Genomic DNA, 563,372 nt, shown 5'->3' on the forward strand with positions numbered 1-563,372 from the left:
ACCTGTCGCCTGACCAATGTATTGAGGTCTGCACTAGGAAAAGGGAGAGAGGGTTGAAGTCTCCTCAGAGTTGGGAGGTTTATACCTAAACAATTCTCTACACGTAAAGAGCATTTTGCGAAACGCAGCCTTGTCTTACGTTTGTGTGCGGAGTAGGGGCTGAGCGCTTACAGGACAGAAGCTGTGGCTATAGCAATGGTTTGACATAATGTCCCCTGAGGTGAGGTTATTGGAAATGCGAGCCCAGGCTGTGCCACTCGCTTTAAAGGCTGAGTTCGTTAGCATTGGCTTGAGCTTTGGAACAGGACGCCAGACGCATTTCTGAGCCTGCATTGTGTGCTGGGTTAGGCTTCCATCCCCTCTCTTTGCCCATTTTCTGGTGGCGATGGGAGTTGGGGACTAAGCAGCTTCGTATCCTCTGGTGTTTTTTGTGCGGCGTGTGGGCTGTGTGAGCTCCACGCCGGGGTGGTTCCCTCCGTGGAGATCGGAGCGGCTGCACCCTGAAGAGCAAACGTAAACATGTCCCCCCTTTCATCACAGCGAGAACGAGCATCTTTGTAGCCCAGGGACGGTGCCGAAAAGCTTTTCCTGCTTGCTCCAGGTAGCTGCATCTCATTGCTCAGTGATGCTGGTGTGCAAAACCAATGCACGTCGGATGAAAAGGTGCTTTCTTTAGCCACCTTTATAAGCGCCACGTCTCTGTCCCAGTGGCTTAAATGTTGTGGGAGGGTGAAAATAAAAGTTTGAGGAAATGCAGAGAGAAATCGAAAATAATATATAGAGACCCAGACACAGCATCACCCGGAGGCTGTTGACTGTACCACTAGTCACCACTAGGCGGCTCTGTGCTGAGCCTTATTTTGTCTACCACAAATGACAGTATTTTTTCCTGTTTTTATATTAAGAAAAAGGGACTTTAAACAACACTAATGGTTCCAAATGGCAGGTTATTGTACCCCTGGCGTGTACTCTGGGCTCCAAACGCCATCTCTCGGTGAGCTCCCTGTGTACTGCATGGGGTTCTCGGTGTCATAAACTCCAGCTGCAGACCGGTGCCAGTCGGAGGCAGCTGTCCGACTGCACAGAAACACGACCTGGTTGCCACACAACTTCTTGGGGATGGCTGTCCATGCACGGGGTCTGCTGGCCTCTCTGGTCAGTGGCAGCGGGGAACGAGCCCCGAGTACAGCGGTCACTGCCCGGAGGAGATAAAACGTGCACGGCAGAGTCCGACCCCAGGGCCAGGTGCTGCTTGTTAGACTCCAGGCGTGTCTTGGAAGCCCTGCGGAGGGGCGGTGTTAGCAGGGACCGTTCCACGAGGGAGGTCGCTTTCTCTGCCGCACGGACCGAGTCAGCGCGAGGGAACTGCGCGCCCATTTGCCTCTAGTCAGCCAGCGGACTTCCACCGCCCTTCCCGAGGAAGGTTTTCAAAAGCTGCGGGTCAGACGTGTGGCGCCGCATGGCCAATGAGCGTGGAAGCGCGGGAGGGCTGGAGAGGGGTAGGCAGCGGCTGCGTATCTACACGTCCCAGCCCCGCTGCACCGGGGAGGCAATCTAGGCAACGTGAGTAGAGCAGGTAGAAAAACTTGGACTTCAATTACTGCCAGCAAAGGGCTCTCAATTCTCAAGGTCAACCGGCTCTGATGTGTGGTTTTAATGGGACCTCCTTTTCCTAGCGCGGGTGGTGTAGCTGGGAAGAGAATAGAAGCAGGAAACTGGGATGACTCGCGCTCCTGGCTGGCTTTTGCTGTTGAAGTGTTGCCATCCCACAGACAGACCTGAGGCAACGGAGTGGTTTAATTTCTTTTAATCTCTCACTGACTTTGGCTGTGAGGTGAATGTTCAGGCATGCATTAGTTCCCTATACCCCGTTTTCAGTCTCCACTTGACTATCCAGTCCAGCGGCTCCGCTAACTGAAACCTGAAATCCAGCCATTGATCTTCACGTGGGAAGAGTTCAGAGTCTGGAGAGTTTTATAAAAAGCAGATCTATTAAAGCCAGAGCTGGGGGAGAACAGCCTATGCTTTTCTAAAGATTAACCCAGCCTCTTGGATTCAAGGCAAGTGCGGCACAAACTTGTGAGAAGCAGAATTGTAACCCAGTGGCTGAACTCTAGCATAGGTGTTCAATAGGATTGTTTTGATAGATTCTGCCTTAAACCTCCAATCTCAGCCTTATTTCAAAGCGTGAGGATGCGTTTAAAATTTTTTTTAAAAATTGTGCCTAAAAGCAGCAATCTGGAGAACTTTCCGGAGGAGCAGACAGCCCATACACAAGTCCCCCACCCGACCCCAAGGCGCTCTCCCTCTAATGCTAAATGCCGAGGGGCACGAGTCTCCCCCGTGCCGTCTGCGTCCGAACGGGCAGGGTTGCTAAAGCAGGTGCACGCAGCCGGGCATGCTTGGAAGCGCCTGATTCGCGTGCACACACGTTTGCTCACGAAATCAGGTGTTTCTTATGCTCGTCGTCAGCAGGGTGCCTACCGGGGCACTTGCATGCACTAATGCCAGATTTCCGGTCATGACCCAGACCTTCCTTTGAAAATCTGCCCAGAATTTACAATGGGGTAACCACCAAAACATTTCGCAAGAATGCGGTCTTTGCCCCGCCTCACCCCAAGTGACTATGTTACTATAGGGAATGGTGGCATTTCATGTCCTCCCCTCTCCCTCCCCCCCACGTACAGACACAGCAACAACATATTTTTAACGGTACTGTCGGAAATAATTCCAGGTATTGCCCATCAGCCAAACCAGTTATTACATTTGGTTAATTTTTCACGTAATTGTCCCACTGCCGCACTAAACAAAAACGAATTAAAAACATAACCGGATTTTATTACGCAATCAGAATGTTGAAGTTCACACTCGGAGGTAAAACCCCTGATCTCCTTTTTGCTTAACCAGAAATATAAAATGGATCTTCTGTCTAAAAAAATATAGACAGTAATTTTGTACACAGCACCAGCTCGCTTCTCGGAATGATTTGAGGGACATTAACATGTTCGGATTATCTAGTGGGTTACTGAGTAAGTGAATAACGTCTGGGGATTGATCTACATCTTGGATTAGAGAGTTTGCATAAACAGGCTTTACTGTACATAACTGGTTAATATTGTAATTCCACAATTATTTCTACAGGAGACTTGAGATCAAAAGGTCCACTGAAGTAGAAAAGGCTTACTACGTTCCCTAGGTAGGTAAAACAATATTTTAAGTAATATTATAGATGTGTGTGTGTATAATATATATAATCAAGCATAGGCTAACTGACATTAAATATTTGTATTCACCTTGAAATATCAAGTATACAGTTTTTGACCTAGTGTATGTAGATGATGTACTTGCTGTGTTTTTCGGTTTATCTGAAACAAAACCCCTTGCTTGAATTTATTAGACCAGCAACTAATTGCACGAATTTTACATGAAGTTTGATTTGTGTTAATATTCCAGGCATGGCAAGAGGGGTTTTATTTTAATTCTCCTGTATAATAATAATAATAATAAATGAAGTTGCTCTCCTTTCGCTTTATCAAAATGACGGACCAAAACTTCATGAGAAATAGATAATACAGAAGAAGTAGAATGAAATATAGAAGACTATGTAAAATTCTTTTACTGGTAATATTTCCTGTATTCTCTAATATTTCATGTTAATACCGCATCAAATACAAGACAATGATTTACACTGTAGCAGATTCTGCAAAATTATGCTATGCATATTTGATGACATATTGCATATTTTAAACAGGGCTTTTAATTACTGGTTGAAATGTTTGCTTAAGTTATTTTTGAATGCTAGAGGAGAGAGGCTTGTGGATAATGTGAGTAACAGAATAGTGATATGGATGGTAGGACTTTGACTTATGGTATGAGGAAACAGATGGATGACGAGGTTGGTCAGAGGTAAAAGATGTCTTTGGCAACTTTTTAAGTTTCTCTGGCCATTTCAGTCTAGTGAATCATGCAAGGGTATGTTCATAACCAAATTCATGCCTCTTCGTTGTTTGCTGAAGTTGTCCTGATCCTTGTCATAAATCCATTGTTACCTTCTTTAGTCACCACTTGATCGTAGACTGAAAGGTCCTTAGAAGATACAAATCTTGCATTACCGGTCCCAAAAGAACAGTGTAAACTCATGGAGCTAGAAGAACAGCAGATTGGGATAATAGGTGTAACGTGGAACTTGTTCCTCTTAATTTTCTCTGACTGGACTTCATTCCCTCCAAGGGGACCCCGGGGACCAATGATTCCCATCCCCCAAATTGGCAACCTGAGCTTGAATAAGTCTGAGGATGACACCTCACTGGGATAACCTTCATTATAGCGTCGCGCAATAGGGAGGCTAAAATTATGGTTAAGAAAAGCCTTTCATTCTCCCTTCGAACTGTCAGATGCTTTTACATTCCCCCCGCCCCCAAATTACAAGCTGGAATTTCTTTTGTTTGTTATTGGCCCAAAAGTGGTTATTTTGGGCAAGTTTTCTCAAATTATGTTTGACTTTTTGAATGATCAGGGTATGGGGAAAAATCAGAGAATGTATGGAGAAAAGGAGAAGAGATTTTGCATGAAGATTTTTGTGTGTGCTCTGTTGACACAAACTTTCATTTTAAAAGATGAAACTCGTTATAAAGGTGGTCTCCAAAGTGGAATGTGTGACTTTCCAAGGGTATAAAAAAATGGTTAAGGAATAAAGCTGCTGTAAACAGATGGAAAATAGGAGACTGCATGTATTCAGTACCCCATTCTGTTAAGCTATCTAAATATATACATATATCTAGACAGCCACACATTAAACTAAATGTACTTGCATTTATTTCAATGATCACAATGTGTATTTATTTGAATGTATGATGACATATGATAATACATTAACAAAATTCACTGGTTATATCAGTGTACAATCAGCTGAAATAGCTTGTCTAGAGCTTTATTTTGTATAGGTAATATTTCCCATTGCACACAGTTAAAACATCCACATATATAATAAAGCAATGTACTATCATTGGAATAGCAGTCTGATTTTTTTTCACCTCCATGTAAAATCTTAACTATAATATCACATTAACATGCAATTATTTCTTAATATTGAAATAAGAAATAATCAGTGGTTATTTTTAAGCATAATGACAATCTCAGTGGCAGAGCTAATACAGTGGTGGCCTTTGGGTGTACATGTGGACGCTTTTCAACATATTTCACTGACAAAAGGAGGTTTATGATACATATTTTCACCCAGGGCTGGAAAGTGAGCCTGACCTACACGCACCTGGCAGCAGTGGTTCCTGATCCGCAGGACTCGGTACATGAGATTGCATAGTGCTGTGACCCTGTGTGCTATGTCACATGCCATTCATTCAAATTTGGCCTGGTCAACTCTCCATATGACAGAGGGGGTGGCAGGGTCAAACCTGAATGGTCCTGCAACCCTGGGCACCACGTCACAACACTCAGAGAGGGGAGCCAGGTCCAGCCCTAGGGCACATGAGTGCTGGGTGGACTTGCTCTGAAAGCCGTATCCAATGATCTATTTCCCCCCGGTTGCAAAACTTGGCTCCATCACTGGGCAGTCACATGCCTAAGTGTTATCAGGATCAGGGCCTCTTTAAATAATACTAAGATTCACGTATATTTAACTAACTGACCAATTAGGAATGCATTTTTATTGGCTTTTATTGTTTTGGTTTAGTGGAAACACAGCATTGTTGAGCTACTGCAGTGTCATATGAGCTCCCATTGTATAATAAATAATATTGGAATACTTGGGATTTTTTTCTGTAATTACATATCAAAACATGACATGATGTTACAGCCCTCATATAAATAGTCATAATTTAATTTTTATGGGCCATGCTACGGCATTCATTGTTAAGCAGGATTCTCCACTGAAATAAATTTACTCCCAGGTCACTGCTCTGCCTTTTGGCTATCCATGTTTCAGAGTAACAGCCGTGTTAGTCTGTATTGGCAAAAAGAAAAGGAGTACTTGTGGCACCTTAGAGACTAACCAATTTATTTGAGCATAAGCTTTCGTGAGCTCCAGCTCACTTCCTCGGATGCATACTGTGGAAAGTGTAGAAGATCTTTTTATATACACACAAAGCATGAAAAAATACCTCCTCTCACCCCACTCTCCTGCTGGTAATAGCTTATCTAAAGTGATCACCCTCCTTACAATGTGTATGATAATCAAGCTGGGCCATTTCCAGCACAAATCCAGGTTTTCTCACCAAAAAACCTGGATTTGTGCTGGAAATGGCCCAGCTTGATTATCATACACATTGTAAGGAGGGTGATCACTTTAGATAAGCTATTACCAGCAGGAGAGTGGGGTGGGAGGAGGTATTTTTTCATGCTTTGTGTGTATATAAAAAGATCTTCTACACTTTCCACAGTATGCATCCGAGGAAGTGAGCTACAGCTCACGAAAGCTTATGCTCAAATAAATTGGTTAGTCTCTAAGGTGCCACAAGTACTCCTTTTCTTTTTGGCTATCCATGGAACAGGAGAACCAGCCATGGGACTGGAAGGATAGCAGAGCAATACAATATTAAAAGTCACCCCCACCAATGTGCCTCAACTATGTTTTGAGATGAAAGGGTACTTTGGCTTCATGGCTCAGCTCTTCAGAAGTATTTAGGTACCTAATTCCCATTGAGATGAGGATCTGAGCCCATGTCTGTTCAATACAAGGCTGCCAGTATGTATCCCTGTTTGGGTGGTGACATCTGCCTACTTGGAACTGAACTGAACCCATCAACTTATTATAAGGGCTGCTGTCAGGTTGTAAGCACTTTAAAACAAAACATTTCTTTCTGTGGAAATGTCTGCTGAAGGGGAAAAGTTACTTGGTGGAGAATGGGTAAAATATAGGACTTTTCAGGGCCCCATCTTCTATGTACCCCCTTCTGGAATGCTGGGGAAAGGAATTTTGTTATGTGAACTGCGGATCAGTGAGAAATTCAGGTCTAGTCTCTGCATACTGCTTACGGACTTTCCATCGGGCTACCAAAGCTCCCCTCCCTACTGGCATTGGTTTCCCCAGTGCAGCTGCAGACTACAACCTCCCACCACATTGGGTTTGATCTGTGATGGTGAAGACTCACCGTCAGTAATTCAAATGACAATTTGCCTTATAGGCGCAGTTCCTCTTCCAGCAGGGAATAAAGTGGCTGTCTCCCATTTCCATGCCCTGACCATTGTAACAAAATAATTAAAGCATGTAGTTTCGCACATAGGCATTGCCTTCACCTTTGCAGGACCTCCCTTCTAGTACTGTGGCTCACTTTCTAACACATTTGCTTTCTTCTCTGTTTCATATGGGCAGGAGAGCATTTGATCCACTGTCACTACCAATTTGGAGCACTTTCACACCACTGACCTGGAGGTATATGGATCTGTTTCCTATTATCAATCCCCTGAACTCTCCAGCTGTCGAAAGCCTTTATGCATTAGTCATGAGGTTAAAATTTTAAAAGTGCTGAAGTAATTAAGGGACCTATTTTCCATTTTCAAAAGTGACTTAGGCACTTAGACACCTAAATCTCATTGAAAGTCAATGGGACTTATGCTCCAAAATCACTTCAGTGCTTTTGAAAATTTTTCCCATGAACTTGTTACTGAACACCGATTTTAGATAATAAAAAATCAGTATTTGTTCCAGAGTTTTGAAAATACTAGGGCCAAATCTTTAGATGGTGTAAATTGCTGTCATTCCACTGACTTCAATGGAGCAGCATCGATTTATATCAGCTGAGGATCCTGCCTTTTGCTTTGGACACTGTCTGCAGTAGGTATAGTTGGTTTGAAGGGACAAACTCAACTTAAAAAAAATCCTATGGTGTAAACTATTAGTTTTATTATGTTTACTAATAACATCTTAGTCAATGTATTTCTTACTTTTTACTTTTGCATTTATCTAATTTTAAGACAATCAAATTAATGTAGTTTTAATTTTGTTTATGGTCAGTTTTACTTTCTGGTTCTCATGGTTGCAATGTTTGGCTTACAAACACTAAAGGACTTTTAAAAAAGTTTTAATTCTTTTTTTAAACATTTAAACAAAGAGGCTGTTGGTATTAGGTTTTCCAAGAGCTTGCATTTACAAAGTCGAATTTTTAGGCCAAATTTACTTAGACATCACAGAAATATAGGGCAGGAAAGGACCTCCCTAGGTCATCTAGTCCAGTCCCTTGCACTGAGGTAGGACTAAGTATTATCAGACCATCCCTGACAGGTTTTTGTCGAACCTGTTCTTAAAAACCTCCAGTAACAGAGATTCCACAACTTCCCTAGGTCATTTTGTTCACCACTCACATCCTCACTGGGGCCGGAAGGCTCACTGTGAACAGTTGTGTCTGTGTATCTCCGAAGAGCTCCTTCCTGCTTAGATTAAAAAAGCTTCCTTTGCTTTCTTTCTTTTTCTGAATGCTACCCCAGAGGGGTGCTTTCTTTCACTCATGACTGCTGTTCTGTACCAGCTATCGTTGCTTTCAACACTCAGTTGAAGGAGACAAATAAGCAGGCTGGTAGCAGGTCCTGAGTGAGGGAAGATATCAGCATCTTAAGGTCCTAACTGGCTCCTACTACTTCAGTTGACTGCCTGTTCTCCTCAAGTGGGTTCAGGGAAGCAGCAGGAAATAGAAGCTCCCTGAGAAGCTGGTGTTAATCAGTCCAGGCTCCTGGGGGCGTGAGAGAGGTACATAAGAGGCTCCTCCTCCTCTCTGTCCCTGCAGCTCCTGCTGCTTTCTGTTATTCTCTCTCACCTTTTCTCCTGCCTGCCTGTTATGTGTCTTGTGCCCTCCTTCCTCCAGCATAGCACTCCACCATATCTGTGCATCTAGAGCAGAGAGAATACATATGCACCAGCAGCAGACACAATTTTCTACACTCTGGGTCCAAGTGGCACAGCCCCTCCCCCCCACAGTCTGGCACCTGAGGCGGCTGCCTCAGTTTGCCTCATGGTAAGGCCAGCCCTGATCGGCATAGACGGGTTACAGGAGAGACTTTACAGCAGTGCAGCGGTATAGCTGTGCCGCTGTAAAATCTGTAGTGTACACATAGTCTTAGACTTGCTTCCCATGGGATTTTACCTACCAATACTTTGAGTTTGTTAAAGTCTGCCTTCTGGAAATCCATTGTCTTTATTCTGCTGTTTTCCCTCCTACTATTCCTTAGAATCATGAACTTTCACCCAAGCTGCCTTCTACCTTGAAATTCTCAACTAGTTCCTCCCTATTTTTCAAAATCAAAACTAGAACAGCGCCTCTCCCCTAGTCACTTTCTCCACCTTCTATAGTAAAAAGTTGTCTCCAAAGCTTTCCAAGAATTTATTGGATGATCCATGCCCTGTTGTATTATTTTCCCAACAGATGTCTGGGTAGTTGAAGTCCCCCATCACCACCAAGTCCTGTGGTTTGAGTTTGGATGATTTTGTTAGTTGTTTAAAAAAAGGTCTCATCTCCTTCCTGGTTAGATGGTCTATAGTAGAACCCGACCATGACATCACCCTTGGTTTTTGCCCCTTTTATCCTCACACAGAGATTTTCAACAGGTCTGCCTCCCACTTCTATCTCAACGTTCCTTTTAATATTTCTAAAACTTACAAAGGCAGAATGTAAAGAAATTTTGCATAATCTTATGACCTATTTTTTGCTTCTGTAAATCTTTTATTCACTTTTCTGATTAAAATAATTTTCAGTGTTTCATATGACATAAACATACAGTATACAATCCTACAACTGAGACATACAATATTTGCACTTAAATTTAGATGTATTCCTAATTTTTAAGTCTTCAATTATCATACTTAATAGTGGAGTTTTATAGATAGTCTTTCTATTTTTGGACTTTGTGTTACATAGGCTCAGAAGGTTAATTTTGAAGAGCGAAAGCTGTAATGTTAGCTTTTTTACCTTTACATGTCTCATATAAGTTTAATTCAATTTACTTCCATACAATTCCCTTTTAAAATTTTAATTTTAGCTCAATCACTCTGTTCAATGAATAGGATTCTCATTTGATATTTTTCTTTTAATTACAAATCAATTACATTTTGTATGTAGAGGTAAATCTGAACAAGAAGTGTGTGAAGCATAGAAAGGACCAAAGAGTGAGAAATTAAATAACTTACAGTAGATTGTTCATATTAATGTTTATCACCAAACAAAAGAAATCCTGTTTATAAGTTTTTTCCATGAAGCTGTGTGAATTTTCACTTGTTTTGTAAGACATAAACAATTATTTACAGTCTAAATATAATTGATCAATGCCAGGTGGTCCAATGTAGACTTCCATTAGCAACAAATATGCACTGATTTTACACTTAGGCTGTTTAAAAATAATTGTCCTACTAGGTTTTATTCTGACCATTTAAACAGATCTTTGGAGTGTAATGCTCCAATCCTGCAAAGATTTCCACACACATGCTTAACTTTACGCATTGTGAATAGTTCCAGTAGGAATGTATACAACACATAAAGTTATGCATGTGGATATGTGATTTGCTCAGTAACCTGTCCTCTGCTATAATTAAAATGTAGTCTACATTAAGGATCACATTCCCCCTTCACAGAGGGCCAGCAGAATGTTTAAACTCTATGACTAAGTCTTACGTGAGATACAATTAGTGCTTATTTTGATACCAAGGCCGCAAAATAAATATTAAGCGGGACTGAAGTGGTGCATATGTTCTGCTGTGCCCTGCAGTGGTCATCGGCAGTGCGGATTAAATAGGGGACCTCTAAATTAGAGCTGGCAGTTTTGAAAAACTGAAAGGAAAAAATCAGTTCAGGTTAACCTGAAACTGAAATTTTCAGTGAATTGAAAAGTCAGAAAAAACTCATTTTGGATTGAACAAAATGATTCATTTAGTTTCCAGGCATTTTTAACCATTTTTAAAAGGAAATTTGGAAATGAAGGGCTACATTGACAAGGGGCCCTCCTCCATGGTTTTGTGAAACTAGCCTGAAACATTGTAATGTTTCATTTTGACTATATTGAGATGAACTGTTTCAACATTTCAGAATTTTTTTTTGATGATGAAACAATTTTCTGAAATCGACACAAATTTGCAAAATGTTTTGATTGTCCCAAATCTGCATTTTTTTGGCTAAAAAAGTTTGCTCAGATCTACTCTGGTTCTTAAACCATGAGCCCTTACTACCTGAGGTAAAAGACCTAGGCTCTGGTAGCCAAAGCTGTAGCAAGCTCATTAACCCCACCTACCACTAGAGAGGATCAGAGTACCACAATGAGTGGGTTATATGCTGGCCTTTGTGCTAGCTCTCTGCACAGGGGGAATTTTGCCCAAAGTCTTTAAGATGAGTTTAGGTTAGGAACGCTTTGGGTCAAATTCTGCTTGAGTATACAAATTTTATTGACTTCACTGGGTACCACACCTCAACATTTGATGGCAAAATCTTGTCTCATGGCTACTGCTTTTGAAATAGCTGTGGCATAAAAAGGTAACCAAATATCTAAGCATCTATTTGTCTTCTATTTTTGTTATTGGCTGATGTCATTGGTGTGCTAGCTTTACCTCTACAACCTCCTCCATTTTTTTGAACCATTCATCTACAGTTGGCCTATTTTTTCCCCCAGTGATCAGTAGCCAAGCAGTTACTAACGGATGAGAGATTAATTCTTCTTTTCCTTTTGTGTGGCTATATCCACCAGGAAGCCCCAGGAGGATTACCAAAGGATCATTTGGTAATAAATATCTGACAGTTTGTGAGATTTGGTTATGGATTGCATCCCAATACTGTCTATTGATGGCACATGCCCACCCTATATGCGTAAAATTTCCTCTTTCACCATAATTTCTCCAACATTTATCCCCATTCAATCTTTCTCTATTTTGTAACTTCACCGGTGTAAGGAACCATTGAAACAGTATTTTAAAGTAATTTTATTTTATTGTGCTGCAGAATGAGATTGCTGGTACTGTTTTCCAGATCAAACCCCATTCCTCTTGGGTAATTTTTCTATCCAGGTCCTTTTCCTAGCATATCACATATGGACATTTTTTTGTTAGGAAAGTTGCCTGCAAAGATTGATATACATTAGTTATATGTATTTTTTTTTTGTTTCCTAATTTGACCAGATGCCATTACTTCTATTAAAATTAACTTTCTGTATAAAACAGTCTTTCTAGAAAGTTGAGAAACATAATGCCTAACTTGAAAGTACTGGTATCATGGGAAAATGGGCCAGGTAAAGCTATTTGAGTTAGAAAAGTTTCTTTACTGAATACCTGGCCAACCATATGTATTCCATGGCTCTCCCAACCTTTAAACCTGTTTGGTGCATTAAGAGGTTAAGATGTGGATTATTTGCAATAGGTGTAATTGCAAGGGAAAATAATTTCTTGTCTTTAGTTCTATCCCAAACCAAAGCATAGCCTTTGCTAAAGGAAGTGTTTACCTTTCTGGAGGGTGTGATTTTTTTGTTTTAATTAATGCATGGCTGCCTAGTGATGATTACATTCCCGTAGTTTTCTTGTTCAGTAGAGACCCAGTGTTTGGTTAGAGCTAGAGTGCCTCCAGTCCACTACTGCTTTAAGCTGGCTTGCTTGATAGTACCATAGAATATTTATACTAGCTAGTCCACCCTGTTTAATGGGTCTGTACAAAGTATCTGCACTCACTCTTGGTCTTTTCTTATTCCATGTAAATTTAATAACATTCTCTATATTCTTGTTAGGGTTTTATCTGTGATGACCACAGAAAGATTTTGAAACAAGTAAGATATCCTTAGCAAAATGTTATAATCGCGCTGGAACTATGAGTGCGGGGGGTGCTGCTGTACTCCCTGGCTTGAAATGGTTTTTATCATATACAGGGTTTACAGTTTGGTTCAATGGCTCTCAGCCCCCCCCACTATACAAATTGTTCCTGTACCCACTGAACGATTATACTAAAATAACAGCAGCATGTTGGATAAACTGGAGAGGTGAGAAGCAGGAGAGATCTGAAAGGAGATATGCAACAGAGTAGCTTGCTCCATGGGCTGCTGCACCTGGGCCTAAACCAACCCTGATAACAGGATTATCTCCCCCTGAGATTAATTTGGTGATTCCAGAACAAAGGGAGAAGAAAATTGCAGTGAAGGGGGGGGGGAGTACAGAAAACGGAAGTTATGGTTGTAGACACTGTAGGGAGCTAGAATGTTCTTGTAGTTCCTTAAATCAGCAGGAGAAAAGCTCAAGATTCAGGAGAGAGTGAGGAAAGCTCTCCAGGCAGGGAGAGCCTACAAAGGGCGCCCCCTCCCAGTGCCCTGGAAAGGTCTGAAGAAAAGGACAAATTCCGGGAAGGAGGTGCTTGGAAGCAGAAAGCTAGTCCCTTAGGGAGATCAGCCCGTGCTAAACTGACACGGGAACAAGGACTGCGTGAGTTGTATTTTATTTTTGAAAGACTTAATGTTATTTTAGATTATCAGGAGAGAGACACTGAACTGGGGCTGGAGTCTAGAGTGCCAATATGCACCTGAGGACTCAATAAATTGGACTGCAGGAGGGGATTATTTGAGCTACCTTTGACCTGAGTGCCTTCTTAAAGGGCCCTGAAGAAGGGGGTGGGGGGAGAACAGAGGCAGGGTGCTGTAGAGTGACCTCTGGCCATGAGGGGGGTGCTTGAGAGGTGGTTGCTTGTGTTACCAGATGGTTACAGTAATCAAAGCGAGAGAGAGCTGTGATAAGCCCAAAGCTTTTAGCATTGGGGACAGAAGAGATAAAATGTAATAGTGAAGTGGAACTCACATGTGGGTTGGTGCTCACAACAATTGTCTGGGCATGGCCTGTTGGAAAGGCTGAGCATTTAATAGGCAAGATGCTGAAAAGGTAAAAGTAGTTAACAGACACTATACATACACCTTTTATTCAGTCTCTTCAATCAGGATTACTAGCAATTGAATGTATGTCAGAACCACTAGTTTGAATGAAGGGCGATGATCACTATGTGATTTATAAGCTTTTTTTCACTCTCCTTGTGTTGCTAATCCTTTGTGGATTAGGCCCCACTCTCAATGCAAAATTATGTTAACATGTGCCTTCACTTTGGTCATATCTAAAGTATTAATTTACACTTGTTTTTGACTGTGAGTGGTGGCTGTAGAGTGAGAATTCCAACAGCACTGTGGCTTGTTACTCCTTAGGCCGGTCTATATAAAAAGTTGCCCTGGTTTAATTAAAAGTGAAATTTTTAAAAAAAAATTGCAATAATTGTAATTTACAGGTGCAATTGAAACTGATAGCTAGTTTAAACCAATGAGCGTTCACACAGATTTGTACTAGTTTAACTAAATCTCTTTTAAAAATCAATTTAAGTTAAGGTACTGCAACTTGGGTGTAGAGAAACCCTTAGAAACCAAGTTCTTGTTACTCTAGTTACATTTTTGATAAGGTCAAGTATAAGCAGATCTACAAAGTGTGTGTTTAAAAAAAATGCTGCAGTCTATTGATTTTTTTTAAAAGCAAACCCATTCTCCAAATTTATTTTTTGAAAAGCTAACAAACTATTAAATGAGCAAGTAACACAATATGTAATGATTTTTACACCATTTCTACAGTGCGTAAAATTGTAGTATAAAGTTGGTGTATATTCTAACAATTTACATGTTTATTTTACCATCTGGTAAATGTGTAAATGATATTTTGAGAAGCACATTTCAAATTCACTTTAACAACTTATCCCTGACAATATGTATCCTATCTTATGTACTGACTGAAAGGTTTTTGAAAACCTCTAAAAGAGATGAATCCAGCAATAAAACACACAAGTGTTGTAGGGATTTTTTTGTTAAATGTTGTTAGTATTTAATACCAAGTTTAGCATGAAATGAAGGGATTTTGCTATTGTTGTATTTTGCTAATTAGTGAAGTTATAGAAGCATTTCAGATTATTCTGTGCATTAGAATATAGAGGATCATCAGGTTTCCTACAGAAACCATAGGGTGCTTAGGTAGCAATAAAGAAAGAAATACATTTTTTGTAAGTTGTTGTATAACTGTATCACCACCTTTCCAGGAGGTTTGAATTTGCTATCTCTTGTGTCTAAATATGGGAAGCTCATTATTAAATGTGTTACAATGAACCCCAAGCAGATTGCTTTTTTCATGTACTTTAACAGCACTTTGACACTTTGGCCTTCTGCCTTTTTATTTTAGTCTTCTGCTTACTGGTCTCACTGGAATGAATAAATAATAGGCACTTTCTTAAGCATCATAAACTTGAGAATAACCTTTTTTTAAAGATTAACTCTTATTCATTCTTTCCTAACCAGTAAAAATCCCCCTCCCCACTCCAAACAGCAACAAAAAACCTGTATGGAGTACACCTCCACACTAATTGCCACCTGACCAATCTGCAAGTGAGGCTTGAGAGCAGATTTCAAATGTAGGTTTAAGCTAAATTTTGCCTTGTATTAGTCCTTTACTATTTACTAAGGGCAAGACTTTGAAATGCATTTAGGCAACTAAAGAAGCAGATAAGCACCTAAATAATCTGAATATCTGCACCTAATGTCCAGACTTTAAAATTCATATTCAGTCAAAACTCCTATTGGAGTCAATGGGAGACAACAAGAGTTTTGCCTGAATAAGCCTTGGAAGAAAAACTTCATGATTTGTTCCTAAAGGAAAAAAATTAAAACTCCTTAATAGATTCAGCAATTTTTAACAAGTGTGATATTTTAGAATGTTAAATCACATATTAAAATGGATTTTCTCAGTGGTAACCTAAATATTACATTTGTATAGGTTTCTCAGTAAGAAATTTTTAATTCTTGCATCTATTTTATTAGCTACAGAATTAATTTTAGTACTGTACTATATTTGCATATTGAAGAAGACTGAATACCACAGATCAAATTCTACTCTCTGAGATACCAATATGAATTTTGAGTAGCTATATAAAACTGCTGACGTGCTCTTGATTTATACATGTGCATCCGAGGGAAGAATTTGGCCCCATAATTATAATAATACTTCATCCTTGCATAGCACCATCTTTAAATATTTTAAAGTGCTTTACAAATGTTCATTGATCATCGCTAAGCTTGGGAATTTTGTTTTATTGTCTTCTTTTTAGAAGATTGAAATTATTTTTCGAATCAATTTGTTCTTTTTCCATTGGATAGCCAGCTATTTTTCTTCCTCCTTCTCGTTGGAGCACAGACCATCATGAGACTTCCTATCTGTGTATCAGTATAATCAAAAATGACATCGTTAAAAATTGTAGGTTTTGTTTGTTCACCTGTATTCCCTTTGCTGATTGGCTTACTCTGCAGCAGCTCATTGCAAAAATGCTGTCAACCTTATGTAAACAATAATATACTGCTTTAAAAAACAAAAAGCCCTCTCAGCCACAGAATAATAGAAGTTCATTTCTGCTACAAGAGAGCTTCATATATGTATTTATTACTGATACAAGAGAGCTTCATATATGTAATAACAAGGAATCCGATGGCACCTTACTAACAGATTTATTTGGGCATAGGCTTTCGTGGGTAAAAAACGACTTCTTCCAGATGCATGGAGTGAAAATTACAGATGCAGGCATTATTATACTGACACATGAAGAGAAGGGAGTTACCTCACAGTGCTGACAGGGCCAATTCGATCAGGGTGGATGTAGTCCACTCCCAATAATAGATGAGATGTCGTCAATTCCAGGAGAGGCAAAGCTGCTTTTGTAATGAGCTAACCACTCCCAGTCCCTATTCAGGCCCAAATTAATGGTATTAAATTTGCAAATGAATTTTAGTTCTGCTGTTTCTCTTTGAAGTCTGTTTCTGAAGTTTTTTGTTCAAGTATGGCTACTTTTAAATCTGATCAGCATCCTGTACAGCAGACAGGAGAAGATCAAGAATGACCTCTCAAAACTGTAGACTCTCACACAAAACCAAACTTCCACACAAACTTCCACGTGGCTGGACTTCACAAAAACAAGACAAGCCATTTACAAAGCACACTTCACTTCTCTACAGAGGAAAAAGGACAGTAAACTATCTAAACTCCTACATGCCACAGGGGGCTACAACAGTGGTACCCTCAACTCACCTAACAATATTGTTAATCTATCCAGCCACACACTTAGCCTGGTGGAAGAGTCTGTCCTACCTTGGGGACTCTGCCTCACGAACATGATACAGTTCTGCAGTGATCTGGAAGCCTATTTTTGTTGTCTCCGACTCAAGGAATATTTTCAACACACCACTGAACAGTGCACTGACCCACAGGAACCCTCCTACCAACACTACAAGAAGAAGAATTCTGCATGGATGCCTCCTGATGGTCGACATGGCAGACAGGACTTCTACATAGAGTGCTTCCGCAGACGTGCACAGGCTGAAATTGTGAACAAACAGCAGCACTTGCCCCATAACCTCAGCCGTACAGAACGCAACGCCATCCACAGCCTCAGAAACAACTCTGACATTGTATTCAAAGGGGCTGACAAAGGAGGTGCTGTAGTCATAATGAACAGGAGGCTGCCAGGCAACTCTCGAACACCACATTCTATAGGCCACTATCCTCTGATCCCACTGAGGAGTACCAAAAGAAACAACACCAGCTGCTCAAGAAACTCCCTCCTAAAGCATGGGAACAAATCTACCAGGACACACCCCCAGAGCCCCGACCAGGGGTATTCTATCTGCTACCCAAGATCCATAAACCTGGAAACCCTGGACGCCCCATCATTTTAGGCATCGGCACTCCTACAGCAGGATTATCTGGCTTTTTGGATTCTCTCCTCAGACCCTACACTACCAGCACTCCTAGCTATCTTTGAGACACCACTGATTTCCTGAGGTAACTACAATGCATCGGTGATCTTTCTGAAAACATCATCCCGGCCACCATGGATGTAGAAGCTCTTTATACCAATATTCCACATGAGGTTGGACTACAAGCTGTCAGGAACAGTATCCCTGATGAGCCCATGGCACACCTGATGGCTGAGCATTGTGACTTTGTCCTCACCCACAACCATTTCATATTTGGGGACGACTTATACCTTCAAGTCAGTGGCACTGCTATGGGTACCTACATAGCCCCACAGTATGCCAACATTTTTATGGCTGACTTAGAACAACGCTTTCTCAGCTCTCGTCCCCTAGTGCCCCTCCTCTATTTGGGCTACATTGTTGACATCTTCATCATATGGACCCACGGGAAGGAGGCCCTTGAAGAATTTCACCTGGATTTCAACAACTTCCACCCCACCATCAACCTCAGCCTGGACCAGTCCACATAAGAGATCCACTTCCTGGACACTACAGTGCAAATAAGTGATGGTCATATAAACACCACCCTATATCGGAAACCTACTGACTGCTATACTTACCTACATGCCTCCAGCTTACATCCAGGACACATCACATGATCCATTGTCTACAGCTAAACCCTAGGATACAACCGCATTTGCTTCAATCCCTCAGACAGAGACAAACACCTACAAGATCTTTAACAAGCATTCTTAAAACTACAATACCCACCTTGGGAAGTGAGGAAACAGATTGACAGAGTGAGATGGGTACCCAGAAATCACCTGCTACAGGACAGGCCCAACAAGGAAAATAACAGAACACCACTGGCCATCACATACAGCCCCTAGCTAAAACCTCTCCAGCACATTATCAACTATGTACAACCTATCCTGGAAAATGATCCCTCACTCTTACAGACCTTGGGAAGCAGGCCATTCCTCACTTACAGACAGCCCCCCAACATGAAGCAAATACTCACCAGCAACTACACACCACACCACAGAAACACTAACCCAGGAACCAATCCCTGTAGCAAACCTTGTTTCCTAGTCTGTCTCCATATCTACTCTAGTGACACCATCAGAGGACCCAACCACATCAGCCACACCATCAGAGGCTCATTCACCTGCACGTCTACTAATGTTATATATGCCATCATGTGCTAGCAATGCCCCATTTACGTGTATATTGGCCAAACTGGACAGTCCCTAAGTAAAAGAATAAATGGACACAAATTGGACATCAGAAATGGTAACATACAAAAGCCGGTAGGAGAACACTTCAATCTTCCTGGACATTCTCTAACAGATTTAAAAGTAGCCATACTTGGAAAAAAAAAAAAAAACTTCAGAAACAGACTTCAAAGAGAAACAGCAGAACTAAAATTCATTTGCAAATTTAACACCATTAATATGGGCCTGAATAGGGACTGGGAGTGGCTGGCTCATTACAAAAGCAGCTTTGCTTCTCCTGGAATTGACGACACCTCGTCTATTATTGGGAGTGGACTAAATCCACCCTGATTGAATTGGCTCTGTCAGCACTGGTTCTCCACTTTTGAGGTAACTCCCTTCTCTTCATGTGTCAGTATAATAATGCCTACATCTGTAATTTTCACTCCATGCACCTGAAGAAGTGGTTTTTTACCCACAAAAGCTTATGCCCAAATAAATCTGTTAGTCTGTTAGGTGCCCCCGGGCTCCTTGTTGTTTTTGTGGATACAGACTAACACGGCTAGCCCCTGATACTTGACACCATATATGTAAATAGCTAGTTAATAGATAAGGTACTAGCAGAGGGAACTCAAGAACATGTAGCACAGTACCCTACATTTTGTAGGACAACGAAAGTCCTTGCTGTGCACTGCAAATAGCGTTCTCTGTGCAGCTGTTTGTCAGCTGCTAATATCTACATGTTCAAAGAGTTACTTAGACTTGTAACTGGCTTTAACTGGGATCAGATGGCAAATCCTACAAAGCACTTGGAAAAGCTGGTTGTCAGAGTCCAGAGGATGCTCCTTCCCAAATACAAACCTTTGAAGGTAGGCCTAGCTTACTTAGTTAAAGTTTCAGCCTTTGACTCTGAGCTGCTTAGCTTCTGTTCATTCATATTACAATCACAACATGACAGTTTATTTTTTACGTGAATCTTAGGTCTTGATCCTGAAAATACTGGTCAGTAAGCATAGCACTTACTGGCACAAGTGCTCCCATTGACTTCAAGGTCCAGTTCTGTGAAGGGGTCCACCCATGGCCACATGGAGTCACTGTTATTTTAGTAGAATTCCATGCAGACTGATCCCTTTACAGGATTAGAGCCATAGTCTATAAATTGTGCCCTCATTGTTTGAAGACACATGACCCAGGCCATTCCAAGACTGTTTTCTGAAAATGCTTAAAAAAAAAAAGTTAAAACAACAAACCCTCAGCATTTTGATGTGAGTCCAAGACAGAACACCAATTCAGTGGTAAGTGTCTTGTGTGTTGTTCTTTTGCCTTCATTTTTTTCCTCTTGTTTTTTTTTTTTGGGGGGGGTGAGGGAATTTAAATCTTTATTTTAAACTCTGAAGTGAGTCTTCTGTTCAACTTTTCAGTGTGACTTCTATTTTTAAAAAATAAATCTATAAGATGAGAATGCTATAAAAAAGAATAAATGTATATACTGTCCATTGATAAATTCATCTAGGACTGCCATATGGAGAGGCTCATTATGAGGTCAGGTGGAGCACAAAGAAAATTATAGTTATCACTTCTAAAGGGGGACCACTGCCCTCCTCTCTCTAGCCCCCAGAAGGCTAAACCAATGAGATTGCTAAAAAATTTGAGCTGAGACTATAGCCATACACAAGTCTTTCCCAATGTAGTCTTGCTCCCTATTGACAGTCAGTTTTGCATTGAGGAACACAACACCAGTAACCTCCTGGTAGCTAAAATAATAGGGCGGGAGGGAGAAGAAGTGGTTATTCATAGAGAAACAGGAGTTGGCTCATAACAGCCAATCACCTGAATAGCAAATGGTATGACTGCCAATAGATGGAGAAAAGGCAAGTCTACTGGAAAATAGGGCCAAGAAAAGACATATGGCCTGTCTTTGCTTGCATTATAAGACTAGATACTATAAATTAAGTTACAGTATAGCCCAGCATTTTAACCTGAAAAATCTAGCACATGGCTGTAACTTCTGGTTTTTCATTCTTCCAAATTCTTCAGCTAACTTCTGAGCAATTTGTCAGATTTTGTTAATAATGCTGACTTTGATTTTTGTTTGTTTCAATGTTCAGCTGTTGAATTGCTTGCTGGTTAATGTTTGTCCTTTTTGTAGTCCTAAAGAAATCTTACTTTTGGAGTAGTCTCTCTTTCAAAGCACTTGCAAAGGTGCATCTATACCTTCCTTTAAAGCACCTTATCTTGTGAAAGGCTAAACAAGATCTAAATACAATTAATTAACTTAAAACCAAGTGACCTCTAGCACCTCCTTGTGAATTTCTTTTCTAAGTGGTTATGTGACAATACTTGGTGCTGTACATCTTCAAAACACAAGTACAAATTTCAGTGCATGATCCACTAACTGTTTGTTACTAGTTGTGCTCACAATTTATTTATGTGGGGGTATTTATTCCCATCTTACAGTGTACATATTTTGAGTGCTTTTAATTTTATGAAATATATTTCAGAGGTTTAGATGAAATGTGATCTTTGCCTCACAAATGTAACTGGATTTGGTGGTTTCATACTGTTGGCCATTTGCAGCTACATCCAAAAATCACCACATAATTTGGAATTAAATCTTTACTAGAAAGACCAGTTTAGACATTCAGATCTATTTTCACATCACTACACATTTGAATCACAATTTACTGTCACTCCAGTTAATGCGAATAGAAGTTACACTTGCAAATCCCCCATACATTAATGGAAGAACAGATCCCCCTCAGTTTAGTTAACCATCTTCCAGTTGCCTGGCACTTTCCCCATCCCTTGTGAGCTCTCAGATATTTTAATTAAAGCCTTCCCTCTCTTTCCCCCCATTCTCCTTCATTCAGTTCATTGGGTTGTAATTTTTTGGCATGATGCCTTGGCAACATTTGACAATTCTAATTGCCTACCTATACTGGTCTAATCAAGAAGCCCTTTAACTTTTGATTCAGGCTCCCAGAAATATTAGTCTTATTACTGATCCACTTCCCACTCAGGTCCCTTCATAGCCCTTTAATGGATTATTTGTTATGTATTGATAGAGCTCCATACTGTTTGTTTTTTGTTTCCTTTTTGATGTAATCTTTCCTTTTTTTTTTTAAATAGTACTTTAATTTTAAACTTGTAGGGCTGTCTTCAGGTCAAATTAAGACCCTGCCTGAGCCAGAATTTGGCAATTCTATGATTATGACAGTAATAAGAGGAACACTTTTGCCCTTCTATAGCACCTACTATTTGAGGATCTCAAAGCACCTTATAAATGACACCTCTCTCTGATGGGTAAGCATTTTATTTTACAGATTGGAAAATGTAGTCAAAGACATTCAAATTGTTTGTCAAACATAACACAGACTGGTAGAACCAGGAATAGAAATCAGGGGCCGGAAACTCATTTCATTGACACAGATTTTACATTGGCGTAATAGTTTCATTGAAACACATGCATTAGTAGGTCAAAAATATATTAAAATATTTAGAATAAATGGGTTTTTACTTTTTGTAGAAGAGATTCCACGACTGTTTTTACCCTCAGAATCTTACTTTCAGTAATGACAGTAGCTCACCCCCCAAACTTCCTAAAAATGTCATTATTCTACAGGTGCATTGTGCTGGAGATTGCACCACTAAAACAATGATTGAAAAGGAGAGCCAAGAAAGTAATTAGATTGCTTAACTATACATAACACGGAGACTCAATGGAACTTTCCCATAATGAGTGGCAGGTGACCTAAACTTTGAGAATCACTTATTTAGATGAACCAGTGATGAGTATATGCCCTGAATGTACAGTACTAGCCAAATGATGTCAGGAGTCTATTAAGGCTATTAACTGCTTACCAGAAACATTACTTGCATTTCATTTTAACTACAAATAGATGATCTTGGTATGTTGCTAGATTATTTAATGTTATGACCAAATCTGAAACCTTCCCAGTCTCCTAGGTCACACTGTAGCAGTGGAGGATAGCAATAGCTCCTCAGTCTCTCTACAGAAGATGGCATGCTAATATGACTCATGCTAATATGTGGTTCTGTCCCCCTGTAGTGGCTAGACCACATACAGAGGTTTATAAGTCTATTACAGTTTTTGAGCAAATGAGCCTGGTTCTTTAACTAAGGCAGTAGAGGCTCTCAGATCCAGAGGTTCTGGGTTCAATCTTTGCAGATGATGACCCATCCATATTGTGTTACATTACATTGGGTTATCACTCTGCAGCGGCGACTATCTGGTGGATATGTGCAGTCAGAAGGCCACTTGCACTAGTGCAATGTGTGTATAAAGAGTCTCTCTAGCAGGCCAGGGTAGCGAACACTTATGGTCCTGAAATCCATCCTCCTCACTTCCTACAGTAGAACCTTAATTGTTCTTCTGGGGGAGAGTTGCCTGTGCTCAGGAAGGCTGGATCTGGTCTTTGGAGGATACTAGATAGTGCCTGTTAATTTCCACCCATGTCTGATATGAGGTTAGAAAATACCAAAGAAGGTGGGGCAGGTGGAAAAGTCATAATGTGCATATAAGGAAGGAAAGAACACTGACATAGTAATAGGCTTGAGGTTGTTACATGTGTTTACTTCTTTGTTCTATCCATATTGTGATTTATAATAATACTTGACACAACAGTCTTCATAGGGGCTTTGCACTAGCATTAACTAATACAACATCTCTGGGGATTATTATTTTGCAAGTAAAATTTCCAATCTACTGAGGAACTGAAGCAAAGAGGCAGAAGTCTAAATTTTCTGTAGGAGATGCAGGCACAAAGCACTTCTGGAGGTCAGTCCTTGGGTATCTCAGTCTGGGCTCCCAAAAGCTGAAGCACTCAAAAGCTGTCAACATTTTGAAAATGTAGGTCTATGTGACTTGTTTAAGGTCACAGTGGAAACTATTCTCAGAACTTGGGTTGGATCTCAAGAGTTACTGGCTCCCAGTAATATACTCAGACCTTTAGATCTGTCTTTCACAGGACAGCTATATATTGTATTAATTAATATAATGTAATCAAAGTATTGTATGATTTTTCTTTCTTGTTTCCAAGGCCAGACAGTTTGTTACAGGATATGGAGAAAGTCTGTGTCATCCCACCAGCACAATATCTGAGTGGTCCCAACAGTCAGTTGAATAAAGAAAGGGAGATCAACAATGATGGAAAGTGCAGTGAAACTCACTTCACAGTTTTCAGTAATGGCATTAGGCTAGTTTTGTAGGAGGTATAAGAAGACAAGGTGGAGTGGGAGGCTTGCATTTAGGGCAGATGGTAATGCAAAGTAATATGACTTTCTGGAAATAATCTTAAAATAAGATTAATCTAGTTATTTCCTGAGGAAAAAAGGGCTGAATATTTAACTGTGCAATTTTTCTAACAGTAATAGGGTTTTATTTGAAAAAAAGAAAATAACCATCACAAACCCTAGGTTTTTTAATAGTCCCATGTTTGCCTAGCGAGTATTTCTGGGCTGAGAGTATTGTGTGACTATGTGTCTGTACATGAGTTTGCGTCCTCATGATGGCTAGTGTAATTTTTTTTGGTTCAGTGCTACATTGAGTGACTTCTAATGCAATCAGAATACCATAGACAACACACTAGAGAGACAAGGTGGGTGAGGTAATATCTTTTATTGGAACAATTTCTGTGGTGAAAGATAGACGCTTTCAAGCTACACCAAGCTCTTGTTCAGATCTGGGAAAGTATTCTGAGTGTCATAGCTAAATACAAGATGGAACACATAGTTTAGCATAAGTAGTTAGCACGTATTCTAAGGGACCGTTCCAGGTGAAGTGGCCCATTAACACCCCTGTAGTCATAGGACAAAAATGGGGGTTAGTGGGTTAGAGTATTGTAATAAGTCATAAATCCAGTGTCTTAAGACCACTATTTTTAGTGTCTAGCAAAGTTATGAATTTAAGTTCATGGGCTTCCTTTTAGGATGAGGACTGATAGGTTAGATATAGAGTGATCGCTTTGTGAAAAGTGTTCACCCACAGGTGATGTGGTGGCTTTTGTCTTTTATCACTTTCCTGTGAGAGATCATTCAAGTGTGAAGTGATTGTCTGATTTCACCCACACAGTTGTTGTTGGGGCATTTAGTGTACCGGATGAGGTACACCACATGCTGTGATATGCAGGTGTAAGATTTATGGGGGCTGTTGAAATACGTTCTGCAGGTTTTGCATCTGTTGTATTGTCAGCATCTGTGCTGCTTTGAGTTGGTGTGTCCTGATAGTAGACAACAAATGTCTTGTATGCTTTGGCAGGTACTAGTTTATGTAGTTTTTTGTTGACAATTTTATGGGATTTGTAGCACTTCCATATAAATGCTGAATATAGCAGATTAAGTGAAAACTGCTTTGTCTTAAGCAGCCACTGACCTATTTCTATGCCAGTTTGGCTACTGTTATAGAAGACCTTGCTTTTTCTTTTAGAAATATATCTTTTACTTGTACCCTGGCATCAGAGCTACTCCAAAGTCAGACAGCAGTCTAATGTCAGTGGCATTTCATAATTACTTTAATCAGTTTTCCTATTTTGTTTATTAACAAACTTCCACTTTAACAGATTGACATCATTAAGGGCTTGTTCCTTCACTGTAATACGCAGATGCATAATTGATTCTTGTAAAATTAGTCACCATGCTTCAGCATGCACGTAGAGTTGATCATTTTACAATACAAGTGGTATATATGCCAGATGACTCCAAGGATATGTCTACACTGGCAGAGTTACAGCGCTGGCAGTTACAGCACCGCTCAGAGAGTGCTGAAGGGAAACCGCTGTTGTGTGTTCACACTGTCAGCTGCCTGCGCAATAGCATGTTCAAACTTGCGGCACTTGCTGCAGTATTCGGAGCACTGCACTCTGGGGCAGCTATCCCACAGAGCACCTCTTTCTCTTCTGCTGCTAAAAGTTGTGGGAAGGCGGAGGGGGTCGCAAGGCATCCTGGGTCCTGTCCCAATGCCCTGTGATGCATTGCTTCGCATCCCAGCAATCCCTGTGCTTCCATCCACATTTGGTGCCATCTTTCAGTGATTTGTGTACTGCATTCTCTGCCTCTTTGGTCTGCAGGAATGGATCCCGAACTGTTGACCAGTGTGCTGCTCGCTCTGACTAACATGTTGTGAGTGGCAGTGGAGTTATTCCTTAAACTACAAAGGCAAGAGGAGTGCGATATTGATCTCACCACATGTATTAGCTACAACACGAGATTGCCTGTGGCATTCATGGAGATGCTGACCACTGTGGAACGCCGCTTTTGGGCTCGGGAAACAAGCACTGAGTGGTGGGATCACATCGTCATGCACATCTGGGATGACGAGCAGTGGCTGCAGAACTTTCGGACGAGGAAAGCCACATTCATGGGACTGTGTGATGAGCTCGCCCCAGTATAGGCACCAACTCCGGGGCTGCAGCACCCACAAGGGAATAATTAGTGGATGCTCTGCACCCACCGGCAGCCAAGCTCCCCCCACCCACATCTCCTCCTTACCTCCTCCTCCCCCTCCCAGCACTTCCCAGCTGCCACATAACAGGTGTTTGGAAGCACTAGGACTTTCTGGGAGGGAGGGGCAAGAGTGGGGATGCAGTGCACTCTGGAGAGGAGGCGGTGAAGAGGCGGGGCAGGGCGGGGACTTGGAGGAAGGGGGTGGAATTGGGGCGGGGTAAGGGTGGTGCAGGAGTGGGGCCAGGGGTGGGGGCGGGTCAAGCACCCACGGGCAGAGGGGAAGTTGGCGCCTATGCACCCAAGCCCTCCGGTGCAAGGACACGACACTGAGAGCAGCCCTGGTGTTGGAAAAGCACATGGCGATTGCACTGTGGAAGCTGGCTACTCCAGACTGCTACTGATCGGTCGCTAACCAATTTGGAGTGGGAGAGTTGACTGTTTGGACTCGTGTTGACGAAAGTGTGTAGGGCCATTAATTGCATCCTGCTTCTAAAGACCATGACTCTGGGTAATGTGCATGACATTGTGGATGACTTTGCACAAATGGGCTTCCCTAACTGCGGAGGGGCGATAGATGGCACGCATATTCCAATTCTGGCACCAGACCACCTAGCCACCGAGTACATTAATTGGAAGGGGTATTTCTCTATGGTTCTCCAGGTGTTTGTGGATCACTGGGGGCATTTCACAGACATTAACGCAGGCTGGCCCCGAGAGGTGCATGATGCACATATCTTTCGGAACATTGGTCTTTCAGGAAGCTGCAAGCAAGGACTTTCTTCCTGGACCAGAAGATCACTGTAGGGGAAGTTGAAATGCCCATTGTGATTCTGGGAGACACCGCCTATCCCTTAATGCCATGGTTTATGAAGCCATACACAGGGCAACTTGACAGCAGCCAGGAGCGGTTCAACAACAGGCTGAGCAAGTGCAGAATGACTGTTGAGTGTGCTTTTGGTCATGTAAAGGTCCGCTGGTGCTGCCTATATGGGAAGCTGGACATGGCTGATGACAATATTCCTATACTTATAGCTGCATGCTGTATGCTTCATAATATTTGTGAAGAGAAGGGTGAAAGCTTCACTGAGAGCTGGACCACTAAGGTTCAGTGCCTGGAGGCTGAATTTGAACAGCCAGAGACCAGGGTTATTAGAGGGGCGCAGCGTTGGGCCATAAGGATCAGGGATGTCTTGAGGCAGAAATTTGAAGCTGAAAGCCACAAATATTTGTTGCTATGCTCGGGAGTGCAGTGCTTGTGATGCTAGGAGGTGATTGTGATTGGTTCAGATGATGCAATATGAAGGTTTAAGATAATTGTCTGTTGCTTTTCAGGGCTCTGTTTGCTTTCAATTAATAGAATAAAGATTGCTTTCAAACCAACACAGTTCTTTTATTAAACAGCAACCAGAGGAGAAAGTCAAACAAAAAGACACCTCAGCACTGAGGGAGATGGGGGAAGGGAAGGTCCCAGGAGGAGGTGGGGTCCTGGGATGGCTAAAGATTTGTGTATGTTCATGTATCATATCCAACCTTCTCCTCTGGAGTACAGTGCAGTGGGTACTGTACTTCAGAAGGGCCAAACTGAAGAGGGATGGGTGTTGAGTGCAGTCGGTATTGGAAGTCCACAGTGCTGGACTGTGAGGGGGGAGGAGTGGAATGCCGCAGGTACAGACTGGAGCCAGGAGGTTGATAAGAGTGTGTTGGCGGTGTCTGGGGGGGCACATGGGAAAGAGTTTTGCGACAGCAGCTGCAGGGGAGGGCGGGCGCAGATCTGCTCAGTTTGCAGTACTAGTATCTCCTGGAGTGTGTCTGCTTGGTACTCCATAATGTTTAAGATCTGCTCCGTGGCTTAATTCTGCGTGCCGCATTCTCCTTTCGGTCCCTCTTCTTGCTGTCCCACCACTCCTTTAATTCCTGTTTTTTCAGATCATAACATCACACAGAAAGTCCTCCTTAGTTCTTCATGGCTGCTTTCTAATGCTGCGCAGCTGTTCTGCCGCTGATAACAAAGAGGAAGGCTGGGCTCCCAAGGTCATATCTGTAAAGCCAAAATGCAACATTTTACAGAAGCAGTATTGTTTGCAACACTGATTCAGTGATTGAAAACAGAGCCAGTATTCACATACCTGTCACTAACTGGCTGACCCCAGGCAAACACACATGAGCCACAAGACCCCCAAAATGGTGAGCAGCCACAGGGGCAGGGTAAATCAGTGTTTTCGGACCCTACTGTACACTGGGCACATGGCTCTTGGGGAAAGCCAGCACTGTAGGGAGGGCCTGATAATCCTTCCTGTCCCCATATTTTCCACAGGATACGATCATTATGGAAGACATCTTGCTGCTAAGGGTGAGCGGGGAATCAAGGGAGGGTCTTCTCCAAGACTGCAGCTTCCACCCTGGCCCCATTGTGGCTCACCTGTGTGCAGCAATGGTCCTCCCCTTTCCCCCCTGTGATGGCATAGTGGCATGGGAAAGTTACCATTAATGGGGTAAGAAATACAGCAGCTCAGCCGAAGAACCTGCGGCAGCGGATTGCCCAGTGTCTCCACGAGAGTTTCCTGGAGATCTCTTAGGCAGATTCCTGTGAAGTGATGTAGTCAATCAACAGCCCGTTCCGCCGCTCAGAATAGGCATGTGGTGATGTGAATCATAGACACAAACTTGCTTTCTGCAACCCTCCTGCCCCCAACAACTTGCTTCAGTGATTCCCAAAATCAGATCCACTTACCAGGGGCCTCCTCTCCTGTTTGCACTTTGCCAAGATCCGACAGTTGTGACTGGCTAGCCTCTTCCGAGGTAGAAAAGAGCTCCTGGCTGCATGCATCTCTGACCTCCAAGTCATCCTCTGTCTACTCCACCTCCACATCCTCGTCCAAGATTTCCCCTTCCTGGCTTGGTCCACTCTTGACTGGCATGCGAGCCACTGAAGTATCCACAGTGGCCTTTGCAGTGGAGGTGGGGTTGCCATCAAGTATTGCATCCAGCTCTTTGTTGAACCAGCAGCTCATGGGCGCAGCACTGGAGCAGCAGTTTGCCTCCCGCACCTTGTGGTAGGTGTTCTGCGGCTCCTTCACTTTGACCCTGCACTGCAATGTGTCCTGGTCATGGCCCCTTTCTGTCATGCATTGTGAAATCTGTCCGTAGGTATCATAATTCCTATGGCTGGAGCGCAGCTGGGACTGGACAGCCTCCTTTCCCCAAATGCTGATGAGGTCCAACAGCTTGGCATTGCTCCAAGTGGGGAATCACCTGGTGCATGGAGCAGGCATGGCCACCTGGAAAGATGCACTGAGACCACTGCACACATCACTGAGCAAACAGGAAGGGGACTTTCAAAATTCCAAATGAATTTATGGGGTGGGGATGACGGTTGGTCACCTGAGGGCAGGGCAGTAGAGTTCAAACCTATGCCAAGAGAGGCAAGAACAGGCATCGTGGGACACCGCCTGGAGGCCAATCACAGTGCTGTAATAGACTAGGGTGTCTACGCTGGAACCGCGGCATTGTACCCCGGGCACAGAAAGCTGTACGCCTCTCATCAGGGTGTGGGTATTTTTTACAGCACTGCAACTGAGCAGTTTCTGAGCTCTAAGTGCCTTGGCAGTGTGTACATCTCGGAAGTTACACCGGAGAAAGCTGCTTTGCTGCACAGAAACTTGCCAGTGTAGACAGGGCCTGAGAGTAAGATTTTGAAGTCCTAAAGATCTAACTTGGAAAGTCAGTGTGAAAGATGCCACTCTATCCTTTATTCATCCCATTGTTTAGAAATAGCAGCATAAACTGAATAGGGTATAGCACAAAAAATTCAGAGGCTCCTATAAATACGTAGAGTAGGGAGAAAGTTCATTAACAATGAACTAACAGCCTTAAATAACCTGCTTATGTCAGTTTTCTAGAATATTAATAGTATTTTAATATAGATTTCTTTTTAGTTTTTAATTATAGTAAATTAATTGGAAGAATTATACTGGGAGGAAAACTGTTACTGTTGTTTTTTCCAACTTTAACTACAATTTCCCTCATTTTACTACTGTAGTAGAGCAGTCTGCCCTCTGGTGGACTGAGACTACCTGTAATATTGTCTCTTGACCAAAAGGCTTTCTGACAAAATAACGGCATGTGTTGCTATGTAATTTTTCAAGGATACTTTGGTGTTTGTGAAAGTCAGAGGAGCAGGCTACAATGATGACCAATAGGTCTGAGAATCATATCAATATTTAAAAGAACTATCTGTGGTTTTATTCTTTAATAGATGAAAACATATAAGAACAAGGAGCTGCAGTCAGGAGACTTGTAGCCATATAGGACCTGTCAGTAGTTCCACTGTAAATATCAAGCTTCTTTGAAATAATTTGCTAAATCTAGAGATGCTATTTTTTCAGCTAACTTCACATTTCATTTAATATTTTTGTTTTAGAAATTTTAAGTTCCTAGTGGTCTAGACTTGGTTTTCCTTTTTGATATTAACTAAATTAAAAACAGTTTGTACTTGTATTTATTGCTTTCATTACAGAAATTAATATTGTGTAACTTAGTTTGGTATTTTAGATATGATCCTCGGCTGAGACCATAACTTCTTAAACATCAAATGCAGAGCAATCAAGTGTTAGGGAATAAGGTTCGTGTATTTCAGGAACATAGACTTTTGAGATCTCTCATCTGAATAGCGCTTGAGTCACACAGGAAAAAAGTGATGGCAGCCATATACTTAGGGGTCTACCAAATTCACAGTCCATTTTGATCAATTTCACAGTCATAGGATTTTAAAAATTGTAAATTTCATGATTTCAGCTATTTAAACCTGAAATGTCATGGTGTTGTAATTGTAGGAGGCCTGACCCAAAAAGAAGTGTTTGTGTGTGGGGTGGGGTTGCAAGGATATTGTAGGGGGAGTTGTGGTAATGCTACCCTTACTTTTGCACTGCTACCTGCAAAGCTAGGCCCTCAGTCAGCAGCTGACACTCTCTGGCTACCCAGCTCTGAAGGCAGCAGTGGAGAAGTAAGGGTGGCATGGTATGGTATCGTCACTCTTACTTCTGCACTGCTGCTGGCGGGGCACTGCCTTCAGAGCTGGGTGCCCAGCCAACAGCCGCCGCTCTCTGGCCACCCAGCTCTGAAGGCAGCACAGAAATAAGGGTGGCAATATCACAACCCCCCTAAAATAAATTTGTGACCCCCTACAACTCCCTTTTGGGTCAGGACCCCCAATTTGAGAAATGCTCGTCTCCCCTATGAAATATGTACAGTATAGGGTAAAAGCACGCTAACAACCAGATTTCATGGCGGGAGACCAGATTTCACTGCCCATGAGGTGTTTTTCATGGCCATAAATTTGGTAGGGCCCTACTCATAGTATCCCATGGAAGCTGATTCACTTTCTGAGGAGATCGTTATATGCATTTTTCCTGATAAGATCAATATCAGAGGTCATTATTCCCTTCCCAACCAGATGAGTGAAAGAGCAAGAGTGGGACAGGACCTTGGTTTTATGTCTCATCTGAAAGATGGCCTCCCCAGCAACACAGTGCTTCCCATTCACGTGCTGGGGTATTGGTTCAGTACAAACTCAGAGGTCTGAGGGCTATGTACGTATCTTACATAGGGTATTGTCTTCATTGCACAATTATCCTGGGTGATCAGAACATAGGCTTGAGCACCCAAACGTGAGCAGCCGCACTGCAAAGCTATACCTGACTTTCTGGGTCCTCATTGTTGCTGTATTCCCCTGTTTGTGTTACTGAGATTTTTGGGGGAAAATCCCTTTGTGATGCAGCAGGTTGAGCTGAGCTGATTCTTTTCCAGTAAACTGTAGGCGTATTTGTCTATTTTTTCTGGGCACACGTGAGGGAAAGGGAGATTGTGGGAAGTAGAGCTGGTCATAAATTCTCCAGTGGAATGTTTTTCCATCGGAGAATGCTGATTCATCAAAATTGAAACATTTCATGGAGACTGTTCTATTTTGATGACATTGCAATGGAATCCAGACAGATTTCCTGCCAGTTAGCCCACCTGATGGGGAGCTGAAAGCCTGGGAGGCCTTATCCCTGCTAACGCTTTCTACAAATCAGATAGCAATAGAGAAGTTTTAAAATAAAAATCTCTCTAAAGGCCATTCTCGTTCTATGACAATATGCTGGATTACACATTATTATTAATGTGTATCCTACTCTAGGATTGTAATGTTATGTTCCAAATATTAAGGCTCTCCTGGCTGTTTCCAATCTTGTTTGTAAGCTAGTAAGTCATTTAAAGTCCAGGATGGGCCCAATGCTCTCCAGCGCCCACAAAAGCAAAGCTCCTAATCACAAATTCAAAAGTGAAAAGAAAAGAATCCCCCCCCCCACCAGCCCCATACCAGAAATCCATTGTGTTTTTTAGAAAGTTATAAAATAGGCCTGTAAAAGGGCCCTCACATCCTGTGAGGGAGTTGAACTCCTTCCCTTTTCCTTCTACCTCCCCACACCCATTGTGACTAATTAGCTTTCTCCCAGGCAGGGTCACACAAACTTTTGGGGGTCTGGGGAAAAATCTGTAACTGAGGCCCTCAACCCTTCAAAAACAAACAAACAAACAATCCAAGGGTGCTAAAACAATGAGGGGAGGCCTGGGGCTGGGCTTGGAGAGTGAGCCTGTCCTGCACTCACCCCTGTAGTGTCAGCTCCTTTTCCATGGGCTTCCTGTTGTGACTTGGCACAAGGGGTCACAGTACCAAATTAATCTCACCGCTCTGCCACCATGTCAAGGTTCCTTCCCCATTCTGAACTCTAGGGTACAGATGTGGGGACCTGCATGAAAGACCCCCTAAGCTTATTCTTACCTGCTTAGGTTAAACACTGCCGCCACCAAAGTGTTACACAAAAACCAGGGGAAGTGTCCACTTGGAAACGTCCCCCCCACAAAATATCCCCCTAAGCACTAAACCCCCTTTCCTGGGGAAGGCTTGATAAAAATCCTCATCAATTTGCATAGGTGAACACAGAGCCAACCCCTTGGATCTTAAGAACAATGAAAAAGCAATCAGGTTCTTAAGAGAATTTTAATTGAAGAAAAAGTAAAAGAATCACCTCTGTAAAATCAGGATGGTAAATACCGTATAGGGTAATCAGATTCAAAACATAGAGAATCCCTCTAGGCTAAACCTTAAGTTACAAAAAGACACACAAACAGGAATATACATTCCATTCAGCACAACTTATTTTATCAGCAATTTAAACAAAACATAATCTAACGCATATCTAACTAGATTGCTTATGAACTCTTTACAAGAGTTCTGACCTACATTCCTGCTCTGGTCCCGGCAAAAGCATCACACACACACAGAGAACCCTTTGTTTTTTTTCCCCCCTCGAGCGTTGAAAGTATCTTAGAATCATAGAATATCGGGGTTGGAAGGGACCTCAGGAGGTCATCTAGTCCAACCCCCTGCTCAAAGCAGGACCAATCCCCAATTTTTGCCCCAGATCCCTAAATGGCCCCCTCAAGGATTGAACTCACAACCCTGGGTTTAGCAGGCCAATGCTCAAACCACTGAGCTATCCCTCTCCCCCATCTTGTCTCCTCATTGGTCATTTTGGTCAGGTGCCAGCGAGGTTATCTTAGCTTCTTAACCCTTTACAGGTGAAAGGGTTTTCTCCTCTGGCCAGGAGCGATTTAAAGGTGTTTACCCTTCCCTTTATATTTATGACACTTATGTTGTACTATTTTGATTTGGAGAAATAAAACTCAAACCTGAAGAGCTGGGACTTAAATCATGCGCTGCGGGGAGGGTTTTTTTTCATGCACTTGCTGGTGAGTTTGCCTTGCAGGGCATTCCAGTTATGACCAAATAATCAAATGCCAAATAGGATCTTCAGCTTTCAAGAGGGGCTGCACAGGTCTTGATTTGGTGCTATGTGAAAACTACTGAACAGACAAAAAAAAAAATGTGCTTAGTTAGGTTGATATTTTGCTGAATCAGTTGTGTGGAGCCAGTTCATTGCTTTCATCCTTGGGAGGAGAGAAAGCATTAGTTTTTATGAATCAGGCTCTACTTGTTAGTAAATGACTTAGCAAACAGGCCGTCTGGGGAAATTCACCAAAAAGTCAAACCTATTTTCCCGCAGAGTAGCTACTTACTGTAATTCCCTCCTCCTCACTGAATATCAGTGTTACATTGAACCATTATAACTGACATATTTACCATAACTAATTCTGTGAATGTGATTGGAATTTTACCACATCACAAAACCAATACACGCTTTAGCAATATGGTATTCAGCAATTTGTCTAGTCTCTGGCTACGGAATGAGGCTAAGGTGGATGCTAGTGTTTCATGATAAAGCTTAGCTAGTACAAGCCTGGATCTAGGATGTGTTATTGAGCCTCAAGGTTGTGAGCATTACCCGACAGAAGAAAATTTCATTTAAATTTTAAATGGATTGATCCAAACTAAATCCTGTTACACAGTGTCAACTTCAGGTAATATTTTGAAAAGCCCCAAATGGATATTATGTCTGAAAAAGTTCAGTTGGACTTGACAATACCAGAAAAATATAATGATGACAATTACCATGGACTAAGTCAAATATATTTGTTTTGGGTTTCAGACCTTGTATGTGATAAAGGCAATTTGTGATCCGTGTTGATAATGATATCACTGTGTGACTCTTCAAATCCCCCCCCCCCCCACAAAGCCACTCCCTCCTGCTGAAGTTATGGGACTGAATCAGAGCCACATATGTAGCATGCTTCCTTCAGACAGCTTTAGACAGCCCTGATACAATGAAACTGTGAAAACCTTGCAGTTGATTATCAGACTTGTTTATTGATGGCACTACCAAGGGAAAACAGCAGACTGATATACAATAAAAAAAACTTGGCAGACTGGATAGTGGCAATCTAGTTTTGGCATTTATATTGGCAAAAATAGACTACCGGGCCTACCACAACTCAGACATTACTAATATTATAGTATTGTTGGGTATTGCAGAATTGTAAGGCACCCACTGATAGACCCTCTTACTTTAGCTGAGAATCTGGCCCTTACTTTTTTGTAAAACGCATAAAATAGATTTTCCTGAGGAGAGAGCTAAGCCAGCATGTTCCTGTCGGAGCTCTTCCCAGCCCTGACTCCAGATGCAAAACAAGGACAAGTCTTAGGTGCAACTTTTACAGTTCCTAGGCATCGCTCGTCAATAAGAACTCAGCAACTCTTACAGACTCCAGGCTACTCCATGGGCTTACGTAGTAAGTTAAGGGGTTCTTTAGTTTCTGACACATTTAACATGTTGTGCAGCAGATATCTAACAAGGACCTCAGTGAGTATTTTAACTCTAGCAACACAATGGGTCAGTGCTGACACATCTTCATTGTCTTCTAGCTGCCCTTTCCACTGCACACAAATTGTTCTTTCTTTGAATTAATAGCGATCCTTATAGCCCAGGATGATTCATTACGATTGCCAATGCATATTAATAGCAGCAAATTTCATTCAGTGCTAGTAAAGGAAATCATGTGTGAATTTAAGTCCAGTTGGCAAGGTAATAAAGGATCTGAAATGTTGTTGGCTGTGCAGCAGCTGTCATTCCATGCCAATCTAAGCCATCATACAGTAAGCAGGTGGCTCTCACACATTGTTTTTACTACATATTTTAATTTTGCAAAGCCTCACTGAAATAAATAGGAAATGTGTTTTATTGATTTCAGTAGGGCTTTTTTGTAAGCAAGAAGAGCATGTATGTGTTAATACCATGCAGCAATCTACTACATAGTAGGAAGACTATAGCAGCTTGTTATTCCCTTTGGCTGCAATGGTATACCAGCCTTAAATATAACTCCCTTATGTTCATTAGGGATTTTACATAAATCCAGGAAGGAAAGGAAAGAAAAGCCCAAGACAGCAGGCATTCCTTAAGAACTCTCTTGTGATTAAGTATTGCAGCATCCTATTTCTTATGTCGGACCATCACTGCTACAAGGGCCACCGACGGAGGGCTTTCTGCTTTTCTCAGGTTAGTATTATTTGAGGGTTTGTCTGAGACAAACTTTTGAATCACCATGTTCTGTGCTTTGCTACATTATTATGCTACAAACAAGTGGTATATTGATATACTATATCATACCAGTGCTGTGAGACTGTAACATTTTGTAGGGCCCCTTCCCCAAGTTATTTTGGGATTCTTTAATGTCCTGTGGAATAGGTCTGCAGGATAGAGAATACCCTTGTCAAGCTATGGTCATTCTTAGTACCTGTATATACACCATGTGGGGCTCCAATTCTGAATTTCCATGGTTATGTTGGTTTGCTTGATCTTCATTGTAATTCCTTGTGTTTAGTTTTATCCTGGGTGGGTGGCATGACCCTCTCTTTTGGAATAAGCATGATCTCCTGCTAGGGGTCTCCCTATCCCACCTACCCATTAAGTTTCTCCCTTCGTGAATTATTAATTGGCCTGGCAGAATGTCTTGTTTTGACTGATTCTATCCCTGGTTTCCTATACCCTATTGAGACATAACTGTGGTTGTGGAAGTTATTGGTCATAGAACTGGGAATGCATGAAGTGTATTATGGACGTTTCCATGTGAATTCTTTGCCTTTCATTTACAAAGAGCATTGGGAACAGAACATCATTCCAAGGGGGGCATTTAGATTTAAAAAACCAAACTATTAGATTGGGGGAGTAATTGGCATTTCCTCCTTTCATTTAGGCTGAAATTGAATCAAGATCTCTCAGTCTAGGCTCTTGCCTCTTAATGCAAGACACATTCTTCATAGTGGACCAAAAACTAGTGATCTCAGTAGTACAGTTACTGTCCTGTCTGGCCTTTCCTGGTTGCCTGTCCTCTTTCTTCCCCCTTTCTCTCCTTTTCTGAGTCCATTTCTCCTCCTACCTGCCCCCTCTTCTACTCACTCTTCCCACCTTCTCATTCGTCTTGTTCTTTCATATCCTGTCTTTCTCCATGCTGTATCCTTCCCCAGTCTTCTCTCATTATTCTTTTAATGCTCCTTCCTCTTCTGCATATCATTTCCTTTTTCCATCCTCTTCTGTAATTCTTTTTCCTTGGGCCTTTTAAAATTCCAGCAGCCTTTATCCTGCATATCATTTTGTGTGTCAACTGATGCTGTCCCTCAGTTTCTTCCAACACCACAAGTGTGACTGCTACTCATGCAGCTTTTGTGTAAATGCAGCTTGAAAACGGAGAGATCAAGCCAACGGGTTAAAATCTTATGTCTTGGTCTAAAATTCAGTCAGCCCCTATAAAATAAAGAGATTAGTGGTGACAATTACACTAAATAGTACAATATATAATGGATCCTAACAGGATGTGATTAACTGCAATTATATTTTGTGAACACTGAGTGGCACTAAAGCCCAGATCACTGACAACATGGAGAGTATTCAAAATTCAGGCTGCTCACTCAGAAGGCTGCATGTTGTTAGATGGAGTGATAAGTGGAGGTGGAAATAACTGATCAGACAGGTTTTATGTAGGAAAACCTGCACTAGGCAACATTATACATGTGACTCATTTCTCTTCTCCAGTTTAAGTTGTTTGGGGAATTCAAAACTTCTTCTGCTGGTAGCTGAGGTACTAGGGTGGCACATGTGGTGTAAATACCTAGCTTGATAGATATGCAGGAGTTCTTAAATTGTTCAGTCTACCTACAAGGATAAAATAAGAACTGTTCTGGCACTCAGCTCAATCTGAGGCATTTCTCTCTCTTTTTTTTAATTAAAAATGATTTATTCATATTTTTGTTAATATTTGCATGTCTCTCCACTTCCTCATTCTAACCTGAAAAGGAAGTACCAGAATGTCAAAGAAATAGTTGTTTTTGTGGTAGTCCTTGGGGTTGCCAACTTCCTAATCATACAAAACTTCCCTGCTCTCTTCCCCGCTCTTTCTCTGAGGCCCCGCCCTCACTCCTTCCCTTCTCTCCGTCCTGCTCCATCGCTTGCTCTCCCCCACCCTCACTTACTTTCACTGGGCTGAGCCAGAAGGTTTGGGTATGGGAGGGAGTGTGGGCTCCAGTTGGGGGTGTGGGTTCCGGGGTGGGACCGGGGATGAGTGGTTTGTGGTGCAGGAGGGTGCTCGGGATGGGGGAGGCAGTTGAAGTACGGGAGGGGGTGCGGGCTCCAGGAAGGAGTTTTGGTGCAGGAGGGGGTTCTGAGCTGGGGTAGGGGGTGGGAGGGGGTTTGGGGTGTGAGCTCCATCAGGACGGCGCTTACCTCAGGCGGCTCCCAGTCGTGGTGCATCGGGGCTAAGGCAGGCTCCCTGTGGCTCTTGGAAGTGACTGGCTCCTGGAAGTGACCAGCTCCTAGGTGCAGGCACAGCCAGGTGGCTCCGCATAGTGTGCACTGCTTGTGCCTGCAGGTGCTGACCACACAGCTCCCATTGGCTATGGTTTCTCGCCAAGGGAAGCTGCGGAGCTGGCACTTGCGGAAGGGGCAGCGTGCGGAGCTTCCCTGATCGCCCCTGTGCCTGGGGACTGCAAGCTCATGCCAGCTGCTTCTAGGAGCTGTGCTGAGCCAGGGCAGGCAGGGAGCCTGCCTTAGCCCTGCTGCACCACTGATCAGACTTTTAATGGCCCAGTCAGCAGTGCTGACTGGAGCATCCAGGCTCCCTTTTCAACTGGGCATTCCGGTCCAACATCAGATGCCTGGCAACCCTAGTAGTCTAGATTAGTCTGAAACTTTGAGGATGAGCTTGTTTCTCAAAGTTTGGCTGCTCAAGAGAAGGTTTGAAGAAGCGTTCAAACCTTTGGGTGCTTATTTGAACCAGGCTAATCTTCTGAGTCACTTTCAGTTTGCTCCTTTCTGCAAGTGATATGTGCCAACTTACTTAAAGTGATGGACATGGTTTGGATTTTGCAAGTCCTCATTCATTATTCAGGTTTATTTTATACAACCAAAACCAGAGGTAGTTTTGGATTCAGGTTGTGATGGTGCATTCAGACCCCACTTTGGCTGAGAAGGGGTTATTGAGAGCCTGTGGGCTTAATCTGCATAGCACCGTTACCCTTGTTAAAGGTCAAGCCTGGAGGGAGGAGTTAAGAGGAAAAGCCCAGCTCAGCTGTGGCTGACTGAGGGAACAAGTGGACAACCTCTTGTGCTAGCTTTGGGAAGGAAGACCTGGTTGGGGCCAGGAACTATCCAGAGATTGGTTGAGCCTCTCTGGGGTAGGTAGCCTGTTGCAGGACACTTATACTTGCTCTGTTACCAGTACCTAATCTCTTCTCCTTTTGGGATCTGCAAAAGAAATGACCCCAGGAAGGGGCTGTAAGAAAGAGCTAGAGAAAGACCAAGGGAGAAAGCAGCAGGTCTGAATTGATAGACCTTAGCTGCTCACTACAGTGCCCCTTGCCTGTTCCCCTATCAGCCCACAGAGGTCAGTGGCACAAAGACTGCATCCCCATCCAGGAGACAAGAGCTGGAAAGCTAATAAAGCCTGAAGTAGGGCTGAAGAGTGAGTGTGAAGCCACTGGGCTATTGCTGTGCTGGGATTGGTTTATCCTGGAAGGGGTGGAACTATATGTAACCCATCTGGAGGGCCAAGTCATGAGAAGTAGACTTCCAAAGACACTGCAATGCCACATCAAGCCATGGGGGGCGGGCACCAGCAGTGAATTACCCTTGTACAAAATCCCACGTATCCAAAACACACAAGTTTGGGGCTAGGTTTTCCCCCCCTGAATAGTCTATTTTGGCTTATCTCTACTGTAAGCACAGAGTTACTGTGACTTGTTCATGGGATTTATGGGAATATATTTCCTACGGTATTCTAAGAGTTAAAGGCTTTGCCAGCATTGAATATCGAAACTGAACCCTAAAGTTTTTACTCATTCCCAACTGAGGCAAAACTCCCCAGATACGGCGAAAATTGCACTTAATATGTCTTAAAACCTCTGTAGGGTTCAAGTCAAGGCATAATTTGGGCAATGTAGTCAGGGTTAAAATGGTACTGCTGGAACATGCTTGCAATATTATGTGAAATATAGCTGGAATGTGGGCTAAAAAGTGTGCAATTCTAGGGACAAACTGCCAACCTCATATGCATAAAGTTATGGCCTTATTAATCATATAACAGTAGTAATACACTCTTGCATAAGTATCCATAATACTGTTTTTTCACAACCTATTGGAGAAGGACTGTGGTTTGGCAAATGAGGATATTTACCAGAATCACACCCACCCCTCTCTTTACTCACTCCCTAGCCGTTTATCTCCCTATGTGGCCACTCATTTCCCACTCCTCCTCAATATACACCAAATTTATTTCACTTTGAAGCACTTTAACCCAACTCCTTAATGCCTTTTGAGGCCTGCCTTGGGCTTTTGTCCTTCCTGGGGAGAGGTGGAATTGGAAAGCAGACCTCTTTCTGTGAATGTATATTCTTTATCACTTTTGCACTTGAACACTTAAATATGGCATGTCACAACTATATAAAATTCTTCTAGGTTTCATGCACTAATCAGAGTGTGCATTATTAATCAGAGCAATACTTTGCTATCCTGCTATTTTATTTCTCTTCACAGCTGGCAGATGGTGTAGAGCAGATGATTCTATTAGGTGCAGAAGGCTTTTAAGGAGGGGGAGTATAATGGTACTCATTGCTTTTTGCCACCTTGCATTGCAGCTTTAGCCCACTTGTTCACACCATTTGGTGAGTCAGATAAGAACAACTTCCAGCTAAGAGAAACTGAGCCAGCTGGAAGGTTCCCTGCAACACCTGGAAGAGCCTCTCTTTACGGAAGTTAAAGCCAGGCCTACACTGTGTAAAAAATTTCCCTGTCCTAACAATGCTTCAACTGAACCAGTGCTAAAATTAGAGAGGGAATTGTTGACCAAATGTTTCTTTATCAGAAAATGCCAAATAGTCAAAACTGAAACTTTAATGGAAATATATTGGTGTGGACAAAAAAATTCACTGGACAGTGTCTCAGGATGGAATTTTTAGTCAGAATGTGAGAAAGCAGTCTATCCCTAAAGAGTTGTTAGCCTGGTGATTAAGGCACGTGCCTGGGATGGGGGAGATCTAGGTTCAAGTCTTTGCTCAGAATCACGGATTTGAAGTTGGGTTTCCCAAATACCAAGCGAGTGCTCTCACCCCTAGGCTATTGGCTATTTTGGGTAGGGTGTCTTTCATGAAATATTCTGAAAGGTCTCATTTTTGTTCTGCATCAGAGTGAAAACCTCAATGCTTTTTTGGAAACCGAATTTGTTTTCTGGCTAGCCTTAGTTTAAAGCCAGTGGGAATCATAGCTGAGACATGGCCATAGGCACCAACTTTCCCAGGTGCTGGTGGGTGCTCATGCCCTTCCTGCCCCGCCCCATTCCAACCCCTTCCCCAAAGTCCCCGCCGCAACTCTGCCCTTCCCTGCCCCTATTGTACCCCCTCCCCAAATCCCTGCCCCGGCTCCGCCTCTTCCCCGAGCGTGCTGCGTTCCCCCTCCTCCGTCCCAGCGCTTGCCGCATGAAACAGCTGTTTTGCAGCACAAGCGCTGGGAGTGAGGGGGAAAAAGTGGGCACATGGCGCACTCAGGGGAGGAGGGGGAAGCAGAGCGGAGGCGGAGGTGAGCTGGGGTGGGGAAGCGGGGCGGGGAGCTGCTGGTGGGTGCAGAGCACCCACCAATTTTTCCCCATGGGTGCTCCAGCCCCGGAGCACCGACGAAGTCAGTGCCTATGGACATGGCTATGGTGTCCTGAATATATGGGATATATGCCATCATGTACCAGCAATGCTCCTCTGCCATGTACATTGGCCAAACCGGACAGTCTCTATGCAAAAGAATAAATGGACACAAATCTCCCATCTTTTCATGTACTATATATATATACACACACCTGCTACTGTATTTTCCACTCCATGCATCTGATGAAGTGGGTTCTATCTCATGAAAGCTTATGCCCAAATACATTTGTTAGTTTCTAAGGTGCCACAAGGACTCCTCCTTGTTTTTGCTGATACAGACTAACATGGCTACCACTCTGAAACCTGAATAGATTTTAAAAGCCTTGACAATGGTTCTGGCTGAAGGAGTCCTGTCAACTCTAGGGTTACCATTGACTAACATTAGCTCAGTATTTTGGGGTAAAGTTCCTTTGTGTAGACAAGGCCTAAGACTCTGATATGAGTCTTTGTCTCTAGTTAGGTCCCTACCAAATACATGGTTCATTTTGGTCTATTTCACAGTCATAGGATTTTAAAAAGTCATAAATGTCATGATTTCAGCTATTTAAAGCTGACATTTTCACAGTGTTGCAATTGTAGGGCATCCTGACCCAAAAAAGGGGTGTGTGTGGGGTGTGTGGGTGTGGGTGTGTGTGTGTGTGTGTGGGGGGGTTGCATTACTGCTACTCTTACTTCTGCAGTGCTGGCGGTGGCTCTGCCTTCAGAGCTGGGCAGCTAGAGAGCGACAGTTGCAGACCAGGAGTTCAGCTCTGAAGGCAGAGCCACCACCATCAGCAGCAAGAATGGCATGGCATAATATTGCCACCCTTACTTTTGTGCTACTGCCCACAGAGCTGGGCCCTCAGTCAGCAGCCACCACTGTCTGGCCACCCAGCTCTGAAGAAAGCAATGCAGAAGTAAGGGTGGCAATACCATACAACGGCTGGCAGCGGCTCTGCATTCAGAGCTGGGCTTCCGGCCTGCAGCTGCCGCTCTCTGGCCACCCAGCTTTGAAGGCAGCACAGAAATAAGAGTGGCAATACTGCAACACCCCTAAAATAACCTTGTGACCTTCCCCTCCCTCCACCCTCCCAGCAACTCCCTTTTGGGTCAAGACCCCCAATTTGAGAAATGTTAGTCTCCCCCATGAAATCTGTATCGCATGGGGTAAAAACACACAAGAGACCAGATTTCACAGTGAGAGACCAGATTTCATGGTCCGTGACAGTTTTTCATGCCAGTGAATTTGGTAGGGCCCTAGCTATAGTGTTGCTCAGCTCCCACACGCTTGCAGCCTTTTGAAATGAAGTTGCCACTATCTGTCTACATTTTCTAAGACTGTCTGAGTGCTAGTGTACAGACTCGGCAAACACAGCTGATGACCACTTTAATATTTTCATGCAGCATGTGTATGTTCTGTGAAATACAAGGCTTCGTAATATGTGTGATTTAAAAAAGGAAAGATGGGAGGTGAAGGCCTATGGAGGGGACATGTGAACAGTGAATGGAGGAAGGATGATTAATAAGCTGTGGTCTTGGATTTAGACTCTGCAGAAATTGGACATATTTTTTTATTGTCATACTATCTCCACAATGTATGGGGATGAAAGAATAAACTTCATATCTCAGGTACTGAACAAGAGTTTAGGCTCCTGTTCTGGTACTACTTTCTGGATAAAAATCCGGGGTCAGATATGCCAGGGGGAGGATCATTTACACGTACATATTGCTGCCGCAAGTTAGTTGACTGCAGTGTCATCTTTGTCACAATTCCTAATGCAGAGTGTTGCATATTGTCTGATGTTGGTTGTTCTGCAGCTGGGACAGGTTAGAGTCATGAGACAGGAGCACTGCATCAGGTGGTCTGACAGTTCTAGTCACTTTCTGACTACCAGCCTGTATGTCTAAGATACCTATCCCTTTCCTGTCGTTGCATGTTATGCATCAGATATTTATCATTCAGCATAGGGCTTCAAAAAGCTATGGAGCTGATGTTTCAGAAAGAGTGCAAGAAGGATTTTGCAAATTTTGGTAGGCTGAACTGATGTGATTTAATCACAATTGCTGTAAACTACAACAAATGGCAACAGTATTTAATATCCTCCTCTTCCATATCTTGACTGAATTCTTGTTCATTTCTTTTGTGATAGTGAAGTCTGCAAGTTCATTAGTAGTTGTTACATCTACCACAGACCCACTTCTAGAATATTAAGTGGTAGATGAGAGAGGTAAATAGAGAACTGGTACTTGATGTTGTTTAACAGCATGAATGGCTTTGTTAGCGTTGTGGTCAGAGCTGATACTGTGCTTTTATTTGAAGTAGATCTCTCTGGAAAATGGTAGGCATTTTCTTTTAAAGATTTTGGCAGAAATTAAAAAACAATATTTTACTGAAAATGTATCTTGTGCCAAAAACTGAAATTTTACTGAAAACTGATTTTTCCCCCCCAATTTTAAAAAAAACCCCTCGTTTTGGTTTTTCAGTTTTCTTTTAAAAAACAAAAACAAAAATGAAATGTGAGACTTTCTTTTTGGGTGGAAAATTTTCAACTAGCTCTTTATTCAGGAGGTTTTTTTCTTTATCTATGATATCTTAATGACTGGACAAAGTAATCAGCAACCATGGTAATAACATGCTCCTCTCACCTCAGGGTTGGCTAACGAACTAGAAGAAAGCACAGCACCTGTGAGAGTAGTACCCATAGTGGTTGCTTTTGTCGGCTTTCTTAAAGGGAAACCAATTCCCCCTTTTTTTCTTATGCTGAAATTTTGATTGAACTTTGTTACCAGAAGGGCAGGGCAAATGGTGATAACTTTGCCAGTTACTGTGTCCAGATACATCCAAACTTCATGATTGACTTGATTTCAATCACTCTGGATTAAGGCATGGGTGTATTATAGTGATGAGCTTTAGTCTTAAAAATTGACAGAGGTTTTATTAACTAGTCTACAGAATCCTGTGGAAGCAGATGCATTGAATTCAATCAAAGCAATTTATATCACCAATTGTAATCCTGATTTAAATCAGCAAGCAGGAAAACTTGACTTAAATCATTGATTTTAATTGTTTTGCTTTTGTACTTTTTAGTTCTTTTCCTAAAGGTAGGTTGACTGTCATTGGTAACAATTAAAACATTTGATTTGCATCTAAGTAGTATTCACACTAAATTTGTTGCTTCTTTTTGCTAACTAGGAGGTTACACCCTTATTTGAGCAATTATATAACAATGTTTTTTTTACTGGAATAATTTTTTTTGCTTACAATTTGTGTCAAGCTCTGTTTGGATAGACATTCAAATTAAATGCATGAAATAGAATTTTTAACTAAATAAAACTACCTTAAATATGCTAGCTACAATACACTTGCATTTAGACAACTTATTAAGCTAAAAGCGTTTCTCTATAGTTATTAGTGAATTAAACGGATTGTTTCCAGTTTACATAGCCTTCAAGATTTTAGAACTGAGCATCTCTATTTTATTAATAGATTAGAAGAGGAAAACAAGCTTTCCTGCTTTTTCAAGTCCCAATTGACTTCTTAATTTTAAATGAAATAGTCATTGAGACAATCTAGTTGAATACACTGAAATGAAGAAAATATTCTTTGTGCACCTGCAGACCAGGCTACTACTGTCAGAAGTTGGCCCAAAAGAAGATATTACCTCATCCAGCGTGTCTGTCTAATATATCCTGGGACTGACATGGCTACAACACTGCATAAAAGCTGGCTCAGCAATTCAACAAACTCCAGTCCAGATGCTTAGGTAGTGACTTCAACCACTTCAGTGTTTGGAATTTCTTTAATTGGCAGCAAACATGTGCTACTTAATATTTTTTTTTGTATTTAGTTTAAATAATTTTAATTATGAGTTTAGGCCTTGACCTAGATTGTCAATTTCATTTAATTTTGAATAGGATTTTAAAAAATAATTAAGTCCAATTTAAATTAAAAAAAAATTTCCTTTTTAAAATCATCGAGGAGAGTGGGTTTAATTCCCTCTGTGTGGAAGCATATCTCCTGGACCTTCACTGGGTTTGTGGTGTTCCTTTCTAAGGGACCTCAAAGGACATGGAGACATTTTTCTCTCTAAGTCCTACCATGTAGGTCTCCATCCTGCCACCGCACTTGTTCAATGCGTCTCTAGAATGTGGCTTCTAGAAGATATAGTGAGAAGATACAGTGCCACTGTTATGTAGATAGGACTCAGATCAGCCACCCCTGTGTCATCACATGTAAATACAGCAGTCTCCTTTCCCAGTGTCCGCTAGAAGCAGGGCCATGGATGATGACAAACTGACTCAGTCTGGATGTGATGTAAATGATGCCAACGGACAGATTAGGTAGAGATAGTAACTGTTTCTCTTATTAGAAATTTATGTCTGACTTGCATCTATACAATCTACAGCCTCAAGTCTGTATTGTATTCATTGCTGCTCCTGGATTAACAGGTGCTGCATTTTTTGCGTGTGTGTTTGTAGCTGACCCGGAATTCCTCTGAATCTGGCCTCAGTAATCCATGCCTTTGTAACCTCAAGGATAATTAACACAATACACATAACTTGGAGGTACTCTGGAAAAATACCTCCGAGCAGCATTTTGCAGTAATTTAGGCTTGTTACCTCTAGATGTTATGAGCATATAGCATAGTACTCCATGCGCTGGACTGGCTACTTACCACCTCGAGTGCAATTCAAGGTGCTAATTGAGCTGTAAAGCCCTGGATATGCAGGGATCAGTGGTCTGAAACTTAACTGGGGTTCTGATCTGCTGTCAGTTCCTGCTGTAGATGCACCAAGCTGTCAGCAGAAGGCCCGTGTTAATGGATCTTACACCTGCTAGCTTCTACTCACTGGTCCCTTAGCAGTCCAGAGCCTGAGTTCTGTGAGCTTTCAGAGCACAGTGTATGACATCTGTTAGGTCAAGATTTTAACTGATCCATAGACACTGTATTCAAGATCCCATGTCATATGTGGTGCATCATGTCCAAATTATGTGGCAGAGAAAGTTAGCTTTTTCTCCCACAAACCTTCTATCCCTCCTGGGTTGTCTCCTCCTCCCCTTCTGCTCCAGTACAATTCAATCAGCACAGTATATCTTCTTTATCAATTTATTGTGTTACCCTCACATTTTCACTTTTTAAAATGTACTGCAAGTTTTTGTGTTTTGAAAATGCATAGAAGATATCTGAGGAACGCTGGAGGTTTTGACAGCTTGGCAGGAGGCAATAGGTCACCTGTGAATGCAATTGGTCATTCCGGTGTTTTAGCAGCAGAGGGCAGAACAGGTTTATTGAGCTTAGAATATGTATTGCAGAGAATAATGCACCAGGAGGGCAATGGATCTGTTGGTCCAGTCTCTCCCCTCTCTAACTCCTGTGATTCTGCCAACAACATGGCACTTGTAAAAATTGTAGATATTAGATTATATGTAGATATTGGATTATGTGTCTGCATTTTTCCTTTGTCCTACTCTGGACTTGCAATACTGCAAGCATATATTAGAAAAGTTGTGTTTTACTTATCTATGTGGTTAAAAGTAGGCCTTTAATATTGCTGAATTAGTATTTCTGTGGGTTTCTGTTTGTAGTTGGGAACACTCTTCCATTATGCATTTTTCTATTTGATTCAGATGAGCGATAGTATTTATTTTAGATTTCTCGCAGTCACTGGAGGGTGTGGAATTCAAACTTTATATTCATATTCAGTTTTTGTTCTAGATCAAATGTGAACATTATGTTCCCTCTTAATGGCTTGGTGGTAAAGACGCCCTGACTGATAACTCTTTTTAGTCCTTTTGTAAATGTAGTTTTGTTGTAGGAGGTGGTTGAATTGATGGGAAAGGTATGAGTGTCCTCCATAAATGTCTTGCATTGTCATGGGATGAACCTTTACTTATTGAATATACTGGTTATTTATTTCCATGAGAACCCCACATGCTTTTTATTCATCACAGCTCCCTCAGTCTTTTCACAGTAGATAGACCTCTAGGTAAAATGCGTTAGTCATATACTGAGTAATTGCTAGTTTTCTTCTATAAATAACTTATCAGGATCTCTTTATTTTACACTCTTCTTTTGTCACTCTATCAGGGAGTTACTAATGATATAGCTGTGAATAGAAATTCGCATTGAAAGGTATCATACTATGATTCTATCTTCCTGGAGATTTATATTTTGAATATATAAAGAATGGCTTTATCATATGATGTAAATCAGTCCACTAAGTACACTTATGATGTGTTGTGACAAAACATTAGCTAACCTAATTTTAACAAGGGTGAATTATGTCTGGTTCTTTTTTTAAGACATAGAATTTCACCCTGTTACCTCTGTTTTGAGCCCAGTAATACCGATGTCATGAGAAGACTAAAGATACACAGATAATCCAACCCACCTCCCATCAGTTTGCTGCATAATTGGCGTCTGTGGCACAAATACTTGTTTATTTTCCTACATACCTAGCTATTCCCTATTTGAGTATAGGTGGTGCGGTGGTTGTTGTCATTGTTGTTTTTTGAATGCTGAAGAGATGTTTTCAACTGTTTTAGCTTCTATTTTAAAAGAAGCTCTGAAACGCCGAGTATGATTAGACTTTATGTTATAAGATTGGCAATCAGAAGCAAGGACCTCTGATACATTGAATTCTTTTTGTATTTCAGCTAGATTACGTAGGTTATTTGGTTTCCTCTTACTACAATCACACTGATTGGCACAAAGCTACAGAGATTATACTGGGAATGGACACTTGGACAGATTGCTTCACTTTACTGGAGCAAAAGTGCTGCAGACAACAATCTTGCAGATATCCAGTACTGTATGTATTTGTCCAATGCAAGCATCATAAAATGTATCCCAACCATCTGACATATAATGTGAGGTCACATGGACACTGATCCACAGTAGTGATACCCTAAAATAAAGTCTAAAGCAAATGTAGAAAATAACAAGAGATATAAATGTTAATTTCCACAGCTTTTGCTCCTCTGGGATGTACTCTTCCTCTGTGGTCTCCATAAATTAACAGAACCAATCCTGGTGTTAATACCTACACTACTGTTGTTGCTGCTCCCTTTTAAAAAATATGCCTCATTAACACAAACAGCCACAAACAAGATCCTGATCTAGATTCAAAGTATTTGTGTTTTTTTCAGCCTTGTTGAACAGGAAGGTTCTTATGGAAACTCTTTCTTACAGCATACACACTGATTTGGCAAAATGTGTTCAAGAAGACTTAGATTCAGGTCCTTTGAATGGCACAGAAGACATGCTAAACAACTTTCCCTCCCCTTTAAATGGCTGGTCAAAAGAATTTAGATGGACTGCCTGCTATATTGCAGAGGAAGAACAATATGCCAGAGTGACAAGAAAACAATTGGAGGAATATAACACTGTGGAAGCTACAAGACAGTTTAGAAACTAGCTATTATACAACAGAGTGAAGTAGATTTATAGTGACTGCAGTGGGATGCGAGGAAAGTTTAATTTAAACGGCCCCACCTGGTGGAGAAAACAGAGTAATAGTGTTTAAGGCCAGAAGGGACTATGAGATCATCTAGTCTGACCTCCTGCATACAATAGGCCACCAATGCCACACAGCACCTGTACACTAAACCCAACAACCAAAATTAGACTAAAGTATTACAGCCCACAGGAGATTAGACTATATGTACCACAGAAAGAGGAGACTAGGAGGTAGGCCCTCCAATAAAAACAATTTCTGTCAGAAGAAAGTGGCCTCTACCTCCCATTCTGAAGGGCATAATGCCCTATTGTGTAGCAAGGAGTCAAGAGTTTAACTCCTAGACTATCACAATTGTCTTATAATGAGAGAGATTTTTGTAGAGCAGTCTAAAGCTATAGATCAACTTTTGAAGATCTCACAGGTTGGATGCAAATGTTCCTCTCATTCCCCAGTGTGAAAAAGGTTTGGACATAGCAACAATATAACCATCTAAAGTTGCAGAATTATGTAGTATTTTAGAAATGACCGTGCGTGAAATCCACAAGAAAATAAATGCACACCATCATTGAGTGACAATGGCTTCTCTGAGAACATGATGGGAGACAAAATGTATTATGATTTGCTCTTTGCTTAACTCTTTGCTAGACTTTCAAGCAAATTCATATCTGCATTACTGTGTTTCTTGTAAGAAATTCTTCTGGAAAAGATTATTGCATAGCTTTATCATGCTCTGCAAAAGTTATGGAAGATCATGAGAAGACTGAGAATGGGTGTCATGCTCTCATCACTACTGATCTGTACGCTAAAGGTCAAATGGATAATTTCATATTTGTAACTGCATATTGTTCAGTCTTCTAGACTATGTGCCAACCATTTCCCACAAATTACCTTCAGGAAACATTAGTGCTGTATGTTTTAGGATTTCAGGCCTGGGTTACATAGGCTGTCAATGGATGACTACATAGGAACTGCAGTATCAACTCCCAAAGTTTGCTGAAAGATGAAAAAGTAAACTCTGCCAGAATCTCCTGATTAGCCACCCTGACAGGATTGGGGAAAGTCTTCTTCCTATCCATAGCAGCTGTGAATCCTAGAACCTACCATAGAATTAAAGGACAATCTTGCTCCTAGGATTGAATCACTTGACAGAATTAAATGATCATCCTTTCTCATAAGGAACTGTATTTCTAGCAAAGAATTACATTCACAAATGATAACTCTCATTGTATAGTTATCTTGCATCCGTAAACTTTTAAGGCCTATTTTGGTTCACTATGTCGTAGACAGGTATTTTAAAGGGCTAGTGCAGTGACAGTATACAGAACAGCGAGCCTTAGTAGTCATGTGTGAATCTTCAGCTTATTTATTGTTATAAAAATAATTCTGGGCTCCACAATGTGCTTTCTGATCTGCCTAGACTTTTATAATGCATTCATCATGTGGATGAAGTCCTGGCCCCATTGAAATCAAATCGAAGTTTTACCACTGATTTCCAGGGGGCTAGGACTTCAGCCTTGGTCTTCTGAGTGCCTTTGTACATAATACAGGTTTCAGAGTGGTAGCCATGTTAGTCTGTATCAGCAAAAAAAAAAAAAAGAGGAAAAAAAATAAATTTGTTAGTCTCTAAGGTGCCACAAGTACTCCTCATTTTTTTAATTTTTGTACATAATACTTATCTGTGTGGTTGCTAGCCTTGTAGAAAATGCAGGTGAATTTGGTCACTGGTGTAGACTTTTAAAGCCAGACAGATATTTCTCATACAAGTTATAAAATGTTTTGCACTTGTAGATAATGTTGCATGCTGTGGAAAGTTCTCTCAAACCCTGCTGCTATCTACCAGAGTTGGCCACTTTTCAGGATGAATACACTCCATTTGTATTTCAGTTCTGCTAGTGTTGCTATTACTGACAGAAGGCCCTGTTTCATGCAGCCTCATGTTCTGAAAAGAGAACTGGAAAAATCTTTGCCTTTTAACGTGGAATTCATATGATAAGGTCAAATGGGAAGGAATTGTCAGATTGTTCTTGTGCTTTTATAGAAGATAAACGTGGTAAGGGGCAGTTATGAAGGTGAGAACAAGAAGGTTGAACTTGATGTGGAGCAGGGACTCTAGTAGGGTGTGATTTGGTTAGAATGATGGGCAAAGGATCTTAGTGGCTGCATTTTATGAGGGGAGCAGAGAGGAGGCCAGAGAACAGGAGGCTATGTCAGGCATGTCACTATGAGGAGGTGCTTGGTGGGGATCCCCTCCCAACTCCAGTTGGTTCGCTGATCTTTCTCATCCAGAACTCCTGATTTAAAGCTCTCATCATCTTTAGGAAAACTCCTCCTCCATCTCTGTATAGCAGAAGTATGATTTAGAACAGTTGTTCTCAAACTAGGGCCGCTGCTTGTTCAGGGAAAGCCCTCGGCGGGCCGGGCCGGTTTGTTTACCTGCCGCATCCGCAGGTTCGGCCAATCGTGGCTCCCACTGGCCACGGTTCACTTCTCCGGGCCAATGGGGGCTGCAGGAAGGGTGGCCAGCACATCCCTTGGCACGCGCCGCTTCCCGCAGCCCCCATTGGCCTGGAGTGGTGAACCGTGGCTAGTGGGAGCCGCGATTGGCTGAACCTGCGGTCACGGCAGGTAAACAAATCGGCCCGGCCTGCCAGGGGCTTTCACTGAACAAGTGGTGGCCCTAGTTTGAGAACCACTGTACTCGGCCACAAAGTCTGTTTTCTAGTATATAATCAAATCTACAGGCATCTACAATTTTATGTAAATCACACCTAAATTAACTGTTCTGCTTCATCTTTGTTAGAAAACAAAGAAGAATTTTCTTTATTTTCAGCTAGCTTTTCTCCATAAATAAAGTGCCTATTAAAATGATTTTTGGACAAGACAGAAAACATGTAGGTCTGTGCAAACCCCCAAGAAGAATAAAGATTTAGGCAAAACTTCCACTGACTCCATGGGGCCAGGGCTTCACTCCTAGTACTTGATGATATTGTCAGGGCTAAACATAAGATTCCTAATCCAAGTTCCAATCTTGTTACCATTGGAATCCATGGAAAAACTTTAATTGATGCTAATGGCAGCAAGATTAGTCAACAAGTTTGGTCTTTTACCAAGATAGTAATGGTTGTGCTCACTTTCTAAGTTGAATCCAGTCACTACCATGATTCTCAGTTTATAGAGATTTTATTTTCTCTTAAGCAGTCATGAAGCATATATGATTGGTTTCCATACTGGGTATATTTTACAGAAATGTATTACTGAATTATGTCTCCTGGATTAATCTTGAGGGATTCACTTATGGTTTTTATTTGGAGTACAAAAACCGTATAAGGCTGCAAATTAAACTATCTTTTGAGAAGCTCCATTTAAAAAAAAACAACAACTTTTTGATTCCTATGCAGAACTTGAACGCTCAAAACTGACGATATTTTTATTTACTGTTGCTTATGCTTGAGAGTGTGTCTCAGGCATGTATAGGATGAGCAGACCAAGCTAAATGTATAGTGCTTTCACTGTCCCATTTCAAGTACTGGACAAATCATTGTTTGGTCATTTTGCTATTAAATCTGGAAACCTTGTGTGATCTGACAGGGCCCAAGTTGTCTCAATTTTTCTGAAAAAGATCAGCCTAACAGATATGCATAGACCCCAGTCATTGAATATAGTTTCAAGACTTCTAAATGTGAGAGACTTAAGCACTGTAGAGCTTATCTTTCTTTCTTGGCAAATTTTTCCATGGACCTCATCACACTAATGCACTCAATCCCATTTCTTATGTTTTTGTCCTTCCTGGTTGTTCCTCCATCTTCTTCAGTGTTCACCAGTATTTTGTCCTGCTTCAAAGGCTTCTATAAGGCTTCCCTGTGCTTCTCCTTGCTGCCTTACTGAGCTGCTCTCCTTTACTTCCCACTCCTTGGTGGCTGAAGTTTATCTTACAGGCTCTCCTGCTTTGTGTGAGACCAGAGAGTTTTGATCCTGCAACAAAGCTAATGCATCACATTGGCTTTTGTGCACTCTCTTGCAGAATGTAAATTTGGCATCTGACCACATAACTGCTATCGCTAACAAAAGATCTGATTTAAATCTTCGACTTTACAGAATCCTGATGGCAAAACACATAGGTGAATACTATACTGGATATGCTTAAAAAGCTCACTAAATTTACAAGACAAATTAATGTCCAAATCAAACTACATCTTCAGGGTGTAACAGAAGCAATTAAAAGACAGTAGTAAGAAAAAAATGGTTTTTCTCTCTCTCTCTGTTGTGTAATGGGAGTTCTCTGTAATAGAACCAGAGCTACAGCTGACTGGAAAACAAATAGAACTTTTGAAAATTTCCCCCCAAAATAAGTGACCTGAACCTTTTTAGAAAAACCAAAAGCCCAGTGATCAGGGAACTCGCCTGGAATCGGGGAGATCTGGAGTCAAGTTCCTGCTCTGATTCAGGCAGAGCATTGAGCTATTGGCTATTATGGGGTGGGTCTCCCCTTAAAACTCCATCCTGGACCTGAGGAAAGCTTCACCAAACACTACGTTTCCACACAAAGTTTGGTTTTGATGAATAAGCATTTTCCAATTGAAAAACGTTTAACTGAAAAATTCCCAGCTAGCTCTGGCCATCACCCTTCATTAAAATCACCTGCATAGATTCATGGACTAGGAGTGCTGGGTAGCACTGGTTTTGGCCATCTTGTGCTAGGGGCTTTATATCCATTGGTAATGTGGAGCTCCCCTACTTTGATAGTTGTGGTAAATGTAGTCTCCCCTTCGGTTGATGGAATAACATTAAAATCTGTGATGGTGTCCTTTATGTATATTGCCAAGCCATTATTTAGGATGATAATGGCTAGCTGTTAGGTTGTATCCATAGAGACAGTAGCGCCTAGCCTGTTGGCCGTTGCCAATATGGGTCTCTTGCAACATGAGGATATCGATGTTGTAAGTCTTCAGCAAGTTTACCAAATACTTGCATTTTGCCAATGAGAGTCCTTCAACATTAAGTTGTAGGATTCTTATTCCACGGCCTATTTGGCATGTTGTAGGGCCCTGAGTAGGACCTTTAGGATTTGTTGAGTTGTTGAGAAGGACCTATGCACCAAGACCTTGACAATTCCCCCCCTTCCTCCTGCAACATCTTATGTTCCCAGAAAGGCTTGTGGGACTTTTGTGTAGCCTCATGCAATCAGGCTATGATCAGGAGGAGGCTTGGAAAGCAGATTGGGCTAAACAAGACTTAAAAAATAAGCACCTTTTGCCAGATCCCACGCAGAAGGCTCCTGAGTTTGACCTTCTATGGTCATCTTGGTCAACTCTGAAGTGAATTTGAACCAACCATGGTAGATGTGGATATCTAATGCACAAATGGAAAATCAAGGACTCCCCAATCTGTGAGTGTGGGTCCCCATGACAGACCAACATATCACTACCTACTGCCCAATTTATAAATATGAAGGAGGCATTACTGCAATAAATTCTGCTACTCTTATGTAGCCATTTGGCTCAATCAACTTCAGGTGATATTGTAGTTGCTGCTCTACATCAGCCATATGAAAGAAGAAGCAGCTGGACATTTGTATGGCATTTAAAATTAGATGACTCTTAAACCAATATTCCTGGACTGTTCCTGAACAATAGAATTTTACCATCATTTAAAGCTGCCTGGCAGCAATGATGAGGAAAGAATGAATGCCACTGAACCTGAAGGGCTAACAGGACTGTACGAGCTTGTCAATAACTGTGAGACTTGCTGCTTAGATGTGTGCCCAGGAGGAGAGGGATGGAAACCAAAGGAGCCTGGCCAACTGTCAAAGCCAGAGCTCAGCTAGAACCAGAGTTTACAAACCCTTACTCACATGAATAGTTCTTACTCATGCACGCTGTCCCATTCAAGTGCCATGTGAGCAAAGGTTTGCATGATCTGACGCATACCTGTTTCTTCTTGCTTTCTTTGTTTTTGTTCTTTCCTCTTATGTTTGCCTGGAATTAAGGAGGGCCTGCACTAATTAAATTGTGAAAGGATAGCACACTTGGGTTTTTCAATCTTCCTTAGTGAGTAAAAAAATTGAGGGCTTAACATCCAATAAATGTTCAGAGTAAATGAAAAATCATTGTGAGAGCCAACTTTCTATTTAGTTAAAATACGGCTTAATGTCATGACAAGTTCTCCTTAATATCATAAACTTTCTACATTACCAGTCTGCAAGGTGAGCCCCAGATCCTGAACTGCTGTTGAGGAGCATTCGGCATCCCCCATCCTGAGGCATGCTAAGGTGGCTTTAAGCCACCTTCATACTTCCCCATGATGGGTCTGCTTGGAGACTGGGTCAGTGCCTGAAGTTAAATTAGAGCAGCCCAAGGATTGCCTCTAACTTTCACCAGCTGCCAGGGACTCTTCTGGCAACTGCAGTATAAAGGATTTCTGGTCACATCCCTTTTTCCCCACCTACACCTCTTGTGCCAGAAAGAGGGTGGTATAGAAATGCAGAGTGCCCAGGGAACTGCTTAGGCAGACTTAGGGCAGCTTGAACTACCTGAGCAGTGCAAAGCTGTATTATAATGGGACTAGAACTGGGCCTGAGTCTTTAACTTTGTGATTAAAAGCTACAGTACATATTGTTACTGTTTATAATCTTTGGGAGCACTCCCCCTATGGTGATGTAGGCCATATAGGTTCTGAGGTCTATTAATGAGGAAATATAACAATACAGTACGATAAAATCTATGAATAAAACAATTTATAGAATATACATATTTCAGCTCTTTTTGATTGACAGTAAAGGAGAACTGTGTGAGGAATGTAATTAATTTCATTATTGTAGCTTCTAGAAGCTTGATCAGGACTTCTTTGTGCTTAGCACTATATGAACACACATGTCAACATACTAACTGGGTGAAATTCTATGGAAATTCTATGGTGTTCTACAGTAGGCAGACTTGATCATAATGATCCCTTCTGGCATGAAAATCTGCGAATCTATGATAGTCCTTGCCCTAAGGAGCTTTCAGTGTAAGACAAGTGACATGAAAGATGGGAAGAAGGGAATACCATCAAAATACAATTTTATAAGCACATGTATATGTGTAACTTTAAAAATTTACAAATAGATAAAGGCACAGCCAACCTTATCTGCCTTTCAATCCTGCCATCATAAATGTAACTGAAAGCTCCGATCTTGCAACCTTCACTGCTGCAAACTCAGAGTGGTGCAGTGGCTAAGAGAGCTAAAATCATCCTTGGATGAAGCAGCAGGGGACGACTCAGTTTAAGAGGGGTTTTGGTATTATGTCTGTACATGCTACAGTAGTGGTGAGCCCATTACTAGAATGCTGCCTTCAATTCTGGTGTCCACACTCTCTTAAATGAATGTTGACAAACTGGAAAGTGTTCAGAAAAGAGTGCCAAGAATGATGAAAAGTCTGAAAAACCTGCCTTGCAGTGAGGAACTAAAGAGGCTCAATCTAGTTTATCCAAGAGAAGGGTGTCATAAATATAAAGGGAAGGGTAACCACCTTTCTGTATACAGTGCTATAAAATCCCTCCTGGCCAGAGGCAAAGTCCTTTTACCTGTAAAGGGTTAAGAAGCTCAGGTAACCTGGCTGGCACATGACCCAAAATGACCAATGAAGGGACAAGATACTTTCATATCTGGAGGCGGGGGCGGAAGGCTTTTGTCTGTCTGTGTGATACCCTTGCTGGGAACAGATCAAGGATGCAAGCCCTCCAGCTCCTGTAAAGTTAGTAAGTAATCTAGCTAGAAAATGTGTTAAGTTTTCTTTGTTTTGGCTTGTGAAATTCGCTGTGCTGGAGGAAATGTGTATTCCTGTTTTTGTGTCTTTTTGTAACTTAAGGTTTTGCCTAGAGGGATTCTCTATGTTTTGAATCTGACTGCCTATAAGATTATCTTCCATTCTGATCTTACAGAGTTGTTCTCTTATCTTTTTTTGTTCTCCTAATAAAGTTCTGTTTTTTAAGAATCTGACAGGGTTTTTTAGATCTTAAAAATCCAAGGCTGGCTTGTGCTCATCTTGTTTATTCTCAAGCCTCCCCAGGAAAGGGGGTGTATGGGCTTGTGGGTATATTTTGGGGGAAGACGTCTCCAAGTGGTCTCTTCCCTGATTCTTTGTTAAATCGCTTGGTGGTGGCAGCGTACCAGGTTTTAACCTAAGCTGGTAGAAATAAGCTTAGGGGGCTTTCATGCGGGTCCCAACATCTGTACCCTAGAGTTCAAAGTGGGGAACGAACCCTGACAAAGGGTAAGAGGTGATTTGATCGCAGTCTGTAAGTACCTCCATGGAGACAAATTTCTGATGGCAGAGGGCTCTTGAATCTAGCAGATAAAGGGATAACAATGACTGAATGGAAGCTGAAACTAGACAAATTCAGACTAGAAATAAGATGCAAATTTGTAACAATGAGGGTAATTAACCACTGGTGTAATTTAACTCGGGATATGGTAGAGTTTCACTTTTAAAATAAAAATTGGATCTCTTTCTGAAAGATATGCTCTAGTTTAACCAGAAGTTATGGGCCTGATTCAGGAATTACGCAGTGAAATTCTATGGCCTCTGTTTAGGTCAGTTTAGATAATCACAGTGGCCTTTTCTGGCTTTAGAATCAGTATGTCTTTGAGAAATCCCATTGACTACAATGAGACTACGCAGGTGAGGAAAGATGACTGCTTAGTGACCTAAATTAGTGACATCTTGCATGTGCAGTATCTGACTTTCTTTTAGCCGCACAATTGGATAATTTTTGTGAACATTTTTTAATAAGGTGAATTTTCAATTTGTAAATATTTTTAAATCGTTTCTTACAGTAGCACATTAACTTGACATAGGGCCCAGTTGAGTGAACAGCTAAAATCTGGCACAAAGTCTAAAACCAGAATACAGACATTGTTTTCCAAATTCTTGATTGATTGAACCTTCCTTGGGAAAATAAAACTGACCACACCACATTTAACCCCTGCCTTGTAGCGTTAAAGTGCTACATATTGTCATTTATACACTTTCCACACTCTTCCCCCATCCATGTTCAGCGACTTCTGTGCAGAGGGATGCCCCATCTTTTGGGAAATGCTGCTCTCATGAAGATCGCCGTCGACAACAATGGGATGACTTGTGTGAGTAGACATTGGAGGAAAGGGTCCCTGTGATTCCCCATTGCTAAGATTTTAGTCAGGTGCAAATCGTAATATGTTTCTCGAAATTACGTAACATGGCTAAAGAATGTTGTGACCCGGAGTCTCAGGGGTCACTCAATTAGGATGAACTGCAAAGAATGGGGCAGGCAATCCCCCAAACTGTTGGATTTTCCAATAGTTATGTTTTTACCAAGATTTACCAAGCTAGCACAAAACAGCTTCTATAATACCTCACTGGTTACTCAGAAACCAACAACACAGTTCTTTTTAAGCAACCCAGCCTTAGGCCTCTACCCAGAAACCCAAGTCATTTATGATGAGGATTACTGAAAATCTTATTCATCATATAAAAAAGTTCTACCAATCCCAAAGAATCAGACCCATTACCTCCCAGGTTAATGAATGTTCCAGATTTTACCAGATTCATGCTTACAGTCAATTCTCATTAACTAAAGTAAAAATTATTAAAAAAGAGCGAATTGGTTAAAAGATCAATATACATACAGACCTCAATAAAATTCTTGAGATTCAAATTCATAGCAGAGATGGTGAGTTTTGTAGTTGTAATGAGTTTTCAGAAATAATCCATAGGTTATAGTTCAATGTTTCTGTTCAGGGCGGGCCAGTTAGAAATGGGATCTCAGTCCTTGTCGCTTAAGCTTCCCCTGCATGAGGCCTCAAGCAGATCTGAGATAACAGGATCAGGACCCAAGCCATTTTTTATACAGGTTTCAGGCCTTCAACAGCTCAGAGTCCCTTGGCGAACAATAGACACTCATTTCCTAAGCTGGTAATTATTCGCACAGATTAACATAAGGCAGTTTTTTCCTGTTTTTGCCTGTTTTTTCACCATTTGCAGAAGATTTGCTATACATATCAAAGAGAGATGAATACAGCAATATCCTATGTTTACAGTTCATCTAAATGTTAAGATGTCCTTTTGATCTCTGAATTAATAGAATACAGCATAGACAGGGACTGTTTGATTACATTGTTGACCTCTACCAATATATATGTAAATACACAAAAACGCAAATATTATCTACCCATATGTTTTTAAGGGTTGAATTTGAGTAATTTATCCTGCAGGATGCTTAACCCTTTCTGGTCATGTGTCACAAATGTAAATAGGATTTCACACACAGGGCAAATTATATTAGTGCACAGAAAAAGGGGCATAAATCACCATCGAACAGTACACAAAGCTGGACCAATACTGGACCTTCTTGCCGCCTTTGTTTCAGCTGAAACAGAGCAGAGTCAAATTACCTCAGCCATAGTGGCAATGGACTTTAGCAACAGAGCAAACTCCTCTGCTTTCCAATAACATGGGAAACACCACTCGACACTACCTGTCACAAAGGCAGCACAATGGATCACATTGTTATTTATTTGCAGATCGGGAGGCAGAAAATGATGCCAGAATGTGCATTTTTCTCTGTCCGCATCCTATCATGGAGTTGGTGTCTGAGTTTGAAAAAACAAAAACAAAACAAGTTCCTAGTACTAAAGTATATAGATGGGATATTCTACTGGATGCCTCAAACTAATTTACTTTAGCATGAATTACAATATGAATTGAGAACGCTACATGAGTGCTCTTTTCATAGTTGTATGATGTACCATTGTAGCAAGAAATGGGCTGAAAAAAATTTTGGCTACTAGATAGCAATTTTTTCCCAGTTTAGCAATAATGTATATTGCTCTAATGGATGGATAAGAACTGATAATCTCAGGGCCTCTCACTAGAGCTAGAATTATAACTGGGGAAGTAGCATTCTCCTTCTCTACTGAGGATGGGACAAGAAGTAATGGGCTTAAACTGCAGCAAGGGCAGTTTAGGTTAGCTTAGGGTAGTTAAGCAGTGGAACAAATTACCTAGGCCGGTTGTAGAGGTTTTAAAGAACAGGTTAGAAAAACACCTGTCAGGATGGTCTAGTTCAGTGGTCTCCAACGTTTTTATGCACAAGATCGCTTTTTGAATTTAAGTATAACCCATGATCTACCCCGCCCCTTCCATGAGGCCCCACCCTGCTGACTCCATCCGTCCTCCCTTGCTCTCCCCTGTCCTCACTCACTTTCACCGGGCTGGGGCAGGGGGTTGGGATGTGGGCTCTGGGCTGGGACTGGGGGGTTCAGAGGTGGGAGGGGGCTCCTGGCTGAGCCTGGGGTAGGGGGTTGGGTGCAGATGGGGTATCCAAGCTGGGGCAGATTGTTGGGGTGCAGGAGGGGGTGCAGGCTCTGGGAGGGGGGTTGGGGTGCAGGCTCCTGCTGGGTGGCACTTACCTTCGGCAGCTCCTGGTTGGCAGTGCAGTGAGGTTAAGGCAAGCTCCTTGCCTGCCTTGGCCCCACACCACTCATGGAAGAGGCCAGTACACCCCGTGGCCCCTGGGCGGAGAGGATGTGGCTTTGCGCACTGCCTTTCCCTGCAAGCACCGCCTCCGCAGCTCCCATTGACCAGAGTTCTCCATTACCGGCCAATGGGAGCTGCAGGGGTGGTGCTTGCAGGCAGGAGCAGTGCATGGAGATCCCTGCTCCTCCCGTCCCCGTCCCCCCCCCAGCCCCCCGGGGCTGGCTGGCTGCTTCCAGGTGTGGCGCAGGGCCAGAGCAAGCAGGGAGCCTGCCTTAGACCTGCTGCGCCACTGGACTTTTAGCGGCCAGAGATCGCGATCAGCTGTCAGAGGCTCCAGGATCGACCAGTCGATCGCAATCTACTGGTTGCTGACCACTGGTCTAGATAATACTTAGTCCTGTCTCCATGCAGAGGATTGGACTAGATGATCTGTTGAGCTCCCCTCTGGTCCTACATTTCTAGGATTCTAAAACATTTTTATAAGAAATAAAAATAAACAATAATACATAAAGTAAATCTGTACTGAAGCATGACTTGATATATTCATAAAATGAAAACTAAGACAAACATACAATGACAATACAAATCACAGTAAAGGATATAAGGCCTGATATTGCAAGTCTCATGGAAGTCCTCTTTAATTGCATGAGTAGCACCATTTACTTACATATTATCTCTTGCTTGAGTTCTAGTTGGAGGATATCACCTTCAATATCTAAGCACTTCACCTTCACCTTCAGTATCTAAGCACTAAGGGATACAATAAGATATCATGAATAGGGTGAAAATTTTTTATTAAAAAGACATATTATAGTAGTAGTGAGTTATCTAACCATTTTGTGTCCAAACATCAGGTAGGTAGATAGTTCAATGCTAGCATTTATGCTTGCAATTAACTGTGCCCCAAATGGGAGAATGGGCTGAACCCTTTAAAAATGTGTCCCTTTTAAGGAGTAAAAATGGTTTTCAGCTGGTCTTAAAAACTTCAGCTTGATCCAGGGCTGTGTCGGAATTGTGCTCAGTACAGATGGAGGAGGGAAAAGGGTTAAGTTTGGGGGAGAACAAAAGTGGACTTGCACCACTTTTTAAATTTCACCAAGATTGAGGCTAGCTGGGGACTGGGTTAGTTACTGGTGTAAACAAACACACAACATCTCTTTTTTCAGCTGTTTAATTTGGAGTTTTATCAACATAAATCTAAAAGTGGAAACCCTCATTATCATGTTTATGTAACACCATCATAAATATGTATAAGGACTATGTTAAAGTCTGGCATAAATATGAAATAAAAGTATTTTAATTATCCTTGGCACTATTGAAATGTTAGAACTCTAAAAGATGGATGTAGTGCTCAGTGTTGCTCAGTGTCTGGGTTTCATTGCATATGTCACACTATATAGTGTGTTCTTGCTTGAAGTCCCAGATCATGGAGTTAAATGATTACCATAGAACCCCTATTTTATGAACTTTGGGGGCTGAGAAATTTGTAAAATTGAACACTTCAAAATTACAGTAGGTGCAGTGAGTAAGTTGCAATATGGTGCACTACATTGCTTTCTTCTTGCTTTCTTCAGTCCACTGCAAAGCAATTTCCAGTGCACTAAAGGCATTGAATGTGAGGGGATGTTGATTTGTTCTTCAACATCAGTTTCATTATGTGATTTCTCCCCCTCCTGCAAAAATCTCAGCTCTCATTTAAAAAAAAATAAATTCTAGTCCTTGTAGAGCTAAGCCTGGATTCAATTATATGCTACAGGCTCAAAAACTAGAAGGTAAAGAATAAGAACTCCAAATTTATTATTTTTTAAAATGTCATGATTTTTAACTCATGATGTTTAGGGGCCTCACTCATGATTTTTCAATGTTTGGGGCTGGCTAAAACAGCATTTCTGGTCCATGTCACCCTAATAATAGACAGGTTTCAGAGTAACAGCCGTGTTAGTCTGTATTCGCAAAAAGAAAAGGAGGACTTGTGGCACCTTAGAGACTAACCAATTTATTAGAGCATAAGCTTTCGTGAGCTACAGCTCACTTCCTCAGATGCATATCGTGGAAACTGCAGCAGGCTTTATATATACACAGAGAATATGAAACAATACCTATTCCCACCCCACTGTCCTGCTGGTAATAGCTTATCTAAAGTGATTTCCAGCACAAATCCAGGTTTTCTCACCCTCCACCCCCCCACACAAATTCACTCTCCTGCTGGTGATAGCCCATCCAAAGTGACAACTCTTTACACAATGTGCATGACAATCAAGCTGGGCTATTTCCTGCATAAATCCAGGTTCTCACATCCCCCCACCCCCATACACACACAAACTCACTCTCCTGCTGGTAATAGCTCATCCAAACTGACCACTCTTCAAGTTAAAATCCAAGTTAAACCAGAACATCTGGGGGGGGGGGGGTAGGAAAAAACAAGAGGAAACAGGCTACCTTGCATAATGACTTAGCCACTCCAAGTCTCTATTTAAGCCTAAATTAATAGTATCCAATTTGCAAATGAATTCCAATTCAGCAGTTTCTCGCTGGAGTCTGGATTTGAAGTTTTTTTGTTTTAAGATAGCGACCTTCATGTCTGTGATCGCGTGACCAGAGAGATTGAAGTGTTCTCCGACTGGTTTATGAATGTTATAATTCTTGACATCTGATTTGTGTCCATTTATTCTTTTACGTAGAGACTGTCCAGTTTGACCAATGTACATGGCAGAGGGGCATTGCTGGCACATGATGGCATATATCACATTGGTGGATGTGCAGGTGAACGAGCCTCTGATAGTGTGGCTGATGTTATTAGGCCCTGTGATGGTGTCCCCTGAATAGATATGTGGGCACAGTTGGCAACGGGCTTTGTTGCAAGGATAAGTTCCTGGGTTAGTGGTTCTGTTGTGTGGTATGTGGTTGTTGGTGAGTATTTGCTTCAGGTTGCGGGGCTGTCTGTAGGCAAGGACTGGCCTGTCTCCCAAGATTTGTGAGAGTGTTGGGTCATCCTTTAGGATAGGTTGTAGATCCTTAATAATGCGTTGGAGGGGTTTTAGTTGGGGGCTGAAGGTGACGGCTAGTGGCGTTCTGTTATTTTCTTTGTTAGGCCTGTCCTGTAGTAGGTAACTTCTGGGAACTCTTCTGGCTCTATCAATCTGTTTCTTTACTTCTGCAGGTGGGTATTGTAGTTGTAAGAAAGCTTGACAGAGATCTTGTAGGTGTTTGTCTCTGTCTGAGGGGTTGGAGCAAATGCGGTTGTATCGCAGAGCTTGGCTGTAGACGATGGATCGTGTGGTGTGGTCAGGGTGAAAGCTGGAGGCATGCAGGTAGGAATAGCGGTCAGTAGGTTTCCGGTATAGGGTGCTTATGCTCTAATAAATTGGTTAGTCTCTAAGGTGCCACAAGTCCTCCTTTTCTTTTTCCTAATAATAGAGCAAGCCTCTGCAGGGGCAACAGAGAACTCAGACCTTTCAGTTGGAAAGGAAATAGTGGTGGGGGAAGCTGTCAATTATTTCCAAATAAATAACAAACGTATTCCTGACATATAGCTTGGTATTTATTTCTGTGTTACTATGTTTGTACAGTGTCATCCTTAATTTAGTTTAATTTAGATGTGAAACAAACAGGAAACATTCTGCATATGAATATTTTTGTAATAGTTACAATGGTTTTAAAATATTATGGAATGTTAGGCTGATCTCTCTGCCATGTACATGATTTTAAATATTCAATATCTTACCTATTTCTAATTAAGTACAAAAGTGTGGGCCCAGTCCGTTAAGGCCTTATAGTGTGATTCTCCCCTCGTCCCCACACTGGCTTTAACAGGCATTCCATGCATGGAGATGCTATAGCATTGGGCTTTTTATAATGATGTGTTTCTTACAATGTAGTTTTAAGAGTACTATGTTATAGGCATCTTTACACATTTGAAAGAAATAAGGTTCTAGGACAATATTTTGGCCTTGGATACTAGTTTGCAGGTCCACTGTGAGTCCTGAGGTGATATGTGAATCCAAAACATGTAACTTAATTTTTATAGCTGTTCTTATCATTCAAAAAATCCAAACAGATTTTCACAAAACTAGGTCCATCTTTAAAGTTGGGATGAGGTTGATAGTGGGATGCAGCGCTTTTTCAGTATTTCACATATGTTCTCCGTCAGTAATGACTAAAACTTGATCCTGCAAGCTGCCCTATGCCAACAGACCCTGCACATGCACAGAGGAACTTCTTGGATCAGGGCCTGGATGCCATTTGATAGCTATTAGGTGGCCTTTGAAACGATTTGGTTGTGTCAGTCTACTTTCTAGTGGTCAAGTGTTTGCATCATCAAAGCAGCACCACAAATGGCTGTAAGTTGTACCTTATCTGGCAGTTGCAGCAAGAAGACAGTGACTGAATAGGCACCTAACTACCCTCTTATTCCTGGAAGACATGTAGGCAGAGAAGAGCAGGGACACTTGCAGTAATGCTGCTCGTTGACATACCTGCTCTGTAGACGGGGGGCTGTCAATCCAGTACCTTTTGCAAACGATAAACTCATTTATGAATCTTCTTATTTAAAGAAGGAAAATCATTTTTAGACTGCAACATTCCTTCTCAAGCTTCACTACAGAGTGACGTTTTACAGCTTAATTATAAGCTCCTGCTAATAGGGTTTTACAGTGTAAATGCTGACACAGCCTTAACTTTAGTGACATGAATGGTTCTGCTATGTTAATGATTGAAGACCAGAACCATGTAATAAAATATGCTTTTACCCTCTGTTTCTTTTCTCAGGCCAGGAGCACAGGTTTATATTTATCTGTGAAGTGCCATAGTACACATGATGCTGCACAAATAATAAATATCAGTTGACAACTTCAAAAATGGCTCCCTTATAAGAAGCTGTTTTGAATCCTTCTTCCCCCCAGAATTACCTCTCTAGTTGTATCTGTGTTGGTTGGTGTATTCCTTCACAGAGGTTCCTTCATGCAGAATTTCGAGATGGAATGAGATGAGGCTTAACAAACTATTTGCTGTTCTACTTTTAGACTGTTAATGACATATAAAATACAGGATATGGCGAAATCACTGCCTTTTTTGGGGCAGGAGGATAGAGTGGCAACAGGAGATGAAGGATTGGTTGAGATTGTTATTGCTGTTGCAGTCTTCCTTAGTCTGAGCATGCATGCTTAATCCACATATATGTATGTGAATGTGCATGTTCTTTTGGGAGTCTGCTTGGGCAATGAAGGATCTGATAACTTTCCAGGCTCAACTGTTTACAGTACATGTAGCTTGCTAGGCAGTGCTGCAGTTGCATAGTTAGAAGTCCGAGTGAGGTGACTGAATGTCTTGTGGACGCTTTCAATGTTGGATGCTGTCCTTGGCTTGAGTAGCGAGATGTTGGCATTGATAACTAATGGGGCCATCTCACTGTTGGCTCAGGAACTTGGAGCAATCAGCATGGGGTTTGAGGGCTTGGTAAAGACTGGATTGTGATATGGCTCTGAATCTCCACTGAGATCTGGATTATTCTGGTGGACTAGGGGAAGCTGTATAAGTACTAAATTTAGATGGTAAAACTGGGAATTAAACCTGCAAAAATTAGTTGGGTCCAGCAAGATACAGGTGCCCATTTAGAGTTTTTGCAGTTTTCTGGCACCAGGATGTGTTGGGGTCCAGATTATTTTGATGTACTAGCAGAAGGTAGTTCTCTTTTGATGGCCCAATTTCTGGGTTTATGGCCAAAGTTTGGTGGGATCGAGGTGCTAGATCTGGGTTTTTGCAGTGTTGTTATAGTGGAGCTCATCAGGGTCTAGATATTTTTTGAGATAATAGTAATGGCTACAGATGTTCTCTTTAAAACAGTAGAATTTAGAGGATTGCAGCCAAAATCTGGCAGGATCCTCTTGTGAATCATGAGTGGTGTTTTTTTGCAGTGCTGTTGTACAAGGATGCTTTAGGTTCTGTTTTTTTTTCTTTTTCTTGGAGTAGGAACAACTGTACTGGTTCTTTACTTAAGTAGTGGAATTTGTGGGCCGGGGGCCAAAAATTGTGTGGATGAAGCAGGATCCAGATGCCAGATCCAAGTATTTGAACCACTGTTGTGCCAGGATGCACTGATGTCCACTGTCTGCACCTGCTGCCCAATTATGCCTCAGAATTAGGAGATTGGGGCCAAAATTTGGCTGGATCCAGCAGGATTGCGGTGCCAGATGCGGGTTTTTGTGTTGCTGTTGCACCGTGGTGTGGGTTTCTTGGTGCAGTAGCAGCAGGTAAACTTGTTCTGTCTTGTGAAGTACCAATTTGGGGGACTGGGTACAAAAACCGGCAGGATCTGGCAGGATCCTGCAGGTAGATCCAGCTTTTACCTTTTTCCTGCAATCTGGCCAACAGCCTCATGAGTGAGCAGGAGCCATGTGACTGTGGCGAGCTGGGGTGTGTAGTTGCCTCCTGCTTCAGAGCTACCTGATCCGAATACTAAGCAGAGCTGCCGCCGGAGCTGTGCATGTAACACGCTGAGGAGACTGCAAAGGAAAGTGTCCGTTCCAGAGGCAGCTCGCAACATGGAGATTAAAGACCAAGGAGCGCAAATGGAGCCGCTGCTACCCACGGTAAGATGCTGCTTGCTGCAGTCTGCCGCAAACCCCGCCAAGCAAGCGGAGCCGCTGCTGGGGAGGCGAGCGCATCGCGAGGCGCAGCGAGAGATGCTGCCCTGCCTGCTTCTGTCCGTGCCGAGGTCTCTTCTTCCTTCCCCGGGGCCGGGGAACCGAGGGGGCTGCAAAGCCCGCAGGCAGAAGGGGCTTTTCAAGGCATTTCCCCCCAATATGGATGTGGTTTGGGTCACAATGCGTGTGGTTTTCACTGAGTGAAAAAACGCGATGGTTTGCTCCGGGGCTGGGAGCAGCAGCCGGGCTTGCTGTGTGCGTCTCTCGGCTCCAGTACGTGCGGAGGCGCCTGCCTGCATTTCTGTAACGAGGGAAGGGGGTCCCCACTAGACCTTCTCGCCATACTCCCGGGTGCTGGGGGTGGGCACAAGTTGGTTCTGCTGTGGAAAGGGGTCACCTGAGTGTGAGGATCCCCGTCATTCAAATACCGAAGGGTTCTCTTTGGAAGAGTCCCTGCCTCTCTCACAGAGGGTCTGTCTGGGTCCCTCTGTCACATTCACACTCCCCCCTCTGTTCCCTGGAGGTCCCTAGCCCCCCAACTTGTACAGAGGGACACTGTTTATCTGTGGGGCCCCTGTCACTTGTGCTCCTGTACAGGAGTGGTCAGTTGGTCTGTGGGGGGGTCCCTGTCCCCCATGTATGTGTATATATGCACATACATGTATGTGGTATATGGTCAGTTTGTCTGTTTGAGGGAGGGTCTCTGTCACATTCCACAATACACATTCCATCCCTCTGTCTATGGAGCAGGCTTTCACACCCAGAGGGTCTGTCTGTTTGTGGTGGCTGTGGTACAGGCAAGCACACAGAGGTTGTCTGGGTGTCTCTGTCCCATGCACGGAGGGTCAGTCTGTGAGACTGTATGTCACACACTGAGGGTCAGTCTGCAGGGGTCCCTCTCATGCTCACTCACAGGGTCTGTTTCTAGGCGCGCGTGCACTCTCTCTCTCTCTCTCTCCATGCACAATTAATATCAGTCCAGTGAGACTTTTTTAGCATGACAAGTTGTACAAATTTTGCCAAAGTGTAAAAGGGAGCTGGACCCTTCAGCTCTCTGTCAGAGGTGGATAACATCCACCCATCATAGTGTTTAACATTCAATCACCTGTGGCCAGTTGTTGCCAGTACCTATTCCTGATCATTTGGTGGGTTGCTACACAGGACAATGGCATCTCTGGCATCTCTCTCCTTTCTCCTAGGATCAGGCACAGGGTTTCCACACTGATGTTTGGATGAGAAGGCTCTTGCGATTCATGATAATTTTGAGGAAATACCTCTTGTTGCAGTTCCTTCTGTTTTAGACCTTGGCACAGAGACATTGGAGACATGATCTGTAAGTCTCTTCTCTGCCACATTGGTTGCTTTGGGCTATACTTTGTGTCCCCCAATTTTCACCTCGTTTGTGGTCACTGATTCAGTATTTGGTGAGAGACTGCCATAGTTTTGTACATGTCACAAGAGTGAGATGGTTTGATGGTTCTATGCAAGGGTCTGTAGCAGTCTAACTTGTTTATGTTTTTGATTTCTTCTTGCTAGTTGCTCTTATACTGGTTTAGGTGCTGATCTAGCATCTTGAATATATTTTGGGCTTGAGGTGGGGGTTGTTGGTTCCACTGATCAGAATTGCTGTCTCTGGGGAGTGACAGTGCATAGGGATGGATTGTGTTGCATTCAGGTTTAATTTTTGATCCTCAAGTAATTTTCAGTGGATGAAACTGCTGTGTTGGCTGAGAAGCTGAATATTCTTTCCTGTATGTTGATTAGCAGGGGGAATTGGCCCAGTTCTGTTCTGCAGCCCTAGTTACTGGAGTTTCTGTGCACACGGAGTACTTATTCACAGTTGTACAAACATAGGGTTTCTTTTATGGTTTTATCCCGATTAGATATTAAAGATGGGCCCTGGCTTTTCCTTCCACGTAGAAGAATGAGTTGGATTATGCTATCAAATAGTTCTAGCAGCAGTTTTATTAGGTGGAGTCTCTGTGTGTGTCTGGAAGGTTGATTGTGTACTCTGCAAGGCTCTATCTGTATGATGGATGGACTCACACACGCTCTATTTCTGGGAGGTAAGAGAGGTAGCATTGTTTTCCTGCTGTAGCAGTGATGCGAAGGCACAGCTTCCCCAGTCTTGAAGCTAGTTGCCCTGCAATGCTCCTCTGCACAGGGCAACATGAACCATGGCAGTTCTTCTGCAGTACTCATCCCAGCTGGTGACTGGCCTCAGTGCCCGCCTGGCCCTAAAAGTCCTTTATGTGCTCTCGGCTCTGAGTGTGTGGGGTCCTTGTAGCAGAGGACTCTGGCAGGGCTTAGGTATCTGGAGTCAGTGTTACCTAGACTATAGTGTGAAGTAGGTGGTGGTATTTTTAAGAATGAATCTCCCCTGTTTTTTTTTTCTTTCCTGGGCTAATCCCCACCTCACACAGCTGTAAATAAATTCAGCTCCAGTTTAAACTGTGCAAGGACCCCAGTCCTGGAGCAAATACATTTTTATTTCAAAATATAATTTAAATTTGGTTTGGATTCAATTGGGTGTGAAGAAAAAGCTCCCAGCCCCCAAAGTTTGCTGGCTTCAAGTTACCATCAATACAGAACAAGAGCCAAAGTTCACCAGCATCTGAGGTGGCATCTCTCAGTGAAACTTCAGCTCAGTATCTCATGCTGGGAAAAAAGTTGTTAGTCATGGTGAGAAGATGGCAAATGACAGTCCTATTTAATTTATATGTTCTAGTGCATTTAGCTATTGCAAAGGTCATAACCTAATTTGCTACAGAAATTCCACATTCAGCTTAACTATCAAAAGCGAATCTGTTTTCCTTGTTACCCTGAGACCTATCCGGTTATTATTTTAGGATGTGAGTTGATGTTTAAACAAGATCTCTTGCAGTTTGTAGAAGGTGATGAAATGTTTTGCTACCTGCTCTTCTGAGGAATTATATGGAAGTAGACTTCCTCTTCACCTTTTCCTTATTAGAGTCTCTTTTTTACTAACTCCTTTTGGAAAAGTTCCTCACCAGTAACAGCACTTCTCCCTGCACCAGGGGAGCCACTTTTCAGTGTGTTTTGCAAAATGAGGTGGTTGTGTGTACATTTCTTCATGGATTCCTAAGATATTTTAGTCTTTAAAAGCTGTTCTGGGAGAAGTAGAATTAAATTAAAAATGGAAAATCCGAACTAGAAACAATCTTTTCAAATTGCTGTTTTAGAAAGTGCAGATATGGCATTGCCACATTTTAGTATTCAACAGAGACTAATGGAATGGAATGTAAAATTAAAAAGGTCATAGAGGAGTTTTTAAACCAAGGGCTGGGGGAAAGCTGACAGGTTCGGAGGATCACGTGTTTGAGACAGAGGCATCTCTTAGGGGAGGATCTGTTAACAGGGATTCTCTATATTCTAGTAAAGAGAAAAGGATAGACATTGATAAAGTACGGGTAAGAACTCAAGAGAAACTGTCAAATGAAAAAGAGTCCCTATTCAATTACATCACATAAAGGCAGACAACTAAATATTGACAAATTTTACAAGTGCTTGTATACAAATACTTGAAGTTTAAATACTAAGATGGGTAAACTAAGGTCCCAGGTATTAAATGAGGATATTGATACAATAGACATCACAGAAACTTGGAGGAATGACAATAATCAGTGGGACATGGTAAAACCAGGGTACAAAATTTATAGGAATGACAGAGTAGGTCAAGCTGGTGGGGGAGTGGCACTATATGTGAAAGAAAGCATAGGGTCAAATACATTTAAAAATTTGAAATGAATCAAAATGTATCATGAAATCTCTATTGATAGAAATTCCACACTTGAATAATAAGAATATAGCAGTAGGAATATATTACTGACCACCTGACCGGATGATGATGGTGATTGTGAAAAGCTCAGGGAGATTTGAGAGAATGTAAAAATAGAAAACTCCATAATAATGGGGGATTTCAACTATTCCCATATTGACTGGATACATGTTACCTTAGGATGGGATACAGAGATAAATTTAATTATATTATGGTCACTATTACCAAGTGGTTCAGCTATACTCACCTCTTGGACCAGATCATGCGCCACTTAGGACTAAATTAAGAATTGCCTCTCCCCTTGTGGGTTCCATGACTAGAAGCAGTCATTAATGGTGTCTAGAAATTTTAATATTGTTCTGGGAGGGAAAATACCAAAGAAACCTACCACAGTAGTATTATAAGTGATCTCTCTCCTGCCATCCATCTCCACCCTCTGACAAACAGAGGCTAGGGACACCATTCCTTACCCATTCTGGCTAATAGCCATTAATGGGCTTAACCTCCATGAATTTCTCCAGTTCTCTTTTAAACCCTATTATATTCCTAGCCTTCACAACCTCCTCAGGCAAGGTGTTCCACAGGTTGACTGTGCGCTGAATGAAGAAGAACTTCTTTTTATTTGTTTTAAACCTGCTACCCATTAATTTCATTTGGTGGCCCCTAGTTCTTATATTATGGAAACAAGTAGACAGGCCAAAAAAGAATTTGAAGAACTACTAGCAAAAGACACAAAAACTAAAAACAAAAAAAATTAATTACTCAGAAGCGGGAAGATGCCAAACAAATAGTGGGGCCACTGGATGACTGAGGTGCTAAAGGAGTATTTAAGGAAGACAAGGCCATTGTGGAGAAACTAAATGAATTCTGTGCATCTGTCTTCACTGCAGAGGATGTGAGAGAGATTCCCACATTTCAGCCATTTTGTTTAGGTGACAAATCTGAGGAACTGTTCCTGATTGATGTGTCAAATTTATAAATTAAACAGTAATAAGTGACAAGGACCAAATGGTATTCACCCAAGAGTTCTGAAGGAACTCAAATATGAAATTGAAAACAAGTGGGGGGGTCAGTGCTAACCAGCCAATTCAATTAAGGTGGAAGTGGGCTATTCTCAACATGTGCCAGCAATGCCCCTCTACTGTGTACATTGGCCAAACCAGACAGTCTCTATGGAAAAGAATAAATGGACACAAATCTGACATCAAGAATTATAACATCCAAAAACGAGTAGGAGAACACTTCAATCTGCCTGGACACTCAATAACAGACTTAAAAGTGGCAATTCTTCAACAAAAAAACTTCAAAAACAGACTCTAGTGAGAAACTGCAGAACTGGAATTAATTTGCAAACTGGACACCATCAAATTAGGCCTGAATAAAGACTGGGAGTAGATGGGTCACTGCAAAAACTAATTTTCCTCCTGCTGATACTCACACCTTCTTGTCAACTGTTTGAAATGTGCCACCTTGATTACATTGAACTCATTAGCACTACAAAGGTGATTTTTTCCCCTCCCTTCTTGTCAACTGTTGAGAATAGCCCACTTCCACCTTAATTGAATTGGCTTGTTAGCACTGACCCACAACTTGGTAAGGCAACTCCCATCCTTTCCTATGCTGTGTATTTATACCTCTCTACTGTATTTTCCACTCCATGCATCTGATTAAGTGAGTTTTAGCCCATGAAAGCTTATGCCCAAATAAATTTGTTCGTCTCTGAGGTGCCACAAGGACTCCTCGTTGTTTGTGCAATGTAACTTATCGCTTATATCAGCCTCTACACCAGATGACTGGAGAACTTAAGAACAGCCATACTGGGTCAGCCCAAAGTATCCTGTCTTCTGACAGTGGCCAATGCCAGGTGTCCCAGAGAGAATGAACAGAACAGGTAATTATCAAGTGATCCAGCCCCTGTCGCCCATTCCCAGCTTCTGGCAAACAGAGGCTAGGGACACCATCCGTGCCCATCCTGGCTAATAGCCACTGATGGACCTATCCTCCATGAATTTATCTAGTTCTTTTTTGAGGATAGCTAATGTAATGTCTATTTTTTAAAAAGGCTCCAGAGGTGATCCTGTCAGTTATAGGCCACTAAGCCTTACTTCAGTGCCCAGAAAATTGGTTAAAACTAGAGTAAATAACAGAATTAACAGACACGTAGATGAACACAGTATGTTGGGGACGAGTCAACCTGGCTTTTGTGAAAGTAAATAATGCCTCACCATGAATTCCCATTAGAATTCTTTGAGGGTGCCCACAAACATGTGGACAAGGTTGATCCAGTGGATATAGGGTAATTGGACTATCCAACAAGGTCCCTCACCAAGGATCTTAAGTAAAGTAAGTAGTCATGGGAAAGAGGAAAGGTCCTCTTCTGGATCAGTAACTGGTTAAAGGACAGGAAACAAAGGATAGAAATAAATGGTCAGTTTTCAGAATGGAGAGAGGTAAATAATAGGGTCCCCAAGGCATCTGAACTGGGACCAGTGCTATTCAACATATTAATAAATGATATGGAAAAAGGGGTAAACCATGAGGTGGCAAAGTTTGCAAATGATACAAAATTACTCAAGACAATTAAGTCCAAAGCAGACTGCAAAGAATTACAAAATGATCTCACAAAACTGCGTGACTGGGCAACAAAATGGCAGATGAAATTAAATGCACGTTGGGAAAATATAATCCCAATTATACATACAAAATGATGGGTCTAAATTAGCTGTTACCACTCAAGAAAGAGATCTTGGAGTCATTGTGAAGAGTTCTCTGAAAACATCTACTCAATGTGCAGCAGCAGTCAAAAAAGCTAACAACGTTAGGAATCATTAGGAAAGGGATAGATAATAAGACCATAAATATCCTAATGCCATTATATAAATCCATGGTTCTCCCACACCTTGAATATTGTATGCAGTTCTAGTCATCCCATCTGAAAAAAGATATATTAGAAATGGAAAGGGTACAAAGAAGGGCAACACAAATGACTGAGGGTCTGGAACAGTTTCCATATGGGGTGAGAGTAAGAAGACTGGGACTTTTCAGCTTGGAAAAGAGAGAACTAAGGGATGATATGATAGAGGTCTATAAAATCATGAATGGTGTGGAGACAGTGAATAAGGAAGTGTTATCTACCCTTCACATAACACAAGAACCAGCGGTCACTCAATGAAATTAAGAGGCAGCAGGTTTAAAACAAACAAAAGGAAGTACTTTTTCACACAATATGCAGTCCATCTGAGGAACTATGGAACTCCTTGCCAGTGGATGTTGCAAAGACCAAAAGTGTAACTGGGTTCAAAAAAGAATTAGATAAGTTCTTGGAGGATAGGTACATCAATTAGCCAAGATTGTCTGGGATGTAACCACTTGTTTTTGGGTGTCCCTAAGCCTCCAACTGCCAGATGTTGGGACTGGATGACAGGGGATTGGTCACTTGATAATTGCCCTGATCTGTTCATTCTCACTGAAGGGTCTGGCATTTGCCACTGTCGGAAGGCAGGATACTGGGCTAGATGGACCTTTTGGTCTGACCCAGTGTGGCTATTCTTATATTGTTAGGTTGATATTCTTACCATATTACATATTGATTTCTGTATGTTAACCTCTTTTACTTACCAATCATCAATATTTTAAAAATCCTTTTTTAGTATGAATGTTTTAAAATTATAAGAAACAATTGTGGTTAATAAAAGATTGCTGTGAAGTCTGTGTGTGTGTGTGTGTGTGTGTGTGTGTGTGTGTGTGTGTAAAAAATTGTGAAAGAGAGTTTGCAGATTCTGTCTGTGAATGTCTTGGGCATAGGGTGACCAGACAGCAAGTGTGAAAAATCAGGATGGGGTGGAGGGTAATAGGAGCCCATATAAGAAAAAGACCCAAAAATTGGGACTGTCCCTATAAAATTGGGACATCTGGTCACCTTTCTTGGGCAGGTTCTCAATTAGAGTCAAACGCAGTTACTTTGCCTGTCTCAGTGGGATCCTTGCATATCCATGATGTTGCAAATGGCTCCCAAAAACACTTTGTTTATATAAAGACTTGTTTTAAGATTATTTAGGAATACATGTCTATTTCAGTTGTGTTTTAAGACTGTCATTGTTATGTTTTAAAATCAATATTAGTGACTAACTGATGTAAGCAGAATGTCTGTATATAGCAGGAACTTCATCCTCTCTTCGTATCTACGAGCGAATTTGTACATACTTACTGATAGATTTTTTTTTTTTTTCATGAATGATTGCACGGCATGTTGTTTTTCTTATGTTCTCTAATGACAGTGGTGGCAGTAATGCCACTATAGTTAATGATGAATTGGCTTTTCCGTTCTAAGATCAGACTTTTATCATCTTGCCTCTTTGGGTTGATGCTTTGGCAAGGAAGGTTTCAGTTTATACTCCCCTCTTCCCCTGGGATGAGTGGGGCAAAAATTTTCCCCCTTTGACCAAAATGGGCAAATCAAGGAAGAATTTTCCCATAGTTTTAAAGGTTATGCTATTTTATTTTATTTAGATTTACTGTATATCAGAGTACGCTTAGCTTTGCTTTTAGAAGTGTTTTTTCACAGGTTCTGGAAAAAAAGGTCTAGTATATGTACATAGACAAAATTGCAGGAAGTTAGTCCATAACAGAACCTAGCAATGGATATTCACACAATTATGCTTTTGGTTATGATTTTATAAGGTTGAAAACTGGTTATTGTGAAATCAAGAAAGGTCAATGGCTCCAGTCCTGGAAGTAGATCAGCACAGTGGGGCTCGACACTGGGGAGTTGGGGACTGCCTGCATGGATGCTCTTTTAGGATCAGGAATTCATGCAGGTGGATATCAAACAATTGAAAAATAACTAAAACAATACATAATCTTACAGCACTGGTATTTCATTTGTATGTATGCTTGTGTGTGCATTCAAAACTCTTGCTAGTGCTATACAAACAGTAGGGAATTCTAGGAAGCTTTTACAAAATCACATTACTTTGTTGTCCTAGGGGAAGAGAAAAGAGAGAGAACTCAAGTTGTGACTGTTTTTGAAAAATAGTGTAGCTAGTGAGCGGGAAACTACTGTTCATAACAGGCCAAATTCTGTCACTCTTACTCATGATGAGTAGGACTTCCAGTGGGACCAGGGCCGGTTCGAGGTTTTTTGCCACCCCAAGTAAAAAATTTGCCACCCAAAGCTCCGGGAGTGCAACTGTCCAAGCCAAAAAAAAGGGTGGCCGGAATGCCGCCCCTGGAATTGTGACGCTTTGTTGGTGCCTAGAGCCGGTCCTGAGTGGGACAGCATGCAGAGTTAAATGTATTACTTAACAGGAGCATAAGCGGCAGAATGTGGCTCAATGTGTTTTATAACAATACTAAATCCCTGTTCACTTGACCAGGATTTAGGATTATCGCAACAGTTTTACAACAGTCAGGGCAAATTTATGGAGACAAATGTTAATGGAAAACTATAGAGACAATGTTACATTTTTCTGTCATGGCACAGAGAAAAGGTTACAAGGTTAAAAAATGCAATCATAAGGATAACGTTAGAATTTTATTACCGCTTCATCTGTTTTCTCTTGTTGCCACATGGCTATAAAGTCTGAGTGAAAAGACAAGTAGTTTTTTCCAGAAAGTACTGGATCTCAGTGCATCTCTTTATACAATAAAATAAGTAAAGTCGCACAGACAGTACTTTATAAACACACACCTGCCAATGTCATGATTAAGAAGAGAGGTAATTAAAACCCTAAGACATAGTTAACTTGTGGCATACCAAACTTATACCTGTAAACAATAACTTGCGGCACAGCATCTGCTCATACACAAACTTTAGAAATTATATGAATGAGATACATTCACATTATGGAAAACATTAAAACAGATTATTTTTTAAAATGTGTCTGATTTGAGTACATCCTACACCTTCTACTGATCAGACACATTTGTGTTTTAATTTCCTCTTACAATAACTCCATCTTTTCTTCCTACTTCTCCCTTGGGAAAATTATGGAACCGTATGTATGATAAATCACTTCCATAGAACCACTCTGTAATATCATAAAGGATTGTTATGACTTCAGTGTAGTATCAAACAGAAGATTTAAGCTGGTGGAGGAAAAACTTATTTAAACATCTTCAATGATTAGCAGTATAATGGGTATGAGAGAATGAAACAAAAGCTATGTACTGTGCTTGCAGTTTTCAGTACATTGCTTTTGTTTCAATGTTCTCTATTTTCAGTCTTGCCCATTGTAGAACTCCCTCTTTATAAATATGGCATGATTGTTGTAATGTCAAATACAAGTTAACAGAAACTCATATGTTCCAAAAGGTTTGTCACTCCCTAAGGTGTATACAGTGTAATACAGTTGAAAACAAAGTGGTCATGAGTACAAAGAGCAGGTAGGTGCTTAAAACCACCCTTTCTTCTGGGAAGCTATTCCCAGGATAAGATGGGGTTTGAAGCAAGGTGAAAGTGGGAGGAGGAGAGAAGGCACTTGAGGTGTGTGAGGAAGAAGTGGGGGGATGCAGGAGGAAATGGGGACAGAATTTAAGTGTGGAAAGAGCTATGCACATCTGGAATTTCAGGACATTGCATTTGAGTGATGCAGAACGAAAGAAGGGGCCATTGAAGCTATTTGAGGAGGAAGTGTTGGGGTTAGACCAGAGGGGCAGGGAGATAATGAGTACTTGCATCATGAAGAAAGTTTAAAGTCTACGTGGACAAGCTGAGAAACTACATCTTCTAGTTAGCTCATAATATTCCCAAGGCAAATAGGGAGTGCTGCTGTATTTTAGTTGAGGGACAGCAGCAAAATTACTACACCCTCACTTAATTCCATCCAGTATTTTTGTATTTGAATTAAGTTATTTCTAATTTAAATAGATATTTTGATTTACTTGTTGATAGCTGTTTACTTTCTTTCCATTTATATAGTCTTAATTTGCTAAAATGTTTTGTACCTGTTTCTTTAGTACCTAATTGTTAGTAGAATTTCAGCTTTTATAGTCTTTTTTTCTCAGAAGCCCACTTAAAATGTTCATATACACCAAATAAGACAAGTCCCGGGGTCTTATTAACATACTGTGTTTTGATAACAGTACAAACTTACACACAGAACTGATAAGCAAGAAACCCACATGCTGTATTTGTGACCCACACCACCTTCTTGATATATCGAACATCCACAAGTTGAAGACTGTCACAATGGTTTGACTAGATTACATCTCAGTTAGGGCTTTCAGTGGCTCAGTTTTCAGAAACTATGTATCGGGATATACATGGGTAGTGTATTGTGTACAGTGAATGTGTGTGCTACAGGAACTGCTGAAGGAGGAGCTGTTTGCTTTTGTGGTGAGCACTGGTGCCTTCAGTCATTTATATTCATCTGAATATTTAACTGCATTTACCTAATGCTACAATCAAAAGGCGTGAAAGACCTAAGAGCCAAGTGACAAGTTTTGTGATGAAAGCCATTATTAATAATATGCTGGAAGGAAAGAATATACAATCCTATTACTTATGGAGCCAGTCCTGCAATGTGCTACACAGATGCAGATCCCTGCACCTTCATGGAGCCCCACTGACTCGGGGTCCATCTGCCAGTATGGCTGCAATTGCAGTATTGGGGACTCTGTATCTGACAGCTGCAAAGTGGTGATTATTTGGAAAAACAAACAGGAATGTGGCGGTGCATTTGTCACGCCTCAGGAAGTAGGGTGTAATACTGTTGCAGATTGCTTGGAAGTTTCTTTTGGAGTGGCCTAAATTAGTGAATCTCTGTGAAGAGTACAGACAGGAAGCTGACTGTTTGTCAGAGGGTAACAAATATTAATCTTAAGAGGTTTGCTGAAGAATTGCTCCAAATCATAGAATCATAGAATTGTAGGACTGGAAGGGACCTCGAGAGGTCATCTAGTCCTGTCCCCTGCACTCAGGGCAGGACTAAGTATTATCTAGACATATTATCAAGCTATCTGATGTGGGGGACCAGCAATTTTTTTTTCCAATGTACGCACAGACTGGCAGCCGATGGCTCACGGACCGGCACTGGTCCACGAACCACCACTTCGAGTAGCACTGATCTAGACCATTCTTGACAGGTAGGATGTCTTAAACATCTTCAATGATGGAGATTTCACAACTTTTCTGGGCAATTTATTCCAGTGCTTAACCACCCAGACAAGAAGTTTTTCCTCATGTCCAACCTAAACCTCCCTTGCTGCAATTTAAGGCCATTGCTTCTTGTCCTTTCCTCAGAGGTTAAGGAGAACAACACTGAAACCAGTTACAGTGGTACTGGATCCTCTACACAGGAAGTCATGTTCAATGGCTCAAGCTGTTGAAGTGTGGAAGAAGATTGAAAAAATCGTTACTAAATTGCAATTAGAATCTGGCAAAATGTGTATCATTATGATCAGACTTAATACCATGTCATTTGTTTGGATGTAAGATCAATCCTTCACAGATGCCAGGTTCCACTCACAACAGAGGAATCACCACTCAAGGTATGTCTATGCTGCAAACAAAATGTGTGTTCTTAGCTCAAGTTAGCTAATCTGGGGTTATAATAGCAGTGAAGACATATCAACGCTGCTTTTAACTCAGATTAGTTGCTCAAGCCTCAAACTAAAGTTTATAGGGTGAGCCAAGGGTTGAACTTGCTCTGCTAACCTTAGTTAAATGCTAAATTACTGTGTCTTCCCTGATATTTTAACCAAGAGGTTAAGAACACACCTTTTTTTTTTTTTCAGTATAGATGTAACCTTCCTTTTTAATATTTAGAAGAAGGTTGGAAGTGGTCTTCTGTCAATAGTAAATAATTTCATGCCAAGTTTCCCTCTTTTCAGAAAACTATCTCTCAGATGAAGCTATAATAGCTCCTCAGTGGTGGTAACATCAGGTAAACATTTTTTGAGAAAATAAAGATATGATCACAAGAGTGGTGTCTCAACTGCTATGGATTCTTCTGCTGGTGTTCAGTGGAATCCAAGAATAGAATCTGCATGGGAACAAAGCTTCAAAGTTGTTTTTCCTTCTTGAGCATTTTAATTTTGAGGGGCAGGAAAATGCCTTTGAGTTTGAGTAATGGGACTCATAGGTTATTAACTTACGATTTTTTTGATCACTGATTATAACTGTGTAAAGTGTTGCATTATGGTATTAATGCTGATATGTTAATAAGTGAGACCATAGAGAAAGTTTTTATAATTTTAAACTGTTTAAATACTGAAACTTTAAACAACTTAATGTTAACATTGAAGTTACTTTTGCAGTGTTAAATTTTATTCTGCTTTGGATTTATAAAAGTTTTGAATAAAAATAAACGGTAACCTCTCATCTTGCAAACACATACGCATGTGCATAACTTTAAGCACAATTAAAGCCAATGACATAGCTAATGTGGCTAAAGCTGGCAAGTGTTTGCAGGACAGAGGCCTTAAATTTTCAATATTTTGTTCTGTTTACAACAGTTTCTTCATATTTAAATAAGTACTCAGCTTGTAGTGACATTACAATAGGAGTGTTTTTTTAATGAATTTTAATCTAAAATGGCAATAGCAAATTTTTTTCTAATTAAATTAAATCTCCATAAAAGTGATTTAAATCAATTATTTAAAAAAACCAGGGTATTTAAATCCAGATGTTTTTTAAATAATCATTGACTTAAGTCACTTCACAATGCAACATTCTAACTTGAAAATTTATAATATAAATGCTTTTCATCTGGATTTAAATCACATCATGCTGTTTGAAATGTACTGGTGGAAACTCCCACAAATTCTTCTGTGGTAAAAGTTGAAAAAGGTATAACTGCAGTACTATAGAAATGTGCACCTCTTTTCAAGAGAGAACTGGAGAATTGAAGACAAGTAAAGCTTACTTGTAGACCAGTCAGTCAGCCTGTGTGTTGCAAGACAAGGGTACTGCTGTATGCCATGAGACCAGTAGGCCTGGGTATCTGGAACTCAATGGAGAAATTATACTCTCTGTCCACACAGAAAATGGGTATATCCCATTGAACCAGCATTAAAGAATTTGTGGAGATCTCAAAACTACTATGCAACTAGTGTACTGAAGAGTTCCTTTCTGTAGCCCGGAGTTCAAAGTTTTACAAAACGGATCTATGTTAAACTTACAAATGCAAGTGGAGGAAAATTCCCATGAGTTGGTAACATAGTGGTACATAAAGGTCATACCAATACCAGTATTCACTTTTTGCGATAACATTGACACCAGCCTTGTTCAAGTGGAGGTATGGATCAGATTTTGAGAGAGCTCCCAGGAGTACAGTACTGACTAGATGGCATTCCATTGGCTGGCAAGAATGATAGTGAGCATCTCAAGAAACTAGATGCAAACCTGCAAAGATTGGAGGTTTATGGCTGGAGAGTTTATAAGGAGAAATGCATATTTTCCCAACATAACTTTATGGTACAGGCCTGGTGGCAAATGCCAATAGTCTTCACAAAGCATTTACAAAAGAGGGCCATGGTGGATACCCCACTTCCTGCAAATGTAGGTGAGTTACATTCTTCTGCAGAATAATCCACAGGTTTGAGAGAATTTTAGTTAATCTCTCCATGTGTCCTACTTAATAGCCATGTTAGTAGAACCTTCCTATTGTGGGGGAAGGAGAATGTTATATTAGTACTTTAAATGAGTTTATGTAATATGAACAGTGCATGTTAAAAATAACAGTTATAGGATAGTGGCAGTCATCTTCAGCCTGTGTTGCTTGTAAATAAACATCAATTTACAATTGTTGCTGATCTATAACTGGTGTTTTATACTTACTCTCAAATAAGTTCCAAAGTACCAGCAGTGTCAGCACAAGTGATTATGTATTCATTGTAGGTTACCTGTGTTGTCAAACTGATTTATCATATTCCTAAAGTATTCCACATCCTCACAGTCTGCCTAACAGATTTCGTGATAACACAGAATACAACCCATTATTACTACTGCTGTAGGCACTTTTTGAAACACTAGCATCCAGTAAAAATAGTGCACAATTTTTTTTAAAGTATCTTTTTTTAAAGTATCTTTTCTACTTTAAGTATCTTTTCTGCTTTTCTGCTTTAAGTATCTTAAAAGTATCTTTAAGTATTTTAAAGTATTTTAGAGTATCTTTTCTGCTTTAAGCAGAAAACTTGACTAACTATATAATTAGGGTACTTCCTCTTATTTTAAACATCTTTTCTCCTAGTGTTCACCATTATAACAAAAGACTTGACTGTGTCCATTTGTTTTACTGCACCATTACCACACTTCTAGAATTAGATGTGAAAAGGCGCCATAAAAGGACTTGTAAACCTATGAGTCATTTATATTTGTCTAAAAATACATTCACGACATCATTAACAGTAGCTATATTCCATACAATTGAACGCTATTTAAACTTTTCAGAGAAAAAATATCTGGATAAATCCAGCATGGATTAATTTACACTCTAGATGTATTAGAAAGTGGCAAGGCCTTCTCACAGACCCTTGCCAATACTACACAAAGGAGGTTTTCTGTAAGCATGTGGCCATCGCTTCCCCCTGTAGATTAAGTGTGTTCATGGTCTTGGAATATCTGACCCCTCCCCCCCGCACCACAGGGAGACTTGAATTCGTTCTTTAATGGCCAAAGCAGCTGACTACCATGTGTACAAGTGTGCTTGAAACCACAGAAAATGCTGGTACATTGGTCTAGTACACACAAATTATGTTAAGAAATTATTAACGTTGCAGAGTCAAGCATCAAAAGTTAGGAAATGCCAGCACTAAGGGTGCCTGTCTAACCTTAATTCATCCCCACCTTGTGCATGAGCCTGAGGAGCCAATCTTTAATTACAGAATCACATCTATTTTTTTTTCTCACCAGACCCCCTAACTCATTCCATGTACAGGATGGTCAATGCTCATTTAATGAGCAGCCATTCAGTGTTTTGTTTTCTCCTCCATCGTTCAATGTGTGGCCACAGGCGTTATTTAATATACACTATTCAAATCCTGCTCTGACGACAGAATTATTAATTTCCTTATGGGCTTTTCTGTGGTGCTCATCACTATGCCATCTAAGTGCTTCACAAATATTAATTTGTTTTCACAATACACCTCTGATGGGGAACTGAGGCACAGAGATTAAGGTAAAAGAAATTCACTAATTTTGGGTGCCCTGTGTGAGACACCAAGGACCTGACTCTTTCAGAGCATGTAGCATTATATGGCAATTAATATGATCAAAGCACAGCTCCCCTTGACTTCAGTTGTAGTTGTGGGTGCTCAGCACTTCTGCAAATCAGACCCTAGGGCAGGGGCAGGCAAACTTTTCGGCCCGAGGGCCACATCGGGGTTGCAAAACTGTATGGAGGGCTGAGCATTTGTGAACTGTGATTTTTATTTCAAAGGCTTATAACTTGTCAAATTTGGGTGGATTTTGACAGGGGCAGCAAAAGACACCTCCCCTGTCACAAAGGCCACCTCTTGCTAAATCTCAGGTTCTTTCTCAAGAAGTGTGGAGGCATTAGAACTTCTCAAATAAAAGGTCACAATTTTTTTTTTAAATTGGGTAAAACAATAGATTTTTTTCCCCAGTCTTGTTCTCGGAAATGGCTGGACTGTTCTGGCTGAAATTTTCAAAAAATAAAATAAAATTCAGTCTGAGGCAGGTACCCAGCATGGAAAATTTCAGTCCATATTGCTAAAACTTACAACAGGAAGTGTCAGGCAACCTTAATAATAGGCAGTTCTAAATACACCTTCCTCTGTTTTGCAAACAAGTCTGGCAGCAGCTGAGCAGTGTTGACCTAAAAAGTGTCTTTGTAAACAAGCGGAGGGCTGTAAAACTAAGCTCTGACAAGAAAGATTTTCAAATATTTTTTTTCTGGCGATATAACACAATCACAATACAGTATGTGCTCCTGATTCCTATTGTGCCAAAGCATTTGGCAAATAAGCGAGGCTAAACATGTTTGCTTTTCATCACAAACAATCAAAGCCAAAATATAACTTAAAAAAATAGTCACAAATACACTATATGGGCTTGAAGGAGAGATCGCCCGGTAGAGATACTGCTTTTGTCAGCTTCAATTCAGAGGAGGGACCAAGAAAACAGATCTCTGACTAGTAACTAGGATTACTTGATTATATAGTTACCTAGAGAGCTTGTTAGGAGATCAAGATGAAAATGAAACAAAAGCCTATAGAAGACTGAAGAGATGGTACTATGACTAGAAGCCAGGTGTCTTCCCAAACCCTCATTTAGAGTAATAGCGAATAAGATAATGTAATCACTTGTTCTCAGTCGTTCTCTTGTTTTAGTGAAGATGGTTCTTTACCAAGAGGGGGAGACACTGGTAATACTTCCTTGCTGAGCAGAATTTGCTTCACGTGCCTCTGTACTGTGATTCCTGAAAGCTTCTTAGTTGTGTAACCTTCCTTGGCTTAGCTGCCCACTCACAAGTTGGTGATATATACTAAGACAAAGCTTCTATATTTTATTTTGCATCTTCAGTGAGAATAAGATCCTCACAGAACAGGTATGTAATCTTTTAGGATCAGAGTAACCCATGCTGCATCTTTTCAGGCGGAGGGAGAGGAGGATGGTAGGCCATCCCCATCCTATATTTTTAACCAAAAAATAAAAACAATCACACGTGCTTGCCATGGGGAGAAAGGGCTGCAGAAGTGTAACAGGGGACTCATATTATTATTATTATTGCATGTGGCAGCTCTCCTATGGTAGATGGGAGGATTTCCCTTTCCGACCTCCAGAACCTGGGTTTGGGATGGGAAGAAAAATTTTCAGCCTGATAGGCCACATAAGGAGAAAGGCAGTTGCCTCCATCAGCACAAAGGACAACCTCCCTATCTGCAAAGCCCAAGAAGATCCAAAAAGCTTTTGCATGTTGGGCTGCTGCAGGGGCAAAGCTGGTACGGATGGGTCCTGTCCCTGCATCTAGATCTGCTGAGGCTGAGCCCTTCACCTCTGCAGAGTCCTTCTGGCTTTCGTGGGACTGCCCTGGTGCCCACTAGTTCCTGATGCAGGAGCAGGATTTCAGTAGAGGGAATTTTTCTATATATATTTTTTTATCTATAGGTTTCTTCATAAATAGAGAGCCTATTAATATCATTTTCTGTATGCAATGCTAGAGTCATTAGATCTGTGCAAAAACATAGACTAAATAGAGCTGGTTGGAATTTGTGAATGAATTTTTAAATAAAAAAAGGATTTTCAGAATCAGAAAACTAGTGAAAACGTGATATTTCTTTTTAAATAAAAATCAGTTTGTTTTCAATTAAACTGAAAAGTAAAAAAGTTTTTTGTTATCATTTTTCATTATGCTCTTTTTTTTTTTTTAATTTCCCTTGCTCCCTTCCCTTTCCAGTGGAAAATAGAAGGAGAGGTGGGAGAAAAAAGGAAAACCAAACAATTTCAAAACAAAAATTAGTTAAACCAAAAATTGTCCTGGAAATTATTTTGTTCAAAATTTTCAGCTTTTTTTAAAACTTGTAGACTGAAAATGACACAAACTTGGTGAATATTTTGTCACTTTTTTCTGTTTGAAGAACAGTTCTATGACTAAAGTCCAGTTATTGTCAGAGCAATAACCCCAATTCCCAAGTGATGCCAATCCTGTAAAGACTTTGCCTTATGCCTGTAGTTCCACTGCAGTCTATGGGACCACTTGCTGTGCATAAAGTTAAGCATGCATGCAAGTCTTTGCAGGATCAAAGCCCAAACGTGATCCTCCAGAGACTGAATAACCATAATAATCTTTTTATGTTTCATTTTTCAAGCTTGGCCTGTGAAACTGTTGTTCAGAGCTAGTTCTTGGGAGTGGGGCAGACAGACACAATCAATAGTACTAGTCTGAGAGCCCTTGCCTGAGTGCCCATGTCATGAATGGTCCTGTGACAATAGTTTGAGTACTAGCATCATGGGGAGCATAGTGAGTAACCTGTAAGTTTTTTGGCTAATGTCATTTTAAAGCGTCGGTTTTGGTATTCTGATTTGTGTCACTGCTGATGAACCAGACACAGGTGAGTTAACAAACTTTCTCCTTTATTAGCCTGCTCAGCCCTCAGAATTGCCAGCTCATGATTTTACTGTGAATTTTATGATATTCAGTGTTTGTAAATCGTAAGTTCCTGGAGTCAAGTGATTACATGGAAATCTCAGCTTTCATTTTAAAAAGTTGCTAGCCCTTGTGATTATGTAGGAAAACGTGACCAGAGCACACCCTAAGGGCTCAAAAATCAAAAGACCAGTTAAAAGAAGCCCATTATTATTTTTTACAATCATCTGATTTTGGGGGGCCTGACTCATGAGTTTTGAAAGCTTAGGGTTGTCAATATTATTATATGAGCCATTTTAGTGACGCAAGTGCTGTACAGGGTATATGATCTGACAGTTTAGGAGCAAGCAAGAGATTATTGCAACACTCTGAAACGTGTTCTGAGGTGAAAGGTGCAAGGCAAGTACAAAGCAGGCAGCAGTATAATCATGTAACAAGGTGTTACCTGGAGGTTGCCCCAAACTATTTCTGGTTTGGCTTCTGTTCATTCTCAGCACGAAGATCAGAGTGCACCCTCATGATTGCAGTGGTCTCCTGTGTCTCTTTTGCAGTGCTGCATAAAAAGTAATGCATCTCTTGATGAAGTATGACAAGTTCCTTCGTAAATGGGCTCCCCTCTTTTCTATCTCCCCTTCCCTCCCCAAAAAGAAGGTAAAAGAAAAAATTCATAGGCCATTGGTGTTTCAGTTCTAGGATTCAAATTTAGAGGGTTGGCTTCAAGAAATTGATGTCAATCTACAAATGTTCCCTTAATTTGGTTTCCCTTGTTTAACAGGCCACGTTTCATCACTTGGTACAATTTTAAGTAACATTTGGGTACAGTTGTTGTAGGAATCTCCTTTTGTTGTGGGTTTGTATGTGGAGCAATTTTGTTTGTGAACAAGATGATCTTTTTCTTTCCTGTATTGGTGGAATATGTCCAGGTGCTTATGCTCATTCTCCCCAGCCTGTTTTTTCACTGATTGGTCATGGAAGTTGCTGTGCTATCTCCTAGAACCCCGGTGACCGTAATGATACAATGTGCTCACCAGTAAAAGGAAAAAAATTGTAAAAGTAATAAATTAAAAATACCTCTTGTGAGGCAAAACATATAAGCTGTTTCTTGAGTGGGAAAAAGAGTGATATGTGCTATAAAGAGATGTTTTGTTTTGATTTCTAAATTCTTGCTTTTAATACAGTAAAAAGTATAATTTATTGGCATAGCAAATAGCAAGTTGATGATTCACTAGTAGTTCTGTTTTATGTGTATGCAATTAAAAACATTTCTAATCTAAAGAGAGGATTATGATTGATCTAGTTTAAATACTGTAATCCACAGACTGTTATGCTGTAATCCAGGGGAAGCTGTATTGGAATCAGTAGGCCTCAAATTTGCCCTTTTGTGATTACAGCCGAAATTGTGCATGTAGAAATTTTATCATTTAATATCCATTTTAAAAAAGTAAAAAACAAATCTTTTTAGTCTGGCATCAGTGGCTCAAAAACAGGCTTCAAACAACAACAGGAGAGTTGGTAAGTGTTTTGTACAAACCAATTATAACTCAGGGCTTTGATAAGAAGCCTTGTATCTTGCTAACAGTAAAGTGGTGAAATCATGATTTTTGCTACAAACAAGTTTTTTGGTAGACTAAAATACCGCTGATTTATAATTGATTAGTAATTTAGAGCCATTTTGTTACTTCAGTTTGCTTGGTTTCTCACTCCTGCTGCTGCTGTTTAGTCTTTTATTAATCTACTATCTCATAATGTAAGTTAGAAAACAAAACATGAAAGTATATTTGGTACTAATGAAATACAGATATTTTTATTTTGTCAATATCCAAGAAAGATTGGGTTAAATAATTTTTTTAAATGTTTTTTTGCTATCACAGACTCTTTCTAACATTGAGTGCATATGCAAATAGGAGCCTATATCGTAAGGGCCTGAGTCTCAGGGAACTTCCTTCAAGCCTGAATCCAATTTTTATGTATAATATCTCTTTGGGGATATATTGGTCAATATAGCTATAAATAGGTACTATGTAATAAGTGTTGCGGCCAGGATTTTCCCAAGTGTCTGGATTTGGGGTTCTTCAGTTTTGGGGTACCCAACTTGAGAGATCTAACTGGACCTTACTTTTTCAAAGGGTGGGTGCTCAGCACTTTCTGCAGAACAGGTGCCTTACAACTCCAGTTGAGCACCCAAAATCACTAGCCACTCTGTGTGCAGCCAAGTTCTGTGCTCTCACTCACTCAACCCCAGTGACTTAATGGGCTTGTACTTGTGTAATTGAGGGCATAACTGTGTGTGCTTTGTATGCGTATATATATTGCGTATGTATGTACATGCTGTATACCTATATTCTTTTGATAAATTGTACTATCATGCAATCATGTAGATAACAATGAGTAATAAATAAATACATCACCCCTCGTCTGCCCACTCTTAAAATGTATTCTAATCCCCTGATCAGCTTCAAATAGCTTCCTTTAAAACAATTACCATACCAGCAAAATGTTTCCTCCTCCTTCCCCTAGTTGCGGAATTTTCTCCCAAATTACTTGAGCCAAAGGACCAGGATGAGGAAGATTGAGTACTGGGTCAGTGGCAGGATTTCTGTATGTGAAATCTCACAATTTTAAAGTCACATATGTTATGGCTGTGCAGGGATAGAAGTGGGAGCGGATACCATTTGGAGGTGCCAGTTTTGCTACTATATTACAAAGTTATGAGATATCCAGTACCTACAAAAATCACGAGATCAGCTGGAAAATCAAACGGTTAGGGGAAAAATCTTGTGTTTTAGAAAGAAAGAGCCCCCGATCCTCCCATAGATGTTTGTGTTTCAGCAGCGTTGCCACCTCTTGTGATTTTTATCACAAATCTGTGCAATATTTGGGGTTTTTCTTAAAGCCACAGCTCATAGAGTCAGGTGATGACATGAAAATCTTAGCTTTTATTTACAAAATAAGTAAGCTTTAGCCCTCATGGAGGTAGGGAAAACACGAGCTCTAAAAAGCTCAAAAAACAGAAGGCAAATCAAGAGATCCCAACATGTAGTTGGCTTAAAAATGAGATTTTAAAAAATAATCTCATGATTTAGGAGTCCCGATTCATGATTTTTGAGCACTCAGGATTGGCGGTACTGGGAAATGAGCTCGCACAAAAATGAGGGCATCTTCCTCCTGACCATAGGATGCTTACTCTGCATGGAGGTCATTTCACTGTGACAGTTTGCACCCCTGATTATCCTTAGTGTGTTCCACCTCTCCTTATTGTCCTAGCTTCTGCATGCCAGATTCCACCTCTCTAGTCGTGCTACCTCTTTTGGCTGACACACTCCTCTGGCTCCCTCATCCTGTTCTTTACATCTCCCACTTCAAAGGGAATGTGGGGGGCTGCTGCAGTGCTTAATTTGTAATGAAAGAGGTGCTGGGGCTCAAGCAACTAGGGGCCAGAGCTCAAGCAATGTTTTTACTTTTATAACTGATGCGGGAAGCCCAGGGGCAATGGGGCGATGAACTGCCAAGCCTAGAGGTTCTGGGGCTCAGCCCTGGTAAGCCCTGGCACAAATTAAGCACAGGGCTGCTGGCAGGCTCTGTGGTCTGGCTTCAGGTGCACACAGGATCTGCAGGCAGCAGCAACTTCTAACGCTTGCTGACTTAACAAGCTAATTGGTGGCCTCTGGTGGCTACTATTCAGAACTGTAGGCAGTTCATCTGAAATTCCTGAGCTTGCCTGCATTTTTCCTGTGGCTATGACAAAGTGTTCCCGGACCACTACATTTTTAATACCATGATCGCTGGCAACTTTCATAGCTTCCCATGGAGCCCAGCACTCGCTTCTAGCTCTGTAAGATCTGGAGATAAACTTCAAAGTCATATAATTCAGAATTTCTTGGCCAGATGGATCACATTCTTCTTGCCCTTCATCAGGTCCATAAGATCTGTCACTAGCAACATTGCAGCTGGAGCTGTGGTATTAGGCATGGACCAAGTGAGGCCTGGGCCTGTGGGAAGGAAGCTCATTCTCACTGACCTCAACAACAGCGGTTTTCAAGTTCCCCGGTGAGCTAGACTTTCTTAAACTCGTAGTGTGACCAGAAGGTGTGTTGGGAGTTGCCAGTGCACTAATTTTACTTTCATGTGCCACAAGGTTCATTCTCTTTGATACTTCCATGTCTCTGAAATTTGCTGTTGAATCAGATGTTGAAGCATAACCATAATCTTCAGCAAGCTGCTTTTGTTGAATGTGGTGGCAGAAGGAGTGGAATATCATTCTCAGCTCTATAGGGCCTCTCCCATTGCTTTCAATAGGTACAGGAATCTTTTGCTAAACCTGGGTGACTTCAAGGGCTTGGTGACCTCCCTAACCACAACTCCTCCCTGAGTCTAGGTGGTCCCTGTGCTTAGTCTTCAGGAAGTTTGTGAATTTTGTTGCTGTGCCCATGTTTACAGATCATCTGAACCTTGAACTCAAGTTATGTTCAAGTAGGTTCAAGAGTCACATTTGAAGAGTTGTTTGGGTCAGCTGCTAATAGGATTCAACTTTGCAAAAGCTGCGAAGTGCCAGTTCAACAACTCTTGTCTGCCATCCTGGATTCACTCCTTGTGGTGAGAATATGCCCACACCCTCTTTTGAAGCTTTATTAGGAGCTTCAAAGGGGGGACAGTGTTACCAGTCAGCCGGAGATACTCACTGAAGAAACTGACAAAGGCTGGTCAGTGTTTTAATTGTTGTTTTATTAATTATAAAACATTCTATTAGGCTATGCTTCGTTACTTCCTTAGGCCAGCAGCGGTTAATGCATACTTGCTGAAACTACTGCCAAGGAGCATAGAAAGGAGTTCCTGAGGCTTTGGCTGAGTGTTGAGTACAAATGAGAGCAGATGCCATGTTCTGTGGAAGCTGCCAGGGTGGGCTTGAAGAACAGTTTTGCTTGGCTCAGTTTTTGAACTGCCACAGAGGACTGAAATCAATCTGGACCCAATGTCAGTGATGAAGCAAGGACAGGTACCACAGGAGCAAACATCTTGGTATTCAAACCACATCCTGGCATTTCAGCAATAAGATAGAAAATTATTTTACTCCTTGTTTTGCTGCAGTGACATACAAATCTTTCATGTTTGATAAAACAACCAGTCCTTTGCAAAGTTAGAATATGGATTACCAAAGGAGTGCTTGTTGTATTTTTCCATCTACTTCTACTGTAGTACTGCATATGTAAGACCAGTAGTAAAAGTTGAGCAATAATTTTGACAACAGTCTTTATATACTGACAATTGGCTCATGGGTCCCTTTCCATCAATCTCAGACTCTACAGTCTCACTGTTTTCCCAATATGTGACTGAGAGAAAGATCTGGATGAAAGTGAACTGGCTGCAAAGACAAATGCTCATTGGTTGGCAGGCAGAAGCAGTTAGAGGAAAAGACAGATGCAGTATCTCCACTGTCTACTGAGCGTGTGCGCTCCCCTTTCACCAAAATAGCTTGAATTCCCAGGTTTCCATTCGATTCATCATGGTTCCTGGATTTCCAGGGAGGAGCTATAGCCCGTAGTCCATTTTCTCTAGTACATTTGACCATTCCTGGCACTGGGGATCAATGCCGCCTTCACCTCCAAACTTGACTGCTGTGCTGCATTTTATTTAAGACTACTCTTGAAGACAATTTGAAGTCTTCAGCTAGTGCAGAATGCAGCTGGGCTGCAGTGAACACATACTAGTAACTCCTGTACTCAAAGCTCTGCGCTGGCTCCTCTCTTTTCTTTGAGTTGCAAATCAAGACATTATGGAAAATCTTTAAATCTTAGAATAATTTGGGACTTGCCTACCAGAGAGAACAGCTCTCATCTGGTATCAATAGCAACTTAGATCAACACGGATGTTTCTTTTGTCAGTCCCTGGAGTTAAACTCCCTAGAACTCACCGCAGAAATAAGGCATTATCTTTGGGCTTTGTTCTCTTTGGCAGCCCACCACAGCCCAGCCTTGGGGCACCTTCAAGGCCTGATGTATGGTGTTTACTTTTGAGTTAGAATTTGCTGCTTGTTTTGGTTTTGCTTTATGTTTAGGCTGGCAGCAGTGCTTATGCTACCTCTTATGGTAGATCGTGGGCTCAGTTGTTCCCATCTGTTGCATGATATGGAGTGGAGCAAAAATGAATTTACATGTTACACCCTCTTTTTAGCAGTGAAAGTGACCTAAAGCAAGGTCAGCCTGTGGCAGCAATGCCTCACTGTTTTGCCCTGTGCACAGATAGTGTGTTTTTGAGAGTGGCCCCAGAGAAAGGGGGTGTGGGTACAACATCCAGCTGAGCACAGAATGAACCCCTGAGTGTCATGACCACTGGGTCTCAAACCTGGGTCTGCAGGGTTCATGGTAGTGGATGCATTGCAACCCTCTACCTGGCAGCTTACTGACAATTATCTGGGACCAATGAAGACCAGCACCAGTGTGAGGCTTTGCCTCTGTGGTCTGATTGGCAGAATCTCAGACCAGTGATAGGAACAGAAAGCTGTCTGAACAACTGGGCTCCACCCTGCTCTGGATGCTGAGCCTCAGGCTTCCTGCCCCTGCCTCCTGGTTTGATTTCCTGGCATCCTTTCCTGGCTTGACTCCTGACATCTGACTCATGGTTCCTGATCTCCAGTTTGGCTCCTGCCTCTCGCCTCCTGGTATCCAGACACAGCTGAGACTTGGTTCCTATCTTGTGACTGATTCAGTGTTGATAAATGCAAAGTAATGCACATTGGAAAGCACAATCCCAACTATACATATATAATGATGGGGTCTAAATTAGCTGTTACCACCCAAGAAAGAGATGTTGGAGTCATTGTGGATTGTTCTCTGAAAACATCCAATTCATGTGCAACAGCAGTCAAAAAAGCAAACAATGTTGGGAATCATTAGGAAAAGGGATAGATAAGAAGACAGAAAATATCATATTGCCTCTATATAAATCTATGGTATGTCCACATCTTGAATACTGCTTGCAGAAGTGGTCGCCCCATCTCAAAAAAGATATATTGGAATTGGAAAAGTTCAAAAAAGGGCAACAAAAATGATTAGGGACATGGAGCGTCTGCCATATGAGGAGAGATTAATAAGACTGGGAATTTTCAGCTCGGAAAAAAGACGACTAAGGGGGATATGCTAGAGGTCTATAAAATCATGACGGGTGTGGAGAAAGTAAATAAGGAAGTGTTATTTACTCCTTCTTTTAACATAATAACTAGGGGTCACCAAATGAAATTAATAGGCAGCAGGTTTAAAACAAACAAAAGGAAGTATTTATTCACACAACGCACAGTCAACCTGTGGATCTCCTTGCCAGAGGATGTTGTGAAGGCCAAGACTATAACAGGGTTCAATAAAAAACTAGATAAATTCACTTAGGATAGGTCCATTAATGGCTATGAGCCAGGATGGGCAGGGATTGTGGCCCTAGCCTCTGTTTGCCAGAAGCTGGGAATGGGTGACAGGGGATGATCACTTGATGATTACCTGTTCTGTTCATTCCCTCTGGGACACCTGGCATTGGCCACTGCTGGAAGACAGGATACTGGCTAGATGGACCTTTGGTCTGACCCAGTATGGCCGTTCTTATGAATGGGGACTTTGGCTCTGACTATTAGGTCTGGCTGCCCATGACCCAGCCATGGCACTGATCAACATGAGTGTCACAGTGCCAACATGGAGCATAAAATAAAGCTACCCAGGCAGCTTTGAAGGAGTGCAGCACAGTTCCAGGAATGAAGGGAGCATGTGGAGTCACAGTAAGGAGTAGGTATGTTGCATTAGGAGAGTAACCTGCTGCAGCCATAGTATGCAATACTTTAGGGAGCCACTTGACTGGTCAAATACCATTGGATGGCCACTGTGCTGTACTGACTTGCAATTTTCTAGTTCCCCATCAGCAATTCAAACATGACTGTGGGCCTGCCATGGCCAGGTGTGGGGGTAGGTCTGAATATAGCCTGTGGAGAACTGCTTTCCTTGCAGGGCCAGGGGAAGGGATGACTCCATTTTTTTTTTTTGATCTTTCCAGGGACTTTCTCTGTTGCACTCTTTGGTGGTTACACACAATATCTATTGTGACCGGACTGTGCCTTAACGCTGCTCTTGCTGCTTAGCCAGTCTCAGAATAATATGTCTCAGTACTTGTTTTCTCATTTCTTATTGGCCACTCTGTGATGCTTTTGTGTTTGCCATAGCTGCCTGAAAACTGTGTTGTTGTATTTTACCATTTAGCCACTGGCAAATGTGACCGAGTTGGTAGCTTCTCAATCCTCAGATGGAGCACATCTCTGAGACACAGGCCCTGTTTAAGAGCCAGAGTTCTGTGCTGGGGGCCAACGATCACCACATGTAAAGAGGATGAGCAGGACAGATTCTGCCCAGCCTGAAACTCTGATGAATCACGGACTCTCAGCAGGAGTGAGCTCTGACTAGGGTAGGGTATGTCTCAAGACTTTTTTTGCTGTCTTCAGAGATCTGTAGCTCTTTATTCCTAAAGCACTGAAGTCACTGTGAATGAGAAATTCCTTTCTTAGACTGGTGTTCCTTGCTTTCTAGCCACATTGCCCCTCAATGTGTTAAACTGGAAGTCCAGAGTGCCCGCAGCCTAGGTGGGACTCTGAGGGAGTGTGTATATGTGAGTAGGAGGCTTGAAGCCTGAAGCACTGCTTTCAGGGATTAAGGGGGATGATCGGACACCCCACATCCCAAGGAAGGGAGTTAAATAAGAAGTCTAAGCCTAGGAGTACAGTCTCAGAACTCAAAACAGCATCTAGACTCAGTTGGCTTGGAAGCATGTGGGACTCAGCAATTGGATTCACTCACAACAGTCTGGTGACCATAAGCAAGGTACTGGGCCAGTTGTAATGGTGGTTACCCTTAAATGTTGGCTTTTATGACTCTCAAAGAAGTCGTTCTTTTCTTCACAGTAACATATCCATACAATGGAAAGGGACCTCCTTCAGGGGTGTCCTCTTCCTCTTATCCGTTTTTGTAGAACTGGAGTAAAATATCTCCCCAATTTCCCCTATTATTTAAATTACAAAAGGAAATCTGCATGGAGCAAATAATGCTGCTGAAATATAATTCTTCCTGCAGTTTTTGCTGTGCATGTCTTTCTGATGTTCTCCATATACTTGAGATCGGTACTGGATTCTCAGATTGAAAATTCATCAAAGTAGCTGCAAAAGACAAGATAAGGTGCTGAAATGTTCACAAAAAGTGATAGCTGAGGGTATATTGACAACATAATCTTCTAATCGAACTGTAAATTTAGATTGAGGAGGCAGTGTTTAGCTCCAGATTGCCTGGGAAACCAGGCATAGTTTGAAGGTTCCGCTTCAGATTTGGATTTGCGGGCAGCAAAATAGACTGAACTGTTCTAGAAAGATTTCAGTTCCAAATGGTAGAAATCTTGATCTGCTGCTCTCACTACATTTCTGCTGTCTTGAGTCAAAATCTTATGAGAAGCTGCCTGTGAACTAGGATCTGACCAAACATGGCTCTACAATTTTCATTATAGGATATGGGGATGTGACTCCATAAATCTCAAAATCCAAAGGGCCTGGATTCAAGATTCCAGTTTTGGCTGTTTTTTTCTAATTATATATGGCCAAATTCTACTCTGATTTATACTGGCATAAATCCAGAGTAACTTGACTGCAGTCAGTAGAGTTGCTCAAAATGTATAGCAGTACCACTGAAATGGAATTATACTTGTGTGTGACAATTTATACATACATGTATGTGTGTGTCTACATTAGTTCTACCCACACCCACGCCATGCGGCCTCTCTCCTTGTTTCCATATGTTTCTCTTTCCCTTCCCCTTTTTTTCCCTTTCCTGTTTTCTGTTTTTGGGCTCTCTCTCTCTCTCTCTCTCTCTTTCTGCGCAGTGCTCCCAGCAGCAGAAGAGGATTACCACTCAGCATGATCATGCCTATGCTTCTGTACAATATTGCTTTTCTAATCCTGACAGCCCCAGCAACAGCAATTTAAAATCGACTAGAATCCTACTCAGCCAGCTTTGTGCTACTTCTACCAGCTACACTAAGAAAGTGCTATTGCACAGGTACCTGGGTGTGACAGAGCAGAATGATTGTTCTGAGGGAGTATTTCTCATGTGGAAATAAGAAAATACTGAAGAATGTAAAGGAACACATCATATTGCCTTGATACCACGCTTGACACAGAGCAATACATAATTATGAATTTTGTACATACCTCCAAGTTAATCACTGGACTATATTTTGTGTTCTGCTTCAAAATGTGTAAGAGGACCACATACTTGAAACTTGTTGTCCAATTTGGGGAATGTCATTTCTGATGCAACAATATTGTCTTTTGCTCAGGCCCAGTGGCTATGTAGACAAGTCAGGAGGTGGAGCTGGGCTGGGCCGCATAGGCTGGAGACCTTTGCGAAATCTTGACCCACATTTCTTTAATCATATGATAAGAGGGACTTGTCCTTCCATGTGTCTCTTAGCCTGCTGCCCATCCCCCCCCCCCCCGCAATGCTAGCGCTGCTCCCAGACTATGGCTGTACTTTGTGACCCCTCTGATATATTTTCTGCATTGTTTCTAAAGGTGGTGGGGAGCTGTAGTTTATAATTTGTTTCTGGACTATATGTGAGGGGTGTATTAGGACTGAAAGAGCAGTGAAAATTACATGCAAAGACTAAGAAGGGAATACACATTTAATTATCCATTTTCATCACTTGAGAACATCTGCTGAATAGCTTTACCCTGCACAGACTTGCAGGTCTGATAAGATGAACTGTCTTTAGTCTGGACATTTAGCATTTGTTGTTTATAATTTCTTTTCTTTGTCATTCCACTTAGGCTGGGATTTTCAAAGAGGCCTAAAGGAATTAGATGCCCACATTCCACTGAATTTCAATGGAAGTTGGGTGCCCAAATCCCTTAACAGTAGTTATTTTGTTGTGTTGCTAATCCAGATGCAAATGCATGGATTACACCTGGAGCATATAGCAGTAGTTATAGTTAAGACCGTGTAAGCATTTAAAAGTCTTTATAACTTTCTCAAAGTTTCATGAAGATAAAATTTCCAAGTGTGATCTTAACTCCTGTGAATTTTTTGAAAAGTTTGAACAAAACCCATTCACCATTTTGGGGTACAGACAAAGTAAATCAAATAAATGTATGCTATTATAAACAAATATTGGCCACCTTTTTATGAAAAGCCCTGGTGCATCAGTGGTTTGGAACAGACATTTGAAATCTGGCAAGTTTTGCAGATGTGATCTTTGAAATCCATTTTCATTTAGCTAAGTTATATGGGTAAAAATGTACTTTATGCCTGTCTGCTGATTTATACTGGGATTTTCCTGGTTTTTACTACATCTCTCTATTACTAATAGTTTTATTGCTCTGTGTTTGTGTATTTGTGAAAGTTAAATGGAATGTGGACTTTAATGTGCAGGTGCATGTGGAATATTAATTGGCAGGCTGTGTGTGGAAGAAGGCAAGGTATTGAGAAGGAATGTGTGTACGCACCTGAGGCATGTTTTCATAGGGCCTTGTCTCAGTTAGGTGCTGAAAATTGCTCATTGGGGTTGATGTAGTGTCCACTGAAATCAATGGAAAGACTTCTGTTGACTTTCAGTGAGCTTTAGATCGAGCCCTTAGTGAGGCAGAGTTCCACAGGATTGTGCTGCAAGTCAGGATCACAGATTTTAAACAAACTCCTCTATACAACTACTTTAAGAATGCGGAGGTTGAAAATGAAGCACTGAAAAGCAAGAAAGCACTAAAAATTACTTGTATACTGTAACTCTGCACTCTGTGCACCAGAATTAGGACATACTTTTTAATTATATGATAATTATGTACCTTTCCCCGCCTCGCAGGACCCCTGCCACATGTAGAGCAAAGATTAGATAACTAATGAAGCAGATGTTAATGAGGAGAAAAAATAAATTATTAATGCTTGCTTCCCTGCCTTATTTGCTGTACTTCAAACATCTCCTGTGCTAAATGAGGGAGTGGTCTTTTATTTATTTGTCTGTCTGTTGATCTTAGGGTCTTATACTGCTACACTTTACTATCGTATCACCTTCCAAATAAAATCAATGGCAATAGTAAAGTCCATATTGGATTTTTTGAAGTCTCTGGTGTTTCTCCTTTTTTACGGAGTACAAATTCTGCTGGGCAGTAGGGTTTTTGTGGATGGTTGATAGGGGTTATTGGATCAAGGGAGTTATCAGTCTTATGATGGAAAGGCTTTTATAAAGAGTAAGATTTTGCAGGTATTTCCTACAGACAGTTGGACTCTGGATTTGCCTGATCTCCTCTGGAAGATTTTTCCATAGCTGGATTCCCTCCACCAACAATGCTTTATCCCTCATTCTCACATGCATTCTCCCAAGCTGTAGTTTCATTGTACCACTTGAATGTTGCAGTGGTTCATAGACTGATATTTGGTGTTTGACATAAATGTGGATTTATCTGTTAATTGCTTTGAAAATTAGGACCAAAGCCATATACTGGCATTGGAAGCAAACAGGGAGCTAGTGGAGGGCCTGGAGCATAGGTGTGATATGTTCATGGTAGTCTAAGCTATGGAGAAAGTGGGCAACCTCATTCTGTACCAGCTGGGACCTGTGCACTGTCTTCACAGCTGGCCTCAGAGTGAATTACAGTAACCCATCCTGGAAGTGACAAATACATGGATCACTGTGGCCAAGTCCTCAACTGGAGGGAAGGGACAATGTTTTCTAAGAAGCTGAATGTGGAAAAAAAGACATGTTTAGATGTCTGCCTCATTCATTATGTACTGTCTAGTGAATTTTGAACATCAGAATGTCCATACTGGATCAGACCAAAGGTCCATCTAGCCCAGTATCCTGTCTGACAGTGGCCAGATGCTTCAGAGGGAATGAACAGAATAGGGCAATTTTGAGTGATCAATCCCCTGATGTTCAGTTCTAGCTTCTGGCAGTCAGAGAGATAAGGACACCCAGAACATGGGGTTACATCCCTGAACATCTTGGCTAATAGCCATGGATGGACCTATCCTTCACAAACTTATCTATTTCTTTTTTGAACCCAGTTATAGTTTTGGCCTTCACAACTATAGTTCCACAGATCCAGAAGAGGACCTTGTAGCGATGTGAGACTCACCAGTGTGATGCCTCCTGCTGGTGATCCTGGGAATTAGCTCAATTCTAGCCTGGAGCGCCTTCTGCAGGCTGGTGGCTCACCTGCTGCTGTGGCCATGTCCCTTCTGGACCCCAGTGCCCTTTACCTCAGGGTTCTGCCCCCAGCAGTACCCCCTTACTTTGGGTCTCCCCTCCCAAGGGAACCCCCAACCCTCTAAACCCACCTTGCTTGAGTAGCTACTGCCAGTCATCAGCTAGCCCCTGCTCACTGGGACGGACTGCAGTCTATAAAGGCCACTCCTCATTGGCAAGGGGTTAGGACCTGTTGCCTTTGCTTATCCTCGGGCTGCCCCTCTGCAGCCCCAGTACCTTTTCATAGGCCTTCATCAAGGCCTGCAGACTGGGGGATTTACCAGGCTGGAGCTCCCCAGCTCCCTTTGCCCTTCCTTCCTCTGCTCTGCTCTGCTCCAGGTACCTTGCTCTCAGGCAGCTAGCCCTTCACACTCCAAAGCTAGAGTGAGACTCCTCCTGCTCCTGATGCCACAGCCCACTTATAAGGGCCAGCTGGGCCCTGACTGAGCGGGCCACAGCTGTGGCTGCTTCCTCCATCAGCCTAGTTTGGCTGGTTTTAACCCCTGCCTATTGGAGTGGGGCAGTTGCCCCACTACAGACCTTCCTTTTTAACCCATGACTACTTACTTGGCTTAAGAGCCTTTGGTGAGGGACCTTGTCAAAGTATAGTCCAAGTAAACTATATCCACTGGATCACTCTTGCCCACATGCTTACTGACATCCTCAGAGGATTCTAACAGATTGGTGAGGCATGATTTCACTTTAAAAAAGCCACGTTTACTGTTCCCCAAGAAATTGTGTTAATCCATGTCAGATAATTTGATCTTTACTGTAGTTTGAACCAATTTGCCTGGTACTGAAGTTAAGTTTACTGGCCTGTAATTGCCAGGATCATTTCTGGAGCCTCTTTTAAAAATCAGCATTACATTAGTTATCGTCCAGTCAACTAGCACAGAGGCTGATTGAAGTTAAGTTACGTGCCACAATTAGTAATTCATAACATTTGAGTTCCTTCAGAACTCTTGAGTGAATACCATTTGGTCCTGGTGACTTATTACTGTTTTTAATTTATCATTTAGTTCCAAAACCTCCTTTGAAGTGTGTAACTTGGGAAAAGGGACTTTTGGGGTAAATGCCTATGCATACAACCTGTGATTTGAATGCACTCACCTGTATATTTGTGCATGGCTACAAAGTTCCCTGAAAACAAATTAGACATGTCAAAAAGTTATGTGCATTCTTGCATGCACACCTGTGAAAATTTGGCCGAATATGTACAGATATTTTTCTAACTGTACTATGCATAAAATACAAATATGGCATTTTGGGTTATGGCATGGACAACCCATGGTATAAAAGCTCCTCTGAGTGCATGATATGCAAAATATACCACATTTTCAAAATTAGGGTGACATGTTGGATTAATCGTTTTTTGAATAAGGAGAATATGGAAACTTCATTAGTAAAATTACGAGGCTTTTAAATAAAGTATTAATGATTATGTAGAGAAGGATTATGCTCATTTAGGAGCCAGAACTTTCTCCAACTGTTTGAAATTGGATAATAGATTTAATAGTCTTTCTCCCTTTGGAAAAGATTTGTTCAGATTGACTCATGCAAAGTTTCTGAAAATAAGGAAACTGTTATTACAATATAAGAACAAAAAAATTTAGTGAAAGACATTTTTCATTTGACTAATGTATCTTTTGATTGGGGTCTTCCTTTATTTTCAAGATCAGTGCTATAAATATCTCAGTTTTTAGTTTTCAGTAGAAAAGTCAAAATAAGAATTGTCCTTAGATACTAGTAACAGAGATTTTGGCACATTCCCTAGTGATCAGTGTAGGGGTTAGAAGATGCTGAAATATGAAGGCTGTGATTTTTTTTTTAATGTTACCTAATTTGGATGCTCAGTCCTCATTAATTTTAATGAAATTTGAAAATCTTCTACTGAAGTGCGTACCTTTATTCCCGCATCTTATTTATTACCATTCAGATAATTTTCTATCCAATGTCATTTTTCTCTTGAATTTTAACACCTCACGAGACTCTCTCTTCACACCAATTTTTCCCATGACCCTACTCACCAGATTAAGCTAGTGTTTTAAGCTAGTTGCTTGTCTCCAGTCATGGACATCTTTTTCTCCCCGCATTTCCTTGTGTGAGTAGCTCCTGTTGAGGAATGAAAGACTAAATGGAGGCTTTGTTATTACTTGATTGAACCTCTTCACCTGATCTCTTGAGACCAAAAATGTTCGTTCTTTTAATTTTAAAAGATCAATTTAGCAGTGAACTATTGTCTGAAATACTGGAAGCAGAAAAGACCAATGATGTTGTTTAGCCCATCATCCCTGACAATGCAGGATACTTCTCTATTGTGCATTTCCTAGTGTTTTACTCAGTCTGGCTTTAGATGTCTCAGGAGATGGTGTTTCCATAATTTCCCATGGGAGAGCTTCAGCAGTCCTAGAGATCTCACTGGCAGGAAGTTCTTTCTGATATTTAGCCTAAAGTTTTACCTTTAAAACTTTAAAAGGTTACTTTTAGTTAATACCTGCTTATATCACCCTTAACAATTCCTCTCTTTCCTTTGGTATTTATGCCTTTTTAAATATTAACTTGCCATTTCCCCCCAAAATTATTTTAGCTATATATTTGTTTTTTCTCTTCCTGTTGCACATGGACATCTTTTAGTACTTTATTGTCCTGATTTTGTTAAAATTCCATGCAACGTTTGCATAAAACCCACAATTACCTGAGTTGGTTCTTCTGACCAAATTCAGAAGATGATTTTTTAGGAGAATAGAGCCCTACATTTCAGTAAAATTCAGTTAGGAAATTGAAGTGCATCTTGTCCTCTTGTTTGCCATGACACAATTATCTTTACAACATGTATTGAAATGTCAGTAAGAGTTACCACGTTCTTCCTTGATACAATATTTTTTATGTTTTAAAATTTATTGTTTGTAAGTGTTTCTATAATACTCAGCACCTTTAGTATCGGAACACCTCATGAGTCTGAAGATGTCATTACCTCTGCAAGTAGAAATGGCTTTTCTTTGTCTATTTATCTGGTTCCTGACAGCAGGATAAGGTGATGGTGGTCAGTTCCTTTTCGGTTGGGTTTCCAGGGACTGCCAGTATGTGTAATTTAGTCATAGAGGTTATTCCAGTTGGGTACTGAAACTATGTATGTCTCTGAATGCAGGACATTTCAACATGTGCTATTTGCACAACAGATATGCTCTTGACATAGACATCTCTCTTTATGTCCTTGATCCTACCATAGTCAAATCAACTGAAAGAAGGGGGATAGGATGTGGAACTCAGAAAGTGTCCTGATTTTTTACACTGGACTTAGGTTAATTAGCGGCTTCCTGTTTTTTTAAGTGTTGCTATTCAATGTTTACAAAATGCATATATTAACCTGTTTTCTTTATGAAATAGATATTTGAAAAATTGTGGCTAAATTTTTTTCATAGTGTGGGCAGAACTGAATGCTTGTGCAAATACAACCAGATTTTTTTATAGTCTTGTTGTAAATATTAACAGTTAAGTATTGTTGGTTAGAATCTGTGAGCATGTAACTTTTCCTATGATAGAACATTGTATTTGAGAGGAATTCATGGGCTTTGAAATGATACTTTATTTGTTAGAGTGCTAGTTCCTTTGGTATGTGTTTTCTTATGTCACCTGAGGCTATTTTTCCAACATGTAACACGTGATGTTTTTTCTGCATTCTGAATAATCAGCTTTTCCCTTTGCTTATTAAGCATAAAAAATACCGCCAAGGTATTAGCACAATGCAAGGTATTAGCAGTGGCCAGTCTCCACCAAATACCAAGTTCCTTTTCTCTGTTGCCTAATTAACATACTTTAAAGAGTTCACTAAATTTAATGAATATCTCATATAAAAGTCATCACTTTCTACCTCCAAGATAACTGTGACGCTCAATCGAACATCTCTAACTGGGTCATATGAACAATTAATAAATTATGTATTTATTATTATACTTTAATACACAGAAAAGCTTGAAAAATTGAGAGAAGGTTGTGCCTAAAACTTGCCTGCATGTATGTGGTACTTTAACATAGTGGAACTCTTTCCTGAAATCTATAAAAAGAAAAGGAGTACTTGTGGCACCTTAGAGACTAACCAATTTATCTGAGCATAAGCTTTCGTGAGCTACAGCTCACTTCATCGGATGAATACCGTGGAAACTGCAGCAGACTTTATATATACACAGAGAATATGAAACAATACCTCCTCCCACCCCACTGTCCTGCTGGTAATAGCTTATCTAAAGTGATCATCAGGTGGGCCATTTCCAGCACAAATCCAGGTTTTCTCACCCTCTACCCCCCCACACAAATTCACTCTCCTGCTGGTGATAGCCCATCCAAAGTGACAACTCTTTACACAATGTGCATGACAATCAAGTTGGGCTATTTCCTGCACAAATCCAGGTTTTCTCAAATCCCCCCCACCCCCATACACACTCTGTGTATATATAAAGTCTGCTGCAGTTTCCACGGTATGCATCCGATGAAGTGAGCTGTAGCTCACGAAAGCTTATGCTCAAATAAATTGGTTAGTCTCTAAGGTGCCACAAGTACTCCTTTTCTTTTTGCGAATACAGTCTAACACGGCTGTTACTCTGAAACCTGAAATCTATAGTAAACTGTAGTGCTTAAAAATATTACCAAGCAACTTATATAAATTGTTACTATATAGTCCTAAGAAGGAAATATGCATGCTAATTATTTTAAAAACGCAGTAGAAAACTATTGAATACAAAAATGTCAGTGCATAGAAAAATTTATTTTTAAAATAGATCTACTATTTTAATTACCCTTTTTATAGCGGGTTGTGCTGTAAAATCTTTTAAATTATGAGAAATGAGATTTTCTTACCTGAAGAATAGGGGAATTGCATGAAAAGGAGAGAGAGGTTTACCTCTTGTTGTCATGTTCATATATTTTGTGTTTCTACTAATCAGTTCAGCCTATTGTGCTTGGTGACTTGTGAGAATTTTCAGCTTCCAGAAAAGTCTTCTGGCAGATAGGTGCTCAGACTTTTGCAAATTTGCAATTTAACAAATTAATTTAGGCTTGCAATTTGCAAATTAACTTAGGCTTGAATAGAGACTGGGAGTGGTTGAGTGATTATACTAAGTGAAACTATTTCCCCTTGTTTATTCCCTCCCCTTTCCCCCCCCCCACTGTTCCTCAGACATTCTTGTTAACTCCTGGAAATGTGCTGCAAATGGCCCACCTTGATTATCACTTCAAAAGGTTTTCTCTCCCTCCACCCCACTCTTCTGCTGGTAATAGCTCATCTTAAGTGATCACTCTCCTTACAATGTATATTTTTTCATGGGGGTCTATGTGCATATATAAAATCTGCTCACTGTACTTTCCACTTTATGCATCCAATGAAGTGAGCTGTAGCTCACGAAAGCTTATGTTCAAATAAATTGGTTAGTCTCTAAGGTGCCACAAGTACTCCTTTTCTTTTTGGGGAAAAACTACATCTATTTGCAGTTTGGCCTTCTGAGTTGTCTTCCCTGGAAGGCCATCAGAAGATCACTGGACATGATAGTTTCAAAAGTAAGAGTGCCTTTATAGCATATTTGTGGGCACCGAAGATGTGTTCTTGTCACATTCCAACTTGGTTATTTCCCCCTGCAGTTTTGATAGAATATGGTGCATAGCCCTAAACAACTGAGAAGTACTAATTGGGTAAAGGAAGGGAGATTGCAGGAGGCATAGCTCTTCTGTCCCTGGAAAAGCAGAATGGAGACTCTTTTTTCCCCTTTTGGCTTTCGAGTAACTCATCTGCCCCAGAGACCCCCCTCCTGCTGTCTTTGCTGACTTGAGAAACAAGGTCTCCTCAAGCAGGAGGACCTGAAATGCGAGCAGCAGGAGAAGCTTCTGCCTGGCTGGGAAATATGTGAGGCTCAAAGCCTTCCCACCAATAAGCAGTGCAGTACTGGCATATGATGATAGAAAAATAGTTGTCCAAGTTGGGAGTCTCTTATTTGTCTCCTTTCTTCCTCAAGAGTATGTCTCTCCCCTCAACCCCCATTCCTCTTCCTCTTCAGGGCAGAGAGCTGGGGAGAGCTTGCTGCTTCCAGTTCTCCCTCTCCTTGCTGAGGCAGATTCCCATGACAAAGAACAATCCTGTCAGTTCCTTTTACCCACCCAGTGCTCTGTATAGAGATGGATATGTGTGGTTGGGAGCATTGTACTCTGACATAATTGCACATTCTATGCATATGCATGCATACCCCTGCTCTGTTATGTTTTGACTGGCTATATGTCCCATCACACAAGATGATGCATTGTCATTTCCTCAAATGATGTCAAGAGCCACGACAACATACAACGTCAAAAACTGGGGAGCTCCTCCTATCTGAATTTACTTTAGCCACTGGTTGTTAGACAGCAGCCACATTTCATCATGTAAGTGGCTGTAAGCTTTATTGATGGGCAAAGTGATCTGTGTATATGATGGGCTCATTCACGCTAAAACTTCCTACAACCAGTTTAAGTTTATAAAATGCTTTGTGATCACTTGTGATGAAGCATTCTATATGTAGCGCTAAGATTATTATTATCTGATAAGTGCCTTTTCAGTACAAGAATCCCCAGTCAGCATGTTGACAAATAGAGGCTAAGAATAGCCATAGAAATAAGTTTGTATAATAGTTTCAACAGGAAAAAAAACCATTAAGAATAAGCAGTGAAATAATGAATATTTTTCACATAGGGATACAGCTTTCTTACAGTGGCACCATTTAAAATTGCCTATTTAGTGACTGTACAGCATTTAAATTTAGCATGGTGTTTGCAGTATTGGTTTTACTTAATGGGAAATACTGTGTTCAATAACTAGTGGGGGTAGTAAATGACCAGTTTTTAATGGTGTTTAGTGTTGCTGTATCATCATAACAGCAATTAACTCCCAGTCCATCTCCCTCCCTCAAAAAACATTGCAACTGGAATGTGCCCCCAAAATCTCCAAATCTTTAATTTTCTTGATCTTTATATCACAGTAGCACTCCCTTGTTCTTTGTATTGTCACTCTTGTACTTAAGTAGGTTAGCTGAAGTGCTTTTCCTCAGGGAGACAGTGTATGTTCTAGCAGGCTCTTTGTCCCAGTTCTCTATCTTTAAAGCAATCACTAGTTAGCTGACTTCCTTTACACCTCATCATTTTAATCAATGTCCTTGCATTGTATGTTCTAGCTTTGTTTGTAAATTCTATGTATATATTTCAGAATTTGGAAACTTGAATCACAGTTTGAAAGCCTGAACTACAATATTTGTAAGGAATTTTGAATACTTTCAGACTGACTTTCCACCCTTTTGTCCTGTATAACAGCATATCTACAATTCTCTGTTGTCTCCTAATAATATTCACATGCATGAAATGCATTAATTCTTTAGGATCCCAAAACATTTTGCAAACCGTATCTATCTAATCTAATAATTGAGTGAATAGTGGATAAAACTATTTATACATCTGTATTTTAATTTGAAAGTGAGTTTTGTTTGACAGTATTCCCAACTTTTCATATTTTGCTTTCTGTGAACAGTCTAGGGTTCTGGCGTTAGCACAAAGATTCACAAAAATGAATTTTTAACCCTAAGTTCAAATATATACCAAAAGCAAATTTTTAATTAAATATTTTATTGTAATATGCATTGGTTAAAGAAATCATCCAATCAGATAATAGAAACAATACCAGGTGGTGTATATAACTAACCAACCCAATATGAATTTTGAATTATGAATATTCACAACTTTTCACAAATGGTCTGGAGACAAAGAGTGACTCACTGAAGAAATTTGAAATCATGTTCAATAACTAATGTTTGTAAATAAGGAAAAGATACCATACATTTCTAATTATTTGTTCATCTGATAAATTTTGTCATTACTAATTTCTGTTGTGTCGTGGTGATATCCATCTGATAAATTGTATAACACTGTGATAAATTTCATTTATCAAGCAGCTTTCATTGCCTAACCTGCTCTCTTCCCATTAATTAGTCTTTGCCAGAATTATTTCATATATTTCAAACTTTTTAGACATCTATCATTTCTGCATCTGCCTCCCAGCATAGTTGCTTCTTGGCTTCTAGACATGGAAATTCTAACTCAAAATTATAATCTTCTGAGGGTGAATGGTCCAATGTCTTGGACCAATGGCAGATTTGAACTGTGATGTCCTGTGAACAATAAATGCTAGAAATGTTTGTTGCACATAATCAGTGAATGGGGAATCAGAATTCACCTCTTCCAATAGCTTAAGAAGTCATTTGTTCCTGGTCCTAATACATCATGTGATATCAGGCCTTTAAATTTGCCGTTATGATGTGTGGAATAACTATTTTAAAGGTTTTTCTTTTTAAAAGACTTTCTAATTTTTTCTCTCCTTCTGAGGCCTGTAGAGTCAGATTGCACCTCCAGCACAATGATTTCTTTAACGCTATGCTGACTCACAGGATATACAGAATTGACTAAAATTAGTCTTTACTTACTGGATAACCAGCACCACCTCCTATAGCTTCCCCTTTTTTTCCTTTGAGGTCTCTTATTCAAGCAAAGACCAGGGCTGCCCTATTTATCTAGGTTTCAGAGTAACAGCCGTGTTAGTCTGTATTCGCAAAAAGAAAAGGAGTACTTGTGGCACCTTAGAGACTAACCAATTTATTTGAGCATAAGCTTCTTGAGCTACAGCTCACTTCATTGGATGCACACTGTGATATAGTGTAGAAGATCTTTTTATACACACAAAGCATGAAAAAATACCTCCCCCCACCCCACTCTCCTGCTGATAATAGCTTATCTAAAGTGATCGCTCTCCTTACAATGTGTATGATAATCAAGTTGCGCCATTTCCAGCACAAATCCAGGGTTTAACAAGAACGTCTGGGGGAGGGGGTGGAAAACCAGGGGAAATAGGTTACCTTGCATAATGACTTAGCCACTCCCAGTCTCTATTCAAGCCTAAGTTAATTGTATCCAATTTGCAAATGAATTCCAATTCAGCAGTTTCTCGCTGGAGTCTGGATTTGAAGTTTTTCTGTTGTAATATCGCAACTTTAATGTCTGTAATTGCGTGACCAGAGAGATTGAAGTGTTCTGACTGGTTTATGAATGTTATAATTCTTGACATCTGATTTGTGTCCATTTACTCTTTTACGTAGAGACTGTCCAGTTTGACCAATGTACATGGCAGAGGGGCATTGCTGGCACATGATGGCATATATCACGTTGATGGATGTGCAGGTGAATGAGCCTCTGATAGTGTGGCTGATGTTATTGGGCCCTGTGATGGTGTCCCCTGAATAGATATGTGGACACAGTTGGCAACGGGCTTTGTTGCAAGGATAGGTTCCTGGGTTAGTGGTTCTGTTGTGTGGTATGTGGTTGCTGGTGAGTATTTGCTTCAGGTTGGGGGGCTGTCTGTAAGCAAGGACTGGCCTGTCTCCCAAGATTTGAGAGTGTTGGGTCATCCTTCAGGATAGGTTGTAGATCCTTAATAATGTGTTGGAGGGGTTTTAGTTGGGGGCTGAAGGTGACGGTTAGTGGCGTTCTGTTATTTTCTTTGTTAGGCCTGTCCTGTAGTAGGTGACTTCTGGGAACTCTTCTGGCTCTATCAATGTGTTTCTTCACTTCCACAGGTGGGTATTGTAGTTGTAAGAACGCTTGATAGAGATCTTGTAGGTGTTTGTCTCCGTCTGAGGGGTTGGAGCAAATGCGGTTGTATCGCAGAGCTTGGCTGTAGACAATGAATCATGTGGTATGGTCAGGGTGAAAGCTGGAGGCATGTAGGTAGGAATAGCGGTCAGTAGGTTTCCGGTATAGGGTGGTGTTTATGTGACCATCGTTTATTAGCACTGTAGAGTCCAGGAAGTGGATCTCTTGTGTGGACTGGACCAGGCTGAGGTTGATGGTGGATGGAAATTGTTGAAATCATGGTGAAATTCCTCAAGGGCTTCTTTTCCATGGGTCCAGATGATGAAGATGTCATCAATATAGCGCAAGTAGAGTAGGGGCGTTAGAGGACGAGAGCTGAGGAAGCATTGTTCTAAGTCAGCCATAAAAATGTTGGCATACTGTGGGGCCATGCGGGTACCCATAGCAGTGCCGCTGATTTGAAGGTATACATTGTCCCCAAACGTAAAATAGTTATGGGTAAGGACAAAGTCACAAAGTTCAGCTACCAGGTTTGCCGTGACATTATCGGGGATACTGTTCCTGACGGCTTATAGTCCATCTTTGTGTGGAATGTTGGTGTAGAGGGCTTCTACATCCATAGTGGCCAGGATGGTGTTATCAGGAAGATCACTGATGGACTGTAGTTTCCTCAGGAAGTCAGTGGTGTCTTGAAGGTAGCTGGGAGTGCTGGTAGCGTAGGGCCTGAGGAGGGAGACTACATAGCCAGACAATCCTGCTCTCAGGGTGCCAATGCCTGAGATGATGGGGCGCCCAGGATTTCCAGGTTTATGGATCTTGGGTAGTAGATAGAATATCCCAGGTCGGGGTTCCAGGGGTGTGTCTGTTCGGATTTGATCTTGTGCTTTTTCAGGGAGTTTCTTGAGCAAATGCTGTAGTTTCTTTTGGTAACTCTCAGTGGGATCAGAGGGTAATGGCTTGTACAAAGTGGTGTTGGAGAGCTGCCAAGCAGCCTCTTGTTCATATTCTGACCTATTCATGATGACAACAGCACCTCCTTTGTCAGCCTTTTTGATTATGAAGTCAGAGTTGTTTCGGAGGCTGTGGATAGCGTTGTGTTCCGCACGGCTGAGGTTGTGGGGTAAGTGATGCTGCTTTTCCACAATTTCAGCCCGTGCACGTCAGCGGAAGCACTCTATGTAGAAGTCCAGTCTGTTGTTTCGACCTTCAGGAGGAGTCCATCTAGAATCCTTCTTTTTGTAGTGTTGGTAGGGAGGTTTCTGTGGATTAGTATGTTGTTCAGAGGTATGTTGGAAATATTCCTTGAGTCGGAGACGTCGAAAATAGGATTCTAGGTCACCACAGAACTGTATCATGTTCGTGGGGGTGGAGGGGCAGAAGGAGAGACCCCGAGATAGGACAGCTGCTTCTGCTGGGCTAAGAGTATAGTTGGATAGGTTAACAATATTGCTGGGTGGGTTGAGGGAACCATTGCTATGGCCCCTTGTGGCATATAGTAGTTTAAAAAGTTTAGTGTCCTTTTTCTTTTGTAGAGAAGCAAACTGTGAGAAATGACTCATCAAAGTAAAAGGTGATACAGATGCAGATCTATGAACATAGATAGTACAGTCAAAATCATGGCCTCTTTGACATCAATTGTCAAAGTTTTGCCATTGACTTCAGAGAGGCCAGGATTTCACCCAATGTCTTGTCTACCTGCTTTTTGACAGCTAGGACAGCAGTACAGATGTCTCCTGCCTATCTATATTTCATAAGTCCAAACTTTCAAACTTAGTTTGAGCACACAAATGATGTGCAACTAAACTCTTATTCGGGCACACAAAAGGGCATTTTTAAATGCAGATTGGTCAAATGTGTAGCTAATTGCATGTGTACTGCAGGGGTTACATGCACAGGCAGGTGAGCATATACATAGTTCACATACAATGAAGAAACTGGTATGATTGTTTTGGCTCTTAGTTTCTAGCTATGTATTTTCCTTCTTTGGAGCTAGGTGTGAATCTGTGGCAATTTAGATATATTCTATTTGTATTTCATTAAACATTCCTCTGAGAACACAGACCATGTTTCCTTCTCATAATGAGTGTATCTGTGTGGAAGCTCAGCAACATGGTAGAGTAAATGTAAGGACAAGTTGAAGAGATGTTTGAACTATGTATGGACACCTTGTCTGTTCTAAGTCTAAAACTCTCTGCGCCATAGTGTAAACTGGTGTAACAGCTTGGAGTTATATGGGATTAGATCACCTGAGAATCTGTCCACGTGCCTTGAGAGTTTGAGTGAGATAAGCATCTAGGAGAGGCTATTTTCCTTACCAAGTCTGTGACGCTTCAAAGTAGCCATCGTAACACATGACCTCTACTTTCCCTTGGGCTCAGAAGGAAATGATTTTCAGTATGAGAATACTAATCTTACTTCTCACATAAAATCAGCTGGCAGGGTAGATTTTTATTTTACCTGGTCTTCGTCTTCTGTTTCCTTTAAGGGGATGCACAGAAGTTTTAAAATGGGTTTTATCTACTAGGAAAGGAAGCTGGCATTTTGCCATTAGTTTCCACTAGTAGAGAGGATAATAATTATATATAATTAAAAGGTAACATTCCTGTGGATCTTTAAGACAGAAACTCTCTCTAATATTTAGGAAACGCAGATCTATTCTGAGCAGGGCAAGAAGCCAGGATAAATTAAATGAGAAATCTGCTTAGAGGGGGGAAAAAGTTTTCTTCCTACCCATTTCTGTCTCTCTCCATTGTCACTGACTCCTCAGGAAGAAAGACAAGACATCAGGAATTTAACTAGGCCACAACTTTATTTAATAACACATCTGGGAACTATCTGGCAATAACTCATTCAATGAAGGTCATCTTTCTTCCTTTATAATCTATTCCACTTGGTGAAGAGCTGCTGCCAGCCACCCTTCCCCCCTCTACTAACCTGGTCCCAGCACCACTGCTGGGATCCTATTTCCCTCCCCTCTTGTTATGGATGAAGGGGTGGGGAAGTGAGGGTTGTTTTCTTGCTGTACCAGATATTAGGCACCTCAATTGCATTCCCACCTTCTTTAGGAGAAACCGTCTCCTCAGCTGCGTCCAGTTCTGGTTTTTCAGGGAACCAGATCCCTGTTGAATGATTACTTACAATATGGCAGATACCCAGTGCATCAACAAGAATTTTACAACCTACTTTGCCAACTGGGTTGCTGGGCTGCTGAGTGGAAGGCAAAAAACCACATCCTACTGTGACAGAATACATCCCTGAATTCACACCCTACAGCCTATTGTAATAATCTTTGTATAAGGCATGTTATGTAAGGTATCATTTGAAAACTCATAATTTGCTGGTAAATATTCTCCTGATAAAATGTGTAGCAACATTGTATGTAAATTTATTAACATGTTCCAAATCGCTCAGCTCTGTCCAAGCAGAAGTTGGCAGACATGGCTGTCCTAAACAAAGGAAAGTGTGCTTGCCTTAATTTGCATTTAAGCTGTAAACAGAGTCATCAGGAAGAAAGGGAAAACAAACAAAACGGGTGAAAAAAGCCAGCAGAGAACATCCTTCTACATAGACTTTTTGTCTCCTACTTCCCAGCTAGAAATATTTTTTTCAAGGAGGGATTGAAATTATAAAAAGAAGGGGCAAACACCCTTAGGCACCCTCTCTCTTTCACTATCTGTTTCTAGTATCACACAGAAGACGACAAAGGAAAACAGCTGTTGGCTTTTGGGGGTAGGGATCCTGACCTCAAGAGTTTGGTCAGTAACCTTGCTGGAAGCATGTGGTGAGAAATTTGGCTGGAATCGAATATAGGCACTAGTAAGCATTTTATCTTTATTTTTCTTATAACCATTTCTGACTTCTATGCCTTTTTATTTGTAATCACATAAGATCTATCTCTTTGTAGTTAATAAACTTGTTTTGTTGTTTCATCTAATCCAGTGTGTTTCAGTTAAGTGTCTGGGTAACTCCATTTAAGGTAATAAGCTGGCATATTATTTCTTTTAAGAAATAACAGACTTAATATGTTTGTACTGTCCAGGGGAGGGCTGGGCAGTACAGGACATACATTTCTAGGGGGGAAGTAATCTGGGACTGGGGATGTGTTGGAGTCACCCTGCAGTATCACCGTGGCTGGTGAGAGCCAGAGTGTAACTGACAGGCCACAGTTACACACAAACACTCAGGGAGGCATTGTAAGGTACCCAAGGTTGCAGGAGAAGAGTGACACAGCCCCCGCACTGGTCTGAATTGTACTCCTGTATGTCACAACTGCCCAGGCCAGTCTGGCTGTAAGGAAAAAATTCTTTCTATCATAAGGTCCAAAAACCTGGTTAATCCTACTTGAATCTCAAGCGGGGTGGTTGACTTTTCTCCCCAGTGTAGAATGGCACCCTCAGGCAGGGGTAGGGTTTATAAACTTTCCCCTTGGGGTGTGCAGGAGCCAAGAGACACCTTTTTGTCCAACCAATTAGCCACAGAGCTGTCCACCTCAATCTCACAAGGAGGCTGAGTGGCACAAGGAGGCTAGTGATTGCAATCCTTAAAGGGGACAAGTTCCCCCCCCTCCCCCGGGCTCAGACAACCCCCACCACCACCTCTGGGGAGTGAGGGAACAACAGTTATTGTGGATTTCTTATCTTTGAGAAAAAAAAAATTTACCAAAAAAAGAGGGGAAAACCTACCAGTTATCTAGATCTACTTGTTTTGCGGATGTCCCTTCCACAGAAGAAAAGGAGTTTTCTGATTTCAGTTTGTAAATTCAATATAGCTTATTCCCTGCAGAATGTTTTGCCACAGTAGTCCAAGAGAGTAGACAACACCTTAGGGGTTCAAGAAGGTCAAGAGGCAGCTAAAATAGCTAAGAAATACCTTCCACTCCACAGGAAAACTGAAATTGCTATTCCTCTTGTCAAGGTTCCTTCTCCACTCTGAACTCTAGGGTGCAGATGTGGGGACCCTAGGCTTACTTTTACCAGCTTAGATTAAAACTTCCCCAAGGTACAAACTATTTTACCCTTTGCCCTTGGACTTCCACTGCCACCACCAAACTTTATCTGGGTTCCTGAGAAAACGTTGTTTGGAAACGTCTTTCCCCCCCAAATCCTCCCAAACCTTGCACCCCACTTCCTGGGGAAGGTTTGGTAAAAATTCCTCACCAATTTGCATAGGTGACCACAGACCCAAACCCTTGGATCTTAGAACAATGAAAAAGCATTCAGTTTTCTTACAAGAAGACTTTTAATAGAAGTAAAAAAGAATCACCTCTGTAAAATCAGGATGGTAAATACCTTACAGGGTAATTAGATTCAAAACATAGAGAATCCCTCTAGGCAAAACCTTAAGTTACAAAAAAGACACACAGACAGGAATATTCATTCTATTCAGCACAGCTATTTTCTCAGCCATTTAAAGAAATCATAATCTAACACATACCTAGCTAGATTACTTACTAAGTTCTTAGACTCCATTCCTGTTCTGTCCCCGGCAAAAGCATCACACAGACAGACACAGACCCTTTGTTTTTCTCCCTCCTCCCAGCTTTTGAAAGTATCTTGTCTCCTCATTGGTCATTTTGGTCAGGTGCCAGTGAACTTACCTTTAGCTTCTTAACCCTTTACAGGTGAAAGGATTTTTCCTCTGGCCAATTTAAAGGTGATTACCCTTCCCTTTATATTTATGACACCTCTATTATTTCTTCAAAGAAATAATCTACTCAGATTGGGGGACCTGCAATGAAGAGACATGGCATGAATTGCTTTTATTTCCAAGTCTGTTGCTGTTGTTATATTGTTTGGCATGGTTATGTTTATTCATGCAGAAAGAAATTATTTTTTTCCTCAAAGCTCAAGAGACTGAAAATTGATGGGGTTTGTAGGAGAAACTTCATGGCATCATTGCAGACATTTTTGTGTGATGCTGCAGATCTCATCTCATGTTGCGACTTTCAGAAAGTGGTGCAATGCACTTAATAAAACAGTGCCATTTAAAGACAAATGCTTTCAAATTCATATTGTCAAAACTCAACTTTGCCATGTCTCTTACCACTGATGTGTCTTATACTGACTCTTCTGGGACAATGGCTCAAATGTAGTCACTAGCCAACAATTTTGGCTATGTCCTTGGAAAGTTGTTAATTATTTGAAGCAAATTCTTTTATTGGCAAGGGGCACAGGCAGAAAACTGTTGAGATGCTTAAAAAAAGTGATTGCTAAGCCAACCAGAAAGCCAAACTTTGCTATCTTCAAAGCCTGAACATAAGTATAGAATATTTAAACATAATATAATTATTTTTGAATGTGTATGTTATAAGTGATTATGGAGAACATATAATTTCAATACAAGACCCTTTCTAAAGATTATAATTGAGTAGGTACTTGGGGAAACTACTTATTGTGAGGAAGGGATTTCATAATTATTTTTATTATCTATTCATGTTCTTAAAATACAGCTGTAGAAGGCCATCCATAAATTAAAAATCACAGCATAAACAAAGGACTGCCAACAACTATCTCCACCTCAGCCCATGCCCTCCTCAACAGCCTGAGAAAAGCAGGGGGAAAAGACAGGCTTTGCAACATGCTCTGAAGGTTAATAAAGCTAGATTCTGTCAGATCAAGGAAGCACCTCAAAAAAGAATGCCTGGCCATCAGTTCCTTCTCATTTATATTGAGGTGGAGGTCCAGTCTGAACATCTCCTAACAATGGCAACATGTCACAGAGACGGAGGTCATCCCTCATATGTCAAACCATTTAGGGATGATCTTGAAGCTGTTTTTGAAGATAAAGTACTAGAAAGAACATGATTTTAGTCCCTTCTGTACTAATCTTTTCACTGCTTTGTAAAAATGTGAATAACATGTAAAGAAATGTTCTGGATGATGTTCATGATTATTAGAGCATGGTATATGACACAAAATTCAGATCCAGAGATGGAATTCAAGGTTGTGGGTGTTTGGAACTGGTGGTTTTGGAACAACCCATTGTAAAGCTAACGTATGTGATTTGCAAAATTTGAATCCAAATCTGGATTCAGGCTTTGAAGGAGCCTACAAGCTTGTAGGGTTCGGATCCATAGTTTTAGTTCTAGTCCATTTCTATGTATAACTATTTCTGTTTCTTTAAAAAAAATTGACTTCAAGTTTCCTTCTCTAACAATTATTTCTATCTGGAGCCCTGGTGAATAGACCTCCTGGCTTAAAGCCATTGAATTAATGACTGAATGAGAATCTTTGAAGATCTATCTTTTTGATAGAACATAAACATGTAAGTTCAGAAATATTATAACCTTTTACCAAGATGTATTAAATTTAAATATTCACCTAAACACTTCCACTTTTGCGCAGAGAAATCCAGATAGAAATATCCAATCAATCCTTCCCACCCCGGGTTTATCATATCACAGAGGAACACCCTTTGGGCTGCATGGCAAGATCTTACTTCAGCCTTAATGTGGCTTGTTTAGGGTGGAAGTCCCTATTTCATATCTATTTTGAGCATCTTTATGGAATATATATTCCATAAAGATGCTCAATTGCTCTTCTTATCCTGAATGAAAGGGGGCGGTTACTAACTAGTTTCAGTGAGGTTTAACCCAACCCATAAGACATCCCTGTTCTAGATTGGCCCATCTTCTGATGGAGTCTAAAATCATGATACTCTAGACCCATCCCAGGCAGAAAAGAAAATAAATGATTTAATATATTACAAATCATACAATTAACCATTTACATAGTGTCTTTCTGACCGAATAGTTTCACATCACCAATCCAAAACGATTTTATTCCCATCCAAATCTCCTTGGAGTTTTCCTTCCCTGCCCAATTTCCTTTCAACCATCTGGAAAAGGCTTTTTTCAATGAGCACGTGAGGAATGTTTGTTGTTTCTTTTCACGCAGAAGCTCAAGCACATCAACAGTGGTGCACTCCATTTTAAAGTCATATCATAATGTAAGAACATCCTGTTTCAATGTGTCTGTTACAATGAGATGATACATGTATTCATCACCTGCTCGTTTATTATCTCCTGTACAATGTTTCCTCTTTAAACTCCAAGCTTTCTCTCTGTGACCAGAAAGCTTTACTGTAGTATTCTGGGAGAGTTTCTACCTTGCAAAATAGCTGTGTTTGTCAAATGACTTTCCAGTTGCATTTCTCTAGGTCTCTTCCAGCCCTACATTTCTATGATTCTGTGATTATTCTGATATCAGGACCCTCCCTTTTGAGTAGCTGCAACCAATTCCTTGATCCGCTGCTTAGGGCAGTGTTTACAATTAGCTTCCCAACAGGCCATCTGGACAAGGCACTGGCATTGCCACGTTTGTGTCCAGGCATGTATGTGACTGTGAAATCCTAATGCTGCAGTTTTTCCATCCACCTGCAAGTTGTCCTTCAGGATTCCTGAATCTGAAGAGCCATTACAGTGAAGTATGTTCCTGTTCTGGCCATAAACTTCCTTCAATACAAATAGTGGTGAAAATGGTGTATAGATCTAAACACTGGCAGGAGTTCCTCTTGGGCTATGTAATAATTTATCTCAGGAGAATTTAGACTCTGCTGTAATAAGACGCCTCCCTCTCAAGTTCCTTGTGTTCTTGTGGCAGTATGACCCCCCCCCCCCCAATCTATAAGCACTAGCATCTATAACCAATATGAAAGAGGTTTTGAAACATGGGTGGGCCAAGACAGGGGTATCCACAAGAGGCTCTATCTGCTCTAAAAATGCTGAATCACACTCTGCTAATGACTGAAATGGATTCCATTCCTCATTCAACCTATGCAATGTTTTGGCAAATCCATAAATAACCCTTCTGTAACAGGAGCAACATCATACAAAATTCTTCACTGCTGAGTGTCTGGGGAGTTGGCCAGTTCTGTGCAGCTTCAGTTTTCTTTTGGTCAGTGGGAATTGCACAAGGTAAATTTCACCTCCATTTTTTTTTTAAGCAACTCACATTTTTGGGGTTTAACTTCAGATTGGCAGCCTGGAGTTTATCACAGACAATTTGTAAACACTTCAGTTATTGTTCAGAGATGTTAGCATGCACTGGAATTTTGTCTAGGTACAGTAGAACCTCAGAGTTATAAACACTTTGGAGGTTATTCATAACTCTAAAATGTTTGTAAGTCTGAACAAAACATTATGGTTCTTCTTTCAAAAGTTTACAACTGAACATTGACTTAATGCTGCTTTCCCTTTATGTTTTAGAGATTTATGCTTAACTGTACTGTATTTGCTTCTTTTTTGTTTTTATGTTTTTTGGCCTCTGCTGCTGCCCAATTCCAAATGAGGTGTGTAGTTGATGGGTCAGTTCATAACTCTGGAGTTCTACTGTATGACAAACAGGCTGATAGACATGCCAGAGATCTCATTGTCTTCCCCCTCTCCATTAGCCTCTCAAATGTGGCTAGTGATTGCGCAAGCTGAAATCTGTCTCTTTAAATTGCCACTGGCCTTGCCCTTTACCTGTCCTTTGGATCCACTTCCACTTGCCAATACCCACTTTTAAGATTTATTGTAGCAATTTAGATGGAATAAATGGGCAAAAAGAGTCAGAAGTTTTAACATGACCTTGTAACTGTTCAACATTAGATTTAAACAAGGTTCAGGCTTTGATCTACAGAGACCTTAGTCTGTATAGTACTGTGACAAATACACTATTAATTTTTTAACCCTTATTACAGATACAGAAGAGAAGGGAAAAACCATTGAAGCATTTAAAATGTACAGTAAGGTGTTAGAGTCACAGCTGTGTTAGTCTGTATCAGCAAAAAGAACAGGAGTACTTGTGGCGCCTTAGAGACTAACAAATTTATTTGAGCATAAGCTTTCGTGAGCTACAGCTCACTTAGGGACTCCAAAATGCTCAGGGAGATTAGAGAGGCTATTAAAATAAAAAACTCAATAATAATAATGGGGAATGTCAACTATCGCCATATTGACTGGGTACATATCACCTCAGGAAGGGATGCTGAGAGAAAGTTTCTTGACACTTTAAATGACTGCTTCTTGGAGCAGCTAGTCCTGGAACCCACAAGAGGAGAGGCAATTCTTGATTTAAAGATCTAAGTGGAGCACAGGATAAGGTCCAAGAGATGAATATAGCTGGACCGCTTGGTAATAGTGACCATAATATAATTAAATTTAACATCCCTGTGGTGGGGAAAACTCCACAGCGGCCCAACACTGTAGCATTTAATTTCAGAAAGGGGAACTACACAAAAATGATGAGGTTAGTGAAACAAATTAAAAGGTACAGTACCAAAAGTAAAATCCCTGCAAGCTGCATGGAAAATTTTTAAAGACACCATAATAGAGGCTCAACTTAAATGTATACCCCAATTTAAAAAACATAGTAAGAGAACCAAAAAAGAGCCACTGTGGTTAAACAACAAAGTAAAAGAAGCAGTGAGAGGCAAAAGGGCATCCCTTAAAAAGTGGAACATAAATCCTAATGAGGAAAATAGAAAAGAGCATAAACTCTGGCAAATTAAATGTAAAATATAATGAGAAAGACCAAAAAAGAATTTGAAGAACAGCTAGCCAAAGACTCCAAAAGTAATAGCAATTTTTTTTTAATACATCAGAAGCCACTGGACCATCGAGATGCTAAAGGAGCACTCAAAGACTATAAGGCCATTGCAGAGAAACTAAATGAATTCTTTGCATCGGTCTTCACTGTTGAGGTTGTGAGAGAGATTCCCAAACTTGAGCCATTCTTTTTGGGTGACCAATCTGAGGAACTGTCACAAATTGAGGTGTCATTAGAGGAGGTTTTGGGACAAATTGATAAACTAAACAGTAATAAGTCTCCAGGACCTGATGGTATTCACCCAAGAGTTCTGAAGGAACTCAAATGTGAAATTGCAGGACTACTAATTGTCATCTGTAACCTATCATTTAAATCAGCTTCTGTACCAAATGACTGGAGGATAGCTAATGTGATGCCAATTTTAAAAAGGGCTCCAGATGTGACCCTGGCAACTACAGGCCAGTAAGCCTCACTTCAGTACTGGGCAAATTGGTTGAAACTATCATAAAGAACAAAATTGTCAGACACATAGATGAACATAATTTGTTGGGAAATAGTCAACATGGGTTTTGTAAAGGGAAATCATGCCTCACCAATCTACTAGAATTCTTTGAGGGGGTCAACAAGCGTGCGGACAAAGGAGATCCAGTGGATATAGTGTACTTAGATTTTCAGAAAGCCTTTGAAAAGGTCCCTCACCAAAGGCTCTTAAGCAAAATAAGCAGTCATGGGATAAGAGGGAAGGTTCTCTCATGGATTGGTAACTGGTTAAAATATAGGAAATGAGGGGTAGGAATAAATGGTCAGTTTTCAGAATGGAGAGAGGTAAATAGTGGTGTCCCCCAGGGATCTGTACTGGGCCCAGTCCTATTTAACATATTCATAAACAATTTGGAAAAAGGGGTAAACAGTGAGGTGGCAAAATTTGCAGATGATACAAAACTACTCAAGATAGTTAAGTCCCAGGCAGACTGTGGAGAGCTACAGAAGGATCTCACAAAACTGGGTGAGTGGGCAACAAAATGGCAGATGAAATTTAATGTTGATAAATGAAAAGTAATGCACATTGGAAAACATAATCCTAACTATACATATACAATGATGGGGTCTAAATTAGCTGTTACCACGCAAGAAAGAGATCTTAGAGTCATTGTGAATAGTTCTCTGAAATCATCCACTCAATGTGCAGTGGCAGTCAGCAAAGGGAACAGAATGTTGGGAATCATCAAGAAAGGGACAGATAATAAGACTGAAAATATCATATTGCCTCTACATAAATCCATGGTACACCCACACCTTGAATACTGTGTGCAGATGTGATCGCCCCATCTCAAAAACGATATATTGGAATTGGAAAAGGTTCAGAAAAAAGCAACAAAAATGATTAGGGGTATGGAACGGCTTCCATATGAGGAGAGATTAATAAGACACGGACTTTTCAGCTTGAAAAAGAGGCGACTAAGGGGGATATGATAGAGGTCTATAAAATCATGAGTAGCAGAGAAAAAGTAAATAAGGGAGTGTTATTTACTCCTCATAATGCAAGAGCCAGTGGCCACCAAATGAAATTAATAGGTAGCAGGTTTAAAACGAACACAAAGTATTTTTTCACACAATGCACTGGAACTCCTTGCCAAAGGATGTTGTGAAGGCAAATACTATAACAGGGTTCAAAAGGGAGCTAGATAGATTCATGGAAGATAGGTCCATCAATGGCTATTAGCCAGGATGGGCAGGGATGGTATCCCTAGCCTCTGTTTGCCAGAAACTGGGATTGGGTGACAGGGCATGGATCACTTGATGATAACCTGTTGGTTCATTCCCTTTGGGACACTGCCATTGGCCACTGTCAGAGGACAGAATACTGGGCTTGACGGACCTTTGGTCTGACCCAGTATGGTGGTTCTTATGTTCTTAAGGTTTTTCATTTTAACATCCCTTGTTCCCTTTCCTTTTAGCTGAAGAGAATCTTTAGAAGGGGAATCTGACAGTTCCTTAGATGGTATTAACTGCTCTCTCGTGGGAGGAAAAAGAGTTGTTAGCTGAGGTGGGCTGGAGCTTGTTGGTATTGCTGCTGTTGTTGAAGTTCTGTTTTCTGAAAGACGAAATGAAAAAAAAAAACCACAAAAGGAGAGAGAAAAGAACAGGCAAAATGGAAAATGCAGCTTCTGTTTCTGGTGTTAAGTTAAAAATGAGACTCATCTGCTGGGGGGGCGGAACCAGGCACAAAACATGGTCTTATCAGTCACTCTGAGACTGGCAAACTCATATCAGTGTTGGGCTGCTTAGAGAATTGCTTTTTACTGCCTATTCCTGGTCACAGGCTTACCGCCGTGTTGCAGAATATACAGTTTTGGCCAGCTAAGGCAGACACTTATTACATACAAGGCAACAGGAGAGGCATAGGAAAGAGAAGAAATCAGGTGGGGAAGGAACAGGACACCCTGGGATGTGTGACAGTCTCACATCTCAGGTGGTATTTGGGATTTAACTAAAGCTGGTGGAGGTGGTGATGTCATCTGGCTCCCTCTCTCTCTGGCCCAGTCTGGTGTGGGCATCCCTCAGGATTAGGGTGACGAAGGTCCAGGGTCCCAGGAGACAGAGTGGTTGGCAGCCATGATGGTGAAGCTCACTCTTTTCCCTTCTCTCATCTTTCAGTTGGCCTTTCCCCCGCCCAAAGTCTATGTTTGACAACCCCAAAAGGGAAGCGGTGGGTGGAATAGCCCACCCCCTTGTTATTTTGTCCTAATTAGGCCTAATTTCCAACACACCAATTTTGATTAATTAACTTCCAGTCCCACCCTTTTTTGTTGTTTAACAGGCATGATTTTAACAGAGTCCTTGTGTTATCTCAGTAGGCCTTTTTGTTTGGACCAGTTCAATCTTTTTCTGTCTCACTGTTGCCCCTTTTCCCATCACCATTTGTTATTGTAGGTTATTAACTTTCACTTTTTTCAGTTGCACTTGCAGTTAGGGTAAATTTGTAGGCCCAATTGTCCCAACAGATTCTGGGCGGGAAAACTAGAGTGAACCTACTGCATCATCCAGAGTATCATTTATTTGTGGTAATGGATAAGAATTGCAAGTGACTTCATTTAATTTTCTATAGTCCACACAGAATATGGTGCTGCCACCTTTCTTTCTTTGGCTGAGGCCTCAGGACTGGTTGAAGGCCCAATTATGCCTCCCTATGCATTTCCTCAATGCTCTGTAAGGCCTTGTTCCCTCTTTGTTGTTGGGCAATGGTGAGGTGGCTGTTTAATGAGTTGGTTTTCCCCAGTATCAGTCTTGTGCTGGACCAGTGCAGTGCAGCTTATATTTTATTGGATCAGGATTACAACTCCTCATTCCTAACAAGAAAGTCTCTTAGACCATTCTGGTGCTTCTCATTTAAATGCACAGCACTATGCAGGAACAAGCCCAATAAAAACTCTGGGAGCCCATCTTCACCTTTTTCTTCTTCATAGTTATTGGGTTTTCTGTTTTTGTAGCCTCTCTAGCCTACTGGAGCATTTCACAATCACTGTCACCATCCTACTCAGGTGGTCAGTAGGATCCTACTACAATACATTTATTATTCAAGCGTGGAATTTCTACCAGAAATATTCTATGGTACTGTTTGATTCATTTAAAGTTTTTACTATATTTGACTCTATTCTTTCTTTCACATTTACTGTCCCCAGCACCAGTGTGACCTACTTTGTCATTCCTGTATATTTTGTACCCTGGTATTACCATGTCCCATTGATTATAATTGTTCTAGCAAGTTTCTGTGAAACCCATTGTGACTCTGACAGATCAGGTACCAGCTCATGCCAAGGCCTCTAGGCCTCACTGAATACTGACAAATGATAAAAGCCACAGGAAAATCTGGATTTGCAATTTTTGTGTGTAGAAGGAAAATGGTAGACACACAAACTATACTGTGGACCATCCTTAGCTGGTGTAAGATGATGTAGCTCCATTGACTTCAAGGTCTTTTAATGCAAAATGATCTCCACTGTATAAGATGATATTATACACACTGCATATACTATGCAGTACATTGTAACATTATAAAATGAAACAGCTAAAATTATTTGCTACTAGATTTACAAAATAGTAATTATATTGTCATAGAGAAGAAAACTGAACATCTTATGGGTAAAGGTGTCAGTAACTGGATATTATTCAAAATGAAATATATACTTTTGACTGTTTTTACAATTTGTGCAGAGATTGATGTTGGCAAACAATTCAGGAAAGAATCTCTCTGCTTGTCCCCAGTTAGCTTTTTGCTCCTTCTAGTGGCCAGTTGGCAAGGAAAGGGGAGAGGTTATTTACTCCTTGTGGACAGACACTGTAAACAACAGTTCTTGCATTAGTGCTTATCATGCTAAACTTTGTATTTTCATCTTTCAAAATAATGATATAGCTCTTGTGACAAAGCTCTGTCCTTGCCTCCATGTGTCCCGCGTTTCCTGGCAGATTTCACTAGCCTCAGAGGCTCACTGTTACCCTCCACATAACCTTTCTTTCTTTTGAGACAAGGGTCACAGCCTACTGAGCCATTTTCATCATAAGCCAGCGAGGGAGGTGAGGAGAAGTTATCCTTCCTTGCACAGTCTCTGTCATCTCCCAGTCTCAGTGATTAATCAGGGGGCAAAGGGCAGGGAGTCCAGACCAACCTTCTACTCCAGGCTCCAGCCCAGGGACCCTACTAATATCAGCTATGGTAGCTGACCTTTTAGGAACATGACGTGTACAATTCCCTGGGCTACTTCCCCCACAGCAGCCCTCACTTCCTCAAGCTCCACTTCACCCTTACCTCAGGGCTTCCTTCCTTATGCCTGATATGGTGTGTACTACTCAGCCTCTCCAACAGCATAACTTCCTTCCACAGCTCCTGACATGCACACCCACCTGACTGGCTGGGAGGCTTTTAACTAGTTTCAGCCAGCCCCTGATTGGCTTCAGGTGTCCCAATCAACCTAGCATTCTCCCTGCCTTCTGGAAAGTTCTGAATTGGCCCCAGGTGTCCTAATTGACCTGGAGCAGCTTCCATTTCACTTATCCTGGTACCAGGGATTTGTTTAGCCTGGAGCTAATATATCTATCTCCCACTACTTTTCTATAGCCATCTGGCCTTGCCCCGTCGCATATCCCCCTCCTCTGCTCAACACCATAGAGTTGGGCAACTTGGGACACCAGGCAATATGCTCGTGACAGACCATCAGCATTGCCATTGTGGCATCCAGCCCTGTGCCGTATGTGGAACTGGAATGGTTGGAGGGATAAGAACCACCTGGTGACCCTTGCATTCTTTTCCTTATTCCGCTGCATCCACTGGAGGGGTGCATGGTCCATCACAAGAGTAAATCGCCGGCCTAAGAGGTAATAACGCAATGTCTCCATAGCCCATTTGACAGCAAGGCATTCTCTCTCGACTACTGCGTATTTCTGTTCTCTTGGGAGAAGCTTTCTGCTTAGGTAAAGGATCGGGTGTTCCTCTTCTCCCACCATTTGCGACAGAACTGCCCCCAAGCCCACCTCGGAAGCGTCTGTTTGTAAAATAAATTCCCTGTTAAAGTATGGGGTCATTACAGAGGGCCATCCAAAGGTCTGTAAATGCCCCCTCTGCTGCGTCGGTCCACTTTACCATTTCTGGACCTCGGGCCTTCACCAGGTCTGTTAGGGGACTTGCACTAGTGGCGAAGTGGGGAATAAAACGTCGGTAGTAGCCTACCACGCCTAGGAATGCACAGACCTGCTTCTTTTGGGTCGGCCGGGGCCAGTTTTGAATTGCCTCTAGCTTATTTGTTTGGGGCTTCACTATGCCCCTTCCCACAATATATCCCAGGTACCTAGCCTCTGCTAGCCCTATGGCACATTTAGCGGGATTAGCAGTGAGGCCAGCCCGCCTTAAGGTGCGCGGTACTGCCTCAACTTTCTCCAAGTGGATTCCCCAGTCTGGCGTATGGATGATGACATTATCTAGGTATGCAGCTGCATAACTAGTATGGGGGGCGCAGCAGCTTATCCATGAGGCGCTGGAATGTGGCTGGGGCCCCATGTAGCCCAAAAGGGAGGACGGTGTACTGGAATAGCCTATCCGGGGTGGAGAATGCGGTCTTTTCTTTAGCTTCTTTGGTCAGAGGAATCTGCCAGTACCCTTTTGTCAGATCCAGTGTAGTCAAGAATCGGGCACTACCCAGTTGGTCAACCAGTTCGTCGATGCGTGGTACGGGGTATGCATCAAACTGGGATATTTCATTCAGTCGGCGAAAGTCATTACAGAATCTCATGGTACCGTCAGGTTTAGGCACTAGAACAATTGGACTGGACCACTGACTGTAAGATTCTTCAATAACCCCTAATTCTAACATTTTCTTTACTTCAGCCTTGATTTCTTCTCTTTTGGCTGCTGGGATTCGGTACGGTCTCAATGTTACCTTGGCTCCAGGGATCGTGAGGATATGGTGATAGGTTTCAGTTGTCCACCCTGGTTTTGTAGAGAACACATCTCGGGTGTGATTAATCATGTCAGCTGCCTTGATCTTTTGGATCGGCGTCAAGTCGGATGATATCCTCACTTGCTCGTGTAAGTTATCCTCCTGGGGAAGGGTCTCCTGCATGACTAAGCATGCCTCTCTATCGTGCCAAGGTTTTAGAAGATTGATGTGGTAAATTTGCTCCGATTTCCGGCGGCCTGGCTGCCGCACCTTATAGTTCACCTCTCCCATGGCTTCGATTATTTCGTAGGGTCCCTGCCACTGGGCCAACAGTTTACTTTCTGCTGTGGGCACCAGTACCATCACTCGATCCCCTGGTTGGAACCGTTGAAACTTCGCTTGGTGGTTATAATGGGTTCATTGGGTCTCCTGTACTCTCTCCAAGTGTTTCCGTACAATGGGCGTAACTTGGGCTATCCGATCTCTCATCTGCAGTACATGCTCGACTATGTTCCTTCTGGGATTTGGCTCCTCTTCCCAGGCTTCTCTGGCTAATTCCAATATGCCCCGAGGGTGGCGCCCATATAGTAGTTCGAATAGAGAGAAACCTGTGGAGGCTTGCGGAACCTCCCAGATGGCGAACATGAGGTAAGGCAATAGGGTATCCCAATCTTTCCCATCCCAGCTCACCACTTTCCTGATCATGGCCTTGAGGGTCCTATTGAACCTTTCCACAAGGCCATCTGTTTGCGGGTGGTATACAGAGGTCCGTAGGGCTTGTACATGGAACAGTGAACAGAGGTCTTTCAACAACTTGGACATGAAAGGTGTCCCTTGATCAGTCAATATCTCCTTGGGTAGCCCAATCCAGGCAAAGATTTGTACTAGCTCCTTAGCTATTTCCTTGGAAGCTGTGTTGCGCAGGGGAACAGCTGCCGGGTACCGGGTTGCATAGTCCCAGTACAACAAGCACAGGCTGGTGGCCCCGAGCTGTCTTCCCTAGGGGTCCTACCAGATACATGGCTATTCATTCGAAAGGAACCTCTATTATTGAAAGAGGTATCAAAGGAGCCCGCAAGTGCGGGTGAGGGCTATGTAATTGACACTCCGGACAAGAGGTGCAGTATCGCCGGACATCTTCATGTACTCCTTTGCAGAAGATCCTCCGCAGGATCCGTGCCTGGGTTTTCTCTACCCCTAGGTGTCCTCCAAACAGGGGACTGTGGGCGAGACTCAATATGGCTTTTTGATGTTTTCGTGGCACCAGGAGTTGTATCTCTTGCTCCTGCATTTGCACCACACGGTACAGGAGATCTTTCTTCACTATAAAATAAGGTCTGGGACCCCGGACCTTCCCATCCACGGGTATCCCATCGATCTCGGCCACCTCTTTCCTGGCATTATCATATCTGGGGCCCTCTGCCTGGTCCCGCCCAAAAATCTCTCTCCCGGAACTAACCTGCCCAAGCTCCCAGGGGCTGGCTTCTGCATCTTCCAACGGCTTGCTGCCATCATGGCTGGGGGCAGCCTCTGGCTCACCTTCTGTGGTGGAAATTCTCTGTTGGCTGCTCGTGTCCATCTGCCTCCTAGGGAGGTCTTCTGGCCCTGGGTCAGGATCCGGGTTCCCAAGGCCTTTGCGGCCTTCCTCTCTTTCTTTTGTCTTCCGGGTCTTTTGGGAGGCTGAGAACAGATCCTGAGAAATCTTAGCAAACATCGGGGGTTGACATCCTCAGGATCCCGCCTCCCTCCAGCCTCTCCGGGGGGGAGTAAATTATCGAACCCTGGATAGTCCCTCCCAATTACTACAGGATATGGGAGTTTAGGAACTACGCCCACGGTCACTCAATGGGGTTTTCCTGAACCTCTATCTCCACTGGGATGGTGGGGTAATGGCTCACGGCCCCATGCATGCACGTCACTGCTATGCGTTTGGCTTGTAGCAGATGACTACTTTTTACCAGCTTACCTGATATGAGGGTGATAGCACGCCCAGAGTCCACAAGCGCTGTAGTCTCTGCTCCATTTATCCTTACTGGCCTGGTGTAATTATGCGGGGCTAATGCGACCCCCACAAGGTGGATGAGGGAGCATGGGACCTCCCAATCCCCCAAGTTACATTGCATAGGCTCCTCGGTGCTGGGACACTGTGCTGCTATGTGTCTCCACTCTCCACATGTATAACATCTATAATTGCTTTTAATCACTCCCCTATCCAAGGGGTTAGGGGGTTTAGTCCCAGGGTTTCCCCCACTCAGGCCAATCCCTTTTTTCTGGGGTCCCCGCTGCTTTTTGGCCCCCCGCCTTCTTCCACCTAGGACTCCCCGGGGGTTTGGCTGCCCAACCTTCCAGGGTTGGGGTCGGGTGCTTGCTTTGAAAGGGGCCTTCCTTGGGTAGTCGGGTCAGTTCCCTGGCTGTCATCCGTCTTTCTACCAGCGTGATCATCTCATCGTACGTGGACGGATTGTTCTGGCCTACCCATTTGCGGAGATCTGGTGGCAGTCCCCGCACGTAATGGTCTATGACCAGGGTCTCCAAAATCTCCTCCGGGCTGCACACCTCGGGCTGTAACCACTTCCATGCGAGGTGTATGAGGTTGAATAGCTGGGACCTCAGGGGTTTGTTCTCCTGGTATTTCCACTCATGGAACCTCTGGGCCCTTACCGCTGCCGTTACCCCTGATCGTGCTAGGATCTCTGCCTTCAGACGGGTATAGTCAGTGGCATCCGTGGCAGGCAAGTCAAAGTAGGCCTTCTGGGCCTCTCCACACAAAAAAGGGGCGAGAATGCTGGCCCACTGCTCCTGGGGCCACACCTTACGCTGAGCAGTCCTTTCGAATGAGAGGAGATATGCCTCTATGTCATCTCCCAACATCATCTTTGGCAGACAACCAGTGGCCCTCAGGGTTCGCGTCCTGTCGGACCCCCGGGCCTGGGTGGTGAGGATCTTCAGCTGGTCCATCACCTTTCTCAAGAGGGCACGATCTTGGGTTGCCTGGCTCACCAATAATTGATTGGTTTCCTGGTGTAGCCACATAGACTCCTGTTGTGCCATTGCCTGAACCCGGGTGGCCTCCTGCTGGGCTGCCGTGGCTTGTACCAGAGCTCTTACCACCTCCTCCATTGTGGTACAAAGCAAACAAATAAACAAAAAAACAAAACCCAAAACCCCAGTGCACTTTTTTTTTAAACCTCTTTCTTCTGTCACGCTGTGAATGAAATCCCACTTCTCACACCAGTTGTGACAAAGCTCTGTCCTTGCCTCCGTGTGACCCACGTTTCCTGGCAGATTTTGCTAGCCTCAGAGGCTCACTGTGACCCTCCACATAACCCTTCTCTCTCTAGAGACAAGGGTCACAGTCTACTGAGCCATTTTCATCATAAGCCAGCGAGGGGGGTGAGGAGAAGTTATCCTTCTTTGCACAGTCTCTGTTGTCTCCCAGTCTCAGTGATTAATCGGAAAGAAGCTTGCTGAATTTTAGAGGGTCATGTCAGTGGATTATGTACATGAAAAGATCTGTTATATTCTCTTACATGTGCCTATGCAGCCATCGGTCTCAATATGATATTTGTGCAGCAGTAAATTTGTAAATGGCAGCAGCTGATTGTATGATCTCGTAATGCTGCATTGTGTTATAAAAAGGGTGAGATGTTTTCCCTTGACTCAAACGATTCTGTGCTGAGAATGTGTTCACATTTTATATCAAGTAAAGAAGAGTTGTTGTTCTGTTCACATTGTGTTGCAAGTCATCCTGCCAAAATAATCCTCTTCATCTCTTTGAATATTTTAATATATCCCATTTGCCACAGTTCTAGTGGACTGATTTGGTTGAAAGTGAATTCTATATTATTTTGTAAGAACTTTACAAATGTCCTGTTTCCGTAATCTTAGTTATACTTAAAATGAAATCCTCATTACTGAGAATCCAAATAGTGTTTTTAACACTATATTCATAATATACATACATAGGATCAGAAACTGAGCTGTAGCCAAGGAACGCTTGGCAAGGCTCAATGGATATGTCTACACTGCAAGTAGACACCCACGGCTGGCCTGTGTGAGCTGACTTGGGCACCTGGGACTTGGGCTAAGGGTCTGTTTAACTGCAGTGTAGACATTTCGGCTTGGGCTCCAGGCTGGGCTCTGGGACTCTCCTTCCTCGCAGGTTCCTAGAGCCCAAACTCCACCCGAAGTCCAAATGTCTACATCTCAATTAAGTGGCCTTTTAGCCCGAGCCCTAGAAACCTAAGTCAGCTGGCATGGGCCAGCCATGGGTTTTTAATTGCAGTGCAGACATACCCAGTGGCGGTTGAGGAAGAGGTGGTATTGTTTTAAGCCACTTTGCACTTCACCAGTCTTGGCCTGATCTGGTCTACTAGTGCAGTTTAGAGCAGCCTCGAGGCTCCCCTAAGTTGCACCAGTTGTCAGTGGCTGTTATAGCAGCCAGGGATCTCAAGACATAGGGCCATATCAGATAAGCCCCTTCGATAGCCATGCCCCCTGCCCCATCTTCACAAAGCATAGGACCTGCAATAGTAAGTCTCATAAGGATCCCTATATGGTCCTTTTGTGGCCAGTGATGCTACCTTTAGTACTACTTTATTCTGGGGGAGTGGTACGGAGCTGCCTTAATGCGGACCAGGGTCTGGCCCATTGCGTGCTATAAAACAGTTAACGTTTAGAACAAAAAAAATTCCTTCCTTAAAGGTAAACTTGCAGTATTCATGGAAGATACCATTTTGCTGTTGTCCGTCATAATATGAATACTTCATGCCAAAGCTGATTAACTGGAAGTTGCTAAGAGCAATTACTGTAACTGAAAAGTAAAACAGTTAAAGTAATGGAGTAGAATGGATTTGGGTGACTTAATTTAGAAACCATTTACTTCTGGCTGAAGTTTCTTACTATTTAGTGGTAAAGATGGGAAGCTAAATTCCGCCCAATGGCATGCAAGCCATTTGAGTCAATGGAATTACATCAGGGATGAATTTAGCCAAGTTGTATTTATTTAAAACTTGGTAATATGTAGCCAATTGCAGTATGTTTAGAAAACATTCTGAGGGAATATTCCTGTATTTTCAGGCAGAAGAACTGCATGAACTAATAGTAGTTTCCAAATGCCATGAATAACTTAAATTATTCTGTGGCTTTAGAATTCAGGAACGAGCTAGGAAATGATAACTTCACAGTTTGTCAGCTGTGTTATATGTTCTCTTTAATTCTGAGTAGGGCTGTCAAGCAATTAAAAATTAATTGCTATTAATTGCATGATTAAAAAAATTAGTCGTGATTAATTGCACTGTTAATAATAGAATACCATGTATTTAAATATTGTTGGATGTTTTCTACATTTTCAAATATATTGATTTCAATTAGAACACATAATACAAAGTGTACAGTGCTCATTTTATATTTATTTTTTATTACAACCTAATACAAGTAGTGTAGTGCAATCTCTTTATAATAAAAGTTGAAGTTACAAAAGTAGAATTATGTACAAAAAAAACTGCATTCAAAAATAAAACAATGTAAAACTTTAGAACCTAGAAGTCCACTCAGTCCTACTTCAGCCAATCACTCAGACAAACAAGTTTGGTTACAATTTGCAGGAGATAATGTTGCCCATGTCTTGTTTACAATGTCACCTGAAAGTGAGAACAGGCTTTTGCATGGCACTGTTGTAGCCGGCATTGCAAGATATTTATGTGCCAGATGCCCTAATGATTCATATGTCCCTTCACGCTTCAACCACCATTCCAGAAGTCATGTGTCCATGCTGATGACGGGTTCTGCTTGATAATGATCCAAAGCAGAGCGGACCAATGCATATTCATTTTCATCATCTGAATCAGATACCACCAACAGAAGATTGATTTTCTTTTTTGGTGGTTCAGGTTCAGTAGTTTCTGCATCGGAGTGTTGCTCTTTTAAGACATCTGAAAACATTTTCTACACCTTGTCCATCTCGTATTTTGGAAGGCACTTCAGATTCTTAAACCTTGGGTTGAGTGCTATATCTATCCTTAGAAATCTCATATTGGTACCTTCTTTGAGTGTTGTCAAATCTGCTGTGAAAGTGTTCTTAAAACGAACATGTGCTGGGTCATCATCCGAGACTGCTATAACATGAAATACATGGCAGGATGTGTGTAATACAGAACAGGAGACATACAATTCTCCCCCAAGGAGTTCAGTCACAAATTTAATTAACACATTTTTTTTAACGAGCATCATCAGCATGGCAGCATGTCCTCTGGAATGGTGGCTGAAGCATGAAGGGACATATGAATCTTTAGCGCATCTGGCACGTAAATGCCTTGCAACGCCAGCTATAAAAGTGTCCTGCAAATGCCTGTTCTCACTTTCAGGTGACATTGTAAATAAGAAGCAGTCAGCAATATCACCCATAAATGTAGACAAACTTGTTTGTCTTACCAATTGGCTGAATGAGAAGTAGGACTGAGTGGACTTGTAGGCTGTAAAGTTTTACATTGTTTTGTTTTTGAGTGTAGTTATGTAACAAAAAAAAAAATCTACATTTGTAAGTTATTCTTTCATGATAAAGAGATTGCACTACAGTACTTGTATGACGTGAATTTAAAAATACTATTTCTTTTGTTTATTATTTTTACAGTGCAAATATTTGAAATAAAAATAATATAAAGAGAGCAGTGTACACTTTGTATTCTGTGTTGTAATAGAAATCAATATATTTGAAAATGTAGAAAAACACCCAAAATATTTTAAAAATTTCAATGGGTATTCTATTGTTTAACAGTTCTATTAATCATGATTAATTTTTTTAATTGCAGTTAATTTTTTTGAGTTAATGGCATGAGTTAATTGTGATTAATTGACAGCCCTAATTCTGAGAAATGACATTTTGTCCTTGTCGTTGTTCCTAACTCAGTATCCGTCTTAATGTTAATCTATCGGTAATTGTTTCATAACTGTCCTGCTGTGCACTGCTATAAAATAACTAAAATATGTGTATTATAATATATAGTTAGAATACTATGGTGTATTGTCAATGAATTTTTTAAAATTACTGAAAGGGCATTGTAAGTCTTGCTGTCTTGAAAGGTCTATAGGAACTAAACAAATCCAGATAAATGATTGTTTTGTTTGGTATCAAAACACATTTTTACTGTCATAATACTGGCATGTTTTCAAGGCATGCTGTTTTCTGGGCTGTTAACATGGAACAATGCAGTGAGCATGCAAATTCTTGAAAAGAAACACAAAAACTATTTAAGCAAGAAATATTTTTAATTTAATGCAGCCTGCAATTTGTAAATTTTATATAAAAAGGCTATTTAAGTGCCACAGAGGTATTTAATGCTTTGCTGCTTTTGAATTGTTTATGATCTTTCTGGTAATTTTCCCTTGGATCACATTTTGATGCTTCTTCTGGATAGCAATATTGCTTGTTGAGAAGTGGTCATGCAAATAAAATTTCATAACCTGGATATGTCACATTTGCTGTTCGCTAATGTGAACTGGGTTGCGTAATATCGGTCTCCTTTAGCTGACCAGATATAAAAATAAAATCCATAATGGCACTCTAGTTTTTGTAGTAACGCAAGTGAAGAGGTGAAGGATGTGGCTTGCTCTGTTTGGATGATGCAGGATTGCTTTAAGCAGTAAGCTTACTGTTTTCAGATAGCATTAGCAGCATCAGTGATATAGCTGTATCAGTCTCCTTGAATACCGGATGCCTTTGATCTCACAGGGGAAACTATATTTAAGATCTGATTTCTTGATGGCAATGACTTCAGCAGTTATTGATGGACAGATCGTCTGTTGATGCTTTCTTCACTAGCCTACAAGATGCTGAGAGAGAGATGACTATGTGATGTTCTTTTATAAGATAGGAAATGCAATCTTTGAGGGTTTCTGGAAATAGAAAGGTCATGCAGCTTGGAACCGGTGAGCCATTCCAGTCTCTAAGTCATCAGGTATGACCTCATGATTTATACAGTACTAATTTCTAGCATAGTGTTTGTTTTTCAGTGGTAGGCTATATTAGTTTGTGTTACTGTTTATTGTTGGATTTGCTACAGGATTTAGAGGATAGACTATTTACCTAATACATAAGCAAACCAAATATTTTTTGGAATTTAACATGCAGTTAATTGCCAGTGGACTAGCATAAGAGTACTGATTATATTTTAAATATGAATTTTAGTACATATATAATTTTTTCCAGTTCAAACTTGGTAAAAGAGGTTATAGCTTTTGATATAACATAAAATATAGAACAAGAGGATGGTACTGCATTTTATGTTGCATTATCTTTCCATGGCACCTTTACACCGAATTGTTAACTAATACTGTACATCACTCTTACGAAAGCACATTGTAAATCAGTTGTTTTACTCACCATGGCAGGTTATTTAAAATAGTTTATCACATTGTGTAATGGGTCTGAGTTATTCTGCAAGAAGAGATCTTCGCTTTATGTTGCACTAACAGGTTTTTGCTCTATTTCTGGTCAGTTTTAAGAATAGAAGCTCATTGAAAATGAAAGCAAAAGTTGGCAAACTATCTCTCACTTCTAATTATTAGCGTTGGTGAGTAATAATTATACTAATGGCCTGAAAAACAGAGGTGATCAATAATTTAAATATTTAGAATTTTCCCAAAATGTAATTAAAATGTACTTTAATATGCTATAGCATTTTATTTTTTAATCATTATCAACCTTATTGAAAGGGTGTTAATATTGGGCTTATTAATATACTGTGGAGCCAGATAATAAAGCCTAACTATGTAAATGAAAGCAACTGGGATGGTACGTTATGTAAGGTTTTTAATGCAGCAATAATAGCCTATTTTTATGTGCTGGACACAAAATGAAATTGAAAATACTGTAATCAGCTTAGCTGTGTTCCTTACAAATGGTGGATAAGAGTTGTGGAAAGGAGTTCAATTTTGGGCATCCTGTATACAGTTTAAGGAGATTATATTTGAAATTATGAGATGTTTATTTTTACAAATTATATTTAGCCCCATTTTAGCAGATTCTAGCTTTTTCCCCCCAGAATATTTCCATGGAAACATATTTGGTTATATGTTTTAAAAGCTACACTCAAAGTTGAAGGTAATGTGAAATGCTTCCTGTTACCTGCTTTACCCTCAGCCCATGACAGTTTTCACATATAATTGGAGCCCAATTTGGCAGAAATAGTAGGTATTTCCTGACCTCAAAGCACAGGATTAAATGATCTAGGATTTAAAATGTTGTTTTATGTTTCAAAAATGTAAATATGTAAAATGCACAAGGCATTTTCATTATTCTTTTGGTCTGGATTTTGCAATTAAAAGCATATTCCAATTTCCCCATAGTTTAATGACAGTCAATTGGAAATGTGTGCTGCAGAACACAGAAGAGGTCTAAAACTCCAGCACGTGCAGGGAATTGATTCAGTTAAAGTGGCTGTCACATCATTTTTAATTAAAAACATATTTTAAACAATATTCTACTTACTGATACTGACTATAATTTATAGGTTTCCCAGTCTACTTATCCAGCTTATGTTCTTATTAATAATAGGGAAGATTGCCATCCTCTTAAGCTTGAGTAGTTTTGGAATGATTTAACTATACCTTCAGTTGCTACAAGACTTGTTTAATCTGTTAGAATTTATTTTCAGTATTTTAATGTATTAGTCACAATGAGTACATTCTGTTTCTTGGCATTGCTGTGAAATTCCTGAAAGTATTGGTTTCATGGTATTTTGGTGCTTTTCAGTGTTTTCAAGACCTTCTCAAAGGGACCAAATCACCCAAGCTTCTTTGTTCTTTTATACAACTGTAACTTAAAATGTTGATATACCTATAATTTTGGACCTGCTCCTATGATCCTCCTTGCTCAGGTAAAACTCTTTCACCTTGATGGGAGTTTTGCCTGAGTAAGAACTGCAGGGTCATGCCCTTTCATAGAACTGGATCCTATTTCATCAGAAAAAGAAAACATTTCTATTAGTTCTTCGGGGCAGAGACTGTCTCCTTACTATGTGTTTGTACAGCACCTAGCACAATGGGGCCTACTCTTGGCTGGAGCTCTAGGTACTGTGGTTGTAAAAGTAATAATAAAATATTAAAAAATGTAATACATGAATTTAAGGGGTATACTGCATCCAACTGAATCTGCAAGGGGTAATAAAGTGGCAGATTGTAATTACTTGAGCTAGAATTTGTGTAGGACACTAGGATTGACATGCTACCTCTTTTAAAAAGTGCCATGGAATTATTAATGATCATAGGTGCTCAAGATTGTGGTCTCATTCAAAGACAATCCAGCAGTTTAGGTGCTAAGAAGGTGCTTTCTTGGAGAATCAGAAGGCAACAAGCCATAGAAGTACATTTAGGAAGAGCAGTTCATTTTTGGGACAACATACAGCAGCAAGATGTGTATATGTAGGCTTGAGATTTGGGATCTCTACAATGTGATTTGAATAGTTAAACATAGAGGAGCCACATTTGCTTGAAAAGATAAAGGGTGAAAATCTGCTGTCAGATATACCAGTGTAACTTTGGCTTAGTTGAAGTTAATGGAGTTACATTGATGTAACCAAGAGCAGAATTTGGGCCATCGTTTATAATGGCCATACTTTTTTTAAACAATGAACTTGTTCCAAACATCAATAACTAAAGAATGCTATCCTAAGGAGAAAAGAGCACTTGTCAATATGACTTCCACTAGGCACACTGCTGCAACTGCAAGCCATGCATGCATTTTATTAATCATTATGATTTTTCTGTCTATTAATATTTTGTTTATAACACTAGAACTCATAGGAGTGCTAGTCATGGACCAAGACCCCATTGTGCTCTGTACAAACACAGAGCAAAAAGACAGTCCCTGCTCCAGAGGGTTTACAATTCTGAGTTCTATAGATCCCCCGGTTCCCCTCCCCCCGCCTTTTTTTTTAAGGGAATCATCTTGTAGAAATTATCTTGGCTTTTTGGACTGAACAAGTCCCAGAAGATAAATGAATGCTTGGAAATGCTCAATGGCCATAGAAGGGTAGAATGTTTGCAGAACGGTTTGAGGGAGAGAGCGGTCTCTTCCTTTATCTACTAACTTCTCATCCCTCCACAACTTGCTATGTTGAATCTGCTTGCTTCCCCTTTCAGCCCCTGCAAGATCTATAAGAGTGGGCATTCTGGTGCAGAGACAACCAGTTCCCAACTCTTACCTGGAAGTAAAGGCAGTGTGATGTACTATCTATTCCAGTCTGCTGTGGCTACTGGAAAGGGTTCCCTAACTGGAGGTTTGCTGAGGATTGCCTTCCTCCTCCCTTTCTCAGCAAGAAAGAGCACACATCCTTAAACACGTACTGCATAGTTTTCACCCATATCTGTTTACATAACTTGAAGATGGGCATTTTAAGGTTGGCTTCTTTGTCACTGACAAAGGAGCCAATATGGTCAAACACTTAATTGACACATGGGGCAAATGCTCATAGGAATAGCTATCATGTGGAATGGGCAGATTGTATGAGAATAGCACGGTATTATTACAGCTCACCATTTACTTACACTCTCTCTCTCTCTCAGCTGCCATTTTTCACTTCATTGCAGCAGTTTCTTACTCTCTGAGAGCCATGCTCCTTAGTACAGATTTTTGGTAATGGTGGGACATCACTAGGGTGAAAGGGAACTCCTGGCTGAGTTCTGCAAACCGCAAAACTTGAAACTAGAAGGCATAAGCTCCTTTAGGACTGAATTGGAGGCACTCAAGCCCCTCCTGGGCCTGACCCACCCCACTGGGCTCTCATCCTGTTGAATGAGGTGTTCACCTTCTCCTCAATCATCAGAGCAACTGCTTGGCCCCTGACTTCCACTGTTCAGCTCTGTATTCTTCCCCTTGCAAACTTGCTGACTAGGGAGTCTCAGTCTCTCGCTTGATCAGCTTCCTCTCTCCTGAAGGACACCTGTCTTCACCACTCCCCCCAGGAGATGCTTGTCCCGTCCCCTTGTCCAAATGAGCCTACTATAAACTGTACTGAGCTGGACCAGCAATTTTACCTGTCTTCATAATGGACTCTATCAGCACCTTTACCTACTGCACAGATTCCTGTTCTGTCCTTCAGGAGGTGAAACACTCTCCTACTAACTCCTGAATCCTCTCAACTCTAGCAAATGTAGGTATCAGTATCTTCACACCATCCATGTGAGAGGTAGTCCTGTGTGGGGAGTCATCAATGCAGAATTCACTCAGCTCTCCTGCTGTGGGTGGGATGTTCCACTCCTCTGAGTTTTTTCAGTTCCATGGATGGTGCCCCGGGGAGAATTAGTACCATGGCAGTATCCACCCTTTCATCTTATGGTCACCAGCACCACTCAGAAAGGTCATCAGACACTATTGCAACAGAATACAGCACCTGTGAATGTTTCCTGTGCAAGCAGCTGGTTATGTTTAGCTCAGCGTAACAGGCATACCACAACAAACACTATAGCAGGCTGTGAAGTCCTCACTGTAGGCCCAAATCCAGTGTAGTATGGAGCATCTGTTGAATACCTCTAAATTCCACAGACAGGTATGCCTCATCAGTTACTTGAACAAAAGCAGGCTCTACGTCATATGAATGGAAGAAAGATACCCTTGTAGTTAAGGCAGAAGAGCAGGAGGACTTGGGTTCTTCACGTTTCAGTTGTGCCACAGATTTCCTGTATGACCTGTTCGGAGGCTAACCTTAAATTTGTTAAAGCACTTTGAGTTGCTGAGAGGGATGGAAGATGCTAAAGGAAAATACTGTATTGATATATCACTGTACTATGAGTACCCATATGTGGTATACACATGCTGAAATTAGCAAGGTTCATATTTCAGGACATAGACACTTGATTGTGTTATTATGCCACTGTGTTTGGCTCTTGATGGAAGCACTACTGAGAGTGGTAGGCCTCTTTTGACTGCAGCACACACAATCTCAGTGACACTGCAGCATCACTGATCTGAATAATTTCTGCAGTGCATATTCTCCAGCCTTGCATGTCTTAACTGTTGTAGCAGGCAAAACAGGATACTGAATATGTCCTAGATCCCTGCTGAGGCTGCTGCTATTGTGCATGATCTGGGTATAAGTCAGCACATTCAGTCTGTATCTGCCTCTGACAGAACAGATTATCTCTTTCCTGGCGCTGGAACCTCACTTTGAATGTGCGGGCTGCATCTTTGTGCTAAACTACTGTGCTGAGGAACGTCAGCACTATTACTGTGTTCTAAAATATGGGCTATCATGTGGGAGAAGAGGAGGAGGGGAGACAGCATAGGCAGTAGGATAGCCCAGTGAGTCATCACAAGAGCCTAGCAGCCATGAGAGATTCACTCATGACTAGTAGCATTCAAATTCTTTCCAAGAGAGGAGCTAGAGCTGATTGAAAAATGGAAGAAAAACAGTGAAAATTCCCCTCCCCCCCCCCACATTTCAACCAGTTGTAGGGAGTTCCCTGTCTAATTTTCCCTCCAGGATGATGTGAAATGAGACCCATTTTGAATTATATATGGATGAAGACTGAAAATACTTATCCTGTAAGCCTATCTTTTGTATATGAGCCTCTAAGCTACAGTTAAACTCTTCACCTAATCAACTGACACCAGGTAAAGCGTAAGGCAAGTTACAACATAACAAGCAAACCCCTGCACCGGCCTGGGCAGCACGAATACCATCACTAGGGCTCCATAATAGGGTAGGGTTCCTCTTGTAAGGGTTCCACTTGCAAGACTGGGTCCTAAGGCTGGAGTTTCATTGGTAGGAATGGCTTAATTGCATTAACATATATTCTGAAAAGTATTGATTCCAATCCATTCCTTTAGCTTGTGTGTGTTGTTAATGGGTTTTTGTATGTCTGCATAAAAATCTTCAATAAATTGAATATAAATTAATAAACTCATTAGCATTGGGCTGTCAGGAGAGAGAGGGATGAAGAGAAAGAATGTGAGAAACTGTGGCTCAGTTTTGTAGCAGAGAAGTCTTTTTTTATGTACACATTAATCTATACGGTGAGGAGATCAATGGGGAAAAGTTTTTCAAAAAATGTTTAAAGTTTTACAAGCCTCCAAATCTCACTAGCTGTACCCAAGCCTACTTTACATTTTCAGTCAGTGCAGTCGGCTGAATGTTGTTGGATCTGCTGCATTTGCTGTATCATTTGGGACCTTTCATGATACTCCATGGGATTTGCTGACATTTCTCTAGCAGTAAATAGATAATTTATGCTGTGTGTATTGGAATCATAAGGTGTGAATTTTCATAATTTTCACGAATTTTCTACACGTTTTGTTCAATCCTTCCTACTAAATTGGCTTAGCTTTAAAAATGAAAGTTTGAGTCATTCGTCTTTTATGTAGACTGGGGTCCTTGGAATTTATATTTTGTAAAAAATACTTTGAAATAATGGATGATTTAATTTCAAAAACAGCTACTAAACCTCACACAAGCTTTTTTCATAACTTTTCTACTACAGAAATTTACTAGGCAATACTACTGTTTATAATTTTTCTGTGCATTTAGGAACCCTCATTTTCAGTGGTTACTATAACATGCTTTCCATACTTAATTTTCTGATCTGAATTTTCTTCACAGAGAAATGTTTTAAACCTTACATTTATTTTCATTAACAAAAATGCAAGAATCATTACCTTTTTCAGATTTAATATACTTAGTTGGCCAGACTCTAAGCTCCACATATGAGTTAGCCAATAATATGAACTGTTTGAAGTGTTGTTGTTACAATGTTGATCCCAGGAGATGAGAGAGACAAGGTAGGTGAGATATTTATTTTTACTGGGCCACGTCCTATTGGTGGAAGGTACAAGTTTTTGAGCTTCACAGGTCTCTTCTTCAGAACACTCTTCTTCCTGCCCCAGAGCTGAAGAAGAACTCTGTATCTCAAAACGTTGTACCTTCCACCAGCAGAAGTTGGTGTAATAAAAATATTATCTCACCTACCTTTTGTGTCTTATAATAGGAGCTGTACTTTTCTAGGCCTTGATATTCAGAGGAAGGATATTTCCAGTGGTTAGGGCACTATTCTGAAACTTGGGCTCAATTTCTTGCTCTGTCACAGACTTCCTGTGTGACTTTTGGTAAATCATTTAGCTTCTTTGTGTCTCAGTTCCTCATCTTAAAATGGGGATAATAGCACTTCCCTCTTCGAGGTGTTGTTAATACATTGAAGATTGTGAGGTGCTCAGATACCAAATTTGAGTGGTAATGGAGCCATATAAGTACCCAAGATTGACATATTCAAGTCCCCGCACTGCCTGATTTGAAGCAGGGAACACTGGGCTATCGAGTTAGCCTGTCTCTCTCTCTGGTCCCATGAATATTTAAACATTTATACAAAGTAGAACAGCTCCAACAGGAGAGACCGACTCAATAGCCCAATGGTAGAACACTTACCTGGGATGTGGGATTCTCATGTGAGTGACCTAATCACCAGACTATTAGCTATTCATGGGTGGGTGATTGCTGTTCTCATTTTTTTTTTTGCAAAAATAATTCTAAAGATCTTAGTTTCATTCCCCAGTGGAATGAAAACAAATTCTGAAACCTTGGAACTGTTTTCTGGCCAAGTGCTTTGCATAATTGAGATCTTCTAAAGTAAACTTCTGTTTAAAAAGGGTTTCCTATCTGGGAGGAACAAGTCAGAAAAGAATAGGAATGATTGTAGACAGCAAATGAAATCGGCAGTTCACTCGCAATGCAATGCAATCATTAGAAAATGTTACCCTGAGAGGTAAAAAAAAGTGTGTTGGGGAGATTATAAACTTTCATATGGTTGCTTCTGGAATATTGCATACAGTTTTGAAAGGTATAGAAAATCTGCAAAAAATACACAGTAGGGAAAACTGAATTGTTCATCGAGGTTGCCTAACTATTCCCCACATCTTTAGCCTTAATAAGGACTCTGAGAAGAATCTAGACTATGGTTATTGAGACTTTTTATTAATCTTTTCTTTTGTGGCTCTGATTTCTTCCAGTCTGTCTTCCACCTCACCAGAAATGCGTCTCTGTGGCAGTTGACCCATTAAGCTCCTCTGCAAAAGCTTTAACAGAGAATTAATTTGCCTTTTTAGCCATGTTTACATCATCTTCTGAAAATAATTAACCCTGTAATCTCTTAGAGGCTTTATTGTTTCGCTCACTGACCTTTTTTATGTTCACAAAAATCTCCAGTCACTAATCACTAGTTTAATCTTCCTTTCATTTTTCTGTTTTTGACTTACTATATTATACACGTTTATGGGTCTCTTCTGTAATCAAGCTGAAAATGTAACAACATCTAGCACAGATTTGGAGAGGAGGTCAGATCACTTCATTCAAAGCTCTCCAGCTTTTGAATTCTTCTGTAGTGAATTTGCTGTCCCGGCTCAATTAAAAATAATGGATGAGAAATGAATAAAGTTGAGAGTAATCATGAACTGTAAAGCTGTCAAATGAATAACAGTATCTGGTGGGGTAACTGTGGACAGGGCTAGAAATGGGATCTTATACTATTGAAAAAAAGAAGAGTTCTTAGTTTTCATAGAAGTATAGCACTTGCTACTTGCTTCTAGCCTAGTGGGTGAAAGCTGAATGGATTCTGGTGGGGTAGTTGGCTGTTTCGCTGCCTATTTAGGGTGAATCCTGGGTGAAGGTGAAGGGGCAAGCCACCTGCTTGCCTTATGAAAGTGAGACCAATTGCTGAAAGGAGGAGAGGGGATGCACCTTCATTTTATTTCTCTCCTCTTCCGTCCCCTAAGAAAACTGTGCCACTTCAATTAGGAAGTGTGATTGTGCTGGAGTATTGGAGAGGGCAGGGTTTTAGGGGTCATGTTGGAAGAGACGGTTCTGAGAGAGTCTTTAGACACACTTTTTCAACCTTATGAAAGGGTTGGGGTGACTTCTGTTTGAAGGATGGGCAAAGGTTCAAACTGTTTTTTTTATTTTCATTGAACTGGTTTCCTGTTCCTACTTCTACTTATTTTCTGAGTTTGCTCAGGTTTGAGTTGTGCCCATTCTTGTGTTCCCTGTAGAGACTCATTATATGCAACTTTTAACTTTGGGTTTTCCCCCCACCTTTTGGTCAGCAGCAACTTTAAAGCATATGTAGTGCCAAATCCTTGGCTGCTTCCACCCTTTGGAACTTCATTGGCTTCAGTGATGTTGCACGGGGTGTAAGATAGGGCAAATTTGATCTCTTCTTTTTGGGAACTCTTATTGGGGTGTGTATGTGTGTGTGAAAATATATATATGTTTATTTTCCCCAAGATCAGCAGTTCTTGCTTATTTCCCTACTGATCTTGCCAAGTGATTTTCGTTGTGCCTTGTCTTACTTTTGTGTATTTCACCTGAATAGTAGGGTTGTATTTAGAATTCTTAACATGGAAGGCCTCCATTTGTCATTCTGCTTTATTAGTGTAACTCCCACAAGGTGTAGAGAGCATGGCTCCTTTAAAGCCTTATCCTGAGGCAGAGGAAATGCTGATGTTTCCATAAAGTAGTAGTCTGGGGTGTGACGAGAGGGGGAGCAACAGGGTGTGCGTGTCTGTAGCTTCAGACAGAAGGGCTGCAGCAAGCCGGCCTTGACATAGTGAAGCAGCTGAGAACCTGCCCAAAGCCTGGGAGGGACAGAGCTGTCTGCTGGGGATGCCCCAGGACAGGACCCAGGAGGAGCAGTGTGCCAAGGAGGAATCACCTGAGAAGGACAAACCAGAGCCAGACCCAGTATCACTGTTGCCCAGAGTGACCTAGCATTGGGAATCAAGAAGGTGGTTGTAGCCAGCTAAATGGGGAGGTTGTTGCTCTGTGTGGGTTTGCAGAGAGTGGCAGAAGAGGGCACCAGATGGGTTTGTTGCAGTAAGTTTACTGGTTCCTGGTGCTGAAGATGACCCGGAGAACCCAAGACTCCCTGCTGGACTTGAACTCTGCTCAGCATTCCTGAGCTCTGAATCTAGAGGCATTCTCGGTGTTTACCTTTTCATATTGTGGTACCACTGGGCCTGTGGGTCCATGTGTTAGATGTCTCCCTGTTTTACTACTCCCCCCTCTTCTCTGCTGTTGATGGCAAACGTCTCATGATATTATCTGATTTCTTGAGACTACCACCATTCAGAGCCAAACTCTTGCAAGAATACCTGGGAGAGCTCAGCACCCTTGAATCCAGATGCAAATAGCTACCTTGATTTAGCCATGAACCCAAGACCTATCTAATCTGTATTGGAATGCTACCCTGTTCAACCCTAGAAACAAGTGTGCACCAAAATTAAAAAAAACCAACACCCCCTCCCCCAGGTACGTGCACATTGTGGACTGATTTGTTCTCCATAAGAGTCATGTCTGGCCTCTTAAATTTATCTGCTGCGCTATGGCACTGCTAAATGTCTGTGCCTCTGACTCCTATGTGTGCACGTCAGTGACTCTAATAACATCTCTGATTATCAATGTGACAGAGAATGGATGTACTCAGCTGGCATCTTTTCTCGGAAGTGAAGTTAAATCCTAAAGCTTTCATTTTGGTAGAGAAAATCTTTGACCCCCATGTGGAACACTATAATATAGCCTCAGTTGGGAACCAAAAGCTCTGTCATGCTGCCCCATAGAGCTGTGGTTCAAAATCCATCAGCTGACCTATCCCAAAACTATAGTTAGAGCTATTGTTTTCAATTTTGTGCTTTAAAACAAGCCAAAAAAGAGAGTTTAAACTGTTATACAGAAGCAACATAGCAAGTAAGGTTTGCAAGGCCAAGAGAATTAGTGGGCTTAAAATAACAAAACAAGCTAGTTAAACACACTCTTCCCCAAACCCGAAGACACTGCAAAACACTTAAAGAGGAATATGCCAGTCTCGCTTGCATACCACACAGTAGCAGAAAAATGAAGCAATTGGTACATAATGCTCTTTGAAGGCCAGAATAACTGTAAACACAGTGCAGACTTGTGATGAGTACCTTGCAGAATGGAACACAATTTTTCTATTCTAAGGCCAGGTCTATACAGGAAAGGTTTGCCAGCACAGCTATGCCAGTATAGCAATACCAGCATCTACACTGGAAGGGCTTGCAACTTATGCCAGCAAAAAGTGCTTTTGCTGGTATAGCTTATATCAGAATGGAATAAACTACACAGGGAAAAAAAAATGTTTTTATGCGGATATAACTGCATCTAGACTAGGATTTTTCCTGATATAGAAAAGTCACAAAAACCACACCCCTAACCTACTATATCACAAAAGTTTCTCGCATAGACCTGGCCCAACTTTAGATCCTAGATTCCTCACTTAGGCCTTGTCTACACTGCACAGTTTTGCCGATGTAAGTTACGCTGACAATCAAAAACTGGTATAAATTGCATTGCTTGTGCATATTCACACAACACTCCTTCTGTCAGCAGAGCGTGTCCACAGTGAGAGCTCTAGCATCGACAGTCAGAGCAGTGCACTGTGGGTAGTTATCCCACCGTGCTACTTGCCACCACCTGCAGCTGGGAGTTGTGGGAAGGCGGAGTGGATCGCAGTACATCGTGGGTGTGGGTTCAACATCCCATGATGCAATTTTTTCCGTCCCATCAATCCATGGGCTTCCAACTGCATTTTGTGGCATTTTTCAATGACCCCCTGTTTACTGTGTGATCCTGCACCGCTCTCTACTGTTGTGGTCACTGTTATGAACACATCATGGATGGTCATGCAGTATATCATGAACTCCCAATCTGAACAGGAATCAGAGTTGCCTGACCCGCTGTGTGCCATGGAAAGAAACAACACCTGGCTTGAAGTGGTTTCCATTATATGCAATGTTTACAGTATGCTTCAATGGCTCTCAGCACCCCCTACCATACAAATTGTTCTAGCACCCCTGCACACTGCAATGCTCCTTCTGCCAACAAAAGTCTCCTGCTTTGCCGACAAAATAAAACCACCTCGAAGAGAGGCACAGAGCTTTTTGTGGCAAAGTTATATTGACAAAGTGTCACTGTAGACACTGTGCTTGGTTATGTCACTGTAAATGGCCTCCAGGAGGTGTTCCACAATGTCCATCCTGACTGCTCTGGTCAGCAGTTCGAATTCTGCTGCCCTGAACCCAGGTACACAGGCATCTGCCCCTCCCCATCTCTGGCTTCTGCATTCTCCCTTGAAACTGCTCTCACCAAGATTCCAAATGACCTCTTCCTAGCCAAATGTCTAGGCCAATTCTCCATCCTCATGCTCCTTGACCTATTGGCTGCATTTGATGCTATCAGCCATATTCTTCTTCTCATAATCCTGTCATCCCTGGTCTTTTTTTGACATTGTTCTCTGCAGGTTCTCTTCCTACCTTCCAGATTACTTATTCAGGGTCTCATTGGGTGGGTAGTGCACATCCCTCTCACTCTCTTTTTCAGTGGGATGTCTCATAGGGCTACATCCTCACTCCCCTTCTCTCTTTCCTCTATACTCCGTCCAGGTAACTCATCCACAAATATGGATTTGACTATCATCTTTATGCTGATGAATCACAAATCTACCTCTTTACTCTGGAACAGTCTTCCTTCATCCAAACTAAAATCTCAGCCCGTCCCTCTGACATCTTGGATGTGTAGCCATGAGCTGAAACTTAACATGGCCAAAGCTGAGCTCCTGATTATTTCTGTCTATGACTACCCATCCCCTTTCTCTAATAGGTTGAAACCCAAACAGTCCTGTCTGTCACTCATGTCCTTAATCTTGGGCTGAATCAAAGATGAAGCCACTTTAGACATGGCCTGGATCCGTGGGTCAAAAGTTTGCAGCTGCTTCCTGCACAACATCTTCAAGATCTGACCTTTCCTCTCTCCCCACTCTACCAAAATGCTCATCCAAGTCTTGATCTTCTCCTACTGTCTGGCCTTAATGCCTGAAGTCCATTAAAAATGCTGCTGGTTAAGTTCATCTTCGTAGCTTGTCACACTGACTACATTACCCACTTCCTTTAGTCCTTCCACTGGCTCTACTTCCATAGCATCCGATGCAAACTTCTTGTTCTTACTTTCAAAGTCCTCCACAATTTAGCCCTATTCAAACTATCTTACCACAATCCACCAATTAGCCTTGACTGCCTAATTCTCTGTTTATCCAACAAGGTCTTGTATGCTTTCTCCCATGCTGCCCCAGACAAGTGGGAAAAGGTCCTAGACAAAATCCTTGAAGCTACCCCCTTTCTCTTCTTTCAATTTCATCCTCAAAACTCAACTCTTCTGTAATACATAAAGTAACTTACAACCTGATAATGGCTAGGCAGATGGAGAGCTGTGATTATTCATGCTGGCTGGCTAAGAAACTGCACATCCTATTATTATTTACAGATTTTTTTTCCACTGTGTCTTCTCCACTCTGTACCAGCCCAGCCCTCCTATTTGTATCATCCACCTGTTATAGCTTGTCTTTTAGACTGTAAGCTCATCAGGGTAGTGACTGTCATTTATTAGATGTTTGTATGGTACCAAGCACAGTGACCTGCTGGTGATACTGCAGTGTAAATTTTAATAGTAATAATACCCCCACCCTCTGCAAAAAAAACCAAAACACGAAAAACCAGTCCCTGGCCAGCAGAATTTATAGTCTTAAAGACAGGCACATGGAAGACCAGACATACTAGAGGTGATTATTATTATTATTTTATTATTTTATTTACTTTGTGATAGTACTGAGGAGGAGGTCAGGGGCCCATTGTACTAGGCACTGTATAAAGCTATAATAAATGAATGAATAAATTGCTAAAAATCTAATTCTTTTTTTTTTCTGTTTTTTAAATCATAAGGGTTAGTTTAATGGAAAAATGCTTTTTTAAGGAAAGTGAATTGTAGGGGAAGGGTAACTATCTCATACTGACAGTGTGTTCTTTCTAAACTTTAACATTTGTATACGTAAATGTTTCGCTATTGAAAGTAATAATGTAGTGCAGTGGGACTAGCCCACTGTCTTCACAATGGGCCACTAACATCTGAGATCTGGATTTGAACTTTGCAGTTTAGTCCACTTCTAATAAACAATCAGTAAAATAACAACCAGGATATAAAAAATGCTGCATAACTTTCCTCTTCCGAAAGGCCTTTACACCATAAGAACAACACTCATAAACATTGACAAACCCTTAGACCCAAAACCTTAACCAACCAAAACGAACATCCCCAAAACTTCTGAAACAAGTCAATCTAGCAGCCCCTCCCAACAACAATAATAAAACTAAATTAACAAAATTAACCCTCCAAAATACTATTGCTATTGATTTTATGTAGAAGATGCCAGATGATGGGCAGTAGTATCAAACCCCTAGGTAAATAGAGAGACATAATAGGAACAAGAAACTATAAAAGGTTGGATCATGTCTTCCAAGGTTTGGATGGAGATTCTTCCATCTTTCCCTGGATGTCTGCTAGCTACTTGTGCATCAATTTAATGACATTATCAGAGAATCTCAATGGAAATAACCTCTTTTCCCCAAATAGAATTACTTTTATTCAAAAGCACTCATAAATCATGTATATAACCTGAAAATAAGAGAGCAGAATTTTTTCCCTTATTTCACATGGTTTTATTTGCTGCTCTTGCTCTTTGAAAGATTCTGTTCTGTAATTTCAAATTAGAACGTTATTAACTTCTCATCACTATGTTTTCTGACCCTCAGTTTGTTCTCGTTGGCAAAGATCATGCTTAGACTGGTAGGCTCAGGAAAGTGATGGCTTTTAAACTCTCTGGGTTCCATTAGATAAACAATCCTTCCAAAATAACAGTTCTCTTAGAGCTGGGAAGCCTGACCAGCCTAACATTTGTAGCACACATCCTGTTCTCAGTGGATTCATGTTTACCCTTTATTCCGTGGTAATCCTATTCAAAATCCTGAAACAGTGTATCATAGACTTGTGCTCTCTAATCTCTCTAAACTGTTTAAATCCCTCACTATTTAGTCTCTATTTTGATCACTTTGCCAATATGTTTTGGTTAAGCCTTTGATGTAAAAATTCTTTTTCAGTATGTCAGGTTTCCTTGCTTTCTTTGGTGGAAATTGTGCATTTAAGAGAAGATATAGAAGCAACTTCAAATTAATTTTGAGATTGGTAACTGGAATTCATTGGTATTTGCCTTGTTATTTCACAAAGCACTGTGTTATCTAGTTCACTATTTCATTTATTTCTTTTCTGCTCTTTCTTTTGTTAATTTTGATACCTCTTCATACCTTTGTGCTGGTTATTGTAAATCCTCTCTACAAAATCCTGCTGTTCTTCCTGTTCACTGGTGCAAATGCTAAATTACATTAAAGTTTATTTAACCTTTCTCTACTAGTATCAGCAATGCCATCTTCAGCATGTAGATAAAAATATTTAGTATGACAGCTCTAAGATTTAATTCAGTATTTTGAGCTATTGGAAACAAAGAGGTAAGTAACCATTTTATCCAGCAGAAAAAAATATTTGGTTTCAAAGGGTGTACCTTTCTTCTTGGGGTCCTGTTTTAATGGTGACCCCTTATAAGTTAATAGAATTGCTGAGCTTGCAGACAGTGTTCAGAAAATAGATCACAATACCAACCGCTTACAAGGACTTTATATTGTCCTCTTCTGTCAGTGGAGTGCCTCCTAAATGTCTTCTTCTCTGCCTTTGCCCTCTTAGGTCACACCATAGTTTATAGATGATTTGAGACAGAAGAAGTCAGAGGAGAGATGGTTAGCATGCCAGTGGCAAAAGTCTCATGATAAGTCCGCCTGATTGTGACATAGAGTTTTTATGCTGTGACTCTGTAAGAGGCAAAAAAAGGCGTCTTCATCTCCATTGAAGCAACTGCAAAGAACCATTCTGGGCAGTGGATAGCCTGGTTTTTCCCGCTGCTTTTGCTCAGTTAGATTTGAGAGTTTCTTGCTGTTACTTTGTGAGTGATATATGGACCAACATGTCCAAATGTCTTTTAGAGACACATATATCAGTTGAAACTCTAACAGATGACTTAGCATTCACTGAAATGGTAGTGGTGCTGGGGCATTCCAAGCTACATACCTGCAGTTAAACCCATCTCCTTCCTGCCAGCGAACAAGTCCAGCAAGAAAACTCTGGGCTACTTTTTGGTCAACTTTGTCAGTGCCTTCCTTGGAAGGACATGGTGCCAACTCCTCCTCAAGAAAGTTAATGTGAGGCTTCTGTTCTGGTCTTTGTTAATTATTGCGTGCTGTTCAACCTTTATGCCTTGGGAATGATGCTAGAGGCTGTTGTCATAGGCAACTCTGGCACATCTGAAACCCTCTGATTTCATTGACCATCGGCAATCTGGTTTTATCCTTGGGCATGGTACAGAAATGCACTGGTGTCACTAGTCAATGATTTCTCCTGGCAATGGAGGAACATAAAATGTCCATGCTGACATATTTTTTAGATCAAAGATCAGGAAGTATTGTTGACACATCTACAGTTCTTAATAGGAGGGTTCAACCCCTAGTAGGATAACGAGGAAAAACTGGCTAAGATTTCTTAGGCATGATGATGAAACTCAACTTTGTCTCTATCTTGGAATAACTCACTCACTGCCTGAATGAGACTGGGGCTTTGATGAAGGCTTGTTTGCTGACATCAAAACCTGACAGAATTGAAGTATTGGTAGACTGGGGAAAAATACACAAGAATCAGTGAAGATTATATCAGCACCTCAACTGAGGGAATCCATCATTTGTTTTGCATGTTTGCAACTAAATTCTACATAGTTCCTGAATGCTCAGACAGTAACTCTGGCCAAGAACACTTTTCCATGTGTGTCTGGTGAGAAGTGTGTAACCTTTTATTCTGCATGTAGGGCTTGCTATGGTTATCAATGTCTTTATCGCCTCAAGATCATATCACTTTCAGAGCACACTAAAAGCTTGTTAATACACTATACGTTGCCTGTTTATTGAGTGGTGTTTTACATAGGCAGCAGGTTGTGCTGATGGTCTATAATCTGATCACTTTGAGTGGAGTTCAAGGTATTGGTTCTGCTGTATAAACTGTTAAACTGGGAGCTGGCTATCTGAATAACTGCCTTTCTCCTGGGTGATAGCCCTGAAGTTGCAACCATTGGAGGTGTGAACAGCCTGCTACCATAAAAGGGAGTGGGACTTCTTGCCAGTCAATAGCTATAGCATTGCCACTAACAATGAAGCACTTGCTTCTTCCTCTTGGTTCTCTAGCAATATAGGACAAAAGAAGTAAGAGAGAAAATTTGAACTTTGGTGGTAGAAATATGAGTAGATTCAGGCAAGTTCCAACATAAAGAATATTTGTGAGCCTATGACCTGGACAAAGAAGAACAAAGACATTCTACATCTTCATCATCATTATAGCTATTGAATTAGGGCCTGTTGAATTATTATGGACCATGACTCACCTTGCTAACTCAGCAAGCCTCAACACAACTGAAGAGCCCAGAACTTTCTGCTGTGCAGAGCTATAAGCCTACAGAGAAAATTGCCTATATCTTTTACTGCTTCTCAGGACAGCAGGGACCTCCTGTCAGACACAGGTCTGATAACATCACATCTTGCCTTTTTACAGTTGCCCTTCTCATGATAGCAAGTACTACATGAAGACTGAGCTACCTTCTGTCATTTTGCCTCCCACCCCTTTTGACTATTGAAAGAGAGTTGAGACCATCTGCAACTTTTACCAACTGAGATTGTGAACACCTCCTTAGAGGGCAGGAAATCTACCCTACCTAAAGCACCACGTAATCTGGCCAGTAATTAAGAAACTATCAATCAACACAATTTACTTTTCCACCCGCTGTCCAGTAACTATCTTTCCATTCCTGAGCAAACTAATTGAGAGACTCACCAAGGGTAGTCTCCAACTCAGCCTAGATACTGACAATATTTTGGACCTCTCCCAGTGAGACTGCGGGCCAAGACATGGGACAGACAGGACACTAGTGCTGCTACTGATATGGAATCTCCTTTTGGCCCTGGATAAAATTATTACATCCACATTCATACTGTTGGCCTTTTCTGCAGCAGTTGACATGGCTGATCATGGAATCCTGTGGTCCCATCTCAGAGATGTGGCTAGTGCTAATGAGATCACATTGAGATGATTTCAGTTGTTCCTCTCTGACTGCAACCAGAGAGTTATAATAGGTATGTCCATCTGGGGAATGCTGACCTGTGGCGTCCCATAGGGATGTGTTCTCATTTCCACCATTGTCAACAACTGTGAGAATCCAGGAGAGAAAATGTAAAACTGTGTGGGGTAAAATGTCAGTATTACGCTGATGACCCAGTTTCACATTATCTTCACAATAGAGACAAGCAGCACCATCTAGCAGCTGTTCAAGGGCCTAACTGGAACCAGAAATTGAATGAAGAGCAGTTTGCAAAACATGAATCCAGAAAAGGCTGATGTGATACTCTGGTGGGGAAAGGGAATCATTGTGAGGAACTTAACAGCTCTGTAACAAAACTTTCAATGGGACATTGAAAAGTGCCCAAGTCACTTTTTAAATTAAACTTAGGCTCCTAAGTGCTTTTGAATATTATAACCCAAGTCTTTTTTTTAATTTCAGCCTAAAAGTGGTCTGAGGCATTTAAAACCTGGTAAAAGTGGAAGCACAATTAAAATTAAACACTAATACTAAAAACAAATATTGGAAACAACCTTAAGCTGTATGTTCTTTATATCATACCCTAATCCATTAGCGCAACAACATTGTAAACTCTTTTGGGCAGGAAATGTTCTCTTGTTTTGTGCTTGTACAGCCTCAAGCACAATGGGCTTCTAGTCCATGACTGGAGCTCCTAAGGACTGTCACATTATAAATGAAATTGTTGTTGTTATTTATTTAATTATTACAACTCATGTTCTTATCTTTTCTGTTTCATTTTCTTTAAATTATCCTATTTTCTGTTGCACAAAGGGATATGAAGAACTTGTATGTTAAAATAACACATTTGCTTTGCATAATTAAATGAATGTATTATTTACAAAATTAATTTCCTAAAATGAATACTTTAGGCAAGAACAGCACTGTTAGATTTAATGCATTTATATACTATCATGAGATAAAATTGATCTCTTAGATGGCTAGTTCAATGATCATACATTTATTATGCCTCAACTCAGACAGTATCTATCGTACATATTTGGATGCAAGCAGCTCTGAACTTTACAGTATAACTAAGCACAGGAATAATACTTTATAAATCAGTATTTATTTGCCTCCAAGACTGCTTTGCACCAATCTAGTCTGCATTTTCTTGGTTTGATTCCATTTAGTCTCATCAAATTTATAAAAACAGTTTGTGCTTAGATTTAATTACCACAGTGATTATCCATTTTTTACATGTGAAATGAGATTGTATGCTTACTATATTAAGCATGTGCTCAATCTAAGTTCACTGGCACATCAGTCCTCCAGAGCTAATGTTGATTAGTGCAGATTTTAACATCATTGTAGAAGATGGTATATCTTTACTGATACATACTGAGAATTATCTTAGCTTTTGCTGCAAAGAGAGAGAGAGAAGGCAAAGCTGTCCTCATGCATAGGACATGCAGCCCTGGGGAAGATATAAATCTGGAATGAAAACTAATTACTTTCTACTGTGCTGCACATCCTGTAGTATGCAGTATAGGGCTGGCCAACAGGAATACATGCTATACATTAGCCATTAGTGATTACTGCAGAAAACTACCGCAGAAACAATAAAATGAAAAGGATGGTTAAAATAATACTTTGGAGAAATATGGATTTAATTGTATTTTAAATGTGTTTTGATTGCTCTTTGTTGATAGGTGAATAAGAAAAGAATATAGAATATTTGATGCAGCTAATGGAATGGAAAAGCAGTTCTTTTGCATCTGAAAGATAAAATTCACAGCACTTTCCACAGCTGCAGATCTATAATGATATATACTATAAGCAAGTCAAAACAATGATAATACACAGGATTACGTTCTTTTCTTGTCTCAGGAAAGAGAAAAGAATTGTAGCATCTAAAGTGTAGACACACACAGGGTGCATCAAATTAATTTGGTGTGACTGTGTCAGCTCAAGGACACTTCAAAGGACAGAGCTGAGCATGGCAGCCACCAGTGATTTCTTTACCGCAACACTGTAACGTGCAGCTACAATGAACTTTTTTTTTAGCTACTTAATACAATTTTGTAAAGGATATGTTTCACATATGCTCTTAGCAGATCTTGAGTTCAAATAGCACACTTTTCTGTTTCTTTAATTGTGCTCCTTTTTGTAAATGTCAAGCTGAAGTTAACAGAAGTGATTTTGAAACAGAAATGCCATGAAACCAAATACAGCCAGATAAATACCACACAACCAGAGCATATCTAGATAATATAATAGTAGGATACCTTCAAACTGTGAAAGCAGTCAAGTTTAGGGTAAACAATTAATATGATCATTTTAAGCATGGCTTTTTGGATACAAAGTTTAGAATCTTATAAAAATATGAGAAGGTACAGCATAGGATTTATGGTCTATGTATCTAATTTCATGGTTTCATGAAATAACATATACACTAAAATGTGTCGTTATTCACAGACATATGTTAAGTACTTATAATCATACCTAAAAAGATTTAATCTTACCATTTCTATGGTTGTGTTTTGTAGAAAAACAGCATTTAATGTTCTGCAATGACAGGTTTTCCTGAGCGCCAGATGGCATTTACGACTTAAGTAGGACATCTAATAATCAATAAATGGCTTATTCAGTGAAGTCTTATTAATTCCGTAATTATTTTAGTTTTGTGTCAGCAGTTGTGTTGTGTGCATAATTTCTAATGAAATTCTATACAGACGAGAACCAGGTTTAAGGGAATGAAGGTTTCTGCATTAAAATATATTTTACATTAAGAAAGGATGTTGAAATAGTACATTTTTAACCTTAACATGGTCTGTATCCAGAATGTGTAAGGGTGTAATTAACAGGAATACATATGACCTGAACATCTGCAGACCTCAGTAGATTTCTATAACATTTGCTATTTTCCCAAACAATTCTGGGTTAGTCTTTTCACACAAAAAATTCCAGCTTTAGAGAAAGCAAAGTATCCAAGGAATGGAGAAGGGAAAGAAATATGCATAAAGGATATGTGAAATAGTGAGGAGGCTAAAATTGGGTGGGTAAGAGGTAGAGGTAGTGCAGGGAAAGGGATCATTTCCAGTTTCTCAAATAAAATGCATATTTTAGCTGTGTATTCAGTTTATATTTTATTTTTGTTCATAAAATATTCACACCAAAATACAACATACCAGTGTAACTGAACCTTTCAATGGAGTGGAAAATGCCTTTCAATGCAACCTTTAAACCTTCTTACAAATATTGTGTATTTATACCAATTGTTAAAACATGGTTTCCTTCTTTGACAGGGTTACGGCCTAGTGCATAGAAGGGCAGCTGTAGACATGATAGATCTTGATTTTTAAGAAGGCTTTTGACTTAGCATTATCTGACATTCTCATAAGCAAACTGGGGAAATGAGATCTAGATGAAAATGCTATAAGGTGGGTGCACAATTGGTTGAAAGCCTCTACTCAAAGAGTACTTATCAACAGTTCTCACTCAAAGTAAGATGATGTATCAAGTGGGGTCCTGTAGAGGTCTGTCCTGATTCTGGTACTAGTCAATATTTTCGTTAATGACTTGGATAATGAAGAGGAGAGCATGTTTATAAAATTTGCAGATGATATCGTGCTGGGGACAGGATGCAAGCACCTTGGAAGACAGGATTAGAATTCAAAATGGCCTTGACAAAGTGGATAATTGATCTGAAATCAACAAAATGAAATTCAGTATGCCCTTTAGTATGGACAAGTGTGCAGTACTACACTTAGAATGAAAAAATTGAATGCACAGTACAAAAGGGGAATAACTGGTGGGTTGGTGGTATTCCTAGACAGGATCTGGGTGTTACAGTGGATCACAAATTGAACATGAGTCAACAATGTGACGCAGTTGTGAAATACCATTTCAGGGTGTATTAACCAGAGTGTAATATGTGAGACATGGGAGGTAATTGTCCCCCTGTACTCAGCACTGGTGAGGCCTCAGCTGGAGTACTGTGTCCAGTTCTGGGTGCCACACTTTCAGAAAGATAAGGACAAATTGGAGAGAGTCCAGAGGAGAGCAGCAAAAATTATAAAAGGTTTAGCAAACCTGACCTATGAGGAAAGATTCAAGAAACTTGTCCTGTTTAGTCTTGAGAAAAGAAGACTGAAGGGGTAACCAATAAGTCTTCGAATATGTTAAGGCTGTAATAAAGAGGGCAGTGATTGATTGTTCTCCATGACCAATGAAGGTAGGGCAAGAAGTAATCAGCTTAATTGGCAGCAAGGGAGATTTAAGGTAGATATTAGGAAAAACTTTACCCTGTGTAAGGGTAGTTAGCACTGGAATAGTCTTCCAAGGGAAGGTGTGGAATCCCCAATATTGGAAGTTTTTACGAACACATTGGACAAACACCTGTCAGGGATGATCTAGGTTTACTTGGTACTGCCTCAACGCAGGGTGAGTCTTGAGGTCCTGTTTAGCCCTATATTTCTATGATTCTATGTTTTGTATACTGCAGCAATCTGAGTAAGTCTGGGCACTTGAATGCAGTATTTAGGTAGTTTTTCTGGCATATGTTTATACATTTATTTTTAAAAAAATCATGTCTTTATTTTTCTTTTTGTGAATTTATAAATAACATACATATTTATCACATAGGTTTTAAATTCTGAAATGTTGTCATTAGTCTGTTGTGAAGATGATGATGTATATATATATATATATACATCTATAGTTCCATCACCCAGAAAAAATCTGAAGAGAGTGTGTGTGCATGCGTGCATATGATACTTTGGTGGAAGCAATGTGATAAGTTGCATTCATTATGCAACTTTGAACATCTCATCTGGACTCTGCCTGCTAGTCCATCTTTAACTGGGACTACTACTAAGATTGCAAACTTCTGAGCAGATTACAACAGCTATTATTAAAACACAAACCTTTGTCATAGTGTACACTACCGCTTACGTTGGAAAAACTTAAGTTGCTCCGGGGTATGAAAAAAACTCCCCGACAGACATAAATTTTGCTGTCATAAGAGGTAGTGTGCTCAGTGCTATGTTGGTGACAGAGCTACCACCACTCGTTGAGGTGGTTTTATTATGTCTGCAGTGTGGAATGGGCAATATTCTGTTCTGAAAGAATGACAGGTTTAAGGATATTGATCTCTGCAACATATATATGATTAGAAATTAGGGCTTTACACAATTGAAAAGAGTCGATTCCCAGCTTTCCAGAGTTCTAGCATTAGAATGTCCTGGGATGTTAGGCCTTACAATTATGACATAATTGTGTATGGAAGAGCTATGTTAGATGCTTCCAGCACGCTAGTTCAATCAGATCTCATGTGGGTATGTTCCATTGAGCTGGAAATTACCCTTCCAGCTTGAAGTGTAGACATACACTTAGGTTCCTGTACTGTGCTCATCATCATGCAATTGAGTACTTGCAGATAGCAGGAGACAAAAATTAGTACCAATGCAATTTTTAAAACACTTAAAAACATTTAAAAATAACAAGGAATCTGGTGGCACCTGGTGACATACAAAAGCCAGTAGGAGAACACTTCAATCTCCCCGGACTCTCAATAACAGATCTAAAAGTAGCCGTCCTTCAACAAAAATACTTCAAAAACAGACTTCAAAGAGAAACTGCAGAGTTACAATTCATTTGCAAACTTAACACCATCAATTTGGGCTTGAATAGGGACTGGGAGTGTCTGGCTCACTACAAAAGCAATTTTCCCTCTCTTGGTATTGATACCTCCTCCTCAATTATTGGGAGTGGACCACATCCACTAGCCTTGACTAAATTGGCCTTCAACATTCGTTCTCTACTTGTAAGGTAACTCCCTTCTCTTCATGTGCCAATGTATATTTATGCCTGGATCTGTAATTTTCACTCCATGCATCTGAAGAAGTGCGTTTTTTACCCAAGAAAGGTTATACCCAAATAAATCTGTTAGTCTTTAAGGTGCCACCAGACTCCCCGTTGTTTTTGTGGATACAGACTAAGGCGGCTACACCTCTGATACATAAAAATAGCTTTTTGATAAAATATCTGGCATGTAGAAAATGTGAAGTGGTGTGGAATAAAGGACTTACTGCTATTCATTTGTGATGATGTAAATGGGTGAAATCCTGTACCCAGTGGAGTCAAGGATCAGGGTTTCACCCTAAGTAGCTCAGGTTTTTCACCCAAAGCCCTAAAGGATTCATCCTGCTCTTATTGTTTTACCCTGGATGTTTTGTTTGATTATTGTACTGTGTGTTTAAATTATTTGATTTCTAAGGAAATAATTTTGTCATAATTTTTTTTAAGGAAAAATCACAGTCTGATCATTGTATAAAGGGCATAAATGGTAAAAAAGATAGAAATAATTGCAATTTTTTTATACAAAAAAGGCCTGATTCTGGTCTAATATCAGTTTCACAGTAGTGTAACTCCATTGACTTCAATAGAATTACTCCTAATTTTCACCTATGTAAATGAGATGAGAATCAGGCCCAAATGTAAAACCTTGACAAAAATATTGTCTGTAGTTGTGCAGCAGCGATCCATTCCAGGGCATATGAGAATCTGTCTTTTTTTGAGAATGCATTTTATATATCCCTTAATGTTACGGTTTTATTGTTCTACTGCTATCTATCAAGGCATTTTTACACATGGAAAATGAGCACACTGTAGAATTAAAATACTAGGCATTCTCCAGCTTCAAAGTGCTGTAAAAGTATTGATTAATTATGCCTCAGAATACCACTATGAGGAAGTATTATTATCCCTATTTTACAGATGGGGAAGCTGAGACACAGAGACTAAGTGACTTTCCCAAAGCCACACAGCAAGGCAGTGACAGAGCCAGGATTAGAACTCAGAACTTTCTGGAGCCCAGTCCCAGGCTTTAAGCAGTAGACCACATTGTTCACTGAAGTCAACAAGCATCTCAATGCAATAATGGACAATTCCAAGGACTCTTACATGGTCAGTGTGTCCATAAATTTACTTGCAAACTACTCCAGTATAACAAGATAATTTGAGCAGCATAGTCCTGGCAAATTTCTGTGTCATATAAATTGCTGAGTGTGCAGCCTCTTCAAAACGGGCTAAAAGTAAGAAAAGCTACAATGATATGTTCTAAAACTCAAGGCTTTGATATATCAGTAGCCTTAGAGCCTGGTTCTGCTCCCACTGAAGTCATTGGAAAGAGTTCTGTTGACTTCCATAGAGTCATGGCTGGGTTCTTAATTATTACTGTATTTTAATTGTTTGTCTCGCTCCTTGAATACTTCACCTGAGGGCGAGAGGGGTGCTTAATAAATAAAATTATTTTGCATGTATTAAATATCACTAAGTAATCTAAAATATGCATTCCACCTTCCATGACTTTCATATGGTGGTTTTGGCCTGTACTTCCTTTTCGAGCCTCTCATTTATGAGCATATTTAAAAATAATGACACTATATACAGTTTTTTCTGAAACACTAATAAAGATATTAAAAATTGAAATTAATTTCCTAATCTTTAGTCACGATGGCAGGGTGAGGGTGTGGTCAGCATTTCTGCCATTATCATTATTCACTGTAGTTGTGCCAGGGATCCCAGTAGCGATCAGGACCCCATTGTGCAGATTTAGTAGCCGACTCTTGGGAGGAGAGGGAATACAGGACCCGTGGATATTACCATGGTACTGAGTACAGAACGGTTCTACACGGTGCTGCATGGGAAGTCAAAAAGCCACAATGCCTGTTTAATTGGGCTTGCTCAGGTTTGACCACTGAAACAGGAGCAACATACAACTCTCAATTTAGCTATTTTTCCATCTAATGTTAAAGGAAGATGGCCTCTTAGAAGAGAAGGAGATAAGTTGGACAAAGACTGCCTGAAGATGAAAGGCAAACATGTGCAGGAGGTGGAGGTGGGAATAAAAAAGACAAAGGTAGAATAATATCTGCAACAAGTTTATAAATAATAAATTTATAATTTTTAATCAATATTAATTAATGATTTTTTTACTTTTTACTTTATTTTAACTTGTCTATAAATAAATTAATTATAAAAACAATGTAATATGTATTAGGATTTTTCCATAATGCTGCTTCCATGGGGTCTTTTCCTAACCACAGTGAGAAGCTATTGGGTATGACTTGCACAAGAAGAGCATTACTTCTTACATGGCTGTAAGACTTGGCCTTTTTGGCTTCATGCCTAACAATTCACCCCGGAGCATGACAGTATTTCAATGTGACACACACCCTGATGTATCTTACTGCTCACAATAATGGATTCATTTTATCTATAATGTTAATATGATCGAATGACTTGTAAAAAAAACCAATTGTCCTAGTGCATTCAATAGATTATTAACTAACTCTAATTTATTTGGAGGCAAAATGATTTCAATAGAAGGCTCCTCTCTCCTTGTCAAATTTTTGTTATCTACCCTTTTCTGATAGAGGGATCTAATAAAGGCACTGTTACCCTCTCTTTTTAACAGCTTTGTGCTGATGCAGTTCCAAGACTCTCTTATATAAAATAGCTACAGCATAATAACAGCCATTTGTAAAGGAGAGATGAATCTAGAGTTGCCAACTTTGGTTGGATGAATTCTTGGAGATTTCATTACTTAACATAATCTTATGATTCCTGGAGACTGCAGGACAATCTTGGAGGGCTGGCAACCCTAGATGAACCTGAAGCAAAATCTTGGATCCCAAAACGCATAATGTTCAGCTCTAGATCCATCCCTTGCTGTTTCTCCTTAAAGGAGAAGGGCTCATGTGGTGCAATTTCTCTTCATGTTCCTTTTACTCTTTTCTCCATTTTTAGCTTTAAACACTGGTATTTTAAGCAACTCGTCTCACCAGGCTTTTACTAGGGCGTGCTTTTCAAATATAAAAATCAGGAAGTTCTAAATTCTAATATCACTTTCTAAGCCTCTTCCACTTGCTACTGATGTCACGTAATACATATTCATTATATGTTAATTAATGCTTTTGTTTGTTTAATTTTTTCTCTTCATCTCATCCAGTAGCCATTCACTGATAATTACTATCAGTCTCTTCCTTTGTAAAATGAAGATAACTGTTTTTGTAAGCACAAATATGCAGCTCCTTGGGAAACCAGCATTCAGTTTACTACCTGTGCATCATGGCTGACTTTCCAAAGGGCTAATATCTTTAGGGAATACTGGGTATATTTAATTCATTACAGAATGTATCCCAAATAACTGAAACTAGCAGCATGTCATGCTTTTTAGCTTTAACATTAGCTTTCACAGAAGGACACAATACCAAAGTAGTCCATTCCAGCATACAATACACTTACAGTATAATATCAGAGCATAAAGCATTTACTATTATAGTATAAGTATAGTCAAAATGTAGAGTTGACTGCTTACATTATTAAAATGTATGATATAAATACAACATAAAATCAGAGCATTCAGTATACCAAAAAAAAAAAAAAAATGGAAGGGAGTTTGCATGCAGTATATAGAATTAGACAAGGGAAAGCATTACTGTTCATCTAATAATTGAGACTAATTGCTTTCATGGGATTAGAATTTTTTTCACATCAACATTTTTGCTGAGATTAATGTTCTCCAATTTAACCATTGTATCAACACTGCTAATGTTTATGATTTTTCTGTTTTGCGCATAGTTCATAATGTCACCCGGTTTACAGAAGTTCTTTTTCCAGAGCCAAAAATGCATGCATACAGCTGTTCCTCTAAAAGTACAATAGTGTAACTGCCTCAACTGGTCACCTCTTCCTTCATCATGTGCATAATTTTACTGGCTCACGATTTTCTTGCTTCCCAGAAACCAACGTTTACACATCATCTCACATGGTGCCACAACAGATCTAATTTCTTCACATCAAAGCCAGTTTTAAACACTGCAGAATAAAAGCTGCCATATGAAGAATAGATTTTAATATGAGAAAAGAGATTCTTTAAACCTTATGTCTGAAGGAAAAATCATATAAGTGAAAATTAAAATTATTTATACTTACACTCCAATCTTGCCACCAAGTTACAAAAAGAAAAGACTCCTACATACATATATTTCTGTTTTGCAGAGAAATGATGAAGAAGCTGTCGTGGACAGAGGTGGCACTCGTTCCATTCTCAAAACGCATTTTGAAAAGGAAGACTTGGAAGGTGAGAGATTATTTTCCTGTGCATTTCATTGTCTATTTCTTTTCAAAGTGTTGGACACAGTTCCACTCTCATATAAACTTGTGTGTGTGTAACCCACACACCCCTCTGGGTATGATGTTCTGTCCCACCTAGTGGCACCGAGCCCACTTAAAGAGAGAGATAAAATGAGTCTGCTCTACAGCCTTAGCTAACAGCCAGTTGGCTTTTAGCTTATGCGGTAGAGGCTCATGCACTGAGCTTCCGCAGTTTGATCCTGACAACTGGCATCTATTGGCATTACACATGCTCATTGATTTCAATGGGTATACCAGGGTGTACATGAAGGCAAAATCTAGACCTCTATTTTTAAAGGAGGAATATTGCGTATTCCTCTAGCAACATTAAAACTTGGGTGATAGGGGATAAGATTTCCTGAGAATGTTTTAAGCCCAGATCCTGCAAATATACACCTATGTAACTTTATACAAATGAGTAATTCTTTCCAGTGAGAGTACCTGTGTGGAAAGCTATGCCCATGCACAGGGCTGGATTAACGCAAGGGCTTTAGAGGCTGCAGCCCAGGGCCTTGGAATAAGGGGGGCCCCGCAAAAATAAATCCATAATTATATACAATTCAGTGATCACCAACCCGTTGATTGCGATCGACTAATTGATCCTGGAGCCTCTAACAGTCTATCACAATCTCCGGGTTGCTAAAAGTCCAGCGGCTCAGCAGGGCTCACGCAGGCTGCCTGTATGCCGTGGCCCCATGCTGCTCCCAGAAGTGGCCGGCTGCTGTCTCTGCATCTCTGCGGCCCCTGGGGTGGGGGAGGGGAGGCAGCTCTGCGTGCTGCCCCCGCCCCAGCTCTGTCCCCGCAGCTCCCATTGGCCAGGAACCAGCCAGTGGGAGCTGTGAGGGTGGCGCTTGTGGGTGCAGACAGCGCACAGAGACACACTGTCCCCCACCCCAAGGAGCATGCAGAGATGTGCCAGCAGCTGGCTGCTTCCAGGAGTGGCATGGGGCCACGGCATTCAGGCAGTCAGCCTGCCTGAGCCCTACTGTGCCGCTGGCCAGGAGCAGCCTGTGGTAAGCACCTCCCAGCCAGAGCCTACATCTCACACCCCCGCCTGCACCCCAACCCCCTGCCCCAGGTCAGAATCCCCTCCTGCACCAAACTCCCTCCCAGAGTCCGCACCCCACAACCTCTCCTGTATCCGAACACTCTGCCCCAGCCCCCCTGGAGTCCCCACCCGACCCAAACTCCCTCTCAGAAAGAAACTAATAAAACAGCTGTTCTAAGGTAAGGAGTAGGCTATTTTGAAATAACTTAACTATATTCTACATGTTTTAAGACTGAAATGTAACCACAGGATGGCTTTACGTTAATTAAAAGGCAAGTTTAGTATAACGTTAATAGCTTCAATGCCATAATTGAGATCATTTTGTTTTAAATTAGGAAAAAGACTTGTATACAGGGGTCCCCCAAAATCTAATAGCCCCAGGCCCATAGGAGAGTTAATCCGGCCCTGCCCATGCATAAATGTTTGCAGCATTTGGGCTCCAGTTAACTGATTGACTTCAATGCATGTCCTAAAATACATGGTTATTTCATAAAGAGCCCAGTCCTGCTATCATTGCACATTCAGGTCTCCCAGTAAACAAAACAGATGTTGCATTTTAGAGTTGTGCACTGTCACTCACTTGAAAGGGCACTTTACACTACCCTTTAATGTCAAGGATTAGCAGGTAATTTAGAGATATGGAGTTCACCATATCACATTGGACTAATAATCCACTTTATCTGGTATTCTTCCTCTAGAAGTGGCCTATGCTTCAGTTTATAATGTATATATTGCAAACTCTTTCTGGCAGGGATCTGCCTTTTTATTTATTGGCAAAATGCCCAGCATGTTTTTGGGGGCTATGTAAATAATAGATATACAAAATTCAACAGCTAATCATGATAGAAGAGTCAAATCCAATTGTGAAGAATATAGGAATATAGATATGGGGCTTGTTTCACCCAAGGCTCCATGATGGAAAAAGCTTGTGCCAGTGTAAGATACCAACAATCCCTTTGGGTGACCCAAAGCTGGCCACTATAATCAAAATGCCACCTGCCATCACTTGGAGTGAATATTCTTTTGAGTTGACAGTTGAGTCCATCTTGAAAAGGAAAGGAAAAGGTGACCAAACTGAAAAATAGCCTCAAATTTGGTTTGTTTCTAACCAATACAGATTTATTTTATTTTTCTCGATGAAACAAAAAAAAATCATTTGGATTGAATGAAATATTTCTAATGTTGATTCAAAATCACACATCAAATCAAAATGGTTCAAAATTTCCAGACTTTCTTTTTTTCTTTTGCTCAAACAATTTGCCGAATTCAACACAATTCACAAATAGTTTTGGTGCTCCAGAAATGCATTTCCTCCTGCTCTAATAGCAAAAAGACACTAATGTGAAATCTCACTGAAAATTTGAAGAATTATTTTGCTTCCAAGAACATTTCGGAAACTGGACAAATTTTGACTGAAGAAACTTTCACTCAATTTTAGTAATTTGGAAAACTAAAAAATCCTGCGGTTTGCCTTGGGAATCTACTACTTTTTTAAAATAATGGCACAATGTTATTAACTATGTTATAAAAATTGATTACTTGATATAGGATACTCTGATGTAGCAGCTTTTGAGAGAGATTGCTTAGAATCAACTTGATATCTTTTTAAATACATAACTGCCACTTCCAGAAATGCCAAGTGGCATAAAAAAGGTTGAATATGCTGTAAATTTGAATGATCCCATTGCTGTTAATAGAATCCTTGCTTGTCCCACAGACAAGTCCAGGCACTCTACCACCTAATTAGCTAAATCAGTGGCTCTTGTAATAGAGAGTGGACATTACTCAGAAGTGTGCCTGTCTTATTCCCATCCAATGTAACTTAAGATGGATTCTCTGGTAAAAGTTTACATTTTCCCTAATTATATAACATGCTTCAGTTATATTATATGTAATTACATAATTAAGTACTTAATTATGTAGCTTAGTTCACTTTGTATAATTAGACAATTAGGTACATTAATTCTTCAACACATTTATTTAATTACATTTACTGTGTTTTAAAAATGTAAATAAATAATTGCTCAGTATTATAGCAGGGCACTAGTGTTGGCACTGTTAAGGGTCTGTCTGTGCCTTATTCTGTATTTCAGGGATTTATAACCTGGGTTCAAGAACTGAATGTTACTTTAGACTGAAACTTGAAATGAATTTTCTTAGGCCACGAAAGATTTCTTTCCCAACATTTTAAATAACTGGACATTTTGGAGTTTTCAGCTGTTGGTGTTGTTTTGTCAAAAAGGTTAGTTTATATTTCTGATATTTCCATTTAAAACATCCTGGGCCAGATTTTCATCAGCAAATATTTTATAGGTAGACATTTGTGCATGCCTAAATTATGTGTGTAAGAACACAGAGTACACACTCCAACTGTGCTTTTGAGAGTGCACATGTCTAGTTAAAAGCCCACTAGCCTGGTGTGCATGTAAATGGGCTTATTCACTTCAGGTATCTGTCTGCACAGTGTAAGTTCAGGAGCTTGCAGTTGGTCCTTTTTTCCCCCTCAAACACTACAGCAATTCAGAAATAGATTTTGTGCAAAGCTTTGGCATTCATGTTCTCAGCACAAGTGACTCTCTTTCTTCCAGTTAATTTTCATAGAGTTCACAAGATTATGGTCAGTCACTAATATAGAGCAAAAAGAAAAGGAGTACTTGTGGCACCTTAGAGATTAACAAATTTATTTGAGCGTAAGCTTTTGTGAGCTACAGCTCACTTCATCGGATGCGTCTTTTTCTTTTTGCGAATACAGACTAACACGGCTGCTACTCTGAAACTAATATATCCTTTGGCTGACTTACTTGAATGAAGAGAGAAATTAATCTTTAAAAACTAAGCAACAAGTCTAGCACTTCGATATAGTCACACATTGTATATGTAATCCTACAGTCCTCATGCAGGCAAAATTCCTGTTGAAATATTTTTGCATTCACATTTAGATCAATGGGAGTTCACCTGAGGTTGATGTAGAGCTTAACAAACTATGTGCATTGTTACCGGGACTTTACATGCAACTCTGTTGCCATGGCTGCCAATACTTAGTAACATAGCACCTCCCCATAATTGCCATGAGGGGGCCTCCATCATGCTTCTGACTAAGATCCGTGAGAACAGCACTTGCCTCTGTACTCAGAATTCTTCAACCACCCATCAGTTCTCCTGTCTTCTAAACACCCTTTATAGTTACTTATGCCACCACAGGACATGATGTTGAAATCTGCTTGGTGTAGTGAATGATCAACAGCGACAGTCATTAATCACTCTCTCGTCACTGACCCAACCATCTGCCCACCAGGTTTTGACCTGCCAAGGTACCTGTGGTTATCTCTGAATCGGTTTCAAACAGGACAGGGCAATCGTGTGGCCAGTCTCTTCAAATGGGGTTTCTCTACCCATGATGTAGATACAGTCAACATCAGACTATGTCGCGTATCCTTGATGAATGCCCTTTGACTCACTTCAATGGTGGGCTACCAGCTCTTCACCTGGCTGCTGCTGATGCTATCAAATTGCTGGGCACACTGCGCATACACTGAGAGAGACCTGAGGTAAGAATTACAGGACTGGGTACTGAAATGTTTTCATTATGTAAAGGACCAGTTCCTGCACTAACCTAAATTGGGAGCAGATGTGCATGGAACAGACATGCACATCAACAAACAGCTATGCTATTCTGGATACAGACAGTTTGCTGCTGGCTGCCTTTGCTCTCTGTCTACCAGTGCTCCAGCGGTGTTCGTTCTGACTAAATAACTGCTCCATGCACTGCTAGTTTGGCTCAATGATTAATAGTATCTAGATATGCCCATGACTGCTCTTAAGGGCAGAGCCTCTGCATAGATCCAACACCTTATACTACTCAGTGTTGCAGCCTGTAAGGAATTTGGAGGGAGAAGCACAAATTGGAAGTCAATGTGTTTACACAAGGCTTGAACGCTAGCTGCAGTTGCAACCTCACTGTAAATAGTTTTCTTTGTGAGACAGTTTAGTTTTAGAAACCTGGAGTCCTTTCCTGGTACTGTCCACACACATTACATGAAACATGGTGCCAGTGGATAGTCTAGTGTCACCCACACCTAGGAAGAGAGAGTGATTACAGGGCAAAAAAAGCAGCACCTAGAAACCAAACAAACAGCCAGCATAAAGAGACTCAGACACCCAGTAATGCTGGATTTCCTGACAAAAAGCTTTGCACAATCATGGAAGCAGTGGAAGCAACAACTGACTCTGTTTAGAGAGCTGACCATGAGGGATAAAGATGAGAAAATGAAGATAAAACTTTTTTTTTACAGTCTCATTGCAGAAAAGGGGCAATAAGTGAATACTGTTGCCAGGAATAATGACCGAAATATTGGAACAGTTGATAAGAGTCTGAGTATTGTGACCCTTGACAAAATGAGACTATAGAGAGATACTGTTCTCTTACCTAAAAAGAAAAGGAGTACTTGTGGCACCTTAGAGACTAACAAATTTATTTGAGCATAAGTTTTCGTGAGTGACAGCTCACTTCATCGGATGCATTCAGTGGAAAATACAGTGGGGAGATTTATATACACAGAGAACATGAAACAATGGGTGTTATCAAACACACAGTAAGGAGAGTGATCAGGAAAGGTGAGCTAATACCAGCAGGAGAGCCGGGAGGGGAGGGGGAAGAAACCTTTTATAGTGATAATCAAGGTGGGCCATTTCCAGCAGTTGACAAGAACATCTGAGGAACAGTGTGGGGGAGGAAGAAATAAACATGGGGAAATAGTTTTACTTTGTGTAATGACCCATCCACTCCCAGTCTCTATTCAAGCCTAAGTTAATTGTATCCAGTTTGCAAATTAATTCCAATTCAGCAGTCTCTCATTGGAGTGTGTTTTTGAAGTCTTTTCGTTGTAATATTGTGACTTTTAGGGCTGTAATCGAGTGACCAGAGAGATTGACGTATTCTCCGACTGGTTTATGAATGTTATAATTCTTGACATTTGATTTGTGTCCATTTATTCTTTTATGTAGAGACTGTCCAGTTTGACCAATGTACATGGCAGAGGGGTATTGCTGGCACACGATGGCATATATCACATTGGTAGATGTGCAGGTGAACGAGCCTCTGATAGTGTGGCTGATGTGATTAGGCCCTATGATGGTGTCCCCTGAATAGATATGTGGACACAGTTGGCAACGGGCTTTGTTCCTGGGTTAGTGGTTCTGTTGGGTGGTATGTGGTTGCTGGTGAGTATTTGCTTCAGGTTGGGGGGCTGTCTGTAAGCAAGGACTGGCCTGTCTCCCAAGATCTGTGAGAGTGATGGGTCGTCCTTCAGGATAGGTTGTAGATCCTTGAGGATGCGTTGGAGAGGTTTTAGTTGTGGGCTGAAGGTGATGGCTAGTGACGTTCTGTTATTTTCTTTGCTGGGCCTGTCCTGTAGTAGGTAACTTCTGGGTACTCTTCTGGCTCTGTCAATCTGTTTCTTCATTTCAGCAGGTGGGTATTGTAGTTGTAAGAATGCTTGATAGAGATCTTGTAGGTGTTTGTCTCTGTCTGAGGGGTTGGAGCAAATGCAAATGGACGCCCCATCATCTCAGGCATTGGCACCCTGACAGCAGGATTGTCTGGCTATGTAGACTCCCTCCTCAGGCCCTACTCTACCAGCACTCCCAGCTATCTTCGAGACACCACTGACTTCCTGAGGAAACTACAATCCATCGGTGATCTTCCTGAAAACACCATCCTGGCCACTATGGATATAGAAGCCCTCTACACCAACATTCCACACAAAGATGGACTACAAGCCATCAGGAACAGTATCCCTGATAATGTCATGGCAAACCCGGTGGCTGAACTTTGTGACTTTGTCCTCACCCATAACTATTTCACATTTGGGGACAATGTATACTTTCAAATCAGCGGCACTGCTATGAGTACCCGCATGGCCCCACAGTATGCCAACATTTTTATGGCTGACTTAGAACAGCGCTTCCTCAGCTCTCATCCCCTAATGCCCCTACTCTACTTGCGCTATATTGATGACATCTTCATCATCTGGACCCATGGAAAAGAAGCCCTTGAGAAATTCCACCATGATTTCAACAATTTCCATCCCACCATCAACCTCAGCCTGGACCAGTCCACACAAGAGATCCATTTCCTGGACACTACGGTGCTAATAAGCGATGGTCACATAAACACCACCCTATACCAGAAACCTACTGACCGCTATGTCTACCTACATGCCTCCAGCTTTCACCCAGATCACACCACAAGATTCATTGTCTACAGCCAAGTGCTACGATACAACCGCATTTGCTCCACCTCCTTATTCTTAAATCACATTACAAAATAACTACAAATACTTTAAATAACTTCTTAATTTTACTTTTTCATAAAAGCAATTGCTGCAGATGCCCCGGGGACATTATGTGACAGTAGAGGGAGGGAAAAGATCCATACAATGGAAAATTAAAGAAAAGTGATTCATTTTTTTAAAAAAGGGGTATTAAGATCTCTCATCACTAGGATAAAGTTCACTGTGGACACAGATGAAGTGTTAATAATTTTCCTCCAAATATTACTATTCCATTCCCACTCCAGTCAGGAAGAAGTTAGAGAGCTCCCCTGGACACAATCAATCCCCGCTTGGTGCATTTGTGAGTCTGGTCAAAGAGAGGGGTGCAACTCCTTAAAGGGAGGATCCAAGCCCAGTGCAGGCCAACACAGAGAGGTAAACAGAGCTCCCTTGCCCCACAAAGCAGGGGCTGCTTAGTAGCAGAATGGCTAAAGAGACTGCCAACTGGATCCACTGGAGACATAGAGGGATCTTCTTTACTTTGTGTTCCTTTTTGTTTAGAACCCAGAGCACTCAGTCCAGGTTCTTTGGATTCTTAGGATTCTATTTCACTAGGAGGGTGATGAAACACTGGAATGGGTTACATAGGGAGGTGATGAAATCTCCATCCTTAGAGGTTTTTAAGGTCAGGCTTGATAGAGCCCTGGCTGGGATGATTTAGCTGGGGTTGGTCCTGCTTTGAGCAGGGGGTTGGACTAGATGACCTCCTGAGGTCTCTTCCAACCCTCATCTTCTATGATTCTATGCAAAGACTTATAGTTGGAGGACCACACTCTGCAACTGGCTTTATGGTGATGCCTATCACCATAGAAGGACATCTGTGCCTGCTCTCCCCTTGCAATAGCGCTCTAAAAGTACAGCCCATGACACACAGCAACATTAATATGCACTTTTACTATGAAGAGGTTGAGAAAATCAGTAGCAGCTGGGAAGAAGAGTGGCTGCTGGGAGGGAAGGATTCCTGTAGCAGGGGGAAGGATTGAGGGAAAAGTTATGTGAAAGAGCAGGTGGAAAGAGGCAAGGGAGCCAGAATGAGGGACCAGAGTGGGGTGAGTAATTGACACAAGTGGAACTCATGAGAGAAGAGTGAGTGGGAGTTGCAAGGAGCATTGGGGAGAGGCATGGGAGCAAGTGGAAAGCAGAAGAGACTGAGAAGGGGAAAAGGTGATAAAGAAACATCTGAGAACTGGGAGAGGAACAAAAGTGTTTTGTGTACCATGTGCTGGGTAATAACATGAAAGGAAACACTTGTAACCTAAACTGGCTCTTAATAAAGAGAACTATTTATAGCAACATTGCAACTGCAACTAGCATTCTAGCCATGTGTACAAAGACTGACTCCTTGGCGCCGCCTCCAAATTTTTCTCTCCCGCAACCTATGCTCAATCTGTGCTCCTCCCTCCAAGTTCTATGCAGGTTGCTACATCTTTCCTTTTACAATTATTTGTGTTGTACCTTTTGGCAAGTATTTGCTGACTTGCTGGGCCAGAGATTACTAGTACATAGCTCATCCTAGGAAGATGGGTCCATCAGCCCATTGCAGCCTGTTAGGCCTCATATTCCTTCAAGCATGTTGGTCTTCAAACCAGTCCTGACTTCTTCTCTGTGTTATCGCTGTTGGAAGGGGACTGCCTTCTAGTCTGTTGCTGCCTCTATATAAGCAATATAGAGGACCAACAGTGTCAGACCAGTTGGCAGCTGAGGTTCTTTCTATGTCCACCTGGTCCTAACCTTGGCCCTGTCCATCCGTGTTTGTTAGCTGTCTGCTGCTACTCCACAATTGTCTTCAGTTTCATCTCTACTACTGTCCTATGTCTGTAGCTACTGTGTCTGTAGCTACTATAACCTGTGTCCCACTGCAGCTTGGATTATTGCCTTTTGCCATTATTATGTGAGGTTATTTGATGGCTGAACCCCAAACTGCTCACCTCTGCATAATGGCCTCAGGTTATTGGCTTCTTTGTTGTAACAAACTTCTGCCTAGCTTGGTGTTCTCTTAATTGCTTCTGGGTACTGTATGTCATTCCTCCACTGGGCTGAAACTGATTACTCTTCACAGGAAGCAATGTCTTGGTTCTCCAACTCATCAGTCCCTGTGCTGTGCTACTATCTAGTTTTTCGAAGTGTGCATTGTGATGTTCCGACATTTCCAGGTAGGGATCCCTTCCTGTCTGTTTTGCCTTTGCCATCAGTCTCTTGGCTGTCTTTACTGTGGCTCTACTTCCTGTCACTTTGTAGTTATCCCGGGGAAGCTATTGGTGTTCATATTCCCATTTGCCACTGAGTCATTTTCATTTAGCTGAAGAGTACTGTGGCCATTGTTTGCGCACAGAGTGTCAGACAAGCTAGACCTTGCAAAATGCCCCTTCAGTTTCTGGATCATGGTTCTTGCTTGAGTTTCCTCCAGATAGTCCACCTCCCAGAAATTGGAGTAGTAATCTACTGTGACCACGTAGTTCCTATCATTAAAAGTTAAAAGCTCTGTTCTGACTTTTCTGCAGGGTTAGGTTGGGATTTCATGGGGCTGTAGAATCTTCTTTTGTCAATCACTATACTCTTTACACACCTTGCACTGTTCCAGTCTCAATTGGGCCAGGCCAGACGATTTACTCTCTGGCCTCTATCCCTAGGTATGAAGCATGCACCTGTCTCATCACGTCAGCTCTTAAAACTGTTGGGATTACTGCTCAGTCCCCTTTAACAATATCCCATCTTGCACACACAACTCATCCCTCACCTGGTAGTAGGAGGTAATCACCTGTGGCATTTCCTTCTTGCAATCTGGCTAACCCAGAAGTATAAATTCTTTTACTGCCTGTAATACCCCATTTTATTCAAATACCTCTTCTTGGGTCTCTGACCATTCCCTCACTGCATCTGTGAGTGTTAACTGTCTCAAGGGCTCACAGATTTCTGATAGGTGTAGGCTGAAAAGAGAATTGGCCATCTCTATCAATCACTGGATTCCCTTCACATCCTTTGCATTTCCTTAATGGCTCTAAATTTCTCAGGGTCTAGTTAGAGTGCCTCAGAAGTCAACAGATATCTGCTGTGGGAACCTCTGTTCTCCTCAGCTTCAGCTTTTCTTCATTCAGCCTAATATTCTACTCCTGGCACCGTTTCAGAAGTGGTATCATGATCCTATATTGCCTTTTCCTTGACATCTCCTTCTCCTACAATAAGAATGTCATCAGGTACAATCTCAATGTCTTGGAATCCTCATTTGCATTGGAACACCTCTAACACAATATCAATTGGCATTCGTACTCAACAATATTTGCCAAAACACGTGGCAGAGTTGTCAGGTGACTGGATGTCTCATCTAGCTCAATAGGATTCCTGACATCACAAACTAACCTGGATAAACTGGGTTGTACGTCGTCAATCATTGTTCGTGTGTAGTTACTTCTTTTCAGTGCCGTTAAGTGGTTTTGATTTTGGATCAGTGCAGATGCTCAATTAACCTGCAGATTTTCTCACCACTAAATAAGTTGCTGATCCACTCTGTGCTAGTTTCAATGGGTATGATGATGCTGGCTTGCTAGTTCTGTCTTTCAGTGACTCTACCAGAGCTAATAGAACTCTGTATTTCTGTAGTCTCATGGGCTGCATGTAGGGGTCTGTTTTTAACTTCAGCTTGCCTTGAAATATGTCCTGATATTCTGCTAGAATGCTGGACAGGGCTTCCGGTGACTGTTCTCTCTCCTCTCATGTTGAGGATATTCGGGTGTTGTGCTGCAACAAAGTCATGGCTTTTCTTGCTCTGCAGTCTAGCAGTGGGTGGTACTCCTGTACGTACTATAAATTCCAAATAATGTTTTGCAGGTTTCTTACGGATAGCTTTCATTTGCCCACCTATAACTTACTAGCTTTCTCTGAATCACCAAGTTGTGGGTAGGCCACAGTCTGAAAACCTCAAGTTTCTAGGATTGGTAATATGCCTGTGGAATAGAGCTGGTTGAAAATTTTTTTGTTAAACTGTTTTTGACAGAAAATTGGGTTTTCAACTAAACTATTTTCCACAAAATGTCTGCTTTCTGAGGATAGCTTTTGATTTTTTTCATTGAAAACCAAGTGGCTGAAAACCAAAATATTTCAGTTATGATATCCTGCCACTGTGCCTCAAGGGAAAGTAGTTTGGTTTCCTCATGACCCCATTCTGCTCTATGGACCAGGTTTCCCAGCTGGTCAAATCTCCCTTGTACACCATCGCCAGGGACTTCCATGATGTAGCCATCTCCTATCCCCATGAAGGGAGACAGTGGTGCATCATGAGAGATGTAGTCCAATCAGAGAGCCCAGCTTGCAGAGGAGAATGGGAGCATGAAGCAGCTGAACTACAACTCCCATGAGACAATGCAGCAAGATTTTCAAATCCAAAATATTTTGGTTTTCAATTTTTTTCCAAAAGCCAAATTCATGTGTGCAAAATTTAGACCCAAATAAGTTTATTTCATTTTTGTTGAAATATACAGCAGGAAAAAATGTCTGTGTTCCCAACCAACTCTTACGGAGCTTCAGGAGACTTTCACTTTAGCTTAAATAGCCTTCAGCTCGTATTGTCTGATATGAATCTGCAATACAATTTAAACTATAATTTTGTGCAAAACAAACGTATGTTCTATTTCAGGAGCTCAAGATTGCTCACCTAATTCTCTGTAAATAAGTATATTATTCTGCCTTCTTGTTTCATCCACTCCTGGTGGAGCTAAGCCTAGTGCTTTCCAAAATGGCCTCTGGTTTAGTTGCCATTGTTTTTGGATGACCAACTTTGAGATACCTTGTGCCTATAATTTGGAGGTGCTAAGCACTCTCAGCCTCCACTGGTTACAGTTAGAGCTGAGGTCACTTCTGCAAATGAGGCCCAACCTGTCTAAAGACTTCATAGCAAATAATTAGGTTGCAAAAAGTTCAGTGCATATAAGAATAATAACATTTTACATAGACCAAAGCCTGTAAGGTATTTTATTTGGTGCTGTTATGTGATTGCCACTTGGCAGATACAACCAGTAGCAAGTCCAGATCTACCATCCAGGCAGAACAGACGGTTGCTCAGAGTAACAACATATTAAAGACAGCAAAATGTTCAGTAACTGGATGCTTACAGCTGGTATTGGGCAGACATTTGCTGGCTTGCCTATGCCAAGAAGCCCCCTTAGTAGTCTCAGAAAGCCAAGAGTTGCTGCCATCCAATATAATTGTTACTAATGCATACAAGGTCCTTTCTTCATATTGTAAAAGACGACATAGATCTATGTCTAAAGAAGTTCTGATGCTGTTCTTGAGATGGTAAAAAAAGGTCCGTTTACAGGAATAATTAGACCATTAAATAACAGAACCAGGTCAAAATTCAGGATAACACCATAATACAAAGAATAATAATAATAGCCGGGTTGGAAATTGATATAGCTAATGGAATTGTCTGTGCTCTTCTTACAGCAGGCTTGTTTAATTTAATCTTAAGATAATTTATTCATCATTTATGGTATTTATGATAACTGACACTGTAAGGAGCTCAGCTACGGCTAAAAGTTGTTGAGTACTCTCAACTCTCACTAAAGCATGTGACACTTGAGGGACCTGAATCCCACACAAGAAGAATTTGGCACCTGGATAAACAAAAATCAAAGGATGCAGATAAGGTACATATCTATGCATAAGACATAAAGGAAGACAGATCGAGTTCTTATCCTATTAGCAAGGGCTGTAGAATGTGGTGTTCTAGAATATTCCTGATCGTTTGCTACCAATTTCAGTACTGACAATATTTTTTTTTCATTCTTCTTTGATGAGATTGTGTGAAGAAGATGCTAACTAAATTAACTTCCACTGAATTTTGTTCTGGTCTTTCACCAGGAGGCAGTATGTCTAGTGGACAGAACCCAGGCTTGAGCCTTGCAAGACCTGAGTTCAATTCCTGGCTCTGCTGCCATCCTACCGGGTGACGTTAGGGAAGTCACTTCACCTGACTGTGGCTCCGTTTCCTAAAGTGTTTTGAGATCTACAGATGAAAAAGTGCCATATACAAGCTTTTTACAGTTAAGTCAACAGTTTGAAGGTGGTTCCGGTCAGTAGAAGCTTCAAGTTTCTTTGTCTCTTTCAGATTCTCTGAAAGCTACCACCATCTGATACCTGTTCCATAACCTTCATATTGGTAATCTCAGTCCAGTGTCTAGTCTCTATAAAACAATACCCCATTGTAGTCAATAGCTGACATTCCTTTTTGGCAGCCTTTGTAGAAGACTGAACAGATGTAGAATACAATCGTGTATTCTGTATGCAGGCAAAACTCTCATTGACTTCACTAAGAAATGCAACAGTGGGCACATAGAAAATGAACTAGCCTGTCATTCCTAGAGGTGACCAGTCAGGTCAGTGTCGACAATGGGCTTGCCTTGTTGATGGCCAAGGCTGTTTGCATTCTGTGGATAAACAGAATTAATTTTCCAATTCTGTCAAACTGATATCTTTCCGGAACACCAAAAATTTTTACTTTTTAAAAAGAGGGAAAAAGAAAAAAACATTAATTTTAAAAGATTAAAGTATAATTTAATGTTATGTTTCTAAAAGTTCTTATCTGCATGTCAAACAATTGTTAAACTAGACAAAGATTTAAAATAAAATGGATAGAACACTGTAGATACTCTTGAATTCTAAATTATTCACATGCTGTCAAATGATATCTGTCCTCTTATTCGATATAATTACGGCTGTCTTGTTTTAGACTATGGAAAATAAGAAGTTATAATTAATGTGAGTTATAATATCTGAATTATTGAAAGCTGATTGAAGAACAGAGGATAGCAAAATAAAGAGGCATTTGAAAGATGGGATAAATGTGTTAGCTTAGAAATGAGAAATAAGAACTAACTAATGAGACTTGAATTATGACTCCAATAATTCATGTTATTGGGATTCCTTTTACTTTACTGCAGAATTGAATGATACCTATACAGTGAATGATACCAATTATCATTTAAATATCTATATCTAATCTCTCTCTCTCTTTTTATCCTATTGTGCCATTGTAACTCAAGGTTTTTTTCATAAATTAGATTAATCGGTGGTTTCTTTTACCATTTTAAGTTGATTTTTGGCGGTCTGATGAGGGATTGTTAAACACCAGATGAAGTAAGGTACATAGTAGCCATTCTGTCAGCAAAATCTTCTATCCAGTTCCCTCAGTTAGGACTTGCAGCAACTACACTATTCTAGTCCTGGCTCACTTCTAAATACATATTACCAATCAGCGCATGTCGTAGCACAGCTTTTTGATGCAAATAATGTTCCCTGTGGATTAGATCTCACTTATTTTTCTTGGGATCTAACACCGGTTTGACTCTGAATCCCTGTTTTAAAATGAAAGTCAAGTTCAAAACCAACATGTTACCTAAGTTTTTCTAGTTTACATTTGCAAATTTAAAGTGCTTTGTTAGATGTGTAAATGTCACTAATCAGTAAGAGGGGAGGCAATAGGGCCAGATGATAAAAATCGAAATGCAATGATGAAGTTTCAGAATATGAGCTAAAAATTGGGTGCCCTTTCTTATTAGTAAAAGGTATTGCTAGCATGAATGTTTCTCTATATTGTGTCAATAGTGAAGCAGTCATAATAGAGCCACACAATTCAGATCTGGACATCGATTTTCCCAAAGCTTAGTGGTATTTGCCACCTGCAAATTTCAGATCTGGGTTAAAATTTCTTCCAACCTCTTAAAGTATAGGAATATGTGGATTTCCACTTTTGGCTTGGGGCCAGCTCAGATAGAATTGCTATTGGGAGTGTTAGTAGTAGAAGTAGTAGAAAAATAATGTATTACTGTTCTTTTTAAATTGCCTCTAGAGTTGGGAAAATACAGCAAAAAAATTGCAAATATGCCTTCAGTATGAAAGCTGCAGATTCATTTTGATAGTATTTATGATTACTTTTCACTTGCTATGAAATTTTACACAAAATAATTGTGTTGGCTAGCATGTTTGTGGGAAGATAAATTGTTTTGAAGAATTGCATGAATATCTATTCACAGTGGAAGCTTTTTCACTGTCATCTTGAAAGGTGTTCATGGGATTAGAAGTCCTCCAGTCATGGACTGCTGCACAGTTGGCAATCACGCAGGTGCCAAAAGCTTTGGTGATGCAATAAGATTGCCAGTGACAGATACACCAACCAGATCATCTTTAAGACCTAGCTAGAGATTGATCTGGGTGGTGCTTGATCCGCAAGGAGGCTACATTCTTTTGCAATTTGCCTTGATGAAAAATCATGGAGCAGAGACACTTTTAGGTACACAAAGTGAATTCCAATTTATGAATAGAAATAACAAAAGCAATAATTGCAAATATGTCAGACTATAGATTTCTCCTGAACTAAATTTACATAAAGCAGTCAAAACATGAACAAAAATCTAAGTCTGTTCCTGGATAATATGTGAACAGAAAATGGGGCTAAATTTGGTGAATACATTATTTGCTAAGAATAATTTTCCCAGTTCTAGTTCTAAGCCTGATTTATATGTTATCCTGGGGCATGCTGGCAGACTTGGTGGCTCTTTGTAGAATTTTCATTAGCTTGGTAACATTTTCATATTCTGTTATTAATTAGTTATTAGAATGACTTTGTTTTGTTATCATTTTCTGTTTCTAATCTAGCAGGTTATTAGAGCTGATCTGTTAGCATGGCAGCATGCACAGTGATTAATTTGGAGGGATATAAGGAAGCAGGAAAGAAGTGTATTTGGAATAGGAGAGAGGATTTCTCACCCAGCCAGAACCTGAGAAAATGTATGAATAATTCAAGGAATACGTTTGGTGGGATGGACCATGCTCCAGCAATGCACTTAAGTATGTACTTAACTTTAATGGCTTCAGTGGGACTATTCCTGTGCTTAATGTTCAGCATGTGCTTAAATGCATTTATGGATCAGGGCCATGATTCTTAATTTTTCTAAGCCATTTCTCCCATCCTTACTTTTAAGAGGGTAGCGTGTTGAATATTCGTCTGCACTGAGAATTTTGTGAGTTTGTTTGTCAGTTCTTCACAAATTACAGCATGGCAACACTGTTGCAAATGTTTGTGTAAATTTAGTTTGTTCTGGGAGCAGCTTCATAAATTGTTGCTTTAGCAAGTTGTGCCTTTGTCCTTACTCCTCTCTTTAACTTCACTTCCCAGCTGCACTACAATAGTGAAAATAAATCATGCACTCTGAATTCCTACAAATTCCAACATAATTGTTCTTTCTCCCATAAGAAAAACAAAAATGTTATTCTTAACTATTCATTTTCAGTTAATTTTCAAAGAATTTTGTATCTACTGTTAATTTTCAGGAAGACTACAAAATCACATTGGACCAGTTCTAACTGCTAAAGCCTATTGCCTTCGGGGGGAGTTCAACCTATTGGTTCCTATCTATAATTCCCTAAATGGTTTAAGAACGAGTTACCTGAGAGATTCTCTCTCTCTAATCATAGACTTTAAGGTCAGAAGGGATGATTATGATTGTCTAGTCTGACCTCCTGCACAATGTAGGCCACAGAATCTCACCGACCCATTCCTGTAACAAACCCCGACCTATGTCTGAGCTATTGAAGTCCTCAAATCGTGGTTTAAAGACTTCAAGGTTCAGAGGACCCAGCAAGTGACCAATGCCCGACACTGCAGAGGAAGGTGAAAAACCCCCAGGGGCTTTGCCAATCTGCCCTGGAGGAAAATTCCTTTCCAACCGCAAATATTGTGATCAGCTAAACCCTGAGCATGTGGGCAAGACTCAACAGCCAGACAACCAGGAAATAATTCTCTGTAGTAACTCAGATCCCACCCTATCTAGCGTCCCATCACAGGCCATTGGGTATATTTACAGCTAATAGTCAAAGATCAATTAATTGCCAAAATTAGGCTATCCCATCATACCATCCCCTCCATAAATTTATCAAGCTTAGTCTTGAAGCCAGATATGTCTTTTGCCTCCATTGCTTCCCTTGGAAGGCTATTCCAGAATTTCACTCCTCTGATGGTTAGAAACCTTCCTCTAATTTCAAGTCTAAACTTCCTGATGGCCAGTTTATATCCATTTGTTCTTGTGTCCACATTGGTACTGAACTAAAATAATTTCTCTCCCTCCCTGGTATTTATCCCTCTGATATGCTTATAGAGAGCAATCATATCTCCCCTCAGCCTTCTTTTGGTTAGGCTAAACAAGCCAAGCTCTTTGAGTCTCCTTTCATAAGACAGGTTTTCCATTCCTCGGATCATCCTAGTAACTCTTCTCTGTACCTGTTCCAGTTTGAATTCATCCTTCTTAAACATGGGAGACCAGAACTGCACACAATATTCCAGATGAGGTCTTACCAGTGCCTTGTATAATGGTACTAAAACCTCCTTATCTCTACTGGAAATACCTCGCCTGTTGCATCCCAAGACCGCATTAGCTTTTTTCACGGCCATATCACATTGGCGGCTCATAGTCATCCTGTGATCAACCAATACTCCAAGGTCCTTCTCCTCCTCTGTTACTTCCAAGTGATGCGTCCCCAGTTTATAACAAAAATTCTTGTTATTAATCCCTAAATGCATGACCTTGCACTTTTCACTATTAAATTTCATCCTATTACTATTACGCCAGTTTACAAGATCATCCAGATCCTCCTGTATGATATCTCGGTTCCTCTCTGTATTGGCAGTACCTCCCAGCTTCGTGTCATCCGCAAACCTTATTAGCACATTCCCGCTTTTTGTGCCAAGGTCAGTAATGAAAAGATTAAATAAGATTGGTCCCAAAACCAATCCCTGAGCAACTCCACTAGTAACCTCCTTCCAGTCTGACCGTTCACCTTTCAGTGTGACCCATTGTAGTCTTCCCTTTAACCAGTTCCTTATCCACCTTTCAGTTTTCATATTGATCCCCACCTTTTCCAATTTAGCTAATAATTCACCATGTAGAACCGTGTCAAATGCCTTACTGAAATCGAGGTAAATTAGATCCACTGTGTTTCCTTTGTTTAAAAAATCTGTTACCTTCTCAAAGAAGGAGATCAGGTTGGTTTGGTACGTTCTACCTTCTGTAAAACCATGTTGTATTTTGTCCCAATTACCATTGACCTCAATGTCCTTAACTACTTTCTCCTTCAAAATTTTTTCCAAGACCTTGCATACTACAGATGTCAAACTAACAAGCCTGTATTACCCGGATCACTTTTTTTCCCTTTCTTCAAAATAGGAACTATGTTAGCAATTCTCCAGTCATACGGTACAATCCCTGAGTTTACAGATTCATTAAAAATTCTTGCTAATGAGCTTGCAATTTCATGTGCCAATTCCTTTAACATTCTTGGATGAAGATTATCTGGGCCCCCTGATTTAGTCCATTAAGCTGTTCGAGTTTGGCTTCTACCTCGGATGTGGTAATATCTACCTCCATATCCTCATTCCCATTTGTTGTCCTACCATTATCCCTAAGTTCCTCATTAAAGACTGAGGCAAAGTATTTGTTTAGATATGGGGCTATGCCTAAATTATCCTTAACCTCCACTCCATCCTCAGTGTTTAGGGGGTCCCACTTCTTCTTTCTTTGTTTTCTTCTTATTTATATGGCTATAGAACCTTTTACTATTGGTTTTAATTCCCTTTGCAAGGTCCAACTCTACATGGCTTTTGGCCTTTCTCACTTTATCCCTACATGTTCTGACCTCAATAAGGTAGCATTCATTGCTGATCCCTCCCATCTTCCATTCCTTGTAGGCTTTCTGCTTTTTCTTAATCACCTCTCTGAGATGCTTGTTCATCCAGCTTGGTCTACAACTCCTGCCTATGAGATTTTTCCCCTTTCTTGGGATACAGGCTTCTGATAGTTTCTGCAACCTTGACTTGAAGTAATTTCAGGCCTCCTCTGCCTTTAGATCCACAAGTTCTTCAGTCCAATCCACTTCCCTAACTAATTTCCTTAATTTTTTAAAGTTAGGCCTTTTGAAATCAAAAACCCTAGTCACAGATCTATTTTTGTTTATCTTTTAATTTAGTTTGAACTGAATTAGCTCATGATCGCTTGAACCAAGTTGTCCCCTACAACCATTTCTTCTGTGAGGTTCTCACTACTCACCAAAACCAAATCTAAAATGGTATCCCCTCTTGTTGGTTCAGCAACTACTTGGTGAAGGAATCCATCAGGTATCACATCCAGGAAAATCTGAGCCCTGTTATCTAATCATGCAATGCTATTTCATCTGAGGTCACCAGGGTCACTTGAACTGCGCCTCTTTGCTATAAACTGGCATCTTGATTGTGGAGTGTGTTTCTTCCATACACAGACCACCAGAGCCTACATCTGTTAATATTTTGGAGATGCTGCAAAAGCCCTCTGTTTTCTTCAGGTCCTCTATGTAACGGTCACTATCCTGACCTACACCAGTGACCTCCAGTCCTGAAAGCATGGGTCTCTACAAATCAAGCTAAACAGCTATGCCCATTAGTTGGGGACTGTAAGAGACTCGCATTGTCTGTGGCTCATGCAGAGAGGGACACATCATATGTACTGACCACTGGGTTATATGCTTTGTCTCGTCAGAGTAAGCGCTCCCTGTCTGAGACCCATACCTTGCCTGCCACCAGGGATTCAACTAGGGATCTCTAGAGCTAGAAAAGTCAATCTCTATAGCTTGAGCGAAAGAGCCAGGCTGTCATGTGCTGAGCCATTTCCTCAGAGAGGAATGTGTTATACATGCACGTTCTTTTTGCCAAACCTTGTCTATACTTTCTATATTACTAAGTGGGTGTTGTGAAGCAAAAATATCCTAGTCCTTCTGTGTTTGTTATTAAAGGCCTTCCATAAATTTCTTTAAGTGAAGACTTCATTATTTTTCCCCTACTGCAGTCTTAGATATTTGCAACCTATACATGCCATGAAGGATGCTGAAAATTTAAAGAGGGTCCAGAGAAGAGATAGGAGAATGATTAAAGTATTGGAAAATATGCCTTTGAGAGAGTGACTCAAGGAGCTCAATATTGAGCTTATCAAAAAGAAGTTTAAGGAGTGACTTGATCACAGTCTGAGTACCTATAAGAGGAACATAAATGTGATAAATAAAGTGTTCTTCAATCTAGCAGAAAAGGTATAACAATATCCAGTGGCTGGAAGTTGAACGTAGACAAATTCAGACTAGAAATAAGGCACAACTTTTTAACAGTGAGGATTTCAGAGTGGTATCCATGTTAGTCTGTATCAGCAAAAAAACCGAGGAGTACTCATGGCACCTTAGAGACTAGCAAATTTATTTGCCCAGATAAATTTGTTAGTCTGTAAGGTGCCATGAGTACTCCTTGTTTTTTTACCAACGGTTATGGTAGATTCTCCATCACTGGAAATTTTATAATCAAGATTGGATGTTTTTCTAAAAGATGTGCTCTACCTCAACCACAGCTACTGGATTTGAAGCAGGAATTAATGCAGGGAAATTCTTTGGCCTCTGTTACACAGGATGTCAGATTAGATGATTATAATGGTTCCCTTCTTGGCCTTAAAATTTATATGAAAAAATCATGTATTCTGTTTCGAGCCACATTTCAAAACCTTCTGACAGTTTGCTCCCATTTCCCTTCTCACCCTTTCCTAAAAAGTTTGGGAAAGCCTTGACTATACATTTTCTCTCCTTCCTGAAAGTTATTAAATCTGAGTTATAATATAGAATGGGCTCCCATTCATTTTATTTTATATAATCCTGTAAAAATTAAAAAATAGTATTTTATAACAATGAAAATTATTTCTTTAATTCCTAAAATTATTTTCTATAAGAAACTGCTTAATATTTTGAAGATAAACCACAAGTGGCCAAAGCCTCTTATGTTTTCAGTGCATAGGTTTAACAGTATACTTCTTGTTTTTTGTTTCCCAGCCATCTAGAACCTGATTAAGCATGTTCATTTTTAATTATATAGTCTAACAGTGTATTTGTAGCATTGTGTGAAAGTGACATTTCAGAGCGGATCAACGTATCCTACAGTATTTCTTGATTAAATTGTTATCCTGTCTACATCCCGTGTATACTAATTTAGTTTCCCAGAGAGATCCTATCTTAAAATGTATTTGGCCTGATCTTAGGTTCCAATATTGTAAAGACTTACGCATGTGCTTAAATTTAGCATGAGTAGATCTACTGAAGTCTATGGATCTACTTGCATGCTTAAGTTTTAGCATGTGTGTGAGTATTTGCAGGATTGCAGCTTTAGGAAAAACTCCTATTGATTTCAATGGGAGTTTTGTCTGGGTAAAACATGCAGGATTAGGCAAATTGTGTAATTTGCTCTGCTAAATTCATTCTAATTTTCAAGTTGCAATATAGTCACTAATAGTCACTGTAACTTTAAAAAAGTAAACCATTAGTGAGGGAAATCCCTTTTCAGCAAATATATGTGCTGTTGAGCCTGTAAATCCATGGTGCCAGCTGTGCCCTTTTGGTCATAGCTGGGGATCTGGCCAAACTATGCACAATGCCAGTCAGTATGTATGTGTGCATGCATGCACAAAAGTGTCTTAGAATTTACCTTTGATCCCCAAACCCAATCCTCAATTGGCAAATTTTTATTTGGGGGTTCAGGAGGAAACTGATGCTCTTTGTTCTTTGGGTTAGAAGATTTTTTTTTTAAAAGGGAACATGTGGCCCTTCCCAGTGCCCCACTTAGTAGAGTGGATGGGCACAAGTAATCTTCACCACCACTCCCAGGTGGAGGGAGAAGCATAGGTGCTCTTGTCGTCTTCCTGAACACCTTCTTCAGTGAGAGCAATCTGTGTTTCTTCCCTTACTGTCCCGACATGTACCTGGCCTCAAGATAGGCTGGTGACATAAGAAAAATAATAAGTTCTAGCATGAAGTAGAGTTTCTCTTTCGGAAAGGCAGGAGGGTTCCTTGGGGGCCAAACCAAGTAATATAATATAATAATTAATAAAAAATGTAACAAGCCATGATTGGTCATTTACAATATCATTTTTAAATGTGTGGGTCATTTTAAAAAAAGAAGAGCCTCCTTTTAATATGTAGTGTATACCTTGAGCAATGTATATTTTTTATGGTGGTGACTTAAAAGGGAAAACCCTTCATGGGACTTAACCAATGATGTAGGCAATCTTTGTTCAGTCCATGGGAGATGGTACTACATAGTGCAAACCCTAATAATCTAGGTAGCATTGCCCAGCATACTAGTGAAGACTTTGCTCCAAAAAGTCGTAGGTCATATGGGACTGCAGCCTGCAATCATTTGACATGTAGAACTCTCATTTAATTTAATAGAGTTTCCAAATAAAAATGGATGTCAGGATATAGGGGCAATATTATCTACTTGCACATGTACTGGTGTCACTTGTAGTTTCATACATTGTCACTGAATTAATTGGATTGGCTGGTGCTGTCATTACTTAGGTTACTTCAGACTTTTAATTCTATATTTTTGGTGAGAAAAATGTTGTAAGTATACATATTTGTGTGCTTTGTATAACTAATGTGTTGTAATCACTTGTCTGCTGTTAGATTTGCAGTTTATACAAGAATGTAAGAATAATGTATAAACTCTGTGAACTGTTCATAACAGCATCCTTAACTTGATATGACTTTGAAAAATTGACTGCAAAGTCAAAGCAAAGAAATCAAGGTAAATAAACCTGAGTGGCATTTATGTTGTAGCTTAAACCTACATAACACAAGAAATTCACAATTAAAGATAATGGGCCAAATTTGGGATGACAACAGTGTAAACTGATTATTTGTAGTAATCTTGTATATTACCATAGTACACACAGGCCCTGATTAGCAATTGTGGGCACATTGTGCAAGGTGCTATACACACACAATTGAGAGCAGAATTTAGCCCTGGGTCCCCATGTCCTAACACAATGGGGTACAGTTGGGGAATGTTTTCGTGGCATCGTAATGCTAATGAAGTCAATGGCAAAACACACAACGAGGGCTGGATTTAGCTCTTAAAGAAAATTGAAATAGGTCCTGAACAATTGATTATTAGGCTTTCTTCTGGCAACTAACGGAGGTAACTAGATCGCAGGCCCTGGTTCTTATGGGAGATTTCACTCACCCTGATATCTGCTGGGAGAGCAATACAGCGGAGCACAGACAATCCAGGAAGTTTTTGGAAAGTGTAGGGGACAATTTCCTGGTGCAAGTGCTGGAGGAACCAAGTAGGGGCAGAGCTCTTCTTGACCTGCTGCTCACAAACCAGGAAGAATTAGTAGGGAAAGCAAAAGTGGATGGGAACCTGGGAGGCAGTGACCATGAGGTGGTCAAGTTCAGGATCCTGACACAGATAAGAAAGGAGAGCAGCAGAATACAGACCCTGGACTTCAGAAAAGCAGACTTTGACTCCCCCAGGGAACTGATGGACAGGATCCCCTGGGAGAATAACATGAGGGGGAAAGGAGTCCAGGAGAGATGGCTGTATTTTAAAGAATCCTTATTGAGGTTTTAGGGACAAACCATCCCGATGTGTAGAAAGAACAGTAAATATGGCAGGCGACCAGCTTGGCTTAACAGTGAAATCCTTGCTGATCTTAAACACAAAAAGGAAGCTTACAAGAAGTGGAAGATTGGACAAATGACCAGGGAAGAGTATAAAAATATTGCTCGGGCATGCAGGAGTGAAATCAGGAAGGCCAAATCACACCTGGAGTTGCAGCTAGCAAGGGATTTTAAGAGTAACAAGAAGGGTTTCTTCAGGTATGTTAGCAACAAGAAGAAAGTCAAGGAAAATGTGGGCCCCTTACTGAATGAGGGGGGCAACCTAGTGACAGAGAATGTGGAATAAGCTAATGTACTCAATGCTTTTTTTGCCTCTGTCTTCACAAACAAGGTCAGTTCCCGAACTGCTGCACTGGTCAGCACAGCATGGGGAGGAGGTGACCACCCCCTGTAGAGAAAGAAGTGGTTGGGGACTATTTAGAAAAGCTGGACGAGCGCAAGTCCATGGGGCCAGATGCGCTGCATCCGAGAGTGCTAAAGGAGTTGGCGGATGTGATTGCAGAGCCATTGGCCATTATCTTTGAAAACTCATGGTGATCGGGGGAGGTCCTAGATGACTGGAAAAAAGCTAATGTAGTGCCCATCTTTAAAAAAGGGAAGAAGGAGGACCCTGGGAACTACAGGCCAGTCAGTCCCACCTCAGTCCCTGGAAAAATCATGGAGCAGGTCCTCAAGGAATCCATTCTGAAGCACTTAGAGGAGAGGAAAGTGATCAGGAACAGTCAGCATGGGCAAGTCATGCCTGACTAATCTAATTGCCTTCTATGACGAGATAACTGGCTCTGTGGATTAGGGGAAAGCAGTGGACGTGTTGTTCCTTGACTTTAGCAAAGCTTTTGATACGGTTTCCCACAGTATTCTTGCCAGCAAGTTAAAGAAGTATGGGCTGGATGAATGGACTATAAGGTGGATAGAAAGCTGTCTAGATTGTCGGGCTCAACGGGTAGTGATCAATGGCTCCATGTCTAGTTGGCAGCTGGTATCAAGTTGAATGCCCCAAGGGTCGGTCCTCGGGCCGGTTTTGTTCAATATCTTCATTAATGATCTGGAAGATGATGTGGATTGCACCCTCAGCAAGTTTGCAGATGACACTAAACCGGGAGGAGAGGTAGATACACTGGAGGGTAGGGATAGGATACAGAGGGCCCTAGACAAATTAGAGGATTGGGCCAAAAGTAATCTGATGAGGTTCAACAAGGACAAGTGCAGAGTCCTGCACTTCGGACGGAAGACTCCCATGCACCGCTACAGACTAGGGACCGAATGGCTAGGCAGCTGTTCTGCAGAAAAGGACTAGGGGTTACAGTGGACGAGAAGCTGGGTAGGAGTCAACAGTGTGCCGTTGTTGCCAAGAAGGCTAACGGCATTTTGGACTGTATAAGTAGGGGTATTGCCAGCAGATCGAGGGATGTGATCGTTCCCCTCTATTTGACATTGGTGAGGCCTCATCTGGAGTACTGTGTCCAGTTTTGGGCCCCACACTACAAGAAGGGTGTGGAAAAAATTTGAAAGTGTCCAGTGGAGGGCAACAAAAATGAATAGGGGACTGGAACACAAGACTTATGAGGAGAGGCTGAGGGAACTGGGATTGTTTAGTCTGCAGAAGAGAAGAATGAGGGGGGATTTGATAGCTGCTTTCAACTCCCTGAAAGGGGGTTCCAAAGAGGATGGATCTAGACTGTTCTCAGTGGTAGCAGGTGACAGAACAAGGAGTAATGGTCTCAAGTTGCAGTGGAGGAGGTTTAGGTTGGATATTAGGAAAAACTTTTTCACTAGGAGGGTAGTGAAACAGTGGAATGCATTACCTAGGGAGGTGGTGGAATCTCCTTCCTTAGAAGTTTTTAAGGTCAGGCTTGACAAAGCCCTGGCTGGGATGATTTAGTTTGGGATTGGTCCTGCTTTGAGCAGAAGGTTGGACTAGATGACCTCCTGAAGTCCCTTCCAACCCTGATATTCTATGGTTCTATGATTATTCCTTAAGTGTCAAATCCTGGCCCCACTGGGTGTTTTGTCATTGACTTCAATAAATCTAGGATTAGGCCATATGATCCTTTTTCTTTAAATTTTTGCCAGTTTCAGCCATATGTTTTATGTTGCTTCTAATAAATGTAGTTATTGTCACCTTTGGCTAAAAAATATGAAATTTTACAGTCTTGAACTTGCCTGGTGAAATCCTGCCCTTGTTGACATCAATGAGAGTTTTGTCATTGACTTCAGTGGGGCCAGGATTTCACCCATAGTCTATACTTTGTATCATATTAGGCTGTGATTCTTCAAATAGTTGCTTTTGTGTGGACCCTTAAACTGGCTTGGGGGCTTGTTGACCCTTGGGACTTGACAACAATGTGGGAGTCCACACTACATGTATGGAAGATTGGGCCTTAGCCCTTATTCCTTCATTGAGCCTCTCTGGAAGTAGGTCTTTGAAATAATAATAAAAGAAACGCTGGCAGCAATTTAGTGGTGCAACAAAGTACAGTTATAACATCAATAGGAGGTCATGCAGTTGCATGACCAGGAATTGTACATGTTTATTATCGACAGGGATAATTTAAGTTTTTGAAACCTTCATCAAATTGTATGAGTGGATCCAACTACCTCTTTCATCATTACTGGTTTCTGGGATTCTTCCTTCCTTTGAGTATGTGATTCAGATTATTTTTCTCATGATGTGCTAACTTGTACTTTTTTCTAAGCTAAATGTCATTTATTATTTTCTGTCCTGATCTGAAGTCTCTATAGGTCCTTTTGTTTTCATTTGTGTTTGTGTTCTCAATTTGCAAATGACATGAATGTGGTGTTTGTTCCCTCTTCCTCATCATTAATGAAGATGTTAAATAAGACTGGCTCTAACACAAGTCCCTGCAGTACCCCACTAGACACCTCCCCAAAACTCAGAACACTGGCATTTATCATTTAAATTTGTTTACAGTGCTTTTTATATAGTTTTCAATTCACATGACAGTGGTTTTATCCTAACAGATTTAAATGAACTTTCAATTAAGATTTCATGAGTCAGTTTATCAAATTCTTTATTAAAATCCACATATGTTACATCCACTGGAATTTTACCATATCCACTCTAATTCTGTATTGAAAAACAATCAAGTTTGTTGGTCAAGATTCTCTCTTTATGAGCCCAGGCTGCTTACTGCTCTTAGCTCCATTAACCTCAAAGGGCTTGATTCTACCACTATCTTACACTGCATAATGAGTACTCCACTTTGCAAGTAGAACTATTGATCAATAGGGGATTTGAATTTTTTGGTTTATTTATGTGTTTGTGTTCTGTAACTGGGTGAGTTCAGAGAACTCAAGAGAAAACCAAGCTGAAGAAATTAATTTACCTTTAATTCTGATAGTGGTGAGGTTGATGGTCATTTTTGACTTTTGTGGATATAAATTCTAGGGTCTAGAGTTCAGCTCCTGTAAAAATTCTGTCTATGGAAAAAAATTTTCCAGAGTGGCCCAGCAGGATGGGTGTAGTTCCCTTGCCTATGGACAGCAAGAGATTATCTACCAGAGCAACATGTGCCAATTTTTTTCCCATGCTCTGGATTGGAGCCTGACTGAGAGGGATCCAGGATACCGGCAGTTGACAGGTGTCATTAGAGACATGGTTTTTTTACTAGCTTATCTATTAGCTTACAGAGAAGGAGCTTAGACCTTTGACAGTACCTTGCAAGATCTCTTTCATTGAGAGATGATTTGCAGTAATGGTTGCTTCACTTGTCCTGTTCATTCTCCCTTCTGTCTTTCTGTTACTCCATCTGTCTTTCAGTGTCTGCTCATCACCTTTTAGAATACTCTCATTTTCATTTTCCTCCCAAATTATCTCTTTCTGGCCTGTAATTATACTCCTTCAGGCCTCCTTAATTTTTCCTTCACGGATGTTTCACTTATTTTTTTCCATTCCTTCAGTCTTCTGTAGCAAAGTGTTATTTCTTCCTGTCTCTGCAAACTTCACCTGTAAAACTTCCCCTGTGGACTTCCTGATTCCCCATATGTGTTTAGGATTCCACTACTGGAATCTCCCATTGATTCCCTTCTACACTTACTGAAATTCATCCATGGTGTAACTCCATTGCCCTTTGTGACACAAAGTCATTGGTGCCAGCTGGCAAACATTTCAATTCTCTGTGTCAGCCCCTCCTATCAGGCTTGACAAACTCACCACACCCAACATGCTGCTTTCACAGTACTTATCCCAAAAAATCTTCTGTTAGGTATGAAATGAAAGCCCATGACACACTGGTCATCAACATTGTTGTGAATAATATGTACTGACACTGTATAAGGGATTGTGGAATATCTTGACTTTAGTAAGGCTTTGATACAGTCTCGCATGACCGTCTCATAAACAAACTAGGGAAATACAACCTAGATGGAGCTACTATAAGGTGGGTGCATAACTGGATGGAAAAACATTCCCAGAGAGTAGTTATCAGTGGTTCACAGTCAAGCTGGAAGAACATAGTGAGTGGGGTCCCACAGGGACCAGTTCTGGGTCCGGTTCTGTTCAATATCTTCATCAATGATTTAGATAATGGCATAGAGTGGAGTACACTTATAAAATTTGCAGGTGCTACCAAGCTGGGAGGGGTTGCAAGTGCTTTGGAGGATAGGGTTAAAATTCAGAATGATCTGGACAAACTGGAGAAATGGTCTGAAGTAAATTGCATTTGTCCTTATTGAATTTCATCCTATGTACTCCACTTGGGAAGGAACAATCAGTTGCACACATACAAAATGGGAAATGACTGTCTAGGAAGGAGAACTACAGAAAGGGCTCTGGGGTCATGGTGGATCACAAGATAAATATGAGTCAACAGTGTAACACTGTTGCAAAAAAAAAAAAAGAAGCAAACATCATTCTGGGATGCATTAGCAGGAGTGTTGTAAGCAAGACACAAGAACTAATTCTTCCGCTCTACTCTGCACTGATTAGGCCTCAACTAGAGTATTGTGTGCAGTTCTGGGTGCCACATTTCAGGAAAGATGTGGACAAATTGGAGAAAGTCCAGAAAGGAGCAACAAAAATGATTAAAGGTCTAGAAACATGACCTATGAGGGAAGATTGAAAAAATTGGGTTTGTTTAGTCTGGAGAAGAGAAGACTGAGAAGGGACATAACGGTTTTCAAGTACATAAAAGGTTGTTACGAGGAGGAGGAAGTAAGATTGTTCTCTTTAACCTCTGAGCATAGGACAAGAAGCAATGGTCTTAAATTACAGCAAAGGCAGTTTAGGTTGGAAATTAGGAAAAACTTCCTAACTGTCAGGGTGGTTAAGCACTGGAATAAATTGCCTATGGAGGTTGTGGAATCTCCATCACTGGAGATTTTTAAGAGCAAGTTAGACAAACACCTGTCAAGGATGGTGGAGATAATACTTAGTCCTGCCATGAGTGCCGGGGACTGGACTAGATGACATCTCAAGGTTCCCTCCAGTCCTACAATTCTATGATTTTATGTTGAAATTATGTTTTAAAGTCTGTAACAAGGCAGAGAGCACAGAAAGGTTTTCTGCCAGACAAAAGCATGTCTATTTACCAATCCCTGTTTCTCTCATGTAAATTAAGCATTATAAAGCCAGCACAATGGAGCCCCATTTACAGGTGAAGTCAACAGGAAAAACAGATTGATGGGGGGAGGGGAGGGGAGGAGGAGGATGTGAAGCCAACAGAGGGGAGCATACCAGAGAACGAACAGTGAGGGAGACTTCAAAAAGGGCATTTCAAAAGTTTACTGGATTATAAGAGAAAGGGCAAAAGGACCTCTTTGCTTCCCCAGTGAAGGATAAGAAAAAGGACAGTGCTTTTTGTATTTATGAAAGTTGGGTATTGGCCATGTGGGTTAGTGATGCTGGGAGGTTTCTTTAGGTGAGAAATTACTTTAGAAAAGGATTTTAGCTTGTTAGAGTTAAGTTTAGTCTCTAAGAAGTTTCTTTGGAGGCAGCCTACCTGGCCATTTTCTGTGACTGGCTAGTGACAGGCACTGGATACTACAGAAGGGGATGCTGGCAGAAGGACTTGGGGATTGGTATATCTGTCACTAGCCTGCACAGGAGATGGCGAGGTCTGTGGAGACCTGGAAATCAGTATTGTCTGTGGCTAGAAGCTGTTGATTGAGCTACAGCAAGCATCAGACAAGACTGCTTCATGATAAGGGCAGGTGGTGGTGGTGGTATAGTGCCTCACAGCCCCGAGTACCACTGTGGAACATCGCAACCTTAAATCAAATGTGAATTTGGTCCATTGTTGTGTGTTCTTGTTATTCCCGTCAGTTTTTCAGTTTCCTAATTCCTTTTTACATGCAAATGGATTATTCTCTGTATAAAGAGGATACCTGGGCAGTTCAGCCATTTGGAGTTTTGCTGTTGATTTGCCAACCTATTTAGTAGAGATGACCCTGGATTCAAACCTCAGATACCAAATCTTCAGAATAAAGTGAAGTGTGAAGCTGCATTTGGATCCTTGAACTTCACAGATCAAGCTCCTCTCTTAATAGTTAACTGTCACAAAACTAGAATAAACTTTCCCCCCCGCTTTTACAAAGCAGCAGGAACTGATTAAATTACTAAATCAAAATAAGTAATTTTTTTGAGCCTTTGGAAGTGATTAAAATCTTTGAGAAGGCAGCCTTTTCTTTCACATGTCATTCTGTATCATACCTACCAAGGAGAGATTCAGAAATACATTATTGCTGTTGCTCTTTATAGTAAATTCTCTTCATGATAACATTTTTATTTATTTCATGCATTATTGGTTGCATTGGGTTTGAGATAATGTAAAAGCACCAGTTCTCTGTAAATCATTTTCTGGGAGTAAAACATAATATTAAACAAGAGGCAAAGAAAAATCTCAAATAAATACTCATCTTCAGGTCATGGCTGTTCTTCAGAAAATCTCATGAATATGCAAGGACATTTTCCCTAAATCAGTGACAATGCCTTCTAAATTGTCCACTAAATGTTTTTATATAAAAGACTAAATTGAAGAAGTAAACCCACGTTTTAATATTGTGTCTGGAGGTTTTTCTCCAGCTTGTTTCTGCTTCTGCAGAGAATTCCTGTCAGCCTTGAATTTCTTTCATGTACTGTGACAAATGATGCCTTGCTGTGTTTTCTGCCGCTAGTCTCCATGGGATTACAGATCACGTGCCTACAGCAGCTTAATGTACTTGACCTTTTCATATGATTGACACAGCTAAATGATTGCAGCAGAGCAGAATTATCCAGTAGCTATGTTATGTTCATTTCCAGGGGAAAAGAAAACACATTTGGTGTTAACAATCTGAGAAGTATATATTTATATATCTCAGAAGAAAACACAGCTTCCTAAATATCCCAGTCATGTGACATAACCGAATAATAGCACAATAAATCATTTCAAAGATGGCAGTGTATCACTTGTATCATGAAATGGGACAAACATCAGAAAAGAATCTGTCATGACTTACTACATGCTTTAGCCTCCTAAATTCACTTACCAGAATATTTCCTATTAAGTGAATTCAGGAGGCTAGAGTGTGTAATAAGAGTTGACAGATTTCTTTCCCAAGTTTGTTCCCTTTCGTGATTCATAGAATCATAGAACTGGAAGGGACCTTGAGAGGTCATCTAGTCCGGTCCCCTTCACTTAAGGCAGGACTAAGTCTTATCTAGACCAGTGTTTCCCAAACTTAGGATGGCGCTTGTCTAGTATTATCTAGACCAGTGTTTCCCAAACTGGCAGGCCCAGCCGGTTTGTTTACCTGCCGTGTCCACAGGTTCGGCCGATCGCGGCTCCCACTGGCCGAGGGATGTACTGGCCACCCTTCCCGCAGCCTCCATTGGCCAGGCACAGCGAACCGCGGCCAGTGGGAGCCGCGATCGGCCGAACCTGCGCACGTGGCAGGTAAACAAACCGGCTGGGCCCTCCAGGGGCTTTCCCTGAACAAGCGGCCTCCCAAGTTTGGGAAACACTGATCTAGACCATCCCTGACAGGTGATACAATGCATCCGATGAAGTGAGCTGTAGCTCACGAAAGCTTATGCTCAAATAAATTGGTTAGTCTCTAAGGTGCCACAAGTATTCCTTTTCTTTTTGCGAATACAGACTAACACGGCTGCTACTCTGAAACCCGTCAGAATGCTACATTATCTATCTTTGAAGTGATTTACCGTGCTATTATTCTATTGTGTCATATAATTGAGATATGTGAATCTGTGGGGCTTGATCAGCAAAATTGGATTTCTTAGGCTCAGCAGCCAAGGACTATAGGTGTAGTGGTCAGATAGACGTTGTTAATTTTTTTTTAATGAAATATCAGTAGAAATAAAACCAGTCTAAGCTACCCATTAATTATTTGTAAATAGGGCACACAAAGTATGTTATGGAAGTGCAGGGATTTTGTTGTATACATTCTGTGTCCTGTCATCATGAACTTTTTGGCAAAATTTCCATTGACTTCACAGAGAGTTCTGCATATGGATGGTTGGCAGGATTTGGTGCATACATGGTTTCAACTTGCATAAAACTCCAGCACAAACAAATCAGAGTAATTTCATTAAGCATGTAATTCAAGAAGATCCATCTATCTTTCTACTGTTAATTTACAATACACCCCAAATTTATCTTTCTCTCTATATAAATCTCTAGGGGATTCGTCATTGTAGCATCAGAGATTCAGTACTGGGATTTTCTCCTGTATCAATAAATTGTGTATCGGTGACACTTCAGTATTATAATAGGACATTGTATCTTGCCATCTGCACTTTTTTAACAGTAACTTTCTTTGTAGGTCACCGAACATTGTTCATTGGAGTTCATGTGCCACTAGGTGGAAGAAAAAGTCACCGACGTCATAGACACCGTGGACACAAACACAGAAAGAGAGACAGGGAACGAGATTCAGGATTAGAGGATGGGAGAGAGTCTCCTCCTTTTGGTAAGGTTTATTTCTTCTTGCTGGAACTTTGAACAATAAACATCAATACGACAATGTATACTTCTCCTCCTCTTATATTTTAGTCAGTATTGACAATAGGGCTTTGGGATTGCAAGCCAAAGCCTTTCAGGTCTGTTCTAAAAATCTTTTGAAGTTTCCTCCGATTGTGTTTAAGTTTAGGGGATGAATAAATGAAAATACTTACTTTTAGTAGTGTTGTAGCATTCTAGAGCATTTATTTGGAGATAGGCACTTTATATAGATGGATGGAAACTATTGGTGCTGGGGAATTGGCTACTGTAAAATGTAGCAAGACCGCGTAATGTAGTGCTAATATTGAAATAGAGGGCCTGCTCCTGAACTATTGCGAATTTACACCAGCCTAAGATCTGATCCAGAGTCTATATCTTGCCTCTGTCCTTACATGACATTGTAAAGTGTAAATATATTGTGACATAGGTCATATTGTGAGATCAGCCTCGGTGTCTAGCTAAGGATCATGCCCTGTTTTTTTGTTGTGAGAGGGGCTGGAACAAGAATGAATGCAAGGGGGAATACAGGCATTTATGTGGGGAAATGTGATATTTATCAAATATTTCTAGTATGAAAGGATCTCAGCCACCCTCCCACACCAAATGTATTGAAAAGGGGAAGAAAAGTGGGTACTCCCATATGTGTGTTTTGACATATGCCCTCGTGCATACATCTGGATGACAACTAACTGGGGACTTGGGAGAGAGGAAAAAGCTAGCAAAACAAACCGCTCATACTAAATGGAAACCATATCATAGTGTAGCACAAAAGAATATTTTTAGTTCATTGGGGAAATGTAAGTGCCAGTGTAATTTTAGGTTGCAAACTAGTCATTACAAGATCCTTTATTTTAGACTGAATTTTAAATTATCTGTGCGGAAAGCTTTGAAGCAGTGTATTACAAGTGGTGAAGCTATAAGTCTGTATAAAAGAAGTTGATTTACTCAAATCTTTCACAGTCATATATACCAGGGATGAAAAAGCAGAAAGATAAGAGTGTGTTTCTTAAATTCAGTAGGAAAATAGAGGATTAAGAATTGAAGAATTAATATTGATGAAGAAAAATGGATGAGCTGACTTGGTTTGGAATGTATTTGTTACCACAAGAGCATATAGTGTATATATAGATACACTTAAAATGGATTTGTATGGATTTGTATATTTCAAATCTATGAAAAACATGCATTATTAATACAAATGTATGTTTTTTACCATGATTAATATTTTAAGGCATAGTAAGAGAAATATTTTTTCAAACAACCTTTCTTTAAAAAAATAGAGTTCAAAGTTGTTTAAAATGTTTTAAAGAAAGAACTTCTGCATACATAATGTTGTATATTTTTAATAGATAAACACTGAAAGCTTATGTTAACTAAGAGGCCACATTTTCAAAAGTGGTCAGGATCCAACAGCTCCCAGTCAGTTTCCTAATTTCATTTAGGTGCATAAATGGGAGCTAGATTTGCTGAAAAGTTTGCCCAGGTCCTTCCACCCCAAGACATCTAGCTTTGTGTCCTTTCCTATATCACAAGTAAAAAAATAGAGTTTTAGTTTTATCCTTACACCCTTTGATGTGCACATCACAAAATGCCACTCTTTGGCACAATTCAGCATAAGTGACAGTGAGTCTCTGTTCTGCAGAGGCAAAAGAGTGGAATAGCAATCCAGATTAGGCATATTACATGTGGCTACCTTTCTCCTGATGCCTAAGGAATCTGTGTCAAACCTCTGATTTTAGGGGAAATCCTCTTATGCTAAAGTCATTCTCCTAATTATAAGTGGTGTTGCCTAGATTACTCAGGGTATGTCTACACTACGAAATTAGGTCGAATTTATGGAAGTCAATTTTTTAGAAATTGATTTTATACAGTCGATTGTGTGTGTCCCCACTTAAGACCATTAAGTCCATTAAGTCGGTGGAGTGCATCCACAGTACTGAGGCTAGCATCGACTTCCGGAGTGTTGCACTGTGGGTAGCTATCCCACAGTTCTCGCAGTCTCCGCTGCCTATTGGAATTCTGGGTTGAGATCCCAATGCCTGAAGGGGCAAAAACATTGTCGCGCGTGGTTCTGGGTACATGTCGTCAGGCCCCACCCCCATGAAAGCAACAGCAGACAATCGTTTTGGCCTTTTTTCCTGGGTTACCGTGCAGATGCCATACCACGGCAAGCATGGAACCCACTCAGCTCACCGTCGTCGTACGTGTCCTGGGTGCTGGCAGACATGGTACTGCACTGCTACAGAGCAACAGCTCATTGCCTTGTGGCAGCAGACAGTGCAGTACAACTGGTAGTCGTCGTCATCTCCTGGGTGCTCTTGGCCGACCTCAGTGAGGTCGGTCGGGGCACCTGGGAAGACATGGGTGCTCCTGGCAGACCTCAGTGAGATCTGTCAGGGGTGCCTGGACATAAATGGGAGTGACTCCAGGTCATTCTCTTCTTAAGTTTCGTCTCATGGAGATTCAGTCTGCCTGGAAACAATGAAGGCTACAGTTGTACTGCACTGTCTGGTGGCGAGCACCCAGGAGATGATGACGGCTAGCAGTCATACTGCCCCATCTGTTGCCAGGCTACCCCTTGCTCTCCCCTCTCTCCCTCTGTGAAAGCAACAGCCGACAATAGTTTCCCTTCTTTTTCCATGCGGGCACCATATTGCTGTCAGCATTGTCATCCACCCGCCGCTTCCGTTGCCACTCTGCTCTCCTGCAGACGCCATACCACGGCAAGCATGGAGCCCGCTCAGATCACTTCGGCAGTTTTGAGCATTGTAAATACCACGCGCATTATCCAGCAGTATATGCAGAACCAGAACCTACAAAAGCAGGTGAGGAAGTGATGGCAGCGCAGTGACGAGAGTGATGAGGACATGGACACAGACTTCTCTCAAAGTACAGGCTCCGGCAATTTGGACATCATGGTGGTAATGGGGCAGGTTCATGATGTGGAACGCTGATTCTGGGCCTGGGAAACAAGCACAGACTGGTGGGACTACATAGTGTTGCAGGTCTGGGATGATTCCCAGTGGCTGCGAAACTTTCGCATGCGTAAGGGCACTTTCATGGAACTTTGTGACTTACTTTCCCCTGCCCTGAAGCACAAGAATATCAAGATGAGAGCAGCCCTCACAGTTCACAAGCGAGTGGCAACAGCTGTCTGAAAGCTTGCAATGCCAGACAGCTACCGGTCAGTCGGGAATCAATTTGGAGTGGGCAAATCCACTGTGGGGGCTGCTGTGATCCAAGTAGCTGACACAATCACTGAGCTGCTGCTATTAAGGATAGTGACTCTGGGAAATGTGCAGGACATAGTGGATGGATTAGCTGCAATGGGATTCCCTAACTGTGGTGGGGTGATAGACGGAACCCATATCCCTATCTTGGCACCGGACCATCAAGGCAGTGAGTACATAAACCGCAAGGGGTACTTTTCAATAGTGCTGCAAACACTGGTGGATCACAAGGGACGTTTCAGCGACATCAACGTGGGATGGCCGGGAAAGGTACATGACACTTGTATCTTCAGGAACTCTGGTCTGTTTCAACAGCTGCAGCAAAGGACTTTCTTCCCAGACCAGAAAATAATTGTTGGGGATGTTGAAATGCCTATAGTTATCCTTGGGGACCCAACCTACCCCTTGTTCCCATGGCTTATGAAGCCACACACAGGCAGCCTGGACAGTAGTCAGGAGCTGTTCAACTACAGGCTGAGCAAGTGCAGAATGGTGGTAGAATGTGCATTTGGATGTTTAAAAGTGCGCTAGCGCAGTTTACTGACTCGGTTAGACCTCAGTGAAAACAATATTCCCACTAAAAAGAAAAGGAGGACTTGTGGCACCTTAGAGACTAACCAATTTATTAGAGCATAAGCTTTCGTGAGCTACAGCTCACTTCCTCAGATGCATCTGAGGAAGTGAGCTGTAGCTCACGAAAGCTTATGCTCTAATAAATTGGTTAGTCTCTAAGGTGCCACAAGTCCTCCTTTTCTTTTTGCGAATACAGACTAACACGGCTGTTACTCTGAAACCTGTCAATATTCCCACTGTTATTACTGCTTGCTGTGCACTCCACAATATCTGTGAGAGTAAGGGGGAGACGTTTATGGTGGGGTGGGAGGTTGAGGCAAATCGCCTGGCCGCTGATTACGCGCAGCCAGACACCAGGGCGGTTAGAAGAGTACAGGAGGGCGCAGTGTGCATCAGAGAAGCTTTGAAAACCAGTTTCATGACTGGCCAGGCTACGGTGTGAAAGTTCTATTTGTTTCTCCTGGATGAAAACCCGCCCCCTTGGTTCACTCTACTTCCATGTAAGCCAACCACCCTCCCCTCCCCACTTCAATCACCGCTTGCAGAGGCAATAAAGTCATTGTTGTTTCAAATTCATGCATTCTTTATTAATTCATCACACAAATAGGGGGATAACTGCCAAGGTAGCCCGGGAGGGGTGGGAGAGGAGGGAAGGACAAGGCCACACTGCACTTTAAAACTTACTGAATGCGAGCTTTCTGTTGCTTGGGCAGTCCTCTGGGGGTGGAGTGCTTGGGTGCCCAAAGGCCCCCCCACCTTGTTCTTGGGCGACTGGGTGAGGAGGCTATGGAACTTGGGGAGGAGGGCAGTTGGTTACACAGGGGCTGTAGTGGTGGTCTGTGTGCCTGCCTTTCCTTCAGCTCAACCATACGCCGGAGCATATCAGTTTGATCCTCCAGTAGCCTCAGCATTGCCTCCTACCTTCTGTCAGCAAGCTGATGCCACCTGTCATCTTCAACCCGCCACCTGTCCTCACGTTCATATTGTGCTTTCCTGGACTCTGACATTGCTTGCCTCCACGCATTCTGCTGGGATCTTTCGGTGTGGGAGGACTGCATGAGCTCAGAACATTTCATCGTGAGTGCTTTTTTTTGCTTTCTAATCTTTGCTAGCTTCTGGGCCGGAGATGATAGTGTGAGTGTTGAAACATTTGCAGCTGTGGAAGGGAAAAAAAAGGGAGAGTAGTAGTTAAAAAGACACATTTTAGAGAACAATGTGTAGACTCTTTCACGGTGAACCTTGCTGTTAACATTACATAGCACATGTGCTTTCGGTACAAGGTCGCATTTTGCCTCTTATATTGAGGGTCTGCCGGTTTGGTGTGAAAGATCACACATGCAGGGCCGGGTAACAGAATTCGGCTTGCAGACAGCCATGGTAAGTCACGGTCTTTTGGCTTCATAACATGTGGGAATGGTTTCAAACAGCAGCACCCTCATTTCCCTTACCAAGCAGCCATTGGGTTGGCCATTTAAAATGTGTTGGCAATTTAAAAGGAGGGGCTGAGGTTTTTGGGTTAACATGCAGCACAAACCCAACTAACCCCCCCCCCCACACACACACCCAATTCTCTGGGATGATCACTTCACCCCTCCCGCCACCACGTGGCTAACAGCGGGGAAGATTTCTGTTCAGCCACAGGCACGCAGCCCAGCAGGAATGGCTGCCCTTGCCCCCACATCCCAGAGAATTGGGTGATCGCTTCATTCCCCCCCACACCATGGATAACAGCAGGGAATATTTCTTTTCAGCCACAGGCACACAGCCCAGAAGGAACGGCCACCTTTGAATGTCCCCTTAATAAAATTACCCTACTTCAACCAGGTGACCATGAGGAGTGACCATCCAGGAGAGCTTTATGGAGATGTCCCTGGAGGATTTCTGCTCTATATCTCCAGACACGTTAACAACTTTTCCAGTAGCTGTACTGGCCGCGAATGCACGCCAAGTCTTCAGAGCAAATTAATCATTAAACACGCTTGCTTTTAAACCATGTATTATATTTACAAAGGTATACTCACCAGAGGTTCCTTCTCCGCCTGGTGGGTCTGGGAGCCTGCCTTGGGTGGGTTCGGGGGGTACTGGCTCCAGGTCCAGGGTGAGAAACAGTTCCTGGCTCTCGGGGAAAATGGTTTCTCCGCTTGCTTGCTGTGCACTATCTTCAACCTCCTCCTCCTCCTCATCTTCCTCTTCCCCAAAATGCGCATCCCTGTTGCGTGCTAATCCATTGATGGAGTCAAAGCACAGAGGTGGGGTAGTGGTGGCTGCACCCCCTAGAATGGCATGCAGCTCACCATAGAAGTGGCATGTCTGGGGCTCTGACCCCGAGCGGCCGTTTGCCTCTCTGGTTTTTTGGTAGGCTTGCCTAAGCTCCTTAAATTTCATATGGCACTGCTGCAGGTCCCTGTTATAGCCTCTGTCCTTCATGCCCTTGGAAATTTTTTCAGATGTTTGGGCATTTCGTCTTTTGGAACGGAGTTCTGATAGTAAGGATTTGTCTCCCCATACAGCGATCAGATCCTGTAACTCCCGTTCGGTCCATGCTGGAGCTCTTTTGCAATTCTGGGACTCAATCATGGTCACCTCTGCTGTTGAGATCTGCACTCACCTGCAGCTTGCCATGCTGGCTAAACAGGAAATGAGATTCAAAAGTTTGCAGGCCTTTTCCTGTCTACCTGGCCAGTGCATCTGAGTCGAGAGTGCTGTCCAGAGTGGTCACAATGGAGCACTCTGGGATAGCTCCCGGGGGGCCAATACTGCCAAGTTGTGACCACACTACCCCAAATTCGACCTGGCAAGGTTGATTTCAGTGTTAAGTCCCTCTTTGGGAGAGGTGTACAGAAATCGATTTTAAAAGCCCTTTAAGTTGAAAAAAATGGCTTCGTCGTGTGGACGGGTGCAGGGTTAAATCGATCTAATGCTGCTAAATTCAACCTAAACTCGTAGTGTAGACCAGGGCTCAGTAAAAGACGGGCTCATTTCTGTCACAATGTGCTGTATACTGTGGTATATAACTGCAACATGCGCTCCCTGGGAGGCCCCAGCAGGAATGTTAGCTGCGCCAGCTCTCCTTCATTCTAAGCAATTTTGTGACCGTTTTATCACCTATTCCAGTAATAGCTGTTCTAATTTTCTACCTTCCACAAGCTCTTTTTTTGTTAGTAAAGAAGAACTTTTCATATTTCTTCCTGGTGAGAAAAAGTAGGGAGGCCTACTTAGTACTGTGCAATTATGGAAGATGGAGATAAAACCAGAGCAAAAAGTGATGATAGGACAAATGAATCAAAGCATGGAAGAGGATAATTTTCAGTCTGCAATGAAGTACAACACAAAAGAAAATATTTTCATACAGCCTCTTTCTCATTGTCATGGTGCTTCACAGACAATTAAAACCTATATATGAAATTGCAAGAAAATGATGTACTATTGGTTACAGTGTACGTCATATACATAACATGAGTGGGGAAGAAGGGGAAGCTTCAGATTCCAAAGTTTGAAACTTTGTCTATATTTATATATTTTTTCATTAATTTCCTAACTTTTATTAAGTTTTGAGAAAAAGTAATACCATACATGTAGAGAAGATTTCTCTGTGAGAAATTAATAGACATACGCTAAATACATTCATCATGTGCCTATGCAATTGATCATGTACCTACATCCATATCACCTGCCAAAAATCTATCCTACTCATCCAGGAGTTCCAAAATTTTTACCCTGTGTGTCCGCATTTTGAGACCTACTGTGACCCCAACAAAGCAACACAGTGACCAAGGAATCCAAGGAATGTACACATTAAGTATGTTACTAAATACTCTCTATTGTGACTTGTGCTTCCGCATTGTGACACAGCTTCTCAAAATCTAGTGGTGTGGTAGAAATTGCACACCTAATCTCTGATGTGACATCAACAGTAGATGGATACCAAGACTTGATGGATGCAAGTGCGCTGAATCCAGCTTCACACAAATACAAATGGAACCCTGAGTTTCAAGGCATGTGTTGAGAGTGCAGGATATTCATTCTTGACAATGAACCAGAACCTGGGAGAGAAAGTTGGGCATATGTTCCTCTCAAGAATCAAATTTTGGTGAGCTGTTCGATGTCAGCTGTTGGCAAATCCATAGCATCAGGCTTGCACTGAAAGGAGTTTTGCACCCCACCCTACTTTGTCACCTCCAAGTTGGGGAAAAAGGATGTAAACCGTTCCTCCAGCCAGCTGAGATGCTCAGCCATCACCTGTGTGGGAGGCTGGATAATTTCATTTTCAGCTAGGAACTTGCAAAGCTATGGGAAAGATTCATAGACTTTAAGGTCAAAGGGACCGTTGTGATCATCTAGTCTGACCTCCTGCATACTGCACATTCATAGTTTGTCCTCAATAGATTATTCTTCCAGAGAACAAATTTTCTTCATGAATTCTATGTTTTGATCACTCAGGTTAAGGATATGGATGTACTTTCCTTGCAGACCTGAATTCAATTCATTCCGTTTCCCAAATACATCTATGCCCGAGGCAAGAAGGCACATCCTCTTTGATCACATAGAAAACCCGCAGATTCACTCTTTTTGCGGTCCATTGCATAGGCATGCAGCTCAGCTCTCAGTTAAAATAATAGTCCCAGTATTTTCCCTCTTGAGAGCCAATGAGCTTCAGTGTTGAAGAACAGTACTTCATGATCTCATCCCTTTTCTTCACACAGTTTTGCAAACAGACTTGGGCAAAGAGGCTGAATCTCAATGTAGTTCACAATAGAAGAGACCTGTTGCAAAAATTCTTCTGGCTTTAGACCCAGTGCTTTAGATGCCGGTTGTTCTCTATGATTCATGCAGTGAGTCCACACAGCAGATGGAGCAACTTTCTTTATCAAGGTATCCAGGCCTTCTTTGTGGCCTGCCACAGATGGAGTGCCATCGTGCAAAAGCCCAGCATGCAATCACCTGGTAGATTTTTGTCTTGCATGTAGTGCATCGAACATTTCTTGTGCCATATTGTGTCCAGGAAGAGGGAGACAGAACAGAATGTCTTCGAGAATTGCACCTTCCCATGTGAATTTAACAAAAGTCAAGAAAGGTGCATCACAAACCTCAGTGCTCACATCAATTTGAAGAGCAAAAGCATCTGTGTTTTTCAGATGCTCCACTAGTGTTTTCCAGATCTGCTGCTGTGTGACATAGCAGGCGTTGTGGCCTTTCTTCATTCTTGACCAAAACACTGGTAAAGCCATAACCAAAGAGAGCCTTGTCATATTTGTAGCATGTTTCCTAGAGTCTTGTTTTTCATTCATAACTACATCACTAGACTCATTGCTGGAGTTTAAAGATGATACTTTGTGTAAAAATGAGTCCATGGTGCAAGGTCGTGCTGTGCGGAGGCTGCCATTTTGTAGATCAAAATGGTGGCCTCCTGGTGTGGAGTTTGTGGAGCAGCCCAAACACGTTCAGGGGCAGATGGCATCATCTCCCATGGTGAATATTGTCTGTTGGACCCATGACCCCATCTGTTGAAATGGGGTCGCAACCCACAGTTTGGGAACCTATGCACTTTTAAGTCTTTTGAGCAGTTTTTTTTAGCAGCTGCATTTTAAAAAACTCAATCTGACACAAAAATATTTCTTCCTTCTCCAACTAAATGTGGAATCTTCCCCACAAATTACCCTTCCCAAAGCCAAGGCCACACAAGATTCATGCCTGGCTCAGAGATAGCTTTCCCATATGTAAAAATGCCATAACTTTAAAGTCCAATATTTCATTTCCCTGAAGGGCTAAAAAGCCAGGACCTTTTGTACCATTCGGATTAGTTACCTAGGCTAACAATGGGTCCTAACACTCTCTTCTAGCCCTGGAAGATGCTGAGATATCTGACTTTAAAGTGGTCCTGTTTTTTACCTCTAGAAAAGCATTTTAAGTAGTTTTTAAGTGTTTATTTTTAATTTTTGCCTTTCATCTGAACCTGTTAGAACTGGACATTTGGGTTGGATTGTCAATGGTTTTTAGGTGCCTAATGATGCAGGCAGGCAGGCACCTAGTGGATTTTCAAAAGCCTCTCAGTGCCTAACCTACTAATGCACTTTCAACCCCCTGCCCCCACTAGGCTCCTATCCATCTCTTTAGGCAGCTTTGAAAATCTGGCCTTGGGTACTTTAAAGCACCTGGGACTATACAGGGAGAGATGTAAGAAATAGTCCCAGTGCATATTTTTGTATCTTGAAAACATTACTAATACATTTTCTCTGTAACACATCTGTCATATAGAAAATTCTGGTGAAACGTACCAGAGATTTTGGAAATGTACCATAAAAATTCTGGTGAAATGTACCATAAGAGTCTTTTTGGTGTTAATTTGGGATGATCCACATAACTCACTCATGAGTAATGTGACCATTATAAACTCATGCTGATAAAACTACCTCACACCATCGTATGTTCCCTAGGTACATGTATGTGCTAATATTTCCAAAAATTAAAATAAAAACACAGCTGAGTTGCATAAAGTGTTCCCCAGATCCAAAAGTCATCAGCAACTCTTCATGCGTAAGAATGAGTGAGTGCTGGCACAACAATACCATCTGGCAGCACCAAGAATATTAAGAAGGATTTCATAAAGTTAGAGTCGGCAAAGATCACATTGGAACTTCACTGTGGCAGATAATCCCCCCGTACTGGGGATGGTGCAGTCATGCTGCCACAGCAAGAAGTTCAGGAGGCACAGAGTCTCCCAGAGCAACTAGAGATGCTCTGCTTGTTGGTGTGGAGGGAAATGGGACTATGGTTGAGCCACTCTAATGAATATGATTAATGCTGCAGAGCCCTTGGGCTCCATGATCACAATGTCACAATGGTGCTCAAGTGGGGTGCACGGGGAGGAGAACACTCCAATGCCCTGTCCCTCCTCTGCATGTCTGTTCAGTCACTGGGCACATTCTGGCCCATAAGAGCAAACCGGCCACTTAGGGGGCAATTTCACCTATGCTCTCCTAACTTCTGACTCATTCTGAATTAAATAAGCATCGAGAGATGGTCAGCACCCTCAACCGCACCCATTTTCTTTAAAAGCATTCCTTCTTAACAGAAGGTGGGGCTGTATTCTCTGGAATGAAAGTGTGGTATCTTTGTGGGAGCAGTTTTAGGAAGAAATCACTTGAGACGCAGAGAGCTGTAGACCTTGAAAAGCAGCCATTTATTGCCACACGCTGAACTAACCAACAACCAGCCAAAACTGGCTGGGCTATCCCCTAATAATCTAACTCAGTTGCCATAGCAACAACAAGATTCTATTACTATGACAACCAAATACACAACAGGAAGGATAGGGAGTGTTCAACTAGCAGGTGCAAGAAGAAAGATATAGAAAAATAGGTTTTATGAGACTGAATGATAAAGCACAGTGCTCTGAAGTATGTCAGAAAAATAAATGAGGACTTTTGTGATGAGAACAAATTAGCAAATGTTTTGAAGCAATCTGGTATGAAAGAAGAAATTATTAAAGTCTAAGATGCAAAAGGTGAACAATAGAGACATTGGAATAAATGAAGATCTGAACTACTCAGAGACAAGCAGAACACTTCAATCTGTTCAACAACTAACCAAACACAAGACAGGTGGCATTATTCTAATCTGAATATGCAAGTATAATTTATGTGGGTTTTTTTTCAGCTGTGAAGCTGATTACTCACCCTAAAGAAATTTTATTAACACATATATTCATCTTCGCGTACATACAAAATATTTGTCTTTTGTGTAAGCTCTATGGCCAGAAGTGAACAAGCTCTCTACTCCCTGTATTGGGGGAAAAGTTAAAAGTGCTCCTGTACAGAGCACTGCTGCATGAGCAGAAGGACAACAGACTCAATGTCTTTAAACTGAGAACTATCGTGACCACCTACCCAGAAATTCTTCACTTTATTAAGAACATAAGAATGACCATACTGGGTCAGACCAGTGTGTCTCCATCCAGGTTTTAATACAAAATATTTTGATGAATGGAAGAACTGCATTTCTTTCTCCTTCTGGGTCCTCACATACAACCTCCACCTTTACACCAATCTTATTTTTCTCTGGGACTCTAACATGCACTCTGAAAACAACTTGTTTCAAGTCTTCCTTTTTCATCCCCTCAGATTGGCTAGCCTCACAACAGTAGATAGAGAGGCCCAGCCCATGATGATCTGGCTGTTGCAGATGCTGTGGTGGTAGGAATATGGGGGAAAACCCCCAGTCATTTATTGTTTATATTCCAGATAGGCCTCTCCCTGAGACTCTTTGCAGACTTGGGGGAATCTCAAAGATAGTAAGTGGTTTTGTGTGAAGAGGATGCTGGAAATGGGATTCCTGTTTGTGCTATATGCTATTACGCTGTTTGGAGGTGGGGTGGGGTTAGAATTATATTCCTGGTTTGCATTTGCAGTTTTGTTTGTGCATTGCAGGTGCTGCTGTGTTGTCAGAGGGGTTAAGCAAGGAAGGCTACGGGGGGCTTCAAGGATGAGCTGGATAGAGAGCCCCTCTACGTCCATTTAGGCTGTGCTGACTCTTGATGATGTTGCACTTAGGAGGGTGACTAGAAGGCAGAAAATAGTTTTATTCAAAAAGGCAAAGGGCAGACCAGTGACATACACTGTGAAGTTATTCCCCCCTCCCCCAAGTGTTGCAGGAGTGGGAGGGGCTTGCAAGCAATACTGGAGGGGAGAATGGGCGCTCACCTATTCCCTATAAGGTGCAAAACAAAACTGATCAATGTTTTAGTCTTAAGTTCTGTTTTATCTCCCCTGAAAACATGGAGAAAGTGCAGAGAAAAATAGATAGGGGGCTGCAATGATTGTCAGCTAGACTGGGTGTTAGAGGGCATTTCTACCTCAGCAGGGAGCGGCGTTGTTTGTACATTACCAGTTATACAAAGTCCATTTATGCCTCATGTAAACTGTGAACAACCACCAAACTTCCTTTCTTGTAACCACTGTCTAAATAAACTGTTGAATTTTGAACAAATGAATTCTTTGATAGGATTACTGGCCTAGTAGGTGGGTGGGGGCAGATGTGATATCTTGATGTATAGTGATGTTTTTGACATGGTCCTACATGACATTTTCAAAAACAAACCAGGACAATGTGGTCTAGATGAAATTACTATAAGGTAGGTGGTGCAAAAACTGGTTGAAAGACTGTACTCAAAGAGTAATTATCCATGGTTTCCTGTCAATTCAACCTGGGTGGATGTATCTAGTGGGATTCCGCAGGGAGTCTGTCCTGGGTCTGGTACTAGCCAATATTTTCATTTATGATTTAGCTAATGGAATAGAGAGCATGCTTATAAAATTAGCAGATGACACCAAACTGGTTGAGGTTGCAAGCACTTTGGGGGACAGGATTAGAATTCAAAATGACCTCGACAAATTAGATAATTGGTTTGAATTCAACAAGATGAAATTCAATAAAGCAAGTGCAAAGTACTTCACGTAGGAAGGAAAAATCCAATGCACACTTACAAAATAAGGAAAAGCTGATTACATGGTAGTACTGCTAAAAAGGATCTGGGCATTACACTGTATCATAAATTGAATGTGAGTCAACAATGTGATGCAGTTGCAAAAAATGTTAATATTATTCTGGGGTGTATTAGTAGGAATGTCATATTCAAGATGCAAGATGTAATTGTCCTGCTCTCCTCAGCATGGGTGAGGCCCTAGCTGGAGTACTGTGTCCAAATATGGGCACCACACTTAAGAGAAGATGTAAACAAACTGGAGAGAGTCCAGTGGGCATGTTTAGTCTTAAGAAAAGAAGACTGAGCGGGAACCTTGTAACAGTCTTCAAATATGTGAACAGCCATTAAAAAGAAGGTGATCAGTTGTTCTCAATGTCCACTGTAAGTAGGACAAGAAATAATGGATTTAATCTGCAGCAAAAGAAATTTAGGTTATATATTAGGAAAAACTTTGTGACTGTAAAGATAGTTAAGCTCTGGAACAGTTTTCCGAGAGAGGTTGTGAAATCCCTATCACTGGAGGTTTTAAGAACAGGTTGGACAAACGCCTGTCAGGGAAGGTCTAGTTTTACTTGGTTCTAAGTGCAGGGGAATGGACTTGAACTTTCAAAGTCCCTTCCAGACCTACTTTTTATGATTCCGTGTATCCAGAGAGCACCTCCCATGTGTGGGACAACATGGGAGAAACTATCAAGAGAGCGATGGAGGCTGGCATCCGTGGCTGGTAAGAGGTAGGAACTGACACTGTGATAGTGAATAAGAGATGGTAAGTAGGGAGGCGATAGGCCACAAAAGGCCATAAATGTGAAAACAAATAGCTTTTTTGATGCAGTGGAAAAAAGGGAACCAGTGGAGGGATGCTGAGAGGCAGAAAACAGTCAAAGTGATGAGCTAGGGAAAAGATCTATGCAGCAGTATTTTGAATGGTATGAGTGGACTAAGGTGGGATTAATCAAGGGCAGAGATTTCCTGAAAAAGAGGAAGATGCACCAAAAATATGATTTATTAGTTTTTAAATCTCATTATTTCTAAATGAATCTCATAATTTATGAAAGTTTGGAGTTGGCATGTATTATACTCCCAGACCATGGACTCTTTTAAAACTGGAGAGTTGTATTAAACTTAGGATCCAAAAAAATCCCAACAACCCATAAACACAACTTGCGTGAGCCCCACTGTTGGAGAGACTTTCAGGAAAAACACCACACTGTACTGAGACCACACTTGTTCACCGCAGCTGTGTTCTCTTTGACCTCTTCAGCACAGCTCCAGTCCTTAAAGGGACCTGATGCAGGCAAATATAGCCTGGCATTTCACCCAGTTCTTAAACACAAATTTCACATTAAAGTAGTCTTACAAACATATTTTAACTTATGAGTGCTTCACAAATGTAATGTCATCCTGATGCTTCTGTTAACAAAATATATAATTCAGTTCATCCATCTGACTTATTGTTAGTAGTTCATGAGTTCCACAAACTCATAGCAGTCATTCTCAAGTGTGTCTTTGTCTCTTTTCTTTTTCTATAAGTACTGGTACCAATGGTGGGAACTCCGAAATCTTTCTTCAGTTTATTTCATCAATCAAGCAGTAATTTTCTATGGCAATTATTGTTCCACTGTCTGACAGACTAGCCAGTCCTGAACAGTTAAAATTCCAAAAAAAAGTTTATATGTTATGCAGTGGCGCTGGAACATTTTTAACAGTGGGGGTGCTGAAAGCCAGCCCCCTTATCCCTGTCCACCCCACTCCCACCCCCAGGGCTGAGGCCGGGACCCTGGGCTTGCAGGGCTGGCAGCTGGGAACCCGGGGGTGCTGCAGCACATCCCATACCCCTAGTTCCCGTGACTATGATATGAAATAATAGTTCCTGTATGAGATCAATGCTATACCATGTAATTCAGAGTCACTGAGCCTATGGCAAGCTAATTAGAAAACAAAAATCTACTAAATAAAACATATTAACTTATCCCAAACTATAAAACACTTGATTGAGAACAATAGCCATATAATAAATCAGGTTTCAGAGTAACAGCCGTGTTAGTCTGTATTCGCAAAAAGAAAAGGAGTACTTGTGGCACCTTAGAGACTAACCAATTTATTTGAGCTGTAGCTCACGAAAGCTCATGCTCAAATAAATTGGTTAGTCTCTAAGGTGCCACAAGTACTCCTTTTCTTTTTATAATAAATCAGTATAACTTCATTTGCCAATGTTACCTCAATCCTGGATACAATACAGGATAAGAAATAGGTACTTGGTATAGCTTGTAACAAACATGATGACATCCCCCTAGGTGGTGCATTCACCTAGCTCAGCAGTGGGATTTAGACACTGATAATAAGTGTGTCTAAACATTCATATGTTACTGTCTTTTGGGCTCTTTTCTCTCTAGTAAGATGACTTCAAATGTCTGGATTGTTTGGTGATTTGGTCCACTTGTACTCTACTGTTTTCCAGTTCAATTATTCCATTTTGGCATTTGTGTATTTTAACAGCTGGTACAAATATTATAGCAGTTTAATTAGCAGTTTCTCAGTTTCTCTGTTTTCCTCTGTGGTGCTTTAAAGAATAGTGTTCTATCCAAAGGTAAGAAGTCACTGGGGAGTAAAAGTCTGCAGTGAAGAATTCTTAAGACATCCTTTTTCTCTCTTCTGCTTTTACTTCATAGACTGCACTATCCTTTCAAGTACTACAAGGATTTTATCTTAATTTGCCAGGTCCCGCTCTCTTAGAAAGATTCCTAACAAGTACTTTATCTCCTGGTCAGAGGACAGCACCATTCACTTTCCAATTACAGTGATTCTTTCTATGATGAGCAGATTTTTGAGATGATTTTGATGCCACTTCATAAGCTTCTTACATATGATATTTGCTTTTTTCAACATAATCTTTATGGTTTCTGGGTGCAGACTCAGAGTTTGTACCTAAAGTAAATACAATGTCAATGGGCAAACATGGTGATAGTTCCATATAAGAAGTAGAAGGGTGAGAATCCGGTAGCCTCACTTTGTGTACCGATATAGGCATGGATTATTAAGAAAGTCTTTCCAGTTTGACTTTTGGTCTTCTGGCAAGGATCTCAACATAGCCAGCAGAATTCAGTTCAGCTTTTCTACTCGCCCATTTCCTTGTGAGTGGTATGGGATTGTGTGAGATGTTTCAGTTTTGCACTAGTGTTGTAACTGGAATAAATTATTTTCTAACCCCTCATTTTGGTTTCTTTGGGAAACCAAATTTAAAACCAAAATAATTGAAGACCTTGTTTGCTAAAGTCTTGCCTGACTTGTTACTGGTAGAGTAGGCTTGGACAAATCTAGTGAAGTGATCCACTATGAATAAAATGTATTCATATCCTTCTTTGCATCCTTTTTAGGTGCAAGAAATCTATTGATATAGCTCAAACGGTTTTGCTCTAACTAAATGGAGTTCTGGTAGGTTGGTGATGTTTCTTTTGCTTGTTACATGTACTGACTCTAGTCTCTTAGGGCTTGTCTTCACTGCAGTGTTAGCTTGAATTGTCTCCACTAGACTTAACTTCTCTTGAGTAGGCCTGTGGAGAGAAATTTGGGGCCCCAGTACATCATGTTTGCTAGGACCCCACCCCTTCCTATTTCATCCACAGTATATGCAGATCTTCACTGCAGCAGGGTTCAATAACAGGCTTCTAAGAGAGAAGCTTCACAAAAACATACCTGTGAAATAATCTGTGGTAAAAAGGGAATAATGTGTGGGGTGTATTTGTCGGTTCCACCCGGTTAGGAAAAGTTTGTGACTAGGTACAAGATTTCACACTACACAAATTATCATCTCTTTGCTTGTAGTCATTTTTTTTTAATGGAGATATCAGTACTTTATTTGCACAGACATTCTGGGGGACCCTGATACCATTTTTCCCCCTTACCCCTCTACTGTCAACCCTGCTCTTTAATTAGTTTTGCTTGATTGAGAGTGATCACACTGCAAAACAACACTCAAGCTGAACAGAGTGATTGTATGACCAGCCTGGGCTAGCCCCCACTGCATTACTAGCTCGAGCATCAGCAGCATTTGAGCTTCAATCCAGACCACCCAGCAGGCCAGCTAGATCAAGTTTAAAGCACCATTTACCTTGAGCTAGAGATTTCTGTGTGTGAGAATGGGAGTTGGGTTAGGAGCAACTCTCAGGTTGTACCTTCAGCTAACACTGCCATGAAGACTAACCCATAATGTTCAATGTCCCTCTTCATCTGCAGCCAATACAGTGGATCTCTTACATGTAGTGTTCACAAGTTAAAATATATTTGTGAAAGGATTTGAATATGAATTTTTTATTTCAGAATTGGGTGGAACACCAGCGTTATTTTTCTGTGCCCTGTCCCTTTAAGGATTGGTGCTCTGCTGAAGAGATCGTAGGGGACACATCTGACATGAGCAGGAGGAGGTCCCGGTAGAGTGTGATGTGCCCCGAAAGGCGTTAAAGCAGTGGGTCTTGTGCAAGCTTGGTTTGGCTTAGTCTAAGTTTAATAAACCTCTCCGGTTTTAAGAGACCCCAGTCTGGGTGTGTAATGTTTGGTGAGCCAGGCAGGAGAGGCTGAATTGCAATGATCTAATCTCTCCAAGATGAACCTGTCATATGAGCTTCTGCAGACTCTTTCAGGAAAAGCTTCCAGAAGGTAATGCAAACAGAAAAGTGATTTTGCAAAAAGAAAGTTCCCTCTGTTAATATAGGGGAACAACAACAAGGGATAGAAGTGAGAGTGACCAAGGGGCACAGCTGAATATCTTCAGTAGCTGATCCCCAATGAGAAATATTAGCAGGAAAGATATAGATTCCAAGGCTAGGAGGGTCCACTGTACGTTCCCCTGCTTTCTGCCTTGATTTCTGGGCTGGGTTGGGCAGTTAACATTGCAGTTAACAATGGGAGTTGCATTTTATGTAAGAGAGCAGTATGACTGCTCAGAGCTCCGGTATGAAACAGGAGAAAAGCCTGAGAGTCTCTGGATTAAGTTTAGAAGTGTGAGCAACAAGGGTGATATCATGGTGGGAGTCTGCTATAGACCACCAGACCAGGGGGATGAGGCAGACAAGGCTTTCTTTAGGCAACTAACGAAGTTACTAGATCGCAGGGCCTGGTTCTCATAGGAGATTTCAATAACCCTGATATCTGCTGGGAGAGCAATATAGCAGTGCACAGACTATTCAAGAAGTTTTTGGAAAGTGTAGGGGACAATTTCCTGGTGCAAGTGCTGGAGGAACCAACTAGAGGCAGAGCTCTTCTTGACCTGCTGCTCACAAACTGGGAAGAATTAGTAGGGGAAGCAAAAGTGGATGGGAACCTGGGAGGCAGTGACCATGAGGTGGTCAAGTTCAGGATCCTGACACAAGGGAAAAAGGAGAGCAGCAGAATACAGACCCTGGACTTCAGAAAAGCAGTCTTTGACTCCCTCAGGGAACTGATGGGCAGGATCCCCTGGGAGAATAACATGAGGGGGAAAGGAGTCCAGGAGAGATGGCTGTATTTTAAAGAATCCTTATTGAGGTTACAGGAACAAACTATTCCGATATGTAGAAAAGATAGTAAATATGGCAGTCAACCAGCTTGGCTTAACAGTAAGATCAGCAAGGATTTCAAACACAAAAAGGAAGCTCACAAGAAGTGGAAGATTGGACAAATGACCAGGGAAGAATATAAAAATATTGCTCAGGCATGCAGGAGTGAAATCAGGAAGGCCAAATCACACCTGGAGTTGCAGCTAGCAAGAGATGTTAAGAGTAACAAGAAGGGTTTCTTCAGGTATGTTAGCAACAAGAAGAAAGTCAAGGAAAGTGTGGGCCCCTTACTGAATGAGGGAGGCAACCTAGTGACAGAGGATGTGGAAAAAGCTAATGTACTCAATGCTTTTTTTGCCTCTGTCTTCACAAAACAAGGTCAGCTCCCAGACTACTGCACTGGTCAGCACAGCATGGGGAGGAGGTGACCAGCCCCCTGTAGAGAAAGAAGTGGTTGGGGACTATTTAGAAAAGCTGGACAAGCACAAGTCCATGGGGCCGGATGCAGTGCATCCGAGAGTGCTAAAGGAGTTGGCGGATGTGATTGCAGAGCCATTGGTCATTTTCTTTGAAAACTCATGGCAATCGGGGGAGGTCCTGGATGACTGGTAAGGCTAACGCAGTGCCCGTCTTTAAAAAAGGGAAAAAGGAGGATCCGGGGAGCTACAGGCCAGTCAGCCTCACCTCAGTCCCTGGAAAAATCACGGAGCAGGTCCTCAAGGAATCAATTCTGAAGCACTTAGAGGAGAGGAAAGTAATCAGGAACAGTCAGCATGGATTCACCAAGGGCAAGTCATGCCTGACCAATCTGATTGCCTTCTATGATGAGATAACTGGCTCTGTGGATGAGGGGAAAGCAGTGGACCTGTTATTCCTTGACTTTAGCAAAGCTTTTGACACGGTGTCCCACAGTATTCTTGCCAGCAAGTTAAAGAAGTATGGGCTGCATGAATGGACTATAAGGTGGATAGAAAGCTGGCTAGATCATCAGGCTCAATGGGTAGTGATCAATGGCTCCATGTCTAGTTGGCAACTGGTATCAGGCGGAGTGCCCCAAGGGTCTGTCTTGGGGCCGGTTTTGTTCAATATCTTCATTAATTATCTGGAAGATGGTGTGGATTGCACTCTCAGCAAGTTTGGAGATGACACTAAACTGGGAAGAGTGGTAGATACGCTGGAAGGTAGGGATAGGATTCAGAGGGCCCTAGACAAATTAGAGGATTGGGCCAAAAGAAATCCGATGAGGTTCAACAAGGACAAGTGCAGAGTCCTGCACTTCAGATGGAAGAATCCCATGCACTGCTACAGACTAGGGACCGAATGGCTAGGCAGCAGTTCTGCAGAAAAGGACTTAGGGGTTACAGTGGACAAGAAGCTGGATAGGAGTCAACAGTGTGCCCTTGTTGCCAAGAAGGCTAACGGCATTTTGGGCTGTATAAGTAGGGGCATTGCCAGCAGATTGAGGGACGTGATCATTCCCCTCTATTTGACATTGGTGAGGCCTCATCTGGAGTACTGTGTCCAGTTTTGGGCCCCACACTACAAGAAGGGTGTGGAAAAAATTGGAAAGCGTCCAGTGGAGGGCAACAAAAATGAATAGGGGACTGGAACACATGACTTATGAGGCGAGACTGAGGGAACTGGGATTGTTTAGTCTGCAGAAGAGAAGAATGAGGGGGGATTTGATAGCTGCTTTCAACTTCCTGAAAGGGGGTTCCAAAGAGGACAGATCTAGACTGTTCTCAGTGGTATCAGATGACAGAACAAGGAGTAATGGTCTCAAGTTGCAGAGGGGGCGGTTTAGGTTGGATATTAGGAAAAATCTTATCACTTGGAGGGTGGTGAAGCACTGGAATGGGTTACCTAGGGAGGGGGTGGAATCTCCTTCATTCGAGGTTTTTACGGTCAGGCTTGACAAAGCCCTGGCTGGGATGATTTAGTTGGGGATTGGTCTTGCTGGATGATTTAGCAGGGGGTTGGACTAGATGACCTCCTGAGATCCCTTCCAACCCTGAAATTCTATGATTCTGTGATTCTATGATAGCAGGCAGGGCAGTCACGCTGCCTCAGGAGGGATCCTGGGAGAAACTGTGGGCTTTCAGATTGCTTCCACTAGTGCATCAACCCTGCTCTGTGAGCTAAAGTGAAGGATGGAGGGTCATGATCCTGCCTCCTCCCACATCCGTTCAAGCAATTTGCTCACTGGAGTGAGGATGGAGCCGTTTTTATTCAAAGGAACTGTTACTGTGAGTGGCTCTCCTGTGGTGCATGCAGGAGGAAGCCCCTTACGTGACTCCATTTCCCTATGTGCCATTTCAAGGGATGGTCACAATACAGCCCAGTGTGTTTAGCTGCCTGCTTGCCATGAGCGCTGTGTCAGTGAGCAACTTCCCTGTTGGCCTCTGCAAGCTGGGTTATGCAGCGCTCCAGGACTATCAGTCATATCCTTTTGACTTATCCAGTCCTGGTGTCTGCAACTGGTTTCTGTTTTAGGGCCCAGTTGCAATTTCATAATGGGGCCATTCATAGTAGTGAATGCTAGGTCCGTAGAAGTGTCTGCATTTCCATTCTGCAGTTTTCAATTCTGCACCACTGAGTCCCAGCTTGGATTTACATCTTTGAAAGTTACTTACACATGTGGACTTAATTTACACCCTTTTTTGCACCTTCACTGTGCAGTTAGACTCTTCTGGATAAAGCATTCTTGGGCTCATGCTCAGCACAGCTGAAGAGGTGGGAGGCAAAACTGGTTCTAAGCCTTTGTTCCTCTCATAGATCCTGGGAGCAGCTGGGGGCCAGCATGCATTAGAGTAGCTACATGGCTGCTTTAACTTATGCTGACTGGAGTGGTCTATTAGCAGGGACTAATACTGTTCATTGCACTCTGGTTCATATCATATGGCCTTCCCACCCCGGAGTCCCCCTCCCTGGTTCTAGCTGGACACTCCATGTCTTTTCATGTTTGGGTATTAAGCGTAATGCACATTTATGGCAGTGATAGAAATAATAATTTTAAAAATTGGCCCCATTATTCTTGCTCATTTCTCTAACTTGTGTTTTTTTAATGTACTTTTCAATTTAATTTACTTTTCACAGTAAAATGCTGACTGTGCTTACTTAAATGGGAGGTGAAACTGATCAAATTTAAAATTAAATCTCTGTTATCCCAGCCTAGAAGAAATTTACAGTTTCCTGTCTCACAGGAGTCACATTTTGCACTAAGGATTGTGTTACCACAAATTTGACCACATGGAAATGAAATTTCTTTTCATGCAGTTTTTGAATCATGTATTTGTTTTTTCCCCTTAAATGTCATAAATACATTGGCATTTGTAGATTGTTGCTGCTTTTAATGAGAGTCAAATTCTTACTCATGTTAGTAACGTTAAGTCAATTGTGTGAGTAAGGCTGACAGGTTTCATTTGTTGTTTTGCTCTTTTATACTGTTATGGTCTCTAGTTATCTCTCATTTTCTCTCTCTTAATTCTTTTCCTATTTGAAGATATTTGGGTAAAAATATCTGTTTCATTTTTGTCTTCTACATAAAATCACATCAAGTCAAACCACATGAATTTTCCAACTTCCAGCTCAGCTTTGTGTCTGAAAATCAAACTATGCTCTTCATGCTTGGGACATTATCATAAATCATCACCAACAATAAAGTATGAAGAGTCAGAACATAGCAAGTAGTTTTGCTGATATATTAATGAGAAAGACAAAACACAGTTTGTTCTGCCTCACCTCTATAGGTTCTTCGCTGCTGTCCGTAAAATAGTCATGCGTTACTCAGAAGACACAGTAGCAGCAAATCAAATACAGCAGTAAGGTACCATTTTCACAGCCACTTTTCTAATAACCACACTGTAAGACAAGGGTGGGCAAACTACGGCCTGGGGGCCGCATCCAGCCCTCCAGATGTTTTAATCCGGCCCTTAAGCTCCCGTTGGGGAGCGGGGTCCGGGGCTTGCCTCCCTCCGGCACTCCAGCCAGGCAGCGGGGTCCAGGGCTTTCCCCACTCCATGCGGCTCCCGGCAGCAGTGGCACATCCCCCCTCCAGCTCCTACGCATAGGGGCAGCCAGGGGTCTCCGCATGCTGCCTCCGCCCCAAGTGCTGTCCCCGCAGCTCCCATTGGCCAGGAACCGCGGCCAATGGGAGTTGCAGGGGTGATGCCTGTGGACAGGGCAGTGCACAGGGCTGCCTGGCGGTGCCTCCGCTGCTTGAGGTAAGCGCCGCCTGGAGCCTGCACTCCTGACCTCCTCCTGTGCCCCAACCCTCTGCCCCAGCCTGGATCCCACTCCTGCCCTCCGAACCCCTCGGTCCCAGCCTGGAGCACCCTCCTGCACCCTGAACTCCTCTTTTCTGACCCCACCCCAGAGCCCGCACCCCCAGCCGGAGTCCTCACCCCCTCCTGCACCCCGACTCCCAATTTTGTGAGCATTCATGGCCCGCCATGCAATTTCCATACCCAGATGTGTCCCTTGGGCCAAAAAGTTTGCCCACCCCTGCTGTAAGGTATTGTTCTGATCTCTGATTTCCTTCCCATGTTGAATACATATATTTCTATGTATATAATACTATCAGAAATCCGGAGCTCTATGGTACAATACTGTTCATTATCACTTAACATAACCATTGTGTAAGTCAGTTCTACTGCTGGTTTCATCAAGAGAACTGGATGTTCTTGGCACTGGATGTTCTGGGATTCTCCCACAGACAATCTCTCTTGAAAAGCAGCTTGCTTTCCATGTTATTTCTCTCTAGTTACATAAAAACACACATTTATCTTTTGTCTCAAACAAATGCTTGCACTGGAAGATTAAGCCTCCCTGTTATATTTACTTTTATTCTCCAGTAGTATGTGTTAGCTATTGAACTCACTTTTTTGCTTGAGCTGATGGGATAAAAGTGGACTTGTCACTTTCTAAACTATGGTCCATGGCATCCCAATACTTGTAAATGCCAGGGAAGGACAAAGCTGGTGAATTGTAAATTTTTATAACTAGTGAACTCAAACATAAACAAACCAAAACCAAATTTTGTGTTCCTATGTCAAGGAAGAGGCAAGTACCGTTACAGTTCTGTGAATTAATTTAAGAATATAATATTTACCTGCAAAGTAGGCATTGCCCACTGGGTCCTGGCAAGATGTCAGTAGCAAACCCACTGGCACAAACTTTGAGTGCCCCTGCTGGACTTTCCTGACTCTCTAAAGCTCTGTTTAGTGAAAGAGAAAATGGTCACAAATAAATACAGGTATAACACAATGCATTTGCTGAATAATGCAGCTGACAGTTTCTGCTAACCAAAACACAGAGCTGCAAATAACTCAGAAGTACATTTAGCAGCAATTTTTGGATTCTACCATGTGCTAAACATACGTCCTCTGGAGGATTTTAATCACACTTTGTCTATATGGATTTCACAGAAATGAGCTATTTTTAGTGCTTCATTTCATTTGCTGTTTGGGACAGTACACTATACAACACAATTGTGCAGTGCAATATATGACAATTTACAGAAAATAAATTCTGCCCACTTTATATTCATGGTTACAGTAGTGAAGGGAGCTTACCACATGCAACAACAGTTTTCCACATGCAAAGGAAAAGACCTAGCCAAGTGGTAGCGGTTAGAAGCGAGGAAAACTTCAAAGAGTACTTCACAGAGTTCCCCACACATCATCTCCCCTTCCCCAGACAGCATTCAGACCCATCCCACAAAGCCCTTGGATTCCCAGGGATTGGAAATAGGTCAGGCTCATCATGCACATTTCCCCCCACTCCTATGCTCCCTGTCAGTGCAGCTCTATTGGCTTAAAGGTTGGGACTGTATCAGAGCTTCTCAAACTGGGGTGCAGGGGGTGTGGAATGTATTCTGTGTGTGGCGGGGGGGAGGGATGAGAAGCTTTAGGGGGAAAAAAGGTGCTGTGCACATTCAGAGCTGGGTGGCCGTAGATTAGCAGCTGCTGGTCGGGCGCCCAGCTACCCAAATCAGCAATCCCAAAAGGTGGTGCTACCTTCAGAGCTGGGCGCCTGACCAGCAGCCGCCGTTCTCCACTCTGCCTTCAGAGCTGGGCGCCCGACCAACAGCCGCCGTTCTCCACTCTGCCTTCAGAGCTGGCTGGCAGAAAAGCAGCAGCTGCTGACTGGGTGCCCAAAGCGGGGAGGGGAGGAGGCGTAAGCTACTGCAGACGCAAAGAAGGTGGGCACGATCAAATAAGTTTGAGAACCACTGGACTATATTCTCTTCTCTTGGGAGTCTCTTTGGGGCTGGTAGGAAAATGATGTATTAGTGGATTGCCGCCTTCCCCTGGCCCAGTTTCCCATCCACCCACCCTCAGTGGGGTTGTGATGACTTGCGTGTTGCCTTCCTGCTTACTGCTTCCTGCTCCCTCTTCCTGTTGGTTTCCTGCTTCCTAAACTCAGTGTTCTAGTTTGCATGCCTTGTGTGCACACACGTAGCACTGGGTGTGTGCAGTTACCCAGGGCCTGCTATTACATATCTGCCATTTGGACTGTTATGATTTTTGTTGAGACTTAATAGATTTGTGGTAATTACATGTTTTGATTGACCACCAACTAGCATGTCTTGCTTTGATTTCTTTATGATTTGGGATTGCTGTTCTGGGATGCATCAGAGCATCCTCCCAATAGGACCCACAGAGTTCCTAATTCTGGAGAGAGCCTTTCTCAAAGAGAGGAAGGGAGAGACCTAGGGTTGTCAGCTGTCCTATGACTTGCATTCAGCAGGGTTGCAAGGATCCCCCACAGTTTACCTTCCTGGCTCCTGCGGATTGTTAGGCAGAAGAATTGGAGGCAGCTAATCTGCCTCTCTTCTTCCACTCTCTCTCTCCCTCCTGAGGACAGCCCACATGGAACAACTAAGAGGAGGCAGAGGAGGCTGCTCCAGTGGCCTACCAGCAAGGGAGATGAGGAGGCTCAAAAGGTGTGATGGAGAATGGGAGTGTAAGATGGGGGCAGAGACTGGGACTGGAAGGATGGGCACACAATTGGGGACATGCAGGGTAGGGTCAGAGGATGGGCTGAGATGCAGAATAGGAAGGCAGGGGCTGAAAGAAGAAAGAGAAAAAGATGATGAGGAGCAGGGGCAGAATGGAGGAGGTAGCTCCAGATCTTCAAAGACCCCACAAAAACCAATTCTGCACCTTTCAGTTTTCCCCTCCCCCCCCGGTCTCCCTGGCCCTGGCTCTCCCAGACTCTCCCTATCTTTCACCCTGACTTTCCTGAACTGCCCCTTGCTCCCTCAACAACTTCCACCAGCTTCTGAAAGCTAGGCTCCTGCCTCCCCCTCACACCTGCTCACACTACGTATGGGGAATTTATACCCTTAGGAAATGACAACATGTTCTCACTTGTGAAATATGTCACAAGTGTTGCTGCTCTGTTTGGTAGCTATGGCATTGGTGCCGCAAAAGTGGGTATCTCTATAGCTGAATTCAGCCTACCACACCACTGGACTCCTTCGGCACCTCTGATCAGCACTTTGTTCTCTGTGCTTTTTGGTTGAGTGCCACCTTATCAGAAAGACTAAACTTTCACAGGACGGGAGAGCAGCCTGGGAGAGCTAGTGTTGCTTAACCCCAGAATGAAGTGGTAAAGTAATGTTTCAATCAGACTGCACCCCAGGCACAGCAAGACAGGGGGGCTGAAACAATTTATATAGTGGGGGTGCTGAGAGCCATTGAACCCTTCTGCAAACCCTGCATATAATGGAAACCACTTCAAGCCAGGGGGTGTGCAGCACTCCCAGTACCCCTAGTTCCAGCACCAATGCAGCAGTGTGTCTGCTACTCCATTTCTCAGTTGACTAGCAGCATGGCTCCTGCAGTCACTCACAAAGGATTCTTGGTTGTTCTTTCAGCTGTGAAGTACATTGGCAGAAACTGTAACTATACATTTCTGGAGATATCGGATGCCATCCATAGTTGTATGATTTGAGATTTGGATTTTATTAAAAATAGATTTTAAGACTGTTACAACATTTGAACCAATAAAACTGTAGTATGCAAACATGTGCACCATGACTTAAGTCAAGTGCACTATGACTGCCTGAGTTTTCTCTCATATTTCAAAGCACCAGTCATAAGGGAAGAGCAGTCTGTCTCTGAGACAATGTAGCAGCTGATTGGGCAGTGAGGAGAAGATCATAGGGGAAAAGAAAGAAGGGAAAAGGTGGTGTGAAGGGAGGAGAGCAGGAAGAGAGGATAAGAAATGGGGAAGTCAAGAATAGATAGGAAAAAGAACTGCTGGAATGGCAGCAATTATTCTTACTATTCTAGCCCGCCTTCTGTCTGTCTGTCTCTCTCTATATGTTGTTTCTAACTATTTAGGCAGGTCCAACAGGACAATTTATATCAGTGAATAGTGAGAGATTTGAAATTCATGGAGGGTATTTTCTTTTGGGACCTATCAATAGAAGTTTAATGGAAAAAATGAATGCAGATGTAGTACCCCGACTTTGTGAACTGAGTTAAATTTGTACATTAAAAATCAGTCCACAGTAGTTAGCTTGTCTGACACTTAGCAGTACCTGTGGTTTATTTTACCCTGTTAGGCTGGGTGAGACATCATTAAATCACATTTGTAAGTATCTGTATACTTCACATTGTGAAAAAAATGTGTTTGTCTGTTTTGGATATATTTATTTAATTAGAATACAGGTAATTTAAATGGAATAAACAGATCTTAATAGTAAAGTGCTGTGTGCTCTACAGTTCATAGAGCATGAGTTAAAGCATGACTGAACTGACAAGATGTGTGATTATTTTATGTATTACAATACTTGTTTGTGAAGGTTAATTATCTGGATAAGAGACAGCTGAATAATCTCATGAAATTCCAGTCATTTGCTTACTGAAGGCATACAAATGACTGTTCTCACTAATGTAAAATCATTTTGCATTTAATCCTTGCTGAAAAAATGCACGTTAGTAATTCGGTCCAATCACAGTCCCTGCTGTCTATGTTTTTTTGATGATATTTGTGTTTCCCCCCCAGACACCCCATCACAAAGAGTACAGTTTATTCTTGGAACAGAGGATGATGATGAGGAACACATTCCTCATGACCTCTTTACTGAACTTGATGAGATTTGCTGGCGTGAAGGAGAGGATGCTGAATGGAGAGAGACAGCAAGGTAAGTATTTTCAGGAGGTGTTTTTGTCAGTAACTGATGGTCACTGAAAGTGTGGTGAGACGTTTCAAAGCTGTAGGAGGCCCAGGAATGGATTTTGGATACAAAGCTTAAACAAACAAAAAAATCATTTAAATCCTTGTATAACTAGTATTGCCACAGTATCTGTCATTCCTTAAGACCCAGATGTTTTCATCTGGATTTAACATATATAGGTCAGAATGAAAACTGAATGAAAGAACTGACGTAAACAAAAAAAATCTATTACTTACAGTAATTAAGTAGACGCTTTTATTCATATTTTAGCCCATTATTTTTATATTTAAAGTATTTTTAAACTTACACAACCAGGAACATATCCTTGAGAAATCCATGAGTTGGCCTCTTTATTAAAAGATCACAGGAGAGAGGGAATAACATTACCATAGCCAAATTAAACTTAAGATAAACTCAGATATTCATAGAGTCCAACCTTTAATGAGCAGATGCTCTGGAGACTTTGAATGTTCAATGTTAGATCATTTCACTTCTGCAGAATTAAAATGTGGAAAGAATGTCTGCCCAGATTTTTTCTCTGCTGAAAGACATTAACTGAATATCAATTACATAACTGCTTGTTTTTCTTCCTCGGGCTTCTAAGTGTGGGAGTCACTTACTATATACCTGGTTTCAATGGGGCATTACATTTCCAACAAATCTGGATTTTGGGGCTTACCATTTTTCTCCTTGGAATCTCTACACTCTCCTCCTTTAGATAACTGCCACTAATTTGTTTAGTGTTCATGGAAGGTGCCAGAGTGCCCAGAGATATCGGGCCAGATCTGTGACTTCAATATGGCCTTGGTGGATGAAATAGGCTGTAGATTTGGCTGAATTGATCAACTGAGGAATCTATCTATTGGAGGAATACCCAGGTGGTGGGGTTCCAAAGGGCCAAGAGCAGTCACTCATCCCTGTGACCTCGCTGCAATTGTGTAAGCTTGGAGGGGCAGAGAAGGACAGGTTCCTTGTTCCCTTCTCCTCCATTTTTGTGTCCACATGCAGGGGGCATCCTCAATCAGTTCATATGCTTTTTTCCATGGACTACAGTAGATTACACCACAAAATTGATGTTCTGTGGGTCCTAAAATATTCATATTCACAGTCAAAGAAAGAAAATATAATTTATCTTTTTTTTCAAAAGGTCTTCATTTTACTCATGCTAATTAAAGATGGTTTATATCTTGAAGAAAAAAATCAATTCTGTTTATAGTTACAGAATTTTTCAGCAGGGAAGTGGAATAGGAATGTCTTCTGGGAAGCATTACAGAAGTATGTTTCTTAGAAATTATTCTGATTTTAATTTAACATCTTATAATCAAGACAGAATTCCAAATAAATAGCTGAAATAAAAGAAACATCCATTTAATTTGATCTATCATATGTCTATTTTAATTGTCCTCCTTCCTCTTCACAGTAGATAAGAAAGCACGTTTTGTATTGTACATACTGTGACGGGGCAAGGCCGGATGGCTATAGAAAAGTAGTGGGAGATAGATATATTAGCTCCAGGCTAAACAAATCCCTGGTACCAGGTTAAGTGAAATGGAAGCTGCTCCAGGTCAATTAAGACACCTGGGGCCAATTAAGAACTTTCCAGAAGGCAGGGAGAATGCTAGGTTGATTAGGACACCTGAAGCCAATCAGGGACTGGCTGAAACTAGTTAAAAGCTTCCCAGTCAGTCAGGTGGGTGTGCATGTCAGGAGCTGTGGAAGGAAGTTATGCTGTTGGAGAGGCTGAGTAGTACACACCATATCAGGCAGAAGGAAGGAGGCCCTGAGATAAGGGTGAAGTGGAGCTTGAGAAAGTGAGGGCTGCTGTGGGGGAAGTAGCCCAGGGAATTGTACACGTCATGTTCCTAAAAGGTCAGCTACCATAGCTGATACTATCAGGGTCCCTGGGCTGGAGCCCGGAGTAGAGGGTGGGCCTGGGCTCCCCCCCTACCTTTGCCCCCTGATTAATCACTGAGACTGGGAGACAACAGAGACTGTGCAAAGAAGGATAACTTCTCCTCCCCTCCCTTGCTGGCTTATGATGAAAATGGCTCAGTAGACTGTGACCCTTGTCTCTAGAGAAAGAAGGGTTACATGGAGGGTCACAGTGAGCCTCTGAGGCTAGCGAAATCCGCCAGGAAACACGGGACCCATGGAGGCAAGGACAGGGCTTTGTCACAATACACACTAGTAAACTAATAAGTGTAATGAAGTGGAGTAGGTATTACATATTACTGAATACATCACTAATTCTGGAACAATAGGCTTTTAGAGTAAATCCTTGATCCAGCATTCAGTTCCAGTAAGTAAGCTCTGTTCTGGAGACAACTGTAGTTGTAGTAGTAAAATTAATATATAGAGCACTTTTCACCAGCTGATCTCAAAGTGCTTTGCAAAGGAAGTCAGTATTGTCACCCCCATTTTACAGATGGGGAATCAGTCACAGAGAGAGGAAATGACTTGCCTACAGTCACCCAACAGGTCAGTGGCAGAGCCAGGAATAGAATCCAGGTCTGCCAAGTCCCAGTCCAGTCCTCTGTCCACTAGGACTTATTGCCTTGTAGGAGTCAGGAAGGGGAGGAATCCTTCCCTTCAAATCAGGGAATGCCTCTTAGCGGTTGCCGTATCTGCAGGGCTTGTGGTAGCTGTTGAAGCTCCTGCTCTCTACCTGCTCAAAGGTAAGGACTAGTGGATTTGCATAGTGGCAAATTCTCCAGTCCCTCTATTGTCTCCTCAGCTCACCCTCAACCCCCTGAATACTGGGCATAGCTAAGCTCCAAAGAACACAGCTCCATGGCATGCAAAGGGCATATGGTACGAATGATGTGAGAAGCCCCAGGGACGTGCTGCTTCCTCACTCTTGCAAAAGCAAAATTCCATTAGTTTCACTGTGATTAGGGACTTCTGTGGCTGTAGAGATGGGGCGTTAGGTGGTGGTCAAGATTTCCCTTCGTAATATTGCCACAAAGGAATGGCATAAGAATGCCAGTGTTTCTGATGGATTTTGTGACTCTGGTGTTAATGTAATTGTTTTAGAATATCTTCTTTTATAAACATGAGTTACTGTGTATTTATTGTTTGCATGTTACCATCAGTGTGCTAGGTACTTTACAGAGCAGCTAACAGAGTTATTGTGTAATCAATAGCCAGAAAAGGAATACCAAGAGCCCAGTCCAGCTCCCATCAAATTCCACGGCAGTTTCGCTGTTGACCTTAATGAGCACAGAACAAGGCATCAAATAGTTACATATGCATTTTACCAGGAGGAGGTGTGGTGAATCTCTGGTGCAATATGTCTGGACTCTTCTGCAATTCCATTTGATGGAGCCTGCATGCACAGTCATTATTCTGGAACCTTTTATAAATGTTGTGTGCAAGCGGTGTAAGATTCATTGAGACATTTGCTGCTCAGTTAGCCAAAATGGTAGCAGCTATTGAAGAGGAGTGTGGATAAGATTTGGCTGAAACTCAATATCTCTGGGAAGAACAGAACAGATTTATCTAAACAGAGGGAAAGGAGTTAGCAAGCTGCTGTGGAGGATTTAAAGTGGCAAAGGCTCAGTTGTGTTGTCTCAAAGGCAGATTCCAATCCTAATGAGCCCATCAATACAATATTATTCATACACAACGTTTTTTATGGTTAATAATGGTTTGGTATACTAACCATTTAACTATATTATTAAACATAAATAATTGGATTATTTCTTTTTTGTAACAGGCCACATTGCAACAATAATTATGTGCTATTATTTAGAAATCAAACATATACAGGAATTAAAACATCATAAAGTAATCAGAACATTTGTGAACATTTGGTGAAAGCAGGAATCTCTTGTGTCAGCCCTAAAGTGATCCATTTTGCCCCTTTAATGATGATAAAGAAGCAGAAATGTATCCTTTTGGTAAATGACATTCAATGTTACTAATAGAATAATTTGCACAGATGACTTGGCTGTACTATTGTGTACAGAATGCTTGATTTATAGTTGCTGTCCTATAAAAGTACTTAGTGCACCTGTGACCCACAGACCTCCTGGATGTGGTGTCCTCTCTAGTAGCATCGAAACCACTTAAAGATTAATGAGTCTGCTATAGCTTTAGCTAATAGTCATATGGCTTTTAGCTCATGCAGTAGTGGCTCATGCATTTAGCTTCAGAGGTCCCAGGTTTGATCCCACCCACTGGGGTCTGTCGGTGTTACAAGTGGGGGTTCGTCCAGGATATCAACTGAGAAGTCTCTGAAGGTCGGGATACGCTTCCTCAGCTAGGGGAAGTATGTAACCCACACACCTCCCGGATGTGGTATTTTATGCCTTTTAATGGCACCAAGACCACTTAGACATTAATGAGTCTGCTACAGCCTTAGCTAAGGGCCATGTGGCTTTTGGCTCATGCACTAAGGTTCAGAGGTCCCAGGTTGAACCAGTCTTTTGCATTGCTGAGTGGGACAGTGGTTTAGATTTCCCATGGTTGGGAAATTTGGGTGATTATCTGAGCCTTATTCAGATCTCTTTAGTCTGCCTATTTGTAGTTGAAATCTCAGGAGAACGTCCTTTCCCATGAAAGCACTTCTGCTTCTGGAACTGACCAGAATATGGTAAACCAGTGTGGTAAGAAGTTAACCAAACTTTTTAGATCTTCAGAAGAGATTTAGCTTAATTTTTGATGAAAATTATGATCTCTGTTATATTCAAATCCATTTTCCCATCCATAGTTTTGAGAGATGGGTAGCTAACAGGTGCATTGGTTATGACACGAATGCCAAGCGATAATCGCTGGTAGGGCAAAATAAAAACCCACTTTCTGCAAATGGTCTACACTTCCTTTCAAAGACATGAGGTCACACAACTTGTCTCTCTTTGTCACTTCTGGTTTGTCTCTAAGCAGTTTATTTACTTTGGTTCATTTTCAAATTAACATTGGCAAAAGTTCATGCTGAAACAGGTATAATATGTAGGATTATGATGCCTGTGCTAGTCAGGCAGATTGCAAGTGAATGAATGCTTGGGGAGACACAGCAAGCTCTGAAACAGATATTACTGGACCCCATAAGCCTGATATTTTGCACTAAAAAGTTATGGCAAAGAATACTACAAAGTGTTCATATGCTCTATTTCATGTTATACTATGTACAAAATACCCGATACATTTAAAAAACAGTGATAGTTTTTTTTAAAAAATTGGACAGTCCTGTTTAACCCTTTGGTTCTATAACAGAATGTCACCATTGGAGAAACTCTTGAAGTATTTTATTTTATCAGTCAATGACCTGTAGGAGAGGTCATACATTTCTTCCCCCACCCACCTCCCACAGCTAAAGAAAGTGTCAAGCTGCAAAAACTGAGCGTGGATTTTGAACACTCCAAAATCTGTATTTCTGTTTTTATTTAGCCCACTATAAAAGAATGGGAAAACTTGGATCCAGGCCTGGGTTAGGATTTCTAAACCTTTTATGTTCCTGAAGTTTGGCGATAAAGTCAGGGGCTTGATAAAGACCCAACTCTGGATTATTATCCACCCTTTTCCTTTTTTTTTAAAAAAAAAACCCACCAGATACATTTGCATAAAGATTAGGTCTTTCTTCCTTTTAGAGTTTCTGTTACTGATGCTTATTCCTTGTTTTAAGTAATAATCTCCCGACATGGTTAACAAGTATCACATGAGGTAGTGTATCCAACTCAAAATATAGAGAAGAAAATCAATTCAGGAAGCATTTCTTAGAAGAGATGGGACACTCCACTCAGAGAATGGCATCAGCAGTGTTGTGCTACTGTAACATGCATCAGAACCATTAACTAGTAGTGCAAGATGAAATCTTAAGAAATAAAGATCATGTTTTCATACAAATATTTTTAGTACTAAAAACAGATTGACTTGGATACGATCACTGACATATATGGAAAACTGCTGAAAAACCAGACACATAGGATAATGACACAATGGTAAATGACACAGGGGTGAACAGTGAGATGGCAAAATTTGGAGATGATACAACATTACTAAAGATAGTTAAGACACAGGCAGACTGAGAAGAGCTACAAAAGGATCTCTCAAAAGTGGGTGACTGGGCAACAAAATGGCAGATGAAATTTAATGTTGATAAATGCAAAGTAATGCACATTGGAAAGCATAATCCCAACTGTACATATAAAATGATGGGATCTAAATTAGCTGTTCCCACCCAAGAAAGAGCTCTTGGAGTCATTGTGGATAGTTCTCTGAAAACATCCACTCAATGTGCAGTGGCAGTCAAAAAACCAAACAGAATGCTGGGAATAATTAAGAAAGGAGTAGATAATAGGACAGAAAATACCATGTTGCCTCTATATAAATCCATGGTATGCCCACATCTTGAGTAGTGTGTGCAGATGTGGCTGGCCCATCTCAAAAACAATATATTGGAATGGGAAAAGGTTCAGAAAAGGGCAACAAAAATTATTAGGGGTATGGAATAGCTTCCGTATGAGGAGAGATTAATAAGACTGGGGCTTTTCAGCTTGGAAAAGAGATGGCTAAGGGGAGATATGATTGAGGTCTATAAAATCATGACTGGTGTAGAGAAAGTAGATAAGGAAGTGTTATTTACTAATTCTCATAACACAAGGACTAGGGGTTCACCAAATGAAATTAATAGGCAGCAGGTTTGAAACAAATAAAAGGAAGTATTTCTTCACACAACACACAGTCAACCTGTGGAACTTCTTGCCAGAGGATGTTGTGAAGGCCAAGACCATAACAGGGTTAAAAAAAGAACTAGATAAATTAATGGAGGATGAGTCCATCAATGGCTATTAGCCAGGATGGGCAGGGATGGTGTCCCTAGCCTCTGTTTGCCAGAAGCTGGGAATGAGCGACAGGGGATGGGTCACTTGATGATTACCTGTTCTGTTCATTCCCTCTGGGCACCTGGCACTGGCCACTGTCGGAAGATGGGCAAGATGGACCTTTGGTCTGACCCAATAGGGCTGTTCTTATGTTCTTAAATAAACCACCCAAAATGCAAATATCCAGGAAGAAGAATCCTGGAAAGCAGTAATGTTAAAAGTGTCTTGGACAACAGATTAGAATGAGTGTCTGATGTAATAGGGCAGCAAACGCAGAGGCACCACTTCATTGAGTAGAGGTAAAAGTCTCTTCTGATATAGTTCTGGTGTGACTGGGCCTAGGCTATTGAGTTTATTTCTGGATACATCATTACAGAGAGATACTGATTTACAAAAGAAGATTCTAAGAGATAGGAGATATAAGAAATATTTTTGATGCCATTATATAACGAGAAGGACCAACGCAAAATGCAGATCTTCCTAAACTGCAGACTAGTTATAAAAGAGACAAAGGGCAAACTAGTTTTCATGAGATACTCTGAAAGCAAAAGACACCAGGCAGAATGTGATTGAACATGCGGTATAGAATGCTAAATCTGATCTCAAATATGTTATGAAGAGTTTCGCCAATCCCAGGGAATATGGAATATTACAGTTTTCACATAAAGTTTTACCACATCATATGATTTTTTCTGACAGTGTTTGATTCAATTGGTGTAATTTTGTGTGGGAAAAGTACACTTGTTTGAAAACCATTGCTTTGGACTCATCTAGAAAAGCAATAATTGCAAGTTGAAAATGAAATCTTAACACAATATTCTGTTGTGAAACAGAATGTCAACTGTACCTTGATATAATCATGTGCGACCAATCGCTAACTGTAAAATCATAGAATCCATCAAATTTATAATGACAAACAATAGTTAATATTGGCATTTTAGTGTTTGGGTTGTTTGGTTCTAAGTCACCAAGCCTGTTTTATCAAGTCAATGTTCATTATAGAGAACACCAAATACTACCCATCTACCCATTCCTTAATCAGAAAACATAGAAAGCTGAATAGCCCAGGGCATACTTAGGAGAAATGTGCCAAAGAGTGTACTCAATTTACGTCATGTTCTGTGTGTATGCTGTTTTTGTTTCATGTCCTATGCAGGCCTTAAGGGAGTTTGGCATTTAATTTTGAAAAGGTGTCTCAGAAGACCAAAAGCCTGGAATACTATAGATGCCTGTGGGTTGTGTCTCAGAAAATAGTATATTGATCCTTAGGTACAGAAAAAATCAGTAGAAAACCACCACCTCATGGCTGGTATCATATGAAGATTAACATTGCCTAGGGCACTCACGAGAAAGTGTTGGGTGATCAAAGATAGGCAATGAAGCAGAATAGTTTGCATTCAATTTCCACGTTATGATTAAACCACTACCTCTGCAACTATAATTGCAAATGTTATCATTTTTATGGCCTCTTGAACAGAAATAAATCTTTTCAGCCCCTTTCCTCTATCCTCATTAGACATTTAATTTTAAAAGTATCCCCCCAATTTAACTGAGTGTTGAAGGAAACACTCAGGTACACTTACTCCAAAACATAGTATCTTGGCTTCAAATAGTGTTTCTACAAGTGAAGCACTAGCTAGCAGGAGTAGCTAATTAACTTCAGGTTCCCCCAAGATTGTGTCAGAAGCTTAACTGATGAGACCTGAAACACAAAACAGGCAGTTTCATTTTCTGAATAACTTCTGTGTGTGAAATTCAGCCATCTACAGAGCATCAGTCCAAGACTCATGAAACATTCAAGTGATTACAGGTTTAAGTGGGAATTAAATAAGACATAGACCCTGGATTAGCCCCATCGACATAAGGATGAATTTCACGCACAGAAGGTATTTTGAAAATGAAATTAAATAGCCTGTTTCCTTTTTCAGGTTTTATTCCATTAAACTTCAGAACCAATCTCCCTTCGTAGTGTTGCAGTGGAATATACTAATGCAAACACTTGAGAACTGCATGCTTTGTTAATCTCACCTCAGTCAGGAGTCAAGTGATAGCACAGGGAATCCTGACACCAAAAACTAGTTTTGTTTGGTTAAAGGAAGGCTTTACATAATAACTTTTTCATGGCACAAGAAACTCTTAAAACATTTTAGGGTGGTTGGTCCTCACAAAGAATTTATATTGCAAAGAGCGGTCTTCTTTTGGAAGAGGTGCAGCAAGGATTTGCCTCTCGCACTCTCCTCCTTCCCCACTCCTCAGTTTGAACTCTGTTATGTCTATATACAAGGTGTAAGGTAGTGGGGAAATAGGACTCTTATTTATAAGACTAATGACAAAATAGAATGTCATATAGTACGGAGAGAGTTTGGGTCATATTTTCTTCTGGTGTCACTCCACTGAAGTAATTACAGTGAAACCAGCAGAGAATTTGGCTGTTTATATATATTAAAAAAATGCGGATGTGCAATTCAAATTTTCATTAGATGGCTAACAGAGTGTTTTGGGGAGAGATAGTGTAGCAGTCTAGGACTTTTTTTCCCCTAAAGTGTTTACTAGTTTCTTGTCTCTTGTCCAGACTTTCTTCTTATACGCAGAGCTGGTAGTGTTGGCTAATACTTTCCATATTTTCAGTTTCTTATAACTTTCCCAAACTCTAACCATTCTGGCTGAAATTTCCCATACTAGGTGTCTGCCTCAGGCTGAATTTTGTTTGAAAAGTTTCAGCTATAATAGTTCAGGTGCTCTCAAGAATGAAATTAGAGGAAACATTTTTGCCCATGTTAAAAAATTCTTAGTCATTTCATTGAGAAGGTCTGGTACCTCTGTTCTTTTGAGCAAAGTAGTTTAAATTTGGCTGGGGGACACTTTTTGTGCCAGAGATGTAAGTTTTGCTGTCCATGTGGAAATCCACTCAAATTTGGCCAAGTTTTAAGCCTTTGGAAAATCCCACTTTGCATATGCTCAGTAGAGACTTGTTAAAGTTTAGAAGTTAAGTTCTGTGACTATTTCCTCTATACTTGGCATGGTCCAGCCTGAAGGTGCAGCGGGCTGAGCAGGACTTTCTCTGCAAATGCTGCTATTGGCTGATGTGAGCCACTGTGACAAAGTATACTGTAACTGTATGCAGGGAGACTGTTTCCTGTGCTTTGCTGGTGACCAGGCAGCATAGAGGAGAAAGAGGGAGTGACTTGACTGGAATGTAGCGGGGGAAGCGTGAGGAGTGAGGTGTGGGGAGGGCATGGAGGGAGGAGACGAATGGATTACAAGATCTGGGATGCGGTGGTCAGTGGAGGTGGGGAGTGGGACAGGAGTTGGATAGGAGCAGAGGGAGAGGAGGAGTTTGGAGGGGCATATAGGTGCAGAGGGAGACTAGAGCAGGAGCCAGGGAATGGAGATGTGAAGGACCAGAGAGGGACTGAGGCATGAGTTGGGGGAGTTGGACAGCAGAAGAAAGAGAGGGGGCAGGAGCCAAGGCATTGGGTGATGGATAGAACCAGAGGTGGTGGAGGGCAGGACCTGGGAGAGTTGGATAGGAGAAGAGGGTGGAAGGTAGGAGCCTGGGATGGGGTTGGATAGGAGCAAAGTGGGTAGTAGATAGGAACAGGGGGAGAGGGAGCAGGAGCTGTCTGTGTATGTGTAGGGGGATGGGATGATGTATAGGAACAAAGTGGGGCTGGGGCAGGACAGACAGGAATGGGGGGCAGAGGCAGGTTTGGCAGGGGGACATGGGCAGAAGAGTATATAACCACTAGAGCATGAACTGTTCCAAAACTTGAAAATGAACCCAGAAGTCCTGAGTCCCTACATTCTTCTGCTGCCAGAAAATAGTCGTGAATCCACTGACAAAGCATATGTCTCATCCCTCTCTTGTGCCTGGGCTATGTAGAGTATAACAGCCTACTATTGCTACCAGTTACTTCATTAGCTCAACTAGCGGAGATCTGTTCTGTTGACTGTTAGTATCGCTCTGCATGATGGAATTTCTGGGTTTTTTTTTTTAGTTTACTTTTTTCAAGGATTTATATTGATTCTGTAGCAGTTCTTTACCACTACACATTCCCAGAGTTTATCAATGATTCTGACACACAAAGCAGTTTTAGCCATGATAGGTCATTATCCAAAGTTGCACAAAACAAAACATGTTATGTTATTTTTTATCTGCTTTCCCCTTCAACTCTCAGGATGAAATAAATGTTCAACAAATGGTATGGGACAAAATTTCTGGGGGGGGAGGGAATGTTCTCATGTTTCCTGCAAACAACAGAGAGTAAAATAAAACCAAACAAAATATTTGATAGGGTCCATTGAATATGCATGAAAATAATTCACTTTTCATTTCCTATATATAAAGGCTTACTAAGCTGTTTGTTTGCATAGATGGTTGAAGTTTGAAGAAGATGTAGAGGATGGTGGAGAGCGATGGAGCAAACCATACGTTGCCACTCTGTCACTTCATAGCTTGTTTGAGTTGAGAAGTTGTATCCTGAATGGTACAGTTCTACTGGACATGAGAGCTAATTCTTTAGAAGAAATTGCAGGTATACTGATGTTTTATACCAATAACCTATCATGATAAATATTAATGTTGGAAACTAAAGTATGTATCACTTATCAGAGAGCTTTTGCATAAAAATCAGCTGTATGTAGAAACATTTTCTATAAATATTTTACATGTATAAAAATATCTAAAATTGGAGTTGAGCAGTATTGTAGTAAGATATTTTATAGCTAACTTTGCATAAGTTGTAGGTGTTTAATCAGAGTGGATGTGTTCTCTACTCCACTTCTGCCACCACACATTCAAAATGATATATGTACTAAGTTCCACAAATTAAAGCCATTTTTGAGATGGCTGATCACAAACAGACAAATCATCTTAAACATTCCTTAAAGCATCAACAGTTTTCCACCATGCTGAAATAACACACAACCAGCTGAATGGGCTCTTTCCCAAATTTACAAATATGCATCTTTGGTTTGAGAACAAGATAGAGACATTTCAGCTGGTAGTGTATATTTTCTAGGAAGTTGTAGATACCTTAGAATGAAAGTGGCTTTTTTAATTATATGAATGTTGCTCCCATCATTGTATAGGAAACATCTGTAGGATGCAAAGTGTCCTGGCACCTGCTCAATGGTATAATGTTTATGTGCAGCCTCACAGGAAACATTTCAGATTATAGGCCTTTAACCCAATTCTCACTGTGTTGATGCTCTTCATGGGGAGATACAGTCACAACTCTCATAACAGCTTTAGGGAGTTTCATTTACGATTCCCTTCTGTACTGCTAGGAAAATTCAGCCCTCTGTAACTTCATAACTACATACCTAGTACATGAGCATGCTGAACTGGGTAAGGAGGGAATGGACTGGGAAGAAACGCAGAAATTGTACAATTCACATAAGTTTCACTTGGGGGGAAAGAGGAGAAAATTGAAGTTTTTTGAGTTTGAAAGACCACATTTTCTACAAGTCAGGGCAATCCTAGATTGAATTTACTCGGGGGGTAATTATGTAATAGCAGGGGATCACAGTGGAAAACTAAAATATTCAAAAAATGTCAGATGTTTGTGAGTAGACAATAAAAGGCTAGGGACAATAGGTTTAGAACAGAAGGACCCAAGAATGGCCATGAAATATGTTGAGATTCGGAGTTTCCCCCCTAACTCAATCCCTTGATGCTTGGGCTGGCAGAGGTTGGAACATCATGGAGAAAGCACGATCATCTTTTGGAGCACTTCTTGTCATGTTTGTGTGATTCCATCTGGCTGATGCTTGGAGCAGAGGAATCTGCAAGATAGAATCATTGAAATTATACAGATCCAGAAGTCCATCATCTTGCCACTGAAAAATTAAATAACTGCTAAAATATTCAGCAGTTATCAGCCAGAAATGTGTACCTGTGACAGTTCTTGGGTTACCCAGGAGTCAGGACTCTGGGTCTCCTTGTTGCCTTCTGGCACTGCCAGCATTCTTCTTTGGGCTAATGCCAGACCTTCCTTCACCAGGCAAGTTAACAAACCCCAAACTCTTTTGAATCATTTCCCTGTGATATCCAGCCCCTGACATTGGCTCCTCACAGAATTTCCAGAGCCAAAGGTGCAGTATGCTCCAGTTCACCAGTTGTACCTTAAACCACTGCTCCTGTAACCCACACAGCATTTGTGAGCACTTATAGTAAAGCAAAAGAAGGTTTATTTAAGAAAGAATAAAGATTTAATTAGAAACAAGAGAGTGATGGAAACAATTAGTTGCAATAAAGAACAAAATCATAAAATCAAACCTGGGTCTACACTTATCAATATTTCCTATCCAGTAAAGTAGATTCCCCCCAAACCTCCAAAGCTCAGTTTATTGCAGAGCTGGCTGGTTTCTCAAGAATCAGGACCCAAATGTTCATGAAAGCATCCCCTCACGTGGCATTGAGAGTCTTGACAAGTGAAGAGATTTCTGTAGATACTTTACATGTTACTCTTATGTGTAAATATCCAGTTAGACATGTGTTTGGTGTAGTGAGTTTGTCATATCTGAGGTGAGAGCTGCTTGCAAAGAACAGGGGGCCCATTGCCAAGGAGTCTCTGTATTACACAACCATCTCCCACCTCCATTTCCCTCAAAGACTATGCATTTCATCCTACTTCAGAGGTGAGAGTCAGGTACAGGGAGAAGGAATGGAGGGTTTCAGGCCCTCAAAAGAGAAAAATTAGAGACACAAAACACCCATTATGAGAACATTTACAGCAAAAGAATAGTGTAAAAAATTATGAGAGCTTAAAACTTACATTAATTTACTTGAGAGTTCAAAATGGGAGATGGTACCTGTAAGCAGGGTCTGAATGAATGCTTCCCTGACAGCTAGCTGGGAGGGAAGAGACTATGGGTGTGTTTATTTAAATACAGTTTACTCCTGCTGTTTACATATTCATCATTTACAGCTGTGTCAAAGGATCAACTTTGGCTGGTGTTGGGTACAAATGACCTTAGTACTGAATGCAGGGGTAGTGAAATATGGTTACCAATGTTGTAATTATTGTGGGAATACAGGAAAGTAGGACAGTGCTTAACCTGTCCCATATGAGGGGAGGCACCCTCAGTTGAAAGAACCTCATTAAGCAGGGGCTTGAATGTCAGAGTTCTGTGAAAGTAAAGGGGTGGAGGGAAAGACAGAAGTCCTGGTGTTCTGGCCAGGAGGCTGCACAACTCCCCTCTCCCACCCCCGAGGTGTCCTCTTTAGACTGGCTTAACCTGTTCTTCCTCCCTATTCAAAGAATAGAGCTAAATAGGCTTCATTAGGAGCCTCTTTTGTTATTTTAATTGCTCAGTCAGAGTTGAAACCAGTTGTGTGGTAGGACTGTGTTTCTACCCTGCCTGCGAAGAGCCAAAATCACTTGAGATGGGGCAGTGTTTCTGCCCAGCCTGCAAAAGAGCTGAAAATGACTGAGAGACTGATGTGCAGTGGTCACAGCAGAATGTGACTGACAGTCAGCTGGCGAATGAGTGACCAGCAGGGAAGCAGCAGAGAGGCGCAATGAATGGCCAGCAGGCTGGCGGCGGAGAGGCGTGCGTGGCGAGAGCAGTGAGCAGGTGGCCAGTGAGCAGCCAGCTGAGCGAGTAAGATGCCTCTTTACCCCCAACCCAGGATAGGAGGTGATCTCTGCAGATGCACCTCTGAACTCTAGGTCTGCACTGACCAAGGACAGCAACAGTGAGTGGGGTGCAGAGAAGGGTCGGGCATATGAAAGGGATTTTTGGGTTGCTGGACTTAAGCACCTGAGGGGAAAAGGGCACTGCCCAACCTACCTGGACGTGGATCTTTTACTCATGGTTTATGTTTATGAACCCTGTTTACACTGTTTTCCCAAATTAGCTCAGAGTTACTTCCCTCCTTTTATTAAAAGTTTCTTTTCTATGCTTGGACTCTGTGCTTGCAAGTGGGGAAGTATTGCCTCTGAGGCTCACAGGGGTGGTGTGTAATTTTCCCAGGTTACTGGGTGGGGGCTCAAGCTGGTTCTGTGTTGATCGTTGGAAAGGAACCTCTAGCTATTGAACCCGGCCCTGGTTGCTGCTGACTCCACCTGGGGGAAGGGTTACATACCTTTTGTTTGATATAAAGGTAGAAAAGTAACAGTGAGGAAACTTTGCCTCACACACCAGAAGAGAGTTTAAAGGAATTGGATTTACATACAGCGAGTAACGTATTTAAGGTCAGATAAGCTTCATCATAGTAATCTGAATGAGGCAACAGGGGAGATGTTGCACATAGGGTCAGCTCTTACAGAGACATTAAAGTTGGTTGGGATAGGTGTGGCTGCTCCCCACAGCAGGCACCCTTCTCAAACTTGTGTGTCAAAGTGGTGCGAGATATTGTAAACCCAGTCTACAGTATCTTACCCCTTCAGTGATAAGGATCCCATTCTTCCAGGGGCTGAATAAGAATGTCAGGATTTGGCTTAATAATGATAAAAGATGGATGTGAGGGATTGAAGTGAGACTGGCAGTTTGCTAGGACAAAGGGGTAAGCCAATGTGGTGTTTTATTACTATGTATAACAAAACTTATTATTTTTTTATCAAGAGGATCACTTGCCTACCACCCAGTTTTACTGTTCTGATTGCTAGCACTATCTCACTCAGGCTGGAAAAACCCGGTGGTCAGCCTCAATTATGGCAATGCCCAGTCTTAGGAATGGTTTCTTATTGATGAACTAAAAGTGTCAGTCAGTCAATCCATCTCTCTAATGAAGTAAGTGTTCCACTCCAAAATAAATTTCTTCATGAACTTTGATGAAGTAACATTGAGCATTACGGAATTTTTTTGACAGCTTTCTGACGATGTCTGATAGCAAGACCACAATGCATTTGTGTTTGTAGTCTCTGGAGCACTAGTTGCTGTCAGTTCTCCTTTTCTTTGTTGTATTCTTGAAACTTTAGAAGTCACAACATTAGTTTGTTCTGAGACCATTTTCTCAGGTAATTGGTCCATTAACTTGTCTTTTGGTACAGGATTTTGATTAAGGGTTGTAATGTAATTTTTTGCATTGGTTCCATTTCCAAAATCTTTTGACTCACTGCTTAGAAAAAGTTTGAGTAGCAGCCATGTTAGTCTGTATCCGCAAAAAGAAAAGGAGGACTTGTGGCACCTTAGAGACTAACCAATTTATTTGAGCATAAGCTTTTGTGAGCTACAGCTCACTTCATCAGATACATTCAGTGGAAAATACAGTGGGGAGATTTATATACACAGAAAACATGAAACAATGGGTGTAACCATACACACTATAACGAGAGTGATCAGGAAAGGTGAGCTATTGCCAGCAGGAGAGAAAAAAAACAACAACCACCCCTTTTGGTCTGTAATCGAGTGACCAAAGAGATTGAAGTGTTCTCCGACTGGTTTTTGAATGTTATAATTCTTGACGTCTGATTTGTGTCCGTTTATTCTTTTATGTAGAGACTATCCAGTTTGACCAATGTATATGGCAGAGGGGCATTGCTGGCACATGATGGCATATATCACATTGGTAGATGTGCAGGTGAACGAACCTCTAATAGTGTGGCTGATGTGATTAGACCCTATGATGGTGTCCCCTGAATAGATATGTGAACACAGTTGGCAACGGGCTTTGTTGCAAGGATTAGTGGTTCTGTTGGGTGGTGTGTGGTTGCTGGTGAGTATTTGCTTCAGGTTGGAGGGCTGTCTGTAAGCAAGGACTGGCCTGTCTCCCAAGATCTGTGAGAGTGATGGGTCGTCCTTCAGGATAGGTTGTAGATCCTTGATGATGCATTGGAGAGGTTTTAGTTGGGGACTGAAGGTGATGGCTAGTGGCGTTCTATTATTTTCTTTGTTGGGCCTGTCCTGTAGTAGGTAACTTCTGGGTACTCTTCTGGTATTAGCTCATCTTAAGTGATCACCCTCCTTACAGTGTGTATGGTAATATCCATTGTTTCATGTTCTCTGTGTATATAAATCTCCCCACTGTATTTTCCACTGAATGCATCCGATGAAGTGAGCTGTAGCTCACGAAAGCTTATGCTCAAATAAATTTGTTAGTCTCTAAGGTGCCACAAGTACTCCTTTTCTTTTTGCGAATACAGACTAACACGGCTGCTACTCTGAAACCTGTCTTCTGGCTCTGTCAATCTGTTTCTTCACTTCAGCAGGTGGGTATTGTAGTTGTAAGAACGCTTGATAGAGATCTTGTAGGTGTTTGTCTCTGTCTGAGGGGTTGGAGCAAATGCAGTTGTACCACAGAGCTTGGCTGTAGACAATGGATCGTGTGGTGTGGTCTGGATGAAAGCTGGAAGCATGTAGGTAGGCATAGCGGTCAGTAGGTTTCTGATATAGGGTGGTGTTTATGCGACCATCGCTTATTAGCACCGTAGTGTCCAGGAAGTGGATCTCTTGTGTGGACTGGACCAGGCTGAGGTTGATGGTGGGATGGAAATTGTTGAACTCATGGTGGAATTCCTCAAGGGCTTCTTTTCCATGGGTCCAGATGATGAAGATGTCATCAATGTAGCGCAAGTAGAGTAGGGGCGCTAGAGGACGAGAGCTGAGGAAGCGTTGTTCTAAATCAGCCATAAAAATGTTGGCATACTGTGGGGCCATGTGGGTACCCATGGGAGTGCCTCTGATTTGAAGGTATACATTCTCCCCAAATGTGAAATAGCTATGGGTGAGGACAAAGTCACAAAGTTCAGCCACCAGGTTTGCCGTGACATTATCGGGGATACTGTTCCTGACGGCTTGTAGTCCATCTTTGTGTGGAATGTTGGTGTAGAGGGCTGCTACATCCATAGTGGCCAGGATGGTGTTTTCAGGAAGATCACCGATGGATTGTAGTTTCCTCAGGAACTCAGTGGTGTCTCGAAATCAGCGGCACTGCCATGGGTACCCGCTTGGCCCCACAGTATGCCAACATTTTTATGGCTGACTTAGAACAACGCTTCTTCAGCTCTCATCCCCTAAAGACTGGGAGTGGATGGGTCATTACACAAAATAAAACTATTTCCCCATGTTTATTTCCTCCCCCCCAACCCCCACCCCCCGCTGTTCCTCAGACATTCTTTTCAACTGCTGGAAATGGCCCACCTTGATTATCACTACAAAAGTTCCCCGTCCCCCCCGTCCCGCTCTCCTGCTGGTAATAGCTCACCTTACCTGATCACTGTCATTACAGTGTGTATGGTAACACCCACTGTTTCATGTTCTCTGTGTATATAAATCTCCCCACTGTATTTTCCACTGCATGCATCCGATGAAGTGAGCTGTAGCTCACGAAAGCTTAAGCTCAGATAAATTTGTTAGTCTCTAAGGTGCCACAAGTTCCCCTTTTCTTTTTGCTTAGAAAAAGTTTTTTGTTTGTTCTCAGAACTTTCCCAAAACCTATATATAACCTAGGAGTGGCAGCTATCATTATTGATGTAGTTCTCCCTCATTTGGTATCTTTTCTGATACAAATAGTAGATTGTTATATTACAAGGTTTGATTGATTGCTGCTTTTAGAATCTGAAATTTTAACAGGCATCCCCCATGACTGTCTTTCTTAACTGCTTTGAACATGTTTTACCTCACTCTGAGGGTATTGTTCTGTAACTCAGATAGATTTGTGTCTTCCATGCTGTCTTTGGGTTTTCTGAAGAGATTTTTCGCTATTATAAATAAAGCTCGTAGCCCATTTGATTAGGGATGTCCTTCTATTATTGTTCTTTGAATTGCAGTAGTACTGGAAAGCCCCAATCAGGATCAAGCTTCATTGTGCTAGGCATGTTACAAACACACAGGAAGATAGGGTCCTGGCTCTTAAGAGGTTGCAAAAAGATGCAACAAATGAATGTGGCAAACAGAAAGGCTTGAGGAGGAAGAAGGAGGTTCAGCAGTAATAAGGTCAGATAGTTACATAGGCTTGCTGTGTATGCACACAACTCTGATATTTCCAATTAATAGGAAAGGGTTTTTTTCCTATATAAATAAAATAAGTCCCGGACTTGAAGTATAATGATGAAATTTGTACTTATCAGCAAAGTCTTTAAAGTCTATTTTACTAAATAATTGCCCATTATTAGTTGTTATAGTTCCACTTATGGTACACCACATCTTAGAAACATTGGTTTGATCCTAGAAATGACAGGAGTTCTGCTTGTATTGGATAATATTAACACTTATTAAAGTAAAGAAACAGTTCCTGGGTATCACAGAGCATCCCTAAATACAGAGGTCAGTCCCAACCTTTCCCTGCTGTCACAGGTTCTGTTGTCTGTTGGCATCATTTTCTTCAGAAAATTGTTCAATAGTTGCATTATTGCCTTCTACACATGATTATGCTTGGCCAGACAATGACCTTCACACTCATCATTTAGTTTTCTCGATGCTACCAGATACTTCCTGTGTTGCAAAACTTGTTTTCTTAAGGTAGAGGGTACTATGCACTTTGACTTTTAGTAACACTCCTCAGTTAACCTAAGTCCTTATCTTTGTCGTGCATAATTGGTTTCTGTGTTTTTTTTCCTGCTATTTCTACCTTTTTAATAACTTTGCATAGGATTTTAATAGTCTCACTATGGATAATTTTCCACATTATTCTATGTAAGACATGTCACTCTGATTTAACAAGTAAAATTGTTATATGCATATATTTTCAGTTTATTTGCCTGGAGACTGTATTATGCAAAAATGCTCGTGACAGTATATCTGCCATCAGAAACTTGCTGAAAATTCCTGCTTCAAATTACACTTTTATAAATGCAACAACAGTCTTTCTGTCCTTGAAGGAGTTTCGCGTAACCTGCATTGCTAGATTGTGATGAAGGGGTTTGTCTGCTTCAACCAAGACTTTTAATCCATATAAACACCTTATTTATTCATTGAAGCGTTAAACATCCAGAACATAGCCCTAGACCAGGGGTGGCCAACCTGAGCCTGAAAAGGAGCCAGAATTTACCAGCGTACATTGCCAAAGAGCCACAGTAGTACGTCAGCAACCCCACATCAGCTTCCCCCCGCCCTGCTCCCAGCCCACCGGCAGCTCCGCCGATCAGCACCGCCCCCTCCCTCCCTGGACTTCCCAATCAGCTGTTTCATGGCTTGCAGGAGGCTTGGAGGGGAAGCAGCGAGGGCACGGCAGACTCAGGGGAGGGCATGGGAAGGGGTGGAGTAGGGGCAGGGCCTGTGGCAGAGCCAGAGGTTGAGCAGTGAGCACCCCCCGGCACATTGGAAAGTTGGTGCCTGTAGCTCCATCCCTGGAGTCGGTGCCCATACAAGGAGCCACATATTAACTTCAGAAGAGCTGCATATGGCTGCAGAGCCACAGGTTGGCCACCCCTGCCCTAGACTCTTTCTCTATTTGAGTATACATTTTTAAAAGATCTTCTTAACATGCTTGAGATAAAATCGATAGGTGAACAATTACTTTAATGTTATTGCACGAAGATGGCTTTCAAAACATTTTGTGGTACATCCCTAGAAATTGTTAATTCTGCATTAAAATAATGTTACCACTCATGATGGGAGTTTTCAAATGATCCCATTCTTCATTATGCTTTGTTTTGTATTCAAAATGTGTCCCTATTTAAAAAAATATCTGTAAGACTGTGAGCTTGTTGGGGCAGGGACCTGTCTATTTGTATCTGATGATTAAGTGCTATACATATCTGCAATGCTGTATACGGAAATAATATATTGTTGTTCTAGCTGGGTTTCCTGAGATGAATTTTCACATCAGGCATTGTAGGTCTTTCAGATTGCATGTTCTTGCCATTACTCAATTTGCTATTCATTTTTCTTTGTCAGATTTTATTCATAGATTCATAGATATTTAGGTCAGAAGGGACCATTATGATCATCTATTATTATTCCCTCATTGAAAAGTACTTCACCCAGACTTGCAGACACATTTCTTTTACTTCAATTTTAAACCACCTTTACCTATATTTGAGTATAATACATAGTCTTTTGTCATGTATTGCTGGTGTAGCTCCCAGATTAATATATAGTCATTACACACTCTATACAAGAATTCCTTTGAACTGTAGTAGTCTATCGGTCACTTCTAATGCAGACCATATGGTCAAATGAAGTCTCAAGAATCTGTCATCCAAATAGTGAATTTTGGAACTTGTCTTTTTAAGAGGTATTTGCCAGAAGATAGTTGCAACATCTGATTTAGAGAACCACTTTACTATGTTGTTCTTCCCATTATTTCAGTTCAAATTGGCAGATAAAACTGTTCTCTTTTGATATTTTTATTTAGTTCCTTTGGATCCATGCAAATTCTCAGATTACCATCTGGTTTGTTGACAAACCACTGAATGAACCCAGAAGGTTCTAGCACTCAGCATATGATTCCATTTTCTGTTGTTTGGCTCAAAGTCTTTTTGGTCAACCGTTAGTGATAGTACTTTCTTTGTTGCATAAATCTCTGGTCTTGCCATTTATTTTGGTTGTAGTCAGTGTGGTTTAGGGAAACAACAGACCCCTTCAAATAAATAAATTTATTCAGCATGACCTCTGTGTTGTCTATTAGCTTTTCAGTGACCTGCACACGTTATGTTCCAACTTTTCCATAATTTCAAATCCAGTATTGATTGTTAGCCCTTTTCTACTCTTACAAAAGTCAGCTTATGCACTATACCATTATATTCTTTAGGGAGTTCACATGTTTCTCACGCTGAAATTTTCTCTCTGTGTAATGGCTCAATCCTGTTAGTGAGGTCATTGGGCTTTGCAGGCCCTCAACCTCTCATGGCTGAGTGTGCAGTTTCACTGTTTTTGGTAATATCCTGTTAGGCTTTCAATCTGTGCAAATCTTGTTCTGCAAGTATGTTTGCTTGATTCTATGCGCCAATTTTCATTTACTTTTTGGTGCATTTTGGACTCCCCTTTCACATGCAACTTTCTTACTGAAAAACTGTTTCTCCGTCTGTGGTGGATTCATTTTACAAATCTAGGTTTTTCCCCCTAACATCACATGTTTGTAAAGAGGTTTTTTAATACAGCGTTTATGATACACATTACCACAAGCATAACATTGTCTGTGAACAAGCTACTTCGCACAGGTTTGGCACTGCCTTTGTCTTTAATTCTTTTATTCAGTATGCACCCTTTTCGCCAACCTGCTTTTGATTTTTGCTCACATTTGATCACCTCCAGATGCAAGCCTTCATCAGGTTGGCAAAGTTATGCTGCTTTGTCTAGGGGGTTAACTCAGTGTTTCTTAGCAACCTTTCAGTAACTACAATAGTCATGAATTAGGGAATCTCTCATATTTCCAAAATTACCTGATTGATGTTGAAACTTCAGTTCAGTTCCATTCAGTGGTCTAATTTTCCACCTTGTGCATGCAACCAAAACAAACAGTATTCACAAGCTTTAATTTTGGGGGGTTGCAAATACTTTTTTAATGCTCTAATGGAAACAAAGTATTGTCTCCATACAATATGGGATGCATGGTGTCTCATTGATACAGCCCTGAATTTCCTGGCACCATAGGAACAGCTCTGATGTTGTCACCAAGCTGTGAGCCAGGAGTTTGTCTCACTTTTACTTTCTGTGGACTTCGCTGCACTTATTACTGAGCAAAGCAACAGACTCCTACCCTAGTTCTACAGTATTCCTACTCCTGCACTTTCTCACAAACAGAAGTTGGTCCAATAAAAGATATTACTTCATCCACCTTGTCTCTCTCCTACCCTAGAAGGCAGCAAGTGTCATTCCCCCATTTTACATATCAGTAGCAGAGATGTTGAACAAAGTCCATTTGAGGGAAATTTGGGAGTAGAACCCAGCTTTTTAATCTACTTAGCCACACTGCTTCTCAGAATGAACATACCAAATATATGACAGGTTTCAGAGTAACAGCCGTGTTAGTCTGTATTCGCAAAAAGAACAGGAGTACTTGTGGCACCTTAGAGACTAACCAATTTATTTGAGCATAAGCTTTCGTGAGCTACAGCTCACACATCCAATGAAGTGAGCTGTAGCTCACGAAAGCTTATGCTCAAATAAATTGGTTAGTCTCTAAGGTGCCACAAGTACTCCTTTTTTTTATATCAAATATATGTTTTTAGCTAACCTGCTTATAACCACTATTGTAACTACTAGACACACTCCCCTCCTTGAGCCAGAGACAGAACTCAGTAATCCTCATCTCCAACATTCTGCTGCTGTCTAGTAAATAGTTGTGTAACTCACTGGGAAAGTGTATGTCTCATCCCCCTCCAGTGGCTGATCAAACTAGAGAGTAACAGCTCAAGTGGTAGAGGTCTGGGATGGGGATTTAGGTCATAGGTTCAAATCCTGCTGACAATCCATGCAGGAAACCTTTATGTTGTTTATGCAGGTTGTCCATGATAGAATTTGTTTTTCAATTAAAAAAAAAAAAAACTGGTTTACTGAATTCACACAGAGAAAATATGCATAAAAATAAGTTACAAGGTTAACAAACCCTTACAATCTGTTGATTATGGCATGACAGACAAGAAAACCTAAGGATTCCACATTCTGGTCATCTGTCACACATTTTGATTGAATGTATCACACAATGGCAGGTTTAAAGGTTGAGCCAGCTTCACTAGCCCTGTGGCATCCTTGTATTCCTTGGATCAAATTCTCTGCCGATGTAAACTGACACAGCACCTTTGAAGTAAATGGGGCTGGGCCAATTTACACCAAAAGAATTTGGTCCTCTGATCTTGAGGACTTTCACTGTGGCCAGCTGCTGCTCAGCGGAGAAAAAAGGAGTGGGGAAAGGCTCTTCAGGTCTTCACCTTTCCTTGCTCACTGGTACAGGGGACAGGCTCTAGGTGTCTTTTAGATTTTAGCTGCTATTTTGGAGTGGTTAAAAATTAGATTATTGGTAAAGTACTGGTCACAGTTACTCCAATGTAAATCTCGTGTATCTCCAGTGTAAACAGTAGAGTTGCTCCAGAGCAAAATTTGTCTCTTTTGTGATATTCTCTGAGAACAAAATGAAGACTTTTATTATCCCTGTTTTTCTCCCTGACATGGGAGCTGCTAATTTTGTATATAGGGAAAGTGAGAATTTAAGGTTTGTAGAAACATATAGCTTTTTCAGTACAAAGAACTGTTGGTTTGTATTGCTGTTTACAGAAAGATATGAATTATACAAATGTCTTGTGCAGTCTTCAATAGCAAATGTAGAGCCTGAAACTGGCAGGGGCTCAGAACCTCAAAATGCTGGTGGGGAACTCGGGCAGGTTTGGACTCAGTAGGCTTAAATTTTCAAAGCTGGCTAAGGAATTTGGATGTATTATTTCTCTTAATGAAAAGTGGGTGCCCAAGTCCCTTAGGTGACTCTGAAAATCTCAATAATTAAGGTCCCAGTAATAGTAATTAATAATAATTAAAGGCCCAATTTGGTTCCCAGTGAAGACTCCCATTGACTTCCCTCACATTAATGGTTCATATTCATGCTTTTTACTTGATCCTGTTCCGACTGAAATTGATTTGAATACTGTATTTGACTTCAGTGGGGGAAGGATTGGGCCTGTTTGTTCTTTCAGCTTCCAAATTATATGATTGTTAGATCAATATTAGATCATGGAGTAACATAAAGTGGTCTAATGTTGCATGTTTTACTCTATTTTGTTAAGTGTTTCTTAATCACAGAATTGGGTTATAAACCGTATAAAGATATTTTAAATGAGTCTGATTGGGGAGAGAACTTGAAATTAAACATAAAGGAATAGTAAAGAAATTCAAGTTTCTTTTAAAAAAAAAAAAAAACTGACCAAGAAGGAAGAATTTTCTGATTAAAAAATAAACAATGTTTTCTTCACTGTTTCTTTGTAAACGAAGATTTTCTTACTGCCAAAAGCCGTAAGGGTCTCAAGACTTTGTCAGTGTCAACATTTCTCATGCCACACTGTGTTACTGTATCCACTAACTGCAAATAGTAATAGAATGTGGTTTATTGATATTCCTAATTCTTCTACACAGTTTACTTTTCAAAGAGTTGCACACTGTAGTTGTGATACTGCCTTGAAAATCCTAAAGTTAAATTGCATCTGTGTATAAAAGGGGCCTCTGAAGGGTTTTATGTATTGTGGAAGAGGGATGTTTTTTCTGGAGAAATATATTGTCTTTGTCCTGCTGCGGAGGTGAAAGTCCCCTGGAGTTTTGGTACTGTTAAGCTACATATATACTGCAAGTTAGGGGGATGGTTCTCAGCTCATATACACCTACCCATGCTAGCTCTTGTTGAGCTCCCATGAGTATAAACAGCAGGGCAACAACTGTAGCATGGGAAGCAGCAGTGGAGGCAAGATTTAGCTATGCCAAATACAATTCCACTTGAAACCAATGGGTATGTCCTTGGCAGGGCTAAGCCTTGCTTATGCTGCTACTACCCATGCTACTGCAGCTTCACTACTATTTACACTTGCAGTAGGTGAATAGGATCTAGCACAAGTATGTTTATGTGAACTGCGAATAGTACCCCTAGTTCATAGTGTAAGCATAGCAATAGGTACGCGTGTGCTCCAGAGATTTGCCATTGCTAGAGGTAGAGAGATGATGCCATAAAGATATAGGCCTAAATCATTTTCTCTGTTTTGTGGGATGGAAGTCAGGGAAACTGTATTGATCACGTGCAAGGGAAGTAGTTGCACAGGCTTTCTCTACAGTAGACATTTCGGGAAATCTTCACCCTTGTACTTCCACTGGTACAGCTCAAAGGGTGGTAGTAATACAAGATTGCCAACCTGCACATTCCAAAATCATGAATCAGACTTCAGAAATAATCAGATTTGCTTGTTTAAACAGTTCCCTCTATTTGCCTTTTGGTTTCTGAGGCCATGTCTACACTACAGCAGAAAGCCGATCTAAGTTATGCAATTTGCAAGTCGACATAGCTTAGGTCTACTTACCATGGGGACCACACTATGCGACGTTGGTGGGAGACGACTATGAAAATAATAATAATAAAAATAATAATAATTATAACTTCAAGAATATTTTCCCTCTCACTCTGTTTCTGCAGCTATTCAGAGATAGAAGTAGGTGTGTGTATCTCTGCATCTATATTATCTCTGTATCTATCCTAGGCTTTCAGTCTATATATAGGTGTATAGAACTGTGGATCCTTAGATGACCCATAGAATCATAGAATATCAGGGTTGGAAGGAACCTCAGGAGGTCATCTAGTCCAACCCCCTGCTCAAAGCAGGACCAATCCCCAACTAAATCATCCCAGCCAGGGCTTTGTCAAGCCTGACCTTAAAAACATCAAAGGAAGGAGATTCCATCTCCTCCCTAGATAACCCATTCCAGTGCTTCACCACCCTTCTAGTGAAAAAGTTTTTCCTAATATCCAACCTAAACCGCCCCTCTGCAACTTGAGACCATTACTCCTTGTTCTGTCATCTGCTAGCACTGAGAACAGTCTAGAGCCATCCTCTCTGGAACCCCCTTTCAGGGAGTTGAAAGCAGCTATCAAATCCCCCTTCATTCTTCTTTTCTGCAGATTAAACAATCCCAGTTCCCTCAGCCTCTCCTCATAAGTCATGTGTTCCAGTCCCCTATTTATTTTTGTTGCTCTCCGCTGGATGTTTTCCAATTTTTCCACATCCTTCTTGTAGTGTGGGGCCCAAAACTAGACACAGTACTCGAGATGAAGCCTCACCAATGTCAAATAGAGGGGAACGATTACGTCCTTCAATCTGCTGGCAATACCCCTACTTATACAGCTCAAAATGCCATTAGCCTTCTTGACAACAGGGGCACACTGTTGACTCCTACCCAGCTTCTCGTCCACTGTAACCCCAGGTCCTTTTCTGCAGAACTGCTGCCTAGCCATTGTAGTGTAGGGCCCAAAACTAGACACAGTACTCGAGATGAGGCCTCACCAATGTCGAATAAAGGGGAACGATCACGTCCTTCGATCTGCTGGCAATACCCCTACTTATACAGCTCAAAATGCCATTAGCCTTCTTGACAACAGGGGCACACTGTTGATTCATATCCAGGTTCTCGTCCACTGTAACCCCTAGGTCCTTTTCTGCAGAACTGCTGCCTAGCCATTCAGTCCCTAGTCTGTAGCAGTGCATGGGCTTTTAAGTGTAGGACTCTGCACTTGTCGTTGTTGAACCTCATCAGATTTCTTTTGGCCCAATCCTCTAATTTGTCTAGCTCCCTCTGTATCCTATCCCTACCTTCCAGCGTATCTACCACTAGACATGGAGCCATTGATCACTACCTGTTGAGCCCGATGATCTAGCCAGCTTTCTATTCACCTTGCAGCCCATACTTCTTTAACTTGCTGGCAAGAATACTGTGGGAGACCATATCAAAAGATTTGCTAAAGTCAAAGAATAACACGTCCACTGCTTTCCCTTAATCCACAAAGCCAGTTATCTCATCATAGAAGGCAATTAGATTAGTCAGGCATGACTTGCCCTTGGTGAATCCATGCTGACTGTTCCTGATCACTTTTCCTCTCCTCCATAATTTTTCCAGGGACTGAAGTAAGGCTGACTGGCCTGTAGTTCCCAGGATCCTCCTCCTTCCCTTTTTTAAAGATGGGCACTACATTAGCCTTTTTCCAGTCGTCCGGGACTTCCCCCAATCGCCATGAGTTTTCAAAGATAATGGCCAATGGCTCTGCAATCACATCCGCAAACTCCTTTAGCACTTTCGGATGCACTGCATCCGGCCCCATGGACTTGTGCTTGTCCAGCTTTTCTAAATAGTCCCCAACCACTTCTTTCTCTACAGGGGGCTGGTCACCACCTCCCCATGCTGTGCTGCCCCGTGCAGTAGTCTGGGAGCTGACCTCATTTGTGAAGACAGAAGCAAAAAAAGCATTGAGTACATTAGCTTTTTCCACATTCTCAGTCACTAAGTTGCCTCCCTCATTCAGTAAGGGGCCCACACTTTCCTTGACTTTCTTCTTGTTGTTAACATACCTGAAGAAACTCTTCTTGTTACTCTTAACATCTCTTGCTAGCTGCAATCCAAGTGTGATTTGGCCTTCATGATTTCATTTCTGCATGCCTGAGCAATGTTTTTATACTCTTCCCTGGTCATTTGTCCAGTCTTCCACTTCTTGTGAGCTTCTTTTTTGTGTTTAAGATCAGCAAGGATTTCACAGTTAAGCCGAGCTGGTTGCCTGCCATATTTACTATTCTTTCTACACATCGGGATGGTTTGTTCCTGTAACCTCAATAAGGATTATTTAAAATACAGCCAGCTCTCCTGGATTCCTTTCCCCCTCATGTTATTCTCCCAGGGGATCCTGCCCATCAATTCCCTGAGGGAGTCAAAGTCTGCTTTTCTGAAGTCCAGGGTCCATATTCTGCTGCTCTCCTTTCTTCCTTGTGTCAGGATCCTGAACAGGATCCTTATTGCTATATTGGAGCTTTGGCCTTCCTCTGCATCTCAGGCAGTTCTTAAATTGGCCATAGAGCACAGCCTTCGGCAGATGATCTTAAGACATGCACTCCACAAGTCCCAACCAGCGAAGTTTGTGAATGTCCAGCATAGTCTGCACAGACTGTAGGCCGGTTCTCTCAAGGATCTCATTATTGGTGGCCCATTGGTACCCAAGTAACTCCAAGGATTTTTCTAAGAGGGCAGAGGTGAAAACTGTTCTGCTTGGATTATATAACCCAACTTTCATAATCGTAAAGGACAGTACTAAGGACACAAGCCTGATAAATAGACACCTTTGTGTTTAGGGTTAGCAACTTGTTCCAAACACGTGAGGTAAATTTGCCAAAGGTAACAGAAGCTTTGCCAATATAGAATAACAGTGCATTAAATCATACAGTTTCTGAAAATTAAAACATTTAAATTTCAGTTCATCGATAGGTTAAAAAATTGCAGCATATCATGGTGTTTTGTTGTAATAGCATCAAAAGCTCATTGTGTTCTGAGATAATTATTTTAGTGTAACAACCTTGTAGGTTGTGAACTTTTAAAGTAATATAAGGTGTCAGCAGATGAGTCAAGATATCTTTGTTTGATGCTATCCCATTCTTCTTCTGCCAATAGCGACATTAATCAATCTGTTCATTTTTGCTAACAATAAAGGAGGAAACAAAATTTAAAAATGCAACTCAGAATAACTTTATTCTCAAAGGATAGCTCACTAACCATTCCAGGCTATGGCTTATGCTACTGTTTCAGTGACCAACTTCCTCGCCAATAAACCCGATCCAGCCATGTAAAACCAAATTGTTTTACTCCAGACTACACCAAACAACAAAACAAGATGCAGAAATTAGGTCAAACTCCTCAGATCTATGCAGCTGTGCATTTTCTTATAGGAGTTTAAGCTTGATATATAGCGCAATAAAATGAACTGCATTGAGAAGACTGAGAAAATCATTGATTTTCAAAAGATTTGATGCTGAACACGAAGACCAACGTACTTGTTATACTGTGCCTCTTCTTCCATCCAATTCTTAAGCCACTGCCTCTGCATGTTTTGTTTTACATGGATGGAGGGGAGGGACAGAGATATGTCTGCCCTTAGCCCATGTAATATGTATGCAGGCTGTCTACCCCTTGCACCTTTCATTTTGTCCTAAATTGTTTTTTGTTTTTGTTTTTACAAGCAAACCAATTCTCTGTAGATGATACTTTCTATGTACTCCAGCTTCACAACTCTTACTGCATCTGCATCTTTATGTGACACATTAGTTTATTATATGCTCACTCTGAACTTTACAAACACAACAATTTATGTACATTCAGTGCATTGCTGAATTTTGCAATTTCACTGTGCATTTTACCTGAGTACTTATTTAATCTTTTTTTGTTCTTTAGCTCTTGGTCGCTATCAAAGACTTGACAAAATCTGTCTTTGCTTATAACATATCTGTCTTTTATTTATTTATTTTTCTGCTTTGCTTGCTTCTTCACCACTGAATTTACTGGTTGATATGAGCCTGTCTTGGGAACAGACTCAAGAGTTGTCGGAATTTTCAGTACAGCAAGTTTCTGACTCAGCTCATTATATCACCATTTCTGTGTAGCACGATTTCTCCTAATGGATACGCAAGGATATTTTGTGCTAACATGTTGCTGATTTACTTGCTCTAGTATCTCTCTCTCTTTCTCTCTCTCTCTCTTTTTCTTTTCTTTTCTTTGCTTTTAAGCATTACTACTGTTGCCAACAAGATTTTTCCCCAAATTAAATATATTAACTCAACAGCTTCTTTTCCATTAAAAGTGAACAATGCTTCTTGATATTTTCTGTTATTGGATTTTGTGCTGAATCTTTTCATTTACATTATTTAGGCCAAATCCCATCCATGCCTCCATACAATGGGGCTCAGCATGAGCACATAGATCTGCTTGTGTAACCACACATCTTCTGGGTGTGGTGTTCTGTCCCATCTAGTGCCAACGACACCACTTAGAGGGAGAGAGAGAGAGAGAGAGAGAGAGAGTTAAATGAGTCTGCTCTACAGCCTTAGCTAACAGCCAGTTGGCTTATAGCTCATGCTGTAGAGCAGGGGTGGCCAACCTGAGCCTGAGAAGGAGCCAGAATTTACCAGTGTACATTGCCAAAGAGCCACAGTAATACGTCAGTAGTCCCCCATCAGCTTCCCCCACCACCAGCACCTCCCACTGGCCATCAGCACCGCTGATCAGTGCCTCACCCTCCCTCCCAGCACCTCCCAATCAGCTGTTTCATGGCATGCAGGAAGTTCTGGGGGAAGGGAGGGGAGGAGCGAGGGTGTGGCAGTCTCAGGGGAGGGGTAAGTAAGGGGTGGAGAGGAGGCAGGGCCTGCAGCAGAGCCAGGGGTTGAGCAATGAGCACCCCCCGGCACATTGGAAAGTTGGTGCTTGTAGCTCCATCCCCGGGGTCGGTGCCTATACAAGGAGTCACATATTAACTTCTGAAGACCCGTATGCGGTTCCGGAGCCACAGGTTGGCCACCCCTGCTGTAGAGGCTCATGCACTAAGCTCCAGAGGTCCCCGGTTCAATCCCAATAACCGGGGTCTGTCAGCATTGCACTTGCAGGATTGGGTCCTTATTTATTCAATGTTTCTGAATAAAGTGGTGTTTGTTTTGCTGTATATTCTTATTTGAAATTTCTTTCTGCTGTTTAATTGAAAGCATTATCAGTGAATCGCTTAGTAATATAGAGCCAGATTGTGATCTTGTGTGGGCGCATGGGAAAAGGGGAGGGAACAAAAACCTTCCCACAAGATTTGGACCATGACAAATGACATATAAATGTGTATTTTCATCTACTTAATCATAGATTAATTTGTAAAATAGACATTTAGAGTCAGATTCTTGGCTCATACCCTAGCCCTTTTGCAAGGCAGTGCACCAGCAGTGTAAGGGGGCCATAAAGTCCTTTACAAGTGTTGTGATGGAAACAGAAGTTGGTGGAACATGGTGTGCTTTTTTTCTCACTGGGGGAAACATGGTTCCTTGGGGGATCATTACAAGCTACTGCGGTCTGCACTCTACCCTAAGTTGTTTACAGTGTTCAGCTGGCTCCTGGTAGGCCTCACGATTGCAGGTGTACCATTTATCTTAGAGAGGAGACAAATAAGAGAAACATGACAAACTTCTACAATATAATGAATGATACAGAGTAGGTAGGTCAGGAACTTGTATTTACTATTTCTCAAAATTAAAGAACAAAAAGACATTCAATGAAATGGAAAATTGCAAATTTGAAACTGCTAAAAGTACATTTTCACACAAATGTATAATTAACGTGTGGAACTAATTACACAAGATATAAGTGGTGCCACAACTTAGCAGGATTAAAAAAACATTTGACATTTATATGGATAACTGGCCATCCAGACTCATCCATCCAGACTCATAATGGTATATATACAAACACACACACACACACATATATATATATATATATATATGTATTTCTGGGTATAAGCCAACCGGTAACTGTTGGGATTGGGAGGAATTTTCTCTGGGGACAGGATCTCTCTCAGCTGACTACTGCAGTGTTTACTTGCACCTTCTTCTAAAGCAGCTAGTACTAGAGAATGGAGCTAGGCAGAGAAAGGTTGTGTGTTCTGATTTGGAATAGAAAACCCAAAATTTCAAAATTCTCCAAAACAGATATCTGAAATGTTTTTGTTATGGAAGCATCAAAATTATATTTATTTATGACTTTGCCAAACTTTAATGGTTTGGGCTGGCATTTTCCATGCCAGGTATATTCTTCAGAGTTTTGTTTTGTTTTAGAAAAATATTAAGACACAGTGTATCAGTTGTTTCCAAAAACAAGGCTGGGAAAAATACATTGTTTTGCCAATATTAAAACATTCTGGTGATGTTTGCTTTGTAAACCTCTAGTGTCTCCATGCTTTGAACCAGGGATTTGAAATTTGATATAGAGGTGGCCACTGTGTCAGAAACTTGTCTTTTGCCACTCCCATGAATATGTGCCCAGATTTGTCCAAGTTATAAGCACTAGGGTTGCCAACTTTGTAATATTTAAAAACCGGATGCTCCAACAGGAGTGCTGGAACCTCCCACCCCGCCTCTTCCCCCCAAGACCCCATCACCCTGGCTGAGAGCTGCAGCCACCCGATGAAAGTAAGAGGTGGCCCCAGCTGAGTAGGGGCTGGTGCGGGTGGTGACCCAGTTCCTCCCCTGCCTGTAGTACCTGAACTTTGGATGTCCAGTCATTAGTACTGACTGGACACTGTCAGGTCCCCTTTTCGACCAGACTTTTCAGTCAAAAACCCTATAGCCCATCCATGCTCACTAGGGACATGCTAGAGCTTTCTAGCTAAATTTCTTGAAGATTCCATCAACACTGGGCATGTTCTGGTCTGGGGCTAAGCAGGACTTCCTTGCAATTTCAGTTCTTAGCTGCTGCAAGGTCCAGGTCCTGCAAATGAAACCTGTCTCTTTTCTGCTCTGTGTCACTGCTGCTCAGTCCAGGGAGCATGAAGGTGCCTGATTTAATGGTTTTTTCTTGAGTAAGGAATGTAAAACTGGGCCCTTCACTTGTAATTCATATTTTATTATTTGGCATTATAATTATTAATAACATAATTCCCTCTCTCTGTTCATTATATTATATTTATGTATTTATTTTTCAGATATGATTCTTGATCAACAAGTGGGCTCAGGGCAGCTCAGCGAAGATGTTCGTCACAGAGTACATGAAGCTTTACTGAAGCAGCACCACCATCAGAATCAGAAGAAGTTAAGCAACAGGATTCCAATTGTCAGATCCTTTGCTGATATTGGCAAAAAACAGTCTGAGCCTCATTCCATGGACAAAAATGGTAACGTGTTGCATTATTTTATGTTTCAGAAGCTTTTTATAGCATATATTTTCTCCCCCTGAGCCTGTCTGCTGCTGTATTCACAGCCGTCCAGGTGTGGTTCTGATTTGAAAGGGGACTGAGTAAAAATGGCTGCTTTTATTTCACAGAGCTGCCCCTTGTAAATATTCAGAGATGTAGCTGTTTTCATTTACTTACAGAACTATGTGTTTACTACTTTTTACATCTATTAACTATAGAGAACCAATGTCACTCTGATAGAATGAGCTAGATGATGGTTCATGAAGTAAAAGGAACTCAACTTGTCTTTTAGATTCTAGACTGAGTTTACAGTGCTGGCAGTTGGAAAAAGTCCCCATTTTTTCATTTATAAATGGAAAGCCATTGAGACAAAATAAACATGGAACCCAGTATTGTTGTTTTTATAGAGTCACTTTTCAGGAAATTGCATTACAAGTAAGAAAAGGGGGAAAGGCTGTGCAATACTTTTATGGAAAAAATTTGGTTAAGATAAACTTTTGAAAGAGGTAAGAATAGGCTACACTGTATTTCTAGCATGCTAACTCAATGACAGCTAGTATGGCTGTGGTGTCATTTACACCTTCCAGCTTAAAGTGTAAACATACCCCTAGATACTCCACGGCTGAGTACTAACCAGTGTATGTTCATATATTTGGGTAAGAGACCAATGAAAGCAGCATGGTGGTAATTTATTATGCAGAAGATATTCCAAGGATGTTAGTGAGCCTAAAATTTTTACCCTGGCTTCTGACCTCCACAAACTCCATGAGTCTTTTGATCCACAATGCAGTAGAGGCTACTCTTTGTTCCAAAGCAGGACTACCCTTTGGTGGTAGCCCTGTAATGTTGATTTTACACACACTTCCAAGCCTAGCTCCTTCCCTAGGGTGGGAATCTCAGGCTTAGAAGGCTGAATGTAATTTAATCTGAAGAGGACATTAAATAGGAAGATCATTTCTGTGCGATGTCCAGATTCCATATGAGGTTTACTTAGTTCCCAGTTCCAGAAAACATCTCTGTTCAGGACAGCTTTTAAACATATGATTGCCATTAAACCTGTGCTTAAATGTGATTGAAATCAGTGTGCTTAAGTGCTGCTTTGAATAGAAATGCACATGCTAAAGTGCTTTGTAAATTAGGCCCGTAGAGTGCACCGGGCATCCTGCAATCTGGCAATTGGAACTTCCTGATCTTGTGTGAGAAACACAGACCATTTTCATTATATTATTTATATTGTATTTAATTCATTTTAAATTAGTAAAAATATTTAAATGAAGGTAAATCAACTGTGTGTCCAACTAATAGTGATACTGCCAAGCATGCTTTTTAACAGTCCAATGCAGTTAGAGATGTCTCTTATTTATCTTGAAACATTGTCCATTAACTGGTCACTCTCCTATATTGGCCTTTTCAAAGTAGAAAAAAGGTCCTGTGTTAAAGTTGAGCTTTAATGAAATGTTTATTTCTTATTCTAAATGTCATTAAAATTGACATTCTTATGTTCAGATTACTGGATATTTGCTTTGTGTCTTGGACTAATGTGATTGGTTAGCTTTAGCACATCTCAGAAAGAAAAGGACAAAATTACTTTAGATCTGCTTACAGAGTAGTCTCAAATCTATTTGTTTGTTTGTTTGTTTATTATTTTCTCCTCAAGGCCGTGGAGCCCCAGGGCAGCTGTGCCACATCCAGTATAACAGTCTGCATGCTGTAGTGGTATCTGCTGTGCTCCATTTAAAAGAAAGGGGGAGTGGAGAGGAGAGAGATTGTTTAGTGGATCGGCATGGTCTCAGGCCCATAGGCTCCTGTACATTCATCTTGTAGAATGTTCCCCACCGTTCTTCACACTGTCATGGGTAGATCTTCCATAAAGCACTGTTAATAATGTACACCGCATCACATGTATGCCTTTCACCCACCTTTGGTAGTTCCGCTGCCTTTAGGGCCTTGCCCATGGACAGGAGGTCCTTCTTTGTAAAGTGCGAGCATTCATTACTTGCCTTTCTCTAGCTATTCGCCCACACACATCCCTTTCTTTGAAACTATAGCACCTGCTTGGGAGACTTGCCTTTTCCCCTAGAACCTTATGTTCTCCTACTCTCCTGCATATGTATGTAAGATGAGGGCTCTATCTAACTGTTGCAGTCTGTGAATGATGTATGCCTCTTCCTGCTGGCTATAGCTGAAAATTTCTCTTTAGATGTCGGTTTTAAAACTTAGAGCAATTGTGTAAGCTGCTCTTATCATTAGAATGATGGCTCAGATATAACTTCTGAACTATGAAAACTAAAGTTTAGTAAACTAAATTTGTAAAAAAAGCTAACACTAAGACAAAAACACCTCAAAGCAATGTCAGGCATGTGCGGTGAGAAATGTCTTTCTTTGCTTCTGAGGACAGCCTTGCAAAACCTGCATGTGGTTCCACTTTATTCTGCTTATTCCCATGCCTCTGTGCTGTATGTGAAGCGTATACTATATATGGATGTAAAAAAGGTTCCAACCAATTGCAAGGTATGAAAGTGTCTTCCTCTCCCACAATCTCAAAATTGTATTAACATAGCTGTTCAATTTATTTTACAATTATTTCTACCTTTTGGAGCAAAGGCTTAATTATACAAAAGGCTTGTCAAATCTTTTGAGGAGAGCAAGCAGATCTTCTGAGGTATCCCTAAAGTCTTGCTGATCCTCTCCATTTTTCTCCTTTTACTCTTCCAGTCCTCAAAGGCTGAATGTCTCCAAGCCAAGAAGAAATAGACACAGCCCTTTTCAGAGCCCATCAATGCTGATCCAGAGATGATCAGAGAGTAATAAATAGAGCAATGCCAGACATCTTGTCCCAGAACCTTGTCCCCTGTTCTACTGACGCAGTGGATAGCTACCAGAATCTGCCCTAAGAGAGCAACTGAAGATTTTTCTTGGTGTAATTATAGCGCATTTTTGGCCAAGATGGAGTGCTCTGCAGGCTACTCCAGCCAAAAAAAGGCATGGACAGGAATGCAGTAGGGAAACTTCCTTCCATCCCAGGGGCATCTGTTCCAACCCCTCCTCCCCCCCGCAGAGTAAACATGCACCCTGCTCCCCAAATAGTACAAGAAATATGGGAAAAGGAAATATTTATTAACAGAGGGATGAATGGAGGACCCACAGGCTCTGTGATACCACAATATAAAAGGACAGATGCCGAGCATCTAGACTCGGAGCTCAGGAATCCTGGTCAGAGTTCCAGTCTGACAGTGAGTCATTGGGTGCTCCTGGTTGTCTTTGGCACCAGTAAACTCCCCCCCCCAAAACCCTCTGGTGCACTCTTCTTCCGCTCTCTACAAACCCACACAGAGCAACAACCCTCTCCACTTAACTAACTACACCCTCTCTCCTTATTCCCAATGCAAAGTCACATGTCCCACTCCTCAAAGCCCCATACCGCTCTGGGTGACAGTGATACTGGGTCTGGTTTGTGCTTCTCAGGTGATTCTTGGTGTGGTGCGCCTCCTGGCTCCCATCCTGGGACATCCCTGGTCAGCTGCTCTGTCCTTCCAGGCTTTGGGCTGGTTCTCAGCTGCTTTGCTGTGGGAGAGCCTGCTCACTGTAAGCCCTTTGTCTGGCGCTACCGACACCCAAACCCCGACGCTCTCCCTATCTTGACTCCCCTCTTCCTAGAAAAACAAGCACTTCCTATGCCTCAGGATAAGGTTTTAAAGGGGCCATGCTTTCTAAACCCCAAGTTGGTTACACTGAGAATCCTCAAGCGGTTTGAAGATGGCATAGTGCTGTGTGACTGCTGCAACTACTGTAACTTGTAAAACCACTATGCCTTTGGTGTCCCCAGGGTTGGGGCATGGAAAGATGGTTTAGATCCACCATTTCCCTCCACCCTAGTCACTTGCTGCAGTTAGGCATTCAGCCCCTTCTCTCTCCAGTGTCTGTTGTGCCCTGATGACATTACTGGAAAATATTTGTGCTTATGTTCTTCCTCTGCTTTTCTTTGTGTGTGAATCTCTCAGACCTTCTAATTAATTTTCTTTGTATTTAATAGTATTATCTTTTGTTTACAATGGCTTTTCTTCACATCCTCTTCGGGGCTAAAGTGTCAGGCTGCTATGGATTTACCATGCATTTTTAATGCTGCCATGCTGTGTTTAACTTTCACTTTTCATTAAGCATCAAAACTGTGAGAATTAAAAGCCTGCTTTTGATGTTCCAGTAAAAAATGACACTCAAATTTGGCATAACAACAACAAAAATGGTTTTTAAAAAAAGCTTAGTTTGACACTGAACGCCCAGAATGGATGGTGGAAAAGAATTTCAGAGTAAATGCTATTAAAGCCAGTGGAATTTTAAAATATATAATCTTTTGCCATTACCAAGTCATCTTTGCAGATCAAGTTTGGAATGCTATGTAACACATTTTTAGTGAGATTAATAGAATCCTCATCCTGATGATGAAGAATTATATATGTAAATGTATGTATCAACATGATGGAAAATCCCTAAAAACTAGGTTTGACCAGATAAACCACTTCTGTATTATTATAGCAATGGTAACAAATATTTTTCAGCACGTTTGAACAGGTTTCTGCAATGCAGAATTTACCCATACATTTTTGTTGAATCAGGCTCATGCAGAGAGAACAAGTCGTGTGAGTTTCATGATAGTATAGTTGGTCAGAAAAATCAGATGGTAACAAAATTCTGACAGTAAACAGCAATCTCCCTCTCCCCGTTTCTGACTAGCTGTACACCTTTAACTACTACACTTGGAGATATACCTGTTCTAGCTCGGATTGAGCAAAGATTTGCAGTAGTGTGCTAAAAATAGAAGGTAGCAGTGGTGGCACAAGTCGCAGGATGGGATCGTACTAACAGCTAGCCTCTCCCGCCGCTTGCACTGATGCAGCTACGTTCTAGTTTTAGTGTTCTAACTTGATCAGAGCTAATAAGTGTGTGTGATTTCTGTCTCCTTGAGATGAGAATCACACCCCCCAGCTCCAAGTATAGACAAACCCATTCCTGATGTAACTTAAACACCAACAGGCTGAGGAAAGGAAGGTAGCAGGACAAGTGATTAATAGTTAGGTGCAAGAAGGTGTAAGTTACAATTGCCCTTTCCATCCATATTAATATGCATCTTGCACCTTCTTCTTTCCCTCTGTGTGTTGTTTACACCAACTGAGACTGCTTTAGAGTCCGTCATGCCCACTTATCAACATACAGTTTAAATCACCTCTAAATTTGACACAGATATGATACTGTAGAGCTTGGGGCTGTGATTATTCATATCCCTTGCAGATCAGCATAGTGGGGGACCTGTAACACACGCACCAGTGGGTTACATAAGAAAAGTGTGAGTCAAAGTAGCCCCCCTCTTACTTTGTCATATGCCTTCTCACACCTTCTTCTAGCTCCTTGGCTTGCAAATTGCCCCAATTCAGACTTCCTTACACTTGCTATAATGGATTTAAGCGAATATAATGGAGCTACATTCATGTCAGGGCGTCTGATTTGTGCATCACCTTTGAGTTTGGCCCATAGATTATAAATTACTGTTCCATTGGGTTGTGTGTTTACATTATTTTCATCCCAGTTTCATAATCTTGTATCTGCAGTTAAGCATTAATGTCGAAATTCAGTGCTAATATAAAGCAGATGAAACTACTCTGAGGTCAATAGAGAGTCCTCTGTTTACACCAGTGGTGAATTTGGCTCTAAGGGCCTGATCCTATATTCCTTGCCTGTTGAAGACACCCAGTGACTTAAATGAGAGGTTTTGGGTGCATATGTAATATGGGATCAAATTCTTCGTAGGTTTCCTTTTCTCTGTATAAGCAATACAGCTGGACCCAACCATAGTAATTCTAAATTAAATGATCTAATATTGTATTTCGTATTTGACATGCATTCTTTTCAAGCTAACTAATTTTAGTCAAGACTTATTATCCACAGCTTTCTCATGATATTATTGAACTAAGGCTCACGTAATTCTTAAACATTGTCACCTGATATTTGTTCTTTCTTTCTCCATATCTTCCTTGTACCCATGATTAAATGTATAATCTACATGTATGGAATTGTGTCATTCATCTTTATATTTCTTTATTTTGCTCTGTCTTTGTTGTGTCTGTCTCTAACAGGCTCATCTCATCTCTGTACCTCCCTCATCTCCTACCCTTTGGGTTCTGTAAGCTCCTTGAAGGTTTGAGAGGTAGTATAAAAATGTATCCTGCTTGGGTTTCAGGTCAATTAACATGTACATCCATGTCTTCAACTCAGTTTCCTTCCAGCATGCAGCTTTTTGCTATAGGCTAATAATCAATATTTAAGGCCTTTGGCAGAAGCTGTGATAATTTTATACGAGAATCCTACATGATGATGGTAATTATTTGGAACAAAGATGGAATATTTGAGACTAGAAATCATTTCTTCATAAATACATTTTCTTATATCAGTTGAGAATGTGGCAAACCACAACATTTTGGTTAGAGTTGCATGGGTATGCATGGAATTGTTTGAGGTTCAGGTCTAGTATACAAAAAATCATAATCTGGCTTTCTCTGCTTCTTCTCATAAGAAGTATTTTCAAACAGCACCAAATTCTACTCTCAGTTGTGTAGGTACAATGAGAATGGCAGTTTATTCATGGTAGTTAAGAATATGTGTTCCTTACAAATTCTGCAGCTAAAAGCTGACTTTTGTATTATATTTGAATTTTACAATACTCTGACCAAAATCTGACCCTAATCTACTTAATACATTGTTACTATATATACCTTTGCTTCCTAGTCTCCTTAGATGTGAGCTCATTTAATATTTGAAAGTTGGTGACTAGTAAAAAGTCACAGTTAAAAGTCCACAAGGCCCAATACTGTGCTCCCAAAACACTGAACCATTACTGAATGGAAAGGAGTACTGTAGCTTTTTTATAAATATTTTGTAAATATTTAGGGTTTATGAAGCTCCATGTTTGATTTGCCTTGATTTCTGTTAGTAGTACCTTGTTCTTTTGTGCTTATTGTGATTACTGTGCTTACTGTGGTTGTTTTTGTCTTTCTTTGGATAAAAACAAGGTTTCTTGATAAATATTGAGTACTGAAGGTATCCTGAATGCAATAACTTTTGGGTTGAAATTTTGGAAGGCCATAGTATATTGTAGCTTAAATTCTCTTTCTGGAACTCTGATTTTTACTTGATGTAATTAATAGGTTTTCTCAAAACACTGAATTTTCAGGTATCTTTTAATATAGGCATCTATTGATGCAATATAAAAATGGATCCCATTTTAATTCCTTTTATATATAAATGGTTTGGTTTTGCATGAAAGAGTCTATTTCTTCTGAATGATTGTTTTTTCCAAAAATTGAGCATGCCTATCTACTGTCCATAGTTTTAAAGTCTTGGGAATTTTCTTTTATCTTAAAAACAAATCATTTTCTACATAAAATCATGAAGTATATTTCATTGTTTTGGTGTTGGCATTTTAGTTAAATCGATAACCCCTAAAACCTACTTAAACATGAGTGTGTCTGTTGAAACGTTTAAGTCCCTCTGTGTGTGCGTGCGCTCGTGTGCCCGCTGAGTATTTCAGTAAGATAGCATGTTACAGTTGATTGGCAGGTATATGCTTTAGAAAATCTGCAATTCTCTTTGACTTCTCAAATAGAAGAATAAAGCTGTTGGAATGCTTGATACATACTGACAGTAGAATAAATCCAAGCGCTGATATCATTAGATTTTTAAGTGTTCTGTCTATACTTCAGTATTGTTAAAGAATGAAATTCTGGTCATCCACACAGAAACCCAAAGTACAAATAAAAGTGTTTGACTTGACAGAGATACACAGGTGTTCCTGGAGGGGAGCAGTAGCATCATCTTCTTCAACCTGAAGACAGGACATAGAACAGCTGCATGAATGTGGCTATTGCTGTGGCTAATGGGCTGTAGCTGTGGCTTGTCCGTGATCCTACTGACTAGGTCCCCACTATTCCCATTGATCCAGTCACAATATTGCCAACCTTGGGCATTCAAAAATAATGAGTCAGACCTCCCAAAATTAAGCACATTGCATTCTCTTTATTTGCTGTTTGGATTTTCAGCCTGTAGGATCCACTTGGTTTGCATTTTCAGATTTTCTCCTCAGCTACGAGGGCTAGCAACATACTATTTTACTTTAATGAAGGCCAAGAGTCTCATGAAATCATTTGTTTCCAGATGGCTGTACCATACATGGAAAATAAAAAATAAAGTCTTGTGCGTGCAAAAAGAACAAAAGCCATTCATAAACTCCACATACTGACTGGGGCCTGTTGTGTTTCCTGTTGTGTGCATTTCTGTTACCATAGGGAGTTACTAGACACAACTGTGAAAGCAAGTGTTTAGACCATTAAAAATTGACGTCATGTTAGGTGGTTAGAGGTTCCCAGGCTGTCTACACTTTGAGTTGAGAGTGTGATTCCCATCTCGAGAATTCATACTCACTGTAGGTCTCATACAATCTTAGAAATGGAGGGCTGGAAGGGACCTCAAGAAGTCATCAAATCCAACTCCCTGTGCTGTGGCAGGGCCAAGTAAACATAGACTGTCCTAGACAGGTGTTTGTCCAGACTGTTTTTAAAAACCTCCAATATTGGGGATTTCACAATGTCCCTTGGAAGCCTATTCCGTAGCATAACTACACTTATAGGTAAAGTTTTTCCTAATATCTAACGTAAATCTCCCTGGCTGCAGATTAAGCCTATTACTTCTTGTCCTACTTTCAGTAGATATGGAGAACAACTGATCACCCCCCTCTTTATAACAGCCCTTAACTTATTTGAGACTATTAGGTCCCCCATCAGTGTTTTTTCTCAATACTAAATATGCCCAGTTTTTCTAATCTTTCCTTATAGGTAAGGTTTTCTAAATCTTTTATAATTTTTGTTGCTTCCCTCTGGACACTCCAGTTTGCCCACATCCTTCCTAAAGTGTCGTGCCCAGAATTGGACACAGTACTCCAGCTGAGGCCTTACCAGTGCCAAGTACAGCGAGACAATTACCTCCCATGTTTTACATGTGATACTCCTATTAATACACAGCAGAATGAAATTCGACTTTTCTGCAGCTGCATCACATTGTTGACTCTCATTCAATTTGTCATCCACAAAACCGCCCAGATCCTTTTCAGCAGTACTTCTACCTAGCCAGTTATTCCCTATTTTGTACGTGTGCACTGGATTTTTCCTTCCTAAGTGAAGCATTTTACGCTTGTTTTTATTGAATTTCATCTTGTTGAATTCACACCAATTCTCCAATTTGTCAAGGTCATTTTGAATTCTAATGCTGTCTTCCTAAGTGCTTTCAACCCCACCCAGTTTGGTGTCATCTGCAGATTTTATAAGCATACTCTCCACTTTGTTAGCCAAATCATTAATGAAAATATCAAATAGTACTGGACCCAGGACTGGTCCCTGTGGAATACCACTAGATGCGCCCTCCCAGTTTGACAGGGAACCATTGAATAACTAGTCTTTGAATACAGTCTTTCACGAGTTGTGGACCCACCTTTTAGTAATTTAATCTAGACATTTCTCTAGTTTGCTTATGAGAATGTCATGTGGGACAGTGTCAAATGCCTCACTAAAATCAAGATATAACGCATCTACTGCTTCGCCCTATCTACTAGGCCAGTAACCAACCAAATTTCCTTGTTTGACAGGGCTATTCCTTATCACCCTATTATCCTCCAAGTGCTTACAAATTGATTGTTTAATAATTTGTTCCAGTATCTTTCCAGCTATCAAAGTTAGGTAGACTAGTCTATAATTCCCTTAGCCCTCTTTGTTCCCCTTTTTAAAATTAGATATGATGATTGCCCTTCTCATGGAGAAAGAGCTAAACACAAGGGGTAGCTGTGGCAGCACAAGTGGTAGGATGGACTAGCTGTCCTGAGTACATGCCTCGGGTCTTGGATAGGTACAAACTTGGGGCAGGTAGCCACACCATCAGCTTGCACTGCTGCAGCAACATTTTATTTTTAGCACGGTAGCTCTGCAAAAGCTATAGCCAGTATTTCTCCTTGAGCTGGGAATCACACCCCCAGCTCAATGGGTAGGTATATGCTTATGTGAAGTTTGAGTCTGCACTGTAGCAGTTATAACAGTCTGCGCAGTATGTCCATGGTCTTGCTCGGAGTCGTAGGAGATGATTTTATTTCTCCTGCCAAACATCTCTGCTCCCATTTACTCCATCTTTGTACAAGGGCCAGAATTTAATTAAAGAATTGCATTTCAGCTTTCACTTTATGGAATAATAATACAGATGTAAATACTAAGTTATGAAAAAAAGTTTAACTTCTCTCTCTCTCTCTCTCTCTCTCTCTCTCTAGCATACAAAATGTATATGCTAATATCTGTAATTATACATGTTTCCTGTTTGCCTAGAAAAATAAATAAATAGATCTTAAGTTACAAATCTAAATTTTACATTCTCTTACACCCTTATGATCCCAACCAAATCATTAGGGTTCTGTGGGTGTAACTGAGTGCAGAATCTGGCCCAGACATTTTGGAACACCTCTCTCTTCTGGTTTACATATGCTTACTAGTTGTGAAATTCTTCCCTGAGTAATGTAAACCACTGGCGATTTTTGTATTGCATTTATTCTTCATGCAGTCTATTAGGGTGAAATTAACTCATGTGCATACAAAGCCCAACTCTATTTAAGGGTACCTTTAGCACTTAGCAAAGAGCTTAAGTGTGACGTAAGTGGTGCAAAAGCTTTCTCCTGGGCCTCTCCACAGGGGTGCATTTCACTTTAATAGAATGCAAAATAATAATAATAATAAAAATGCAGTACAGAGTCACCAGAGAGTTTTACATTACATTATTGAAATCACTAGAATGGTGCAGAAGTTGTATTCACATACTGTGGTTCTATAATCAAAAGAAGTTGAACACTATTGTCTGGGAGGGTTATGGTCCAATATGATTCTAGGATATTGCTACATATCAAAATCCAATTTTTAAAGCATGAAAACATAGTAATATGCAGTAATATATGGTATGAAGGGTATGAAGTTGATTTTTTTAAAAGTTAAAGTTATAATTTTGAGACTGGCAAATTGAATGGCTGCTAATTAACAGTTTGCCCATTCATAACCGAATATGTACAACTAGTAGTGGGAGAACCGTTTGGAAAAATTGTAGCTGTTCCCCTGAAACATTTGTATAGATTAACATTCTCTTAAAATCCTTGTTTTATGGGAAATTTTTCAGATTACAATAATCTATTAATCTATTAATTATTAATTAATAAAATTAAATATTAAATATCTCAGAATTGTAACCTGCTTGTTTAGATGCATTTGCTAGAGTACTCGCTCTTTTTCTCCTTCTCTGTCTGGAACAGAATTGATCAAATATCAGAATTTTCATCTCATCATAAATTTCAATATTTTCAACCTTTGTTTTGACAACATAGACAATTTCCTATGAAAAACTTTGATTTTGTGGAAATCACATTTTCTGATTTGTGGAAATCAGAAAATCCCTGTCAGTTCTTCACTGGAATGCTCATTGATTGTGTGGCAGAAAGCTGGACATCTATTCTTTGTCCAGGGTTAAGGTACTTCTATAGCTCCCCGCAGGACGTGATCCTGCAAGTTGCTTAGCTTTTCCTGATGGCAGCTGAGTGTATTTAGGGGCAGATTTAGGTACCTAAAGGTGCAGTGGGGATTTTCAAAAGTGCCTAAAAAAGGTTAGCTGCTTAGCTCTGGAGTACCTAACTATCTGCATCTTTAGGCACCTAAATACCTTTGGAAATCTGCTTCTTAGTACCTTGCAGGCTTGGGCCCTTTATTTCTTGAGTTGCTCCTGATTTTTATTACAGTGTCACTCACCCTTACTAGACATCTTACTTGCTGCTAGGCTTTCAGTTGTCAGGCCTTCTTTTACACCCCCCTTAGATGCTTGGAGTTTTCTGTCTGTGGCTAGGTTCCCCAACTTTCTCCCCTTCTGACCTGCCACTTCCCACCCAATCAGTTCAACATTTTTTTCACCCAAGGTATTTATGTGTGTGTCTCCCTCCCCTCCAAGTCCTTTAAATTTTACAGGGTTTTTTTGAGATAGGATTTACTCTAATTCTCACAATCAAACCAAAGGAATTAAATGAACTGTTCTTTCCCTTGCCATTCCCTCCCTTGTCTTCCAGAGGGAGATGAGTGGCCACATTAATTAATGTATTTTAAATATATGAATGGATATTTTTCTCCCTTACATGCCCTTCTTCTGCTACTAATCCTCTTTTTGCACCTTCAGTGGCAAAACCTGACTATTTTACCGCAATGTTATTATTCACACTTAGTCAGGCTTCCCCTACAAGAATATTAGTTTCCTATAGCCTTATTGCTTGTTTGCTTGTTTGTTTCGGAGACCTGTAAAACAACTTTTAAGTAATAATGTTTGTCCCTCTTCTTAAATGGCTAAAAATACTCAACTCAGTTGAGATTAATAGATAACTGACTGTAACTAGAAAAACAAAGAATGATATTCAAATGAGAAGATGGAAAATGCTGCGAGTCACACCAGGCTGAGAACCACACATCATTACTCATTGTGCTGGTCTACATAAGACTGGAAGAGCCATATTTCCACATGACCATTGTGCTATAAGGACACTAGTCTAAGGCCTTAATCCTGCAAACACATACTACCCCCATGTATAACTTCATTCATGAGTAATCCCATTAGCTTCACTAGCACCACTAATGTGAATAAACTCATGCCTGTGTTTGTTTGTATGATTATGGCTTATGTTTGAACACTTCCTCCTGTCCTGAGCACTTCTAATTTTTATAAATATTTTGTGTTTCTTCCTGCCTGGATTTTATTGGGAATTTCTTCACTTAAAAGTTTTTTTTCCATTTCAATATTTATTTAACAATTTATAATTTTTTGAACAGCCTAAATTTCAATACATTTATTTTTCATGACAAGATACTTTATTCTAGCTTTGGTTGTCATGCTAGTCAATGCCCATTTATGCACATGAGGAAACTTATGCACATGGGGAGTCCCCTTTGATTCACTACTCACGTGGGTAAGTTTTTAGGACTGAGGCCTAAAGTTGGCAGCTCCTCACATTGCTTAGGAAATTTCCTTGGTAGATGTGGGACTGTTTTTTAAATAAGGATTTTTTAATGGAGTAACAACTCTTAACAGAACTTATACGCTGTGAATGGCACAAAAATCTGTCCTCACAATATTCAACAGTAGGTTTAAATTTTTCTAAAATGGATTCTCCCATCTCTAGCTTCAGCTAATGAATGTTATGTCTGTTGAGAATTTGTCTGTTGTTCTAAATAAGTCTTTAATTTCACTTCCATGCTTACATTCTCATACACATGCAGTATGAAACATATGTGATACTCTAATTTAATTCTAACACTTGTTTCATAGAATGCTTCTGTAGAAATGTAAATAATTGTTAGTATTCTGTAATAACAATATATTTTTTTAGCAGGTCAGATTGTTTCTCCACAGTCTGCTCCTGCCTGCATTGAAAATAAAAATGACGTGAGCAGAGAAAACAGCACTGTTGACTTTAGCAAGGTAAGCATTTATTGACTGTGAAAAGAGCCTTCTGACTGGCAAGAAGAAATTTTAAATAACAAGAGTGGTTTGTGTTAATCAGAGAAAGCTCTAAAAATGTTTCACTTCAATATTATAAATTGTCACATGTCAATGCTACAAAATACATATGTTGCACCTACAATAAAGAAGGTTTTTAAATGTTTCGAATAAAACGTTGTTAAAATATTGCTAACAGGAAATCACATTCCAGGAGATTAGACACACTTTTCATTGCATAACACTGTAAGGAGGCAACAGATTGTAGGGAGAGGTCTCAGAAATGAGTAAAGGGCTGACTAAGTAGGAAAGTAATACAGATTGCTTATCATTTGGACTTAGCATATGTTCTCTTGTGGGAATAATGCGTAAATGTAAAATGCCCTTTTTGTAACCTGCTTTTGTGGATTCTGTGTGTCTGAAGAATAATTTGCTTTTGTTAAATGTCTATAACTTCATAGCATTGTGTCACGCCAAGATTTTTCAATGCACTTTACAAAGTTGTATAGTAGTTCAGTGGTATGGTTTTTAATGACAAACTAATAATAGAAAGCAAGGAAACACAAGCTAGTCTTCAGTTTTGGTATAAAAAATGTCCCTCATCTTTGGAGAAGGTGCTGCGTGCCTAAAACAAACTTTCACATTAGGTACAGGCATGAAATAGGCATGCCAGCAACAGATGACTTCAACTGGTGCTTGGGTGGGTAAGATTTGAGCAAGTCAGGAAAGGTTATTAGAACTAACATTCTAAAGGGATGTATACAGTTAGTGAAGAATAGAAATCTGAATCTGTTGTGGAATCTGACTGCCAGCCAGTATAATTGAGCCAGCAATAGAGTTATGTGCTCACTCCATCTGGTGCCAGACAGAATCCTAGCAGCAGCAGTTTGTACCAGCTGAAGTCTGTCAGTTTTTTGTGCAGGGGCTAGGAATCAGCCCTAAAAAGGGCAGTACAGTTGTCTACATGGGATGAAACAAAGACATGAAAAGGATCTTTGCATCACTGTGAGAGAGAGAGAGAGAGAGAGAGAGAGAGAGAGAGAGATGAGGCAGCGCTCTGGCTGTCTTTCTACACTGGTTATAAGGAAATTTCACTATAACAGAGACATGTAATTCAAATTGGAGGCCAGTACTAATCCTGTAAATACATAAATATAGGTATCAGTAAACAAATGTATTCCTTTTTAGAGTATAACATTTTTATTCAATGTTGTTTTTAAAAGTGTTAATTGGTGCACAGTAATATTAATATTTTTTGGTGAATGTTCTGTGTATTGAAATGTAACATCTATTGTAAAGGGTAACAATAAAAATAGATTTGTCTAATTTAAATTTTAAAAGTGCAGCGATGAGATCAACAGCAACCTGGAGAACACTACACCACTTCATTTAATGCTTTTCTCAGTTCTCCACAATCACTTTGAAATTTGAATGTCAGAACCCACTGAACTCATAGTTGTGGGTCTTTGACTCCACAGCTTTCAAAACCAGACTCTGTTTTCAAGGTATGCTTTTCATGCTGAAGGAAAATGGAGACAGCAGATTTTGAACCTTCATTCACCAGTTTTACACTGATATGATATCATTGACTTCACCAGAACTATTCCGGATTCTCACTGGTGTGAGCAGTGGTGCTGGACCAAGAGGTGCTGGGGGTGCTGCAATGCCCGCTGGCTTGAAATAGTAATAACAAACACCGTGGTTTCCACCAACAGCAGCCCTACTATAAAAATTGTTCACGTACTCCTGGGTGTGATAGGGTAACAAGGTCCCACCTTTCTAGTTAATCTTAAGAACCCTCAGTAAGTTAAACACCAGTAGTGGTTTCATGAAGTAGGAAAGAGACAGCTTTTGTTTACGTGGATAAAATTGCCTCATGGAATTTTAACTAGAAGACTTTTTCCTAGCTGTATTTTATATAGTTTAGTTTATCCTCTTAAGCCTGTATATTTAGGGATACAATCTCCCTTGATAAGTGCCAGTATAGTAACTTCTGACAGCAGTAATTGGATAACGTGCTTAGATTGAGGGGAAAGTAATGTTATGCAGAGCACACAATGGGCTTGTCTGCATGGTGTGGCAAAGTGCACTAGAGGGGTGTGATTTCTAAAGTGCACTAGCATGCTGCATGCAAACTGCCCTCTAAAAGGTTCCTACTTCACAATAATATAGTCTCATTTCAAAGAGGACTATGTTAATGCAAATGAAGGTACTTTTAGAGTGCGCCAACAAGGTCTATATGGGAAAGAGTGCGTGATGCATTAGAATGCTCAGCAAATCACACCCTTCTAGAGCACTTTGCTGGTGCCATGTGGACAATACTTTTAAAGTACTTCTCCTGAGTATTGTAATTTCTTACTCTAATTTTGTTCAACATGTTAATTTCATTTTATCTTCTACAAAAAGCGCCTTTGATGCCTCGCTTACACTCTGCCCACTAATCCAGCTCCCCAAGGGCTCCTTCTAACATTCCAAACTTCTAAGCAACTTGCCTCCTCAATCTGGATATCAATCCAGATACAGCACAAAGGCTGCATTGGTGGTATTGGTAGAGTACATCTTCCTGTTGATGGATAAAGATCAGGAGCCAGATTCAACACTGCAATCTGCCCTTTGATTGCTACTTGAACGCATCAGACCTCTGTGGATGGCTTAGAGATAGTTTAAGGCAGGGGTGGCCAATCTGAACCTGAGAAGGAGCCAGAAATAACCAATGTACATTGCCAATGTACAGTAATACGTCAGCAGCCCCGCATCAGCTTCCCCTTCCCATTACCAGCGCCTCCCACCCACTGGCAGCCCCACCGATCAGCGCCTCCCCTCTCTTCCCTCACCTCCTGATCTGCTGTTTCGTGGTGTGCAGGAGACTTGGGGGATGGGGGAGAGGAGAGGGAGGAGCGTGGGCATAGCAGGCTCAGGGGAGGGCGCGGGAAGGTGTGGAGGGGGGCAGGGCCTGTGGCAGAGCCAGGGGTTGAGCAGTGAGCACCCCCTGGCACATTGGAAAGTTGGTGCCTGTAGCTCCATCCCTAGAGTCAGTGCCTATAGAGGGAGCCACATATTAACTTCTGAATAGCCGCATGTGGCTCTGGAACCACAGGTTGGCCACCCCTGGGTTAAGGGGTCGATCCTGGCCCCCATCCTAGCCCCTGGTGTCAGAGTGGGCTGGGAATGACTGAAGCTTACTGCGCTATCATTCTTCTCTGCTTCTGATTTACACTGCAGGCTGGGCTATTCCGCAGGGAAGTGTTAAAGAGACTGCACCTTTGCCCCCCTCACTTACAACATATATGTGGTCAGCACAGAAACAGAGCATTTTTTAATCAAAGCCGAATTCCATGCTGATACTGTAAGATCTTTCAAAATACATGTGATGCCATTGATCATGAGATATGATTGATTCAGCTTTGAACTATAACAGGATTGGGTGGGATTCAGTTCCAGTATTCCTTCATTGCTGAGCCTTCCCAGAAGGTGATGTTGAATAGTTGCTCTTCATCTCCAAGGGCAGTCTCATGTGGTGTCCTATTGAGTTCACCTTCTCTCCCATCCTGTCCAGTGCGTATGGAGCTGTTAAGAGAGTTAGTGAGGAGGAATGGGTTGTGGTACCTTCATATACTGATGAATCCCAGTTTTATTTCTAACCTAATTCAGCCAGTCCTATCAAATAAATTTGCCAGTGTCTCATTGAGATTGGGGCATGAATGAAGGCTAGTTGGCTGAAGCTCTTTTTCAACAAAAGTGAGGTGAAACTGGTAGGTTGGAGGAAGTAACTGGAAGGTATAGCGAAGATCCTCTCTCCCCGAAGTGGGGGGTGTGTGCTGGCTGTGAGACTTCACAGTCTAGAGGTATTCTTGGAACCCCAGCTCTTAAATGATAATATAGCAGCAGTTTACTGGAAGTCCTTTTTTCATTTTCATTTGGCCAGGAGAGTATGATTGTTTTCTTTCCCATGTGAAACTTGCCACTATCAACGATGCCTTTCTCACCTCAGATGCGTGCTAATGTGGGACAACACCTAAGATCCAGTCACAAACCAAAGTTAATGCGGAAAGCAGCAGTCCACCTGCTCTGTGGAGTTTCTTACCCTGAGCACATGACACAATGCTCCATGATCTATCCCAGCTGCCTAGTTGTCTCTTGATTAAGCTTAAGGTGTTGATTTTAACCTATAAAGCCCTTGAGTGACTTGGGATCTGCCTACGTGAGCGAGTGCCTCTCTCTTCATATAATATTACCAAACTGCACGCAGTAGAAAAGCTCCAGCTGGAATCGCCTCAGTATAAACTGTTTACCATGAAGGGCCCCAGTCTTAGATCTTTTGGTCTGAAATAGCCTAAATATGGCACACTGCAGGGCTCGTCTACCTACTCAGATTTTGGGGTACAATAACAGGTTATTGTTTGGGATTTTGATTTCATCTCTAGTTAGGTATTTTCTGGTTTTGGGGGTGAGGAGCAGCTGCTGTTTCAATTTTTTGTGATTGTAATTTTAATTCATGGCAGAAGCCCCTGGAGACCATGATAGGCAATGTATTTTTAAAAAAATAATCAAAAAGAGAAAGAGATCTTTTCTCAAGCATCTGCTGAGACTCTGATAGCTTAGTCCTCTGAAAATATACTCAGACCTTTCAGTCTACTAGTCCTCAGTCCTTCATGTTGGTTTGTCAGTTGTCTAACACTCTGAAATACCATTCATGTTATCATAAAGAAGGCTTATGCTAGATTGGGGTAACATTAGAAACATGGCTTTTTGGGTTTACGGAAATAATAAAATTTTAAAAATATATTTCATAACACAGGCAACTCTGTTATGTCTAAATTCTGAGTAAGTGCCAGAGCCATTTGCAAACAAAACAGTTTTCTAAATATTACCGAAGACTATTTACACTAGTACTGACAGATGGCTGTAAGATAGACATTAAAATGGTCCACTTTAACAGTTTATATTGGATTTGGTCACTGTTGTTGTGTTTAAATTAGTGAAAAGAAAGCAAATGACAAAACCATATAGTCTGAAGTTCTTAGGCAAGACTAGTGCATTATGAAGTCAATTATACATGTTGTATTACTATAGTTATTACATAATGACATTTAGAATGGTACTGTGGAAGTAATACATAAATATATGAATGAGTCTGAATATCAGGCAAATAACTATAGACTATATAGAAATAATGGTGCAATCAAGATCCAGCTTTAACAATCTAAATGAGTTTTAATGTTTGATATACACCCAGCACATTTCAAATCTAAAATAAAACAAAATTAAAAAGTTGAATGTTTGTATGTCTTTAAGACGGGTCTGACTCTTGCCAAAAGCTTGTTCCAGTCAGGCCTTAAGGAACTTTATATAAGGGATAATCAACCTGTGATGCCATTCAGTAGTGACATGGCTTCTCCATCTCTTCAACATTGAGTACCACTGTTCTGTAGCTTCAAACTTATTACCCCACGTCACTTATGTTCATAGCTTATTTTCTCATGGTCAGGAGGTTGGAAAACATTTTCCTCCAAGCCTGACACCAATAGTGCTTTGTGATTTTTGGTTGATAAGAAACAGTCATGGAAGGAAGGTGTCAATCTCCCGTCTTGTTGGGACTCTAGCATGGCAACCTCATCCACTGAATTCAAGTTTCCTTTACGCAGCACCTGCTGACAAAGCCAAGGCTTTGCCCTCTCATAACTACTTTAATTAGCATAATAAAGAAGATAGAAGAAAACAAAAAATGGTGTATTTCCCATTAATATTTGCTTTGGTCCTGTAGGTAAAGTATTTAGGATGCATTAAAAGTTGTGCAGTGGGATTATCTATATTCCGTTTGCACACTTGGGCAAATGCTAAAGACTGATAGTTATTCATATTACAGAGAACCATTCATTTATTTCTCTTTTTAAAATTATTCAAGAAAAGAAAACATTGCAAGTAGACTGGTTAAAAAAACTCAGGCAGCTGGTCGTACGTTAGGTGGTGACCAAGTGAAGTGAACTCAGGCAGCTGGTCGTACGTTAGGTGGTGACCAAGTGAAGTGAACTCAGGCAGCTGGTCGTACGTTAGGTGGTGACCAAGTGAAGTGAACTCAGGCAGCTGGTCGTACGTTAGGTGGTGGCTCTGTGTCATTGAAATAGAGAGAGATTGTTGTGTACCTTAGTTTTTCAGATAATATACCAAACCTTTTCTTTTGAACTTTGCTGCTGTTATTCTTTTAATTATTAGGTTGACCTACACTTTATGAAAAAGATACCTCCTGGAGCTGAAGCGTCAAACATTTTAGTTGGTGAACTAGAGTTTTTGGATCGTGCTGTAGTTGCTTTTGTCAGATTGTCCCCTGCAGTATTGCTTTCAGGACTAGCTGAAGTTCCAATTCCAACAAGGTAAGTGTAGATTGTGCTAAAAATATAGATGGTAGTTCATTCCATTTCACATTTTTCTAAATTGCATTTGTGGATGTGGATGGGAATCATCCTTCAGCCCTGTTTTTTATCCAGTTACTAAATGAATTGTTACCTCATAAGAGGGGCACACACCTTACCTTTCCTTTCCTTCCTTTAAATAGTGCATACTTAGGTTAATTATTGGACCTGAGGCCTGTGTGCCCTTCTCAGAAGTAGAAGCAGAAGTGCACTGTTTCTGAAACTATGATGAACAGATTAGCATATTTGAATTACAAACATTACAGACGAATTGCTAAGAAACTGAAGGAGTAAACAGCAAAGAGGTTGATCAGGTTACCTGGGAGTTATAATTGTTTGCATAATCCTGCATAACTTTTCCTGAAGGGAGAAATGACAAAGGAAATAAATACATTGGTATAAAGAATAGAGCCCATTCCAATTCTTTATTAACATAGTATTGTTCAAGAGCAGTAGGCATCTGGGGTAAACAGCTGAAAAAGAGAGAACTGAAAGGGGTGATTGGATTCCAGTACCCACAAATTTCACCACTGCTCCTCCCATAGTTTGTTCTCCATGATTAGACCCCTTCCCTTTGCATCCTTGGATTTGGCTTGTATTCTCCCTTTCAGGAGAACCTGGAGAGGGGAAGAAATGAATTCTAACTTTTTATTTTATTGTCTAAATAATTTTAAAATGAAGTAAAAGAGGGGAGAAATTTCCCAGGAAAGCTAAACATTGAGGATGCTACCACAATATAAACAATGATATGCTGATACAAAATGTAGTTGTCTGTGAAAAGTTAAAACTAATTGGGGATTAGTACAAATGTTGGTGGAAATATTAATAATTAATATTTAATTAAATATTAATATTTAGTTAATTTTAATATAAGGGACTAATTGTGGCCCAGCTAATGTGGTGGTGCAGAGTCATCGTGGGTAGCAGAATGGCCGGGGAAGAAGGTTTTTCACAGCCGCCACATCCCCTTCTTGCACAGGTAGGCACAAAATGGGGTGTGGAGTGGACAGAGCCTTAACCTCACCCCACGAATGTGCCAGATAGCATAACTGGACCAATGGACTGGGAACAGAACAGAAGCAGTCTACTCCCTTATCCAAGCAGTGAGGGAACCAGCAGGGAGATCATAACTCTTGGTGATGCAGCAGTGCAGTGCCCATTACTCTGAGCTGATGGCACAATCATGAGTGTGTTCTGGATAATTATTTGTCCAAAAACTAACTCATGCTAGAAGTGCTCTGTTCATCATTCATTCTTTGCCATTTGCTGATTTTAAACAGAGTAGAAACAAAACCATGTGACTTGGGTGACCAATCATACTCTGACTATTCATTATTCATGGTGTGAGTAGCTTGACCACCCCACAGTAAAAAGTGTTCATATAAATACTTGGTGAATACTTATGAATAACAAGTATATTCACTGAATTCAGTTTCTGAGTGATTTGCATGGAGAAAAAAAAGGCTGAATTCTTAATGGATAGTTAGATCAGCTCTAACTGGGTTTGTCACTTTAGTAAACATGAACTTGGAAAACAAATCTGGCTGATGGTTGGCTAACTGGCAAATATATATGTGTGTGTGTGCGCGTGCACCTATACAACTATACGGGGATGAAAACTCTACATACTGCATCTTCTTTATACAACATGGCTCAAGAGCTGGTCAAAATATGGCGAGTATGATCTGCAAAAAACAGGGGAAAAAGCTTCTCAAAATTTTTGATGAAAATTCAAAAACATTTTTGTTTCTGAAACTGAAAATGTTTTGGGTTTTGAGTTTTCCAGTTTTCCCCTGCTTTCATTTTGCCGCTAGTAAAAAAAAGTTGGGGTATTTTTTTTAATTGGTTGGGTAAATTAAAGAAAAACTTTCTATGAACAATTTTATTTTTTTAAAATCATCATTTTTTTGAGAAAAAAGTTTACAATGAAAATTTTTTGACAGTTGCTCTATTTGGCAACCCCATGAGCTCTTGGCAGAACATTCCATAGTTCCGATACTTGAAAATAGATGTATAGGGAATGGCATAGAGGAGGACTAGAATCCTCTTAAATAAAAGACATAGTGAGAAGACAACAATACTTATTTCCCACACTTTGTGTGTCTGTCTGGGGATAGGGTATCTTCCATAATTTTGCAAAAATGCTACATACTGATAATATATGCTTCTGTCAAAAGTACTTTTGCCTAATCTTTAGAATACCCACAATTTAATTGCATGTTTGTGGAACCTAAGTGAGTTTGGGTATTTACAGCTATTCAGACCATCTCTGAATGCTCCTTGCATAATACACATTTATGTAATATTTTGTAATTGTGTCTCCAATTTTAAATTACCATGTAAGGATATTTAGAGAGAGGTTATTTCCCCCCCTTTAGATATTACTTCCTCTAATCAATTTTATGAACTTTTCTGTGTTACATGATGTTAATTTAAGTTTTCCATTCTTGAAATATCTGGTTTTTGGCTTTTTATTTGCAGATTTTTGTTTATTCTTCTGGGACCACTAGGGAAGGGCCAACAGTACCATGAGATTGGAAGATCAATTGCAACACTAATGACAGATGAGGTATTTATCGATTAACTGTAGTTTGTTTGTACAGGTTTCAGAGTAGCAGCTGTGTTAGTCTGTATCCGCAAAAAGAAAAGGAGTACTTGTGGCACCTTAGAGACGAACAAATTTATTTGAGCATAAGCTTTCGTGAGCTGCAGCTCACTTCATCGGATGCATGCAGTGGAAAATACAGTGGGGAAATATTATATACACAGAGAACATGAAACAATGGGTGTTACCATACACACTGTAACGAGAGTGATCAGGTAAGGTGAGATATTACCAGCAGGAGAGAAAAAAAACGAAAAAAAAAACAAAAACAAAAAGAAACCCCTTTTGAAGTGATAATCAAGGTGGGCCATTTCCAGCAGTTGACAAGAACGTGTGAGGAACAGTAGGGGAGAGAGGGGGGAAATAAACATAGGGAAATAGTTTTACTTTGTGTAATGACACATCCACTCCCAGTCTTTATTCAAGCCTAAGTTAATGGTGTCCAGTTTGCAAATTAATTCCAATTCAGCAGTCTCTCGTTGGAGTCTGTTTTTGAAGTGTTTTTGTTGAAGAATTGCAACTTTCAGATCTAAAATCGAGTGACCAGAGAGATTGAAGTGTTCTGACTGGTTTATGAATGTTATAATTCTTGACATCTGATTTGTGTCCATTTACTCTTTTACGTAGAGACTGTCCAGTTTGACCAATGTACATGGCAGAGGGGCATTGCTGGCACATGATGGCATATATCACGTTGATGGATGTGCAGGTGAATGAGCCTCTGATAGTGTGGCTGATGTTATTGGGCCCTGTGATGGTGTCCCCTGAATAGATATGTGGACACAGTTGGCAACGGGCTTTGTTGCAAGGATAGGTTCCTGGGTTAGTGGTTCTGTTGGGTGGTGTGTGGTTGCTGGTGAGTATTTGCTTCAGGTTGGAAGGCTGTCTGTAAGCAAGGACTGGCCTGTCTCCCAAGATCTGTGAGAGTGATGGGTCGTCCTTCAGGATAGATTGTAGATCCTTGATGATGCGTTGCAGAGGTTTTAGTTGGGAGCTGAAGGTGATGGCTAGTGGTGTTCTGTTATTTTCTTTGTTGGGCCTGTCCCGTAGTAGGTAACTTCTGGGTACTCTTCTGGCTCTGTCAATCTGTTTCTTCACTTCAGCAGGTGGGCACTGTAGTTGTGAGAATGCTTGATAGAGATTTTGTAGGTGTCTGTCTCTGCCTGAGGGGTTGGAGCAAATGCGGTTGTACCGTAGAGCTTGGCTGTAGACAATGGATCGTGTGGTGTGGTCTGGATGAAAGCTGGAGGCATGTAGGTAAGTATAGCAGTCAGTAGGTTTCCGGTATAGGGTGGTGTTTATGTGACCATTGCTTATTAGCACTGTAGTATTCAGGAAGTGGATCTCTTGTGTGGACTGGTCCAGGCTGAGGTTGATGGTGGGATGGAAATTGTTGAACTCATGGTGGAATTCCTCATGGTGGAACTCATGGTGGAATTCTTTTCCATGGGTCCAGATGATGAAGATGTCATCAATGTAGCGCAAGTAGAGTAGAGGCATTAGGGGATGAGAGCTGAGGAAGCGTTGTTCTACATCAGCCATAAAAATGTTGGCATACTGTGGGGCCACGCGGGTACCCATGGGAGTGCCACTGATTTGAAGGTATACATTGTGAAATAGTTATGGGTGAGGACAAAGTCACAAAATTCAGCCACCAGGTTTGCCGTGACATTATCGAGGATACTATTCCTGACGGCTTGTAGTCTATCTTTGTGTGGAATGTTGGTGTAGAGGGCTTCTACATCCAAAGCCCGTTGCCAGCTGTGTCCACATATCTATTCAGGGGACACCATCATAGGGTCTAATCACATCAGCCACACTATCAGAGTCTCGTTCACCTGCACATCCATCAACGTGATATATGCCATCATGTGCCAGCAATGCCCCTCTGCCATGTACATTGGTCAAACTGGACAGTCTCTACGTAAAAGAATAAATGGATACAAATCAGATGTCAAGTACTACAACATTCAAAAACCAGTCGGAGAACACTTCAATCTCTCTGTCACTCAATTACAGACTTAAAAGTGGCAATTCTTCAACAAAAACACTTCAAAAACAGACTCCAACGAGAGACTGCTGAATTGGAATTAATTTGCAAACTGGACACCATTAACTTAGGCTTGAATAAAGATGGGGAGTAGATGTGTCATTACACAAAGTAAAACTATTTCCCTATGTTTATTTCCCCCCTCTCTCCCCTCACACGTTCTTGTCAACTGTCAGGTTCCTCACACATTCTTGTCAACTGCTGGAAATGGCCCACCTTGATTATCACTACACAAAGGTTTTGGGTTTTGTTTTTTTCTCTCCTGCTGGTAATAGCTCACCTTACCTGATCACTCTCGTTACAGTGTGTATGGTAACACCCATTGTTTCATGTTCTGTGTGTATATAAAATCTCCCCACTGTATTTTCCACTGCATGCATCCGATGAAGTGAGCTGTAGCTCACGAAAGCTTATGCTCAAATAAATTTGTTCGTCTCTAAGGTGCCACAAGTACTCCTTGTTGTTTGTTTGTACAGTTATTTCAAACTGAGGATGACCCCAAACCAAAAAGTTCACCAGGCTCAGTGCCCATCTGTACTCCTGAAATACTTTGCCAACCTGCCTAATTAGTGGGAATCCCCATCATTTTAAGTCCGTCTTTGAGAAACTCTCTTTGAACAGTTGGCAACTACATCCTGATGTTAGTCCATAGCTAATAAATGTATAGGTCTGTGAAGTCATTTGCAGAGTTGCTGTAACATTTTAATGAAAATATTGTCTATAACTGACCTACCTGCAAGCTTACTAACACTTCTAGGTGACTAGATAGCTGAGGATCACTTATCTCAGGCACTTACTTTTGTCTCTGAACCCTTGTATTTCAGCATTTTTATTTTGTAGTATAAGGTTCAACACCATGATTATATTCCTGCTGCTGCAGCCAAATACACAGACATGCTTTTCTGATCTATCTGGCTTTTTTCAATAAAGTTGCATGGATGTAAGCAAAGATAGGATTTGAGCCTCCAATTGGAACATAGTTTAACCATTCTTATGATGTGCAAACAGAACTAGAATCCAGTTTATGATCCCATAGCTGTGATGGTTAGAGGAAGAAACTTTTGTCATTGAAGTAAGCAGATACAAAATTCACACTCACGGATCAGATCTGTTGAATAGGAAAATGCCATTTTTACAGAATCACTTTTCAGTGAAACCAACCACACTTTTTAAACTGTAAGATCCTTGGAAAATTCAGCAATCTTGAAGGGTGCTTTCCACACTGGCTATCTTACTAGAAACTACAGCTAGTTCAAAGCTGTGATTCAGTTTAAAACTGAGGAAATAAATAAGTTACATACCATGTTGGAGAGGTGGATATCATGAAGGATTTTACACTCTTGTTTACATGTAAAATGAGAATCTCTTGTATTTCACTTCTTTTGTTTTCTTTAACAGGTATTCCATGATGTTGCTTATAAAGCTAAAGATCGTAATGACTTGGTTTCTGGAATAGATGAGTTTCTTGATCAGGTTACAGTTCTCCCTCCTGGAGAATGGGACCCAACAATTCGAATAGAGCCACCCAAAAATGTTCCCTCTCAGGTATGCACAGTGCAAATTAGAGTTTCTAATAGTTTAGTGGACTAGAAATGTTGTAAGATAAAGTCTTTTATTAATCTACTATGACAATACATGTAGTAAGCTGAAGTATGAACTTCCATGCATTACTTTGCTGTTTAACTTACTCACACTGACCCTGGACTGGCAAGAACAATCCCCTGTGGTGCTGAGACTGATGTTCATACTTAGTTCAGTTCTCGGCCTCTTCTGAGCAGAGACAAATAGTTGTATGAAATAGAACAAAACAAGTGCATTGATTTTGACTTTGTGTTACTTAGATACTAGAATGACAGGTGCGTTAGAAGTATCTGAGAGAGAAACTGCTCTCCAATAGACCACATACTCATTTAATTATTTTGTGGGTGTAAAATGTCTTTTGTTCATTTCTAAGCTGATCTAGTGATTTTTTAAGATAATCTAAAGGCCTTTTGTTCATGTAATCCTCTCTGGGCAAATTATGCTCTTATCTGTGTGCTGCTTATTCTATAGAAGAGCAGCCATAAGAGCCCTAATATCAATAATAGGATATCAGTAACACAAAACAAAATGCTGTACACACTCTTCCCCCTGGGGAGAGGATGAAAAAAAACATGTGACAGATGTTAGTCACGTTGCTTAATGCACTACTGGAAGGCACACAGATACTATGGTGAAGAGCGCTATACAAGAACCTATATACAGTAGTATAGACTAGAATAGTCGGTGTAAATCATGGTTTTGGATAAAACAATCACTTTATTACTTTACTTCAAAGGACATTGGTTGCCTACTTTTCAAAGGGCAGGACTGTGAAAGCAGTGATACAGTTTTACTCTTTCTATGGTCCTTGTTGCACTTCAAATAAGAAATCAGTAAGTTAAGTAAACTCACTTTAAGATTGAAGCAAAGGAGAGAAATTGGTACAAGATCTCTATCATCCATAGAAATGATTAATAAATGAGAATGTTGTGAAGCCATTGTTACTCTGCAGAAACATAGATATTTGAAATGTATTTTGTTTTATTTTTAAACTGTGACCTTGGCCTCCCTAGGTACACACCATTCTCATCAGGATAGGTGTAAGCAAGTCCAGGAATAAAGAAATATTTTTGTTCAAACTAGATTGCGTTCCTAAACTATTAATTAATTGTTAGTACATGTTCAACAAATGGTTAAATGGCTTTTAAAATGCAATCTATTTTTCTACTGTTCGATTATAATTGTACTGCATTTTAAATTGTTTGGCACCTCAAGCCTCTTGGCAAGGGAACGCTTGTCACATAAATATTATTTTGTTTATTGTTATATTCAAAAGATGGGTCTGTTTTTGCTGAGTTGCTAGTTTTAAGTGGAAATATAATGACCTAGAAAAAGAGAATAGATATAAAACATCCTAGTCTGTTGTTGATTTAAAATGGGTTTTGGGGTTTTTTTTTGGCACAATTTCCTTGGACCCAATTTTGTATTTATTTTTTTACAACAAAGGAACCCCTTATGATATTTTCATATATAAGATTCTTCCACACCTTATGGGTGCAACACCATGTTTGGGAAACCTTTGAGATTGATTTACAATTATTGCAGCACTTAAGGGTTCAACTTCTAGCCACAATGGGCTGAGTCTATGGGACAGAGCCTTAAGGATAGGTAGATCCACTGCGCACTGAATTAAGCAATTCTGAAACAGGGAAGGGGCTGAGATGAGTCATACTTGCTGCAAAGGAGGTGGGTGCTTCTCTGCTAGCTGGGAGATAGAGACATAAAGTACATAAGAGAAGTCCTCATTCCATTCTACATCCAAGTAAGCCAATCTCTTCTGTACCTGTGCTGGGAGTTACTGCAGACCTTAGCCAACAGGGAAGAGAGGGAGTCAGGAATATATACAAGGGGGTCCCTATTTGTTTACATTAAAAATGGTGGAATAGTCACAGGGAGCCTGCATAGCTGTGGAGCAAGGGATTGTCCTCCAGCCCTGACTGATCCTTTTGTCACTCTCTTGTTAATAGCAGCAGTCCCTTTGATCCCTCCCTGCTGTGGGACGGAGGTGATATCCCAAGTGACTTGTTAATTGCCGCAGATGGTGGTCAAGATGGAGCCAGGGTAAACTAGCCTATTCAGTAGCCTGTATGTCTTCCTGGTGTCAGTAACACCCTTGCTGGGACATGGGTCCAGCTTCTAGCCCATGCCCACACCTGGACTTTGCTGTGCTTTCCTCCTGAAGAGAAGCAGCTTACCATTGGAGAGTGCTGGTACCATGGCCACCACAGAGAGCTCCTATTGACTGAAACCATCTCACTTCTGGCTCTACTGCCATCTCTACTCCTGCAGAGAGAGGGTTGCTTTGGAAGCTTAGAAGTGGTGCTACTAACTGAGTGGCAGTGCTGCTACACCCTACCGTTTGCAAGTTGCTTCTCCTGGGTCAGAGCACCCTGACCTATTTGGAGGCAGCACAGCTTCATTCAGATGACAACACCCCACAGAATGGACACGCACACAATTCTGTAAATGCACATCCCTTTCACTTCTGCATAGAAACTGAAAAGGATACTCTACAGAAAAAATACCTGACTGCACCACGTGCCTACTTGTGTCCTTTGCTAAAACTGCATTTTGGGGTGAAACTCAATAGAAAATGGCTTTTCTTTCTTCTAGGAGAAGCGCAAGATCCCAGGAGTGCCAAATGGAACAGCAGCTCACGGAGACCCGGTACCCCTAGGAGGACACAGTGGACCAGAATTGCAACGGACTGGAAAGTTAGTGGAAAACTTGATTAAATGTGATATTATTATTTTTTTAAGCAATATACTTCCAAAAGGAAGTCTAATGGCCTGATTCTCTCTCAACTATACTGATATAGCATGTCACTGAGTTCACTGTAATGGAGTTATTCCTAATGTAAGTATCTCTAAATGAGTGGAGAAACAGGCTTAGTTGCTAATTTGCACCATTAGTTATCTATGGAATATGTTTCTACTCTCTTTATTTAATGTAAGCTCCTTTTTCAATAATATATGATGGTCAAGCCACTGGTAATCATGATTAATGCTGTTTGTTCTGTCTAGAGTGAAAGGAATGGTGGAAGAAGTCTGCTCTCATTTGTGACGAAAACTTAGACTATTTTCTAGTTGAGCATGTTTAGAGGCAGAGTCGTGCAGCCCTGGCTTTTCTTTAAACACACTAGGCCAAAATATTCAGCTCCCATTGACATAAATTATTGTTGTGTGTGCACGTGTCTGAGGACCTAAAGTATACACTTTAGGGAAGTTCTTTTCTAATATAATATTTTTAAACACATGGGCTTTTATTGGGCTCACCGGGTGCCATATTGTCATACAGTAGAACCTCAGAGTTATGAACACCAGAGTTATGAACTGACCAGTCAATCATACATCTCATTTGGAAATGCATTCAGGCAGCAACAGAGATCTCTCTCTCACACACACACACACACGCAAATACAGTACTGTCCTGTGTTAAACGTAAAGTACTAAAAAAAAAAACCGGAAAGCAGCATTTTTCTTCTGCATAATAAAGTTTCAAAGCTGTATTAAGTCACTGTTCAGTTGTAAACTTTTGAAAGAACCATAATATTTGTTCAGAGTTCTGAACATTTCAGAGCTACGAACAACCTCCATTCCCAAGGTGTTCATAACTCTGAAGTTCTACTGTATATTGTTTTGTCCTATATGTCATGCACCATATATTCTTTTCTCTGCATTCTTTTAAGACATACTTGTGCCACCACCCCAATCTTAGGATTGGCCAGAAGATAGTCCATCCCCTCCAATCAAACTTAGAACAGCCTCAGGACTGCTTTAAATTATACCTGACTGCTTACAGCCTCAGGGGTCCATTATGATAGGTAGGGATTGTCAGAGTGTAGTGACACATCTGCCATGTCCCTTTAACACAGCTCCACCCAGTACATCAGGAGCCAAGGGAAAAGGGCATCATAGAGGCACCACCATGCCAATGATACCACTCAGGAATTCCTTCTATGCAAGGAAGATCCACAGGTTTGTTGTTAAACCAGCTTTAGCATTTTTGTACTGCCAGAATGGAGCAAAGCAGATGGATTGTACAGAAGGATCTAGCTCAGAAGTTTAATATATTTATTTATTGATGTACTTGGTGCAGTACAAACCACAAAGGAAAACACAGTCCTTATCCTGAGAAGATTATATCCTACATTCAATTCCAATAAATAATACACTTGAGGCCAAATTTTTAAATAACAAGGATCAAGATCATATATATTTTGTGCTGGGAAACAGGGCATTTGTGCAAGCAACTGTACATTATGATATCCATTTGTGTATGCTCTTATGGTAATTCTATGCACAAGTGCAATGTATGCGTGGTAGCGATTGTGTCCCTAGCCTCTGTTTGCCAGAAGCTGGGAATGGGCAACGGGGGGTGGATCATTTGATGATTTACCTGTTCTGCTCATTTCCTCTGGGGCACCTGGCATTGGCTACTGTCAGAAGGCAGGATACTGGGCTAGATGGACCTTTGGTCTGACCCAGTAGGGCCGTTCTTATGTAGATAATAAAGTATTTTGTGCATAACACTCTAGTAACTTTTTAAAAAATCTGGGCCTTTGTGACTTTGATCGCTGTCAAAAAAGTGTGGAGATGAGTTTGTTTTAAATGTACACATCTGTCCCTTAGTGGGTTGCTGTGCATACAACTCACACAAAGAATCAGGCGCAAAAAGGATGAGGTTGCAGTGACCAAAGTGAGAGATGATCAAGGTATGGGAAAGTGTGTTTACAGTAGGAATGTAGGAGACTATATTTTAGAAACTTAGAGGAAGAAATAACAGTCTCTAGTAAGAAACTGGATCATGTGGAATGACAGTGCTGTTCTTATCTGTGCTGGAGAAGGGAGGGGATATGAAGGTTAGGAAGGAAAAATGGCAGTGTTTGCCATGTTTCAGAGTAGCAGCCGTGTTAGTCTGTATTCGCAAAAAGAAAAGGAGTACTTGTGGCACCTTAGAGACTAACCAATTTATCTGAGCATAAGCTTTCGTGAGCTACAGCCATGTTGAGTCTGAGATGGCAGTAGCACAGACAGACACAAATATCTGAGAGGCATTTGAAGATGCAAGACTTGAATAGGAGTGGAAGGATTGGAAGCTGATTTAGAAGACATTGACCAAGAGATAATAATTAAAGCCAGGGGACCATTTGAATTAGCCCAGGGGGAGAGAGAGTAGAGGAAGAAATAGAGGGGACTGAGAACAAAATCCTTTGGGACCAACAGTAAAGAGTGGGAAAAGAGAAGACTGCAAACGGCACTCATCCAAAGAAATTCTGAAAGTTTGATAGCTTGATAGGTGTAATCAAGGAGAGAGATATGTGGAAGTGTTATGACGGAATAGACAACTCTTGCAGAATGGGTGATACTTGAAGTGGTACAGTTAGCTCAGTCTGTTCTGTGTGAAATAGGACCTGCCATATAACACTTTTACTGGCATTATTTATATAAAAAGTCCGTTTCTGGAAAGGAAAAGACTTTAGACCAGAGCATCAGCTGGTGTAAATCAGTATAGCTGTATTAAAGTTAATGGAATTATGCAGGTTTCCCCCATGTGAGGAACTATCATTTGATTTAAAGAACACAATGACATGAGATCAGGAACTGGGTTTACATATGAGTCAATGCTATTTGAGAACTTTCTTTTGTTGTTTGCTCTGTGTCCCGTCTTCCTCGGGGCTACTTTTTGGATTGTCTTGAAGAATGTGTGTGCAGATGCCTCTTCACCACCACAGAAACTCAGGCAGGGTACTGAATGACACTGTTTGGCCCAGAGACTGTGTGAATCTTGCACCATTTATGAAAATGTAGCCTGCTGCTTCCTAGTACTGTCAGAACTCCTTACAGAGGGAAAGAACTCACTAGAAAGCTTCTTTTGAGAACAGATTTTAAATTGTAAATAGCCAGCGAAGGCTAAGTACTACATATCTCTGTGAGTAGTTCCATCAGTCCATCTCAGTGGACTACTCATGGATCAAAGTAGTACTCAACATGAGTAAAGATGCGAGAGAAGTATTCTAGGGCAGTAGCAGGTGTCAGATGAAAAAGAGGAAGGATAGTTCATTGGTTTAAGGCACTAGCTCTGGGACTTGGGAGACCTGGGCTCAAGTTCCTGCTTCCTTTGTGACCCTGGGCAAGTCACTTGGTGTCTCTTGTCCCTCTCTGTGAAGTGAAGATAATAGCAGTGCCCCACTTCACATCAGTTTTAGGAGGATAAATACTGTCAAGATTGTGAGGCACTGAGATTGGGGGCAGGAAACACAATTACCTTAGATTTCACATGTACAGGTCTCATAATTCATCCCAGTGGTGAAAGAAAACAGAACTCTTTCTTTCTGTCTTTATTTTTTCCCCTTTTCTTAGGTTTTTTGGGGGATTGATTTTAGATATCAAAAGAAAAGCTCCCTTCTTCTGGAGTGACTTCAGGGATGCTTTCAGTCTGCAGTGTCTAGCATCATTTTTATTTCTCTACTGTGCTTGTATGTCTCCTGTCATCACGTTTGGCGGTCTGCTGGGAGAAGCAACTGAAGGTCGTATAGTATGTGTTTTACTTTAATCTGAACTTTTAAAACACAATTACTTGTTTAGGTTTGTGGTTAGAATTTTCTTAATATTGCATGTGTCGCCTTTAAAATGTTGTAGTCTGAAACTGCATTGTCACCCACAGTATTTGGACACTTGATAGAAAATTTCTGAAAGTTCAATCTTTTTTTTTTTTTTTCACATGCAGAGTGCAATAGAATCTTTGTTTGGAGCATCCATGACTGGAATAGCCTACTCTCTCTTTGGTGGGCAGCCTCTTACTATACTAGGCAGCACGGGGCCAGTGCTGGTGTTTGAAAAGATATTATTCAAATTTTGCAAGTAAGTGAAGTAATATTATTTAAATAAATATTCAGAGGGTATTTTTGATGTATGGGTGTGTTTGTGACTAAAACATCATTATAAATCCCCTGGCAGCATGCTGAAAATTGCCTATCTGTAATTTAGATTTGGTTATCCTTTTCATGTGTGACTTCATGAACTACATTTTAACTGATGACAAAATTAGAAATATAACAAAGGCACAGTCCCACGTTAGTCCATAGGAGGCGTTGATACCTCTCGGCATAAAATGAGAATTCAGGATTTTGGGAAACATTGCTCAGACTTTTAGAGGAACGCTGGAAGATACGTGGTGACCAAAACAAAGGGGACTGTTAATGATAAACTGTGTTTTTTAATTTTTTACTTTAAAACTGTTCTGAAAGGAATACAAACCCAGATTGGTATGAGGTTGCTTCCCATTCCAAAATGATTAAATTTAAATCTCATGAATGGAAACCACCCTATAAAATAAGACATACTTCATGGCTTTTCAGCATTTTATCATTCATTAACAACATAGTCAGCAGTGTTGACTGCTGGCGTTGAGCAGCATCTCCTAATCCATGGAATAAATGTGATTATAACCTTTCTTCCTGTCTCCTGTCTCTTGAAAAAGAACTAAATAAAATGTAAGCAAAACCTGCACTTATATGCTAATACACTGTAAGTAAGTTCCTTCTGAGACAATATGAATGAAAATTGTGCTTACACTGTCAGCCAGTCATGGTGGGTTCCTGAGATCCAGGGCCTGATGTGGGCAGATGGCTACCCATCCTACACACTTCTTCCCATGGGTCCCATCTACTTGGTCTGCCTCATTTTTACAACTGGGACTTCTGAGGCAGAAAGGCTTGATAGCAGAGTAAAACCTCCTGATGAACAGTGCAGAGTGGGGGGCCCTGTCAGTTCCCGAAGGTCATTCCCTCTCATCTCCATGATAGGAAAAGACTTCCCAGCTCTTCGTGCAGGTTAGCTGGGACCAAAATATATGTGGTCCTAGAATGCCCCGTGTATGATTATGTATAGCCAGCACAGAGGGTTTTGCTCTAGGTTGTGGACAGAGAGTGGAGGGTGAGGGTCTGTGTGAATGAGGCAAGACTTTGAGACTATTATATCTTGCTGATCATAACCACTTATTGTCTTGCACTTTTGAAGTTGAAGAAAACAGGCCGATGTAGGGATCTACCACTTTTGCTGCCCACTCAGGATTAGAGTCATCCAAAGATTGCCTTTGAGGGTATACTCTCATACACAACTGCTTCTCATTGTTCCCTTTAGTAGCACGCTCAGGCCAAATGAGAATCTGGCTTGAAGACATCTGACTTCATTTCATGAAAGGAAAGCAATTCTGAATTAAAAGGGCCTTCACATTTCTTCACCACTTTCTTTTTTTTTTACTGAAAAAATGTAATTGGGAAATCTGTAATTCTTCTAGTTTGTTTTACAATTAAACAGTGAGACAGCAAAAATAATAATAATAATAAAAAAAAATTCCTGAATTAACTGGGAGCATTAATTACATTTTGATCAAGCTTCCCATTAAAAAGGGATCTGGCCACTGCAAAGTACAATTGAAATCATGGCCTATTTTATAACTTGTGGTGTTCAATACTATTAAAAAGGGAGTAAATGAATAATATGACTATATCTGTGTGGATTATCTCTAGGTTTTTTTTTTATAGAGGTGGAAACTGCATTACATGAGCAACTATGCAGGTTTCCTCCTTGGTGAGCTAACCAACATAGTACTTGACTGTCAGGACAGTATTATGTCCAGGGCCAATGGTGGCTTCAAGATGGACATTAATACACCATAGTAGTCATAAAGTAGCAGGTTCTGCTCACATCTCTGTTCCCAGATAGAGTTCTACAGTGTACTTTAGTCTTCTGTTGGGCATTAGGGCTAGCTGTGTTCTTTGCTTCTTGCAGATGGACAGCCTCCTTGGATTCAGTCTTTCTAGAGATGACTTTTGTGTTTGGCAGGTCAAGAGAGGATATAAAAAATGCACATAGCTGCACAGAGTGGATTTTTGTGGTATTTCCTCTTCTGTGTCTACGAATTAATGTTTTGACTGTGTTAATTTTTCTTTTTTTTTATTAGAGATTATGGGTTATCATACCTTTCTTTGAGAGCTAGCATTGGACTATGGACTGCAACTCTATGCATCATCCTTGTTGCAACCGATGCAAGTTCCCTAGTCTGCTACATTACCCGGTTTACTGAAGAAGCATTTGCTTCTCTTATCTGCATCATTTTCATTTATGAGGCCTTAGAGAAGCTATTTCATCTCGGTGAGACGTATCCAATCAACATGCATAATGATTTGGAACTGCTGACTCAATACTCGTAAGTAAGATTTCTTTTATTAACCATGGCGTCTTCTTTTTCATAAATTATATTTTCCCTGTGAAGAATATGAATGGTTCACAGCAGGAAAAGCACTTTCATGCTTGAGACACATTGCTTGACATACAGCAACCTATAGATGTGATAAAGTCAATCCAATGTTTTTCAAAACTATAATTGCTGCTTGTCCTGTAGGGGTCATTCCTCCTTTTGGTTCATGTGATCATAATGGGAGCTGTGTGCATGTACTGGGGGGAAAATAACACCTGTTAGTGCCTGATTCTGCTGTGTGGAGGCTGTAGTGGTAAAAAAAAACAAAACAGTGTGATAAACTTACCTAAACTAAACTCCCATTCCCTAAATGAGAAGTGGGTAAACTCAGTTTACCCTTGACTGCACTATTATTATGATACAGGCAGAACTATGGTTCATTTCAGTGAGATTTTTGCCTTCATCAGAACTGGATGGGGTGGGACCCTTCTTTTATCATACATTTTGGCTTATAATGATTGTTTTCTTGAATTCTATTTTCTTCCTGCTCTCATCATTGTAAGGATCTTTTTTTTAAAAGGGATATTGATTTACCTGGGGTAGGATTCTGCCCTTGGTACACTGAGGTATTCTCGTCCCATTTCCTAAGAAGACAAAACAAGACAAACACACACAGATTGGGAGAGAAAGAACAGCTAAGATAGAAAATGTAGCTTCTGTCTCTGGAGTTGACTCTCATTCTCAACCTTGCTGCTGGAGAAACACAGGCACAGCATGTGGTCTTATCAGCCACCCCAAGACCTGGCAAACTTGTACCAACACTGAGCTGTTTAGGTCATTGCATTTAGCTGCCTTTCTGGTCACAGGCTTACAGCAGTGTTGTAAAATATAGCGTCTTGGCTGGCTAAGACAGACTCTTATTTGACAGAAAGAGAAAAGAGAGGAATAGGAGAGAGAAGAAATAAGGTGGAAGAAAAAGGATGCACTGGGGGTGAATGACAAAGCCTCACATCCCAGATGGTATTTCAGAGTCAGCTGGAGATGGTAATATTGGAAGTGGCAAAGTCATCTTGGTCCCTCTCTAGCCCAGTCTGGTCAGCACATCTGTCAGGATTAAGATGAAGAAGGTCCGGGGTCCCAGGAAATGGTGGGTGTGGCAGCCATGATAGTGAAGCTCGCTCCTTCCCCGTCTTTCAGCCAGCCAGTGTCGCTGGTAACCACCTATGTTTTTCCCCCAAAGTCTCTTTTTCAAGAACCCCAAAAGGGAGTGATGGGTAAAATAGCTCATCCCCTCATTATTTCGTCCACCAAATGAGCCTAATTTCTGAGAGACCAATTTTGGTTCACTGATTTCTGGTTCCACACTTTTCTTTCTTACCAAGCATGACCTTCACACAGTCCTTGCGTTATATCAGTAGAGCCCCCACCCCTTTTTTTGGACCAGTTCAGTCTTTGTCTCACTTTTGCTCCTTTTTTTATCAACATTTATTGTTGTAGGCTATTGCAATATTCCATGAACTTTCACTCACTTCTCATAGCTGAGCTCACAATTAGGGCACATTTGTAGGCCCAGTTGTAATAGGAGAGGAAAACCGCCAGGCTGATGATGGGAGGGTGTGGGAATAGGGAAATCCTAAACTGGCAGTCAAAGTTCCATCAGAAACCTGCCTGGTTTCTGTCAGAATTTCATTGAAATTGACACGGTTCAGCAGAATGATTTGATTTTGGCAAATCAATGTTTTCCAACAGAAAAATGTTCCATCAGAAAATTTCCAATCAGCTCTAGCATTAATAATGAGACTGTTATTAGTTACAGTCAACTATGAAGTGCAACATTTTATAGGACATAATTTAGTTTGTACAAATATTTCAAATAAAATGTTATTGCAATTTAAACTGTGTGATTTTTCTGGGAAATTACAGACAGTGAAGCAGTTTGCAATGTTGTAGCTGTGTTGGTCCCAGGATACTAGAGAGACAAGGTGGGTGAGGTAATATATTTTACTGGACCAACTTTTATTGCTTGTCTCTTTCACCAACAGAAGTTGTTCCCCAATGGTCCTCCTGACTCTCATTCAGTGAAGTTTGTTTTCATTTTAAATATATTTAAGTTTCTTGCCAGAAGTAGCTCCATGTACCTTCTCATGGACTTAATAACAGTATGGATTGGAAGGATTGGAGTTGTCTAGTGCAGTGTGGTTAAAGTAAAGGAATGGGAGCTGGGACTCCTGGGTTCTATTCCTAGTTCCATCACAGACTTTTGTTTCCTTAAGCAAATCATTTCATCTCTTGTGTGCCTCAGCTTATCTATCGATAAAAGCTGTAAAACAGATATTGTGAGGCTTAATTATAAATTAATTACTATTTTGGTAAAGTAATTTAAGATATGTGGATATGAAATGCTATAGAACTGCAAAATATTAGTTTTAACATGAATGTAGTACAGTTCTGCTCCTAACATAGACAGGTCTCCCTGCTCTACATCCTACATTCTCCTTGTCATTGTAAATGGACACAGTCATCTTCTTCACATCCCAGTCCTGAACTGTTGTGCTGATGCATTCCACAGCAAAAAACGGTTGCATTTCAGTAGTGAGTAAAATGATTCCTATGTGCAATTATACCAAGTGCTTTGAGATGAAAGGCACTATGCCCTGGTTTTGCACAGCTTTACTTTTCAGATTTTTACTTAATATATTGCTGAATGGTTCATTACAGTAGTGTAGTATTAGTGCTCTATAATTTTCTTTGCAAGCACTTTACTTTATTGTTTATTAAAATAAAATTTAAAACAACATGTATATAGTATTTCTCTGTTGTCATTTTTACATATCTAATTTTTTCTTTCCGTACAGGGGTATAGTTTCCATATAAGGGAGGGCAGAATATGATCTCTGGACTATGGCATTAAGGGCCTGAACCTGAGAAGTGAAATGAGTGAGTGCAGGTGTTCAGGACCTCTCAGTATCAGGTCTTGGTTACTGATTCTTCCTTGTGATGTTTAATGAGCTTTTTGAGATGGCTCTTTCAGCTTAAGAATCTTTACTTTATTGTTGCATTCTGAAAGGTGCATGTGGAAGAAGAGATTCAGAGAATAAAGAAGTGAAGTAAGATAACAAGGACAGTTATTAAGAAGTAAGAGCTTATGGATTCACTTATGTTATATGAGAACAAAAATAGTCTAATGAAAAAGGACAGAATCTAGTTGCACCCTGGGGCTGAGGATGGCCAGTCTCCTCAGCCAGTGAAACATGTCAAAAAGCATTCTCAGGCAGGAGACCCACTCCAGAAGTATGTGTTTTTAATGATTTTGTTGAACTCAGATGAACTCTCTGCGTAGGGAAAGAAACAGCAACACTAGGGCAAGGCCACCACCTTCTGTTCCAAGAGAGAATAACAGTGACTCAGCCAAACCTGTCATTTGCATTTTGAGCTGGAAAGAAAGAAAAAAATAAAACCACAAGACCAAGAAGCATTGGAACACATTGTTATATGTTGTTTTCTCTGAAAATATAGATAGAGAGTCTGGAGCTGAGCACACATATACGTGCACACAACCCTGTGGCCTGGGACTAAGTGTGATCCCCGCTACCTGGAGCTGACAGCTGGAGCCCCACTGCCCAGGGCTGAAGTTGCAGAGGTCACGTAAAATCACAGAATCCGTGATCTCCGTGACTGACTCATAGGCTTACTAATAAGTTATGGTTTGATGTATATACACTTTCTCATCATATTATGCAAGTACTCTTCCTCTGTGATATTTTAACCTAAAGAATAGACATGTGTTTATTGGCTTTTCTCCTAATTCACATTCAGGCAAAGCAGACTATGTATATGCATCAGGTATGAAATCCTGACCCCACTGAAGTCCATAGAAGTTTTGCCACTGACTTCAATGGAGTAAGGATTTCACCTTAAGGATCTTTATAGGATGTAATTTGTGGAGGGTTTTTTTTAGTATATGTGTAGGCAGGGCAGGGAGTGTTTTCACAAGCCTCAATACCTCTGGGCATTTAGGGGGTCAAAAGGTTGTTCTCATAATATTTCTGTTCATGAAAAGTTGAAATATTACATGAAGGCCTCAGAGAGCAAGCAGACATTAAAAATATCTCATGGGTTTACCCAGGCCAGTTCCAGGCACCAGCAAACCAAGCAGGTGCCTGGGGTGGCAAATGTAAAGGGGCGGCAAGACATCAGGCTTGGCAGCAATTCGGTGGGGACGTGACTCTTCTTCGGTCGCTGGCAGCAATTCGGTGGCCGCACCATCACTCCGCCTCCACGTTCGGCGGCAAGGTTTTTCGTTTTGTTTTTTTTTGCCGCTGGGGCAGCAAAAACACTGGAGCCGGCTCTGGGTTTACCTTAATCACACAATATTATTCAAGTTATTGTGGAAATAGAATTAACAGCCTTCCTATGTACAATAGAGCTGTAGTAGTATATATCTCCATATTTTAAGGGATAACATCAATATATCAATTGATAATGGTGGCATTTAAAAATAAAAATTCGTGTTAAATTATAATTACATACAGTCATTAGAACACCTGATGTATTTCTGAGGGGGAACTGTTTACTCCCTATGCACGCTTGACAAATATCTACCCTATCTTTTCTTTTTGCTGTTTTTCAATGCATATAGAACTTGCAGGGCACTAACAGCAGGAAGAAGAGTGCCAACCAAATTGTCATCATCCCCTCAAACTCTAGCTTTGGGACTTCCTGTCCTATAACATCAGCCAAACAGTGTCAGAATTTCTAAGCACAACGCCCCAAAAAGCATGTGCCTTTCAGATGTTTTCCAAATGTCTGAACATTACTTCATTCTTTCAGATGATACTGTACTGACATTACATAACTATCTATCAAATTTCCTTCAGTTACGAAAATGTACATTTATTTGCACTTTTACATTGTGTCTCACTTTGTATAGGCCTAACTGGTATTTATACCCATATCTTCCACCTGTATGCATGCCCTAGGATTATTTATGCCAGCTAGCCCCATTAATGCCAAACCTACTGACTGACTTAATGCCGATACCATATTAGTAGGACCACTGGATACTGCTCTCTGCCAGGCAATGGGAGAGCTCTCAGTGGCACTTCACAGACAGTTTAACTGCTGTACTCTGAAAATCTCATTCAAATTATCTGACCTTCAGATCCTCAGATCTTCTCTTGAAAACAGACCTCTCCTCGACCTCCTACCTTCCAGCCTGGCATAGTTGGAAGTTTATAGCTTACTTAGGTTGAACAATTCTATTTTCAGGCTTTGGCTCCACATCTGTCCTTTTTCCTTTATCCTCACTGTTACTGGGGATGTCAATATCCATATTGAGAATGTGCATCATACTGCCACTGCTTCAGGACATGCTCTGACATTGAGGAGTGTGCTTGCCTGTGCCAAGGATTATACCCTTGAACAAATAATTTCACTCTTCTTTTTCTGTCTATAACTCTATCATTACTTCATCGACTACGACTTTGCTTTTAGTAATCCCTCATTTATTTATTGTTCTCTAAAACAGCTACATTCATTACTTTTCTGTCTCTAGTCTTCATCAGATGTTTCTACTACTTCCTGATCCACATACCAAGACCTGTAGCTAAATCCTCCTTCTGACTTTTGATGCAGTTTCATTCCACAGATCTCATACACAGTTCACTTATTCTCATATACAAATTATTTCCGTAAACTGACATTCTCACAGGTCTGGCGGGGCAAGAGTACGCTTTAAAGCACACTATTTACCACAGCACTAGGAAAATCCGGTTTATCTACTGTCCCACATAGCTATGCCAGTATAACATTGCAGTGTAAACCAAGCCTGAATTTTTTCCCCAGTCAGCCAGAACATCCACCTTGACCTATCTAGGAGAATGCCCCTTGGTGGCTGCTCCATTTTGGAGGAGATCCATTTAGTGTCAATGAGTTGTAATCACTGGTTCCAATAGCTCTGCCTCCTTTTTAGATGAGGGTTGTTGGAATTGTCTGATTTCCCTTCTAAGGGTATGTCTTTACTGCACAATTAGCCTGGGATCTTACCCAAGTGTTGCCCCTAATCCCCCTCCTGTCCACATACAAAAACCTCACACCCAAGTTTAGTGATGCTTTCAACCTGGGTATTGAGTGCTGCTTTTACTGGTAACCCCCCCACTTTGTAGTGGGGACACAGGCTAAATCACTTGATGCTGATAGTTCTCCAGTGCCTGATCACTATTCCCCCTGTGTGCCCAGAAGGTCAGATAAGTTTACAAAGAATTGTAAAGTGAATTAGTTTACTGCAACACAAAGAACCATGGAATGTACCCCCAGAAGTCCTAGTGACACACACAGGTGACTGCAGTACCAGTAAGAACACAGTAACTTTGGTAGGGCTTTGCACTCACCCAGGCTTGGCTAACCTCAGGCCCAGGTGCCAATCACCCAGATTAACTCTGCAGTGAAGACATACCCTTAGTTTAACACCCATTTTAGAAGTCAAGCACATAAATCACATTTTGGGATATAGATCAGATATGCAATTAATACAGATACGTATGATTAAGGCTATGATTTAGTCATGTGTATTTTTAATAAAAGTCATGGACAATAAACAAAAATTCATGGCCCGTGACCTGTTCATGACTTGTACTATAAATACCCCTGACTAAATCTTAGCTGGGGAGTATGCTGCTCTAGGAGGCCCTGGGGGAGCTGCTTGGGGGGTTCCCCTGGGGGAAGCTGCTGTTCTGGGGGTGTCCAGGGGGCCCACTGCTCTGGGGGAGCCATGGGGCCAGCGGCACCAGCTGCTGGGAGCCGCCGAGCAGGGGCTCCTCTGCTGGACCACCCGCCACTGCTCCAGCCGCCCCCAGGACCGCTGCCAAGTGCTGCCAAGCTGTGACAGCTCTTGCTGCCCCCGGGGCCGCTGCTTGGGGGAGTCCCCAGTGCGGCCGGCTGCAGGGCTGCCCAAGCGGCTGGCTGTGGAGCTGCTCCAGCAGTGGCCAGTGTGGCTGTCCTTGGGCCTAGCTGCTTGGGTGGCCTTGGGGTCAGCCACACTGGTTGCTGCAGAAGACACAGGGGTTGCAGAAAGTCACAGAATCCGTGACTTCCGCAACCTCCGTGACAGACATGGAGCCCTACTTATGATCATACTTCATCTCACCTACCATTCCTTTCGTTGGGCGTGCAAAGACCCAGTAATTTTAACCATCTCTGTGACACACAACACTTTCTTCTGACTATTGACTGCATAACTCCGACTGTTCTACTCTTTCTCCACAAACACCATGAGGAATTTGTTTCTCTGCGTTTAACATTACACAAAAATTTGGTTTGCAAGTGAAAAAAGTTGTAATTACTTGAAAATGACAGCTCTGCATGTCAGGTATGTCATTTTCAATCAAAGAAATTTTCAAATTTCTTCAGACATCTCAAAGACACATGGTGAGGTTTACTGGTACATCTATAGCAGATATGGTTTAAGAACTTGTAATTAAGTTACTTAAGTGCACAAGAAAAGGTGTCTTTTTAAGCAAAATCGCATGTACAACTTTTTATGCTTGTATAACTTCAGAGTGGGTTAAATGGTTTTTTTAAGCATTCAGCTTATTTGGACTGAAACTATAAGCAAAAGAAATATTAGTTGAGAAGGAATTTTTTGATAAATGCACTTTGTCACTCACTCTGGCAGAGAAACGAGGAAATGAGCCACACAAACATCACAGGATTTGAGGAGAGGTGTGTTTGAGACTTGCTTCTCTTGAGTCAGGTGCAGCACTGCCTATTTCCCTTTTCCTGGGGAAGCCTCCCAGCTGGGATCTTTCTGCAACTCGGCCTGGAACTCAACGGCTGGGGAAGGGATGGGGACCGGTTCCCTCTCATTGGCTGGGTCTGAGGCCACAGCCTCTCTGAACCGTGCCCCTTGGCGCTCCCTCCCCACCAGGGTAGGGTCATAGAATCATAGAATATCAGGGTTGGAAGGGACCCCAGAAGGTCATCTAGTCCAACCCCCTGCTCGAAGCAGGACCAATTCCCAGTTAAATCATCCCAGCCAGGGCTTTGTCAAGCCTGACCTTAAAAACCTCTAAGGAAGGAGATTCTACCACCTCCCTAGGTAACGCATTCCAGTGTTTCACCACCCTCATAGTGAAAATGTTTTTCCTAATATCCAATCTAAACCTCCCCCACTGCAACTTGAGACCATTACTCCTCGTTCTGTCATCTGCTACCATTGAGAACAGTCTAGAGCCATCCTCTTTGGAACCCCCTTTCAGGTAGTTGAAAGCAGCTATCAAATCCCCCCTCATTCTTCTCTTCTGCAGACTAAACAATTCCAGCTCCCTCAGCCTCTCCTCATAAGTCATGTGTTCTAGACCCCTAATAATTTTTGTTGCCCTTCGCTGGACTCTCTCCAATTAATCCACATCCTTCTTGTAGTGTGGGGCCCAAAACTGGACACAGTACTCCAGATGAGGCCTCACCAATGTCGAATAGAGGGGAACGATCACGTCCCTCGATCTGCTCGCTATGCCCCTACTTATACATCCCAAAATGCCATTGGCCTTCTTGGCAACAAGGGCACACTGCTGACTCATATCCAGCTTCTCGTCCACTGTCACCCCTAGGTCCTTTTCTGCAGAACTGCTGCCTAGCCATTCGGCCCCTAGTCTGTAGCGGTGCGTTGGATTCTTCCATCCTAAGTGCAGGACCCTACACTTATCCTTATTGAACCTCATCATATTTCTTTTGGCCCAATCCTCCAATTTGTCTAGGTCCTTCTGTATCCTATCCCTCCCCTCCAGCGTATCTACCACTCCTCCCAGTTTAGTATCATCCGCAAATTTGCTGAGAGTGCAATCCACACCATCCTCCAGATCATTTATGAAGATATTGAACAAAACCGGCCCCAGGACCGACCCCTGGGGCACTCCACTTGACACCGGCTGCCAACTAGACATGGAGCCATTGATCACTACCCGTTGAGCCCGACAATCTAGCCAGCTTTCTACCCACCTTATAGTGCATTCATCCAGCCGATACGTCCTTAACTTGCTGACAAGAAACTGTGGGAGACCGTGTCAAAAGCTTTGCTAAAGTCAAGAAACAATACATCCACTGCTTTCCCTTCATCCACAGAACTAGTAATCTCATCATAAAAGGCGATTAGATTAGTCAGGCATGACCTTCCCTTGGTGAATCCATGCTGGCTGTTCCTGATCACTTTCCTCTCATGCAAGTGCTTCAGGATTGATTCTTTGAGGACCTGCTCCATGATTTTTCCAGGGTCCTGCAAAAACTCCTCCTCAGTCAAGGTAGAAGATCGGGTGTTCTTCATCTCTGACCATCTGTGATAGGACAGCTCCCAATCCTACTTCAGATGCATCTGTCTGTAAAATTAATTCTTTGTTGAAGTCCAGGGCTGTAAGCATGGAGATACTGCAGAGGACTGTCCGTAGATCCATGGATGCTTTCTTTGTGGCATCTGTCCACTTCCCCTTTTCCGGACCCTGGGCTTTTATCAGGTCTGTCAAGGGACTTGCTCTGGTGGCGAAATGGGAATAAATCGCCAGTAGTACCCCACCAAAAAAAAAAAAAAGCTTTTAGAAGGAAACGGGAGCTTTTCACCAGCATCTGACCATGTTCCTCCATTCTTGGCTAAAATCCATACCAGAACCTGGGCCTGTCCTATACGGACCCTCTTACAGAAACGAATTATTGTCTCCAATTTTGTTAGCTGCTTTAATTAGCTCTATATTCTGTTTACTTTTTCCTTTTGGGGGATTTTCCAAATAAGTTTTTAACTGTTAGCAAAGCTTTGGCTTCTGTAATTAGCAGTGGCCGAACTTCAAAAGGTTGAGAGATTAATTTCTATTTGGAAGCTTATCCAAAGCTTATCTGGGGCATGTCAACTCGGGAGCTGGAAGTGTAATTTCTGTCTTGGGTAGATATCCCCATGCTAGCTCTGATTGAGCTAGTAAACTAAAAACATCAGTGTATCTTCAACTGCATGGGTGGTGGGATGGGCTAGCTTCCCCAAGTACAATTCTGTCTGAAATCATAAATATATACTCAGGGCAGCTGATCCATCCTGGCATCTCTGTGGCTGCAGCTACACTGCTATTTTTAGTATGCTAGCTCCATCATAGCTAGTACAGGTATGTCTACCCAAGGTGGAAATTATACCTCCAGCTCCAGTGAAGACTCTAGCTGAATCTTTAAAGCTAAGCTGGAAAACTCAAGTTTTATTGTTAAATTTCCAGCATTCCCTGCCTCTGGGTGGAGAAGTTCTGGACAGCCTTCCAAGGAGAACAGTTGGGGCAAAGAAACCTAGCTGGCTTCAAGACGGAGTTTGATAAGTTATGCAGGGGATGGTATGTTGAAGCTGCCTACAATGGCATGTAACTGATCTGCGACTGCTAGTAGCAAATATCCCCAGTGGCCAGTGATGGGACACTAGATGGGAAGGGCTCTGAGTTACTACAGAGATTCTTTTCCAGGTGTCTGGCTGTTGGGTCTTGCCTAAAAGCTCAGGGTCCAACTCATCACCATATTTGGAGTCGGGAAGGAGTTTTCCATTGGGTCAGATTGGCAGAGATCCTAGGGTTTTTTTTGCTGCCTTCTGCAGCATGGAACAAGGGTCACTTGCAAGTTTAAATTAGTGTAAATGATAGATTCTCTGTAACTTGAAGCCTTTAAATCATGATTTGAGGACTTCAGTAACTCAGCCAGAGGTTATGGGTCTATTACAGGAGTGGGTGGGTGAGGTTCTGTATCCTGGAACATGCAGGAGGTCAGACTAGATGATCATGATGGTCCCTTCTGGCTTTAAAGTCTGAGTCTATGAGAAGGGTGGGCACTGTGTCCATGTGCTGAGTCTGGAAGCTTCTGGTTTGGGGGTGGGGGAGCCTGGCTCAGTTTTTTTTTTTCTCCTTCCCTCCCTCTCACAACTGCTTCAGGGCCCTGCCACATGTTTCTAGTGGACTGTGTGCATGTTTCTGTTGCTGTTTCTTTGATGGTGGCATGAACTTGACCTCAGAATGGTCACTGATTTTTGGCAAGCTGCCAACATTTTTCTGAGGAACACAAGTGAGAGAAAGGAAATGATGATTTGAATACTTTATCTCAGCCAAATCTGGTGGAATTTCCCAGGACAAAGAAAATGCATTCCTGTAGCCAGAAGGGATTCCAAGTATCAAAGTTCTGCTGCAGACAATGGAGATTTGGCAGAATCTCAAAAAAAACTTTGCAAGAATCCTTTCTAATGGAAAGTGTTAGACAACCTAAATATAGGAGTTGCTACCAGCCTCTCCTGTAATAAACTGCAGAGGTCAGTAATAAGAGTAATTAGGACAATCAGTTTCTAACAGGTAGACATAAGTATTTGGATGTAACAAAATTGTAAGTCATTCTAAAATCATTCCTAAAATTTCACTTCTGCCAGTTTACCTGCAAGAAGTGAATTAAAATTTAACAAAAGACAACGACCTCAAATAACTGAATAATCTTTTACTGAGTAACCACATGGTCTAATTAATGTACCTCTTGTCCTGTTTCTCTTCCCATGCTTTTTTTTTACTATCTTCACTTTTTTGCATCATGCCTGGATCTTGGTCCTGATCCGCAATGAGCTACATGCAGGAGGATCAACGCACTCAAAGCCAGCCCAGTGACTTCAGTGGGGACATATGTGGATGCAGGATTGGGGCCTTAGGTTGTAACATCTTTAGAGCAGGGATTCAGAAATAATGAAAAATATTAATAGTCACAACAGTTCACTCGAAGGACAAATGTAAATTCTATCTTTAAAGTGTTCTTCAGTGTGCTACTGTGCTGCAGTGTGAATATTTTTTTTCAGGAGTATTGCCTTGAAGAAATTAAAATGGCAACTCTGTAGGTCACATAAACATGTAATCTGTTTATGTGGTGTGCACATACTTTTTGGCCTGTTTCTTATTACTGTGACCTTTTTGTACTTTTATTGACCTTGGTGTTTGTAAATTGGCATGGCAATCCCTTCTCATTTCTCCCCACTCCTCCTCCTGCTGCTTTCTCCTGTTTTCCTTGCATTTATAAAATGTTTCTTCTTGTGATGGGAAAACAAGGTTTTAAATGTGGACACTGAATGTCAGGATAGGTTTCTTTGACAAAAATGTCGTGCTTGTCCTACTTCTTCCCCAATCGTGTGAGTTAAAAATGCTAATGGGAGCTGAAGAGCAGAACAAAATAGGCATCTTAGGTGAAAGGAGTACTGCTTTAAAAACAATGATCCAGTATTCGTAAGTATCTTAAGATGCTGCTTATCTTTTCTTCAAATATGGGACATAAATCACTTCTTTGGTTGATATTTCTGGGTTCTTGGGACCTTATGATATATCTACACAGCATAGTAAGCCTGTGTGATCCGCACCTGCAGACTTGATGTCTCCAAGCCTGCGCTTGAGTGTCCACACTGCATTGGAAACCCAGGCCTCACAACTATCCTGGTGTGTCCATACCGTACCACACAGACTAGAGTCACAATTTCAGCTACTATGGTTTATACCATCATATCCCAGGGATCCTAGTGCCCTCGCCAGTATAGCTGCCTTATGACTTCATTCATAGTGGTTTGTCAGGGAACTTGTGTGTCCGTCCCACTAGAAGTGACTGGTTATAGTTCACCAGCACACCCAGCCAAGCTATTCTGTGCTGAATGCTCCCAGCAGCCGGAACCATCAACATGGATCCCAATGCAGTGGAAGAACTTCTCCACCTCCTGATGTCAGATTATTTTGGGAATCAGGTGGCACATCTGTGGGACACTGGTGGACATTCTGGTGGCAGTTTTTGAGCTGCTGAAATTACCTCTCAGAGGCAGATAATGCCTTGCCAGCTGCAGTCCAGCTGATGCTGCTTGTGCCTGTTGCCTTAGCTGCAGCTTCCCCCTGTGTAGACCATCATTTCCAGAGTAGGGCTGCAAGCATAGATTGGTGGGATCCCTTCATAAAGCGGACATGAGTTGACAATTGGGCCCAGAATTTTTGCATGAAGAAGCAAACGTTCCTGGAGGTTTGTGATTAGCTTGCCTCGGCCCTTCAGTGCCACAACAACCACATAAGGGTCTAGAAGTGGGTCGCTGTAGCTACCTGGAAGCTGACTAGCCCACACTGCTACAGGTCTGTGGCTAACCAGTTTGGAGTTGGCAAATCAACTGTGGGTGGTGTTTTGGCAGAGGTTTGTGAAGCAATCAGGACTGTGATGTACCCAAAGGTGGGTGTGATTCCAAATATTCCTCAAATAATTGCTGGCTTTGAGAGAATGCATTTCCCAGACTGCACTGGAGCTGTCTATGAGACTCATGTGTGTATAGTTTGCCCTCTGCAAGGAGCACATCAGTACATAAACCGCAAAGGGTATTACTCCATCATGATGCAGGCCCTGGTCAACCACAAGGGCCGATACATGGATACTAACGTGGAATACATGATGCTAGGGTGTTCCAGAGAGTGGGAGTTTGCCTTCATGGAGATGCTAGGACACTGTTATAAATGAAGTCACTGTCCCTACTGTTATTCTAGGGTATCCCGCTTAAACCATGTTGCCATGGCTTATGAAACCATACCCTGATTTCAGAAGACCCGGCAAAACAAGGTTCAACTACACACTCAGTAGCTGTAAGATGGTGGTGGAATATGAATTTGAAATCCCGTTGGCTCTGCCTTCAGAACCATTGGATTCCAGTGTCATCAATGCAGTCTGCATTATTGTGTTCTGCTATGTTCTGCTCAATGTCTGCAAGGACCAGGAATAACCTTTTTGCCAGTAGTGGACTCAAGACATCACTGGGTTTCTGAACAGGCACACATATCCAGACAGCATACCTGTCCTGACTGGTGCTGGATCCACATGTGCCATCAAGAATGCTTTGACCACCCATATAATGGGTTTGCATGGTCCCATGTATGAAAGGGAATGAAATGGAATTTGAGGGTGTCTATAGGTGTGGGTATTTGTTTTAAATGTGTTGGTATTCTGTATTATGAATTTTGGAAACACTTTCATAAAATGTATGGAAATGTGTTATGCATTTTATCAATACCGGCCATGTGCTTCAACTCTCAGTTTGTGGATTACTGTGATGACATTTATTGTAAATTTTTATTATGAAATTTATTGCGAATGGGCATGTGGTGACATTTTTTTTAATTTAATGCCACTTTTAACGTTACATACAGTAAAACTTGCTATTGTAACCTTTTGTGCAAATTCAATACTTAATTTTATGCAGGTATTTATATACCAAAGTTAGAACTAGAAAAGCAGACCAGCTGCCATCAAAACTTACAACACAGTAAACAAACTCAGTGCCAAAACAGTGAATGGTGCATGTTCCCAAATGACATGTTCAGCTATTCCTGGGTATCCTCTGTCCTCCTGTTTTTGGCCTTTCTGGTGCATTTTGCATGTGCAGGCTGCAGGTGGACTGGAGTGATTGAATGCAGAGGGTACATTTGTCTGTTCTGGGTGCTCTTGTTTATTGCCTGTGACATGGTCCAGCCAGCCTCTGAATTGTCCAAAGACTGCCTCACCTGCAGGATACAATAGCATGGAGAGGACTCAAGGTCTGCAGGAGGTGAAGGTGGCAGTGGAGCCTGCAGGCTGGTAGCCATGAGTACAAGTAACTGCTCAAACAGCTCCTCCTGCTGTGCTCTGTCTTCATCCCTCAACCTGCAGTCTGTCCACCACTCTCTTCTTGCACCGTGCAGCCTCTGTCTCTTTTTCCACCCACCTTGCATCCTTCGCCTTCTGATACTCCATTTGGTCCTTCTGGGACTCTGTCTGCTGATTTGTTTTATCTAGTAGAATCTCTTCCATCCACTCATCTTGGACTTTCTCTTTGCCTGCAGTAGGGCGGCTTCTGGTGCCTCAGTCAAAGATGCTGCTTTAATTAAAGGCCAAAAGATGACACTTTTTATCAGTGGGCTTTATTTTATACATACAAAAGGTACCCACCACTTCCAACATTCTTTGGAGCAGCACTGAAAGGCATCACATATCCTGGCAAGATGCATGTAAAAATTCAATTGAAATGATTTCTATATCTCCTTGATTATTTTCCAGAGTGGGGAAGAGTAAGGGAGCTTATGAGTTGTCTAAACACTGACTATGGTTTTTCAAACCTTTCAGGCAGGGCAAGAACTGGAGAACATTGATATTCTGTAGGTCCCCATGTGGAAGCGTGCACTTCTTTTCCAGGCCAGTGGAGGACAGCCATCCATCTGTTCTAAGAAGATATTTAGGCATCTAAAGAATGACCAGTGTGTGTTGCTGTGGAGGGGGCTATTGAATTACAGAGGTGGCACTAATAAGTATGCCCTGCTCTGGAACATAGCAGATCATCCAGAGTCCTACTTTGTGAGTGTTCACTTTCATCACCAGCCAATGATGGGGGACAGTTCTTAGTAAAATGAGCAAGTTGCTGAGTTAGCATGGACATGTAGTACATCCTCCTAATGAGCACCCTGAATCCACGCACAGACCTGTCTGCCATGGGGACCCCTAAGCCAGATAGACAGCCACCCTCTGCTATAATTTGAATTCATATATTAAATCCAGCAGTGGACTAAATACACACTTGGTTTTGTTTGGATTCTAACAGCCTGTTTTTCTGGGACTCAGTTTACAGGTGGTCCAGGACAGTGTGGGCATGGCTGATTTATAAGATGCTCTATATTACATGGGAGGGGTACATGAGGCTGTTAATTGTGGAGCCCCCACCCATACTTATAACAATCCATGAGTGACCAGTAAAAATCTCATAACTGCTTGTTTACTGTTTTTTTTTTTTTTTTTTTTTTAATTCCATGGGATGTCTGGAGGAAGGGGGGCGGGGGTGCTAGGGGAATGGCGTGGGTTCTGCCCCGAACAGAAGCGCACCAAAACCCCTGCTTGTTTGAAGAACTTAATAGGGCCACTAACCAAAAATCCCTTCCATTCATATATTAATAACAACAAACAAACAAACAAACAGCAGAAACTTACTAGGCTCCGCCTCCGGCACTTGCTCTGATACCACTTGTGCAGTCGGCTGCTCCCCAGGGCCATCCCCATACAGCTCCTCTGAGTATGGCTATAGGACGTGCTGCAGAGTGGCAGTATAACCTCTTCAGTTACCCGCCTCAGCACCAGGGTCACCTCTTGCCCCTCATCCAACAGCAGGCTCTCCTCCAGCTGTGCTTGTGACTGGGGAGTTATAAGGGTGCCAACCCTGCTCAGCCGATTGTGATGCAACACTGTGGGCTCAGTGCTCCCTATAGTTCCCAGTCAAATTCCTCGTAAAAAGGGCAGGAAAATGGGGAATTCCCAGAGGTGCTGTTAGAATCTTTGACTTAGCGGTACTCTGTCTTCAGAAGCTCAATCTGCTCTGTGTATTGTTCTGCTCTCCAGTCAATCCCCACTGGTAACAGCCACTCGGATATAGCTTTGTAGACATAACTGTTTTTTGTGTTCTTGCTAAAGTTAAATGTCTTGCTCAACTCATGCCCAAGGTTAACCAGAATCCAGCTTTGTTCCTCAGGCCACCTAGCAGCACGCCTGGTGCAGGTCTTCTTTGTGCTGGCCGTATTAATATGTGTGAGGGTTGACTGTTTCCAGTTGAGCATGGAAATGAAGGGTAAAATGCTGAGCAGCTGTATTTGAACCACAAGGTTGCTTCTGTTTCCTGGGAAGCGAGTGTGAGAAATTATGGGATGGACAGGCAGAGAAGCACAGGGATAATGTTAGCGGACTCTCCAGACCAAAGGCTGGTGACCTGGATTTGAGTTGCATCCACACTGTAAAGTGCCAAGGCTTTGACCCACATCACAACAGGACTCAGGCTCTGACCCACCCCCCAATAGGATCCATGGGCCTGAGTCAGACTGATTTGTGTGTGAATGGAAGGAGGGCCTGAGTCAGAGCCCAGGCTTTTGTGCTTTGTAGACATAACTGTAGACACTTTGTCTTTCTTTATTGGTTGGGGGTTTTTTTTTTCCAAAGTGATGAGTTCATGTTGTTTCTTAACCAAATAATTCTTCACCAGAAGTTACTCAATTATTAACAGATTACATTGAATAATTTCAGAGTGATTTCTTGGCATAGTAGTATGCATATTACAATCTGTCTTGGTATTGACATGTACTTAAGAATTAGGAGTAGAAAATCCCACTCTTTGATTTACTTAAGAAGCCAAGTTCATGTCAATCTGGCATGTCTTGTAAGGAGTATAGCAATCAGTGCCTGTGCAGCGTATCATGAAGACGAGTTTTGCCACATACAGTGCTGCACACGTACCAGCGTTAAACGTTTCATGGTCTGTACATTAAAGGCACAGTTTATTTAGAGGCAAATTCTCCTAATTTTTATCTTGCAAAGTCCCGTGGCAATTGAAATCAGTAGAACTGCAGCGAATGTAAGTCAGAACAGAATTTGGCCCCTGGCTTAGAGTGTTCCTCATTAGCACCACGGATATAAAACTGAGTTTGAATTAAATTAATGAATTATTTTAAATTATTTTTAATTTAAATGTTCATTTGCTGTCCCTTGCAATGCCTTCTGATCCTTCCTACTACAGAGTGACTAAACCCCTCCTAGTTGCCTAATCCTCCAGTGATTTCCCTCTTTTTCCAAAAATTATACTAACCTCATCATCCAGTTCCTCCAGCTTCGACACAACAACTGTTTCCCCTTTCCCTCCACCTATGCCTCCCATCAGCCAGAACTCTATCCTACCTACCATCCAACTAATTTCCCAGGTGTTACCCTCCCCTTCCCCCCATGCTGCTTCTTCTGTCTCTCTTTTGCCTGTATGGCATCTGCCCTTCTCACTTTCCAATTGTTGACACCCTCCTCACTATCACCTCCTCTACTCTGGAAACCCTAGAGAGGGTCCCACATGGCTCACTCTTACCCCTCAATCACCCAGTTTTCAGGTGTTATGCAGTCTAAGCCACGTAATTTCTAAGGATTATGAAGACTTTACAAAGACTTTGGCTAGTTTTGCTATGTATATTGACTTTTCTCTTAAACCATGGATACAGTACATTCTAATAATCAGAATTTAACAGTGACATCCTCCATACAGAACATGTAGTACCATACTTCTAAACTCCCATTAGATCACATCTGTTTTCACAGAGAGATGTTTCTCGTCTTGGAAGGGGGTTGAGCTCTCATCTCAGAACCATTTCTTCGTGAAAGCTTTTAGATGAAGTGTCAGTGTGAAAATGCCTCCCACATAGTAGAACTTCTTTTATGAACATTACCCCTTAATGGCTGCAGACCATGGAGCGGCTGACAGTACATGGACTCCATTCTAGAAAAGCCAGAGTCTCAGTTAACAAAGGTTTATATTTTTGAATGTTAGGAAATGATAACAAAATGAGGAATTGTTTTTGTATTTGTAGATTTCTGCTTTCCTGACTGACTTTTTGGTAGCTCAGCATTTATCCTTCCTTCCACGATTCCAAGAAACCAGATCCCTTGCCATTTCCTTACTCTGATATTTTAAACGTGTCTTGTCATATATGTAGTGTAGCCGTAGCCATGTCATTAGAGAGACAAGGTGGGTGATGCAAGGTAATATCTGAAGTTTGTTCAATAAAAGAGAAATGTGAGAACCCTTTGCATTTAGGTAAAACATTAACCAAAGGCCACGGATGCAAAAAGTAGCATTTTGTCACTAGATTGGTTCTGCCAACAGAGGTGCTATAGTTTCGCCATCTTATTTTTGTCCATAATGACACCTAAGGGTTCACTACCTTTAATACTGGCAGTCCTTCCCTTTTGTATTTTTATCTGTGAAAACAGCAATTTCTTCCTAGCAAATCATTATGTATCTATTAGCATAACCAAAATGATTGCTAAGGTGCTGACTTATTACTCTTTCCACAAAGGGTAGTAAAGAATATTATTTGGCAAATGTGGTGTTTAAAACTATACTACATTACTTTAAAAACATATTTGTAGAAGTGTCCATAGCACATTGCTGTTTGATTTGAACAAGGCATGAACTCTTCAACAGGTCAGACAGTGTGTCTTAGATGCTGAGTAGGTGCCAACCATAAACCTTTAACTTTATAGCATTCTACTAGGAATCTTTGAACCTGCAATAGAGACAGTGAGTTATTACTTATTCCAGCTTTGTGTGCACCATTTTATCACACCACAGACAATATTCTGAGGAAGATAAAAAAACACGGCTGGTGCACACTGCAATGTATTTTACTTTAGTCCTGAGGGCTTAGCTCACTATTACAGGAAACAAAGTAGTAATGAAAGGGACTTTAATTTCATGTTATTGCTGCTGTATTCCCCTTTACTTATTTTAACTTAAGATTTTAAAATATAAAACCTCACACTGTTAGTAAAATGTCCCTGAACACAATATTCCTGCTGACTAATAAATTTGACTAATAAATTCCTGCTGAATTATAGCTTGGAAAAGGCTCTCCTGTGTCACTACAAACATCCATCTGCTGGCTGCATTGCTCCCAAGAGCATATATTTTCTCCAGAGACATAAGATTATTTGAAGAGACATAGTGGAAATCTCATCTTTTACCACCTAGGGCCACTTCAATATTAAGCCAGAATTTTCTGAGGCATTCCCTTAAACTATAGTTTCTGTATTCCCTGTAGCAGCACTTGTTCAGTGATAATCACAACAAACTGGTGTCTTTAACAGAGTGAACATCTACTTTGGCTTTAATTCTGTGTATCTGGGAGAAAACAAAAGAGTTTGATCCACTCACCAAGGATCTAATTCTGCTCCCACTTAAATCAATGGCAAGACTCACATTCATTTTAATGGTGCAGGCTCAAGACTTGGTCTGTGTGAACTGTGCTTACACAAATATCCCGAAGAGAAATGGTCAACCACTAACAAATGTCTATGGAATTTAGTAAATGATAGTTCATGTCTCCCTGGGAAGAACTCAGTGATAATGCTGGTGAGAAGGGATCTATTTATATAGTGGTATACAATGTGACTGACCAAACCACAAAATACACCCAATATTTTCAGGTGTTTGATTTTTATTGTTAGAATTATGAAATTCCAAAAGGTAAATTATTCAGAATATTTATTAAATCCTCTCACCAGTTATCACACTTCTGACTGTAAGGCGTTAGAAACGTTTTGCATAGTGTATCTAACTTTTAAATGTAACTTTATAATTTATAACTCATTCAGATATACAGTTTAGTATGGTGACATGCACAGTCTTCCCTTCTATTGAGAAAGAGGCACCCTGTGTCACCCTGGCTACTGTAATCACAAAGCCAATGGGCCATATCGTACTGTCTATCCAGTCTGTGATCAGCACTGGACTTCAGGAGGCAGGAAGCCTCTGGCCCATTGTGTTCACAGGAAATAGTAACTGGAAATAGCCACATGTGCATTATTACACAAACACTTGCAATAATGTAGCTGATACATTGTCACACATCAACTTTATTATGCTACTTTTATCCAGTATTAATCTATTTATTTCATTCAGTAATATTTTGAACTAAGTTTTGAACACATTCACTCTGCACTCAGGGCGTGATCCAAAGCTCATTGAAGCCTGTTGAAAAATTCAGGTGACTGAATTGGGGCATCCATTTCTAAGTTTCTTTGTATGGTGTTGCTTTATTTTATGTTCATGGGTTGTTATTTTTTTCATTATTTCTTTCATTTTTAATAATATGATTTCATTTAAAGTAAAACCAAGAAGGTCTACAAAGAAAATATGTCTATAAATGTTAAATAACAGGTGTGGGTTCACATGTATAGTACTTCAGTGGACATGTAATAGTACTACTTTGTGTTTTGCAGTATAGAGAGCTGCAGTTTTCATCTGCAAAACATAAAGTACTTTATAAACCTGGGTAAGAATTCCTATCCCTGTTTTATGGATAGGGAAACAGGCAAAGAGAAGGTTAATGACTTGTCTAAGTGCATACTGTGGTTCAGTGATGGAGTCAGGATTTGAATACAGATCTAGAGACTCCCACCTTTCACTTAGTCTACCAGGCCACAGCTGTCCAGGAAATGTTTAACACTAAGCGTGGCATAGCATTTTTTGCAGCTGTTATTGCTAGTTTTGTACTGTAGGTTTTAAGTGTGCTTGACTGAAGAATGCTGCAAGGCAAGATGTTTTTCCTTTCAGAATCTGCAAAACACCGTACATACTCTTTAAACTCTGCTGAGGAGCAAGCCTCCCACAGCTGCTTCAGATGCTTAAGACTTAATTTTGATTTTAAATTGCCTGTTTGGAGCATTGTCCTCCCACGCTGCCTCTGCCACATTTCCTGTGTTCAAATACAAACTTTAAAATGAAAATGAAACTTTAAGAGCAGCTGTGGAGGAGGGGGGAAATGGCAGATGCAGTGCTGCATGTCCTAGGGCTAATGCAAAATCCTGACAGGGGAAACACAGCACGGTTAGATTATGAGGAATGCATGACTCTAGAGCCGGGGTGGGCAAACTTTTGGGCCCGAGGGCCACATCTGGGTATGGAAATTGTATGGCTGGTCATGAATGCTCATGAAATTGGGGTTGGGGTGCGGGAGGGGCTGAGGGCTCTGGGTTGGGACTGGGACTGAGGAATTGGGGATGCACGAGGGTGCTCCCGGCTGGGACCAAGGGGTTTGGAGGGCTGGAGAGGGATCAGGGCTGGGGCAGGGGGTTGGGGCACACGGGTGGTCAGGGTGCAGGCTTTGGGCAGTGCTTACCTCAAGCAGCTCCTGGAAGCAGCGGCATGACTCCTCTCCAGCTCCTACACGGAGGCATGGCCAGGCGGCTCTGTGCGCTGCCCCATCTGCAGGCACGGCCCTTGCAGCTCCCATTGACCATGGTTCCTGGCCAATGGGAGCTGCAGGGGCGGCACTTAGGGCAGCGGCAGTGTGCAGAGCCCCCTGGCTGCCTCTACACGTAGGAGCCGGAGAGGGGACATGTGGCTGCTTCGGGGAGCTGCACAGAGTGGGGCAAGCCCTTGACACTGCTCCCCAGCTGGAGCGCCAGAGCGGGGCAAGCCCTGGACCCCACTCCCCAGCAGGAGCTCGAGGGCCAGGTTGCAACGTCTGAAGGGCCAGATGTGGCCCCCGTGCTGTAGTTTGCCCACCCCTGCTCTAGAGCCCAGAGCCATGAATAATAGATCATCTCCATGCAGGAAACTTCAGAGATATGGGCTTAATAGCACTGGCACATACTCAATACCAAGTCAGTGCTCTTAATGAAATCTGGAGTACATTAATAGAATAAAAAGAAAATTGTGTTATTATGTATAATCAGTTTCATGTGTCACCACAATGTTATGTACTATATATGCACATGTACTTCACTGTGAAGTATGCTCCTGCAGTACTGATAATTACTGATCTATATTCAGAATTCACTGAATTAAACTGAACTAAAATCATATTAAAAAGTAGAGCACCATTTTAATATACTAATGCCATAAGCATAATAAAGAGTTTAGATTTTGTAAGTAAATACAAAAAATATTTCTTTATCTTTTCAGATGTAGTTGTGTGGAGCCAGATAATCCTAGCAATAAGACCTTGCAATATTGGAATGACCAAAATATCTCTGCATCGGACATAACTTGGGGAAACCTAACAGTGTCAGTAAGTGAAGTACTGAAACCTAATAAATCCATGAACATGAATGTTATCTTTTCTGCTATAGTCATATTAATAAATTACATTGCTCCAGTTATGATTGTATTGTTTAAATAAGGCTCATACAGTACTTTGCTGAACAAAGGTTAATGTAGATTTTGTATCATTAATATTTTTAGAAACTTTTTGCTCGATAATTATATAATCTTTATTAGTATTGTGATACAGCAGGGCCAGAGGGCAGCAGGAGAATGATAAATAGGTATATAAGCTCCAGGATGATTAAGGCTTTATTCTCTGTGGACTGAGGAGAGGTTACTACAGGATAATTAGAGCACCTGGAGCCAATTAAGGCCCTGGGAGGGAGCTGGCTGGAGAGGTCACCTGGTGAGGTGCTGCTGTGCCTTGGAGGTGGGGTCTCACCTGAGCCCCACCACGACCCCGCTGCCTCTCCCCCTCTGACAGGGAGAGGGGCTGCTCTCACGTAGCAGGGGCTACCGGCAGGGCTGGGCCGGCCTCTCCTCCCCAAGGAGGAGGGAAGGAGAGATGACTGTAGTTTGCAAGGATACTGTTATTGACCAGAGGATCAGAGTACCAGGGTAAGCAAAACGCTGCCCAAGCAGAGCAGGGGGACTCCCCAGGCACAGAGGACCGAGAGAAACCCTGCCCAAGGGGAAAGAGGATAAGAAGCCCATGAAGCTGAAGGAGCTGGGACCCATAGTAGGGGGCGGACCAGGATCCCTTCCCTGCTCCCTTTCTCTCCCACACCAGGGCAATAACGGAGCTGTCAACACTCAAGAATAGGGGCAAGGAACAGCGCCCTGACACATCACACCAAGGGAAAGAGTGGGACCCAGCACAGTAGTGTCGGCCATTTGCCACAGTACATGTTAAAGCAACAATGTGCATCATTGTGCACTGCTTTAAAAAGTGTGTTTACATACTAACAGAGAAGTATGACTGAGATTAAGTCTAAACACATCAAATGACAACAATGGATTTGACCTAAATTCTACCAGATGGCAAAACCAAAGCTGCCTTGTCTAAAAAGAATCTATAAGCTTCTATTTCCACTAAAAAAACCTTCCAGCTGTTCAGGCTACACTGACAGGGGAAAGAGAGCATTTGTTAACATCCTAGTTAGTTGCTAACTGTCTATTTTACCCATTCCTTTAATGTCAGCTATGTACTGTGTTACTATTGGAGTTGTATAAACATTTCCTTGAAATAAAAGAAATCAAGCCACCATTCTACAGCACCTAGTGCAAAATGTATTATTCTTGAAAGGCTTGTTTCACACACAAAATATTTGTTCCTGAACTATATATTTTTCTGGATAGGATTGGAGCCAGAGAACCTTACACTTATTATTTTCCTTTCCCTCAGCTGCTTTTGAAGCTCGATTGTAAATGGCATATTTGAACACTCTTTTTGAAGGCTCTTTTTCTTTTCTTGCAATATTTTCTTCTTTGTAAACGGTCATTTCATTACAAAGCCAATGACAATTCAGTCTAGAAAGAGAGAAAACTGGGGCAGGCTCATGAGACTCACAAGACCAGGCTTGTTTGATTTCTTCAATAGGCAGAGTCGTCATCATAGACATGTAGTCTTTCATTTTCATGAATTTCTTTTCAGAAAATTAGAAACCTTTCAAAAGCAGAACTCAGATTTGCCTTGGTTTAGTCCACTAAAGTCTATAAATGTTAATTCAGTTGATATTGTATTCTTTCTACAGTATAGATTTTCAACCCGGGAGTTGCCCCCCAATCCAAGGGAGTGACACAAAGATCTAAAGAGGGTCATAACCACTTCTCTTTCTTTATGGATTGATGGGAGAGTGTGTAGGGGTTGTCCCTGAAACTTTTTTGTGTTGTAACATGGGGTCACAGTATGGAAAATGTTAAGAACCACATTCTCAGGGATCCCAGTGTTTTAGGGGGAATATTCTAAAGTTTTCAGCAAAGACCTAACAGCCTGAGCTCTCAGAATAACAAGAGAAGGTATCGCTATCACAGTGTTTCTCAGAGTATATTTGTAGCTTAGATATGAAATAACTAATTCTGTTTTAACAATAAATGTTACTAAGCCCTAATGTGTTATATTAAGCAGCTGAAAAATTGAACACAATGAAGGATTCAGGAATATATAACTCAGCTTCCCCTCAAAGATACAATAATCTAGTTTAAATTGAGACCCGTATGATTGAACAGATTGAACAGATTTTCCAATATCCCCCATGCTTGTCAAATAAATATCCTGATTTCCTGACGATTATATATTTATTCATGATTTGAAATTCCTTGATGTCATTCGCAACCCCTCCCTGGTGCCAAAATATGCCAGTAATAGACTACAGTGATTTGTTCTGGTCACACACAGACAGCACAGTATTTCCACATATTAACTCTTGTTAGTGTTCCTGGTGGTCGGCCTCATAAGTGTAATGCTTAGCAAGGACACAGGGGTCAAGTTTATCAGAAGAGCAAAGAAATTACATTTTATTAACTGCACAAACACTTGGCTGAGTCTGCTCAGATTTCTGCAAATTGCTAGTTTGCTCTGGGCCTGCTTAGAGTCTTTATACAGGCATTAGTATAGTCAGTTAGTAAATTGATTTCTATTCTTACAGGATAAAATTCACCCTTTGTGCATAGGCCATCATAAAGAGACCGTGTGCCTTGGTTTAACCAGGGCTGTTGTACTTTTTCATCTGGTGTCCCTAAGTCCTGAGAACTTCTTTTGGGATGCCTGAAATGTCCTGTTTTTTCATTTCATCAAAGTTTTCTGGTTTTTGATACCTACTGACTATTTGTCCCAGATGTATTGCTATACTGATATATATGTTTTGCACTCCCTTGTCTCACTCTCATCCCATACTAGGGTGTATTTCATGCCAATCATTCTTCAAAACCAAAGCTTGTCATCAATTGTCCAGCCATGGTACTGCAATATGAATTTGATGAGTCAGTGACTCAGTGTAATTAATGAAAAAATTCTGCTCTGGCAGCATATAATGGGAAGGAATAAGGTATTTGGTAGTTGTTATAGCCTCACTTCTCCTTCTTTCTGTGGTGAGCAGAACCATAAAGAGGAGGAAAGTGTGGGACAGAGTCCATGGGGATGGGGCAGAGCTTTGCCCTTCTTTGATCTGCTCCAGGGGGAGCTTTTCTGACATAAATCGAGCAGGTCAAAGAAGAGTGCCAAAATGTAGAGTACCTGAGTATTCTATGACTCTAATAAATGTTGTCACAAAAGTGCCCCAGTTTGTTATTTTGACAATATGGTCAGTTACTTATTCACCGTATAAGTCTTCTCCCATAGTCAGGGTATTGGAGAGTGGACCGCTCAATTCTGGTTATTCTGTTTCTTATATTCCTTTACTTAGTGAGTGAACAGTGGGATTCCATGTTCTATAGTTCACATCTTCATAGATGTTCCACATTTCTGTGCTCATTGTTTAGGAAGCTGAACACATCTGTCTTTATGGCTGTCTGTCAATCATTTGTTTAGATTTCTACTAGAGGTGTATCTGAAACTTTTAAGGTTTACATGTGAGATTTAGGTTGCAGCGGACTTGTATGCTATCTTTTTAAAATTAATTGAATAAAATTTTGACAAATTGTGACACATAAGACTTTGAAGTGAAGCTGTTGCCTGAAATAAATATTAATGTTTTGTTTGGTGTATTCCCTGAATTTTATCAGATCTTTTTTAGAAACAATCTCAGCTTTTCCTAAGCAAAGAAAATTTTGTGGATTGTGCTGCCCCTTCTGGTAAATACATTTATTTGTTCCATTCTGGGATAATATGTAGGTCTGAATAGTTTTCCTTCAAATTATAAAGTTAAAACAAACAACTAAAGCTTGGAAATGCAACAAGAGTAGCATTTATCATAGTATTTTGTTTCCTCTCTCAGCAGCCATGTGAAAAATAAACATTGAAAAAAACATAACTAAGCTGTTTAAAAACAAATACAGGTTTGTTTCAAAGCATGGGTGAAGATTTATTTATCCAAACCAATTTGCCCATCCTTAATTGATATCACATAGTGATTATGTCATTAAATATTTCTAGGAAAAACTGTCAATCATTGCTAAGTTTCTTTAGTGCTATATGGCACAATGTCTGAGTATATGAGATGTTATTCATTCTGAGATGCACAATTCTCATTTTCTAACTTTCCATTTTTCTTCATAGCATTACAGCTGAAAAGTACAGTTTGTCCATACAATCTAGATATAAGATTTGGGGTTTTAAATGAAAGAAGGTTAAAGATCTTAAAAATTAGTTTACTATTGACAATATATTATATGATCTAATCTGTCATTCATTTAAGGGAGTTAACTAATCACAGAAAAAATATATATATAACAGCATTTACAAGGGCATTTTTCAAAACAATCCTGCTTTGTTCTTCCTGTTAGGAATGTGGGACGTTTCATGGGGAGTACGTTGGACGAGCCTGTGGACATCATGGCCCTTATGTCCCAGATGTTCTCTTCTGGTCAGTCATCCTGTTCTTTTCTACAGTAACACTATCATCCACACTGAAGCAGTTCAAGACTAGCCGATATTTTCCAACAAAGGTACCTGGAATATACCTTTTTAACGCAAAAGTTTGTGTGAATCTTGTGGAAGTATAAATCTCCACTGTTGCAGACCCAGTTTCTTGCTGCACTCTATGATTTCTTGCTGGTGAAGTGCTGTAAGTTGTTGGAGTTTTGTAGATAAATTGTTTAATTATCTGTTTTTTGTTATTTTTTCTCTGTTTCCATCTTGATGTTTAAAACAGAAAGTACTTCACAGCAAAATGTAACAAAGAGAAACAGCTTAAATCAGCCTTTAACACTGAAGAGTGACTCAGAAGGGGTTTGGTGCTAAAGGTTAAAAACTCAGCTCTCTTCAGAAAAAGGAATAATGATAAAAAAAAGCTTGATGTTCTAAAGACAATATTACTCCCACTGCATATTGTTCTTCCTTTAGCATGGTGCTCTGTTTACAAGTGATGTGTCCTTCTGCAATCCTGTTCATATTCCTTATATATTTCCCACCCTGTGCATGTTATACTCTTCCAAAGCAAGTCATCTCCCACCAATCTAGATTCCTAGGGAGAGTTGCATTGTCTCCTGATGCTGCTGAAATACTCCTTGCAAGAGTTCAGTGCATGCTCCCCTTTAAACCAGCTCCTCTGGTTGGTGAGGAGGAAGGATGGAGCTGTTACCATCTCCCACTCCAGAGGTGGCACTGTCCTCATGCATACTCATGGGAGCGTAAGGACTGCCAGTGTGCCTGACCACAACGTGGATGAACAAGAATGGGTCCTTGTGCTCTTTGTGCCCTTTCTCCATGTTGTGAAATTGAAATAGCACAGGGTGAGAACAATCTTTCCCATAAGGCGAATGTTCCCTTAAGCCAGTGGTTCTCAACCAGGGGTATGTGTACCCCTGGGGATACGCAGATGTCTTCCAGGTGGTACATCAACTCATCTAGATATTTGCCTAGTTTTACAACAGGCTACAAAAAAAGCATTAGCGAACTCAGTATAAACTAAAATTTCATACAGACAATGACTTGTTTATACTGCTCTATATACTATACACTGAAATGTAAGTACAATAGTTATATTCCAATTGATTTATTTTATAATTATATGGTGAAAATGAGAAAGTAAGCAATTTTTCAGTAAGAGTGTGCTGTGACACTTCTGTATTTTTATGTCTGATTTTTGTTAGCAAGTGGTTTTTAAGTGAGGTGAAACTTGGGGGTATGCAAGACAAATCAGACTCCTGGAAGGGGTACAGTAGCCTGGAAAGGTTGAGAGACACTGTCTTAAACTATAAAAGGAATTAAGTTGCAGCTCTTGTATTTGCTTTCTCAAATCCCACATGAATATTTTTGGTATTTCCCTGCTGGAAATGACATTTGGCTCAATATTTCTAGGTGCGATCTATAGTCAGTGACTTCGCTGTCTTTCTCACTATTATGTCCATGGTTTTAATTGACTATGCCCTTGGGATTCCGTCTCCAAAGCTTCAGGTTCCAAACGCATTCAAGGTAATTCATTCATAAGCTGTACTGTGTATGTGTGTGGGTGTGTGTGTGTGTCTATAGTTCCTAAAACAATAGGGCCTTGATCCAGCTTGTGACCCTTGGCTCTACCATAATACATATAAATAATAATAAACTCTTTTTAGTGCAACTTTTATTTTCCAAACCTCATTGATCTGAAATTCCCTGTTGTCTGGGGAATGTCCTGTTTCACAAAAGTGAAGTTTGGCTATTTGATCCTTAGGAGCAAAGGTGAATTATTTTGCTAAAGTGCTGAAGGGAGGTTGGTCTAATTAAAGAGCTTTAGCCAATTCACTCCACCCTATTTTCCTTCTCACTCCTGCCCATGTCTCTTATCAGGCTCCCTGTGCTCCTTTAGATTGGGGGACCCAGCCAGCGGACTGTGAAGTTTGCTGTCACATGTTCCTCAGATCATCCAAATCCTAGATTATTATATGGTTTGGGGCATCCCCCTGAGACCTTGGATCATTATCATTGTACTGAATGCAATAAAGTCTGTGATATCCCAGTTAACATATAACTGTTAAAGACTTAAAGAAATGTTGTGTTTACCTTCTCTTTCTGGTCCTATTTTACAGTATGATGTTTAATATATTCTGTGATATTATACAGAGAGATATTAATTTTTCATAGAAGCATCTCTAAATGAAACATATAATTTCCTAAGTAGTGCTCGTCTGTGTAGCTGCAAAGTCAGAGCATTTAATAATCACTAGAATTCTCAACTGGCCATACATGACCTTATGTTTTTGTAGCCCACCAGAGATGATCGTGGCTGGTTTGTCTCTCCTCTGGGGCCTAATCCTTGGTGGACCATTTTAGCTGCCATAATTCCAGCTCTGCTTTGTACTATCCTTATCTTTATGGATCAGCAGATTACAGCTGTTATTATCAACAGAAAAGAACACAAACTAAAGGTATTCAGTCAAAAGGTCATATGTTTTACTTTACCTTCCTGCTTTGCTTTATGTAATGTACTTTCAACACTGCTCAATAAGTTAAATTAACTGTGCATTATTTAGCAGTATTTTTCAATAAATTTAAAAAAATTGAGCAAGTATGTTAATTTTGTGTATGTAATTTGTATTATTTGTCAGCAATTCTCTTTTTACACACGTCTTTAAAAGTGTTCTGAGAACATACGCCACAAATCAGCGAAGCACTTAAGCAGGTGTCATTTAACTTTAAGCATCTGCTTAAGACCCATTGACTTCAAAGAACTTAAACGCATGCTTTAAGTTAAGCACTTGCCAAAGTGCTTTACTTAATCTAAACAGTCATGTCTAATATCTCTTGAAATCCAGATATCATCTGCTGGTGGGCTTAATTTTGATACTCTATAAAGAGGACATGGGATTTTCTTATCACTCTGTTCCCTCTCTGCCTCTCTAGATCTTTTGAATTTCCCCATAAGTGTTTTCTTCTCTTCCCTTCCCTTCCTTCTTGGATGAGGGAGAAGTGTAAAAACTGAACTTTAGAGGCAAAATGGGATCTTAAGACAACATAGAACAACTTCCTTCTGGATGTCTACAGATGGAGATGGGAGAAAGGGGCATCACCTCTCTGAAAAGCTGCTGGGCAAAATCCAACAGCAGGCTTCTGTACTCGTGTATTCAGCAAATTTAGGCCTCTTTTGACATACTTATAATAAACAGCAATCCAATCCCAGATCACTTTAGCAAATGTATTGGCGTCCTTCACTTTGTACTGCCTCTTCTTCGATGATTGTGACATTTGATATGTTCTTTTTTTGCCCTTTTTGTCAGCCTGACTCTTCATGTCAATCCATAGCATTGCATGTGGTTAACTTGACAGATGCAGGAAATTGCTGCCAAGCTTTGGAATGTGTTTTTTCAGCACTGGCATCTGGGAGTCAGATGGCTCTCCTGGCTGCCCTCTTGTCTTGCTGCATATTAGTTTTGCTGGGGTCTGGTATAGCATCACCTGTTGCTATGCTTTCTTGTCCTCCCATATGTTCGTTTCCTTGGATTCGGGGAAAAACTCCCTGATTCTGTATGTATCAGTGCATACATTTCTCCAAAATGTGTCAGAAGGTAAAAAAGGTGTCTCAGTTAGGATTTAGATTTAAACTCCTTCTTTGAGTGCATGTGTGCATATAACTAATCTTTGTTAACACGTCTCTGTGTTTAGCTAGACATGTCTTAGATGTAAGACTAGTGAGATAGTGAAGGGAGTTTTTTCTTTGATTTACCTTATATGAAGATGTCTCCCATGGTAAACAAAATAAATGAATTAAAATGGCATTTTCATGTTTGGTATGTGACTTACATTTCAGAAACCCAAACACTTGTTATTTTAGAACTAAAATTCATCTTCAGAAAGAAACTGTCTGCTTCCAAATCATTTTTTCTCTTTTTTTTTTATATTTCCCATAGCAAATTCTGAATAGAGTATGCCTTAGAGTTTCTTTTTTTAGTCTCTGTAGCAAATCCTTCCAAGTTTGTTTGAAAATGATTTAGTTCCTTTTTTTATGTCATAAGCCATCTGCATGAGTTTACAGGTAAGATTCTGGTTCAACACATTCATGTTATTTACGTGGGTTTTACTGCTTCATCAGAACAGGAAGTTGGACTTATTGCCACATTGGAAAATATGTGATTTACACCATGTGACTTTGCTCAGTAACAGTTTGAACTTTAAGTGCACTGGTGAACCACAGCCTCAGAGAGTATGTCTACACAGCAGCTAGAGGTGTAATTTCCACCATGGTAGATATTTTCTTTTGATTGAGATAGCACACTAAACATAGCAGTGTTGCTGTGGTGGTGTGGGCAGCAGCCTGGGGTAGCCAGCCAAGTACAGTCCTGTCTTAGACCCTAGATATATATTCAGGGAGCTAACCCATGCCACTTTGGCTACACTGGTATTCTTATAACACTATGTCAGTCATATCTAGTATGTATACATCTGCGCCAGTTGGGATTTATGCCTCCAGCTGTAGTCTGAATATACCCACAGTGCTCCTGGGTTTCCAAAAAGAGGGAGAAAAAAGTCCAGCTTTGACAAAAAGTTTGTTTATACGCAATAACTTTATGCAAAGCAATGTTCATTTTCACATACAAGTTGAAAACAAACCAAGGTTGATTTTGAATGCATTTGAGGTTTGAATCAAGTGTTTTACATACCTCTGCTCAGTAGCACAGAAATGTTATAACTTGACTTATCTGATTGTCTAACACAGTCAACCTTTAAAGATGGCATTTCTTTCATACTGACTGTTCCTACCAATGGGATGGTATTTCTTAAGAATGTAATGGGGGAAAACTGAAAAAGCACAGTACCTGATTAATTTTTTTAACCAACCTTCTTAATTTATAGAAGACTATTTTTACAATGGACAAAAGCAGAAACAGATTGAAATCTCCAGAAAAAAATCACACGCAAACCTCAGTTCAGCATGATAATGATACTACTGAGAACTTACTCATTTGATGTGGCATTAATATAAAGGATTTTAAAACATACAAAAAGGTGCATGTACATTTATAGACACTGATGATTTAAATTAGTTTTGTAGCTGCTACTTTAACAATATCAGTGATATGTTGTGGAGGGAAGAATCAAGTTTTGTGTTTCAACCTGTATGACCATGTCTGTTTGGTGTCCTCTATTAAGTTTTTTTTAAAAGTGAATTCATTGCATGTGAATGATACCATATTGACAGCACTGGTAACTGGCATCCACCGTTCTCAACAGATCAGGTCCAGGTAAATCAGGAGCGACACAACTTTTCCCATATTTGCTCACCAACATATCTGAAACTGGCTACAGAAGGACCACCTCTAGAGATGGCTTCTCTTGGTATCTCTCATGACACCACCAGCAAAGAAGCCAAATGATACCAGTTTTGGTAGAAGATTTGTGATATGGACACTTGTCTGCTAGGAACTAGACTAAGACCACCAATTCATTTCACATAATTTACCAAACTATCACCATAATAACCACCTCTTGCTCACTGCTGACCTCAGCTAGATAAAACATGGAAGACTGCTATTTTCTGTTAGGCATTTGAGTTTTTGAAATTGTTTCTAATAGTTAATTAGGTATGCCTGCTGCTAGAGCTTTCCTTAATTCAGATGTCATTTTACATCTTATTATTGTTGCTGTTTCTTTTAACAGAAAGGGTGTGGATACCATCTCGACTTGTTGATGGTGGCACTCATGCTGGGAGTGTGCTCTATTATGGGATTACCATGGTTTGTTGCTGCCACTGTCCTTTCTATTTCCCATGTGAATAGCTTAAAACTGGAATCGGAGTGCTCTGCTCCAGGAGAGCAGCCCAAATTTCTTGGAATACGGGAACAAAGAGTTACAGGGCTCATGATCTTTGTCTTAATGGGCTCATCTGTCTTTTTGACAAGTGTTCTTAAGGTAATACATTTTGAAAAATAAAGAAAAAGTGAATAGTACTGTACTGTACATAGAATTTCAATTCTAATTATGCTTTTTATCGATTAGATACACTGCCATATATTGCAATAATAGCTCTGTGTCTGACAATGATCAATGTATTCTAACACTCACATAATAAAATAGGTAGGGACATTTCATATTTTTAACCAAAAGGGCTTAGGGTGAAATCCTGGCTTCACTGAAGTCAGCTGGAGTTCTGTTACTGACTTCAGTGGGCCCAGGGTTTCACAGTTAGACTAGCCTTGGATTAATGACAGATTTTCATCTAAAAACCAAAGTCTGGTTAAATTACATCAGCAACCGAATTTGTTCAGTATTTGGATAACTTAAGAACATTGTGTGATAGATCTGTGGGTTAAAAAAGGGGGTTTCCAATAAGCATTCTGTAGTTGATGTCTTTGAAATAACCAGCTAAGCTTTCTCACATTCTCAGCAGGTTCCAAGTCAAGGCAAATAACTAGGGGTCTATTCTCACCATATGTGTACATGATTCTTAATAATATCAGTAAGGCTTGTAGGCAAAATCCTTGTCCTAATGAAATTGATGAGAATTTTGACATAGGTTTCATAGAGATCAGGATTTGGCCTTATGTGTGGTCAACATGAAGGGAATAGATTGTTTAATGCTCATGTTTTTGGATAATTCTGATTTAAATATAACGTTAAGCATGTTTCACAAAAAAAGTGTGTTGTGTGCATTGCATTTAAAATAGGTTCTTAAATATGGAAAGATTTTCCTGCCCACATACTTTATACCAGAAAGAGTCTGCACATTTTAGCTAGATATTCAGACTCACAAAATCATTGCGAAACAGTTGTGCACTGTACTTACAACACTGTGCAAACAACATAGAAAATTTCCCTTAGCAGTATTATTTATTTTGTTTTATTTACAGTATGAAAAAAGTGTAATCTTAGATGCTTTTTCTGAGAATGTTGGTTGCAATGTTCAGGTCACATTCTGAACAATATTTTACATGAAAGTTATCTGATTATTTTATGTATGTACTCTTACACTTTTATTTCCTGGGCATTTGTATTAATTTTTGAGAACAGTGAGTAAAGTACATTGTGGTAACTAACTGTTAAAGTAAAATGCATCTTCGGAGCCAAATTCTGCTCTATATTTACACAGTTGTAAACCCAGAGTAACTCTACTAATTTTAAGGGAGTTATTCTGAATTTATTCTGATTTGATTAATTCAGGAATATGGCTCTTTGAATTAAAATATCTTTATACATGAGCTGATATTCATTATGTTCTTCTTCCTTTTTTCGCCCTCCTCACCTGTGCAGTTTATTCCTATGCCAGTACTCTATGGGGTATTTCTTTACATGGGTGCTTCATCTCTAAAGGGAATTCAGGTAAAATGGAGTATAAGAAAAGCACACGTTTCTCTGTTAGTGATTGTGTTTACTTTTAAAATGGATAGTCATTTTTTCTTTTACTCTCTATTTACTTTCATATAGAAACTTAAAGGGACACTGTCAAGTTTCATTTCCTGGAAGTGACTAATTTGAAAAATAAAATGGATTTTTCTCTTTAAATAGTATACATGGAAATTAAAAGAAAAAAAGTAAAAACCTTTAATGATTCTTCTGCTCCTCTGTTGATTATTTAAAGGGACTTTTGCGTGGGCCCAAGAGCAACACACTGTTGCATATGCTCCTTCCTCTTCCCTCTGTACCCATGCCTGCCTACTGTCTCTTCCATTTCAGCATTGCTACTACTATTAATGGTAAACATCCACTTGAGTTTCGTCTACACAAGTAGACCAATCCTTTGTTTAGCTGCTCTAAAGCTGGTTTAACCAGACTCTTGAGGATTCCCCTCCCACATGTAAGAGGTACCTCAGATAGGGAAGAGCAACTGTAGCAATTCCTACAGTGGACATGACTTAGGGGAAAGGGAATGCTCTAGTGATTTCTCACTGCTGGAATGGCCCTGGAGGTAGTTGGCAGCTGCAACACCATTGGCAACAATCTACACATTGGGTCTAGGCCAGCACAGAGCTGGCCAAGGATTGTGGGAGTACCAACAGCTCCTTAACATCCCACTCTTTTGAGCTGTGCCAACCACTCCACAGCTGCAGCTCAGGATCTGGCACTAGGACTATTTCTCATGTACTGTTGCAAAGTGAAATGACGTAGTAAAAACACGTATGCCCAGCCTACATGAACTCCCCCATATTGGCTAGTGCCGGTAGAGCGGCACCAGTGTGTGAAAAGTGCTGAGATGGATGCACCCTTGCAGAGCCTGGGGGAGGGGCACACACCATCAACAAAACAGTGAAGTAGGCTATGCACAAAAGTGCTGTCAAGTGCACAAAGAAAACAAACTAAAAGAGAGAGAAGCAAACATTTTTCTTTAATCTCCTTCAATTCTAGATATTTTAGGGTTACTTGTCACAAAATGTGGAAATATGATTACAAGTTGACAGTGTCCCATTTATTTTAAATTTTGTTTATTATCGGTGGGGCTGGTCATCTTTTATTAAGGTTGCCTGATACTTCACATTATAAGATCCTGTTTTTCAGTTGCTTATAAATTTCTTAGAATTTAGCAGCTAAAATCTATGCTTTATATTTCTTTTAGCTTTTTGATAGAATAAAGTTATTTTGGATGCCCGCAAAGCATCAACCAGATTTTATTTATCTGAGGCATGTTCCTCTTCGAAAAGTCCATCTCTTCACCATAATTCAGCTGAGCTGTCTTGTACTCCTGTGGATTATAAAGGTTTCAAGAGCTGCCATTGTCTTTCCAATGATGGTATGAAAATGTTCTTTTATTTTCTCAAAAAGATAAGTTATTTCTCCTAAATTATAATAATTGCTAGAAAACATGAATTGGGTACAGGTATATTCAAAATATAGGTAAGGATAGTTTCACATTGCATGATCTAAGTGAAATTCTATATAAACCTTGCAGTTTGGATCAAATCTCGTTCACTTTATACATGTGAGTAGCCCTACTGTCTATTCTCATGAGAAAGGTGAGTAGGATTTGGTCCTTTTTGATACTCTTTGACACTTTAAAAAAAATTTCTACTTGATTGTTTTACATAAAGAACATCCATTCAATAAGGGTGTTTAATGCCTGGAGAGACTTTTTTGTTAAGAGTTTTATGTCTTGTTGAAATAAATAACTCAATTGATTCTGTTACTGAAATCAATTCTCCTTAGTTATATCATTGACTTAAAAAAAGATTAGTATTTCATGCTGCTTTAGAGGTTGACAGTAAAGATTAACTGGCCCAGAACATACTGCACCCTAAAAATTTTTTTCCAAGCCCTGAAAAATGCATTAGCCCTTCCAAAATAAAGAATTAAATTCCAGCTTCCCTCTTGAATGGTCCACCAACCAAATGTATGCAAGCAAAGCAAAGTAGACAGTATAACATCCATATGTATGCTTGTGCCATGCCTCTTGACTACAAATTTAAACACAATCATTTTTGAAAGTGTCCCTTTAAAAGCATATTTACCATTTGTATTTGCCTACAATACCCTGACCATTGAAATAAATGTCTCAAACCAGGTTTTAGCTTTGGTGTTTGTCAGAAAACTCATGGATTTATTTTTTACCAAACGGGAGCTAAGCTGGTTGGATGATTTGATGCCCGAAAGCAAGAAAAAGAAACTGGAAGATGCAGAAAAAGAGGTAGGTCGTGGTTTCATTTTTCACTTCCTAATTTTTCTTTATCAGTATTTCCATTGAATAAATCTTAGAGCTGAGTCATCTTCCATGTGACATGTAGACTTAACTGTGTCAGTCCTTTGACCTTGATTATATCACATTTTAAAGTTACAAATCTAAGCCCAGTCCTGCAAATAGATGCACTGCTGCAGACCTGTATGCTAACATAATGTCATACTGAGGTCAAAGAGATTCTGTGTGGGAAGAAGGAATCCTAGTGGTACATCTAATTATGAAGTGGGTCCCTTAGAGAGGGCTATGGTCTAGTGATTTGAACACAGGCCTAGGAGTCAGAAACCCCAGAATTCTAATCCTGGAAATGACAGTTTTCTTCAGTGGCCTTGGACAATTCACTTAGGTCTGGATTTGTAAAGGTTATTTAGACATTGCTGTGCTAAGCATTGTAACACTGACTGATTTAGAAAGCTAAATCTAATTTTCAAAAGTAGTTTAGGGACTCAGGAGCCTAAATCCCTTTGGCCCCAAATTGGAGTTTGGGTTAAGTACCTAAATCCCTTTTACAGTGGTATGTAGACTCCTAACTCAGTAAGGCATTGCAATGCTGAACACAGCAACTTCTAAATATTTGACAAATCTGGGCCTTAGCCTCTCTACCTCAGTTTAACCATCTGTAGCATGGGGATAAAATTTACTGTCCTGCCTCACTGGTACATAGTGAAAATTAATGTTTATGAAATAATTTGAAAACCAAAGATGCTATATAAGTGATAAATACATTAATTATTAATATTTACTATTTGTAATATATGTCCAAAGCTATCAGAATGAAATTTAAAATACACTGCTCTTTCTACTTCACACTGTAACTGATATACCAATGCAAACAAGAGATTTGAGTCCACATCTGTTGTCTTTTTTATTCAAACTAATTGTAAGTAATCAAGGTACCTTTTTCACATTTTGAGTTGTTGGAAAGGAACCCTTTCCATATCATGCCTATGTTTTGCTTATGTGTCGCTTTCTTTCACATTCCAGATAGCACGGCATCAGACAACAAAACTGGGAAAATCTTTTTTTTTTTGCTGCTGCTGCTGCTTTATTTCAGTCACTGTCTATTTCGAGAGGTTATTTTTACATGTTTTGGCATTTCTAAATATTTGGAGCTATCATTAAAACTGTTTAACTGTCAAAAACTTATGAAGCTGTGAAGCCTGGAAATGACAAAATTAACTAGTAATAAAACTTCTGACATGTAGTCTAAAGAATTAATTGGAGAGTTGCTATCACACAGATTTTAAAAATAGAAATATTCTACCCACAAGAGTATAAATAAAGTTGACAAGATCTAAAAACTTGTTTGACTGGATCAAAATTTCATAATTTACATTGCTTTACATTTCTAGGGCCTTTCCCCCCTGCTTTGCAGTTTTCTTTTGTATAATATTAATCTCTTCCAATACACACTTCAGAGGCCATTTCAGAGTTAACCACGCAAGCCATTTTGAGTAAGACCCGAACGGACAAAATACACTTTTCTCATTATAAAAATTAACATGGTGACTTTTCTTAACAGGTCTAGTAGTAAAATGGGTAGGGAGAAAAACTCGGTTTTGGCAAGGCTTAAATTCCCTCACTGTGGGAAAGGATACCAGCATTTATAGCTAGTGCCAGATTAAGAGTGTGGGCTCGGAATATGGGCCATATAACCAGGGTGCTGTCACAGTCAAATTCTGTGGGACCGTGGTGCCTGGGCACCAGGAATATTCCTGGCCTGGGCTCCAGCTCCAGCAATGTTTGAGGCCGGATCTCTCCCTCAGCCCCACCTTCCACCCCCTGGGCACTCCCCGCTGCGCATCCCCCGGGTGATTTAAAACAGCCCTGGGCCTCCACCCACCACTGGCAGTGCAGTGGAGCTGAGCAGCTTCCTGCTTCTCGCTCCACATGGCTGCTGACCCCATCCTGCAGCCCCTGTGCGGGGTGGGTCTGTGTCCTGCCCCAACCGCCCCTACGGCCAATAGGAAGCTGCGGGGGCAGTGCCTGGGGGTAGCAGCACACGGAGCCCCCCCCCAGTCCTCCCTGCCTAGGAGCCCCAGGAAAGTGCCGCATCCCCAACCACCTCCCAGAGCCTGCACCCCCAACCCCTTCCCACACCCTCCCTCCTGCCCCCAAACTCCGTCCCAGAACCTGCACCGCTCACCCCCTCCTATAGTCCCAACCCTTGCCACAGCCCAGAGCCTACACCCAAACTCCATTCCAGAGCCTGCATCCCAACCCCAAACTCCCTCCCAGAGCCTGCACCCCCCCTTCCCACACACCCTCTCCTGCCCTCCGCACTCCCTCCCAGAGCCTGCACCCAAACTCCCTCCCAGAGCCCGCACCCCCCTTCCCACACACCCTCTCCTGCCCTCCGCACTCCCTCCCAGAGCCTGCACCCAGCACCCAAACTCCAACCCAGAGCCTACACCCAGACCCCTCCACACCCAAACTCCCTCCCAGAACCCAACCTCTCACCCCTTCTGCACCCACACTCCCTCCCAGAGCCTGCACCCCAATCCCCTGTCACAGCCCAGGGCCTGTACCCCAGACCTCCTCTCCCCACCCAAACTCCCTCCCAGAGCCTTAGGCAGGTGTTGGGGGTGGGGCAGGCTCTGGGTGTTTTGGGCACCACCAACATTTGTACAAACCACCTGCTCCTGGTCACAGTGCCTACAACACAGTGCCTGCCAGCCTCTTTCTACTCTGCTGCCTCCTACTCCCCAGTATTGAAATAACATTCCCACCCCTTTCCTTTGGGTTATTGGTTACATTTGGCATTCATTTCTTGTGATTCAGTCTTTATGGGGTTGTGTGTGCTGTGCTGGGTTAGTGCAGGCTGCTATAATCACATCGATTGGTCAGTGTAGGCACACCTAACTTTGAAGCATTTGCCTGGGTTCATGTTGTGCAGACACTATTATTTCCATGGTTCACCTGAGTTGTTTGTTTTGTTGGATTGCAATGTTAAAGGGTTGGCCATGGGAGCATGGGTTAGGGTCCCCGCACTGGGGATAGAATTAATGGGGCGCATATAGACTCTCCTGCACCCACATTTTCCTATAAATTAGGTATCTACCCACCTGTAGTGCAGAGAGTTTTAGATTTGCAGAGAACCTGGCACTCTTGCAGAAGACGTTGAAGTTTCCTCATGTAACAGGTTGCATGGGGCTGTGGCCCTTAAGTGGACCCTGGGATGTTTGCTGGACTGCCTGAGGCCTTGGAATAATGTGGGCTCTGTAGAACATTAAGTTTAAGTGGGGTATACTTGAGGGTATATATTAGGCCTGGGGTATATTTGAGGGATGCTCTGGATTTGAACTCAGAAAAGAAATAAGGCCTGTAGCTCTTGCCCTCTCATTGTTGACAGGATATGTGGTTTTTAGGAGTTATGTTTTTCTGGAGTTAAAGGTTTCACGAACTTGCAATATTTGACCAACGGATTTGAACGCACAGCCCCATTCTCCTTAGCCCCTGGTATTCCCAGGTACCTTTTTGTGTTCCACTGAAAATTAATTTTGAAGCCCTGGCTCATTCACTGTATAGTAAAATTGTGCATGCAGACATAAATCTGGGATTACCTGATTCTTGCTTGCTCAACAGTGCAGCCTAAATGTCTGCTCTTACATAGTATTTGAAATCTGGTATATACGTTCTTTGCTGAATAGTTATTAGTAACTTCGCTCTCTTTTTGTTACAAAGGAAACTTTTATGTTTAGCATTGAAAAATACCATTAAGTGGAAAATTGTCCTTCAAATACATTATTCTTAGCATCAGATGTTTCAAACATAAAAAGCAATTGGAACTGTATCCTCTGTTTTAAAGAACTTTAGTAAATATTTAATACTACAGAAAAGAAAGGTTATAACAGATATAAAAAGGTCCATGTTCAGAATATCATTTTGTCTCTTGCATCTAAATTTCTTCCTCCTAGGAAGAACAAAGTATGTTAGCTATGGAAGAGGAGGGCACTGTTCAGTTACCACTTGAAGGTCATTACAGGTAAAATATAATTTTGATTAACTTGGGGCTGATGTAAGCAAACATGAGACAAGGACTAAACAATTGTATAAAACCCTGTCATGCCACTATACTCTGACACAGTATAATTAGTTAATCTTGGCATAGAGTGAAATCTGTCCTATCAACAGGAAATATGCATGTGTGTTAGCAAAGCACAAATATGCATCCCAAACTCGTGTTTAAGGCTTTGTGTCCTAGCTTCCACCTCCCTTGCCTTGGGACCTGATCCTGCAGTCTTTATTCAGCGTGAAAAAAGTACATCAGTGGAAGTTTTGCCTGCAAAAAGACTGCAGGATCAGGCCACCAATGGTGAATAGCTGGGCTGGCTCTTGGTGCACCCACTGCAAGACTAGAGTGGGGAGCAGGGTGGGAGGGCTCTAGAGCTCAGGCTGCAGCCCTGCAGCCAAACTCCATTAGCCAGTGTCAGCTGGCATGGGCCAGCTGTAGACATACCCTAAGAGGCCACAGACACAAACAAGACCCTAGTCTTGTAAACTGGTGCAGTTCATCAAAAATTTTGGAGCCACTTTTTTTTGCATACCAAGCCTTGATCTGTATACAAATAAAGTCATAAATGATGTACAATATTTAGTGTTGTGCTATCACAGATGGAGGTCTTTAAAGCTTTAAAAATAAATATATGAAAGGTTAAGTCCACAGTCCTACAGTTCTTACTCAGAAGCAGTCCTAGTAAAGTTAGGGACATAAGTCAAGGGTTCAGGAGTCTACTGTTACTGAATTTTTAATACCTCTTTTATTTTAATAGAAAGGACATTCGTTTTGAAATCATTAAAAAAATCTTTAAACTACTCCAGCTTTGCAATGGTTTTAAAACACTGTAGCTTGCATTTGGAGTTGCTTAGTATAGTCTAAAACAGTGTTTCTCAATCTTTTTGATACTAGGGACTGGCTGGCTGCCTTCCTCAACTGTGTCAGGGAGATCTCCGGGACCGTCACCGGTCCACAGACCAGGCATTGAGAAACTGGTTTAGTGAATTGATCAGAGTGCTAGGAACCAGGAGTTCTTCCATTTTAGTTCATTGATATGTTCAGTGGCCTTCGGAAACTCACATAACCTCTCTGTATCTCATTTTCCCCATCTATAAATTGGTAGTGATACCTACTTACCTTACAGATGATGTTAGGATCAATTAATTCATGTTTGTACAACATTCTGCAAGAGTCAAGCACTAAATAAGTGACATTAATGGAGTATGTGTGAAGTTGCTAATAATATTTACTAAGTTCTAATATAATTGTTTAACATATTTAAATATTTATTATCCTAATAATCAATGACCAAGTCCTGCTGTATAGTAATATAGAGAACAAAGACTGATCACTTGTGATATTGTGTGTTCATTTTCATCTAGAGATGATCCATCTGTGATAAATATTTCTGATGAAATGGCAAAAACTGCCGTATGGAAGACACTGCTGATATCCTCAGAGAATGCAAAGGATAAGGAGTCAAGCTTTCCTTCTAAAAGGTTTTAACTTTTAAGTTATTAATATATTAAACCTCATGTATTGGGGCCAAGCAAAACAGCTGATTTTTTAAATTGAAAAAGGAGGGACTATAAAAGATCTTTAGCTACCACTAAGTTTATTTCTTGAAGAGTTATTTATTTTTAAAAATAAAGACAACATGGTCATCACTGTAACTGAAATGCTCACATACAGCACCCATTAGTGTTAATGAGTGTTATACGTATACATTTAGGGCAGAGTAGAATGCTTGAAATTGCAAAAAAAAGTCTCTTTCATTATATATATTTCAGAATATTTACAACTCCTATTTAGAACAGCCAAAGAAATGTAATTTCCTGTTGGCATAAAGTTTAAAGTATAATCCAGGTATATTGTAAAATGAAGAGAGCATTTTTGTCCATGCCATAGAGTATGAATATGAATGAGTAGATATGTTAAATGTATAGTATTTATTGTAAGAAGTATCTTCCGCTATTTCCATAACTTTTAAATTAACATGATTTTCTACTTAATTGTTTCATATCACATTTCTGTCATAAGCTCCCCTTCCTAATCACTCTAGAAGCTGATTCCCCAAAGGTAAGTCCCTGTTCCTCAACCTCCTCCTTGATTGCATTTTCCAATTTTAAATAGTGTCTTCTGGAAACCCAGATGACTTACTATATGTAATTTTTGGGGAGACAAAATGAATGGAAAACTCATGATCCATGTTTAAATAATTCTGTCAGAATCCTGAGTGTCATTTTGTGATACTTGAAATAGGTACTGTTCTATAAGGTCTAGAAATGTTTTTCATGTTTTTGAAGACTCAATATATACATTGTCTATTTAAATGACAAATTGAATTTACTCACAATATGTACATTTTTATTTGTCCAGTAGTAATTTTTATTATTTTAATCCAGAATTTGTACCCTAGATTTCTAAATCCAAGAGATATCCCTGGAAAGTTGACTTTTTAATTGCTTTGGGAAGAGATGACGTAGTAGAAAAAATTTCAGTGAGCGTCACTAAACGGAGTGAAATGAAATAGAAAAGCTGTGGTCCTGAATTTTGTTACCCCAAAATGGCATGCTGCTTTTTCAATGTGTCTCTTTCCATAAACAGCATAAACAAGATTAACAGTTGGTGACCGAGAATCTTCATTTCAAATCTCTGTAGACCAGCTTGCTCATGCGCTCCATTTTAGCACCAATTTACTATCAATCAAAATAAAAATATGGCTCTGATTTTTGTCTCCCACCCTCTATAAAGTTCCAAAGGACATAATCACAGTAGATTTGTCATTGGGAGAAGTGTATAGTGAGGCTGTGCTGGGGAACTCTTTAACCCTCTGCATTTAAGCACTGTCTCTTAACAACTATGTGGATCTACTGGTCAAAAATCCTATATTGGAAATGCAATAACTGCAATTTCAGTGATAGCTAAAACACAAACACAGAAATAGTTTCCTCAGTAATAAAGTTCTAAGCACACTGCTACTCATTTGAATAAGCCTCTGACCTAGATTATTTCATTATGAACCCAATTTTGAATCCCTGTATGTCACTTGAGTGCATGAGCCTTGCTCAGAGTATCTCTGTGGAAACTAAGGTAAAGAATCCTATTTTCAATGGGAGAAGCACCAGTGCAACCCCTCAATGGCTGAGGGGCCCTACAGGAGTTTCCACTAGAAGCTGATCTTGAACCTAAAACATATAGGGCCTCATCCATGAGTGACAAGCATTACAGATTTGTATTCTTCTGCATTTAAATGGAGATTGTAAGCTTCTCAGAGCAGGGGCAGTATCTCATTTATCTACCAAGTGCCATGCATATCTATGGTGCTGTCTTTAAAAAAAAACAAAAAACGTACAATAATAATTGTGTGTGTTTGTATGTATACACACGTGAGAGAGAGATTAGTTATAGGAGCCAAATTTTCTGTTGGAATATGCTGGTGCACCTCCAGTGACTTTAACAGAACAGCACAAAATTTACGTTGGCAAAGAATTTGGCTCAGAAGATATTGGTGAGGTTGTATGGGGTGGGTCTCAGGAGATAATTTGACCTTTATGACTATTCATTGTTTCCGGATGAGTATTGGCACTTCTTTTACTCAACCTAAGATTTAGGGTCTGGGGACGAAGTTCATACTCATGTGAGTAAGAACTTTAGGATCAGGCCGTTCGTTTTTCATTTTCAGGCTTTTAACCATAAAATCCTCCTTCCTGTAAATGCCCAACCCGTAGCTATAGAAATCTAAAGTTTGCTGTGTCTAGTGGCCTAGTGTGTCTCAGTTGCCTGGGTGGAACACGGGGAGAGAGGTGGAATCCAACAAACAAGGGACACAGTCTTTTCATTTTTGTTCTTTTTAAACAAAAGCAGGTTCATATCATGCTTAGTTATGACACAGCAGAAACAAAACTAAATAAGGGCCAAATTCTGTTCTCAGGTGCATGTGTGTGGCTTCCATTGAGTTCAGTGAAAATTTTATGCTGACATTTGAGGATACAGTTTGATCTCAAATGGATAGAAAAGTATTGAAAATAAATGGATGCAATGGTAATAGTTATAAGAGTGACCACACTGAAAAGTTCAAGGGGCTTTTCAGGTAACCAAGGGAATGGGATGACCATATTCTGTTTCCTGCAGGAACGTGTGTTCTGCCATAGAGAGAAAAACGTGCATGGTCTTGTGCTGAAGGCAATTGCACTTGTGCTTTTTGGGACTAAACCACTAAACAAGCATTTAATATAGCATTTGTCTATAGTCCTGTCCTCGTTCATGTGTTATCTGCCAAACACCAAAATAATATGACTAAATGAGGCGAATAGAAACAAATGAAGATCCTGTAATAAGATTTCATATAAGCATTTATCACCAGTAGAGTCTTTGTCCAGTCAAAAATATACCAAGCCTTCTGAGTGCTTGAATCTTGGAACACTTTGACCTTTGGTGCTAATATAATAAACAAAGAAACAAACAGATCAGCGCTTTAGGAGCTGCAGAGCTGCTTTAGCAGAGGAGAGGTTAGGTAAATGACTTCTCAGCCACTCCAATGCAGTTACCCTATCATGGACTCTTCTGTCCCTACTCCTGGCTTACTGGTGCTCCATAGCCCCTTAGCCCAAAGGATCTGCAGAGAACCTCAGCAAGGGAGACATCCTCTTTAGCCAGCACAGCCCATTTAGATTTCTCTGGCTGATTCAGTGAGAAGGAAAAATCCACTCCTGATGTCAGACTATCAGGGGATATGCATCTCCTATGTCATCCCCAGGAGACAACCTGGCAGGGTAGAGACTCTTTTCCAGAGGTGACAGGACTGGGCAGTTGCATCCAGCTGAAATCAGTATTCCTCTGTTGTTTCCAGAAGCACCCCTAGAAATAGGCGGAAGCCCCCACAGCCAGGGAGATAAATTTTGGGCTTGATTTAACAAAATGAAAATAATATCTGTACCCTTAAAAACTACTTGTGTGAGGAAATTTTACAGGAGCAATTTTGGAGACTCCTTTGAAAGTATGCCCCACCTTATTTAAATCATGTTTGGATTTGGACTGGTTCTCATTCACTCCTGCTAGGGAATCATTCCTATCAGGAGGTTATATGTATGCTTCAGGTTTGTATTTCAGAAATACATATTGCCATTCTTTGTCAAAGGGTTGATTTACCTGCACTTTGGAAGTGTCTTTAAGTTTTATTAATATGACTGGATGAATCTTGCTCTAAGGAGCTCGCAGTGACGCTCCTTTCACATAACAATGCAACCTGTTTGTTGTGCGGGTTGTCATAAAATAGGATTCAGGACAGAGAAAATAATCACCCTTGCACATATTGTATATTGCTTTCTGTAGGCAAATCATCAGCATTTTTCCATTAAAATTGTGTTAGAATTTGAATCAAGACTAGAAAATATTCTTGTTAATATGCTGCTGACAACTGCCTTGTGCATGGCTGGGATACCCCTTTTTAAAAAATTGTGCCTGGCATCACACAGCATAAATGTGAACTAAATCAAGGATTTAAAATTAAAATAGTTCAATTTTTTTTTCTGAAGAAAGGAAGGACCCTGAGGCTTCCATGTAAATTTGCTAGCACTGCTCGCTGTCTCTTCAGATAAATTGGTCCAAAATATTTCTCATACATGAGTGATGAGAATACACACATTTACAGCAAAGAAATACTGGAACCTCTTGTTTGTGCCATTTCAAAAAATGCTGGTATTGTTTCAAAATTGTACCATTATCATTGTTTTAAAAAATCATTAACAGTAGTACGGTATTTAAAAAAAAAAAAGCAACTATTTTTTCTTGCATGCTCGCAGATTTGCACATATGTAAACTTTCAGTTTATTGTTGACTTACCTCCTTACTAAAATGCTGGCCAGTGTCGTCTGTACTATGGAACACTGCAGTTTTTCACACTTGCTTCGCAGTTTGTGCCATGCAGCATGAAAAGTTAATGCAGTCATGTGTTTTTTTCCCCCAGGTTCAATGCTCTAGCAACTATGATAAGCTCTGCTGTAATATATATTCTTTTTTATTTCTCCTCCACCCCCCACAGTGCTGAAAGCAGAAGAGAGAAGAAAGCTGACTCAGGGAAAGGTGTTGACCGGGAGACTTGTCTATGACTTGTTCTTCAACTTATTTTTACAAACAAATGAAAGGAGTGCCACAATCATTAACATAACTGATTTGATCATATATTGTAAACTTTGTCTTTCATCCCAAACTAGCACAGGTAATGTAAGTAGTGCAATATTTATTTCATTTTCTTCTAAATGTCTACACTGTCAGATATCTGTGCAAAAATCTACTGTACCCAATGCAAGAATCTTCACTTTCCTTGCTATGTGTTAGCCATTTGTTAATACTGAATTCATCTAATCAATTTAGTAAGCATAGTTTCTTTCAAATTTAACTTAGTAGCTTTGTACTGGATTTTTCTACTTCGCCTGTGTGAAAATCCCTAATAACTTCATTCAAGACAAACTTGAAACATAGCCCCATTTCTTTTTTAGCTCTAGTCAATTATTTCAAGAGACCCAAATTAACGAGTAAAAGTTAGTTTTAAAGATTTTTGTGGTTTTTTTTTTAAATAATGACTGACCTGATCCTATCTCGCTAGAATAATCCTTACCCATGTGAACTTTCCCATTGAACTCGAGGGTTACTCTTGCACTAAGAGCACTGTTATCAGACCTAATATTTATGCAGTTTTCCTTGAATTAATACAGAATATTTAATATTCACATTTGTATGTAACTGGAACATAAAATCACATATCTAATATATAAAACATTCTCTTACCTTGTTAAAAATGAATATTTCACATCATTGGATATTTCTTATGGTATTTGCTAAAAATGCAAGTTGTGATTACAGTGTCTTATACTGTACTGAATGTTGCAGTGGTCGGTCAAACAGCTGCATTATGTTGTTAATGAACCCAGTATTTTATAATATTAGTGGGAATTTTGTAGATACAAATCTTTACCAGACATATGCAGTTATGTTGCCCTCCTAGTGATGATCGGTTTTCTGTTTAATTGCCTAAAACCTTTAAACGCCAAAAATAAAATCATACAGTATGTTGCACACCTTATACAAGAGGTGTTACTCCTCTGCTTACAGTCATGCCCTGCTGTCATCCAGATATGAATCATACACAAGAGACTTAGAGCTGGTCAACTGTTGTTTTTGTTACATGCTCTTTTCATTATTCCATTAAATGCACATTGATTAAAAACAAAACTCAAAATTGCAAATTAAGACATGGCTTAAAACTAGGACTATCAATTAATCAGAGTTAATGTATGCTATTAACACAAAACAAATTAACTAGTTTAAAAAATAGGCATGATTCATTGTAGTTTTAATCGCACTATTCAATAATACCAATTTAAATTTATTATAAATATGTTTGGATGTTTTTCTACAATTTCAAATATATTGATTTCAGTTATAACACAGAATACAAAGTGCACAGTACTCACTTTATATTATTTTTATTACAAATATTTGCACTGTTAAAAAGATAAAAGAAATAGTATTTTTCAGTTCACCTCATACAAGTCCAGTCAGTCCTACTTCTTGTTCAGCCAGTCACTAAGACACACAAATTTACATTTGTACAATAAAATGTCATCTGAAAGTGAGAACAGGTGTTCACATGGCACTGTTGTAGCCGCTGTTGCAAGGTATTTACGTGCCAGATATACAAAACATTCATAATGCTCTTTCATGCGTCAATTTCCAAGCCAAAAAAAAATTTCACATTTGTAAGTTGCATTTTCATGATAAAGAGATTGCACTACGGTACTTATATGAGTTGAACTGAAAAATACTATTTCTTTTGTTTCTTTTTTACAGGGCAAATATTTGTAATAAAATAATAATATAAAGTAAGCACTCTGCACTTTATATTCTGTGTTGTAACTGAACTAAATATATTTGAAAATGTAGGAAAAATCCAAAAAATATTCATAAAAAATTTAAATTGGCATTCTATTATTATTTAACAGTGTGATTAAAACTACGATTAATCATGACTTTTATTTTATCTTGTGATTGTGATTTTTTTAAAATTGTTTGACAGCCGTACTTAAAACCATTACAAAGAAGTTGTTCTACTACATACAAACTGATTTTACTACGGCATGATCCTTCAGTCTTTAACCAAGCTAAATTTTACAGAAATAAGGACTGTAAGATCAGGCATTAAAGCATTTGAACAATAACAAAAGTTTTAGAGCATTATGTGGAAATGTCACGATTTGTTATTTTTTAACAAATTAAAAAACTAAAGAAGGCTAACTCTTATCATTGTGTTAGTGGCTTCAGTCTTGTAATCATTACAATGATCAATTTATAGGGCTTTAAGGCTTCCTAGCTCTTCCAATACGCTAATAATCGCTCCACAGAGCTAAAAGGAGTGACTTTTCACACCCAGTGTCCAACACATGAAAAGCACTGCTTCTAAAGCTGTTTTGACTAATCTAGCCAGTGCATTCTGTTGCAAATAAGTAGGATCACTGTTCTAAACTCTACTTAGTATTATCAAAGCCCTTTAAGGTCATTTTTAAGGAAATTATATTTAATGGGTGCAAAGAAGGATTTACATTTAAGAAAGAATGGTTTGTATTTATAAATTTAGGGAAAATGCAGACACATCAAGGTTAGAATGCTTTGTTTTTGTGTACCTGATGATACATTGTAACATTCCAATTGTTTTAAGCTTAGTATAGAAATACAATACTGGTTCATCCCTGGAAGCAGCCTGCTGGTGTTTTGATATGTTGCTGACTTTCTGTTACCGATGATCAAAGTGAATAGGAAGTTTCACATAACCAACTCTTAGAATACTAAAAAATCAGTGTATTCAGTGGCATTCTGTATTTCCGTTCAGTATCTGAGTATTTTTTTTACAGTCACTCTATTCTTGTGAATTTTAATGCTATTCCAATGTTAATCTTAACATTTTGAAATCACATCAAATATAATGCAAATGTAGTGTTATGTATTTACTTCTAATTTCATATTCCTGGTCAAAATTACTGAATTTCTTTGATGTAATTTATTACAAAAGTTTAAGTAATGTGTACATGTGAATAGAATATTGTGTTTTTCACGACTAAGAAATGTTATGTGGAAATAAATATTTATCCTAACAGATTTTCATTTTTATATTGCAAGACACAATGATCTAGTCTGTGGGGCATTTATGCAGCGTGATGTGTGTTTCTTGTTTTAAACATCTGAAATGCTCCATCAGGTAGACATTTTGAAATGTTTCACTTGTACACTAAGGAAGTTATGTGGGTGGAGCTCACAGCTCGGTGAACAATTTGGAGTAAGTAATTTAATTGACAACTGTATGTCCCAATCCTGCAAGCTGCTCTGTGCAGGTGGATCTCTGTGTCTAGGCAGTGCCCTATGTAGGTATTCAATATACAATCTGTATTAGCTAATTGTGATTGATCACAAGTCACATGGTTTCTGTTCTGTGATTGGATGAGTTTAACTAAATGTTAAATTGTGGCTTTGCCACAACCACTGAACAGAGGTGGCACATAGTTGCATTGCCCCAGGTGCAGACCATGATTTAGTCCCAAGACAGCTTCTGATTCCTCTCCTTGCTGTGGCGGAGCTTATGTACACCAGCCATATACCTTACACAAGTTATTTCCCCCGGTGCACTGACTCACCTGTTCTGGCAGGTCCAAGAGGGTACTGAGTCGAGGCTCAGCCTTTCCCCCACCCCCTGTCCTGCCTACAGGCAAAGGAGGGCAAGTTGCAGGCCCAGCGAGGCTGCTCTCTCAGCCTTTCATGAAGTTTGTAATAAACTGGCGCTTGAGGATGTAGAACTCAGTCTGTACAGATTGCAGTTATGTACACTCCCTACCCCCCATGTATTTGTATTGTAGTCACTGGCCATAGTTATAACCAACACTGCTTTTGCAGTGTTCCAGTCTCAGCTGGCACTGGCCCATTGTACAGAGAGTGCAGATAAAATCTGATTTATAACTGGATTGCAGATGTGTGTGTTTTCCTCTGCTCACTGGATTAAATTGATCCCTTATATAACATCACCAGAGCTGGCTTAGGCAGTAGTGCCTGGCCTACAACTGCAGTGAATCTGTGACATGTTGGAATCCATTGCAGCAGGGAGAGGTGAAATGCTGGGCGATTTATTGTTTGTACCACACGGCATTTCATGCTGCCTAAATTATGTGGTGACAACTTCACTGCTACTTGAATCAAGGAAGTTTCTCCAGCACCTCAGGTGGGACATATTGCTTATGCCTAACTGGTGGACACTGGTGCCTAAATCCACCTTGTGATTCTAGCCTGGGGGGTCTCCCATTCTGCTCTGTCTTACTCTGGTGTAATTAGATGGAGTTGGGGAGGAAGAGGGATCAGAAACAGGCCATTGTATTCTTCCTGAATGTTCGCCTGGCATCCAACCATGCAGCACTGCTATAAATGTGGTATCATTCATACCCCAGTAATATTACAGCTTCATGCTTAAAATCAGTTTTCAACTATGTCCTCTTAGTTACTTATCACGTAAGTGTCTTAAATTACTCAGCATAATACTTTGAGATACATTGTTCCGCCTCATAGATAAAATAAAACAGAATGACATGTCTAGAATCCAGAGGACTTTGCCTGTCAGACTCTAGCATCATTGTTAGCTGGAGGACAGCATGTATTGCTTATGTGTAAACCACCATGGACAAGTTTCCTGAAGCAGATTTCCCTGTGAGCACTAATGAAGAAATTCTGTGCTATCCTTTATGAAGCGCTCATATTTGTTTTGTGTAGTCCTGTGGCCCATAAAAAAACCTGGTTTCTACATGAGAGATTATTTTATCCTGGTTGACATTTTTTCACGGTTCTTCTCACGTCTAAGAATGTAGCTATTATGTGAACCTATGGCATCCGTCAGGGAAGAAAAGTTCCTTGATTTACTTGTCACTTCTATAGCTTGTTGTGATCCTATTCTAGGTAATGTTTCTTCTCCCTTGAGTGAATAGGATCTTTTGTTCATTCGTTCATTCTGGCATCAGTGAGCTGGCTGTTATTCCCGCTTAGAGGAAACAGAATACTTTGAGAACTTTTTAAGTAGAAGGTGCTATAGGGATAAAGTATGTTAGAAATATTAATAAATTGCACCTAAAACACCACTGTAATGCAGGTGATCACTCATTCACAGCAGGTGTTGGGTTTTGTTTGAGTAAATGAGGCAAGGCTGAGGTGTTTGTACAATTTTCAAGGTACATGTTTATGAAAACTGCAGCCTTATTTCCACTAGAATCATGCCTGTCTCCTCATGGAGATGGAATGCTAAAGCTACTTTGACTTTGTTCCCTCTCCCTCCCCGGATTTTATCTGTCTACTTCTAGATTCACACCTAACCCTACTAACCCGTTATGCACATGTAATAACTATGTGACAGGAATATGTTAGAAACCAATGTGCTAAATGTAATATAGTCATATCATGCTTTGTTACATGATACTACCAAGGACTAAACACAATTATAAAAAAGGTGGAAATACTGCACTGGACTGGACTTAGGGCTGGTCTTCACTACAGGGAGATCGATGCTGCTGCAATTGATGCAGCAGGGGTCTATTCAGTGGGTCTAGTGAAGACCTGCTAAATTGACGGCAGAGCGCTCTCCAGGCGACCCGGGTACTCCAGCTCTCCGAGAAGAATAAGGGAAGTTGACAGGAGAGTGTCTCCCATTGACGCAGCACAGGGTAAGTCGACCTAAGATGGGAATAGCGTAACTTCGGTTGACTTACCCCAGTAGTGAAGCCAAGGCCTAAGTTTCCTTCATTACAAAAACGTATTTGTTGTTGGAGTTCTTAGTCAAGTTTTCTACTAGATAAAAAGACTACAGGTATTGTTCAGAAAAAAGTCTTTGGTACCACAACTATGCCTTTATTCTATTACTAATTTTGCTGTTCTGCTTTTAAGATAAACGGTTTAGCTCTTTCCATACATGAGTACAGAGCACTCTGCTAAAAGCCATAGGGCTATATGGTCACTTTATTTTTAATTCTAAAAGGCTCATATTATTCCTGATTTTCCCAGTGGGGAGACTGTTAAGTGGAGCCTGATGATAAATCTGAGAGAAATTTACAAGTAGGTTGTGGAAAACTCAAACACTGTAGCACATTTCTATACAAAGACATCATCCAGTCCTTGCTCCCAATGATCGTTAGATACTCAGGTTGCATTTTAATTTTTCACTGATTACCTATATCTTAAGCACTGGCAACATGCCCAGTGTTGTATATGGCACTGGAGGTAATACAATCCCTACCTCACAAAGATTACATAAGAAACAATGGGCCAAAGATCCTTGCTCAGGTTGTACTCAAGCAAATTCCCATCAAAGTCCATACCCGTCTGTCTGATTAAGGAGTGAGTTAAGCGCCACAACGCTGTTGCCCTTTAGGCACTTGTGGAATTCAACTCCACTGTTTTCATAGGTATTACTCAAGGGCTTTGCAGAAAGCTTTTCTATAATCACAGTTTGGTTTTTTTTTAGAGTGTGCTACAAGGCAGACTTGTCATGTCATCGCATGAAATGGATTGTATTGAAAAAATAGAATTTTCTGCAAGAAATGGAATACTAACATAAGTCTCTTGTAGCTGTTTTTAGTATAGCAGGTAAAAACATAAGCCATAATTTTGTAGAAGTTTTTGTTGAAAATTTCATCCTGATTGTCACTAAAAATATTCAGATTTCAGTAAATTTCAAAAAGATCTCTCTTAATCATCTGAACTTTCTTTACCAAGACAAATCAAATACTTCCAAGCCTAATTATAACCTGTTAAACATCAATTTCCCTGTATGCATACAAACTGACAAAAATATTATTCTATTGAAATAAAGTACAAAAAATGCTGGTTGAGAATTTGGTTTGATTTAAGGATATTTACTTTTTATAGTTTGAGTTGTGATGTCAATTTGTGTTTTAATGGTTATAAAGCTTTATCTCAACATTTGTCATTAAATAATTGTCTGAGGCTCCCTAATAATTTCCTGCAACTGTGAATGACATAAACAACATCAAAAAGTATGCTTAAAATCCATAATTTTGCACAAATGAAAATTTAAATGGATAAAAATAGAAAAATGGTTATAGATAAATGATAAAAATCAAATTCTGCCAAATCTAGTTATAATGTTCTAGGGCACACGTCCTTTCTATTCCAGACCCCCAATCTTCTGCCTCTATTCAGCTAGCAACTCTGTTTGTGAACATATGAGTAATTTATCAATCAATATCACCAAGAAGTAGACCATATACGTACATTTCCATTTTAGAGTGAAAGTAGTAAGTACAGAAAGGTATTGATTGAAACACCACACTTTAAAAAAGGAAATTTGGCAAATGACATGTAAACATTCTTGTTCTGATAAAACCTGATTTAAAACAAATTTAAATAAAAATGCGATAGTTGCTTGGCAACAGAGGTTGTTATAAAAATTGACATGATGTCTACACGGTCATTAAGGATTTAAAAATTTTTTTCAGATGTTCTCAAAAATAGTTATATTGGCTCAGTGCAAGTTTAGATGAAAGACTCTACTGGAAAAGTGCCATTATTAACAACTTGATAAAGAAATCCCAGTATGGTATGAAATGCCGCGTTGGTACTAGGGCAACAAGAAACATTGCTTTATGAAATGGCTCATATGGGTGTAAATATGGCTGTGTGCCTCTCCTCCAATGCTATGGTCTTTGTCCGTATACCACTAGGGAAAAGAAACAAACAATATTATATCTGGCTACATACAGAACTATGCACAACGTAATACATGCTGTAGAATTCTTAATATGAAACAGGACACATGTACTCAATCAGAGTTCCAGGCGGTTGTTTGGAATGAGCGCAGAGGTAGTTGAAGGCCACTGAGAAGGGAATGTAGATGAGGTGCTGAGTGACCTAGCTGCTTATTTCCTTGCTTTATTTGCTTGTGGTGGTGGGACATGCTGTCTATCAGCCTTAACTTTGCTCTAACAGGATTTTATGTGGGAATTTATGTGGACTTTTTAGTAAATATGTGTCATTGTTGACAGTTAATCACAGGGCTTGCCATCAATGCTGATATACATTATCCTTTGTGTAACCCCCAACAGAGCCCAGCCCCGTAGAATATCCCTTTTCCTTTCCTGGTAACCTTCGGAGCTGTACTCTTCCATCAAAGCTCTGTTCACCCTGCTATGCTACCACTCTTGTTTGTCTGAAGGAGCAACTGCTTCTGTAGCACAGCTGCAAGTCTGTGACAGCTTAGGCTTCAGTTCTCCCTCCTTCTGGTCCCCTGCCAGGGGTGAGGTCAGAGGGAGAAAGGATAAGGTGCAGCACAAGTTTTCAGGCTGACAGTTTACAGCTCCATCGGAGGCAGCTGCCACACGTAGCATCAGAAAAGGCAAGGAGCCGATGTCTGTGAACAGGTTTGTTGGTTAACCTAGCTGAAATACACCAAGGAAAAGGACTTTGATAACATCTTGTGTGTAGGCCACACCTGAAATGAGCAGAATTAAATACCAGTGTGTGACTGTGGAGTTTGATGGACTGTGCTTAGGTGGCTAAAGGAACCCTACGAAATATGAGGATAAATAGGATAAAATTTTAAAAAGGCAAATTTTCCCCTGTTCCCTGTGTGAAAGTTAACAAATAATTTACTAAAAAGTTATACAGGAAATTACTTTGTCCTCTGGAGTTATTTTGCCAAATCTGGTGCCTAATTCAGACACTGAAGCTGAAACAGAGATGGTCATCCTGGTTTAGGTACAAATCTCAACACAACCTCAAAAAGGCAATTGCTATGTATGCCTCCCCATAATACGTGCATATTTTTTGAGATAATAAAAGTAAGAGCTACATTCTCTTCTCAGATCTGCCAGGTAGATATGAAGGGAGACTGTAGCCCTGACAACATTCCTTATCAGCATCGAGTCATACCATTGCTTGGAAATCCACCTGGGCATCAACGAGAGCTTTGGAGATCTGTGCTGCTTGCTGAAAGTGAACGTTATCTGGGAATAAGAAAGAGAAGGAAAAGGTAAAGCAGAAATGGCTTCTGCGCCATTGTGGGGAAAAACAGAACAATGAACAGAACACCCAAACAGGAGTAAGACACAAGCCTCTCCTGCACTGCTTACCAGAAGACAAATTAGTTGTGGAAAGCTAGATTATTTTATTGACGTAAATGTAACAGCCTTGCCCCTTTCTGATTTTGTTTTGTCAGTAGTAAAACTGCAAACCTGTCTGTAACACTAAAATGTCTAATTAGTTGCAACTCACCATCTGCTGTTCCGTGAATCAGGAGATACTCAACTTCTTTGAAATTTTCAGCTTTAGCCATGACTGTTGAACTCTGAAAATTTAAAAAAAAAAAAAAAAAAAAGGTGCTATTATTCAAGAAATAGTTTGCCACCAAATGACTTTCCTTTCAGTTCACGTAACCAGGAGGCCTCTGGATAAAAATAAACAAAATCACGTTCAAGTGTGCACAAGAGTGTTGTACTTTATATGGGAACATTCACAATGTGCTTCTCTGTTTGGGATGTATGGGTGCAGTGTGTCTGCAAAGTAACTTGCATTACAACTCCAGAGGGACAGAGTTATCAGAGGGGCCCCCACGCAATGCATTGCTGACATGCTGTTATTGGCCTGCAGCCCTGTACTTGCCGTGGCTTTCCAGTGCGATTCAGCAAACAATTTAAAAATGTATTACCATGACAACATTGCATCCTACTGTAGCATATACTGGCTATTTCTGAGAGACTGAACAAGCACTTTCCTCAACAAAACATACACTACAATATATGTATGATATCAATATAACCAGACCCTTTTATTTCTAAGCAAAAAGATTAGATATTTAAACTTACTGAGGGAGTAATAGATGTTTAAAAAATTGAGAGAATATGAAATACAAGTTGAAAATAACACTGAACCAAAGGCATAACCTGAAGCTAGGTCACACCTTGGGAAGTAGAAAAATCTTGACGTGAGAAAAGCAGTGACTAAAGATTAATCATGACAAATTTAAAACACTGACAACAGTACGCTAACCAGCAATATGATAACTGCTGGACTTGCAATTATAACCTGAGAATTGCAGAAAGAAAAAGAGGAAATGCAGGCTGAAGAGATCATTTATTTGAACAAGGAAGGGTACAGGACAATGTTCTGATATGCACATTGAGACCACAATAAAGTAGGCCTGGTGAGAAATACAACATATATATTGGGATATATTTTTTTAAAGTGTGTGAAATGCAAATTTTCATCCATTAACGATGTTACACTGCTCTTTTGCTAGTCTTGCTTGAACCCTTATATAAACTTTTTTGTATTACATATATAAAAGATCTCGTATAAGGAAGACAAGTGTAAATGGGAATCTGTGTTTGTCTCTTTCATAGATAATAGATCAAATGTAATATTACTAAAGATTAGGTCTAGATATAGAATCCTCATGGTTTTAGATCTAAAAATCAAATGTAGCATGCTACCAAGAAACAATAATACATAGTGCATTTATACTTATGCCTGTTTACACTGTTCTAATAAAGTACCCTTAAAGTGGTTGTAAATATTACTTACTCACACTTTACTCTAACGGCAAAAACTGAACTTAATGTTATACAGTTCAATAAGATTAGGTCTGCTGTAAATTGCAAACTAAATGAAAAAAACCACAAGCCACTTCAACTTTCACTATCAGAATCAGAGTAACCGAAGAGGATGGCTCAGTAAGGACAGATTAACTGACTGGAAACCAGTGACATACTAAAAGCTGAATACAGTGGTTACTGAAACAAGAGTTGGTACGGTGGAGGTGTGATGAAAAAAAACCAACAACCTAGAAAATATCAAAGTTGGAAAGTCTAAAGCCATGGCAAGGCAACTGCCTGGAGAAACATGAGTACAGCAGCATTCAGAGAGAATGAGAAATAGGAAGTAATGGTCCAGTGGCAAAACCAATTAAGCAGCATTCAGTGGGTGGAACATTGTCCACATGCACAGAGAAGCAGCACCTACAACTGATTGTTTAGTCATGCCAGCAAATCAACCTTTATTATTTATGAAGGGGTGAGAAGAGAGAACATTGTGGTGAAGGAGAAGAGATGCATGACATGGTCAGTCATTTCCTTTTGCCTCTACTCTGTGACTTTCAGGCCTTATACTTGACCAACTTCGTCAGTCTGAGACCAGCTTTTCTTTGCCTCTTTCCTCCGAGTGTTAACATTAGACAAGTTCATTTGTAAATACTTCCCAAGAATTCGGAGAACACAAAATACACAAAGGCAACTGTTTTCCCAACAGATTATCACTTAAACCTGGGTATTTATGGTCAGTCGTGGTCCTATTCTGCTTTTACATGCATCCAACCAAACACAGGGAGGAGAATATGACCTGCTTACTTCTAACACTGGAGGTTTCTAAGTCAGGAGCAATCTCAGGTCAGATGGCCACAGTTACACCTCAGAGAGAGAACTGATACTTTAATCAGACCCCAGGACACATTTAAGGGTAAATAAATCCAATACATCAGCATGATTACTTGCTTTCATGACTTACATTGTACAAACCACTGCTCTCAAAGCTCATGTCAGTGCAAGTGTTCAGCTCTGGGCCACACTGAGCATAACTGGCTTCGCTAAAGATCACACAGCAGTCACCATTTTATCAGCGCTCAACAAACAAGTTAAGGTTTGGCTGAAATCTGAAGGTCTCTCTCTCCCTTTGGCATAGTCTCAGCTAATAGAACAAATGTCAAATCAGTACAAGATGGCATATTTACAAAATTGTACCCTGTTTTGCATAACCTAATGATGCAGCAGTTCTTAAGGACTGAACATTTCAAATCTGCTAGCGAAGGATTGCCAAATCTATGACTGTTTCAAACACTTGCCAAAAGCATATCAAATTCAGAGTGAACTGCAAAATAATCTCTTTCACAAGTTGAACAGTCCCTTTTGTAAGCTCTAGGCCCCTGTCATGATCTCTCCAACTAAGCCCCAGGACTCTCCATAGGCTGGTGACCCACTCCCCTACACATCAGCCTAGGGCTTGCACTCTTTGTGTTAGCCCCTACCTCTGGTGTGTTATAACTTCCATTAACTTCAGGGATCTGCCACCTTTACAAACCTCCTCCATTACACAAGACTCCCTAGTTAGCCTACAGGACAAATTGGGCCAGATTTTATTCTCATTTACATTGGTGCAACCCCATTCTACAACCTCCACTGAGGGGAATGGAACAAAACTGGTCTCCCTTCTTTCTCTGTGCTGTATCTCTGCCCTGCTACTGTTGCCACACACTACTACCAGTTCTAGCCATGCTTGCGCCCCTTCCTTTGCCAACTCTCTTATTTTCATACTTCAAGGCCAGCCTAAAAATAGCCATCCCACCTAATTAGCTTGCTAGCAGGATGTGAGTTTAAATCATCTCTCAAACTTTCTTCCCAACATCAAAAAGGAACCTGAACCTCAAAAAATTTAATTCCAAATGTACGGATGGAACTGATATTGTGACAACGTGCGTGAAAGGCAACAACGTGAGGGCCCTAGCACTCTGATTAGTGCATCACAGTGTCACACAGAAGACCAGGGCTCGGCTTCTGGGTCTAGTCGCTGATTCACATGTGAGCAGTGGCTGTCAGCACTAAAGTGGTAGAGCCTTCAGTATTTAGAGGGGGAAGGAACATTGCCTTGCTGATACCTTTCTGGTTGAGGTAAGGGCAGTTTTGATAGACAGAGGCTGTACCAGCTCTCCTTGATGAGACGGAAGGTCATTGTTACAGAGCCTTGAAGAAAGGGGCTAATTTCTGATTGGGGTCAGCAAGGTTCCAAGAAACAAGGTTCTCAGGAGCAAACAAATTCCCAAAATGAATCACTGGGGGTACTGAACAGGCAAAGGAATAGAGCGTCTTTTGACTCTTGCAGCACACAACGAGCAAAGCCTGTAGTCAAACTTTTCTACCTCTAGAGGAAGGTGTTTAGTGTGACAACATGATCTATATCATCACCCCCTTCTCCATCTAGCCACCATCCTCCCCAATTAGTCTTCTGAGTAACACATATAAAACCTTTAGCTCTTGGTACTGGCAGTTTCAAGGTGGACATTGCCAGCAATGGATGCTGTGCCAAGAAAATTCAACTCCTGGCATGAAAGGATCAAACAGTCCTCTGATGCCATCTGTGCCGTGAAGCTGGAGAATGACTTTGTGCACCCAGTATGTTAATGTTCCATTCTGTAGCAAGAATGTGACTTATATTTACATTATTACCTAGCTGATCTGCTACTGTTCTCACTGCCTTAAAAGGAGGATACTTGGGGCGCGGGGGAAGGCCAAAAGGAAGGTTGATAGAGCTAACAGCTGGGAAAAAGCAGATCTGGTCAGGCAAGGAGGCTATGATGGATCATGATCTGTCCCCTGTAACAATGAAGCCATGAAAAGTCAGATATTGTTCAAGGACTCTTCCAGCAATCATCACCACTTTCAGCAGCTTTCAAGTGAGCCAGGTCATTGCCACAGGATAGCTTGTATTGCCTATGTAAATGTGACGGGTTCTTAAAGCAGATATTTCAGTCTATCTAAATATTTCCTAGAACATTCACTGCATCTCCCAATGAACACAATTTACCGTTCTTTGCTTGTAACCCACGGGTGGTTTAAGACTAATTGTGTGCTGAACTCACCAAAATTACCAACCCTCCATTCCCTGTCTCCTCCAGACACACACTCTTCCCCGTGTATTTCCCCCTCTCACAATGGACTCTTTGACACTCCTTTCTCAGCTCCTCCCAGCAAACAGACTCTTGGAACCAAATTAACAGCTGAACTTCAGATGAGGTTATGAGGGCTGAACAGGTGCATCTCTCATAATCTGGGGCTTGTTAGGTGCTGGTTTGGTCCCTGGTGCCTACAGGAAGCCCTAATTTGTGCCTGGCTGCCAAATGCTCATATAAACCATTTTGGCAGCCAGGGCACAGAAACATCCCAGCCACGCCTCCATTCCTACAAGTCATGCTGACTCTACTCCTACCAGAGAATCCCACTACACTGGTGGAAGTCCCTGGAAGCATTTAAAATGGCTGTTTTATGCTCCCCTAATTCTTGTTAGTAGCTGGTCCCATCCCTAGTGTAATTTAGTGACATCTCAGAGCTGCTCTGCTTTACCCACAGCTGCTTACAGCTCCAAGGGGTTATTCAGGCAGCTGGTCTACAGGTCAACATGGTCCTGTTTCTTTTCCTTCAAGAAATCCACTACACCATGGGCTGTGGGAGGTGGGCTACAGCTTCTAGGCTGGCTCAGTGAGTATTCCATTGTGCTATGGGAATCTCCAGTTATCTGGTTAGACCAGAAGTATAACAACTTTGTTGACGGAGTAGGGTCCAAGTTCCCTTAATTTGATTTCCCCACTTCAGTTTGGATTGAATCCTCAGATTCTGAACAGGAGCAGTGTTGCTCTCTTGCAAATTTACTGCAAGTCTTGGAAAAAAATCAAAACCAAAAACAAACAAAAAACAACACAGAACTGTTTCTAACTCTCATAAGTATGGAGGAAAATGTGAAAATATGAAGTGCAATCTACAGGCTCCAAAACCAGAAAGCATATTAAGAATATATATATATATTTTAATCTAATTATTTTTAAAATAATCATGCTTTTTGGGGACCTGAGTCATGATTTTTGAAAGCTACAGGTCTGCAATACTGCAAGAGCGTTCCTCTTCATTTTTTATGCACTGTGTTTTATTTGTCATTTTACAAAGAAACACACAGTATTTGAGTTAATCTGACTGAATTGGGTAAAGGAGGCTCAGGATTTTTAATTTCCTGCAGGCCCATGACATTTTTTGTGGCATGAAACAAAGATAGATCTCTCTAAATTTAACAACATGGTATCCAAATAATCTAAAAAATGCACATTTCAAAACCTTAGAGGAACCACAGTGACTTCATTTTGGTTGAGTGAGTTTGTTTAAAGACACAGCATAGTTTGCCCAATAGCATATCACATTTTTAATTGAATCAGTTTCTTGGTATCTGAAATAAAACCATGATTTACAGCTTGTGATTACTGTTTGTAAAATATCCAGATCAAACTGATCTATTCAACATACCTCCAACCCCAGGAAAATAGTGTAACAACTTAATTCTAAATCCAGAAAGTAGTAACACTAGGACTTCTAGAAGCACAGTGTAACACAACTTGAATATTTAACACGTAACTTAAGAAGTTATTCTGGAAAAAATTGGAATGTATTAATAATTTCTTATATCATGTGCTCCAGTGAGAAAGTATATTTAAACTATGTAAAAAAGGAATTAAATACTATCTTACCTCATAGTTTTTCAGATTATCACTTGCTACAGGAAGACCCATGTAACGCTCTGTATATATTGAATCTGTAATATTAAAAGTGTGAATACAATATAGTAGAAGCCTTCTACTTTCATAAGTGCTTTTGTCTACCTGAGAGTCCACATGTTGTGTTACTCACAGACATAAGGTATGCATTACCATTTTGGAAAGAGTCACCATTTTCCCTAATGAGCTTCACAGGGTATCCATAATCATTAGGAATATTTAATGCTGCTGTTGCCATGGACACCTGAATGCTGAATATTAATATACACCTTGTGTCAATGTTACATTATTGTTACTCTTTCAGTCATCTTAAAGAAACTGCGGAGACTCTAGCATCTACTGACTGGTTTCTGAAAATCATCCAGATAAATGGTCTCAGGTATTTAGAATTTAATGATATTAAGAAAGGAAACTGCCAAAACTGGATTATTCCCTGATGACTGAATTGGACCTTATTTGCTTTATCTTTACATTTATATTCAGTATCTCAGGTCTTCTCAGAGATTTTTAAGTATGTTGTCTGATTTTTTTTTAATTGTCAGATTTGCTGCCTTTTTCTATACTAAAATCCACAAATTGAGGTACAATAAACACATTTCAATCTCTGTTTAACTATTGGTTACTACAAGTGTCATAGAGAACCACCTACATTTGATTTGCCTTTTTAATTCCACTGTGTCTTTTTCACTGATCTAGTAAATTACAGTCTGGAATTTTAGTGTTTTTCTGATTGTCACCGAAAATAAAATCTTTGCATAGGATTCCTGCTACATTGGATTATCTGCCCTAAAAGGTCATGACAATTTGAGTACAGCAACTACAGGTAACTGAAAGCTGCAAAATAAAATAAATAATAATAATAAATAAAACTTTCTGAACTAGAGGATGTATTTTTAAATGACCATTACATAACAAATGAGGGGAATAATCTGATGTGTGTCTCATTATGCTGCACATTCTAATGGCTACAATTACTCTGCAATTACTCACCACACAAGTTCATCATTTACATATAGTGGACTCCGATATGGGCTTTTGCAAATCACTAACATTAAACATCTTTTCTGAAGGTACTGAAAGCCAACATTTTTCTAAACCAATGTCACCAAAAGGGGTATTTAATCCCAAAGAATTCAACAGCACAGAGCCTAATATTTCTTGGCTATTTGACCTTAGTTTATGCAACTTTCCGCTTATGTTGTTTGACAAACATGCAGTAGCTTTAAAAGTTTAGTGTCAAAGGTTCTCAGTAATGAAGCTTGCATACAGTAGTAACCACAAGCTGAACATTCTAATTATTAAAGTAAAGCATTTTAAGTGACTACTGTGCTGGTCTAGTCTTGTTTCATAAAAAATGAATAACCCACCCTATCCTATCCCAAGTTAAACATAGAGAAAGATATTTAAATAGCTCCCTTGCGTATTAGCTAGGAAACTTATAGGACCAGATCCAACTCAGTGTAAGACTCCCCATCTTAGCTCAAGGCTACAATCTTGACATTGCTCCTTCTAACAAACAAGCTCCTACAGGCAATTATAATCTTTTGTTTTACATTATACATATAAAAAATTTATAAATAAGTCTTTTGTAAGAATAAATAGAACCTTGCAATAATCTGTTTTCAATCCTGCCACATTTTTCATGTGACAGCATTAAAGGACCAATCACGAACAAATCAATGTACTAAGTGAGACTAAGATGGGAGTGTTCCCTTTACTACCATAAAAAGAACAGGAGTACTTGTGGCACCACATGAAAGCTTATGCTCTAATAAATTTGTTAGTCTCTGAGGTGCCACAAGTCCTCCTGTTCTTTTTGCGGATACAGACTAACACGGTTGCTACTCTGAAACCTTTTACTACCATGTAAACACAGAAACTGTTTTTTGTTTGGCCCTACAATGAGTTATATGTGTACAGAGATTTTATTTTCCAGACATCCAGTCTCTTGATGGATTTTCTTCAGAGAATTAACTAGAATTATAAAATCTGAATTTTAAACTTAATGAAATAATTTTGATGCAATTCACATCTGTGGCTTAAAAATACTCAATGTCCCTTTAAGAGATAAATTTACAAACACAAATGTTGTTATTCTTCCTATAGTTCAATCTTGTAACCAAAGTAGTAATTTAAAGAAACAAGTACCAATAATAATTAATTTTATAACACTCAGTAATGATCTCTCAACACTTTAGAACACATGGCAGTTTATGAATTCAAATGCAGACATTTACATTATAGTAATATTGCAAATATTACAGTAATTCTGTGCTTTATAAAGGTTAAACAGATTATCTTAAATTTAGGATCTGACTTTTTAAATGAAAAACAGAATTTGGAGAGATTGTGTAATACTGAACAACAGCTCACCAAAACAGACCAAATGGCATTTATGAGAGATCATCCAGTTAATATACAATCAAAGTATTATACAATCAAAGAATCAATTCTCCGCAGCCTCTATGCTGCAAATCATATGAGAATATTTGTAACTGAGAAGACATCACATACCATAATATTGCCAGCGTGACACAGGGGCTACAGCTATTCCACACTTGAACACTTTACTTCCAGATCCAAGCACCATGGAGGTCACGTACCCCCCATAAGACTGAGAAGAAAACAATACAGTTATTTTAAGGGGTCCATCTGCTCCACTACTTTTGACACCTGTTTTTTATATTAAGACCTCCATCACGATTTTGGTACTCCCTCTGGAGCAGGAAGATCAAGAATCAAGTTTATGACTTGGGGAGTGACAATCTCCATTTCAGTCTGCTCCAGGGCAAGGCAACAACGCATTACCCTTTACTATGGGCAGATGTGAAATTCACAAACTAGCCCACTACACAGATGTTTAAGTACCTGATATGCAGAAACAAGCAGGCAGCATAATATCAAAAAGGTGTTACTTGCTGCCATAAGCAATTGCACTCAACAGTTTAGAGGCCAGTTTTGAAAATTTCCTCTTAACATTTAAAGAGAAGTAATTTTAGGAACTTATCCTTACCTTGCAATGGGATAACAATGGACTAACCCTCAAGCAGCTGCAGAGTCTAGTGACTTCAATGACATTCATACGCTTAGGGATCAGCACTCATGGAAGCTACTGCAGGATTGGGCCCATCAGTCCCAGTATGGCAAAGCACTTATACATGTTTAAGTTCAAGCACACAAGCAGTCCCACTGAAATCAATGGGGCTATCAATGCGTGGGATAGTGACTGACCAGTAACTGGAAGTTCTGCGAGAAGCGTGGTCCCTATCTGCATTCCACCATGTGCCCACAGCTGGAGAGTTGAAAGTAGTGTCCATTAGTCCATGCATGCACCCTGGTTCATCTCATACCTCTGTCTGAGGGGATAAACAGCAGGGCAGTTCCTTCTCTACTGTAAATCAGAGAAGATCCAAAGCAGAGGGAAAGGAGGACAAGTAGTGGAATACAGACAGGGACCACAGTTACAGGTCAGTAACGTCCCCTTCTTCTTCAAATGATGGTCCCTACTGTAGTCCACTGAGGGTGACTGAGAAGCAGTACCTAAGTAGGATGAGTGGAGGACCACCATCCCAAAGGAGGCATCAGCAGAGAAGTCCTGCACCAGGACAGAATGTCTTGCGAATGTATGAATGGAGCCCCACATGTCCACCGAAGGGCATCTCCTGAAGTGATGCCATAGTTGTTGCTTGTGCTCCAGTAGAATAAACTCTCACTCCATGGGGGGAGGGGTGATAGAGTAGAATGCAGCCAGAGAGCCATTTGGAGATTACCTGGGTAGAAATGGCATGCCCCCTGACTCTTTCTGCGATAGCGATGAAAAGTCTCAAGGATTTCCTGATTGATTTTGTTCTTTACAGGTAAAAGGCCAAGGCCTGCCAAACACAGAAGGAGCGGAGTCTTCATTCTCCTAAGGAATCATGTGGTTTTGGGAGGAACAAAGGTAAGTGAATTGATTGGTTAAGGTGAAATTCTGAAACTACAATGGGGGTGAATTTGGGGTGTATATGCAAAGTAACCTTATCCTTATGGAATATACTGTAAGGAGGATCTGCCATCATCGCTGCAAGCTTACCAACCCTTCTAGCTGAGGTGAGGGCTTTGAGGAAAGGAGAGACATGGAGCAAGAAGCTAAAGGTTCAGAGGGGGGCCTTGTGATTACTGAGAACAAGGTTCAGGTCCCTCTGGGGAGGAGGCTTCTGAATAGGTAGGAAGATTCTGATTAGGCCTTCCCAAAATCTAGTGGTCAGGGGATGTGGGAAGATGGAGTAGAAGGTGGATGGTATGCACTGACTGTCCCCAAATGGACTCACAAGGAGCTGATGGACAGGCCTGATGTCTTCAGAGAGAGGATGTAGTCCAAGATGAGAAGACTATCTGCAGTTTCTAAAAGAATGCTCCTTTGATGTACTCAAAAAGAAAAGCGTCTCCATTTAGCGAGATAACATCTTCCAGCAGAGGATGTCTCGCATGGTCGTGGAGCATGAGCATTCTAAGGATGATGCTCATCTAAATACCAAGCCTGGAGGAGGAGCAGATGCAGACCGGGGTGCTTGATCTTGCAGTTCCCCTGAGTCAGGAGCTCACTGGGAGTATGATCAGTAGTCAGAATGACATGCATAGGAGTTGGGAAGCCAAAATTGTCTGCGTCAATAAGAGGTGATCCGGATGACTCATGCCCCGTCCAGCCGGATTTTGCATAGAACTCCTGACAGGAGGGGTAGTGGAGGGAAGGTATGGCTGAACTGGTCTGTCCAAGGAAGAAGCAGAACATTGGCCTGGGAGTGGTGACCTAGGGCTCCTGTGTAGCAATAAGTGATGCATCTCCTGTTCCTTTGAGAGGTGAACAGAACCCTGCATAATATCAAATCATTGTGCTCCTACTCATGTCAACTGTAAAACGTTTGCTGAGAGAGTCTACAAGCACATTCTGCTTCCCCACAGGTAAGCTGCTGATAGGGTGATTCAACTGCTGACACAACAACTCCACATGCTGACTTCTTCTGCACACAGGGAGATGAATCTCACTCTTCCCTGCGTGTTGATGTAGAAGACAGTCGTAACCTTGTCTGGCATTATAAGGACATGGTGAGTGTGGATGAATGGAAGTAAGGACTTGCATAGCTTCTGGACTACTTGCAACTCCAGGACACTGAGGTGCATCTTGGAATCTTGAGATGTCCGGGTATCTTGTTCTGTGCAGCTGTTCAAGTGGGCTCCCCAACCGAACAGCAATGCATCTGTAATAATGATCCTATCAGAGAAGAAGGAAGAAAGAAGACGCCCATGCATACCCAATGAGGATTTGTCTACCATAATAGGGAAGACACTACCCTGGCAGGAAATGTTACCATAAGGTTTAGGGATAGCAGTTTGGAGAATACATCAACTGCAGCCACATTTGAAAGCAATGAAAGTGGAGTCTTGTGAATAGGGTGATGTAGGTCCATGAGGCCAAGAGAGACAGAAAGGTCTTGACCGATACTCTAGGGTTGCCTTCGATCTGCACTACAATATTGTTCACAGTCACTGTCCCTGGGCAAATATGCTTTTACGGTGATAGAATTCAAGGTGACCTCGAAGAAGTCCAGAGATTGCGTGGGGGTGGGACTAGATTTTTCAGGATTTACACTGACTCCCAGTGAGGAGAGGAGATGCAGCATTACAGAAGCTGACTCATATGTTTCCTGGAGGGGCTTGGTGACAAGTAGCCAGGCGTCGAGACAGAGGAAGTGCTAAGGGGTAGACTAGGCCCTGAAACCCCCGGCTGGAGGCCTTGTGGCCCTGCCACACCCCACCCCAGAACAGGGCAGTAGAGTGGCCAACCTGCCTAGAGTGGCTATGTGAGGAGCAGCCAATCAGGGCCCAGCTGGTCATTACAAGAAGACCTGCAGGGCCAGAGCAAGTTCAGTTCTTTGCTAGAGTTGGAGGAGAGTGGATGGTGCTCCAGACTGGCTGCTGGGACTCCATGAGGACAAGGCCATGAGATAAGGGTGAAGAATGTGCAAGAGCCATAAGGAAGTGGCCCAGGGAATTATAGCGGTAACACAGTTTATTTAAAGGGACATTGTGAACGGCTGCTATCTATAGGGTCCCTGGGCTGGGACCCACAGTAGAGGGCGGACCTGGGTCCTTGCCCCCGCCAGCCACTGGGAAAGTAGCCTGGACTTTGAGGCACCCCAGAAGGGGAACTGAACTGTAGTGGCCCAGCTGAAGAGCTGGGGGGCCAGAAAGGCCCTGAGAGGACAAAGATACTGCCTCCAGGGAAGGAGCCATGGGGCAATGCTCTATTCCGGAGCAGGGACAAACAGAGAGACATTACAGAGGGCTCTGAGAGAGGCCCCTGTTGGACTTGTACCCCGAAAGGGGCTTGCGTTGCTTTTATCTCACAGACTGTGCATGACTTGGCCAGAGGGCTGAGTCACTGAAGACCCACCACAAACAGAGAGAGAGTGCAGGCACACGCACTCAACCAGGTAGCACTCGCAAGAGGTGAGTGTGACCTCGTTACAGGAAGATAATGAGATCACCATGTCTGACATGAGCTGCTACAACCAAGAATATCTTGGTAAGGACTCTGGGGGCGGTCACTATTCCAAAAGGGAGCATTCTGTACTGAAAATGGTCGGATTCCATCATGAATATAAGGAACCGTCTGTCAATGGGATGAATGTCTAAATGAAAAAACAGGCATCCTTCACGCTGAGAGCCATAAACCAAATGTCCTTTTCTAAAGACGGGATTATAGATGCCAAGGTGACCATGCGAAATTTGATTTGCGAATGAAGTACTTGAGATGGTGGAAGTAGAGGAGTGATCGTCAACAGTCCTTCTTTTGCAATACCAGGAGATAAGTTGAGTAAAACCTCAAACCTGGTAAAACCTGGTATTGAGGACGGCTGTGTTCTACTGCTCCTCACTGCAATAAGGGGTTGCTCAAGAATACCCTCATGAGTGGCCTCCAAGGATGTGTGGGGAGGAGAATTTTGGAGGAGGCAGGTATGCAAACACTATCATATAGCCAGATTGGATTACGTTCAGCACCCACTTGACTGTGCAGGTCTTTTGCGCGCCAGAGGGACCATCACTCAAAGAATTACAATTTAGGCATGTGCTTTAAAAATTTCCTGAGGCAAGGCCTTAGTGAAGAGCTGCCAATTTGATAGCTCTGTAAATTGAGGTATCCCTTTCATCCATAGGACATGTTCAGAAGCAGCATCAGTGCAGACTTCATCACATTATGTAGCTATTGTGTAGAGTAAAAGATAACAGCTAAGTCTTTATAATTACCTAATAGAGATTCATCAGCCAAAGTAATCTGAATACTCACCCAGCCCCAAATAGCTATTCTGTTCTTATCGACAAAGCTCATTTCAGAAAATTTTCTAAATGCAAACAAAAATCAAACACTCACTAGATTGCAGAGATTTTAGAGTAGTAGTAATCACATGGAATTCCCTGTTTTCTGACATGCTGACATTTTAACTCACACAGCTAGGGCTGGACTAGTTGGGCCAGTGATTGCTTGAGACAAAATGTAATGTTTCACCTTTTTCTGAACTTCATAAAATCTGGGGATTTTGAAGGTTTTTGTGTGTGTAACTGACAGAAAACAAAACCTGGCGGCTTTGTAAAAAAAAATGCTCAGCTCAAATTTAGCCTAGATGATTTTTTGGTATGATATTGGCAGCCCCAAAGATATGAAATGGTAAGAGCCAGGGATTACATCTGGTCCTTACAGGAGAGATGAGGGCTGAAAAACAATCCCTGAAACTCAAGTCAGGTAAATTCCTTTTCAACACTGAAGTTTACCTCTCAGTGATACTGGTGCAATCTCACTGACTTCATTTACTTCAGCTAGGTCCACCAGTATAAGCTGAATGGTGAATAGGACTACAGGTGAAAATGCTGATTAGCTCAGCAGATACAAACAGAAGTCAGTCTTGATGAACTGAACACAATAATTTGTTTTAAAATATAGTCTGCTTTTTGTGCTCCCTATCAAAAAGTCCTTGGTCATCAGTCAACAGTTAAATATTAGTAAGGTAATGATTAGGAGATGGTATATAATAAACATACACATTTTGAAAATTGCACCGTAAGTGATTACTAGCACAGAGTCACAAAAGAAAGTTTGTGGACAAGTCCAAAGTAGAACTTGGGTCTCTTGACTCCAAGTCATATGCTACAGTGACAAGATTATCCTCTCTCTCTTTTATAATATTTCCACTAGAATAAAGTTTTTGCTGATGAAGCAGAGCCTCCCCTCACTGTACGTCATGATGTTCCTTGTTTTATTTATATACTAATTAAACATGACTACGGCTCAGCATATAGAATTAAACAGTATTTAGCCAGTTTTTTGGTACAAATTTCAGTGTAACTATTTGACAAATCTATTTCTGCCTCCCTCCCCCCTGATTTTTATGAGTTGTTTATTGAATAGAAAGAAGAGTGCCTTGGTTTATCACTCTTAAAACTTCAACAGTTGAGACATCAAGCGTTATAATAGTTAATGAAACAGTTCTGTGTGCTTACCTAGCTGCTGAGATTTGATCCTCTACTTCATATGTTCCCAATCTTCGATTTACTGCATGCATAATTTCATCTCCTTGGTAGCCACTTCCTCTGCCATCAAAGCTAGCCACAATGATCTGTTCTGTGCTTGCAAGGTATGTAGCCCAATTGATACGGAAAGCATAATCTACTTTCTGACTGCAGGGCCCTGCATAGCTGTGAAAGAATCCCAAAGGAGTAAAACATCTGTTGTTCATTTATTCTCTCATAAAGAATATGTGATACAGTTATTGCTGAAAATCAAACAGGCAAACTTAAAAACTAAACTGAGCATCAGAAATGTGTGAAACCCATCCACTGCTTACCCCAAACCCCTGCTTTTACTGGGTAAGAGCAGCAATCTTAGTGGAATTATTCACATGAATAAGCACTGCAGAACCTGGCCCTTTTTAGGAGGAATTCAATTGCTTTGCACTGTAGTAACAACCATGAGATGATTTCAATAGGGGATCAAGAATCCTAAGCAAAGTCCCTCTCTCTTTGTTTTGTCTCTTTGTTTCAAATTGATGCTATTGTTTAACCGAATGAATCTATTTCTGGTGCTCTGTTTAATTATTATTCATTATTTGTCTCATTAAAATGTTAAATCAACAGTAAACAGCCTTCACTTGTGAAAATACAAAACAAAAACCCCATGTTATTTCATCACACTTTCAGTGACTCATCAGTGAAATTTAAAAACAAAAAACCACCCTACAGACTAATCAAACTATTTCTCATAGAGGCTTGGAAGGAAGAAATGAGAAGTGATTGTTATTGTACTTTGTTTTTTAACTACTTTGGAGGCACTCAGATATTATGGACATGGGGCTGCATAAGTACTCAAACAGATACGGTTAGATTAGCTAGATCAGCAAGGATCATCTTTACTAATCTAGCATTCTGTTTCTGAAGAATTCATTGTGTGCTGTCTTGTTTATTCTTAATGGGAGACCTTACATGAGTAGGACCTGCAAGACTGGGCCCCAAAATAACCAACTCTATTTCCCTTTTGGGGAAAAAGGAGGAGCCTTTTTAAAAGGGAAAATAGGCATTAACAGAAAAAAATCTGAACAATAAAAGGACTCGTTATCTACCTCCTATGTCATGCACGTCACTTTCAAAACTGATCCATACATATGTCAGAACATCAAGAGGCCCTTTTAACAAGTGAAGGGGGTTTACTGTTCATTACAACTATAAGTAGGCAAATAATGAATAATTCTATCCAATGCTATTAAATAAAGAAAAAGAGGTCGCTGAGTTCTGTGTTGAGAGGAAAACAATGTAACTCCTGAATTATGCTATTCTCCTTGTGGAGCCAGTTTTCAGTAAATATGGAAGTTAGTTAGCCATTTCTATGCATAGCTAATTTCAGTCATTCTCATTAAAGAAAAAATAATTAATGAAAATACATTAGTATGAGCAGAAGAGAGTGAGGAAGAAAAGGAACAAAGAAAATATATTCAAGGTCCAGTGAATGTGTCTTCTTTTTTGTGCTTATGAATTCCTTGGCCTGATTTCTCTGTTAATATGAAGATTATCACATACCTGTACAATACAGTACAGTTCTCTTACATAAACCTAACCTACCTGAAGAGCAAATTTCTTTTCTGGGTTTTGGAACCAGGAAAAGTTAGACAAATTTGTCACTTAGCCACGGTTTTCTAGTCAGTTGCCTCTAATATGTATTATTGGTCCAACTGAAAGCCTGCTGAAGTCAATTGGATTCTATCCATTGACTTCAATGGGTTTTGGGTCAGGCTGCAAAAGGACTATGGTCAGCTGTTTTCAGAACAATCTGGAAACAGGGCCTGGTCCTCAAAGATAAAGGGGAACTCTTGTGTGCCCTGAACTCCTATTGACTTCAGTGGGAGCTGAGGATGCTCAGCACCTCAAGAAAAGGGCACAGAATCTTAGAGGATTATGCCTGAAGAGTATCCAGGGCCATAAGCAATAGATACCCTTGTTAAACCTTGCAGCATCTGACAGTCCACATGCTTAGGAGGTCCACTGTAGAACAAACCACATGACAATCTACAGAAAACTGGTATTCACAATGGCTTCTCTGTCTCTTAAACCCACTTTTAAAGGTAATTAGAGGCCAGTTATGTGTTTTCTGAAGTTATTAGAAGTCTTTGAAGGAAATGAAAGTGATTACGTTGCTAATGTACTTGAAGACTTACACATCAAGGAGCAGAGGGTACTTCTTCGATGAAGCAAAATGGGGAGGTAAGATCATCTGATACCACAATGCTAAAAGTAAAAAAAATAAGTTTGATTTGTATTAGTCGTGCTATGGAATAACTAACATACAGCCGCACTGTTCACATAATCAGTAAAGTATGTTTGAGTCATCCATTAATTTTTTAAAAATTGTACAAAAAACTTTATTTTATTCAAAAATGCCCTAAAACAAATTAGTCTAGATTTAGATTTACTAGGTTAATTAGAAATCTTGACTCATAATGTCTTCATGGTTTAAAAGTAAGTCACTGGAAATTCTGAAGCTGGTAGTTACAATTTTTTAAAAAAAATTATCAGTATGTTTTCTGTAGGTAAGAGTCTACATTTAATGTGGAAATCTTCACAAAGTGGCGTGCTGCCAGTCTGATATCAGCTCAGAAAATGCTTTTCTAGTCAACTTTCTAGCTCCCATGTCCCAAATGAGAGAGAAAATTGAGTGGAAATTATGAACTTCCCAGGTAAGTGTGGAACAACGAACTCCGTTCAATGGTCTATGAACAAAATCTAAGAAATGTGTTTTATTATATTTACATCATGGGGAATAGCAATATAATTCCATGCTTTTCCTCTCACAACTGTGATGGAAGAGCTGGGCTGATATGAGTTAACTAAACATATTAAGTGCAGACTGAGAAGGATATAGGGAGTTCTGCAGACTTAGTGGTTTGCTTGTTCACTGAAGGATTTTACTGGAATGGATGTTGCACACAGAGTGTAATGAGTGTTATAGGAATGTGTTGTGTTCTAATGGTTAGAGTCCAAGTGTTTCAGGAGTTTGTAGAGTTCAGACTACACATGATGTTAAAATATAAAGGTGCTAAGTGAGACATTCAAAAATTAAGACTCTGGGTCATATGCTGTTGAAAGTGTTTTTCCTCTGTGCTCTGTAGATATAGGTATACGCATCTTCATTGAGATGTACAAGACACATGGATTGAAGAGGATATTTGGATCTGAAGTTTAAATTAGTGGGATTTTTTTTTCTGTCCAGTGCTAAACAAAGAAAGAAGAGGAAATTCCCCTTACCCAACAGCTTCTACCCAGAAGAGATGAAGTAGTAAGAGGAAGAAGGAATAAAAAGATGAACACACAACTGATAGCATGAAGATCATCTTTAAACCTCCATCTTCCCTGGTAGTTTCCATCTTTAACCCTACTAAAAGTGTCACTAGAAATAAAAGACAGAAACACAAAGATAAAGGAGAGCTATAATATTAATGAGATAACAGTGGGAGGAGGGAGGTATCAAAAAAGTGCAACAAAGTTTGTAAAACTTGATTCCTGTAAGAATGATCATTTTGTTGAACAGAGTGAATGTGTGTCACAAAAAACAGGCTGACACTAGAAGTTGGAATCAAGAATAGTCCGGGAAGGCACTGTGCATACTTCTCATAGCCTATCAATGTTCCTCAACCAAGTATCAATTCAAGGCAAGACTCCAAGGAAACTTAAGAGGCCATGAGCCAAACCAACTGGTTTGGGTTCCTTGACACCATGCAAATCCAAACCAGCAAGATTCATAAAGCATTAGTGGCGAATTCACCTACTGGGCAATTTAGCCCCATATCTATCATCTACAATAACCACTTAAAACAAATTCTTTAAGCACTAACACATTGTTATATTGTTATTCAGAAAACCCGGAGTCAGTAGAATATTCAGGCATACACATACTTTTAAGCATGTGAGTCATTCCACTGACTTCAATTGGACTAATCACATATTGAAGTTACACACATGCTTACGTGCTTTGCTGAATTGGGGGCCTTAATAACCCAAAAAAGTTTTCTAGAAATTTAGATCCTGCATCTATTTTTGAATAATCATAGTACCACTCCAGCATGATCTCTGTCTTCAAACACAAGCCACCCACATTAAATGTGCCTTTAAATTAACATAAATGAGTAATCTCTTTAAACCAATTAAAATTCTACTATGAGCTTTCTGGCGTAGCAGCACTTTTATCCTTTAATTTTGACTCTTCACCCCACCACATATATTAGCAACTAAAGAGCAGTCATCCACAACATCATCAAGAAGAAAGCACAATGATATACACTCTACAAAAGAAATTTGTCAAGGGTAGCAGCTGGTTTTATTCTGTGTAATTTCAATGGTGCTGTCATTTCACTATTTACACACACACAAACTCTCTCTCTTTCTCTCTCTCAAAACTAAAAGTTTTAAGAACCAAAATAAATACAGCTTTAGTCTTCAATTAGAATATATTTAAGAAAGTTTCTAGCCTGGGATTTTTAAAATGTACTGCATCTTTCCTAAAAATGGTAAAGAATTAAGACATATTTTTAACTTACTGTATCCATTCAGACTAATGTTGTCAACTCTTTTGGAAGGCATTTGAATATCCTTCAACATACTGTCCAAATCTGTGTTGTTTTCCAAAATTCTGATGACTAAATAACAAGGTGGATAAAAATGTATTTAATTTAAATTTAAAAAATCATTCATTTTTCCTTTTTAAAAATAAACCTGTTTAAAATTCAATTTGAAATTGACAAGCTACATTAGGACTGAAATTTACTATAATCTATTCAAATAATTTAAATAAATAAAAATATGCTGAATCATTGAGCCCTCTTCAAATTCTAATGAGTTACAGGTTGCTATTTTTTAAAAAAGTTATATACACAATTGGGGGAAGATGCTTCAACTTTTGAGGTCAACTCAATTTCCTGTAAATTAAATATTCATATTATTTTCAGTCTTTTTAATAGAGCAAATGCTGGTATTTATATTTTTCTACATTTAAGCACTTTCAGTTTCTGTTGTTCAGAAGAACTTTTGCATACTGGGATTTTCAAAAGCACCTGTACAGATTCACACCCAGCTTCCATTGATTTCAATGGGAGTTGTGTGTTGTGCTTAGGTGCTTTTGAAAATCTCACTAGGGGTTAGATTCATAAAGGAGATTTAGGCTGAACATCGCAGTGCCTAACATGTAGGCGCCCTGCCACCAGGTGGAATTCACAGCTCTGAGTTAGGTGGCCAAGCTCGCTGTACAATGCATGGGGAGAGTTAGGTGCCTAAGAATGAGATTCACAGAAGCCAGCAAGCTGAGTGGAGAACTGCCCGAGCTAACCAATAGGAAATGCCAAAGAGAGGGGTGAGGCCCAATCCCTGCCCTCAGAGGGAACTAGATGGCTAAATCTCAGCCAGATGGATGTCCTTCTTTTTGTTTGGGATTCAAAGCTGAGAGCCCTCTCATGGAGTTAGGTGTCTAAGTCAGGCCTGGGGTTTGAGCACTTCTGGGGTGCTCAGGAAGCTGGCACCTGTGCCTTCAACAGCAGAGTTTGAGATCTGCCCCAGAATACTGCATAAGCCAGTAGTTATGGCATAGCTGCATCAGGCAGAATGGAGATTCAAACTCAGGTCTCCCATATCCTGCGTGAGTGCTCTGACCATTGGGCTAGTGTTTAGTGTCTGGCTGTATTATGTGCACGGCCCAATTTGGTAGATATGCTTTAAGGTGGATTCTGAGCACATCCATCAGATCCGCACCTTCAGGTGAGATAGGTGGGGGAGTGCCTAGCTTGTGACTTCAACCAAGGCTTAGGTGTGAGTTAGGCACCAAACAGTTCAGTGGTTTCAGGACTGATGCAGCTATGGACATGCCCAGTGGCAGAAATTTAGGTGCATAGGGGACTTAACCAGTGGAAATGTAGCTGCCTCCACAGTTAGGTGGCAATTAAGCAGGGGCTTTGTGGATCTAAATTGTGGATTTAGATGTCTAAAGTGACACGCACCTAAGTCCTACTTGTGAATCTAGCCCTATACATCCATCTGCATCTTTAGGTGCCTAATTACCTTTGAAAATCTGGCCTCTTGTGCTTCAAGGTTTTATAGCATTAGTAGATCTCATCTTCTCTCACCTGCTTTTTATTAATGGATTGGAAAAGGAAAACAAACTTTCCTGCTTTTTTTCCCAACACCCGATCAGTTTCTCAACTTTGAATGAACTAGTCCAAATGAAGATTATATTGTCTATGCACCTGCTAGTTAAACTGACACCAAAAGTAATAAAGCATACTGGGATTTTCAAAAGCACCTGAACAGATTCACACCCAGCCCCTTTAGGTACCTATCTGCACCTTTAGGCACCCAACTACTTTTGAAAATCTGGCTTATGGTGACCAGAAACAACCCATAAATTCCCTAACTGCAGTTAATATGTCCTTTGTTTAATAAATCAGTTTGAAATGCAAAACATGGTATAAACCTGCTTTTGTTCCTTATGTATCCAACACATGTAAGGTAACTTTATTTGTAGAAAAACAACTTATTAGGGTTGGTTTTGTACACTTTTAACTGAATTCCAGTTTCCATCCAAATGCACCTTGGCAGAAATCATGAGTAAAATTTTACCTAGTGAACAAGAAATGCATCATTCACTATTTTCTAACATAATAAAAATGTGAAAATTAAGAATATGAACAAAATGTTGAGCTATATAATTACTTATATATAGTATATCCTCCTTGTTAGCAAAAAGTAGTATCAAATTTTTTGTGATGGCTACAGTTAGTTGCAAATCAATATAATTTAATGGTTATACCAACCAATGAGAATGAACCTTGCTTTAGGAAAATAACTAAAAAGTAAAAAGCAAGAGTAAAATTTATTATTTAAATCAAGTTTTCTTGCTCGCTGATTTAAATCAATGCTGAAAAATCAATACACCTTGTTAAAACAACAACAGAAATAAATGGCAAGTCTGATTACTGAATTCCAGTGCATTTTATCTCGTTCTACTGGGAAAAGCTTAGAGTTAGCCAGGACACAATTGACTGTCAAAATTAGGTTTCAGAGTAGCAGCTGTGTTAGTCTGTATCCGCAAAAAGAAAAGGAGTACTTGTGGCACCTTAGAGACTAGGTGACACAAGTACTCCTTTTCTTTTTGTCAAAAATTAAAATACCCTAAGACTAAGGACACCCCATATCTACTACACACGCAGACACACATTGCAATTGAAAATAGAGAAGATCAAATACCATGATCATCACTACTTCTGGACAGCACAGAAGTGGGCAGGCCGGGACCTGTTGACACAAGAAAAGAACATCTGTGTTTTAGTTGAATGCCTTTTTAAACGTGATCCTGTAACACAAACTAGGAGAGTGTGATTCCCAGAATGTTCAGCTTGGGAAAGTATCTGAATTTTTTAAGAACCATCACTGAGACCCCAAAAGTCTCCCCAAAGGCCCTCCACCTACTTTCCACAGAAGCCCCAGGTTCCCCGCTCCCTTCCATGTTTGAGAGAGACCCAAAGTGCAAAAGCATTGGCTTAAGATTTCAGCACCTTAAAACAATGTGCAGTTCAGAACTCAGGGGTGATTCAAATGCTTTTTTCCCTGAACTAGCTAATTCGTCCCTATCACTTTCCAGTATGTGTGCCAGTAGGTCAGTGACTCAGGAGGAGAGCTCAGATATTTCTTGGACCCTAAATATTGGACACTAAATATTTCTTGGACTTTTTTTTTTAAACAGGCTCACTATCTCTCCCCTTATATTAATCGCACTCACTGAGGATTTCTCTTCCCTAAAATGTAAATCGCTGGCCTTGCTCCCAAAGGAACATCCAAGTCCTTCCACAATATACAGCTCTCTACAGCAGCATCTTTCCTTACAAGTCTCCCTATGGAATTCTGCCACTGATTCTCCTTGAACCACCAGTCATCAAAGAAGGCAAGAATCTATTTTCCTCACTCCACTTCTGGAGTGAGAGTGTCACTTCTATGATACTTTAGGGCATTAAAGTGTTCAGAATTGAAGAGAGGGGGCTGTAGTAGCTCATTCTTCGAGATAAGCCGTCAGCACTGGCACATGCCACTGACCCTAATCTGTTGTCCCTCTGAGCATGCTGCAAGATGCATCTGTTTGCACAGGCAGCTTCAGAGATAGGTCTTGCTGGGGGTTAGATCTGCATGGGAGAGGGGAATTGTATGTTTTCTTGGGGGGTTGAGTTCTGCTGACTGTTGGGGTAAGCTATCATTCCATTTTATTTTTATTCTTATAATTTGAGTGACAGGTGCTTCGAGCCTAGGACAGGCAGTTGTTAATTACTGCATAAATCCAAAGAAACAACAATGAACACATAGCATTGTTCTTTAGCACGTACCACAGACATCGTGGTTGAACCCCTCCTAATTAAATACTGAGTCACATCCGCATCTACTAGTTTGGGTTATACTCACCATAACAATTCAGCAGATAATATTGTGCATCACTGCTGAAGGATGCAGAATAATACTGACATCTCTCTTTGTCCAGATCACAGCTCACGCACTTAGGTGTGGTTGGACCATTTCCAGCTGACACTCTGCAAAGTGATGGAAAGTTTCGTTTAAAAGGTAAATGACATTTCTGAAAATGTCCATTCAGTCACCACAGTTGTCAGGTGACTAAACAATGCCAGATGGAATTTGTCTATTTTGCATCAAAGATATATCTCTGTACAAACCATGCATAAGCATGTATGTAGAACAGAGCTCCCTAGTAACAATGCATTTCGCATTATGATGTGCTTTTCTTACAAACATGCCATTATATAGGGTATTAAGGTCCAGTCCTGTTCCCACTAAAGTCAACAGCAAAACTCCAGTTGATTGTAATGGCAGCAAAACCAGAAACTAGCACTCCAGAGTTCAGGAAATACTGCAATTTACATCATAATCAAAACTCTAAAATACTAATATTATAATGAGCATTTTTCATCTTCTAAAAGAACTGTTTTATTCTCTGTAACACAACAGCTTGTTTTCCTAAAATATTTTAATTAAATATCCCACACAGCACTGTACACTTTATTTGGGATCAATGGATATTGAATATCTTAATCACTAAACTTGTCTATAACTTTCATTACATTCTTTTCATTTCTAAATTTGGAAATATAATAAGCATCATACTTATAAAGGTTTCTTCCTCCTGGCATTCCACCAAATTCATTACTGAGGTAGTATCTATAAAACAACAGTTGAAGTAAGTTATTTATGGTGTATTTACACAAGACATAAAATGATCATTTAGATATTGCTTAATTACATCTTTATGCATCAAATTTTTATTTAGAGAAGTTAATGTAACTCTGCCTAATGTAGGTAAGTATATGAAATATCCTGTGCTGCTCATATGTATATCTATCCAAACAAACTGTCACTGTATTATTTTTACATATTCAAAGTTGCCAGACTCAAGTAACTTGCTTCACATATTGTGGTATTTCTGCCTGCCATAGCATTCGCAGAGATTAATGCAAATTCAGGGGAAGCAGAGAGAGAAGGCAGACCCTCAACTAGAGAGAACACCTTGTGTTTGGACACAGTAGTTGCAAGGAGTGCTATACACCCTGAATGACAGCACCATATCTTTAGGCGGGTGGGAATTTGTCTGTCTGGCCACAAAGGGAACAGTGCTTTATTGCTGTGGTGGGGGAGTGGGGCCAACTGCTGAAAAAAGGGGACAAGGGGCCTGTGTGGAGACAGTGTATCATCCACTGGGAACCGGATAGACAAAAGGATCGAAAAGGGACAGCCCTATGCGTGAAGCTCCCTTTTACCTGGAGCAGCCTGAGACAGCACCCACCCTCCCTCCCCTTTAGATGGTGAAATACCAGGTTTGGGTAAGACCCTTTATTAGAGGGGCTGGGTGTGACGGTGCACCCTGTAAGGCTTTATGGAAATATGCTTATGAATGCGTGTGTGTGTGTGTATATATATGACATAACTGAAATATGTTTTACGCTACATATGCCATGTAACATATCTGTAAAATGACAGATTTCAGAGTAGCAGCCATGTTAGTCTGTATCCGCAAAAAGAAAAGGAGTACTTGTGGCACCTTAGAGACTAAAATTTATTTGAGCATAAGCTTTTGTGAGCTACAGCTCACTTCATCAGATGCATTCAGTGGAAAATACAGTGGGGAGATTTATATACACAGAGAACATGAAACAATGGGTGTTACCATACACACTATAACGAGAGTGATCAGGTAAGGTGAGCTCCTCAGACAGAGACAAACACCTACAAGATCTCTATCAAGTGTTCTTACAACTACAATACCCACCTGCTGAAGTGAAGAAACAGACTGACAGAGCCAGAAGAGTACCCAGAAGTTACCTACTACAGGACAGGCCCAACAAAGAAAATAACAGAACGCCACTAGCCATCACCTTCAGCCCCCAACTAAAACCTCTCCAACGCACCATCAAGGATCTACAACCTATCCTGAAGGATGACCCATCACTCTTACAGATCTTGGGGGACAGGCCAGTCCTTGCTTACAGAAAACCCCCCAACCTGAAGCAAATATTCATCAGCAACCACACACCACCCAACAGAACCACTAACCCAGGAACCTATCCTTGCAACAAAGCCTGTTGCCAACTGTGTCCACATATCTATTCAGGGGACACCATCATAGGGCCTAATCACATCAGCCACACTATCAGAGGCTTGTTCACCTGCACATCTACCAATGTGATATATGCCATCATGTGCCAGCAATGCCCCTCTACCATATACATTGGCCAAACTGGACAGTCTCTATGTAAAAGAATAAATGGACACAAATCAGACGTCAAGAATTAGAACATTCAAAAACCAGTCAGAGAACACTTCAATCTCTTTGGTCACTCGCTTACAGACCTAAAAGTGGCAATTCTTCAACAAAAACACTTCAAAAACAGACTCCAATGAGAGACTCCTGAATTGGAATTCATTTGCAAACTGGATACAATTAACTTAGGCCTGAAGAAAGACTGGGAGTGGATGAGTCATTACACAAAGTAAAACTATTTCCCCATGTTTATTCCTGCCCCACCCACCCACCCCGCTGTTCCTCAGACATTCTTGTCAAACTGCTGGAAATGGCCCACCTTGATTATCACTACAAAATGTTTCCCCCCCCTCGGCTCTCCTGCTGGTAATAGCTCACCTTACCTGATCACTCTCGTTATAGTGTGTATGGTAACACCCACTGTTTCATGTTCTCTGTGTATATAAATCTCCCCACTGTATTTTCCACTGAATGCATCCGATGAAGTGAGCTGTAGCTCACGAAAGCTTATGCTCAAATAAATTTGTTAGTCTCTAACGTGCCACAAGTACTCCTTTTCTTTTTTGCATACCTGTAAAGGTTATGATCGACTGAATCTATTCATCCTATTTGTATGCATGTATCATTTTTGTATTCGAAGTTATGAATATTGGCTGTGTACTTGCTTGATTTGTCAGCTTCTTGAGAAAGAAATGTGCAAATTAAGTGCCCAATCAAGAAACACTTAATGAACAATGGATCTTGGAAGGCTCCAATCCATTTCAAAAGAATTCCTGGAGACAGTCAAGATAGCATGTGGGCAATGGCCGCTGCCTGTAAAAACTGAGTCATGCATGGACATGTGACTTGCCCATGTGACTCCAAAACTCCATCTTGGAGCTGGACTTTGCATAGGAGAGAGGAGGGGGGTCTCCACCCACAAGAGGGGGTGTATTTAAGCCCGTGGGAGACCCCCATTTGGTCTTCAGCTGGCTCAAGAGATAGGCTCTCCACCCCCAAGGATATCTGAAAGAAACTGGAACAAAGGACAGTAACTACAGGGAGTGTGAGTGATTGCTGGACCCAGACTAGAAGGAGACTAGTCTGTAAAAGGAAGCTTACTGGAACCTCTGAGGGTGAGGTTTTATCTGTATTCCGTTTTCTTACTGTATTAGGCATAGACTTGCATGTTTTGTTTTATTTTGCTTGGTGATTCACTTTGTTCTGTCTCCTATTACTTGGAACCACTTAAATCCTACTTTCTGTATTTAATAAAATCACTTTTTACTTATTAATTAACCCAGAGTATGTATTAATACCGGGGGGAGGGGGGAACAGCTGTGCATACCTCTCTATCAGTGTTATAGAGGGCGAACAATTTATGAGTTTACCCTGTAGAAGCTTTATACAGGATAAAACGGATTTATTTGGGGTTTGGACCCCATTGGGAGTTGGGCATCTGAGTGTTAAAGACAGGAACACTTCTTAAGCTGCTTTCAATTAAGCCTACAGCTGTTAGGGGACATGGTTCAGACCTGGGTTTGGGTTTGCAGCAGGCTAGCAGGTCTGGCTCAAACCAGGCAGGGCTCTGGAGTCCCAAGCTGCCAGGGCAGGAAAGCAGGGGCAGAAGTAGTCTTGGCACATCAGTTGGCAGCCCCAAGGGGGTTTCTATGATTCAACCCATCACACTGGAAAGGCCATCACACTGGAAAGGAATTTTTCCCTTACCATCAGATAGGCAAAGGTGGAGTCGGGGGTTTTTTTTGCCTTCCCCACGGTGGGTTCGGGGAGGGCTTTGCTCATGCTGACTTTGACTCCTGCATGGAATTGATGCGTAGGATCTCCTGGGAGGCTAATATGAGGGGGAAAGGGGTCCAGGAGAACTGGCTGTATTCTAAAAAAGCCTTATTAAGGGTGCAGGAACAAACCATCCCGATGCGCAGAATGAATAGCAAAAATATGGCAGGCGACCAGCTTTGCTTAACAGAGAAATCTTTGGTGAACTTAAACACAAAAGAGAAGCTTACAAGAAGTGGAAACTTGGACAGATGACTAGGGAGGAGTATAAAAATATTGCCTGAGCATGCAGGGGTGCAATCAGGAAGACCAAAGAACAACTGGAATAGCAGCTAGCAAGGGATGTGAAGGGTAAAAAGAAGGGTTTCTACAGGTATGTTAGCAACAAGAAGGTGGTCAGGGAAAGTGTGGGACTCCTACTGAATAGGGGATGCATCCTAGTGACAGATGATGTGGAAAAAGATGAAGTACTCAATGCTTTTTTTGCCTTGGTCTTCACGGACAAAGTCAGCTCCCAGACTGCTGCACTGGGAAGCACTGTATGGGGAGGAGGTAAGCAGCCCTCAGTTGTGAAAGAACAGGTTAAGGACGATTTAGGAAAGCTGGACATGCATAAGTCAATGGAGCCAGATGCAGTGCATCCAAGGGTGCCGAGGGAGTTGGCTGATGTGATTGCAGAGCCATTGGCCATTATCTTTGAAAACTCATGGCAACTGAGGGAGGTGTCGGACGATTGGAAAAAGGCAAATACAGTCCCCATTTTTAAAAAAGGGAAGAAGGAGAATCCGGGGAACTACAGCCTTACCTCAGTCCCTGGAAATATCCCTGGAAAAATCATGGAGCAGGTCCTCAAGGAAACCATTTTGAAGCACTTGGAGGCGATGATGGTGATCAGGAACAGTCAACATGGATTCACCAAGGGCAAGTCATATCTGACCAACCTGATTGCCTTCTATGATGAGATAACTGGCTCTGTGGATATGGGGAAAGCAGTGGATGTGATATACCTTGACTTTAGCAAAGCTTTTGATACAGTCTCCCACAGTATTCTTGCCAGCAAGTTAAAGTAGTATGGGCTAGATGAATGGACTATAAGGTGGATAGAAAGCTGGCTAGATCGTCAGGCTCAACGGGTAGTGATCAATGGCTCCATGTCTAGTTGGCAGCTGGTATCAAGCAGAGCATCCCAAGGGTTGGTCCTGGGGTCGGTTTTGTTCAATATCTTCATTAATGATCTGGAGGATGGTGTGGACTACACCCTCAGCAAGTTTGCAGATGACACTAAACTGGGAGGAATGGTAAATACGCTGGAGAGTAGGATTAGGATTGAGAGGGACCTAGACAAATTAGAGGACTGAGCCAAAAGAAATCCAATGAGGTTCAACAAAGACAAGTGCAGAGTCCTGCACTTAGGATGGAAGAATCCCATGCACTGCTACAGACTAGGGACCGAATGGCTAGGCAGCAGTTCTGCAGAAAAGGACCGAGGGGTTACAGTGGACGAGAACCTGGATGAGAGTCAACAGTGTGCCCTTGTTGCCAAGAAGGTTAATGGCATTTTGGGCTGTATAAGTAAGGGCATTGCCAGCAGATCGAGAGACGTGATCGTTCCCCTCTATTCAACATAGGTGATGCCTCATCTTGAGTACTGTGTCCAGTTTTGGGCCCCACACTACAAGAAGGGTGTGGAAAAAATTGGAAAGCATCCAGCAGAGGGCAACAAAAATGATTAGGGAACTGGAACACATGACTTATGAGGAGAGACTGAGGGAACTGGGATTGTTTAGTCTGCAGAAGAGAAGAATGAGGGGGGATTTGATAGCTGGTTTCAATTACCTGAAAGGGGGTTCCAAAGAGGATGGATCTAAACTGTTCTCAGTGGTACCAGATGACAGAACAAGGAGTAATGGTCTCAAGTTGCAGTGGGGGAGGTTTAGGTTGGATATTAGGAAAAACTTTTTCACTAGGAGGGTGGTGAAGCACTGGAATGCATTACCTAGGGAGGTGGTGGAATCTCCTTCCTTTGAGGTTTTTAAGGTCAGGCTTGACAAAGCCCTGGCTGGGATGATTTAGTTGGGGATTGGTCCTGCTTGCAGTTAAATTGCTTTTCTTACAATACTCACATAAAGTCATTGGTTACAGCTTCTATGCTGATTACTTCCCATTTTCCATGTGTAATAGGTATTCTGCTCTAAAAACATGGGGAGGCAAAAAGCAGAAAGGTAAATTCCATGCTGGCCTGAAGAAATGTAACTCAGCGCCTAAGAGTTATTACTCACCCCTGTGCTGTTGATATAGTGGATATGTTTGTAGCCCTCTGTATTGCTTAAAATTTTGTAGTAGCTAACATTATCAGATGCGAAGTAAGGGTCAGAAGGCTGAAACTGGAAAAACAACACAAAACTATTAGAGCAGATAACAGAAACCCAAGAACAAAATGCTGACCTTTAGTTTTTGGGAATCCCTCAGCATCTGAATTCATAGGCTCTTAACATTCATGTCATGCATCTCGGTAAACATACCACAGAATACTGTTTCAGTTCAGGGCTGGAAATTTATTTTGATTAGGTGCATGGAACCTATAGCAACCATCTTTAGAAGTAAACACAGCCAACATGCTGTCTTTGTTTGCACAACTTCCGGTACATTAGCAACCTGCCACCCACGAGCTCCCACCTCCCTTTCGAATTAAAGACTTTCAAGTTTACTATTTTCCTGTCACTTTATAATATCATGGTGTACGCGTTACTACAAACACTGTATGTGAAATTTGAGGGGGCCTGCATGATGTTTATGAATTTGAGCACAGTTCATTGACATGTCTTCTATGTTCTGCAAACTTTTCAATTGAAAAATGGCTTCTTTTTCCAATAAAACAAGCTACTTTCCAAAGGCAAAGGGCCCAATTTTGAGTGGACGGTGGCTTCACAATTCAAAACAGCTTAAAACTGGCACTTATATTTTTATGTTTTCATTGTAGAAATAGCCATTCAGCAAAACAGACCTGATCCAAAGCACATTTAAATTAATGGGAGTCTTTCTATTGACTCCAGAGGGCTTTGGATCTGACTGCTTATGTAGAAAAAAATGGAAAGGCATGAAATTGCTTCAAGTGAAATGATATAGTGTGTTACACACTCAAAAAAATTAACCAATCCTCACAGTCCCCCAGGACATGTTATTGTTTATTCCTGTTTTACATATGGGGAAACTGAGATAGATAAAGTGACTTGCCTAAGGCCATTCAATGAGTGAGTAGCATAAACTGGGATTAGAAATCAAGCCTTTTCAATACCTGTGTTCATTTCTCTGGACAACACTGCCTCCTTGGTAATATTTTTGTACAAAATTTCATGGAATGTATTTCACTAGTTTCTCAAAGCCCTATTTAAAACTGCAGTCTCACTTCAGCTAAATGTGATTCTCCTTTAACTTAATTGGCAAGGGCTTAAATTTCTGAGGTAACACACTGTTGGTTCCTAGGCCATGAGCAATATAGGGACCATGAAGTCCTGAGTGATCTTGAATTCACTACATTTTCTTTGGTTGGTAAAAATAATAATACTGCCCAGCTCTTACACAGTGCTTTTCATCAGTAGATCTCAAAGCACTTTACAAAAAGAGGTCACCGATCAACCAGTGTCATGTTATCCTGGGTTAGATGAGATTAAAGGGACAGAATATGTAAGGGCTTGCCTATATGGACATTTTGTGCATGGCAAGCCAGGACGTGAGTCTACTGTGCACTAGCCTGTCACTTACTAAGTGGCTGTGTAGACTCAGCTACCGCACACTGAAAGTTCCATAATGTGCTTTGATCGACTGCTGTTTGAAATGGAAATTTTAGTGCACAGTAGCAGGACCCACTTGGCCAGTTAGTACACCGCAGGCTAGTGTGCTGTAGACTGTCACCCACCCTGCTGTCTCACACACGTTTGCTATCTCTGTGTTAATAAACCTCACCTTGGCTTTGATCCTTTTCATACAGTGAAGATTTTTTTTTTTAATCCTGCTAGTTGAATGGCACAAAGACTCCCCATTTTGCCCAAGAGCTTACACCAATTGCCTAATTGTGGAGCCTTTGCTGTACAGAAGCAAAATGTGTCAGGATTAAAGCCTTCCTTTCCAAATCAAATTTGACAGCAGGTGGGATGATCTCTCATCGTTGTGCTGGGGATGATTTCATCCCTGCTGTTTCCTCCCTCACTGCATTTCTTTAAATTTTTGCTTTTTGACTTAAAAGTGAATTTGTGACTAAAACAGAGTCAATGTGTGGAGAGTGCGGGCGTAGAGAGCATATTCTGTGTTCTCATCAGAAATTCTGAAACACATTTCTCCCTCTAGTCTGATCTTTTGGGTCTATTCTTCACTTCCTCCAGATCATCTAAGTACTTCAACAGGTGCCTACTCTCTACCACATGGCATTCTGTCCCTATGCAATGTGGAAAATGGCATTTAGATGGGGTTCTACTCAGCAGAGCTGTGTGAAAAATTTCATCTGGTTGGTTAAAATGTATGCAAAAAAGCGAGCAAGATTTTGTTGTTGTTGTTGTTGTTTGGGGAATTTTATTTTGTTTCAAGAGAAAAAAGGGAGACATTTGAATGAAATGATATTGTATTTTGCTATGCTGAAGACCCACTTTCCAAATCAGTGGAGAGGCTATGGGCCAGATTCTTTTAGTACATTCTGGCTCCTTCATGCCACACTAACGGTGCAACAACGGGCTGGAGAGTGGCCAAGTCTCGCTAACTGAGAATTCCACTGGTGTTGAGGACTTGTCAGCTGGCACAGAGAATACCTGTCTCCTGCATAACCTCACCCTACCACCAGGGTAGGCAGTGACTCAGAGGCAAAGCCAGCTATCTTTAGCTGGTGTGCAGTCCCAGAGGACTGTTGCCAACTGGCAGCTCCTAGATCGATCTAACCTATGTGGAGCCAGGGTTACGAGCCAAACTCACAAAGTTTAGAGTTACAAAACCCATGAAATTTAAATGAGTGGGTTTTACACAGCTCCAGCTGAGATCTATTCCTTTTGCCACATGTGCGCAGTTAGCAGTTGTCCAAGGTAAGTTATGGACCAGGTCTGGGTAACACACCATTAGAAAGGTAAGAAGTTCATAATAAATGTGTTCTTTACATTTAATTATCAATGTGTTATGTAACATGTTGTAATCTAGAAACTGAATACTCACTCTGCCGATCCAGCCAGTTTTACTTTCTTCTGTATGTTGTTTGCCCTGAAGGGAAGGGAAAAAAAAACACAACCCCCCCAACCGGCATTATGGTATATATTTCACATAGTCTATGTCACACACAAATATGTCTGAATATATTTTTCTTCCCTCAACCCCACTCTTGACTCTTATTAAGTCATTTGACTATTTAGCTCCATTTTTCATACCTCTGGGCATTGCCACATTCCATTCTCTCTTGTAAAGTCACAGACCGCAAGGACTGAAATATTCTGAATCCTTCTGAGCCACTGCAGACAGATCCTTTCATCTGTTACCCATGTTACAACACTCAAATAGTGATCCCTGGAAATAACAAAGGCTATTAGATGCTTTAGCACCTTCCATACACTACTCTTCTATATAGTCAGGCTTCAGAGTAGCAGCCGTGTTAGTCTGTATCTGCAAAAAGAAAGGGAGTCCTTGTGGCGCCTTAGAGACTAGTCTCTAAGGCGCCACAAGTACTCCTTCCCTTTTTTCTATATAGTGGTGTCCAGTATTTCATTGAACTTTACATATTCCAGTCTTACACTTTTAGGGTATGTCTACACTACGAAATTAGGTCGAATTTATAGAAGTCGGTTTTTTAGAAATCGGTTTTATATATTCGAGTGTGTGTGTCCCCACAGAAAATGCTCTAAGTGCATTAAGTGCATTAACTCGGCGGAGCGCTTCCACAGTACCGAGGCAAGCGTCGACTTCCAGAGCGTTGCACTGTGGGTAGCTATCCCACAGTTCCCGCAGTCTCCGCTGCCCATTGGAATTCTGGGTTGAGATCCCAATGCCTGATGGGGCTAAAACATTGTTGCGGGTGGTTCTGGGTACATATCGTCAGGCCCCCGTTCCCTCCCTCCCCCCGTGAAAGCAAGGGCAGACAATCATTTCGCGCCTTTTTTCCTGAGTTACCTGTGCAGACGCCATACCACGGCAAGCATGGAGCCCGCTCAGGTAACCGTCACCCTATGTCTCCTAGGTGCTGGCAGACGCGGTACGGCTTTGCTGCACAGTAGCAGCAACCCATTGCCTTCTGGCAGCAGACGGTGCAATACGACTGGTAGTCGTCCTCATCGTGTCCGAGGTGCTCCTGGCCACGTCGGTTGGGAGCGCCTGGGCAGACATGGGCGCAGGGACTAAATTTGGAGTGACTTGACCAGGTCATTCTCTTTAGTCCTGCAGTCCTATTGAACCGTCTTATGGTGAGCGGGCAGGCGATACGGACTGCTAGCAGTCGTACTGTACCATCTTCTGCCAGGCAGGCAAGAGATGAGGATTGCTAGCAGTCGTATTGTACCATCTTATGCCAGGCAGGCAAGAGATGAAGATGGCTAGCAGTCGTACTGTACCATCTTCTGCCAAGCAGCCATGAGATGTGGATGGCATGCAGTCCTTCTGCACCGTCTGCTGCCAGCCAAAGATGTAAAAGATAGATGGAGTGGGTCAGAACAAGAAATAGACCAGATTTGTTTTGTACTCATTTGCCTCCTTCCCTGTCTAGATCACACTGCAGTCACTCACAGAGAAGGTGCAGCGAGGTAAATCTAGCCATGTATCAATCAGAGGCCAGGCTAACCTCCTTGTTCCAATAACAACGATAACTTAGGTGCACCATTTCTTATTGGAACCCTCCGTGCAGTCCTGCCTGAAATACTCCTTGATGTACAGGCACACCCTTTGTTGATTTTAGCTCCCTGAAGCCAACCCTGTAAGCCATGTCGTCAGTCGCCCCTCCCTCCGTCAGAGCAACGGCAGACAATCGTTCCGCGCCTTTTTTCTGTGCGGACGCCATACCAAGGCAAGCATGGAGGCCGCTGAGCTCATTTTGGCAATTAGGAGCACATTAAACACCACACGCATTATCCAGCAGTATATGCAGCACCAGAACATGGCAACGCGATACCGGGCGAGGAGGCGACGTCAGCGCGGTCCCGTGAGTGATCAGGACATGGACACAGATTTCTCTGAAAGCATGGGCCCTGACAATGCATGCATCATGGTGCTAATGGGGCAGGTTCATGCTGTGGAATGCCGATTCTGGGCTCGGGAAACAAGCACAGACTGGTGGGACCGCATAGTGTTGCAGGTCTGGGACGATTCCCAGTGGCTGCGAAACTTTCGCATGCGTAAGGGCACTTTCATGGAACTTTGTGACTTGCTTTCCCCTGCCCTGAAGCGCATGAATACCAGGATGAGAGCAGCCCTCACAGTTGAGAAGCGAGTGGCGATAGCCCTGTGGAAGCTTGCAACGCCAGACAGCTACCGGTCAGTTGGGAATCAATTTGGAGTGGGCAAATCTACTGTGGGGGCTGCTGTTATGCAAGTAGCTCACGCAATCAAAGATCTGCTGATATCAAGGGTAGTGACCCTGGGAAATATGCAGGTCATAGTGGATGGCTTTGCTGCAATGGGATTCCCTAACTGTGGTGGGACCATAGACGGAACCCATATCCCTATCTTGGCACCGGAGCACCAAGCCGCCGAGTACATAAACCGCAAGGGGTACTTTTCGATAGTGCTGCAAGCTCTGGTGGATCACAAGGGACGTTTCACCAACATCAACATGGGATGGCCGGGAAAGGTCCATGATGCTCGCATCTTCAGGAACTCTGGTCTGTTTCAAAAGCTGCAGGAAGGGACTTTATTCCCAGACCAGAAAATAACTGTTGGGGATGTTGAAATGCCTATATGTATCCTTGGGGACCCAGCCTACCCCTTAATGCCATGGCTCATGAAGCCGTACACAGGCAGCCTGGACAGTGGTCAGGAGCTGTTCAACTACAGGCTGAGCAAGTGCAGAATGGTGGTAGAATGTGCATTTGGACGTTTAAAGGCGCGCTGGCGCAGTTTACTGACTCGCTTAGACCTCAGCGAAACCAATATTCCCACTGTTATTACTGCTTGCTGTGTGCTCCACAATATCTGTGAGAGTAAGGGGGAGACGTTTATGGAGGGGTGGGAGGCTGAGGCAAATCGCCTAGCTGCTGGTTACGCGCAGCCAGACACCAGGGCGGTTAGAAGAGCACAGGAGGGCGCGGTACGCATCAGAGAAGCTTTGAAAACCAGTTTCATGACTGGCCAGGCTACGGTGTGAAAGTTCTGTTTGTTTCTCCTTGATGAAACTCCCCGCCCCTTGGTTCACTCTACTTCCCTGTAAGCTAACCACCCTCCCCTCCTCCCTTTAATCACCGCTTGCAGAGGCAATAAAGTCATTGCTGCTTCACAGTCATGCATTCGTTATTCATTCATCACACAAATAGGGAGATGACTACCAAGGTATCCCAGGAGGGGTGGTGGAGGAGGGAAGGAAAATGCCACACAGCACTTTAAGCACAGCACTTTAAAAGTTTACAACTTTAAAATTTATTGAATGACAGCCTTCTTTTTTTTGGGCAATCCTCTGTGGTGGAGTGGCTGGTTGGCCGGAGGCCCCCCCACCGCGTTCTTGGGCGTCTGGGTGTGGAGGCTATGGAACTTGGGGAGGAGGGCGGTTGGTTACAGAGGGGCAGCAGTGGCAGTCTGTGCTCCAGCTGCCTTTGCTGCAGATCAACCATACACTGGAGCATACTGGTTTGGTCCTGCAGCAGGCTCAGCATTGAATCCTGCCTCCTCTCATCACGCTGCCGCCACATTTGAGCTTCAGCCCTGTCTTCAGCCCGCCACTTACTCTCTTCAGCCCGCCACCTCTCCTCCCGGTCATTTTGTGCTTTCCTGCACTCTGACATTATTTGCCTCCACGCATTCGTCTGTGCTCTGTCAGTGTGGGAGGACAGCATGAGCTCGGAGAACATTTCATCGCGAGTGCGTTTTTTTTTTTCTTTCTAAGCTTCACTAGCCTCTGGGAAGGAGAAGATCCTGTGATCATTGAAACACATGCAGCTGGTGGAGAAAAAAAAAGGGACAGCGGTATTTAAAAAGACACATTTTATAAAACAGTCGCTACACTCTTTCAGGGTAAACCTTGCTGTTAACATTACATACATAGCACATGTGCTTTCGTTACAAGGTCGCATTTTGCCTCCTCCCACCGCGTGACTACCCCCTCAACCTTCCCCCCTCCCTGTGGCTAACAGCGGGGAACATTTCTGTTTAGCCACAGGCAAACAGCCCAGCAGGAATGGGCTCCTCTGAGTGTCCCCTGAAGAAAAGCACTCTATTTCAACCAGGTGACCATGAATTATATCTCACTCTCCTGAGGATAACACAGAGAGATAAAGAACGGATTTTGGTTGAATGCCAGCAAACATACACTGCAATGCTTTGTTCTACAGTGATTCCCGAGTACGTGTTACTGGCCTGGAGTGGTAAAGTGTCCTACCATGAAGGACGAAATAAGGCTGCCCTCCCCAGAAACCTTTTGCAAAGGCTTTAGGACTACATCTAGGAGAACCGCAAATGCCAGGGCAAAGTAATCCTTTCACATGCTTGCTTTTAAACCATGTATAGCATTTTAAAAGGTACACTCACCAGAGGTCCCTTCTCCGCCTGCTGGGTCCAGGAGGCAGCCTTGGGTGGGTTTGGGGGGTACTGGCTCCAGGTCTAGGGTGAGAAACAGTTCCTGGCTGTCGGGAAAACCGGTTTCTCCGCTTGCTTGCTGTGAGCTATCTACAACCTCCTCCTCCTCATCATCTTCTTCGTCCCCAAAACCTGCTTCCGTATTGCCTCCATCTCCATTGAAGGAGTCAAACAACATGGCTGGGGTAGTGGTGGCTGAACCCCCTAAAATGGCATGCAGCTCATCATAGAAGCGGCATGTTTGGGGCTCTGACCCAGAGCGGCTGTTTGCCTCTCTGGTTTTCTGGTAGGCTTGCCTCAGCTCCTTCAGTTTCACGCGGCACTGCTTCGGGTCCCTGTTATGGCCTCTGTCCTTCATGCCCTGGGAGATTTTCACAAAGGTTTTGGCATTTCGAAAACTGGAACGGAGTTCTGATAGCACGGATTCCTCTCCCCAAACAGCGATCAGATCCCGTACCTCCCGTTCGGTCCATGCTGGAGCTCTTTTGCGATTCTGGGACTCCATCATGGTCACCTGTGCTGATGAGCTCTGCATGGTCACCTGCAGCTTGCCACGCTGGCCAAACAGGAAATGAGATTCAAAAGTTTGCGGTTCTTTTCCTGTCTACCTGGCCAGTGCATCTGAGTTGAGAGTGCTGTCCAGAGCGGTCAGAATGGAGCACTCTGGGATAGCTCCCGGAGGCCAATACCATCGAATTGTGTCCACAGTACCCCAAATTCGAGCCGGGAACGTCGATTTAAGCACTAATCCACTTGTCAGGGGTGAAGTAAGGAAATCGATTTTAAGAGCCCTTTAAGTCGAAATAAAGGGCTTCACTGTGTGGATGGGTGCAGGTTTACATTGATTTAACGCTGCTGAATTCGACCTAAAGTCCTAGTGTAGACCAGGGCTTAGTTGCAGTGAACTTTTCAGTTGCATTCAATGCAACAGATCTCAGTGACCCATTGCAATGCTTGATGTCTATTGTTTAGCCATCAGGTAATGCCTCGGCTTACTTTCATTCGTACAGTAAGGCACTAGCTCAAGGGTGGGCAAACTACAGCCTGTGGGCCAGATCCAGCCCATGAGCTGTTTTAAGCCAGCCTGCAAGCCGCACCACGCGGCTTGGCCCTGCTCCAGCACTCCGGCCGGGGTGCAAGGTCAGGGCCACACCACGTAGATCCCAAAAGCTGCGGCATGGCCCCGCTCTGGCTCCTACGCACTCCAATGGGAGCTACAGGGGCAGTGCCTGCAGATGCAGCAGCACGCAGAGCTGACTGGCCGCCCCTCCACATAGGAGCCGGAGAAGGGACATGCCACTGCTTCCGGGAGCCGCTTGAGGAAAGCGTCACTTGGAGCCTGCACCCCTGGGCCTCTCCCCACGCCCCAACCCCCTATCCCAGCCCTGATCCCCATCCCGTTCTCCAAACCCCTCAATCCCAGCCCGGAGCAGCCTCCTGTACCCCCAAACTCTCATCCCCACCCCAGAGCCCGCACCCCCAGCCAGAACCTGCACCCCTGCTGCCCTCTGAACCTCTCGGTCTGAGCCCAGAGCACCCTCCTATACCTCAAACTCCTCATCTCCAGCCCCACTCCAGAGGCTGCACCCCCTCCCACACCCTAACCCCAATTTTGTGAGCATTCATGGTCTGCCATACAATTTATATTCCCCGATGTGGCTCACGGGCCAAAAAGTTTGCCCACCCCTGCACTAGCTAGAGTTTTTGTGTGTCAGTATCCCACAAGAATTACAGTTAAATGATGACAGAGACATTGATGGATGCACTCTGAACTGCACAACACAATGTCAAAAGCCCTGTACTATGGACAGTTAGAGGGGATTCTACTTTATCCCAAATGGTATTGGTCTGAGATTTTGGAGTTTTATGCCACACAGTCTCAATGAAGTTCTAAGAGGTCATGGAGTGTAGAGAAGTGACAATCAGAAATCCTTGGTTAACCAGGGAGTCCAGATAAAATGGAGATTTTTGTAGCTGGTCCTATGCACTTCCTAAGTGGGACCTATTATCCCACTGACTCAGTCTGATATCGCTGTGAGTCCTGTGCTTACTATGAAGGACTTAAGCATAGTAACACCACATTTTGCTACTCAAGTATCTTAGTTCCATCTCCAGAACATCATCCAGCTGAGAACTTTACTTTATAGGAAGGACTTAGAAGCAAAGAGACAAGCTTTCACTTTTATAATTTTGCACTCTATTTGCATGAGCGCCTCACGCTATTATAACAAAGGGCAGTACCCCCAGAATGCAGTGGTTCTCATTCCCAACTATGATCCCTTACTCTTGTGTGTAAAAAGAGAAGATAAGGTTATGCCCTCCCATTATGACATAACATCATTACAACAGGCTTTGTGAACTGATCTAATGAAAATGTCTTCACAGGACTTTGCTCTTAGCTCTACAGCTGACATGTTTGTCAAAGTCAGCTACCCCTGTGATGCTTGTCAAAGTTCATGTTTCTTCTCTCTCCTTCCCTTAACAATCAGCTGACAAAGAGTGGGTGGGAAGTTTTGTGGTGTAATTAGTTAACTGTTTTTGAGACCATAAACATGCCCCCTCTGCAAAAAAAAACCTGCACTTATTATTTACTTCAACCACAACAACTGTACTTTGTCAGACATGCCATCTGGCTTCCTGGTCTCATTATTTTGGGGGAATTTCTGACTACAATGTAGGGGTTCTTTTCATACATATATAAAGTGTATAAATCTCTATTTCTGTGCTAGGCAGCCCATGACGCTTGGCTGTGGATTGTAATGCTCTGATAGGACACTTGTACTTCAGGTTTTATGTTTCGTGAACAGTTTCAAATGTAATGTTTAATTTTAAAGTTACTGTTTTTACTGTTTTGGAGCAATACAGGGCTAGCCACAGAAAAAAAGGAAATTGCAACAAGGAAATGGCTAGAAGAAGGAGCCTTTGACACTTTTCTATCCCCTCCTCCAACCCATGCCTTCAACAGTTGTTTCCTGGGGTAGTTAGAAAAGAAATCCAAATTTAGTAATGAAAAGTGTTTAAAAAGTTGGTTTTGTTTCTTTAAATTGAGAAAGCCGACAATTCTGCAGGAAGAGTTAAATGTCAAACAAGAAAAGACAATTAAAAAAAAAAGACAGACAACTATCATTTTGTTCAAAGACTTTTTGCAGCTTTTTTAAAAAAATGACCATATTTTACAACTAATAGGTACTTCTGGTTTTCAGGGATTTTTATATTTGAGGAGTAAATTGTGATATGATTAATTCAAATTACAGGGATGTCAGGCAGTGCAAAAGTATTGCATTTCCCTTCCTTTTTTTCTCCCTGAAAAGTGTACTCCTGCATTCCGCTACCACAGTGTGTTCTCCCACTCTGCAAACTTCTCATTCCAACACTGGTACAAACTGATAGTCTCACAGGGTGAAATCCATCCCTGTGCACAGGTCTGGGCATTACTTATGTTTCACTTAACCATCCCACATGAACACTCAGCACCACGGGGACCTAAGTGAGATCTGAATGATATGTGTGTTTTGTGCTGGCCTTCTGCAAATGCACAAAGTGCCCCTCTGGCTAAACGCTACAATTTATGAGAAATTCCTAAATCCTGAGGGCCAGACCCACTCAAGAAACACAGACAGTGAAAGGAGCCTCTCTCCACATCGTTTTCTTTAGGCACAATAGACATCCTCATGCTCAGAGAGGGCAAGGACCCCATAATATCAGGGCTAATGCACTAGCTTGTGCAGAAGGACACAGGTGTCCTGTCAGCGCTCCTGGCCCAGCCAACAGAACTAGATATCAGTGGCCAGAGGTGCACCGGCTTTAAGCCTGGTGAAGTGGCTATGCTCCTTGGGAGTGCTCAGCACCACGGCATAGGCAAATGTGTGCAGGTATAATGTCTCCTGGAGCTCCCCCTGGGGTAGTAAGGCCATGCACACTCCCCCCACTGCCATGAAGACTGTACTTAATGCCAGAATTTAGCCATACAAGGGTGAAAGGTTACATCTCTCATAATGAAAATGCCAAAAAACTTGCCTGTATCCCCTTCTCTATCCCCAGCTGGCAGTCTATTTACAGTGGGGACAAATCTATCTTTTCACAACAGGGAAAACTTGAGACAACCCACACTATTTTGGGGTTACTTTTCCCTCATCAGTGAGAATGTTTTCTATGCAGTCCCCACCATGAATACTTACATTGCTTTACATTACACTACATCAACCGCAGACCATCTTTTATTTATTAAACTTCACTATCATGTAATTCATTAAGAGAGGTGGGAGTTGTGCATGCGGAGGGATGTTTGTAACAGCATCAGGTGTTTCCTACATCAAGGTTTAATTTAAGTATTACATGTAACATATTTGATCCTAAGCAGACTTAGACATCTGTATTCTTCAAAATTCTGGGTCTGATTCACCATTGTGTTAGCCCAGATTTCTATGGTGTTACACTGATATAAAACTAGAGTAATTCCAGCAGAAAATCAGGCCCTGTATTAGGCTGGGATGGTGCGTGCATGTTATTGTTTTGAGCTAAGAATGGTATTGTTCTGCTTTCACTGGGTGCTAGTGAAATATAAGGAGATTTTTCTAAAGAACAAAGAAACCAATTAAAAACTAAACTGAAACCAGATATTTATTCTATACTTCTATCTAGAAAACTTCAAGAGCTAGTTAGCATCATCAATATTTTGTGGAATTATTGTAGGGCTATAAAAGAATATATGAACAATATATTAATGCAAACAAACACATGAGGTTGGATATATGCTTCAATCGCTGATTCAGTTAATGCAAAGAATGTCGATTTTACTGTGGTGAGGATTGGAATGGAACATTCTCTGTTTTCTGGCTGTAGTTATTTGATAACACAGCAGAGGATGCTGTTTTATTTCCCGACTAACAGGCCTGTTTGCTTTCTCTAAAAATTATCACATCTTTCTGTGTGATACAGTACACGCTATCTCACTGTCTCTAAATCCTTACTGCAAACATTAGACACCTACACTCAGTAAGTCTACAGTATTGTGGAAACAGGAGACTTTGGATACAGAATTGTGCATGTATGTGTTAAATCCTTTTGGTTGCTCTTTTCAGAATACTCAAATTTATGTCAAGTAGTACAATGTCAGTGGCATTTTGAGAAATAAGACTTTTCATTTACTTTCAGAATTGCTGGTTTACACATTCTAAGTTTAATCAGAGAAACTTTGCTAGTTACCTCACAATATACACAGTGTTGCTTTAAAATGAGCCAATGAAAACACAATGGAATCTTCTCCCAGTGAAACCAGACACAGTGAATCTTCATTTACAGTGTAATAGAGTGACAATTCTAAATTTTTTCTCAGTGCAGAGTAATGTGCAAATTGCAATTCCACGTATAGTCAATTTCTGCTGATAGTAAAGCTGTTCTGTGAAATGACTTCATTATAAGAAGGATCCACTATCTATGATGAGCTAACAACATGTCATATTCTGAGCACAAGAAATCTGGAATATGCCATCACCTTTAAATAATTTTTTGAAAGAATAATATCTGCATGGGCTTTACACAGTAAATCCTGTTCCTCTCTGAGCAGTGTGATAATGTAACCCAGTGATATATAATAGTAATCTAGGGCATTCACAGAGAAAACACACATACTATCAAAACTACTTACCCTGATATTATGCTAGCTGGTGCAACAATTTCACGGGAATTCACAGGGGGAGGAGATTCAGTATTCACAACAAATAATTTTACAGTAGGATTTGCAGCTCCTGCCTAAAAAAGAATAAAACGTTTCGCAGTACTTTTGAAGACAATAAATACTTTCTAAGTGAAAACAACCCTTGAAATTAGGGAAGACAGCAAAGAAGCTGTAAAGTGCAACAGCAGTGAGACAGCAGTACCATGTATGTTAGACTGTGTGAAGAAACACAATTCGGTTCAGATGGGCACATACACTTATCTTTTTCATTAAGAAATTAGCCACATAGTTCTAATAAAAACATACCTCGTCATTTACAAAAATAAACATCCATAATTGTGTTTGATATATTTTGTCTTCATTTACTATATTTGCTAATATACCATAACTTCTGCTCTCCAGCAATGGATTATATTCAATCCCACTACCACCCTTTGCCACGGATTCAGGAAGTCTGACATCTAACAGTAATATATTTCCTGAGCAGATGCCCTCTCCTTTAAGAGAAGTCAGTACCATCCCTTTCAGGTCGTTGATTCCTCTACAAATGACAATCACCCAGAAATGCCAGTAATTGGAGTTAAAAACTCACAGCTGATCCTTCTTAAGACCAGCAATTTTCCATGCTAAGAGGGACACATACTTCTGAGGAGTTCAGTGAAGAAACAAACAAATCCACTACCTGGTGTCCCTTGGTGAGACCTTTATCCAGCAAAAACATCACCAGTATCTCCTTATTTGGTCACAAAGCCCACAACAAATGAGAAATTAAAACAATCAGTCAATCTCCTGGGAGCCATTGACTGAAACATCCCTAAACATGACACGGTGATTTCCCTGGAGATGGTGCTTTTTATGGTACCACTGAAATGTTCCTGATTCTCACACACCCATCTTCCTCTCCCAGCCTCCCAGTCAGAAACATTTGCTTTGAGATTTGTGGACAGAAAGTGCTATGTAAATGCAAACCTTATTCCACAGCTGCTGAGTTTAGCTTATTAACGGCCATATTCAAGTTGGGATCCCTGATGCTATTAGTCAACTATCCTGCTGTCACCAGCTGGACCACTGTCAACATCACCAAATGAAGTTCGACCAGCTTTTCTTCTGTGTATGTGCTTCTCTGATTCATTACACCTTGCTATCCTTCATTCAGTTTCCTCCATTCACTCTGCTACCTAAGGGACAAATTCTCCTTACGTTGTGGGCATACGGTGGCCATCTGGCAGTGGAACTGGTGGAAGGAAGCACTGCGCTCTGAGAGCTTCACCCATGGTATCAAGGATAGAAGGGCATAGGTGTGGACAGTGAATCTGTGACTATGAAACACGCTGGCCAATATTACCCCTCCTTCCTCTATGGAAGGCACACATCACCCTAGGGACTGGGACTGTAGCGCTGGAAAGGTTCTGTGGCCTGCAGGAGAAAATTCTGTGAAATTAAAGCCCATGCAACACCCTTATGCATAGTGCCAGATAACAGCATGCCTCACTATCTGCAAGACTGCCTGTCATCCCTTCAGTGGTTCTGGAGAAATAACAAAACCTTAAATCAGACTTTTTCCCCCTGAAGATAATAAAAATACATTAACATTGCCAGATGCTGTTGACTTCAGTAAGAGTAATCACAGCAAGCTGTTGAGGAGAGACAGACAATATTTTCATTAGCAGGAAGTGATTAAATGATTAAGAGAATAGTCCCAAACTGCTGAACAACCATGTTTAATAAATAACACAGACCTTGGGATATGGGAGTCTAATGGTCTTTGGATACTGCAGCGTGTCTTCTGCATAAAAGGAATACTCCATAACAGGAACTTCTGTATCATTAAACTCTGCATATGCTAAAAAACTGGCATTTGGAGACCACCACAGAGCAGAATGGGTGCCAAACATTTCCTCTGAAAGAGATGCAAAGGCGTTCTTTTGAAGTAATAGCTGCTAAATTGGCTTCTGCATCTGAATTATTGTTCTAATTTACTTTGCACAGATTTATGCTGAAGTTCAGCTACTGAAGTACAGACTATTTGCCTTTTGCCTGGGTTCTAGAATGACATAGTAAGTGAATGCTTACAACACACAGCCTTTTATAGTTATACTTCCTGAATCTGGCTGCAATAATAAAAAAAATCTGTACTGGGTGCTAGACCTGACATCTATCACACACGCCCCTTACAAAATAAATGAATTTTAAAATAACATAAAACCTTTATCACTTTATGATGTATAAAATTCCCAAATTAGCTTTGAATCTTATAACCAACTTATCTGGAAGTAAAGCAGATCTATTGCCAAATCTAAGAGTGGAAGGTAAAGCCAGACATTTTTAAAATTTGGCATACATTCCTGTTTTAACCTATGCACACAGAAAACAAATATGAATTCTGCAGAGATTTACGATCATGGACCTCACTGGTTTGACTTTAATGGAATTGCACAGGGTAGAATTTGGCCCAGTATATCCAGACAGCCAGTGAATGGAATGGCCATAACTAAAACCAAGCACATGTGGCCTCACTAAATGCTAAACTATTAATACAGTATTTCCCAAACTTTTGAAAGCCAAGCTCCACTTAAGGAAAATGAAACCAGTTGTGCCCCCTTGTAACCTCATGTGGTGTGAAAGGCCTACACACCTTAATTTATAAATCTTCCATGATCTCCCAGTTTATCCTTCAAACCTACTCCACCTATATCTTGCAAAACACTGGAGTAAATCTTCATAACAGAATTCCTCTCCTTTCCAAGACTCTTTGATTTACAGCAAAACAGTTAACAACGTTGACATTTTAAGTATTCTTGGCATGCATACAAGTCACTACTCACTGAAGTGAAGGGGAAGTTCACACTTCACAGCTATTATTTCAGGCTTTCTACAAATTCAGGCAGTTGTCTCTGCATTGATTACATTCATGTTTTGAAGATTCTCTTCATAAGGATAATGGATAGAGATTGATTTTTTTTTAAATGAAAGCCGAGACTATGGGAACAATTCACAGGTCTAGCTCTATCCCTATACCACCCCTGGGGTAGAGGCAGAGCAAGCAAAATATTTTTGGAAAACACTGCATTAATTAAATTACTATATTTTAACAAGTAGGTTTTTCATTTACAAGAATACCAAGCTTTTTTTATAGAACTTTTCATTCATAGTTGTCAAAGTGCTTTGCTTCCATTTTGCAGATGGAGAAACTGAAGCACAGAGTAGGGAAGTGACTTGACTAAGGTCACCCAGTAGTCCAATGGCAGATCTGGGAATAGAACTCATAAGGCCCTATTCCCAGTTCAGTGCTCTATCCACTAGGCAACACTGCCTCCATGTTAGCCTGGTCCAAAGGATAATGCACTGGCCTCAAAAGCACAAGACCAGGGTTCTATGTCTAGATATACCACTGACCTGCCATGTGACATTAATCAAGTCATTTCACATCTTTGTGCCTCTGTTTCCCCATTTGCAAAACGGATATCATGATACCCACTTTCCTTTTTAAAGCATTTTGATTTCTGTGGCTGACAAGTTCTATACAGTATAAGCTAGGTGGTGATACCATTTAAGATGCTCTCTTTCCTCCATGTATTTATTGTTACATATTTTAAACTAACAAATAAGTTTCTACATTTTCTTGTAAGGTAAAATATGTAGGTAATTACCTTCATATACCCAGTCAGCTATTCCATTAAAAATTTTATTTTCTTCTCCATTTGTGGTGATCTGCACACTCGACACACCTGGTGATTCTTTTATGTAAATGTTATTATTCCAAACATATGCCTGTAAATGAAACCTCAAAAACTTAGTTATTACAATAGTTACTGTTCGAATGCAATGCTAGAACAAGTCACAGAGTTCCTTCCTATTCCCTTCCCATGGGAAGGCCCATGACACAGCGAACAAGAATGCACAAAGGCTACTTAGCTGGTTAGCTTGTCATGGGAGCAAGTATCTCCAGTACAGGGTAGGGAATCCACAGACCAACACTCCATGGAAGGAATTCATTATAGACCACAGCTGCTATGACAGCTTAGAGGCCATGGACAGTAGCTGCAGTCTTTGGACAATGGCTTTACATTCTGTGTTTTGATTTGGGGTCAGGGAGGATTCTGTCCCCCTAACACTTGTATAGCCCCCACCTCCAATTAAAGATCATTTACTCAGGCTTTACTCAGAGGATGAGAATTTGACCCTGAGAAAGCACACAGTTCATTGGCAAGCAATATTGCTGGAGTGGGATATTATTTTCTGCTGTTTTGTAGCAAGGTCTTCTATGTGACTGTATAGATGGGCCCAAAGCCTTCACTATTTACAGAAATATTGCTCAGAAAAATCACGAGGGCATTGCAATGCTTTCAACAGCAACAAGAATTTTAAAGGAACTATTTGACCTTTTTCTCCAGCAGTGGAAAAACACCATCATCACAAATCCGTGCTAAAATGTGGGCATCACCCCTCTATGATGATATCCATACTGTGGTTGTGATGCTAGAAGACTAGATGCCAACTCATGCCAAAGCCCCAGGCCTCCCTGAAAGCTTACAAAAGCGGAACTGGAAGCCAGGCCAATTCACTTGTGTATTTATGTAGATCAAAGTGATTGTTAAATGTATTAGAACGTAGTTAGTGTTTAAACTTCACAAAAATGAATGGGATGCTGCATGCTTTGTTTTCTCTTATCTGTATCTTCTTATAATGTAATAGCAAACATTTACATTGCGTATACCCCTGTAACTAAATAACCCCTCAAATGAGAAAGAAGCCTTGTGGAATGCAAATGAAGAACTTTAACAGAAAAATACTAACTTCAAAGCAAGTGGTCTTTGTGTGTGATGATTGGAGATCAAAGACTAAATGAATTCCTCACTCTCCATCATCAAAGAAAAAACCCACACAGGTAGTGACCCTGTCAGCTAGCTTTCTGTGAGAAGAAGCTAGAAGTATGGACACAGGGGAAAATTCTTCACCTCTGAACGGTTTGGATTCCAACAGGGCAGAATAACTGAACGAGAAGACAGAGATCCCCATAGTTACTATAGATAGCCCTGAGAGACTTTGGGGAAACCGGTAGATTACTATATCTCTCCTACCATTTCAAATTATAGACTGCAAACAGAGGTGAAAGTAAGCCGGTACGCCCCAGTTCGGTGTACTGGCAAGAGCCTGTGTGCCGTACTGGGGCGGATCGGCTTCCCCAGGTGGCAATTTAAAGGGCCTGGGGCTCCCAGCAGCACCCCAGGCCCTTTAAATTGCCGCCAGAGCCCTGGGGAAGCAGTGGCGGGGCTCATGCGGCGATTTAAAGGGCCCAGGGCTCCTGCCGCAGCTACCAACCCTGGCCCTTTAAACAGCCACCAAAGCCCCGCCACCGCTACCCCAGGGCTCCGCAGGCTCTGGGGAAGATTTAATGGACCTGGGGCAGTGGCGGCAACCGGAGCCCCAGACCCTTTAAATTGCCGCCCGAGCCCTGCTCCTGGAGCCCCAGGGGTCGTGGTGGCAATCTAAAGGGCCCGGGGCTCCGCTGCGGTAGCAGTGCCTGGGAGCCCCTGGCCCTTTAAATTGCCACTGGAGCCCCCGGCTGCCACTGCTACCCCAGGGCTCCAGCAGCGGGGCTCGGGTGGCAATTTAAAGGGCCCTGGGCTCCCGCTACCCTCTGGAGCCCTTTAAGTCGCCACCCGAGCCCTGCTGCTGGAGCCCTGGGGTAGCGGCAGCGGGACTCCGGCAGTAATTTAAAGGGCCAGGGGCTCCCAGCTGCCGCTACCACAGCGGAGCCCTGGGCCCTTTAAAGCTCCGCCAGAGCCCAGGGCCCCGGGTTAGCAGTGGCAGCCGGAAGCTCCCGGGGCTCCGATGGTTATTTAAAGGGCCTGGGGCTCCGCTGCGGTAGCAGCAATTGGAGCCCCAGGCCCTTTAAATCACCCCCGAGCCCCGGGGCTCCCAGCTGCCTCTGCAGCTGGTAGCTCCGGGGTGATTTAAAAGGCCCAGGGCTCCCGGCTGCTGCTACCACAGTCCCAGCCCGGGGCCCTTTAAATCAAGGTTTAAAGGGCTCGGGGATGTAAAGGTACCACCTCTTCTGGTAGAGGCCCCGCCTCTTCCGGTTGAGGCCCCGCCCCCTTCTAAGGGCTCCAGGGTACCAGTAAGTCCTTTAAGTTACTTTCACCCCGACTGCAACTCATCTGTATATATAACTGGCTTATCCTCTCTATCACTCTCATTTCTTTTTCCTAGTTAGTTAGTGTACAATAGAATTGGCTACCAGTGTTGTCTTTGGTGCGAGATCTAGGATGCAAATTGACATGGGTGAGTGACTGGGGTATGAGGACTGGGTGTAACCTGAATGTGTTTTCATTTTTGGTGTGACAATCTATCACATTGTCCAGCTTGCCTGGGTGACAAAACAGACTGGCGTGTCTACGGGGACTGTCTGTGACTCCATTATCAGACTCCTGTAATACTTCAGGAGTTCACATTTGTTGCTGGCTTGGTGAAATCTAATTATAGATCATACCACAAGTTTGGAGTATCTGCCCTGCTTTTGACAGTCTGCCCTGAGATAGGCTCTCATTGTCATGAGCCACTTCAGATAGCGTGACAGTGGTATTGGAAATGCACAGCAGAAATTTCATTACACTTATATTTACTAACCAGTTTGTGACCAACAGGTGACCAGGATATGTACTGGGTATTATTAGGCAGTAGATTCTCAGTTACTAAGGAACTAGGGGAAAACATAACAAAAAGAGTATAAGAAAGACAAATCAGTGGAATGTCATTTCATTGCAAAGTGGCTTCATACTATATGAATTTTCTGTAATAGCTACTGACCTTGTATTTAAATCATAGATGTGGTATGAAGCCGTGTATGAATGCCTCCAGAGCTGCAAGAGAATAATTTTTATATTGAGAAACTAGATCACCATGACTGACTTTAGGAGTCCTGTGAATGTGTTATGAGTTACTGGCAATAATATCTGACACCTCCTCAGACTCCCATTTGGGAGGGGTGAACACAACCAACAGGCATTGATGACTACCAATGGGCCAGACTGTCCTCACTCACGGAAAAGGCAGGAGAGGCTGTGGAAAGAAAACTCTGCAAGCTTCATCTTGAGCTTTCCTTAAACCATCCTCTCTGGTGGGAGCTGCCCAGATACCAAAGTGATGACCATTGATTAAGATCAGAGATAGAGAGATCTAGGGAACTGCAGTTTAGGCAAGGCATGATCGCTTCCAACACTAGAGGTCTGTAGCAAAACTGAAGCAAGTCTTCAATGCAGAGACTGGAGCAGCCCTGCAGCTTCCCTGATTCCCCTCCCACTATCTGACTGGTACCTCTGCTGTTTCTCTGGCACTCGTCCTTCAATGCCATGCTACTTCACTAAGCATTCAGGTGTTTCACGGTCCATCTGCCTCCCAGGAATGACTTGTGTAGCAGTTCAACGAGGAAGAGATAACAGTTCCAAGTTGTTATATTTCCCACCTAGATTTTCATAGAAATCCATCCCATCCCTCACTTCTGCCATTTGCAGTCTGCAGAGATCTAGCTTCATTTAGTTCCCGTGGGGGTGTCTGAGTAGGGTGAGGGAACAGGATGGTATATGGGGCTCAAGGGATCCTATCTGGGATCCCCATGTACCATCTTATTCCCTCACCCTACACAGGGATCCTGTCTGGCAGGATATCAAAGTAGGTGGCCAATAGATCTGATCCAGCATGACAGTTCTTATGCTCCATCCAACGCTGCTATTAAATAATACATTTATGGTTATAGAGTAACAGCCGTGTTAGTCTGTATTCGCAAAAAGAAAAGGAGTACTTGTGGCACCTTAGAGACTAACCAATTTATTTGAGCATAAGCTTCCGATGAAGTGAGCTCACGAAAGCTTATGCTCAAATAAATTGGTTAGTCTCTAAGGTGCCACAAGTACTCCTTTACTTTTATGGTTATGTTGTTTTTCCAGTAAAACAAAAGAAAACTGTAGTTATTTACAAAATCAATATGCTACAATACACTCTATGATGTTTAATAATTGTTCTATAGCAGCAGACTATTCAATCATTTACTCCTTATGAGTTCTCATTCAGTCAAAAGTTTTTTTCTAACTTTACCTACTCGCGTGTCTTGATGCTTACTGGCCACATGGCTATTATATAATAGATGTTCATGTCCTCATGATTTATTGATTTATGTTAACTTTTATAACAAAAAACCCCCTAATTTCTCTATTCCAGAAGCTCATCTTTTAATCCTTTAACAATCTGACCACTGAGAGTTTTGCATCATGTCAACCCTTACAATTCTGGCATTTTCTAATCTCTTCAAGACTGATTTCACTGTATCTCTGTGATTCATTTGAAGTGATTAAATTCTACAGTGATAGGTACCATAAAAATGCTGATTAGATCAATGGATGAATCAGAGATTACCAGACTAAACTAACAGAGCTATAATCAAATGAATGCTGAGCAGATATTATTAAAACATATACAGTACTAAGTAGAGATAGGTCCTGAAGAAAAACCATGTAACCAAAGACCACTGAAATTTGGGCGGAAAAGGTGGTTTGAAAACTGCATCCTGTTTTTGTGCTTCAGACCTAACTCTAATATGAGCTAAACATTCATTTCATCGCCACTCTGGGAAATGCCAGCATTGTAAGGGTTAATATGATGCATACCTTTCAATGGCCCTATCGTACAAGAATTTAAAGACTAGCTTCTGGTATACAGAAGTTAACTTTTATGACAACAGAAAACAAAAACAGCACACATCAATAAATCATGAATACATGGTATTTCTAATGTGATTACTAAGCAATGAGGCATGTTATGACGATTAATACTGCAGAAAAACAATAGTGAAAAGTTCAATTTTAATGTACAACTGGAAAGGAAGCATAGAAATACAGGATTCTGGTAAAAAGAAAACTGCATTGAATAATTGTCTGGATTTTCATGTGTTTAAGAATACCAGAGAAGTAAAATCCCTAGCAAGATAGTTCATGTCTGGTTAATGTATTTTTCCCCACATGAAAGTTTATTAAGTATTGAGTCATAGTCATAAAAGTGTAAGAACAGATGATTGTTTGCAGAGATTTGCAGTTTGTACTCTATAAAGGACATTCATTGTTCAGAAATTCAGACCACGTAGAAAGAGCTCTGTGAGAAAATCATCTACTATTTGCATACTGTGTAATTTACCATTCACTGAGTCCTTCAGAATACAGGCATGTCTTTAAATTTTTTTTTTTTTTTTGTCAGCCAGCACACACATTATGGGACAGATTCTCCACCCCAATATGTTCCCTTGGTGCTGCTCAGGTGAAACCTTCCCATAAGCTTCCTGCAGAGGAAGCCCACAGTGTGGGGGAGTCCTCAGAGGCATAGAGCTAGTGTAGGGACGTGTTAGGTGATGCGGAAGGGGTTGGCAGGGAGACTGACTGGAGAGAAATGCATTCCATCTATCACAAACGGACATATATTCCTTCAGGAACCATAATCAGAGGGTGCAAAATGGCTGTTCTAATCCACGCCGGGGTAGGGGCAAAGAATGGCTCCCTCACCTTCTGAGTCCAGCTTCTGCTGAAAATCTGTCTCTGTCCCTTTACATTATTTTACACACACACACCCCCCCTACCTTACATTAAAGAAATATCATTAGTGTTGCAAAACTAAGCACTCAAAATTTAGGAAATGTCAGAACTCGGGCTGCCTGTGCAAGAGAAGGTTCCTCCCCTGGTGCAGTAACTGAGGTTCTCCGAGATGTGTGTCCCCGTGGGAGCTCCGCTCCAGGTGATGCCCCTTTGCTCGGAGAGATGTGCAGCGCTGCCCGTATGGGTAGTGCAGTGCCTGCCTCACGCGCCGTTGGTGCTTCATCTAGCACACGCACGACCCAGACTCCTCAGTTCCTTCTCTACCGCAGAGTCTGTTTTAAACTCGAAGTAGAGGGGAGGAGGGTGGGTAGTGAAGCACCCACAGGGGGACACATCTCACAGAACCTCAGTTACTGTGCAAGGTGAATAACCTTTTCTTCTTGTTTGAGAGATGTCGCTGAGGGTGCTCCACTCCGGGTGACTGTGTAGCAGCGCCCTCCTAGCACGACAGGGGCTTCAGAGTCGATAGGATAAGTGATGATAATACAGCTCGGCCCAGCCAAATATCTGCCTTGTGTGACTGCATAATGTTTGGCCAAGGTGTGTTCTTTGCATATGTCTATAAGGGAAACATTGTTTAGAAATGCTACTGATGCAAATATGGATCTAGTAGAGTGCATCCTGGTCCCCACTGGAGGTGGAGTGCCTTTTAATTGATAACAGAGAGCCTCTGAGTGGATATGGCGGTACCCCTAGACCATTCTGCCATGGATATGAATAGTTCTGGTGAAACTCTAAATGACTTGGTTCTGTCCGAGTAGAAAGCTAGTGCTCGTCTAACGCCTATGGTGTGCATCATAGCTTCAAATACGTTGTCTTGGCCATGTGTGGGCTATTAGGATGACTCTGGCTTTGTCTGTCCTTCTACCGTATTACTCTGGGTAGAAGTAAAGGTATTGACGGGAATGCATAGAAGAGGTCTGTGTTCCACGTGGTCAGAAATGCGTCCCCCATTGATCGCCTTCCCAGACCTGCTCTGGAGCAGAATCTCAGACACTTGGTGTTGCAGGCATTCACAAATAGATCTATTTGCAGGTGGCCCCATTTTCAGAATACACATTCCAGTATCATGTCATTTAACTCCCATTCGTGGTCTGGGGAAAATGTCTGTTGAGTTCATCTGCCATGGTGTTCTGGCATCCAGGTAGGTAGGAAACTGAGATGTGGATATTGTTTTGGATTCACGAATTCCAGAGTCTCATAGCCTCGGTACATAGTGAGTATGATCGGGCTTCCTCTTGGCTTGTTTATACAGAACATGCAAGTAATGTTGTTGGTCATTACTCTTATGTTCTGGTTCTTTATGAATGGTAGGAAGTGGACACAGGCATTGCAGACGGCATGACATTCTAGCAGGTTTATGTGTAGCCTTGTCTCAGCTGTGGACCATAATCCCTGAATTGTGCGATGTTGCATGTGTGCTCCCCACCCTATGAGGGAGGTATCCACTGTGATCATCTGTGATGGAGAATCTTGTGTAAATGGGATTCCCAAGCACTGGTTGTGTCGTTAGGTCCATCAGGTCAGTGAGTCCTTAACTTTGGGGGACATTGTTAAATCGTATGTTTAACCTGTGCTTGTTTGGTCTGTAGACAATTGCTAGCCATCCTTGCAGGCAACGCATGTGCAGGCGAGCATGTTTGACCACAAACGTGCACATTGCCATTTGACCGAAAAGTTGTAGGCATATGTGGGCTGTGACCAGTGGGCTGTTCCGCACTGTGGATATGAATGTCTTTATCGTGTCGAATCTGTCTCGTAGAAGTGACACTTTCACTGCCACCGAGTCGAGATAAGCACTGATGAATTCTAACCGTTGAGCTAGTTCTATTGTTGGGTTATTTTTGTTAATTTGTAAACTGAGACTCTGGAAGCAATCTATTGGGGTTTGGGTAGAGCGAATGGCGTCTGATCGGGTATGTGACTTCAAGAGAGAGTTGTCCAGGTAAGGGAATATTATTATTTCTTGTTTTCTCAGGTGCGCCGCTACTACCAAGAGGCTCTTTGAGAAAACATGAGGTGCTGTTGAGACGCCGAAAGGTAAAAGCTTGTATTGATAGTGTTCTGTGTCCAAAGTAAATCTCAGAAATCACCTGTGGGTGGGGTGTATCATAACACGAAAATAAACATCCTGCAGGTCTAGGGCTGAAAACCAGTATCCCTGCTCCAGCGCTGGTATTATTGTTGTTAAGGTGACCATCTTGAACAGTTGCTTTCTCATGAACTTGTTCAGTTGCCTGAGGTCAAGGATAGGTCACCATGCCCCATTTTTCTTTTGTGTTAAAAAGTAGTGGGAATAAAGCCCCTTCCCCCTATGTTGCATGGGAACAGTTTCCACTGCCCCTAATTGGAGATGATGATCTAACTCTTGGCATAGCAAATGTTCATGAGAGTGGTCCCTGATGAGGGACAGAGAGTGGTGGTGGCTGGGGGGGTGGGGTACAGGCAGGAAAGGAATCGTGTAGCCTGTATGTATGTCTTTCACGGCCCATTTGTCCATGGTAATGGCAGCCCATTCCAGGTGGAATGGGAGCAAACGGTATCCAAATAGATGGATGGATTGTATAAATGCTGGAATGTGGGAGTGGTTTTCCAGACCCTCGACCAAGCCTTCAAACGTGTTGCTTAGAGGAAGGAGGTTGAGACGCCGCTGGTTCTGGAGGTAAGCATCATTGTGGTCTCTGTATTTGTCATTGTTTATGTAGTTGTTCATACGGTCTCTGGTGTTGCTGTGTGTATGCTGAGTATTCCTCTGATATGGTTGATACCATATTGTCTCCTTTTTGTGGCAGGTGTATGAATGCCAAGGGACTGGAGAGTTGCCTGCGAGTCCCTCATAGTGTGCAGTACCTCATTGGTTTCGGCTGCAAACAATTTTTCTTTGGGAGAAAAGAAGGGGAGATCTTTGACTGTATTCTGTATTTCCCATGGGAATGCTGAGGAGTTAAACCACAAGGCTCGTCACATGACCACAGCTACAGTGGTGGACCTGGCGACCATGTCAGCAACGTCTAGTGAGGCCTGTAGAGCCATGTGTGCAATCCTTTGTCCTTTGGAGACCAGTAATTTAAATTGTTGTCTCTCTTCCTCTGTAATCTCATTAATAAAGTTCATAAACTTTCCATAGTTTCTGTCGTCATATTTGGCAAGTAGTGCCACGTAATTTGCCATTTTGAATTGAAGCTTGGAGGAAGAATGTACTTTGCAGCCGAATAGGTCCAACCTCTTACTTTCTTTATCAAGGGCATAGACCAAAAGTGCTGTTGTTTGCTCCTCTGGTTGGCCGCTTCCACTACCAGCAAGTTGGGGGCCAGGTGTGTGAATTAAAATTCTGATCCCTTCGAAGGAACATAATATTTTCTGTCCGCCCTTTTGCACATTGGAGATATGGTGGCTGGAGTTTGCCGTATCGTCTTGGTGGGCTCCATGATAGCCCCGTTGATTGGCAATGCTATCTTTGAGGGGGAAGATGTCTGCAAGATATCCGTTAGCTGATGCTCAGTTTCCAGCACTTCCTCCAGAGCAATTTTGAGCTCATTGGCGACTCTTCTGAATAAATCTCAGAAGTGGGTAAAGTCATCTGCGGTGATTGGGGGTGCAGGCATAATAGCCTTGTCCAGTGAGGTGGATGAATTGTTGTTGGCTGGAGAGATGTCAGGAGCCGTGTCCTCTTCCTACTCTGCCATAGGTTCATCTCTTGTCTTGGTCACTACTGTCTCGGAGGGTAGAGGTGGGGAATCTGGTATCTTCCCTATGTGGGCTGGGTATCTACCCAGCTGTAGTGCCTTCTTGAAGACCCCAAGGGATTCAAGTATGGCCAGTGACCAGGGAAGGGCATGGGTAGTCCCATCCATGGGTGCACCATGGTGGCATGTCGTGCGCATATGTGGACCGTGATCGTAGTGATCCAGTAGCCATAGGTGTCCTGATTGGGGAGGAATGGTGAGGGGAGAATATCCCTTCAACGTCCTCATCGTCATCACTCGATAACCGTGATGCTATCGGAGATAACTGTTGCTGTGGTACCACTTACCCCGGTGAGCCATCAGTGCCTAAGAGAGGGGACTCTGGGGTGGAGGAGACCAACAGATCCTTCTGGTGAAGAAAGTAGCATGGCACCAAGAGCCTTGGTGCCAAAGACTGAGGTGCCAATTGCGTCTGGAGTGCGGTGTGCTAAGCCAGTGCAGTGCAGTCTGTGTCGGCGCCATTGCGCTAGCAGCATTAGGCTGCGGCCTGGAAATAGGGGTGGTTGTTGGTGTCATCTCCTTTAACGCTGTTGACGGAGTTGTGGTGGAGACGAGCAGCTTAGAGCCCTTCGTTTCTGCACTGGAGCGCTGGATTCCAGCAGCAACCGCCGAGTGGACAGTGCTGGAGGTCCCCAGAGTGTGATAGGTGCTGAGCCATGGTACAGCCAGCACCGATGAGAGCAATATGGGTCTGCTCTCTATGAGGCAAAGAGGATGGCTGGGTTTTTTTTCCAGATTTTTTGGTCTTTGGGAACGTCGGCAGTGAATAAACTGGTGACCTATGCCAGGAAGAGATACATCCCTGGGTTGGAGGCCGGTCTTAATGACTTAAGTTCTCCATTAAGATGAGTTTCAGTCTCAAATCTCTATCCCTGCATGCCCTGGCTTTCTGTTTGTTACAATGTGTCCATCTGACACAGGCATCGCCTCTCTGCAAGTTGTGCATCTTTTAAATCCTGGTGAACCAGGCATTTTTCTAACCTAATACTAACTGTACTAAGGGATGGGGAAATATTTTTTTTTCCTGGTAGGGGACGTAACTCTAATAACTGAAACTTAACGTATCTAAACTATCCAAACTCACTAATTTATCTAAACTTATCTAGTAGACACGAAGGTTTTCAACAGGACTGCTGAGCTCCATCTCAGGCCGGGGATGGTTGAGAAGGAACCGCAGAGTCCGTGTTGCGCATGCACTCAATGAAGCGCCAACGGTGCACAAGGCAGGTACCACGACCCCTACTTCTGCAAAACTCTCTGAGCAAAGGCACAGGGATACACCATCATCTGGAGTGGGGTACTCACATGGACATCTCTCGAAGAAGAACTTTAATTTTGTCCCTTTGTGTGTGCATTACAATACAGTCTTGAATTGCATGTTCACACACTATTTTTTCCACATTCTGTGCAAAGTAAGGACAGTGCTCACTTAATGAGCAGCTATTCGATATTTTGTTTTCTCTTCATTGTTCAATGTGTGACTACATGCCTTATTTTTGGCACTCTCTTCAAACCCTATTCTGAAGTATTAATTTCTTCATGTTATTTTCTATGGTGATCATCACTATAGTGTCTGAGTGCTTCATAATAGAGCTGTCGATTAACCACAGTTAACTCACACGATTAACTCAAAAAAATTAATCATGATTAAAAAAATTAATCACAGGTTTAATCGCACTGTTAAAAAGTAGAATACCAATAGAAATGTATTAAATATTTTGGATGTTTTTCTACATTTTCAAACATATTGTAGTCTGAGTTGTAATTAAAATCAAAGTGTATATTATTTTTTTATTACAAATATTTGCACTGTAAAAATGGTAAAAGAAATTGTATTTTTCAATTGACCTCATACAAGTACTGTAGTGCAATCTCTGTCGTGAAAGCACAACTTACAAATGTAGATTTTTTGTTGTTGCATAACTGTCCTCAAAAACAAAACAATGTAAAACTTCAGAACCTATATGTCCACTCAGTCCTACTTCTTGTTCAGGCAATCACTAAGACAAACAAGTTTGTTTACATTTACAGGAGATAACGGTGCCTGCTTCTTATTCACAATGTCACCAGAAAGTGAGAACAGGCATTTGCATGGCACTTTTTAGCCAGCATTGCAAGGTATTTACTTGCCAGATATGCTAAACATCCATAGGCCCCTTCGTGCTTCAGCCACTCTTCCAGAGGACATGCTTCTATGCTGATGATGCTCATTAAAAAAATAATGTGTTAATTAAATTTATGACTGAACTCCTTGGGGGAGAATTGTATGTCCCCTGCTCTGTTTTACCCACATGCTGCCATATATTTCCTGTTATAGCAGTCTTGGATGATGACCCCGCACATATTGTTCATTTTAAGACCACTTTCACTGCAGATTTGACAAAACACAAAGAAGGTACCAATGTGAGATTTCTAAAGATAGCAACAGCACTCAACCCAGGTTTAAGAATCTGAAGTGCCTTCCAAAACCTGAGTGGGACAAGGTGTGGAGCATGTTTTCAGAAGTCTTAAAAGAGCAACACTACAATGAGGAAACAACAGAACCCGAACCACCAAAAAAGAAAATCAACCTTTTGTTGGTGGCATCTGACTCAGATAATGAAAATGAACATGCGTCAGGCCACACTGCTTTGGATTGTTATTGAGCAGAACCAGTCATCAGCATGGACACATCTCCCCTGGAATGGTGGTTGAAGCATGGACGGACATATCAGCAAGGGGGTTCACTGAAAGCATGGCAAGATAGGCTCCTTCATCGGATTTCTACTGTCTAGCCCCAGCCCAACCTAGAGCAGCCATTACAGGAAAAGTCCAGCTTCACCCCTGATGTCTTGGGCTGGAGGTGACATGTTCAGTCACTCTGTGGGGATGGCGCATGTGCAGTCTAATCAACACGAAGAACTCCGAGAGGCTCGCACATTCTGAGTGAAAGAATGGACTCTTCAGAGATTTTAGCCGCTAAAACCTAAGCAGTCTCTTAAGCATGTGCAACCTGCAATTTTTCAAAGGCTTATAACTTGGCCAAATTTGGGTGCAATTTCACAGCAACAGAAAAAGGCACATTCCTGACACAAAGGCCACCCCCATGCCAAATTTCAAATCCTTGCTCCAAAGCACAGGGGTGCTAGCATTTCTGAAAGAAAAGGTCATCAGAATTTCTTTTAACATTGGCAAAACAGACTTCTCCCTGATCTTATTCTCAGAAATGGGAGGACCATTTTGGCTGAAATTTTTCAGAACTGAGCCTGAAGCAGACACTTGGCATGGAAATCTTCAGCTGAAACTGTAAAGTTTGGCGAAGTTATAAGCAACTGAAAACTGGGTCTTACAGTGGCAAGTGTTGGACAACTTTAATAGGTGGTGCTACCAGCCCTGCCTATCGTATCTGTCTGCAGCAACCAAAAGTTTAAAATGAATTCAAATTTTCCTTTCCCTTCTCTCTTTTTCTCTTAGTGCTTCTATAAAATACAATAGGCATGAAAAAAGAAAAAGCATGCTAGTACCTTCACATAGTTGTACTGAAGAAGAGCAAATTTTTGGTCAGGAGATAAAATAGCTGTGGTCGCTCCATATGTGGCCTATCAACAAAAGGGAAGAGAAAAAACATCACACATTGATTACATAGAGAAACATGCAGCAGTACTTTCTCCAAAGTCTGAGATGTACAGTAGGTGAGCAAACATACTAATGTGCTATTTTTCAGAATTTCTGCGAGTGTTTGATCCTCAGCATTTACAAGCACGATGTCGTTGTCAGCGGTTTTGTGCAGGTATTGATTTCCTAAAGGAACAAGAGAAATGTCATTAGGCAACAATAAATGAAAATGTTTCTTAACATTTATGATTTTCCATCTAATATTATAAAGCTGACTATATAAAACAGAACTCATTCAAAACTCTGGGCCTTTATGTAGTGGGAAGGGGCACAAGCCACAAAAGCCAGTAAGAAGTGCAGTCCCTATGTTCGGAGGAGCACAGGGTCTGCTCCCACCTTACTCCCCTGGGGAAACCATGACACCAAAAGGGAAGAGGAACCTTGCTCTGTCTCCTCCGGTTCCCCACACTGACCCACGGAGTAGGATGGATGCACAGGGAGGCGTGTGTTATTCCCCATAGAAAGGTGAAGCAGATGATGTGCTCTTCTGGCATCCAGGGGTAGATGTACCTCCACATCATCAGCAACACAGAGACATGCCTGAAGGGTGCAATCAAGCCCTATGTTTTCAATTATTTTCATTCTGCTTTTAGTATTATTGGCATCATTCTACTACAGCAACCTAAAAAACATTCAGACTTTCCCCTACATAGCAGCTACCTCTGAGCAGTTAGGTAAGTACAGCCTGCCCTTAACATGAACATCAAATATCAGAGGTAGGCAGAGATAACATTCAATCAACACAGACCAGTTACCTGAAATCCATTGTAAATTATATGTTTTGTATCTAATGTCACCATTTAAATAATCCTGTAAGGTAAACGGTCTACGTGGGTCAGACGTGGTATCTTCAGCTGGAAGAAAGAAAAGGAAGATGTGGATACTGCTGTGACCTACCCAGCCAAAGCTAGAAATAGGTGGGTCTTTGCTACAGGTATAATAACACATTAACCATCCTTGTGTAAAATCCTAGTGGAGACAAGGCACTGTAGTTTTACTGTGAAGTAAACCAACAACAGGGGCCAGAGTGCTGCCCTTGCCAAGCCACCTTGTGGTAAAAGCCCCAGGTGCCTTGTCTCCACAAGGATTTTACAGTGAGATAACAATGCACAACAGTTATCTCCCTGTAAAAGCACCCACCTCTGTGGCAGAGAAGACGTAGCCTTAATTTCTCTGCCCTGCCTATCTTATAAAAGGTGAAGATACTTATTCAAAAGAGAAATAACCAACCTTAGTTTCCCTCCCCTCTGTGCCTACTCTTGGGATTCACTGCTGTCTTCTTTACTTTGAATATTACCTGTTTGCTTTAGACACCTATTATGGGCTTGATCCTGCACAGCACAGATGCACAAGCACAAGGTAAAAAACGATGGACAGATCAGGAAGCAAGATTAATGGGATTCTGGATATGGATAGAGCCCTCTTTAATGTTTTTAAATGAAGTAAATACTAATGGAAACTGCGTGATCATGGGAGACTTTAACTTCCCAGATATAGACTGGAGGACAAGTGCTAGTAATAATAATAGAGCTCAGATTTTGCTAGATGCAATAGCTGATGGATTCCTTCATCAAGCAGTTGCTGAACTGACTAGAGGGGATGCCATTTTAGATTTGGTTTTGGTGAGTAGTGAGGACCTCATAGAAGAAATGGTTGTAGGTGACAACCTTGGCTCAAGTGATCGTGAGCTAATTCAGTTCAAACTAAACAGAAGGATAAACAAAAATAAATCTGCGACTAGGGTTTTTGATTTCAAAAGAGCTGACTTTCAAAAATTAAGGAAATTAGTTAGGGAAGTGGATTGGACTGAAGAACTTATGGATCTAAAGGCAGAGGAGGCCTGGGATTACTTCAAGTCAAAGCTGCAGAAGCTATCGGAAGCCTTCATCCCAAGAAAGAGGGAAAAATTCATAGACAGGAGTCATAGGCCAAGCTGAATGAGCAAGCATCTCAGAGAGGTGATTAAGAAAAAGCAGAAAGCATACAGGGAGTGGAAGATGGGAGGGATCAGCAAGGAAAGCTACCTTATTGAGGTCAGAACATGCAGGGATACAGTGAGAAAGGCTAAAAGTCAAGTAGAGTTGGACCTTGCAAAGGGAATTAAAAGCAATAGTAAAAGCTTCTATAGCCATATAAATAAGAAGAAAACAAAGAAAGAAGAAGTGGGACCGCTGAACTCTGAAGATGGAGTGGAGGTTAAGGATAATCTGGTCATGGTCCAATATTTAAACAAATACTTTGCCTCAGTCTTAAATAAGGCTAAAGAGGATCTTAGGGATAATGGTAGCATGACAAATGGGAATGAGGATATGGAGGTATTACCATATCTGAGGTAGAAGCGAAACTCAAACAGCTTAATGGGACTAAATTGGGGGGGCCCAGATAATCTTCATCCAAGAATATTAAAGGAATTGGCACATGAAATTGCAAGCCCATTAGCAAGAATTTTTAATGAATCTGTAAACTCAGGGGTTGTACCGTATGACTGGAAAATTGCTAACATAGTTCCTATTTTGAAGAAAGGGAAAAAAAGTGATCCGGGTAACCACAGGCCTGTTAGTTTGATATCTGTAATATGCAAGGTCTTGGAAAAAAATTTGAAGGAGAAAGTAGTTAAGGACATTGAGGTCAATGGTAAATGGGACAAAATACAACATGGTTTTATAAAAGGTAGATCATGCCAAACGAACGTGATCTCCTTGTTTGAGAAAGTAACAGATTTTTTAGACAAAGGAAACACAGTGGATCTAATTTAGCTAGATTTCAGTAAGGCGTTTGATATGGTGCCATATGGGAAATTATTAGTTAAATTGGAAAAAGATGGGGATCAATATGAACATTGAAAGGTGGATAAGGAATTGGTTAAAAGGGAGACTACAGCAGGTCATACTGAAAAGGTGAACTGTCAGACTGGAGGGAGGTTACCGGTGGAGTTCCTCAGGGATCCGTTTTGGGACCAATCTTATTTAATCTTTTTATTACTGACCTCGGCACCAAAAGTGGGAGTGTGCTAATAAAGTTTGCAGATGATACAAAGCTGGGAGGTATTGCCAATTTAGAGAAGGATCGGGATATCGTACAGGAGGATCTGGATGATCTTGTAAACTGGAGTAATAGTAATAGGATGAAATTTAATAGTGAGAAGTGTACGGTCATACATTTAGGGATTAATAACTAGAATTATAGTTCTAAGCAGGGGAAGCACCAATTAGAAGTAACGGAGGAGGAGTAGAACCTTTGATTATTGGTTGATCACAGGATGACTATGAGCCGCCAATGTGATATGGCCGTGAAAAAAGCTAATGCGGTCTTCGGATGCATCAAGCGAGGTATTTCCAGTAGAGATAAGGAGGTGTTAGTACCCTTATACAAGGCATTGGTGAGACCTCATCTGGAATACTGTGTGCAGTTCTGGTCTCCCATGTTTAAGAAGGATGAATTCAAACTGGAATAGGTACAGAGAAGGATGATCCGAGGAATGGAAAACCTGTCTTATGAAAGGTGTCAGAGTAACAGCTGTGTTAGTCTGTATTCGCAAAAAGAAAAGGAGTACTTGTGGCACCTTAGAGACTAACCGATTTATTTGAGCATAAGCTTTCGTGAGCTACAGCTCGCTTCATCGAATGCATACTGTGGAAAGTATAGAAGATCTTTTTATACACACAAAGCATGAAAAAATGGGTGTTTACCACTACAAAAGGTTTTCTCTCCATCCACCCCACTCTCCTGCTGGCAATAGCTTATCTAAAGTGATCACTCTCCTTACAATGTGTATGATAATCAAGATGGGCCATTTCCAGCACAAATCCACGGTTTAACAAGAACGTCTGGGGGGGGGTAGGAAAAAACAAGGGGAAATAGGTTACCTTGCATAATGACTTAGCCACTCCCAGTCTCTATTCAAGCCTAAATTAATTGTATCCAATTTGCAAATGAATTCCAATTCAATAGTCTCTCGCTGGAGTCTGGTTTTGAAGTTTTTTTGTTGTAATATCGCAACTTTCATGTCTGTAATTGCGTGACCAGAGATTGAAGTGTTCTCCGACTGGTTTATGAATGTTATAATTCTTGACATCTGATTTGTGTCCATTTATTCTTTTACATAGAGACTGTCCAGTTTGACCAATGTACATGGCAGAGGGGCATTGCTGGCACATGATGGCATATATCACATTGGTGGATGTGCAGGTGAACGAGCCTCTTATGAAAGGAGACGCAAGGAGCTTGACTTGTTTAGCCTAACTAAAAGAAGGTTGAGGGGAGATATGATTGCTCTCTATAAATATATCAGAGGGATAAATACCAAAGAGGGAGAGAAATAATTTAAGTTCAGTACCAATGTGGACACAAGAACAAATGGATATAAACTGGCCATCGGGAAGTTTAGACTTGAAATTAGACAAAGGTTTCTAACCATCAGAGGAGTGAAGTTCTGGAACAGCCTTCCAAGGGAAGCAGTGGGGGCAAAAAACCTATCTGGCTTCAAGATTAAACTTGATAAATTTATGGAGGAGATGGTATAATGGGATAACATGATTTTGGCAATTAATTGATCTTTAACTATTCATAGTAAATAGGCCCAATGGCCTGTGATGGGATGTTAGATGGGGTGGGATCCGAGTTACTACAGAGAATTCTTTCCTGGGTATCTGGCTGGTGAATCTTGATCACATGTTCAGGGTTCAGCTGATCGCCATATTTGGGGTCGGGAAGGAATTTTCCTCCAGGGCAGATTGGAAGAGGCCCTGGGGGTTTTTCGCCTTCCTCTGTAGCATGGGGCACAGGTCACTTGCTGGAGGATTCTCTGCACCTTGAAGTCTTTAAACCATGATTTGAGGATTTCAATAGCTCAGACATAGGTGAGAGGTTTATTGCAGAAGTGGGTGGTGAGATTCTGTGGCCTGCATTGTGCAGGAGCTCAGACTACATGATCATAATGGTCCCTTCTGACCTTAATATCTATGAGTCTATGAACATGTGGTTTATACAGCTACCATTGTATTCCTGCTGAGTAGAAAGAGTTAGGGCCAAAATAGTAGCACATAACTCAGCACCCCATTTGTATGCTAAGGATCCCACTTAAATCCATGTCTCGAGACACACCCACACTCAGCCCTCTATTTTTATTCCCTATATTCTTGAGGGTAATGAAGCAGGCACACAAGGCTTGAGGCCTGTTACCACTTAGGGTATGTCTACATTGGAGGTAGGGGTATAACTTCTGGCTCAGACAAACATACCCACAGTAGCTCTGATACAGCTAGCACATGAAAAATAGAAGTGTAGCCACAGTGGTGCAAGTGATATGTATATCCTATCAAGTACATACCTAGGGTTTCAGACAGGATCATGTTTGGAGATGTTAGACCCTCCCACTTCTCACACCACTATTTTTAGTTACACTGCTATTTTTAGCATTCTAACTGGATGAAATTATACCTCCAGCACCAGTGAGACATACCCTCAGTGCAGAGGACTACAACTAGTGCTTAACCTTATTTGTATCTTTGTGCAGCATCCACTCACCTTGTGTTTCCTACTTCACATCATGCAAGGATTTCCCAGCCTATGCATTTTTCCAAGTCAAAATATTCCCAAATATGATATGAACGTCAGCCTTTTCATTCACTAGTGTTTACGGCACTTCCTGTCCCCACTGCCTCAAGAACTGAGGCTATGTCTACATGGCCCTGCAGTCCAGACTATGTAGGTGTGAACTGCAGCATACACTAGCATACTGCATTGTAACTTCCCTGTGTGGATGCTGCAAGCATGAATTAAAAGGTAACATGAAGAAGGTACCTTTTAATTCACACCTGCAGAGTCCACATAGGGGAGTTACAGTGCAGCAGGCTAGTACACAGTGCATTCACACCCCTGTAGGCCAAACTGGGGGGGGGCGGGGGAGCTGCCCCAGTCCTCTTGCTTAGTAGTGAACAACTCTGACTCACAGTCACTGAGCTGTTCCCAGAGGTACTTCAGCTCCTGTATAGCTTAGCATTTGAAATACAGTATATACCACAACAGATAAAGTTAATGAATTAAGACCCAACTACTCTGTTCTGGTCTCCCCAACAATGAAGTAAATGGGAGTTTTTCCATTAGCTTTAGTGGGACTAGGATCATGGGATCTAGACCACCACCTCACCACTCAGCCTTCATGAGTAGATGCAGAGTTGTCCAACCTGGATTAATTACTTTAATGTAAAGTTGCTTCTGTATTCAATATGAAACCACACATTATAATAGCAAATGCTATTAAAGTTCATATATCCTTGTAGAGTGTATAATTTACTTTCTGTCAAATGGTTAACAAACCCAACTCTAATAAATGGCTCAAATGAAACACATAGGAGCAATAAAACAACCAATGCAGAATTTCTACTTTTGAAAAAAAGTAATTAAGTCATAAAACTCTTACTGATCAGTTTATAGTGGAAAATCTGATTAATATTTACCCTCTTCAATAAAGGACATATTTACATAGCTTATACAGTGCTCACACCACAGTATCCAAGTGCCCTAACAGTGGCAATCATTGCAGAAACAGGCTGCAATATTAAAACTGAATAGCAGAGTAAATTCTTAGAAAACAGCAAGTTTGCCATGGACTTCAGTTGGGCAAGGATTTCACCCTTTGTGTAAAGTACCTTTCTTTCAATATTTTCTATAGGTTTCACAGCACCAACTAGTAACTAATTTTTGCAAACTCTTAAAGGTAACTTACAAAGGAAAAACAATAGTTGGTTTGTGCCTTTCCTTGCTTCTTTATGCTTTATAAAGGAGGACTAAAACTTTGGAAGTCAGGTCTATCTCTCCTGTTTTTCCTGAAAGGCTTGATGGATGACTGGAGACCTAGAAGGTTGAAACCTCATCAACTGAGAAAGGGAAGTGATTTTTTCATTCCAATTGTTTAAAACTTATTGTTAATATCAGTTTAAATCAAAAACCTGAAAACACATGGGAGAAAAAGACTTTGATAAAAGACTCAAAATCCTTTTAACTAAAGGTTAACCCTTCCACCCCAACATTGACTCTGAGACCGCCTCCTCCTCCAGCAAAGGCAGAGAAGGCTAGATTTGCCATTTCAGATATTTTAAAGGGGACAAGAACCTCTTTGGCCCTTTGTTATACAAAATAAAGAAACAAAAAAAGAGCACAAACCCTTTTAATAAAAAAAACTGTGTAGGTCATTTTTAATACAACCGTGGAAGTGGAATATGGAAGATGAGTGTAAGATATTTAATGATTCTGTAAGCATTTCAAGTTTAATCTACTTCAAACAATAAGCATATGCATTATTATACGCAAAGCCAAATTAATAGATTGCAAGAAATAATTTACTCAATGAACTTAGCCTGGGATTTTCAATGACGCCAAAGAGAAACGTGTTATACAGGAGGGAAGACTAGATGATCCCAACGGCCCCTTTGCCCTTGGAATTTATGAATTAAGTGTTCAACTTCCACCGAAGTTCAGTTCTTTGGGAAAATCCTAGCCCAAGTCTCTCTCTATTTATGGACAGTCTGCAAGCAGATCATGATTTCCTCACATTAAATGATTCCCAATTAACAAAATAATATCTTTGAAAATTATTTTACTAAGGCCTTGTCTACACTACAGAGTTCTGTCAACAAAAGTTATGCCAACATAGAGCAACTATTTAATTAAACCGCTGTTACATGTACACACTATGCTCCTTGTGTCGGCAAAGTGCATCCACACTAGCAGCTCTTGCATCGACACAAAGAGCAGCAAAGTGCACTGTTGGTAGCTATCCTAGCGTGCAACTGGCCGCAGGATCCTTTGGGAAGGGTCTGCAATGCCTCATGGGGCAGGTACAGTAGCACATGATGCGGTTTTCTCAATCCCATCATTCCACTAGATTGCCAGCGGCTCTTCCACTGAGGTGTCAGGAAGAGGAGGGGAGAGAGCATGTGACAGGGAGTGTTGGGGACGGTGAGACAGAGTGTGTGTTTGGGGAATGTGTGTGTTGGGGGAGAATGAGTGTGTCGGCATGCTAAGTTCAGACAGCAACTGGAACCAACCAATCCTGAGGGTGGAGGAGGGGGACACCCCCACACACATCAGCCCCTGCCTCACAAAGAAAAGGAGGGGGGGGCGCCTTAGGGGAAAGAGGAGAGCAAAGGGCCACAGTTCCAGCGCTTGTGGCCATCCCCCCCTTCTACACAGGTTCCGGCACTCCTGCGGCCCCCAAATTGGCTGAGGCATTGTCCCCTTCCATACTAGCCACTGATTTTGAGTCAGCGGTGAAGGGAATGCTACACTCCCCTACTCTTCCTCCACAGGTAAAACGGCTCCATCCAAGGCTAACGGTATTGTGGTGCTCTGCATCTACTGTAACATGGGTCTGGCCTTCAAAAGCCATGATACAGCCATATTACTATTGCAAATAAGCAGTGCTCAATTCATAATGAAAGAGGTGCCAGGGCTCAAGAAATTTTTTTACTTTCATAACTGACATGGCAAATCCAGAGGTGCCAGAGCTTTGAACTTACTTACTTACTTTGAACTGTCAAACCTAGACATGTCAGGGCTCAGGCCTGGCAAGCCCTGGTACAAATTAAGTTCTGCAGATAGGGATTATTTCACACGCTTATAAATGACAGTCACTTCTCAGTTAAAAAGTGACAGCAGTTTAACACCACATAGCAACTCTACACAACAATTTAGATTAGAAATAGGAGAATACTGTATCTCAGTGAATTTACGGTGAAATTTTAGGTACATAGAATTGAATTAAAGAGTTAGTATATGGCCAGGACAATAGATTTAATTCCTTACATAAAACAGAAAAAAATCTGCAGTGTCTAAATAGGAAGGATTACACACGGAAGCTATTTTACAGACCGTTACTGAAGTCTAGAGTGTTTTCAATTAAAAATTGGATTTGAGTGCATATAAACATTTGTACACATCTGATTACAATTTGAGTAAGTGAAGACTAAATATTTAATTTTACTAGCTTATTTTAATGCACATTCTTGACACCAAGAAAAGGAGTACTTGTGGCACCTTAGAGACTAACCAATTTATTTGAGCATGAGCTTTCGTGAGCTACAGCTCACTTCATCGGATGCATTCCGTGGCTTTCGTGAGCTACAGCTCACTTCATCGGATGCATTCCGTGGAAACAGTTTCCACGGAATGCATCCGATGAAGTGAGCTGTAGCGCACGAAAGCTCATGCTCAAATAAATTGGTTAGTCTCTAAGGTGCCACAAGTACTCCTTTTCTTTTTGCGAATACAGACTAACACGGCTGTTACTCTGAAACCTGATTCTTGACACCATTTTTGAACTGATGAAAAGAACTGGCTATGATGTAATGTTGTTATTATTGATTAATCCCAGTTCTCATTGACAATATTCCAGCATCCTTCTCAGTCTGAAAAAGAAAATACTTTGTCCCACTTTTTTATTAGCCTCTACAAATACTGGACACATGAAGGAACTGCTGGCAAGCTGTCCCAGGTACTCTGACAACATGCTGGCAAAATCACATGCACCTCAGGGACTATCCCAAACCAGGTTTATCACATAACGTCATCTTCCCACAATGCTTCCTACTGCTTACCTAAACATAAGTACCACATCAATCCATCTGCCAAAATGTTCCCATGTACTTTCCTGCCAACCCACAAAATCATTTCCTGTGCTGCTTACCCCTCCCCCCATAACTGCCTGATAGAGTTGTCCCAATTTTCACTTTGAAAATCTTATTTTTGATAGACAATCAGGCAGGAAAAAAAAACAGATAACCAACCACCAACAAAAAACAAGCATCCTACTGGAGCAAATCCTATCAACAGAATACCTTCAAGAGTTGTACAATAAGACCCCTAATTTCTATTAATATCTAGTATTACTTTAAAAATAATTTATATAAATTGTAACACTATATTTCAATTATATACTATGTTAATCTCAATTTTTGCTCCAATTCATTGCTGTACCTTTAATTTAAACTGTGGAAAACCCAAACCTTCTTAGTATATCTAAGTGCTGGACAGACTAGTTACTTTAAGAATACACAAACTATTTTCTGTCAAGCCAGTATATCTGTAACCCTTTCTTAATATTTACATTAAAAAAGAGACTTGTACAATGTCTACTTTACAGTGGGAACACTATTTCTCTCTGGTTTGTTACAAGTCTGTAATGTTGAATTCTATACTGTTATAACTAGTATAACCTGTAAAAATAAAAAAAATAAGTTGATATGTAATTGCATCCTATCAACTGGCAGTTCTTCACTGACTAAACATTGATTTAATATGGTTTTAGATTAACGTCCAGGACTAGCGTCACACTGGAAAACACAAACTGACCAGAGTCCAAAAGTCTGTCTTTGATATCTCTCTGTTCCTTGATCTCTGTGACAGTGCTATATATATGATATCATACATTTATGTAAAGTTGGTTTGGTTTTGATAATGCTCTTTTAATGGGGATGTATTTTCTTATCTCCTTCAACGTGCCACACAAGATCAACAGACTTGAATTTTACTGTTCGAGCTACAATTTTCACTCTCTAGTGACTGGAAAACAAGATGCTGCAAAGTGACACATTTTGATTATACTTTTTGGTGTTTACCTGGGAATTGAGATGGTTGATTATTTTAATTTTCAGAGGGGCTTCTCACCACTGGAATCCAGAGACAACTTCAAAAATGAGCTGGCCTCCAGTTCCTGCCTGAATGCACATTAGTCTCACTGTCTCCAACCTAGCAATTCAGCAAGACCTTTGCTGGGAACACTTTCCAGAACTCAGGGGGAAATAGCACACTCTACTTTCTAGCTGTGGATTCACTATACTCTGCAGAAAATAAAGTCTAGCAACTCTGGACAAATAACTCATTGGAATTCTTGAGTTTTCTGCAGCGATCAGTCTAGTTTTCTCACTCACAGTATCAGGGTCTCTTCAAAGACGACTATTTTAAAACTTACTTTTTGTCAGTAAAACTACAGGAACAGCTATGGCAATAACAATCACTGCAATCGCAAGCAACCCCAACAGATACTTCACTACTGTCTGGAAAACACGAAAAAAAGGGAATACAAAGTTAGACGTGCACGACGTGAGTTGATGTACCAGCGTGTATAAGGCAAGTGACTGTTTCAGAGCTGGGCCGGCGTGCGGACCAGCGTGTATGGTTGTGCACTTGGCCTGGTTCCAGGGGCAGTTTATTGCACAGTGTGCGTTTGGGCGTGTGCTGTGTAGGGGAGTACCGCCGTATCTTTGTGGTTAAGCACCACAATCTCTTCCTCGCAGAACAAATACTCCTTCGCATCCCCCGTGCCTGGAACAGAAACGCGCAGCCCAAGCCCCGGGTGAATCTGCTCACGTACAAAGAACGCTGCATTCACGTTAAGCGCTGCACAGCCCGTCCCTGGAACTACGCTCCTGCCCCGAGCCCCAGGCAAGGGCCCTTCCAGTTACCTCTGGCTCTAGCTGGGGCGGGGGGTGAAGCAGCCGCCCGCGCGGGGCGACACAGTTACTTACTGACCTTCATGACTGGGAGCTGCGGGAAGCGGACCCTGCCCCAGCGGGTGCGAGCGGCAGAAGCAGCGAAGCGTCTTCCTCTCTGGCACACGCGGCGGACTCCCGCCTCCCCAGCACCTAGTTAAACATTAGCGCGGCGAGGGCTCAGTCCGGGGCCGCCCCGCGCGGAACCCCCAGCTGGCTACTCGGGCGGTGAAAGGGGAGCCGCGCGGTGGGCGTGGCCGCGCGGGCCAGGGGGCAGGGCTGGGTGTGGCGGGGAGAAGCCGAGCAGCGGCCCTGCGGTGGGGCGCGGGCTCCAGCGGAGTGAAGAGGTGGGGCACAGGCGCGTAGGGACAGCCGGGCGGGGAGCGTGGCCCGGCGCGGTTCCCAGCGGCGCTACAGAGCTGGGGAAAGCAGGGCAGGCTGAGTGCGCCTAGCGGGTGGGGGCTGCGCTTGGGGTAAAGACGTGTCTGTGGGGGGCGGGACTCGGGAGGGTGGTGCCCAGTGGGGCGGGTGAGAGTGCGCTGCGAGCGGCGGGGTTGCGATTGCTCCCCGTCGGGGTGTAGAGGAGCGGGGACGGTACGCAGGCTGCTAAAGTTTCCTTCACTGGTATGGAACCATCACTAACCAGACACTGGGGAAGAGACACAATTGCAGCAACTTTCTAGCGCGGAGTCCAGGCCCCCTGACGATCTGCCCCGGGGCGGGGACCGGCTGGTGCTGCTGCTGCTGGCAAGACCAGATGCGCCGGAGCATTCTGTCTGCAGGATCAAGTGTTTTCTATAGTCCAGGGACTCTCAAACTTCATTGCATTGCGAGCCCCTTCTGGCAACAAAAAATAATACTTGACCCCAGGAAGGGGGACCAAAGCCCAAGGGCTTCAGTCCCAGGTGTGGGGCCTGTAACCTGAGCCCCATCACCTCTGGCTGAAGCTTGGGCTGTGGGGCTCAAGCTTTGGCCCTGAGCCATGGGTCTTAAGCTTTGGCTTCATCTTCAGCAAGTCTAATGCCAATCCTGGCATTCTCATTAAAACAGCATCACAACCCACTTTGGGGTCCCAACCTAGAGTTTGAGAACCGCTGCTTTAGTCCTTTTGGTCATATTTACTGTTTTCATTCAGTAGCTGGATTCCCAGGGAAAGCAAATCAAATTTTGTCTGTGTCAAGTCCAAAATTCAGAATAGTGAGACATATATATTTAAATAAATTACATATATATTATATTATTTGTCTGGATGATATAGACTGCATGTTATACCTACACAGGGTGACCTGCTGCTCCCATTAAAGTTGATGGCAAAACTGCCATTAAGCTAAATTGAACTACATTCTCCTGCACTCTGCTTCTCAAAGAGCATTCATACAACGATTCCATGCACTTTAATTAAGACACTTTAAATTCACATCTTTATTTAATTTGGCTCAATTTCTCATGTAGACAAACTTGAAGAAAAACATTCCTTGCCACCAGTGACTGATAAAATTAATATACCAGGGATTAATGAAAGATAAAATGAATAACCTGTAAATCAAAATGAAATATCGTATCGTGGTCTAAAAGATAAGTATCAGCAACTTGTTAGAAATCTAGGGTTTTTCATAACAGTACTTGGTATTACCGGTAGATTCTAGCCACAGAGTTTGAATCCGGATTAGATCCAAATCCAAATTTCTGCCAGATTAGAGGGTGTGAATTTCTGTTTCTATTTAGGCCCATCTCTGCTTAGTTTTCCTTGCTCAAAACACTTAATAAATACTAATGAATCATCACAACAACCCAGGGATGGAGACAAACTGTTGTATCCCCATTATACAGATAGGAACACAGAATAAAGAAAGTATGTGACTTGCTAAAGTAATAGAGGAGTCATTTCCAGAGCCTTGGGAGAGAGCAGGAGTTTCTGGTATTTAGTCCTGTTTTCAAAACACTAGACAGAACTTTAAAGTTATGCGGCTTGTAGTGGATGTTCCAACCTACTTCTCCCTCTACACCAACACAAAATGCCAGCTTCTGTATTTGGGGCTGGAAATGTATCCTTGATACATCACCCCAAAGAGTTTTACACACATTATGTCTCCCAGTGCCCAGAAAAGGAAGGTGGTGTTTATACACACTTCACAGATGAGTAATGCAAAGGGAAGTGTTTTCCTCTGCTGACTCCCAAGCCACTCTTCAAATCATTACACAACACTGCCTCAAGCGTCAGATGAGCTGTTACATATCATCAACTTCTGCCATTCTCAGCTACTTGCATGCTAAAAACATCTCTAACATACTGTGCTAGTATGGCCTTTGGTCTTGACTCATCTTGGCAGCTACACTAAAAGAAGCCTATGAGGAGCATTTTCCTGCTTGTGGTCAAAATCAACTACAATTGCAACCGATAGCTCAAACTCCTGTCAGTCTTGTGACACCACCCACAGGAATGTTACTAAGCTTATAACCCATTCCTATTTTGGTGATACTGAGTGATTTTCCAGTGCCAAATGGTGAATAATTTGCATGAGGGAAGTAAGTGTCTAACCGAACATGGCGCATACTCCCTCAAACCATACAGTGGATCAGACGCTTGTCCAGTTGGGTTCATGGGTCCAGATTCTGATCTATTACACCAAAATAATCCATGGAGTTCAAGAGAACAGCACATGACCTACAGTTACTCCTCATGATAACAAAACAACCATTGTGTATAGCTCAGAAATACTTGAAATTCTGCATGCCTGACCAATACCCAGATCTAGAGTTCATTGGTAATGTCTGGTAATTTTATACCTTTTGAATTAGTCGCTCAGCATAATATGAAGCTTGCAAAGTTCTTCCAGCCAGGTCTAGTTGTTTTTAATCTCTACCCCATTATTTTTGTTTTGCTTACCCTATAGCAGAGATATTTATGGCATGATATCTTTTAAGTGAAGTTCTTTTGGCAGCAATTAACTTCTTCTCAGCAGGATTATGACCCACGACAGTGACCTGTAACTTGTCCATGTTTTGGACTGAGGGAATGAGCTTATTCGTCTTTCGCTAGATATTGTGACACATACTGGGTCGTACTGGAACATAGTGAAGAGATACAGACTGAAGTACAATAGGCATTAGATACACATTAGCACAACTTTCTTAAATGAAGCCACTGGCCGCATGCAGCCACCAGGGGCTTTTCTTGTGGCTGCGACCACCTCCTGGGCAGTGATGGGTGGGGAGGGGGGTTGTCAAAGCATGGCCCCCTCCCCCTGCCTCCTTGTTACTCCTGGATGTGCTGCCCTGCACCGCCTCTGGGGAGAGGTGGACACAACGCTGCAGGAGCAAGGTGAGTTCTTTACCCCTGTTGGGGGGAGGGGGTTTGGGTGTCAGGCTCCAGCAGCTGAACTTCAGGAACCTGGGTGTGTGGGCCCAGGCGCCAACCATGGGGCAGCAGGTCCTGACCTCCCTGGCTCTGGCCACGTGGCCCTGACCTCTAGCTGCAGGGCTTCAGTCTCCCGTCCTTGTGTGGCAGCAGGCGCTGGCTCCTGGCTCCAGTCCTGGGCTCCAGACATGCAATGGCAGGTGCTGGCGCCAGGAGCCAGCCCAGCCCCACCCGCCTGGCCGTGGGCTGCAACCATAGGGCTTTGGGTGACAACCTCCGGCTCTGGCCATGGGGCAGCAGGTACTGACCCCCAGCTCTGGAGCTTCAGTTGGCCCGTGGCCCCCAGTTCCAGCTGTGCAGTGGCGGGCGCTGGCCCTGGGCTCCAGCCGCACGGCCCGAGCCTCTCATGTTGATCCCCTGCCCCAGCTGCACAGCAGCAGGTGCTGACTGACAGATCTGGCCGTGTGGCCCCAGCCCCTGGTGCTGATCCCCTGTCCCAGCTGCACAGCAGCAGGCGCCAACTCACAGTACTGTTCCCAGGCTCTGGCCATGCAGTGTTGGGAGCTGGCCCTGGGTGCTGACCCCTGACCTGGGCCGTGCAACAGCAAGCACTGGCTCCAGCCACGTAGCAGTGGGCGCTGACTGCTGACTCCTGACTCCAGCCACGCAGCCCTGGGCTCTGACCGTGCGACAGCAGGCAGTGGCCCCAGGTGCTGACCCACAGCTCCGTCTGTGCGGCAGCGGGCTCTGATCCCTGGCTCTGGCCACGCAGTTCCTGTTCCCAGCTTCAGGCTCTGGCTGAGGGCACTGAGCCCCGGCCCTTGACGCATGGCAGCAGACACCAGGCCCTGGCTCTGGCCACATGACAATGGGGCTCATCACCCACTCCCATCCAACCTGGCCCCCCGCTGCCTCCCACGGCCCTGTATCCTTCACTCCTGGACCCCAGTGCCTTCCTGGCCTCACATCCATTCCCCATTGCCCCCGGTCCCCACTGCCTCACCCAGCCCCGCATCCATCCCACCATCACCTCTGGTCCCTGCTGCCTCCCACTTTGGCCCCCGCATCTGGGGCTTCCTGAGAAAAGTGATATTAACAAACATGCAAGTATCACTTTTCACAGCAGACTTACTAGGTATCTGTGAAAAGTGATACTTGTATGTTTGTTAATATCACTTTTCATAGCCTCCCAGGTAGCTACTAAGTGTACTGTAATATTAACAAATATACAACTGTCACTTTTCAAAGCAAGCCCCGGGACCCATTAAGCCCTGGATGGGGAGTGGAAGGGCAAAGGGGGAGGCAGCATTATTTTTATTATTGAGTCTGCCAAAAAAACCCTACAAATATAAATTACAATGTTTTGGCTGTGTCTCTGTGCATATTTAATTGTTTTTCCTAAAGTTAATTAAGTATTTTAGGAAAAAGTGTCAGTGCGGCCACCAGTCAGAGTTGGCGGCTGCACTCTGAGGCCACCAAAAATTTTGTTGTGTGAACACCTGCATTAGTACATAGCCAGGGTAAATCTGGAAGGGAAAAAAATACAGATGCGAAGGACCAAGTGGTTAGGGCCACTTTCCTATCTTCCCATGCCATGTTCAGCTTTACGTGCTACTTTGACTACTTCCACACCTCATTCCCCCTTCAAATACCCTTCCCTTAAATCTATGCATTTAAGCATTTCTAGGGTGTCAATTGCTACAGTATCTAGGCCTAGTTTCATCTTTGACCCCATCTCCTCCATCCTTGTTATCTTTGAACATTTCCATCTTAGGCCATTCATCTCTCCACCCCCATCACTTCTCCATTCTGTTTATGCAGAAATGAAGCCTGATCCTTGGAAGTGGCGTCACACAAGATTTTCCCCTTATAGCTGGGTTTGGTAAAGGGCAACATGGAATTTATCAGGCACCCTATGCTTGACAGAGATTGCCTTGTAAATAAAATCATACCAAAGTTTGAGAACCTTGACCCATCACTTCTAGCAGCTGACTCATCTTTCTTTCGTACAATATGGACTTGCCCTCTTAGACTGTAAGGATTTTTGACAGTAGTTGACTGAAAACTTTAATATCCATTTTTTCTTTAAAACCATAACATTTTCTTTTAGTCAGAAATCTAGACTTGAGAAGACAAATTGGGTCTCCTATACACTAAGGCAGAATCAGATTTCCTGCAATAAATCCCAAGTATAAATTGTTTTATTTTTTTTAACAGCCCTGTGATGGGGCACACCCCCATTCCAATCAGGAGATGGCTAATGATCTCCTCTGGGCTCAATCAGTACTAAATAGGCACACCTGCAGAGCCTGTGAAAGCTGAAGAAAGCAAGCTTAGAAAGGAGAGCTTGATACAGACAGGGGTGGTAATCAGAAGGGACGTGGTGGTGCCCCAGAAGTAGGTGGCTCTTGTGCCCTTCCCCCGAGCTGACAGGTCTGTGCTGCCCATATGAACTTAACAGGACAAGCTGATCACTGCAGGAAGGGTGTTGAAGATAAACCCCAACCCGGGGTCCAGATGTGCCAAATTGCCATAGACAAATTGGACCTTTACAGGAAACTCAGATTGAACTTCTCCTTAAGTGAAAGATCCCTATGCCTGAGAATCCAGAAAGGCTAAAGTAAGGTTCCCAAGTGGGGAAAGGACTTTGGAAGGGAAAGAGAGACACTGAAACTATCTGAGTGTTGTCCCAGAGAAAGGCCCAGCCTATCAGGAGCCCGTAGATTGTATTGAACACAAAAGATTACATTCTTTAAATTGTACTCCTATCTTGTGTCCAAAAGTTACACCCATAAGGGACTTTTCGATCCCCTTTCTTTCATATCTTGTGTAGATGTGTTGCTTCACTTGGATAGATGTATGCACAGAAAGAGAGGTTATTTGCAAGCAGAAAGTGAAACCAAATTCTCAAATTGCTCTTTGGGGAATGCTTCCACATATACTTAATGCAATTACCAAATGTGTTGTCTCCTTTATACTTTTCTAGCCTCAGCAAAGCTAGAGAACACATTACTCTATATTTAACTGGTTAGTTCTGCTAGAAATACATGGATAAATCAAATGGGGAAAAAGCCACATTATGGAGGTATTGATATGCAGAACTAGAAACTATTATTTGAGAATATATATATATATATATATATATATATATATATATATATGATCTACATTATAAATACAATGTGTTCAAGAGTGTATGGCTATGTGAGAAACACTGTGACAAAGCGTGCATTATACTGGTATAATGGCATGCCTCAATTGTTTTGCAAGACTGAAGACAAAGTGCTTATAGTACTTGAGTAATGCCACCACAGAAAAATATATCCCAAAATGCCATGTTTATGTAGGAGACAAAAGAACAAAGACCCTGAGTAATAGCAAACAAGGGACAAAAAATATAGTTATCAGAAATGTGAGAAATACAGAAGAACGTATGAAAAAATAGGCATTGGTCCTGTTTCATTATGGCTCACTGGCCAGCTTTCTGCATTATTACAGAGGAGTGGGAGCAAGCTCATCTTCTCACATTACCTATTATAGCATAGGGTCAGTTAGTCTCAATTTGATTCTCAGTGTTTAATCTGTCATTGATATCCCAGCATGTATTGTTGTTGTATTTTTAATATAACTATGAGAGCGCTAATTTCCTTCTTCTTTACTTAATGTTACTTAAAAAATCTGTTACATGAAAATAGCTCATGTTTTGTTATTCTTGAGTAGGGTTTAAGATAAAGGACAAACAAAGGTAGGTCTTTACATTGTTTTTAATAGTATCTTTTTCAAATTTGATCATTTATATTACTGGGAATGAAAGTGTTAATGTCTCCGTAGGAAGGGTCTGAGTCAGGAAAAAACATAATTACTTTGGAATTTTTTCCCTGCATACTTTGTTTTTAATTTTGAGGCTAAAAAGGCCTAGGGCCAGGTTCTATGCTTAGTTACACCAGTGTCTGTTTGGGAATGTTTTAGGCAGAAGAAAGTGTTTAACTGCAAGTTAGGAAGAAAAATCAGAGAATTCATATCCCATTTTTCAGGCATTATTTTTCTGTGAAGCTTTGTATCCTAACCCTGACCTGGCATCCCTTACTCGTGGAAGAAAGGGCTCATACTTGATTACGTTCTATTAAGTGGGGCATTTAAACCAGTTATTTGATATCTTCCTCCTTCCTAGCTCAGCGTGATCAGGAAACCTGGGGTTAAGAACAGAGTAGTTAGCTCTCCAAAACACCTATCCAAGCCAGAGTAATTAAAACATGATGGAAGTGGGGCTATGTGCCAGTGAGTTCATGGAGTGGGCTACTGAATCTTTCACATCTGGTCACTGGTTCCACTGTTACTCAGACTGGCCATGAATTAAAGCAATTAACTTGTTAGCTGTTGTGATGACCCATGGGAAGTGCGCTGGAGGTCTTATTCCCAGTTCCTAATGAACATGTGTTCACCCCACAGTCAGTAACCTTCTTGGAACTTAGCAGACCAAGAAGAGAATGGCTGTGGAGGTCAAGTTTCCCCTTCCCCTAGATGTGACTTCCTCTAGGCCAAAGCTAAATCATACTGACAAGGCAGACAATCTTTTAAACTATCCTTAGTCTCATCCTCCTGTCCTATTTTAAAAGGTGTGTGCCACCCCCATGCAACCTGGTGCAGTCAGGCACAACACTGCAGGTGCAACTTGCCTTAATTTCACCAGTTGTGTTGTCAATAAGTTCACCAACACCTTTACATCACAAAGTGGCTGCCTTCACAGGTCTGATTTATTAACGGAAAGTTCAATAGAAACACAAGAAAGAGCTTCACCTAGCCTTCTTACAGAGAGGCAGACTCCCTGGAGCTATCAGTCCCATGTCCAGGCTTTTTACCCCCAGCATACACACACACTTGACCTTGATTTCTGGAGCTAGGGTGGATTTCAGGCTTTCCTCCCAAATGTAATTCATCTCCTGGTAACACACAGCTCCTTGCAGGCTGGGCCTCCTGCAGCAATCCAAGAAGTCCCTCAATAAGCAACTTTTCCTGGAACCTCATCGCCTCTCAAAAAACTTCCTTCATTGACCTCTGCTAGCCTTTTACCAGGTCCAAGTGTTTTTTAGCCAATAAGCTGCCAACCATCCACATAGGCAATTAAAACTACTTACAGATGGGCTGACATGGGCTTGTTCTCCTTAAAGAAGGCTGTTGCAGGTAGACTTGGCTCTGACCCCCTTAAAGGGGCCAACTACCCTGTTGCATATATCTATCCTCTCCCTGATATCCCGGATGTCCTTCCAAATAGATACTATGCCCTTTTAATTAAGTAAAACAAACATAATTAAAAAGTCAGATGTAAAATATCTCTCCTAAGATGATCTCCAGTCCTCTCTAACTTACAACTGGTTCTTCTTACTGGGTTAACAGTTGTAATATGGGTAGTAGCCACTGCCAGTTAGTTCTTTCAATGTGCCCATCTCATTTTGGAAATTTCATTTATTACATGTGGCAGAAGGCATTTTATCTCAGTTCTAACAACACACCCATGGTGCCCAACTGTTACAGCATCTTTGGTTTCCTTCCTTATAAAATGAGATAGTGGTACCCAAATGGGCAATAGTGAACAACATGCTGATGTTCCTGCCTGGGTGGTATCTAGGAAGGTCTGGAATCTACACTCAGATGTATTTGTTTATTATTATGGGCAGAGGAAAAAGGGTCAGGCCTATTTACAGGAAGTTCAATGTTATAATAAAATGAGATGTGAAATAAGAGATGAATTACAAACAGTTTTTTTTTTTGTAAATAACAGTAAAAAGAAGGAAACCTCAAGTCTTGCACTAAAAAGCAGCTGAGGCTAATCTCATATTTACTCTGAATAAACAAAAAGCCAAAAGGCTCAGCACACATAGAGGGGAGGCTCTGTATCTCAAATACAATTAGGAGGGGATGCAGTATAGAACTTCTTTATGAGACTTAAAGATGAGGAAAACCTCAGTTTTCAGGTATCAGAGTAACAGCCGAAGTGAGCTGTAGCTCACGAAAGCTTATGCTCAAATGAATTGGTTAGTCTCTAAGGTGCCACAAGTCCTCCTTTTCTTTTAGTTTTCAGGTAGGAATTAATAATCCACTGTATGGTGTCAGAACACAAAAAGGAATAAATCCAATTTAATTATGAATGGCATTACTATTTTTCAGTGCCCCCAAAAAGCACAGGCAGAGGGTAGGAATCCGTTCTATTCCATACAAGACAAACGTATGGAGTGACACTACTGTAGCTGTAAAACCTGCAGCGGTGGGACAACACTCAGTGAGAGTTCCCATAGGCCCTCTGTCTGCAGAAGACAGAGGTATGTAGAATGTCTCCGAGAGAGTGAGGGAGTGGTAATTGCTACAAAAAGCAGCATGCACGTATCCCAGCACTACCCCATCTGCCAAGTAGCAAGAGGTGTGGGACCAGGCCCTGTTCTACCAACCTATGCTCTCTTTGGGCACTAACATTTCCCCCCTCTTTGTGCTCGCAAAGCTCAAGCAGACCCCCATTTCACTTCACCCCCAAATGAGCACCTGGACTGCAGAGAGCCCCATCTAAGTAAATAACTGACAGCTGCTGAGAGTCCCCTCCCCATATGGTTGGCAGAGAAAACTTATTATTTTAAAGGCGTATGAAAGCCGGCTTAGCTTCCAACCTTCTCTACAAATACAGCCCTCACAGTATGTAAAGAGCAAACTCTATTAACAAACAAACCATGAGAAAACGTAAAGATCATTTCACACTGTCTCCCCAAGCTGTTATAAATCCTCCCTCAGAACTGCTCAGCCCACACATACAATTAGCCATAACCTGTTACAAATACTATTCCTTATAAACCAGTATAGCACACTACAGGGGACACCCAGAAGTTTCTCTGCAATGCACAGTCATTACCACTGTGCATTCACAGAAGATAAGTTTGCTACTCTGTTAAAGAGTCAGTACATCACAGTTTATTAATTTAACTGGAGTGAATATCCCTTCCCTTCAAAACTGACAGCTTTGCTTACTGCTAACATGTAATTTGAGGTAAACCCATATTCCTTTGTCTAGGACAGACCTGTTTATTACCTTTACCTGGGCTAGGCTGTCTGGACTTAAACATGTTCTAGTAACATCATACAGAGGGAATTCATAACTTCACATATGATGTTAACATATGTATTTTACAATGATAATAACCAGAATGTTATTAGCTTTCATATGATGCCTCCCAAGGGATATTTTGTACAAATATTATTGCAGTAGTGTTTAGGGTCTGAATATCAGGGTGCCTAGGGTCACAACCAGAGAATCATAGGACTAAAAGGGACCTGGAGAAGTCATCTAGTTCAGTCCCCTGCATTCATGGCAGGACTAAGTACTATCTAGACCATTCGTGACAGGTGTTTGTCTAAAATACTCTTAAAAATCTCCAGTGATGCAGATTCCACAACCTCCCTAGGCAATTTATTCCCGTGCTTAACCACCCTGACAGGAAGCATTATTTTTCCTCAAACATAGGATATCATTCACAAAATTACACTTGCCATGTACAAGAAACACTCAGCAGCTGCTTTCACCCCAAATGACTAGTCCTGTGATTTCAAAAATTTGGCAAGAAGCACGTGAAATGATAGAATAAGTATTCATTTCCCCCTCCTTGCTCTAACTTTTCCCCAAATTATGTATTCTTGGCCTAACTATAGGGAAGAGTTAGGATTATAAAATGTATATTCTTCCTATTAATACTGTGCAAAAAATACAGAACTTCTAGACACTGACTCCCACTTCCACCTGCCCCTTCATCGAAGAAGCAGGATGCTCTGTTAGTTAAAGCTCCAGACTGGGACTCAGGAAATCTGGTCTGAGTTTTCAGCTCCTTCATAGACTAGCTGTGTGACTCTGAGCAAGCCACTTATACATCATGCTGTTCCTCAGTACACATCATCTGTAAAATGGGAGTGACAATGTTTCTCTGATGAGCACCATAGAAAAGGGTTTTAATAAAGTACATGTGATGCACATTAAGGAATATTGGCCGTGAAACTGTTAACATTCGGAAAACTACAAAGTACAGACACCTGTGAAGCCAGCTGGCTCCCACTATTGCCCTACCAATCCATGCAAAAAGAAGTATTGATTATTTGCCTTACTTCATCCTGGCCAAAACCAAAATGGATCTACTTTACTCCATCCTGTACTGTTCAATTTCAGGAATTCCAAATAAAGAAGTCCCATGTTGCCTACCTTTATGATTACTATTGATTTTGTGCAAAATATGGTGCAACCAAGAATCCCCCAAATAGTTTTGTTTGGAAAGTGTTTCGATTATGACAAAGATTTGATCAAATATGTGAGGAATGTGCTAACGCTTACCTCCCACCAGCCCACAAATTTGGAAGTGAAGAGAAAGTTGTAGTGCACTTTTTGCAGCTTCTAGCTGAGCCCTCAGACCTCCCCTAAGCCCCATATAGTCAATCCCTCCCCCTGCGCACACGCATTCTGAGTCTCTCTCGCACTCCCTACCACACTTATCTAAAGCATCAAATACAAGCTTCTTGTCCGTATTATTAAGGACCTTCACAAATTAGTCACTTCCTACTTATCTGCTCTTTTGTCTTACAGTATCTCTTTTATTGTTGTATGCAGTGTAATTGTAGCCATGTCTTGCCATTAAAGAGACAAGATGGGTAAGGTAATATCTTTTATAAGAGCTCTGTCTGGCTTAAAAGTTTTTCTCTCTCACCAACAGCAGTTGGTCCTATAAAAGATATTACCTCACCCACCTTGTTTCTCTAATATTTCCTCCAGTCCATCAACTATGACAGCTTCCATTGCTCAGTTGTCCACCTCTCCAACAAGTGCCTTTACTCCTTCTTCCATATTGCCCCTTACTCATAGAATGCCCTCCCTGAGGTAACCCACAAAGCCACCGCACTGTCCTCTTTCAAATCCATACTGAAGACCCACATCTGGTATGATGCCTATAATAAATTGCTTGTTGGTTATGGCTAGGCAAGTGGACAGCACAAATTATGGATAACATTAATATTCATTGTTTATTTATGTCTTTAAAAATTGACTTGAAACTTGCTAATTGTGCACATAGACAAGCTATTTAAGATATATTCCTATAACTGTTCCTCTCATTCTCCCCCGCCCCATCCCATAGATTGTTTTGTTACACCACTTATTGCTTCTTTTTTTTTAAATTAAACTTTAAGATCCTTGGGGCAAGGCCTGTCCCACTCTGTGTGTGTTCAACACAGTGGAGCCTTATTCCTGACTGGGGTCCCTGGGTGTGTCTGTAAAACAAACAAATAAGAAGAGCAGAATAATTTCAATTGCCTGTAGCAAAGGGCCCAGAGTGTAGTCAAATTCTTGACCCAGTCAACTCCGTATTTTATACGAGGCAGTAAGTACCATTAGACAATCCCTCTCCCACCCCGCCAGCCCATCCCTCACCTCCAAGTACTTTCTCGTAAGCCACAGAAGCTAAAATGCAAACGCTTGAATTATTGCGGTTCTAATAAGTGGAGAGAGAGGTTTTGGGAGCTGATGGCAATGGCAGTTCCAGGACAGCATCACCACAAAGGCTATTCCAGAGTTACATCAAGGAAGGCTGCCTAACAACTTATCTTGACTGAGTGTAAGACAGTTTACATCACTATTGGTATGAGGACCAGTGCACAAACCACTGATGACATGTATATGAGTACATAGATGCAACTATTGTGTTTTTTCCCCTTTTATTTTCCTGTTCATGTTTTTCTCAATACTGCCACAAGACTCAGGCATTTTCACTCGAGGTGTGCCCAGCTCTGCTTGTCAGTTGCACATTTGCTTCAAGAATTCAGAGTGCCACAAAATGTTCTTTGAGCAAGATGGTGATGGGCATAGAAGATTGGCTGACCATATTCGAACTAGCTGACCCAGCACTTTGCGTTCATGGTATTACAGAACAGTGCATGGTATAAGCAACACATAGCACTCCAAAATTTGAAAAGATGGCTGCTCTTGCACATTTTGTTAAAATACAACAATTTGTGATAAAGAACATTTTAAAACAACTCCACCCTATACCCTTTAAACTCAGCTTTTGCGTTCATAATTTCTTTTTTCAGCAAAAGTCTACTCGAAATTCACACATCCTCAGTTTTAGAAATCATCAAAACCATTTCATGAAAGCCATTCACAAGAGGAAATACTGTACCATGAAAATGTCAGGAAACAAATGCTAAATTTATGCACAGCATTACAAATGAATCACTTTGAAGCTCTGTGACACTTTAATTCCTTAGATATAAACAAGCTTGTGTTTCTTCAAAGACGCAAGGGGGACACACACACACACACACAAAAAGACAACAAAAAAGAAGCTTGAAAAAAATTTATTTAAGGCTATCATTTAATATCCTGAAAGCTTAGCCTTTTTATAACAAAGGTTTCAAGAGGGAAGTTCACTTCTCAGACATCTGTGACTGCCAGCCCCATTCTAATAATGCAGATATTTGGTGTTTGGAATCAATCCTATGTACAATTCGACTTCATAGAAAAATAATTTCATTGCTAACTGTAAGTAGAGATATTTTGGCCCTAAATAAATGGAAAATATGAAGACGAGGCATTTTTGTATTCTTAAAGCTGTTACTTTGTGTGTCCTTTTGATAACATCTTTTTCCTATATAATCTTTTGGCAACACTACACTATAGTAAAATTCATTTCTTGGCATGCAAAGCAATATGGCTTATAAATATAATTTATAGAACACAAATTTCAGAATTCCCTGGTGACCAGCAGCTGATGTAGTGAAGAAGATCTTGACTTGTCCCATATTTATTTTGTACTTTTACTGGTATTTCCCCAAAAGGTCCCTGAAAAAACAAAAGGACATAATTAGGACCAGTTACAGTATTCAGAAAATCAAACGTGTGTGGAAGACATTTTTCCTGGTTTAGATTTAACTGATATTAGTTCCACAAACCCTTTAACAACTCCCTCTAATTATAGATTGAAATCACAATTATTTCTATAAGTAAAGCTCTTAAAAAGATTTTTAGTGGATGTTGTTAAACAACTTTTTTCATGTTGTACTAGATGCTAAATTTGCTAAATGCAAAAAAAAAAGGGGAAAAAAAGAAAATGCCAATAAAATTTATATTTTAATAATTATTTTCAAGCTTTAATAATAAGAATTAGTATTTGTTAGCCTACATTCTCAAAAGTGACTAGTGATTTTGGATGTTTCCATTTTTGTGTGAGATGCATGAAAGAGGCCTAATTTTCATAGGGAAGGCACTCAGCATCTTTGGAAATCAAACACCTTACACATGTCTCAATTTGAGCAGTTCTGTCTTTAAAGTGCTTTACAAACATCAACACATAATTCATAAAACGCCCCGAGAATTGGGTTAGAAAATTCTATTTTTCCATTTTACGAACAGGAAAACTGAGGCAAGGGGCTTAAATTACCCACCTTAGCCACAGAGGTTTTTCGTGTCATAGGAGGGATTAGAGCTCAGAAGTTCCTGGCTCCCACATTCTGTGCTCAGACCACTCTTTTAGACTGTATTATTTTTTTTAAAAAAATCTCCGATACGTTTTAATAGTATTTCGGTGGTTATAATTGCTCTGTACATGTCAGTTTCTTTTATCAATAATTTATTTTGGGCCAAATGCTTGTCAAAGTCAGATCCGTGGCAAAACTCCCATTAACTTAAATAGGAACAGGATTTGACTCTTGATACAAAACATAGACTATACTTGGAATGGTTTTGCTTACAGTATATGGCACGGTTGTAGTCCAACATTTTTAATATATGTACGGGTATAAATAAATAGTGACAGTTAAGGGGGAAATGATCTGTCTTTCCTCAGTGTGCTGCAAGTATATTAAAAATTTAAATATACTAAGATTTAAGATGATCAAAATTCAGTCACCTCTGGGTAACTTTTGTGTTAAGCAGCCATTTTAAGAACTCTTTGGCAGCCATGTCATCGAGGATTTTGTTGATATCACTGGTAAAAGTGCCATCTGCATGTCTTCTGTCCAGTTCTTCAGCTGCATTAGCTTCTTCTGAGAAACTTTAAAGGGGAGAAACGGTCAAATAACAGCTGTGCAGACCACAATAAACAAACCTCTTCAAGGGCCTCATTCTGCAGTCTTTACACACTCAAAGCTCCCACTGATTTCAAGGGACGCAAGGCTAGCTCAGTATGAGATTGTTCTATGTTAAAGGAACAATTGGACTACTTCTCAGTGAGAGAAGATGGTTTGGATGTCGTCCTTTCCCATTTAGGGCACTTTTCTCAAAGATTTTTTAAGTGAGTCTTAATTCCTCAATTATAATAATAAAAAAAAAATAAAATGCCAGAAACACCAGACCTAATACATCAAACTGCAATTTCCTAAACCAATGTTACTCACAGCTGAGATTAAAACATAATCAAATTCACTGTAAACATAATAAGCTTCACTGTTTAAGAATGAAGTTTTATTACATTGTAGCCAACTGTTTCAGGCAGCTGATTAATAGTTTTATTGGATTTATGAAGTCCTAGATTTATAATTCCTAAGGTATTTAGTGCATGAATATTTACCCTTTTAGCAAAATCAATTGGGAGTGATAGCTTGGTGAATTAACAGCTGCCAATTATAGTATTTTCCTAAATTGTGTGTGTTTGTGTGCTGTATACAGACATATGGGGCCAGTGGTGCTGGAACAATTTTTATAGTGGGATGCTGAGAGCCATTTAACTGTACAATTTTTATAGTGGGATTTAACTGTTTAAACCCTGTACATAATGGAAACTACTTCAAGCTAGGGGATGAGGCAGCACCCCCAGCACCCCTAATTCCAGCACTTATGTATGAGGCCAGATCCTGGCTCCTCTTTGTGCCCCGGAGATCTATTCTAACAGGACAGCCAGAGATTTCCCTGACAAACACCTTTACCCCATTTGCTCCCTTTCACCAGGCAAAAGGGGTTCTTTAATTGACAGGGGTCAAGTGGGTTGGAGCTGGAACACACTGTGCTCTGGTGATCTCTGGCAGGCAGAATAGTCCCCTAGGGGAGCCCTCTAACTTGCATAATTTAGGAGGGCCATTAGGTTGTTCTATGGGACCCCAGAGGCTAGTTTGATCTGGAATAAGGCCAAGGATCAAGTTTTCGGAAAGGTGATTTACACTTACCCCACTTTCCCACCTAGGAATCTGGGCTGAACACAGCTTGACCAGACCTGGGAATTTGGCCCCTAATTTTTACCTCCATTATCTACAGATACACGGATACCTTTCTGCTGCCCTGAATGCTATTCATTACCTATGACAACAAGACTACTGGAAATCAGAATGTCAGTAGCATAACTTGCCACCATTCTCTTTTCAATAGCTGATCTCACTCTTTAACTCTATCTAGGATAGTCAGTCCTTTCAGAATTACTTTATCTGTTGGCTCTTCCTAGACTCCAACACACAATCTTGTCTTAGAGATATTTTATTATTATTAATATTATTATTATTTTGTATATAGTGCCAGAGACATACATGGTGCTTTACAGTGGTAAAATGTATTTTTTCAAAGAACAGAGGGTGAAATGAAATCCCTGCCCTGAAGAGCTTACAGTCTAAAGGCCCAAATAAGTACAGAACGGATAACAGAGGAGAACATTGTAGTTGCTAAGCCATGAAGAGCAGGTGGGGATTTGAAATAGGAAGAGACAGAGGATGCTTGGAAATGATTAAATGGGAGGCTGTTCTAAGTGTAAGATTATAATGAAAGAAGGTATAAAGTCAGGAATGAGAGGAGTGCATAAGCAGGAAAGAGTGCAGCTTGGGATAGGTATATGGAACAAGAGAAGATGTCAGAGCAAAGAGGTCAGAAATGTAGGCGGGGCAGAGCTATGGAAGGGCACTTTGAGGACAGGGAGATGAATCTTGAACTTACTGCAGGAAAGAGATCTTAGAAAGGGAAACGGGGGGGGGCACGGGAGGGGGGAATTCTAGAGGAAAGACTGGTTCAGATTTAGACATGTTGACCTTGAATCTAACTTGACCTTTTACAGTGTAACAGCACATTAAACTCGTCAACATCTTAATTTTAATCTGTAGCAGGACTGAATCATTTAAAATGATCATCTCACACCCACAATGTATCTTAAGATACAAAGAAAAATATGAAATACAGCAAGAATAAAACAAAAATACATTATGGTTCCATTAGGCTTGATTTCTAACCAGAAAAGCCAAACAACATTTCATGATAGGAACGGAGGGATTCTTACTCTCTTCTTCCTCGTCCATTCACTAACCAAGCAATGAACTCTTTGGCAGCTTGACCTTCCAAATAAGAGGTGATGTCACTGGTGTAGGTGCCCTCAGCATGCCTCTCAAATTCAGCATGACGCCTCGAGAGTCCATTGCTGAAAGAAAGGCAGTTCTCTTATGATCAGGACTATGTTATCACTTTATCTATTTGTGTCCTTTGCTTGCTTCTGTTGGCTTCTAGTTCCTGCCAGACCAACATTTCTCATTAGCAGGAAGTTTCTCCCCAAATTAGCCTTCATATTTTCACCCTAGGTCTTAGTTACACCCCCTGGTATCACCCTAAATAATTCCATCATATCCCCCTTTTGTCTCTTAGCCAAACTGTACAGATTTAACTCCTTTTGCGTTCATTTCCTCCAGCCACTGAGCATTTTTGGCTACTCTTCTCTGAAGAACCTCCACTTTTTCAACATCCATTTCGTCGTGTGGTTTCCAGAACTCTTTCAGGTGTGCTCATATCTAGGGTGTGTAGAAATGGACTGTTTCCTCCCTCTCCCTTGACACACTGCCTTTGCATATTCAGACCAAAATTGATCATACTGGTCTTTTCTGAAGCCAGATTGCATTGCAAAATTACATCTAATTTCTTGCTCACTATAACTGCTTGGATCATCCATTCCCTGCCTTCTGGCAGAGTAGACAAGTTTTGGAGCATTTTTTTCCAGATGTATTAGTTTGCATTTATTTTTAGCATTTGTTATTTTCTGCCTATGTTTCAAATTTCTCTAGGGCCCTTTGCATTATTTTTCCATCTGCTTGGCAGTTTGACATTCCTCCCAATTAGTACCATCTGCATTTTTCAATTACATGCCATCTATTCCCCCTTCTACAATGAACAAGTTACATAAAAATGGACCTAACACTGATCCCTGTGCTACTCCGTTAAAATCTCTGGCTGCCTCATCATATATCATTCCTCTTTCATTGGTCTTGTGTCCAGTATTGATCCCCCAACTCCATATTTCTTAGGATTCCCCTGCCTTCACTCACACTTGTGGGATTTTAGTACTTTTTTCCTCTGTACCTTAATCATTAGATTTCTTTATTCCCTAAAATTTCCTTTCCTGAAATCTAATACTCTCATACTGCTACATTCTCGAAGCCATTCCTGAATTCACCTAGCTCACAGCCAGTGGTTCCAAGCTTCCCTATCATAATGAAAGTCTCAATCATTTCCTCCCTAACTGTAAAAATTAGACCCAGAATGCCTTCTTCTATGGCTGGAGTATCTAATTCCTGCATTATAATCATGAAGGTGTAAGGAATTCTCTATATTGTTGGCTGTGTTTCCTGCCCAACAGAAATCTCAGTTGTTTCAATTCCTTCTGAGTAACATCCAGCATTTTAAAGTACCTTGACAGCTGGTCCAGGAATTTTTCATTCTCTCTCTCCTCCAGTGCCGGTTGTCTGTAGCAAAGGCCCAGAGTCATTATATCACTGATATCATATTAGTACATTGTATTGTATGCATAATATGCATTAGCTCATAAAATGCTATTGAATATTATTTGAATGTCACTGTAAAAATCTGTGAATGCTAAACTACCCAGGTGAGTGCTTTGGGGGGCTGTGAATGTAATTGAATACAGGCTCTTGAAACTGTTAGTTCCATACAAACGCTTCCCGGATTACGCAAGACCCGATTTATGCAAATTCACACTTATGGAAAAAGTTCCATAAGCTAAAAATAGGAGGTTTTTTGTTTTGTTTTGTTTTTTTGCATAATGGTTGCGGGGGGGTGGGGTGGGGGGGAATACGTTTCCGACTTACGGAAAATTCGAGTTACGCAAGGCGTTCCAGAACGGAATGATTGTGTAACCCGGGGAGCATTTGTACTTCTGTTTTTAAGGACCACCTTAGCAGAGGAAGTTAAAATGTTAGCAGCACTAACTAAAGCCAGAAGGGAACATCTGATCCCCCTTGTATATCATCGGCCATAGAATTTCATCCAGTTACTTCTAGGCTGAGCCCAGAAACTTGTATTTGACCAAAACATATCTTCCAAAAAGGCATGCATTGCCAGTATTTCTGTGGCACAATTGAGGTATCTAGTGGCCGACAAAGCTTAATCCTTGATAAGTGTTCTATAAGGAGACCATAGGATCAGAGTAGAGAAATATGGAAAAGATCTATTAGGTCACTGAGTCCATCTTCCTGCAAGAGTTTCCTTACAGATGACAAATCAGATACCACACTGATACCAGCCAAAAGACTGATGACTATTTTCAACCAATCACTTCTGCTATTTCAAAAAAGATTGAACTAGTATATAACAATGATCTTCCATGGTTGGCTCATTTTTTTGCTAACAATATATCAATGCTATGTTTCAATTATCCTTAAGGTCCTCTTCTCTGATTTATATGCTATCCATTAAAAAGGAAAATAGATCATGTTCTGTGAGGGGAAGCTGAACAGTGAACTGATTCCTGACAGGCACTAAATTATGGCTATATTTGTGCATGGAGATTTATAATGATTTTTCCAATATGCTTACCCGCTTCTTTTAGTGCTCATTAACCATTGCACAAAATCCTGAGCTCGTCTAGTGTCCAAGTACTTGCTGTAATCACTGGTGAATGTGCCTTGTGAATGACGTTTTACTTCATTCAGCTGTCTAGATTCATCTAATGGTTCAGTCTGGGAAGCTTTGAATGATCTATGAATAGTATGTAATAGATTAATCAGCATTGATGATAGCACTTTCTACAGGTGCTATACCTGCACTGACTTCTTTTTTTAAAAAAATTCTATATTCCAACAGAATAAGAACAAAAAAGAAAAAAAAGAAACAAAAATTACTTGCTACAGATATGATTGTTAGCTGGCTGACAGAGTCAATCAGTACAGCAGCCTGGTAACTGCATAACTAAGAGTCTATTAGGACAACAATAAAAAGGTACTGTTAGAAACACCAAACTGGTGTGCTGCATTTTGCAATATAGATATCCTTCTCCGATACACAGATGAATTAAATACACTGTAATATTATAAGAAACTTTTCCTCAAATCAAAGATTTTGCATCAAGTTGCAGGAAAAGTACAGGGGAGTATATTTGGATTATTCTGAGATGTTTGATTTTTAGTATTTACCTGGATTTCTCTTCTGTGTCTTGAAGAGGATTTTGCCAGCTGCCTTGAATGATCATTAAAAGCAATCCAGCCACAAAATAAATGTTTTTCATTTTCATTGCCTGTCAGAACACAGATCAGGGGGGGAATAAATATAGTCCTCTTTACATACTTTGGAGTCAATATATAGACAGGGAAACCCACTAATATAGAATGGAATGAAACTCCATGTATATGAGAGGAGAATGATAATCCTACATAGTTTCAATGTGTTGCAATTTTCATACTATAACACCAGGTGGTTTTTAATTTTCTGAATTTATTGACTAAAGAAATAAAAGCAGAATCCCATCACAGAGTGCAGTGTCACATCCAGCCACTCTTCTTGCTCTAACTGAGCATTTTTTCTTCATCCCCTCACTTCTAAATTCTTGTGTTTTGTATGCTTTTGTTTTTATCATTTAAAGCAATGAACACCTGTAGGATTGGGCTCCTTGGGTAAAATAGGCAAATTTCAATCCAGAGTGTGACTTTTACAAAAAATAAATATATTTATGGTTAGAAATTTGTGATACAGAAGGTATATGAAATTCTGTTGTGTTTATGGTGCTTTTGATACAATGCTATACCTAGTACAGTCTTAGGTTTTCCATTTTAGTCCATCATTAGATTTACACCTTGCTACAACCATAAAGGGCTGATCCTGATACGCTGCTAGGTGTAATGCATATTGCTGTGGGTAGTTCCATTGACTGTATAAAATTAATAATAAAGGACTAGATTGGGATCTCTATCCTACTCCCTGTGTGGTCTCATGAGTAAGATTATTCACTGTGAGTAAGAGTATCACAGTGTGGCATACAGTACATATATATATGTTTTGGTGGTTCAGCACTACATTGTGAATCCCTTATTCAGACTGATGAACACTTTCTCATACACGTAGTTTCATTGTCTTAATTATATATTTCAGTGAGCAATCACCAGCATGAATAAGGTGATTACCATCTGTTCCTTAGTATGTAAATGCTAAACATTATCATTATTGAATGTACTACTATTAGTTTGATTTAGCTTATGGACCCAATATTGGAGATGAACAAATAATTGATTTTTTTGGTTTGCTGGCAGAACTGGAAAAACATTATTAAGGTTGAATGTTCATTTTGTTCAGGTTTCAGAGTAGCAGCCGTGTTAGTCTGTAGCCACAAAAAGAAAAGGAGCTGCATCCGATGAAGTGGGCTGTAGCTCACGAAAGCTTATGCTCAAATAAATTGGTTAGTCTTTAAGGTGCCACAAGTCCTCCTTTTCTTTTTTGCCATTTTGTTCAGTTTTTCATTTTATTTTGTTACATTTTTGGGTGTTTTTTAACCTTAATTATTTTAAACAAACCTCGCTAAATTTAGAATGAAATGTCATTTTGGAATGAAAAGTCAAAATATTTCATTTTGAAACTGTCAAACATTTTGACTTTTTCTAAATTTCTTTTTCATTTTTTATTCGTCTAAAACTATTCTCCAAATTCTACTCAAATTCATAGTTTTGACTGCCTTGATACTGCATTTTTAATAGATCAAAATATTTGACCAAAATAATTTTGACCAACTCTACCCAATACTGCAAATACTTACTGCTGAGCATAGCCCCTATTACTGCAAGTAGCCCTGTTGAATTCAATCAGACCACTTACACAAGTTAGCACATCAGCGAGTAGCAGTAGATATTTGCCTGCACTGGCTCATAGACTAAAGTGATTTGTAATGAAAGCATCTATGAAATTGAAGCAAAATTATTATAAAGCAGCAAGTAGATTTTAAGGTACTTGCTTTGGGTCAGTTCTTAACTTTATGAAATGATTGTTTAATAAAATTAATTAATATACATTTTGGACTCATGCTTTTGGCTATTAAAAATAAATTAAACAAGCCAAGATATTTAGCTCAAAAAGTAGCTAATCTTCATCAATTCATGCTTTAAAATAAGCATGGATGACAATGTTAATTCACTGTAAAGCAACTGAAATTGTAATAAGTTCACAGAAATTGAATGTCACTGGAAATGTTTCATCATGCATTTGAACTGATACTCTGTTGTATGCCTGAAAGAGCCACTCTCCCATCCATGAAAATGTTCCAGAGAAGTTTATACTACAATCTGAAAAACAAAGGGAGATAGGATAATTGAGCCAGTTGAAATAAAATGTAAGTGGCTAACTAAATCCCTGGAGGCCAATAAAAAAACCTAAATTTAACCTTCCACCTCACTTGTAGTCCTCCTCATTGGTCCAGGTGTCAGAATAAGGGATCCTTGTACGCATCTAAAGCTAAATTCTGCACTGATTTATACCCCCCATAAAATCCCCTGTTTATTTGAATTCAGTGAGCCAGACAGAGTGTCAGTCAGAGCAGAAATGGATCCATTCTATACTGCATTACTTTGGGACCATGGGCTGAGGTAAGAACGGATCAGAAGCCTTGTTGTGTCAGGTTTATGCTATGACACATTTCAGAGCAGGTTTTCAGACATAATTGAGCATGACAACTTGTATCTTCCATGAATTATAAGATCACACACACAACTGGACATTAAACATAACAGAGTAGAAGACTCAATGGACACCAAATACCCAATAATTTGGCAAAAATCTGAGTGGAAAATATAATAAGCCAAGTACTAGGCGATTGATGGATAGCAAGCACTTACCAGAAAGCATTGACTAAGGTTCATTGTTTATTGTAAATTAGTATTCAGACCATTATATTGAGGTTTTCTTCCCCAGAGCTAAATACATATAACTTAGGTGCAGAGCAATGATGCCAGAGAGGAAGTACATAGAAGATCTGCATTCAGAAGTATGTACAGAACACTCAGTGCAGGATATAGAAACCAAACAATTATGAAACTGGATTTCTAAATATCTAGGGGCAGATCCGCGGCTGGTGCAAATTGTCACAACTCAATTGACTTTCAGGGAACTATGACAATTTACACCATCTGAGGATCTGTCCCCTGGTATTAACTGCTGCCAGACATTCCAGCTCTGCTCAGGCAGAGTACACCCTTAGGTAAGGCCCTATTTTCAATGGCATGTTGCTGGCCAATAGCAATACAATACTGCTGGGTTGCAATATAAGGCAATATAGTTAAGTGGCATTTTAGTCAGAGCTAGAAAAATGAATTGAAGAATATAAGGTTTCCCATATTGGATCAGATCTTTAAGCCATGAAATCCATTATCCTATCTCTAGCAGTGGTCAATACCAAATACGCCAAAGGCAAGTAAGTGCCTTCACAGTTGCAGCTGGCTGATCAAGCATCGGTAAACATAGAGAGGAATTCCTTTTTGACCTCCTTAGTGATTAGTTTATGCCCCAAAGCATAAGGTTTAATTACTCCATTTCAACATACCATGCATATTGTATCTAGAAGTGGCATATTGGTCCTAAAACTATTAAAATCCAGCCACAATATTTAACTCTCTGTCCACTTGGAGTTGTACTTCAGTGGTACAACACTGACATCCAATGTTGATCCTAAAGAATACATCAGTTTCACATTTCACGTGTTTAAAGACTATAGGAGAAATCCTGGCGTCTATTCACACTTATTCCTCAGTCAAAAGTTTCTAGAACTGGCTGGATTTGGCATGAAATAGTTTGGTTATTAAATGCTGTTTATGTTGAATATCATCAATATGAAAAAGTTGATCTTCAGTAAATAATTTAGAAATATAAAGAGCATGATTCAAAGTCTACTGAAATCTGTGGAAAGACTCCCATTGATTTCATTGGGTTTTGGGGACAGATCCTTAACCTCCAATCCTGTAAGACTTACGCAAACTGCTTCATGTTATATATGAGAGTGCTCCCATTTACTTTGATATGATTTTGGCATATATTTAAATTTAAGTATGTGCTTGAGTTCTTTCTAAATAAGTATGTTTCCCAGAATCAAGATCTTAGACTGTATCAGCAAGTAGCATTTGGTGAGATTAGTAAAATAGCAAAGATTACAAAGTATTTGCAAGATTTGAAAATCTTTAAGTTAGAAGAAAAGGAGGACTTGTGGCACCTTAGAGACTAACCAATTTATTTGAGCATAAGCTTTCGTGAGCTCAAATAAATTGGTTAGTCTCTAAGGTGCCACAAGTACTCCTTTTCTTTTTGCGAATACAGACTAACACGGCTGCTACTCTGAAACCTTTAAGTTAGAGGAACCTGCCTTTTAGCCAGCCAGCTATTTTGAAAACTGCTGCACTTTCATTACATATTTGTCAAACGTTTTATCTTAAAATTTGAGATGCATTTTTGTACATTTATTCTTCAATATTTAGCATTGGTAATCACGGTCAGTAATAGTTATTTATTTTATATAAGTCAAAGACAAAAGTAGTAACTAGAAATGTGTTCTTATACTATTACTGCTTCATTCTAGAAAACACAAAAGTGTGCCCTATAGAGAAAGAGGAATTGTTAACAAAAGAACATTTGTACAGATTTATTACCTATAATTATTTCTTGAAAGCCAGATAAGACTATTTCCATAGCAAGTGGAACCTGGCTCTTGAACCTGTTTGAGAGGTTTAGATTTTTTGTAGAAACAGCTACAAAAGCTTGTGGTCTCAAGTGTCAAAGTTCCAGTCACACTGAAATAAATTTTAAGTAGAAAATTATCTGTTTTTTTAAGTTGGCTAATGAATTCATTTCTAATTCCTCTCCAATTAGAAATTAGAAAGTACATTTCAAATCCTTCCTTTCCTTCAGTTTCAAAATATATTAGCTAAACTGAAGTTGTTACAGTGAGACACATAAAAATTAACAAATCAGCTGAATGGATGTTCTTAACCAGGATCCTAGCCACCAGAGAGACTGTCAATAATATGTATTTATCAAATCTTGATCAAAATGTTTAAGGCTGAAAAAAGTTATTGACTCATATAGCATTTACTTTGCATTTGGAATTACAGAGGAATATTTTTTCTTGATAACCTGGACTTTCACTAGTCTTCTGAACATATTTTACTACAGATTTCTTTAGTGTACTGTGTGGAAGCTGTACTTGGATATATTGCAACAAAGTTTGCACAAAGAATCCTGCTAAAAGCCCAATTAATTCCAACAATCAGTCGAGTTACATAATGGCTGAATAAGGAGAAATATTTTTATTTGAAAATTAAAATGTGAATAAGAATAGATTTCTGGAGATATGAGACTGTTGCAGATAGTACAGGTTATTAATTATGAATCTACTATCTCTTTAATGTACATGTAATTTACTACTAATTTATACACACTACACTGTAAAATGCATTTATGGAAAAGTTACGTAGAATGTAATCGATACCTTTCTAGAAGTTTTTTGCACCATCCTACAGTATTCCACAACTGGGATATAATTCTGTATTAAATTCTGTAGGTTCAACTCTGTAGGCTGGTTCAAAATAACCAACAGGAAGGTTAAAATTTTCTATTAAATGATATACATAACATCTATAACTTTCCCATATGGCATTTTATGGTGTAATATATATAAAATGAATGAAAACCACATACTTTCAATGGAGTTAGACCAGTGTAAAACTGTTGTAATGGAGTGGCAAATCTACCTTGAGATATTTTCAAGTAATTTTTATAGAAACCTATTTAATATATCTAGTCCCCTACTACTTTCATCCCTATTAATTTCTATCGGACTTTTAGGATGTTTCTACAAGGAATGACGATGTTTAAAGTAAAAATGGTTCAGTATCTGTGAAGGACACATGTCTAGTAAATGGTATTTGAAAATGTGAGTGTAAGACAAACAACAAAAATCAATATTTATGCATAAGTGTTTAACATTTAAATTCTTACTATAATGCATTTCTTCCATGAGTCCATGTTTAATCATCCTCCTTTCTATCATTTCTGTCAGTCTTAGAAGTTGATTTTGATCTTTGGATCATTCTCTCTTAAATTAATTGCCTTCTATTGAATAAACTAAAACTGATTAAAGTTTAACTATATACACTACTTATTCATGCCAAATATAAAAAGATGATACATAATAATAAATAATAATAATAAAAGAAAAGCTTAAAAAGCACCATTTTGAGAGATCCTGTATTTGCTTTACAAACCTTGGACAGAACAATTGCACTCAACCCATTGAACAAATCTTATTGGTAGCTAGCATGAATCTTACCTTCTTATACTTTGAAGTGATGCACAGCAATTGGAGAAAGAGCAGCTACTCTTCTGGAACTTTGGGAAACCTTCAGGATCCGGAGATCTGCCTAGCTGCCTCTGTGGCTCAGCCTTATATATACTGTTCAGCTCTAGTAAGCATTATGAGAGTGCATCATTGCTGACAGTTTCCTTATTCAACTTAAAAAAAATCATATTTGCTATTCTTTACTTTACATTTGACAATTTTTACAAGCAATTTCACATATTGACTCTGCTTACTGTATGACATCATTGTGGAGATGGGTCCTTAATGGAGACGAAAAAGGAATGAGATGTCAATGTCAAAAGAAGTAAATATCAATCAGGAGGACATTAGGGCTATACACAATTAAGTAAAGGTGCTAGGAATCAATGCAACATGTCCTTCAAATTCAGGTTTGCCTATCTGACATTTAATTTAAAATTGACGGGTGAAGTCCTAGCTCCACTGAAGTCAATGGCAAAACTCCCATTGATTTCAGTGGGGCAAGGACTTCACCCATCAATTTTATAAGTTTAACATAATAAAATAGTAATAATAATAAGAAGAAACATGTACCTCACACAAAGTCTCCCACAACCAGAGAAAGGGAAGACTCCATAAAGTCCACCAGAGACCTTGCTGTGCCGATATAATTAACTCAAGAAAAGCTGAGATACTACTGTGATGGGCACCAGTACAAAACCCTAAACCAGACAGATTGAATGTAATAGAAACATTTGGTTTCAATTCAAATTATGTCCAGGTGCAATGTATCAATTTTGTAAATTCCTACGTATGAGAATATATGGTACATGTGTGATCTGTACGCCAAATACTTGTTACATAACTGAGATCTACATCATGCCCCTTAGATCTGCTCATATAGCCTGGTGCCCTGGAAATGAGTTTAAAAGAATAATACAGGCCCAGGCTGTATTATATCATATAGAGTTGCCCTTCAGAGTGAGTCCTTGGGGCATCAGTGACAGGATCAGAAGCCCAGCTCTGATGAAGCAGCATTGCCAAGGAGGCAGGAGGGAAGGGCACCAATGGCCGGAGCTGGCATAGAGGCACAAAGCTTCTGTGCACATGGCCCTGGGATCTGAACAGATTCCTGAGGATCTGCCAGTGTTGTGGGGTGGGTCCTTCATCCTCTTTTATGAAACAACAGTCTGGGGTCTCCAAGAGGAGATCCCAATGGAGACTTCCTCCTGTGGTTTTTTTCATGGGTTGGGATCCGGATCTGGAACTACCTGCTAAACCTGTAAGTACAAATTGTAACAATGTATGTACAACTGACAGCGCTTATTATATTTGTAAGTGATCAGATGGTCCAAATTAGATGTTAGAAATTAAGGGCTAAATGCTCCCCTGAGCCTAAAGTTCTGCTTCGTAGAGGGAGGGGTGTGGGATCACTAGGAAGCCACTTACAGCTCACTGAACCTGTGCACCAGCAGTGGCCCCAGCATGAACTAGAGCATCGTAGGGGCTAAGTTATGATACTGGAGTATGGTCCCTAAAGATACATCCTCTCTCTCCCCACCTAACCCCTCACACCAGCAGAGTTCTCCTTCATTAGAAGAATTCTTTGCTGGCCGACTGTGGCCAGATTCCAGCCACACATACTGCCTGAGCAGCATGAAAGGAGTCAGAATATAAACCAGAATCTAGCCTCTAGCCTGATAAGCCTAGATCCTATATGTAATATAACAGCAAATATAAATTGTAATGTATGCTCACCAACGCCCCCATAGATACCCATGTAACTGTACAGTATTATTGTATATACCTAGGGAACAGCAAATCTCATCACGTCATGCCACCTTACACTGGCCACATGGTATATTTTAATTTCTAACATTGTGAAGTTATTACATTGCTCCACTCACAGGGTCCATGTACTGAAGCCAATGTTCCCTGTAAGTTTTCTATATGTGAAGGACAAATGACTGCTTGTGCTGAAGTTTAAAACTTAAGTGCACAGCCTCTTCCACTGCTATTCCCTATATTCCTCCACTTTTCATTCACTCTTCCCCCTTCCTACATCAACTCATTCTCCCTCCTCATTCATTTCTTCTCCCATCAATCTCCTTTTTATACCTCCCTTCTCTCTCTCATTTCTCTCTCCCTTATCTTTATTCTCACTCCCCCCAATCCAAAATGTTTTCAAATCCCCGATTCAATGTATGGATTGGGATTATGTGCTTACATATATTAACACATGGATCCAAATACTGCAGGTATATCGCACATACTTTGGCTTTTCAAACTTTTGTCTGAAAGGTGTGTTAATATCTGTATAATTCCTCATCCAACACAACCTCACTGCACACACACACAAACTCACCCCAAACTAATCCAAGGCACCAATCCTCCCCGGCACAGACAGAATGAAACAGGTCTGCAGCCTCTACACCAAGATGTTTGGGAGCCAAATTAAGCATTCACACAACTTGCAAAACCCAAATCCATTCATTTTAGGGAACCCCAATACCACTAAAGTGCCTTGCCTACCTTGCCCCAAATTTTTAAAAAATTTACTCTGGACTAAGATTTTAAGATTGTTAGGTATGGGGGGCAAAATCAGACTTTAAATAGGAAAGTGAGTCGAATCCTTAAATATCACAAGGTGCTGTGTCTCTCCATCATGTTGGTGAACTTTCCTACTCATCTATGAGAACACACCAGAGAGCAGTTCTGCAGTTCCCAGGCAGGACAGCAGATGGTGTTCAGTTGGCCTTTTATCAGTTTCTTGCCCAGTATGGTACACAGATAGTCCTTTTGCAATGGACTGCTACTAACCTTACTTTACTGCATGTTGAGTTTTATTTATTATTAGTTGAAAGATACACAGCCTTCCTAAATCAGCTCTGCAAAAGATAATACAATATCACCTTCCCCAGAATCCTGTCAGTTCTTTACTTCTTGTTTGTTTAGTCCTATTTATTCTCTAGTGTAAAAATAAAGACAAGTTTCAAAGTAGCAGCAGTGTTAGTCTGTATTCACAAAAAGAAAAGGAGTACTGTAAATAGAAAACTTTATTTTTACAAAAAGAAAAGAAGTACTTGTGGCACCTTAGAGACTAACAAATTTATCTGAGCATAAGCTTTCATGAGTTGCATCCGATGAAGTGAGCTGTAGCTCACGAAAGCTTATGCTCAGATAAATTTGTTAGTCTCTAAGGTGCCACAAGTACTTCTTTTCTTTTTGTAAAAATAAAGTTTTCTATTTACAGTATAGTCATTTCAAATGAGTATGAAGTATGAAACAGAGCAGCTGAATGCACCTGGGTAGTCAACTTGCTATATAGATTATTTAGTTCAGCACAATCTAAGTGATCATCAGATTACAAATATGTCTTGAATGATACACAATATAAAAACTTTACAGGAAAGAAGCAAAACCCATCTGTGCTTTTCGTTATTGCTGTATATTTGTGAGTGCAACTGTATGCAATGGGTGAGCTGTATGCCAAACAAAATTACAGAAATGGATCAAGTACGTGTCCAGTGTATTTATTAGAGGGGCTGAAATTTTTTGAATTTTGTACTTTTAAGGAAGTTTCTCATCACAATTTGATTTTTTATGAAAAACAAATTTTTTTTTTCTAAATTTTGTTTTTTCAACCAAGTCAGCACATTCCAATGACCTTTTTTTGTTACTGTTTTTCTACCATTTTTGTTATTAAATACACAACACATGCACATTGGTGGTGGTTGTGTCTTGGGGGAATGGGTGGTAAACATGTTCCCCTCTCTTCATGACAATTACCCTGGAGGTGTTCATCTGTCCAATGACTTGTCAGCCAGGACTATACTGTTCGGGCTATGTGACCCATTAAGGGTCCCCACCACTGCCTGACAGTCAGACGGGATCTGAACTCCCACTGTGGGTTTCAGAGAAGCACAGCACATGCTTATAACTTGCCTGACATCATTTCCCAGGCTTGACTACACCTCACAGAGCAGTGATGGCTTTCAGTGAAGGAGGATTTTTCCCTCTCAGACTACATGAAAGACTCTAGTGCCCCAGAACCTGGCTAAACTGTACAGCTCCAGCGAGGCTCCATGCCACCATGGATGCACCAAGGCTGAGGGTTTGGCCCTCATTGAGTAGAGAGGTATCATGCCGATGGAATAGGCCACAGTGTCTGATGCTACATATTGGCACGGCTCCATGTGAAATCAATGGAGCTGCAGCAATTTACGTGGGCAGAGGAGTTGGTCCACTGTGTACCAGTTATGCTACATTTTGTGAAGACAATGAATATAATTGAAAGTAATACCAATACCGTTAGCAAATATGATAAATTATTCAGATTAAATACAAAGCATTTAAATGGCTCTACAAAATGTATTAAACAGCTGTGCCCTGTAATTGGGAGCTGACTGATAAACTGGAAGATACTAAATGTGATGTGAAGTTGACTTTATCTCTGATCCAATTTGTTATGAGCTTGAACCATGGCCTGAAGGCCTGGCTGGAGGTGCACCTGGCCTTTTCACTCATGTTTTTCTCCATGCCTATTCTGCAGCCACAGAAGGTCCAGTGCAGCAAAACTGGTGTGGTTCCACTTTGGATGGGAAAGAGGGGCTGGATGTGGGAGAGATGCTCATGGGGTGTGTGCACCCTGTACAGCATGGAATGGGGGTGGGCAGGGAGCAGGAGAGAGCATGGGGTTGGAGTGGGGCCAGAGGATCTACTGCTGTGCATGTGTAGATGCTGTACGAGAAATATTTAAGCCACTGAACTGAAGCAGCCCCTGCTTTGCCACCATGTTTGGTTTATTTTGTGCTAGCAAAGCATCCACAGGGGAACTGGAACTGTAAACAATCTAATCGGTGTTTGATTATTTCCCAGTACAAGGACTTCTCTGCTCAATACAAATAAAATAGTAGTGTCTACACACTTCCTCTCTAAAGCTCCATCTCCAGTGACTTAGCAGACTTGTTTAAATAACTACACTTCGAGCTGGGGGGTGGGATTTCCCAGGCTAGCTCTGACTGAACCACCATGCTACAGAGTGAAGCTGAGGTGTTGCAACCAGCAGGAGGGGCTAGCCACCCTGACTAGGTACCTAGCATGTTCAATGGGACCATATTCAGGGTGGCTGGTCACTCCCGCTGCCACAGCTACACTGTGTTTTTAGCGTGATAGCTTGATTGGAGCTAGCACAGGCATGTCTCCTTGACTGGGACTCACACTCCCAACTCCAAGTGTAGACATACCCTTAGAGTTATTTAAAACCAAAGTTTAGCTGTCCACTGTGGTAAATTGGGTCAGAGAGAGCTAAAATATCAAGTTTGAGACTAAAGTCCAGGTATGAATAGGGTGTTCACCTCACACATGCTGGTAAAGGGGTAATACAGACCTGAGAGATCAGTTAAACTGCCTGCTTGCACCTGGAGAATGGGCCAGACCTAATTAGAAATAAAGCTCAGGTGAGGAAGAGCACAATTTGTTTCCATAGAGCTAGGTGAGGCCAGCTTGGGAGGAGACCCAGAGGAGAGGAGGTGGAGTGTTTCATCTCTTGGAAGCATCCTGAAAGACCACTGAGAAGCAGAGCAGGCAGGCTGTCCACCCCAGGGGTGAGCTGAAAGCCTGACTGGAGGGGCTACGAGGAGCTGTAGCCTGCCTGAACCCCTGTGGGAGGGGAGGAGTGTGCTAGCTCTTTCTAACTGTCCCAATCAGTAGACATGCTGAGACTCTGCCAGACTTGGTGGATGGCAATACAGAGTGGAGAGTGCTGCAGGGATTCTGATGGGCACTGTGTCAGTTGCTAATGAATGAACACATAGGAGTTTCTGCACTGCACATCAGCCCTATTGTCTGCTGTTAGCACAGACTGCCTATGTGGACGGAGCATATGTGATTACAAGGAGATTTAAATACTGGCATCAGCTGAAGATATTGCCTCCCATCCTTAACTACTTAACTCACTGGCCCTGTCTTCCTGATTGCAGTGTAGAAGTTATTCCAGCAGTGCTGTGTAGTTGTCACACTATTCTGGAGACGTAGTCCTGCTTTTCCTTACAAACGGTGAAGAGAGTGCATAGTGGCTGATGTAGAAAAACATTAAGCAAAATTAACAGAATGGTGTGCTTCCCCCCTGGGCCCCCAGCCCTACCTCTGTCTATCCCCCTACTTTCTCCCCCAACCCCAGAAGCCAAGTCTGACAATGCCTGCTCTATTTTCCCAGATAATAACTAGGCACTAGAGCAGATTAACAATGATGTCCAGGCAACTTAATCCATTTCTAAACATTATTTCATCTATCTTTCTATCTACACACACACACACACACACACACCTTTTAAACTCTCCAAGTATGCCCATTCCTCCAAGCGCTTCTAGCTTCATAGCTTACACAGCTTATGAATGACTCATTAGGTCAGAATCATTTCATTGGTTATACTTCCAATATTAGACAGTAGGGGATGATTTTTAAAGGTATTTAAATGCCTAAAGATACAGATAGGTGGTATGTAAAATCTTAAAACTGCCTAGGTGCCTAATTCCCATTTCAATCAATGGGAGTTAGGTGCTTTTGAAAATTGCAGTAGGTGCCTATCTGTATCCTTTGAACCTAAATAGTGTTTCTCTGCTCAGTCATACCCATTTTACAGTGGCTTCTCTGGAGTTACACCACTGTAAGAGAGTTGAGAATTAGGCCCTAATAAATTCAACTGACTTATATTCCTCATTTGTGAAATCACCCATTATTGAAAGTACTGTTGTCAGTAGAACACTCACAGAGGCCCATATAATCACCATTTAATTAGCCCCGCTTCATGTTATATTTGTTTATTTTACTGTTAACTTTCTCAGAGCTATAATTTTTTCCTTTTTACAATTAGAACAGCTGAATTTTAATTACATTATCAACAAAAAGCTCATTAACGTCACTTAATTGGAGTATTTCCAAAAAAACCTTAACTGAACTGAATATTTTCTGAAGAGTCCCCATCAAAGTATAATTTAACCATTACAAACAGCTTGGCAACAACATTTACATAAAGATTTATCTGTCTCTGAAGAATGTTTTTATATGAGGAAAATCAGATTTGTTATCACCATCCACAAAACAAAGGGAGTTGTTATACAGCAGTTTGCTTCCACCTTTTAACTTCATTGGACAAATCCTGTATTTTTGTCATTTTGGTCAAATTAAGGCCTTTGCTTTCACACAAAGAAATCTAAGGCAACAGTGGACAGGGTTAGAAAAAAGCTTTTCCTATGGGTTATTCCATAACTGCCCACTTCAAGGTTTCTTGCACCTTCCTCTAAAGCATGGTGCACTGGCTACTGTCAAAGACAAGAAGCTGGATAAAATGGACCCTGGGTCTGATACAGTATGGTAACTCCTATGCAAGTATGATCATAGAATCATTTGGTTTGTAGAACATCTGGTCTATTTCCCTGCATCATGGCAGGATTGATTTAATTCTCAAATCATCCCTGATCGGTGAACACTTAGTCTAGGGCTCGAATGTCCACTGGTAGTGATTTCAAAGCCACTTTTGGTATCTCTTTTCCAGTTCCCTTTTATTGTTCTTGTTGTTGTTTGTTTATTGGCATTGTGGAAGCGCTGAGGGACCCCAAAGATAGACAGTAAACCACTGGGCTAGGCTGTGTACAAACTCATAACAAAAAGACCTGCTAAATGTGTAGCATTGTACTGACCTTGCCCACGTCAGGAAGCATGAAATTAGGGCGTTTTCTAAATATTTACCATAAAGTTTTCCTTCTTTGTCTTCTGTCCATTCCAGATTCTGTTCTCATGGACTAGCAATGACTATCATCTTTATAATGATAAAGATCATTTTGTGTATCTGTAGATAGTTATGTTATCCTTCTAGCTTCTCTTTGCCAAGTTCACTTCACTTTTCCTCACAGATTCTATTTTTCATATTTTTATTTAATTGATTTCTGAACATCCTCTAGAACTTGACTAGGTCTATTTTGAAAGGGTGAGGTGACACTTCCCACGTCTGCACCCTGTAAAAGGACTCTTCCCAAGCAGCATCCCCCCCCCAACATTGAGAGCGAATCAGGGCCCAAAACTTCAGTTACTCTGATTTCAGTGGAGTTGCACCAGTGGTAAACTGGAGTCATGCAGTGGTGAATCAAGGCCCAAGTATCATTGGGCTATCTTTTTAAAAAATCTGTTTTAAGTGGATTAACATTAATTGAAAACAAAGCGAGAAAAGACTGAATGATTCCTCTCATTTTTGACTGAATGGTATTTGAGATTCAGTTCAGTGTTGCTATTATATTTAGCAATTTGAGGGAGGCTAACTGGCTAGCAGAGAGGAAGAATGGCCCAGTGGTTGGGGCACCGGCCTAGGACATAGGACACCCAGATTCAATTCCTTACTCCACCATGGACTTCCTGTGTGATCTTGGGAACTCTGTGCCTCAATTCCCTGTCTGTAAAATGGGGTCCCAGTGAGGAGATGGGCATTGCCAGGATAAAACTGCCCATTGAAACTTCATGAAAATGATGCCTCTGCCACAGATTTGGTCACTGGATACACACAATGTGGCTAGCAAGTTCTGGATAAGAATGGAAACAACCGTTGGAATAAAATAACTGTGCTGAACGTACTTCTTCTACCCCTTAAAATGAACCCAAACTGAAACTTGGTTTGAGTTTCAAAAGGTTTGGTAAATTAAAAAAAAAAAATAAAAATTCAAGCATCTGTGAATGTTTTCATATCAGCCCAGATGAAGACCAGAAACACCAAGCTACAGACCTCGCTCATGCTAGGAAGCAGTGGAAATCTCAGGAAAAGACTCTTCTTTGGAACTCAGGATTTCAAACCTACCAGCACTGACTAAACTTTGGACAAGCATCTAAGCTTCAGCATGATTATACAAACTGCAATTTTAAACCTTGTGTGGTTCACCCAGCACTAGGTTTTGTCCATGGTTACTGTGGTTGGGACATTAATTAGCAAATCACATTGCGCTGTCAACTGTTATTAATATAACTAAGCAAGCATATTCAATTGGCTTTATGTCTTCTTCCCAAATGAGCACCAGAACCCCAAACATGAGTTTTATGCAAGATAACAATAACCATACATAGCATTTTAAATTCTGGTTTTATTTTTTTTTTAACAGGCCGGTGTTAAATGTGCCAAAACCTGTAGTGGTATAGTATCTGCTAATATACAACACCAATAACAGATGTGAACTCCAAATTAAAAATATCTTAATCTTTAACTATTAATCCACCTGCAGAATATACTTAATCTATGCACAGTTACAACTGCATTACGTCAAGGCACGTCTAGCTCTTGGTGATGTATAAGATGCTTAATCGTGCTGAGAATACCTTTGTTACTCTGACAGGGAAAAACATTGTTTGAGGAAGTGGGTCATATGGGTATAAAGATGTTTACTCGAAAGGCCTGGAATTCCATGGTCCTGATCAGTGTACCACTGAAAAAGAAGAAAAAAACCCAACAAAACACACTTGATTTCTCTATCCTACAGTAAGTAAACAATCCAGAAGCTTGATCTTTACTAATTATTATTACAGCCCCATAAAGGTGCCTCACAAAGGCAAATGGGCAGTGACTTGGTAGATCTTTGGTTTTTTTGTGTTAATTATTTTTGATCAGTTTTCATTATATTCATATTCTCATTGAACAAAGTTTCTAAATAATCTGTGATTTGGGAGTCAGAGTGGCTGCCTGGTGAGTTAGTTGCATCAAGCCAGAGCAAAAACACTCCAAGATGCCCTCAGGGACAAGAGTCCCTGGCATGTGCTGCATGTCCTTAGTAGTAGGATTATTAAAACGGACTGATTTAGCTAGCAATGTTTTATTCTCACCAAACAGCCCTCGCCTAAAAATTGTGGAGATCTGTCCAAATCATTCAGCATTATACTAGTCATTATGTACAGCATCCTGAGAACAGTGATTTAGATGGATTATGACAGGTTTCAGAGTAGCAGCCGTGTTACTCTGTATCCGCAAAAAGAAAAGGAGTACTTGTGGCACCTTAGAGACTAACAAATTTATCTGAGCATAAGCTTTCGTGAGTTACAGCTCACTTCATCCGATGCATGCAGTGGAAAATACAGTGGTAAGTTTTTATATACACAGAGAACATGAAACAATGGACGTTACCATACACACTGTAAGGAGAGTGATCAGGTAAGGTGAGCTATTACCAGCAGGAGAGAACATCCGCAAATGTGAACAATGTATACCTTCAAACCAGTGGCACTGCTATGGGTACCCGCATGGCCCCACAGTATGCCAACATTTTTATGGCTGACTTAGAACAACGCTTCCTCAGCTCTCGTCCCCTAATGCCCCGACTCTATTTGCGCTACATTGATGACATCTTCATCATCTGGACCCATGGAAAAGAAGCCCTTGAGGAATTCCACCATGAGTTCAACAATTTCCATCCCACCATCAACCTCAGCCTGGACCAGTCCACACAAGAGATCCACTTCCTGGACACTACAATGCTAATAAGTAATGGTCACATAAACACAACCCTACACTGGAAACCTACTGACCGCTATACTTACCTACATGCCTCTAGCTTTCATCCAGACCACAACACACAATCCATTGTCTACAGCCAAGCTCTACGATACAACCACATTTGCTCCAACCCCTCAGACAGAGACAAACACCTACAAGATCTCTATCAAGCGTTCTTACAACTACAATACCCACCTGCTGAAGTGAAGAAACAGATTGATAGAGCCAGAAGAGTACCCAGAAGTTACCTACTACAGGACAGGCCCAACAAAGAAAATAACAGAATGCCACTAGCCGTCACCTTCAGCCCCCAACTAAAACCTCTCCAGCGCATCATCAAGGATCTATAACCTATCCTAAAGGACGACCCCATCACTCTCACAGATCTTGGGAGACAGGCCAGTCCTTGCCTACAGACAGCCCCCCAACCTGAAGCAAATACTCACCAGCAACCACACACCACACAACAAAAATACTAACCCAGGAACCTACCCTTGCAACAAAGCCTGTTGCCAATTGTGTCCATATATCTATTCAGGGGCCTATCTATCTATTCTATGTTACCATCATAAGGCCTAATCACATCAGTCACACTATCAGAGGCTCGTTCACCTGCACATCTACCAATGTGATATATGCCATCATATGCCAGCAATGCCCCTCTGCCATGTACATTAGCCAAACTGGACAGTCTCTACGTAAAAGAATAAATGGACACAAATCAGACGTCAAGAATTATAACATTCAAAAACCAGTTGGAGAACACTTCAATCTCTCTGGTCACTCAATTACAAACCTAAAAGTCGCAATATTACAACAAAAACACTTCAAAAACAGACTCCAACGAGAGACCGCTGAATTGGAATTAATTTGCAAACTGGACACCATTAAATTAGGCTTGAATAAAGACTGGGAATGGATGGGTCATTACACAAAGTAAAACTATTCCCCCATGTTTATTTTTCTCCCCTATTGTTCCTCACACGTTTTTCTCAGCTGCTGGAAATGGCCCACCTTGATTATCACTACAAAAGGTTTTTTTCTCTCCTGCTGGGAATAGCTCACCTAACCCAATCACTCTTGTTACAGGGTGTATGGTAACATCCATTGTTTCATGTTCTCTGTGTATATAAAAACTTACCACTGTATTTTCCACTGCATGCATCCGATGAAGTGAGCTGTAGCTCACAAAAGCTTATGCTCAGATAAATTTGTTAGTCTCTAAGGTGCCACAAGTCCTCCTTTTCTAGATGGATTATGTTATACCTTGGAACAGCAGCAATTATTTTCACTTATTTTTAAACTGGACAATTTGCCTTAAGTTATTTCCATCCAGGCGTCATAAAGACACTCCAAAATCCAAATTATTATTTTTTTAGGCCAGGTCCTTCTCTTCTCTACAAATGCAGCAGAACCAGCATTTTTTGCTGTATTGGTGGGGAATGCAGGATATCTGAAGCCCACACAATGATCCACACATTTATGGAGTGCCACAAATCCAAGTCCCATGGGGGTTGCCAATGTACTCGTGTGTGGGAGCTCATAGACAGAGGTAGGACAGGGACAGGGCTCATGTATCTGTCATTAGCCCAGGAGTGAAGGGTATAGAATAAGCAAGCTTGGCATGAATGCAATAAATGTTTTGTCCATTTGGCCTCCTTTTGCTTGCCATTCATCCCTTCCACCCTCCTGTCTGTTCTGTTCTCTCTGCCCCTGCTGCCCTGCATAGGCTTCCCTGACAACTTGTTCTCTTCTCCCTCTGGACCTACTATCCAGATGCCTTATTCCCTTCACTGCGAGCATTCATCTTTGTTTGTGGCTGGCAGGTCCCTGAAGGCAGCTCCTAATCCCTCCTCCTCTTTTATTAGGTAGCAACAGCTTCAAGAAGAGCCACCTAAGCTGACTGCTCATTCTTGTTTCCAGGTGCTTTTACAGGCCTTCAAGCTATTATTTGCAAAGAAGAACCTCCTCCTCTGTTGAAGCAGCTGGAAACAAGGAGCAGAGCCAGTCTCATTTGGCTAGCCAGTTTTCTGGGGCTACCAGCAAGTGTTCCCCAGACTACCAGCTACACTGTGGGACTCACTAGGTTAAACTGAGCTTCTTAAAAATGTCCCCAGATGTAAGAGGAATTATAAGCCAATGCTTAAAAAGAAAAATAGTTTGTTATCTACCATTGCCTGGAAATCCACCTGTGCATTAACCAAAGCTTTAGAGATCTGTGCTGAGTTCTGGAAATGTACATTATCTGGAAAAAGGAACAGAACAAAAAGGAGAAGAGTGGGTTATTAAAATCTGGTAAATACCAGATAGTTTAAAGATATAATGCATTAAGTTCAGTCCATCAATTATCGAGTCATACAGTTGACATTACTAACAATGAGTAAGTAACACTTTATATGCCCCATGGAAATGGACCAAACATCTAAGTACTGACCCTAATCGAAGTCAAAGAAAGATGCTTAACGTTTCTCAAACAAAGAGGTTGTGGCTTAGTATTTGAACTGCCTTTCGTAAACCTCACCATCTGCTGTTCCGTGGATGAGAAGATATTTCACGTTTCGGAAATTCTCCGCTCTTGCCATCACAGTTGAATTCTGTTCAGGGGAAAAATGAACACTTCAGCAGCTGCAATTTAGACCACTTAGTCACGTAGGTAAAAGGCTTTCACTGCATAGTATAAAACTAACTGAATCATCATATAAACTGGCACTCTAACGACAACAGTGATTATTTATTACTCTCTGGGCTTGGAATGGAAGCCAGATATATTCTCTAGGCTTTTCCCAGGGCTAGTTGACACAAATCTCAGGCCTCCACCCTATCCCTCCCACTGGCTGCAATGCCATTCCTCTTACACCAAAATGCTCTGCCAGAGGAGTTTGGGATGAGGAGTTTCTGCCGTTTGGATGGGGTTTGGAAATGAGTATTAAGGGCCTAATGCAAAGCCTAATGAAGTCAGTAAGAGCCTTTCCACTGACTTAAGTGGAATTTGGATCAGGCCCTAAATGTGTTCACAACTGGTATGTATGTTTGTGGAGGGAATCGGGGGCATGAACAGAGAATGGAAATTTCCTGTTAAACCATTAGGAACCAGCAATGTGCCCCCATTTAGGGACGATAATCTGATTACCTAGGGGGCTCATGTCATTTCACCACAGAGTTCAGTCTGCACAAAGCAGCTTGCATTCCACACCAAGTGGTCCCAACAACGACCAGTAATCATCATCATTTAAACCCATCACTGGGGGTCCCCCCCCCGATGCTGAAGGTAAGCAGCATTATTTGAACTGACCCTGTCTGTTCCAATGGGACAACAAGGACCTTTAAACATAGAATATTTAAGACTATTAAATATAGGAAAAGAGAGTAAACTATAGGCAGGTGAATTCCATGCTAGTAGCTCTCACTGCCATAGGGCTGATACTACTAGGGCTGGAAGATGATTTCTCTTCCCCACTTCTCCCTTCCTCCCTGATAATGTGATTCTAAGTTTGAGGAAAACAAATGCAATGAAGAGAATTCTTACTTTGTAGTGTTCGAGATTATCTGACTCAGTCGGAAGACCCATAAATCGCTCTGTGTAGATAGATGCTATCGTATAAAAAAAAAAGAGCTGTAGACAAAATATATACACATCTAATGGTTGAATACTATGAGTATGTGTTTAAACTGCACACAGTTCCATTAATACACCCTAAATGTATTATTTATTTTAGACTATTTCTGTGGCATCCATCACTGTAGCTCCTGGCTTCCTCACACTACACTAAAACCAGCTACATACAAAGATCATTTATGAAGATGAATTGATAAACATACTCCCACTTTATCTGCCCCTGCAGAAATACCCAACCCGGAGTGACCTAAGAAAAGGGCTGAGCAAACAGGTAAGTCAACCTGGAACACCAAGTCCCATAAACAGAGGCTAAGATCGCTTTAGCTAGTAGGATAAATTCCAGGAACCAATAGCTAGCGTAACCGAGCACATATCTACTGCCACAAGGGGACACACAAGAGAGACTATCAAGAGCTTTATTGTAACCAACACATTACTTTATACTCAGAAGCAGGGAAGAGTCCCTTAGGATTTCATGCTGGTGACCCTTCCTGTTCAATGGGTATGCACATACACAGTGAGAGAATGGGAGACGTAGGCTGTGGTATAAAACCCTATGCACAGGATATTCAGGTCTTTGTCCATTTTTCACTGACACCAGATGCTGTTGTTTCTTTGCTTTCTTAGTCTTTGACTGAGGTAGGGACATAGGTGAGAGCAAACATCTCTGCATCTGAGACTTTCAGCTGGGGCACCTTACTGCTTAAGGGCCCACTCAGGACACCTTTACAGGTGATCTTCTATGGCTGTCAGGCTGTTTAGTGAAATGTGGGTGATTCTTTTGTTATGGAGTTCCTACTGCAATGTGTACCTCACAGTTCAGAAGAATGGGGATCCGTGAGCTGGAAGATGGTAGGATTAAGTCATTAACTGAGTAGCTGTGAATGGCACATGGATTTGGAGAAAGGATACATTTTACAGCCTCATTTCTCTCACTGGGGCAGGGTCCCATGTTTCCCAGTGGCAGAACCATCATTAAATAAAAGTTGCTGAAGCTCAATCCAGGAAGGAGGGAAGAGCAATTACTCAATGACTACCCTTTTGGGAAGAAAGGCTAGAAATTATTATGCAGCCATTCCATCTGCCTCTGCAAAGACCCACAGGATAGTCAATGATAGCTTATGGTCAGTGTTATCAGAGACTGTTGACAGATCTAACAAAATCAGTACACACATCTAACTGTGCCCAGGGAGAAATAAATAGTCAATGTCCTGGGGCAGTGCCATCTGTGTGCCACATGCACATTTGTAGCTCATCTTGGGGGGCTTGTGGAAATCTGTGGAATCACAATACAACTGAAGCTGCTGCAACAGCACTTTTTCAATAACTTTCCCCAGAAAGGGGAGGTGGAGCATACTGGGCAATAACGGATCAAGCTGTGATGTCACGGGCAATTTTTTGAGCAAGAGTGTTCTCACTGCTTGCATAATGGTGGCTGACACCTTACCCTCCCAACAAGAGGCATTACAGTCACAGTGAGTGCCGTTACATGTAATTTACACCACTGTAAGACCCTGGTACATGGTCAGCGTGATGTCAAGGATGCTTCAAGTAAATGAGAACCCAACAGACAGAGGGTATATCTAATGCAACGTGGTGTTCAACTTGTGTGGCAGGAAATGGGGGCAGGGGTTGAGATTCTTCATGGGAAGTCCTGCTAGGAAAAATGTTTAAAAATACTGGAGATCTGGTACAAACAATTCCATCTCAAAGGCAAAAAATTATCCTTCAGAAATATTTTTATGAGCTGCAAGGATAAGTGATTTCTGGAAGGGATAATGTAACCAGAAAGGGGTGACTCCCTCAAAGGCAGAGAAATCACCTCAAAATTGTCCCCTCAGTGTGGTGGCACACTTAACAAGTAGCTCCAGGAAGCCCCATCCAGCACATCACTGAATGCATATGGGTTGCCAAGGGGGCTTTACAGGTGCACAAATGAGATTAGCAAACCCTCTGCCATATCACAGTATTTGTTCCAAAAGGCTGGGTGCAGCTATTGCCAGCAGAGAAAGGATTAAATACAAGCTTTGAGGAATTTTGTTTTGGTGATGACAATTTCTTTTTTTTATGTTTCCAGTTGTCAAGCTCTTGCAATAACGTCATGCTTTCTGAGTCAGTGTTTATTAAATGTTTTTATACCGTAATATTCCCAGCTGGAGACAGGAGCCACTGCCATTCCACATTTAAATACTCCACTGCCAGATCCAAGTGCCAGAGAAGTTACATATCCACCATAGGACTGGAGAGAAATCACAGGCAGGTTAATACTATGCAGTTAGCTATCTCTTTGTTCTCTGAGAATCCAAGTAATAAAACATTACATTCAAAGGAAACATTTGGTTTAATAGCATGGGGGCAAAGCAACTAGACTTTTACCTTCACCAGTATGAACTGAGTCTGGCTGACTCCTTGTGAGGAACAAAAGGAAAAGACAATTCTATCTAATCACTTCATCTCTTCCTACCATCTACGTTACTGCTTCATTGGGGACCCTGGTTCAGTTCCTCACCTACTGAATTATCTAGCCAAAAATGGAATTTTCTGCCAAAAAATTGTTATATTGAATCAGCCCGATATGTGCAGCCATGGACAACAAGTTGTGGAAGGCTATGGATGTTGGCTTTAAAGCAGACTACAATACCCCAATGAAAGGTCAGGCTTTTGTTATATGCCTTAACAATGTCCATGTGCTGCAGAGCTGCCCAGTAGAGCGGGTTGGAACTTTTTTTTCCTAACAGAAAATTTTGATAGAAATGGGAAAAAAATCATTTTAGTCAAAATTTTCCATGGTAAAGTTAGACTTCTCAGCAAAAAATCCCAAACCCAAAATTTCCATCTGAAAAGCAAAAAATTTCAGCTGAAAAACAAACATTTTGATTTGGAAATGCTGCTGCACTGCCTCATGGGAACCGTGGACCTCATGGCCCTATGATCCAACATGGGCCAGGCTCCCTAGCCAGACTACATCTCCCATAATGTACCGAGTCTCCCTTCTTGCTGAGTCACTATGATGCATTCTGGAAATCCCTGATAGTGGCACATTATAGCAGATGTAGTCCAGCTAAGGAACCTGACCCACAGAAGAGAACTGGGGTAATGAGGCATCCAAACTGTCATTCCTATGAAGCATTTCAGCAACATTTTTGAAACTAGATTTTTCCCCCCTGGTTTTAAGTGTTTGTGTTTCCAACAAAAAGTGGAACTTTTTCATGGGGGAAAAATAACCTTTTCGCCAAAAATGTCACAGTCAAAAACCCAATTTTCCATCGAAAAACAGTTGAGACAGAAAAATTTCAACTAATAGTACTAACTAGAAAACCTGACTGGACTGAAATTTGTGTTTTCTCAGCAGTGAAGGGAAAATACCTTTGTCTATCCCTATATATGATTCTGATATGTTTTCTTCAAGATTTTTGGATTCTTTTCTGCAAGGTTGAGGAAAATATTCTTGCAACTCATTAAAAAGAACAACTGATTGAAGTTTCCCCTCTATCTTAATAAGCTAACTGCTGAGGTAAACAAAATAATTTTACAGTCAGAGGAAGAGAGAGAGAGATAGGAAGCTTTTATTTATCAAGATGTTACTAACTGACTTTTTTTTTTTTTTTTGCATTGTTTCTAACACACTGGCGGTCTGATCACAAGTTACATTTTAGAAAGGGAAAGGAAAGTTAATTTTAAGACAGACCAAAAATATTATTTAATCTTTTAGAAAAGGTGGTGACTCATGAACTAAGCATCTCTCAGATTCAGATGCTGTTACAGGAATGTTGGGGATGGGAAGTATTAAGTAACCTTTGAGTATTATTTATTACTCCACTCAAGACTGGAGAGAAAGGACCTTCATTTATGCCAGGATCTGACTCCATGTCATTCGTACTCTATTTCATTCAGCATCAAGTTTCATTTCTAAGACCTCCAGAAAACAGAATGACTCCAGTCTCTGGATTTTAAAGACCAAAAGAGTGGGGAAGCTGAGTTCTGCTTGGCATCCTATCCAAATAAAGAAGCTTAGAGCCTGATGCCTTAGTATTGACTACCTTTGCTCATTAAACTCCAACACATAACTGAACATAGGATGGCCAGTCCACATGGTTGCATAATTTCCAGTTCCTGAAACCCACCCATGCTTCTTAAAGAATCAGCTGCTAGCTGTCAAAACTCTGTGGGGCAAGCAATTCCTCCACCTCCCTCCTGCTGCTGGTTCCCGGCCTGACCCTCAGGCTGTGAACCAGCAGGGGAGAATTAGTTCATATTTGGAGAGGAGGAAAGGAGAAGAATCAGCCTGGAGTTCAGAAAGGTTCTGTGCAAAGAGGTGGGGCTGGCATCTGAGAACAGTTGATACTGGGTATGTAGGCATTTGGTCTGCTTGATGGGGGTAGGGGGGGCAGAATGTGTGACTAAGGGAGCGTGAACGCTTGGATGAATGGCTAGAGAAGATAAAGGATTTCCATTCTTTCTGGAGGAGGGGGAGTGACAGAAGCCAGGAGAGGGGAGTAGGGGCCAAAGGGGCTTGTTCAGAATCCTGCAGATGAGCATTCTTATCCTCTGTATTCAAAATATAAAGGGAAGTTTAGAAATTAATGAATGTATTGGATTTAATCATATTGCGTGTCAAAAATAAAGCAACTCCCCACCCCCTTCTAAATAGCATCCAGCTTGAAATGAGAGTGAGGGATAACTATAAGCAACAAATAAGGATATAGCAAAGAATTTATGCAATTATTTTTCCGCTAACTTGAGGGGAATTTATCCAAATCAGAAATCAGCATAGCAAGGCCAGAAAATAAGGAACTAGCAGTAGAAGGATTATTGTGCTATAGCAGGTTAAGAGGTGGAGTTTGAAGCCTGAATTGCTTTAACAGTCTTTTACAAGCTTTTGCTGTCCAGGAGAGACTGGTGAGTTTGAAAAAGTGCATACCTGCCAGCACATACAGACTGTGCACAGGGACATTTAGGTACAAAAGAGGAATGCATTTCTAACTCTACTGAAATATATTAGACCTCTAGAGCCTTTTGGGCGGACTCAGTGGGAAAATGACAGCTTCCTCCTTAAAATATAAAGACTGACAGCTTGTACAATAGTGCCATTATTTTAAGAATGCCTCTAATGTTGGACCGAGATAGTTCAGACCTGTCAAATGTCATCATTTGTATAGTCGCAGCGCTGTTATAGCTGTGTTGGTCCAAGAATATTAGAGAAAAAAGGTGGAGGAGGTGATACCTTTTATTGGACCAAATTCTATTGTTGAAAGAGACAAGCTTTTGAGTTTATACACCTGAATAAGAGCTCTGTGTAAACTCAAAAGCTTGTCTCTTTGCACCCACAGAAGCTGGTCCAATAAAAGATATTACCTCCCACACTTTGTCTCCATCTTTTATATGAGAAACTTGTCATTTTATTTATTTAAATAAAATGCATCTTGATTAAAAAAAAAACAATTTTTTTCAGTTCAGGAACTTAAGGATTTGGCCCCAAAATATTAAGTGTTATATCAGCATTACCTACTCATAAATAGATGTATCATTTAATTACATTTTACTGCGTTGAATTGTGTCTAGGTATTTTCTATATGTCTAGGTATGTGTCTAGGTGTATGATCACAGTTCCTAAAATATTAGTTAATATAAACTTCATACAAAGCTGTTAGCAGCCCTGTTCACATGTCATCTAATGTCAGCCACTTTTGTTTGCTACTGTTCAATTGAATCTGCATGTTCTGTCCTGTAACGCAGTTCTAGGTAAGTTGCTCATGGGGCAACTGGGCCAAAGAAAAACAAAAGAAAAATTAAAGAATTCTGGTGAAAAGACAGTCTGTCTAAAGAGAATGAAACTGTAACTCTTTCTGAAAGATAATCAGAGACAAATGAACATTTATAAATAGCAAAACATTGGAAAGAAACATCCCAGTTTAGTCTGTAAGCTGTTCTAGCTACTGTGGTCTGTTACTGTTGGGCCACTGCTCCTCCTTTACTCTTAAACACTACTTGCAATACCAGGATCTTATCTTGAAGATTGAATGGTAACAAAGGGAAAGACAATAATTATAATTGTTTCTTTCTCTTCTGTTAAAGCCAGATTCTGCTCTAGAAATCTGACCCTCAGGCACTCTAAGATACTACTCAGTGTAAGTAGGGATGGCCTTAGCTGAAAGCAATGCTGGCCAATAGGAGGTTAGTTTACAATTACGTCCCTTTAACAATGAAGCATAACATAACAATAACAAGCTATGTAAGATCTCCTGTACCTCCTGCTTTTGACTGGCCTAGAAATGCTGTGAGAATGACTTTCCTTGTGTATTTCACTGGTCCCAAACCCAATCAGGAAGAGCGAAGGCATAGGAAAAGTCAAATGAAGGCAAATAATCTTTTCCAAACCTCGAAAGGTTTAGATTTGATTCAAGTTCTAGCTGACGGTTTGGCCTGATTCTTATCTCATCCAATATGGTTTGCCCATCTCTACTTGGAGTCCCCCAGGCCTCAGACTGTGTAGCCCTCAGCCTTTCACTTCTTCAGTACAAGAAGAAATTCTAGTTTGGGAAAGAGGTTTGGTGCATTTAGTTTTCTCTGAAGTTCAACTCCATGCACTATTTCAAGGCCAGACAAAAATCAGGAAGTATGGGAAGTCACAGGGATGCCAAAATCAGTGGTTTCAGATCAGAGGGATTAATGGAATTCTGTTGTTTTTTTAAAATTTCAGATCACATAAGTTCACATTTCTTTAATTCTGATGTGAGTATCATGTTCAAACAAACACTATTATTAACAGTGAAGCCAACTGAAACTTCTGAGCTTTGCCTTGTTTCAACCTAAAACCAAATCTGCAGCTGAGATCTACTCAAAATTCAGCCCATGCCTTCCTGAAAATCAGTGTAGGCTTCCCAAAGGGTTTGAAAACCTTCACTGAATCTGATTTTTAATTTTTTTTTTTACTATGACAAAAGTCTAGAGGAGTAGCTTTAGAGTGACTTTGTGGAAAACAAGGAGGAATTTTAGAAAACACTGAATGCAGTAAGAGTAAGAAAGGTAAATAAGGAAATACCAAAACCAGCAGCAACTACTTACCCAGCCCCATATTGCTATTCTTTTTTCATCAACAAAACCCATTTCTATAAATTTTCTGTTTAAAAGAAAAATCACAATTATAAAGCCATTCTTATCACCCAATAGGATTATTTACATTACATTTAGTTAATAAAAAAAAGAGTTCAAGCTTCTTTCATGCTTCTTTCATGCTTACCAGACATGTCAGGCCACTCAGAACAGATAACATATCTGATTTCTATATAGGACCAAGTAACAGCCTCATGGATTTTAAGGCCCACCAGGACCATTATGGTCATCTGCCTGACCTCCTGAATCAATTAAACACCCTTTAGTTTACTTTTTACTCTTAATATTTAAACACACATTTATTTTCATCTATGTAGAGAGACCACGGCATAGCTGAAAGCAATGCTTAAGGAGCCCATTGGGAGTACTGATCACGGCATGGAAGAGTAACTAAAGAAGATAAACCTGTTAATGATTTCTGAGTGTATTTGAGCATAAACTTTAGCGGGTAAAAACTCCACTTCTTCAGATGCATGGAGTGAAAATTATAGATTCAGACATGAATATACTGACACATGAAGAGAAGGGAGTTGCCTCACAAGTGGGGAACCAGTGTTGACTGGGCCAATTCGATCAGGGTGGATGTAGTCCACTCCCAATAATAGATGAGGAGGTGTCAATTCCAGGAGAGGCAAAGCTGCTTTTGTAATGAGCCAGCCACTGCCAGCAGCTATTCAAGCCCATATTAATGGTGTTAAATTTGAAAATGAATTTTAGTTCTGCTGTTTCTCTTTGAAGTCTGTTTCTGAAGTTTTTTTGTTCAAGTATAGCTACTTTCAAATCTGTTATAGAATGTCCAGGAAGATTGAAGTGTTCTCCGACTGGCTTTTGTATGTTCCCATTCCTGATGTCCGATTTATGTCCATTTATTCTTTTACGTCGGGACTGTCTGGTTTGGCCAATGTACATGGCAGAAGGGCATTGCTGGCACATGATGGCATAAATAACATTAGTAGACGTGCAGGTGAATGTGCCTCTGATGGTGTGGCTGATGTGGTTGGGTCCTCTGATGGTGTTGCTAGAGTAGATATGGGGATAGAGTAGGCAACGAGGTTTGCTGCAGGGATCGGTTCCTGGGTTAGTGTTTCTGTGATGTGGTGTGTAGTTGCTAGTGACCCACAGGAACCCTGTCAACACTGGTTCTCCACTAGTGAGGCAACTTCCTTCTCTTCATGTGTCAGTATATTTATGTCTGCATCTGTACTTTTCACTCCATGCATCCGAAGAAGTGGGGTTTTTACCCATGAAAACTTATGCTCAAATAAATCTGTTAGTCTTTAAGGTGCCACCAGACTCCTTGTTGTTTTTGTGGATACAGACTAACACAGCTACCCCCTGATACTTGTCAGAAATCATTGATACCCCCTTTGGCCTTCATTCCTGACTGTGTCCCCAATTTAAATCTCTCTATATATATATTTAAAAGGAGCTAATAAGATGCATACACACCAGTAAAATATATCTCCTGATCTTTCATTATTCTTACTCCCCTTCTCCCATTATTCCATTCACTCTTTTTTTAATGCCAGCCTTTGCTGTGTTGTCTCTAACATCAGGGCCTGATCTGGCAAGGTGCTCAACATACTCAACTTCCAGTGGTGCTCTGTACCTCTCCGGAGGTGCCTTACAGGATCAAGCCCTGAGATTTTAAACTACCCTGCCCTTTTATTTGTCTGTAAAGTGTCATGCATGCTCACGGCACTGTAATAAAAAACAACAAGGAAAACTTTTCCCAAGGCTCCCTGCAGATGCATGTGAAAAAGCTCAGAGAAGAGGAAAGGGCTATGCCTTTCTCCTGAGTTTGATCATCAAGCAGCTTGAAGGGAAAACCAGATCACTGGCATTGGGTTTCCTGTCTCTGCATCCCATTGCAATGATGCAGTCTGCTGCAAGAAACATACTAGAGAGAGAAGGAGGGTTTGTGCACAGGGACATCTTCCCAAAGAAGGCACTTAGAAAAAAAGTTGTGTAAACGTGCAGAGCACAGCATACAATAGGGTAAAACAGGGAAGAAGAGGCAGGAGAAGGGAAAAGACGCAAGAAAGATTAAAACTAGTAGGCCAAGGGCAACTCCCCTGTCCCTTTCAGCAGTATAATCTCACTTTTCTTTCTCTCAGCCATCTTCACATCCAAATTTAGAGGAAGCATAGTGACGAATGCACCAAATAGGGCCAGATTCACCCCAGGGTCTCTACCAGCAGCTGCAAACTTTCCTTTGCAAGGAAGCCCACACAAGTGGCCAGAACCACCCCCAGGTTAGGAGGTATTGACTCGGAGGGACATGGGATGTGAGCTTCCAGAGGGTGCACTAATTCAGCACAGTTCTGTTGCAGCCTTCGCCAGCTGGGCTGCTACTCTTAAAGCACCTCCCTCCCTAGGGGGAGTCCCCCACCTGGGTGCATGGCCCTTGCTGGTAAATCTGCCCCATAATCTTGGGACAGACTAGCAAAATGAAGCAGAAGCCATCCTACACACACAATGTAAAATGGGTGTAGAGACTGGCAGTGAATTGGGAAAAGTTTGCATGGAAAGTCTGTGGTAATTTCAGCCATTCCTTTACAGGCTGTCAGACCAGACCGCAGCTGCAGAAGCACCTTAGCCTCACTGTGTCTCTGACAGGTCGATTTTGACCCCTTTCATGTCGGAGTGTCACTTTAGAGCAATAACAAGTAATTTATAACTTTGATGATCTCATAAAGTGAGTGATTGTGCTGCTGCAATGTTTCAGGAAAGAAAAGCAAATAACAGATGACACTTAGAAGCCTGAAATGATAAAACAGGTAGTCTGCTTCAGTCTTCAATGAAAAGGATAATAACAACACGATACTTAATGCAATAATAGCTAAGAAGGAAATGTAGAGATCACTAAGCAGAAACAGGAAGGAAGAGATAAGGGTACTTAGAGAGAGGCAGTGCTCTCAAGCACATAGAGCAGGGGCATGGGTGTCAGGGCTCCTGGATTCTATTCCTGGCTCTGCTATTCACGGCCAGGTCCATCATTTGGGAGGGGCACCCATTCCCCCGACCAGCCTCCATGGCACCAAAAAAGTCTACTTAGATGCCAATCAGCCCCTTTGGGGCACTTTCCCCAAGACAAAATTAATCCCTCTCCCCTACAACACAGGTCCCCTGGGGCTGCACAGTAACCCTCCTCCCGTTCTAAACACCTGCTTTGGTGGTGCTGTTGCATCTTGTGACTCTGAAATCCCAAGCTGAGGCTTCTTTCATGAGAACCTCAGTCCCTCTTTCTGTCCAGAGGCTCCATTCAGGAGGGATATATCTGTTTGGAGCACTTGCAGTCTGGATAACTTTGATGCAGAGCAGCATGGGTGGGAGGAATTGCAAGAGATTGCTGTCGGCACCTGTTGGCCCCAGGCACTCTTGTCATTTCTTGCTACCTTGGAATGGCAAGGAAGATGGGTCTTGTGACTGAACATGCTCTCTGATAGTCTAGAAATGTACAGCTGTACCACAGACTTCACGTCTGACCATGGGCAAGTTCTTTCAGATCCTAGGATTGAAGGCATTATGGACATGCACATTATTGCTCTTAAAGAATTGAAGTAGCAGGATTAAGTGCACCCTTTACAGTGACCATGTATATCAAGTGATGGGTTCAGGGGACACCACATGGGTACCATGTACCTCTAAATTTTGCTCTCCATGAGTCCCATCTCTTGTCTTGCCTAGTGGAGGCAGTGAGGGGCCCCAATATAGATTTTCATTCTTAGCAGTTACCAGCCAAGTGGTGCTCAAAAGGACTTGAAATGCATCTACTAATCTGTCTCTTGGACTACTGCTTCAGTGTTGCTTAACACGTGGAAGGGATTCTATTGAATCCTACTGTAATACTCACTTTGCTGCTGAGATTTGGTCCTCAATTTCATATACTCCGAGTTTTCGATATACTGCATGTAGCATCTTGTCACCTTGAAAAGCTGTCCCTCTGCCATCCACAAGAGCAACAATAATTTCCTCTCTGCTTGCAAGATAGGTTATCCAGCTAATCCCAAATGTGTGCTTTACATTCTGACTGCAAGGTCCTCCATACCTAAAGGAAATATTCGCAGAATCTCACATTTAGATTTGGTGGATGATTTTAAACAACGCATTTATTAAATACAGGACATGAATAATGGAATAATTAAAGCTCAAACCCCAGATTTTATTTAATGTAAAAGAAACTTCTTGAGTGCATAGCCCCTGGTGGGCAGCCTAACAGAATCTTAATTCTGGAGAGGGGAAATTTCTGGAAGTGACTGTAGTTATACATATGTCTCATATTTTCCCTTCATATCTTCTCCTATAAGGCAGAACAGGCTCATGGTATTCAGTAGGCAGAAACAGTCAGACCTTTACTGATATAGGTGTGGGACTTTGCCAGCTGTAATCCATTTCAGTTTTTGTAGGATTAGGTTGGTCCATTCGATTTGGCCCAGAATGGCCAAGGGTTGCACTGTCCCAAGAGGAACTCTGAGAAGATATTATGCTTCAAAGTCACACTTCCTCCCCTCTCTGCCTTGTTTTGGCAGAGTGAATTACCTCACCCCTTGTTGGGATACAGTTGATCCCACACCCCTCTGCATCTGGACTGATAATCTGACCAGCAGTGAGTGGGGAAGAGGCAAGGTCTCCTTTCCCCTTTGTGCCAACTTGCTTTCTAAGGTGAATATCAAGTGAGCAGTCCCTTCTTTCTCCCTGATACCTGGCATCATAGTCTGAGCACACCTTACTAAGCTGAGCAAGACAACAGAAAGGGCTTTAGTCCTTATACACTTGAATAAAAGCTGGGGGTAATTTAGCCCACAATGTTTACATTCTTTTTCTTAGCCACTTCCGATAGACTCATATCATACTTTCCAGTGTTAACAGTGGAACCTATAATGTGCTATCTTAGGCAGTCTCATGGTACATGGAAGTAGCAATGGAATTGACTCTGAACGATATTCTGCAAATTCCTATTCTCCTTCTGAAGGACTAATCTTAGTCTCACTGAAATCAACAACAAAACTCTTATTGATTTCAATAGGATCAGGATTCTATTTCAGAAATGTAGCCTAAAATCAAAGAACTGGTGTGCTTTGCTTGTTATATACACTAATGCACTTATCCTGCACTAAACGTGACATGTCAGAACTAATACCCCTTCTGATAAAGCGGATTATGTGGAAAAAGAAAAGAAAATCTTACATACACCTGAATAAGCAGAGGATACTTCTTGGATCTATCAAACTGCGGAGGTAGAAGCATCTTGTACCACAAAGCTAAAAAAAGATATATTACAAATATATCAATGTTTGAGATGATTCTTCTATGTATGAACCATTATTTATTGGAGTAGCATATGGAAATGAGTAAGCAATGAGACACAGGATTCATGAATTGTGAGTCACAAATTGATTTAAGTCATTTTTCCTATTTAACTGTTTAAAAACAATCTTGAAGAAATAAAGTGTTGGGGCTTTTTGGATTTGTTTTGTTTTTTTTAATTAAGCGTCATACAATAATATTAGGGCCTAATTTCTGCAGGTATCTAGAAAAAAATGACAAATACTATCTCACTGGTGAGCTATATGAGTATAGGAAACATTCTATACCAATTTCTCATGTGAGAGAAAAATTAATTTACAATTAAATATTTGTAAATTAATTAATTTACATATATTAATGAATGAAGTCTCTTAACAGCATCATCTCTGTGTGGTAGGGATGTATAGTATATGTTTCACTGACAGGCAAACTGAGGCATAGTGATATTGAGTTTCTCAAAGTCAAATAGTGAATCCATGGCAGAACCAGAAATACAATCCAGGAAGCCTAATTCCAAATCCCTTGTTCTAATAACTGCTGGAGCATGCTTCCTACAATAGAATAAGTGTAAAAATTATAGAAAAAGTAAATAGTGTAATAGTAATTCTTACTAATTCCATCCACTTCAAGTTTATTAATGTCTATCTTAGGCATTTTGATGTTTTCCATCGCAGACTCTAATTCCAAATTGTCTTCCAAGACTTTAATCTCTAGGTAAAAGAAGTTTCCATATTAGCAATCAATTTGCTTTTCAACTCCTCTCTGTTAATTGAGACTCCCTTGTTTTGTTTGTGGCTCAACTGGAAAAGAAATCTATGGAAAATTCTTACAAATATGGTAATGAGGTCATACATTGGAAAATCAAACACTTGAAGTTGTATTTACATATAAACTGAAACATTGACATATTCTGTATGGGATACAAAGTAATTGATCTTGTGTGACTATTATTTCTTCTCTTCTTGTCCACTCACACCTCAGACTTCCTACCTTTTAGGAATAGGAGAACTGGAGAATATACTCCAGTCTGCAAAATGCTTCTCCAAATGTTGACTCTAGTTACATCCATTGTTCTGAATAATGGATTACTGCACACTCCTATCTAACCTGCCTCATATTAGCAAGATACAATGTGCTTCTTTGCGTCTGAATTAATTCTTTAATCTTGTCCTCTGCTGTAACTTCATTGAATTGTAACTTGCAGACTAATTTCTAATCAAATCTCAGTATAACCATGTTTATTTACTGAAAAACTTTACAAGATGATCAAGCACCAAACACTGACATGTAAATTTAAAAAGTTATATTTTCTATATAATTAATATCCAGCACAGATGGTAGTATTGACACATTAGGAGTCCACTGAAAGCTACTTTGTGTATCAAAATTCTTTCCTATGACTAGGGATGGGCATAGAATGTTGTACCTAATGAGGGTCTGCGACCTGAATCTTCACCCCCAAACTGAAACAGAACCTTACGTGATTTTTTAAACAACTTCTGTTAAACTTTTTGTCATCATTTTACATTTTTGAAAAACACTTCCTGGTTCTGTGACTGCAGTAATACCAGAAGAATACAGGCTGACCAGGAACAGGAAATACCAGACTTCTCTCAAGAAAGTCAGTTATTGTGAAATGTCCAGGCCAGTTTTGCAGATCCAGGAATTTTGGATAGCTTGGATAAAGGCTGAAAAACCATCCTGATGTTGGAACCAAACCAAACTGGAGCTCCAGATCTTTTGAAGTTTTCCCGTTGCTTTAGACAGTCCAAGGTAACCTTCCAGTCTGGTGTATGTGAATTTAGCTGCACAACTCCCATTTGAATTAATACCTGCCAACCACAGTGAAAATGGACTCGCTGCCCCTCTTATGCAATTGCAGCCTAGTCCAAGACAAACACTGTCACGGTCACCTAACAAGAAAGCAATTAGCCAGTGGCACAAAGATGACTAAAACAAGAGGCTACATAATTACCCTTACAAAGACAAAAGAAGGCAGCTTGAATGGGTTCTTTCTGCAGTGAAGCAGCATGGCTGAGCAAGGCACAGTGAAGGCAAAGGTAAAAGTCCATTAAATTAAACATTTGTTTCCTAGGCACAAGGAGATGCCAGAGTGCCATACTGATAATTCAACACTTTGGGCACCGTTTCATACAGATTGTGCTCGTTGCTGGGGAAATTAGAATGGACCCTTAATGTGCAGATAAAAGTGGCAATTCATGCATATATTTTGCAGAAGGAGGAGTTGGAAGAATATAGCTAGAGAACAAAAGCACACATGATGGGAATGGAACCTTTTCCAGCTCCAAACATTTCTTTTGGATTCCTCGCAAAATTTCTAGTCAACGCTTGCTCAGGAAAAATGTCAATTAGGGTGACCAGACAGCAAATGTGAAAAATTGGGACGGGCTGGGGGCAGGGGCATAATAGGAGCCTATATAAGAAAAAGACCAAAAAATCAGGACTTTTCCTATAAAATTGGGACATCTGGTCACCCTAAGGTCAATGGCAGTGTGCATCAGTAAGGGTTGAGTAGAAACTGTGTACTGAGCTCAGGATTTGGCTCATGGGGAGTTACTAATGCTCAGCATACCCACTGTTTGTAGCAATGTAAAATTTAGGGCTGGATTCAACAACAAAAATACAGTACATCCAAATTTCACAATGTAATAAAGAATCTGGGTATTGAATCTGTCCCTCAAAGACAGTTAAAAGCATCTTTAGTGCAAGTCTAAATAGTGACTTATGGGATTTATTTAGTAACTATTCAGGATAAAAACTACGCACAGAAATATGCAGAATATTTGCAGTACCTCTATCATTGCTGCTGTCAAAAAGAATGGAAATAGGAATGCCCGGACCTGTAATGAGAATTAAAAGAGAAAAAAAGATTCATATTCTTTGAAACATAACTTGGTTTGAAGAGTAGAGTTACTATTAAAATATCAATGATAAGATCTGTCAGATCACTTGAATTTTTTTGATTGGATGTTTGCGTATAACTTCCTTTTTATAGAATCATAGAAATGTAGGACTGGAAGGGACCTCAAGAGGTCTTCTAGTCCATCCCCCTGCACCTACACCACAAAACAGTAAACACTCTCTTTGAAAATGTCTTACTAACAAGTGTAATAATAGCTGTTACCAAGGCCCAGGCATAGTGTAATTATACAGTCACATCAAATGACTGTATAGTTGCCCTCTTTTTGAAAATTGCTGCATAATTATGCTTCAGAATCCAAACTTTCATTTAAAAATAAATACATCTTATGGTTGCACAGAATATTTTCAAAAAGTGAACTGAACTTCCATATAGTGCTCTCTGCCTGAGTCTGCAGACAGTCTGAAACAATGCTCTAAGAAAAGGTGTGAACTATCCCAAGCCATCTCAATAATATGTCAACTCAGAAGCCTAAGAATGTCAATTAAATTGTCATAATTGTTAACCAAATGTGAGGAAGTCACCATATGCCCAATATGTCATTGCTGTTTCATGTCAAAAGTGTCCAGCTGGAGCATTTGCCTCTCAGAAGCGACCCAGGTTTCAGATCCATGCAAAAAGACAGAAGCCACTACTGCTTGATAGATACGCATCGTAGTCCAAGTTGATGCATGGCAATGATACCACAGAAGCTTTCAAAGAGCATAACACCCGTAGCTTTGTGGATTCAAGCTTCTTTCCCTAACAATGGAGCCAAGATACTCATGATACAAACGAGGATGTCAAGCTTCGTACCAACCAGCCTCCAGTGTCTTCCCAAGTGACTCAATGCCAGCTCAGGTGGCTTGGGCATCAGCTCTGTATGCCACAGTCCATAGCAGCCCACCAGTTTTATGCATTTGATCCAACAAAAGTTGGATGGAGAAGATCTCATGGGCAGCCTCATACATGCTGGAGGGATGTCGTGGCTTCCAACCTCACCTGCCTCGGTCTTAATATAGAGCAGGCCGCAACAATGACAGAAGACTGGGTTCTGTGGAAATGGGTGATCTGAAGCGTGCACTCTATGCTCCATGAGCAACATAATGAATTAATGACTGATTGTTAATCAGACTAGCTTCCCACCCAGTCTTGGTACCATAAGCCCCAATGTCCCCCACCAATCTGTCTACATCTCCAGCATATCTTGATATCATCTACAATGCTGTGAGGTATTTTTAATAGAAAAATCTGTGGCACAATGAAAAATTGTGAGAAATTTAAATTCAATTTAGCAGCAAAATATAAAACTACAAAGGTTTCTCTATTAATTGTACTGTACTGGGCTGGGAGCTGTGAGGGATACAGACATGAGGGGGAAGGCAATGTTGCATAATTCTGGGGTTCCTACTGCGTAACACAGGAGTCACTGCCACACACATTATGTCAAAAGCACTGCTTAGGAAATGGGTTCTTGGCCATTACCAAACAACGAAGCTCGAGGGAGGAAGGTAACTTTTAAACCCCGCAAAGAGCATTTCTTTCCTGTAGACAAAGTCCCATCCAGCTAATAGCTAAGGTTCCGTTACATAAGGTGAACTCAAAATTAACAATGTGAAATGGGCTTCTGAGAACACGTCACATTACATTTGCTAAGGTGAGTGGATTTCATGTGGTGATGACAATATCAAATATTCTTGGCAAGGATGATTGAGAGGTGTTATCATTCTGTTACATTTGCTCTGGTAGCTGTGGTTTTTATTATTTGTACAGCTGAACATTCAGTTCAAATTCTCAAAGATGGTAACAAAAGATGCTACACTACATACAGGATTGTGGAGGATGAAATGTATAGTTTTTTGCCTTTGAATTTTTATATTATATACTGTCCATTATTTACAGTGCCCTGATAATGGGTGAAAACCTGGCCCACTGAGGTCATGGCAAAATCTCTATTGATTTCAATAGGACCAAGATTTGACCCACTTCTGCCTTGAGAGCAATTTCAAAGGTTTCATATTTATCTCTGTGTCTTGCTGCATTTATTTTCAGAAAGTTTATATTTGTATATTTACATGTAAAAAACTACATCGCTTAGAAAACTGTCAGCACTTTTGGGGTCAAATTCAGCTCTAGTTTAAGCAGGCTCAAGTCCTACTGACTTCAGTGGGAGTTGCATCTGCTTATGTCACAGCTGGATTTGGCCTTCTATGTTAGAATCAAGGTACAGATTAGCTGGAACTCAAATAATGAAACAGAAAGGGGTTCCTGGATCCTGCCTTACTAGTCACTGGGTAGAGTGTGATTTTGGCTGAAGTTGGTCAGGAAATGTTTTTTTTCCTGGGAAATATTTTCACAAATTTGTTTTAGTCAATTTTTTTTAGGTTTTTGTCAAAAAACTGAAATCGCCAAAATCAAAAATATTTTGGTTCTCAGCATCTGAGAACATTTTTCTTGCAGTTTTTGGCAACGAATATTTTTCAGTTTAAAACTTCTTCTGTCAACTGAATGAATATTGCCTGGAATAAATATCATTATCTATCTCATATTCCCTTGAAAATACAATTTAGAATTTGTTTGGTCACCTACTATACATACCATAACAGACTAGGGCATAATACTTAGCGTTTTCACTGAATCTCGCTGTATAATACTGGCACCTTTCTTTCCTTAGATTACAAGTAATGCATTGTTTCCTCAGAGGATTGCTTCCAATGCTAATTCTAGGAGGAAATGAAAACAAAATAATACAATATAATATTGCTTTGAAGTACATTTTCCACATAATGCTGTCCTACCTGTTCCAAAACATCTATATTGTAAAGTCAAGTCACATTTAAATTTCACTTTCTAATCAATGGGTTAGAGTTTTTCAATATTTTTAAACAATAGTTGTATGATTCAGACAATATTCCTCTCCCCCTCCCCAGTGCCAATTTTCAGATGTATGCTTAGTATTTCTGGGATTGTATTTTCAAAGTCTTCAATGTGGCCTGTCTATTTAGATATTCAGGTACTTATATGGCCCTCATCACCATAGAATCTGAGTGCCTCATGTTTATTATTAAAGGATTTAACTTTCACAGCATCTCAGAGGTAGGGAAGTACTATCTTCCTTTTACAGATGGGAAACACAGGATAGGTCAGTGGTCGCAGCTCCCATTGGCCGGGAATGGCGAACCGTGGCCACTGGGAGCTGCGGGCGGCCGTGCCTGCAGATGGTCAGTGCAAACAAACTGTCTCACGGTCTGCCAGCCGATTACCCTGACGGGCCATGTGCGGCCTGTGGGCCACAGGTTTCCCACCACTGGGATAGGTGGGATAGACTTTCCCAAGGTCAGACAGGAAGTCTGTGGCTAAGCAAGGAATTGAAGCTGGTCTCCTGAGTCCAAGTCCAGTGCCTATCCACTAGACCCTGCTTCCTCTTCCATTTGTTTGTGTGTACAAATTGCATTTAAAAACACTTGCATATGCATTTTTAGCAGTATCACATATGTGTTCAGGTGATTTACGCATACATATACACATGATAGTATCAAAATGTACCTGGAAGTGATATATACACAAATGGGAGTCACATTTTGAAAATGTATCCCAATGTTGTGTGCCCCTCCAAAATGCATGATCACTTTAAATATGGTAATACATATTGTCTATTCATTACAAGATACCTGCATATGCAGTGCAACAGCCCAATTCAAATTTTAGGTAAGAACTTCTTGATATTTACTCTTAAAATTTTGAAACTGTTTCTGACTGTGTAGAATTCTCTTTTATATGATATAAACCTAGATCCATCTGATATTAATTTAATCAATATTAATAAACATTTGATATGAACTTACTTGTATATATTCCTTCTCCCTGGATAGCCTTCAAATTCATTGCTCGAATAGAATCTATAAATTAATTTGCTTGTTATTAAGTAGTCCATGAAATCATAAGCTGTGAATTAGGATTGGGCATCCTAAATCAGAAGCCTGCTTGAAAAGTTATATTAACTAAACTTGAATTTGGATTTTGATTTTTTTTGGGGGGGGGTATCAAGATGGAACAGTGGGTGAAGTACCCTAGCTTCTCATCCCTCAAAACCTTTGTTCAAATCCTGAGAAGATGGCAAGTGAACGATGAAATTTAATTGCTTCATCCTACTTCCCAGGTGTTAGCTGATCAACTAGCAGTAATGTATAGACCCATCTGTACAACAGAGGACTAAGCACAACTGTTGAGTATGACTCAGATTCAGCAGAGCATTTGCTCAGCCCTAAGAACTGAAGTCCTGCTGAATGGTGATGAGTTTACTCACATGCTTCAAGTTAAGAAGATGCTTTAGTTCTTTGCTGAATAGAGGCCTAAAAATTTTTAGAAAAAGATGGTGGATTTTGATTTTCAAAAGGTCTTTCAGAAGCCCATGTGTGCAAAAATGTGCATATTTGTACACAAAATGTACTACAGCAGTGGCCACAGACTGGGTATTTCCACCATAGCTAACTATAGCCATGCGCATGCCCAAATACCTGATTTGTGTACACAGCTGTGGTAATTCTAGTAAAACTGCACACAGGTCCCAGGCACCTGCCCCTTTGAATATCATGGTCCAATGAGACTAATGGAACCCTGCAAAAATCAGTATAATTTGTAGTACATTCTTACGGACAGCAAATAGCACATAACAGGCTCTGCTCTGTAGAATACTTACATTGCATCATCCGTTACTTTGAAAATGTATATCGCCTCCCATTGTCCATTTGTAATTGATATTGCATTTTCCTATAAAACAACATATATAGTAAGGTTATTTCAGGAACCTACAATATGGGAATTTACTGAGGATAATTCTTTGTTTGACATACCGCTGAGCCATTGATGTAATGAATATGTTTATAACCAGCCTTGTCACTAAAAATTTTGTAGTATGAAGAGGTGTCTGAAGTAAAATATGGTGTTGAAACGAAGAACTGAAACAAAGGAACATAAATAAAAACAACCAGGCTTTTTGAGCAGTTTATAATATACACAGTTTACAATATGTACATTAAAGCAACCAGAGAGTGCTTTAACTGGTCTTCCCTTTTGTCACAGTATACATTCTGTCAAACTTCTTAACTGGTAACTGGTCACAATGCCTGCCAACATGTACACACGCTTTCTGTTTCATGCAGGTGGGATTACTTTGTGTATGTGTGTGTGTGTGTTTGGTTTGATCAATTTTTTAATTTAATTTTTTAATTATAGTCAGAGTTGGTGATTTTTAAAAATAAAAGTTTTTCAATAAAATTTGTATTTGTGAAAGGTGCCGGGACTAAAAATCCTGGTGACTAAAGTTTTCTGTTTGTACACAAAGCAGGTACAGCACAGGGCCGAGGCTGTCCAAGCTTCTCCACTCTGCCCCACCAATATGCTTCAGTCCTGTTGGGGAATAAAGATAGTTCAATCTCTATTCCTGCTCAAACGTTGGTCTTTGTTGAGACAGTCAACAAGGGAGCCAGTTAGTGCCAACTGTGATTTTTATTTTTTAAATAAGAGAAAATGGTCCCACAGAAGATGGTCTGAAGCCATCAACCCATTTCACATATGCCATCAGACACTCATTAGGTCTTATGACTTTCCAACACTGCAGACCTGAGCTGTATTTGAACTTGTGACCCAGAGCTAAATTGTTCTGTATTCCATTATTAATCATCCAAACCATGAAATCCCCCATAGAGAATAAAGCAAAATTATTTTGTGCAGTTTCTATTAGTTTTTATAGCAATCCATCATCATTAATCCAAAAGTGAAGATAAGGAAAAGGGGATCAAATAAAGTGTTTTATCCCTGTAGATGCATTGTATTTATTTCAAATAATAGGACTGTGTACACTGAAAATTGAAGTTTTCAATTAAGACCACTGTAAGAAGACCCAGACACTGCTTGATTGAATCTTGGTAATTGATCTTGTCATGCTTGAGGAGTAATAGACATATATGTAGGAGATAGATAGCTAGATAGATATCTGAATGTTGTGAGAGCTATTGGACATACATATTTATATTGGTGTATTGGCAGTTGAAAGCAAGTATCAGCTACCCACAGGTTACTGGTCTCTGGCTTCAAAGGCTTCTCCCTCGGTGAAGAAGAGCAGCACTTCGCATAAAACTGTGCTCTGAAAACACTGTTTACATTTCAGAAATGTATTTATTATAGACATGTCTGGAGGAATAGGAGCTGCCCAGTGATGCCAGAGGAACTTTCTTTATCTACGTCCTCTGCCAGCAGAATGCTCTCGCAGCCACTCCTGGTACTGTGCACTTAGTTCCTTCTCACTTATGTGGATGTGATTTCTATAACTTCAGTATAGCCCATAGTCATTAAGACTGAGATTTGCAAAGTCAATGGGAGGTGGGCACCTACCTCCCTTAGGCACATTGAAAATCCCAGCCTTAAAATGCATCAGGTGTAGTACTGTATATATATTGCATGACACAGTATGATACCAGCTTATTCATATTTCCAACATTATTGTGAAGATAAGTAAATGACTGTAGCTTTTTATTAAATCACAGTAAAAAACAACAAAAACCCTACTCCACCAGCCCATCCTGTCTGACTCTCTTCTATATGCTGCCGATTCTGAAAAACAAAATGAAGGGCAAAACCTTTAGGATGTGTAGGAAAGAGAAGAGCACAATTTATTCACAGAGAGGAAAGTTCTTCAAATAAATATGCAACTGCAAAATTACACTGTAGAAGGATTTTAGGGCTAAATTCAAATCACTCCTGAAATAAGTTCCAGGAAACCTAGAAGGATATCTGACAAAGGTATCAGGACTATATTAACAACCTTCCATAACATATCAATAAAAACTAGAATTAATGGCTGTTTTATCTCAGTTAATTTTTCATTAAAAAATCAATCCTTTCAGGACTATTAATGTTAAAAATGTGGGTTATATCCCAACTATGGTAATTTGGCATAGTTCCACTGACTTCAATGGAGTGATGCTGATTTACATCAGCTGAGGAATGGAGCCTGTATTTTATGTTCATTTTCAAATTTACACCTGAACTTGTCCCATAGACTTTATATACTGTAGCACAGATCACACAGTTGTAAGAGCCTTTTATACCCAAGCACAATGGGGCACTGATGAGCAATGGGGAATTCTTTCTCCTTTTCTCCTCTGGCAGAGGCTAAATGCATAGGATCATATTCTGGATTCATTTATTTACACCTTTGTAAATCCAGAGTTATTCCATTTAATTCAGTGGAGTAACTCTAGCTTCACAGCAACATAACTGAGATCAGAATCTGATCCGCTTTCTCCATGGCATTCGAACTCTCAGCAGTCTGGAGAGAAAACTCTTCACTACTCTGCAGAGAGATTCTGGGGACTCTAACTAGTGTGAATAGTCCCACTAAAGTAAATTAAAATATACTCCTCTTTTTAACATAATTCATATTTATAGAATCAACGGCTGAATTTTTCAAAAGTGAGTAGTGATTTGGGGCACCTCAATGTTTGGGACTGAGATACCATAATGTGACTGGATTTTGACAGAACAGGTGCTCAACCTCTCTAAAAATCATACCGCTCTAAGGTGTTTCAATTGGGTACACAAGAAGTAGAATTAAGGATTAACATGTAGAATTTAGACACTGAAAATCACTGGTCACTTTAATCTGGGCATCTGGAACTCCTCATATCGCTAAGGATTTTCAGGATTTAGGCCCTTATAATATTTTTATTGTTGACCTTTAAAAAATGGCTTGTACAGACTTAGAATGTATTCAAATCAGTTCTTTTACCAGCTCTAATGATCCTTTTACATTTTAAGGCTTTGATTTGTGTTTGACTTAGAAAGTTTCTAATGCATTTCCAATAGTTTCAAATGACTTTTTCATTGCAGACTGTAATATCCTGATTGTTAGATGAAACTAAATTATTTACTGGTTAATGCTAACAATTCTGCATGCAATAGATTTATAAGTTTTTAAATTTTATAAATTAGGTTTTTATTTAAACTGTTGATTTAATGGAACATTTCTTCACAGTCTGGAGCCCTGTGAAATGTGCACACCAAAATTAGCTCTCAGAAGAAAACATTTTGCATTTCTTATTCTTAATGTAGCGTCTCATTAACATTCAGAATTGTGCCTTTTCCTCCTCTTGTCAATCCTGCAAGGTGCTATGCACCCTTAACTCCCACTGACTTTAGTGGAAGTTGAGCGCATTCAGCACCTCAGCACTCAACACCTTGCAAGATGGAATCCTTGAACAGCATTCTGTTGAATAATTAACTCAGCTGCTTGGCTTTGTTTCTTATTAATAGAAAAATGCAAACAGAAAGGGTAAGATTTTTCAAGTTAATAAGTTTACAAGTAAAATAACATTAAATTTTAACTTTGCGCAATTCTGCCCACTAGCATCTTACAGTCAGTTCACAACTTAGGGCCTGATCAGCAAATGCTTAAGCATATGAGTAATTTCCATGGGACTACTCATGTGAGTAAAGTTACTCAAGTGCTTGTGCTAAAAAGTTCAGGCATATTTACATCTATGCATTTTGAAGAACAACTTTAATTCAATGCCAAATAGAAAATGTCCAAAACAATTTCATTTATGAAATAAGCAGCCTTTTTTAAGGGACAAACCTCCAAAGACTTAAGGATTCAAGTAAAGCTCTACCTCTGCATTCCTGATTTATTTGCCTCTGTTTTAATTAAGACCTTGATCCCACAAATACTTAAGCATGTGTGTGACTTTTCTCCCACAAGTAATCCCGTGGATTTCTATGGGACGACTCTTATGTGTAAAGTTACTCAAATACTTAAGTATTTGCAATCCTCCCACTCACATCACCATGTTTTCATAGGCCTCAATCCTGCAAACGCTTACACACACAACTTTAAATTTGTTAGTCTCTAAGGTACTAGTTTTCTAGCACAAGTACTCCTTTTCTCTTTACACAAGTAGTTCCATTCAAATCAAATTGGCCTCTATGGGACTATTCACATAAATAAAAGATAAACACGTGCTTGAGTGTTTGCTGGATCAGGGCTTTAGAAATTACTTGTAAAATATATTATTTTCGAATGCATAAAGCACAGCACATTTATTGTACTTTATGCTCTTGGTTTAATCTGAAAACAAAGCAAAGATGGAACTGTTTTTGCCAGTGGAAATGCACAGAGATGCACTTCTTCAGGACAAATAGAGCTAATGCAGCACTCCCATCTGTTCGCACGCCTTCAAATGGCCATTTGTGCAAACTTTAATATGATAAAAGCACTGTGTCACTGTATAAACAAAGTATTAGGGAAGCATCAACGCAATTAAACAAGGATTATGAACACAATCCTGCAAGATGCTGATCACTTTGGCCCCAATCCAGCAAAGCACTTAAGCACATGCTTAATTTTAACATGGAATTAGTCCTATTGAAGTCATTTACATGCTTAAAGTTAAGCACATGTGCTTATGTGCTTTACTGGATCAAGGCCAGAATGATCAGCATCTTGCTGTTAGACCCTTTAATCCCTTGATGTTTATAAAACCTTTTGATTGTCAATATAATCTTTAATCCTCAAAACACATATATCTTACTGATGGGACACAGATTCAATTTTAAGGAAAATCTGAATTGAATCTGTTATATAATGAAAATGGCCTTTTTTCGAAATGTAAAATTGCTTATAGCAGTGGCTCTCAACCTTTCCAGACTACTGTACCCCTTTCTAGAGTCTGATTTGTCTTGCATACGCCCAAGTTACATCTCAGTTAAAATCTTATAAAAGGAGACATAAAAATACAAAAATGTCACAGCACACAATTACTGAAAAATTGCTTACTATCTCATTTTTACCATACAATTATAAAATAAATCAATTGGAATATAACTATTGTACTTACATTTTAGTGTATAGAGCAGTATAAACAAGTCCTTGTGTGTATGAAATTTTAGTTTATACTGACTTCACTAATTCTTTTTATGTAGGCTATTGTAAAACTAGGCAAATATCTAGATGAGTTGATGTACCCCCTGGAAAACCTCTACATACCCCCAGGGGTTCAGGTACCCCTGGTCAAGTACCACTGACTTATAGGACCCTGATCTGCAAATTGCATTTGAGTAACTTTACATTACTGTGTCTGAATTGCCCCAGTGCAACTGTTCATGTGTGAAAAGTTACTTGCATGCATAAGCTTTTGCAGGATTGAAACTTAACTTCCTTTAAAGTCTCAACAATATCTGCTGTACATATAATTTGTAAAGTTCATTTGAGTAAATTGAAATGTCATGTCCTTTATATTTGCAGTATATAAAATAACAAAAACAATTTTACAAAACAGACAAACTTCTATCTTTATAAAATTGGTTGCTTGATTCTATGTACCCTAAGCTTCAGCCTGAAGTGAATATTTATGGATGGTTTAACATAACCTCTAGAAGCAAGGTTTATGCCCATTATGAGAGACTTTTGACTACAGGAGCATGAATGAGACTGCCACACTAAAATTACTGTACTTGTATTAACCATTTTTTGGGGCATCTGTATGAAATTTATCAGTGAAATGTTGACCACAGCTGTCTCATCTCTGCACATCTTCCTCTCACTCTTAATGTACAGTGTTTTGAACTATTCCAACACAGCCTTAACGTAAACTTCCAAAGCACATAAATTGGATGCATTTTTTCACAATTAGGCTCCTCCCTGTGAGGAGATCTCCTGGCTCAAAAATAGAGGAGAATTAAACTCAATAGTTTTGAAGTCAGTGGATATCTGTTTTGTGTTTTTATTTAAACTCATTGAAAAAAAGTACTGACAATTTGGATTTTTGCTTTTGTAACTAGATTTTATTTATGTATTTACTTTGCAGAGGAGTCACGATATCATGAAATAATTCACCATTAGTTCTAGGTTATTACTTACAGTAACTCCTCACTTAACATGGTAGATATATTCCTGAAAAATGCTACTTTAAGCGAAACAATGTTAAGCGAATCCAATTTCTCCATAAGAATTAATATACATGGGGGGGGGGTAGGTTCCAGGGAAATGTTTTTCGCCAGACAAAAGACTATATTTTTTTATTTAGAGTTGAGAGAGAGAGAAAAAGAAAAAAAAAGTTTTAAACAAACAATGTAATACTGTACACAGCAATGATGATTGTGAAGTTTGGTTGAGGTGGTGGAGTCAGAGGGTGGAAGAGGGTGGGACATTTCCCAGGGAATGTCTTACTGCTAAATGATGAACTAGCACTTGGCTGAGCACTCAAGGGTTAACACATGTAGCCTCACACTCTACAAGGCAGCACGAATGGAGGGAGGGGAGACAGCATGGCAGAGAGAGACAGAGACACACACTGTGTGTGTATGTGTGTGCGTGCATGCATGTGAGAGAGAGAGACACTCACACACACCGTGTGTGTGTGTGTGAGAGAGACTTGCATTGCCCCTTTAAAGTACGCTGACCCCACTCTAAGTACACTGCCTTTTTAAGTAGATCAGCAAGTTGAGACAGCACCTGCTGCCAGCAAGTTCCCTCCCTCCTGAGCCGTGTTGTGTCCCCCCCTTCTCTGTGGAGATGGGGTAAAGGAGCGGGGAGGGGCAGGAGCAGGGAGGGGGACACCCGGACATTAGCACCCCTCTTCCCACCCCCCCGCACAGCAAGCAGAGGCTCCCGGGAGCAGCTCCAAGGCAGAGGGCAGGAGCAGCACATGGCAGTGGAGGGAGGGACAGTGAACTGCCTGCAATTGGTAGCCTGCTGGGCAACTGCCGCACAGGGAACTTAGGACTTAAGGGAGCTGATAGCGGGGCTGCCAGTCCACCCTGGTTCCAAGCCCCCACCAGCTAGCTCCACCGGGCTGCTCTTCCTGCAAGCAGTGGACAAAGCAGATGGCTGCCAAACAACGTTATAAGGGAGCAGTGCGCAACTTTAAACGAGCATGTTCTCTATTTGATCAGTGACGTAACAATGAAATAACGTTAACCGGGACGACTTTAAGTGAGGAGTTACTGTATTTAGTTTAACAGTGAGGATGATTAACTAACGTAGTGGTTTTCAACCTTTTTTCATTTGTGAAACCCTAAAAAATTTCAAATGAAGGTGCGATCCCCTTTGGAAATCTTAGACATAGTCTGTGGACCCCCAGGGATCTGCAGACCACAGGTTGAAAACCACTGAACTGATGGAACAAACAACCAAGGAAAGTGAAAAAAAACGAGGAGTACTTGTGGCACCTTAGAGACTAACAAATTTATTTGGGCATAAGCTTTCGTGGGATAAAACCCACTTCATCGGGTTTTAGCCCATGAAAGCTTATGCTCAAATAAATTTGTTAGTCTCTAAGGTGCCACAAGTCCTCCTTATTTTTTTTGCTGATACAGACTAACACGGCTATCACCATGCAAGGAAAGTGGAGGATTCTTCATCTCTTGATGTTTTCAGAACATGATGAATACCTTTCCAGATTGCTTTAGTCAATCACACATTATAGGGCTCAATACAGGGGTAACTGGGGGAAGCTCTATGGCCTGTGTTATACAGGAGGTCAGGTTAGATCAGTGGTTCTCGACCAGGGGTACATATACCCCTGGAGGTACGCAGTGGTTCTCAACTAGGGGTACGTATACCCCCGGGGTTATGCAGAGATCTTCCAGGGGGTACATCAACTCATCTAGATATTTGCCTTACAACAAGCTACATAAAAAGCACTAGCAAAGTCAGTACAAACTAAAATTTCATACAGACAGCGACTTGTTTATTCTCCTCTATATACACTATACACTGAAATGTTAGTACAATATTGATATTCCAATCGATTTATTTTATAATTTTATGGTAAAAATGAGAAAGAAAGCAATTTTTTCAGTAATAGTGTGCTGACACACTTTTGTATCTTTATGTCTGATTTTGTAAGCTATTAGTTTTTAAGTGAGGTGAAATTTGGGGATATGCAAGACAAATCAGACTCCTGAAAGGGGTACAATAGTCTGGAAAGGTTGAGAGCACTGGGCTAGATGATCTAATGGATCCTTATAGCCTCAGAAATCGATGAATCTATATTCAAAGTTCGGTAACTTCAACTGTAAATTTGGTTTCACAGCAATGTTAAGTATATATTTCAATGTGCAGTACCTCTGGACAGTACCAGGAATTGGAGTTTTCTTGGAAGTCACATACAGCTAAGACAGAAAAATTCTGGATTCGCTTTAGCCATTGCACGCCGATTCGATTATCTGTTACCCAAGTGAGCCAAGTGAAATAGTGATCACTAAAAACAAGAATGAAAGCTGGTTATTACAGTATACAAATGGGCTATTGCTATTGCATCCATTATGGCCCCAGTCTTGCTCTATTAAAGACAATGGAAAAACTCCCATTGACGTCAATGGTGTGGCCTTATGTGAGCCTTATGTGAGCAAGGATTGTGAACTGCATAAAGAATGAACCAGTAAAGGCAGTATCTAAAACTTCAGATTAGCTCCAAATCCATAAATATGAAGCTGTAGCATACATAACAGAACCTCCAGAAAAGAAAATAAGAGGTTCCATCATTTAACAATAAACAGAAAGAAAAGGAAAAGAAGATGAATTTGAGAGCACACTACCTTGATGCTATCACTGCAGGAACAGGTACTTCCTTAGGACCTAAACCTTCAGGGTTAGTAGTGTCTACAATAAACACTCTAACGGTAGGATTTTTAGCCCCAGCCTTCAAAGGAAATGTATTACCAGGTTATTCAAATCAAGCTCTGGAGGATTAGCTACCATTTAAAAAAATTAACATTTTTTCTTGCAACAAAGCAATAAGTTTTTTAAAGAATTTAAAGTATTTTGAAATATTGATATTATTGAACATAATGGGGAAGATTTTGATCTTACATACACTAATGTAAATCTGGAGTAACTCACTGTGGCAGTTTGTTATTCCACTTAGCATTAGTTCATGCATCAAGAAGAAAAAAAATATCTAATTCAATGTCCAGCCAGACAGCTTGGGAGAAGAAAACATGAAATTAGGTGGAAGTTCTTCTCTCCTGTGTACAGTGTAGATCTCTGGAATGTATACTGCCCCAGTTTTGGGGAGAAGACTCCAATTAGGGTCATAGGAGATCTCCAGTACAGAACAAATAACTTGGCCTTTTTTTTTGAACTACAGCTATAAGACCTGAATCAAAGCCCATTTAAGTCAGTGAGGACCTGACTGACCTGAAGTCCGTGGGCTTTGGATCAATCCCTAAAGGATTTAAATAAATTTGAGATCTTGGGGAGGACGGATAGCTCAGTGGTTTGAGCTTTGGCCTGCTAAACCCAGGGTTGTGAGTTCAATCCTTGAGGGGGCCATTTAGTGATATAGGGCAAAAATCGGGGATTGGTCCTGCTTTGAGCAGGGGGCTGGACTAGATGACCTCCTGAGGTCCCTTCCAACCCTGATATTCTATGATTTCACACCCTCTTATTTCTCAGTGTAATGTAGGCTTTTTTTTAAAAATACAATATGTTATGATAAAGATATTGTTAAGCAACACAATAGGTACATCAGGTAGGAAAGCAAAGTAAGGCCCAGATCCTCCTAACCTTTATGCACATGCTTAACTGTACTTCCATGAGTAGTTCCATTTATTTCATTGGGACTACTCCCATGTGTGTAAAGTTCTACACATGTTTATGTCTTTGCAGGGTTGGGGCTCAAGTTTACTTTCTTCAGTTAATTCTAAGATAGAGCAGGATTAAACCCTGCTCTACAGCAGTACAAACATTTTTCATGCACATTTTCGGTGTCTCGATTTAAAAGCCATCACAACTCATTTACAAACCAAGGGGAATGAAATGGCACCCATTTAAAATAAGCAACATACCTTTGGATATGGAATAGTTATTTTGCTAGGATATTGGTCCTCACCATAATATGAATATTCAATAACTGGTATGTCAGTATCATTAAATTCTACATATGCTATAAACTTTCCATTTGGAGACCACCACAGAGCATATTTCACAGCAAGCATTTCCTCTAAAAAAAATGTACATGTTACTTACAGCTCATCATTTATGACCTAACAAAGCAATATAACCTAAACTTATATCTTGTCATCAGTGTACTCATCACTCCTTAACAAGAGAACTGTGCTACATAAGAAAGATCTTGACTCTGCAAAGCATTTAAGAACATTAAATCCTTGAGGGGGCCATTTAGGGATTTGGGGCAAAAATTGGGGATTGGTCCTGCTTTGAGCAGGGGGTTGGACTAGAAGACCTCCTGAGAACCCTGATATTCTATGATTAATAACTTTATTCATGCTGTAGTCTATGTTAAGTAGAAATTTGGTTTTGGTTTAAGTTAGCCTAAGCATAGAGGAGTAGGGAAAATTGAGATGACTAGAGTGAGAAAAGGTAGAGGTAAGTTGGAGATAATAAAATGGGAAAATTGAAGTTAGAAAGGACATGACCCAAGGCTATATAGTGGCTATGTTTCAGTTATAACTGGTTTTAGCACAGACTTTACTGAGTGTTTTTAAGAATTGTGAATGTTTTATTAAAATGCTATCTATATTGATAGTAGGGGAAAGACAATTGGTGCAGATGTTAATTTAAATCATGTGTAATGTAAAGAACCAATAAGAAGCTGGCAGAAATGTGAAGGGGGTAATGGGTAGGTTTAATGTTAATTAGTATTATAAGAGTAGTTTTGTTACTACTGGGCAGAGCTCCAATTAACATCAAACGGGCACCGCTAGGTTCCAGGATGACAAGGCTGTATTCCACTCTGTTTTCACTGGACTGATGATCACTCATTAATACACTATTGCGTGTAAGTATAATTGTAGTAGTGTTCAAGTGATAATTGCATGCCAGTTTGCGTAACTAATCATTTTTTAATAACATTTAGTTTTTATCATTTAAACTGTTATTTAGTGGTTGTCTACTAAATACATTTTTGTAACCAACCTGGAGGTGCGAACCTGAAAACTAAATTATGTTTTATTGCACCCTTATCTTTAACAACTTAATATTCATTGGGAACATTTCAACATAAAAGTTACAAAAGGTTACAATGCAGAGAGACCCATTTAAGTCAGCCATTCATATGCTTAAAGTTATGTATATGGTTAAGTGTCTTGCTGGATTGAAGCCTAATCCTGCTCACATTGAAGTCAAAACTCTCCCTGAGTTTCATTGCCATTAAATAAGTATAAAAGAGACATGAGTCTCATCTGCAAAGTTCAGATCCAGATCCAATCTCCCCCCAAATTTAAGTGAGTTTTGATCCAGAATTTTGTTTATACATTATAAAAATGTGCCCAAGCCACAACGTTTAAACTCCCAATAGTCAGGGTATTCGGATCCAGTGCTATGGTTCAGATCTGTATCTACATAAAGAAGGGTTAACATCATCCAGTGCACAATATTGTTCATTATAGCTGGAATGCTTCATGAACTTCTTTTAGAAGTGGACTTTGAAGAAAATGAAGGATGGGACCTAGTGAATAGTAATTATGAGGTTGTCCCAACCGTTGGAAGCAGCATAAAGGCAGTCACCATTTCTGAAGGAGCAAAGAATTCTGGGTGTGATCAGGAGAGAAGGAAGGGGTAGTGAGCATGGGAATCAGGTGGAAACTGATTGGAAAATATCCTCCCTTTATTCAAAACACTGCTCTGTGGAAAAATAAATTATGCGCAGTACATTAAAAGCTCATGTTTCCTGTCAGAAAAATACCTTAACAAATTGGTGTATCGTTGATTTTTAAAAGTGGATTCATTCTGTTCCTAAACACCAAAAAAGGATTTTCATTCTGCACCAGACCACTGGTTTATCTGGTCAGGTACTGGGATTAGCCAGAAGAAGGCAGAAACTAATAATGAGCCTGGACTTTTGTGCAATGCAATGCATGAGGTTGAGGGGGGAGGAAGATAGGATATTCCTTCTTGATCTGTTTCAGAGTAACAGCCGTGTTAGTCTGTATTCGCAAAAAGAAAAGGAGTACTTGTGGCACCTTAGAGACTAACCAATTTATTTGAGCATGAGCTTTCGTGAGCTACAGCTCACTTCATCGGATGCATGCCGTGGAAACTGCAGCAGACTTTATATATACACAGAGAATATGAAAAAATATCTCCTCCCACCCCACTGTCCTGCTGGTAATAGCTTATCTAAAGTGATCATCAGGTGGGCCATTCTCACCTGGGGGGGTGGAGGGTGAGAAAACCTGGATTTGTGCTGGAAATGGCCCACCTGATGATCACTTTAGATAAGCTCTTACCAGCAGGACAGTGAGGTGGGAGGAGATATTTTTTCATATTCTCTGTGTATATATAAAGTCTGCTGCAGTCTCCACGGCATGCATCCGATGAAGTGAGCTGTAGCTCACGAAAGCTCATGCTCAAATAAATTGGTTAGTCTCTAAGGTGCCACAAGTACTCCTTTTCTTTTTGCTTCTTGATCTGGACAGGTAAATGATTTATGTCCTGAAGTAATACGTCTGGTTACTAGTATCATTATCACCACTTGTATAACTACAGATATTAAATGCCATAACGTTTTCCCCACTCCTTTACAAAATAAAGCTACAGTATGCATTTCCATGACCTACTGGAGCAGTGAACTCCATAGAATGATTATATGATGTGTAAAAATACATGCCCTTTCACGGATTCTAAATGTACTACTCTTTAATTGTAGGTGCCCCCTTGCTCTATTGCAACAGAATAAAAAGTAGGCAATTATTAGTTATCATTTCCCAAAATGTAGGATCTCTTACAAACTGCTGGGACCCAAAAAACAATGCACCTACCCAGCCTTCTAAAACTCCCTCCTATATATTGATAGGATTTTGCAATAACAGTGCGCTCTTCTGTTCAACCTTACTTTTGCACTTCTCTAGTTACAAGAAGTGAAACCCATCTTTTGCTTGTACTTGTTTGCATATAAGGAACAACACAGGGCAGGTTGTGCTGATATGGTGAGACATCAGAACATCGTTGGCATGTCGTGAAACAAGAAGCTGAAAGATAATCTCAAAACAAGTCCACCGATCTTTGGGTCCATGTAAGTGCTCCAGGCTCAAGAGAGGTACTGGTTTACAAAAGATTAGCGCAGGCAAATATATTTATTAATAGGCCAGCCCAATGGCTTTGTGGTAGCAAATCAAGCTACTTCTTGCTGGACTGAGTCTGAATCTTGATCTTGGTTTGAAGTCACCACAAGACATGAAGTAGTGGTGTTGTTTTTCAATGGAAAACTTTTGCACATACTCTGCTGTACTAGCCTCCTGGTCAGTTCAAACAGGAACCAGTGCTCCAAAGGGCATCGGGTTCTAAGGAAGGATGGTTCTAAGGAAGGGAAGATGAGCCTATCTAGTAGGGATAATTTTTTGTGTGAGGAGGAGGAGGAATTGTGAAAATGAGGAATAAAAGGCTTGGCATGGAGCCACAAAAATAAGGCCCCAGCTTCCTTGCACTAATAAGGACTGGATAGTTGCACCCAACTGAACATTGCCACCCCAAAAGGGCACTACAGGATCACGTCAGACAACAGTGGATGAAAGGAATATTTACAAAGGGCTAAATTCAGCCCATGGTCTCAGGTGGCTTCTGCTGGCACAGCTCCTGCTGGAAGGCATCTAAGGAAGAAAGTCTGCTGTGGATCCCCAGTGAAAATTACAGATGTCTTAATCTGGCAGAAACTCCCAACTGAAATGTAGCAAACTCTGGGCTCTAAATGCAGCACCAACTTGCACAACACCAGAGATTTTAGGGGAGGAAGTGAGAAGTTACGTATCTAACTGAAGCGATAGGCAAAATTTAACGGCAGAGACTGTAGTTTCCTGAGCTGAAATTTTGTCAGGCCACTGCGGCTAACATCTCTACTCTTATGAAATCACATTATGAAATGTGACATGGTATCTTGGATGATCACAGGCCTTTGATTTCTCATCTCATTGGAAACTGGGACCCTCACTGTGTGGCTCATGGACAGTGCATAATTACTAAGGTGATTGGCACATCATATGCGTAAACAGGCTCACTAGTGACTTAGAGAGAAGACTGCAAAATACTAAATCACCAACACCGTTTCTTGCTGCACTTAGATGTTGCTTGGTGTTCTCCCATCTAAGTTCTGACCAAACCCTGCCTTGTTTAATGCAGTTTTCAATATTAACTTACCTTCATAGACCCAGTCAGGAATTCCATTAAATATTACATTCTCTTTTCCATTACTAGTTATTTTAATAGCTGGATCTTCAGGATATTGTTTCAAATAGATATTATTCTGATACACATATGCCTAAAGATGAGAATTTATTTGTTAGGAATATATACAATTATAGAAAAAGGTCTGACCAAATTTTGTACAGTCAATGCTATTGTGTATACATTAGAAATGATAATAAAGTAAAATAGATAGGCCAAATCTGGATATCCTTAGTCAAGTAAAATTACAATTGAAGCCTTTGCAAATTTTCCCAAGAACCTAGTACCTCCTGTGGGACTAGGTTTGGATTTGATCTAATGGAAGTAAATTACAATTTGAAGGCCAAATTCTGCTCTCAGTTACAGCAGTGTAAATCCACAGTAACTCCACTGAATTTTTCTCAATATGAAAAAACTGCTATATTTAAACTGTTGATGCAGGTATCTAACTCCCATTAGCTGTATTGGAAAGTACATTGAATGAAAAAAAAATCCTGAAATATTCGTCATAAATGAGCTTCAAAGGATTCCAAGATACAGTTAGGTTTAGAAAAGCTTGTAGTCCTCTTTGAAACTCATTCAAACTTTCTGAAACTCTTGTATCTTTCAACTGAGCTAGAAATCTCAGGTGAACAGGCTTTCTTGTGAGATTTCAGACATTTCTATTTCTGATCCTAGCTGGGATCAGCAAGTACAGCACAAAACATGAGTCTATAATATAAATTTTAAAAGGCAATCAGACTTTACTGGAAATTCAGAAAAGGCTCAGTTCATATTCAGTTTGAGATTTGAACAAAGGTTCTTATTTTAGCTGAACCCATTTGTCCATTTCTGTTACAAAAAAAGGAGCCTGATCCCATAGCCCTTGTTCATCTCAAACTCTTAGTAAACTCAATGGGAGTTTAGGGTGTGCCAGGACGGCTGCATCAAACCAAAATGAGAGGAATTTCTTAGAAAATTGTGTTTCTTGATACTACAAATATTTGATTTAATAACATAAAAGTAAAATGTCAATTGCACTGCATTTTAAATGACCAGCACTCAAAATTCTCAGGTGGAGCATGTAGCCTGTTTGACCTCTCTTCTTCCATTGTCAGATTTGGAGGTCAGTGAGAGTGCAACTGCTCTTCAGTGTTTTACTAAGAAAATGTCTTAACTATGAACTGTGCTCAAAGTTCTTGATAAAATAAATTACGGGACAATAGCAAGTTAGGTATTATTTACTGTTTATGAGCCGTTAAAACATAAGCTTTAGGCTAGAACAGGTTGTTCTATAACGGTGTTCCCCCTTCCATATTGACTAGCTAAACTGTTATCTTTACTAAGTATGGTTGATAAACACAATTTAAAGGCCTGTGAAAATAGGGCTTAAGCAAACCCACATAACCAAATAAATCTATTCTATTCCATGAAAAAGTTACATTATTTCAGCACTTCATTATTTTTACTGACCAATTTGTGTCCAACGGGTGACCAGGATATATACTGAATTTTATGTGGAAGCGGATGTTCTGTTACAAAATTACTAAAAAAAAAAAAAAGGAAAGAAGTTGAAATAGCTATTGCCTGCACTGCAAACAGATCGTAATAATGTACATATATATAAAAGGCAGATTAAAGAAAAAGCACAAAAGTACAATATTTTAACAGCTTTTGTTTTGTGAACAATGTAAAATTGGTGTCAGAAAACTTGCATTTGCTGTGCAAACCAAGCAGTTAGGCATAAAATAATGTGACTCATGCATGAGGGCTTGCATATGCTAGCAAATTTTGTGTGTGCACAGGTCAGGCAGCCCTTAGTCCAACAGCCTGAAATGCCAGTCTTAACCTGTGTCCAAGTATGGCACAGGAAACTAAGTCACCTGCTATACTGTACAGTCTGCATTACTATTAGAATCAGCTCTAGTGACTTGTGAATCATGTGATCACATGGAAGTTCCATGGACCTATTATGTGGCATCACCTATGAGAAGCCAGCAAAGCATCAGCAGTGCCTGTGTACTTCAGGAGAACAGCTGCAGTACCATGTACAATGGCTTTCCTCAGCACCCAAGCTGCAGCAGCCTCTTGCCTTCAACTCCCTGCCAGCACCTTCCCAGAGATGTAAAAGAGCAGTCAGAATGGAAGGAAAAATCAAATAAAGAAGATGGATAAAGGACAGAAGGAGGGACTAGAAAATTCTGAGTAGTCAGAGATTCAGGCAATCACAGATCAGATAGACCCAAGATACCTAGTGGTGAAAAGATAGGGGGATTTTCCCAAAGTACACATTTTTCAGGGTAATTTCTGAATTTTGCACCAGCTAATCAAGCAAACAGCTGGCAACTTGAGAGACTGAAGCAACAACAGTGCAGTGCAATACTAATATCAGAAGAGAGCTTTCTAATGGAAATGCTAGCAAGCACATATCTAGAGTATTTGGCTATAGTTATGTGAGAAACAGGTATCAGGCTTTACCTGTATTGAAGATCATAAATGTGGTATGATGCTGTATAAGAATATCTCCAAAGCTGCAAAAAATGAGTAAGCCAGAAAAAAATATGATCAACTCTGAGGTATAATGCCTCTCAGTGCTCCCCTGGGGCCTACACACCACCCTATGCTATATGGTAGTTTAATTTAATTCACCTCTCTAACCTACTATTAATGGTTCTTGATCTCATGTTGAGTAATATGTTACCACAACCTATAAAATATCAGATGTTAAAAGGCAGAAGTTTCAGCCAAGTAATCAAAAAAAGGAATTACCTTTGTGTAATCGCTTTCCAGAACTATAAATTGTTTATCAGCTGATAATGCATAGTTTGATGCGTTAACTTTTCTCTGAAAGATTGAGAAGTTGATTAGATTCTAGTACACATACACTAAATATCTGAATATTTAAATCTATTTGTATTTACATGGAAGTTTTTAAAACAACAACATTCTATTTATTTTTTAAATGGAAATGATACATACAAGCGTGTCATTAGTCAAGATGGTAGTTGAGTCCTCAGTTTCAACATCATAGAGAATAACGTTATCTTCCGCTGACTGATGAAGATATTCATGACCTGTTGGGGGGAGAGGGGAGAAGGGAATATTTATTTCACAATATCTTTACACAGAAGATATTGTGAAATAAAAGTGTTTATCAGAGTATAGTCCCTCTTTGGCAGATGAGCAGTTCAAGAACAAATGTCTTTTGAAATCAGTATAAAAATAAGTTTTGCCTTATTTTTTAATTCCATAACAGCACCCAATTATGCAACGATCTAGTCTTTGGACACTCAGATATGTGCTGAAATTACACTGCACAACCAGTGATATGGCAGTTACTTCACAGCCAATTTCCGCTCTGAATTATGACTGCCCAAACTTGCCAGGATTTGACCCATTTTAGGGTCCGTAACATAGGATGTCTAATTTAAACTCACTAATGGAAGAAGATTCAAAATCCTGACTTTGCATTTCACCTGACCATTCTCCGCTGTATACAGATTTTGTAGATAACACTAGCACTGCACAATATGAAGAAGGATCATCTGGGCCAAATTCTGGCTTAATTATACATGTGCTACTGAACTCAGGTGCTTAATACTTAACTTCATATATTTATTTTGTATATTAAAGAACTCACTTAGAGCCAAATCCTTAACTCCTATGCAAAACCTGAACAAACAGGCCTCATTCAAAGGGACTCTGCAGGTGTCAAGGGCATACAATTTTCTACCATAAGAGAGCAGACAAGAGTGCTCAACGTGACTAAGGGCCCGTAGGTAAAGATTATCAGTCATTATCTACTGAAAGTATAAAAGCTCAGTGAAACCAAAGATAAAATAAAACAGACTCTTTAAGAGATGAATGTTCAGTGTATGTTCAGTGCATCTAATGGAAGCAAGTACAATAAAAATATGTTTCTGAAGGCTTGTCTATATATAAAATGCTATAATGGCACTGCTGCGATGCTGTTGCATTTCTCCTTTTGGCATAGGTAATCCACCTCCCTGACAGGTGGTAGCTAGGCTGACAGAAGAATTGTTACATCAACCTAGAGTTGCCTACACGGACACTTAGGTCATCTTAACTACACCACACAGGGGTATGGATTTTTCACACCCCTCACTGACATAGTTAAACCAATCTAATTTTCTAGTGTAGACCAGGCCTCAGTCTATGTAAACCAGCCAGAAGATACGTATTAAAAATTATACGTAGCCACAAAAGATATCTTCACTTACTTGAAATCCAGTATGGAAAAAATGTTTTGTACTGAAATTTTCCATTCAAATAATCCTCCAATGTAAGAGCCCTAGGATTGTCATCTGGGTTGGGAACTTTAGAAATAAAGTAGAGAGAGGAAAGAGTTATTAAATAACATCTGTGTAGATTGAGAAACAAAATAGAAATTGTTGCTAGCTGAGCTTTTCCTCTATTCCAGAAACTTAGTGTAGTGAGAAGCCCTGAAGAATGTAGTGTTCCAGTAATTCCCAGATCAGGCAAACCAGAGGCAGCACCAGGGAAAGCTTTCCATCATTGCCCTGACAGCATCCTTCAACCTTCTTCTGGAGGAACTGCCTCAAGGGATAAGAAGCTAGGAACTAGACCGAGGAGAATTCATTTCACATAAACAGAGATGGATCTATGTAGCTGCAGACACTATGAAGGCAGGAGAACCCCTCCCCACACCATTACCAGGGGCAGTCAACAGTTTTTAAAGAGGGCAGGGTTTCCTGAACTTGTGCAGGGTATGAAGATGCCTGTTTTAATGGTTACAGGAACCCCTATATGATTTCAAATAAGCCCCTGTACCTGGGCCACCAAAGAGTCAAATAGCCACTTTAAATCGTTGCTCAGCACAGCTAGATTTCAACCAACAACTGAGAGGTGAAAGGTTCCGTATCCCATGACCAGTCCCCTGAACCAGGCAGTTCCACTCTTTACAAGCTTTTCAATGTTCTTACCAAGTGTTAGAAGATGGATATAAGACTTGAAAGATTATCATCACCTATGCTTATTTCTTCATGTAGCCAGAAGAAAGCAACACACACATATACAGAACGAGAAATAAAACTGGAGAATGATTTCATAAATCTAGTAAACTGAATTTTAGAAATCACCATTCTCCCAGTGGGCCAGGCATACGACACTACATAAATGGGCTTCTGAATAGTGCTCAAACGTGTGTTCTCCACCCTCCCCTTCACAGTGCCCAGACAGGTGCCTGGGAAAATCCTACTGAACAGAAGTCCTAGGTTATCTGTTAACTTTCTTGTCTGCCAGACAAGGGTGACTAGGGAGAACAGGGATGGGCTGAGTGACGTCAGTCACAGAACCATTGAGCTCCCAGTCAGAGAGGAGGATAGCTTCAGAGGCATAATGGGAGGGGATCAAACAAAACCAAGTCACCTCAGAGACAGAGGAGAAGATGAGGCTGAAAGAGCAATAGAAACAAGCTGCCAAACAGATGATAGGGGAATGGACCTAGTTAACATCCTCTGCATAATTTCATAGGAGAGGAGCTGGAACGTGTGTCTGTATTGAGTGGGGAGTGCAGAGGAGGTCATCAGTGCTGAGGGGACAGACTGCTGCTGGGCTTTTCATCTGATCCGGTAGTTCTACGACAGATATTTTTAAAAGAAAGGCAAGAGATTTGAGTTTGAATTGCCAGCCAAGCCAGAGCAGATGTAGTAAAATGAACAATTTGTTTATTTGCTGCTGAAAATCACAATTTGTAATGATTTTGGAAGGGAGTCAGCCTCTCTAATACTTCATTACAGCCTGTTGCAATTGCAAACTTGGCTGCTTTTGCTAGGGCCACACAGTTTAATTCGCAAACTAGTTATTGATGTATGAACTGACTATTTAAACACTCGTTTAAAAACCAAGCACAAAAGATGTGGTTGGTTTTTTAAAAAAAAAATTTTTTTTAAAAAGCTAACACGCATTAAACCACCGTTTGGGGCTTTTGGGGTAAAACAAAAAATGTATCAGTGTGAATCAGCAGAGAGCAATACTGAAAGCCTTGGGTCACGTAAGTGCAAAGTTAAGGAATATGAGATATTAAGGTTAATTCATGAGAAGCAAAAAAAAAAAAATCTATGGGTTTCCTTCCAGCAATATTACACAAAACACTTGCAATGTGCAGGACACGAGAAATGCTGTCTGATAAAGGCAGTCATCTTCTGGTCAGGGCTTATCTGTGTGTAAATCCTAGGTACTCCTTCTGCTCTGATTTTGAAGGTTACCACTGTATAAGCAGCTTTCCACTCTTTGGGTGCTCCTTGGACTTAATCCTACTCCCACTGAAATCGATGGGATTTTTGCCATTATCTTCAATGGGGTCAGCATTGGGCTATTAGAGAGTATCTCTGCTGCTTCATCCTGTTCTTTCTTTCTGAACTCTGAGGTGAATGATTTCAGAGTAGCAGTCGTGTTAGTCTGTATCCGCAAAAAGAAAAGGAGTACTTGTGGCACCTTAGAGACTAACAAATTTATCTGAGCATAAGCTTTCGTGAGCTACAGCTCACTTCATCAGATGCATAGACTAGAACATATGGTAAGAGATACATATATATATATATATACACACACATACAGATAAGTTGGAAGTTACCATACAAACTGTTAGAGGCTAATTACTTATCTGTATGTGTGTATATATATATATATATATCTTACTATATGTTCCATTCTATGCATCCGATGAAGTGGGCTGTAACCCACGAAAGCTTATGCTCTAATAAATTTGTTATTCTCTAAGGTGCCACAAGTACTCCTGTTCTTTTTTTCTGCGGTGAATGCCATTCAGTCCTGATGATTTACTGCACTGCAGTTTCAACTTTGCCTCTATTTCCTCTCTCTGTTAAGGCCACATTTTGACTCCCTGTGAAATGTTGCTTTGCATTGACTTTTATGGTATACTTTATAATGACAATGCGTGGTTCTTCTGCTAAGTAACTTATTTACTGTTGAACACATATGTCAGATTAACTGTTGACACTGTTTTTGCCTGCACTAATGCAGAAGGAAGCTGTGAAGCTAAATAAAAGTAAATGACAATCCACAGGCAAAAACATATAAATACAAAAACTAAAACAAAACAAAACAAAAACCCACTGAGCTAGCAGTAAACTCAGAAAATATCCATATACGTTCATGAAGAAGTTAATTCTCCTTGTGAGTAGCAGGATAATATTTTAATAGATTAAGGCTCTCAGTAAAAAGAAGGGAAAATTACAAACTCTTAGTAAAATGATGTTAAATAATTGTCAAGAATCAGCTTCTTCACCACCACCTCTCAACACCAAATGAATGGATACTTAAAATGTCTTGACTTACCATGTACTTTCCAGATTAAATTCTGTACGTGAATTATGGTTTTAAAGCTATTAGAAACCCAATAATAAGATTTATTTCTATAACTGTGCACTCTTAGGGCCAAAACCTGCAGTCCTATTTGATACCTTTATCAGGCAAAATTCTTAATCTTTGTATTTATTTAAAGGTCGTTACAGAATCTAGAATAGAATTCTTACAAAGGATACAGACAGCACCACTGATCAAGCTGGTGACCTCCATTTGTCTTAATTCTCACATCAACTGACTAGACTCTTTAAATACTCTTTTAACCACATCACTCTCACACGCAGTATATTCTCCCATAGCTTGGTACAACTGCTAACTTAGCACAACTGCTAAACGTATCCATTTCTTCTTAAATTTCCAGCATCCCACTTTAAGAAAATTGAATGCCAGTGTTTCTTACTTCCAGTTTGCTGACTACTTATCATTTTGAATGCTTGTTCACAAGCAACTGAAGAGACATTTAAATGCTCTAATTAAGGCAGCAGCTTTAATTATTTGCAGTTTTCTGACTCCTTTGTATAACTAAAGATCATTCCAATAATTAGTCCTTGAAATCATGTTCCACAAAGAAAGAACGTGTCTTCATTTCTTCCTCATCTTTCAAAGCCTTCCATAACTTTTGTGAGAGTTTTTAATCCTTTCTGGGGTGAAGGAACAATTTGTATAGTGGGAGTTCTGAGAGCCATTGAACCAAACTGTGAACCCTGTATATGATGGACACCATTTCAAACCAGGGGATGCAACCACACCCCTTGCACACCTAGTTCCAGCACCTATGAATCCTCATTTTGGATTATGTTGCTGGGACAACTCTGATCAGGCCCATAATTTCCTAAAATAAATTCACTTTGATCTAATCACTATTTTAGTTTCATAGGCATGCAAAATATATACTAGCATTTAGAGTGCTTTACATGTTCAAAGTACTGTACAAACACTGACTAACCCTTATAAGGCCCCTCCAAATTAGGTAAGTAGCTATTTTCATTCTCATTGTGTAGACAAAGAAATAGGGTAAAGAGATGAGGCAAACTGTCCAAAGACAAATAGGAAATCAGTAGCAGACCTGGCAATAGAAATCAAAGGTCCTTGACCCTCAAACAATCTTTCTCTTCTAAAACACACTGTCTTGATTTTAGTTCTCTATAGTTCCTTCACCTTTATAAAGAAGGTGTCAACGTGCATTCCTTGCACAGACAACACTCCTAGTGACGTCACGTTATGCAGAATGGTGTACTACATAGTATGCTGTGCTGGCCATTCTGTCTTACAACATAATCTTGACACCTGCCCTACATTTTCCATCCTCATAATAACTGAACATTACCACATTTAATCATTGCTCTATGCACAGATCTAACTGTGACAATATATGACCATTACATTGCATATTTCTTTTGTATTCCAAACTGTAAGTTGTGTGTTTTACTTCTATTTTGCTGTCCAATCCCTTGATGTATGAGTGCTACAGAGACAGGAACTTCAAAGCCAAGCTTTTAATAAAGTTTCAGATTAACAATACATAAATTTGATTCTCTCACAGGTAAATTGACACAGTGCACTAGTTTTGTGCGCACATGTTCTATTATCATAATCACATTTCCCACTCCCAATCAAGGATGTGGGCACAAACCAACCCTTAGTTCCTTTGTTCTCCTGGCTCCAGCATCAGTTTTCAGAGGTGCACTTTCTGGCTACATATACAGGCCTTTACACCAGCACAGACATCAACCCATTCCTGGCAAAAGCTCTCCCCCCATCCTCACATATGTTTTGCAGGAGAACATTAATGGCATTATACACGCTGGGATCCAAACGGCTTTGTAGGCAGCATCATCTTGCCTTCAGTTGAACAAATGTACATTCTACCACCATCCATCAACTGCTGTGTGTGTAATTTAACCTTCTGCCAGGTGCTTCCATACCAGGGGAGGGTTTCATGAGCCAGGGCAGTACGTTATAGATAGACTGGATCTCCCAAAATAATGGTGGTCACTAGACACCCCTTTAATATTCATATTATTGGTAGGGAATAAAGACCCAGATTATCCAAATTTGAAAACGCCAGATCTCCAGAATCTCCAGATCTCCAGGGCATCATGCACCCTACTAGTGTATCCTAAGTTGCTGTTTGTGAACTTTCCTCTATTGGCAATCAGGCCTGCATAATGATTGAATAGTATCCTTTCCGGTTTACATATTCACTTGTACTTTTGGGGGTGGGTGTGCAGACATAATGTAAGGGACTGGGGCGTAGGCGGTCTGACCTATCAGCCACAGCTGGGCTGGAGTCCACACATCAGGGATGGTAGTCAATAAGCAGGGGTTGGAGGAATTACTAGATCCGGGTTCAGTAAGCATGTTTTGGGGTCAAAGTCAGGAGAGGGTCAGAGAGCAGAGATCAGAGGTAGTACCAGGCTGGAATCAGGAGGCAGGAATCAGGATTAGAGTTAGGCTGGAGTCAGAGAATAGAGATCAGAGGTAGTACCAGGCTAGAGTCAGGAGGCAAGAGTCAAGGCCAGAGATCAGGAGATAAGGTGAGGTCTGGAGTCATAGTAGGCAAAGCAAAACATAAAGTCTTATAAAGACTTTAGAGTCTAAGCAAAACATAAAGTTTTATAAAGAGGGTGAGCATTTCTGAGTGAAAATTGGCAGTTTTCAAGCCACAACATATTAGTTTCCTAAAGAAAACAGGAAAGATAGCTCTCATTATAAATATGTAATATTTCATATTTTCACAAGTTTTAAGTATTAGAATAGCCATGTAATCAAAATTAGAAATACAGGGAAATCACATAAACTGCAACTACATATTTATGTTAAATTCTCCAAAAGAAAAATTGTGAATTTCTTAGTTCTACATTAGCAAACTTGATGGCCATTTTCCCCTACAGTGTTGTTATTAAATTCTTCTTATAATATATCTAGTATTTACAGATTATACCTTTTTGTTTATTTTGGAAGAGGGAATTGAGCTTTCTTCCTACGTAAGCCTCCAATGGAGTTAATCCTCTTTCAAGAACTTCTCACAGTTAAGCAGTGTTGCGAAACATAAAATTCTGACTCACCATATATTTCCTGTTCTTGTCTGACTTGAAAGATTTTCAGCCACAAAAAACTCACACTTCTGTCTCTGGAAACTGAGCTACAGTTCAGAAGGATTCAAAGACAAACTGGATCTTTATTTCGATAGAGATAACATCCACAGTCCCATTAGCTAGGGTAAAAAAAGCATAAGGAGTATAAACCCTTATGCTGATGGGACAATACCAAAGGCTAACTGCTTGGGGTTAAGGAAATACTTACATATGGATGAGTTAACCCATAATTGTTTTTAAACAGAATTTCTTGAATCTTCCTCTGAAGCATCTGGTACTGAAGACTGATGTACAGGACACTGTAGTTGATGGATATTGGAACTAATCACTTGTTTGATCTGGTATTAGCATTTCCCATTTCCTCTCAATGAGGCTTTGGGCAGAGCTTGATGCCAAGCCAGCACTTGTCCATGGACAAGGTAAATACATCCAGATCCATTAAGCTGGACCTCTTTGTGATATCTCATACTCCTTACCAAATATTCCTCTCACCTCCAAGAATCTGATGAGATGAAGGGGAACTTTGTGAAATTTCTCATATCCTTCCAATCTGACTGAACCCAGTAGATTGCTATGGCAACTTTTCCTCCATCTCCAAAGCCCTCACCTGTAGAGCCTCACAAGGTTCAATCCTATTATTATTCAACTGCTTTGTGCATGCAGCAAAACTTTTTGGCTTAAGAATCAGCCTAAAGAAGCCAAAAGTCATGGTCCAGCCTCAACTGAGAAGTACTGCAACTATGCCAGTTGTGTCCATCAATGATGCTCCACACAAGCTCGTTGACAAATTTTGCTACATAGGCAGTGTCGTTTCATGAGATTGATGACGACATTACAAAGTGCTTTGGTGCAGCCACCAATGCCTTCGGAAGACTTCAGCATCATCTCTGGAATGAACGCTGGGTGAGACTGCAAACAAAAACTAATGTTTATTGTGCCATCATCATCACCACACTCCTCTGTGGCTGCGATATGTGGACTACTTAGCAACACCACATAAACAGCTTGGATCAATTCCACCTACGACATCTACAGCGGATAAAAGGAATTAAATAGCAAGATTTGATTCCAAACACCAAAGTCCTTCAGTGCTGTAACATCACAGGCATTGAAGCTTTTACAGTGAGAGTGCAGCTGAGATGATTCTGTCATGTGGTCAGTACGTCTGACAGTAGAATACCCAAGGCCATCTTTTACAGAAAATTGCAGACTGGAACTCTTCGGGAGCAGACCAAGAAAACATTCAAAGACTCTGTCAAGGCCATCCTCCAATCTCGCAATGTCGACCTCAACATCCACAAGTATTTCTCAAATGCGGACACCAGGGTCTTTTCTCACAGCCACATCCTCCTGGGTAGTGATTGTGAGAGGGGGCAAAGCAGCAGCCCCTCTCCCAGGGCCACCAGCAAGGGTCAGGCCTTCCCCCCTCTGGAGCCACAAAAATTAGAGAAGCAGACAGCCAGTGAGTTCCCTACCTTCCCGGGGTTGGTGAGATTGGGTTTTAGCCCTGGGGTGGCGGGCAGCAGGCTCCAGCCATGGGGCTTCAGGCTCCATCTCCGGCCCCTGGGGTGCTTCCCTGGGTCCTGTCCCAGGCCCCTGGGTGCAGGGCTTCGCACTCTGTCCCCAGGCTGTGCAGCAGCAGGCTCTGGACTCGGGCCACGTAGCAGAGGCCTCTAGCCCCAGGCTCACCACCCTCCATCGCCCTTAGCCTTTGCTGCCTCCCTCAGTCCCCCATCAATTCCCTTATCACCCATGGTTCCACTGCCTCCCCATCCAGGGCTTAATTTGTTCTCTGGCTTGCTGGGGCTGAGAAAGTCTGCTGTGAAAAGTGATATTTGTATGTTTATTAATATCACTTTTCACAGCAGATTTAGTAACTAGCTGGGAGGCTGTGAAAAGTGATATTAACATACAAGTGTCACTTTTCACAGCAGTAGACTTACTAGCTAACAAGTCTAAAAAAAAAACAACAACCGGAAGAGCAAAAGAAAATAACAATAACAAAATAAACAAGAACATGCAAAGCACCTTATTTGTGTTTCCATTGTATTTAGGTCCAGTAAAGAACAGACAACTGTAGAGTATTTTTATCATTGAGTCTTCAAAAAAACTCCTACATAAATAAATCACAATGATTTGGACATGTATATGTGCATATTTATTTGTTTTTCCTAAGGTTAATTAAGTATTTTAGGAAAAATTGTCAGAGTGACCACCAGCAAGAGTTGGGTGCCGCACTCTGAGGCCACCAAAACATTTGTTGTGAGAACCCAAAAGCCTGCGACAAGATCCAATGGCAACAGCTCTGCCACCTTGGACTGAAAGATTTTCAAGACTCCAGCTTGTTGCAGTCAAGGAGAGACGTGCAAGGCGTAAAGCTAAAAGCAGTGCACATCCATCTACAATAGTCTTCACCCGTGGCACTTGTAGATGGGGCTGCAGGTCCAAAACTGGTCTTTGGTGTCATCTCAAGACCCAAAATAACTAACTGTAGCTCATCTGTTAAACTCACTGAGAGACTTTATCATCATCATTATTCAACCTCTATATCATGGATGGGCAACTTTATTGTAGTAGAATGCCATAAACTCCACTAAAACCTTTTGGCGGGCAAGGGGGATGTGACATGGTAGGGGAAGGTTTGGGTTCTGCCCCTGGGGAGTGTGACATGGGGAGGAAGAGGAGGTCAGGTCTTGCTCCTGGGTTTGATACCACCATGCGGTGGTGTTTCCCATCCTGTGGGGCCACAGCGCCAGAATAGGAAGAGATACTCTGTGGGATAGCTGCCCACAATGCACCGCTCCTAATGCCGCTACAAGTGCCGTAAATATGGCCACGCCAGTGCGCTGTCAGCTTCCAGTGTGAACACACTGCAGCGCTTTCCCTACTGCGCTCTCTGAGGACTGGTTTAACTCACAGCACTCTACATCTGCAAGTGTAGCCATGCCCTAAGTTACTGTGGGGGCTATGCGAGTACTTAGATACATTAGATAGCTTGTATAAGACACCTCACCTGGAAAACCTGCCTATGCTAATAGGCCACTGCCACTCAGGTCCTGAATTTAAGACCACACATGTCCGAATCTTCATACCAAAACCCATTATTTTAATATGGAGCTACAGTAATTAGCTCAGGGAGGAACAGGTCCATAAGACATCTGCAAACCTCACAGAGCTAGCCAAATAATGAAACACATTGCTGGCTAATATTTCATTCAAAACATGTTAAGTCATTTGTAAGTAGTCATAAACTAATCAAGCCTCCTCCCCACTCATAAAAGCAGTGCATTGAGCTAATAATTTATTATAAAAATATCGTCTATAATTGTTATTCAACCATCTGAAACCTAATGCAAGTTCCCCAAATCCAAAGCAGATAGATCATGAGAGTGTCACTGCCCCAAAAACAAATGCTAACAGATAATAGGAGTATGATGAAAACTATGTTTGCAGCCCTGTCAAAGCACATTATTTGTCAAGCATGGTAAAGTTAATGCAGGTGCCTTTCACTTGAAAGAGCTCCTTGTATCAACATATGCTGGCATCTTCATTTCTTTAGGAACTTTAAACTGTCAGTAAAACATTCCTATAAGCTGAGAAAGCCATAGCAACACTGGCAGGACAATGCTAAAACAAAATTAAATAATTTGTATAAACTTATTTTAAAACAACCTCCAAGATGTGTTTTTCAATGCATTACACTATAAATTGTCTTACCTCTTCCTGGAAGTAGTATAATGCACATAATAAGTGAGGAAAGCAAAAGGCATACGATCACTCCAAATATGATTTTTAGCCGGGTCTGTAGGATAAAAACAAATAATTATGTTTACAGTATCCTCTGCAGTATATATATTATGGCTTTGTTTGAAACTAAATACCCCCACCACAAAAAGAAAGAGTATTCTAGTTTATTGCTGACATCCATCCAAGTCAACAAGCATAAATCTTCCTGTACTACATTTAGAACTGCTTTTCTTCCTCTCTCCGGTGAAGCAAATACTTACAGATTAGAGCCTGGCCTTGTGCAACAATAGAAAGGTTACAACAACAGATCCAGCAGTTTTTAAAGATTGAATTTGGTTCACATACTGACCTTCATTTTTCCAGATGTATTCTAAAAGAATGAAAATTCTTTCTGCTGGGTGTTGGTCAGTGGATCTGTGAGAGGAGTCTAAACAGCAGGCTCTGCTTTCACATTCAGAGGCCAAACCTCAGGAAAACTTTTTTTTCCATGTACTTTTGAAAACTGTGCCAAATTTCAAAGGTTTTCTGGAAAATTAGAAACAGATTTTTGGGAGCGTTCTTGGCCCGGAAATGACCCATGGGTTGCTGTGGGAGTGGTAATTATATTCTCCCTCTTCGTGTAAACTGTAACCAACATCTGCTTACAGAAACTTAGGGGTTTTATGACTCAACAGTAAGGTTGATATATGCTGTTTGCCTCTAAAAAGTATAGTGTATTTTGGCAAACCTCAGGGTTTTAGAGTCTATTGACGATGACCTTATTTCTATTCTCAATGAAGTTACAAATTAAGGAAAAGTAAAGCACTTATTTTTATTTGTATATATTATGCTTATATGTTTAGTTTTTGGAAGAAAAAAGAAATGAAGACTGTATAAGAAATGCAGAGAGCGGAATAGAAATACTGTACATACATTTTTAAATTTCTTTAAATCAATATCTCTTTAGCATGTGAAGACAATTATTATATGTACTTCTGAGAAAATGATAATTGTGTAGTAGACTTTACATTATAGATTTGAATGGGAAACATCTATGGGCCTGATCCAAAGTCCACTGAAATCAATGGAAGTCTTTTCACTGACTTCCATGGGCTTTGGATTTTCCTTGTCTGGCTCTGCTAAGGATTTTTTTTTAAAAAAAGCTTGATATTTCAATGTCAAGGAAAAACAACACTCCCCCCCCCCCAATTCACCTCATTTTAGTGAGCCAAACAATACGCACAACTGGCTGTATGAGTGCTCTAATCATGGAAGTGCATGTCCTTTTGTCCCCATAGGCATACAGGGGCTGATCCAAAGTTCACTGAAGTTAATGAAGAGAAGTAAAATCACACTGTTGTAATCAGAGCACACTGTAAATATAGTCAGACAGCCATTTCTCACATTTTCTGATTATTGCTTTAGCTTTGGTACAGCTCCACTGGTGATAGAAAAAGGTGACAGCACTTGCGTAGACTGGCTGTAGGTATTTTTACCTTCGTGTCATTTAACTATGCTCAGAGCTGCACCAGTGCAATAACATTGGTGGGAGATTAGAGAAAGTCCTACATGTAGATACAGCCCTTCCAGATAATGTCATACTGAAACTGTGATATTGAGGACTGTGCCTTTAAGGGCTAAGTTGGTCAGACAAGGGAGTCTAGGTGAGTGCAGTAAAGTTCTAGCTATTGTTATGAACAGTCAGTTGGAACTGGACACACAATATAGATGTCTTACAAGCACCTTAAGCACTGACCACTGAACACCATAGAAACAACCCTCCATTTAATCTAGGCAGCCCAGGCAGCTGCTTCAAGTAATGGCAGTCCTCCCTGGGCTGCCTTTGGATAGCTCCACAACCCAGAGCTGCCCACAGTCTCCCACAGAGTGCTGCGCTATGGCCCTACCTCAGCACAGCCCCTCTTATCTCCTGCCCCAGCCTCAGCATGTGCCATATTCTGGTGCTTGCAAGGGGCCCTATAGGGCATTTTACAGTAGTGTGACGCAGTGCCTGTACTGACAGATTTCTCTACCAGCCAGCCAGTGGGTTTAGCAAATATACAGGGTGTTTTGTGTGTGTGTGTGTGTGGGGGGGGGGGTTGTAACATTGATCTTTCTTTGTCTTTCCAGCTGCAGGTTTCCATTTCCCCTCACTGCACAGAAATACTTCATAAGGAAAGTTCAGAACTGAAAAGATGACCTCTTCTGACATCTCTGCAAAGAATCAGTAATGACATTTTCACCTAATTACTTTAGCATGGGACTGGACCAGGCTGTTCAAATATGTCTGCAAGACTCCCGGAACCCTCTTGGACAGTGGCCTATGGAGGAGCCAGTCCAGAGCATGCAGAGAGTGGGGTCAAAATCTATGGTCTGCAGAGAAGCAGGGGCTAGTGAAGCACAGCTGAGCTGTTTCAGAGCAGCATAACCTATGGCTCAGCCCAGTGCAGCAACAGCAGAAGCTCTATGACCACATGAGAACTAGGAATTGACTCAGTTTTAGCAAACCCATCTGAAAGCCCAAGACAGCCCCCCAAAACCAGAAGATCCCCAGAACACTGGGACATGTGGTCACCCTAAATAGGGTCTAAACCTATTAGCTGCCACTTCTTCCCCATACTGTGTTGACATGAGTCAGCTAAGAAAGTCTCTTTCTTCCTTACCTCCTTCAGTTGATCAATTATTTTAGCTGGTATCTGCTTTTCAAATGAAGGCCATACTTGAGAGGGGCTGTGCGTTTTCCTCTGCTTTGTCTCCATACTCAGCCAAACAAGCAACCCACATTCTCAACTTTGTCTCTGTCTCCCCCTTTTGGCAAGGAAGCTTACCTCACAGATCTAAACTAGTGCCAAAGACTGCTGGAGAAACTGTACATTTAACACCCAGGAAGTGACCCCACATCTATCACACCTATAGTAGATTATACACAACATTTCTCTTATGCTGTTACATGATCTAGAGGGGTTAGCGATCTTTTGGGCCAGTTAGTCCAGTACTACCTGATTGCTTACTAATGTATTTAAAAATGAAGACAATATTTTATTTGTAATACCACACCAGTAAGTGCCCTTACTTTGTATGTGCTGGGTACCCTCACAGAACTCAAATTAATAAATCACCCAGATAACTGACAACCAATAAATACTACAATCACCCCCATCCTCCAGTGCCTCCAACATAAAGCATCTCCTCATAATCCTTCTAAACTACTCCCACCACCTCCTCCTCAAATGCCCTAGAGAAGTTATGGGCTTTGTGACAAGTCCTGAAGCTTAACTGATCCCAGATATATTGAAAAAGTAGGAAAAGGACATTCTGGAGTAGACGGTCTACTCAGAGAATGCCCTGCCAGCAGCTCACCAACTTTTATAGCAATAAAATGGAGCCCGACTGGGGTCACTCCTCCCATTGACACCCCCTAGGACTCAGAACTGTGAAAGGGAAATTTTCCCCACTCTGAGAGCACTAGGACCCAGGTGGTAGTGGCCTTCGGGGACAACCACAGAAAGGAACCAATCAGATATTCCAGACAGGAGGAGAGAAGCAGCCAAAGCCGGCTCTCTGGGCATTCAGAGAACTTCCAACTGTTTTAATTGTGCGGAATGACTGTTTGCTCCAACCCCCTCCCCTCTGCCTTCCTCACAGTCTCATATCTCTGTTTCATACCACACCTGCTGTTCTGACCCTATTCTCCCCTTTCTTTGCCCCTTTCCTCCCCTCCCCTTTCAGTTTATCCTCTCCTAACTGAACACACTCTCTTCCCTTCCCCCCCCCCAAATCATGGCACTAACATGAGGACGTCTGCCATCGCACTGTTCACTTTGCTTGTGTGTTCTACCACTTCCCCCACCCTGTGTCTCTCTTGTCTAGTTAGACTGTAAAGACTGTGAACTTTTGGAGCAGGAACTGTCTGCTATTCTGTGTTTGTACAGCACCTAGCACAATGGGCCCCACTGTGTTTATTGGCCCTTGGTCCTATTAATCAATGGGCCTCCAGATTGAATGACTCTGCTGTTAATAATTGTAGTAGTGAGGGAGAAGGAGATAAGGGTCACTTACATTGACTGGGCCCAAACCACTGTCTCAACACATTAGGCGCTTTAAAGGGTCAAAACCAAGACCTTGCACTCTGCCCAGAAACTCACAGGCACCAAGTACAGTTCCTGAAACATCTGTACTATGTGTTCTAGGCTGGTGGTTCTTAACCTTTCCAGACTACTGTACCTCTTTCAGGAATCTGATTTGTCTTGCGTACCCCCAAGTTTTGCCTCACTTAAAAACTACTTGCTTTCAAAATCAGACTTGAAAATACAAAAGTTTCACAGCACACTATTACTGAAAAAAATTGCTTACTTTCTCATTTTCATCATGTAATTATAAAATAAATCGTGACCCCCCGGTTGAGAAACACTGGTATAGTATATAGAGCAGTATAAACAAGTCATTGTCTGTGAAATTTTAGTTTGCACTGACTTTGCTAGTGCTTTTTATGTAGCCTGTTGTAAAACTAGGCAAACATCTAGATGAGTTGATGTACCCCCTGAAAGACCTCTGTGTACCCCAAGGGGTATGCATAACCTTGGTTGATAACACCTGCTCTCGGCTGCCACATTCTGCATCAGGTTAACTTGCTGAGCACTCTCAGGTATAGAGCTATGTAGAGCTCATTGCAGTATTCTATTCTTGAGGTGGCAGAGGCATGGACATGTTTGATAAAGTCTGTATCTGGTGTAAATGATTCCACTCACTTTACCAAGAAACGACAAAAAACAGGATTTTTGGCTACTGATGCTACTCCAACCAGCCACCCCCTTGGCGAACTAAACCCCCAAACTGTGAACCTACCTCACACATGGCAGCTGCATTCCTTCAATCAGGGATGCTGATACAATTCCCACTGACGCTGCCTCCAGCCTTGCATATAACCTGTGTCTAATGTGCACTGAGCCTCAGCCAGCTAGCCCTCTTCTAATACCCTATATTTTTTTTCCAATTTAGTTTTAAAGGTGCCATTTCCACCACTTCCACTGGGAGCTTATTCCACAGGCATTGTCTGAAAGAACCTTTGATACCCTGGAAATGGACATTAGATTCTTTACCTAAAGTGTTAGAATATTGTCATAGCCTGTGTTCTTCTCAAGGGAATTGAACAGAAAAGAAAAAGCTGTGCCATCTAACTGACTGTTGTGGATTCAGACTTGGCTGTTGCTTTTCTGGGTAGTAGTGAAAAGGCCTAATATTCAGTGAGTGTCCGGATCCCTTCACCTGTCCCAAACTCCTACACTGTGCAAACTGCATGGGTTGAGTTCATGTAGAAAGAGAAGGGGGGAGAATAAGTAATGAGTCCAGAATAGCCATGTATGTTTGTGGTAAGAATTAGTATATTCCTACGGTTGGGATTTTCTAAGTAGTAAAAGGAAGCTGAGCACCCCAATCTCATTGAAACTGAATGAGAGCTAGACACCTCTGTCCTCCAGACAGAGTAAATACAGGTTTCCTGCTAAAGTAGGTGACTAGTGGAACCAGGGCTGTGCTGTGCCTCAAGGCAGTAATAAATGGAGAAGAGACACCCTTCCACACACGGGCGCTCGAGTTCTTATCCCCTTGGAACTCACAGCCAGCATCAAGCAACTTTTACTCAACACAAGCCTGAAGTATGAACAGTAATCTTCAAACTACCATTGGTGGGGCTGCCACCACCCAGGGGCCCTTTGGGCTGCAGGTTTGGCAGAATTTCATAGAATCATAGAATATCAGGGTTGGAAGGGACCTCAGGAGGTATCTAGTCCAACCCCCTGCTCAAAGCAGGACCAATCCCCAATTTTTGCCCCAGATCCCTAAATGGCCCCCTCAAGGATTGAACTCACAACCCTGGGTTTAGCAGGCCAACGCTCAAACCACAATTGTCTGAACTGGCCCTGATAGAGTAAAAAGGCAAAATCAGACAAAATTCTTTGGAACAACTGCAATCTGAAGCCTGGGTTTCCTTTTCTCATTACTGATTATTATCTAGATAAGAAAAAGGAGGGGAGAGGGAAACAAAGGAGAAACAGAATGAACAGTGATGAGTGTTGCTCCTCAGAGTGACTAATTCCTTGGAAAAGGAAACAAAGACCAAAAAAAAAAAAAAAGGCAGAAATGAGGCATTCATGAGGCATTTTGATGCCTAAAGGATAGAACTGCACTGCACAGGAGTAGTGATCCTTAATAAGGTGATGAAAGTAGAGCCAGCTGAAAGTTTCAGAATACATTTTTTCTTAGAAATTTTGTCCTCCACAAAAAAAGTAAAAATTATTAAAAAAAAAAAAGTGAAAAGCAACAATTCGTCCATAACATTCACTGATATGATTCTCAACATTTTTAGTTTTTCAAAACCCAGGCAACAAAAAAATCCCAATTGCTATTTTGAGGTTTTCAATACAAAAATTTTGGAGGAGGGAATGAAAAATAATAATTCACCCTCATTGAATGTATCAAAAAGAAAGAAACTTAAATTTTTTGCCATGAAGATCACTTTCATCTTTATTTTTTGACCAGTTCTAGAAGAAAGATGGTATCTGAGAGATAATTATTTGCTAGAAAAACATCTTTCATTTAGATCAACATTTGTAATTAATAGTTGTTCTATACTTCCAAGGTCCTAAACCTTGAGGGAGTCTTTAGGAAAAATGAACGGAGTATCAGAAAATGTATTAAGTATTTATAATGTAGACCTCTTGATATTGAGTAACATCAAGTGGATATGGTCACTGAGGAAACTGTAGTTAAACTTTCAATTCTTTCCCTTGTGTTTTGGAGAACAAATCATATACTCACTGTTCCAGCGCAATCAGGATTTGCAGAAGTCAATTCCCCCCCCCCCCACCATGTTTGGGCATATCTGACACAATCAAAAATGTCCCAAAACCTCAAGAGGAGGAAATACTAATAAACAGAAGGGGAAGCCCCCCCCAAACCTCAGTATTTGATCAGAACAGCCAGTTTCTAAATATTCAGCTGCTTCTATTGGATGGGCATTTACAGAACTCCACAGAGGAAATGATTCAAACTCATATGACACATACCAAGACAACAAGTTAACAAAAAGACCATGATCCCACATAAGTGTGTATTTTTCTAATTCGGAGTCTAACCATTGTAAGCATGTGTTGTAATAAGCAGAGAAGTCAAGCAGCAACTGTTGCAATATTAAGAGTAACATCACAAGCTATAAAGATCTACTGACCCTTCCAATGTCTCTCTGCTGTTTCTTCCAGTACATTAGTCTCAACATTCCCTGCTTCAAAATGTTAGTCAGTGTCCAGGCATGTGATATTGGGTACACTGAGTAACCATCACAGAGCTGCCTCTACTTTCCACATGTGCTAGCCATACAAAACTAGTAAGAAAGAGGAGCATAGGAAAGATGGGTCAGAGAAGGAGGAAGCAAATGAGCAAAAGGGGGGAAAAAAAAGACGAAAATTAGAAACAAAAACTGTTCTGAAAGTGAATGAAAACACTATCAGACAAAAAACTTGAGAGAAGCATGGAAAACAGTAATCTTTAGGTTTACAATAAGGAGATAGAAGCGGGAACATGGAAGTAGGAGAGTGTGACGGTCAGAGCTGGGTCATGGGCAGCCTGTGGGCACGGACTGAGCTGCTCAGTATGGGGTTGGGAAACAGATCAATCCAGGGCCAGGCCAGGTCACAAACACAAAGTCAGAGTCTGTTACCAAATTGAGAATGTGAGGTGAGAATCAGGGTTGGGACAGGCCAGGGCCTTGATCAGCAATAGTCTTAAGTCTTATACGGTAAACCCAGGATCAGGGTCAGGAGGTGAGCCTAGTCTGAGAGCTGCAAATCTTGGATCAAGGCCAGTCACAGCGAGTGGGATCTAAAGCAGAAGCACCCAGAAATGGCTTCCTGGTTTATATGTGGAGTGCCAGCCAATCAGGGAATCACAGACGGCTATTGCTCATGTTCCTTAGGGCAGGACTTCCTGCAGAACTTACCCCCTTAAAACTTCTTGGTGGCAAATGTTAGGCAAGAGTTAAAAATTCAGTTAGCAGCTGAGGCAAAAACCCACGTAACTAACAAGCAGAAATACCAGAGGCCCAAGGACAATGGCAGCTGTAAACACTTGATAACTTACATGGTCAAATGTCTGCCCAGTAACTCGGCCTCTCAGTAAGAAAGAACAGTACAAACCCTCCACAGCTCTCTGGATATCTGTGAACATTCACCCCCACCCCACCCCTTCGGCTAAAGGGTAGTCATAGATAATTGATGTAATCAGAATAGTTTCTATGCGTAAGTTGTGCTCTTTTCATTATTATGTTAAGTGTTCTCTCTTTCTCTGAAACAATGTTTGTCTCTGTAAGTACAAGATAAATGCAAATGGATTGATAAGAAATGGTATATAATTGGTCACTGTAACACCACACTTTTGAAGCTGTTTATCAGTCTTCTCAGTGCCATGAATAAACCTCTTCAGTATTGTCTGTACCTGCCTGATTCTTGGGGAAAAGAATCTCCTTGCTTCACACAACCCCGTCTGGACCCCTGAAGGCAACAAAGCAATAGTGTGTGCCTCAAATCCTGCAAATTCTGTATCTCGGCCCATGGGTTCTTACATCAAAAGTTAGTAAAAACAGAAAATAATGTTGTGCATGTTCAGACTGATGAGTAATACACAAAAGAGCAGCTTTGGAGATCTCAATACACAAGGCAAAACTCTCTCAGATCAACAGATCTGGACTCTACCATTCAGCTCTCCCTACATATGTCTTAAGAGCTGTACATATTTAGGGAGAACACATATGACTTGAATCAATGTAGATACCAAGGGAGAATTTTTTCCTTAGAATCACATTTTTGACATGCCATATGTACAGCTTTGGAGAAATGTTATATAACCAAATGTTACGTAAGCAGCCCTCCTTTGCTGAGAGAATCTAGGCCTGGCTCTTCCTTGCTGTACTAGGGCATGAGCAAAGGGGAATCTCACGCCACATGAGTGTAAGCAGAGTCAGGATGAGCTCCACCCTGACATCTGGTGGTGAGGTGTGGCAAGTTGTGGAAAACAACTTCAGGGGCCGATCTCATTTGCATAGGCACACCCACCCTGCCTAGAATGAGGCCATAGCTGCCCAAGTGGTCACTTTGGCTGCTGTGGGATCCCCAGTGTCTCTGTTATTGGGGCAGGAAGAATAAATTGTTATTACCCTGATTATGGGAATCAAGGACAGTGGAACTGTACTTGGCCTTTTGTTATGATGGAGGGACTCACCATCCACTAAGTAGCACTCGCTAGGCAAGGGACATGGGTTCCAAAATTCTGTGAATTGAGAGAGAAACTGGAGACAGGTATTAATATTTGGTGGTATGGGCCCCTGGTGAAGGCCTTATATGCTAATTACACTTTCTCCTCTCTCCACTGTGGAATATCAGAGCTAATTTTGATTCTATTAGGAGTCTAATTACAGGCTGCTGAGCTGAATTCACGTTGGGCTAATGGTGCACCAGCCCTGAGGCTCCCCTACTACAAGCTGAATTCACCAAAGAGCTGAACTTACTAAGAGTTGAAATCACTGAGTGTTGTGTTAAGTAGTGGGGAACCTGAAGATATATGGTGGAGCAGTTTGCGGGACGGCGAGCAGAGCAGTTTGTCGGATGCCTAGAGCAGCTCATGGGGCAGCTGGCAGAGCAGAGCTCCATGGAGAGGTGGGGCCATCAGCTTTGGACCACGTAAGATGCCCCTTAGCCCCCCCATCTCTACCCTGGTTGGGAGGTAAAACTCTGCAGATAAACTTTTGAACTCTGGGGCTGCCCTGACCAGGGACAGAGACTTTTTGGGTCGTTGGGCTTTTGGGTGATTTTTAGGTTGCTGGACTCAAGAACCAAAGGGAAAGGACCAGTTTGCTTGGGGTGGATTTTTTGCTCATGGGTTGTGTTATGAATCCTGTCGGTGGTGGTTCCCCAACATAATGCCACATTGTTTCTCTCTGTTATTAAAAGGCTTTTTGCTACACTCAGACTATGTGCTTGCGAGAGGGGAAGTATTGCCTCTTGGAGGCGCCCAGTGGGGGTGGTATATATTTGTCCCAGGTCACTTTGCCGGTTTTGCATTGTGTTATTGGAATGGAACCCCTAGATACTGAACCCGGCCCTTGTTGCTGCCAACTCTAACAGGCAGAAGAGTTACATGAGCAACAACTTCAATGTAGTTTCTAGTCACTTAGGTCTGTTTGCTCCTTCACATGCTCTGAGCCTAGGAGGTCAAACAGCTTCTAAAACTTCTATAGTTACTGTAACATCCAGCTAAAATAAAAAGAACCTATTGACCCTGTCCCTTTAAGACATGCTGATATGAAAGGTACTTAACTGACAGTAGAGTCACCATCCACCCAAGCCAGTCAGGTCCTTGTGGGTGGAGTTAGGAAATAGCGTGAACAGGAGGGAGAAGACAGCCAGTACCACTGGGAAATGTAGCAGCAGTGAAATCAAGGAAGGTGGTATCATTACTCTATATAGGGTGAGGTTCATATGAAACTTGGGGAGCTAAATCTCATTTGGAAGTGGAGAGGCTCATCAGCTTTGTAAACACAGGCCCCTTGAATTCAGTGCCCAAACCTGTGTATTTAGATGCCTAACTTTAGGTACCAACGTTTCAAAATGTTGACTGTACACTTGTATCTCTCTCTTCACTTTCAAAGTATATTACTGACATTTTCTAATTACTCTTCACAACACCTATGCCAGTTAGGCAGGTAAAGTATTATCCCCATTTTACAGATGAAGAAACGGAGGCATAGAGGTGTGTTGTGTGCAGGACACCTGACCAAAAGTGGATGGAAAAATACAAAATACATCGGACCCTCGCTAGAATGCGGGATTTGGGATCCATGCGTGGTACCGCGTTAATGCGGGGACCGCATTATAGTGGGGACCGTGTTAAAATGAATTCTCATTAAAGTAATTAAATTTGGGATCCATGGCTGCGACCACGTTATATGCGAATTTGCACTATATAGGTGCGTGTTCTAGCGAGGGTCCGGTGTACAACTAAAATCTAAGGCAGAAGGAAATCAATGGAAGCTTAACTTACAGTTAGCACTTAACTGAATGATTGTGCACTCTTAAGAATCCACAAACGTAGCTAGACAAATTCTTAGTAATTAGACATGGTTTTTTCCTCTTCACATCTGTCAGTAAAATCAGAGCTTTAAGTGCAAAATACAATCAGGAGCCTTGTGTGGATTTGTCACTCTCCTGGAGGACTTTGGGACCATAAGTATAAATGGAGATAAAACTAGCAGATACAGATATGACAATTTAGTCCCATCTTTACAACTTTGCACTTCCTGGATGAGCAATATGAGTTTTACAACACCATATGTGAACAAATGCACTGGAGTGGAAATTGCCTATTCAATCTGTGAACTGGAGCTTCAGTATTTGGTGTCATAGGTTATGCATGATATAAGGATGGCACACATGCTTAGTTGGCCATGATAGAACACCTACCAAGGGCCTTCCATAAATCACAAGTATGATGGCATAGCATAGATGACTTACTCACCAGCAGCCAAAGATACATGTATGACATAGCCTCCATTCATTGCCACGCATACATGTGTATTTGGGCTTGTAAAATGTGATCTTAGCTAGGGCAGAATAACCAACAGCTCCCAGTAGTACAAAGCGCTGAACCGGGATCAACTTCACCCTAACTGCTAACAATAGTACAGTAAAACTACATAACATCTTTATTTCTAGGGATGTACGAGAGGCATTGGTTTGTAATATTTTTTAAAAGGACAAGAGAGAATAATAAGGACATAAGGTTTTGTACTGAAATGAATAAAGCTTTTGTTTATAAATTGTATCATACTTTACACAATATGTAAAAGGAGGAATATCATTATAGATTAGATATATTTTACCATGTAAAATTCAACCCCCATGTGCCATGTTCTATTTATCCTCCAGTATCCCATTGCCTTTTTTGTTAACAGTATCAATAAAGGACCTGTAAAGTACTGTCTCAGAACATTTGAATGGATATAAATCTGTTGGCCTTCATACTTTTGACGTCAGAAAGTTATTTCCATCCATGAAGTAGTAGTTTATTGGGTTATTTATAGGTCTAAATTATTCAGTTACCCATGCCACAATTTATACAGTTTATGCACACTGTAATCTACAATCTTCCTGTAGTGGAAAACTTATAATCAGAATACACATTTATTTTTATAACCCTATTATTCATTAAAAATGAGCAGCTATCACTTCAGATGAGCAGAACATCCAGTTTAATTGAAATATGGGAGAGAATGATTGAGGTGAAGTCAAATTCAGCATTTATCTTGAATAAAAAACTTGATGCTCAGTGAAACACAGCACCACTGTAGGCAGGTATTATTACATGCTATCTAAATGTTTTCAAAAGAAATATCAGGATATTTCTCCATATCTATCATGAAATTTAGTTTAGTAGTATTTTTAAATATTAACATTTTAATGCACAATGAAATTAAAAGAGCAAATACTAAAATTGACTCCTGAGTCAATCAGCAGAGATTCCCATGAGTTATCTGAATGAGGCAAGACTTTAAACAATATAGACCTCAGATGAGCCTATCAGAATAGACATTGACATAGGTAAATTAAAATTTAACATTGTTCCATACCACAGTTTGTTGATATCTGTGTTAAGCTACTGTTTTCTGCCAGTTATAATTTATGTTACTGTTTTTTTTATGTAACAATTTAATATGCCTAAAGTGTGGTGGAAGTCCTAACTCAACAGATTTGCTCCTTGTGGACACTGATTCTTTAATAACAAAAACAAGTTCATACTACTTTTTACTCCTGTTAGCAACATAAAGATGGTATACATATGAGAAAGTGAGCTGGATTACTTTCTGTCTTGTGCATAAGCAAAAAGAATTTTTAGCTATGTTTCAACTGCAGGATCTTCACCTGGAGTTGCAGAACAATGCAGTTGCACCTCAACTGCACTTTTGCAGATCTCATTCGGGTCAGGGTTACCAGCAATGATGCTCAAGCCAGAAAGAACACAGGTTTCCTTTCAGAGATCCCAGATTGAGTTTAAAAGGCTGACATTTAGGAAGACAAGACAAAACCCACACTTTTTTTTACTTGTAAGGTGAAAAAAGATGTAATTGGTCAATGAGAGAAATATGGAACCACATAATGCCATTTTTGAAGTCACTTTTTAGAGCAGAGCTGCACTTTGAATTGCAAGGGTGGATATCCTGGCCCTATTGAAGTTGGCAAAACTCAACTTCAAATAGGACCAGGATTTCACACCAAATGTTTAAAAAATATGTCATGAAGAGAAGCTTCAACAATTACTGCATATGAATGTCTATGCACTAATGGTGACAGGAAATAAATAAATGAAATAAATGGACACAAATCAGATGTCAAGAACTATAACATTCATAAACCAGTCGGAGAACACTTCAATCTCTCTGGTCACGCAATCACAGACATGAAGGTCGCTATCTTAAAACAAAACAACTTCAAATCCAGACTCCAGCGAGAAACTGCTGAATTGGAATTCATTTGCAAATTGGATACTATTAATTTAGGCTTAAATAGAGACTGGGAGTGGCTAAGTCATTATGCAAGGTAGCCTATTTCCCCTTGTTTTTTCCTACCCGCCCCCCCCCGCCCCCAGACGTTCTGGTTAAACTTGGATTTAAACTTGGAGAGTGGTCAGTTTAGATGAGCTATTGCCAGCAGGAGAGTGAGTTTGTGTGTGTGTGTGTGTGTGTGTCCCCGGGGGGGGGGGGGGGAGCGGGGGTGAGAAAGCCTGGATTTGTGCTGGACATGGCCCACCTTGATTACCATGCACATTGTAGGGAGAGTGGTCACTTTGGATGAGCTATTACCAGCAGGAGAGTGAGTTTGTGTGTGTATGGAGGTGGGGGGCTGAGAAAACCTGGATTTGTGCAGGAAATGGCCCACCTTGATTATCATGCACATTGTGTAGAGAGTTGTCACTTTGGATGGGCTATTACCAGCAGGAGAGTGAGTTTGTGTGTGGGGGGGTGGAGGGTGAGAAAATCTGGATTTGTGCTGGAAATGGCCCAACTTGATGATCACTTTAGATAAGCTATTACCAGCAGGACAGTGGGGTGGGAGGAGGTATTGTTTTATGATCTCTGTGTGTATATAAAGTCTGCTGCAGTTTCCACGGTATGCATCCGATGAAGTGAGCTGTAGCTCACGAAAGCTCATGCTCAAATAAATTGGTTAGTCTCTAAGGTGCCACAAGTACTCCTTTTCTTTTTAGGAAATAAGATGTATCACAGTTTACAGAGATTATTTATTAACGGGCTACATTATTTTATCTCCAACATTTTACACAGTCTTCTCATGTTACTGCACAGGTAAAGTTTGTATTTGTCACTGAAGTTCTCGAATTTGAGAGGCTGGATATTTAAATGGGTTTAAATACAGTGATTTTTCAAACCATATTTTAATGGTAGTTTAGTTTTAGTCTGACTACGTAACACATTTGGAAGTCACCAGCTGATGGCATAAAGGAAGAGAAGCAGAGCATTCTGGGAGACAACACTAGGTAAATCTACTCCCCTCACTGGCCTCCTCTTTCAGAACATAGTGCAGAAGTGGAGACAGCAAGGTCATCTGTGCTTCTGAGTAATAGCAATGTGAGCATGGGGAAGGACGTGTGGAAAATGACCAGCTTAGACCGCTGCTAGGAGTTGGTGGCCCTCACCAACTCTTGCACTGGGATAATGCTTGCATACCCTGTACTCCACTTCTGCTGCTGTGTCACCAAAAACTGATTCCCAATCCCTGCTTTCTGCACATTTGAACTACAATCAAGTTATTTTTTTAAAAGTGTCTGAGATAAGAGCCCCAAAATATCTGAAGAAAGTCTCAGCAAGCGAAAGGCACTCATTACAATAAAAAAAATATAAGGGAGACCTTGATAATTGATTGGATGCTGCTGTGTAGGTAAGAGTAGGTTTGTTCTGTGGATCCACACTAAGCCTGGCTCCACAAGGTCTTCTTTTTCCTCAACCCATCCCAAACCTGCATGCTGGAGCGTAAACAGCTGCCAGACAGCATAGTCCTCTCTCCTCTCCATGTCCTTCTTCTTCCCACACAGTAGTTTTACTGCATTCAAGGCCTTCCACAGTCTGCAGGATACATAATTTGGCCTTCTGTATGCAAAAGAGGAGTCTGATCATAGCAGTCAAAATAATGCTGAATATTTGCATTTCTTTACATTCTTGAACAAATCCTTAATCTTCGTCACTGGAAACATAATGCTCTGCATAGTCAAAGACAGGGAACTTGATTGGCAGCTCTCCCCATTTTTTGAAAATTTTGTTTGAGGTTTTCTTATCCTTGAATACAACTACAAAATTTCTGATCTTTAAGCAAGGCAGGTCTACACCTCGGTGCACCATCATATTTCCCCAAACCTGAAAAATGTAAGGAAGGTTATATTTCAGTTAAAATATTCAGTGTAATCAGACAGAAATATGTTGGCACAAAATAGAAAAAGGGAACACACTTACTTGCCCACAGTCTTTGCACATAATTTCACCATTTGTTTGGTAATCGGCATGTTTTTCTTGCAGTGTTTTATTTTCTCTTATGCTGTAAAGGTCCCTGAAAATGGACAGGAAAGATTAATCAGATTGCATTATCCTTTTTACAGCAGAGATGGCCTTAAATACAGTTCACTGAGAACATAACTGCTGAAGTAAGATGTGGGTGTAAAATGGCCATAAACTCTGTCTGACCCTTGTGTGTGTACAAGACAATGCAAGGGCAAGACAATGACAACTGCACTCTGTATGCACCTCTGAGTGTAGAAGCTACTCTCTAAAAGAAAAGGAGTACTTGTGGCACCATAGAGACTAACCAATTTATTTGAGCATAAGCTTTCGGGAGCTACAGCTCACTTCATTGGATGCATTAGTGAGCTGTAGCTCACAAAAGCTTATGCTCAAATAAATTGGTTAGTCTCTAAGGTGCCACAAGTACTCCTTTTCTTTTTGCGAATATAGACTAACACGGCTGTTACTCTGAAAGCTACTCTCTAGTAGCTCCTACTTAGGAAATGGGGAGAAATGGTGACATAACTGACCCTCCCTTCTCTACTCACTGGCTATCAGAGCTCACCCTCCTTAGAAAGGAGAGCATGCTGCACCCTCAGACGTGGTGGTGCAGCTGGCTCACTCTATGTGCTATGGAGCTTTGGGAGAAATAGTTTGTGGGAGTGGGTGGTTCTGCTTCTGTATTTCCTCTCAATGTGGAGCTGTGCCTGGTTCTGAAAATACAAAGCTACAGAGTGCATGTACTTCATTCTGCTAGTTATTCTACTGAACGCTTGATGTTTAGAGTTCCTCGGCTATGTGAAAGTGTTAAAAGAATTACTAATCTAGTGCTTGGGTAGGCAGCTGCCAACACTATGCTAACAAGGTTGGTATGCTGCTTACTGAGCCCTTTATGGGGACTCCTTATCATTGTGCTACCATAGAAACTAATATTTACAGCTGCTGCTCAACTTTTCTCTAACTCCCCATTTTCACTTTCTCATAAACATTCTCAAATGTTCTCCTAGACTGAAACCTTCAGCAAGTGGTCTCAACCAAAAGAAACTTTTGGGGGAGTGCTCAAGGGTCGGGAGGAGTCTGATATATAGCTAGTTCACAGTGAAGAATAATTGATTGATTGGCAAATTGGAAATAAAACACACGCCCATGCTCCACTGTAAGCAAGTACAATTTCTTTTGTGCAGCAAGACATTTCTAACAGTATTTCAGTTACATTATGATCAGTGGGTGAAATTTACCCCAACACACACCACATGCCCATGCAACATCCTAGGATTACTGTTCCTCACCCAGCACTAAGGGTTTAAGCAGGGTTTGACTAGCATATAGGGCCTTGTGTAGGCCCCTTTATATTGGGTTAGTTTCCCCTTATGGTATTACAGAGCTCAGCAACTACAGTGTTACAGCTATAGTTATATATCTGCATAGTACCATGGCTATTTTATTGTCTTCAATCTGTAAAGCCATGATGTTTAAAATGGACTGCAAAAATAACTGCACAACTCCCGAGGGCCACACAGTCTTTTTCCCTCTATTTTTTCGCTTTTCTATCTGTTGAAGATGCACAGAAGTTAAAAGTTAGCTTAACATTAAAGTTGCAAGTTTAATATAAAAAAACCTGCTAAACAGAAAACAAAAGGAAATATAAACAGCCTGTATGGCAGTTTGCAACATTGCACATCCTTAGCATTTTCGGTTACTGGCTGGATTGTTAATAACATACAGTCTATACAAAGTGAATTAGTCAATATTGCAACTGGAACCTAATCTTTTTCATTTATTGATATTTCATCCTCTATTCAGCTTAGGGCCACCATGCCCTACCAAACCTTACGTAGCTGAGGATTGAGTCCTCCATTTCTTATTAGCCAGAATTTGGTTGACATATCCCCCAAAATACTTTGATATTTTATTTTATAGCAGCCACAATGTTAAGGGCTCTTTGCAGACATACTGACAGTAAAACAGGTTCCTTCCTCAAAGAGAACAAGTAGTTAGGTAACACTTACAGGAACTCCTTTTTCACATTGACATGATGCATGTTTTCTATAACTTGTATGTCTTCCCCAGAACATTTCAGTTTGTGGCAATTTTTGCAAAGGAAAGTTATTAGTGATGGATTTTCCTTGTAAGTCTTAAGCTGATCTCTCTTTGCCTTCATTTTTTTTTCCATTATACTTTGCATCTGAAAACCCTGAATCTAGAAGCAGAAAAAACAACACTGTCATATTCTGCTGAAGCTACAACAGCAGAGCTATGGAATGGAAAGATTTATTTCCAAGTTTACTTCCAAAATTCCAGACACTTGCAATGAATACAGATTCTGGAAATGGAAACAGTTAAAAGGACACAGTCAACTTTAAAATCACTCTTTTGCCCAACAATTTATGTCTGGCTCTTCTTGTTAAAAGTAACTCCTAAAATGACTGTCAGAGATTTGAGAACAGTATTTTTCTCCAAATTTTCAGTTACTTTACTTTGTTCAGAGTCAGTTACATCTAGTTTGTGTGTGTTTTTCTAACATCATAAACAGGAAAGAGAAAATGTTCTTTTAAAAACAGGTCAATGTGACTGTAAAACAATAACTACTGGCATGAGGAATTGGGGGCAACTGTAGTACCAGACACTACATTTAACTTTTTTTTTTTTTAATAAGATTTTGTGTTGACGCGTTCCTTTCAGTCTTTGAGAAACAGACCTGTTTCTCTTTATAAGACAAAGTAGGAGTCAGAGGCAATACCTTATTTAAATACTCCTCCTGTCTCATCCTTTGGACACGTTGAATAGCTTTATACATCATTTTCTCACGAAATATATTAACATTTTCACGTTCAACAGCTCCCGATCCACCTGATGCCACCAGTACATAGGTGCTCTCATCAGCTCGAGCTCGGCCCCGGGCCTGCAGTTTGCAAGAAACATGGGTTAGAAATCCTGCACAGCCCTTCGCGCGGCCATATTCATGTAAACTAAAGATGTTCAGTGTTTCTTACTTGAAGTTAATAGAATAAGAATCCCTGTGCAGTATATCTGCAGTTAAAGATTATTCATCTGGCTTTTGGATAAACAGCATTCTAATACTCTGGGCTGCTTCTGTAGGGCCATTAAAGATAAAACACCTAGCATGTGGCTGTTAGGGAGATATGGTGCTAAAGGGATCATGAGACAAAAGCTTAGAGCCCGAAAAAACCCCATAAAGTGCTGCACACACAAACCCCATATTAGTTCACACATAAAATTCTAGCATTGACACAGAGGCATTTTGGGATGTAAGTGTTCCTTTGCATGTGATATTTACCATGGCAAATGCCTTCACAATACTGTATTCTGTTAATTACTTGGATTGTAAACTTTTCTGAGCAAGGGTGTCTTTTGTTATCTATTTGTACTGTGTCTAGCACACCAGGGCTGGGGCCTCCAGGTTCCGATGCAATACAAATAAATAATATTGTCAGTGAACGATTTGGAATTTTTTTCACTAAAAATCCTTTGTCATTTATCTTTGCAGGGGGTGGGGGGGGGAGAGTTAGAATGAAAGCTCATTAAATCAACAGAAGCAGGCGGTACACTTCTCCTTCTGGAGCTCCTTCTCCAACATGGTACAAGGGAGCAAAGGCCAGCCCTTCATGTTTTCTCTGCCCATCCTCCCTCCTATCTTCAGGAAGGGCCACCACAGATCTTAAATATTGTGAAGAGCTTTGACCAGGCACTTCGCACCTGGGTGAACGTCACACTGTGCACAGACAGTGGGTGATTCATGGAAATGGCCTTAGTATAAAACTGTGTAGAACACCTCTCTAAGCACCTTCCCCTTAGTCCATAAGGGTCCCAAGATTTGCTCCAAATAGGATATGTACAATTCTAAAAATCATCATCTGAAACAACTGTCAGAGAGTGCATAGCTCCTGTGTATCACCTCCAATCTTCCTCTTCAGAGAAAAAAGCTGTTTTGTTTTTTAGACACGACAATGAGAAATGGTGACCTTATTTAAAACCACAACAAAAACACACCCCAAAATACAAACCATATTAAAAAAAAAAAAGACTCATGTTGTAAACTGACATACCTGCACCATAGCTATTTCATTGGTGACAAGACCATAGCGGATGACTATGTTACACTCTTTGATATCCAGGCCTTCTTCAGCCACAGTAGTAGCAATTAGTAGGTTGACTTTCCCAGCACGAAATTTACTGATGATTTCCCTTTGTTCATTCTGTAAAAACAATTCCATGAATTCGATTCAATATATTAACTTTCAGTGTTAACTTCCAGAAAGTAAAACTAGTCACCCTTTCCTTTCTTTAAAAAGTTCAGTGAATTATGGCCAAAGTTTGAAAACTTGGGCACTTAATATTAGGCACCATATTTATGCATTTCTAAGGGGATAAGAAACTACACCACTGACTTAAATGGGTACTGTAGATGCACAGTTTGAAAAAAAAAATCAGGTCACTTTTATTTAAGCACCTAATATTAAGTGCCCAAATGTGGAAAATTTCACCCTATAATGCTAGTGAACTAGGTGTCAGAGGGGTTGGACAATACCGGTTCTTTTTCTGTCATTAACAGCAGCACTGATAGAAAAAAACATAAGGTCCTGATTTTCAGAGGTGCTGTGAACATCTGCCACCATCGCTGATTTCAACTGGAGTGATTGGGCTCAGCACCTCCATAATCAGGCCCAAAAGGCTTTTTTAATTTCCCTATCAGATTTATAACATTTTAATGTAAAATTTTCCTCTTTAGATAAACAGCATAATGACCTGGCAATGAAAACACTGGAGCACTGATCAGGCTTTTAGAACAAAACAATCTTGTGTACAAGGACATGTGACATCTTTTGAAATCTTTCTACGTGCTCTGTTCAACTTTAGAATCTAGAGGCTTTCAAAGAAAAGCTCTGTTTGCTCTTTTATCATTATACCATATTGAAAAAATCTTCATATAAACCAGAATCATGTCTCTGAGGGAACAATTCCTAACATATTTTTAAACTGAGAAACCCTGATGTAAATTGGTTCTGTCTAGCATGTAAACCACACTTTTTTTTTAAAGTGCTGAAATGACAGTCTCATTGGGAGCTAGAACAGGAATACAAGGGGAAAATTTAGGCAATTAGAACATTCATTTTTGAAATCTGATCATTTTTGGCTGCAGAAAGTCACAAAGAAAGCACAGTCAACAAACAGAATAGCACGAAGTAAACCAAACTGAGTGATTCATTGTGAATAATATTCATTGTGAATTTTGGCAATTTCTCATTCAATAATTATCCAGACATGGTGTGAAGCATATGGGCCTATGCAAATTAAATAAACAGCAATACAAGGAACAGAGAGAGGTCAATAACATTACAACTCTTTTGTTTTCAATTTAATACTAAATATGACAATAGGTATTATTTTTGTCTCTTAAAATACAATTTATTCTTTAAAATTGTATCTTACAAAAATGAGTTTAATATTCCACTTTAGTGCCAGAATATATATAAAGGGCCCAGGTCTGTCCTGCCCAGGTTGCCCCACTGAATGCAAGGGTATGTACAGATGTAACAAATGACAGAAGTCAGTTCATTGATGTCAGTGGGCTTGTACTGAGTGTCAGCCAAGTGGAATTCTGCCCATTATTTGAAATCTACCTTACTTACTGTGAGCCCAATCCTTTGAACACATTTGGGGATAGTTCTCATTGCTGTGAGTAGCACCATTAACTGCTGCTCTTGGTGGTGTTTGCAGTAGGGACCCTTAACACAGAGTTCTGGGTTCTTCCATGAATTCCCAACAATCCCTGCTCGTTTGACCTTTGTAAGATCATCTCTTCTAGGGGAACCGTGGGCCTTGTCTTCACTGACACAAAGGTGTTTTGTTATGAGATAACTAATGCATGATAGAATTTTAGAGTGAGTTAATTAAGAGGAGACCAGGCACTTGGAATTTACACCAGGAGGTAGCAAGATCAGCACTATACCTTCTGCCGTCCTTGGCTACAGTGCTTTGTCTCCACTATATTTGTACTGCATGATAGCTAATGGAGCGTTAGTTGTAACATGGTAACAACACCCCTTTTTTGTCAGTGAAGACAGCTCAGAATTCTGATCTCAGGACTCAGCTCATAAGTGAGGGAGGGGTGGCCTAGTTTTCAACAAATGTATTTTAAAATATGAATAGACTTTGTACTTATGTAATGCTTTTCAACTAAGCCTCTCAAAGTGCTTTACAAAGGGTAGCTATGAGTGCTCCCACTCTTCAGATGGAGAAATGAGTCACAAAGCAGGTAGGTGATTTGAACAAGATCGCACAAAGTCAGACACAGACATGGGACTAGAATTCAGGTCTCCTGACTCCCAGTCCTCTGCTCTAACAATTAAGACAAGCTGCCTCCTTTAAATGTAAACACATTTTTAACACCACTCCTATAATTACATTTTCTGTTCTAGTTACCTGAGTCATGGGTTTAAATTCACTGTTATGACCAGCTCCAATAAGGTAGTGAGCTTTAATTCCTGCTTCTTCAAATTTTGTGTTGTCCTTAATCCACTGAAAAAGGGCAAATGCACTTTGCCGAGTCTTTGTGAAGATAATTCCCCTAGCTTCATCAGTCTTTGTGAACTCCTCCATTAAGGTGTTTCGCAACTGTGTCAGCTTCTCATTTTCATATTCTGGCTTTCCAGCCAACTCTCTCAGCTGTTTCTTTTTTGCTGTAAAAATAAATATAAAATGAACAAGATGCCATCATGTAAATAAATGCTTTAGAAAAGTCAAAAAGCAGAGAGAGTTTATATTTCTCCCATTCAAGCTAATTCACACCACAGTATGAAGGGCTGGGACACAGCAATTTACCTTACAAACTACTTTATGTTACAACATTTTTTGGGTGTCAAGTATAAACAACACTTAACCCTTGTACTAATCTACCAAACAGCTTGAGAAGTGTTGGCAGGCTTTATGTTAAAAATCCCTACATCAAGACACACGGGACCTTACAACTGGAGTGCATTTGTGGGGTGGTGGCTTTGAGAGGACAGAGGCCATGCCCACTGAGGCACTCTTGTAAGGATACCCTGCACGGACAATTTCCATTGCATGTACGAAGCACGAGGTTTGGCTTATTGTCTGAAAAAAACATTATGCGTTCAGTGCCTTACAGAGGAATGCGAAGTATGTTAGGTACAGTTTCAGCTGAATGAACTTAGACTTGTCATTACACGATATGTTTGCCATAGGATGGGACGAGTGTATAGTGAATTCCATCACACATAATGTGCTTCTTTGAGGGAATGAGACTTATTAATACTGTCTTAGAATGTAATCAAATATTGGAGGTATGACAAGTTTCTTTTGTCCCTCTAATTAGTTAAAACCATTACACAGTGAAATCTACAGTAAGGACCACCTCCCATAGGCAATCCCGTGTCTTAAACAGAGAAAAATTAATGTAAACATAAATTTCATTCCCAGTGTCACTAATGCCACCTTCCGTAATAAAATGGAATAGATTTTTAATTTACTGTTCCCTCGTTATGCTCTTTGAATTTCATTCACTTTTGGCAATGAAAAATAGGCTAGTCTACTAAGTTTTACTTTCTGAGCCGTTTAACTTTCTAATTCTCAGATATTAACCCGATGTTGACATGTTCAGGCTGCAAACATTTGAAGGGGTTTCCTTTAAATATAACCCTTCCTCCATTGGAAGTTTAAAAAATATATATATCAAACATTTCTACTGTGACTATTGTGCCTATTGTCTCTTTGAGGCTTATCTACAATAACGTTTGTTATCTATATTCTGTAAGGACCAGGCATATTTTAGATGCTATTAAACATTTTACAATAAATATTTGTAAGTTTGGCTTTGCAGCATGGTTTCACAAAACCTAAATTTTGGGACCTAATTTGACAGGGCCCTTTCTCTGTAGAATATCCCCCAGATTTCCAGTACACTGTATGTTTAGTAAAAAGCCATTTCTATTGGGAAGCCATTTTTCCTGGCTTTCTATGACGTGTGCATATGTGGTGGTGGAGGCACAGAGGGTTTGTATTTATAGCAACAAAGAACACAACACAACACATACTTCTAAATTCTAGAAGGCAACTAGGATTTGGTCCAAATTTTCAGTTGGTCTGATCCTGTTCCCAGTGAGGTCTATGGTAATTATATTAACAATAATCAGAACTTTCTCCTCTGAATGAAAAGTAAAAATATGGTGTGTGGTTTTTTTGGCACAATGGTTTGAATTCAAAGAGCCATAACAAATCAGAAGCATAGCTTGCCTTATTTATTGCACTAAAAAATGTTAGTCTAGCTGCAACAGGCCGAGACTACCAAACAACTATCCACATGACAGAACCACCCCTACAATTAGCAATCACTGTTGTTCTTGTTGGCAGCCTGAGAAGAAGGGCAGAGGATTTAATGATTATGGATGAAGAACCTTGCATAGCCCATCAAACCACCATCTGACAGCAATAAGTTTCAGTCATCAACCTAGACTGGATTCACACCAGTGACCTAGACATGAGAGACTGTATGTTTCACAATTATCAATCCCCAGAAACTTCAAGTACCTGACAGACTCTGGTTGATATGCAGTAAATGATCTCCTGAGCTTGTATTAGAAATATGCAAAATCTTGAATATGAGAATATATTTTCGTATAACGGACTATACCATTGGACATGAAAATATCATATGATGCTGACAGGGTGTTTAATATATTTTATACAGTATACTGTGACATACAAACCCTATAGCACTGAATCCCATAAAAGTGTCTATGAACTAATAAGTACCCATGCAAATCACATATTACAATGTCAGCAGTGTATACTAGTCAGCTGCATGGATTTCAGATTTTACTAAGTATCACCGTATAGTGCATGCTCACCGTAAAATAACTTTATCAGAAACTTATCTGTTTCATCTAGTTTTGATGCTACTGGTTCATCAGCATCGTCTTCATTTACTGTTGTTTTCTTGCTTTTCTCCTCCTTATAGAAGTTATTGAGGTGGTTGTATGCATCGATCATTCGGATAGTGTCATTAATTTGCAGGGCATCATTATATTTCTTTAAATGCTCTGCGCAAGCACGTTCTTTACGGTTTTCTTCTTTTGCAGCTAAAAACAGAACATATATATACACATCTGTATCTGTGTCTGTTTGTATGGCTGCACACACAGATGGTTAAAACACCCCTCAAAGTCCAAAATCATGATGCATTTATGTTAAAGTATTTTTAATACCTTTTTTCTCCTCTTTAACTGCCCACTGTTCATAGGGCTGAGTTCCAAATTCAAATGTTGGGTTGAGGTGACAATAATTTTGAATCTCTGTCATGATTTCTGTAATTTTCTCTCTAAAGGGATCCTAAAAGCACATGGATAAAAAGTAATTAAACTTACAATCGTTATTCTGTCAGCAACAAAAACGGACTGACCTTTTCAGTTTAATATTGTCTACAGGAAATTCCGAAAACAAAAATTTGTTTCAGAAAACAATTAAGATTGCTGAAGGTACTTGCTTATCTAAACACTTAAAGCCAAGGAAATGAATAGCTCAGGACATCATAAATATTATACTGTTCACATAATACATTTCTAATGAGTATAAAGTAATGCAAATTTCCTCAAAACACAACTTTAACTATGACCCAAAATTAATAATATTCTTTCTGTTATCTCAAAAATATAGGAGCAACCAAAGCCCTTTTGAAAAGGAAAGAAAAATTTTACATTCAACTTGACATTCATCTACAGAAATACAGTGTGTCATTAATTTCAACATATATAAATTTTGTTTCTTTTTCCAAAGAGTTCATTTATTGTTGGATGAGTAGAAATTCTGTGGATCACTATCAACCTACAGGGCAATAATATTGGCCTAAAAAACCTTGACTCTTAACCTTTATCAATACCTCTTTAAAGATGAATGTACTTTTCTGCTTAGATTTTGCAAAAACAAAAAACAAAAACATCATACCCTTCTTTTGTCATCTGCAATCACAAACTTCTTACGTGGTTCCTTCACCTGATCTTTCAGCTGGGGGACATGTTCTTCAACAGTCATGAGTCTATATGCATCAAGATTAGCACAAATCTGGAAGGAGAAAGATTTTTGTTTTACTTTTCATATATTTTATGAGTTATTCTACATAAACAGTTGGATGAGTATACTGTGCCTTCTTTATTTATATACATGTTTTAACATGGTATCTGATCTAATTTAAGTTCTTCCTTAGAAAGGCAGTGTGCACATCCTATGTATCCTATATAGTTGTGCAAAATGTAAAGATATGTGTGAAAAGCATCTGAGATAAGCTAATCGAACCACACCGTAAATCAAAGATGAGCCTTCCTGTACAGAGGAAACAAACAAAAAGCAAACAAATGTAACTATCAGCTTAGATTGCAAAACGGGCATTTGAGATGAGGGAAAAAAAAGTACATCAAGATTTAGACATGAAAAATCAAGATCAAAAAGACTTTGGATACACGTAGGATAATAAAGTGAAATATAGGAAATTGGGTTTCAGAGTGTAATTATAAAAGACACAGCTGGACCTGGACCTTTTTGGAACATGAAACATGTAGACATTTGCCTGTTAACTGCACAGATAGAGATTTTTTTTTCACTTTTGAGATTTTCAGTAAGAAAATATTTTCTCTCTATTATATTAATCTCAGTGACGATAAATGGAAACATTTATATCTTCATGAATGTAGAAAACAAAGGGTAAATGACATCAGCAGTAGCAATCTATTTGCAAGAGTCTAGAAATCTGAATTGCAATATTTCTTCAACAAAAATTAAACCAAAAACAAACATCCTATTTATTAAGTTTTCAATACAGATGATGAATATAGTTTTTTCTGGTTTTCTCCAAGATATCAAGTGGATGTATTTTTAAAAAGTACCTCATAATTCTTCCTACTCTAACTGGCTTGAGACAATACAGCTGCTTCTTATAGGATATGCCTATTCAACAGTAATTGGCTCGCCTAGATATTGCACTCAGGCATTGGGCAAAATTCTGCATTTTGTTTCACCAATATAATTCCAATGGAGTCCATTTAAAATAGAGTTACACAGGATTTACAGATGTGTAAATAAGAGCAGAAGTTGGCCATTGTCTCCAGAATCATCTTATGCAAATTCCCCATTCTTCCTACCTAATTAGAAGTTCTAATTGTTAGAAATTTACACCTTTGCTTGCTTATTGTTCTATTCACATAACAATTGCTGCCTGTTTAAGTATTACTGGATTGTTTCCCACCTTCTTCAACCCACCCAAATGTATGCCTCAGCAGCTCTAAAAAACGCATCTAATAAACATGTTCCTACAGGACATGACAGTACTCTCCAATTTTCAGAGCACTGATGGGATCTGTAAGTTTCTAATAATAAAGTGAAGCCAATCCTATCTATTTACCAGATCCTGCAAATCCTTACTCAGGCAAATGATTTCACTAACTTCAAAGGGACAACTTACTTATGAGGTTTACAGAATCAGGCCTACGTACCCACCAAAAATTAGGGGATTCATTTAGAGCAAAATACTGACTTCAGTAGGAATTTTGCTTGAATAAGATAATAGCCTCTTGGTGATTTGCAGCTTTAAGGGCTACTTACTTTCAGAATATGTTCTTCAGCTTTCTGAGGAGTTCTTGCCCCTCCCACGCCAGGTGAAGCAGTTAGTCCCAGGATCTGAGGCTGTGGAATCAGGGGTTTGTTTTCTTTTCTGAATTTATTGTTTTTCATCTTTTCTTTTAAATAACGTCGCATTATATTGTTATAGACGCCTTCCTTCTGGGTGTGATGACATTCATCAATAATAATGAGAGAAAAGTCTGGAAAACACATCCAGTACAAAACGGTTAAGATTTCCTTTGAATGCAGTACTGGAGTAAATCAATCCTCTTACAGCAAAGGATACCATGCCACTAATGAAGAGGGACTTGTCAATCTGTTTGGGATCTAAAATATATCTGCTTTAAAAGAAAGTAAATTTCATACAATATCCCTGGAGGGTTGTGTTTATGTATTTATTGTAAAGTGCTTTGAAATCTGTTTGAAACAGCACTATTAAAGTGCAAAGTATTTTTTTTACATTATATAAACTGCCTTTTGTTGTTGCAAGAATGAACCCCAGAAACACACTTTTTTAACCATGTGTTCAACAAACTGTGCTTTATTATTTATTTATGGGAGCACCTATGATGTGTTAAATGCTTTCCAGACATTCAGGAATGGATGGCCTTGCCCAAGAAGCTCACAGTCTAAGCAGACAGAGGTTTTTTCCCCTTAAAAAAAAAAAAAAAAAGAGGGGGAGGAGGGAAAGCTATATACAGAAGAAATACACTGGAAAGAATACAGAAATGTTAAGTTACTGTATCGTCACCAGTGTCTTGTAATTGGGGAAACTGAGGATAATTAGATATTGTTTGCTTGTTTTTCAAGACCAGAGGTGGCTGGAAGACCCTGTTCCAGAGACTTTGGAATAAAAAAAGGCAGGGACCAGAAGCCCTGTAATGTAGGGTGGGGCAGGGCTCCTTTCTCTCCAGGAAATCGGGGGGAAGCTCTCTGAAGAAGGGCAGTATATATGCTGCCTTCTCCTTCAGAACAGAGAATGCACCACCATGGAGACGGAAGCCAGACCCGAATGCTGAGCTCCCACTAGGAAGTACATGATCGGCAGCTCCAAGAAAAACAGTCTGGGGCAGGGTAAGAGTTCCACCTGTGGCAGAATAACTGGAGAGGAGTATGAACTTTTGTCTTGCTGTAATGAACTTTATATTTGAGACAATGAAGACCATTTGAACTGCTTTTGGCTATTAACTCAGCCCCAGGAAGGGGTTGGTGGAAGTCCTGAGAAAGGCTGTGGGGAGTTCCACAGGGGACCCAAAAGAGAGGAAACAGAGTGAAGGTGCTGCAGAAGCACCCCCGGCCAAGAAGGGGTGCTCCGTAACTGGCAATGCTGCTACAAAAATGCAGAGCAGAAGCATGAAGTACTCTACCGTTAGAAAAGGGACTGTGTCAAGGATGCTCTGTACTATTTTAAAATCACAGGGTGGCAATCACAGACATAAAACATCTCCCTATTCTATTTGCATATGCAGGCAGTGGAGTGAAATTTAAGACTTCTGTTTAAAAAGGTCATGAGAAAATATGAGGAGCAAGGGAGGAGATGTTGAGAATGAATAACAGCCACTTTACCTTAGGAAAGGAGATTAGCTTGTGCTATATATTCACTGAGGAGATGTGTATGTCCTCACACAGTGCCCAGTAGGTCAAAATGGGCTCGTGGACAGCCCATTCTGCTTTGTCCCTAAGTATTGCAGGACTATTCCTATAGTACCAGCAGGTTCTCAGAGTCTCCTGAATTGGATTCTTATAATACCTATTTTGCCCTTCCACTTGGAACCTGTATATTTTGGAGGACATTACTGTTGTTATTCAGAGGGGCCTAGCCTACCAGAATAGGTGCATTTCTCCTATGGAAATGGGGCACATGATTTGGAGACTACATGTGTTGGATCATATTAAAGAAGTTCTGTATTAAAATCACAAATGAGTTTGATTCCCCATAGTTTAAATTCCAGGGTATTACTAATTAAGAGGTCTCTTGGTTTTTGGTACTGTTTCTCTCCCTCTGTGTGTGAAACTTGCAAGCTGCTAATTGCTTTAGTACATTCTAAGACAGAGTCTGTTCTCAAAGCAATTCACACAGAGAGAGACTCAAAAGCAATACTCCGTAACAACAGAAACAGTACCCAGAGACTCCCCACCCTTTTGTTGTATTAATTGTGATTAAAATAGAGATAGAGGATGTATGTGGATGGATGCTTGGTATGGATAATAACTGAATGATCAGGGAGGTGCCAGCCTAAGAATCCAGTGTCCATCGGCTGAAGGCGTCGTCAAGTGGAAATAACCAGAGGACCCCCCCTGGAGGGCAGACTGGAATCCACCCAACAGCCTCAAGAATGGGAGAACCAAAGAACAAGATAACATCTAGCAGCACGGAGCCATCAGGAATGTGCTATCTGCTGATTGATTCAGCAACAGCATGATGAAGCAATTCCCATAGACTGGCATAGGAAGAAATTCCTATAAAAATGGACTCTAGAAAGTGAGAACTTTGGGGTCTGATTCTGCAAACCAACTTCCAGGAGCATCAGATGAGCATCTGACAAGGCCCTGCTCCCTCCTCATGTCCAGGCCACCTGGCCAGTGGCTTGGCATGAGCAACTGTAAGGCTGGTAACTATGATAACAACCTTGCAGAACCTCTGTGTGTGTGTGTGTGTGAATAAATATGAGATTGAATGGAATGTTATAGCTATAACTAACTGCTTACTATGATTCTTTCTGTATTCACAATAAATGTGGTATTTTGCCTTTTTCCCTTTAATAAGATCCTGCTGATTTTTATTTTATTGGTATAACACATGTGGCAGGATCCACAGCTTGGGTGAAATCGTGGCCCCACTAAAGTCAATAGAGTCAGGCCCTTGCTGTAGCTCCACGGCTGGTCTATTGCTGGGAAATAGGAGAATTCCTTCCCATTCCCCACACAGATCCATTATTAATTTGGGCAAGTAGCTTAACTTCTGTGGACCTTTGTTTCTCCAACAATGGGATATTGTTATAGTTGCCCACCTCACAGAGTTGTGATGTGGAGCAATCCCATTTCTGTGTGTGTGTGTGTAAAGGAATATAACAGATAAGGACTCAAGTACAATTTGGCTTTGAAAAGTGACTATGTAAAAACGATATCTTAACACTCAAAACAAAGTGGTTCCTATTCTGTATTTAGTCATATCTACTTAACTAAAATAAAGTTCTTACTGTTTTTTGCCCATCATTGCTAATGGATCAATACAGCTAAAATTTCGTCAGCTGGATTCTATTCCCTTTTGTATCATCCACAGAATTGTTATTCCAGTCAGTTCACTTTGGCAAACACATTGAAGGGAATGGAGATGCAAAGGTATCACTCTGTCTAATTTGGCTGCCAAAATTTTTATTCCTGGTGATGGTGCACAAGAGGACAAGAATCCATCTTGACTCTCACAGCCCAGGTTGAGTTTGCCAGGTTAGTAATTAGAAAAACAGCAGTGAGAAACATGCCTTTTTCACACTGACACTCTGGAAAGGAACCACATGTTAAATCCCCAAAAGAAAACCTAGAGTGAAAAACTTGCCTGATAACTGGACACCTTCCTCATCATCTTCTGTGGTTGCATTCAGCAGTGAATTCTCAAGGATCTGGGCAGTACTGATAATGACATCATTTTTTCTTACAACTTCAGGAAATGAGATTTTCAGCTGAGAATCACCACTTAATCCAGTAACCTGATACCAGCGCTTCAGGAATGGGTTGAACTCTTTTCTGAAATGCTGCTCCACTAATGGTACCTGAATAAAAGTTTCCAGAGAAGAATTTGAACTACACAGGACACGCAGAATTAATTCTATTAAATGCATATCATACATCAAATGATTGTTAGCTAAAAAACTTCTATTCTGTGTAAACCAGTATTTATTCTGTAACAGTATCCCCTGGCGTTTTATATGAGCTTGTCACACCGGATACACCCATACTTTTACTACATATTTTGGGGTAAATTTCTTCTCTAAGCACACAAAATACCCATTGGCATTAACAGAATACAGAGTACACGCACAGTGAGGAGAATATACCCCAATCTAGACAGAATTATTAATGCCTATAATACTACAGACCTTGGGTATTTTGTGCTACAGAGACAGTGGAAAATGCCCAATGCCAAGTACTGTACTAAGGACTGTACTATATTTTTATGAGAGTGGGTTTACCAGATTTTTACATCAGGAATGAAAAATCTTCCAAAGGTTTCATTAATTAGTTATTTAGGGGCATGTTTCCCACCCCCCTTTTATGCCCCTAATAATGTGGTAAAAAAAAAAATCTATCCACCAAAAATTTTAATACAGATATTTTATTAAACTCTAGAAAAATATTTTAACAAATAGATCTTAAAGACACACTGACAATTTAAATATTTTTTAAGTTAAGGGTATATAGGCTGTACTTTTTTGTTTATTTACACAATTCTAATGGGAACAGAAATATTTGTATAGTATTTTAAAATGTCAGTGAGAACAGTTTGAATTTACACATTCCATTGCAGTGCTGTAAACGTAAACTTGTTCTTCCTCAACAGAACCACTTAGCAAAACTGGCTAAAAATTGCTACAAAGAAAAGCAAAATCCAGGAGATGGCCTTCATTATCAAACTCAGGTATAAAATATCATAATGATGAAACAGACATTTTTTAAATAATATTTTCAATTTTAATCATCTAAACTGTTCTTAGTAACACAGATAACGGTAATTTTTTTTTCTCTATATAATTGATAGGGCAGATTAGCTTCTCAGTTGTACTGATGTAAATGGGAATCCTTTGGATTTACACCAGCGTAATGGAGATCAGAATCTGGATCAGTGTCCTCTTAAACATAGCTCGATTCAAAGAGTTTATTGGCATTATGATTTGTGCTCAATTTAAAAGATCGATATTAACATGGTATACTTGGCCCTGCCTCAGCTCAGGGACTGGACTAGATGATTTCTCAAGGTCCCTTCCAGCCACACATTTCTATAATAATGCAAAAAGCTTTAATCTGCTATTCCTGTTATAATGGTACAGGATACCTTATTCACAAGTACTATAACTTTTCCAGGCTCTGATGCTCTTTTCTTCTTATCCAAATGATCTTTGGTAATGTAAACAGCCACTCTGGTTTTACCACTGCCTGTAGGGAGACATATTATAACATTCTCCCCATTCAGTGCTGGTTTTGCAACCTCCATCTGGTAATCTCTGAGAATCAGCTCTGGTTCAGGGGAAGCTCCTTTGTCCGTATCGTCCTCATCTAAGAGGATGGAAAAATACAACGGATGAATAGAGGAAATCACCAGCAAATTCTACAAATAACGTGAAAAGTTTAAATATAATGCAAATTTAAATATGACATATGTTTTCCGAGTAAAATAAAGACCTCTCCACGTAACTGCTTTTGTCTTGTGCAAATCTGAACAATTTCTCTTATACTAACAGAAAAGTTTGGCGTAGATAACTGGACATGTCCAAAAGTTTTACTTTAATTCATCTAAGGAACTCCTGGGTTGAAAAGCAGCCCAGTCAGAAGCTTGTTCAGAATAAACATAATCAGGAAATAGGCAAAGCTAGTTATATGTTAATTTATTACTTAACACCTATAGAGCCAGATCGTCCAACACAAGTAGGGGCAGTGGAAGTAAGTCCTCGAATGCTGTGAGTTAGTATAGTTCTACTTGATGGATGTTAAAGGAAACAATCTCTGCATACCACAGGGCTCTGTGAGGACTCTGTCTGTCTAAGCATGAAGCAAAGCTTTTCGGTGCATGGTCCACAAATTGAGAATCCACCACCAAAACCACTGTATGAGAAGGGAGTATAGTAACTGGAGATGCTAAGGCAGCTCGGGGGCGGTAGAAGCCTTTGTACAGCTCTACTGCTGCTCTGTATTCAGTCAGCCGCCATAGAATCCCCCCCTCACAAATCCCATTTATTTGGGCTTTGTGCAGGACCAAGGATTTGGTCCATAATAAGTAGGCAAGATTCTGGAAATCTACGTCTCCTGAAATACTGCTAACCTTTCATTGATATGTATAATCCCACATGAATTACATTACCGCCACGGCTTCACTGCTGTCACCCAGGCTAGCTAGATTAAAGCTAGCACAGGTATGCCTACCCATGCTACAATCCCATCTTCACTTGCCTCCCAAGGGTATGTCTACAGTGCTATCTGAGGTGTGACTGCCGCACAGGCAGGCCTATCCATGCTAGCATGGCTGAAAAGAGTGGCATAGATGCAGCAGCGAGGGCTAGCAACATGAGTATAGTGCAACCACACCTGAGTTTGCAGTGTAGACATAATCTGAGTGACATTATGGGCTCAGTGCTAATCTCACAGCACAAAGACAGCAGGAACAGGATCAAGCTTTGAGTTGATCTGTATTAATTTACTGCATTTTAAAAGGCAGAACTTATTTCTACACTATTGTATATACATTTAAGATTTATTTTATTTTCAACCATACTTTTATAGAACTCTCTGTATATGTTCTCAAAGTGCTTACATTCCACAGCAAAGATAAAGACACTATTTCACTAGACAAAAACAAACCCCACACCCTGCTCTCATTGTCTGATGAGATCACTACACAAAGAATTGCAGGGCTTTTAACATCACTGTTACTTATTTTGTGTCTAATGTGTCCCATTTTTGTATCTGATTCCATTAAATAAAACTAAACTAACAGAATTTAATGAACCTTGAGAAAAGACTGCTGATGGAAACATTCAGGTTCCATTTCTAAGTGTTTTTCGCTTGTTTTATCTTTTAATCTGAGTGCAGTACTATCTGAGCAAAGGAAAATTCACACTAGAGAGTGCTTGGCTGTAGTCATCTAACTACTACTGCTCCGTTTTGAGGAAGTGCATTTGTTTGCTTTCTGCTTGGCTAAACCCAATAATCATATTGAAACTAGCACCATATCACCTGTCTGTTTGGTTAACTTTCAATGTCTTGAAATCCTCAAACTAATCTAACCGCTTTAGAAAAATGTTTCTCTTTCTTCTGTATCTTTTTTCCTCCCTTTTGATAAACATATAGATTTAAAAAAATTTTAAAGAACATCCTTTATGCTATGTCCTTTTCTCCCAGTTAGCGGTTTCCCTGAAAGGCTCATATGAATTGCTGTGTTGGGTCTACTCACACGATCAGTATTCCGTGCTTTGCATCCTTTTCCTAACCTCCATTTCTTAATTTTATTTTTTTTTAAGAAAAATGATCTTTGAATATCAAACTGCCATCAAATGTAAGTGAAGGACACAAGCTTCACTACAGTAAACACTATTAGTAAACCACTGATGACAGTATTACAGAGCCGTTGACACTCATTTAAAATACCAAACTCTGTCATTAGCAGGAGGTCTCTCTCTCCTTAGCTCTAATATTGGCCTCACAAAATTTGCTAGATGAGAATAAACTATGGTTTGTTTGTTTTTAAAGAACTGTGTTAGCAAGCATATTTTAATGAACATCTTTTAAAAACCCTACTGTAGACAGAGCAAGCTGAATTTTAACAAGTGTTAACTGGTCCTGGTGAACCCCAGGGGTCACCTTCAACAAGTTAACACATTAATAAAAAAATTTAAAACCCCACCTTTTATCCCATACCTTGAGTGATTAATGTTTGTACATTTTGAACATATATATCACAATGGCCTGACCCAATGCCCACTGAGGTCAATGGGAATCTTTTCATAGACTTCAGCTGGTGTTGGATCAAGCGCAATTATGAAGGTTTCATATTATTAATATTGGTTTCATGAATCCCTTATGTTGGTTTTATTAAACAGATTGTGTCAGCTGGTTATATTTGGAGACCCAGATTGTTCCCAGCCCCCACACAAAGGGGAGAGAGAGGCAAATTTTAATAGCGCTAGATCCCTAAAGACAAAAAGGTTCCCTTTGAAGGCAACAGAGCTCTGCATAGGCAGATCCATTTGCAAGATCTAGGATGTGATTTGCAAAAGTGGCTAAGGATCTGATTCACAAAGATACTTAGGCACTGCTCTGCTCATGTTGCACTGCTTAACCCCGAGGCACCCTGAATTCTCAGCCCTGAGTTAGGTGCCTAGGCTATGTATTGTATAGAGAGAGTGAGGTACCTAAGGAGGCGATCCTCAGAAACCAGCAAGCTGAGCAGAGAGCCATCTAAACTAGCTGGGAATGAAATGCACAGGAAAGGGGCAGGGCTTAGGGCCCAGAGCCTCAAAGTTATTTAGGTGCCTAATTCCTATTGATCTTGGCCTTAAGTCCATTACTGATGGGCCAGAGGCTAGTGCCACCCTCAAAACAGAGATCTTTCTCACAAAAAAATCCGGGGGGAGGGGCAACAAAAGAAGAGAGCGCGCATATGCACAAGAATAGCCAAGTGAGTGGGGCACTGGGATGTAGTAGACCCAAGTTCAAATCCCTGCTCTATCTGATCTGGAGCAGAGACTTGAACCTGTCTCCCTCACCTCTCAGGTGAGTGCCTTAACCAGTGGGCTATAAAATCAGTCTCTCTCTGGCCAAATCAATATTTAGTGATTTATACTAAATGGAACAGTCCCAATAGGAGAGATTGAGAGAGCCACCCCCCAGAATACTTAACAGTCTGGTGGTTAGGGCACTCAGCTGGAATGGGGGAGATGTTGGTTCAAATCTCTGCCCAAGGCATTCCCCCTCTTAGTTTGGAAATCTTGCTTTGGGCCCTTTGGGGCTAGGGCTCTGAGGAGCTGGCTAGCTGTGGGGTAGTATCAGCAATTAGTCAGCTTTGCAAACATTGACTAGTGGAAACTTAGGTGCCATGGGGACACAGGTGGCAGCTGAGCAGTGGTTTTGTGAATGTCAGTGGTGCCTAAATACCTTTCTGTAGCTGGCTCTAAGTGATTTAGGAACACAAGTCTCTCTAATTTTCAGTGGAACTTGTTCTCCTAAGTCACACAGCTGCTCCTGAAAAATTTTGTCCCTAGCCATTAGATCCCTCAAAACATAACCTGTCAAAGTGCTGCTAAAACTTGTTCCCTCTCACTGTCTTGCTCAGGGGCTGAGCACAAACTGGCTCTCTTTTCTGGGATGCGCTTTACTTTGAGGGAAGTTGAAGAAAAGGCAAGTGATGAATTACTTTATGGCACAACATCGCATATCATTACACATTATATTATGGAAGAGCCCACAGGCCCCAGTCAGGATCCCACTGTGTTATGTGAAAATAGAGTCCTTGCCCCAAAGAGCTTACAGACGAGGCTGGAGCTCACAATGGAACTGTTGTTCTTGGTACAGAACACCCCAGGTGCTTGCTCCCATACACCTTATTTCAGGCTTGCTAGAATATAAATAAATTGTACCTGTATCACCACTTGTGTTGCTACTATGGCCCATACTTTCATTTAAGCAACTGACACTTGCATCGAGCAAACTGACATCAGACTCTGTAAAAGATAACATTAAAAATAAATCTAAATGTTTTATGACATAAGAATATTTCCCTGCATGCTTGTAGTTAACACTATATTTCAACAAAGGCATGCCAAAAAAGCAGAGTAGCTGAGGGGAGCTCAAAGTTATGTCAGCTGCAGCAACAGGCTGGGGTGGCTGACAATCTCGGGTAGAACCAAGCATTCAGCCCTGCCCCAGCACACGCTCTTCCTGCCCCCTATGCCAAGGTTGTGGTGTGCCGGGGGGAGCGGTACAGATGGTATAGGATCAGCTATGCCATAGGAGGATTCCCTACTGTCAGGGGAATGCTTGCCTACCCCATAGGGCAATTTTCCAGCTTTTAGAGTTCAAAGTGGCCAGACCCAGGCTCAGCATTTAGCTTTGTGTGAACTGGAGGAGGAACTGCACTGGTAACCTATGGAGATGCCCATTTCCCAGTAAATCTAAAGACTTTGTGGTTTGCAAACTGTAGAAGTAAAAATGATTCCTTGGGAGACCTATTATGACACTTTAGGCTACAGACGTAACCAGACAATAACAGAATACAGGAAGTTGAAGTTAAACATGAACGTGGTAGGACCTCAAAGTTCTTTAAAGTGTACAGAAAGTTCACCAGCGCTTTCTGGTCTAATTTATTACGTTCAAAACGGACAGTCATAAAAATCATTTACACATGTACCCTGCACTCCCAAAGCCTCCACAACGTATCTTGTCAGATTTCTTAATGTTTTTTCTTGTGGGTTATCTTGTTGAAATATATAAAAACAGCAAGGACTAACAAGTTACAGAAGTTTACTGTGACAAATCTAACTTCCAATAAGACTTGCCTGGTAAGCCTCTTATTAACAAAATCAGTACCTGGATTTGCTTTTCCTTGCTTTTCCTTCCTTTTTCCTTTTCCAGTTCAGTTCCTACCTCTCTCCCTTTAATTGACTTCTACAGGTATAACTGATTGGAACTTAGTAAAATAATTTAAAAAACCTATTATTTGTATTACAGTACCATCCAGAGGCCCTAATCTAGTCTAGTGCCACATGCTTGCAGTTATTTAAGCAAATATGAAGACACGGCTCCTCTCCTACAGAGCTTAAGCCAAATGTGACAATATTCATTTTATTAATATTAAAGCTAAAATATCAGTCTAAAAACTAAGTGAAAATCTTATACTTACACAGTATTGTTCCACAGGGTCCGAAAGCACTGTATTGACTACACTTATATCTGGCTATGCCACTTTGGTTACCACTGATGTGAAACACAGCTAAAGCACAGCACACAACACCACCGACTTACAGTTGTTAATAGTTCATCTCATTTTCCATGACTCCTGAAAATAATTTCGTTGCTACTCTAATAGAGGCATGTGCTAAAGTGTTTGCAGGATCAGGGCCTTAGCAATTAAATACACTTTGTGGCTGTAATCACACTACAACTTGTTAAGGCAAGTGTATTTTCTCCAAAATAATTTTAAAGAGACTCCTTCAACATGAAATCTAAGTTTCTGAAACTGTGTTTAACTCAATTTGATACTACACGTGCCCCTGAATCCCCCAGCTTTTTTTTTTTTTTTTTAAATTTTAAACAATCATATTTCAGACCTACCTGTTTCTGCATGGAAGAGTAGGGACACTGACTAACTATAGCTATAAAAGGAAAAAAAGTGAACACACCTATACACCAAGTGCTGCCAAATGAATAAAGTATGAAAACTGAAAAAAGGAAAAAATATGTTCCCTTCTACTCTTTTTCAGCCAATGTAATCTTAGGTATTATTTGTATCTATAGCAGATTTAAAAACAAGCAAAAAAATAAATAATAAATAATAATAATAAAAAAAAAACAGCCAGAAGGATGACTTTTACATTGGTGCCTTTTAAGTAGCAAGCTAAAAAAAGTCTTTTCATATAGTTTAAAGGCAAAGAGACAACATTTAATCTACTAAACAATTTCCAAATAAAACTAGAAAGTGCTAATTATGTTATACGTGCTAGAAGACTTGAACACTGCAATGAATATCTCTGGTATGACAGACTTATCTCAATGTTTAACATGCCCTCTACTGGAGGACAACGATATGGCAGAATTAAATTATAAACTTGACAGTATGGTCAGATTTTCAAAAAGGCTCAACTATTTTGGTGTCTAAATGGATTAAGAACTTTTCTGAAACATCTAGCCCACATGACCTGATTCCCCATTGCCTTGCAGCTTATTTATGCCATTTCCATCTGTGCAAAGTGAGTGCAAAGCAAGTGTAGAAAACTACCAAGTTCGGAGGGTAGTGTGTGCATCCACTTTGCACATGTTTAAATGACTACACAAGATGCAAGGCAGTAGAACACCTGGTCAATACTACCTGTTAGTAGGTTTTCAATTATTAATCCATTATTACTCATATACATGGGTCCTGCTAATCCACATAACAAAATGGTCATTAATAATAAAAGCTTCTGTTTAAAAAAAAAAAAGAGAGAGAGAGAGAGAGAGAGATCTAGCATTTCCTGGATAAAGATAAGCTACACTTGCTTCTGAAAATGGTACTTTAAAAATATACAATACAAGCATCCTGGTGAGAAACGTGTTGGGGGAGAAGTAATCTGCTTCATGGTCAGCATGTCCCAGGCCAGTGACTACATGACAGCTTGGTCTTCCTCTCTTTTAAGCAAGTTTTAGTGCCTCTCAAAGGTGGTTGATTACCAGAAATTAACCCCTCTTATTTGTCAACAGAACAAGTAAAATAGAGGCAACTGCAGGGCAAGCTTTAACTTTGTCCTGGAGAGCCACCGTCAATATCTACTCTTGATTTGTCCTCTCTATTGAGACCACCACCACGAGCACAAGCACTGATGGCAGCTTTGTGATGTGAACACCTGTTACTGGGGCCTGGAGTGAGTCTACCAACCACTCCATGAAGGCCCTCAAAATGGCTACTATAATCTGGTCTTACTTCTAATTAGTGGCTGGACAAGAAATGCTCTACATTCTCAATGAAGAGATCAGCTGCTCCACTATGGGTATAGGTTTTCTGGCACAACCCTAAGGGCAGCACCAAAATGTGGCTCTAAAAAAATGTAAATATATTCTCTGTGCTAACATTTAAATCGCAAGCTACAGTATTCATTACAAAACCCTCCCTCAGGAGAATCCATTAGAAGAGAAATGAAAAAGAACTCATTTTCCAAAATGAAAGAGGGTTTTTCAGGTGAAAGAAGAGTAACATTCTCCATTTTAAAATTTTGGTGATTTTCATAAATTACATTAAAAAAAGGTCAACCTTCCCCAAATGATCAAAACAAAGAGGCTGATATTTTGACCATTTTCATCAGCCTTGTTATCCTTCCCTCAGAGTGCTCATTGTTCCCTACTGTTCACTGCACCTTACATAGCCTTTTACACCCACTTTGCACAGACAGAAATGATTGCATATGTAGTGCAAGGCAGTCGAGAATAAGGTCCCTTGTGCTTTTGATAAAATGGAAAAGAGCACCCGCTTGTGCTGCATTATACTGGGAAACAGACCTAAAATGTGGAACACATGGACAAATGTAAAGGAGAAAGTATTGGAATCAAAATATAAACAATCTTGTAAACCTAATTAGCTGGACTGCAATATTAAAACAATGTGAGGTGTGTCTAACATAAGGGAATCAGAGAATCATTTGTAAGACATATTTGAAATCTTCCTTTTAAAATGAATGCAGTGGAATCAATTTATAGTGAACTCAAATGTAAGGTTCAATTTTCAAAAGAGCTCAACACTCAATGGCCATATGTCACAATGGGAGCAGCTGGGTGCAAAGCACTTCTGAAAATTTGGCCCATATTGCAAAACTTAGATCTATAGGCTCTAATCTGTGTGTGGAGGTGGAAGGCAGGGTGGAAAACAGGTTATAGCAGCTACTTCTCTATTCTCCATCCCTATGGAAGTGTCTTATAGAACTTATCTTTCTATAGCATAATTAATGTCAATCGACATAACGGTATGGAAAACAGATCTTGTCAAACAAAACTGAAATTGATTTTAAGGAGACTGGGTGAGAGCTGCTACAATGCAAAGCCCTACCTAAGGTTACTGGGTCCTGACTGGTGTTGCACTTACCAGGCGTGAGTCACTAGGACTTCTGGGGGCACACCCCATGTTCTCTGTGCTGCACTAACCTGAGCTGCTCTATGTTTCTTTCCCAATTAATTATGGGAGAATTTGTCTGTCTTTCCGGGAACATGGGAGGGAACCATGTGCAGACACTGGAAAACTATCACCACTCAAGTGACTCACCCTGTGTCCTCACTGCAAAGTGGATGGTTTACCAGCCTGAGTGAAAGCAAAAGCCAGGCTCTAACCCACACCCTCATCTGGGTCAGATAGCCCAGATTAAAATCACCACTAAAGTGAGCAGTTGTTGTGTGTGGATGGAAGGCAGGTTAGGGGCAACACCAGAAAAGAGCCCAGGCTAACTCTGCATGGAAATATAACCACACTCAGGGTATGTCGCTGTGTCCAGGCCCTGTTCTCGAAAGACCCTAAGAGTGAAAGGGAGTTCAATCTGTTCAGTTCAATACTTGGCATCTCTGCTAAGACTGCCTACAAATGTTTTTTATGCAAGTACACAACCTACCAGTTACTTTAAAACACACACTTTGTGATATATTGTTTATATTATGTTGGACAAAAAAGGAGCTGTCTTGTTACCCTTGGCGAAGGGTTACAGTTTTCAGAGCCAAATCCTCCTTTGCCTTACTCATATGAGCAGATCCATTAAAATCCCTGATTGGATCAGCACACATGGAGCAAGGCAGGCAGGATTTATCTTGACCATTATCATTACTATCAACTTGGGCTCTATCTGAACCTGTAACAGATGTGAAAGTCTTCCTAGCTCACAAGCATATGTTTGAATCATTGGATCCCATATGGGCCTGTATTGCTGCTATTTATGGTTCAAAACACATTTTTCAAAAGTGAATTCACTGGGAATATAAGTAATTAAAAACATTTCTGATTCTGTGTTTGTACACGATCTAGTAAGTTAAGTTTGAAGATGTTGTTTTTGGTGTAAAGAAAACATTTGCCCTTAAAAAGTTGTTAGACAATTACTGGCAAAAGCCCTAGTGGAGACACAATTATACTGGCATAAAAGTGCTTTTGCCAGTATAAGGTGCCTCTACACCAGGATGGTTTGCCAGTATAGTTATAGTAGTATAACTATACAACCAAACCTTTTCTAATGTAGACCTGGGCTGATTTAACCTGAAATCTGTGATAATTGTTGAACCTATATGAGAATTATACATTTAGTCAAACAACATCTTAATGCTGGTTTTCAAATAGTTTTAAAATATTTTATTACAAACAGGAAGAAGACAAATACTGATGCTCTTTTTATCAAAAGTGAGCAAATCATGAAGGCCATGCTAAAGTAGCAAATCCTATATGTTCACTATAAACCTGTACTGGTTCCATGGGAGTGACTCCTGCTCCATGGGAACAGCAGGTAGGAGTGCTTTGGCACAGGTCCCCCTGAGCCATTCTGTCTTGTGCCGCAAGACAGCTCCTGGACCCCCTACTGCTGCCTTAGGGGAGATTTTTCTCTAGTTGTGTTTAATCAGTTCAAGTGTGGCAGTTTTAGTCATGCCTCAGCCCACTGCATCTCTCATTGAATTCAAGTGACAATTTTACCTAAGGACAGAACAAGGCCTGCAGAATTTGGCCCAAAGTGGATAAGCAGTTGTTTATATTACTGTAAATATGTGGTGGGGAGTGGGGTGGGAATTTACCATTTCCCCCAGACCGTACTTTCTCCTTTTCACTTATGCCCTTAGCATTGCTCATAGCATACATTCAGTAAACTGAAATTTCTAGCCTGCAGGGAGCTCACTGGAAACAAATCTATATCTGATTTTACAGATCTTGGTTTCAGCTACTCCTAATTCCTGAAGTTTTGTCATGTTATGTGACATGCTAAAAAAAAGTACCCATTATTAGATTACCTAAAAGTTCAGAAGTGTCTTCAAAAGATGTTCCTAATATAATGCTCTCTCTGGCCAGACTATCATTCATTTCATCTCTCCGCTTCAGCTCCTCCCCTACTTCAGAGGCCAATGGCTCTTCAGCTTCCATGTCCACATCTGTAGTAGCTGGTTGCTTGATCCCATTTTCTTTATTTTCGGTTTCTACAAAAGTAATAAAATTTGAACTACATCACAAAACAAGCTGTTTTCACTGAAACGTGCAGCCCACTCTCCAAACGCAGGCAACTAAACAGAAAGTCTAATCTCATATTTGCACATCTGAGTCAGCACACAAAGGCGTAAATGTCCTAAGTGTTGACCTGAGGGTCCAAATACAGGATTTAGATGATCTCTTCAGACACTAACACTGGAAAATTGGACTCACTGTGTTTATAATACTTACTGCCACCATTTCTAGGGGAAAAAAAATGTTTGATCTATTAAGGTCTGAAAATAAAATAACAGGCCAGATTCTGCTTCCCATTGTACTTGTAAATCCTTGCTGAGGTCAATGGGGTTGCATGGACATAAAGACCAGCAGAATTCATCCTGTGTTAAAATGTGGGTCCATAATTCCAGAAAACAGAATAGAGGGTTTGGCCTAACAATGTTCTGTCATTGTTCTATATTCTTTTCAACGCAAAGACCATCCCTCTTTTAGACTCAATCCTTGCAGTACTTTTAGTTTTCAGCATGGGTACACGGATGCATAAGAGTTGGAATATTCATCAGTAATAACAAAGCAGTTTGATAAATTACATACGAGTGCTCCACACAGAAACACTGGAGATCACTGCACTCCAGGGTTTTCCATATTTGTTCATTTATTTAAGTTTTTGTTTTTAAAAAGTGGCCTTGTTTTGCAGGATTATTGAATTACTAAATTTCTCTTATTTTGAGGTTTTTTTTCACACCTTGTCCTTTTCTGCATACAACTTCAAGAAGCCATTTTCCATTAACAAGTCATTTGGGATCAGAGAGACAAAATTTTGCCACCTCTCTTTTTCTTACAATGTTCTTGACTACACACCAACGACAGAGGGCCTTTTAGAATGCTGGCTGTCCTTACAATTGTGGAGACATATACAAAAAGGTGGGCAGGTCAACCCCCTCAGGGGGCCCATCATCCACTCTCACCATATCCTACATGCATACAGCATTCCTGACATGAGAAAATATTAATTTTTTGGTGATAACAGCGTGATGGACTTGCTGCATGCTATATTATGTAATGTCTTGTTGAGGACTGCATTAGCCCAGGTTACCAAGCTAAAGCGCTAAGACTCAGGACAGGTCTGCACTATAAACTTGCAACTGTGCAGCTGTAGTGATTCTGGTGAAGACGCTCTAAGCCGATGGGAGAGAGCTCTCCCATCGGCTTAGTAACTCCACCTCTGTGAGAGGCAGTAGCAATGTTGGCGGAAGAAGCTCTCCTGCTGACATAGTGCTGTCTACATGGTGGGTTAAAGTCAGTATAACAGCGTCGCTCGGGGTGTGGATTTTTCACACCATTGAGCGATGTAGTTATACCAAAGTGTGTAGTGTAGACCTGGCCTCAACAGTGCACTGAATAACAGTCTTATTCAACTTTTTACCCTGCACAGTATCTGCACAGAGCAACATTAAAGCTGAAGGTTCAGAAATCTGGAGTTTGTACACAAATAACTTAATACTCTAATTTACATATTTGAGGATATGCATTACATTGTTTACATAAATAAGAGCAAGTGTCCTGATTACTAGAAGTTAAGTCTGACAAAGCTGCTGCATGGAATGAACTTTAGGAACACAGGAACAAATATGCTGCTAGCTGGCTCTGGCATCTCCCTGGGTTGACTCCTTGATGCTCTGACCTGGTTGCAACCTGTCCTGCACTGGGTGGAGAACTGTGGCTGAGTTGCTAGTCCCTGATACTAGCTGCTGCTTGCCCTGGGCTGAGAGAGGGATCTGGCTGCTTCCTGCTCTTAGCAGGGAGATGCCCCATTAGAGGCCTGGAAGATTCTAATCATAGCCTTACCTGGTGAAGCTGTGTGCTAACTATAGTCAACCCCCCTGAGTCAGTGTCTCCTCAGCTCTTCAAACTGGGAAGTTGAAGCTGCCATGGGGGGACAGTTCAGAAAACTGATGAAAAAACAGGACCTTCCTGGCCAAGCAGGAGACTTAACAAGTCTGGTACTAAACTGCTAAAAGCCCTAAAAACTTCTAAAATGTCCCTGCATGTGCTGGGTACAATTTAAATCCTGGAACAGACATCTGAGCTGCTGCTTCTTTTTTAGCTGTTGCAGAATCCTGGTCAGCAATCTGGAAAGGACGATCCTAAAACACGAGTCATTCTGTGGTAGTATGAATAGTTAACAGCAGCTGAAACACTAAAGCCCTCTTAATTTTGTCATTTCCATGAATGAACTAATTATTTGTTTACTCTATTGTATTTAACATCTGAGAGCTGTGATTGACTTACCCATATAGGAGATGTTCAAGAGTACATGCATTTGTAACTAGGGGTTCTTAGGAAGACATAATCCTGTCTGTTGTGCAAGAAAACTGAAACTGTCAGTTTGTGTTTATCAAAAACAATTTTCAGAATGCCTATGTGCTGAAAATTACATGGATTTTAAAAAAAACTGTATTAAATACAAAGTTAATAAAGGTGGGCTGGAAAATATGCAACTGAATTATAATTTTTAAGTAGTTAATCTTCATTAAATTTGTCATTTGTCTGGTTATGTGTTTAAAAGTCAGTCAGTCAGTCAGTAAGAAATTAAGAGCCTTATCCTGATACCTTTATATGAGTAATCCCTAAATAAGTAGTCCCACTGAAGACAATTCTGGAATTGGGCCCAAAGATTCAGTACAAGCACAAAAAGCAAAGCTGGTGAAGTCATAATTTAAACTAGTGAAATAACAATTACCTGGTACATTTCCACTTAGTTCATCTGCAAGGTTTCCATGCTTAGTTTCACGCAGGACAGCCAAAAATGGAGAGAACCAATCTTTCTTCTTTATTATTCTACTTAACAACTCACGTGCACCTTCCCTATCCCCATGATTTTCAGTTGCAGCTAAGATCTGGTTAAAATAGAAGGGGAAAATAAATCCTCAAAGTAAGATTAAAACCTCAGAACATTTTTTTTTTTTAAAAGGCTCATACAGCATAGTAAAGACAAAATGTACAGAACTCTGGTTGTGGGTTTTTTCCCTTTAAGTTGGAATACACACAGATATAGATAAAAATACAAAATAAGTGAGCCAATTTTTATTTTTTTTTTAATCAGGAGAGATTTACTGCATTTTGTCATCTAGTCCATCTTCATGCACATGTGAAATTGCTCCCCATAGGCTATAGCCAGGTTATCTTTAAATCCAATTCAAAATCTGAATAATCTATTGCCACCTCCCTTAGTTTGTGAAGTCCGGCATCAAACAATGATTTCTTTGCAACAGTCTGACCAGTGGTATATTTTAAGGTAGCTGGTATAAATAAAGGCTGAAATAAAGAGGTACTGAAGTTGCAGAGCCTACTGGCTGCAGGCTGAACCCATGGTATAACCGCATTCTGTGGCATGCACGTGCACACACACCCCCCCTTCCCCTTAACTGAGAGATGGACCACATCCCCTCTTTCATAGTTGTGGGAGCCATATCTCTTCCCATTTACCATTGCAGAACATCTCCATCGCAACTAAAGCAATGGCTTACATGGAACAATGTATGCATTTTAGCTTGGTGGGTGAAAATTAATGATCATGTCTAACGTTACTCTTTTTCCTTTCCTTTTCCCAGCCCCATCTTCTCCTGTTTCCCTTCATACACTTCCCTCCACCACTCTGACCCCTTTTCTTCCTCTCCCTTTGTCCATGCTTCCCTGTTGCCTGATCCTCTTCTGCTCCTAAACATGCTTTCTATGATCTCTGAGGACAACTCCTATTTCCGCTCTGCTTCTTATTTAACACTGGACTCCAGAAGAGACAGCTAACTGTTGGGATGTTGCCAAATTGGTGTGGCCATACTGAATGAATGGAGTGAGAACATGGCTTGACATGACTGAACTGCGAAAGAGGGTTCTGGGAGCAGAACCCTTCTCTTAGCAGATGCCAGAGGTGAAACTGACTGGCTCCATGCTGCGTGTATGATTAATACTGATCTTTGAGTCAGCAAATATGTCCACTTGAAAGCAAACAACACGTGTAGAACATCCTGCGTGGAGCATGGACTGACTGGGGCATCTCGACCCTGCTGAAGGACATCATGCAGGTGGCTGAAGTGAATGCTTGATAAGGAAGTCAGTAGAGTAGCCAAGGGGGGAAAACGGGGGGGAGCGGCTGCTCCCACTCTGAGCACAAGGGGCGCCTTTTTAATTTATAGGTGCCTTTTTTAATTTTTACTCACCCGGCGGTGGTCCGGGTCCTTGGCGGCGGGGGCCTTCACGCGCTCCGGGTGCTTGGCAGTGGGGGCCTTCAGTGCCACCGAGGACCCGGAGCGCCCCCCGATGCATACAAGTAGGTGGCAACTTTTTTTCTTTTATGTCCGCTGCCCCTGTTCACTCCACCTAGCTACGCCACTGGAAGGAGTGAACGTGGGGTAATGTTCAGTTGGTACCACTCTGCAGTCTCCTCCTAAAGTATTAATTAGGTAAAAATTAGTAGCCACATGCTCACTGGGCATGCTTTTAAGACATGTGACTCCTTTGAGGAAAAAAGAGTATAAATATCAAGCAAAATAAATTACTGAAGCGAGAGGGGGGATTCCTTAATTAATGCTTAAGGAAGCAACGCTGCTAGACAGAGTAGCCAAAACTCTGCTCTGTGGCCTCGAGTAGGACTGTGACCAGCGGGGTTTCCAGGCAGCCAAGACCTTGCCTCGAGGGAATCTGACACAGACCAGAGGGCTGAGGAGACCAGACCTGGAGAGAAGAAGCCTTCCATAGAATTGGTAACTACCTTCTCTGTTTGCCAAGCAGGAACTGTGTGAGGCTAGCACAGGGCCTCTTTGTGTATGTTTGTGAAAGAGAGGCTCACTAAGAGGAATGTATAGTTCTTAATGTCTAACACAGGAGTTATGTGCTTAATGTAACCTTTTACCACTTGTGTAATTGCTTCTCAAATAAACTGCTGTGTATGCAAGATAATTACTGTGGACCTTTTTCACTGGTATGAAAGTAATCTGCTCCACTGGAAGCCATTAAAGATCCATTCAGGGGTAGTAGACTCCTGGTGCCAACACTACCTAGGTTGGCTCCTCCTGGTTTCCAGGTATATAGTTTTCTGCAGCGAAGAACCATGATGTTTGGAGGAGCTACCAACTTCATGTGAACTGCCAGTTCGCACAGACCATTGTTTGAAAACTATTGGATTAGTGTATTCGTCGCCCAAGCTATAGTACCAAAAAAAAACAAAACAAAAAAAGGGCTAGATAATGGTAAACCAGATTTTTCAAGGTCTTTCACTTTTCATCACCTACACACTAATGATGAAATAAATAGGAACATTAACTTTTACAACACAGGATCTTTTAGTCTCCCACTAAAACACATAGCATTGAAGTTATATCAAAAAAAGTTATTTTCAGGGTGGTTAGTTAGTTGGTTTCTTTTACCATTTTATTTGTAGGTAGACACATTATCAATTCGAGCAGCCATCTCCATTTTAAAAATACAAAAAATACCTGCTCACACCACTTATATCTTATCTATTACTAATTATTTGAATCGCCATAGCACTTTTAGGGCCCTTGTGCTTGGCACAGTACAAACACATAGTAAGAATGAGAGCCCAAACCACTTACAATCCAAGTTCCTGATTCAGGAAAGTGCATAAGGACATGCTCAAAATTAAACATACTTAAATCTCATTGAAGTCAATAGGACTCAAGCACATGATTGAAGTTAAACATGGGACTTAAGCATGCATATAAAATCAAGCACATGTTTAAGTCCTGTCCCAAATTATTTTTTTCCTGCCTCAGTGTGCATTCCAGAGGTTCATGTACGAGAGTTGCCCTCTTCAAACTTGCTTGTTGGAATGCAGAGACAACGATTTAGAGGTGCTCAATGACCCTAGAAAGTCCACCATCACTGCCAGACACTCTGTCTGAAACTAAACTAGCCAACACTTTTTCTCTATGAAAAATGCATGACAGCTTCTGGCATGGAAAAAGTGAACAAAACTGCCATGGTCATAGGGTGCGGTTTGTAGTCAAAATCTTATTAGCAAGCAAGTTCAAATCCGTTGCAGCATCAAACCGTATCATATCAATAAGAATATCTACCACAGGTGGCTTTGCCATTACCATCAGTATACATGCCTGTCACAGTTCTCAGGCTGCTGATGGACACCTCCTACTGGATGGGTATTTAAAAATGCGTAGGACACCCCATTTGCCTAAGTAGGAGTCCCTATGACACAAATTGGGTCTTTCTATGTTGGCGGGGGGGAGTATGTACAGTGTGCTCAGAACTGTACAATTCAAAGAGTAAAGACTGGGATTTGTCCACACTACGAAATTCCACAGACCCTGCATTGCCCTAATTGACATAAGCGCTGTGCCTCTTGTGGAGGTTGTTATTATGTCAGTGTACCAGACCACTTACTTCCACAGAAGCAGCATTCTAGTGTAGACACTGACTTAATTAGGTCCACATAAGCTGCCTTACCTCAACCTAACTCTGTAGTGTAGATCAAGCCATGGTTTTCACCACAGAAGACTTACAATCCACGTAAGACAATCACTCATAATGTATACCAGAGAACCCCAAAAATTCCAACCTCAAAATGGTACCCTTTTTTACCATATACACACAGAGAGAGAAAGAAATTCATTCATTAGTGGATTATTGTTAAAAGATATAGCAGACATATTCTGAGGAGGAGTTTGTATGAAAAGATGGTTATCAGGTGTATTATCGGAGAGGGGCTGTTCCAAGCACAAGACACAGCAAGGGGAAAAAAAAGCACAAAATTAACAAATATAGAGGCGGCGGGCTGGAACAGGAGAGCAGGAAATAGGAGAGCAAGCATGAGTGGGAGCAGAGGGGTGGAGAACCTTGAAGAACACATGTTTGAATTTGATATGTTGTACAGGCGCCAGTTATGAGAGTCAAACAGGGGAGTCCTGCGGCCTGAGCAACAGGAGAGGAAGATCAGTTCTGCAGAGGCGTTTTCGTCACCCAGGTCACCGGACAGCTTTTGGGAGGTGGGACCAGAGGCAGGGAAGGGCAATTCCTGTGCTTTCCTCCTGGGCTCGCTGCCCGGGGAGGGAAGGAAGGAATCCCAGCTGCTGCGCGTCTCCCCTGCGAAGGGCTGCTGGGGCGGGGCGGGAGTCAGGCGAGCAGCGCTCGGCCCGGGTGAGACTTTCCTTTGACGGGGAGTCGATGAGGCTCATCCACCCTGTCCGGGAATCCTGCCCCGCACCCCGGCTGCCGGGAAAACAATGCCGCGGTAGCTACCTCTCCGGCTCTGTGGGTGTAAGGGGTGTGTGGAAATGCAGCAACTCCGCGGCCAAGCCCAGCACCAGGGGTGGAGGGGGCAGCGCTACCTACCCGCTCCTGGTCATCGTCCTGGAGGAGTCCCTTCTCCACACACTTGTTGGTGACCTGCCGGCTCCTCAGCTTGTCCACCAGGGTGCCATAGAGCAGCTGCACCAGGTGCACGCACACGTCGTGCTCGGTCTCCTCCGCTGGGGAGGGCAGCTCGCTCAGGCTGGGGTTCACGTAGCAGGCGGCCAAGTCGCTGCCCCCCTGCTGCAGCGCAGTGACAAACTGCTGGATCCAGCCCTGCTGCTGGCAGCTCCGCGCCACCGCGTCCAGCAGCAACCCAGCCGCCTGCGGGTCGCCCTGCTGCGCAGCGACCGCCCGGATCCGCTCCTTCTCCTGCGGGCTCAGCGTGGCCAGGCGGTCCAGCACCGGTGCCACCTGTATGGACTGCGTGAGCCGGTGCCTGAAGCAGGAGATCAGACAGAGGAACTGCTCCTCGGGCGATAGGGCCGACATCTCTCCTGCGCCCGGAGTCACCCTGGCAAGGCTGGGGGCGTCGGGTGACGGCGCTTCCGCCTGCTCCGAGAGTGCCCAGGGAAGGGGGAGGTTCCCTACGCTTCTCCGGCGCTCAGGTCCTAGCCGCTTGGCCGGGGGCTGCGGTTCTCCCCCTGCGCCCGGCCCTTGCTGGACGGGTGTAGCTAACCCTCAGCCTTTGCGCTTCCCGCTGGTGGCCTGGGCACGTCTCTCCGGCTTCTCCGCTCCCCGCCTCCAAGGTTCTGCGGAGCAGGGGACGCTCACGGCGCTTTTAACCGTCCCCCGCCGGCCGCTTTCGGTTTCGATTCCTGCCGGCTGATCGGTTTCCAAACGCAAAGGGCTGAGCCGTCTTCCTGAATCCTGCAGCCAGCCCCTGCGGAAGCCCTGGTGGCCAGCCCAGCCCAGCCCGGGAGGGGAGCTGGGTCCTGTCCCAAGTCGTCTCTTGCCAGCAGAACGGGGTGGCGGGAAAGAAGGAAGAGAATACATAGGGGCACAGAAAGGCAAAAATAGCAACACAGGAGCCATATGTGCAGTACAAACAAAACAGCTCCCCCAAAATCATGAGATTGGTTTAAAAATCATGAGGAGTTTTTAAGTGTGGGGTTTGATTTGCCTTCTGTTTTCTGAGCTGCTAGGCCCCACACTCTTCACTTTTCAAGCTTTTATTTACAACCCTGAGGGCTGGTTCTGTATAGGTTCCTATACCACCCACATCACAAATAGTATCTGAGTGCCCTCCACCCCCTGCCATAAGCAACATGACTAACATCTGTCATGTTGTTCTCGGGCTTGCTCTTGCTCTCGCTCTCTTTCATCCTCTCTCCAAGGGGAGACTTGTGCTTGGAGTGGAGTGTTTTGTTTTGGAAGGTCTTTGGGTGTTTTTAAATGTGCATGCTGCTGTGTGTCTATGTTAGAGAAGTTTCAGAGTAGCAGCCGTGTTAGTCTGTATTCGCAAAAAGAAAAGGAGTACTTGTGGCACCTTAGAGACTAACCAATTTATTTGAGCATAAGCTTTCGTGAGCTACAGCTCACTTCATTGGATGCATTCAGTGGAAAATACAGTGGGGAGATTTATATACATAGAGAACATGAAACAATGGGTGTTACCATACACACTGTAATGAGAGTGATCAGGTAAGGTGAGCTATTACCAGTAGGAGAGCAGGGGAGGGGGAGAACCTTTTATAGTGATAATCAAGATGGGCCATTTCCAGCAGTTGACAAGAATGTCTGAGCAACAGTGGGGGGGGGGGGGATGGAGGGGGGAAATAAACAAGGGGAAATAGTTTTACTTTGTGTAATGACCCATCCACTCCCAGTCTCTATTCAAGCCTAAATTAATTGTATCCAGTTTGCAAATTAATTCCAATTCAGCAGTCTCTCATTGGAGTCTGTTTTTGAAGCTTTTTTGTTGAAGAATTGCAACTTTTAGGTCTGTAATCGAGTGACCAAAGAGATTGAAGTGTTCTCCGACTGGTTTTTGAATGTTATAATTCTTGACGTCTGATTTGTGTCCACTTATTCTTTTACATAGAGACTGTCCAGTTTGATCAATGTATGTTAGAGAAGGCAGCTTGAAGAAGCATGCCTTGCTCCGGAAGTGGAAGGAGGTGGAGTTTGTGAGGGCCCCTAGTTCCTGAGAGAGTTTGCTTCACAATATCAGAACAGCCCTAGAGATGGTTCTGTCAGACAAGCTTCACCTTATGGTAGAAGGAGTTGTCAGCTACAATCTTTATCCTGAAGGTCTAAGCAATATCTTAGATATCGTGGGTTCAGCCCATAGAGCATATTGAACTTGACATTCAATGAGAAGCCAGTGTAGAAAGCAGAAAACATGTTAGACATACTGGAGGTAGCCAATGTTGCTGAGGAAGTACATTGTAACGTTCTGTATTGGCTGGAGTTTCCTAAGGGCTGATGGCTTGACAACCAGGTATGTTGCATTGCTTTTTTTCCCAGTCAGCAGGTCACGAAAGCAGGTATTGCTGATGCCAGGTCATTATCCATCAGGATAGGATGGAGTCTCAGCTAACTAAAAATGGTAGGAAGCATGGCTTCCTGATGCTGCTATGTGACAACTTAGTGTCAGCAAGGAATTCAGGAGCACTCCTAAACTACAGACTGCATTGACCAATTGTGTATATATGGATTTTAACCAAGAGAGATTGAATGAAAATCTCTTCTTGCATTTTAAAAAAAAACAACGTAAATTTCTTAAATTTGCAGCAGTAGTGCAATCTCTTAATTCTAGCAGCTGGAGATGGTAAAAATATCCACTAAATATCACAAGACCAACTTGCAATCAGATCACAAGAATTGACAACACTAAATATGGGAGTAGAAGGGCAAAGACATGGGAGACAGCTAGAGCCTTCTACTTGAAGGATACATTTTTGCAGGATACATTACCTACACAGGACTGTGGTATTAAAATCACAATCTAGCACATGTCTAGATAATCCAACTCTTCTGTCAGAAAAAACAAAGCAACTGCCTGCTAGAGGCTTGATTAGATTAAACATGATTCTCCACCAAAAATGTTTTTGGTGTTTAAAATAATTCCTTGCCAATATAATCAGTTTCGAGAAAGAAAAAAACCAGAAGCTTCTTGTCCTATCAGATTCAGAGTGGAGACATGAAAGTGAGGGGGAGCTGCTGCCACAAAGCATAGATTACTTCTCTGTGACAAACATCTCTTTTCACTTTTGCATGTGTCCATTGTGCATATACATATAGTTAGGGCTTTCACTAAGGAATAGTCAGTTTGTTAAGATCAGCCAACACAAGAGAATTAACCCAGATCCCTTGAAAGGAGCAGACCTTAAATGTTTTGCTTAATCTAAACTGACTATTATAGATGGCTTTAACATATGTGCAGGTGGCTCCATAAAGTGGGTTTCTTGAGAATTTGTCCTTTAAAATGTTTTTATTTTTAATGAATAAATCACAAAAATTCATAACTGCTTTCAAGAAAACTGTCTTTTTGCTGAGGAAAGGCATGTTGAATTTAATCCAAGAATGAATAAATTTGGCACTTTTAATAACATTTAATAAGACATTTCAGGAGAGAATCTCTCTACGGAGCAACCTGAAGACCTCATCTTAGGACAGTGGTTCCCAAACTTTTTACTAAGGGGACCTATCAGGTGCATTTTTTCTTCTGCATGATCCATCCAGAATCCAAAATCATGGGGGAGGGGAGGGGGCGAAGAGAAGGAGGCAAGAGGCAAAATCATAGGCAAGGATCCTTCTCCTCTGTCACTGCCACCTCCTTCTCCTCTCCCTGCTGAGGGGGCACTGACCACCTGCAGCAGCACCCTCTGCCCTCATACCACAACCCTGATCTTGGCTTGGTGTGGAGGGAAGGCTCTGGGTGAGGGAGGTGTTGGAGAGCGAGCCTGTACTCTCCTTGCAGCAGCAGAACCTATGGGGTTCTGACTCCCGACTCTGAGTGTTGCAACCTGGCATATGGGGTCGCAACGCCACCCAGGTTTGGCCAAACCTGGCTTAGGATATGTCTAACACATCAAACTGGGGATGTAATTCCCAGCTTGAGAAGACATATCCTTGCTAACTCTGTCTGAACTAGCATACTACACATAGTG

At 40.9% G+C, this 563,372-nt stretch overlaps 6 protein-coding genes across 13 annotated transcripts; 1 reads left to right on the top strand and 5 right to left on the bottom strand.

Moving 5' to 3' along the window:
* Positions 1 to 67,401: 67,401 nt before the first annotated feature.
* Positions 67,402 to 340,222, top strand: SLC4A10 (solute carrier family 4 member 10). 4 transcript variants are annotated; one of them, XM_073305622.1, is made up of 26 exons: positions 67,402 to 67,597; positions 162,471 to 162,552; positions 195,276 to 195,422; positions 223,288 to 223,426; positions 234,655 to 234,815; positions 256,343 to 256,531; positions 270,039 to 270,130; positions 276,362 to 276,519; positions 279,040 to 279,127; positions 282,612 to 282,758; positions 285,408 to 285,508; positions 289,157 to 289,331; positions 289,524 to 289,657; positions 291,762 to 292,007; positions 314,503 to 314,608; positions 319,027 to 319,188; positions 320,543 to 320,656; positions 321,427 to 321,588; positions 324,815 to 325,066; positions 326,405 to 326,473; positions 327,705 to 327,878; positions 328,647 to 328,769; positions 332,735 to 332,802; positions 334,197 to 334,313; positions 334,855 to 334,893; positions 338,858 to 340,222. In XM_073305622.1, the coding sequence occupies exons 1-25, from the start codon at positions 67,550 to 67,552 to the stop codon at positions 334,865 to 334,867; spliced, it is 3,267 nt and encodes a 1,088-aa protein (XP_073161723.1). In that variant the 5' UTR covers positions 67,402 to 67,549; the 3' UTR covers positions 334,868 to 334,893; positions 338,858 to 340,222. The 4 variants fall into 4 exon arrangements, with proteins under 4 accessions (XP_073161723.1, XP_073161721.1, XP_073161722.1 ...); XM_073305620.1 differs by lacking the exon at positions 67,402 to 67,597 and adding an exon at positions 133,823 to 134,314; XM_073305621.1 differs by lacking the exon at positions 67,402 to 67,597 and adding an exon at positions 133,823 to 134,314 and having other exon boundaries at positions 270,042 to 270,130.
* A 4,799-nt stretch (positions 340,223 to 345,021) lies between these two features.
* DPP4 (dipeptidyl peptidase 4) lies at positions 345,022 to 419,570 on the bottom strand. Of its 2 annotated transcripts, XM_073305625.1 has the most exons (26): positions 419,354 to 419,568; positions 418,794 to 418,878; positions 408,580 to 408,678; positions 407,856 to 407,950; positions 407,674 to 407,748; positions 397,597 to 397,649; positions 397,417 to 397,489; positions 394,437 to 394,557; positions 392,526 to 392,686; positions 390,757 to 390,860; positions 380,771 to 380,906; positions 380,562 to 380,606; positions 377,648 to 377,752; positions 377,492 to 377,559; positions 371,942 to 371,995; positions 371,228 to 371,352; positions 370,025 to 370,072; positions 367,330 to 367,428; positions 364,954 to 365,023; positions 362,750 to 362,944; positions 361,542 to 361,596; positions 356,729 to 356,828; positions 354,188 to 354,252; positions 348,127 to 348,199; positions 347,785 to 347,858; positions 345,022 to 346,573 (listed from the first exon to the last, which is right to left on the bottom strand). In XM_073305625.1, exons 1-26 carry the CDS (start codon positions 419,357 to 419,359, stop codon positions 346,475 to 346,477), a joined length of 2,283 nt encoding a protein of 760 aa, XP_073161726.1. In that variant the 5' UTR covers positions 419,360 to 419,568; the 3' UTR covers positions 345,022 to 346,474. The 2 variants fall into 2 exon arrangements, with proteins under 2 accessions (XP_073161726.1, XP_073161727.1); XM_073305626.1 differs by lacking the exon at positions 367,330 to 367,428 and having other exon boundaries at positions 419,354 to 419,570.
* On the bottom strand, positions 383,899 to 385,635 carry LOC140895583 (uncharacterized). The gene is made up of 2 exons (XM_073305627.1): positions 385,062 to 385,635; positions 383,899 to 384,473 (listed from the first exon to the last, which is right to left on the bottom strand). Exons 1-2 carry the CDS (start codon positions 385,615 to 385,617, stop codon positions 384,319 to 384,321), a joined length of 711 nt encoding a protein of 236 aa, XP_073161728.1. The 5' UTR covers positions 385,618 to 385,635; the 3' UTR covers positions 383,899 to 384,318.
* A 13,459-nt stretch (positions 419,571 to 433,029) lies between the features above and the next one.
* Positions 433,030 to 446,316, bottom strand: GCG (glucagon). The gene is made up of 7 exons (XM_073305631.1): positions 446,236 to 446,316; positions 440,075 to 440,175; positions 439,479 to 439,640; positions 438,335 to 438,388; positions 436,939 to 437,076; positions 434,596 to 434,739; positions 433,030 to 433,529 (listed from the first exon to the last, which is right to left on the bottom strand). Exons 2-7 carry the CDS (start codon positions 440,170 to 440,172, stop codon positions 433,505 to 433,507), a joined length of 621 nt encoding a protein of 206 aa, XP_073161732.1. The 5' UTR covers positions 440,173 to 440,175; positions 446,236 to 446,316; the 3' UTR covers positions 433,030 to 433,504.
* Positions 446,317 to 455,327: 9,011 nt separating this feature from the next.
* On the bottom strand, positions 455,328 to 511,854 carry LOC140895584 (prolyl endopeptidase FAP-like). Of its 3 annotated transcripts, none has more exons than XM_073305628.1 (26): positions 511,723 to 511,854; positions 509,051 to 509,135; positions 499,109 to 499,204; positions 497,847 to 497,941; positions 497,637 to 497,711; positions 497,346 to 497,398; positions 496,341 to 496,413; positions 494,862 to 494,982; positions 490,556 to 490,710; positions 489,305 to 489,408; positions 488,832 to 488,967; positions 482,276 to 482,320; positions 480,562 to 480,666; positions 480,408 to 480,478; positions 479,554 to 479,607; positions 478,307 to 478,431; positions 475,602 to 475,649; positions 473,400 to 473,498; positions 472,673 to 472,742; positions 471,335 to 471,529; positions 467,431 to 467,485; positions 462,505 to 462,604; positions 460,276 to 460,340; positions 459,271 to 459,343; positions 458,921 to 458,994; positions 455,328 to 455,688 (listed from the first exon to the last, which is right to left on the bottom strand). In XM_073305628.1, the coding sequence occupies exons 1-26, from the start codon at positions 511,816 to 511,818 to the stop codon at positions 455,587 to 455,589; spliced, it is 2,370 nt and encodes a 789-aa protein (XP_073161729.1). In that variant the 5' UTR covers positions 511,819 to 511,854; the 3' UTR covers positions 455,328 to 455,586. The 3 variants fall into 3 exon arrangements, with proteins under 3 accessions (XP_073161729.1, XP_073161730.1, XP_073161731.1); XM_073305629.1 differs by lacking the exon at positions 511,723 to 511,854 and adding an exon at positions 509,430 to 509,721; XM_073305630.1 differs by lacking the exons at positions 455,328 to 455,688; positions 458,921 to 458,994; positions 459,271 to 459,343; positions 460,276 to 460,340; positions 467,431 to 467,485 and having other exon boundaries at positions 462,511 to 462,604.
* Positions 511,855 to 523,385: 11,531 nt separating this feature from the next.
* IFIH1 (interferon induced with helicase C domain 1) lies at positions 523,386 to 560,073 on the bottom strand. 2 transcript variants are annotated; one of them, XM_073305632.1, is made up of 16 exons: positions 559,300 to 560,072; positions 554,675 to 554,831; positions 551,742 to 551,924; positions 545,663 to 545,746; positions 541,369 to 541,589; positions 539,875 to 540,088; positions 536,301 to 536,518; positions 534,651 to 534,767; positions 533,915 to 534,038; positions 533,558 to 533,788; positions 531,114 to 531,370; positions 528,737 to 528,886; positions 527,410 to 527,571; positions 526,679 to 526,869; positions 524,625 to 524,718; positions 523,386 to 524,528 (listed from the first exon to the last, which is right to left on the bottom strand). In XM_073305632.1, the coding sequence occupies exons 1-16, from the start codon at positions 559,747 to 559,749 to the stop codon at positions 524,346 to 524,348; spliced, it is 3,036 nt and encodes a 1,011-aa protein (XP_073161733.1). In that variant the 5' UTR covers positions 559,750 to 560,072; the 3' UTR covers positions 523,386 to 524,345. The 2 variants fall into 2 exon arrangements, 1 of the variants encoding a protein (XP_073161733.1); XR_012154275.1 differs by lacking the exon at positions 526,679 to 526,869 and having other exon boundaries at positions 524,438 to 524,528; positions 559,300 to 560,073.
* Positions 560,074 to 563,372: the final 3,299 nt, after the last annotated feature.

This window comes from Lepidochelys kempii, chromosome 11, assembly GCF_965140265.1.
Source record: "Lepidochelys kempii isolate rLepKem1 chromosome 11, rLepKem1.hap2, whole genome shotgun sequence".
NCBI classification, from domain to species: Eukaryota; Metazoa; Chordata; order Testudines; family Cheloniidae; genus Lepidochelys; species Lepidochelys kempii.

Coding starts and splice junctions, on each gene's coding strand:
- SLC4A10 (XM_073305620.1), top strand. CDS start 134,234: ATGCAATCTTTGAGGGTTTCTGGAAATAGAAAGGTCATGCAGCTTGGA. Junction 282,759..285,407: donor CCAAAAATGTTCCCTCTCAG/GTATGCACAGTG, acceptor TCTTTCTTCTAG/GAGAAGCGCAAGATCCCAGG. Junction 327,879..328,646: donor CCATTGTCTTTCCAATGATG/GTATGAAAATGT, acceptor GTCTCAAACCAG/GTTTTAGCTTTGGTGTTTGT.
- LOC140895583 (XM_073305627.1), bottom strand. CDS start 385,617: ATGATGGAGTCCCAGAATCGCAAAAGAGCTCCAGCATGGACCGAACGG. Junction 384,474..385,061: donor AGGCGGAGAAGGGACCTCTG/GTGAGTGTACCT, acceptor TTTCTCCACCAG/CTGCATGTGTTTCAATGATC.
- DPP4 (XM_073305625.1), bottom strand. Junction 362,945..364,953: donor TACCCTCTGCTCCTTGATGT/GTAAGTCTTCAA, acceptor ATTCTTTCACAG/CTATGCAGGGCCCTGCAGTC. Junction 347,859..348,126: donor GATTCACGGAACAGCAGATG/GTGAGTTGCAAC, acceptor TCTTATTCCCAG/ATAACGTTCACTTTCAGCAA.
- GCG (XM_073305631.1), bottom strand. CDS start 440,172: ATGAAAATGAAAAACATTTATTTTGTGGCTGGATTGCTTTTAATGATC. Junction 437,077..438,334: donor TTCCTGGACCAGCTGTCAAG/GTACTTTAAAAT, acceptor CCTTTCTTTCAG/CAATGGACTCTCGAGGCGTC. Junction 433,530..434,595: donor AACACAAAAGTTACCCAGAG/GTGACTGAATTT, acceptor TTGTTTTTTCAG/GGACCTTTTGGGGAAATACC.
- LOC140895584 (XM_073305628.1), bottom strand. CDS start 511,818: ATGGAGACAAAGCAGAGGAAAACGCACAGCCCCTCTCAAGTATGGCCT. Junction 471,530..472,672: donor TATCCTCTGCTTATTCAGGT/GTATGTAAGATT, acceptor TATTTCCTTTAG/GTATGGAGGACCTTGCAGTC. Junction 458,995..459,270: donor CATCCACGGAACAGCAGATG/GTGAGGTTTACG, acceptor TCCTTTTTCCAG/ATAATGTACATTTCCAGAAC.
- IFIH1 (XM_073305632.1), bottom strand. CDS start 559,749: ATGTCGGCCCTATCGCCCGAGGAGCAGTTCCTCTGTCTGATCTCCTGC. Junction 536,519..539,874: donor GGAAGGTGTCCAGTTATCAG/GCAAGTTTTTCA, acceptor TGTGTTTTCCAG/ACTTTTCTCTCATTATTATT. Junction 533,789..533,914: donor AGTTAAAGAGGAGAAAAAAG/GTATTAAAAATA, acceptor TTCTGTTTTTAG/CTGCAAAAGAAGAAAACCGT.